The 532,776-nt window shown below is 40.6% G+C and overlaps 6 protein-coding genes across 11 annotated transcripts; all 6 read right to left on the reverse strand.

The window, feature by feature from the left end:
- Nucleotides 1-30,230: 30,230 nt before the first annotated feature.
- ifrd2 (interferon-related developmental regulator 2) lies at nucleotides 30,231-66,006 on the reverse strand. Of its 2 annotated transcripts, XM_052017734.1 has the most exons (13): nucleotides 65,552-65,999; nucleotides 62,175-62,234; nucleotides 51,181-51,291; nucleotides 50,058-50,142; nucleotides 49,827-49,951; nucleotides 48,822-48,979; nucleotides 46,715-46,765; nucleotides 40,669-40,847; nucleotides 39,679-39,787; nucleotides 38,703-38,837; nucleotides 36,156-36,284; nucleotides 34,556-34,651; nucleotides 30,232-32,582 (listed from the first exon to the last, which is right to left on the reverse strand). In XM_052017734.1, exons 1-13 carry the CDS (start codon nucleotides 65,586-65,588, stop codon nucleotides 32,502-32,504), a joined length of 1,356 nt encoding a protein of 451 aa, XP_051873694.1. In that variant the 5' UTR covers nucleotides 65,589-65,999; the 3' UTR covers nucleotides 30,232-32,501. The 2 variants fall into 2 exon arrangements, with proteins under 2 accessions (XP_051873695.1, XP_051873694.1); XM_052017735.1 differs by lacking the exon at nucleotides 62,175-62,234 and having other exon boundaries at nucleotides 30,231-32,582; nucleotides 65,552-66,006.
- A 7,458-nt stretch (nucleotides 66,007-73,464) lies between these two features.
- On the reverse strand, nucleotides 73,465-81,013 carry LOC127571310 (hyaluronidase-like). The gene is made up of 3 exons (XM_052017582.1): nucleotides 80,081-81,013; nucleotides 77,793-77,882; nucleotides 73,465-73,785 (listed from the first exon to the last, which is right to left on the reverse strand). Exons 1-3 carry the CDS (start codon nucleotides 81,011-81,013, stop codon nucleotides 73,465-73,467), a joined length of 1,344 nt encoding a protein of 447 aa, XP_051873542.1.
- A 14,214-nt stretch (nucleotides 81,014-95,227) lies between these two features.
- LOC127571232 (hyaluronidase-like) lies at nucleotides 95,228-137,139 on the reverse strand. Of its 5 annotated transcripts, XM_052017425.1 has the most exons (5): nucleotides 137,037-137,139; nucleotides 134,858-134,977; nucleotides 104,354-105,337; nucleotides 102,349-102,438; nucleotides 95,229-99,251 (listed from the first exon to the last, which is right to left on the reverse strand). In XM_052017425.1, the coding sequence occupies exons 2-5, from the start codon at nucleotides 134,930-134,932 to the stop codon at nucleotides 98,931-98,933; spliced, it is 1,470 nt and encodes a 489-aa protein (XP_051873385.1). In that variant the 5' UTR covers nucleotides 134,933-134,977; nucleotides 137,037-137,139; the 3' UTR covers nucleotides 95,229-98,930. The 5 variants fall into 5 exon arrangements, with proteins under 5 accessions (XP_051873386.1, XP_051873388.1, XP_051873385.1 ...); XM_052017426.1 differs by lacking the exons at nucleotides 134,858-134,977; nucleotides 137,037-137,139 and adding an exon at nucleotides 132,099-132,230 and having other exon boundaries at nucleotides 95,228-99,251; XM_052017428.1 differs by lacking the exons at nucleotides 134,858-134,977; nucleotides 137,037-137,139 and adding an exon at nucleotides 131,034-131,078 and having other exon boundaries at nucleotides 95,228-99,251.
- A 716-nt stretch (nucleotides 137,140-137,855) lies between these two features.
- Nucleotides 137,856-148,264, reverse strand: LOC127571483 (hyaluronidase-1-like). Its single transcript, XM_052017887.1, has 4 exons — nucleotides 147,986-148,264; nucleotides 143,515-144,495; nucleotides 141,726-141,815; nucleotides 137,856-140,452 (listed from the first exon to the last, which is right to left on the reverse strand). Exons 2-4 carry the CDS (start codon nucleotides 144,439-144,441, stop codon nucleotides 140,126-140,128), a joined length of 1,344 nt encoding a protein of 447 aa, XP_051873847.1. The 5' UTR covers nucleotides 144,442-144,495; nucleotides 147,986-148,264; the 3' UTR covers nucleotides 137,856-140,125.
- Nucleotides 148,265-149,130: 866 nt separating this feature from the next.
- slc26a6 (solute carrier family 26 member 6) lies at nucleotides 149,131-229,799 on the reverse strand. The gene is made up of 21 exons (XM_052017639.1): nucleotides 229,416-229,799; nucleotides 213,352-213,568; nucleotides 197,823-197,962; nucleotides 196,872-196,982; nucleotides 189,592-189,770; nucleotides 187,263-187,427; nucleotides 181,265-181,417; nucleotides 180,782-180,864; nucleotides 177,716-177,863; nucleotides 174,117-174,230; nucleotides 169,888-169,965; nucleotides 169,207-169,302; nucleotides 167,753-167,859; nucleotides 165,657-165,726; nucleotides 164,086-164,178; nucleotides 163,548-163,664; nucleotides 162,616-162,858; nucleotides 160,186-160,240; nucleotides 157,977-158,116; nucleotides 154,615-154,680; nucleotides 149,131-150,336 (listed from the first exon to the last, which is right to left on the reverse strand). The coding sequence occupies exons 2-21, from the start codon at nucleotides 213,513-213,515 to the stop codon at nucleotides 150,316-150,318; spliced, it is 2,343 nt and encodes a 780-aa protein (XP_051873599.1). The 5' UTR covers nucleotides 213,516-213,568; nucleotides 229,416-229,799; the 3' UTR covers nucleotides 149,131-150,315.
- An 18,465-nt stretch (nucleotides 229,800-248,264) lies between these two features.
- Nucleotides 248,265-444,258, reverse strand: celsr3 (cadherin, EGF LAG seven-pass G-type receptor 3). Its single transcript, XM_052017972.1, is given in 39 exon segments — nucleotides 248,265-251,119; nucleotides 255,372-256,401; nucleotides 257,713-257,922; nucleotides 263,940-264,113; nucleotides 265,762-265,877; nucleotides 267,482-267,618; nucleotides 267,948-268,067; nucleotides 273,716-273,842; nucleotides 279,707-279,786; nucleotides 280,323-280,435; nucleotides 282,430-282,567; nucleotides 282,570-282,603; nucleotides 286,002-286,208; nucleotides 287,317-287,443; nucleotides 295,073-295,240; nucleotides 296,910-297,081; nucleotides 297,830-297,979; nucleotides 299,925-299,979; nucleotides 299,981-300,109; nucleotides 311,549-311,758; nucleotides 312,831-312,925; nucleotides 313,034-313,048; nucleotides 314,882-314,983; nucleotides 324,260-324,443; nucleotides 325,546-325,633; nucleotides 325,635-325,664; nucleotides 326,993-327,134; nucleotides 330,641-330,809; nucleotides 331,985-332,095; nucleotides 333,919-334,104; nucleotides 360,912-361,081; nucleotides 361,671-361,796; nucleotides 364,524-364,687; nucleotides 371,227-371,384; nucleotides 374,627-374,715; nucleotides 375,070-375,185; nucleotides 382,752-382,974; nucleotides 417,300-417,938; nucleotides 440,916-444,258. Coding segments are annotated over 39 exon segments (9,675 nt in total). The 3' UTR covers nucleotides 248,265-251,091.
- Nucleotides 444,259-532,776: the final 88,518 nt, after the last annotated feature.

Genomic DNA, 532,776 nt, shown 5'->3' on the forward strand with positions numbered 1-532,776 from the left:
AAGCCCAGACTCGCTGCTGGGAGGAGAGCGGGAGAAAAATCATAGATAGGAAAAAAAACCCACATAGGATGCTAAACGTCCCTGGAGAGAGAAGCAGAGTCATAGAATCACACAGCATGGAAACAGGTCATTTGGCCCTCATGTCCATGTTACCCAGTGGGCACCCATCCATATTAATCCTATCTTCCAGCACATGGCCTGTAGCCTTCTATGCGATTCAAGTGCCCGTCTAGACACTTCTTAAATGCTGTCAGCAACTCTGCTTCAACCAGCCTCTCCAGCAGTGCATTCCAGGTACTCACCACTCTCTGGGTGGAAAATGTCCCTCTCAGATCCCCTCTAAATCTCTTACCCCTTACCCTAAGTCGTATGTCCTCTGGTTTTGATGACATTTCATTAGAGCTAGGCATGAATAGGTTCTGAGGTTCAGTTCCTATGTATTTATGCATTGATAACAATCCCTGCAATTAATAGCAACACTTAAAAGATATTTGGACAGATACATGGACGGGAAAGGTTTAGAGGGATATGGGCGAAAAAACGGGCAAATAGGACTAGCTTAGGTGGGCATTTTGGTTGGCATGGATGAATTGGGCTGAAGGGCCTGTTTCCGTGCTGTAACACTCTTTGACTCTACCTATTGACAGTTCCCAAATACCTTTATTTAACCACTCCCATCCACCTGGGGAAGGTACTCCCACAGAGCTGTTAGGTTGGAATATAAGAAACAGCAACAGGAGTGGGCCAACAAACCTGCTTCAACATTCAATAAGATTATGAATCAACTGATTTTGATCTCAAGCTGCACTTTCCCATCTCTTCCCCATAACCTTTGACCCTTTAGACCAAACATCTGTTTCTCTCTGCCAGAAATATATTCAGTGATTCAGCTTTCATAGCTCTCTGGGGTAAAGAATGTCAAAAATCCACGAGAAATTCCCCCTCGTTTCTATTTGTAATAGGAAATCCCTTATTCTGAAACCCCAGTTCTAGATTCCGCCAGGAGGAGAAATTGGCTCCAATTCCACCCCGTCAAGCCCCCTCAGAATCTTATGTTTCATGAGATCACCTCTTATTCTAAAGGCCAATGATCATAGGACCAACTTGTATAATTATTCCTTATAAGATAACCCCTTCATCCCAAAAATCAACTGAATTACACCTCTCTGGTTTGCCTTCGATGCAAGCACATTTCTCCTTATATAAGGAGATCAAACCAGTTTTCTCAGCAATACACTGTAGAGTTGCAGTACTTTTGTACTCCATCTCCTTTGCAACAAGAGGCAACATTCCATTTCCCTTCCAAACTACTTGCTGTACCTGGGATGATAACTTCTTGCATTTCATGCATGAAGTCACCCAGATCTCTCTGTACTGCAGCATTCTATTTAAACATTATTCAGCACTTCTTTTCTTCTTACTAAGTAATACAACGTAATACTCCATTTACCAGATACTTGTTTAACCTATCCATATGCCTATGCACACTCTCTGACTCCTCTTCACAACCTGCTTTCCCATTTGTCTTTGATTCATCTGCAAATTTGGCTACAGTGCACCTAGTCCCTTCATCTAAATCAGTTACATAGATTGTAAACACCTGAGGCCCTTATATTGATAAGATAAGATATCTTTATCAGTCATAGGTACATCGAAACACACAGTGAAATGCAGCTTTTGCATAGAGTGTTCTGGGGGCAGCCCACAAGTGCCACCATGCCTCTGGAGCCAACATAGCATGCCCACAACTTCCTAACCCGTATGTCTTTGGAATGTGGGAGGAAACCGGAGCACCTGGAGGAAACCCACGCAGGCACAGGGAGAACGTACAAGCTCCTTACAGACAGCGGTGGGAATTGAACCCGGGTTGCCGGCGCTGTAATAGTGTTACACTAACCACTACACTACCCCGTGTAGTTCCCTGTGTAATTGATCCCAGTGTAACCCCAATAGTTACAGCTTGCAACCTGAAAATGACCTTTTTATACTGATTCTCCTTTTCCTGTTAGTTAGCCAAACCTGGAGGAATACTCAAGTATGAAGCCAATGACATCAGCTCCTACCTTTTACAGTAATCGTTTATATGGCAGCTCATCAATTATCTTTTGAAAATCCAATAAAACCTTCATCTATTGTCTCCCCTTTATCCACCCTGCTTGTTTTGTCATCAAAGAATTCTAATACATCTCTCCATCAAAGTTTTCCTTTCATAAAACCATGTTGATTGCTTGATACTGTTATGATTATCCAAACATCCTGTCACCACTTTCTTAATAATGGATTCCAGCCTTTTCCTAATGACAGATATTAGGCTAGCTGAGTTACAGTTTCTTGCAGTATCCTTTTCCTTGATTAGGGGTGTTACATTTGTGGTTTTCACATCTTTCTTTTTCAATATTTTTATTAATTTTCAAATTAGTACAAAATAATATATATAACATTAGTAGTTATACATATGGTGCAGAGAGATCAGGATAGCAATCATAACTGTTAATATATATAATCACAAGGAGTAAAAAAAAGTAATCTAGACGTCCCGCTCTCTTATTAAATGAACAAATACAAAAGGAAAAGTTGAAAATAAATTTAATTATATGAGAAAAGAACCCCCAAATCAAAAAAAATATTGATAATAAACCAAAAAAACCCAAAAACTTCAAAAAAAACTGGACTGATATTTCTTCAATTAAAAACAAACATTATTATGTCGTCAACTCCGCTCCTCTGTATTCGAGGGTTATTGAAAGGGATCTGAAAAAGGTCTGCTTATATCATATGGAAGTATTGAATAAATGGACTCCAAACTTCCTCAAATTTAAGCGAAGGATCAACAGTACCACTCCTAATTTTTTCTAAGTTTAAACATGCTATAGTTTGAGAAAACCACTGAAAAGTGGTGGGAGGTATTGGATCCTTCCATTGGAACAAAATGGATCGCTTGGCTATTAATGTGACAAAGGCGATCATATGACGAGCAGAAGCAGATAAATGGTGAGATTCCATCATTGGTAACCCAAAAATTGCAGTAATAGGATGAGGTTATAAATCAATGTTCAATACAGATGAAATAATGTTAAAAATGTCTTTCCAATATTTTTCCAAAAGGGGACAGGACCAAAACTAGGGAAGCCACCTTCGAATTACTTCTGTCACATATAGGATCTATATGATGATAAAAATGGGCTAACTTGTCCTTGGATATATGGGTCCTGTGAACCACCTTAAACTGTATCAAAGATTGTCTAGCACACATTGAAGATGTATTAACTAATTGAAGAATTTTCTTCCATGTCTCTGTAGGTAAAAGTATCTGGAGTTCTCTTTCCCATTCATCCTTAATTTTATCAAGTTCCTCTGAACATATTTTCATAATCTGATCATAAATTATTGCTATCAGGCCCTTCTGATAAGGATTAAAACCTAAAATTTTTTCTTGTAATTTCAATTTTATGTGGTGTCGGAAAAGAAGGTAAAGTAACTTTTAAAAAATTTCTAATCTGTAAATATCAAAAAAAATGTGATCTAGGCAGATTGTATTTATTAGACAACTGTTCAAAAGATAAAAAACAGTTATCAATGAATAAATCATGAAAGCATGTTATTTCCTTCATTTCCCATAAGGAAAAAGCTGAGTCAAAGGTTTTCAAATCTACCAGAACTTTTCCAGAATCTTTAGAACTTTGGAAGATAATAACATCACTATCTCAGCAGCCACTTACTCTATGACCCTAGTATTCAGGACAATTTTTCCAGGGGACTTGTCAGCCTTTAGTTTTAAGAGTTGGGAGTTCCAGGTTTTAGACCCAGTGACAATGAAGAAATGGCTACATAATTCTAAATCAGAATGTTGTGTTTACAGATGGAAGCATTCTAATGTGCCAGCTGCCTTTTCTTCTGGGTGGTGAAGCATGTAGTTTGGGGAAGATGGTGAAGGAATCCCGACAGTTTGCTGTAAATGGTAACAAATGGTTCAGTCTTCCCTCTCATTCATGTGCTGGGTTTTAAGGTTGGGGATGTTCCGTTGCCCACCACTCACAAATGATTATTGCAAGACTGCAGAGTTTTCATCTGATCGATTGATTGTGTGATTGCTTGGATCAGTCTTTTGCACACTGCATCCATTGCTTTGCTTACATGCAGTCCTGCATTGCAGCTTCACCAGTTTGCACCTGATTTTGATATGTTCCTGTTATTGTTCCTTCTATACTCCTCATTGAACCATAGTTTGGTGAAGTGGCTTGATACTCAAGGCAGAGTAAGAGATATGCCAGGCCATGAGTATACTGTGTGGTATTGTATAATTCTGCTGCAGGTCACTGTGGTTCACACATGTTAGATGGGAACTGCTAAATCTATTCTGATTTATTCTTTTCAGCTCAATGGCAGTGTCACACAACACAACAGAGGGTATCTTCACTGTAAACTTATGAATTCTTTCACAGAAGGAATGTGTAGTAACCATTCAGGTTAGTTTATTGTCATATACACCAGGGTACAATGAAACTCCTTGCTCACGTGAAGCTCTCAGAGTAAAGAGTACACATGGTAATAATAAATACAACAATAAAGACAGCGATGAGCACAAAATAACAAAATAGTGCAAAGATTGTAGTGCCAATTCACTCAAGAGTCAAAGCACCTGCAACAGATAAGTTGGTGAGAACAAGCTTGGGCAAAAGCTCCAAAGCAAAAAGCAGATGCGTAAATCAGAAAAAAATTTAAGAATGCTGGAAATACTCAGCACACCATGCAGCATCTATGGAGAAACAAACACTTCAGGTTGATGACCTTTCACTTTCATAGATTCATAGAATGGTACAGCACAGTAACAGGCCTTGACATGTCCATGTCAACTGTGGTGCCTGTTTATGCTAATCCCAACCACTGATGTTGTTTGACCTGCTGAGTATTTTCAGGTTTATCCCTTATGTTGGTTCACTCACCATCTGCTGTAAACATAATCAGGCTTGGCCCAAAAAGACTTGGCCAGTTTCGTTAGGGATGATGCTGGCGACTTATTGCAGGTAAAGACCCCAATCATGTATACAAGCTGCGTCCTTGTTGCTCTCAGAGCTGCTTTCAAATGGTGTTCTGGTTAGCTTCATCATAATTGCATTCAAAAATAATATGATTATGGTAACACAATAATTATTCTTCTCAAATCTTTTTTGTATAATGCTCAGGCAATATTTTTTCTTGTCTCCCACTGAAAATTTAGGATTGAGAAGTGGGTAATGTTGGGAAGTATTTTGTGTAGTGCAGTTTACTGCATTGAATTTTTTGCTTGATGCTTTCCAGGTTCACCATTATGAATCAAAAACTAACAATAGACCTTGGAAAGGATGAGGACATGAGAACGACTTTGAACCAATTGGTCTGCAGCAACAGAAGTGCACATGACATTTCATTCATTTCACATCAGAAATTTTTGTATGTAAAATGCTGTCAGATCAGGTGAAAAACTAGCAATAATCTCAGCAAGGAAAAGGACTACACTGACAAAAACATTTGTTACAAAATATAATGATCCACTGATTTGTCTGTAGGTGTTTATTTATAGCTTGTGAGAGCTGGCATGAGGAGGATTCCTTTGATGGTTAAAAAAAGAAATAAGACGTTGCTGTACTCATTGTATTCCTTTCAAAAGAATTCTATGTGTTATTGTTGACGTCACTACTGATGGGGAAGCAGCTCCTTTAAAAAATGTATATATTGTGATTGTTACATCTCTTGTCTACCAGAGTTGCTGTTGTGGATATATGGTCATTAAGATTGATATTTTTTGTCCAAAACTGACATCAAGATTGGGATTGATATTTTTTTGGGGGTTGGGCATGAAAGGGCACATGAGTTAGAGTTATGATGTTATCGAAAGGCAAATTGGATTTGTGAGGAAATTTCAGCAGCATAGTGGTTAGATTAACTGCCCAGAGTTCTGGACTATTGATCCAGAAATATCAGTTCATATGGCAGGGGGATTTTTAAATCCATGTAATTAAATAAATCTGGAATCAAAACAAAATGTTTGTCACGGTCATGGTAACTACGAAACTAATAGATTATCGTTAACAATCTATTAGGTTTGCTGATGTTCAGGGAATGAAATCTGCAATCCTATCCAGGTCTGGCCCATATGTGACTCCAGACCGACCAATGGGGTTGATTCTTAACTGCCTCCTCAGTTCAGGAGCAATAAGGGATAAATAATAAATTGCAAGTCATCTCCACGTCCCCAGGACAAATAGGACAATTTCTGTTTCTTACGTTTCACATCAGCCTGGGCAGAGCAATATCGATGATATCACGAGTGTGATGATTGTAGAATGAGAATGTATGTTCTTCAAAAACAATTCTATGATTCTTTCTCCTTCCTTAAGATTCTGTGCACAAAGGACTACTCTTGGGTTCAAAGGCTATCTCCAGAAAATCTGGTTACAATGTCACTTTTGCCTTCACTCCCCACTCCCCATGAGCAATGCAGTTGCTGGGCAACCTGCGTTCTGATGATGGAAGTGGCCAATAAATCAGCACACACTGAAAGGCAGCTCAGAAACAACTCTCCTTTTGCTCTGGCAGTCCGTTTTGGATTGAGGATGACTTGCTTCCACTCCAGTTTTGTGGGTTCTGAGGTGGCTAATGTGGGAACTGCAAACTCTTCCATTGATGGGTTAGGAGGTGATTGATGGGGTGAGTAGTTTGTGCAGTGGTGCATTCCTCCTGCTGCTTACTCAAGGTTTCTGGGCTCTCCTGATGTGGGGAAATGAGGTTCTCAATACCATCCCAAATGTTCCTTCTCCACTTTGAGCAGTTTTGGACCAGAGATTCCTATAAATCATTGAGGATGTTGCACTTCTTCAAGAAAGGTTTAAGCACATCCTTGAATCATTCTCTCTGTCTTCCTAGTAATATCCTCCCATGACAGAACTTGGAATAGAGAGTTTGTTTTAGAAATCTTGTATCAGGAGTGCAAACGATGTGGCCTGCCCAACTGTGAGTAACTGGGGCCTCATTGCAGGGTAAGTTGGTCTAAGAGAGGACACTGATGTTGGTTTGCTTATCCTTCTAATGAATTTGGAGGATTTTACCAAGACAGAATAGGCAATAAGGTAGCCTTTAAGTTTGATGCCAGGTCTGAGGTCTTGATCATCTACAGCATGGGAGTGGTCCTAATGATGAGTGGTCCAAAAAATGTTGTGCAGAAGATTTTGGTCTTGCAGAGGTTGAGTGTAAGGTCCATCCTCTTTTATATTTTAGTGAACAAGTCAACAATGTCTGGGATCTCGGCCTCAAAGCCTACACAACCGCAAGTATCCTCTGAATGCTGCAGCTCAATTATTGAGGCTCGGGTGACCTTGGTTCTGGAGGGTAGTCGCTGCAGGTTGAACAGTTTCCCATTTGTTCTGAAGATTAGCTTCATTCACATGGGACATTTGTTGGAGATGAGGTGCAACATTTCAGCAAGAAAGATCAATAAAAGTGTTGTGGCAATGTCACAGCTTGGTTGACACCAGTCTCCAGTGAGATCAGTTTTGAGGTAGACCCATCAGTTAGTATCATGACTTGCATGATGTCATGGAGAAAAAGCCATACAGAGATGAATTTCAGTGGGCAGCTGAATTTGAGAAGGATGTTCCCTCATCCCTCCCAAGTGATGGTGTCAAAAGCTTTAGTGAGGTCGAAGAAGACCATGTACAGCAGCTGGTGCTGTTCCTGAATTTTTCTTGGAGTTGTCCTGCAGTGAAGAATACATCCACTCCTCCTCTGGATGGACAAAATAACTCTGTGATGGCCAAGGAACCTCGCATTCTGATGAAGTGGGTAAAAAAATCAGTGAAAGGCAGCTCAGGGGCAATTCTACAATTTATCCAACCCCAATGTGCAGAAAATCCCAGCATTAATTTGGTATTTCCTCGCACTGTGATAGTTGAAATGAGAATCTTAAACAAGGAGACCTGAGTGCAAACCTAATCCCACCATATTAAGTGGCCGTATCTGTTCTATAATTTACCACATCCACATCCTAACCTCACCACCTTAGCTTTATCTCAATGTCAAATCTAAGATTAGAACTACCTGTGGGTAATACCATACAATGGTATCATGCGTACTATTTCCTATCACAAGTACACATTCAGACGTAGCTTTCAGGCGATAAGTAACTGAAACAGATTTCTGATAGCCAAAGGAATATTCATACTCACATTTTGTCTTCATTATTGGTGCTGAATGCCACAGGCTCCATAAAAATACTGGCCAAATTTATCTTCATATCTTCAGAAACTTATCCCTCATCTACTTAACTGACACAGATGAAACGGGGAATTGGCACATGGAAACTCCATAGCACAAAGCAGAGAATCACAAGTGAAATGTTGATTATAATGTAGATTATAATTTCTTGAATGGCAAATGGAAGGTAAGAAAATTCCTTTCTTGATATGGTAATATTTGATGTTGTTGTTTCAGGAATTTGATAAATATTTGTCTGATACAAAATAAGATAACTGTTCTGCCATCTTGACTCAGGACCGCTGATAATGCAATTATTGTGTTGTGCATATTTATTGTATTTCACTATTTCATATTAACATTAGTAAAAAGGTAAAGTAACTTACCCTGATCAATCACCATCTCAAGTACCCATACAGTAACTCATGGATGTCCAAAGTACAGCATTAGTGACCTGTATCCTCTGTGTCTTGGCATCCCAATGAATGAATTCTGAGTAAACCAAGGTAGTCTTAATACATCTTTTCTGCAGTGTCTTTTTTAATGTAACATGTCTGAATGTACTTCAAAATGACAAAACCAAGAAGTAATTGTAGCTGGGTGCCTGGTGCATGTGCAAATTAATTTTTTAGACTTTGTATAACCACTGAAGTTCTATGCAGTTGAGTGGTTTATAAAGATGAAATATTTATTTACAATAATATTCCTAGAATGCCTGTTATAGGGAGAGACTGGGCAGGCTAGGACTTTGTTCCTTGGAGCATAGGAGACTGAGGAGTGACCTTATGAAGGTGTATAAAACCATGAGGGGCACAGATAGGGTGAATGCACTCACTCTTTTTCCCAGGGAAAGGAAATCAAAAACGAGAGGGCACAGGTTTAAGGTGAGAGGGGAAAGATTTAAAAGGGATGAGGGCAAGTTCTTCATGCAGAGGGTGGTGGGTATGTGGAACAAGCTGCCAGAGGAAGTGGTTGAGGCAGATACAATAACAACATTTAAAAGACACTTGGACAGGTACATGGATAGGAAAGGTTTAGAGGGATATGCGGGCAAGTGGGACTACCTTACATGGACATCTTGGTCAGCAAGGACCAAATTGGGCCAAAGGGCCTGTTTCCACACTGTATTACACCATGACTGTTTGAACATTGCACTCAATATCTGACATCAGTTGCACCATGAAGTATTTTAATATTTGATGCATAGGTTCCATGAGGATTTTTCTCCCACACGCTCTCACCTGTCCATCTAGGTTTCTTCTCCCTTTGTACACCTTTTCCCTCTCCCCTGCACCCCACCACCTGGTCCCATCTTCCCATCACAACCCCCCACCCCCGCCCCCTCATCTGGTTCCACCTATCAGCTACCAGCTTCTCTCTCACCCCTACCTCATACTGCTATATACTGGCAATCCTTCTGCTTCCCTCTCAGTCCTGATACATGGTCTCAATACAAAATGGCGACGTACACGTTTTGCCTCCACCGATGTTGCTTGACCTGCTGAGTTCTTCCAGCATTCTAGTTTTGGTTTTAGATTCCAGCATCTGCTGGCTCTTTTGTCTTCATAAATTACCTTTCGTTTTGTAGCCCTTGTTTTTATCGAACTATTGCATGCTTTTTCCTGTATCTTGTATTATTGCAACACATCATGGGATTAATGGCAACAATCAAATGAACAATGAGAGTGTTCAATTTATTTAAAAGAAAAGCCTTTAATGACAAAAAGGGTAACTCCATCATAGAGTTATCCTGGTATGTGTAGCACTCCCTGCCCTTAACAAGATTCAAATTGGACATTGAAGTGCAATTTGTACAGTTTATTTTATAATTTAATAAAAACACAAAATGTCAAACTTTGTTAACCAGTAACAAAGATGTTTTGACAATAACAAATGTTTAGAAAGATCTAGAAACAAAGGCAAAATAATGCTTTGCTGGCAATCTGAAATAATAGTAAAAAACTGCTGGAAATTATACAATGAAAGGGGAAACACTTGTAAAGAGAGAAACAGGGTTAGTATTTCAAATATGCGATCTTACATCAGAATTGGAAGATATTAGAGATTCAGAACAGAACAGATTGTGGAGTGTGGGAGGACACTTTTATCCAGATTTTCCTCATTTCCACCACAACCTCCTGTCCCCATCTCAGCTATAATTACGTACGCATTCTCTGAACCCATCGCATCATTTGTGTCTTTACTACTGCAATTAACATCCCATTTTGCTCACACCATGGTTCCTTCCATCATGAGGTCATTCCCAGTCTCTACCTAATCATAAATTTATCCCTTTTGTCCTCCCTTTGACCACTCACCCAACCACCCAAACAAAAATATCCTCTTTCCTCTAACTTTGAACATTAAAGATTTGCCCACCTTCTACATCCTTTGCTTCTGATGACATGTCTTCAATCTGATTTTTCTGTTTCTCTGTTTCTCTCTGCACCAATGCTGCCTGACCTGCTGAGTGTTTGTCCAGCAGTATTTTGCCATGCGTAACCAATGCAAAGAAAAGAAACGATGATCTTGTTTGCCATGGTAAGTGGAAAACAATGTTTAAAGTGGGGTTATGGTGACATCCTATTTTTCACTCATATAATCTTACTGACAAAACTTGTGATATATTCATGGTTGGATACATATCAGCCTACCATTTTTGTTTGGTTAATGAGCAGCTCCAATATTCATTTTGTAGCCAAAACATTCATTTAGAGCACTCATTGCTGCATTCAAAACACACCATAATCATGTATCCAAGAGGGCTAGCTCTTGTTAAATGGTAGCTCATGTGTTGTTGATGGTGGGATCCATGTCCTCTGTGACGTTCATCTGATTTTGTAATAGGTAGCTTGCAAATTTCATCTGTTTCACACTCTGGTCCAAGGCATCCAGATAGTGAGACATCTCCTCCAATTCTTTGTTCATTTTTCCTGATAGAATGAATTCAAAAATATTAGCAGAGGGGTCACACATTCAAATTTCTTTGAAATTAAAACATTTCTTCCCTTCCTCTTTAAACTTCTTTGTTTCACGTATCACCTCTCGACAAAGGTGGACTTTGGCAACCTGGCCCTGAGACTTTGCCAATACAATGTGTGTTGGGTAGGTAATGTGGGGGAGCTGGTGGGAATTTCTTTTTAAATTTCCCTTCCTTTTGGTGGGAAAGAATCTAAGGTCCTGTTAGATTCGTCCCCTTTCCATAGTTGGATTTAGGACATAAGCCTCATGGGGAAATGTAGACTCAAATCCAATATCCTGCCACACTGTGCCAGACTTACTGAAACTCCAAAGGCAACATGTTCTCACCCATTGAGAATATTGGTATGTTCTACTGGTAGAGGCTGCTGGAGTGCCAGGAAAACCTATTCATAATCAGAATATGCCAAAGAAATGGGCATCTCTAGTAATCCACAGCATCATCTCATGGGTATTGAGGTTATTGGGCCTGGCCCAATGATCCAAAGGTAGGACTTCACAATTTGTAATAAACAAATTGCAGTTGATGGACACGAATCTACCAATTGCCATAAAAACCCAACTGATTCACCAATATTCTTTTAGGAAAGGGAACCTGAAAGCTTTAATGTGACTCTGCAACCAAGCAATGTGATTGATTCAATGGCCCCTAATGCAGCTGTTGATGTAATGATGGCAGCTCTCCATCACTTACCCAAGGACAATGAAGGATGTGCAATAATTTCCGCCCTTATCAGAGATGCCCACATTCTCATGGATGAATAAGATAAAAGCTGGCCTCCAGTGCACACAGATATGCAAATCTCACATGAATTCAGTGTCCCCCTGATGGAGGGTGGAGGTAAAACAGAAACACAACACAACCTCCTCACCAAAAAAGGCTGGCTGCAGATTAGGCGGATCAATGGAAAGAGGAACAGGGTCAATGACTCTGTTGTGTGAGTGTTTGATGTGCTCTTCACAACTCTGGCTATGTGGTTTAGACCAGGGAGTAGCTATTGCTTTCTGGAAGCAGAGTGGGTGGGAGAGGCAAGGAGACGGAGCAGGAACAGGTGGACACTGGGAGAGATGAGGAACACAAGGATGAGGAAGAAAGCTTGAGTTAAATACGAGGAAAAGATTTCCTACAGAACAAATCCCTCTCAGGTGTGGAAGTGGCAAAGGAGTGAATGCGCGAGAGGGAAAGAGGGAATTGGATGTGGTTTCTGACAAGTAAGAAGGTTAAGGAAAAAAAGTGCAGTATCAAACAGCAAACAGCAGAAGGGGCTTGCACAGGAATTAATACGTGACTGTGTTTGGAGTGTCACCCACACAATATGCAGATATGTGTATGTACACACGTCTTTAACATTACTGCAGGAGGCTGCCTCTGCTGCCCACCACATCCCTGCCCACACACAACACTGAACAGCAGAATAAGAAGCACATTAAAAATACAAAGATTTTTAAAAAAGCAAATAGAAGTTTAAGAAAATAAGCTGCCAACATTATACCACAACCTTGGATTTGGAAGAGAATTTCCATCCCCAAATGTCTCTGCCCCATCATTGGTGGCCATACATTCAGCCAGCTAGGCTCTAAACTCTGAAATTCCTTCCCTAAATCTCTTCACCTCTCCTCTCTCTTTTCTCATTTACTTTAGCCCTTAGACAGTTAATCTAGCTTTTCCAAAAGTACATAAGGGACAGACACAGGAATAGGTCACCTAAAGATCAATAAGTTCATGGAAAATCTAATCGTTGCTCCAACTTTCCTGCCTTATTTCTATAATCTTTGACTTCATTATTGTCCAAAAATCTATCTTAGCTTTGACACATCATCTCCTACTCTCTAGGGTAGAAAATTCCAAAGATTTGTGAGCTCTTGGAGAATATGTTCCTCTGTATTAAGCAGGTGACTGTTTATTCTGAAATAATAGGAACACAAGAACATAAAAAAAGGAGCAAAAATAGGTCGTACCTTCCCTCAAGTTGCTCTGCCTTTCAACAGCATCATCCTTGATCTAATATTTGCCTCAAGCCTTGTTCCATTCCCATTTCCCCACGATCCTTGACTCCCTCCATTATTAGGATTTTTCAATCAGTGTCAAATGAATGTCTCCATACGCCCTTGTCTAGGAGCAATATCTCTGACTTTGCATTGGAACGTATCAGCTGAATTAATGTTAAATGTTTGGCTTCACATTATCTTGTTTCCTTAATAGCTGGTAGCTTCCGTGGACACAGGGAAAGGAAGGATAATAGGGAATTTTGTCATGAGGTAAATCAAGAGCTTCAGCCTGAACAAAGCAAGTAGCTGAGAGATTGAGGCAATGCCAGAGGTGAGGTGTTAAACTGAGGGCCTTGTCTATATTCTGGGCAAGGTATCAAAACTCCCCTGGTTCAATTTGAAGAGGTGAGTGGGATTCAGCGAATACCTGTCAACCAACACCAATAACACAGACCATCTGCTCATTCACATCCCAGCTATTTGTGGGAGTTTGTTCACAAACTGAGCAGTCGCTTTTCCCCAGATAACAACAATGACTGCACTTTAAAACTATTCCAATGGTTGTTAAGCCTTCAGGATACTCTTAGTTCAGGGAATATACCATATAAATGAAAGTCCCATCTCTCCATCTAATACAACAAACAATCTGCTGTAGGAACTCAGTGGGTTGAGCAGCATCCGTGGGAGGAAACGAATTGTTGATGCTTCAGGTTGAAACCCTGCATCAGGGCTTCCTCTTTGATACTGAACTCTTTTCCTTAACTTTATTACTTTTCAGAAACCACGTCCAATTCCCTCTTTCCCGCTCCCTCATTCATAGCTTTGCAACTTACTGAATCCCAGGCCTGAGAGGGATTTGCTCTGTGGGAAATCTTTTTCTGGTATTTAGCTCAAGCTTGCCTCCTCATCCTTGTGTTCCTCATCTCTCCCAGTGCCCACCTGTCTCTGCTCCCTCTCCCTGCCTCTCCCACCCACTCCGCTTCTAGAAGCATGAGTCATAGAACATAGAACATTACAGCACAGAACAGGCCCTTCGGCCCATGATGTTGTGCTGACATTTTATCCTGCTCTAAGATCTATCTAACCCTTCTCTCCCACATAGCCCTCTATTTTTCTATCATTCATGTGCCTATCTAAGAGTCTCTTAAGTGTCCCTAATGTATCTGCCCCCACAATTTCTGCCGGCAGTGTGTTCCATGCACCCACCACTCTCTGTGTAAAAGTTTTACCTCTGACGTCCCCCTTATATCTTCCTCCAATCACCTTAAAATTATGTCCCCTCGTATTAGCCATTATCACCCTGGGAAAAAGTCTCTGACTGTCCACTCGATCTATGCCTCTTATCTTGGACATCTTTATCAAGTCACCTCTCATCCTCGTTCTCTCCAAAGACAAAAGCCCTAACTCAACCTATCCTCATAAGACATGCTCTCCAATCCAGGCAGCATCCTGGTAAATCTCCTCTGCACCCTCTCTAAAGCTTCCACCTCCTTCCTATAATGCGGCGACCAGAACTGAACACAATACTCCAAGTGTGATCTAACCAGAGTTCTATAGAGCTGCAACATTACCTTGTGGCTCTTTAACTCAATACCCCAACTAATGAAGGCCAACACACCTTAGGCCTTCTTAACAACCCTATCAACCTGTGCGGCAACCTTGAGGGATCTATGGACGTGGGCCCCAAGATCCCTCTGTTCCTCCACACTGCTAAGAGTCCTGTCATTAACCTTGCTCAAATTTGATCTTCCAAAATGTATCACTTCACACTTTTCTGCGTTGAACCCCATCTGCTACTCCTCAGCCCAGCTCTGCATCCTATTAATGTCCTGTTGTAACCTACAGCAACCTTCTACACAATCCACCACACCGCCAACCTTCATGTCATCTGCAAACTTACTAACTCACCCTTCCACATCCTCATCCAAGTCATTTATAAAAATCACAAGGAGCAGGGGTCCCAGAACAGATCCCTGCGGAACACCACTGGTCACCGACCTCCAGGCAGAATACGCTCCATCTACTATCACCCTCTGTCTTCTATGGGCAAGCCAATTCTGAATCCACCCAGCCAAGTTTCCCTGGATGCCATGCCTTCTGACTTTCTGAATGAGCCTTCCATGAGCAACCTAATCAAAGGCCTTATTAAAATCCATGTTCCACATCCACCGCTCTACCTTCATCAATGTGCTTTGCCACATCCTCAAAGAATTCAATCAGGCTCGTGAGGCATGACCTGCTCCACACAAAGCCATACTGACTGTCCCTAATCAGCCTATGCTTCTCCATGATGCAGGGCTTTGACCCAAAACATCGACAATTCCTTTCCTCCCACAAATGCTGCTCAACCCGCTGAGTTCCTCCAGCAGATTGTTTGTTGCTCCAGATTCCAGCATCTGCAGTCTCTGGTGTCTCCATCTAATAAATGGTTATTCAGTTCAATTAATTTGATCTTCATAACTGCTACCTATTCAATAACAGGTGCTTGTTTGCAGATAGGCACGTGGTTTGCAACAATTATCCCTCTTTCCCCACTCCCAAAACAAGCACCATCCCCGACACATATTCGAAGCTGGTGAAACAAAGCAACACAAAGCATGCATCAGGCTTGAAAGAAAATAATTAGAGGGTTCAAACATACCTGAGTAATAAACAGAGAACAGGCCAATGGTAATGCTGACCAGCACAAGCAGAATTACCACTGCAAAGAACACTTTATCTCGACAAGTTGGCTGGCAGCAGATACAGCTGCATTCACATCGATCTTGGGACTCATGAAGTGGATTAAACGCATGAGTTAAGGCTGGTTCACCCTGCCCCTGATCCAGTAAAGGAGCAGTCACCAGCCCATTCACAGAAGTTTCCCGTCCTGTAAAGTTGGCTGAAGGCCTCGACTGATTTCGTTCTGCAAAATGAGCATTGCAACAATGTTTACGGGCCGTGATTATCATTAAGAAGCTAGGAAAAACTTCTATAAAAAGGTTGCCTGTCAGATGATGTGATTTCCAATAAGTTTTTTTCTGAAACTTTTTTGGGAATAATGAAGTCCCAGTCTTCATTTATATAGTTCTTTAACACTGTATGCATATCAAGGAAGTAAAGGGGATGTTGATCATCAGGTGTCAGAAGAAATAACTGAAGTCAAGGTCAGAATGATGACTTTAGAAAGTTAGTGAGGTAGCAAGATAGCAGGAGACCAACCCAAGGGGGCAAGGACAGCTGAAGGCTTCAGTACAGAACTGGAACGGAAGGAGCAGGGTTGCAGCTCCCCAGAGTCAGCACTGATCAGTAGCCGTTTTGTTACAAAGATTTAAAAGATATTAGAATAGTCTCACACTCCAAACATTCTGTGCATTTCATCTCAGCTGACATTCCAGTGTCAAACCAAGGAAGTGCTGTGAAGTCTTCAACTCCCCCCAGTTCTGGTGAAAAATCAGTAACCTCAAACATCAGGGATGAGGTCAGGGCATTGAATACAGAAGTGGGGAGGTCAGGGCGCTTGAGCCCACTGCAGAAATCCATATTGATAAACAATGTTCCACTCCCTATTAAGAGGATAAAAGAGTTTTTTTTTCCAGGCAAGTATTTGGAGACAAGGGCAACTGATATTAGGCTTTCAAAATCTATTCCGTCTGGCAAAAATAAACCTTGACTAAGCACTGATGCAAATCTGTTGGAGTATGGGTGGCACAATGTCATATTCCTTCACTCTTTACTTTTTCAATCCTTTGTAAAGCTTTGAGTTTTCTTTTGTCTATTTATTTTAAGGATCTGGACATCACTGGCAGGGCCAACATTTATTGCTTATTTCTAATTGCCCTTGAGGTGGTGGTGGTGAGTCACCTTCTTGAACTGTTGCAATTCTTCTGGTGAAGGTAGTTCCACAATGCATGGGCAGAGAGCTGCAGGATTTAGACCCAGTGGCAAAGAATAACCAGAGATATATTTCCAAATCAGGATGGTGTGTGACTTGGCAGGGAATTTGAAGATGATGGTGTTCCCATTCTCTGCTGCCTTTGTCCTTCTTGATGGCACTCCTTATTGAACCAGGTCTAACGCCCTGGATTGATAGTAATGGTAGAGTGAGGGATAGGATGGGCCATGAGGTTACAGATCATAGTGTACATTTCTTCTGCTGCTGATGATACACAATGCCTCATAGATGCCCAGATTGAGCTGGCAGATCTGTTCTGAGACTATCCCATTTAACATGTTTGTGGTATAACACAAGATGATAAAGGGTGTCTTCAGTGTGAAGACAGGATTTTGACTCCACAAGGATATTTGGTGATCACTTCTACTTATGCTATCACGGACAGCTACCTCAGTCACTGATGTCAAGATCAAGCAGTTTAAAAAGTGTTGTTGATTTATTCAATATCTGCTGCAGTCTCAGTCTGTGGACCATGTCCTTCAGGACTCAGCCTGCTTGGTCTGTGGTCACTCCACTAAGTTGTTCTTGGTGATGGACATTGAATTGCCCCACCAGAGTACATTCTGTACCTTTGCTACTTTTAGTGTTTCACCCACGTGTTGTTCAACATGGAGGAGCACTGACATATTGGTTGAGGGAGAACAGTGGGTGGTAATCAGGAGGAGGTTTCCTTGCCCATATTTGACCTGATGCTACGAGACTTCATGGGGTCTGAAGTCAATGGTGAGGACCCTAAAGGCTAATCTCTCCCTCCTATATACCATAAGCAGCCAACATTGATGTGTCCTGTTGATGGGATAATACATACCAGGGATTATAACGGATATCTATATCTATGAATAAGACTGTCAGGCTTGATCTGTATATGGGAAAAATCTCCTAATTTGGACACCAATCCTCTGACGTTTGTGAGGAAGACTCAGCGAAGTCGGCAGGGTTGTGAGTGACTTTGCTGTGTCTGAATTTGGAGCCTAGGTTATGCCGGGTGATCTGTCCAGTTTTATTCCTTCTTTGTTTAAATGTAGCAGTACTGGAAAAATAACTAAGTGGCTTTCTGGGCCACTTCAGAGGGAGTTAAAGAGTCAACAACCAAGGGTGCACCTGAAGTCACACGTAGGCCTGACTAGTTAGGATAGCAGATTTCCTCCCTGAAGGATTTTAATGAACCAGGTGAGTTTTTACAACAATCTGGCAGCTTTTCATGGTCATCATTACTAAGAGTAGCTGGTACTTTCTCCCCCCAGATTCTAGGTTATTAACTGAATTTAAATTCCACACCTGCTGTGGTGGAATTTGAACCTGAGTCACTAGGTCATTAGTCCAACCCTCTGGATTACTAGTCTTGGTAAATTAAGCATTGCATCATCAATGTCCCATATTTCTATAACACTTTGCCACCTCCCCTTCCACTTCACCAAACGATATTCTGTGCTCCAAAGAAGATAGTCCCAATTTGTAAGGTCTATTTTTTAATCATTTGTATCACCTTTGCAGATCTATAACCCATACACTCCCATTTAATGAATTACATATAATCTGTTGTTCCACCTGTCAATATCTTGCACGTTCATAAATCAAAGTCAAAGTCAAGTTTACTGTCATATACACAAGTACACGTATGCACAGGTGCAATGAAAAACTTACTTGCAGCAGCATCACAGGCACATGGCATCATATAAGCAGCATTCAGAAGAAAAAACATAAATTAAATGTAAATTATACAAAATTATACAAGAAAGAACACAATTAGAACAAAAAAAAGTCAATTTTAGTGCAAACTGGACAAAGTGGTCATAGTGTTGCTAAGCTATAGCGATTAGGGTTTTACCAGTTGGTTCAAGAACCGAATGGTTGAAGGGAAGTAGCTGTTCTTGAACCTGGTGGTGTGGGACTTCAGGCCTCCTGCCCGGTGGTAGCTGTGAAAAGATGGCATGGCCTGGATGGTGGGGATCTTTGATGATGGATGTTGCCTTCTTGAGGCAGCGCCTCCTGTAGATACTACCGATGGTGGGGAGGGATGTGCCCGTGATGTATTGGGAAGAGTCCACTATGCTCTGCAGCTTCTTATGTTCCAGCACATTCAAATTGCCATACCAGACCATGGTGCAACCAGTCAGGATACTTTCAACAGTACATCTGTAGAAGTTTGTTAGAGTGTTCAGTGACAAGCCGAACCTCCTTAACCTTCTAAGAAAGACGCTGGCATGCTTTCCTTATGATTGCATCTATGTGCTGGGCCCAGGACAGGTCATCCGATATTTCAACGCCCAGGAATTTAAAGCTGCTGACTCTCCACTACGAATCCCTCAATGAAGATTGGCGCATGTTCACCCTCCTTCCCCCTCCTGAAGTCAACAATCAGCTCTTTAATCTTGCTAATGTTGACCGAGAGGTTGTTGTTGTGACACCACTCAACCAGGTGCCCTGTCTCGCTCTGCTAAGCTGACTCATTGCCACCTGTGAATCGTCCAACAACACTAGTGTCATCAGCGAATTTAGCATTGGAACTGTGCTTAGCTACACAATCATGTGTGTATAGAGAGTAGAGCAGGGGGCTAAGCATGCAGCCTTGAGGTGCACTTGTGTTGATGATCAGTGAGGAGGAGAAATAAGCACACTTCTTTTTGCGTTCATTGTCATGTATATATGAATCAACGCAGCCTTTATTTGAAGCCAGATGCAGGTTGGAGGAACAACAGCTCATATTCTGCCTTGGGAGTCTTCAACCTGATGGACTCAACATCGATTTCTCTAACTTCCGGTAACCCCACCCCTTCTTTTTCTCCCCCCCCCCCCCCACTCCTTTGTCTTCCCTTATTCCTGTCGCTCCCTTCCCCTGCCTTGATGACCTGCCCATCCCCTCTCCTCCCCTCCCCTCCCCCATCCTTTATTCCCTGGTCCACTGCCCTCTCCTACTGGATTCCTTCTTCTTCCACCCTCGGCCTCTTCTACGTATCACCTCTCAGCTTATTACATCTTCCACCCCTCCCCCACCCGCCTACCTTCCCCCTCTCTCCTGGACTTGCCTATCACTTGCCTGAGTGTGCTCCTCCCCCTCCCCCCACCTTCTTATTCTGGCTTCTGCCCTCTTCCTTTCCAGTCCTGATGAAGGGTCTTGGCCCGAAACATTGACTGTTTATTTCCTTCCATGGATGCTGCCTAACCTGCTGAGTTCCTCCAGCACTTTGTGTCTATTGCTCCAGATTCCAGCATCTGCAGAATTCTTGTGTCAGCCTTTATTTAGATATACTTTTCAATCTCCTCAGATCTTTTTTTCTCCACTCTATTGCCGTGCCTGTGGTCACCCTTTAAAATGCATTTCATTTATTGTTTTCACCCAAAATACATCAGATAGTTTTAAATCTTCTCTGCTTTTCCCAATCAGTGAATGGACTTCTAAGTCCCCAGGGTACATTTTGCCATTCCCACTCTCTGGAACCACCTTTTCATGTTGTGACACTGCAATGGGTCTTAATCCTTGACATAAATCTTTTATGTAGGACTTAATCAGATCCGTGAACCAACAGAATGTTAACGCAGCAGTTACCTGAGTAAGACTTAGCAACATCCAGGTTGGAATTGGTGCAATGTAAGTCATTAATAGACTCCACGGCATGGAGCTCAATTTCATGCAGGTCACTATTGCTCTGCATTGAGGATCTAAGTGAACTGGAAGGTGCCACTTTCAATATCTGTGTTAAAACAATACCAAAACACCGGAGAGGAATTAGAATACACTGAAAGCTGATTAAGTAACACATAACCTTTTCAGGCTAATCACTTATGTGAATGATCCATAGACGGGTGACAGGCAGCTGTGTGCAGCTATGGATAAATAAGCTCTTCACCTTGAGACTTAGCCTGCCAATTCAAAGCTCACCTATTATGTTATCTAAAACAGTCCAAAGCAGTGCTCATGCACTGTCAATAGTCACACCAGCCAGTCCATGGATCCTGGCGGGTTGACTCACTGAAGTTAAATCCACATCCTTCACTTCTCGCACGAACATACAACTTCATGGATAATCTCCGTCTTGTGCAAAACGTAAGTAGATGTGCAAGTATTTTTTTCCCTTTTGCCTCAGTGAAGACACTCAAGATGCTTTCCAACACTGAAGGGCTCACCAAAGATTTTTCCACCTCTCCTCTCTCAGCCTACCACTGCTGCCGTGCCTTCAATGGACTGGGCCCCATTCTATGCAAATTGCAGCGTGATGCCTCTAATTCTCCTATTCCCCGTTAAGATTTTCTCCTTCTTTGCCTTAACATCCATTTTCCCATTGGTATCAACAATTTGCATTTGTATAGTAATTTAAACATAGTAAAGATATATGGAATGTAATCAGCAAGAAATAACACTGAGCAAAAGGAGGCAACTTAAAGTTTGGTCAAATAGATACATTTTAAAGTGTATCTTAAAAAAGAGAGATGGACAGAAAAGTTTAGGGAGGGAATTCTATACAGTTGATGGCACTGTCACCATTGATAGAAAGATTGTGAGGCCTTAGAGAAAGATTGAGAATTGTAGAGCCAAAGGAGATTATAGAAATAAGGAGGGGTGATTTGAATGATATGAAAATAGGAATGAGGATTTTAAAATTGAGATGTTTTTCTGCTAACACAGCATTGATAGTTCTGTTTTCCAATGAACTCAAGTTGTCATGTTATTATCACCACAAAGTAAGTACGACATTTCATCATGCCTAATATCCAAATGTGAAGCAGAGTGATTTTAATAGGCTAGGTACACTTTCCCAGTTTTAAACACTGGAATAATGAACAAAAGAGAATTGGAAAAAGTGCCAAAAAAAGGGTCTGGATTGTGTTCCACTGGCCCAGACCCCATGTTCACACCACACACTATTTCTGCAGCCACACACATCCAGTGATCTGTGAGTGGTGACAAGGCCTCATGTGGCGAATCCTGAGGCCCCACCTCTGGACTGCCCTGGTGACCTTTTGACAGTTGCTGCTGTCAGAGACCTTTGAACTATACCATCTTTGATGATCACAAACATTTTATAACTATTTAAATTATATCTTCTTTTATCAAATCAATGAAGGACACATTTCCATGATAAATTACTTAAGACCTATAAGATGGATGGCACAGTGGCACAATGAGTAGAGCTGCTACCTCACAGCTCTAGTGACCTGAATTCAGGAGATGTCTGTGTGGAGTTTGCACATTCTCCCTGTGACTGCATAGGTTTCCACTGGGTACTTCTGTTTCCTCAAGCTAGTTGGTAATTTAATTGATGACTATAATTTGCCCCTAGTGTAGGAGGGTGGTAGGAATTTCAGAGGAGTGTTAATTGGTATGGGAGAAAGAATGGGTTACAGGGAAATGCGTGGAGGAATGGGATTGCTCTGAGAGCCAGCATAGACTAAAGAGGATACAAAGATCTTTGCTAAGGCCCCAGCAATCTCCTCCCTTGCTTCACTCAATATCCTGGTGTAGATTCCATCAGGCCCTGGGGACTTTTCCATCTTAATGTCATTTCAAGACACCCAATACCTCCTTCTTCTTAATATTGATGTGTCCTCGAGTATCAACATTCTCCTCCCTAATCCCACCATCATCCATGTCCTTGGTGAATACTGATGTGAAGTACTCATCAAGGACCTCGCCCATTTTCTCTGATTCCACACATAAATTCCCTCCTTTGTCCTTGAGTGGACCTACCCTTTCTCTAGCTACCCTCTTGCTCCACACACACACACACACACACACACACACACACACACACACACACACACACACACACACAGATATATATAGTATATACAGTATATATACAGTATATACATACATACATACCTTGGTTTTCTCCTTAATCCAATTTTCCAAGGACATTTCATGGCCCCTTTTGGCCCTCCTAATTTCTTGTATAAGTCTTTTCCTGCTTCCTTTATATTCCTCAAGGGCCTTGTCTGATTTTGGCTTCCTAAACCTTACGTGTGCTTTTTCTTTTTGACTAAACTTACAATAACTCTTGTTATGCAAGGTTCCCAAACCTTGCTGTCCTTATCTTTCGTCTTCCTGGGAATATGCTGGTCCTGAATTTGTGGCGGTTAGCCTAACGCTATTACAGTGCCAATCACCCGAGTTCAATTCCTGCTGCTGACTGTAAGGGGTTTGTACGTTCTCCCTGTGTCTGTGTGGGTTTCCTCCGGGTGCTCTGGTTTCCTCCCACATTCCAAAAAGGTGTACAGGTTAGGAAGTTGTGGGCATGCTATGTTGGTCCCCAGAACACTCTGCACAAAAAGATGCATTTCACTGTGTGTTTCGATGCACATGTAACTAATAAAGATCTTAATCTTAATCAACTGTCTTTTAAAAGACTCCCACGTACCAGATGTGGATTTAACCCCAAATAGCTGCCCCCAATCTATCTTCTTCAGTTCCTGCCTAATAGAGTTGTAATTAATCTATTGGTGCAGAAGGACCAATGTTACAGGAACCTCTGTTAATATCAGATTGTAGTTATGAATTTTCACCCATGAGTTCACTCAATTGGCATCTGAACAACAGCATGAGTCATAGCAGAACAGGATCTTTTCCTCAACACTAAACAATCAGGAGAAGGAACTTGGCTCATCTGTAATTGGATTATAAATGCAAGTCACTCTTTTTTAAAAAGTTAACTAGACATATTGTGGTTTCTAGATGCTGTCACTGACTCAGGATCACAAATACAACATGGAAAAGAATTGAATCACTTGTCTGTGTGGCTTAGTTGTACGCCACACTCGCCATTTGATATGTTTCTATCCTCAAATGGCCAGATTTAAGGACCTTTATCTTGTGGCGATAATTGAAAGATCTTTGAGTTACAAAAACAGATTTTCATAATTTAGAAGTTAATTAATAACCAAAGTGGAATGCCATTAAACCCATATCTGGGTTATTTGACAAGCTGTATTTTAAACAAACACAGTGTGTGAAACAATATCTTTTTGACTTGAGTATCCCATTATCAATAAAAAAGCAGGCTTATTATTCCATGATGAAAAACTTAGAAGCTTAAATCATAAACATTTCAAATAAAAAGTTAAACTTCTTTGAATGTCTTTTTGAGGGAATTATAAACCATGTATAGAATTACATTTTCTTAGGGCCTGAGAATTTCCTAAGCATTAATAATGGCTTGGAAAACTATTAAAAACTCACTTAAATCTCATGCAGCAAAGCATATTATCAGGATATTTAACAGAAAGAATAGCAGCTCAGGAAATGTTTGACAATTCACAGGTTTCTTATGATTACGATGGAGAAACAGTGCAAAACAGTGCACCCCACAGAGGAATGCAGGGAACTACTGACAGCAACTTCTGGATTTTCACAATTAACAGCCTATTTGCATAATTCAACAATGCTTCCAATTTCATAATGTACAACAAATAAATAACATCTTCATTACAACCGCAAACTCTGGGCCTTATTCAGCAAACTGCATTTTTAAATTTAAACTCACTTACCTCGGATTAAAAGCACCAGGATTAAAATAAATATCATAGAATGAATTCCTTTTGTTTTCTCTTCCCCGTCATCAACAGTGTGGTTCTGCAGCTAGAACTGAATTGAAGAAACAGCCCATCGAATGAAACTCACCAGAAATCTCGGTTATGAAGACACTCAAAGGAATGTTTTATTTTCTGTGGCAATGCCTGGCTGTCAGCACTCAGACATTCACTTACTCAATACATTCTTTTCTAAAATAGGAATGATCCAAAGATCACATTTGTTAAAAATAGCCCTTAGTTTATGTTCAAGGCACCAGATAATAGTGCAGCTGTGAACAGAGCAGGATTGGGAGACACGGGGAACAGCTGCCACAGTTCTGCCAAGCAGCCTATTTTCACTGAACAGCTGAACAGTGAATACATATTGGATGGGTCAGAAGGTCTCAAAGTTAATGGTGTAGTAAAGTGAAGACTCTATAATTGTTAGTTAAATTCTCAACATGGAAAATGTACAGGAAAAACAAGGCAATTGGAGTAATTGTTCTTTCAAAATTACAGTGCAATTATAATATGCCAAGTTCTCCTGTGCTGTAGGATTCTGTGATTTTTTTCCTACCACTTGCTAACTGCATGATGATGGCTCGTTTCATTTCAGATATATTTTTTCTTATTAACTTTGGTTGGCAACCTCCTGGATTCTGGAATTATTTGTAAATGCTTTTGCCAGTTTGTCACTTATAAATGCGCCAATAGAATATCCTCTGGGGTGAGAGGGTTCAAAGCATGATGGAAATCTGCATTCAGTGTGAGAGTGATAAACTTAAGTCTGAAGTTGGAGTCAAATAACATTTGACTAATTGACTAATACCTTTCAAATAAAGGTAAATACAAATAAAGGTAAAGGTATACCTTTATGTAAAGGTATGTACAAGGGTACAAAGGGAGAGCTTGCATGAAGTGGATTGGCAAGTAAGACATGATTGGCCAAATGACATGATTCTGTGCTATACTGTATGATTCAAATGTATAATGATGTGTAAAAAGTGCCAGCTATTTAAAGTTTTATAATTCTTAAGGGTATATGTGTATTGGGAAATAAAAATTCCACAAGAAAAGTGATCCAAAAACAGATAAAAAGTTATTAGGTTGGAAAAAAAAGGGGCTTATAAATTAGGAAACCACTATAGTAATAGCAGGAAAGGGTGGCTAAAACTGATAGAGGGAGAAAATAGAATAAAACTACCAAAAATGCAGAGAAACCATAATGCACAAGTAAATCTTAGTCCTTTAGAAGCTGAGATAGAGAATTATTAATTGGGAATAAGGAAATGACAGAAATGTTAAACAAATAATTTGTATCTATATAAAAGCACAAAAAAGCGTTAGCAACACAAAAAAAAGACACAACTGGGGCAAAAGTGAGAAGATCCTAAAAGAATTAATATCACAAGCGAAAAGTTAATAGGTAATGCTAATGGAACAAAGAGTTGGCAAATCCCCTGGAATGCTGACCTGCACTCAGGGATTTTGAAAGTAGGTGGATACATTGATCCTCCAGAATCCCCTAGATTCTGCAAAGGCTGCAGTAGACTGGGAAACAGAAAATGTAACCCTGCCATTGATGGTGGGAGAGAGACATCACGGAACTATAGGCCAATTAGCCTAACATTAACTGGTCAGGGAAATTATGAAATTCATTATTAAGGAAGTGATAATAGAGTTCTTAGTAAACATAACATGATGAGGCGGAGTCAATTTGAAAGGAAATGTGTGTTTAATAATTAGCATCCTTTGAGAATGCAAGTAGAAAAGGAAATAACACAGTGAGGGTTGCTTAACTGGGTTTTCAACGGGCATTTAAGGAAGTGCCAAATTAAAGGTTGTTGCACATGAGCTCTTGGGTTGAGGGTGATATACTAGCATAGATTGAGAGCTAATTAAGACAGTGTAAAAAGTACTGTTAAACATCATTTCCCTAGATTCTGTAAAAGGCCCCAGTGGATTGGAAAAGTTAAGAAAGTAACATTACTGTTTGAAGAGGGAGTGGAAAAACATTTTATGATTTGTGTTAATAATTTTAGTAAAGGGACAAGGTGTATTGTATCCAAATCTTCTGATGATACAAATATTAGGAATGTAAGTTGTGAGCAAGACACAGCGTAAAATTGGATATAAATAGGTTAATTGAATAGACAAAAAGAGGTCAGATGGAGCATTATGAGGCAAAATGTGAGGTAATCACCTTGGTCAAAGGCAGTAGAATATTATTTATCTAGTCTGACACTGCTAAATGTAGTGTTTAGAGACCTGTATGCCCTTGTAAAAGAAACACAACATTAGCACGCAGGTGCAGCAAATAATTAAGAAGGAAAGTGCCCTTTATTTTAGGGACGGATAAAGTACAGACAAGGAGTTATGACAAGGAAGCTTTGTCATAACTCCTAACAAATTTGCTGACTTCAAACCATGAGAACTCCATACAGTTTTACTTTCTCTCTCTTAAGAAAAGTCACATTCCTTTGCAGTCACTGCAGCAAAGGTTCACAAGATTAATTTCAGGGGTGAAGTTACTGTTCTGAGGAAAGATTGGTCAAAATGGACCATCTGAAATTCTCTGGAACTTAAAAAAATACCATTTCCTTCTAATCTTCAAGATGTTGAAGGGACTTCACAAGGTAAATGCTTTGGGGATGTTTTCCCCAGTGGGGCAAATCTAGAAGTAAAGAGCATTGCTTCAGGAAAAGTTAAATGTCACAAAATGGACAAGGGATTTCTTAGCAAATTGTGAATTTTTGTAATACTCTATCCCAGAAAGCTGTGGAGACCAAGTAATTGATTATAATAAAGCTTAAGATAGACAATAGACAATAGGAGCAGAAGTAGACCATTCGGCCCTTTGAGTCTGCACCGCCATTTTGAGATCACGGCTGATCTTCAACAATCAATATCCTGTTCCTGCCTTGTCCCCATATCCCTTGATTCCCCTATCTATAAGAAACTTATCTAGCTCCTTCCTGAAAGTGCCCAGAGAATTGGCCTCCACTGCCCTCTGAGGCAGTGCATTCCACAAATTCACAACCCTCTGGGAGAAGAAGTTTTTCCTCACCTCTGTCCTAAATGGCCTGGCCCTTATTCTTAAATCATGCCCCCGGTCCTATGATTATTATATTACTGAGGAATCATGTGTTAAGGAGGTTGGATAGCAGAGCAGATGAAGCAAAAGATCAGACCACCCATGATATTCAGTGATGGAGTAGGCCTGAAGGGCTTCCTTCTGTTATTTCTTATGCAACCCATCAAAAGATTTTGTCAAAGGATAAATTCGTTTGGTGTGATCTTCTCCAATGTGGCATCAACTGGTAAATTAGGGAATTATATCTTTTCCATACTTCTGTGGAATTTGCTTATTATCTATAAAAATGCAGGGTGCATCTTGTTTATTCAGGTCATCCCCAGCTTACAAACGCCTGATGTGTACAGTTTGTACATATGAATGTTTGGGAGACCAGCGGGATGGATTTGCTGGCTGCTGTGGGGCTACAGGCATCTTCTGCTGTGTGGGAACTCAGTTTGTAGCCGCATTTCTACTTGAAAACTGTTCAGGTTACCAAGAGTTCACAGGAATGGAACCCTGCTGTAACCTGGGGAGGACATGTATATTAACCTAGCATTCCATATCATGATTTGCTATTATTGTTATCCTTTATTCTTTTTTCAGGATCTGGGTAACACTGGCAAGGAAAGAATATATTGCCCATCCTTAATTTCTCTTGAAAGAGCGGTGGTGAGCCACCTTCTTCGCCTGCATTAGTCCTTCCGATGAGGGTACTCCCACAGTGCTGTTGATGACAACGTTTGAGGCTTTAGGTCTGGCAACAAAGGACCCATTGACACTGAAAGGCCAGCAATACAATGTGTGTGATCTGAAGGGGATATGGTGTTCCCCTACACCTGCTGCCTTTATCCTTCTAGGTCAGTAACTGCTGCACATTTTGCAACTGGTACACACTGCAGACACTATACACTAGTGGTTGAGAGTGAATATTTAGGGTGGCAGGTGAGGTGCCTATTGAGGGGACTGCTTTGTCCTGGATGGGTGTTGAGTTTCTTGGGAGTTGTATTCAGAGGCAGGAAGAGTATTCTATCACTCTCCTGATTTGTACTTTGAAGATGGTAGAAAAGCATTGGTGTGTCAGGAGGTAACTTGCCATGGGATACTCTGCCTCTGAACTACTCCTTGTAGCCCGGTACTCATATTTGACCTAGATCAATTTTTGGTCAGTAGTGTCCCCACAGTTTTGACTGGGGCAAGGTGAAGGAGCTTTGGGACAATGATGATGCCATTGAATCTTAAAAGCAGGTGGTTAGATTCTCTTTCGTTGAAGATTGTCAAAGTGTTACTTGCACCACTTTTCAGCCTGTGTCTGAATATTTCTTTTTTGTCAGACGAGGTATGGACTTGATTTTTTGTGCTTAAGTAGCAGCAAATGGAATTGAACATTGATGGTTCTTCTGAATTTCAGCAACATATATTGCTGACTAAAATATGCAGAAATAAAATCATGGAATTGTTACAGCACATTTGGCCTGTTGAGTCTATGCCAGGGAAATCTAAATTGGAAAGGTAGAGAATGAGTCATTAAAAGCAAGGTTAGTGATAGTGAACAACTAATATTTAAATATACTTATTTAAAGTGGAGGTTGATAGGTTCTTGATCAGTAAGGGCATCAAAGGTTACAAGGAGGAGGCAGGAGAATGGAGTTGAGATGGAAAAATGTATCAGCCATGACCGAATGGCAGAGCAGACTTGATGGGCTGAATGGCTAAATTCTGCTCCTATGTCTAATAATCCAATATTATCTAGTTAAAAGAACCTGAAAAAAAAGTGTACGACTGGGGGTGGTGGTGGGAAACAAATTGCTCAATTTTACCCATTGAATTAGTCATTCATAAAATTTTTGAAAAGTTTCAGGCAATAGAGCTGCCACTAGAAGCTCTTCCTGCTTGTGGCTGTAGGTTTCTGAGTTGCAGTAAAGGGTGTTTTACCTCACTTTGAGAACTTGAAGATTTGGCTTTTTGAAAATATTTTTACACACAAAATGCCACATTATAAATTGGTTTGCTTCAACAGTCATTAGTGGCAGTTGCAGTTCATTTCTTGACAGAAAATATTGTATACATTTTGCCCAATAGTTGGTAACCTCTGTTCTTCCAGGTAATTTACTTTTATTTAAGGACATGTAGTTAAGGAGGTTTTGAATCATAACGTGACATTAAACAGAAGTGCATTTTGTTTTAAATGGCAGTTTAAAAAATCTTTTTACTGGATCATATTTGGTCCTCATGTTTTCTTCAAACAAAAAAAAATAGGAATAGCATTTGTGTTTTATGCAATCTATTTTTTTTGGTAAACAGTTCACTAACTATTTAAAGGCAGTAAAATGAAGGCAGGGCAACAAGTTGAAAATGGGCACAAATGTGGATTGGACAGCTAAGTGTACAAAAGGAGTTAAAGATCATCGACTCCTGCCCTCAAGGCATCTGTTCCCTCAAGTATTCAAAACCCTGCTCCACTTCACCTTCCAAATGCTCTCCCCAAAATCCCACCAATACAAAAAAAAATCCACAATTACTTTCACAATATTTAATAAGCTCTTCCAGATACAGCGTACATTATGCAAAGGCACATATACAGAATTCCTTCCTCATTTATTTAAAGCTTGAAAGATATGAAAAGAATTTGGTTGCCAGAAACAGTTTGCATAAACACATCTGTAAATTGTCTAAGCAGAAGGCAAAGCCATCAAACTGGTGCACACCGGGTGCTCAGATCCCGAGGAATTCCAACTGCAATCTATCTCAAATCAATCTACTGGGGAAGGGGAGGGAGCCAGATGTGTTTGTAAGTTTTGTTTTCCTTCTGACATTTGGTTGTTGGCAAATCAGTTATAAGGTTCACATGTACTGCAGATGAGCCAAACCACCTACAGATATAATGAAACTATAAAAGGCTTAAAACTGCCAACTCCACATTACACATCAATTTGCTTGGACCAGTGCTGAGTTTTATTACTCTCTCTAAATGGATTCCAGTGAAAATAAATCAGAAAATGCCATGAACATTGGTTAAGAGTAACAAAAAGCAATAATTTTGTTATATCCATATGAGGTATAGAGGACTTTTTTTTCTTTTTAAGAGGTACATTTTCAGCCTGGCAACTGAAGAAACAAGGATGACAGGATGGAAAACTGGAAGCATCAAACACAAAATTAGAAAAAAAACTGGTATGATAATATAGCAATTCTGCATCTTGGACATAGATAACCAATTATGATAATTCTGGTTATGTGATTGAAGAACTATCGAGAAATTTTGCAACTGGCTCCTGAGCCATTCATTGTGGTAAGATGGTTTACAAGATCAATACCTTTGTAGATAGGGCACCCATATATAAAATATATACATATATAAACTTTAGGGCAATACGCATGTGCCAGCAGCATTATTGTGTAATTCTTAAAAATAATGTGTTGATGGACCAACATCATCACGAAGCAGATGGACTAGTTGTATGCTTGAATGTAATCACTCAGGGAAGCCCCAGTTCAAAATGGCAGGCATGTGGTTTAACTCAGCACTGCTCTCCTGGGAATCTCTACTTTCTCTCATGCCATACTACCCAAAGGAAAAATGCGCTCTGCACAGATACATCAACTGACTGGCCAGAAGAAGGGAAGAACCAAACTTGGTCAGCACTGAGGTCATGGAGCAATACTGGCATAACACGCAAAATCTACCCAGCTGGAAGCTGAGGCAGAATCCCTCTCAATGAGGTAACAAAAGCAATAAGATTTATAAACACAAAATTAAAGATAAATATGATTATAAAGCACCAAGTGTTTCATTCATTTGGCTAGAATTAGTGAAAAACTTTTCCTCCCCCACTAATTCTTTGATATAAATTGAATGCACAATATTTCAGTTTCAAGTCTATTGTAAATCTATTTGGCCTGAATAAATACTTTTAAGGTTGAAGTTCCACAGACCCAGAAAGGAAATACAATACTGCTTATACACAAATGAAGCAAAAATCTGAAATTTATGTAAGGAGACATCAGAAGTCCCTTAAAGGCAAAAGCGTGCATTTTCAAGTAACACATAATAAATGTAAACAGTCTCCACCTGGTGCACGATTTAAATTATGGACAAAGGACTTGCAAATCACAAGACCAAAAATAGTTGACAATGTCCTTTAGAACTTACAAGTTTGGAGTTGAGTTTAAACTTACAGGTGTAACCAGAAACAATTTTCATTTCATAATCAAAATCTTAGATATCATGTTTGGTTACTAAACCTACTGTACACTAAACCTTCTGCAAACCCAAGTCCTGTCCCAGCTGATCTCAGTATTTCTATCATATTTAAAAAGTAGATACCTGCTGGTACAAAATGTAGGTAGAAAAATAGAAAAGACTACCTACTTTTATTTTTATGATTTTCTTTTTTTTTGCAAAATTAAATTAATTTGAAATATTTAATCAATTTCCCCATGAATATATTTTCAACGAAATGATTAAATTTACAAGTTCATTTTGCAAGGCAAAAGGTCAAATGGAGAAAAAGTAATTGACTTTTACTGACGTCTGTATTGGTCCATAGCAGCATAATTTTTGAGTCAATCCTACAGAGTATATGTTAACTTTCTACACAATTTAAAATGCTGATTCAGTGAAATATAAAGCAAACATAGCAACAAGAGTTGTGTATGCATGCAGTGTTAAAAGGCCCCATGATTGCTTACACAATTCAGAAAACCCTGTTGAATGTATTTTATAATCACAGTGACCAGGAATATTAAAATTTACAGAAAGAGGTCTGACATGATGGGTGCTTTGGTTTCTCAAAGTACATCAGCTCTTTTATCACGGACTTTGTTTCTTGCTTTTGTCCTTGCTTTGAATACAGCAGAGTTGTAGTGATGCTGTTTCAGGAAAAAAGAAAATTAACAGTTTTTTTTGTTTCTAACAAAAATTATAAAATATCTGGTAGCCATGACCTAGAAAGGTCATGCTGGCAGTTAAGTAAACTCATTAGAATATAACAACAGGAAGAGGTAAATAGTTTATATCCTGCTTATAATTCAATAGCAAATGTCCTTTAAAACCAATGCATATTCCAAAGATCAGTTTCATGCAACAATGGCAAATATTCCTAAGCTGGTCTGCACCTCATCTTGGCCACCACAATGTATTGCGTGATTGAAAAGTAAAAAAAACTGCAAATTCTGGAGATCCGAAATAAAGACCGTAAATCCTGGAAACACTCTTTGACCCGTAACGTTGATCATTTTACTTTCTACACATGCTGCCTGGTCTGCTGTGTGTTTCCAGTGTTTATTTTTTTTATTTCAAATGTGTAAGGTGAACTAGACTCAACTGGAATGAAACTGATTTTTATTATATGAAAGGGGTATGTCCAAGTCCAGGCACACTATTTTGTTTGGGCTATAGTAGGTACAGTTTCAGCAAATCAGTAGGAGTCATCAAATGCAAAAGGGAGAAGAACAAGTATTTACTGATGGGTTCACAGACAATAAGCTTCAATTACTGAAATGACCATCTTAATAATAAAAGGCTTCAGAATATGCAAGACGAAAAGGAAAACACAAGATAACTATTCAAAAATGAACCATACCTAAATTATAAAGCAAGTTGGCAATAACTTAAAACTGAGATCACACATTCCTGAACAATGATTTCATAGGAACAGCTCCATAAAAAGGTAGAAAGAGGAAGAACAGTGAGAAAGACATTCTAGAATTTGCAGATGGAACTTCTAGTCAATTATAGTGCTATGGATTAGGTTGCTATTTGGTGAATGTCCCTTTAAGACATAGCACAGAAGTGTGTGTGTGTGTGTGTGTGTGTGTGTGTGTGTGTGTGTGTGTGTGTGTGTGTGTGTGTGTGTGTGTGTGTGTGTGTGTGTGTGTGTGTGTGTGTGTGTGGCGTGATTACGACAACAGGAGCTAAGGACGTGCTGACATTTGTTCGGGGCAGAGTCAGAGACAGAGAAGGAGAGAGAGAGGGAGAGAGACACCCTGCCTGCTGGTCTCTGTATCAATGGATGAAAAACAATAACTGTGTCTGTCACTACAATCCACATATGGATTTTTGGAATAATCCAGTGGAGTTCACTTTGTCGTTAACCTGTAGAAGGAAACAGGTATTTGTGTGGACTGCCATGTCTTGAATGCCTTTTCGGGGTGGCAGATACTTTGGAACAAAGCAGTGGAGTAGTCATTGCTGAGTAGACACTGAGGGGTCGTATGGATTCCATCGTGGAACAGTTGGATTTCATAATTACTCTCTATTTTCTCTCTACATCTTGTCTTCAGTCAACGGTGGTTTTGAAGAAGCCTTTACTCACATTTCACCTTATGGCTTGCTGAACTGAACTTAGAGAACCATTCCTGGACTTGGAGTTTGGGAATTTGCCACACACACATACTTCAGGTTTAGTTTTTGGGGTTAATGTTTTATATCTAACATTTTTACTTCTAACATTCTAACATTTTTACTTTTATTTTTCTTATTATCATAAGTAGTTATTAATAAAACAGTTTCTAACACTTATACATGACTCGGTGTGTTTCTTTTGTTGCTGGTACGTAACAATAGAATGTCTTTAAATTTGAAGTAAAATTCAAGTCTCACATTAACCATTTACTGTTCAAAATTCCTACAATGGAAAACTCCAGATCACATGTGTCCCTTAGTACCTGAGCAGCAAAATGTGATACATTCATACTCAACCCCACCTTTGCAAATAGTTTAAGAGGGGGAAAGCGGACTGAGGAAAAATACTGCAAAACCATCATAAACATTTCAAATAATCTACTTAAGTACGTGGCACATGTTTCATATCAATATTTACTTGGACTTTAGAAACACTTACCTTTTCAAATCTTGAAATTTTGTTGGCCTTGATAGCAGCAGCATCCAATACTAGAGGAGGACCCAGTTCAAAGATATCTCGCAGCAATTCATTGTACTACGAAAACAACACGGGTTACTAAAATTGAATGACGAGTCAATGCCAGAAGCATTTTGACAAGCTCTAGTTTAAAATGGTAATTTTATCTTTGCATGTAGTGTGCACTTGATAGAAAAAAAGAGTGGAATTTGGCAGTTACTGATAAGTTAAAAAAAAGAACTGCAGATGTTGGAAATAGAGTCATAATACATAGAAACAGGCCTTTCAGCCCACCACATCTATGCCAACCATCACGTCTATGTATACTAATCCCACTTGCCTACATTAATTCAATAGCCCTCTAGGCCTTGTTCATTTAAGTGCCTTCCCAGACGCCTCTTAACTGTTGTTACTGTTCCTGCCTCCCATCACCTCTCTGGCAGCTCATCGCAGATACCAATTAATCTTTGGGTGTAAGATTTACCCTTTTGATTCCCTTTATACCTCCTCCTTCTCACCTTAAACCCATGCCCACTAGTTTTAGACACACCTACAAGGGGAAATAGACTCTGTATCTACCCTATTTACGCCCATCATGATTTTATAATCCTCTATAATGTCACCCTTCAGCCTCCTACGCTCCAGGGAAAAAAGCCCCAGCCTATCCAGTCTATCCTTGTAACTCAAGCCCTTCAGTCCTGGTAACATTCTTGTGAATCTTTTCTGCACCCTTTCCAGCTAAATGACATCCTTCCTATAACTTAGTGACCAGAACTACATTTACTCCAGGTGTGGTCTCACCAACGTCCTGAACAGCTGTAACATGTAACATCTCAGTTGTAACATCCCAACTCCTGTACTCAATTCTCTTTGTAAGTGTCCCCGGGTTACGAACTAGTTCCGTTTTTGAGACTGCTCGTAACCCGATTTTGTCTGTAACTCAGAAGTGTCTGCGCATGCGCACTTGGCCCGGGGATCACGGCTGCGCATGCGCACTTGGCCCGGGGTTGGGCCAAAAAAGGTGTACTGCCACCGTGGTAGGATCGGGGGCCGGGCCCGCTTATGAACCGAAGGTCGTTAAGACCATGAAGGTCGGTTCGTATGTACGGGCATTCGTAAGTCGGGGACTTCCTGTAGTTCAAACTTGAAAAGCATCATCTTCTTAGTAAGCATGACATTTTTACATCCTCCTACACCCCTATAAAAGAATTGCCCAACTGTTGGATTGGTGGCTACAGAGCAGGTTGCAAGGTCAATAGAGTTATAATTATCAACTGATAAACTGGTGGGATTGGGATGTTGTCCCAAAAGACTAGGAAGGTCTTGGGTTTAATCTAGTCTCTGGCAAGTTAGATGGTCTTAGCTGCAATGCTGCAAAGAAACAAGCCCATGTCTGGCAAGGCCTTTAATTATGTTGGCAGGAAAATAGAAGAGAAAAAGTATATAATTATTATTTTAATTTTTATAATTTCTTTAATCTTTATAACCCTTATAATTTCTTGCTGGAAACTGCACATATCCTATGAGATGTTGGCGATGGAGAGTTTGGTAAATTATTTGCAATGGTGCTTGTTGCTTTTACCTGCAGGTGGTGTCTGATACCAGATCCAAGCACCTCTTTGAAGGCGTCATAGGCTCTTCTTCTGACCCAGCTGTCGATGTAAAGGCACTCAATCCCAAACTTAACTGTTTCCTCTGGACATTCTTCATCCTACAATGTTAAGGAAACTGGTCACTCATAAATCATCATTGATTCCATAATGAAGACCACCTCATTATAAAAGAATACTGTATTTCAGGATGTGGGCATTGCTGGCAGGGCCAGCAGTTATTGTTCATCCTTAACTGCCCTTGAACTGACAGGGAGCAGTTTAAGAGTCAACCACATGGCTGTCACACATTGGCCAGACTGGGTAAAGATGCCAAATTTCTTCCCCTGAAGGACATTAAATTGTTGCAGCAATCTCTTAACTTTTAGTCATCAACATTACAATTGGCAAGTTTTTTTAAAATTCCAGGTTATTACTTGAATTCAATTTCCACATATTGGGATTTGAACTTGGGTCTTTGCATTGTTGGCCTCAGCTGGTGACTTCACTGCTGCACCACCATCATATCCTGCACAAAACAGATAAATATTGTGGCCACAAGGCAGGTAAAAAATGGGTATCCTATGGCAAGTGACTCACTTACTGGCACACCAAATCTTTCTCACCATCTAAGTGGCACAAGTCAAGTGTTTGACTGAATACTCTATGTCAGGATGAGTAATAGCTCCAACAATCAAAATTGCCAGCATCAAAAACAAAGCAGCCTGCTGATTACACTGCATCCAACATGCTAAACATTTGTTCACTCCACCACCAGTGAACTGTGGTAGCAGTGTATCCTACCTACAAATAAACTGCAATTACCTGCCTAGATTGCTCTGACAGCACTTCCCAAACCCACGTCTCTACTATCAAGGAAAAGGGTAGAAAGCACATCAGAAATTTAACACCTGCATATTCTTCCCAAGGTCCAGACCTGAAATATATTGTAATACCTTCATTCTCATTGTGTCAGAATCCTGGAACTCTTGACCCAACAGTACTGTGGGAGAACCTTCATACAATGGACTGTGGTAGTTGAAGGATATGGTTAACCATCATCTTTAGGACAATTATTAATAGGTAATAAATGTTGTCCTTGCCAATGATGCCCATAATCCCAAAAATATATTAAAAATTCAGCCCTGAGCCATCTAAAAAGAGAAATCCCCAGACCATCCAACCTTTCTTCACTGTTAAGATTCTCTAATCTTGGCAACATGTTTGTAAATCTCTTAGGTACCCACAAACCACATCCTTCCCTCAATAGGTAACCACAACTTCATTTAGCGAATACATACCAATCATTCACCAGCATGTTGCAATGATTTTGATCTCAGCAGACGTTTAAAAAAGTCAAACTGCATTGTATGCTGCATAATCAAAATTATTTGGTCAAATTGTAGTTTTACAATTTATTTCCTGTCACTCATTTTCCAATTTAATAGAGCAATAATGTTATTCAGATGACTTTTTTTAGTCCTGAACAAAATCCTGATCCTAGTGCTAATCATATTCCTGGTCCCACCACATAGACGATATGGCCAAGAAAGCTCACCAGCACCTCTACTTCCTCAGGAGGCTGAAGAAATTTGGCATGTCCCCATCGACCCTAATCAATTTTTAATCAATGCACCATAGAAAGCATCCTATCTGGATGCATCACAGCTTGGTATGGCGACTGCTCTGCCCGTGACCACAAGAAACTGCAGAGGGTTGTGGACACAGCTCAGCATATCATAGAACCCAGCCTCCCCTCCGTGGACTCTGTCTATACTTCTTGCTGCCTCGGTAAAGTTATGACCTTGCACCTTATTGTCTACCTGCACTGCACCTTCTCTGTAGCTGTTACACTTTATTCTGCATTCTGTTATTGTTTTACCCCATATTACCTGAATGCACCATGTAAAGAATTGATCTTTATGAATGGTATGCAAGACAAGTTTTTCCACTGTACCTCGGTACAAGTGACAATAACAGATTCCAAATTCCAATCTCAGCACAATAAAAAAATTCCACTTTTGTTTTAAGTTCTTTACACAGCTCAGGTGTTTTGTTTTCCCTCCAAATCAATCATTCTCATCACCTCAATAAAAATGAAGTTAACAGGATTCAAGAGGAAAACATGAACTATTTTCAAATGTGTATCTTGATGTTAAGGTGATGTGTTTAAAGATTTGGATTCGTATAAACAACGTTCACTTCCCTTTTGAGGCATCTTAAAATGTACTTTTGATGCATAGTCACAGCTGCAATATAGGAATCATGACAACAAATATGTGCACAGCAAGCTCTGTGAATACTATATAACCTATTTCAGTGATGTCTAAAATGGTATTATGGGATTTTTTTTGGGTCCATCCAGGGGAAAGATGGGAACTTGGTTTAAGATATGAAAGAAGGCACCTCTGACATTGCCCCAGTTCTACATTGCATGTTGGCCTAGATTTAAGTACTTAAGTCTCTGGAGGGGGACTGCTGCACCCATTTGCTCTGACTACAAAATTTCCTGGTTTCAATGGTATCTCCAATAAAAGTACCTCAATGGAATGCAAGACGTCTCGGAAAATGGAGCGCTGCTTTCGCCGATCATTTTTGGCCCTGTATTTATTACTGTCTGTTGCCAATGCCTTCAGTTTTTCACAAAGCTGGCCACTGTCTTCATACAAATAGTCCTTTTAAAAACAAAACAGCAATATGGGATCAGAGAACAGAATTAATATAAAACTGAAAGCGAGTAACTAGTTCAGAATATGGCAAGGTGAGTTTCATATGTGCGAATCATTCAATTTTGAAGGAATATTAGTTTTTTAATGTGTAACAGAATTCAAAACTCTGGATTCAAAAGCAACTCAGAATTTTTCAGGTTTAACCCAACCAGAGGGAGCAGCCATCTCAACCTGATATAAATAGGGTTCACAGTGAACTAGTGATGGTTTATACAACAGATGCTGGAATTAGTACATCTTTACCTTCAGTTAACTATAATTAAAGATTCTGATGACAAGTGCGCAAGGACCATGGAATCTTCTACTCAACACCAGTTACTATGTTCCCAAGACAACAGTCAAGATTAATACTAGTACCTAATTTAAATTTTGTGCAAATCTGGAAATACTACTCAGGCCTCACTTAAAATGTATCTGTTGACAGCAATTGCTCAACCATGAGTTTAATCCTCTGGTGTCATCATGAACATATCTACTTTTGTAACTGCTCACCTAATGACTCAGTGATAAAAGAGTCAGTGATTAAGGACGGGAAAGAAACTAAAGAAAAAGCAGTATATAATCGGAATTACCAACAATAAACATTTTTAAAAACAAAAACACTGCACTTCCAACTCCCACAAGAAGCCGATTTGGTACTTGATGAGAAGGCAGGCAAGAAGTGCCAAACCCCTCAATATTTAATGTATTTTCCACAAATAAATAGTAAACTATTGCTATAAGGAAAATGTAACAAGCTTCAGCCACTTCTTTCTCAGAAGGGACAGAACACAAAGAGGCTCCTTACTTGATCTGTCTTGCGTGCCAACTCAAACAGAAGTGCTATCGCTTCCCCAGCTGCTATTCGCAAACTCACGTTGTCACTACACAGGAGGTCAGGTAATTTGGGCATATGACTAGAAAATATGATTAATAATTCATTAGTACATTTCTGCATCGAATTATTAGAACACAAGATACAAGTTTTTCTTTCAATACGTTGATTTTCTCTATGCAGATCAATGACACAGATGCATAGGAAATAACATGAGGCCTTTGTTACTTCCCAATGAGTAAAAGTTCTAATTTCATCTGAGGAAGGCAGCCAAAATTTATGCATCTCCCTCATGGGTGGGGTGGGGGGTGGGGGGTGGAGAGAAAGGGTCCAAATCCCATTAGAACTTCAGACTATTTCTAACAAGTAGCTGTATGGCAGCATTGGTAAAGGCCATGGAGTGTGTTCCATCATTACTGTCAGGGAGTTAGAGAACAAAATAATAGCATATTTTGACTCAATTTAAAACTGACCAGTTCACTGCCTGTAGCATCAGCTGAATGGATCTTTTCAAAATGTCAGGTATGCATGAGGCTGCAATTAAGCAATCCAAATTCTCATTTCTCCCAAGTATCTTAATTAGCTTTGGCACATTAATTAAAAATAAGAACGCAAAGGAAATTTGATACGCACTGAAGTAGAGCAATAAGATTTAAATATTCTCTTAAATTGCAAGGATGGTTTATTCTCACTCTGATCAGGAATTTATATGGGATGCAAAAGACTGGTGATTTTAAGGACAGGCAATCTAAAAAGCTTTTTCCTAAAGCCACAGAATGGTATCCATTCTCTCTTGTGCACGATCCTAATAGCCTTTACAATTGTAATACTACTAATTACTGACCAATCTCAAGGCTGTCAAGTTGGTTTTACAATAAAGTGGCACAAAAAGAAACGCATTAAGATGCAACTAAAGGCAGTAGACCAGTAGAAGTGGTCATTTCTAATAACATTCACACTTACTTTTCCAAGAACTTCTGAATTTTGGAGGGTGGGCAGATAGTAACCAGTAAGGACCAGGACTGCAGAGCACTGCAGTGAAGGACTTGAGTCTGAGAATTGTGGGAGGGCACTGATCCATCCCCCTTTATATATGAAGCACTAAAGACACTCTCCAAACACGTCAGGCAAGATGCAAGGTCCTGATATAGGAATAATAGTTAGAAGCAAACAAAAAGTTTCATGAAACATATTTACAACGTTTCTGATGTGAATGCACAAACTATATATTATAAAGAACTATGGTGTAAAAAGAAGTGTTTTCGAAGTTTCAGTTTATGGGCCTTTGCTATTCTTTTCTTATCCCAATTATTTCATTAACTTAACTGGTGTTCAATGCTTTTTATTTTGGATCACCTCTTACAGCCTTACAGATACCCAACATTTAAGGCCTGATAGTAGCCAGTATCAGCTGATTTCAATGACCATTCAATGAGCAGCCATAAGAGCTGGATTTCATTGCCTGCTTCTTAAGGGGAATGTATTAGAAATCTATAAGTAGAACACTCAATATATGCAGTAGTTTTGAACAATTACAAAAATTAACATCATTATGAATTCCTTGTTAATGTTAGTCACTGGAAACTTGGCTAATCCACTATCAAAAACTGATAAATTTTAGTTACAATGGAATAGAGCATTTCAGTGTTAAAACTTGGATCCCAGCTGTCCTGAAGTGCATTTATATAGGAGTAATAGAAGCATACATCTTTCACATGCGTTTATAGAGGAGTAATAGAAGCATACATCTTTCACATGGCGGGGTGACAGGAATTAGATGTCTTGTGCACAGGAACTCAATGTCCTTACACATATAATTCAAGCCTAAGGCACATTAAACTAATCAGGGTTAGCCTGAAAAACATACAAGAAGGGCAAAGGTATTTCATAAAACATTCATCGGGTCCATCTATCACAAAGTTTACAAACTAAGTATCACTTTTTATTTAATTAGATGATATAAGAGCACCATGTCGAAAGTATCATACAAATTGTTCTTTTGCAGTAAAATCAGCTGTTACATGACTGATATTAGCATTTTTATGCATTTATTATTAAAATACATTATGCTGCTACAATGTCCCCAATGGAAGTAACTGAGTTTGAAGGTGACAGTCAGAACATTTTCCTTGGTTGCCTTATAACTTGAAGAAATAAAGTTATAATCAAAGGGCAAAAGATAGAGGTGATGATATCTCATCTGCTGGTTTCAGTAAGAGATGAAGTGGGTAGTCAGCTTCTGTCAGAAGAGAATTACTGGTGAGTGTGGCTTTCATCTGTACTTTTCACCCCTCAGGGCTGGTGGAATCTACACAATAGAAATTCCTCCCCTGTTGTACACACTAGGCAGGTGATGCAAGAAGCTGCATTGAACACTTCAGAAGTCTGGTTCCACCGACTTCAGTGTCAAATGGGCATATGTTAATCATCACATGTTTAGCATCCACAAAAGAGAACAAATTTCAGTTCCTGTATTTTGCCAACATTGTCTGGTTTTCTCTATTTCATATCTCCCAAACATCTCACTCCTGAGTTTTCATGGCTAAATTTTCTAACTTATTTACACGTTGAGTTCGGAGGAAGAATCCAGACCTGCAAAACCAATTTTTCCCTTTCAGTTTAATCTGTAATTGACGTATCTGTTGATTCACCCTTCCATTTGAAGGCAAATAAATCCATGCAAATTTATTCAATGCGAAATTGTTTTAAATTGTAGAATGCACTTTAGTGAAATACACCAACGTAGATTCACACTTTCACATGCAGAGTGTTTTTGGGGGCAGCATGGTGGTGTTGCCTCATAACGCCAGAGGCCTAGGTTCAATCTGGACCTCAGGATTTTCCTTACAGCAAAGGTTTACTATGTTTCTTTGGAAAAAATATATTAAATATTGAAAGATTTGGCACTTTTTGCCTGCATTCTCATCAGGTACCAAATCTGTTTCTTGTGGGAATTGGAGGTGCAGTGTTTGTGTTTAGGATTTTAATTGTTGGTTTGGTTTCCTCCCACATCCCAAAGATGTGAAGGCTGATAGGTTAATTGACTACTGTAAGTTGCTTCTATTGGTATTGGTTTACTATTGTCACTCGTACCGAGGTACAGTGAAAAGCTTGTCTTACAAACCAATCGTACAGGTCAATTCATCACACAATGCAGTTACATTGAGTTAGCACAGAGTGCATTGATGCAGTGCAATAAGGTGCAAGGTCACAACAAGGTAGATTGTGAGGTCATAGTCCATCTCATTCTAGTGTGTAGGTAAGAGGTAAAATCTGGGTGGAGTTGAAGAGAATGTGGGGAGAATAAAAATTGGGATTAATAGAGGATTAATGTGTGTGGTTCTGTGAAGGGCCTGTTACTGTGTTGTATCTAGGAATTTATTGATAAACCAGAGAGAAAGTAACATTCTCTTATCAAGTCAATTGATTTGATAAAAACTGAAAACTAAGAATACATTGTAGTAGTTAAAAATTAAAGTTAACATTTTGGGTGTACAATCTCTGTTAGAAATATATCCAAAAACTTAATTTGGCTTTTCTTGACATTGATACTGACTATAATTTGGTTTACATTTCAGACAATTAACAATTACTTAAATAAATGCCAGACCCATTAGGGGTCCTATATAATTTAGACTCCCAAATACACTAGGCAACCAAAGTGTTATAAAATTTCCATTATCCAAAACTCCAGGATATACAAATTTACCATAAAAATTCATATGACTTAACACTTCATTAGTAATGGGAACATTGATTGAAAGTTGCAGGATTAAAAGGTATTGTTGTGGTGCTGCAGATAAATTACCAGAGTCTAACCCAGAAATTCAGACTAACAAATCAGAAACACAAGATGAAATACTGCTGTGGAATTTAAATTTGGTTAATAAACTGGAATTAAAAAAATCTTGAAAGATGACCACAAGCTACCCGATTGCCATAAAAGCTCAACTGGGTCACTAATGTCCTTCAGAGCAGGAAATCCTTGTCTATTCTGATCCAAATGTGACTCTAGACCCTCAAACATTTACCGAAATGCCAGGCAAGCCATTCCACTCTGTCATTATTACCATATTGAAGCAGCAAAACAATAAAACCAGATGAAACACCTGGCATTGACCTAACCATTGAATGCGGACATAAAATCATTCCCCGTCCTGTTGACCTTGCAAAGTCCTCCACACAAATTTCTGGGGACTGGTGTCTAAATTAGGAGAGGTGCTTCATGGACAAATTAAGCAACGATCTGACATTGTTGTAATCACAGAATCGTACCCCAGGCTCCTCCATCACATCCCTGGGTATGGGCTTTCCCATCAGCAAGACACACTTGCCAAAAGGAATAGCAAGAATAGTCAATATTGACTACAGTCCCCGTGAAATCTCTTGGCATCGGGTCAAACATCAGCAGGAAAATGTCCTCCTTATTACCAGCCACTGTTCTCCCTCAGCTGATCAATCATTGCTCCTCTGTGCTCAGCAATACTTGGAAGCAGCAGGGACACAGAATATACTCTGAGTGGGGAACTTCAATGTCCATCACTAAGAGTGGCTGGATAGCACCAGCACTGACTCGGCTCATGGACACAGATGTGGCAGGTAGTGTGCAAACCAATATGAGGAATAGAGCTATTTGAACTTGCCCTTGCCAATATAGCTTGAAGCAATGCATCTGTCCATGACAACAATGGTTGTGTGATCAGTGCACAGTCCTTGTGAAATATCTGCCACTAGAGTAATAGAAGTAGAATAGAACAATACAGCACAATACAGGCCCTTCGGCCCACCATGTTGTGCCGACCTTTAAACCACACCTAAGACTAACTAACCCCTTCCTCCCACATATCCCCTTATTTTAAATTCCTCCATATGCTTATCTAACAATCTCTTGAACTTGACCAACGTATCAGCCTCCACCTCACCCCAGGCAGCGCATTCCATGCACTAACCACTCTCTGCATGAAAAACCTCCCTCTGATATCTCCCTTAAACTTCCCACCCATTACCTTAAAGTCATGCCCTCTTGTATTGAACATTGGTGCCCTGAGAAAGAGCTGGCTGTCCACTATATTCCTCTTAATATTTTGTATACCTCTGTCATGTCTCCCCTCATCCTCCTTCTCTCCAATGAGTAGGTTGTGTGGCATCAAAATCATGCTAAATAGTATAAATCCCAAACAGACCTAGCAGCTCAAAAATAGGCACCCACTGGGTGCTGTGGATCCTCATCAATAGAAGCAAAGTATTCCATTGCAACCTGTAGCCTTGGAGCCTGGCATATCTGTCACATTACCATTATAGTCAAACCAGGGGATTGATGTGGATCATTGAGGACTGTAGGCAGGCATGCTGAGAGCAGCACCAGACTTAACTAAAAATAAGATGTCAACCTGATGAAGCTACAACACAAGCCCACACGTGTGCTGAGCTGCAAAAAGAGCATTCATTAGGCAAAGTGAAGTGATCCCAAACCAAAGATCAGATCAAAGTTCTGCAGTCCTCCAGATATTAGTTGTAACTGGTGCTGGACAAACAAACAGCTGATGAGAGGGGGTGGCTTCAAGAACATCCCCATCCTCTTTGCCCTAGAGATAAGACTGAACCACTTGCAATTACTGTATGTTTAGTCTGAAGTGCTACATCTCAGCCTTTTCCTCAAGATCTTCATCACAGAAGCCAGTCTTTATTGAATTTGAAACTGCCTTATCCAGTGATTTCAGCTAAGGCCATGGGACCAGACAACAGCTTAGCTATAGTACTAAAGAGACTTGCCCTTCAGAAGTAGTTGTACCTCTAGCCAAGATTTTCCCAATAAAGTTACAATACAGGTATTTACTTGAACAATCTGGGAAATTGCTTAGGATTGACATGTTCACAAAAAACAGGCCAAATCCAATCTCATCAAATGCTGCCCAGCACTGAGGTGGGAATGACTGTTCTGGACATCAATGCAGCAGTTGACTGAGAGTTGTAAACCTTAATCCAATGGGCACCAAGGATAAAGCACCTCAGTGGTTGGAATTATGCCTTGCACAAAGGAATGTGGATGTAGTTGTCAGAGGATAATTATCCCAGTCGCAGGATATCACTGCAGCCCTCAGGGAGGTATCCAAGCCCAATGATCTTCAACTGCTTCATTAATGACTTAATGGTTCACCACAAGGTTAGAAGTGAGGATATTCACTAAGGATTGCACAATGTTTATTTCCATTTGCAACCCCTCCGCAAATGTCTGCATGTAGCAATGCCTTGACAGCATTAAGGCATGAGCTAAAAAGTGGCAAGTAGCATTCACACCACAACAATGCTAGACAATGACCAGCTCCAACAAGAGCAAGTGTAAACATCTACCCTTGAGATTCAATGATATTAACATTGCCACATTCTGTACCATCAGAATCGTGGTGGTCGCCAATGACCAGAAACTCAACCACCTCAGCCACATAAATACAGATGAATCACAACTTGGTATGGCAATTGTTCTGCCCAGGACCGCAAGAAACTGCAGAGAGTTGTGGACACAGCCCAGCGCATCACGCACACTATGCACTTTGGCCGCAGAGTGTCTACATAAAACATTGCAGTTACTTGCCTACACTACTCTGACAGCACCTTCAATCCCATGAACTCTACCACTGGAGGACAAGGGCAACACATACATGGGAACAATACCACCTGCAGGGTAATACAACTAAAGAATGAATTAAAAAAACAAGCTAAGTAATTATTTAAGATTGGGTAGGTCGGTGAGCAATGTAACCTTCATATTACAGAGTAACAGAGCTGGCCACTTTAGTCCATTTTGCACATATACCTGAATGATATTTATTTTGAATTTTAGGACAAAAAAAGGCCTCAAGCCCGAACATAACTATTAGAGTTATCACAGTACATTATTGTGCAAACAATATCTACCAAATGGAAGACATGCTAAACCATCTTCTGTGGGAAGATGTAACTAGCTATTCATTAAAACAAGCCTAATATTATGCTCCATTTTAAAACTTACCTCTGCTTCATTAGCAGCTATGTAGCAGCACGTTCCCAGAGCTGTGGCACACTAAACAGAAGCAATAAAAGACAGTGAGATACCCAAATGAAAGGCTGGATGGATGACATATACAAGTCTGAAGGGTTAGTCCATTAATCATTTGTCCAAATTTGCTAGGTACTCCGAAATCTTTATTAGCCAGATAAGAAATTTGCAAAAGATCCACCACAGGGTATTTTTTCCCCATGTCTCTTAATGTGTTGATAATTTTTATTGTTTTGGCTAATATGCACTTTTGTCAATGAAAACTCTGATGGCTTTACAGCAATAGAACTTTTAATTATCAGTTCAATGCAACTGTAAACCATTAATTGCTGTGCAACATTAATTTATACTGACTCCTGGAAACTTTAAAAATCACCTGGGAAAGACAAATAGAACGGAATGTTAGCTTCCATCTAATTAATCTCATCTATTTGCAGAGAGGCTGTAAATATACCCAGAGCCTCTGAAACAAATCTTTGGATATGGGTGATGAAACAAACAGACAGAACGTCATTTCTAACCATTTAAAAAATAATTTCAGAGGAACTTATGCTACTGGAATAACAGTTAAGTTCTTGAAACAATTAAACATTGTCTCCTTTAGACACACCCAGTGTCAATAAGCGTTGAGCTGTTGCTGGTAGCAGTGATGGGCTTGCCAGGGTAGACGTGAAGTTGATACCTTTTCCAGAAGGTATCGAACTAGGGTCACAAAAAGGTTGGCCATTCAGGACACAATTGAAGAAAAATGTCTTCAGTTATAGAATAGATAATCTTTGGACTTCTCTATCCAAGAGGGCTGTGGAGGTTCAGTCGCTAAGTAAATTCTGGGCAGAAATGAATGGATTTTTTTGATATTAAGGGAATCAGAGGATACAAGGGTCAAGTACGGGAATGTGATGGAGGCAACAGATCAGGCACATTACTGAATGGTACAAGGAGCTGAATGATCTATTCCTGCTTCTTTCTCTGATTTTCTTGTAAACTCAGTACCAAGTAAGATAAAAGGATGACAAGTTTCATTAATGTGACAGTCCATTGTAATCCATTCCTAGCATCAAATAATCTTTTTGCCCTTGGCACCAAGAAGTATCTAAGTAGGCAGAGAGTAGTACTGATTTTCTTTTGTACATGCCTTAAATGAAATGCCTTCTTTGAAAATAATATAAATGAAACAATTCTTCATGGCCATGTCTCATGACCTTGAGGCACATGAGCATCATGTTTGGGAACAGGCGTTTTGTCAGTCAGTTGTCTCAAATAATGCATTCTTGTATCTTATACATTTAAAGTTTTGACCCATTGGTTGCAGCTAAGTGATCCATTTATGCACTTCGATGCATTCCATTGGATATTGAATAGTATACCAGCTTGGTCAATGATCCTTTGGCTTAAAAATAAATAAATAACTGCAGATGCTGGAATTCTGGAAAAAAAAAGAAAATGCTGGGGATCACTCAGCCTTTGATTTCATTGCTTTAGTTTGCACAAGACTGAGTGAGCATGGGACAGGCCACTGAGTATACCAGATGACCAGAACTGCCTAGATTTAATTCATGTGTATGCCAGCAACAACAAAAAAAATATTTGGAATTGCATTAATTATTACTGATACCTGACTCCCAAGAACCCTAAAACAAACTGGGAAAGACAAATAGAACAGAACTTTTGGCTCCATAGATTGGCTCCAATCTCATCTACTTCCAGAGAGTAGGCTGCAATTGTGTCCAGAAACTCTGAAATGAAAGGAATCTTTGAATCTGGGTAAAACTAACTGATGAAATGACATTCTACATTTTAAAGGGAACTCTGCAACAGAGGTGACTGGGGCACTGCTATATGCTACCCCACAAATATCTGCTTTGTGCCTACAATATATTGCATAACAGGTAACCTATCCAAAGTATGAAGCACTTCTGTTTCCTGAAGGTGCTTTATTGCCATAGATTTAGTTATCAATTTAATATCTGAGTCCCTAAAACCATTTTTCAAACTCTAATAACAGTGCTTGTTTGTCATTTTAGCCTAGTACAATTCAATTAACCCTTGCACTTGTATCACATGAAAATAAAATACTTACATTGTGTCTAGCAGCCAAGCTAGCTGATTTGTCAGAAAAGATATTAATTAAAATAGATTTCAGAGTTTTGAAAACATCTTCTGCCTCTTTGCACGGTCCCAGCTGAATACACAATAGGGTTGCAACAACAGCTGCAAGTGCTTGTTCTTCACCCTTACCTTTCAAGAGAAAAGTTAAAATAAAATTGAAGTTGCATTATGTCATTCTATAATAATTTCTTCTGGACTCTTGTTTTCATGTTTGTCCCAACATTCCATTCCTCCTGAACCCATCCTATAACAGTTCTTTAAATTTTCTTCTTTCTGTGGTGTTGCAAAAGCACAATGGTGGTGCAGCAATTGGCACTGTTACCTTACAGGTAAAGGGACCTGGGTGTGAACCGAACTTGGGTGCTATCTCCGTGGAGTCTGAACATTCTCCCATAGCCGTGAGATTTCCACTGTATTCACTGGTTTCCTCCCGCATCTCAGAGTTCTGCTAGTAGATTAAATGGCCACTGCAAATTACTCCTTAGTATAAGGCAAGTGGGAACAAATTAAAGAGAAGTCAATGGATACGTGAGAGGAAATAAGTTGCAGGGCTACAGTGGAATGAGGGGGAAATGGGACTAACAGGATTGCTCTGTTGAGAGCCAGCACGGTCCCAATGGGAAAATTGCTCCCCTGTGTCGTAATAAGTAAGTAAACAAGCACAAAAACATTTATTGCCAGCAAGCTACAACCTCCAATATTAAAAAAAAATGTTCAGTCCAAAATATTACCTCTATTGCTCTCTCCACAAATCCAACCAAATGGCAGGACATTTCCAGTATTTTGTGCTTTTATTTCAAGGCTGATTTCAGTTCATCTAAACTAAAGATCAACCCGGTCAGTGAAGGTGAAGCTTTAGAGTATAATCCAGGACTGATCCTGATAATTATAAGCAACACAGATAAGGAACAACCAGCCACTTCCTTAGGCTGAAGACACTTTAATCTCATAATTCAGATTACAAAGATGTACATACCCTTTTTCAAGCAACGTTCCAAGCAATCAGTGAGGGTGACTCTCCTTTCCACCAAAAAGTCTGATAGGAGTTTGGAAGAGAATGCCAGCTTGAGACTTTCAAGGGCATTTTGTCTCGTTTTGGCACTGAAAACAGAAGGGTCAAAGTAACGATAACAAGACTCTGTAACACAGGAATTCTAACTACCATGTAATCCCAAATACAAATTCGGTGTTGTGACGTGTTCCTTACCTTTTGTCCATTGTATTATCAATGCATTCCTTCAATTTATCCTCAGCTTCCTCCTGGGCCATCTGCTCATTAATGGCTTCATTCCCTAAGAAAAACAAAAAAAGCAAACATGGGCATTTGCCACCTTTCCCTCATCTGTCTGGAAATTCTTAGGAAGAATGCAGGAACAGCCCAAAAGCAGAAAAAAGTCTTCTGAAATACGAAATATATATTATAGAAACTGCTGAGGGAAACCATCTGGACCAGTGGCTTTCAAACATTTTATTCAGGTGCCCCAATTTAACCAAATTGCTCACTCACATGATAACAAGTCCTACAAAAGCTACAAAAACTGAGAGATGAAGAACCCCAAGGGGGGGGGGGGGAAGCTAATTAACACGAGGAGAAAGGAAAGCAAAGTCATGCAGAGTTGTGTTGAGAGGAGTTGCAATCAGAGGATAACACCAGTAGTGAATGGCTTGTCCTGCAATACAGTTTATACAACTCTCTTCTTAGTGCTGTGTGTCCTAATATCCAAAGAACCATAAGTAGACATTCTCCAAAAGGGGTGAAGGGAAAAAAAAACTAGCTTACCTGAAGGATTTTACTACAAATTGGGAAAGAATATAATTCAACTGTAAATCCTGCTGAGTATGGCAGGAGGAACAACTGAAGAATGGACTGAAGTAACAAGTGCAATCTTCAGACTGAGAAGCAACTCTTAATATCGCTGTCTACAACACTGGTTCAATACAAATGGTTAAATGACTTGATCTTTCCCTTTCTCTCCTAAGCAAGCTGTACCAGCACTACAATGACATTATCAAAAATGTAAAACAAAAAAGCAGATATATTCCTGCCAGCAAAAAAAGATAAATCTAAGCTGACACAATGTGAAGCTCATCCCCATCAGCAGTCCCAGCTAAGTGGGTATATAATAAACCCAAATTCACACCATGAAAGAAACACCTTTCCCCCCACTGTATTTTGATTAAAATCCTGCAGCATCCATTCCCGGATACCTATCTGTAAACATTACTCAAGCAGTCACACACATTTTTTTCTAAAAGATCTTGCAACATTAATACCATGTGCCATAACATTTCTAACCATCTGAGACACTGGTAATGCAGTTCATTCATACCTTCCTCAGGAACACTGGCAGTCTCACTGGTACTGCTGTAATGGCTGAGTACCTCACTGGCAAGATCATCGTCACTGGCTTGAGTCTCCCCTTTAGCTCCATTCCGTCCTCCTGCAAAGTACAGTAAAGAGAACAATGGTCTTGTGTTGAGGAAGCAGTGCTACAGTTCCAGATTGGATGTGTACCTCTGGTTTGTGTATTGCCACAAATTCTACTTGTGGAATTATACTGTGCCTACCATAATTAATCCTTTTGTAATTCATTACATGTTGGAAGTTTTCAGATATTTAAGATAAACGTACAAAATGCTGTAATATCAAAGCTTTTTTTCCTTTTAATACATTTTAAAATATAAGCTCCATCATACAATGCTAGATAATAAAAATAAACTTCATTAAAGCAGCTTATGATATGGCACTTTATGATTGATTACTCATGATAAAATGAAACTTTTGCCAGCTTTTTGCCACGTGACTTTACTCTCCTGAACTGCTGCTAGTCTCAACAACTCATTCCCCATATTGGCTCCAAATGCCAAAAGTCATGGAAACAGAGGCCCATTCAGTGTAATCTTTCTCCCCACTTTCTCATCAATTATCTGATCCTACCACTCATCTACATATTAGGGACTTAATTAACCTACCAACCTCTGTGTCCTTGGCACATGGGAGGAAACCCATGCAGTCACAGGGATAACTCTCAAACTTAGATAGTGGTTGTGATCAGGATTGAACCAGGGTCACTGGAGCTGTGTGGCAGTAGCTCCACTAGCTGTGCCGTTCTCAAGTCATACAATTGCCTCACTCTAAATACATTTAATCTCCGAAAATCCGCAATCAGACTATTTGGAAATCCCAATGGTTTGACATCTGGCTCACCAGATGATGTTTCCCGTGCTCCCTTAAAACTCACCTGGGCCCACTCCTGTGCTCCCTGGACTCACTTGGAGCCCAGGATCCTCAGCTCCCAACTAACTAGGGTTCTTACACTCTTTAAATTCACCAGGGCCCCGTTTCTCACATTCCCACTAAACATACCAGGTTCACTGGAAAATTTATTATAATACCATGCAACATCAAAAAAAATTGAAGTAAAAATGTGTTGGGGCATTCAAAGTAATAACATCCAATGGTTTGGAAATTCTGCCAGTCCGGCACCACCAAAGTCCCAAACATGCCAGGTTTACTGCAGTAGTAATTCACATCCCCTGTTTAGGCACTAGCCGCATGGGCAGATCCATATCACATTCCTGCTCAAGGACAATAAAAACAGAGAAACCTAACAACCATTTCCAGTCACTTCCTCAACCCTGCTGTAGCTTGCCCAGTTTCCCTGACTAGGATCCATGTTATTATCTTTATTGGTTAAGGCAATTTGAAGGAATTTAAAGAATTTCAAAATACAGGAAGCCCCGGGTTACGAACAAGTTCCGTTTTTGAGACTGTTTGTAACCTGATTTTGTACGTAACTCGGAACAGTGTCCATGCATGCGCACTTGGACCAGGGATCGTGGCCGCACATGGCCCCAGCCGCACATACGCACTTGGCCCAGGGTTGGGCCAAAGAAGGTGTACTGCCGCCGTGGTAGGATTGGGGGCCGGGCCCGCTTACGAACCAACCACAAAGGTCGGTTTGTAAGTACGGGCGTTCGTAAGTCGGGGACTTCCTGTAATAATTAAACATTGCAGCACAAGATACCTTTATTAATCACATGTACATCGAAACACACAGTGAAATACATCTTTTGCGTAGAGTGCTCTGGGAGCAGCCCGCAAGTGTCACCACGCTTCCGGTGCCAACAAAGCATGCTCACAACTTCCTAACCTGTATGTCTTTGGAATGTGGGAGGAGGAAACCAGAGCACCCAGAGGAAACCCACGCAGACATGGGGAGAACATACAAACTCCTTACAGACAGTGGCCAGAATTGAACCCAGGTCGCTGGCGCTATAATAGTGTTACGCTAACCGCTACACTACTGTGCCTGCCTCATAGAATTTAGAATTAATTAGATAATTAGATAATAATTAATAGAATTAATAGAAATAATAGAATTAATATTGCTTTCAATACTTTGCATGGTTATTGCATTTAATTTTCTTCAAAACAGAACAGGCTACTTTAAAAAAACTGCATTAGTACTGATACACTGATATAGAAATGCTGAGAGAAGCATTTTGTGATGTACAGACAAAATTCTCTTCTAGATGCATCATTGGTGAGAAAAAACAAACTCCTTTTGTGGCACTCAAAAAATATAATTATTTTGGAACACCAAGGCCTTTATCAATTTCATTCTAAGCCATAATAGGCATGATTCATACAGGTCAATACTTTTTGAAATCTCTTCTCACTTTAGGAAGGCACTGCCATATTTCATGGCAAAAACAGACAAGAATGAGGTTTAAAATACTCATAGCACATGTATTTTATACAAAGCAACATCTGGGTTTCTCACTTCCCTTTGAAAAAGATTTCTGTGATTAATATGGAACCGAGAAACAGGAAACAGTAAGATTAGATCTTTGTGACTGGGAGCCCAGTCAATAAGCAGTGAAGTGACTGCAGGACCTGTTTGTAAAAAATTATACCTACCTAATGAACCTGATATTTACTTTGCTGTTTCCTTAAAGCTTATGACAAGACACTCAATATAATCGGAAAGAGGGAGAGGATGACAGGTGTTTTTTTAATTAAAGGAGTTTTTAAATTAAAGAATTAAAGGTGTTTACAAAAGCTTTACAAAACCCTGGATGGACCACATCTGCACTACCATGTAGTTTTGCGCAGCACATCGTGGAAAAGGAAATACTGGCCTTCTAAGCAATGTAGCAGACTCATTTGATTGTTACCAAGACTTCCAAGAGGCATTTTATGAGAATATTACATTAACTAGGACTTTCATTTTGTGCAAATGGGATGATTATGATTTTTTTAGAACGTAAAAAGGAGAGGGTCAGAGAGGGTGAGAGAGATTTTGCTTAGGTGGGCCAGAATCAGTTAAGCAAACATAATTTATAAAATTAAACCCAAGTGATTAAACAGAATACATAAATAGTAGTAGAAGGCTGAAACTTAAGAGATATATTGATTATTTTAAATTAAACCTTTGCTTGACAAAAGGTATTAAGATGAATACACAGCAATCTCTGAGAACAGGACAAGCTTGGTGGGGCCAAACAGCCTACTCCTATTCCAGTGTTCCCACTTCAGGCAGCTCATCTTAAACACCCGTTACGACACTTTAACTGCACTTCGGAGGAGGGAGCATATCTGAATGCTCTTGAAGTCATCAGCCATAAGTTCAAGACTTCTGTAGTCATTTCCAAAGAGAAATACTGATTCAGAAATGTCATTACTGATTGAAAACATTTTTAATCAAAGAAATTAATAAGGTTTGCCTATGATATTGATCACTCTTCTCTCTCTCTATATATATGTGTGTGTATGTATGTGTGTACATATATATATATATATATATATATATATATATATATATATATATATATATATATATATATATATATATATATATATAATATACACACACACAGACACACACATATTTTTTCCCCCACCAACATTCCCTGTCATATTTTCCCCCATATATTCCCATCAACTCTCTGGATCTGACTACTTACCTCTATATAATAATAATTTATTAGTCACATGTACATCGAAACACACAGTGAAATGCATCTCTGCATACAATGTGTGCTGGGGGGGGGGGTGCAGCCCACAAGTGTTGCCACGCTTCCGGTGCCAACGTAGCATGCCCACAACTTCCTAACCCATATGTCTTTGGAATGTGGGAGGAAACTGGAGCATCCGGAGGGAACCCACACAGTCACGGGGAGAAGGTACAAACTCCTTACAGACAGTGGCCAGAATTGAACCCAGGTCGCTGGTGCTGTAATAGCGTTATGCTAACCGCTACACTACCATGCGTACCTGCAAAAAATCCTTACAGACAGTGGCCGCAATTGAACCCGGGTTGCTGGCACTGTAAAGCGTTACACTAACCACTACACTAGGGCTAATCTACAATGGTCAATTAATCTATCAACCAGGGCACCCAGAGGAAACCTACGGACTCAGAGGGAGAATGTGCAATTCAGATTAAATGCAGAGTGCTGGCACTGTGAGCCAGCAGCTCCAATAGCTGTGCCATTCCTACAGGTATAGGAGGCACCTGGACACATCAACTTAATCATTAAGTGTCACACGATTCTGAAAATCTGCAAGAGACATGAAACTAAGAACAAAGGAACAGAGATGATTTACTGAATCTAAAGATATTCTTGACAGCTCTGAAGATGCTATTACTTAACAGCGTATTGAAATAAATGTGCATATTCACTGACCAACTTGCCTCCTCTTACTTTCATCTTTTTTTTGATGGCTCATTTTTCAAACCTTGAATAGGAACTGAAACTAAATTTCACTTTGCTGGTTTTAGAGTGCACTCTGTTTATTTTCCTTAAGAAAAAGAATCTTTCTGGTCCTGCATAAGTTCTACCGATACTATTGGGCAGGGAGGTTTTGCTCCTCTGGATTAGTGTTGGGAGAATATATAATAGTATTGTGTGTGCATCCACAGAGCTTAACATTCAGAGGACTCTTACTGTTATGACTCGAAGTTAATCTTTACAAACCTTCCTTAGCCAATCTTTTTAAAACTGAAGCAATCATATACAAATTAAATAAAACCCTTCCATCCAGATTAAAGACAAGGAAAACAAGCAGGTTACACTGATAATGAAATGCATTAACTATTAAATTACCTAACAATGTAAGTATTTTCTTTCAACAGTACTTAACATTCAGCAGTAGTAGCCTTATCTCCAGCACATCTTGTATAATGTGCTTCTATAATCTCTCGTATAATCTCAGGTATATTAAGTACATTCTACATTATAATCTCCAGTCCATGAAGCAACTTGCAGGCTCGAAAATAAAGGTAATTTATTCATATTTGTTCTATGGTTATTCTTTCAAGACATTATTTTTAATCATTTAATGAACCTTCAATCTGTTGTCTGATTAGAGAAAAAAGTTACTGTCTAATTATGTCATTGTTTGAATGAAACACTCTATACCCAATCAACAGCATTATTAGGTCTGATTATCCACAAGGATATTTTCATAACAACATTGGTTTTTCACTTTACAAATTTTGTTGATTTTAAGATGCTACCTCCTTGCTGAAATATGGCACCCCTCTCTCAACTGGACTGTACCAAGCAGCAATTCTACAAGTGTGAATTTTGACAAAAACAAGTTATATTTTCATGGCACCTTTTAATTAATATTCCCAAAAACTTTGGGGCTGAAGTCAGATGTCCGGGAACTGCAGAATGCTTCAAGTAAGCCAAGATCTAGTTATAATGTTCTGAAGGTGGTCAGGTGAAGAATTTAGAAAATGATAGCACAATGGAAGGGTTTAGAGTTTTCCAAAACATGACCAAAATAGTAAAGAACTCAGTTGCTGAAAAGGATCAGAGAAAAAATGAAGCAGCAGAGATACAAGAGAGGCCATTTAGAGGATATGTTGTTCCCGGACATCTGATGTTTGGAAGTAGAAGCTGGTGCAGAGGTAGAAGGAAGCATACCTACATAATAATCTGAAAAAGTTATGAATTTTTAACTGTGTCCTGGGGGGGGGGGGGGGGGGGGGGCATCAAATGTAGAGAATAGAAAAACAGTAGTCCAAAGTAAATCAGAATTGAATGCAAGAAATGAGAATTTTTTGGAGTCAGATTTATGTGTGGAACTGAAGGGGTTTCCAAGGAAATTATTATAATGCAAGAAGTCAGGAGAAAATGTAGCAATGGATAGTTTTTTTTTAAGAATGAAGTTGGAAATATACATTGACAAGGAGTTTTAATTCAGTCAAATATTAAAACGTTCCAAGCAAGCAGTGAGGGTGATTGTCCTTTCCACCAAAAAATTATTAATGCTGAACTCCACCAGACTTCATTGCTGAATTCAAAACAAAACAGTCCAGAAAATTCATCTCAAGCTGGGTCTAGTAAAACAGCCCATATGTCTTGAATTAGCTAACTTAAACCAGAGCAGGAACAGGTTGGAGGGAAATAAGTGGAAGAATGGGATTGATGGATGTGCACCAAGAGCCAGCAGAGACTCCATGGGTCAAATGACCTCCTATTGCCTTGCAAGAGAATATGAAATTCAAGAACAGGTCTATACAGGTCCCTGGAATATAACATTCAGGATACCTGCTGAAAATATTTATTAACCATGTCAATTGTGGGCAGTACCAGATTTAGGTTTAATATTTCCATACATACTAACTCAACGACAAGGTTCATGTTTGAATAATCCCAACAGTCAAGATACTAAGGAGTCACTACTACCTACTGCAATGAGATTAAGTGACAAATGTCAGAGTGTTAGTGTTTAGATGAAGAGGGAAACAAAATGAATATACAAACATACAATTAGAAGGGTTGGGTCACTAGCCCCAAGCCTGCTATGCCATTTGATAAGAAGTTGATCGGATTCTAACCGCAACTCAGTATTCCTGCCCCCCCACCCCCTTACTTATCAAGTATTTATCTACTGTTCAGAAGGGCTGCTTCCACACCTCTTGAGGAAGAGATTTACACAGACTTGTAATCTCAAGAGGAAATTTTGCTTTAAATGGATAGATCCCTATTCTTAAAAAGTGAACCAAAGCTCCAGATACTTACACAAGAGAAAACATGCTTCTCAGGGTCGACATGTTTCAATTAAATTACCCCTCATTCTTCTCGACTCCAGCAGATGCAAGCCTAGCCTGCCTAACATTCTGCCATAAGACAAACTGCCCATTCCAGGAATTAGTCTGGAAAATCTTATCTGAACTCTTCCAATGCATTAACATCCTTCCTTAAATAAGGAGACCAATACACAACACTCCAGATGTGGCTTCACGAATGCCTTATACAACTGAAGCATCATTTCCTTACTTTTTCATTCAATTCCAACGGCAATAAATAATAACACTATTAGCTTTCAGATTTCCAGCATCTGCGGGTTTTTTTTTTGCTTTTTATCCTCATTTGCACCATTGTGTTAAAAAGAGAAGGCCAGACCAAGTAATTACAAGCCTATCAGTCTCACCTTGGTAACAGGAAAATTATTGGAAAAAGTACTGATTGACAGTGGGTTCTTTATAATAATGTGGATCTGATAAAGTAAGATCACAAATGACTAACCTAATCGAATTTTTTGATAATGATTACTGAGAAGGATTCCTATATTATCTATGTAGATTTTAGTAAGGCATTTGGCAGGAGAAGGTGGCAAATTGAATCCAGGGACATGGATGGAAGAAAACAAAATGATTGACAGGTACATTTGTGATTGGAAAGCTGTTTTGAGGGGGATTCCATGGAGCTTGGTGTGAAGTTCTTTGCTTCTTGTGCTTTTGCTTTTAAGTCTTGGAGTTTGTAAGTGATACAAAAACTAGCCACAAGATTATCTGTAAAAAAAGAAAGCTATTGTAACGTATCAAAGGACTGGTCAGGTAGAAACAAAAGCAGCAGGTAGAAATCAATCTGCAACTCCAAGGTAAGAAGGCATTCAAGACATTTTCATTTATTTGCCAAACTCTGGAATTTAAGAGAAGGGTGGTAATCTAGGAACTTTATAAAACACAAATTAGAACATAGCTAAAGTATTGCTCCTACTTTACAGGAAGAATATGTCATCCAATAAATAGGAAGTCTGACAAGGGAGAATAAAAAAAATGCTTTGCCACCATTAATCCATGCTGACTGTCCTTGAGTAATCCGTGTCTTTTCAAATGTAAGGTTTCGGAATTGATTCCAATAACTTGTCCACCATCCAAGTTAAAATGACTGGCCTACTATTGCTTAGTTTATCCCCTTTTGTTTTTTTTAAAATAGCAGTCCTTTTTGAAGACAGAAAATTTCCATCATATTATCACAGGACACCTTGCTTCTGACTTGCTGTTGTAACCACAATATTTGTGGCTGGTCTAGTTGAGTTCTGGGTTAATCATGACTCCAGGATATTGATTCTGATAGTAATATCTCCTCCATTTAAAAAAAAATTTGGTCTTGTTTTATCATAACATGGCATAATTAGACATTGTCAACTGATTTCTGTGGCTATGGAGCTGCCACTACCTTCCATTCGCAAGTGGAGGCACACCTTACGAATTATGCAACTGCATGTGTCGATGGAGAAAGGGGAACAGAAAACGTTAGGGTGCCACAGGTTAGAACACTGTTTATTCCATTTTGGAATGTGCACTCCATCACTTTCTGAACAGGTTCATTTGAGCAGTAAATGTAGAATTGGTTACATGACATTTACCTACAAACCTTGTGCACAAGAAAATTGTTCTATTGTTTAAATATTTTGCTGTAATATAGGAATGTACACCAGTACAAACTGCATTTATTAGTAAAACAAGAAACGTCATCTTCTTTTCAAGAAAATAGTTCTGACGTTAAGCTCTCTGGGATCAAAATCATGACCATGCATTCAAAAAGTAAACTGAAATGAATTTGGATAGTCTCAATAAATTTGGCAACAAATCAAAATTGGATCCGTTGAAGCATTCAAGTAAAATTTGGGGGTCTGAGTTCAGGCATATCACTAACATTGCAGGTAAAATTCCAAACCAGCCATATCTTCATTGACCTGCAAGATTCTAACATCACTAACAGTACACTGATGCCTTCTTGTTCTCATGCAAACCTAACAGCTTGGAAAAAAATACAAACCTTTGCATACTCTATCTAATGAACCATGCCATGCATAAAAACAACAAAAAAAGATTAAGATCTGGAGTTGGGAAATCTGTATTTCTGAGGACAGAAAAAAAAATCTACATTGCATGCTAAATGGGGAAGGAGAGGGAGATGTGAAGAAGTTTTCTCAATAAATTAACAGTATAGAAGCAGTAAAATAAAGTACTACATTGTCAAGCATTTGTGGAGATAGTGCACAAGAAAATAGCATAAGAAAGATGCTTTCAGTGGTAAAAACACAAGATTACTTGTAACCAGGCAAATTAATAACAAGTAAAACAATGCAAATTACAGAAAACGAACCACTGTGTCATTTAGATGTGAAGATGATAAGGCATGTCTGGAAGAATCCTTTAAAAGTTAAAAATTAATCAATAAACAAATTTAGTAAACTTTTTGGGATCTGGAAGATGAATTTCTATTATCAATACTTCCCTAAATGTTTCAACAATCAATGCAAACAACTCACTTCTGGGGTTTTGACATGGAGAGTTACATGACAGTACACTGGCAAGAGGAGATTTGGCTGCAAAGTGGGAAACAAAATCTAGAGTTAAGATTTTAAATTGGGGGAGGGCTGATTTCAATAGTACAAGACAGGACCTGACAGGGGAGAGGGGAGGGAGGGAAGGTGTGTGCCATAGTCTGGAACATGTGAGATTCAGGAAAGAGGAAATGTTAGAGATACTGGTGCATATTAAGGTGAACAAATTCCCAGAGCTGATGAAGTCTATCCCAGGGTGTTATGGGAAGCAAGGGAAGAGATTGCAGGGGCTCTGACAGAGATATTTGCATCACCTTTAGCTACAGATAAGATACCAGAAGACTGGAGGGTAGCAAATGTTATTCCCATATTCAAGATGGGCAGTAGGAATAAGCCAGGAAACTACAGGCCAGGGAGCCTTGTGTGAAAAATAGGGAAACTACTGGAAAAAATTCTTAGGGTTTATAATCACTTGGACTGATAGGGGGAAGTCAGCATGTTTTTGTGCATAGGAAATCCTACTCAAAAAATGTTTTTAAGGCTACCAGGAAAACTGATGAAAGCAAGGTGGTAGATGTGCAAAACTTGGATTTTAATAAGGCTTTTGACAAGATTCCACAAGTTAGGCTAGGTCAGAAAGTTAGAACACATGGGATCCAAGGTGTTTTGGCAAACTGGATCCAAAATTGGCTTGGGGATAGAGGTGGGGGGTGGGTGGTGTTTTACTGACAGAAGTCTGTAATGAGTGGTATACTGCAGGATCAGTGCTAGGGCCATATAATTACTTGGATGAAGATGTCTGCTGTCTGATAAATTGGTGGAGTTATAGATAGTTGCCCAAAGACACAGCAGGACAAGATCAACTGAAAAGTTGGGCCAAGCGGTGGCAGATGGAATTTAATCCAGGTAAGTGTGAGGTAATGCACCGAGTTATCCAATACTGGCCAGATGTGTACAGTAAGTGGCAGGAACTTTAGACGTGTTGACATTAGAGGGACCTTGGGGTGCAAGTTTATAGCTCTCTGAAAATAGCAACACAAGTGAATAAGGTAGTGACAAAAGGATTTAGCTTGTTTGCCTTCATAGGCAAGGGTAATGAGTACAAGAGATGGGACATAATGTTGCTGTTGAGGTTATTGGAGGTGTGGGATTTGTGAAGTGACTTAGAAATCTGAGGAGTTTCATCACAATTATGGCTATGCTCTATCTCCCTTGATGTGATCAGTCTGGGTAAGAAGTGGATGAATACAGATGAACTAGAAAACAATGAAGGCTAATAATTCATTGAGGTTTAACTTGTTACCTCTTTTAAAAGGCCATTTTCCATTACTGCTGATAGCATGCAAATCAAAGTGGCTATCTATTTAAACTGCACGTGACACTTTGTTCTCACCTAATGTGCACAAAGTTTGTACACATTGTTGTCATTAGATGATGTGTGTGATTGGTATTTCTGGTTGATTTCACTTTCTTCCAGCCTTAATGAGTGATTTTATTTGACTAATCGAATATCATTAAGGAAAAAGATCTGAACATTTGTCTGTTTGGAGAGTTTCAATGATCAGCAAATTTACACAACAAACCATTGAAGATTTGTGAGGTTCCATATTTTAATGTTTTCTTTGAATTCAAGACAACAGGAACACTGAATTCTTCCAAACCTGCAAAGTAGTGAAGGAAGCAATAGTGGTTATGTACCATGCACATTATAGCCAAACTATGTACCTTCCATTTGAGCTACTTTGGCTGAAACCTTCAGCTGTAGTAGTTCATGTCTTAAAGAGCCTGTCAAGAAACAAAGTTGGAAAAGAGCTTTAAATGTCACTTTTATTTTGATTGTTGCAATTCATCTGGTCATTTATTGTATTTACTGTTTCTGTGACCATTCTGCTTCAAATTGGCTGTGGCAACATTTGCAGTGCAAGAACTACATTAGTTGCCCATGAAATATTTCAGAATTTACTGAACTTACTGAAATACTGAATTAACAGAATTATTTCTTACCATTCATTCCTTAACCCTCATCTAATAGTTGCTAATCCTAGGTATAATTTAGGATGTCCAGATCACAAATATACCTTGGCACTCATCAGTCCAAGTTGTTCAGGTTTTCCTCCATCTTTCTAAACTGCTTCATTACTAGAGATGCTGTGATTGAGATGATCTCCTGGAAACTCCTGCAATGATATTCTGGAGCACTCATGATTGGTTTCCAACAGCCACAGCCATCTTCCTTTGTGTCATATGATTCCAGGCATTGGAGCTTTACACTCAATTACATTCATGCCCCTTAATACTGCACTAATGTTAACACTATCAGAAGGCATTACTACCATTCACTTTGATTCAGTACTTTCATTTGTTTGGGTTAAGATTGTGTTATGTTTCAAAGTTGAGTGATCAAAGGAACTCAAAATGAATAATGGTAACCTCAATCATAATTTTACTGATGACTAGAATAGGTTGGAGCGGTAACTGGCAGACTAGATTTAGCTGCTTTGTGTGGATAGGACAGGCTTTAGTTGATCAATTTTTGACATTGTCAGATAGATATGAATGCTATAACTGTACTGTGACAGCTTACTTAGAACAGCTCATTCTCAGATGCATAAATGTTGGTGTATCCAGTGCTCTCAGACATTTTATGATATTGTGTGGAGTGAGTCAGACTAGTACACGACCGGATTCTATGACGGTCAGTTCCTCAGAAATGGGCTAAGGTGGATCACCTCACTCTACTTCTGGTTGAAGATGGTTGAAAAAGCCGACTTTCTACTTGTGCTCCAGGCCTGTCAAATAGATTCCAAAGGTTGGTGATAGTGATGCTGTCTGATAGCAAATCAACTTCAGTGTGGCATTATGGGGTCTCAGTAAAATTGAAGGCAGGCTAACAATATTGAATATGTAGTGATATTAATTTCAAGCCCTCTCAAGGATGTGTCCAGTTTCTCATAACCCAGGTACTGTATCCCATCTATAATTTATTTGCCCTCCATCAGCATTATACAAGATGTAGAGGTCTCAGTAACTGTGCCCAGAAATTTGTGAACCTTGCAAACATTCCTGAAACACTATTTCAAGCAACTCCTAAGGTTTATGCTGTTGCACTGTCAGGAAGGACTTAGATTTGAGAACTGAGAGTAAAAGTGCTACAGGTCACCCCGATCTTTGGATTAGCTATTAAATCTAGGGCTTCATCTCTGAAAGTGTCAAAATCCCCATTCAAAGAGCACAGGAGCCCAGCGTCCTGTCTAATACCTATTCTTCAACCACACATAGGTTAGTTGCTCATTCATTCTTTTTTTGCTTGTAGGATCTTGCTGATCAGAAATAACGTTTTTCTAGATTACAACAATGACTTATTGAAATACGAAAGATAGACCGAGAATGTTCACTAGTTCTTCTCTACACAAATACTTTCTGACCTGATTATTTCCAGCAGTTTGTTTCGTATCTGTAGAACTGATTCAGTATTATTTGGCAGAATTGGTTTGGTGATGAGGGGCAGAGGGCCAGTGATGTACCGCAGGGATCAGAGCTGTGACCTTTGTGACTTGGATGTGAATATAGGAGGTATGATTAGCAAGTTTGCAGATGACACAAATTAGTGGTTATGGATAGTGAGGAAGGTTTTCCAAGTTCACAGCAGGACATAGATTCGATGAAAAGTTGGGTGGAGCATTGGTGAATTGAATTTAATCTTGACAAATGCAAGGTGATACAATTTGGGAAGTCAGCTGGGGGATAGGACATGTCCGGTAAGCATGCTAAAGAATGTTGATGAATAGAAGCATGTTAGGGTTTATGTTCATAGTTCCCTGAAAGTGGCATCACAGGTAGATGGTGAGAAAGGCAGCATATGGCATGCTTGCCTTCATAGGTCAGGGCATAGAATACAAAAGTTCCAATGTTATGCTGCAACTTTGTAAAGACTGGTTTGACAGCACCCGGGAACATTGTGCACAGTTCTATTACCACACTATAGAAGAGTACAGAGGAGATTGAAGAGATATTTTCTGAATTTGGAGAACTTTATGGGGAGAGACTAACCAGGCTGGGCTTGTTCTCCCTGTAGCAAAGGAGGCCAAGGGGTGACCTGATAGAGGTTTATAAAATTATAAAAGGCATAGATGGGGTAGATTGTCAGAATCTTTTCACATGGTTGGGGTATCAAAGACGAGGGCATAGGTTTAGTGACAGGAAACAGTTTTAAGGGGATTTGAGGAGAAAGATTTTTTTAGGCAGAGTTGTTGATGTTGAGAACTCACTGCCAGAGGTGGTAGTGAAGTCAGATGCAATACTGTTTAAGAGATAATTAGACAGGCACTTGTATAGGCAAGATACAGATCTTTTAATTTCACAGCAGGTACCAATTTATTCCTAAACCCTAATTTCAGGCCTCAATGATAGTGAAACAATTCCGTCTTCAACACTTGCCATATCTGTCACAAGAGACACTTTAGACACTCAGTCCTGGTAAATATCAAACCAAAAGGCTAATTCTTCCTCCCACTTCATATTATAGCCCGAAATCAACTGCTAAAGATGGTATATAATGAATAGCAAAGCTAGGACTAACACCTAGCACATTAGATTCTAACCCAGACCTCGTACAATGGATATACTGATCCCATACCAAACACACAAGCCAGCACATGACTCAACTTTCAGCCCAGTTGTATGCTTGACAATGACACACATCCCATCTCTCACCATGGCAGACCACAAACTTTAAAGGACAATAATAGAAGGGCAATAAATGCAGGTCTTGACAGCGGGGGCATAACAAGTTAATAGAAAGTGTACTCAACCTCGACAATGAATCTTACCGCTAAGAGATGCAAGACCCTGACCTTAATGGGTACTGGCCCCCAAAACCAACTTGGTAGGTGCTGGCCCGTGACTATGGCTCTCACCCCTGCAGGGTACAAGGCCGTGTCCCCGGGAGATACTGATCCTGTTTCTGACCCCGGTGCATACTCGACCCTGGTCCCGGCTCTCACCCCGCCAGGCACTGGACCTTGACCTTCATCCTCACCTGCAAAGAGGACGAAGTTCTCCCAGTTCCCAGCCCGGTGTTGAACCCTGACCCCAGCTCTTACCCTTGTTGTGGCCAGACCGGCCTCGAGTTTTTGGCATCGCTGCTGCCGACGGCCGGCGCTCCGACTCGGCCGGGGCGACTCTCTCGCTCGCCGGGCCCTGTATCAGCCAACAGAAGGCAGCCTCTGCGACCTAGCGCTGGACTTCACACAATTGAGATCTGTTAACAACGAATGGCTCGGCTGGTTACCAAAATGTTTATTGTTGCTGTTGATTTTCTGGGTATGATGACGGGACAACCACGCGCAAACTTCCACCATCTTTCCTCCAACACCCACACTCTGCCTTCCCCGCTCGGCCGGCACCGTACGGTCTGGCGGGAGTTGTAGTCCAGACAGGAGCGGTGGGTACCATGTGCTAACGGAGCGGCGCCAGGGGGAAAGACTGCATCTCCCGGCAGGCGTCGCGCGCATTGCGCAAGCGCAAAACGCACAATCCTGGCTGACGCCCGGGAGGCTGGGGGGGGGGGGGAGGGGGTGTTGAAGACTCGCCGACCCGGCGAGGGGTAAGACCACGTGGCTTCCCCGTGCCGCCCTGACGTTGCCGCGCGTGATTTCAAAGTCCGCCGCTTCCCGCCCTTCAGCGGTCATGTGACACCAGCACGCTGGAAATATGCGGTGCGTCAAGCAGCATCTGTGGAGAGGTAACGTTTAAGGCTAATGATTCTTACTCGGGACTTCATCTGAGTTCTGCTTTTATTTCATATTTCTAGCATCTGTTAGGTTTCTTGGACTCTGACCTCACACTCTACCCTGTTGTGACCTTGCACCTTATTGCACTGCACTTTCTCTGTAGCTGTGACTCTAGTGTTAATGTTTTTACCTGTTCTACCTCAATGGACTCTGTACTGACTCGATGTAACTGCACTGTGTGATGAATTGACCTGTACCATCGGTATGCAAGACAAGTTTTTCACTGTACCTTAGTACAAGTGACGATAATAAATGACTACCAATACCTTGTTGTGACCTTGCACCTTATTGCACTGCACTTCCTCTGTAGCTGTGACACTTTGTACCGTTATTGTTTTTACCTGTACTACATCAATGCACTCTATGCTATCTCAATGCACTCTGTACTAGCCCAGTATAACTGCACTGTGTAATGAATTGATCTGTACCATCCGTATGCAAGACAAGTTTTTCACTATACCTCGGTACAAGTGACAATAACAAACCAATATGAATACCAATTTCATGTGACAGCTGATGTTGGATTTTGACCCATCATCTCAGCTGACAACTTATTTTCATTACCTCCACCTTTGAAAGGGACTCATTCAGAAAGCTGGATTTTATACTAATAACATTTGTATATAGCTAGGGGTAGTAAAAAAAAACATAAAATGCTGGAAATACTGAGGTCTTGGAGAGAGAGATACAGATTTGCAGTGTAGTGACCCTTCATCAAATGACACCTCTGAGTCATGGAATCATATGGCAAGGAAACGAGCTCTTTGGTCCACTGAGTCTGCACGGACCATTAATGACCTAATTATAATAAATCTATATTCATGGGTAGTTGATGGTCAGCATAAACTTAGTGGGCTGAAGGACCTGTTTCTATGCTATATCTTTTTATGACTCTAATCTCATTGTATTATCCCCACATTCCCCCCCCCCCACCGATTCTATCAATCACCTATGCAATAGAGGCAATTTACAGTGGTCAATTACCCTATTAACCTGCATGTCTTTGGAATATGGGAGGAAACTGGAGCACCCAGAGGAGATCCATGCGATCACTAGGAGAACATGCAAACTCCACACAGAATCAGAAGTCAGGACTGAACCCAGGTTGTTTGAACTGTGCCAGAGTGCTGCCCCACAGATTATACGTAAACCATGGAAAAAGTAGGTTATAGATAGATCTACTGGGTTGACACGGATGATTAAAGGATATAGTTATGCTGAAGGATCATAACCATTGAGACCAGCTTATTTTGAGAATATAAAATTATTTGGTTCAGAAGAAAGTGGACTTAAATAATAGAAATATGGTAAATATATGAAATTCTTGAGCTCTGGAATGCACTCAGTTTACATTTAAAATAACGGGAAAAGCCTATATGAGTTATGAACTTTATTAAAACATTGAACAGAAACACTACCCTTTTAAACAGTGAAACATATCTGCTGACTCATTTTTTTCATGGGCTCTATTTTGTGGTGAGGAAACACTTTTGAGCGTTTCTTTGCGACTGACCTTCAGTGCCACTCATAATCAGACTTTTAAAGGTAGAACAAGTCAGTCTAGTTAGCCGTGGTGTGGTAAATTAGGTTTCTTTAAGCGTAGCAATAATAATGACTTAAAAAATAATCTTACAATATTTAATTGGGAGACTCAAAGGTATGAGATTTGTTTTGGATTGCTAGTTGTGATGCAACAGTCAAAATGACATTCTTATGTTGCAAATTTCTGAGGTTCCTACAGAAATAGTGTTATAGAAACCAGTTTGTTTTTAGCCTTCATGGTGAAGATCCACCTCTGAGATTTCTCAACCTTAACACAAACCTTGACATTGCAGAAAATAGTCTTAAGAGAGCAGCAGACTAATAAATATCTAATTAGAAGGTGGCTTAATTTTGGTAGTGACCACACTATACATTTCAAAGACCCACAAACACCACAGTAGGAAGTTATGTTCCTTACAATAAAAATAGTGCATGTAACAGAAAAGCAGAGTATTTGTGAAATGTTGAGAAACTAGGTAGTGTTATGCTCAAAGGGACTCACATATACAAGTCACTGAAGACCATCATGCAAGTGCAGTAAACAATTACATGGGCAAATGGAATATTAGCCTTTCTAATGAGGGATTTAAATACTGGAATAAGAAAGGCTTAGTTGTTTAGAGCCCTGGTGAGACCAGAAATGGAGTACTGGGTACAGGTTTGGTTTTCTTACCCTAGAAAGGATGTGCTTGCCATGGATACAGTGCAGTGAATATTCACTAGAATGGTTTATGGGATGGTGGTTTATTGTATGAGGAGAGTATGAGTGTATCCTTTAGAGTTTGGAAGAGAAGAGGTGTCTGTATCCTCTGGAGTTTGGAAGAGATCTCATTAAAACATACAGAAATCTGAAAGAGTTTGATGGGCCAGGTGCAAGGAAGATGTTTCCTCTGCCTTTAGAATCAAGGGCAAGGAGATCCAGTTTCAGGAAAAGAGGTAGGCTCTTCAAGACTGAGATGAGGAGAATTTTTTACGCTCAGAGATTGGTGAACCTTTGGAATTCTGTAACTTGGGGAGTTGTGGAGGCTCAGTCATCATTTTCATTTCAAACCATTAGATCTCTGGACATCAATGGAATCAAGGAATGAAGGTTGGTGCTGGAAAATGGCATTATCTTAATGAACGGTGAAGCAGGCTTGAGGGGCCAGATGGCCCTTTCCTGCTCCTATTTGTTATATTCATATATGTTACTCCAAATCTTGATGCTTTTATTCCTGAAGATGCACGTGGCCTTGCTTCCCATCAAGTTTTGCCTTTAGAAATATATCACCTTTATTGACATGAAAAACAAACCATTTTACTTCTCCATTTAGAATATTTATGAGTAGGTACTCAAACATTATTCATTATAAATTTATTCAGATTACATGGGAAGGCATAGTTATTGCAATCAAACTAAGTACTAAACAGGACCATGTCCCAAGTTCCCTTTTATCTACTGCTGATCATACACTGCTATGGAATGCATAATTTGTCATGCATAATTATTTATTGATAATTAATTATACTTTTTTGGCATTTAGATTCTCTCTTTTAAATATATAATCCTCCTCATCCTCTTTCCTGGTTAGTATTTTGCCTAATTGAGAGAGTGAGCAGACAACCTGGACTCTTCTTACCACTAATTATGAGTAGCAGTGATGAGACCAGAAACTCAAAGAGTGGGGGAATCAAAGCTACTCAACTGTACTCCATCACCTTATGTTGTGTTGCATTAATACATCAAACACTTTGACATTTGTATAAGTATAGCTGCAGCACATTACAAGTAACTGATAACAGAATATTGAACAGCATTACTGTAAAGTATCAAAGGTTGCAAAATATAGATTTTCCTGTAGAACTGAATAAATTTATGCAAAAGAAAAGTAAATCAATTAATTCATTAAAAAGATTCCTTTAACATCAAGCAATAGAATGAACTATACTATTCCTAACAAGTTGATATCTTTGTCAATGTTCCCTATGGGCATGTAAGAGGTTCTATGCAAAACTCATTTTAGTGGTTTGGTAGGTGAGGTATAGAGGCACCACAGGAGATTGCTGAGGCTAACCTCTGGAAGTCACCTTTTATCTACTCGAAGTTTAGTGCTGATATTTAGGAGAGATACCTGTGCTAGCAATATAAGTTCTTTCATGTAAGGCACCAAGTATTTTGGAGTATATTACAGCACAGGCTGGCTTTAGGGTGCATCTTTCAGAGTGAAGTTTATACTGAATCTCAGGAGGCCTCACACAATTCCATCAATCCAAGAGTTTTTTTTGGTTCTGCATACTTTTGGATTACCTGCAGGGTTCAGATTATAGCACATTTATTGTCTTTCTGAGGACACTTATCTATTTAAGTCAAAATTCAAAGTGAATTCTGCAGAGTTAAAAATCCATGACCACAAGTATTTGGTACTTTCCAGTTACAACAGGTGCTGACACTGGTTTCTAGAGGATTGTACTAAATCCTACATGTAGAGCATTTATGGTATTCCATGATGGCCAAACAACTCCGTTCTGCAAACCCTCTTACATCAGGATAATTAGTGAATGAAAGATAAGTAAAAATACACATTCTTTGATTGTGATGTTATAACTTAGAAAAAAAATGTATCAATTCCTTGTTCCATGTGCCACCATCAGCAGAAAAACTTGGAAGATCCCTGAAGGAAAAGCACAGGCAGATGAAGTGGTCAAGAAAAGATATGGAATATTTTCTTTTAATGGCCAAGTCAAAGCACATGAGAGCAGAGTGATTACAGTAAAATTGTACAAAACAAATTTAGATAGAGTACTGTATACAGTTCTAACCACCACATCACAGGAAGGAAATGGAAGTTCTAGTGCATGTACAGGGGAGATTTACGAGCATTTATCAGGGTTGAAAAATTTAGTTAAGATGAAAGGTTGCATAAGTTGAGGTTGTTTTCTTCTAATATAGGAGGCTGAGGGGAGATTCAGTTGAAGCATTTTCTCTTGTGAGAGGACTGCACAGTGTTTTTCAAGGACCAACTTCACCTACTGGAGAAGTCAATAATTATTAGCTGTAAAAGTTAGAAGGATTAGCAGGGAATTGAAGAAATTTTCATTGCACTCAATGGGCGTTGGAAACTCTCTCCCTGAAAGGATGGTTGAGGCAGGACCTTGAGCATGTTTTAAAAGTATTTGTGTAAGAATCTTAGGTGCCATAACTTATAAGTCCATGCACCAAGAGCTGAGGTATGGAATCAGAGGGATGGCCATTCAGCGTAGTTTTGAATAAACTACCCTGAATGGCCTCCTGCAGTAAATCAGATTTCTACATTTCTGAAATATGTAGTTTGTTTTTTTTTGGGTGGGGGAGGGTGCATTTCGATGTGGAGAGGAAGAAATGGGCATTGGAGGACCAGCCCCTCCTTGTGGAGTTCTGAATTGCCGACTATACAATGGTTTTTGGAGCAGGTATCCAACAGATCGAAATGCCTGGAGGAATACAGTGTGGCAGGTAGACTTGGTCAAGGGAAGTGAAGAATAATCAGTTTGCCTAAGGCCTTTGTAGCCTCCGGCAACACACACAAAATGCTGGAGGAACTCAGCAGGCAGGCAGCATCAATTGGAGGGAAATGAACAGTCGATGTTTCGGGCTGAGACCTTCATGAGGACTGGAAAGAAAGAGGGCAGAAGCCAGAATAAAATGGGTGGGGGGCTGGGAGGGTGAGGAACACGAGCTGGCAGGTGATAGGTGAATACAGGTGAAGGGGGGAAGGTAGGTAGGTGGGGGAGGGGGGTAAGTGGGAATGATGCAAGAAGTTGGGATGTGATAGGTGGAAGAGGCAAAGGGTTGAACAAGATGGTATCTGATAGGAGAGGACAGTAGACCACGGAATAAAGGGAAGGAGGTGGGGAACCAGCGGGAGGAAGGTGTGGGGTACCTGGGGGGAGTGGTTATCGGAAGTTAGTGAAATCGATCTTGATGCCATCAGGTTGAAGACTACCAAGCCAGAATATGAGGTGATGTTCCTCTAATCTGCGTTTAGCCTCAACTTGGCAGTAGAAAAGGCCATGGACAGATAGGTCAGTGTGGGACTGGGAAGTGGAATTAAAATGGCTGGCCACCGGGAGATCCTGGTTGTTCCATTGGACAGAGCGAAGGTGCTTGGCGAAGCGATTCCCCCAATCTGTGTTGTGTCTCATTGATGTAGAGGAGGCCACACCGGGAGCACTGGATGCAATAAATGACATCGATAGATTTGCAGGTGAAGCACTGCCTCACCTGGAAGGACTGTTTAGGGCGCTAAATGATGTTGAGGGAGGAGGTGTAGGGGCAGGTGTAACACTTAGCATGGTTGCAGGGATGTAACCTCCGGCCTTATTAACAATTGCTGAAACCTAGACAATAACTTTAGTCATTGACAAGGCACTTGCCTTCCATTACAAGTGTTACCTTGAAAGAAAACAGTTATACTTAAGTGGTTAAAATAGATAAACTTCAAAATTCTGAGGCTCTCTGTTGCTTGGCTACTGGAAAGTACTGGTCACATCTCAGATGTAGAACCTGAATGTGTGTTTGTATTGCTGTGTATGGCAGTTCATAGCAGGAAATCTGCAGGTAAAGGCCCTATGAAAAAGATTGCTGATCTCAGCTTGGTTCTAGTCCCCAATGCCCATATAAAATATACAAATTAGCAAGGCAGGAGTTTTAAGACAAAAGAGACCGCAGATGCTGGAATATAGAACAAAAGCAGAACACTGGAAGGACTCAGCGGGTCAAGCAGCATCTGTGGAGGCAAAAGGTGCAAGTCGACACTTTAGACTGAGAGTTTGCATCAGGAGTTTTGCTGGCTGCAGTCAGATTTTAAAGCTAAATTTCCACTCTGAAGGCACATTGCAAGGTTTTGTTTGAAGCAAAGATTTTTACTTCCATTTTCTTCACAATGGTTGGCTGTTTTAAGCTGAAAGCTTCTATTTTTTTTGATTATTTCCTCAGTTCAGATCCCTAAAAATGGGCAAAGCCAGGATCTGTTGCTGTGATGCCATTTACTGGGATCTGAGAACTTATATTAGAAGTAAGCTATTAATAATATGCTGTCTAATACCTAGATAATAATGCAAATATCAGACTGAGGCATGGTTGTAATTCTACAACAAGGCTAAGGTTAGGTTGTGAAGCTCTCTTGGCTGATTTGTTCTTAATTTTGGTAGTGGGGCTGCAGTAGGAGATGGAAATATCATCTAAAGAAGCAAATTTTATCGGGTACAAATACACTAAGCAGAACCTCTCCTTCCACACCCTCAAGCCTACGGAATAGGATACAGGATTCACCCATCAAGTTTCAAGCTGTTTTAGTCTGTGTTTCTTTTCCCTTTCCCCAGACAATATCAAAGTTTCATTGTGAACCATTTTTAATGCCTATCATTAAGTAGCAGGATTCACAGAGAGGCCATATATTGTTTTCCATGGAAGCGTGATCAAAGAGTTCTGCTCACTCAAGATATGTGTGATTTCACTGAGGCAATTTGATACTGACATTATGATAAAGGTCTACATATCACTGCTGGTGCTGAGGTATTTCCATTAAGTCTGATGACTGACCTTGAACAACTTAACACATATTGAAACAGATAAAAATGTAAGGCACCTGATGGTTTTAAATGTGAATTACTATCTCCAGGAGTAGAAAATGAGGAGGATAAATAACTATTGATTTCTTACTCTAAATGAATCTATTCTGGCAATGGGATCCTGTCCACCCCTTGTAGCAGTGGCATGTGAACTGCTCTTTCATGTTTTGCACATCTTCAGAATTCAGGGCTCCACGGGCTGTTAATGCAGAGCCAGAGGATGTAAGAACAGAGAAAATCTCAAAGCTTCTGGGATTGAGGTGCAGATAGGTTTGGGATTCAGGGTCTTGCCGCACACATCGTCCATGGCCACTGCACAAAGTTTTGCTGCACAACGCGGCAGCTGTAGTGGTGTTTAGAACATATCTTCCAAGCTCCTGGTCAATGTATTCTTTCAGTGCCTCACAATGCTCCTAATAGAAAAACACAAAATACGAGTACAAACCTGCATTAGAACATTTAATCACTGATTTAATACTTTCAACTTTATAGAAAAAGCCATAATTTTTAGAGAAGGTCCAAGAATCCTAAAGGATTTATCCATGGAGTTACATGTAGGTTCTTATCCATGATGAGAAGATCCCAATGGATAACCTGACCTGGATATCAAACATTGTGGATGAAAAAAACTGCTAATATGTTCTGTGGCTGATTTGTCGCAGAATATAGAATGTAGCTCACAGCTATAGTTTTACTATTCTTAGACTGTGTGTCTCTTTGACAGCTTTTTTTTATTCAATCAATGGATGTTGTCTTCGCAGCCTAAGCCAGCATTTAATCATCCATCCCTTGAGGAGGTGGTGGTGAGCTGCCTTCTTGAACCACTGCAGTCCTTGAGGTGTGGGTGTACCCACAATGTTCCAGGATTTTGATGCAGTGAAGGTGAAGGAACGGCAATATATTTCTAAGTCAGGATTGGGTGTGGCTTGGAGGGCAACTTCCACATAGTGGTGTTCCCCGTGCTTTTGCTACCCTTATCCTCCTAGCTGGTAGAGATGGTGGATTTGGAAGGTGCTGTCTAAGGACTCTTGGTGAGTTGCTGCAATGCATCCTGTAGATGGTACAAACTGCTGCTACTTTGTTTCATTGGTGGAGTGAGTGAATGAATGTGGATGGGGTGCCTATCAAGCAGGTTGCTTTGTCCTCTATGATGTTGAGCTTCTTGTGTGCTGTTGAAGCTGCACTCATCCTGGCAAGTGGGGAGTATTCAGTCACACTCCTGACTTGAGTCTTGTAGATGCTGGACAGATCTTGGGGTGTTAGAAGGCAAGTTACTCGCTACAGAATTCTTAGCCTCTCACCTGCTCTTGTGGCCACATTGTGTATATGGCTACTCCAATTCAGTTTCTGGCCGATTGTAACCCAAGGATATTGATAGTGAGGGATTTAGTGATGGTAATACCATTGAATGGGGGTGATAGCTAGATTTTCTCTTGTGAAACTGCCTTGCAGCTGTGTGGTGTGAAAGTTACTTGCTACCTATCAGCCCAGGCCTGGAAATTGTCCAAGTCATGCTGCATTTGGATGTGACTGCTTCACTGTCTGAGGAGTCGTGAATGGTACTGAACAATTGCTGTCATCAGTGAACATCCCTACTTCTGATCTTCTGATTGAAGGAAGATCACTGATAAAGAAGCTGAAGGTGGTTGGGCCTAGGACACCGCCCTGAGGAACTCCTGCGGAGATGTTCTGTGGCTGAGATGATTGACTTCCAACCACCACAGCCACCTTCCTTTGTGTTAGGTATGATTCCAACCAATGGAGGGTTTTCTCCTCGATTCCCATTGACTCCAGTTTAGCCAGGGCTCCTTGATGCCATACTCAATCAAATGCTGTTTTGATATCAATGGCATTAACTCTCACTTCACCTCTGGAGTTCAGCTCTTTTGTCCATGTTTGGACAAAGGCTGTGATGAGATCAGAGCTGAGTGACTTTGGCAAAACCCAAAGTGACCTTCTGTGAGCAGGTTGTGGTTAAGCAAGTGCCACCTGATAGTGCTGTTGATTCCCCCTTCCATAACTTAGCCAATGATACAGAGTAGACTCATGGGGCAGTAGGTGGCCAGGTTGGATTTGTACTGCTTCCTGTGGACAGGACATACCTGGGCAATTTTCCACATTGGTGGGTAGATGCCAGTGTTGTACCTCTACTGGCACAGCTTGGCCAAGAATGCAGCAAGTTCTGGAGATAGCTCTCATACCACTGCCAGGATGTTATCAGGGTCCATAGCCTTTGCTTAACCCAATGCCTTTAAGCATTTCTTGATGTTACATGGAATAAATCCAATTGGCTGAAATCTGGCATCAGTTATGTTGGGGATCACTAGAGGAGGACAAGAATGATCATCCACTCAGCACTTCTGGCAGAAGATTCTTGCAAATGGAGTCATAGTCATACAGCACGGAAACAGGCTCTTTGGCTCAACTGGTCCTTGCCGACCAAGATTCCCCATCCAAGCTGGTCCCATTTGCTAGTGTTTGGCCCATAACCTTCTAAACCTTTCCAATCCATGTACCTGTCCAACTGTCTTTTAAAAGTTGTTATTATACCTGCCTCAACCGCTTCCTCTGGCAGTTCATTCCACATAGATACTACCCTTTGTGTGAAAAAAGTTGGCCCTCAAGTTCCTATTAAATCTTTCCCCTCTTAACTTAAACCTTTGCCCTTAGTTCTTGATTTGCCCATCCTTAGGAAAAAGTCTGAGTACATTCACCCTATCTATGCCCCTTATGATTTTATACACCTCTATAAGATCACCTCTCAGTCTCCTATGCTCTAAGGAATAAAGTCCGAGCCTGTCCAACCTCTCCCTATAACTCAGTCTCTCAAGTCTGGCAACATCCTTGTGAAACTTTTCTGCACTCTTTCCAGTTTAATAACATCTTTCCTATAGCAGGGTGACCAGAGCTGAACACAATACTCCAAGTGCGGCCTCACCAGCATCCTGTACAACTGCACCATGACCTCCCAACTTTTATACTCAACGCCCTGACTTATGAAGGCCAGCGTGCCAAAAGCCTTCTTCATTACCCTGTCTACTTGTGACTCCACATTCAGTGAACCATGTACTTGTACTCCAAGTTTCCTCTCTTCTTCAACACTCCCCAGGGCCCTGCTGTTCACTGTGAAAGTCTGTCCTGGATTTCACTTTCCAAAATGCAACACCTCGCTCTTTCATGAAGTAAGCTGTATTTGCCATTCCTCAGCCCACTTACTCAGCTGATCAAGATCTCACTGTAATTTTTGATAACCTTCTTCATTGTCCACCATTACACCTATTTTAGTGTCATCTGCAAACTTACTAACCATGCCCTGTACATTTTTATCCAAACCGTTGATATAGATGACAAACAACAATAGGCTCAGCACTGACCCCTGAGGCACACCACTAGCCACAGGCCTCCAGTCCAAGAAACAACCTTCCAACATCTCCCTTTGCTTTCTACTATCTAGCCAATTGTGTATCCAATTAGCCAGCTCTCCTTGGATTCCATGCGATCTATGCTTCAGCTTTCTCTTTTGCACTGATGTGCTGGCTCCCTTGTTGTTGAGATTCGGGATATTAGTGGAGCTTGCTCCTCTAATAAGCTGTTCGGTTGTCCACTGTTATTCACGACTAGTTGTGGCAGGACTGCAGAACTCAGATCTTATCCATTGTGGTTGTGGGATCACTTTGCTCTGTCTGTTCCATGCTGTGTATGTTGTTTGGCATGCAAGTAGTCCTGTTTTGTAGCTTCACCAGGTTGATCCCTCATTCTGAGGTATGCCTGGCCCTACTCCTGGTGTACCCTTCTGCACTCTTCATTGAACCAAGGTGATCCCCTGGCTGGATGGTGATGGTAGAGTGGGGGATGTGTCAGGCAATGAATTTGGAGATTGTGGTTAGATACAATTCTGCTGCTGCTGATGGCCCACAGTGCCTCGTGGATGCCCAGACCTGAGTTCTAGATCTGTTTGCAGTCTGCCCCATGTAGTGTGGTGGTTGTGCCACATGTCACAATGAAGTGTATTTTCACTGTGAAGACAGAATATCATCTCCACAAGGACTGTGTGGTGGTCACTCCTACCGACACTGTCTGGACAGAGGCATCTGCGACAGGTATATTGGTGAGGACAAAATCAAGCAGGTTTTCCCTCTTGTTGGTTCCCTCACCACCTGCTGCAGAATGCTTTATACCAAGCATTCAATGCTTTGAGTGAGGCTTTGAAATAATTGTTTAAAAAGCAGGCTTCAACAAAGGAAATCTAACTATTTAATCCTTAAATTCAAGACGAGTTGCCTCTCAAACATATTGATGATCACAAAATATCATGTTTCAATTGAAAAGTAAAAAATCCCATTTTCTTGTACTCTACTGCATCAAAACAGTTGCAGTATTTGCCTGAATTTGTTTACAGCTGTGAGAATGAAATACTCACCATGGTGCGTACATTATTCGTTTTCCCCCATAGAACCACTCCAGAAGTCCCCATGGCTGCACTCTCCCCGATGGTGTGTATCAAGTCTGTCTGAAAGAAGAATAACAAAGATGCAAATTATACATTATGTATTGTTTGAATCATTACATCCTCATAGTTATAAAGTCATACAGCAGAGAAACAGGCCATTTGGCCCACCATGTCCATGCTGACCATCAGTTATTCATCTATATTACTTCCATTTTCCAGCACTTGGTCCAAAGCCTTATGTGCATTGGCAATTCATGTCCACCTGTAGATATTCCTGAAATGTTGTGAGAGTACCTGCTTTCACCACCCAGTTCGGTCTGGATTTCAACCATCTTCTGGGTGAAAAACATTCTTCCTCAGATTCCCTTTAAACCTCCACTTCCTTTCCTTAAACCTCTGTGTCTAGTTCTTTGCAGAAAAACAGCATCACACGAAACAGCAAAAACCAATGAAATGCAGAAGCTCTCCAGTGCTTATCAATGATCTTAAACCAAGTGATAAAAGGTGATGAAAAGCAGCTCAGGCTCCTGTGTTTCTGTTTGCCGCCACACAACTTTCACACAGGATGGACTAATAGTCTCACACGGAGTGGTCCACAAGAATATACCCACATAGAGCGCAAAGAAGCCATGTGTAAAATGTTTAGGAAACGCATCACCTCCCAAGTTATCCACTCATCAAGCAGCTTCTGCCCAATCTGTGGCAGAGACTGCAGGTTCCACATTGGCTTCATCAGCCACCTCAGAACTCTCAGAACTGGAGTAGAAGCAAGTTATTCCTGACCTTGAGGAACTACCTAAGGACAGGAAAACAATCTTTAAGTTATTGTTTTACTTAAATATTTGTCATTTGCAAAGAGAAGCACACGAGCTTGAGCTGCTTTTCATTACCTTTTATCATGTGGTTCAAGATCATTGATAAGCACATAGTCTTTGGACCAAATTCAATTCTTCCATGGCCAAACTGGACAATCATCCTAAAATGACAACTTGCTTTCATATAGAACCTTGAGCATAGTACAGTGTCTCAAGGTGTTCGGGAGTTATCAAGCACACAAAGTATGTAGGAAATATTGGGACAGGTGACCAAAAGTTGAGGTAAAAAGATTTAGGGAGTGTTACGGACTCAGTGAAAGTCCCTTTAAGATAGAGAGTGTGTGTGTATGTGTGTGTGGGGCGTGCTTACGTCAATAGAAGATAAAGGACGTAATGACGTTGTTGAAGAAGTCAGAAGAAGGAGAGAGAGACACCAGCCTGCTTGTTTTCTCTATCGATGGATGAGAAACAATAACTGTGTTTGCCACTGAAACCCATGTATGGAAGTTGGAAGTAATCCGGTGGAGTTCACTTTGTTGCTGACCTGTAGAAGGAAACAGGTATTTATGTGTGGACGACCACGGTTCGGATGCTTTCGGGGTGAGGAAGTCACTACCGAGTAAACACTGAAGTGTCGTTTGGGTTCCATCGTGGAACATTTGGATTTCGTATGTACTCTCTCTATGTTTTTCTACATCTACATCTTATCTTCAGACAACGGTGGTTGTTGAAGAAGCCCTTGCTCATGTTTCACCTTATGGCTTGCGGAACTGAACTTTAAGAACCATTCCGGAACTGGGAGTTTTGGACTTTGTCACACACACACATGAAGAGTTTAGTTTTGGGGTTAACGTTCGAGGTTTAACATTTTTGAATTCTAACATACTAACATTTTTACTTTTATTTTACGTATTATCATAAGTAGTGATTAATAAAATAGTTTTTAACACTGAATCATGCTCAGTGTGTTTCTTTTGTTGCTGGTTCGTGACAGGAGCGAATCCCAGAGCTCAAGGCACCATGTAAAGTGAAGTGAGCTGGTCCCAGACATTTTCACACAGTGTAGTGTAACCAAGGAATTTTGCTTCTTCCATTTTTGTCATCTTCACGTCTCTCCATCTTTGCTTGCTCCCTAGTGTGGGTAGAGAGAGGGAAAACAGTGTTGATGCCAAGATCGTATTGATCATGCTGACAAAGCAGGCTCAAGGGACAAATTGGCCTCATCTTTCTCCTATTTCTTATGTTCCTAATCTACCCAAAACAGAAGGAATGCCCAAATACTCAAATGGCTGAAAATAGAACTGGAATTTCAGTCGCTCAATCTGCAATAGCTGAGTCATTTTACTGAATGCTATTTCACTTAAATAGTCCCAAAGTAAGTGAAATAGCATTCAGTAAAATGACTCAGCTATTGCAGATTGAGTCCCAAAGTGTCTTGCTTACCTTAGTAAGGAAGTCAAATGTTTGTGTATGTACATATCTGGCATAGGGCAAGACAGGCAGGGATTCGCTGACTCGATTAAGGGCAGCAACACGGAGGGCCTCCTTAATCTGGTAGTGAACAAACTTCTGAGTATTAATTGTGGACTTCAACTCCTCACTGATGTAGATGCTGGGATAGAGGCTTCGCGATGCTTTCCAGAGCCACGATAGCTGGTTATTTCTTGGAATATCTTCTGGACTGCAGTGACCTGTGTACTTGGTTGGTGCATCCTTTTTAAAGTAATTGTAGCATTCTGGAAATTCATAGAAGCCCCAGAAACCTTTGGGTCTCAGTTTCTGTCCTAGTTTTAGTGTTTCACTCATAAAATTCTTTGCAGCATTTTGAAATTGCTCTTTGGCCAGCTGGACAACCTTACTTTTAGGTAAAGAAGGGAATTTTCTTCTAACCAGTTCTTCAGATTTTTTCCTGTAGATATCCATCTTCCCCCAGTTACGGATCCAAAGTGGTCGCCATTCTTCCCAATCTATCACAGCAAGACCATGAAAGTCCACGTCCAGTAAATTGTTAATGTCTTCCGCAGCCACCTTGAGGTGTTCAGTCAGATTAGCAATCTGGACAAGGCCGCCGTTCACTGGAATCAACTCCTTAGTATAGAATGGGTAACGACCCAATTCTGACTTATAGAATATAGTGATGTTTTGCCCCGCAAAGTCCGCATTTGCATTTTCAACAATATCAAAAGCATTCAGATCCAACTCAACGTTAAACTTAGTTTTACAGTGGGCAGAAGGTGTGTTCCAGACCACAATGAATGGCTTATTGTGGATAATTGGTGAGGCTGCTGCCGGCCTAAGTGCTTCTCCCCATATTATAGCTGGATGGGTAGAGAAGAAAAATAAAATGCACACGAGTAGTGCAAAACTCGAGACCATGATTATGGTTCTTTCTTCAATGGCAGATGAACTCTTCCTGATTGGATCATTCTGTAAAATATGAATCAAAATACACCTATTGAAAAGTGAAGAAATTCTACACTGAAGTAATCACAGTCTCTAGATCATAATAAGATAGGAAACAGCTGGCCCTTATGTCTACTCTGCCATTCAGTATGATTATAGCTAATGGAGACACAAGAGACTGCAGGTGCTGGAATCTGGAGCAACAAACAACCTGCTGGAGGAAGTGAGAGAGTTGAGCAGCATCTGTGGGAGGGAAAGGAACTATCAACATTTTGGATCAAGACCCTGCATCAGGACCATAAGGGGGATTTTTTCACCAGAGGGTGTGGGAATCTGGAATCCACTGCCCAAGGACTGTGATACCTCCAACTAAGGATATGCATTCTTCAACGTTGAGACCAAAACTGCATGATATACAGATATGGTCCCACTGAACCTCACAGCATTCTTCCTATTTGCTTGTTGTACCTGCCTGTTACATTTTGTGTGTCAGCTCTCAGAAATCCTTGTGTGCTCCACTCTTGCTAGTTTTTCACAATTTCAAAAATACCATTTTGTTGTATATCCTATCAAAATAAATAACCACCCATTTTCCCTCATTATATCCCATATTCTACCTTCATGCTGACTTGCTTAATCTACCTATATTCCTTTGCAGACTTTTCGTATCTTCCTCCCAATTTACTTTCCATGGGGTATTTTTGGTTTCCTTTTGAAAATCCACATATTTATTCAATGGTTTCCTTCTATCTAACCTGTTAATTCTATTCTCAAAAATCTCTCTTAGATTAGTAAAACAAGATTTTTTTTCAAAATACCATGTTGACTCTGCCTAATCACATTAAGACTTTCAATTACCATTACTAATGGGTTCCAGGATTTTCCTGATAAATGATGACAGACTAACTGGCTGTATTTCTCTATTTTCTCTTTCTTTTCTTGACTAGCTACTTTACATTTGCTGCCTTCCAATCCACTGGGACTTTCTATGTTCTTAAAATATAAGGCAGGTATTTCTCAATGATTTGGTTTGACTCCTAATTGATAAGAGTGGTATATTTTATTTCTCATTCAAAGATCAACAGGTCTGCATGGCAAAGAAAATACGTTTGACTTAATTAGGTACATTGCATTACATACCGTATCTGTATAACTCTGACAACGAAATGGCCTTATCATATGTTGCATCAACTTTTAAAATGATTCATGAGTCACAAGGTTGACAGTTTCATTTCAATGGGAATAATGTGGAAATAATATAAAATTGCTTTTGTATTTAAGACAAATGAAGCACTTTGAGTAGAAACATTAAGACATAAAAACTTTGAGACACCTTATGGAAATGTTCCATTCTTGGAAGTATATTTGTATTGTTTTTGACAAATGTGGAACTTCAAGTCAGATTGTACAATATGTCATTATATTCATTTTGGAAATTATAATCTTAGTCTTAAAAATACTTCAATATTAAAGACAAGTATACTACTCACCACTGGTATTTCTATGTCCTTCTGGTAGTCAGAGCAGAGAAAACTAACTGATGAACTTCATTTATACATCACATCCTGAGATGCTTTGCAGCCACTGGTTATTTGTAATAAATGTTTTGTAGATAAACCTTACAGCTATTGGCCCTCTGTTGAACTGTTGGCTGTTATATCAGCTTCAGTGTTTAACATAACTTAACAGTATCACAATCAATCAGATAACTTAAGAAGTTTCCAGACTTGTTAGATTGCTGTTTAAATCATTAACCAATATTTTGATCATCCAACTCTATAGTTATGCAATTAGTTCAATTAATTGTTGTTTGATTAAGCTCCTGTAAAGGTCCTTGTTTGTGTTAGAGATGGTGTACTATTGTTCAAAGATAATAACACTTGCAAACAAAGTGTTGCTCATGGTGATGAAGATTACAAAATGGCTAAGCAGGGAAATTAATAAAAAGCATATGTATTTTTGTTTGGTGGGTGGGGGAGGTGGTGCTGGGTGCCAGATGGGGTTTGGGGTCCCTGGACAAGTTGATGAAGGTGCCATATTTCACAACTATGATTTTTCTAGTCCCCCTTCCAGGTGGGGGGAATGTGCATGGATTTGGAGAATGTTGTTGGTTGGGAAGAGAAGGTGCCTTTCTATTGCAGACAGAAGCTCAGCAAACATTTATTATGAGTAAAATGTTGGTTTTGTGTATATTTATTCAGAACAGCTAATGTTGGCTTCCAAGTTTAGTTAAGCCGAGGTCCGTTATGAGCTACTGGTTCTTGGGCAGGTACAACAACAGATTAGGAGACCCATTGTTGATCCCTGGATGACACTGAATCAGCTGATATCAAGTAAGGCAGCTGGTTCGTTGCTACCATTGGTCTAATTTCTCCCATTGCTTCAGTGTCATCCAGGGATCAACAACGGGTCTCCTAATCTGTCGTCGTACCAGCCCAGGAATATGATCCTCATTACCTTTCTTGAGATCATTGTCAGAAAAGGTGCCTGTGGGCATCTGGTGAAATGAGAAGTTAGCCGACAATGATGCCCTCCATGGTCGAATGATCTGCTGACACTCAGATATGGAATGTCTGCTTGAGCTATTTCCTACGGATACGCTATTAACTGTGGAATCATTCCTTACACATGAAACTGAAGCCTTCTAGTAGCCCTCATACTGACTGTAAAACATATAATGAGGATATTTCATAGAGGATCAGGGAAGTTCTCCTTGATGTCACAGACAATATTTAGCCCTCGAGTGCTTAAGTTACTGGACTAGCAGTCAGTTCTAGATCATGGATCCTTTGACACTTTTAAATCCTGCCAAAGTAGCTGGGAAATTTAAATTCTTGCAGTTAAATCATGAAATAAAGCTAGTCTCAGTAAGAGTAACCATGAAACTACTGATCTCATAATACTTGTTTGGTTCACTAATGTCCTTCAAGGAAAGAAATCTACTGCCCTACCTGGTCTGCCCTTTTTGTAACTCGATCCATTGATGTGATTGATTTTTTACTGCTTCCTGAGTTCAAGGGTAGTTAGACATGGATAATAAATGCAAGCATTGGAAGTGATCTCCACATTCTGTCAACAAATAAATAATATTCAAAACGGATTTTCTGGCTGCAGTTGCATTTATCAGTTTTGTGTGACCTTAGTGTGCTCCCGCGTTTCCAAAGTTATGAGAGTGGCGAGACTTCAGAAGTATTTCTTTGCTTGTAAAGTGTGTTGGGACCACCTCACATCATGAATGGAACTATAGAGATAGTATATGCTCCTGGGAGAGAATGGGAAAAATTGAAATTAGAAGGAAATGGACACCAAACACTTTTGCTCAAAAGTCCTCCTTAAGATATATCTGTCGTTTAACACAAAAATATTAAGATAATATTAAGATACAATTGATTAGTATTTTAAAATGGCTCTATATTTTCCCAAGTCCAAGATATTGGTGCCTGGAATGCACTGCTGTGGGTGGTGGTAGGGGCCGATACAATAGGGTCATTTAAGAGACTATTAGATAGGCACATGGATGAAAGAAAAATAGAGGGTTGTGGGAGGTGAAGTGGACAGGGCGATAGATTGAATGGGGCTAAGGTTTATATTGGTTGGCACAACATTGTGGGCTGAAGGGCCCGTACTGTGCTGTACTCTTATATATACTATATGAACATATAAATTAGACGCAGTAGGTCATTTGGCCCCACAAATCTGCCCCATTATTTCATAAGATCATGGCTGATCTGATGTTAACCTCAACTTCACATCCCACTCTACGCACAGTTGCATTTACTTCCTTGCTTAACAAGTATCTGTCTATGTGTCATGCCAGGCTTTGAAACAGACATTTTATCTGTGGCATGGTGACCTATTCATGTTATGTGCACATTTATTTTAAGGTGTCCTAAAAGTAAGATAATAGAGAAAATACAAATGCCATTAAAATAAATCAAGCGGCTCAGGCAAGTTAAGAAATCCTGTCCTTTCAGCACAGAACAAAGATCCAATTCACCGTGCATCTAAAAGATGAGGGTCCTTTCTCCTTAACAAGCAGTATTGGTTCCAAGTGAAATTGATCATACAGAGCCACAACTCAATTCTAATAGCTTGAGGATAAAATTAACACTAATTACCAAATTATCAGTCTTATTCAGTGAGGGTCTAGTGTGGAATGGAAATCCCACCCTTGTACAAATAAGGTTAAGACAGATCCATCAGGGAAGGAGTTTATTGAAACCTACAATATCTTTATCACTCATTCTGGAGTGCTCACTATAAACACTGGATGCAAAATGTGGAAAACCAGTATGCTCTTAACTCAAGCGGCTTGATTTGAATTACATAATCATTTTAAGCACTTAATCTCCACTTTACTGTGTTATTTATAATACTCATTGCAAATTATTCATAATCCAATATTCTAAGCAGCATAATCAATTATTGATGGAAACGATGGCCTCAGTTTTCTGAAGCAATGCACTCAGTTCCACATAAAACCTGTACCTAAACGTCAGGAAGTTCACAGCTCCTATACAAGCATGTGCAAACACTCAAGTCCCAGACATCTTGACAGGTTTTCACTTGGGTTTTCACTGTCGGACTCCTCATTGCACGAAATTCTGGCAATTCCATGAACCTGCATGAGATTAGATTTGACTCAGGAACAAAGAGGACAATCATTTGATAGAAAGGAACTGCCCAGTGGGACCAAGCGTGTATCAGGAGAATGACATTTTATTTTAATTGCTTGACTTTACTTAAATGTTTTAATGTTTTACTTACTGAAGGATGTTTAATAGCTTGTTCTTTTTATTTTTTTAATGTTTGGAATCTTTCCCATTTGCTCAGCATTCAGTGTTTTTTGACAAGGTTGACACCTAGCTAATCTTTGGAGTGTGGTGTTTCCAGATATCAAAAGTTTCTTTTTCAGCACTTCTGTGGGTTCTAGACCTGTCATAAGATTGGATTTACATTTGTAATGCACTACAGTGCTTGGGGCCATGATGCGGAGAATCGGGACAGTTTTGGAAGGAAGTACTCATCCGTCATCACCATAAGCCTACCTCGCCGTTCAATGTGATCATGACAGATTTATGCTAGCCTCAATTCCTCTACTGTGCCAGTTCCCCATAACCCTCAATTCCTCGACCTTTCAAATATTTATCTATTCCCAATCTTAGATACATCTAATGATCTTCCCTCCATCACCCTCTGGGGCAGAGAATTCCAGAGATGCACTACCCTCTGAGAGAAATTTCTCTGCACCTCAGTTTTAAATGACTGGTCCCTTATTTTGTAGCTATGTCCCCTTGGTCGTGACTCTCCCACTGGTGAAAACATCTCAGCATCTATCCTGTCAAGCCCCCTTAGGATCTTAAATGTCTGGGAGACCATAATCAATGTGGATCAGAAACCTCATCTCCACCTTATTGACCACTAACACAGGCTTAGCCCCCTGCTATATTCTTTCTATACCTAAGCACAGCTCCAACACCATCTACAAATTTGACAATGACACCACTGTTGTTGGCAGAATCACAGATGGTGACAAGGAGGCGTACTGGAATGAGATAAGTCAGCTGGTTGCGTGGTGTTGTCATGTTTGTAATATACTGTGCTGCTGCAAAAAACAAATTTTCATCGCGTTTATACCCTGGGTATGTATGCCCATGAATGAACTTAAAACTTGAACTGAGAATCCCCTCTGACTCTATAATGTACCTGTGGAAAGCTATCAAAGCTATCAATGATTAGGAATAGTCAGCATGGCTTCGTTAAGGGCAGGTCCTGCCTTACGAGCCTGATTGAATTTTTTGAGGATGTGACTAAGCACATCGATGAAGGGAGAGCAGTAGATGTAGTGTATATGGATTTCAGCAAGGCGTTTGATAAGGTACCCCATGCGAAGCTTATGGAGAAGGTGAGGAGACATGGGATCCAAGGGGACATTGCAGTGTGGATCCAGAACTGGCTGGCCCACAGAAGGCAAAGAGTGGTTGTTGAAGGGTCATATTCTGAGTGGAGGTCGGTGACCAGTGGTGTACTTCAGGGATCTGTACTGGGACCCTTACTATTTGTGATTTTTATAAATGACCTGGATTGTTATGGACTCAGTGAAAGTCCCTTTAAGATAGAGAGTGTGTGTGTATGTGTGTGTGGGGCGTGCTTACGTCAATAGAAGATAAAGGACGTAATGACGTTGTTGAAGAAGGCAGAAGAAGAAGGAGAGAGAGAGAGAAGGGAGAGAGACACCAGCCTGCTTGTTTTCTCTATCGATGGATGAGAAACAATAACTGTGTTTGCCATAGAAATCCATGTATGGAAGTTGGAAGTAATCCGGTGGAGTTCACTTTGTTGCTGACCTGTAGAAGGAAACAGGTATTTGTGTGTGGACGACCACGGTTCGGATGCTTTTCGGGGTGAGGAAGTCACTACCGAGTAAACACTGAAGTGTCGTTTGGGTTCCATCGTGGAACATCTGGATTTCGTATGTACTCTCTCTATGTTTTTCTACATCTACATCTTATCTTCAGACAACGGTGGTTGTTGAAGAAGCCCTTGCTCATGTTTCACCTTATGGCTTGCGGAACTGAACTTTAAGAACCATTCCGGAACTGGGAGTTTTGGACTTTGTCACACACACACACGAAGAGTTTAGTTTTGGGGTTAACGTTCGAGGTTTAACATTCTTGAATTCTAACATACTAACATTTTTTTTTAACTTTTATTTTACGTATTATCATAAGTAGTGATTAATAAAATAGTTTTTAACACTGAATCATGCTCAGTGTGTTTCTTTTGTTGCTGGTTTGTGACAAAATTGGGGGCTCGTCCGGGATAGTTCCCAAGGTTAACGAGTGTCGTCTGGGATCGTTCCCCAGATTGACGAGATTTGTTCGGGATTCAATCCAAAGATTTTGAGGGAGGTCTGATAAATTCTTTGTAATTGGCTTGTGTGTGTGGAAACCAGCAGCAATGGATATTAAGGCATTTTTGGAGTCACCAACCCAAAAGGGATTGGAGGTGGCGAAAAAAGGATGATTTGATAAAGATTGCTACAAGGCTAAACCTTACAGAAGTAAAGCAGTCTATGAGAAAGGCAGATATTCAGAGATTGATAGCTGGCCATTATGTGGAAAAGAAGGTGTTTGAGAAGGAAGTGTTAAAACAGTTTCCTGGCAGTGAAATAGCAATTTCTGAGGCACAGGTGCAGCTGGCAAAGATAGAGGCTGAACGAGAGCAAAATAAATTAGAGGCTGAACGAGAACAAAAGAGATTAGAGGCTGAACGAGAACAAAAGAGATTAGAGGCTGAACGAGAACAAAAGAGATTAGAGGCTGAACGAGAGGAAAAGAGATTAGAGGCCGAACGAGAGCAAACCCAGTTAAAGATAGAGGCCGAACAAAAGCTAACTCAGATGAAGATAGAGGCTGATCTAGCAATGAAGCAGATGGAATTGAGGAGGATGGAGCTGGATAACGAGGAGAAAAAGAGGCAGCATGAGTTACAAATGAAGCGTAGGAGTTCGGAATCTGATTCTGATGATGGCTTTTCAGCCAGCAGGGAGGTTCGATTAGTCCCTCCGTTTGAAGAAGATCAGGTTGATCAGTATTTCCAACATTTTGAAAAGGTTGCTGTGAGTTCAAACTGGCCAAGGAAAGGATGGGCTCTTATGGTACAGAGTGTGATTAAAGGTAAAGCTCAAAAAGCTTATTCTGCTTTGTCTGCTGAGGATGCAGCTGATTATACCAAGGTAAAACAAGCTATTTTGAAGGCCTATGAATTGGTCCCTGAGGCTTATAGACAAAAATTCAGAGACTTGAGGAAATCTGCAGATCAGACTTATATGGAATTTGCCAATGGAAAGAGAATATGTTTTGAACGATGGTGCCTGGCTAAAAATGTAGATGGGGATTATGATAAATTGACAGAATTGATACTAGTGGAAGACTTTAAAAGATGTGTTCCAGCTGAATTAACAACATATTTAAATGAAAAGGCAGTGGAAACTTTACAAGAAACTGCTAGGTTGGCAGATGATTATGCTTTAACCCATAAATCCAAATGGGGACAACCTAAAACCTTTCAAAAGAGTTACAAAGACAATCCAGGTAAACCGGAGATTAAATTGGGAGGTAATCAAAAAGGAAAAGATGAAAAGAAGCCAGGGCTGGAGAAACCTGTTGAGCGTACTTGTTATTACTGTAGGAAACCTGGCCACGTGATATCTAATTGTGCCCTTTTGAAGAAAAAGAAGGAAGCTGGGCCCAATGCTTGCTTTCAGGCAATTAAAAATCAAAAAGGTTTAGGAGATGCTGTTAAAGATCAGTCCTTGCAAGAGGTAAAAGCGGAAAAGTTGGAGGAGGTGAGAAAAGAATTCCGTTTGTATGTATCAGAGGGTTTTGTTTCACTGAATGATGAGTCACCCCAGGTGCCAGTGAAAATTCTTAGAGATACTGGGGCTAGTCAATCTCTCTTGCTGGACAGTGTTTTAAATTTTGGTGAAGAAAGTGACACTGGTGAAGTAAATCTAGTACGAGGCGTTACAGGTGAGACCATGTCTGTCCCTTTTCACAGGGTGATTTTAAAGTCAAAGTTCGTAGAAGGACCAGTCGAGATAGGGATAAGACCTAGTTTGCCAGTGGAAGGAGTTTCTTTGTTATTGGGAAATGACCTTGCAGATGGAGAAAGTGATCCTGTGGTACGGTTAACAACCAAACCAAGGATTGATGAGTCTGAGAATGATCCAGATGTTTACCCATCATGTGCGGTGACTCGAGCTAGAGCTAGAGAATTAGCCAAGACAGACAGTCCGGTGCAGTCTGATGTGATTCCTTGTGACAGTCCTAAACAGGAAGAAAATTATGATGCCTTATCTGAGACTTTTCTGTCTTCACTGGAGGATCAACATCCTTATAGTGAGCCTGAATTTAAAGATTTGTCTTTGTCGAGGAAGGATTTTATGGTGGAACAGACAAAGGACCCTGAATTGACAGAATTGAAAGAAAAAGCACTCTCATGTGAGGAGATTGAAAAAGTGCCAACTGGATACTATGTCAAAAATGGAGTGTTAATGAGGAAATGGAGACCTCCTCATGTTCCTGTTACTGAGGAATGGGAAGTTATTCATCAGGTTGTTGTTCCTAAAGTTCATAGGGATGAGATTTTAAACCTGGCCCATAGTATGCCTTTGGGTGGTCATTTTGGTGTGAATAAAACTGTAGGGAAGATCTTGAAACAATTCTATTGGCCTGGTTTGAGAAAAGATGTGGTGATGTTTTGTCGAACCTGCCACACATGTCAGATGGTAGGTAAACCAAATCAAAAACCCCCTGTGGCTCCTTTGAAACCAATTCCTGCTTTTGATGAGCCCTTTTCGAAGGTGATTGTGGACTGTGTTGGCCCATTACCAAAGTCTAAGACTGGAAATCAGTATTTGTTAACCATCATGTGTGCCACTTCTAGATTTCCAGAGGCAATATCCCTTAGAAATATTAAGGCCAAGACGGTGTCAAAGGCTCTTGTAAAATTTTTTACCTTGTTTGGTTTGCCAAAAGAAATCCAATCTGATCAAGGTAGTAATTTTATGTCAAAAATTTTTCAACAAATAGTCTATGAGCTGGGAGCAAAGCAGATTGTCTCATCTGCATATCACCCAGAATCTCAAGGAGCTCTGGAGAGATTTCATTCTACTCTCAAAAATATGCTGAAGACTTATTGCTTTGAAAACACCAAGGATTGGGACGAAGGTATCCATTTACTTTTGTTTGCCGTTAGAGAATCAATCCAGGAGTCAATAGGATTTAGTCCGTTTGAGCTTGTGTTTGGACATAGGGTGAGAGGACCTTTGGAGTTGTTGAGAGAGCAATGGGTTAATGAGGAAGTTCACTTGAGTCTGTTGGACTATGTCCAAAAATTTAAAACTCGGTTGGAGAGAGTCTGCCAGCTAGCGAGAGAGAATCTGAAAACAAGCCAGATAAGAATGAAGACATATTTTGATAGACGTGCTCGGCCTAGGACATTCGCAGTGGGGCAAAAGGTGTTGGTATTTTTCCCTAGCCAAAATAATCCCTTGCAAGCTCGTTTTTCTGGACCCTATGTTATTGAATCTCGAGTGACTGATCTAACATATATAATCAAAACACCAGATAGACGCAAGAAAACACAACTCTGTCATGTAAACATGCTAAAACCTTATTATGAGAGGGATTCAGTTGTGGCCTTGGTGGATGGTGTAAAGGTTGTTTCTAGAATGCCTGATGTTGATGTTGAGGAAGGCCAATTTAGACCAAATATTGTTCCATCAAAACTAAAAAACCAAAATATCCTGGAGAACCTTGAAACAAAGTTGGACCATTTACAAGTTTCACAAAAACAACAGATGAGAGAATTAATTTTAAAATTTAAAAATCTGTTCCCAGATGTTCCAAACAGAACATCGATAATTACCCATGATGTTGATGTTGGGGATGCAAAACCAATCAAACAACACCCATATCGAATGAATGTGGAAACAAGTAAACTTGTTGATCAGGAAATAAAGTACATGTTGGAAAATGATATTATTAGACATTCTACTTCAAATTGGAGTTCGCCCTGTGTTATTGTACCTAAACCTGATGGAACTGTTAGATTTTGCACAGATTACAGGAAAGTGAATGCTGTAACAAAGTCAGATGCTTACCCTATTCCTAGGGTGGATGATTGCATAGACAGAGTGGGAAAGGCAAAATTTCTTACAAAGATTGACCTATTAAAAGGGTACTGGTGTGTTCCATTAACAGATAGAGGAAGGGAAATTTCAGCCTTTGTAACCCCTTCTGGATTGTATGAATACAATGTTTTGCCATTTGGAATGAAAAATGCTCCGGCAACATTTCAAAGAATGATTAATTCAGTGATTCATGGGTTAAACCATACAGATGCCTACATTGACGACTTAGTGACTGGGAATGATACATGGGAGGATCACATCTCTGCGTTAGAAAGGTTGTTTGAAAGACTTTCCAAGGCTAACCTTACAGTTAACTTGGCTAAAAGTGAATTTGGGCATGCCACTGTGACGTATCTTGGTTATGTTGTAGGTCAAGGCAAGCAAGCTCCTGTTCAGGCAAAAGTTCAAGCAATATCTGAGTTCCCTATTCCCACAGGTACGAGGACTGTTAGAAGATTTTTGGGAATGGTTGGATATTACCGAAAATTTTGTAAAAATTTTGCTGATATTGCTCTTCCCCTAACTAATCTTCTGAAGAAGGGAGTAAAGTTTGTTTGGACAGATTCTTGTCAAGAAGCATTTGAGAAACTGAAAGCCATTTTATGCTACCATCCTGTGCTCAAAACACCTGACTTTGAAAAGCCATTTTCATTAGCAGTAGATGCCAGTGATGAAGCTGCAGGAGCTGTGTTGTTGCAGAAGGGTGACCTTGATGATATTGACCATCCTGTAGCTTACTTTTCAAAGAAATTTAATGAGCATCAAAAGAATTATTCCACCATAGAGAAAGAATTACTGTCGCTTGTTTTAGCCTTGCAACATTTCAGTGTATATGTTTGCACTGCTCAGAAACCATTGACTGTGTATACAGATCATAACCCATTGGTGTTTCTGAGCCGAGTCAAAAACAAGAACAGAAGGCTGTTAAACTGGAGTTTAATTTTGCAAGAGTTTGATCTCATGATAACTCACATTAAAGGCAAAGATAATGTGATTGCTGATTGTCTTTCCCGATGTTAAATGGGAAACATGTATCTGTACTAATCTGATAGTCTGTAGTTGTGTAGCATGATAATTATTAACATTACTAACTGTATGCGCGGTTGAATTTTTCTTGGGAAAAATTTTTTTTAGGTGGGAGGTGTTATGGACTCAGTGAAAGTCCCTTTAAGATAGAGAGTGTGTGTGTATGTGTGTGTGGGGCGTGCTTACGTCAATAGAAGATAAAGGACGTAATGACGTTGTTGAAGAAGGCAGAAGAAGAAGGAGAGAGAGAGAGAAGGGAGAGAGACACCAGCCTGCTTGTTTTCTCTATCGATGGATGAGAAACAATAACTGTGTTTGCCATAGAAATCCATGTATGGAAGTTGGAAGTAATCCGGTGGAGTTCACTTTGTTGCTGACCTGTAGAAGGAAACAGGTATTTGTGTGTGGACGACCACGGTTCGGATGCTTTTCGGGGTGAGGAAGTCACTACCGAGTAAACACTGAAGTGTCGTTTGGGTTCCATCGTGGAACATTTGGATTTCGTATGTACTCTCTCTATGTTTTTCTACATCTACATCTTATCTTCAGACAACGGTGGTTGTTGAAGAAGCCCTTGCTCATGTTTCACCTTATGGCTTGCGGAACTGAACTTTAAGAACCATTCCGGAACTGGGAGTTTTGGACTTTGTCACACACACACACGAAGAGTTTAGTTTTGGGGTTAACGTTCGAGGTTTAACATTCTTGAATTCTAACATACTAACATTTTTTTTTAACTTTTATTTTACGTATTATCATAAGTAGTGATTAATAAAATAGTTTTTAACACTGAATCATGCTCAGTGTGTTTCTTTTGTTGCTGGTTTGTGACAGGATGAGGAAGTGGAGGGGTGGGTTAGTAAGTTTGAGGATGACACGAAGGTTGGGGGTGTTGTGGATAGTTTGGAGGGCTGTCAGAGGTTACAGAGGGACATAGATAGGATGCAGAGTTGGGATGAGAAGTGGCAGATGCAGTTCAACCCAGATAAGTGTGAAGTGGTTCATTTTGATAGGTCAAATATGTTGGCGGAATATAGTATTAATGGTAGGACTCTTGGCAGTGTGGAGGATCAGAGGGATCTTGGGGTCCGAGTCCATAGGACGCTCAAAGCGGCTGCGCAGGTTGACTCTGTGGTTAAGAAGGCATATGGTGTATTGTCCTTCATCAATTGGGGAATTGAATTTAGGAGCCGTGAGGTATTGTTGCAGCTATATAGGTCCCTGGTCAGACCCCACTTGGAGTATTGTGCTCAGTTCTGGTTGCCTCACTACAGGAAGGATGTGGAAGCCATAGAAAGGGTGCAGAGGAGATTTACTAGGATGTTGCCTGGAATGCGGGGCATGCCTTATGAAAATAGGTTGAGGGAACTTGGCCTTTTCTCCTTTGAGAGACAGAGGATGAGGGGGGACCTGATTGAGGTGTATAAGATGATGAGAGGTATTGATAGGGTAGATAGTCAGAGGCTTTTCCCCAGGGCTGAATTGGTGGCAACAAGAGGAGATAGGTTTAAGGTGCTGGGGAGTAGATATAGAGGAGATGTCAGGGGTAAGTTTTTTTACTCAGAGAGTGGTGAGTGTGTGGAATGGGCTGCCGGAAATGGTGGTGGAGGCTGATACGATAGGGTCTTTCAAGAGACTGTTAGATAGGTATATGGAGCTGAGTAAAATAGAGGGCTATGGGTAAGCCTAGTAATTTCTAGGGTAGGGACATGTTCGGCACAGCTTTGTGGGCCGAAGGGCCTGAATTGTGCTGTAATTGTTCTATGTTCTATGTTCTAGAACATCAAAAGCTATTCAGAAAGCGAGGCAGAGTCAGAGGTCATTGCATCAACTCCAAAAAAAAACATGAAGAATCTGCTCCCACTGCCTCTTTGTCTCTTAGTTGAGTTTGTATCTGAGATGAGTTTACCCCCATTCTTAGCTCTGAATGAGGTGGAGCCTTGGTGTTTGCACCACAGATGGATTTTACAGAGCTGAAGAGCCCAAACATATCATGGCTGTCACTGAGTTGCTGAACCTCCATTGCTGTCTCCATCCACCATCTGTTCTTTATGTTGCATGTTTTCTGCTGGACTTCAGGTTCTTGCAGAGCTGTTTCTTTTCCCTTGAGGAATGGTGGCACTTCCAATCCAGGAATGCCTTATGTTTGTGGGTAACTAGCTCCTCGATATCCTGGTCATTCTCACCAAACCACGCTTGGTTCTTCTTGGTATGAAAATCAAGAATCTCTTCACAGGTGCCGATGATAGAAGGCTTCAGGGAAGCTTGTAAGCTGTGGACACTTTGCAGCCCCTGTAGGCTGAGGGTTGACAGGTTGTCTGTGAGGTGCTATTAGAGAAGAACTACCTATGTGGGATCATTTGGAGCTTTAACATTGTTTTTTTTTCCAACATTGCTTCTGTTGATTCTGACGTTCTGTGGCCAGGTTGATGAGATAAGAGAAGATGATGTGGTGGTCAGCCCAGCAGTCAGCAGTACCTGTTGTAACATGGGTGATGCTGACATCTGCGTGAGAGTGAGCCAAAGGATCAAAAGACAGAAGAGTCACTGGATCCATTCTTGATGGTGAAGCTCCCTCTGCAATGATGGGATTCCTGTTCTGGTTTCCCCCACCAGAAGGGAATGTACCCACCACCTTGTTCTGTAATCTGGTCATCTCCTGCATATTGTGTCTCACTCAGTGCAGTGATATCAATGCCAAAGCATCTTGAGTTCCCAAGCCAGCAGTCTAGGGAGGTCCTGACGTTGCAGAATGGGATGACTTTTAGCAAGGAAGTACTCATTAGGTTGAGTGGGAGGGGTGGAAATCCTCTTTGGGGCAAGTAACAGAAAATTGTGTAAGTGATTCACCACTGCCAGGAAATTCTGAGCTATTACTTTATTCTCCAGCAAAGGCATTCTTCATATTGTAACGCAATAAGATAACAAAATGTAAAAAGTAGGCAGACTGCGATGGTAATGGAGATGAGCTGAAATTAAACTCTCTTTAAGACAATGCCAAAATGTCAACTTTACAGAAAATGAGAACTCTGCAATATTAGGTCTGTACTGCAGTGTTTATGTCCAGGCCATCAGTTCCATCGTAATCTAATTCACAGTCCCACTTGTTCCCTCATACACAGTTCTGGACAGCTGGCGTAGAAAGAAGAAAGAAATTCGATATAGAGACAAAGAAGTTGATAAGAAGTGGGAGCTTGTGGAAGATTTAAGGCATACTGAACCTGGTCTGGGGTCAGCCACTGGTCAGAGCAGGAGAAGCGGTTACATATAGTGGACTGACTGCGGAGGCATGAGGATAGATCTTATTGGTGAGTGGCAGCCAGTGGGACCTCCTGCAGCTTAAGTTGAACAAACGTAAGGGGTTATGCCACTCTCCAGACTATAATGAAGAATAATGACTGAGGAAGTACAGCTGCTGGCTCTCCCACAAGGCAACAAGGTACAAAATGTTTTATTTTAAAATATAACAAGTGTTCGTTGGCGGAGTTGTGGATAGCGAGGAAGGTTATCAAAGGATACAGCAGGATATAGATCAGTTGGAAATCTGGGCAGAGAAATGGCAGATGGAGGTTATTCCATACAAATGTGAGGTGATGTATTTTGGGAGGTCAAATGTAAGAGGAAAGTATACAGTAAGTGGCAGGTCCCTCAGGAGCATTAATATACAGAGGGATCTTGGAGTGCAAGGCCATAGCTCCCAGAGCTGTGGCAATAGGTGTGGACAGGGTGGTAGACATCTGGCTTGCTTGCCTTCATCATTTGGGGTACTGAGTATCAAAGCTGGGAAGTCATATTGTCCTGTATAAAACTTTGATTAGGCCACATTTGGAGTATTGTGTGAAATTCTGGTTGCCACACTATAGGAAGGACGTGGAGGCTATGGAGAGGATGAAGAAGAGATTTGTCGTGATGTTGCCTTCATTGGAGTCCATTAACTGTAAGGAGAGGTTGGAAAGACTTGGATTGTTTTCTGAGGAGCGTCAGAGGCTGAGGTATTTAAAATTGAGAGAGGCATAGGTAGAGTAGTCAGAGACTTTTCCCAAGGGTGGAAATGTCAAAAACTAGAGCGCATAGGTTTGAGGTGAAGGGGAATGTTTAAAGGAGACGTGCGAGGCAAGTTTTTTATGCAGAGAGCGGTAGGTGCCTGGAATGCCCTGCCAAGGGAGGTGGTAGAAGCAGATATAATAGCAATGTTAAAGAGGCATTTAGACAGATACATGTACAGGCAGGGAATAGAAGGTTACGGACCATGTGCAGGCAGATGGGATAGTTTAGGTTGGCATCAGGTGCAGACAGGTTTGTAAGACAAGATTTTCACTGTACCTCGGTACAAGTGACAATAATAACCTAATACCAATACATGGTGGGCTGAAGGGCCTCTTCCTGTGCTGTCCTGTTCTATGTTCATGCAGTTTAATTAACTTTTTGTTTCCTAAGGGACAAATATGCCTAACAGACTTTTGAAAATTATCACTTTAATAAAATGTTGGTATTGCTTGTCTGCAATTTGGTTTCTCAGCTGCAACTCAGCTACAGTTTTTCAAAATTCATCCTGCATTTAGGTAGAGCCATATTTATAAGCAGTCTCCAATTATATTTTCATTGTATAAAATTAACCCTTCTCTGATTTAGCATGTGCCATGAATTCAGTTAACAACCCACAGCAGTGGAATGAAATATTCAGCTGGGTGAATTTGTCTGGGCAGGATGGTGCCAGTCTCAAAGTAAAATGTGGGAGGTAGACTTGGCCAAAGAAAGCAAAGAAAAATCAGTTTGCTTCAAAAAAGCCTTTGTAGCTTCCAGCCTTATTAGCAACTGCTGAAACCTAGACGATAACACTGAGTCATTGACAAGGCACTCACCTCCCATTACAAGTGTTACATTGAAAGAAAATACGGCTATACTGAAGTGGCTGAAACAGATAAACTTCAAAATTATGAGGCTCTCTATTGCCTGGCTACTGGGAAGTACTGGTCACATCACAGATTTAGAACCCGAGTGTGTTTATATTGCTGTGTACGGCAATTCATAGCAGGAAATCCATAGGCAAAGGCCCTATGAAAAAGATCGCTGATCTCAGCTTGGGTCTAGTAACCAATGCCCATATAAAATATACAAATTAGCAAGGCAGGAGTTTTAAGACAAAAGAGACTGCGGATGCTGGAATATAGAACAAAAACAGAACACTGGAATGGCTCAGCGGGTCAAGCAGCGTCTGTGGAGGCAAAAGGTTGAAGTTGACGCTTCAGGTTGAGACCCTGCCTTGGGAGTTTTGCTGGCTGCAGTCAGATTCTAAAGTTAACTTTCCACTCTGAAGGCACATTGCAAGGTTTTGTTTGAAGCAAAGATTTTCACTTCCATTTTCTTCACAATGTTCAGCTGTTTTAAACTGAAAGCTTCTACTTTTTTGAATATTTCCTCAGTTCAGATCCCTAAAAAGGGACAAAGCCAGGATCTGTTGCTGTGATGCCATTTACTGGGATCTGAGAACAGTAGGACTGATACAAGAGATGTGAGTACAAACTTAAATTAGAAGTATGATATTAATAATATGCTGTCTATTACTCAGATAATAATGCAAATATCTGACTGAGGCATGGTTATAATTCTACAACAAGGATAAGGTTAGCTTGTGAAGCTCTCTTGGCTGATTTGTTCCTAATTTTGGTCGTGGGGCTACAGTAGGAGATGGAAATGTCATCTAAAGAAGCAAATTTTATCGGGTACAAATACACTAAGCAGAACCTCTTCTTCCACACCCTCAAGCCTTAGGAATAAGATACAGGATTCACCCATCAAGTTTCAAGCTGTTTTAGTTTGTGTTTCTTTTCCCTTTTCCCCAGATAATATCAAAGTTGCATTGTGAACCGTTTTTAATGCCTATCATTAAGTAGCAGGACTCACAGAGAAGTCAAATATTGTTTTCCATGGAAGCGTGATCAAAGAGTTCTGCTCACTCAGCAGGTGTGTGATTATCACATTATGATAAAGGTCTGCATATCACTGCTGGTGCTGAGGTATTTCCATTAAGTCTGATGACTGACCTTGAACAACTTAATACATATTGACTCAGATAAAAATGTAAGGCACCTGATGGTTTTAAATGTGAATTACTATCTCCAGGAGTAGAAAATGGGGAGGATAAATAACTACTGATTTCTTACTCTAAATGAATCTATTCTGGCAATGGGATCCTGTCCACCCCTTGTAGCAGTGGCATGTGAACTGCTCTTTCATGCTTTGCACATCTTCAGAATGCAAGGCTCCACGGGCTGTTAATGCAGAGCCAGAGGATGTCAGAACAGAGAAAATCTCAAAGCTTCTGGGATTGAGATGCAGATAGGTTTGGGATTCAGGGTCTTGCCGCACACATCGTCCATGGCCACTGCACAAAGTTTTGCTGCACAATGCGGCAGCTGTAGTGGTATTTAGAACATATCTTCCAAGCTCCCGGTCAATGTATTCTTTCAGTGCCTCACAACGTTCCTAATAGAAAAACACAAAACACAAGTATGAACCTGCATTAGAACATTTAATCACTGATTTAATACTTCCAGCTTTATAGAAAAAGCCATAATTTTTAGAGAAGGTCCAGGCACCCTAAAGGATTTAGCCATGGAGTTACATGTAGGTTCTTACTCCATGATGAGAAGATCCCAATGGATAACCTGACCTGGATTTCAAACATTGTGAATGAAAAAACTACTAATATATTCTGTGGTTGGTTTGTCGCAGAATATAGAATGTAGCTCACCGCTATGGTTTTACTATTCTTAGACTGTGTGTCTCTTCGACAGCTTTTTTTATTCAATTAATGGATGTTGTCTTTGCAGCCTAAGCCAGCATTTAATCATCCATCCCTAATTGCCCTTGAGAAGGTGGTGGTGAGCTGCCTTCTTGAACTGCTGCAGTCCTTGAGGTGTGGGTGTACCCACAATGTTGTTAGGGAGGGTGTTCCAGGATTTTGACCCAGTGACAGTGAATGAATGGTGATATATTTCCAAGTCAGGATGGAGTGTGGTTTGGAGGACAACTTCCAGATAGTGGTGTTCCCCATGCTTCTGGTGCCCTTGTCCTCCTAGCTGGTAGAGGTGGTGGGTTTGGAAGGTGCTGTCTAAGGAGTCTTGGTAAGTCTCTGCAGTGCGTCCTGTAGATGATACAAACCTCTGCTACTGGTCAGTTGTAACTCCAGGATATTGATAATGGGGGATTTAGTGTTGGTAATACCATTGAATGGGGGTGATAGCTGGATTTTCTCTTGTGGGATATCGTCACTGTCTGGCAGCTGTGTGGCATCAGTGGTACTTGCCACTGATCAACCCAGGCCTGGACATTGTCCAGGTCATGGTGCATTTTGGATGTGACTGCTTCACTATCTGAGGAGTCGTGAATGGTACTGAACATTGCGCAGTCATCAGCGGACATCCCTACTTCTGATCTTATGATTGAAGGAAGGTCACTGATAAAGAAGCTGAAGGTAGTTGGGCCTAGGACACTGCCCTGAGGAACTCCTGCAGAGATGTCCTGTGGCTTAAATGATTGACCTTCAACCACCACAGCCACCTTCCTTTGTGCTGGGTATGATTCCAACCAGTGGAGGCTTTTCCCCTTGATTCCCATTAACTCCAGTTTAGCCAAGGCTCCTTGATGCCGTACTCAATCAAATGCTGCCTTGATATCAATGGCAGTTCCTCTCTCTTTACCTCTGGAGTTCAGCTCTTTTGTCCATGTTTGGACAAAGGCTGTGATGAGATCAGAGCTGAGTGACTTTGGCAAAACCCAAAGTGACCTTCTGTGAGCAGGTTGTGGCTAAACAAGTGCCACCTGATAGTGCTGTTGATTCCCCTTTCCATAACTTAGCTGATGATACAGAGTAGACTCATGGGGCGGTAGGTGGCCAGGTTGGATTTGTACTGCTTCCTGTGGACAGGACATACCTGGGCAATTTTCCACATTGGGTAGATGCCAGTGTTGTAGCTCTACTGGAACAGCTTGTCCAAGAATGCAGCAACGTTCTGGAGGCAGCTCCATGAGATGTTGTCTTGGCAACATCCTTGTAAAAATTTTCTGCACTCTTTCCAGTTTAATAACATCTTTCCTATAGCAGGGTGACCAGAAGTGAACACAATTCTCCAAGTGTGGCCTCACCAGCGTCCTGTACAACTGCACCATGACCTCCCAACTTTTATACTCAATACCCTGACTTATGAGGGCCAGCATGTTAAAAGCCGCCTTCTCCACCTTGTCTACTTGTGACTCCACTTTCAGTGAACCATGTACTTGTACTCCAAGTTTCCTCTATTCTACAACGCTCCCCAAGTCCCTGCCGTTCACTGTGAAAGTCCTACCTGGATTTCACTTTCCAAAATGTAACACCTCGCACTTTTCTGAATTAAACTGTATTTACCATTTCTTGGCCCACTTACTCAGCTGATCAAGATCCCTTGTAATTTTTGATAACCTTTCTCATTGTCCTCTATACCACCTATTTTAGTATCATCTGCTGACTTATTAACCATGCCCTGTACATTCTTATCCAAAGCATTGATATGGATGACAAACAACAATAGGCCCAGCACTGACCCCTGAGGCACACCACTAGTCACGGGCCTCCAGTCCGAGAAACAACATTCCAACATCTCCCTCTGCTTTCTACCATCTAGCCAATTGTGTATCCAATTAGCCAGCTCTCCTTGGATTCCATGCGATCTATGCTTCAGCTTTCTCTTTTGCACTAATGTGCTGGGTTCCCTTGTTGTTGAGATTGGGGGTATTAGTGGAGTCTGCTCCTCCAATGAGCTGTTTAGTTGTCCACTGTTATTCACAACTGGATGTGGCAGCACTGCAGAGCTCAGATCTTATCTATTGTGGTTGTGGGATCACTTTGCTCTGTCTGTTCCATGCTGTTTATGTTGTTTGGCATGCAAGTAGTCCTGTTTTGTAGCTTCACCAGGTTGATCCCTCATTCTGAGGTATGCCTGGCCCTACTCCTGGTATGCCCTCCTGCACTCGTCATTAAACCAAGGTGATCCCCTGGCTGGATGGTGATGGTAGAGTGGGGGATGTGCCAGGCAATGAATTTGGAGATTGTGGTTAGATACAATTCTGCTGCTGCTGATGGCCCACAGTGCCTCGTGGATGCCCAGACCTGAGTTTCTAGATCTGTTTGCAGTCTGCCCCATGTAGTGTGGTGGTCGTGCCACATGTCACAATGAAGTGTATTTTCACTGTGAAGACGGAATATCATCTCCACAAGGACTGTGTGGTGGTCACTCCTACCGACACTGTCTGGACAGAGGCATCTGTGACAGGTATATTGGTGAGGACAAAATCAAGCCAGTTTTCCCTCTTGTTGGTTCCCTCACCACCTGCTGCAGAATGCTTTATACCAAGCATTCAATGCTTTGAGTGAGGCTTTGAAATAATTGTTTAAAAAGCAGGCTTCAACAAAGGAAATATAACTATTTAATCCCAAAATTTAAGATAAGTTAAGTAAATATTTCATTTTCTTGTACCCCACTGCATCAAAACAGTTGCAGTATTTGCCTGAGTTTGTTTACAGCCGTGAGAATGAAATACTCACCATGGTGCGAGCATTGTCCATGTCCCCCCATAGAACCACTCCAGAAGTCCCCATGGCTGCACTCTCCCCAATGGTGTGTATCAAGTCTGTCTGGAAGAAGAAATAATTATACATCATATATTGTTTGAGTCATTACATGCTCATAGTTATAATGTCATACAGCACAGAAACAGGTGCTTCAGCTCACTACATCCATGCTAACTATCAGTTATTCATCTATACTGCTACCATTTACCAGCACTTAGTCCATGGCCTTGTGTGCATTGGCAATTCAAGTGTACCCGTAGATATTCCTTAAATGTTGTGAGAGTACCTGCTTTCATTACCCACACAGGCAGTGCGGTCTTGATTCCAACCAGCATCTGGGCAAAAAGCATTCTTCCTCAGATTACCTTTCAACCTCCTCTTCCCTACCTTAAACCTCTGTCTCTCGTTCTTTGCAGAAAAACAGCAACATCCAAAACAGCAAAAGCCAGTGAAATGGAGAAGCTCTCAATGATCTTGAACCACATGATAAAAGGTGACGAAAAGCAGCTTGGTTGCTTCTGTTTGCCTCTACACAGTTTTCACACAGGATGCCCCACTCAGTTTATTTTAGACTAATAATCTCACACGGAGTGGTCCACAAGAATATACCCACACCAGGCTCAATGGGGTTCTTAGACTGTCAACTTACTAAACTATCAATTCACCTCCAACCTGTTCCCCATATTTCAGTTTTGCCCTCTGCCACATGCCATGATTTATCAGAGGGCATTGATATCTTGGCTTCTGTTAATGGGAAAGTGGAAAGATTTCAAAATGCCTGCTCATTTACAGGAGATGAACTGTATGCTTCCCATGACTCCTGGACAAATTCCAGGGGTAGCAGAGAGGAACATATTGTGGAGGAGCAGTTCAGAAACATTCCTCCATGTACCTCCAAAGGAAAATCTACCCCATCATATTAGAACTCAAATATGCTACTCCACTGTGATGATTACTCTGCGCTGGATTACCTTTTTCCTCTTAACTTTTACACTTAGGTGTAGTCTTTAATATGCTCTCAAAACCTTCTCTAGCAACTTGTGGGAGTCCCTGGCCAATAAACAATCAAAATGGAGAAGGACTGGTTGGAAGGAGCATTAAGACTTTTGAGTCCATTTGTCATGAGTGCATAAAAGTCCTATGTAAAATGTTTGCAGCTTCTGCCCAATCTGTGGCAGAGACTGCAGGTTCCACATGGCTTCATCAGCCACCTCAGAACTCTCAGAACTGGAGTGGAAGCAAGTTATTCCCGACCTTGAGGAACTACCCAAGGACAGGAGAACAACCTTTAAGTTATCATCTTACTTAAGTATTTGTCATTTGCAAACATAAGCACATGAGCTTGAGCTGCTTTTCATCACCTTTTATCATGTGGTTCAAGATCATTGATCAGCACAAAGACCTTGGACCAAATTCCATTCTTCCATGGCCAAACTGGACAATCATCCTAAAATGACAACTTGCTTTCATATAGAACCTTGAACATAGTATAGTGTCTCAAGGTGTTCGGGAGTTATCAAACACACAAAGTATGTAGGAAATATTGGGACAGGTGACCAAAAGTTGAGGTAAAAAGATTTAGGGAGCAAATCCCAGAGCTCAGGGCACCATGTAAAGTGAAGTGAGCTGGTCCCAGACATTTTCACACAGTGTAGTGTAACCAAGGAGGAATTTTACTTCCCATTTTTGTCATCTTTGTGTCTCTCCATCTTTGCTCGCTCCCAAGCGTGGGTAGAGAGAGGGAAAACAGTGTTGATGCCAAGATCGTACTGATCATGCTGGCAAAGCAGGATCAAGGGACAAATTGGCCTCATCTTTCTTCTACTTCTTATGTTCCTAATCTACCCAAAACTGAAGGAATGCCCAAATACTCAAATGGCTGAGAATAGAACTAGAATTTCAGTCGCTCCATCTGCAATAGCTGAGTCATTTTATTGAATGCTATTTCACTTACTTTGGGACTATTTGCCTTGCTTACCTCAGTAAGGAAGTCAAACGTATGTATGTATACATATCTGGCATAGGCCAAAACAGGCAGGGATTCGCTGACTCGATTAAGAGCAGCAACACGGAGGGCCTCCTTAATCTGGTAGTGAACAAACTTCTGAGTATTAATTGTGGACTTCAACTCCTCACTGATGTAGATGCTGGGATACAGGCTTCGCGATGCTTTCCATAGCCACGGTAGCTGGTTATTTCTTGGAATATCTTCTGGACTGCAGTGACCTGTGTACTTGGTTGGTGCATCCTTTTTAAAGTAATTGTAGCATTCTGGAAATTTATAGAAGCCCCAGAAACCCTTGGGTCTCAGTTTCTGTCCTAGTTTTAGTGTTTCACTCATAAAATTCTTTGCAGCATTTTGAAATTGCTCTTTGGCCAGCTGGACAACCTTACTTTCAGGTAAAGAAGGGGATTTTCTTCTAACCAGTTCTTCAGATTTTTTCCTGTAGATAACCATCTTCCCCCAGTCACGGTCCCAAAGTGGTCGCCATTCTTCCCAATCTATCACAGCAAGACCATGAAAGTCCACGTCCAGTAAATTGTTAATGTCTTCCGCAGCCACCTTGAGGTGTTCAGTCAGATTAGCAATCTGGACAAGGCCGCCGTTCACTGGAATCAACTCCTCAGTGTAGAATGGGTAACGACCAAATTTTAACTTATAGAATATAGTGATATTTTGCCCCACAAAGCTCTCGTTTTCATTTTCAACAATATCAAAAACATTCAGATCCAACTCAATGTTAAACTTAGTTTTACAGCGCGCAGAAGGTGTGTTCCAGACCACAATGAATGGCTTATCGTGGATAATTGGTGAGGCTGCTGCCGGCCTAAGTGCTTCTCCCCATATTATAGCTGGATGGGTAGAGAAGAAAAATAAAATGCACACGAGTAGTGCAAAACTCGATACCATGATTATGGTTCTTTCTTCAATGGCAGATGAACTCTTCCTGATTGGATCATTCTGTAAAATATGAATCAAAATACACCTATTGAAAAGTGAAGAAATTCTACACTGAAGTAATCATAGTCTCTAGATCATAATAAGATAGGAAACAGCTGACCCTAATGCCTACTCTGCCATTCAGTATGATTATAGCAAATGGAGACACAAGAGACTGCAGGTGCTGGAATCTGGAGCAACAAACAATCTGGCAGGCATGGACCCTCCTATTCAGTCCCTCCACATGAGACATCCTCCTCATCCCAGGAGTCAATCTCGGAGGTTTGTACTGCAATACCTCCATCCAAGGATATGCATTCTTGAGCATTGAGACCAAAATTGCACTATATACAGATATGGTCCCACTGAACCCCAGAGCATTCACTGAAAGACAATTCTCGCTCTTATAATCTAATCTTATTGCACGAAAAGCCAAAATAACATTTGCCTTCCTATTTGTTTGTCGTACCTGCCTGTTACATTTTGTGTGTCAGCTCTCAGAAATCCTTCTGTGCTCCACTCTTGCTAGTTTTTCACAATTTCAAAAAATACCATTTTGTTGTTATCCTATCAAAATACATAAATAACCACCCATTTTCCCTCATTATATCCCATATTCTACCTTCATGCTGACTTGCTTATTCTACCTATATTCCTTTGCAGACTTATTGTATCCTCCTCACAGTTTACTTTCCATGGGGTATTTTTGGTTTCTGTTTGAAAATCCAAATACAGTGTTTATTCGATGGTTCCCTTCTATCTAACCTGCTAATTCTATTCTCAAAAATCTCTATTAGATTAGTAAAACAAGATTTTTTTCAAAATACCATGTTGATTCTGCCTAATCACATTAAGATTTTCAATTACCATTACTAATGGGTTCCAAGGTTTTCCTGATAAATGATGTCGGACTAACTTTCTCTTTCCTTTATTGACTAGATAAGATATCCTTATTAGTCACATGTACATTGAAACACACAGCGAAATGCATCTTTTGCGTAGACTGTTCTGGGGACAGCCCGCAAGTGTCGCCACGCTTCCGGTGCCAACATAGCATGCCTACAACTTGCTAACCCATACGTCTTCGGAATATGGGAGGAAACCAGAGCACCCGGAGGAAACCCATGCAGACACAGGGAGAATGTACAAACTCCTAACAGACAGCAGCTGGAATTGAATCGGGGTCACTGGCACTGTAATATGTCACGCTAACCACTACGCTACCCTGCCTGCCTTACTACCGTGCTGCTTTACATTTGCTGCCTTCTAATCCACCGGGACTTTCTACAATCTTAAAATATAAGGCAAGTACTTCTCAATGATTTGGTTTGACTCCTAATCGATAAGAGTGGTATATTTTATTTCTCATTCAAAGATTAACAGGTCTGCATGGCAAAGAAAATATATTTGACTGTAGCCAAATGCAACGCGTTGCTGAAAGGAAAACTCAGAGACGTGGAGGCCGAACTGGAGCACACTTTACTGTAACAAGCAAAACGTGCGTGCAAAAGTACCTGAGAGCCTCTCCGGCGGACATGATGTAAGGTTCCTGCCGGAAGGCCTGCACCGCGGTTAGTCTATGACGCGCTTTTGCGCGTCTGCCTGCGGCCGCTGACAGCAATTCGAGCCCTGTGAGTATGGGCCGCCACACCACACCCTCGCCCCCCCCCCCCCCCCCCCCCCCGAAACGTCCATCGGGGACGTGGGACCCCCAGTCTGTGTGTCCCTCTTGGGTGGCCTGCCCCGCCGGTGCGGTGAGGGTACCTTCACCGGCTGCTCAATGTCCAAATGCACTGGTTTGAGGTGGTCCACTGTGGAAGTCTCCTCGCAGCCACCCACCTCCATGACACACGTAGATCCATTGTGCCGGATCACTTTGAAGGGTCCTTCGTATGGCCTCTGCAGAGGTGACTTGTGCATGCCCCTGCGAATAAAAACGTACTCACAGTCCCAAAGGTCCCTAGGGATAAAGGACGGTGTAGTGCTATGTCTGGAGGTCAGAACCGGTGCCAGGTTCCCTACCTTGTCCCGCAGCCTCATCAGCACTTCTGCCGGCATCCCTGCTGGACCTTGGGCCTCTGGCACAAACTCGCCCGGGACCATCAGGGGAGTGCCATAGACCAACTCCGCCGAGGAGGTGCCCAGGTCCTCCTTGGGGGCCGTGCGGATGCCCAGTAACACCTAGGGGAGCTCATCTGTCTAGTTGGGCCCTCTGAGGCGCGCCATCAGGGCTGGCTTGAGGTGCCTGTGGAACCGCTCGACCAAGCCGTTGAACTGTGGGTGGTACGCCGTGGTGTGATGTAAGCGGGTGCCCAGGAGCTGCGCCAGTGCTGTCCACAAACCTGACGTGAACTGTGCCCCTCTGTCGGAGGTGATGTCTGCTGGGAGTCCGAACCTGGTGATGCAGTTTGCGATGAGCGTCCTGGTGCAGGATTCGGTGGACGTGTCTGCTAGCGGCACGGCCTCTGGCCATCTGGTGAACCTGTCGACCATGGTAAAGATATACCTGGTGCCCCGGGAGATGGGCAGGGGGCCAACGATGTCCACGTGGATGTGCTGAAACCTGCCGAGCGTTGGCTGGAACTGCTGGAGGGGGGCCTTCACATGCTGCTGGACTTTGGCGTCTGGCAGTGTACGTAGGTCCCGGCCCAGTGTCCAACCTGCAGGCGCAAACCGTGCCAAACGAATTTGTCCGCTACCAATTGATAGATGCCAGGATGGACGGGTGGGCCAGGCCGTGTAGTATGTCGAACACCCGTCGCCTCCATGCTGTTGGTACCACAGGCCAAGGTCTGCCGGTAGATGTGTCGCACAGGAGCTGAGCCGCTGTCAGGCCGACGGGGACATCCTCCAACTGGACTCCCGAAGCGGCAGTGCGGTAGGCCGGGATCTCGGTGTCTGCCTGTTGCGCCTGCGCCACGTAGTTGATCCTTGGGGCTGAGGTGGTCACTGAGTGGATGTGGGGGCGGGACAGCCTGTCGGCAACCACGTTGTTCTTCCCTGCAATGTGGCGGACATCTGTGGTGAACTCTGAAATAAAGGAGAGGTGCCTCTGCTGCCAAGCCGACCATGGGTCCGATACCTTTGCAAGGGTGAAGGTGAGGGGCTTGTGGTCTGTATACACGGTGAAATCCCTTCCTTCGAGGAAATACCAGAAGTGCCGGATAGCCAGGTAGAGCGCTAGCAACTCCCTGTCAAAAGCACTGTGCTTAACCTCCAGTGGTCGCAGGTGTCGGCTGTAAAAGGCGAGCGGTCGCCACTGGCCCTCGAGAGCTGCTCCAGGACTCCGCCGACCGCCGTGTCGGAAGCGTCAACTGTGAGCGCCATGGGTACATCGACTCTTGGGTGTACTAGGAGGGCAGCCTTTGCCAACGCCTCTTTGGCCCGCTCGAAAGCCTCCGTGGACTCCGCGTCCTATGCCACCTCTTTTGGCCTTGCCAGCCATCAGACCGAACAAGGGTCTCATGATGTGCACCGCCGCCGGCACGAACCGATGGTAGAAATTTACCATCCCCACAAACTCTTGCGGGCCCTTGACCGTGCTGGGTTTGGGAAACTGGCGGATGGCCTGGACCTTTTCCGGTAGAGGGGCAGCTCCATGCTGGTTGACCCTGTGGCCCAAGAACTCGATCTCCGTCAGCCCGAACTGGCACTTCACTGGGTTGATTGCCAGTCCGTGGTCGCTTAGGTGCTGGCAGAGTTGGCGCAAATGTGCCATGTGCTCTTTGCGTGACTTGCTGGCCATCGGGATATCGTCTAGGTAGATGAAGACGAAATCCAGGCCTCGGCCCACCATAAGCCTCTGGAAAGTCTGGGCGGCATTCTTAAGGTTGAAAGGCATCCTTAGGAATTTGAACAACCCAAAGGGAGTGATGAGGGCTGTCTTGGGCACATCATTGGGGTGCACGGGGATCTGATGATACCCCCGGACCCTATCGATTTTTGAAAAGATGGTCGCCCTGTGGAGGTTCGCCGTGAAATCCTGGATGTGGGGCACCGGGTATCGGTCGGCGGTTGTGGCATCATTGAGTCTCCTGTAGTCCCCGCAGGGCCTCCAACCTCCTGTGGACTTGGGCACCATGTGCAGCGGAGATGCCCAGGGGCTATCCGAGCAGCGGATGATCCCCATCTCCTCCATCTTCCAGAACTCCTCCTTGGCGAGGTGGAGCTTGTCAGGTGGGAGCCTGTGGGCTCGGGCATGCAGCGGTGGTCCTTGTGTGGGGATGTGGTGCTGCACGCCGTGCCTGGGACCAGTAGTGGAGAACTGTGGGGTGATGATGGAGGGGAACTCCGCCAGCACCCTGGCGAACTCGTCACCTGAGAGTGTGACGGAGTCTCGGTGGAGGGCCGGGAACTGGGCTTCTCCGAGCTGGAAGGTCTGGAACGTCTCGGCATGGACCAAACGTCAGCCCTTCAGGTCGACCAGAAGACGGTTGGCCCGTAGGAAATCCGCCCCTAGTAACGGCCGTGACATCGCTGCTACCGTGAAGGTCCAGGTGAAACAGCTGGGCCCGAAACGCAGCGGGATGGTACGTGAACTGTATGTCCAGATGGTGGTGCTGTTCGCAGCGGTGAGGTCGGGGCCTGGGGCCACGTTACGGGTGTCCATGTTCGAGGGGGGAAGGACGCTGATTTCAGCCCCGTGTCCATCAGGAAACGTCGCCCGGAGTGTCGGTCCCAAAGGAACAGGAGGCTGTCATGATGGCCAGCCGTCGAAACCACTAGCGACGGCCGGCCCTGACGTTTCCTGGAAAGGCACACGTTGGACGGCAGCGGCACACGTTTGACCCCCATCTCTGATGATAAAAGCACCATTGATCCGAACCCTCATCCTTGTCCCCCGTGGGTCTCAGTGGCTTCGGGTGTGGGGTCTTGGCCTTGGGCTGCGCGGTCGTGGTTAGGCAGATGGAAGCTGCTCCCCGCTGCTTACTCTGCCACAAAACGTCCGCCCTGGCCGCGAGGCTGTGCGGGTCGCTGAAGTCTTCACCCGTGAGGAAGAGGTGAATGTCCTCTGGCAGTTGCTCGAGGAACAACTGCTCGAATAAAAGGCACGGTTTATGGCCATCCATGAGTGCCAGCATGTCGTCCATCAGCTCGGATGGCTTGCGGTCGCCTAGGCCGTTCATGTGCAGAAGTCATGCGGCTTGTTCACGGTGGGAGAGTCCGAAAGTGCGGGTGAGGAGCACCTTGATCTTATCGTACCTGTCCTCTGTTGGTGGCTGGTGCAGGAAGTTGATGATCCGGCCTGTTGTGTCCTGGTCGAGTGCGCTGACCACATAGTAGTACCGCGTGGCGTTGGCTGTAATGCCTCTGATACTGAACTGGGCCTCAGCCTGCTCGAACCAAACGTGGGGCTGAGTGGCCCAGAAAGTTGGGAGCTTGAGCGAGACTGCGTTGTGCGAGTCGTTGGAATTCATGTCGCGGGTTCCAGATGCCGTCTGGAAGCGTCGGGGTCACCAAATGTAGCCGAACGCAACGCGTTGCTGAAAGGAAAACTCAGAGACGTGGAGGCCGAACCGGAGCACACTTTACTGTAACAAGCAAAACGCGCGCGCGCGCAGAAGTACCCGAGAACCTGTCCGGCGGTCGTGACGCAAGGTTCCTGCTGGAAGGCCTGCCCCACGGTTAGTCTACGACGCGCTCCCGTGCATCTACCTGTGGCCACCAATGGTGGTTCGAGTCCTGTGAGTACGGGCCGCTACATGACTTAATTAGGTACATTGCATTACATACCGTGTCTGTATAAATGCTGACAATGAAATGGCCTCGTAGTATGTTACAGAAACTTTTACAACTGATTCATGAGTCACGAGGTTGACGGTTTCATTTCAACAGAAATAATGTGGAAATAATATAAAATTGCTTTTGTATTTAAAACAAATGAGACACAGTGGAAACATTACCACACAAAAACTTTGAGATAACACTTTGTACACCTTGTGGAAATATTCCATTTTTGGAAGTATATTTGTATTGTTTTTGACAAATGTCATGGAAATTCAAGTCAGATTGTACAATATATTATTATACTCATTTTGGAAATAATAATCTTAGACTTAAAAAGACTTAAATATTAAAGACAAGTATACTACTCACCACTGGTATTTCTATGTCTTTCTGGTAGAAAGAGCAGAGAAAACTAACTGATGAACTTCATTTATACATCACATCCTGAAATGCTTTGCAGCCACTGGTTAAGTGTGGTAAATGTTTTGTAGATAAACCCTACAGCTGTTGGTCCTCTGTTGGACCGTTGGCCGTTATATCAGCTTCAGTGTTCAACATAATTTAACAGTATCACAATCAATCAGATAATTTAAGAAGTTTCCAGACTTGTTAGATTGCTGTTTAAATCATTAACCAATATTTTGATCATCCAACTCTATTGTTCTGCAATTAGTTCAATCTATTGTTGTTTGATTAAGCTCCTGTAAAGGCCCTTGTTTGTGTGAGAGGTGGTGTACTATTGTTCAAAGATAATAACACTTGCAAACAAAGTGTTGCTTGTGGTGATGAAGTCTACAAAATGGCAAAGCAGGGAAATTATGGTCAAGCAAATTATGGTCAGGCACATAATAAAAAGCGTATGTATTTTTGTTTGGTGGGTGGGGGAGGTGGTGCTGGGTGCCAGATGGGGTTTGGGGTCCCTGGACAAGTTGATGAAGGTGCCACATTTCACAACTATGATTTTTCTGGTCCCCCTTCCAGGTGGGGGGATGTGCACGGATTTGGAGAATGTTGTTGGTTGGGAAGAGAAGGTGCCTTTCTATTGCAGACAGAAGCTCAGCAAACATTTATGAGTAAAATGTTGGTTTTGTCTGTATCTATTCAGAGCAGCTAATGATGGCTTCCAAATTATTTAAGCCAAGGTCCGTTATGGGCTATTGGTTCTTGGGCTGGTATAAGGACAGATTAGGAGACCCATTGTTGATCCCTGGATGACACTGAATCAGTTGATATCAAGTAAGGCTGCTGGTGTGTTGCTACCATTGGTCTAATTTCTCCCATTGCTCCAGGAATATGATCCTCATTACCTTTCTTGAGAATATTGTCAGGAAAGGTGCCTGCGGGCATCTGGTGAAATTAGAAGTTAGCTGACAATGATGCTCTCCATGGTTGAATGATCTGCTGACACTCAGATATGGAATGTCTGCTTGACCTATTTCCCACGGATATGCTACTAACTGTGGAATCATTCCTTACACATGAAACTGAAGCCTTCTAGTAACCCTCATACTGTCTGTAAAAATCATGGATCATGGATCCTTTGACACTTTCAAATCCTGCCAAATTAGCTGGGAAATTTAAATTCTTGTAATTAAATAAGTAATGAATAAAAGCTAGTCTCAGTAAGAGTCAGAGTTATTAGACATGGATCATAAATGCAAGCATTGGAAGTGATTTTCACATTCTGTCAAGAAATAAATAATACTCAAAACGGATTATCTGGCCACAATTGCATTTATTTGTTTTGTGTGATCTTAGTGTGCTCCCATGTTTCCAAAGTTACGAGAGTAGCGAGACTTGATAAGTATTTCATTGCTTATAAAGTGTGTTGGGACCACCTCACATCATGAATGGAATTATAGAGATGGTATATGCACCTGGGAGAGAATGGGAAAAATTGTTCATTATCTACAACAGGAAAAAGCTTTATAAACATATGAAGAAAATGTGCCAAGTGAAAAGAAAATAATCTTAGAAGGAAAAGGACACCAAACACCTTTGCTCAAAAGCCCTCCTTTAGGTACATCTGTTGTTTGATACAAAAGTATTAAGATAATATTAAGATACAAATGAGTAGTGTTTTAAAATGGCTCTATGTTTCCTCAAGTCCAAGATACGAACATACAAATTAGAAGCAGCAGGTCATTTGGCCCCACAAGTCTGCCCCATTATTTCATAAGATCATGGCTGATCTGATGTTAACCTCAACTTCACATCCCACTCTACACACAGTTGCATTTACTCCCTTGCTTAACAAGTATCTGTCTACGTGTCATGCCAGGCTTTTAAACAGACATTTTATCTGTGGTTTGGTGATCTATTCACCAATTCCATGAACCTGCATGAGATTAGATTAGACTCAGGAACAAAGACGACAATCATTTGATTGAAAGGATCTGCCCAGTGGGACCAAGCATGTATCAGGAGAATGACATTTTATTTTAATTACTTGAGCTTACTTAAATGTTTTAACGTTTTACTTACTAAAGGATGTTTAATAGCATCCTTTTTATTTTTTGTCAATGTTTGGAATCTTTCCCATTTGCTGAGGTATCAGCATTCAATGCTTTTTTTGACAAAATTGACACCTAGCTAATCTATGGTGTTTCCAGATATCAGAAGTTTCTTTTTCATCATTTCTGTGGGTTCTAGACTGGATTGGGTTTACTGGATTAGAAAAGATTGGATTTACATTTGTAATGCGCTACAGTGCTTGGGACCACGATGATGAGAATCGGGACAATTTTGGTAAGGAAGTACTCACTGGGGATCACCGTAAGGTTCACCTTCTTTTCTCAGGCAGTCCCTCAGAATTGAGGATGATTACTTCCATTCTGGTTTGGTCGGTTCTGAGGTGGCTAATGAGGCCAATACGGGAGCTGCAGGGACTTCCACACATGCGGCAGGTGGGTGAGGGCCACTCCTTCTGCTGCATACATTGGGCTTCTACGTGCATCCGATGCATGGACTCCAGGTTCTCAAACCTCAAGTCAGGTTCTTGCATCTCAAATGCTCCTTTTCCATCTTGAGAGCTTGTGGGTCAGAGATCCCAGGAGTTAATAGGGATTTTGTATTTCTTCAGGCATGCTTTGAATACATCCTTGAATCTTTTTCTCTGTCATGTCTTCTAGTTTCAGAGGTTGGAACAGTATCTGTTTTGGGAGTCTTATGTCAGGAACGTGTACAACATGACTTAGCCGACTGAGTGTACTAGGGCCTCAGTGCTGGGGATGTTGTCTGGGAGGGGACACTGATGTTGAATCTCTTTTCCTTCCAGTGAATTTGGAGGATTTTGTGGAGATAGCAATGGCGGTATATTTCGGGTGCTTTGAGATACCTGTTGCAGGTACATAAGAACACAAGAAAATGGGAGCAGGAGTGGACCACCAGGAACTTCAAGCCTGCCCTGATATTCACTATGATCATGACAGATTTATGCTAGCCTCAATTCCTCTACTGTGCTAGTTCCCCATAACCCTCAATTCCTCGACCTTTCAAATATTTATCTATTCCCAATCTTAAATACATCTAATTATCTTCCCTCCATCACTCTCTGGGGTAGAGAATTCCAGAGATGCACTACCCTCTGAGAGAAATTTCTCTGCACCTCAGTTTTAAATGACTGGACCCTTATTTTGTTGCTATGTCCCTTTGTTCATGACTCTCCCACTGATGAAAACATCTCAACATCTATCCTATCTAGTGTGATCACTAGTGATCACAGTGGAGGACGTAAGTTCAGTCTTCTGGAGAGTGAACACGAGGAAAGCACCTGGCCCAAATGGTGTCCCTGGCCGCATGCTCAGATCTTGTGCTGATCAGCTGGCAGAAGTATTTGCGGAAATATTCAACCTCTCTCTGCTTCAATCTCAGGTTCCCTCCTGTTTTAAGAAGACCACTATCATCCCGGTACCAAAGAAAAGCAAGGTAACATGCCTCAATGACTACCGACCAGTGGCTCTGACATCCACCATCATGAAGTGCTTTGAGAGGTTGGTCATGGCGCGCATCAACTCTAGCCTACCAGACAACTGGACCCATTGCAATTCGCCTATCGCCGAAACAGGTCTACAGTGGATGCCATCTCCCTGGCCCTACACTCAGCTCTGGAGCATCTGGACAGTAAAGACACATATGTTAGACTATTGTTTATTGACTACAGCTTTGCCTTCAATACAATAATTCCAAGCAAGCTTGTCACCAAACTCTGAGACCTAGGACTCAACACCTCCCTCTGTAACTAGATTCTTGACTTTCTAACAAACAGACCGCAATCAGTGTGGATAGGCAGCAATACCTCCGGCACGATTATTCTCAACACTGGTGCCCCACAAGGCTGCATCCTCAGCCCTCTACTCCCTATACACTCACGACTGAGTGGCCAGATTCTGCTCTAACTGCATCTACGAGTTTGCAGATGATACCACCGTTGTAGGCCGTATCTCAAACAGCGATGAGTCGGAGTACAGGAAGGAGATAGAGAGCTTAGTGGAATGGTGTCATGACAACAACATTTCCCCCAATGTCAACAAAACTAAAGAGCTGGTCATTGACTTCAGGAAAGGGGGTGGTGTACATGCACCTGTCTACATCAATGGTGCTGAGGTCGAGAGGGTTGACAGCGTCAAGTTCCTGGGAGTGAACATCACCAACAACCTGTCCTGGTCAAATCACGTAGATGCCATGGCCAAGAAAGCTCACCAGCGCCTCTACTTCCTCAGGAGGCTAAAGAAATTTTGTTTGTCCCCTTTGACTCTCACCAACTTTTACCGATGCGCCATAGAAAGCATCCTATCTGGATGTATCACGGCTTGGTAATGGCAACTGCTCTGCCCAAAACCGCAAGAAGCTGCAGAGAGTTGTGGACACAGCCCAGTGCATCACGGACACCAGCCTCCCCTCCTTGGACTCTGTCTTTACCTCTCGTTGTCTTGGTGTAGCAGCAAGCATAATCAAAGACCCCACCCACCCGGGACATTCTCTCTTCTCTTCTCTTCCATCGGGTAGAAGGTACAGGAGCCTGAGGGCACGTACCACCAGACTTAAGGACAGCTTCTACCCCACTGTGATAAGACTATTGAACAGTTCCCTTATACAATGAGATGGACGATGACCTCACGATCTACCTTGTTGTGACCTTGCACCTTATTGCACTGCACTTTCTCTGTAGCTTTGACACTTTATACTGTTATTGTTTTTTGCCTGTACTACATCAATGCACTCTGTACTAACTCAATGTAACTGCACTGTGTAAGGAATTGACCTGTACGATCAGTTTGTAAGACAAGCTTTTCACTGTACCTTGGTACAAGTGACAATAATAAACCAATGCCAATACCCCTTAGGATCTTATATGTCTGGGAGACCACAATCAATGCGGATCAGAAACTTCATCTCCACCTCAGGGCTGCGTGCTTAGCCCCCTGCTATATTCTCTCTATACCTGTGACTAAGCATAGATCCAATGGCATCTACAAATTTGACAATGACACCACTGTTGTTGGCAGAATCACAGATGTTGACAAGGATGTGTACAGGAGTGAGATAGGTCAGCTGGTTGAGTGGTGTTTTAACAACAACCTTGTGCTCAACATCAGCAAAGTCAAGGAACTGATTGTGGACTTCAGGAGGGGGATGTCAGGCAAACTGGCACCAGTCCTCATTGGAGGGTTGGCAGTGGAAAGAGTGAGCAACTTCAAGTTCCTTGGTGTCAATATCTCGGAGGATCTATCCTGGGCCCAGCACATAGATGCAACCATGAAGAAGCTGCGCCAGGGTTTCTACTTTCTTAGAAGTTTAAGGAGATTCGGTATGGCATCAAAGACTGACAAGCTTCTACAGATGTACCGTGCAAAGCATTCTGACTGGTTGCATCACAGCCTGGAATCCAATGCATAGGAACACAAGAGACTACAGAGAGTAGTGGACTCAGCCAGTTTCATCATGGGTACAGCTCTCTATAAGAGGCCATGTCTTAGGAAGGTGCCATCCTTCATTAAGACCTCCACCATCCGGGCCGTGCCCTCTTCTTGATGCTGCCACCAGGCAGGAGGTACAGGAGCCTGAAGACCTACACCTCAAGATTCAACGACAGCTTTTTCCCCACAGCCATGAGGTTCTTGAACTGACCTGAAAAACCCTAATTTTACCTAGGACTATATTTCCCTCAACTTGCAGTAATGTCATTATGTATATTTTTATTTATTTGTTTAAGTTATGTGTAGTTTATGTTAGTTTAATTTTATACAATTTGTGTTTGTCATGTTTTTAATGTGCTGTGCTGCTGAACAGAGAGGATGATGTGGTGGTCAGCCCAGCAGTCATCAGTACCTGTTGTAACATGGGTGATGCAGACATCTTTATGGGTGTTCATTATGATATAGCCGTTCTCCAAACATCTTGTCAGGAGAGAGAATCAGTTGAAGTTAGCTTTCCTCACTCCTTTCTTGCTGAACACACTCTACCAGTGTGTTGCAAACCTTCCCACCTTGGTCACCCAGGAGGATTCGTGTTTCCCTTTGGGATGCGGACCAGGATTTTCTCCAAGGTTAGAGTGGAAGTCCTCCTTGGCCTCATCTTAAGCTTCCAAGGTTGGGGCATCTGCACTGATGACCTTAGTGTGTTGATTCTGCATGAGAGTGAACAAAGAACATGGAACACCACAGCGCAGTACAGGCCCTTCGGCCCACAATGTTGTGCCGACATTTTATCCTGCTCTAAGATCTATCTAACCCTTCCCTCCCATGTAGCCCCCTATTTTTCTATCATTCATGTGTCTATCTAAGAGTCTCTTAAATGTCCCTAATGTATCTGCCCCCACAACCTCTGCAGGTAGTGCGTTCCATGCACCCACCACTCTCTGTGTAAAAAAAACTTACCTCTGATATCCCCCTTATACCTTCCTCCAATCACCTTAAAACTATGTCCCCTCGTGTTAGCCATTGTCGCCCTGGGAAAAAGTATCTGACTGTCCACTTGATCTATGCCTCTTATCATCTTGTACACCTCTATCAAGTCACCTCTCATCCTCCTCCTCTCCAAAGAGAAAAGCCCTAGCTCGCTCAACCTATCCTCATAAGACATATCCTCGTAAGACATAAACTCATAAATGAGTCGAAGGATCAAAAGACAGAAGAGCCGCTGAGACGCTGGATTCATTGTAGATGGTGAAGCTCCCTCTGTGATGATGGGATTCCTGCTCTGGTGTCCCCCACCAGAAGGTAATGTACCCACCACCTTGTTCTGTTATCTGGCCATCTCCTGCACATTGTGTCTCACTCAGCGCAGTGATATCAATGACAAAGTGTCTTGAGTTCCCAAGCCAGCAGTCTAGGGTGATCCTGAAATTGTAGAACGGGATGATTTTTAGCAAGGAAGTACTCACTGGGGTGGGTGGGAGGGGTGGAAATCCCCATTCACTCAAGTAACAGAAAATTGCAAGTAACTCACCACTGCCAGGAAATTCTGAGCTATTACTTTATTCTCCAGCAAAGGCATTTTTTATATTGTAACGCAATAACAAAATGTTAAAAAATAGACAGACTGCAATGGTAACGGAGATGAGCTGAAATTAAACTCTCTTTAAGGCAATGCCTATATTGCAACTTTACAGAAAATGAGAACTCTACAATATTAGGTCTGTACCGCAGTGTTTAAGTCCAGGCCATCAATTCCATAGTAATCTGATTCACAGTCCCACTTGTTCCTTCATACACAGTTCTGGACACCCAGCATAGAAAGAAGAAAGAAATGTGATACAGAGACAGAGGAGGTGATAAGAAGTGGGAGCCCGTGGAAGATTTAATGCATACTGAACCTGGTCTGGGGTCAGCCACTGTCAGAGCATGAGAAGTGGTGACATAGTGGACTGTCTGCGGAGGCGTGAGGATAGACATCGTTGGTGAGTGGCAGCCAGTGGGACCTCCTGCAGCTTAATTTGAACAAACGTAAGGGGTTATGCCACTCTCCAGACTATAATGAAGAATAATGACTGAGGAAGTACAGCTGCTGGCTCCCCCACAAGGCAACAAGGTACAAAATGTTTTATTTTAAAATATAACAAGTGTTCATTGGTGGAGTTGTGGATAGTGAGGAAGGTTATCAAAGGATACAGCAGGATATAGATCAGTTGGAAATCTGGGCAGAGAAATGGCAGATGGAGTTTATTCCATACAAATGTGAGGTGATGTACTTTGGGAGGTCCAATGTACGAGCAAAGTATACAGGTCCCTCAGGAGCACTGATGTACAGAGGGATCTTGGAGTGCAAGGCCATAGCTCCCAGAGCTGTGGCAATAGATGTGGACAGGGTGGTAGACATCTGGCTTGCTTGCCTTCATCATTTGGGGCACTGAGTGTCAAAGTTGGGAAGTCATATTGTCCTGTATAAAACTTTGATTAGGCCACATTTGGAGTATTGTGTGCAGTTCTGGTTGCCATACTATAGGAAGGATGTGGAGGCTTTGGAGAGGATGAAGAAGAGATTTGTCATGATGTTGCCTGCATTGGAGTCCATTAACTGTAAGGAGAGGTTGGAGAGACTTGGACTGTTTTCTCAGGCGCGTCGGTGGCTGAGGGGCGACCTGATAGAAGTATATAAAATTGAGAGAGGCATAGGTAGGGTTGTCAGAGACTTTTCCCGAGAGTGGAAATGTCAAAAACTAGAGCACATAGGTTTGAGGTGAAAGGGGGAATGTTTAAAGGAGATCATAGAGCAAGTTTTTTATGCAGAGAGTGGTAGGTGCCTGGAATGTGCTGCCAAGGGAGGTGGTAGAAGCAGATATAACAGCAATGTTAAAGAGGCATTTTTACAGATACATGAACAGGCAGGGAATAGAAGGTTACGGACCATGTGCAGGCAGATGGGACTAGTTTAGATTGGTATCAGATGCAGACATGGTGGGCTGAAGGGCCTATTTCTGTGCTGTCCTGTTCTTTGTTCATGCAGTTTAATTAGCTTTTTGTTTCCTAAGGGACAAAGATGCCTAACAGACTTTTGAAAATTACTTTAAAATAAAGTCAGTATTTCCTGTCTGCAATTTTGTTTGTCTCAGCTGCAATTTTTCAAAATTCATCCTGCATTTAGGTAGAGCCATATCTGTAAAGTCTTTAATTATATTTTCATTGAATAAAATTAACTCTTCACTGATTTAGCATGTGCCATGAATACAGACAGTTAACAACCCACAGCAGTGGAGTGAAATAAATAACTGCAGAGCAACAGCATGGCACAATATTGATCGCCTTATTTAACGAATGCAGTGGATTAAAGAGCAAAATAAAAATAATATTCAGCTGAATGAATTTGTCCAGACAGGATGGTGCTGGTCTCAAAGTAAAACGTGGGTTTCCAATGTATATCTAATTCACAATCACATGCCCATCACTAGGAAACAGTACTTGACTCAGACACATTATGGATGTAGTTCACTTCAATGTTCAAATAATTTATTGAAAGAATGAAAAGTAATATATCACGGGAACACAATGCTTTATTCTGAAGAAATTTTGTACATAAAAAGATGAAATCTGACAGGCCAAGAAACTTTGGCAGTTAGGAGTGTTCTTGATCAAACATTTTACTCATAGAAGGTAAATATTTGGCTCATTATTTCTGTTATATTATACTAGACCAATCCAACATTGGTCACACTGGCCACATTCTCTGATAATTTGCTTCTTTGCCTGGCTTAAATGCTTATCCATTTTTACCTTAAAAGATGCAGTTACATCCGTAACACAACTCCCTGTGATTTCATGCTCCAGTAATTCTTTAATGAAACACAACTTCCCCAACCTATCTCCTCACTCTTTGTGACATTTTTAATCAAATTACCTGGATTACGTGTTCCGCAATCACAGGAAACAATGCCTCCCTGTTCAGTCTATCAAATTTTTTCAACATTCATAAAAATACCTATTAACCATTTCTGCTTCACTAAAAAATATGCATGTTCCAAACTTCTCCTCTCAGTTTTCCATTGCTGGCATTAACCTTTTGTTAAATGCTCTCTGTAACTTTAGTGTATTTTTAAAGGTGGATGAAAGGTAAATTGAAATAATTTTGCCTGGCACTTCCTGCTAACCAGCTTTTGATTTCCTGATGACCTTCTTTCTACTTGTCAAATTTGTAATTTTGGATGGTCAGCGGATTTTGATTTGACCAGGTCCAAAGCATTTCTACGTTAGAGCAAATGGCCTTCCTATCTCTCACAAATCTATGCAACATTGAGTGACACTTGTGCATAAACCAAATTTTTACCTATGTTGTTAACATTTCTTCATATACCATATAATTTAAGTTTTGCAAGAACCTTACTGTGAAAATCCATTAACTGCTTTAACTCTCTTTATTCAAACAGGCACTCATTCAAAAATGTTCTATTAAATATAGAAAATGTGTCTTTCTTTTAAAGAAAATCTAAAACAAAAAGAAATTTAGTGTAGCCAGTAGAAATCTGAAGTAAAATTAGAAAATCCTCAAAATATGCACTTAGCAGGTCAGGCAGCAGCTGTGGAGACAGAAACAGAGTAAATGTTTCAGGTCGATGACCTTCCATCAGAACTTTTCACCTGGCATAGATCTTACAGCAAAATGCCAGCAGTTCCATGTGGAATTGCTGCTGTTTCCCTATGTAAAGTACCTGCCATATCAGTACTGTACTGAAATCCTGAAGCTGTTAACAGCTGCTTGTTGATGATTCTTTAACTATACTGGAGCGCAAGAGTCTTCATAGAGTCCCCCTTTAGAGCAGCAACGAGCACTTGGCTCTGGACATAAACTGCAACTCTGTGCCAGACACAAGAGGAGGACCTAGTTGAAACTGATCTTGGAAGTAAGTGTTTCAGATAGCTACAGGTAATTGACTTAAAAAAGTAGCTCTAAAACTTACCTGCTATAGCTTTTCCTTGATGAAACTTTCCCAAAGTCTCTCTGATTGCCTCACGTCTTTGCTTATTTCAATTGATGTTTTTCCATAAATAAATGGCTACTTTAACTTTCCTGACAATGGAGGTAATACATTCAAAACACCTGGTTGTTGCTTCACCTCCACTGCAAATAAGTTTGCATAGGACAATAGCAACTATTGAGATCCCCTACCTCCTCCCAAGGAGGACTCAGCTGACACATCTTAGCCTATATGCTTATCAGCTTGGCAGGTGACAAAGTCAGAGAGGCTAGGATGTGAATTTGAGGCAAGTCGCTAGTACATGTAATGTACAGGATTTCCCATACTGTAAAGAAGGATTATTTCCCTATTAATACAGAATGCCAATTTCCTCAAGAAAACCAACAGAGGCCATAGGGCTGGGAATCACCAGAACTTCCACAACATTTCAAGAAGAGCAAGCAATAAACAAACTGCTGGAGGAACTCAGTGCTCAGGCAGCATCTGTAGAAGGAAATTGACAGTCAGTGGTTCAGGTCGAGACTCTTCATCTGATCCAAATGAAGTCTCTCAACCCAAAACATCGACTGTTCATTTTCCTCCACACATGCTGCCTGACTGCTAAGTTCCTCCAGCAGTTTGTTTTTTGCTCTAGGTGCCAGCATCTGCAGTCTCTTGTGTCTCCCTAAGAAGACCGGCAGATGACATCATCGCCCAGTTTACCCTAAAGCCCTGCTGAGCGTGAGGAAAGCTGTGGATAAATACTTGACAGAAGAACCTGACAGTAATTGGCCACCAGGTCCTCAAGCCTGCCCTGCCATTCAATATGACCATGGCCGATCTACACTGGCCTCAACTCCTCTTCTCTGCCAGTTCCCCATAATCCTTAATTCCTCCATCTTCCAGATATTTATCTATCTCCACTTTAAGTACATCTAATGATCTGGCCTCCACCATCAGGGGCAGAGAATTCCAGAGATTTACTGCCGTTTAAGAGATGAAGACATTTCTATGCATCAGGGTTGATCTTTCACTGAAGTGCTCTTAAAGAGTTGTAAGATTCTCCGAATTGCTATGTGTCACAGCCTCTATCCCAAACTTTTTTTTGTTAGAGAGAGGCAGGTATGTGTGAACAAGGGATTCTTAGAGAAATTTAATGCTGCAAAGGACATTGTTTTAAAATGGATAGGGAGGAACTGTATCTACTTTTCTATTTTAGGGGATTAAGAAATACTTGTTCTGAGAATAATGTGCAAGCAGATAGGCTTTTGAAAAATGTCACTTAGCTTTTCTGTATCTTATTTGAATAGCCTGGAATGTAGTCTTTAGAATTTAAGAGTTAGATTTCAGAAATGGGTAGCTGTCAGATCCTGTCTCACATTTTCTTTTTCCTCTTTCATACTATGTCCATGATTAGAGAAGGCAGTTTGGTACATTGAGGCTGTGCTGCTCCCAAGATAATGTATTATACAGTGAGGCTTGTTGTAGCACAATATAAAGCCAGGAGTGCTGGCACTATACAGTTTGCCCACTGAGCTGGTGTGTGCACTCTTCTCTCAGCCTGAATGCAGATTAAACTCTTTGTTCTCCAGGTCAGGTAAACCGTGACCTTGCCTGCAAATACCACATTTGTGACTTTTCTAGTTTCCTCATTGAACCCCTCTGCAGCTGCCTCTGGAGCCTGTATGTATATTCATGGCCTTTTACAAGCTGTTCATTTTCTTAATGTGATTCTAGTAAAGTCTTTTCACCAAATTGAACTTTCCAAGAGCTTGCATTTTTTAGAACTTCCTAACAATTTCTAAAATGTTGCACGTTTCTAAAATAACATTAGATTGTAAGTTTTACAAAACTGCAAACATTTTCAAAAGTCTGTAAATTTTTATAGAAGTATCTAAAGCTTACAAAGGAGGCCTAAGTTCTTCTTACCTCTGAATTCAGACTAATTGGAGAGAAGCCTTGTAAGAACGTAAGAAATAGGAGCAGGAGTAGGCCATCTGGCCCGTCAAGCCTGCTCTGCCATTCAATAAGATCATCATGATATGGCCATAGACTCAGTTCCACCTACCTGCCTTTTCCCCATAACCCTTAATTCCCTTACTATGCAAAAATCTATCTGCATCTTAAATATATTTAATGAGGTGGCCTCTACTGCTTCCCTGGGCAGGGAATTCCACAAACTCACTACTCTCTGAGCAGTTCCTCCTCATCTGCATCCTAAATCTACTCCCCTGAATCTTGAGGCTATGTCCCCTGGTTCTAGCCTCACCTACCAGTGGAAACAACTTTCCTGCCTCTATCTTATCTATCCTGTTCATAATTTTATGTTTCTATAAGATCCCCTCTCATTTTTCTGAATTCCAGCGAGTATAGTCCCAGGCGACTCAATCTCTCCCCATAGGCTAACCGCCTTGTCTTTTAGTCATCTTTATTTTGTGGGCAGGGGTTGGTGCAAGATGCTCCAAATGATGTCTGTTCTACATTATTGGGGCAGTCCTCATACAGGGGCTCTCTGCTGAGGATCTAGGTGACTCCTCCCAAAACCCGAACAAGGTAACCTCAAACTTAGTTTGGAGGTTAGCATTGAGTGGGCAATTTGCCACTGACTACAAACTCTCGGCCATCAACTTTGTTTCTCTCTCCATGGATGTTGCCTGACCAACTGCGTATTTTAGACATGTTCTGTTACTTGCCTTGCTGAATGTGCTTCATTCACCTTGTAGTGCTATCACTACTTCTACCTTCAATTATTGACCCTAAGAGTTTGTCCATAAATGGTGTTAAACCAACTTATTTTATATAATTATCTGATCAATCCTTTCATTGGCTGCGTTCCAGTGTCATGGTGCATTTAGGACATTTAAGGAGGATTACTAAAATTTCCACCAGAGACTTCTATCCCCTCTTTGACTTTATTCAAAAGCCCACAATTCATGACAGCTACCTTGAGTAATGCTAATTTTATTTAAGAATCAGTTCTTTTCCAAGTAATCTCAGGTATACTATATTCCCACTCCACATTTGTATAATGTGATACAAATATTATTTGTTTAATATCTCCATAAAATGTTCACACACATACTTGTTGTGTCAAACTTCAGCAATGCAGCATGATTTTGCGTCCCTGATGATTGTAGCATGATTTGTAACAACTAGTTCAAGAGGAGGTATTTGAAGAAAATAATTGCCAGAACAAGAAACTTCAATACAAAAAGTAAAAGAAAAGCACTATGAACTTTTAAAAAATGTAATTTTTGCACACAATTTACTTCAAGCAGTGAAATTATTGAGTACATTATTGCTCAGAAAAATAACTTGGGCAGCATATCTTAAATTTCTAGGAGTTAATAGTCAGTTTCACATGTATAGAGGTATTCAATTCCATTCTTTAGCTCAAGCATGCCAGGAACATCACTGTTAATTCTAATACAATCTCGTAAGACCTTTCATCTCTTATACTAAGAATCTCACTTCTACACTGGTGACAACTTGCACCAATTCAACTATACATAGTTCCTAGTCTGAAATATCAATTTAAGCAGCTTCTTGTTCATTGAAACCACTTCAAACCAGATCTTAATGCGGTTCTTTTAGAGTATTTTCCACTGTACTTCATTTGGCACCAATTAGTTGAAGGCAGCTTTCAAACATATTCTTTCAATCATTTGGAACAGATTTGATCAAATTATATGTCTTTTTTCATCCAGAAGACAGGAAGGCCTTTAATGCATCGGTAAGGGGTCTCCAACAGAGTTTGTGTAGCTTTCCTGTTCTCTTTGAAAGATTCGGGTGAATGACAAGGAAACTGGGATAACTTCGTTAAAGTTTCAGAAGTACCAGGCAAGGGTGGTGGTGTGGGAAGCATAGCCACCGAATCAGCAGGTGGTGAGGAAAGTTGAAGAGCTGAAAGAGAATGCAACTGGGACGTCTGTGAAATGGGGAGAGTGGGTGATGGAGAGGATGAGTTGCAAGGATGGGTGTGTCCGTGTAACTGTGGCGTAATTAGGGAGGGAGGAGCTGGTTGTGCACCCGGTAATGGTGGCGGGAGTGGAGGTGGGGGAGGAATAGGAACATGCTTGTTTGACGGGGAAGTGGCTGAGGAACAGGACGTGGAAGACTGAAGCTGCCCAGACTGTGAAGAGGATGCAATAAGAGATGATGGAAAAGTCACTGATGCATTAGATTGGGAAGATGTGAAGGGATGAGATGGTGAAGGAAGATTCAGTCTGTGTTTCTGAGCAGGTGCAGAACCAGGAGCAAGGGATGGCACTTGTGGAGATGGCCAAGGTGGACAAGGGGGTGGGAGCGAATGAGAATTAATTGGTGGTGAAACTGATGGAGGAGACAGCTTTTCAAGGAATTCCATGTTCATGAATGAGGTCATAGAACCTGCATTCTGCACTGGTTCAGTTAGTACATAACCCAAGTGGGAATAAAAGTCTTGCTTATCGTGAGTGGTGAGATACAGAGTTTTGAACCCTCGGTGCTTAGCATAGGCTTCAGTGGCTTCCATTAACTTTCTGCCGTAACCCTTGCCCCGAAATTCCTTAGCAACAATGACGGTCTCCACGAACAAACCAGTTGATTTACCAACTACACGAGAGAGCCTGCTGTGGCCCACCAATAGGCTTTTGTTTTCATTGTTCGTGTTTCCAACATCATTTAGAATCTTTTTCAACACAAGACAAAGTGGGAAACTATTGGAGGATTTCTGGAGTGAATGAATCCGAGATGCCTTGCTCCTCTTCCATTCTTCATTAATGAGGTCTGCACAGGCCTCCACTAGCTCTGGACAGTAGTGCAAAGGAACTGCTCTCAACTCTTCAGTTATGATCTTCTCAAACTAACAGCAATAAAATGTTAGAATTCAATTAAGCATCCAAACACATACACATGCTGACAAAACAAAGCCCCACCCTTGTGTGAAAAGGTCAGGCTGCATTCAAACATTTTAAAGCCAGTTTTGCATTCTGTAAAAAATAAAACTGATGCATATCTTTTATTTGACTAATTTTTCTTTCACATCCCAATTATGATTTCTGATTGCACATGCTATTTCCTGCCATTGCATCAATATTTCTCTTCAACTGGCCACGTGGAAGTTTTAGTTTAATTTATGCCTTGCAACACTGCATGGGGAGCCACAAACCGTATGGTGCAAGAAACTTTGACTCCAATATTTCAAAACAATGTGATGATATTAAATGATAAATTAGTGTTTAATCTAACCGAAGAAATTAAAGATCAACAGAATAAACTGTTAAGAGAAATAAAGGAAAAAATATGATTTTCTCTAGTATTTTACCATTACCACAAAAGACTCAACCTACATACAGCAAACACATGTGCATCACTAGTCACTGACATGGAAAGCTTACATATAGATACAGCACAAAGTAAGCAATTAGCTTTGAATTAACACATTAATGCAGCACCTGCAAACATTAAATTATTAAATTCTGAAATATTGGATCAGCAAATTAACTTCAATGGACCAGTGAAAGGCAGTGAATAAATGGAGAGGGCAAGAGAAAGTTAAATCAAAGGGTGAGTGAAAAATGAGTAAGTGCGCACAATAAATTGAAGCACTGAGGATTGAAGCTGGATCGAGAATCAGCTTAGGCTGGGGCCAGAGGCAATGGAGAGGAAATGAAAGGAAGTCAGTGAACAGTGATGGGTCAGATTCAGGAGAGGCTGGACAAACTTGGGCTCTTTTCCCTGGAGCAGCAGAGGCTGAGGGGTGATCTGTTGGAGGTGTATAAAATTATGAGGGGCATAGATAGGGTGGACAAGCAATATCTTTTTCCCATTACTGAGCAATCCAATACCAGAGAGCATGCATTTAAGGTGAGAGGGGGTGGGTTCAGAACAGACTTGAGGGGTAAGTTTTTTTTACTCAGTAGTGGATGCCTGGAATGTGCTGCCTGATAGGGTGGTGGAGGCAAATCCATTGGGGGCTTTTAAGAGGGGCTTGGATGGGCACATGAATGAGAGGAAAATGGAGGGATATGGGCATTCTGTAGGTAGTAGGGAATAACTATGTCGGCACAACATTGTGGGCCGAAGGGCCTGTTCTGTGCTGTACTGTTCTATGTTCTAGATGGGTAAAAGGGCTGCCTTATGTCTAGGACTCTAGGGCAGATTACAGGGCACCTAGGGAGTGGAACTGAAAAATACCTATGGGTATCAGAAAGGGTAGGAGAAGGGATGGTACCATTAAAAATCAATGGCTGTCAAAGAAGAGGTACAAGGTTGGTTAGAAGCAAACTAAACCTCCTAGCAGAGGATGCACACTTTTGCAGGATGCAATATTTTAAACACTTATACTAAAGTCCAATGAAGCAGGTAAAATGGCAGCTGGGTGGGTTGCAATACAGAATGGAATGGTGCTTGAAGCTTCAGAAGCAACATTAAAATTTGTTAAAATACAGACTGTGAGGAAAGGGAAAACAAAAATATGAGCATAAATCTCTATCAAATAAAGGCAATGCATTGAAGGAAGTAAACCACCATTGCATTTTCAACTATGGCTTATGTAGAGATTACAGCAGAGCTACCGTAGGAAGAGGCAGCTGAAACTGTTGCAGGAATGCATATATAATAACAACTGGCACTTGTATAGCACCATTAATCTCGTAAAACATCCTGAGGTATTTCAGGGGAGTTTTATCAATCAAAACTTGAAAGCTAACCATGTAAGAACAGGTGACTTTTAAATGAGGAGAGGTCGAAAAACCGAAGCAAAGAATGGAATTCTAGTGCTAAGTGTTTATGGAGTTGAAGCCGTGGCCTTCAACTGCGACTGATTCGTAACTAGATGTGATAGGAACTGCAGAGCTTCAATCTGGTCTGTTGGTTGTGAGATGGCTTAGCACTGTCTAATGTCCATTGTTTATGCTGCTTAATATGCACATAATCCTATGTGCAGCTTCACTGGGCTGGCATTTCATCATTTTGAGTTGCCAGATATGTTCTGAATCTATTCCATTTAGCATGATTTTAGTGCTACATGATGGTGAGTTTAGTGTGAAAACATGACCCTGTTTCCACAAGGACTGTGTGGTGGTCATTTCCACCAATGCCATTATGGATAGATGCCTCTGCCACAGTAGGTTGCTGAGGATGAGGTTGAGTACATTTATCCCTTGTGTTGGTTCACCCAGTACCTGCTGCAGATCCAGTCAGGCAGTTATGTCTTTTGGGATGCGAATCATTTCTGGTGCAACCACGACATTCTTGGCAATGGACACTCATGTCCCTCACCCAGAATAAATTCTGCGTCCCTACTACTTTCAGTGCTTCTCTCTAGTGTTGCTCAACAAGGAGGAGCACTGATTAATCATCTGAGAGATGATGACAGGAAGTAAGATGACAGGTGGTAATCAGGAGGTTCCCTTGTCTAAGTTTGACCTGATTCTATGAGACTTCATGGAGCTTGGAGTCAATGTTGAGGATTCCAAAGCCTACATCTTCCTGCCTGTAACATCACTGTGCCACCCCTTCCAGTAACATGTCCTCAGGGATTGAGAAATCACAGGAAATTGTCTCAACAGATTGGTTCCCATTCCACAATGCTCAAACACCACAGCTCTGATACATAAGTGTTATATTACACAATTATTCCAAGTGCATCATGAACAGTCATTATGCAATAAGACCAATGATTGCTAATTAATCCATATCCCTCCCTTCTCTGCATAACCATGTGCCTATCTAAGAGTCTCTTAAATGCTCCTATGCTGTCTGCCTCCACTACCACCCTTGGCAGTGCATTCCAGGTCCCCACCACTCTCTGTGTAAAAAAAAACTTGCTTTGCACATCTCCTTTGTACTTTCCCCTCTCACCTTAAATACATACATCTATGGAGTTTGGAGGAACACCACCTCATATTCCGCCTTGGTAGTCTCCAACCTGATGGCCTCAACATCAATTTCTCTAACTTCTAGTAACCCCTCCCCACCCCCCCCCCCCCCGTCTTCTCTCATTCCTGTGGTCCCCTCACTCCTTCTCTTTCCCTTTCCCCCCCTCATGACCTGCCCATCTATTCCCCACCTCCTTTCCTTTATTCCAATGGTCCTCTCCTACCGGATTCCTCCTTCTTCAGCCTTTGCTTTTTCTACCTATCACCTGCCAGCCTGTGCTCCCCCCACTCCCCCAACCTTCTTATTCTGGCTTCTCCCCTCTTCCTTTCCAGTCCTGATAAAGGGTCTCGACCTGAAACCTCAACTGTTTATTTACCTCCATGGATGCTGTCTGACCTGCTGAGTTCCTCCAGCATTTTGTGTGTGTTGCTCCAGATTCCAGCATCTGCAGAATCTCTTGTGTGACAGTATAGTTTCCACTAGTTTAATTCTGGGTAGTGTTAGGGTGATTATTCAATGAAATGTAATAATTATAGCAAGTGTATGTAGAGCAGCACAATGTGTGTAGCTTTAAAAAACAGACGTTTCTGACTTGCGAAGAAATTGGCTTATGGACAGTTCTCAGGAACAGAACCTTTATGTAACCTGGGGACTGCCTGTACACCAGAATAGCACACCTCAGAACTTCACCCACGGGTCCACATGAACAATAAAAGGCAAATCTTGGTGGGGGATTTGAACCTCTGACTTTCTACTCATTCACCCAGAATGCCATTATAATGGGGGTATAACTGATCACTTGGAAGCTGAAAAGCGGTGGAAAGAACTGAATAAACAGAGCCTGGAGGAGATAAAAGGAAAAATAGTATTCATTCCTTGATATATAAAAAGCCACCAACAGTCATTAGTCACAGAGCTGATTAGTACCTACACGGACCTTTTAGCACATCTGCACCAATCCCATTTGCCCACATTAGTTCTGTAGGCTTCTCTGCCTTGCCTGTTTAAGTGCCTGTCTAAATAAGTACCAGTCTCCTAAATGTAGTGATTGTATCTAATTCCACCCACCTTCTCTGGCAGTGGGTCCCACATATCAAACACTCTGTGCAATTTTTTTTCCTCTCAAATCCCCTTTAAAACTTTCACCTTAAACCTAAGCCGCCTTGTTTTTGATACCCTGACCATGGGAAAAAGATTCTAACAATCTAATCTATCTATGCCTCTTATAATTTTACGTACCTCTGTCAGGTCACCCCTCAGCTTCCTTCTCTTCAGGGAAAACAAACCGACCCTATCCAATTTCTCCCCTTAACTAAAGTCCTCCAATCCAGGCAATATCCTGGTGAATCTCCTCTGTCCTGCCTGCAGAGAGACCACATCCTTCCTACTGTATGGCCAGCAGAACGGCATACAATACTCCAAATGTGGCTTAACCAGTGTTTTGTAAAGTTGCAACATACAGTCCCAACTTTTATATTCTATGCCCCAACCTTTGAAGGCAAACATGCTATATGTCTTCTTCACCACACTATCTACCTGTGTTACCACTAAGGCAGATGAGGCTGTTTCTATTTTAAAGGATAAACAATTTTCATATGGCAGACAAGTTAATGGTGTACCATCAACGAGAGATCCGTGTGCACTGGTACTTTATCAGTTTTCTAAAATGGACTCCTTAGATATAACCCAATTCAGAAAATTTCTAGGACAAAGTAAAGACTTTTGATCCTGGCTATTTTTGTAGCTCTTTAGCAAATAAATATAATCACATGCTCACTGATAAGGTTCTTCTGCAAACCTTGTGACACCAATTCATTATTTTATGACTGAGTAACAGCCTCCACAATGGTGCAAGTAAGTGACTTCCCACATAACTTTCCACATCTTTTAATTACACAAGTGATTGATCTGTACATATGTAATTTTGTAGAGACATTACGAGATTTGGAATTGAATTCCGACAGCAACTCAGCAGAAAGAGGAAAAAGAAACATATTTATTTTTGATGAGCATTACAGGCAAAAACACAGAATTTATTAAACCTTTCAGGAGGACCAGGATTGGAGAGGAAGCCAAGAAAACAACCCAACTAGAATTTCAATCTCTAACATATTCTCACTGATAATTAGTAACAGGTAATAATATCAGAAGAGTGAGAGTAAAACTGTCAACAGCCATTATCACTTGTATTCACTTTCTTAAAGCTTCCAATTTTAGAGTACTTTGATTTTAAAAACTTAATTCAAAATATATCTCAGAAAACACAAATCAGCTTATTCTAACTTCTGGCAGTGTTTGACTTACCAAGTGGCAAAATGCCACTGTTACTGGAAATATTATCCGAGCAATGACTTGGGGGGGATACCAGTAGAAAGGCCACCACTTAACAGGAATGCTTAAACCAACTAAATGCCTTAGCAACAACCAAACAGCAGGAAATGACTAACTGTCTTGTGACAGTTCTACAAACAGCAATCCTCAGTACTTCTCTTTTTAAAAGATAATCAGGGATTGTCAAAAAAGCATACAAAAATGCCTGTTTAGATTCAGGTTTTGAAATGTAAAGTCATAATCAGAAAGTTGTGCTCTTAGAGCATAGAGAAGTTGTTGTAAACATTATGTGTAGTGCAACCACGTTACTTTGAGGCTTGGTTATATAACTTCTAATGAAGCTATTTCCACCCCCCCCCCCCCCCCCATCTGATTTCTACACCCTAATTGCAAGCATTATTTCCCCATCCATTTTAGTTACGGGGAGAGGTTGGATAGGCTGCACTTGTTTTCCTTGGAGTGAAGGAGGCCGAGGGGTGACCTGATAAGAGGTGTCTAAAATTATGAGAGGTATAGATGGGGTGGATAGATAAAGTTTGTTTCCCATGGTACAGGTATCACAAACTAGAGGGCATAGATTTAAGATGAGGGGAAGGTTTAAAGGGAATCTGAGGGGCAAATTTTTCACACAAAGTGTTGGTATCTGGAATGAAATGCCAGAAGAGGTGGTGGAGGCAGGTACAGTAACAACATTTAAGAGGCATCTGGACAGGTATTTGAATGAGCAGGGCATAGAGGGGCATGGAATTAATGCAGGCAAGTGGGATTAGTATAGCTAGGCATGATGGTCAGCATAGATGTGGTGGGCTGAAGGGCCTGATTTTTGCTATATAACTCTATGACTCTAATACAGGAAAATGGAACCCCATAACTCAAGCACAACCCTGATGAATAGCAGAACAGATTCATAGGGCCAGGTGGCCTACTCCTGCTCCTAATTCTCATGTGCTTATAAACTGTTAATCAATGAATGAAACAAATAATTTGTTTTGTTGTGATACTGATTGAGAGAAGAAAGGACTTGAATTTCTATAGCACCCTTGATGACTTTGGGACAGTCCATAGCACTTCATAGCCAGTAAGATACACCTTGAAATTTAATTGCTGTTGTAATGTAGGAAACATTGCAGCCGATGTAGTCACAGCAAGCTCGCTCAAACAGTAGTATGTTCATCACCTAATCATCTGCTTTCTGTTTAGCAAGACTGAATGAAATCATTGGTCAGAGCATGGATAACTTCCCTGCCCTTCTCTGAGATGGTACTGTGAGACTGGAACTAGATTTAACATCTGATCTAGATGGCTCTCTCAGTACATCACTCCCTCAGTACCGTGAACCCTATATCAGATTACATTCCTGAAATGTCTTCTTGAAACAAAATATTTGTTTATCTGTGAGGCTTTATCCTGTTTTAGTCATCTTTTTTACTTATAGGATTGGTCTCCAGTGACATTGACATAAATGGGCATACATTTCATCCTGTTTGCCAACGTGAATTTAAAAAGTTAGTTAATACAAATTAAATTTTGTTGATTTATTCTTCCACCAGCTTCTTTTGCTCATCTTAGCACATGGAAAACATGCACAGCAAAATGATAGATGTCCAATTCTTAAAATACTAGGTTATCACCACACCACAAACTGAAATTGTGTCCCAACTGTGACTCAGGACGATTAGTTCTCATCTGGTTGAAATAAAGAGCATGAACTACCATCAGTATCCTGCTACTAAAAATTACCATAAACTTTTGTTATTAGCTTCCTGTTAGCAGTTGCATTTGAGATTGAGATCATTCAGTTGATCTGTTCAGAGAAGTCAGCAAACCCAACAGAATAAGGGGAGATGATAATACAGGGGGAAATGAACTGGGATCAGCGAAAGATACAGTCATTAACGCCAAGAGTTGCCGAATCTCAACTCCCAATGATTATCCAGCTCATTTGCATTGGTCTGATTGCTCTTTTACTTCAACTGCCTTTTTTTGTTCTTTGTTCAGACTTGCTGGGGTCTGCATATGACACCAATAAGTAGAATAATTTGAACGTCAAACCGTGTTCTTCAGGTTTTGACCCAGTTGGGGATTAGAGTCCATAATATGACATGTTTTTCAAAAGAAAGTAATGAAAATTTGGCTTGGCCAGTTTCAGACAGCACAGTGAGTCATCATTAAGAGAGGGAATGCTGACCTGTGCTAGGTAGAAAGGGCAAGGGATATACATCAGGAAAGTTATTTGTAAAGATGTGCAGCAACACTAAGTTTGTGGTTACTGTGAAACAAATGCACAGAATCCATAAATATTTACTGAAGAGTTGCTGAAGGATTTCTGGCCATTTGCTCCACCTGATCATTGGACTCTGCCCTCATCTGGGGACAGGAGGTACAACAATAAACAGCTCTCGGACTACCCCAAGTTGCGAGCTGAAACAGAAACTGCTGCAAACGCTCTATCAAGAGCTGTGAGAAGGTATTCTTGTTTGGGGTAAAATTTCACATATTTCCTAAAGGTGTCAATTAATTGCCATTAACATTGCAAAACATACCAAGGCGCTTCACAGGATTGTCATCAGACAACAATTAAACAAAGACAAAGACATTTGGACATGAAACCAAAAGCTTGATCAAAGAGGAGGCTTTTAAGGAGCTTCTTAAAGGAAGGGGAAGTGTGGCAATAAGATTTAAATTTTAAAGAGTATTTGTTTGGTCTGACCGTACTTGGATCATGGATTTACCTCGATCTTTCCCGTGCCTAACTCTGCACATCTGCTGACAGCCCCCGTGGGAGGGCTGGCCCAAGTCTTCAACATACCCACGACTGGAAGGACTTTGTCATCAACCAATGGGAGGCATGCCTGCAGCAGGGCAAGATATTGACCAGTAAAAAACTCTGTCGGGTTGACAAACCAAGATTAGTGAATGAGAGCACTGCATGCAAGATTATTTCGTCTTTGTCAAATTTTCCCCTCATTCTTCCTGTCAAATATCCTCATGTTAGGTTCATCAAGCTATTCTTCATGTATGAAGAATGATAGGGAGCATTACAGCAACTATAAACTATTGTGGTTACTTGACAGGAGCAAGCATATCTCCTCACAGTGGAGTAACAGGCTGAGAGTCCACCCTTCCTAGCTGAAGGACCACATTAGCCTATTTTCCTTCTTTACTCTTGCTGTTCTGATAGCCCTCTGTGAGAGGGCCTGAAATGGGGAATTTATAGAGTTCATGCTTTGTGGTACATGCTCTCTGGCGCTTTTACCACTAATCATTAGCAAGCACATGCCAGTTCCCTTTTAGAATCTTTTGGGGAACTATGAGTATTTTGTCCACTTAAAATCATCTAAGCCATTGATTGCAACTGATTCATGACCTAATTCTACAGACCTGCCTTTGCTGTATATAACCCTTAATACCTTTGGTTAACACAAACTTAAAAGTTTTAGAGCTACATGCAACATGAAAAGCCATTTGTGGGGAGTTTCCAAATTTCTACCACCTTTTTTCTGCATCCCTAGGTGATAAATTTACCAAGTAGTTTACTTTTATCATTCCCCATCAGTTCCCCTTAATTCTCTCTGTTCTGTGGCAGAAGGTCTGGTGGAGTATGGTGAACATTTCAGAGATTCAAATTAAACTGGAATTTCTTGTGTTATTTCCAACATCTATTTTCATTAGAGGGACGTGTTTAAAGAGACAGAAGGCAGAAGAAAGAAATCAGTTGGAGGACTCTTTCCTCATCTCCATTTAGTATGTGTTTCTTATGTGTTGACATTGAATGAAGAGAAAGATTTTTTGACTTTCAGAGCAGGCGTGTGGCTGCAGAAGCTTTTGACTGAATCATTGTGTCCAAGGCAGGAAGAATATTAAAAGTTCTCATCAATTTTTTAAAGTCTTTAATAAATAAATTTTAATAACATGAGAAGTGACTGAACATTATCTCCAGATTTCTTAATTTCATAGACATCTATAAAGGAGGCAAGCAAAAGAAGATTAGGTATTTTATTTTGAAATAGAAGTCTCAGCAGATCTGTTAACTAAGAGACAATGACATAAAGACCCAGGAAAAATCATAACAACACAAGCTGACACAAATAGATAAGTAACCATTATAAACGTACATGCAAAAACTCTGCCAAATGAGAGCAGTGTAGTGCCTCATATGCATCCTAGAGCACCCACCCTCCTGATTGCAAACTAGACTGTAATAGCAAATGTTATTGCAAATTAGACTGTAATAGCAAATGTACCGTCAAGCAGAGGGACAGAAGCCTGAGGTCCCTCACCACCAGGTTCAGGAACAGCTACTTTCCTGCAACCATCAGGTTCTTGCACCAACCTGCACAGCCCTAACCCTACCTCAGCTCCATGGACCACCTCTTGCAGGACCTGATTGCACCTTTATTTTTGCACTTGTCTTGTTTTTGCACATTCTTTTGCCTCTCTCCTCACTGCATTGTGTAATGTAGGTGTAATTTATACCGTGTGTGTTTGAACCTACGTGCCTGCGCTCCTGCTCAGGCGGGTTTTTCATTGTACCTGTACCTCACCAGACTCACGCAAAGCTTGACTGAGCTCCCTGACATTTGCTGCTGGCTCCGTGGTGCCGGCACCTGATCCTGATCCCGGCTGCACAGCCCAGGCAAGCCCCTGCTTTCAGGCTCCGTCCCCCACCACCCTGGGCCCACCACCCTGGGCCCACCACTCCCGACGGCAGGCACCAACGCCGGCACCGATCGGGTTTCGGGCCGGTGCTGCCGGGCGAATTATCAGCGGGCTCGACGGCTGCTGGAAGCCCCGCCGGGTTACCCCTCGGCCCGGGCCCAGGCTGCACCCACTGCCCGCCAGGGTGACGCCTCCACCACCCGCCGCCTCCCTACTGACTCCCAACATGCACCAACGTATTCATTTCGTTACCGCTGTCCCCGCACCCGGCCATGGCCTGAGGAAAGACCGCCCCGGCCTTTGGTGCACTGCCACCGGGGGAATGGAGAGCGGAGACCGGCGCAGGGGGGCTGGAAACTGGGCCGCCACACACAGCGCCACATGTCGGTGGGAGGAATGGGGCGAGGCCGCCAGACACAGCGCCACATGTCGGTGGGAGGAATGGGGCGAGACCGCCACGCACGGCGCCACATGTTGGTGGGAGGAATGGGGCGAGGCCGCCACGCACGGCGCCACATGTCGGTGGGAGGAATGGCGTGAAACGATGTGGTGGTGGTGGTGGTGGTCATCCGAGATAGCGCTACCTGATGGTGGACTGTATTTCAGGAACTCTTCTCAGAGGAGCTCATGATGTGATTGATTCGGTTGGAAGAAAAAGACCTGATAATATAAATTACACGATTCAGTATTAAAGAGAGAGACCTGGGGGTTGCAGGAACATTAGCATCACAATGTACCACAAGTAATGCAAAATGTTGCCAAGGAGATATTGAAGTAGTTGTACCTGGTGCGCAAGAACAACGCCTTTGGAAAATGCTGGTTCAGCTCCAGCAAGAAAATTGACATATGACAATAAACTTGACTTTGATTATTTCCTTTTTAGTACATAATTTTGAAGTATATGATAATTATAAAGGCCTTGAGAGCCAGTGTAGATTACAGTCTGATAATTAATTAATTCTGATTACTCTGATCTCAGGCTGTAGTTTTCCTGTAGGGAGAGAAATTCTCAGCCACAGACTAGAAAGAATTCAACATTTAGTTTATTATAAGGCTATCACCATGAAAAAATGGAAGCATGCATCTTCAACATAAAACTGGAATTAAGTTACCTGGTTGTCAATGGAAAGAAGCATTTAAATTGATTTACATTAAATACATTGAAAAGGAAACTCGAGGAATTTGTGCTCTCTCAGAAACAGTGAATATTACAAATTCCTATTATTTCTGTACAAATTGGACTAAAAATATACCCTATTTATCTATTAGCCAAATATTTGGTATTGGTTTTGGTTTATTATTGTCACTTGTACCAAGGTACAGTGAAAAACTTGTCTTGCAAACCGATCGTACAGGTCAATTCATCACACAGTGCAGTTACATTGAGTTAGCACAGAGTGCATTGATGTAGTACAGGTAAAAACAATTACAGTACAGCGTAAAGTGTCACAGCTACAGAGAAAGTGCAGTGCAATAAGGTGCAAGGTCACAACAAGGTAGATCGTGAGGTCATAGTCCATCTCATTGTATAAGGGAACCGTTCAATAGTCTTATCACAGTGGGGCAGAAGCTGTCCTTAAGTCTGGTGGTATGTGCCCTCAGGCTCCTGTATCTTCTGCCCGATGGAAGAGGTACAAACCCTGTGCTGAAGTATTGGGGTCTCTTCCCGCATTACTCATAGTCATACAGCACAGAAACAGGTCCTTTGGTCTGGTCTATGCTGATCATCAAGGACCTGTCCATACTGATTCCACTTGCAACCAATGTGCTGAATAATTTCCAAAGTGCAATCTAATACAAGATAATGGAGGAGTAGTTTTTAAGATCTTAAGGTATCTTTATTAGTCACATGTACATTGAAACACACAGTGAAATACATCTTTTGTGAAGAGTGCTCTGGGGGCAGCCCGCAAGTGTTGCCATGCTTCTGGCGCCAACATAGCCTGCCCACAACTTCCTAACCCGTACTTCTTTGGAATGTGGGAAGAAACCGGAGCACCCGGAGGTAACCCACGCAGACACGGGGAGAACGTACAAACTCCTTACAGACAGTGGCCGGAATTGAACCCATATTATACCACCTGACATAATATCAAGTAATACAAACCAGACTGACTCCAGGTTTGTTTCCCCAGATTTCTAGACACACTTTTGCTTCTGTGTCAGAAGTTCCATGTTCAAGACCTACTCCTGCAACTTGAGCACAAACATATCATCTTAAGCACTTGTGCACTAGTGTGGGAGTAATTCATTGTCAAAGGTGCCATTGTTCAAATGAAACATCACGCAGGAGGTTCAAGAACAGCTACTTCCCTTCAACCATTCAGTTCTTGAACCCACCTGCACAACCCTAACCACTACCTCAGTGTAGCAACACTATAACCACCTTGCACCTCAATGGACTTTATTTTTTTATGTTCTAATTGTGTTCTTCCTTGTATAATTTGTTTATTTTATGTTTTTCTTGTGAATGTTGTGTATCTGATGCTCTGTGTCTGTGATGCTGCTGCAACTAAGTTTTTCATTGCACCTGTGCATATGAACTTTGTGCAAATCAACTTTGATTTTACACATTTGACATTAAACCAAGGCCCTGGCTGTTCCTATAAGCACAAATGGACAACCCCTGGCCCTAATTCACATAAGATGGGATAATCTCTGGTGGCCTAAGGGCAAGATTTATTCCAAACTGAGCATTACTAAAGCAGAATATCCAATCATTATTACGCTGGCTTTTATGTCAGCTTGCAGTGTGCACAGTGCCTGGTGTATTTCTTAGATTGAATTACACTTCATTCACTGTAAAGCGCTTTGAGATGTTCTGAAAGGAGGATGAAACATAAATGCCCGTCGTTACTGGGTTAGTTTCTCTCTGCAGGATAGTGATAAGGGTATTATCATATTTCATTAAACCAGTCAAAACCGCTGCTCTTGATCACTGTAACTGTTCCAATCTGCATAAATGGATGCTCTCAGAGCCAAGGAGCTCCAGTAACCCTAATGTTAATAATGCTGGTGATGTTAATCAGGTTAGCACTGACTGGGAAAAATATGAGCTCAAGTGGACTAGATTCATACAAGAACAGACATTTCAGGTGAAGCAGCAGATAACTGTTGGAACTTGGAAAAACTACACTTTGGCAAGAGACATAACTTTTCAGATCAGATACATGCCACAGAAACACCAAATAATACATTGCATGGTACTGAGTAGATTGAAGCATAAACTGAAAGAATACTGTCCAATTCACAGAGATGGTAAATTCAGCAATAAAGTCCACTTATAGATATATAAATGACATGTTAGTTTAACTTAAATTTCTTAAAATCCAGGTTGAAAGTTACATTGCGTCACTTGCAATCTCACAATGTGCCCCCATCCATCCATTGTAACACTGGCACTGAAAACTATCGGCCATCTCTCTCACATCCTCTTCCACTGCCTGCCCCCACAGGAAGTAGGGCAGCCCTTTGTTTGAAGGGTTCACCTTCACGGCGAAGGACTTTGGGTTCAGGTGCAGATAGGCGTGGGGGCTGTTGCTTGATCGCACACATCTACCGTGCTTGTTGCACAAAACCGAACTGCAGATCATTGCAGCATTTGTTATGTTAACAATGTAGTTTCCCAACAGCCCATTGATATATTCTTTTAAAGCAAGGCAAGATTCCTAAAGAGGAAACAAAATATTACTTTGAAAAAATACAATCTTTTTTCATCCTCAACAGTCCAAATTTCAAAAGTATTTCAACAGGTAGGATCTCCTCAAACTTGCTACATCAGAGAAACAAAGGACTGCAGATGCTGGAATCTAGATGAAAAACATGATGATGCTGGAGGAACTCAGCAGGCCAGGCAGCATCCGTGGAGAAAAGCCGGCAGTCAACGTTTCGGGTCAGGACCCTTCTTCAGGACTGATGAAGGGTCCTGACCCAAAATGTGGTCGCCTGCTTTTCTCCACGGATGCTGCCTGGCCTGCTGAGTCCCTCCAGCATCATAGTGTCTTGCTGCATCAGTGTAAGTCTTTCTTATAATGATGCCACTCTGGTCAGATATCACTGTGTTGGCAACTGTACAGTGAAAATAGATTCTGAATAACGATGATGCAATGATGCATGATGCATCACTGCGATGATGCAAACTTTAAAAATTTGGCCACTTTTTTTTAGTAACTGGGGAGTGATGTTAAGAAAAAGTATAAAGATTTTTCAGTACTAAAACGACCCCTCCAAGCTGACTGTTGTAGATCTCGACATAGCTGGAAGGCTGATGATGGAAACCTGTTGAGAATGGTGTAGTGACAGAATGATGGAGAGTGCCTAAATCTCCAGTGATCTGCCATCTCCATCTATAATGATCCTCTCTCAATTTAATTATTGATTTAAAGAAGTTTCTCAGGGCTTCAATATTGTGAGAAAAAAAAACAAGCTGCTGGAGGAACTCGGTGGGTCAGGCAATGTCCGTAGAGAGAAATGGACAGTCAATGTTTTGGGTCTTCATCAGTCCAGATGAAAAGTCTCAACCCAAGGTGTCCACTGTCCATTTCCCTCCACAGATGCTGCCTGACCCCCTGAGTTCCTCCAGCAGCTTGTTTTTTTTTTGCTCCAGATTCCAGCATCTTCAGTCTCGAGTCTTCAATATTGTGAAACAAACTTCAGTTTCCAAACCGAAAATGACTTCTAATATTTTTCTTCAGCTTTCCAGTTCTATGAGCAATGATCTTTCACCTTTTGTTTCCAAGTATAAAACTACATTGATGAAGTGGACTTTATCTCAGATTGGTGATCGTAATGGACTGAGTGGGTCAGTGGGGAACCGAGATCAAATTCGGGAAGAATAGGAAGATCATCAGATAAATTAAGTTTAGAAACCAGTCTTTGAAGTCACAGAACTTCACCACAGTGTGAGCATTTATACACTACACACTAAAGGACATATTTTACCTGTGAATGGGCATAATCCTTGTTTCCCCAAAGGACAATCCCTGCAGCTCCCATCGCAACACTCTCTCCGATACTGTGGACCAAGTCAATCTGAAAAATTAAAGGAAAAGTACTGTGGTATCACTATCCAAAGGTCCGGTTACATCTCCATCACAGCCCGTTGGCCTGGGTTTGGTCACAGCCCCTCACCCAGCAGCTTGACTGCTACATTTTCCGCTGCGGTGCTTTGTTTGGTTTTCAGCACTGAAGAAGAATGAAGGGTGAAAAATAAATGTTTGTTTAAAAAAAAACCTTAATTTTATTGAGCATTAAGAGCGATTCCACATCACCTTTTTCCCTGCTTTCATCAATTTATGAAGAAATAAAACATTTTTACCATTTTTTAAAATCTTAGAATGGTTTTATACAAATATAGACAATTTCTGGCAGGATCAATAAATGTCTGGAAGCCAGGGTGATTTCCCTGTCGCAGCTGAGAGGCATTGAGATAAACTATGGTTGTTAGTATTTTTTTTTATTTATTCCTTCATGGGATGAGGAAGGCTTTTTTGCTTTTCCCTAAATACCCTCCAAAATGAATGACCAGACCATGTAAGTGTTTCCTGACCTGAACAATATCAGTGAATCAGATTTTTCCACATTTGAAAAAGACAGTCTGGTAATTTCATGCACAAGATTCCCAACATGAGCTTAATATTCCAGATTTCTTTAGGTGAAGTGAATTTAAATTCCTTATGAATCAAGTTCTGATCAAAATTTCAGACTTCGGAATATAATCCAGTAATTTAACCATGATGGTGTTGTATTATTGTCTCTGTACTGAGATACAATGAAAAGCTTTTGTTTTGCCTGCCAGACAGATCATGCTATACATTGACGTAGTAAAATGAAAACAGGATGCACAATATCGTGTATTCTTACGACTTAGAATTCAGAATTAAAAGAGTAGAACGATTATAATAAATGTAATGAATGGATCTGCTGAAGCCTTCTCGCAAGGAGTCATCAGGCTCCAGCACCTATTGTACCCAGACTGGAGATTAACTGTAAGGAATTTCAAAGCTAAATACTTATTTCAAATATGTTTCTGGAACACACAGGATATCTCTTGTCCCAATCATTCTTTACTACCCTCAGTTACTGCAGATTGAGTCACTAGCATTAGTAGGATTATTGGAGAGATTCTGCAGACCTCTGCTGCCACAAAATGGACCACAGTATTACTGACTGAAACAGGAACTGTCGGAAATACTCACCATGTCAGGCAGCATCTATGGAGAGAGGAAGCAAGTTAATGTTTCAGCTGAAATGTTGACTCTGTTTCTCTCCTTACAGGTGTTGTCTGACCTACTATTTCCAGCCTTTTCTGTTTTTATTTCAGAGACTTTTTCCCAGGGTGAAAATGGCTAACATGAGGGGGCATAATTTTAAGGTGATTGGAGGAAGATATAAGGGGGATGAGTGGTGGGTGCATGGAACACACTGCCAGCAGAGGCTGTGGGAGCAGGTACTTTAGGGACATTTAAGAGACTCTTAGATAGACACATGTATGATAGAAGAGGGCTATGTGGGAGGGAAGGGTTAGGTAGATCTTAGAGCAGGATAAAATGTCAGCAACATTGTGAACTGAAGGGCCTGTACTGTGCTGTAGTGTTCTATGTTCTACTTCCAGCATATGTAGTTTTTTTTTTGATTTTGGAACCCATTTTGTGACCTGTGAGAAATCCTCTGTACAGGGATCTGAGAAGCATGGGTGTCTTCCTAGGGAGCTGAAAATTGCATGGATTACCTCAGTTAGGAAATCTGTGGTGTTGGCATACACAATCCGAGCGTATGGGAGGACAGGCAAACTGTAATTCGCTCCCCTTTGAGCATGACGGAGGGCTTCTTTGATTCGATAATGGACAAACCTCTGTGTATTCTGTGTTGCTCGAAGCCAGACACTGAGGTAGATGCTTGGGTACAAAGCAATACTCTCCTTCCAGAGCCAAGCCAGCTGCTCGTTCCTCTTCATCTCAATATCTGGACACTCTCCAGTGTAATTTTTGGTAAATACATCATTGTAGCAACAAGGAAAGCCATAATAGCCCCACAAACCCCAGGGCCTAAGACCTTTTGATACCTTCAGGGTCTGTCCCATAAAGTCCCTGGCTGCTTGTTCGTACTCAATTTGCGCTTGCTTCGCCACCTGACTCTCAGACCAATCAGGATGTCGCTTTTGAACAAGTTGCTTTGATTTCTTACGGTAGATATCCTTCTGGTCCCAGTCCCTTAACCACAAGGGCCTCCAGGACTCCCAGTCAATGACAGACAGCCCGTCGAAGTCTTTCAGTGGTATAAGGGTCTCCACGTCTACTTTGGCCTTCATTAGGTGATACTTCAAACTCGCGTTCTGTGGAGTGCCCCCATTCACAGACACCCCGCTTTTAGTATAGTGGGGGTAAGAGCCCAGTTTATCTTCATAGAAGATGGTGATGTTTTGCCCAATGAATGAGTCATTTTGGTTTGCAATTATGTCAAAAATTCCCAAGTTAAGGTCAATGCCAAAGGAGGATTTGCAGGCAGCAGTTGGAGCATTCCAGACAGTTATGAAAGGCTTATTGGACATAATTGGGACTCTTGTTTGTCTCAGTAGTTGTCCCAGAGTCAAAGTGCACATGCACAGCAGAACTACTGGTGATTCAGTGAGGGTCATGTCTGCTAAACTTGTTACCATTGCACTCCTTGGCAAATCAGCCGGCTCATACTTTGTGTGCAGTTAAATGTTGTGCTGTAGAATCAGAAAGGAAAGAATTATGGAAATGACAGCAAATTTTTCACATCAAATGTATTTTCACTGAGACTTTTATCAGTTTGTGAATACAGAAATATTATTCAAACACAGATGCATTAGCGTCAGTTGAGATACCATTTATTTGTAATGAACAAGGCAGGCATGGTAGTGTGGCGGTTAGCAATAACACCTCACAGTGCCAGCGACCCGGGTTCAATTCTGGCCACTGTCTGTAAGGAGTTTGTACGTTCTCCCCGTGTCTGTGTGGGTTTCCTCCACGTGCTCCGGTTTCCTCCCACATTCCAAGAAGGGTTAGGAAGTTGTGGGCATGCTATGTTGGCGCCGGGCTGACCCCAGAACACTCTACGCAAAAAGATGCATTTCACTGTGTGTTTCAATGTACATGACTAATAAAGATATTTTATCTTATCTTATCATCTGTCTAAATCTGAATAAATATTCACTGCAAAAGATACAGGGGTCTTCAAAGTCAGCCTGCTGAAGAACTGCCTATCAACACAGTGCTTTTAGTAAGCTGTAAGGATTCAATTTTTGAGGCTTCAAATTAACTTAATGTTGAAGGGCTCAGTGCAACTTTAACATAAATAATTTATATTAGGGATTAGAGGGCATGAGCTAAAAGGAGAGGTTGGACAAACTTGGGTTGTTTTCTCTGGAGCGACGGAGGTGGAGGAGAGGTATGATAAAAGTTTATAAAATTATGGCAGAGTCTTTTTCTCAGATTAGAAATGTCAAATACTAGAGTATGTGCATTTAAGGTGAGAGGGGGAAGTTTTTTTGTTTTACATGGAGAATGGTAGGTGCCTGCAATGGGGAAGCAAATACAATTGTAGCGTTTAAGAGGCTTTTCGATAGACACAGGGAATAAAGGGATATGGATCAGGCAGAAGAGATTTAGTTTAATTTGGCATCATGTTTGACACTGACACTGTGGGCTGAAGGGCCTGTTCTTGTGCTCTACTGTTCTATGTTGAATGTAGGGGTGGAGAGCAGTGGAATCCAATACATTATCCACACTTTCAAGTAAACAGATAGGACTCCTCTCCAGAGGATGGTTTACATGGCTGCTCAGGATATAACCTAGCCCCAGTGGCAACAGCATTGCAAGTGGCCAGCTTGGTTCACCAGAGTCCTGGGCCACCTGTAGTCTGGGCAACCTTGTCTATCTGCAAGGGAAGGGAAATGGACTGCATAGGTCTTCTTTCAACAACAGCGAGGCATGCTACTTAGACAAGTAGCCACAAACCATATGATTGAAATAAATGGGTGTCCACAAGCTTTCAATGTAGTATATCAGCACTGGTTGCATTTGGATGTGTGCCTGAATTAGGTGCTTCTTACAAATGGAATGGAAGGAAGTGGTATCATCACCAGAGATCTGTTTCCTTGCTGCTCGTTCTTTATCATGACTGTGTTATTGTTGATGATAATCTGACAGATTCCTTCCCATGTAATCCATAGGGGAGTTTAAGCTGATAGAGGGATATGGTAGTACAGTGGGGGTAATGGTCTAGATCAAATCCTTTCACAGTTGAATTTAAAAGCTAGAATCAGTAACTAGTGGTCATTAAACGAGCAGATTAATGTAAGAATCCAGTTGGTTCTCTTCTTTAAGGAATTTTGTAGCCAAACCAAATATGGATGACATGTGACTCCAGGGTAATAGTTGACTATTACATGCCCTCTCATTTAATATGTAGTTGGTGATGGGGAACAAACACTAGCTTGGTCAGGGGTGTCAGAATCCACCAAAGAATAAAATCCATTGTTTGCTGAAATGGTTAAAATTGACACTTGCAACCTAAAAGATCAGGACAGATCACAAACCTACTTAATCCTTCCTCTCTCTGAATAGAGAAAATTTGTGGTGTTGTAGGTAGGGAGGAGGATTGTCTTTGGCTACAGGATGGTATTGGTCAGCTAGAAAATTGGATGGAAAACTGGCAGATGGAACTTAATCCTGACAAGTGCAAGGTGATGCATTTTGGAAGGTTAAATATGGAAAGGACATACAGAGCAAACATTAGGACCCCAGGGAGTGTTGATGAACAGAGTGACTTTGGGGAACAAGCCCATTGATCCCTGAAAGCGGCAGCAAAGTTATACAGGATAGTGAAGAAGGCACGTAGGATGTTTGCCTTCATCAGCCATGGCACAGAATACAAGTGCAGGGATGTCATATTACAATTGTTTAAAACATTGGTTGGGCCTCACACAATGCTGAATGAACTCAGCAGGTCAGGCAGCATCTATGGAGGGAAATGGACAGTTGCTGTCTATGTTCCCTCCTTAGATGCTGCCTGACCTGCCGAGTTCCTCCCATGTTTTGTGTTGCTCCTGATCTCAGCATTTGCAGGCTTTTGTGTCTCCACTGGTTGGGCCATATGCAGACTATTGTGTGCAGTTCTAACACACCACACTATCGAAAGTTCGTGACTGCACTGAACAGGGTGCAGAGGAGATTCATCAGGGTGTTGAAAAACATGATGATGCTGGAGGAACTCAGCAGGCCAGGCAGCATCCGTGGAGAAAAGCAGGCAGTCAATGTTTCGAGTCAGGAACCTTCTTCTTTCTAGTCCTGAAGAAGGGTCCTGACCCAAAACGTTGACCACTTGCTTTTCTCCACGGATGCCGAGTTCCTCCGGCATCAGAGTGTTTTCCATCTAGATTCTAGCATCTGCAGTCCTTAGTTTCTCTTCATCAGGATGTTGCCTGGGATGGAACATTCCAGTTACGAGGAGGGATTGGACAAGCTGGGTTTGTTTTCCTTGGAGCAGAGGAGGCTGAGGGAGAATCTGACAGAGGTGTACAAAGTTATGAGAGGCAATAGGGTGAGAAATTCTTCTCCACTGCAGAGATCTAAAGACAGAGGGCCTAGTTTTAAGGCGAGTAAGAGATTTAGAGCAGATCTGAGTAACTTCTGTTTTCACCCAGAGGGTGGTTGCAATCTGGAACACACTGCCTGAGAAGGTGGTGGAGACAAGTACTCTCACAGCACTTAAATATCTAGACTGGGTCTAACTGCCAAAGCTTAGAAGGTTGTGGGTCAAGTGCTGGTAAAGATGGGTGCTTGAGGGTCGGCATGAGCATGGCGGGCCGAAGGGCCTGCTTCTGTGCTGTGTGACTGCATAAAACCTCACACAGACACAAGAGCACAGAAGAAAACGGAGTGTGATTGAACTCATTGTTGAATTGGAATCTTACAACATGCCATCCCATCCCACCCAGAGCCGGTCAGAGCCTTCAAAGAGCTCTGATTGATTCACGCCATTTCCCTGCATGTGTCATTTCCTTTTGCAAACTTGACCACGGAATCTCTTTCCTTCTCGTTCCAGCCTGAGCATTCAATTCCAAAACTCACCTCACCAAATCAGACCAAACGTTGCAACGCTTCTCTCGTTCCTTTTCCAATTATTTTAAGACACACGGGTAAAATGTGTGTCAGACCCAGTTTATTAATTCTTACCCATCTTCCAGAAGCGTGGCACTCAGCGGGATTTGTGAAAGATAGATCCAGTCAACGTAACTCTTAAAACTTTCTTTTTAAGTTAGTTTCTTTTCCCCAAACGCATTTCCTCGCTGGGACGCTGATCCCCAGCGGTTTGTGCGGTCTCTCCTCGATCGCAGTCGGAGTGTCTCGGATCCCAGTGCCCGTTTGTTCCCAATCCGGATTGTAGCTGTTTGTAATCGCGATTCAAGCAACGTCCTGCCTCGCTGAGCTCACCGATCCTTCCTTCACTTTCACACACAACAGAGGCAACAGCGCCGCCCCGTTCAGTGAGAGCGACACCGGGGCGGGACCTGCACCCTTGACGTGTGAGTTGAGTGTGATAGAATGTGCCTGGTGCTTCGAAACCAACGAAGCAGAATGTTAAAGCACATTTGAGGTGACAGTACTACTGTAGTTATTTTTTAAAATCATCATTGAATGAAAGTAGGCCTGCACATAATTCAGTATTGTTCCATGTTTAGTAGCTTACCTTCAGAAGGCAGTTAAGAGTCAACTAGTTTGCTCTGGATCTGGTATCACAGCAAGGCCAGACTTTATTCCTCAAAGGCTTAAATGATGGGCCTTAAATTAGACACCAATCTAATAGTTTCACGGTCTCCAAGTCTTTCATTCCAGGTTGATTTTAATTAATTGTATTTTAATTCCCTGTTGCCATGGTAGGATTCGAACCCTTACCACTAGGTTATTAGTCCAGGTCTCTGGCTAATAAGAGTAACGTAACCATTATGCTATCATACCCGACTTGTCTGAAAATGGTGGGGGGGAACAGGAAATGGACCAAGCTAATCAATGGCTGCATTTCTGTCAGCTTCAATGAAAAAAAATGCACTGCAATGGTCATGTGCATCTACTGCATAAATAATATTTCATATAAGCTATACCAATGGGACATATCTAAGTCATTCTCTTTTAAAGGCAATCTTAAGTGAAACGCCAATGCTAATAGAGTTCATTTCACAATAGCGGCATTACATCTAGATCAAAGTTATGCACTGTTACAATGTAACCAATTATTTAAAGAATATAAAATGAAATACGGATCTGAAACATTGTGCATTTTTATATTTTTAATTGGTTGTAAATGAGAAAATAATTATCATGCAATCTACTTTGGTAATCAATTGGAACATTTAATTTTGACATTGTACATTTATATAAGCAAATAATTAGATGCAAACATTAAGAAAATATAGGTTAATTTCTAAATATACGTTTCTGTGGCATAGTTTAATAATTGGAAAAAAATATCAGATATGAAAGGGCTACTTGTTTTCCTCCTTGTTATAAAACATTCAAAGAAAATATCATGGTTTCGCAAAACACTCTTTAAAAATGAAATCTGTACTTACTTATGGTATTAACTATAGTCAAACATTAGGAACGGCAATGTACCTCAATGCAATTTTATTTTTCAGTGTTCATTAAGACTATTAAAAGTTTATCTGTGGAACATTCATTTCTTGGCTACTATATGAGGATGTTGGATATTATGAACAATTGATGGGTTTATCTGCAACTTGTTAGGCTTTTAGAATAAATTATTTCCATTTTGCTGTCAAATTTCCATTTAGCACGATGTGACGCAGCTCGTCCATCTCCAGCCTGTGCTTAAATCCCCTTAGTTTACCACCCAGATGAAAGAACTTATGGGACCTCATGTGACTGACAATGTCTCTGATCAGACAAAGGATATCTTTGATATGAGAAAGTTCCTGAAAATGAACCACCAGTCTCCTAGACCATTCAGTGATTCTGATTTAAGATTGCCCCATCCAGAAAGTGTCATCTAAAAGGAAAGATTTACTGTAGGACTGGGGCACAGGTAGAGTAATTATGAGAGATGCTGCTTGAAAAAGATTAAACAGAAGTTAGAAAAGAAAGTCTTCACTCTACATCATGTCTAGGGGCCTGATCAAATCAGTTCTATTTAGGAAGAAGCTTGAGAGAGAAAGAGAATTCGAGGGGTGGTTAGAATAAAGCAGGAAAACAGAGGAATGAGACTGTTTTCTCTGGGTCTGATCTGCTCAAGTTCCAGAGGTGAAATGTTCACCACAATCTTTTACATGATCTTGAAGTTACATAGTGTTCATGTTGAAAATGTTTTTCACAGTTTTCTTCATGATCCTTCCTCATTTTTCTTTACCATAGAACTCAGAATGTGTCAGTTTGAGATGTTTTTCTTTAAAAAAAAACACTGGAAGAATGAAAATCTTCTGTTTTCCTTAGTTTTTGTCACTTCCTTCCAAAATAGGTTGGTGTTATATTCCTGCACCAATCTTCAAGTATTAAAATTTTGTGCTTGCTCCCTAAAAAGAAGCAAAAAAAGAAAATAGTTCTGATATAGCTAATTTCCATTTTGCTACTGGGAACTTCTTCTTTAGTGGATTGTGAACTTCTGCTTATAGTTTCAGTAAAAACAACAGTAACCCTTCAACACAGAATAAAAGTGTTCCAGGCATTCAACAAGGGAGTAAAGCAAAATGTCAAACTGAGATGGAGATATTAAGGAGAGACAAAAGTGAGTTCTAAAAAAAAATGTTTAAAAAAGGTACTGAGGAGGTGGGGAGGGAATTCCTGAAAGTTGGATTTTGGGTGATTGGAGGCACAGTTACCAATGGTGGAGTGAGGGGAATAGGGTTGGAATCTGAAGATGTATATTGGAGATGGGGGAGAGGAGGTGAAGTTCTGCTAAGGCTGGGGAAGATTTATAAAAGTAAGAAGGGGTGAGACTATGAAACTTTTTAAGACAGGGGAGGTGGGGGAAGGGGAACAGCAAGCACTGTGATCATGGCTGGTGGAGGTATATTGTCAGATAATTTTCAGGAAGGTTTGAATGAGCCGGAGGAAGAAGGTTGGGATATTGGCCAGTGAGGCAGTGGGATAAAAACATCTGGAATAGAGCTTAGCTTGAGAACAAAAGCTGATCCAAACATGACCTGAGCCCAAGAGGCTATCCTCTTGTTGCTGCCTGACTAGCACCTTGCCAAGAATCCCTGCCTGGCCCGCATTGGATGTCCCTGACTTCTTCGTGTCCCACTTTTAAAACTTGGTTCCTTAAGCAGGAGTGCACATGGAGTCATAGAATAATACAGCACAGAAACAGGCCCTCAGCCCAACTCGTCCATGCCGACCACGATGTCCATCTAAGCTAATCCCATTTGCCTGTGTTTGACCCATATCCCTCTAAACCTTTCCTATCTATGTACCTGTCCAAATGCCTTTTAAATGTTGTTATTGTACCTGCCTCAACCACTTCCTCTGGCAGCTTGTTCCATATATGCACCACCCTCTGTGTGAAAGAGTTGCTCCTCAGGTTCCTATTACATCTTTCCCCTCCCACCTTAAACCTATACCCTCTAGTTCTTGATTCCCCAACCCTGGGAAAAAAGACTGTGTGCATTTACCCTGTTTATGCCCCTCATGGTTTTGTACACCTCTATAAGATCACCCCTCTGTCTCCTACACTCCAAGGAATAAAATGCTCAGCCTCCTTCGAGTCCTGGAAACATCCTTGTAAATTTTCTTTGTACTCTTTCCAGTTTCATGGCATCTTTCCTGCAGAAGGTGACCAAAACGGAACACAATTCTCCAAGTGCGACCTCACCAACACCATGTACCAACTGCAACACAATGTCCAAACTGGTATACTCAGTGCCCTGACTGATGAAGGCCAGTGTGCCTTCTTCACCACCCTGTCTGCCTGTGACGCCACTTTCGGGGAACCATGTACTTGTTTATTCACAAAGAACTGGCAATTTCTGGCCTGTTACAATCTGACTCCCGCCTGTTTCTCATAGCCAACCCTGCCTGAAGCCAATGTATATCGCCAGCTCTTTTTGGGCTCCAGTCTTGAGATCGTAAAAACAAGGACTTTGGCAACATTTACTCCAGGTTCCAATCCTTTCCAAGTTGGCTGTGGATCTGGAAGTGTTAATTTCAGTGCTGGCTGGAATAATCCATGTTATTACCAATGCTATTCAGTAGATGGCATATTACACACATCTTATCAGTGTGAAGTCAGGTTATCCTCTACTGACTGGAGTTTGGAGGAATGAAAAGTGATCTTATTGAAACATAGGGACAGAAAATAACCTTGGGGATTTTATCAAGAATTCCTTCCCAGAAGCTTCAAGGTTTACCTTTAAATGGGAAAGCGAGCAGAATGAATCTATGGGAGCACCCACAATTCTCTTTCCTTCTAGAGACACTGGGAATTCACTGCTGCATCCACCCATGATGAAGGAATTATGCCAAACCCTCCCTTTTCAGATGCTGACAGTCCATCGTGTATTTCCTCCATCTTCTGTTTATGGTTAAGCGTTTAGAATTTCTATTTTTCCTCACCGGAGTTGTGCTATGCAATGATATATTTAGAGTTGCCAACACAGGTAGGATATATTCCTGAATGCTCCATCACCCTACCAATACACCCATCGCTGGTTTATCCTCCAGGGTGACTGCCATCCTTCGCCATTTAGACCCTTTGTTATGCAATTGGATTGTTTCTGATTTTTGGTGGAACATAAAATCATACCTAAAGAAGTCTTACAGCATCCGATAAGATTAAGGTTCTGCTACTTAGTGTATTTCCACTACTTCTACATTCACCATTCCTCTACCTGTTCCCGCTCCCCAATTATCATTTCCCTCTGTTCTCTTTGTGTCCAGGAATCTACTGATCTTGAGTTTTAAATATATTCTTTGGCTGAACATCCACAGCACTCTTGGGTAAAGATTCATAGCTCTTTAGGTAAAGGTATTTCTCCTCATCTCAGTCCCAAATGGCCAACCTCTTATTTTGAGACAATGCCTCATTGTGATGGACACTTCACTCTGAGGAAACAGCCTCTTCACACCTACCCTCCCAGAGTCATATATTTCAGTGAGGTCACCTTTAATTTTTTTCTAAACGCTAGTGAATTTAGGCCAATCCTATGCAAAGTTTCCTCATTGGATAGCTTCCTCATCCCAGGGATCAAACTTTCCTCATTGGACTGCCTCCTCATCCCAGGGATCAAACCTTCCTCATTGGACTGCCTCCTCATCCCAGGGATCAAACTTTATCACTCAGTCTGTAGCGGGCTGAAACACAGTTACCTTTGGATAGTGGTTCTGTAGATACATACCAGAGTCACCCTCCTCAATGTTTGCTCATCTGACTTCTGCACCCGTGCATTGCAATGCAGAAGTCAGAAAGGAGCTGGAGGTCAGTACAGGGTTTAAGGGCAGAGCACAAATGTATTGAGCTGAGGGAGTTGGATGTACTTCACACCTGATCCTCAGCTGTACACTAAAGATGGTGGGTGTATGTGGCATGGCCAAATTCATTGATTGAAAGGGTAAGTGATTTCTTCTATTTATTTAATTTTGTTTTTACATTTTCATAACGTTGATTGGCCACTTCATTAGTGTCACATGCACCACCCGGAGTATTCACTCCCTCCGCTATCGACACGGTGGCAACAGTGTGTACTATCGGCAAATGCACTGCAGCAACTCAGCACAGCCGAGAGTCCGGGACAGCGCAATGCAAATCTGACACTGGAAAAATGAGAAATACACCAATCCTTCAGAAGCACCCAGCAACTGAAGCTGAATCCCCACCACTCTGCAGCGGGCAACTCACAGGCATGGAACTATTATTGGGCATGACAGCACCCCTCAAACCCATAATTGTTGCCATCTAGAAGGACGAGGGTAGCAGGTGCTAAGGAACACCTCATTCTGCAAGCTCCCCTTCAAGTCACATATCATGTTGATTTGGAAATATTTTATAATTGTTTATTGCCGCTAGGCTAGGTCTAAATCCTGTCCAACAGCACTGCGGGAGTACCTTTCACCAGAAGGACTACAGTGGTTTAAGTCAGTGGTTTGCCACAATTTTCTCAGAGGCAATTAGAAATGGGCATTAGGTGCTGGTATTGCCAATGATTCCCACATCCTGTAAATGGATTAAATATTGAACTCCTTTTAAACTTTGCTCACATCCTTTCCATTTTTTGCTGTTTCTGCCCTAATCAATCAGGGCATCATTGAACAAAGAAAGGGGTTCTTATAGTCATCATATGTATGTGAAATCTTTGGCAATTGATCAACAGACCACTTGTGAACCTAATGCCTACCACCTGTTTCTATAGCAATAACACAGGTACCCTGTGCACTTTGATTCATTTGCTGCATTTTGACCAAACCCGACTCTCTTTAGTTAAAGATACTGCATTGCCTGTATTTTTCATGTGGCAAACTGAATATTTCAAAAAATCTGCTACCAAAGATGCTAGCAGAAACACTGTGCTTTCTTTCCCATTTGTCTATTGGAGCAAGCATCTCGGCTTGGATATAATGAGATTCTGCAACCTGCTATTCCAGCTGTCACGGGCAGGGAGTTTGAAGCTTGTGGATACTCATTCACAGTGCACTGAAGTGTAATAGCTGGGCTGTAGTGTTTAAGAAAGATCCACAATGAATCATGCAGAGCTGGCCAAGAATCTACTGATGCTGAATGAACTGCACTGGGTTTTGCATGGAAAATTTGTATTAGCATTAAGCAACAGACAAGAACTTATATTAAGTAAGTTTCTTACACTGGCAGTGCTCGGCTCTGTCTCTGGCTCCTGCTCCTGTGATGGTGGTAGTGAGAGGCATCCATTCTGTGAATAAGAGATCAGATTGTTACCACACGATTTCAGGAGTGGGCAACACTGCAAGTCCAATCGACAGACAAACTGAAATGTTATATCTGCCCCTTCTTCCACTGTCTGCCGGCCACTGTGTGTAAGGAGTTTGTACGTTCTCCCCGTGTCTGCGTGGGTTTCCTCTGGGTGCTCTGGTTTCCTCCCACATTCCAAAGACATACAGGTTAGGAAGTCGTGGGCATGCTATGTTGGCACCAGAAGCGTGGCAACACTTGTGGGCTGCCCCCAGAACACTCTACGCAAAAGACTCATTTCACTGTGTGTTTCGATGTACATGTGACTAATAAAGATATCTGATCTCTTATCTCAGTGTTTCCAGCGTTTCCTGATTCTATTTCAGTTTCCTAGAACTGCAGTAGTTTTTGATTTTCCTTTCTCTTTCTCTTTTGGGGCCTTTCATAATTCTGTGCACCACATTTAAATCTTCCCTCTGTCTCTTTTGCTTCAAAGGAAACAACCCAGTTTTATCAGTCGCTCTTCATAGAGATAATTCTCAGGATCAGCAACATCTTCATAAATCTCCTCTGTACCCTTGACAATGTTGTCACATCCTTCCTGTAGTGTGGTGACCAGAATTGTACTCAGTGATCTAGCCGTGGTCTAAGTAATGAAGACACAAGAGAGACTGCAGATGCTGAGAATCTGGAGCAACACAGCTAGAGAAACGCAGCAGGTCAGGCAGCATCTGTGGGGGGAAATGGACAGTTGATGTTTCAGGTCGAGACCGGTCATCCGAACTGGAAAGAAAGAGGGGAGATAGCCATTATAAAAAAGGTGTATGTGGGGGTGGGTGGGGGAAGGGGTGGAGTAAGAGCTGGTGGGTTATAGGTAGATCCAGGTGAGGGGGGTGATAGGCAGATGAGGGAGGGGGGAGAGTGGGAATGATGTCAGAAGCTGGGAGGTGACGGGTGGAAGTGACAAAGGGCTGAAGATGATGGAATCTGAAAGGAGAGGATGTTAGAGCATGGAATGAAGGGAGGGAGGTGGGGAGGGGAGCCAGTGGGAGGAGTGTGTGGGTGATGGGCAGATGTAGAGAGTGGGGGAGAGGAAAGAGATGGGGTGATGGGACACGTGTCCATTCAAAGTGGAGAAGCAGCATTTGGGTTGGCACAGTTCACGCTTTGGGAGCACACAGAAGCCCAGTGTAAATGACGGAAAGCAGGTACCATGTCCCAAGTTACCTACCAACCTACCTCATCAATCACATTCTGCCCCACTGCCGAAGAGTCTATTTGCCCCACACTGGCCTCATCAGCCTCTCAAAGTGGAGACAAGTCATTCTCAATCCTGAGGAACTGCCTAAAAAGATTTCCTGTAGACCTAATCTGGTCTTGACTCCTCACCTGCCCCATGATGTTATGACAGAAGTTCACTTAATAACCCGCCCAGGTCACACATGTCAAATTAGCTGCTGTTTTCAGAATACACTCTGTTGAAAAGAATGTTTAAACAAGATGAACTACTTGGCAACACTATGATAATTGTACTGTAAGTAGAACCTTTGAATTGAATTATAATCCTAACTTCACAACGTAAGCAGTACTCGGCAGGGTAAGGGCTGGAAGAGCAACAGAGAGTTGAGAACACAATTACCTATAAGTTTCCCTCTAAGATGCACATTCTCCTAACTTGGAAATATCTCACCAGTCTTTCATTGCCACTAATTCAAAATCTTGAGATTCCCTACTCAAAAACATTGTGGGAATATCTTCTGAAGGTGGACCACAAGGGTTCAAGAAGGTGGCTCACCACCACCTTCTCAAGACTAGTGTCTTCATTCTGATAATAATAAATATATAAAAAATCCTTTAATAATGCCTGACTTTCATGCCATTCACTACAATGGATTAAAAATCAGAGAGAGCTGTTAATGAATGTGTCACCTGCACTTGATTACCACCCCTGTAATTAAGTTGAATATGTTCTTCATTATGCTTAGGGATTAATCCAATCATGGAAATGGTATGTGGTTTATCAATTTAGTATTAGTGTTAATTGATTTAAAAACACCTTTCCTGATGCAAACCTCATGAAGTCTTGTTTCTGCTCTTACATTATCAAATGATGCAACTAAGCAGGGCTAGAGGAGAAAATCAGTTTTATAATCTATTCCATGTGAATTCTCTGTCTAAATCCTTGTTTTAACGTGTGTAAAGAAGGCTGAGGGAAGAGTAGCAATGTAGTGTAGTGGTTAGCATAATACTATTACAGTGCCAGTGACCTGAGTTCAATTCCCACCACTGTCTGTAAGAAGTTTGTACATTCTCCCCGTGACTGCGTGGGTTTCCTCCGGGTGCTTCGGTTTCCTCCCACATTCCAAAGACGTACGGTTTAGGAAGTTGTGGGCATGCTATGTTGGTGCTGGAAGTGTGGTGACACTTGCGGGCTGCCCCCAGAACATTGTACGCAAAGATGCATTTCACTGTGTGTTTCAATGTACATGTGACTAATAAAGATCTTATATCACTGCTACTAAATTCTCTCTTAAACCTAACTTATCCCATCATTTACTTTATTTCATTCAACTAAGGTAAGTCATAATGCACACTGATGATTGGTTTGTTCCTCTCTTAGTTATACATTTTTTAACCTTGTCCAGTGTGCTTCACCAACACCTACATTGCCACCCTTTGCTCTGTCACAGATGTGGCAGCAGTTCATTATTCTGTACCACACTACACCAGCTCTGTCTTGCATTCATTTTTCAGCATCAAGGCATTACTGGGAAGGCCAGTATATCCTTAACTGCACTCAAGAAGGTGATGGTGAGCCACCTGCTTGATCCATTGCAGCCAGTGAATGCCCTCCCAAAACACCCTTGGATTTGAACCCAGTGATGAAAAGGATTGGTGTTATATTTCTTGGTCAGGATGGTGTGTGACTCAGAGGGGAACCTGCAGATAGTGATATTTCCTTATAACTGCTGCTCTTGTCCCTCTTGGTGGCAGAGGGTCATGTCTTTGGGAAGTGCTGTTGGAGTAGCCTTGTGGCCTTTCAATGTTGAGTATGGTCCTAACTAATACTACACCATGCACCTTTTATAGGTTTTAATTTACACTGTATCAAGCACTCTCTGGTCTGAGGTAGAGAGACAGGAAATGAAAAAGGTTCCCCCAGTTGTAAAAGTTGCTATTTCATTTTATGCAAGGATATCTGGCAGAAGACTTGTTTAAATCTTGGTAACTGGGACCTCTAATGAACCAAAGTGTAAGATTGCATAGTAATTAAAAGTAACAAAGAAAACAACAGACCATACAAAGAGCCTGCTCAGTAGATGGATTGTGCTTCATCAGACAGTATGTAACAGCATCATGCACAGTGGTAAAAAGCTGGGATTTGCTGATGCTTTTCCCAAAGAAATCTCCTTGTTTAAACTGCTGGATGATTGCCCCTGAAAGAAGCAAAATGCAATTAAGAACATATTTTGATCTGAAGTGCACTCTGACATGCAAACAAACAAGGAGGGAGCTAAACTAGGTTGTCAACAATCAGTCTTAAAAGAGGTGAAGTTGCCACCTGATGCTAATAAAGCCAATGGTGACAGGAGACTGCCCAGAAGGGTTGAGTTCTGTATACTGGGAGCCCCTGTGTCACTTGGCTAGAAGGGAGCAGGTGTATTCCGTAGGCTATTACACTGAAAGAGATAAGGAAGTCAAGTCAAGTTTATTGTCATGTGCACAAGTATGGTGAGGTACAGTACATTGAAAAACTTGCAGCAGCATCACAGACACGTAGGTACAGACAGCACACAGAGTATAAATTATACTTAAAATTATACCATACAGTGCAAAAAAATTGTACAAAAACAAGACTTTAGTGCAAAACAAAAGGCAAAACACATTCAAAGTCCATGGTAGGGCATCACCAGAAGTTTGTACCGAGTGGTGTTCTAACCAGTTGTTGATTGTTCTCCTATACATGCATAATGGGGAGGGCTCCAGACATCCTCACTTACATGGCAAATATTTACAAATAGTGGCACTGTTGATCTGTGGTTCACTTCCCAAAGGCTGTCTAAAATATGCTGCATATTCCACAGGAGCCATTGATGGGCATGCTTCAGTCCTTGGGCCAATATGGAGGTTAACCTCTACAAACCATAATATTCACAGCAAGCTCTAGTGCAGCCTAGCCCAGATCAACTCTGACTGAACCCAGGACATTGCTGGACTCTTTGGAGGTTATTTCAATCGAAGGCTGCTGTCCAGTAACTCGTGGGGTTTATTCCAAATCTGATTATACTGGGGCTCCCTGGGTTATGGAAGACCTGACGTCTGACTTTATGCATATTCTCCCATGACTCACCCGCCATTTGAAAATAAATGCTTTGTTAGCCTAACAAGTAATATTAAAATGTTTTGTAGTAATCAGTTGAAGAACAGTCTGGAAGCACAAGGATGGGAGTCCAACATCTGCCACTGGTTCCTTCTCAAATGAAGTCTTGTTGGATTTCAAAGCGCGAATGAATTATAACCACTATCTGATATATCTTGATATATTTTTAGGTTCCTCTCTGTGGTGAAGTTCATCTTACAGATAGCGAGAACTGAGACTAGCAAGCAGTTCAAGTGAAACTGGACTGAACTAGTAATCTGTATTTCTTGTGACATCTGATAATACCTAGTGGACAATATTAACAGACAGCAAGTCATGACAACCAAAAACACAGGACCTTGTGAGATTATATACTTATGTATAGTTGCAGAGTCTAAAGTTAGCCTCAGCTGTTAAATAACAGCAGTGGGTCACTTTGTCATTGCTGATAAAATGGCTTAATATGGAAAAATATTCCAGTTTACATTGTAATATTTATACAGATCATGAACTTGAACCAAGCTTAGCTTTAGTTGCCCCATCCCCCTAATCAGTCAATCAAATCTTCAATAATATCTTTTTAGCTTTTTAATCCTTACCCAAACAATCTTTACTAAGTAAACACAGTGTGCTTGCTTGGTTTTATTATTATCCTCCCAGCTGGGTGGGAAGTTGTCTGAGGAATGAAGAACTGGTTCTAAATCAGGAAGGGGAAGCTCAACTATTTTGGGCGATAGACTTTTAACTTGGTTTTTGGGGAAACTGTTCATGTCTGACACAGAAAAATCAGTTTACAGGCAGTTCTCAGGAACGGAACCCTGATATAACATACCTGTAGTGAAATTAATAGGGTAATATTGGGAAGGCTGTAAAATCGTCAATGAACCCTGTTTCATCAGTTTTCTGAATTGTAGGTTGGATTAGAATTACTCCTTGTTTTCACAATTTTTATTGTATTTACCAGCTAAGCCAGCAAGTTCCATTATAAAGGAGCTCTTTGGGTAGAATAGAAAGTGATCTACCAGCACTATCTATTTCTACACTTATCTGGGCTCTTTAGGGCATTACACTGCTCTGCAATATGGCTGCAAGATCATGTGAGACAGGCAAACAAAACCCATCAGAAGTGGTCCATCACATACTTACAGTGACATCCTGCCAGGTACACATCAACCTCAATCTCCTTGAAATCTCGGAAAATCTGGAATTTAAAAACACAGAATTAAATTGCTTCAGAGGGGCAAAGGTATATTTGCATTAATTAGAAATTGGTCTTAAAGCAAAAGATGGGTCTTTTATAAACTATTTCTTCCTCACAAGTTGCTTTCATTTGCTTCCAAAACATTGGCAACTAATAGTGAGATTAATCGGATAGGTATTATGAGGTTTTTTTGCACTACTTCAGATTGCTCTACCATCTTTGTACCATTCTGCTATTGGTTTGGTATTGGTTTATTACTGTCACTTGTACCGAGGTACAGTGAAAAGCTTGTCTTACAAACCGATCGTACAGGTCAATTCATTACACGGTGCAATTACATAGAGTTAGTACAGAGTGCATTGAGGTAGTACAGGTAAAAACAATAACAGTACAGAGTAAAGTGTCACAGCTACAGAGAAAGTGCAGTGCAATAAGGTGCAAGGTCACAACAAGGTAGATCGTGTACTCAATGTTGTAATTATTGTTGTATTTATTATTATCACGTATACTGTTTACTCTGTGAATCCATGCAAACAAGGAATTCCATTGCACTCTGGTATATATGACAATAGACTAGTCTAAACTAATCTAATCTAATCTCAGAACACAACAGTAAGAAGTTCTAGCAAACTCAGTGCAGTATTTAATAATATTTTTCACTCAAAGCTCTTCCATAAATTTATTTTCAAACCTGTCTTCAGCTGAATGTTACTACTTCCAGTTTTCTTTTGTAGGAGTCTCAGATTGTTTCTGTATTGAGTCAGATTGGTAACAACCTGAGACTCCTACAAAAGAAAACAAGGAAAGAATGAGATTTAGTTGAGAAAGGGAATGAAAATCTAAGGTTTCCCTGAGTGGATCTACCCTGTGAAAAACACCTGGTCTTGTCTTGAGGTCAATGTAGAGAGTGCACTCATTGTGTAACGTTAGTGCCACAATTTTGATATGTCTGCTTTCCAAAAAGGTTTAAACCCTCTGGATGGCACTGTGGCCCTTTCAGCTTTAGGACTTGAGTACAAATCTTACCACACAGATGAGACACTTGTCTCTGCCGTCTATCAGCTGTAAAAGGCCATAAGTGAACCTACTGCTATCATCTTAATGTAATTCCTAATGGATTTCATTCCATTTACCAACATTGTGTTCATTATGGCAATACCAAGTTATGGGGCTGGTGCAGGAAATTGTATCTCACAGAAGTGGTGTATTTTACAAGCTTGAAGACAGGATCAAGATAACATTCTGAAGCTGAACCAGACTGTAATCTTATCTTTAAACTCAAAAAGAGCTTAGACCATTTAAAAATATTTAGAGAATTAAAGGATATGGGGTTAATGCAGGAAAATGGCACTGAGGTAAAAGATGATGGAGAGGGCATGAGGAACTGAAATGCCTACTCTTGCTTCTATTTCTTATGCTCTTGTGTAGACGTGCCACCACTAAACCTGCCTATTTCTATTCTTAAAACAATTACTAATTCTGCTTCTGCCTCAGTTGATTATGGAGCTTCAGAAATGACTATTCCAATATCCTCATTCTACCCCGCTGTAAAATGGAGGTCATCCAATACTAGAAAAACAAAGGACTGCAGATGCTGGAATCTCGATGAAAATCACCATGATGCTGGAGGAACTCAGCAGACCAGGCAGCATCCGTGGAGACACAATGATGCTGGAGGAAGGGTCCTGAAGAAGGGACCCGAAACATTGACCGCCTGCTTTTCTCCATGGATGCTGCCTGGCCTGCTGAGTTCCTCCAGCATCATCGTATTTTTCATTCAACACTGGGCTGCCTTCTTCTTAACTCACATTAAATTCCATCCATCACCCCCGACTCACAGAAGTTCATATTCATACGATGCCTCAGATTTAAAATTCACATACTCACTTTCAAATTCCTCAATGGTCCTATCACCTCCATTCTCTGTAATCAATAACTGTCCTGTCACCTCTGAAATACCTTTGCTCTTCCAATTCTGGCCTTTTGAACACCACTGAATTTAATGGCTCCATCATTGGTAGCCTTGCCATCTGCTGAGACTCCTGTAAGTCACCAGTTTGACTATGCTTTTTGGCCATTTGCCCCCATTTCTCTTGACATGGCCAGCGTGTCACAATTTGTTTGATAACATTCTTATAATGGTCCTTATAAGAACTATATAAAAAAAATACAAGTTGCTGTTATTCTTACACTCAACCACAGTTGTTGTCATCTGAGGCAAAAGAACGGGATCTATCTTTCGGGACTAATTTCTTAATAAGTAAAACAATCCACCCTGTCTTTATTTTGCTATACTTGATATGACTATTTGAGACTGAGACTTGAGCACAAAAACAATAAAAGTGAAAGTAACATGAAGTCTAGGCTTGACTTACATTTTTCAAAATCTTGATGCAGACACTGTCCACAAAGTTGACAGGAGTAAGGTCAAGTATAATGGAATGCACCTCTGGTTTCTGAAGCCCAAGAGACTCTAGATTGTATTCCTCTGGCTTCTTGTTAACTTTAGATGGTGACTCATGGCCTGAGTCCATTTCTAAGCTGATGGAATTGTCATTGTCAAAATTCCCAGAGATGACGGCAAGGTCACCTGTTGCTGATTCAAGACCTTTAAATTTCTGGAAAAAAAAATTCTTTTGTATTTATAAGTTATCACAATAAAAGGCAAAATGTTAATGAATATTCCACAGAGTTTCAGTGTATCAAATAAACCCATTTCTTTGCTCTAAGCAATTCCCATGAGCAGGAACAATCATTATTGTTTTGAGGGCTGAACATTATTTTTGTAAATTCCCCACCCTCCCTCACTTCAGTTAGACCTCCTGGAGGTCAAATACTTTTAACTCTGCTACAATTGTACCGTGTTACAGGGTATTAACTTAAAAAAATCTACAAATTCTTATATCTTATCCCCATAGCTTAAGAAAGAGTTAATGTTCTTGGGACAAGGCTATACAGTATCTTTCCTTGATTGCTATGAGGAAAGTGTGTAGCTATTGGGTAGGTTTTCAAAGAATGAGCACAGACGTGATGGATTGTCTGGCCAGTTTAATTGTCTAAGATTCAATGAGAGTTTTAGAATAGGATTGGAAGTGATCTGTTGTAGGGCACATTCCCAACCAAGCAATATTGCATTTATTGTATCAGTTTTGAATGTGGGAAGTCACAAAATATTCACTGCCTGTATAGAACACAACAATAAAGGAACAAATGATTCCTGGGATAATAAAATGGTATTTTGTTATGAAAATAGAGATGCAAATCTGAGGAGATCAAACAATTAATTATTTGAACAGAACATTTCTACCTTCTCATTTTTCTTGGCTTTCTTCTTGTCCTTTTTTTCCTGTTTTTTCATCTGCTGTTTGAGTTTCGTGATTCTTTTCTTCTTTTTTGATATTAAACGAGCAACATTAATTCCAGACTGCAGGAAAATCACAGTAAAGAGGCTTAGTAGATAAGCAACCTGATAGTTGCTGGACATTAATGGAGAAAATGAGTTATTAAAGCTAGAAAGTGTGATATTTTCAGAGAAAATTGTTAATAGGTTGCGCACAGTTTTAAAATATTATTATCAGGATGTCAGTCACTTGGTAAGATTGTACATGTTGTCAAATGGATTCGGTAACAGTGACTGCCTTTGGCATTAAGTCAATATTTTACCAAGTCTAGCATCAAGGAGCTCTCAATAAGCTGGTCAAGGGAACAACTCTCTAATGGCTGGATTCATATCTTGCAGGGAAGCAGGCCAGAAATGTTTCCTTGTTTTACTGATTATCAAAAAATTCCCTTCTCCCTGGAATTAAAATATTAATAGAAGTGGAAGTTTAAATCTATTTGCTTACCATCTGCCTCAGTGTCTTTTCATACAACTCGGCGTTGGCAAAGTATATGGTTGCAGATGATTGGAAGATTTTGATTCCTGGAATTTCTTTTGCCTAAAAGGAAATATGTATTAATTAAAAAAGTACTGGTGTCCTTTAGTTATTAACTCAACACAATACATGACCTCGCAAAAGCTTTGACTCTGTGAATGAAAAGGCACTGTGGAATATCCTGCAAAAATTTGGCTGCATTCAGAAACTTGTCTCATCCTATATCTGCTACATGATGGCACCTGAGCCATGATCTCAGTGACCAGGTACACTAACAGAGAGGTAATCTAAGTATAGCAATGTTTCAACACTATTCTCATTTTTTCTTGCTGCAAGTCATTCCCAATAAGCTTCTCACCAGAGTCGGGCTAACCTACAGAACAACTGAGAAACTGTTAAGACTGCACTCCCAAACCAAGGTCAACCCAACTTCAGTCATCAAGCTGCAGCATGAAGATGACATCTTGGGGGTGCCCACATTCAGAGGCAGAGCTTCAAGCCATTGTCGACTTGTTCACTGAAGCAAATGAGATGATGAGGCTCACACTTAATGTGCTCAAAGCAACAGTCTTCTACCAACCTGTCTCTGCTGTACAACGTTGCCCCCAATTATTAAAACCTGTGATGAAACACTAGAAAATGTGGACCACTTCCCACACTTTGGGTGCCACCTCTCAGTGAAGTCAGCATAGATCATGAAATGCACCATTGTTTTCACTGTGACTGTACAACCTTTGGCTTTATGAGCAAAACAGTGTTTGAAGATCAAAATCTCAAACCAGTCACAAGGCTCAATGTTATCTGGGCAGTAGTAATGCCTTCCCCACTCACCCCTGCTCACTTCTGAGACTATCTGTGGTAGGCACCTCAAAGTACTGCAGAGGTACCATCAATGCTGTATCAGCAAAGCCCTCTGTATCAATTAGCAGGATAAGGGAACCAACATCAATGTCCTCTCCCAAGTCAATGCTCTAATTACACTCAGCTGGCTCCTCTAGGCAGGCCATGTCATTTGGATGCCTGGCTACAGACTCCCAAGACAGTCACTCAGCTCTGAGCTCCATCATGGTAAGAGACTACCATGTGGACAGAAGAAAGGATCAAGGATATTCTCAAAAGCCTCTTGTAAAATTGTAACATCCCATGGGAATCCCTGGCCAACAATCACTCAAAATGGAGAAAGAGCATTTAGACACTGACAACACCAAGGCTCTTTGTTGGGAGCACACAGAAACCCACCATAAATGACAGAAGGAGTATACCCCACCTCCCAAACTACCCTCCCTTCAAGTTCCTCGTGCCCTGCCTGTGGTGAAGTCTCTAGTTCCCACATTGGCCTCATCAGCCACCTCAGAACCCAGGGAGATGGCATGGATGCATGTCATCCTCAAACCTGAAGGAATGTCTCAGAATGAGAAGGACGTTCTGCAATTTTCCTCAATGCCTTTGCCTTTTCAGGGTTTTTCAACAATGCTTCAATCATTATACATATTGTAAGCCAATGCACAAACTGTTAATGCAGTTTCTAATCTTCACACTACCTCATCAAACTGGTTGATGTCTCGGTAGATATCAGTATCTGAAACTTGTCCCAGGATTGAATATTTGGGTCTGAAAAAAAACAATGAGTAATTAAACACAAATTTGAAAAGGAATGTTGAAATAATAAACAGAATAGCAAAGACCCTCTAGTTTTAATTGACTGAGTTTGATCTGGTGAGGGAATCTTCCTTTAAAACTCCTGATAATGTGTTTGAAACTGCCTGAAATTATTTTAGTTTAATTAGATAAAGACTGAAAGCAAGACTGCGATCACATTTATTAGAATTGTTGTCATACTTTGTGGCAGAGAGCCGCAGAAGAAAAGCTATGTTATATGGCCTATGTCTAATAGAATTACAAATAATGATATCAGTATAGGAAGTACTCATTTTATTTGGATTGGACTTGCAATGTTAGGTGAAATTTATCATTGTTCTGTTGTTACCATCCCCTGATACAGTCTCAACATTGACCACGAAAGTTCTCTCTTGTCTCTGAGGTAGCAAGCAGTGGATTCAAACCTGCTCCAGTTCCTTGAGCACATCGTTTAAACTAATTCTTCAGTGCAGTACTGTAGGAGTGTTGCACTGTCAGAGATGCCATATTTAGGAGTGAGCCTTTGACTCAGCATCACAATTTTTGAATTGGACAGTGCAGGATTTGAACCCTACTTCAGATGGTGGGTGTGGATTGAGCTCAGTCTTTGGATTTTGGGTCGACATTGCACATGGGGTGGAGTGAGCATCTAAAATCCTTCTGCCGTATTGGACAAATTCCCTGTTTGGTGGAATAACGACGAATACAACAGAGGAAGTAATGTTCATAGAATCATAGAATCAGAGAACCATAGAACAATACAGCACAATACAGGCCCTTTAGCCCACAATGTTGTGCCGACCTTTAAACCTCGCCTAAGAACTATCTAACCCCTTCCTCCCACATATCCCTCTATTTTAAATTCCTTCATATGCTTATCTAGCAACCTCTTGAATTTGACCAATGTACCTGCCTCCACCACCACCCCAGGCAGCGCATTCTATGCCCCAACCACTCTCTGGGAAAAAACACCTGCCTCTGATGTCTCCCTTGAACTTCCCCCCCCATTACTTTAAAGCCATGCCTTCTTGTATTGAACACTGGTGCCCTGGTAAAGAGGTGCTGGCTGTCCACTCTATCTATTCCTCTTAATATTTTGTACACCTCTATCATGTCTTCTCTCATCCTCCTTCTCTCCAAAGAGTAAAGCCCTAGCTCCCTTAGTCTCTCCTCATAATGCATACTCTCTAAATCAGGCAGCATCCTGGTAAATCTCCTCTGCACCCTTTCCAGCGCTTCCACATCCTTCCTATAATGAGGTGACTAGAACTGGACACAGTACTCCAAGTGTGGTCTAACCAGAGTTTTGTAGAGCTGCATCATTACCTCGCGGCTCTTAAACTTGATCCCACGACTTATGAATGCTAACATCCCATAAGCTTTCTTAACTACCCTATCCACCTGTGAGGCAACTTTCAGGGATCTGTGGATATAAATCCCTAGATCCCTCTGCTCCTCCACACTACACAGAATCCTGCCATTAATTTTGTACTCCGCCTTGGAGTTTGTCCTTCCAAAGTGTACCACCTCACACTTCTCCGGATTGAACTCCATCTGGCACCTCTCAGCCCAGCTCTGCATCCTATCAATGTCCCTCTGCGATCTTCGACAGCCCTCCACACTATCCACAACACCACCAACCTTTGTGTTGTCTGCAAACTTGTCAACCCACCCTTCTACCCCCTCCTCCAGGTCATTAATAAAAATCACTTTCTGACCGATCAGCCTCCCTTCACTCATTCATATCAAACTCCAAGGGAAAACTATGAAGATAAAACAAAAGACTCAATCTTTTAATGGACATATTGCAGACTGCAAGAACAGATTCTAGGCTGGAAATAAATAGATACAATTGCTCTTGGGCAGAGCACTGTTTAATCTCTCCCTTACATACTATTGCATAAATTCAGGACAAAATATAAATCCGGAGGGTGGGAGAGAAGAGAAAATGCAGCAGAGGACTTGGTGGAAGATATTTTTGGGATGATACGTTACTCACAGCTGTGTCTGGAAGATCACAGTTAGCAATGCAAAAGCTATGGAGGCGACAAGTCCAATATCCATACCTAAGAGTACCGTAAAGATCAGAGTGACGATCCAAACCACCTACGACAGGGAGGAAAATTAATCTTGGGAATAGAAAATTCAAATGCTGCAAAATGCTACCAAGTAAGTTGAAACTGATAGTTTCTGTAAAGTAGGTTGGAGTTAAAAATCTATGATCCTTCAGGTCAAATCTCACCAACAGGGCTGGCAGATGTTGGATTTGAACCTCACGAGGGAATTCTTGCCCAACATTTTAGGGAAGAACTTTCCATCTATCCCAAATGAAATTAATGGCATGGGAAGCTGCTAACATTACCAGACTCTTGGTTGAATAGTGCAGTATCAGTAGCAGATATGGACCATCATTTGGAAGCTGGGATGGCCATTTAGGGGCCAAGGCTCAGTTTAAAAATGATTGTTTTTATCAGTGTGATATTTCAACCCCATGTACAAGTGGGTGTCAAAAGGTTACTTCCCAATTCTTTCTCAGAACCAGCACCCTTTGCTGCTACATCCAGCCTCTCGAAGTAGGATTGCCAACCCTCCCGATTTACTGTGGTGATGGTTGACAATCATCACTACACAACCTCCACAACATGGTTGTGACTGACCTAACAGAAAAGTCATAGTGACTTTTAAGAAGGTAGTGCCTCAATACCACTGATTGTTTACAAGTCATAAAAGTTGTTGGATGTGGGATAAAAAGGCTGCTCCATTGTCAATTAAGAACCATTTGTTTGAGTAATGAAGAGTTATCTCAATGTCTGCTTGGTGGTGAACCATGGATTTGTCTGAGAACCAGGAACTGGGGCCAAAGGTGTGGGAGACAGGAAGCTTCCAGGAATCAATCCAACCCTATTCAGAGCTAGAGTGAGAGGACTGGGACTTTAGGGAGTTCCTGGCCCTTGGGGTTTGTCATTTAAGACTGAGATGAGAAGAAATTTCAAAATTTCCAAATCATTTGAATTTTCTACCTAAGGGGATTGTGAATGTTGAGTTGTTGAATATACTCAAGGCTCAGACTCGTTCATGTTCAGACATAATGAAACCAAAGAATATGTGAATTAAGTGGGTCTGTAGACTTGGGTAGCCATGATCCTGTTGGACAGGAGAACAGGGTCCCTATTGTCTAATCCTTTCCTATTCTACCTATTTTCTTATGTCCTTATGCATGCTTCCCAACACCCATTGCTCTCCCCAATCACCCAGTGATTAATGAATCCTGAGATTTCTCAGCATAAAAGGACTTTATTGAGCCGAATGAACGAACCTGTCACCAACTGTACATTAAATCTGTGTCGCAATGGCGCTAACAAAAAAGTGCAAGATTTACCGTGTTGAACATAACCAATCAACATTTTGGCTTTTGTTTTACTTACTGCATTTAGCAATCATACACGTTTTTACCAGATCAATTTTGTTAGTCCTCCAAAAGTGGCAAATATCAGTGATCTGTTTAAACATCCCTTTGAGGTTGACAATGACGATAGATGCGAGAACAGCCTAGAACAAAAACAACATTCCTATTAAACTGCCTATAAATGTTCAACAAAATGGCCTGAGATCAATTTCCCTTAAAGGGATTTTTAACAATTGAATCCTGATTTAAGAATGTTCAAATATCCTTTCTCTGTCAATCAAAAAAACAGCATGCGTGAAAGCAAATAAGATGAGGGATTTAAGCATAAATCAGTGCAATCTAATAATTTCTGAGCTCACTGGTCTTGTAATTTCCTCCTCTTTGACATATTGGGCATCTCCTAGGACCAGGTATTTGCAATCATTTGTCATTGGCAATTTGAACATGCTCTAAGGAGCTCTCTGTAGGTAGCAGCGCACTTTGTTCCTGTTTATGTTGACATGGCATGTATGTGTGATGTGTGTATATGTGTGCTTATGTGTTTCATCAAGGCTGATGACTCATTAACCACAATGATACTGTGTTTCTAATATAGTTCTGGTGTATTTCAATATATTTTTATTTTGTATACGTAGTTCAGCTATATTAACTTCTGCCATCTTATACAATAGCTAGCACATTAAGCAGATTACATCTGATCTACTGATGTTAATGAGGAAGTGGCATACCTTCGGTAGGCGGCTAAACAGGGATCCAATCTCCAGAATGATCACCAACATAACAGTGCAAGACACGGCAGAAGCCAGCTGTGAGATATCCGGCAAAGAAAAAGATTCAGTAAAGATACACTCAGGGATATACAGGAAGGCATTCATCACCTTAAGGACAAAGACTATTGATTGACACCAGAATATGACTTAACCTCAGCTATGTATAATAGGCATTATGTTATTAATATGTGATGCTGTATTAAAAATAGCACCAATGTGGATAACGGAAATGAACAGGAGTCAGAAATGGGTGTAAAAGCTATTGATGATAAAACGATGACAATGAATTTGACCACCAATCAGCATGTTTGCAAAGGACTTATTTTCACATTTCTTGCTGGCTCACATTGTGAAGGTGCATTCATTGCTGGCATCAAAATTGCTAAGTCAGTGGGAATAAACGTTAATCATTTTGCTGACTTCAGTCATTACCGATGTATATTGACCCCAATCAACATCAACAATCTGCCTTGCCTCAATTCAGTTGCACAGTATGGGAAAAACTTCAGCATGTTCTCCCACTGATCACTTTGAATGAAAAAGTCAGTGTGGTGTTCACATTTTCACTAAAATAGACACACAGATTTTCACACCAGTTAATTAGTGATTAGTAATTGTATAGGCATTAATGTACGAAACTCAGAAACCAAGGGGAAACTGGTTGGGTAGGCACTCAATGTTATACTGCTGAAGCTGATACAACCCTTTATTAATTATTTAGCTTAGGTTCTGATGACATCATTGAATTTAGGTCCCGATTTTAACTTAGACTGTAGTGGGGAAATTGCAGCTATCTTTTTATTTATACATCTGTGGGAGGTGAACATCACTGGCATCCAGCATCTATTATCTATCCCCATTTGTTGCATGACCTCTGAAGCTCATTTGGCTATTTCAGGGGGCAGTTCAGAATGAACCAAACTGCAGTGGGTCCGGATTTACACACAGACTCAAGTGGGTAAAGACAGCATATTTCCTTCCTTGATGGACATTAGTAAATCAAATGAATTTCTACACCTTTTCAGCATCTAGTGAAACAACACATTCTGGAATTTGGGATGAAGGGCTATATATAATATTTATTAATCTCCTAATATTAAAATGTAAATAACGATTCTGAATAAATCCTGTCTGATCTTCAGAGATAATTTGTGGAAGAACCTTTTCCAATCTAAAGGCCAATATTTTGGAAAATATTTTTGAACCTACATTTAATAAAGAAATAGTTCTATAAGATGCACAATCAGTGGGATCTTTATCCTTTTTAAGAATTAAGGAAATAGTTGCTTCGTAGAAAGATTGTGGTAGTTTACCTACTGATAGGACATCTTTAAAAATTTTGGCTAACCAGGGAACAAGAATATCAGAAAAGGATTTAAAAAATTCAACTGTATATCCGTCAGGGCTGGGTGCTTTACCCGAGTTCATTGAAAATATTACTTTCTTTATTTCTTCCTCTGAAATGGGAGCATCTAATGTAAAACATCCATTTACACTTCAAAAATTTAATTTTAGCCCTAAATTTATATCTGCAATTAAAATAATTTATTATACACCTATGGCTTCAATACTTACTAATAATCAAAGATCTCCTTTGTTTAGGTTTTTTCGAGGTACTAGACAAGGTTGACCATTAAGCCCTTTATTATTTGATATTGCTTTAGAACCCTTGGCTATTGCACTCTGGGACTCTTCAAATATATGCGGCATTACTCGTGGACAGAAGATTCATAAGATATCTCTCTACACAGATGACCTGTTACTTTATATTTCTAATCCGGAGGAATCTATCCCCGCAGTACTATCATTACTAGATCAGTTTAGTCTTTTTTCTGGCTATAGATTAAATCTTAATAAGAGTAAACTTTTTTCATCAAATATGCAAACCCCAATTTATAGGCAATTACCTTTTAGATTGGTAACTGACTATTTTATGTATTTAGGTGTTAAAATTACCAAGAAACATAAGGACTTATTTAAAGCTAATCTATTGCCTTGAATTGACCATGTTAAACAATTATTTACTAAATGGTCCCCACTGTCTTTATCATTGGTAAGCTGAATTAATGCAGTTAAGGTGAATATTTTACCAAAATTTTTATATTTATTTCAAGCGATTCCAACTTTTGTCCCGAAATCTTTTTTTGACACTATTGATTCTAAAATTCTTTCATATATTTGTCAGAATAAAAACCCAAGGTTAACTAAAAAAGGATGGTGGTATGGCCTTGCCTAACTTTAGATTATATTATTGGGCAATTAATATCAGATATTTAATTTTTTGGATACAAGATTCAGATGTAATTCAATGCCCCAAATGGGTATACCTTGAGCACCAATCAGTACTTGAATTTTCATTAGTTTCTATTTTAGGAGCTTCACTCCCTTTTGCACTTACCAAATTAAGTAAACATATGAGTAACCCAATTGTTAAACATACAATACGAATATGGTTTCAATTTCGTAAATTTTTTGGATTCAATAAATTTAACTTGTCAAGTCCCAGTCAATCTAATTTTTTCTTTCATCCATCCAGAGTTGACTCAGTTTTTTCCATATGGAAAAGGAAGGGAATAGTATGTTTTCGTGATTTATTCGTTGATAACAGTTTTTCATCTTTTGAACAATTGTCTAACAAATACAATTTGCCTAGATCACACTTTTATCGATATTTGCAGATTAGAAATTTTTTAAAAGCTACTATACCCTCTTTTCCGACACCTTACAAAACTGAAATTATGGAAAAAATTTTAGGCCTTAATCCTTATCAGAAGGGCTTGATGGCAATAATCTATGATTTAATCCAGAATCATTGGACACAATTAAGAACGAATGGGAAAGTGAACTCCAGACATCTTTACCTACAGAGACTTGGAAGAACATTCTTGATTTAGTTAATACATCTTCAATGTGTGCCAGACACTCTTTGATACAGTTTAAGGTAGTTCACAGGACCCATATGCTGATAAACTAGCTCGCTTTTATCACCATATAAATCCTATATGTGACAGATGTAAATCGAATGTGGCTTCTTTGACACATATGTTTTGGTCCTGTCCTCTTTTGGAAAAATATTGGAAAGACATTTTTGACATTATTTCAAATGTATTGAAGATTGATTTACAACCTCACCCTATCACTGCAATTTTTGGATTACCAAGGATAGAACCTGGCCATTTATCTGCTTCCGCCAACCGTATGGTTGCCTTTGTTACATTAATGGCCAAACGATCCATTTTGCTTAAATGGAAGGATCCCAATACCCCCTACTACTTTTCAATGTTTCTCTCAAACTATATCATGTTTAAACTTGGAAAAAATTAGGAGTAGTACTGTTGATCCTTCGCTTAAATTTGAAGATATTTGGAGTCCATTTATTCAATATTTTCACATGATATAGATCCCTTTTCAATAACTTTCCAACTTAGAGGAACGGAGTTGACGACATAATATTGCTCTGTTTCTACTGAGAAATTTTAGTTGTCTTTTTTTTTCTTTTTCTGTTTGTTTTTTTTGAAATTTTTCTGTTTAGTTTAGTTTGGTTTGATATATTATTTATAATTTTTCTTATTGATTTGGGGATTTTTTTCTCTTTCTTTTTTAAAAATTTATATAATAAATCTTTTTCTTTCTTTTCTTTTATATTATATTCATTTACTAAGAGATCGTTGGATCTACAGATTTTTTTATATTTTATTGTTCTTTATGATTATCTATACCATGATTGTTCTCCTGATCTCTTTGTATTACATGTACAAACATTGATGTTATATATTAATCTGTATTAATTTGAAAACTAATAAAAAGATTGAAAAAGAAAGAAAGAATTTCTACAACAGTCTGGCAGTATCATGGACATCATTACTGACACCAGCTTTTTAGTCCAGGTTTTATTTAGTTACCTGAATCTTTTAAAGTCTGATAAAAAAAACTAGAAGTATTTTCGAGGAAGTATTTAGGTTACTCCTGCTCCTGATCTTCCCACTTTCCACACAAGAGTGCCAATGCACCAACCCTGTCAATACCACAGGACTCCAGTCCGCACTTCCAACCATAGGAAATTACCTGATTCACTTTCCTCTCTGACCTCTCATTAAGATCCTGCACCTACACTTAAAAAGGTGATGTAATAACTTCGGATGCTAATGGGACATGGGGAAAGTTCCAGTGGATATAAAACCTCTTACCTGTGTGTTCCCTCCTGTGGTTTCTTGAACCAGGCTCCTGGACATAGAGCAACTCACAGCAAAGCATTGGAAAAATCCTCCCACAAAGTTGCTGAGGCCCAGTGCTATCAGCTCCTAAAATTTACCAGAAAATGATTTGGAGGGCTTTGCCTTTAATATGTACCATAGTATCTACAATAATGTTTATTGTCAAAATGACTTAATATGGATAATTCCAGGCAAATATACAAGAATTTAATCTATTTACTTGGAAGTAGAACAAGGCAAATCCCATTCAACTTTATATTGCAGAATTCTAATATACTCCCTCATTTACTCTCACTACAAAGATTATCAGTTTGTCAGACCATTTCTCAATTACTCCCATGATATACAAATCTAATGGAAACGTCCATTCCTTCATGCATTTGTATTGGTATTGGTTTATCATTGTCCTGTCTACTGAGATACATGAAAAACTCTTGCTTGTGTGCCATCCAGATCATGCCATGCATTAGTACATTGAGGTAATAAAAAGAAAACAGAATGCAGAATACAAAATATAGTGTAGCAATACAGAATATGTGGTTTTACAAAAATTTTATAGAAAACAAGTATTCTCGGCTGTAAAGTTGAAGCAACACCCTATGAAGGAATGCATAAGAAAAAATTCTGTGACCATATGTTGTTTGGAGGTGGTGCTGTAAGAGAAGTTAACGTGTTCTTTTGTGTCCTTTAGAACTGCAGTGGAGACAAACTCAGCCCGTCCAAATGCAGTAAATGCCCTTCACCAAGTTATTTTGCAGAGAGGCAGAATAATGCTAAATAGATCAATTAAGAACATAAGAAATTTGGAGCGAAAAAACCATCTGCAGTCTCTTCTGTCTCCATTAGAAACTTGGAACCAGGAGAAGTTATTTGGCTTAAGCAGTCTGCTTTTTGCAGTCCATGCTCACTCTCGAATTTTCATATCCAGATCTCTATAATCGTAAGTCTAACAGATAATTTCGCTAAGACTATTATTCATGCCACTCATAGAAACAGCTTGCTAAATCATATCTTAAAAGAGAATGGAATTGAATTTTCCTAGGGATTGTTTCAATATTCTGCAGAAGATTTGATGGAATATGTATCAAAGTTTAGGTATGCAGCAAAAACAAAGCTACAGTGGATGCTAGTAAGAACCCCCTGAGTATGTTACATGGATTTAGATCTTTGAGTCACTGATGGAATAGTTTATTTTAAGATTAGACTGGATTGCAGAAGAAAGTGATATAAAGTTAGCATGCCTTATACAAACCAGAGGATTAGGAGTGATATGTTGTCCAACAGTGCAGTGCAAACACTAAAGCTACATTCATTTAACTTTTGAGAGAGAAGAGCTGATAAAAAGTAATGTGAAATAATTATGATAACATTAGACACCTTGTGAACAATTGTGTATATACATGCAACGTGATGGACTGTTTCAAATCCACTGCAGAATGGATGTCAAGGTTGTGCGGTTAGATTAATGGTTTGGAGCCTTGCTTGATCAGCCTTGAAGTCCTTCCTCTGAGTTTTCCCTGAGTTCTCCTGCCCCAATGAGCAGAGTAAGTGTTTAGGGCAGGATCAACAAAAAAGTACAGGGTCCCCATGGAGAAAAGGGTTTCTAGAGTAAAATGTACATCTTCTAATTGTTTATTTTTAGAATTTCATAGTGATAGAGCCACAGAGAGGAATAGCATGGAACCAGGCCCTTTGACCCACTGAGTCTGTCCTGAACATCAAGCATCCATTTTTACACTAATCCTAACCTATTTTATTCTCCCCACATTCTCTTCAACTCCCCTCTTCCCCAACCCCCACATTCTGCCACTAACTAACACAATAGGGGTGATATATAGTGGCCAATTAACCTACCAAACCATGATAAACAGTCTTGAAATGGGATACCCTGAGGCCCTCTTCATCATAGCCGGTGACTACAAACAGGCCAACTTCAAGAATGTGTTACCAAAATACCACCAGCATGTCTCCTGTAGCACCAGGGGCCTGAACATCCTTGACTATTACTATACAACCATCAAAGACGCCTAATGAGCAACTTCCCACCCACACGTTGTAAATCAGATCACCAGGCTGTGCTCTTTTTCCTTGCATACAAACAGAAACTAAGACATTAGGATCCAGTACAGAAAGTTGAACAGTACTGGTCTGAGGGAATAAATGAGCTTCTACATGACTGCTTTGAGTGGGTAGACTGGTACATGTTCAAAGACTCAGTAGCCAACCTAGATAAGTATGTCACAAACTTGTCAGAAAGTGCTGTTGTCTACTCTGCCTACACTTCTCTCTGCCTTGGTAAAGCAGCCAACATAATCAAAGACTCCACTCACCCTGGACATTCTCTCTTCCCCCTCCCAATGGGTAGAAGATACAAAAGCCTGAAAGCATGTACCACCAGGCTCAAGGACAGCTTCTACCCCGCTGTTATAAGACTATTGAATGGTTCTCTAATTTGATAGGATGGACTCTTGACCTCAGAATATACCTTGTTAAGGCCTTGCACCTTATTGTCTGCCTGCACTGCACTTTCTCTGTAACATTTTATTCTGCATTCTGTTATTGTTTTCCTTTGTACTACCTCAATGCACTGTTGTAATAAAATTATCTGTATCGATGGCATGCAAAACAAAGTTTTTCACTGTACCTCGGTACATGTGACAATAAGAAACTAATTTACCAATTTACCAACCCACACATTTTTGGAATTAGGTGGAAACCCATGCGGTCACAGGGAAAATGTGCAAACTCCACACAGAAAACACCGGATGTCAGGCTTGAATCCAGGTCATTGGAGATGTGAGACAACAGCTCTGCTAGCTGTGCCCTATACCCTCTCTGTTGTGCCACCGTAACACCCTATGCATTGAGGTAGTGTGACTTGTGTTTTCTCTGATCACCATTGAAAGACCTGCAGAGTTAATTGTTTCACAGTCTTAAAGCTGGAATTGCAAATACAAGAACAATTTTATTGGAAGGATACAAACTACGCTGCCCTGTGAGATCAAATCCACTGTCTTGATAGGTGGTGATACAGAATTAATTTAAGGTTTTAAAGGTTGGGACAAAGGTAGTAAGACCTCTTTGTCGGTATTGGGGATATTACTTAGAACTGGTATATTTGGTCACTGCCTTTGCCCCTTCCAATTTTATGTGCTGTGTGGGATCTCTGGGCACAAGTCATCACATGGCAATTGGGCTGTCATGGAAGTTAGATGTAATGGGCCAGGAGATAAGGTGCTAGAAATGTAATTTATAAGCAAGATCACAAAGCTCGTGGCCTTGGTTGGGGAATAGTGCTGAGAAGTTGGCATGGGCATCAACAGTGTCAATGGCAACAGAGGCTGATGGGTCATAGAACATAGAACAGTACAGCACAGGAACAGGTCCTTTAGTCCACGCTCTCTGTGCCGACCCTGATGCCAATCGAAACTAATCCCATCTGCCTACACATGGTCTATATCCCTCCATTCCCCGCCTGTTCATGTACCTGTCTAAATGCCTCTTAAAAGTCCCTGTCGTTGAACAATTTACATTTTGTTCCAACATCACCAGTGACTGGAACCCTGTGTTACCTGATTGCTGTCCACCTCGTACCCATGCTTGAGTGCGAAGATCTTGCCCAAAGATATTGTGATGCCGTACCCTACAATGGCCAAGGCAAATGCATTTCCTGGGAGGCTGGAGGCAAGGCTGAAGTCAGGTACAACTGGGGCTTTCAAACTGGAGAACACAAACGAGAACAGGGATCAGTGAGAACAAGGAAAGATTTGCCTTTGTTTGGTGCCTTTCATGACCTCAGAATGTCCCACTGAAGTGTTTTTGAATTGTAGTCACTTCTGTAATGTCGAATTCCAGCCATCAGTTTCTGCGCAATAAGATCCCACAAATAACAAAATGTTAACGAGGAAATAATCTGCTTTTCCTTAACAGAAAAATATTGATCAGGACATCAGGGAAAAAACTGCTGTTCTTCAGAACAATGGTACAGAATCTTTTAAATATACCCAATAGGGTTTCAGTTCAACATCTCATCCAAACAAATGGCATCAACAATGCACTCCACCCTCGGTATTGACCTAAAGTTCAAACCTACATTTTTAATTTCAAGACTCTGCAATGGGATTGGAACCAAGAACCTTCTGCCTCTGGAGTAAGAGTACAACCAACTGAACCACATTCGGCATGTCACGTTGTTTGCCCTCAATTCGTAGTGCTCAAAGACAGTAGGGGTTGGGGATCTTCCTTTGGCCAGCTAGTTATCCGAGCTCACTGGTCACCTAGCTTAGAGCCCACATTTTCCTAGGTCGGTCCTTGGGTGCAGTCACCCTCTGGAAAGCCAGCTCCCTGTTGTTCGGAGGGGCCTGTGTAGCGCAGGGGTTAACTAAGCACAAGTAACAGGCTATGTCCTCTGGGTTGTGTGACAGCAAGAGGCCCCACACCCCCAGGCCGACTGGCTGTCAAAGCTCACATAGAATATAAATGTGAAATTCTTTAGTATTTCACAAAGGATTCAAGCACTATATAAAAAGAATGCGATTACAATTGAAAATCATTAAAAAATTAAAACTTAAAGCATTAATATACACACAGAATTAAGAATGATCAAGTATATTTTACTTAACTTAATTCAGTTGATTTAAAAAGGAATTAACATACCTAGAATTCTCCCCTTAGCCACTTCTTTCCAATGATTTCAATGGACTTTGCTGGATTTGAACCAGATTAAGCAGGCAGAGTTCCCAACCCTTGAGGAAGCCTGCACTGTGCTGTTGAACTCCATGAGGAGTCCACTACCACTGTGCAGTCGTCTCGGGAACTGCACCTAGCTAGAGTGGAAGGCCCCACTTCAGCCTGCGTTTGGCTGTCTTGAGATTCTGTTCATTTAAGCAGGTAAACATCATGTGCTGCTGGAAGATCATCAACTCGGCGAAAGACGCCCTTTGGTCTACCCGAAACTTGTTGGTCTTCCAGCACAGCAAGGTGTCCATGAGGGAATGCTACCGACTGGCACATTCCAGACTGCAGGACGTGCTGAGGGACGCACTGAAGCTTGGTGCAGCCAATGCTAACGCTCTGTGGGGAAGGACCACAGTCTAGGCTCCTTCTGCTACCGTACATGGGGGGAAGCTGAGTCGGGTGGGGAAGCCCCTCAAACATTGAAATGGTCCATCACCCCAGGGGGCCACATGAGTGGCAATGGTGCTATGGTTTAAAAAAATAAGTTAACACTACTGAATGTATTGACCATGAATGTAAAAAGTTTTGCACTGTTTAATTCTTTCATTTTTTTAAATTATGAATAAAGTTTATTTTTGAAATATATAAATAAAAGATCCTTCCTGCACCCCCTACCACTGCAGAGGCTACTGAACACTACTGAAAGTATTGACCATGAATGTAAAAGTTTTGCACTGTTTTTTTAATTTTTTATTTTGAATCTATTTTTTATTATGACTACATTTGATTTTTTTAATTAAAAAAAATTAAGCAGGTAAAAGTTGACAGAGGCTAAGCCCTGTGTAAAAGCCTCTCAAACACTTGAAGTTTGTATCATCCAAGGAGGCCACGAGTGGCAATGGTGCTTTGTACACCGAAGGTGCTTACACTACAAGTGTATAGAACTGATAACACTGTGAATGCTTAGACCAAACCACACTATGAATGTAAAGAAAGCCATGCACAATTTTGGTATTTTTTGTATATATTTTTATGAATAGTTTTTGAAATAAGAAATGATAAAAGCTGACAGTCTCTCTCAGATCTGTTGGCTTTTAAGTGGAACATCAGGGCCAACCTTTCCATCAGCATGTCTTGTAAATGGAAGAGAAAAGCTTTTTTCATAAATAAAAAATTGCTGTTTGAAAAGTGGCTTCAAACGGTTTGAAATCTAACATTTTACAATAATGTTACATCAGATGGTCAGGACATTATGTGATAGATTGTTCAGACAAAAAGAGTGATTTTAGATGGTTAACAATGTTCCATTTTGGGGAATGGAAGCATAATTGTTAGGTTCTGGATCAGTACCCAAGGACCTGGACAATTCATCCGGAGATATGAGTTTTAGTCTCACCATAGCAACCAGGGAATTTAAATTTAAGTGACCAAATAAACCTAGAATTTAGTAATAACAGCATTGGTTATAGAAACATGTGAAAGATCATTAGGTTCAGGGGAGGAAGTCCAACATCTTGACCCAATCTGCCCCATATCTGATTCCAGACTGACCAAGTGACTTACTCTCAACTGCCTCCTCAGGTCGAGGCAATTAGAGCTGGACAATAAAATGCCAGTGAGGTCCGTATTCTATGACAGAAATGATAACAAAAAAAAACGCTTTGGTTACTTCTTTCTTCTAAAGGAACTTATCCCCAAGCCCTGCTGAGATACTGTAACCACAGACTGTGCTAAAAACAAGATAAATGCTGTGTTCCCAATAAAGTGCTTGCCCATTCTCTGATTGTTGTTCCTTTTGAGCACAGGTTCATGCTCAGGGTACAGGACTGCGTCAAATTACCTACAAATAGGCGAGAAATTGCAATAAGACAGAAATGATTTAAATGATTCCCAAATAATTTAAACACTTCTAGCTGGGGATTAGTTACCCCTTTCAAGAAAGCATTTCACTATCAACTGACCCTTTAGGAATATCGCCAACAACTTCTATTCCATATTTTCCAGTCAGGTCGACATTCGATGCAATCACTGTGGCAATTATCACCTATTTTAGAATAGAACATAAAATTAGCCTTGTATTTTTTAACTTTTTCAAGACAAGAGTGTACTCTCAAACTCTGACTGATTCTCTACCCACAAGTCCAGATTAGCGGAATTATTTGTTACTTGTTACGTGTTTGTTTAAAGCTGAAAAATTGATTGAAGCACCAGTATTTTGTATCAGCATTTTTGCCATAATATGATCATCATTTTGTCTTCTTTCCACCTTTTAGAGAGGGGACAAATGGGGAAGGACGAGGGCTAAACAGTAGAGAAGAAAAAGAGGGTGAAGAAGAAGAAGAATTTCTAGGTATCTTCGACAATGTTGCAGCAAATATGTGAAAAATGTGTGTGTTGCTAAGAAAATCAAATTCATTAATCCCATGGATGACACTTGTACTTACCTCAATTAGTTCAATAGGAATTGGTATTGGCAACTTAGATTTGAAACAGTCATTTAACACCTTCACTCCCAACATGGTGGACATGGCAATAATGCCGACAACCAGGGTGCCAATATTTGTCAAGTGTATTGCTTTGAACACATCGATTAAAGTCTGTTAGGAACAAAAAAAAGAACCATGTGAACATACCCAATCAAGACAAGTAATGTACAGTCTAGAGACTTGAATGCACCACCTAATGACTGGGAGTCAAGTCCTCATCACTTTGATCAACAGCAAACGTGCTCCATGAAGACAATACTTTCATTGACATTTTTAGTTCATGTATGGAGGGAAAAGCTTAATGTTAGGAGAACTGAGTCCACAGTTTTTGAAGATACTTCAATGTACTTTTGTCCCAACCACCTGCTCTCATTGAAGTATTTACCTTTGGATAACAAGTACATTTTTGTGTCCAATTCTGGTCACCACATTTTAGAAAGGACAAAGTCCTAGAGAGGATGCAGGAGAGATTTACTGGGAAAGCCTTACAGATGAGGAATTTCAGATGTTTCTGTTTGAGATTTGATGCAAAATGTTGATGGACTTGGATGGGATAAATTGAGAGGAACTGTTCCTATTCGCAGGGGCAACAGGGACAAGATTGACAGATCAAAGTGACACATGGAAAGATTTTATTTTACAGCGCAAGCAGCTGAGGTCTGGAATCCACTGTCAGAGACAGGAGTGCGGGCAAATTCGGCTGTAGTATTCAAAAGGGAGCTGGAAAAATATCTAAAAAGGAAAAGAACTTGCAGGCCTGGGGGGAAAGGACAGGTTAGTGGGCTTAGCTCTATTGCTCTTACACAGAGTTAGTAATAAATAGCTTTCTTCCATGCTGTAGTCATTCTGTGATTCTATAAACAACTTCAACCGTTGGGGTAAGGAATCAGCATTTGCTCCCAACTAGTACTTGGTTACCTCAGGGTGAACGTCTGGGCTTAGTTGTGAGGCCCTAAGAGCAAGCATACTGTCGATATGGTCTAAGTTCAGACAAACTTAAAAAGCATAGCTGTATGAAAGTCTCTCTGCCCTTCACCTCTCACTTAATGGTTCCCATTCTCACCTCCTTTACTTATCAAATTCCAGCACAGGGAGCCCTTGGTGTTCCTGCTTATCTCCCTCCAGCTGTTGTCACCCATCTCCACACTCCCCTCCCCCCACCTCCATCCATCTGCCTCTCCATTTTTTCGTCTCTCTTTCTCTGCCTCCTTCTATCTTTCACCTGCCACTGTCTCCCAACTCCACCCCGCTCCCCTCCCTTATCTGGTGCAACCTGCCCATCATCTTACACCCCTCCTCAGTCCACCAATCACCTCAGACTCCTGTCCCACCACTCCCCTTCTCCTCTTTATACTGGCCATCTTGCCTCTCCACTCTTAGTCCTGATGCAGGGTTTCGACTTGAAATGTCAACAGTTCCTTTCATCCCACAGATGCCGCGCAGTCCGCTGAGTTCCTTCAGCAGATGGTTTGTTGTGAGCTACTAGGTGTTCTTTAACGTCGCTTGTTGCTCGTCTCCAGAGTGACTAAGATTACCAGAGTTACTCGAGTGAACAAACATGATTTATTAAGGAAGTGACCCACTTTGTACATACAAAATTGAATCTAGAGAAACAAAGGACTGCAGATGCTGGAATCTAGATGAAAAACACTCTGAAGCTGGAGGAACTCAGCAGGCCAGGCAGCATCCATGGAAAAAAGCAGGTGGTCAATGTTTCGGGTCAGGACCCTTCTTCAGGACTGAAGATAGGAAAAGAGGAAGCCCAATATATCGGAGATTGAATCTACACAGAGTGGCCACTTCATGAGGTGGCCATGCCATATATACACCACATGGTAGACATCGTCATGTTGTCCAGCATGTGATTCTATTGTGTCCAATCAGAGTACTGCATATGTTAACCAATTACAGAGCCAAATAAATACTGTAAGTAATGTAAAAACACCATTCACACCAACAGAAGGACCCATTCCTTTGGCAAATGGATATGAGAAGAACAGGACAAGTTGCTCCACTTCTGTAAACCTGAAATCATCCAAAACTCTGCACACAAAATTACAATCGTCTAACCCCTCGGCTCACAAACCCACAACGGTTCCTGTCAAGTAACACCTTCAGTTTAAAGAGTCTCGACCTGAAATGTCGACTGTTCACTTCCCTCCACAGATGCTGTCTAATCCACTGAGTTCACTGAGTTCCTCCAGAAGCATCTGCAGTCTCTCTTAAAAATCATCACCCTTGTTTTCAAATTCTGCATTGGCCTTACCCTTCTAATTTCCTCCTGATGGTTATTATTGAATTTGCTTCAATTACCTTTCCAGGTAACACATTCCTGATCATAATGACCCACGGGCTAAACAAAAATGTACTCATTTAAATTCTCATTTCCAGTCCTCTATTCCCAAATTGTCTCCGACATTTCTTTTTCCATTGTAGGCGGCTACATGGGGGAGCCAGTTAAGTGAATTTAATTGGAGATGCAAATGACTGCTGGAAACTCGAGCAAAAATCAAACTGCTGGAGGAACTCAGTGGGTCAGGCAGCATCTGTGGAGGGAAATGGACAGTTGACCCTTTGTCTGCATTGAAAGATAGACAGGAGATAGCCAGTGTAAAGAGGTGAGGGGAAGGGGTAGAACAAGAGCTGGCAAGCAATAGGTAGATTCAGGAGAGGAGGGCAGATAGGCAGATGGTGAAAGAAGATTGGGCAGAAACAATGCAAATACAAGGGAAGTTAAAAAATTTCTGCAGATTGTTTTTGAAGTTTATCTTAATGGAAAAGGCTTTATTTGTATCATTTAACTTGAACTTCATTCTTTATTAACATAATAAATGATACTTCTGTACATTTTAAAAGGTTGTAGGTACAAGGGCTGTTTGATTGATTTGACTGCTGACAGGTGCATTTCTTGTGGAATGAGCTGAGTACCTTTTATGTGTAAACTCATCTCCAAACTCAAGTGTTTTTGAGTAATGACGAGGAATGGTCTGGAAAGAGCCCCAGCATTTAGTGCAACCCTCCAGGCTGGTCAATCATTAAGAATGTATTACACTGTTGACGTATTTGGTTAATATATCAGAGCATTGCATTCATCACAGAAAACTAGCTTGATTCATTGCAAGATGTCCCATATTGGATCCACACGAGGTCAATGGTATGCTTAAGGTGGAAAATGTGCTTCAGTTAGATGATGGTCATCCATTACCATTCCAGTATAAAATCTTAATTGTTGTCCAAATTCCAGAAATTGAAGTCATCCACTCCTTAAAGTCTCCCTTTTATTAATATTTTGAAGTAAAAACAGACTACTTAAATAACAGACTACTGATGCCTAAACCAAGTTATTGTTCCCTGAAATAGAGAAGGTTCAAAAAAAGGGTGCATTTATATAGCACCTTTCACATTCCATTCAGGACCAGGCCATGCACTTTAGAGACAATGAAGTGCTCTTGAAGAATAGTCACTGTTGTTAGGTAGGAAATGCAGCTGCAAATTCAGACATAATAAGATCTCACAACCTGCAGTGTGATGATCACTGATCAATCTGGTTTTGAAATGTTGATTGAGGGATAAATAATGTCAAGAGGAGTGGGAATAATGGAAATAGTTCCATGGTATTTGCTATACAGAGCAGACAGGGCCTTTGTTTCATGTTTCATCTGAAAGCTGGTACTCTAGACCCTGCCGGAGCCCCTCAGCACTGCACTGGAATGTCACTCTAGGTCTCTGCCAGTTAGGAGTGAAGATCCAACCAAGGGTTAAGGATGATTTAAATGAGGTTTTCAGGATTTTGAAAATAATTTGATAGGAAACATTTTTTATTTGTGGGGGTGTCAAAGGACAATTGGGAAACAATAAGATGGAGCCATGTCAGGAGAGATGCTAAGAAACACCTCTTCAAGGAAAAGATGGTGTGTTTGGAATTTCCGCTAAAATAAATAATTTTAAATCTGAAATTGATAGACTTTTGCTATCGAAGTGTGTTGAGGAATATGGTGCCAAACCAATTAAGTGGAATTAGGGTACAGATAAACTATGACTTTGTTAATGGGGAAAGTTGGTCAACCAGAGAGTGATCCATCATTGTTGTTATGCCTCCAACAGACTATTTTTATCTATGTAGTTGTAATAATTTACCATTTGCAGTCTGCCTTCCCTTTAAGTTGTGGCCTTTGATGAAAGTTGGGAGTGTCCATGCTGGTGACTGAGTTCGTTGGGAAGTACAGTTGGTTTACAAGCTTTTCATTAATGAACAACTACTGGTTACACTTGGCTGCATTCTGCGCTCTTTCTGACCACTGGCAATTGAGAGCAATCAATCATTTGGCATATTATCTTCTGGATTAATTCACTTATTACCTTCCCCTTGACATTTAGTAGGTTGGGTAAAGTTCACATTGAGACAAACACAATTGATTTTAACCCTTGGTGGTGACAGAACTGTCACTGGTAAATTAACCTCTCTCATTAAATACCCATCAATTTGTAAAGAGAAGTTTTTGGGTGTATTACTAATGGTTGATACATCACCTTCCATTTTCAGACACTGTTAAAAGTTAAAATCAGCAACAATTTCAACCAGATTATCAATTTTAGTAGGTTGTATGACTTCTTTTTCTTCACTATTGTATAATTGAACCATGTATCACATATGTATTAAATGCATAGAACAGAATAACGGGCAGGTATTTAAGTTAGGGGAGACACAAGAGACTGCAAATGCTGGAATCTGGAGCAATAAATAAGAAGCTGGAGGAACTCAGCAGGCCAGGCAGCACCTGTGGAGGGAAATGGACAGTCGACATTTCGGATCAAGACCCTTCATCTGGACCCTTCATGTTAGTTAACAGTATGATGGTTTACATTTCAGCTGCATCCTAACTCACACCAATGATGCTGGAGGAACTCAGCAGGCCAGGCAGCATCTGTGGAGGGAAGAAAACTTCTTCAAGGTCGGCATCCTTGAAGAGACCTCGCAGTGGAGCAGTGATACTAGAGAAACAAAGGACTGCAGATGCTCCACGGATGCTGCCTGGTCTGCTGAGTTCCTCCAGCATCAACGTGTTTATTATCTAGATCCCAGCATCTGCAGTCCTTTGTTTCTTTAACTCACACCAAGTTCTTTTCACCCATCACCACTATACTTTCTAACCTAGCTTGGCTTCCAGTTCATAAATAACTCAAATTTAAAGATCTTATCTTCTGTTTGAACCCCTCCTTGGACCTAGCCATCCCTATACCAATAAACAGGCAGCTCTAGAAATCTCTGCAAACTCTTGTGCACTGTCTTTGGCTCAGGGCTGGTGTCCTTCTGCTATCTAAATTGAATTGTTATAATTTCCTCCCAAAACCCCTCTTCCTCTCTCCTTCTCTCTCTTCCTGTGAAAGTTTATCCAATATGAACCTGCAAACCTTTGGACTCCCCTATTGTGTTTATGAAGGTGACCTCCATGAGACATATACAAGGTTTTGAGAGGGTTTTACGAGGTGAGTGCCAAGGAAAATTTAGACTGTGGTCAAATGATAAAAGTGTTAGCCCTGGACTGGGGTCAGAAGAAATTTCTTCATTTGATAAAGCATTGTAAATAAATGGAATTCTCTACCTTAATAGACAGTGGATAATTAGTTTGAGTATATTCAAGACTGAGTTAGAAAGACCTTTGCATGCTAAGGGATTAGAGGATATTGGTTTCTAGTGGGAATGTGGTCAAGACACAGGGTCAGCCATGAGCTTTCTAAGTGGTGAAGATTGTTCGAGAAGGCACAGTGCCTATGGGCTCTTCCTATTATGAACATTAAAGATGTTATGTAAAGCTCTTGTTGTGTTTCCTAGGCACTGGAAAGCACAATGAAAAGTTATTTATGACAATGAAGCCAACAATGGTGGTGGTTGAAAACTCCACAGTTATTGCTGCAAACTCATATTTCGCATGGCACAAGTGCACCCGTTACTCACATAGATTAGCGAGAGGGGTCCTTCCCTTCTGGGAACAGCGATGCCAAACACATACTTCAGTTGCGACACCAGCACATGGACTGCTGCCCCTGTGGTGTACCCTCTGACGAGAGGATCGGAAAGGTACGTGACAACAAATCCGAATTGTATCAGCCCCAGCAGGATCTGCGCAATGTGAAGAAGCACAAGTTACAGATGTCAACTACATTATTCCTCAACCCAACAGCCTTTTTGCAACCTGTCTTCCCTACAACTGTGACCTTGTTTAGGACTGCTGATTTGGTCCATCTGGAGAAACTGTTGAAGAGCAGGGTTTTCATTAATGAACAACTATTGTTCCTCTTGGTTGTGCTACATGCCCTTTGTGAATACAGGCAATTGAAAGTGATTAAGTACTTAACACAGCTTTATCTCCTTGAAGGTATTGTTATGGTTGATCACCTTGATCGAATATGGGTAAAGTCCATGTTAAGACAAATAAAACTCATCTTAACTAACTGTGGAAGAAAACAGCAAGCACCCATTTCCCAATCCATATACTTCTCATGGTATGTACAGAGCACATCTACTTTGCATCCTATTCTCCCTCCCAACTGTGGTCACAAGAGCTCGCAGCTTCCCCCCTGCTGTGGTTGAGAGAGCTCACACCTGCATCTCTGCCACTTCCTGCACCTCTGCTCTCACCCCCACCCCTCCCAGACCCAACAGAGATAGGATCCCCCTTGTCCTCACATTTCATCCCACCGGCCTACGTATCCAACACATCATTCTCCACCACTTCCACCCTGCAATGGGTCCCCACCACCAAGCATATCTTCCCCTCCCCACCTCTTTCTGCCTTTTGCAGGGACCGCACTCTCTGCGACTCTCTCGTTCACTCCTCCCTCCCCACCCATCCCACTCCTACCCCCGGGGACTTTCCACTGCCCCCACCACAGGTGTAACATCTGCCCCTAAACCACCTCCATCCAGGGGCCCAAACGGTCCTTTCAGGTGAGACAGAGATTCACCTGCACCTCCCTTAATATCATCTGCTACATTTGGTGCTCCAAGTGTGGCCTCCTCTACGTTGGTGAGATGAAACGCAGACTAAGTGACCGTTTCACAGAACACCTGCGCTCCATCCGTAACTGCGATCTGCATCTTCCCATTGCCAGTCACTGCAACTCCCCCTCCCACTTCGTCACAGATATATCAGTCCTCGGCCTCCTCCACTGCCAGGAGAATTCCAAGTGCAAACTGGAGGAACAGCACCTCACTTTCCGTCTTGGAACCTTGCAGCCTAACAGCATGAACATTGAATTCTCCCACTTTAAGTAATCCCCACAACCTCCCCCCCCCCAAACCCCCCCCCTCACCCAACCATGCCTCTTCTTTTCTTCCCTTTCCTTACCTTTGACTCATCCCCCGGTGGATCTGCTCTCCCCTCCTCCCCCGCACATCTGCCTATCACTATCTCTTACCTGCATCTACCTATCACCACCTTGTGCCCACCCCACCTCCCCTCTTTTGTCCACCTATCACTGCTCTGCTTTTCCCTCCTATATATTGGGCTTCCCCTTTTCCTATCTTCAGTCCTGAAGAAGGGTCCTGACCAAAACATTGACCACCTGCTTTTCTCCATGGATGCTGCCTGGCCTGCTGAGTTCCTCTAGCACCATGGTGTTTGTCATCTGCACAGATAGATCCTAAGGTCAGGATTGAACTGAGGTCCACTCTGGTTAAGAAGGTTACAGTTCAAGCCCTGCTCCAGAGATGTGAGCAAAATATCTAAGCTGTTGCCTAGTGTTGCACTTTTGGAAGTTGCTGTCTTTTGCCCTTGAAGTAGATATAAAAGTGCTTCCTTGAAGAACACCAGGAGAATTAGCCTGAATCTCTGGGGCAATTGTTACCCCCTCTGAACAACACCAGAGAAAAATATATGATTATAATCTTGCAAGCTCATGCACGCATTGTGGTAGGTGTGAGCTAGCTGTGGGTGAATGGATCTTGCTATTCTTACCACACAACAGTGACTATACTTCAAACAGAATTCAATAGCTATAGATTGGAATGTCCTGAAAAGCATGTGAAAGTTGCTATAAAAAATCATGTCCTTCTTTTAATTGTGAAAAAAATCAACAAATTACAATGTCTTGTTTGTACGGCATTTAGGTACACTTTTCAGTAGATAAAGCCCCCAACCTTCCAATCATTTCCCAATAACTTGCTGTGCCTGCATTGCTAACTTTTTGTGTTTCATATTATAGATGCTGGAGCCCTCAATCATATCTTTCCACCTTCCTGCCCTAAATGAATACCAGCTCCTAGTTTCCTTATGACAACTCACTTGAAAGATGCCAGAAAGGAAGGTAACCATGCTTGCCACTTTCACTCTCATCAAATCTCGTGCCACGGTGTCAATCATAGTTCCATTTGTATCGTTTGCAGAACTGATCAGAAAGTTCTCGTCTGGGGCCATCCTCTCTGTTATGGTTCCCAACATAACACTCAGTACTGCAAAAGACCCTATAACAAGACAAAAATGGATCAAGGTGGAGTCAAATTCAGATTATAAACATCATGCCCTTTACATTCAGGACTGGATCAAACAATAATTATTACCTTCCCTTCAGTAAACCTAATACAACATGAAATGATGTATCATAACCTTCCATGGAAGGGCAGACATGATGTATTGAATAACATGATAAAACATCATTCTGCATATAACCTAGCTTTGATAATTAAAAATATGAAATTTGCCCTCAGTAAACCTTGACCCACTGCAATCCGCCTACTGCCAGAACAGGTCCACGGTGGATACCATGTCCCTGGCCCTATAGTCATCTCTGGAACATCTAGATGACAAGGACACCTACATCATACTCCTATTTATTCACTATAGCTCTGCCTTCAACACCATAATTCCAAACAAACTTATCTCCATACTCCTAGGCCTAGGACTCAGCAACCCCCATCTGCAACTGGATCCTTGATTCCTGACCAACAGACTGCAATCAGCAAGGATAGGCAACAACACCCCCTGCACAATTATCCTCAAAACTGGTACCCTGCAATGCTGTGCCCTCAGTCTCTTACTAATCACCCGATACACTCATGACTGTGTGGCCAAACTCTCTTCTATTTACAAGTTCACAGATGACACCACCAATCAATGATGAGAAGGAGGTAGAAAGCCTAGTGGCATGGTGTCATGATAACAATCTTTCCCTCAATGTCAGCAATATGAAGGAGCCAGTCATTGACTTCAGGAAGTGGGGTGCAGTACACGCCCCTGTCTGTATTAATGGTGCTGAGATGGAGATAGTTGAGAGCTTCAAGTTCCTAGGTGTAAATATCACCAACAATTCATCCTGGTGTAGCCACGTGAACACTATGGCTAATGAAGAACACCAACACCTCTATTTCCTCAGAAGACTAAGGAAATTTGGCATGTCCCTGATGACTCTTACCCATTTTTACAGATGCACCATAGAAAGCATCCTTTCCGGATGCATCACAGCTTGGTATGGCAACTGCTCCGCCCAAGACCGCAAGAAATTGCAGTGAATTGTTAACGCAGCCCAGTCTATCACACAAACCAGCCTCCCCTCCATTGACTCCGTCCTCGGGAAAGCAGCCAATGTAATCAAGGATCCCCCCCTACCCCAGTCATTCTCTCTTCCCTCTCCCGTTGGACAGAAGATACAAAAGTTCGAATGCACGTACCACCAGGCTCAAGGACAGCTTCTATCCCACTGTTATCAGGCTCTTGAACAGACCTCTCATACATTAAAGATGAACTCTTGATCTCCCAATTCTGCCTCATCGTGGCCCTTGCACTTCATTTGTCTACCTGCACTGCACTTTCTCTGCAGCTGGAACACTACTGTATATTCTGCATTCTGTTTTTCTTTTTAATACCTTGATGTACTTATGTATGACATGATCTGTCTGGATGGCATGCAAACAAAAGCTTTGCACTGTATCTCGGTACATGTGACAATAATAAACCAATACCATTACCAATAGAGCATCACCACAGTTTTAAAATTCTCATCTTTGTTTACAAATCCCTTTAGCTCCCATCACTTTAGCTTTCTCTATCTCTGTGACCTCCTCCAACCCCACAATCCAACATCTCCACATTCCTCCAATCCGGAACAAAAAACAGAACACTGCAGAAACTCGGTGGGTCAAGCAGCACCTGTGGAGGTGAAAGGTGCAAGTCGACGTTTTGGGTCGAGACTCTGCATCAGGACTGAGAGGGAAGATTGTCAGTATATAGCAGTACGGCTGGGAAGGGTTGGAAGGTTGAGATAGCAGTTGGATGGTGATAGGTGGAGCCAGATGGGGAGAGGGTGATGGGCAGATGGACCCAGGTGGGAGGGAGGGGGTGGGGAAGGTGAATAAAGGGAGAAAAAAACTAGGTGGACAGGTGAGTGTGTGTGGGAGGGGTGTGGGTTTCAGGTAACTCTTAATTCTATTTTTATGTTTCATGTTCTTATTTCTGCCTCTTTGGCCATATTTCTGGTCAATGGTCCAAGTATCTCTCAGTGGTGTGGGGCCTGTTTTTATTCGATAACGCTCCCTTGAAGCATATTGGGATGTTTTGCTGCAGGTGCAAAGTGAATTCAAGTTGTTGTTATTGAATGAAGCTTTTAGGAAGCATACCCCAACTGCAGTGAAATGGTGGGTGTAACAAAGTAGTACTGGAAAGTTATAGATACAAAGCATGGTATGAAGACACTATGGGACTGTACGAACAGTGTGTTCAGTGGGGTGTCACGATATGGAGCTGCACGCAGAGGTGAGTCACTGACTCTGTAAGGGGGGAGATGGAGAAACTGGAAGAGATTTTTGGAAGACGTGGCTTTGTTACAAAGTGGTGTGAGGAGAAAGATGGTTGGGACAGCAAGTTGTGAGGAGGATAAAAAACCAACAAGATGCTGGAGGAATTCAGCAAGCCAGGCAGCATCCGTTGAGAAATACAGACAGTCAATATTTCAGGTCAGGACCCTTCTTCAGGACTGAAGATATGAAAAGGGGAAGCCCAATAAATGTGGCGGGGGGGTGGGGGGGTGGGGAAGAAAGGATATATAGGATATATTGGGAGCCCGCAAAGGGAAGTGGATGTGAGTGAGAAAGCTGTTGGCAGATGGAGTATAATGTGGGATAATGTGAAGTTCTCCACTTTGGAAGGAGGAATGAACAAGTAAATTATTATTTGTGGACTGAGAGTAAATAATATTGAGGTATGAGGGAACCTAGGGGTCTCCCGATATATGAAACACAAAATTTAGCAATGCAGGTACAACAGGCTATTGTGAAAGTGAGAGGCCTTTATTGCAAGGAATGTGGAGTATGAAAACGGGGAAGTTTTGATACAATTTTACAGGAGTATTGGTGTGACCATACCTGGAAAACTGTGCGCTGTTTTGGCCTGCATATTTAAGAAAGGATGCAGCTGCGTTGGAGTCTATGCGGGGAAGGTTCACTGGACTGATTACTGGGACGGAGGAGTTGATGAAGATACGGTAAGCAGATTGGGCCTGTACTCATGGGAGCTCTGATGAATGAGAGTTGATCCTATTGAAACATATAAGATTGTGCTGAGGACTGACAGATTGAAGCTGCTGAGAGGGCATTTCCCCAAGTGAGGAATATCTAAACCTGAGGGAAATCATTTTGGAATAAAGAGTCCCTCATTTTGATGGAAATTTAAATTTAAAGTTTAATTAAATTTTAAATTTTATTTGCAGCGTGGTAACAGGCCCTTCCGGCCCAATGAGTCCGCGCCGCCCATTTTTTTAAACCCAAATTAACCTACCTGTATGTCTTTGCAATGTGGGAGGAAACTGGAGCACCTGGAGGAAGCCCACGCAGACACGGGAGAACGTACAAACTCCTTACGGACAGCGACGGGAATCGAACCCCGATCGCTGGTGCTGTAATAGCGTCGCGCTAACCGCTACGCTATGAGGAGGAGTTTCTTCCCTCAGAAGGACATGAATATATTTGGAATTGTCTCCCCCAGAGAGCTGTGGAGGTGGAGTCATTGAAACATATTCAAGGCAGAGACTGACAGACATCTGAACCACAAGGGAGTTGAGGGGAGCCCAAGACTGGATCAGCCATGATTTTATTGAATGATAGAGAAGGCTGTAGAGATTGGCCTATTCCTTCTCCCGTGTTTATATTCTTATGCCCTTACTTTGAGAAGATTAAAAAACACTGACGGCCCAAGGAATGTAAAAAGCAACATTTGGAGCAATAACTCACCTGGAGTTGCCATGGGAAACACACAAAGCAATTCAGGAAATCTAACAATTGGCAGGGTCTCCCAGCTACTTTGAGAAACAGTGATTTCCTAAAAACTGTTCAGTAATCATTTCTATACTGTAACATGACATGAAATGAACTATCCCAGTTACAAATATTAACTGATACGTAGGAATGTGAATTGCTGCAAAAAACCACAAATATTCAGCTGAGTGAATATCCATGAGAGAGAAGCTGAGTTGGTAACATAATAGTTCATTAGAACCAGGAAAGGTTAGGAATCGAGTGTGCTCTAGATATCACTGGTATCTCTAGAAGAGGTATTAGCCATAAAGTTTCGTTATACGCTGACGATTTATTACTCTTTATATCAAATGTTGAAACCTTGTTACCTCCTATGCTTTCTCTACTTTCCTGTTTTAGTCAGTTTTCAGGATACAAATTGAATTTACACAAGAGCGAACTTTTTCCCTTGAATAACCTGGTACCCCTCCATATTAACCTTCCTTTTAAAATTGTAAGAAATCATTTTACTTATCTGGACATATCAATTACTAAAAACTATAAACATTTATTTAAAGAAAATTTTCTCACCTTACTGTATTATGTGAAAAGGGTTTTATCAAGTTAGTCACCCCTCTCTATATAATTGATAGGCCGAATTAATTCTATTAAAATGAATATTCTACCTAAATTCATATATCTATTTCAGGCTTTATCTGTTTTTATTCATAGGTCCTTTTTTGACTATCTCGATTCAATTATATCTTCTTACATATGGAAAAACAAACATCCTAGATTAAATAAAGCTCATCTTCAGAAGGTTAAAGAGAATGGAGGTACAGCCTTACTTAGTTTTAGGTTATATTACTGGGCAGTCACTATACGAAATCTTACGTTTTGGTTACATTACATTAATCAAGAGGCTTGTCCAGTATGGGTTTCTTTGGAAGCTAACTCTGTTAAAAAAATTTCTATTATTTCTCTGCTTGGATCTTCACTTCTTTTATCATTAAATAAATTAACTGATAAGTTAGTAGTTAAACACACTTTGAGGATTTGGTTACAATTTAGAAAATATTTTGGCTTATCGAGATTTTCTTTGTCTAGTCCCATTATTTCTAATTATTTTTTTAAACCTTCTATGACTGATGTAGTTTTTAAAGAGTGGGACAAGTCGGGTATCACTTGTTTTCAGGATCTGTTTGTTGGAGGGAATCTTTCTTCGTTTGAACAATTGTCAACCAAATATAATTTACCAAAAACTCATTTTTTCTGATATTTACAAATTAGAGATTTTCTTTGATCTCAATTACATTCTTCTCCTATGCGTCCTGATAAAAATTTACTAGATGTAATTTTTAATTTGAAGCCTTTTCATGATGGCTCAATATCTAATATTTATGACAAGTTATTAGGAATGAATAAGGTTCCATTAGATAAAATTAAAAATGCCTGGGGACAAGACTCGCGGATGTCAATTTCTGAGGAAACTTGGAATGAAATTTTTAAATTGGTTAATACTTTGTCATTATGTGCCTGTCATTCTCTCCTTCAATTTAAAGTGGGCCACAGAGCTCACTTGTCTAAAGACAAACTAACCTGTTTTTATTCGGACATATCTCCTTATTGTGACAAATGCAATAATGGAGAGGCTTCTTTAATTCACATGTTTTGGACGCGTCAGAGTCTTAAAAAATATTGGGCAGAGGTGTTTCAAACTTTTTCTGTGCTTTTTAAAATAAATTTTAAACTTAATCCTTTGACTGCATTATTTGGGATTGTCGGAGAAAAAGGTATAACTTTGGAGGCTTCGGATCTACACATTCTGGCTTTTATTTCTCTTATAGCCAGGAGGGCTGTGTTGCTTAAGTGGATGGAAGTTACCCTGCCTACTCATGCTCAATGGTTACGGGATGTTATGTCATACCTGAATCTAGAGAAGATCCGTTGCTCAATTCTGGAATCTGACTTAGACTTTCAAACCCTGTGGGGACCTTTTTTGAATTATTTTCTAAACCTTTGATTTGGTGACTAAAGTACAGATATTGGCTGATATCGTTATGTCTCAAGGGTCTTTCCTTGTCTTTTTTTTTACCAAACAGCTTCAGTTTCTGGTAGTGGGTGTAGATTTTTTTTATAATAAAATTATTCCAATTTTTCTTCATTAACTAACTATCACATGTGATTATTAACTTAGAGTATTGTGATCTCAAGTATGATTTAACACAATGTATTCTGTAATATTTTTATCCATTCTTTGATGCATGTACTCTTTTTTTTGTGGAATTAATAAAAATATTGTAAAAAGAAAGAAAGAAATCGAGTGTGCTTTAAGCTGCGGAGAAGGGGAAGGGGTGCAGAGAGTAAAGAGAGTATCTGTGGGAGGGTTAACTGAACTACAGCAACAAACAAGCTGCTGGAGGAACTCAGCGGGTCGAGCAGCATCTGTTGGGGGGGGAAGGAATTGTTGACATTTCAGGTTGAAACCCTACATCAGGACTGAATTGCAGAAAGTGGTGGCGAATAAAGGATTGAGAGAAGCTGGTGAAGGCATGGTAACTGTGGAAGGCACATAAAAAGTGATACCACATTTAAAGTAGGAATGAGTGTGATAGAAACTATTTGCCTGGATGTGTGCAACTCCAAAAGCATCCAAGATGCTCGACAAAATACCTCGGTTGATTGGCACTCCCTTCTCCATCAGAGCACAATGGCCTCAGTACAGGGTGCACTGCAGTTACTTGCTGAGGTTATGTCCAAACTTTTGACCTCTACCACTGAGGAAATGTAGCAGGTGCATGGGATCACCACTACCTGCAAATACCGTCATGACTTGGAAATATTTTGCCTGTCCTTCATCACCGCTGTGTCCAAATTCTCGAACGGCCAACCCAACCGCAACAGGGGAGAGCCATCAGCAGATGGACTGCAGCGATCTAATCCGCCACTGCCTTCCCAAGGGAAATTAGGGAAAAACAATAAATGCTGCAGACACAAGAGACCGCAGATGCTGGAAGCTGGAGCAACACACAATCTGCTGGAGGAACTCAGTGGGTCGAGCAGCATCTGTGGGTGGGGGTGGAGGGAAGGAATCGTTGACGTTTCGGGTCGAAACCCTGCATCAGGATTAAGAGTGGAGATGCTGGCCTTACCAGCTTTGCCCAGCCCCCATAAGTGAACAAAATAAAAAGGTGTAGTCAGGTTGATCCAAATGGATACTTCTTCTCTATGAGGGAATTCATTCAGTGGTAAGGAGATTTTCGTGCAAAAGGAGAGATGGCATAGGAGGTGATAAAGTGAAAGAATCAGGTACTGACGGAAAAGGAAGGGTGCCGAACTTACCCACTGAAACATGTCTGGATGTCCCGAATATAAAGTACACAAGCACAGGGAAAAAAGATGTATAGAGACCATACACGGGGGGAACAGCTGCCAAAAGGGCATAAGCCATACCTGTGAAAAAAAAATGTAAGTTAAGTTAATGTTCCTATGCCAGTAGATTTATTTTCTCATGGAAATTAAGACGTTAATGTTCTTGACCTTTCAGTATATAATTCATGAACTAAGTTGGCCAAATAGTGGCTCATTTTAAAGTTTATGGCTTGCCCTATCCTCTTCAATCATCTGACCATTAGTATGCCAAGACTTTGGCCAGGTGCGCTCCTATCAGATGTATTACATTCCACACCTTCTGATGTTATTAGTTCCTCTTTCTCTATGATAAATCTGACCAAAAGAGGCTGACTGCGTTGTACTATGATAGAGAAAACAATGGTTATCAAAATTTCTCCTATTGAGGTTAGTTTATAAATCAAACCAAAGATAATAATGAGATAGAAGTTCATTCTTCCTAGCTGTCAATGAGATTGTTAACAAGCCCTTTAAGAACATGCTTTGACTGTTTTGTAGATTGTATCTTTATGAAGATAGAAAGCTGTGATTGAATGTATGACACAGAACTGATTTTGGACGTTCAGAACTCAAGAGTAGCTATACTCCACTCAATAGGCAGAATTTTATCTGTAGTAATGGTGACTCCCTTGTAATATGCCTCCTCTCAGTGTTCAACTCAGTGGATCTGAATATGAAGCATCTAATGGGTGGCCAAAGCATTAGCACTCAAGGTGATGCTCCACCTCAATGTTTTGGAGAACGTTTTAGCAAGTATTTAATCTAGTGACTATTTCTCTGACTCCATCATATTTCCTGAAATTTAGTGCTTGAGACCCTTGTATCAAAGTGTAGGCACAGCAATTGTCATGCGTTGGTGTTTGCAAAAGATGAAGTGCTCACTCTGCGGTAACTGCACAATTCCAACACTGAATCCAGAGCAGATGTCGCCTAATAACCATTCCCGGAAAGGATACTTGGGCAGCCAGCGGAGTATTGGTACTAACTTGAACAGTAAGGATTGGGCTTTGGTGCTTGAACATCTGAAAAACAAAATAAAGGTGTTCAGTTAGTGTTAGTTTTGATTGAATTCCTTCAGAAACCCCAGCAATGATACTTCTACATTGCTATTGGATAGTTGAACACAAACCACTTGTCCAAAAAATCAAAAAATCAACTGAACTCTACACCAATAAAACAGAAATCAGATATTGAAGTTGTCTACTGAAGTTAGTTTATGTACCAAACCAAAAAAATTAAAATTGGAGGTAATAATAATATTTTCCTCTTAGCTGTCAGTAAAACACATGATGTCTTTAAGAAAATGTTTTACTGTATGCTGCTTTGTGGAAGTAACAAGCAAAGATTCAGGATGTCCATAAAGCCACAGCAAGCTAGTGTCCGACTGTCATCTTAAACAACAAACGTGTAATATGGTTGGATTTTAATGCTAACCCTAAACTACAAATGCCTCCAATTTGTCCTTTGAACACAGTTTTTTTTTCTAATGGAGTTTGAGTTGTAGCTCTTCTCTTGTTAAGGGCTTTCACATGAAAGGACAATATGGCATCATGAAAAATTATGGTACATGTTACCACTGCAACAACAATGTCCATTTATCTGGTATTATTAACATAATATAATGTACCTAGCTACTTTACAGGAGTGCTACTAAACAAAATTTAACAGTGAGCCACACAAAGGCATAATGATAAAAGTGACCTAAACAAGCAAGTTTGAAGATGGGTGCGAGAGGAGGATTCCAGTCATTATGACCGAGGCAGCTGAAGGTGAGACAATGGAAATGGAGGATGCCAAAGAAGCAAAATTCTGGAATAACATAGAAGTCCCAGACAATTGTTAGGCCAGAGAAAGTCACAGGGTTAAGGAAAGACTGGGTCATGGAGGTGTTCACAAATAGAATCAAAATTTTACCTTGAACAAATTTCTGCACTGGTATTCAGGATCAGTTGGGCAACAACTGATAAGAGTTGATAAGAACATGAGGAATAGAAGCAGGACCAGGCCATTTGATCCCTTGTGCCTGGTCCACCATTCAGTTATATTGTGCCTGACCTTTTACATCAGCAGTACTTTCCTGCACTAAATGCATCATTCTTAGTTTCTAAAATCTATCAATCCTTGTATTGAATATATTCAGTGATAAGGTGAATGAAATTTGGTGTAAGATCAAAGATTTTGCCCAGATCTATCAAGAGGAATGATATTTACTGAAGAATGATCGAGTTAGTTATGACAAGATATAAATGAGCAGTACATCTATTTTAGTTATATCTATACTTTTCCAATGTAGATAATACACTTGTGTACATTGGAGCCATACATACTCCACCACACAACGTGAGTGTACTAACAATATACATCCACCATTATAGGGATTCAGTAAGGGCAAGCTCTAACATCACTCCATGGCAGCAATCAAATTGTTCTCTGTATTAGCATTGTGAAAATAACAGGAACAATACAATTATTGTCCAACTTAATTTATTTGGAGAAGTTTATCTATCTTTGACAGTTAAGGCACCTTTATAACACTGAAAGCAAATCTTCAACAATGGAAAGTAGAAGTTTTTTGTATTTATGAAGTATGATACACTGAAGAATGTATTCCATGGTGAAGTCATTGTGTTATTTTCTATTACCATATTGCAATTATTGTTAAAGAGATACCAAGTATCACTGGAGATGGATGACCTAACGTTAGAACTGGCCAGGTGTGACACAGACAGGAAAGGCTGGTTAACAAAAATTGTTGAATTCATAATCAAGTCCTGAACATTGCTCTTTCATTTATTAATTTTTTTGAGATCTGTATGTCACTGGCAAGACCAGCCGTGTTTATTGCCCTTTCCTTATTGTCATAGAGTCGATGATGACCATCAAGCACTCATTTACACAAACCCCATTCCCCCCAGATTCTCCCCCCGGATTCTACACACACCTGCACACAAGGGGCAACTTACAGTGGCCAATTAATCAACCAACCCACACCTCTTTGGGATGTGGGAGGAAAATGGAGACCCGAGGGATACCCACTCAGGAGAACATGTAAACTCCTCACAGACAGCACTGGAGATCATGATTGAATCTGGTCACTGAACTGTGAGGCAGTAACTCTGTTATCTGTGCCACTGTGCCACCCTTCTTAAACCGTTGTTGTTCTTTAGGTGAAAGTATTCCCACATGCTGTTGGCCTGCCCATCTTTATTGTTTCCCTCTTTGCACTAGCAACAATAGGACAACCGAGTGGCCTGCTGGGCCATATAGCAGCCACCCGTTCTGGAGTCACTCTCAATCAAACCAGGTTAGGTGATGCCTTTCCTTCCCTGGAGGGCTTTAGTGAAGTGAACCAGATAGATTTTTACAATATGATAGTTCTTGTGGCCTTTATTGCCAAAATATTCCCCACCCCTCCCTATCCAAATCCCAGATTATTAACTTGAATTCAAATTCTACAGCTCCCATAGTAGGATTTGAACTTGGGTCTCTGGATTATTCACCCAGGCATCTGAATTACTAGTCTGGTAACTTAACTGTTGCGCCACTACCATCCCTCTGCTACACTGGTTTTTGTTGGAATGGTGCAGGAGGCCAAGGACAGAGAGATCAGAGTGAGAGTGGGATGGGGAATTAAAGTGACACCATATCTGAACTATAACATCCAATTCCAAGGAAGAATATAGAAGGAGTGAAGCCAAACTTCACCAGACTGTGATGCTGGGTCTCTATTATATTGAGCAAGCTAGGCCTCTATTCCCTAGAGTTTAGAAGAATGAGAGGTAATCTCATGGAAATGGACAAAATCTTTCAGGGGTTTGACTCCTTGGCTAAGGAGTCTGGGACTAGGGGTAATAGTGCCAAAGTAGACCTTTTAGGATGGAAATGAGAAGATATCTCTTCAATGAAAGGACGATAAATCATTGGAATTTTCTACCCCAGAGGCTGTGGAGGCTCACTCACTAAGTTCATTCAAAACTGAGATCGATAGATTTTTGGATATTAAAGGAATGAAGGTAGGTGGGGATAGAGTAGGAAAATGGTTCTGAGGTAGAATTTTTTTAAAAAAAATTTAAATTTAAATTTTATTTACAACTTGGTAACAACCCCTTCCGGCCCATCGAGTCCCCGCCGCCCATTTTTAAACCCAAATTAACCTACCCGTACATACTGAAGATCAGCTATGATTAGTTTGAGTACTGAAGGAGGCTCCAGGGCTTGGTGATCAATTCCTATCCCTTCCTCTAATGTACTTCTGTTAGTCAGATCATTATCACTCACTGCAGAAAGTGGTCTTCCCCATATCTCCCTGGGATCTTTTGTCAAGTGTTTAAATCTATATTTCCTAGCCTTTGATGTTCCACTCCCTAAACCCATCAAGATCACATGCACGTCTATTAGATCTCTTCTCAAACTTCTCCATTTCAAGGAGAACAACCACAGTCTCTCGTGTCTCCCGTCAACCCTGGAACCATTCTAGTAAACCTCACTGCATTTTCTGGGACCTTCACACCCTCCTTAAGCTCAGTAGCCAGAAGTGGGCTAAATACTCTAGCTGAGGGCTAACCATTGTTTAACAAAGATTCAATATGACCTCCTTCCTTTTCTACTCTGTGCCTCTATTTATGAAGTCCCTAATTCTATCTGAAAAGTCCGATGCTTTACCACCTGAGCTATCTGGGCGATGGTGTAAACAAAGTATGTTGTTCTGAGAGTGAAATGAATTTCATTGAAATTATATTCCCCCCTTTTCCTGCTTTTAAACTCTAACTATATGATTGATGAAATTGTGCACATGTGTAATGTTATTTTTTTGCTATTCTCAGAGACTAACAGAAGCCTGAACCAGTTCAGGCCCTGAGAGTGTGATTCTGTTTACTTTTGCTATCTTTCTGTTTAAAAATTGCAACGTTGCCTGGTACTCAGCATTGATTATATACGTAAATGTCTGATGAATGGATAAAGCAAACGGAAAGTGGAGACTTGTATCAGTTTATTGCCCTCTAAAATGTATTACAAAACCAGTGGAGCATGCACTCCAGATATTAATAGCAACTTCAATAATTAATCATTACTCAAAGATTTACTGCTATTAATTCAGTATGAAAATTTATATAACCCACTTTTGTCTCATGGAAGAATGACAAGGCAAGTCTGTGCTTGAATATATATCAGGGAATGTTCACATATACAACAGTAATAGTACCTCCAGAAAGTATTCAATAGCTGTAAAAGGGATTGTGATGTCCTGAAGCTATGAAATGTACTGTGTAAAATTCTCAGGAAAGATGCTTAGCTCTCTCACCTGAGCCGTTGATAAAGGTACACATTGGAGGTTAGTTAGTTCCTCAAAGAGAAACAAACAAGAACTTCCTTTTATATACTACCAGCAATGTAACAAATCAAACATTGACAGCAAGTCACAGTAGATGATATTGGTTAAAGAGGTAGGTTTGAAGGAGCATCTTAAAAGAGAAAGAAGGTGAAAGGGTTTATAGAGGAAACTCCTTCAGTCTTAGAGGCTGAAGGCATGGTGGCCATTTGTTGGAGCAGTTAAATTTAGGGATCCTTACAAGATAAGAATTTGACATGTGCACCGGGTTATAAAGCTGGTGAATGACAGAAAAGCAAACAATAACAGACCTGGCCTGTTCTCATGACCTCATCTTGATAGCCTCCAGAGTGGTATTTTGGAAAAGTTTCGCAACAATGAAGTTTCATCTCAGAGAACGATAGACAGAAGGAAAGAATAAAAGGAGACAAATAATAACCTGAATATTTTTAAAGAATTGTCTTGAAAACTTACTTATCAATTTGGTTGAAATCACAACATGGAAATATCAATTACTCTAGCGGTTAGCGTAAACTATTACAGCGCCAGTGACCCGGTTTCAATTCCGGCCACTGTCTGTAAGGAGCTTGTACGTTCTCCCTGTGTCTGCGTGGGTTTCCTCCGGGTGCTCCAGATTCCTCCCACATTCCAAAGATGTATGGGTTAGGAAGCTGTGGGCATGCTATGTTGGCACTGGAAGCGTGGCGACACTTGCGGGCTGCCCCCAGGACACTCTACGCACAAAAGATGCATTTCACTGTGTGTTTCGATGTACATGTGACTAATAAGGATATATTATAAAAAAAGGAAGGTATGAACATTGTACCTCATTAACTCTAACATTTACAGTCGCCCATTTATAGACCAAAGGTTAATTAATAATCTCTTATACTGTACTGAATTTTGTAATGAATTATTGAACCACAGAACCCTTACAATAGAGTCAAAAGGCTTTAGCATTGATACAGATCCCAGTCATTAATGCATTAATTCACTGAAACATCAGCTTGACATTTGAAAGTAATAAGTCCAAAATAAATCATCATTCTCAAGCAATCTCCCCTCAAGGGCCCTCTGAAACTTACAGGCAATTAGGTGGGTGAATTCCAGCAGTTTCTTTTGCAAAGTTGATGGTAAAACACAGCAAAATCCTGGTGAATAAGGTAAATGGACGTAAGCTTAATCTAAGGGATGGACATTAAGGTGTGAATTAAAGAAGGGTTTGTGGAGGATAAAATTTCAAGGCCATTATCTGTACATCTGAATACCTTTAAAAGCTATTTCAGATACCATCTAGATTCTTAAGTTTCAATGTCAATCAAAGGTACATGGAGAAAATTGGTATCCTGTGGGGCATCAGTGACCCAACTGGGTCTTTAATCAACAATCCAGAAACATTTAAATGGATTTATTAAATTTGTTTTAAACAATCTGTTTGTTGGGATTTGAACTCAGAAACACTGGAGATTTAGTGTCATAGAACCAGGAAGTCATGTATTTATTAGTGCTCAAAAGGACGCCATTTGGTCCTTTGAGTCATGTTGGTTCTTTTCAGAGCAGCCCTGTCGGTGTTATTGCTCCATTCAATCCATGTAACTCAGCAAATTACTTCCTCTCTTAATAATGATGCTTATTTAACTCTCTTTTTGAAAGCCCTGATTGATTCTATTTTCACCAACCTCAGACCCAACGTACCTTAGATCATAACCAGCCACTAAGTAGAGACACTTTTCCTCACATTTCATAGATTCATAGAGTCATAGAGCATGGAAACAGCCCAACTCGTCCATGCCAACTGTGTTGCCCAGTGAGCTAGTCCCATCTGCCCATGTTTGGCCCATAGCCCATTAAACCTCTCCCATCCATGTACTTATCTAGACGGTTTTTAAATGCTGCTAATGCACCATGATTTCTGACAGCTCATTCCAAATACGGTCCACCCTTTGCGTGAAGAATCTGCCCCTGATTTAAATCTCTCGCCTCTGATCTTAAACCTAAGCCCTTTTGTTTTTAGCAACTCCTCCCTGGGAAAAAGACTATGTGCTTTCACCCTGTCTATGCCCCTCAGGATCCTATATACCTCTATCAGGTCATCCGTCAATCTCCTACGTTCCAGGGAATAAAGTCCTAGTCTACGCAACCTCTCTTTGTAACTCAAGCCCCCAAGTCCAGGCAACATCCTGGTAAATCTTTTCTGCACTCTTTCTAGTTTAATAACATTTTTCCCATAACAGGGTGACCAAAGCTGTATGCAGTACTCCAAATGCAGCCTCATCAACGTCTTATATAATGGCAACATAACTTCCCAACTCCTATACTCAGTGCCCTGACTGATGGGGGCCAGCATGGCAAATGCTGCCTTCACCACCCTATCTACCTGTGATGCTGCTTTCAGCGAACTATACACTTGCACTGGGAGATCCAGGCTGCGAGAGCAGACAGAGTGAAGGTGGAGAATGTGGTCCAGATTGGTATCAACAACATAGGTAGAGAAAGGGATGAAGCGCTCTAGGCAGAATTTTGGGAACTAGGAAAAAGCAGGACCTCAAAGATTGTAACCTCAGGATTACTCCCAGTGATACATGCTAATATGTAAAAGAATAAGAGGATAGAGCAGAGGAATGTGTGTCTGAAAAGCTGGTGCAGGAGAGAGGGCTTTAAATTTCTGAAGCTTTGGAACCATTTCTAGGGCAGGTGAGACCTGTACAAATTGAATGGCTTGCTCCTCAGCAGGGCCAGGACCAATATCCTTGTAGGAAGGTTTGCTGGTGCTATTGGGGAGGGATGAGAACCTCAAAACAAATTTAGGAAGGGAAGAGACAAAGCAGGAAAGTGAGGTTAGGAAAGTAGTAAGTGAAATAAACAGATGGCAATACCAAAATCCATCAATAAAGGGAGTTAAGGTACAGAAAAATATTAAATAGACAGAATTAGAAGTATTGCACCTGAATGCTTATAGCATTTACAATAAAGTAAATGAATTAATGGTACAACTAGTTGTAAACAGGTATAGTCTCATTGGCATTACGGAAATAAAGCTGCAGGTTGACTAAAGCTGGGAGCTAATTATGATGAAAAACACGATGATGCTGGAGGAACTCAGCAGGCCAGGCAGCATCCATGGAGAAAAGGCAGCATCTTTCTCCACGGATGCTGCCTGGCCTGCTGAGTTCCTCGAGTATCATCGTGGTTTTCATCTAGATTCCAGCAGTCCTTTGTTTCTCTGGGAGCTAATTATTACAGGGTATTTGTCATTTAGGAAGGACAGGCAAAAAGGAAAAGGGAGTGGTGTAGTACAATTTATAAAGGATGAGGTTAATGCAGTGGTGAAAAATGATCTTGGTATGACAGATCAGGATGCAGGATGGCTATAAATTTGGGTTGAGCTAAGAAACAGCAAGGGGCAGAAAACATTGGGAGGAGTCACTTATAGGTCACCAAATAATAGTTGTAATATTAGGTGTGGCATAAATCAGGAAATTAGAGGTGTACATAACAGGTGCATATAGACTTTTATCCATAGTTAGACCGTTCAAATCAAATTATGTGAATAAGGGGGAAAGTGAATTCATGAATGTGTTTGGGACTCTTCTCTGGATTGATATGTTGAGGGAATGGCCAGTTTGAATCTCAATTTGAGCAACGAGAAGAGGTTGGTTGACAATCTTCTTGTCAAAGAACCTTTGGGGAAGTGACCATAAAATAGTAGGATTTTATACTGGTTTGAAAATGATGTAAGGCAGTGTGAAACCAGGATCCTAAGTCTAACCAGAGGAAACTATGACGGAATGAGTGAAAAGATAGCTGTGGTTTGTTAGGAGGATATGTTGAAGGGCATGGAGTTGGACAGGTAATGGTGAGCATTTAAAGAAATAATGCACAACTTACAAAAAAATATATTCATTTAATGCACAAAAACCCAAAAGAGAAAGTGATTCAACTGTGGCTGATCAGAGAAGTTGAAGGTAATATTAATTCCAAAGTAAGACTCATAAAGTTGCTAGAAATAGCAGCAGCCCTGAGCATTTTAGAACCCAGCAGAGGTCCAAGAATTTGATAAAGAAAGGCAAAATAGAATAAAGTGTAAACTGGCTTCACTCATACATAAGAAGCTTTTATAAGGATATGAAAAGGAAAAGAATAGCGAGGGCAAATGTGAACTCCTTACAGACAAAGACAGGAGAGTTTATAAAGGAGAATGGGAAATTGTAGAGGAATTAACTGATTACTTTTCATGGAAGAAGATAAATAAAACCTGCTGGGCATAGTAAAGAACCAAGGATACAGTGAGAAAGGGGAACTGAAGAGCTAAGTATTAATCAAAAAATCGTACGAGAAGTTTGAAGGCTGATAAATCCCAAGGGCAAAAGGGTTGGCATGGTTGTGGTGGGCTGAAGGGCCTGTTCCTCTGTTGTATATGATTATACGACTAAAAACATTCAGCCTTGTATGATAGCAAGTGAGAAAAGAACAGAGCGGGGAAAAATGCACGAAAAGGAGAATGAGTTTGTTTTTTGCTTTTGGTTCTAACAATGTCGCATCTTTGGTTTATTAATATTTGCCTGTTTTCTGCTGGGAACATTCCCTTGCAATTTTAGAACTTGTGGTCAATAGTTTAGTGTGCCTCCCACCAAGAAACCTCAAAAAAAATTGAATAACCATCTATTAATATTTGTAATGCATGACAGCACTGAATCAGATCTGGAGTTTGCCGTTCTCTGACTTCATTGCCTTACTAACTTGTTTATGTCTAAACTAGTCGATGAAAATAATAGTTGTAGGTTTGCCTGGCATGAGATTGGGAAGAATGTGAACAATACATTCTTGACCTCCTTCAAGTGGTGAACATTAAGAAGAAATTCAATTTGCAAGTTAAGGTCTAAAACAAAGCCAGTACTGTTATGAAATTAAAGGATCAAAGCACAAATGTGGATTGTGAAGTTACCATGGTGAGCCAACCAAGTGTGACAGTTGAGATGAATGACCAAATTTGGATTCCCTACACAGAGGAAAACTCTGGAGAATTAATTAGCCCTTGGTCACCAGATTTAAATTTGTGCAAGACTTTTGGTGGATTTTTTTTCATAACTCATTTGTTCAAGGGATGCACATGCCACAAGCAAGGCCTGTATTCATTGACCATCCCTAATTAGTCCCGGAACAGAGTGGCTTGCTAGAGGGCATTGTTAGAAGACATTGTTGAACCGTGTGGGTTTTTACATTAATCAATGGTTTCCCTTAATGATTTATTTAATGACTTGAATCTAAGTTCTCCAACTGCTGCTGTGGGACTGGAATTTATGTCCCTGGATCAATAGCCCAGGTCTCAATACAGTATGCTCTTCCAAAAATTTCTCTTCTATGTTACCATATCTTCAAACTTGGTGCCCACACATAACTTAAATGTGACTCTTCTCCATTCACTGCAATTTTTCTGAACAAATTAGCCTGACTTTTAAGTTCACCTTTCACATGACTGGATCACCAGGCAAACTGAAGAGTTAAAAATTTATTCTTGAGAGGAAGGAAAAATCTCTTTCTGGCTTAATTCACAATAAAAGAAATGAAGCTGAGAGAATCTGGGATTGAGAATGTTACAAATGGGTGAATAAAGATTGGTTTAGTTCTAATTATTTTGATTTTCATTCTAATTAGGAAGCACGTGTATTTTTAAGAATTGAGTGCACCATGTGGCATAACTTTTGACACATTGTTGTGCCAAACACCGTTGTTAGTTGGCTTTGTACTGCTTTCAATAAAGGATGTTCTGTTAAGAGCTCTACTGCTGTCATTTGCCTTTAGAGCTCTACCTCATTCATTTGCAATAAAGGGTGCTCTATTGATATATTTATCTCTATTTTGCAGCAACACCGAAGAGCCCACACCACACTTTACTCTGACAGCTTTTCCATGAACTGCTATCTGGGCGATGGTGATATTCCTCCTTTCCCTCTTTAGTTTTGAGGGTATTCCAAAGTTATTTTTATAGTCCTTGTCCTAGTGGCTAGGTGGTGACTGTTCCCCACTGGTGATATTTGTCCTTATCTTGGAATGCACAACATTGACTTCCTTCAATATTTATACTCTGTGAGGAAGCATTTGGTCTCTGCACGGAAAACTGACCAGCAGGTTCAAACATATGATGGTGTTTCTCATTATTTCTCATTTTATTGGCAATCCAAGAGGCAACTGATGATGTCACAGTTGTTGCATTATTGGACTGGAGATCCTAGGCTAATGATCTGAAAATGCACATTCAAATCCTGCCAAAGCAGCTGAGTAAATTCAATTCATTTTAATACTAAATAAATAAATCTGATTTTTTTCAATTGCTTTGGTATTTGAACTTCAGACCTTTAGCCCAAAGTGACCCTTCAGGAAATGTTACTGTTGTATATTTCATACCTCAGGTGAAACATCATCAGTACAGAATAGTGTGTGGCCCACTCACTTGGAAATAGCAATGCAGATATTGGATTGTTGTAAAAACATGTCTGATTCATACTTGTCTTTTAGGGAAGGAAATATGGTCCCAATCTGGCTGTATGTGACTTCAGATGCACAATGATGTTAACTCTGAAATGGCTCAGTTTGGGCACGGGTATCAAACAATGACCTTGTCAGTAATGACCACATCTCATGAATGACAGTACAAAAAAAATGCCGCACCAATTATATGTACTTCCTTCCCTTTCCAACGATGTTGCATTAGGTAAGTTGTGACTAACATCAGAAGTGGGAAAGATACTGGATGGGATTCTCAGGGACAGGATCTACCAGCATTTGGAAAGGCAAAGCATTTGGATTAGGTTAGTCAGCATGGCTTTGTGTGTGGCAAATAACGTCTCATGAATTTGACTGAGTTTCTTGAAGAGACGACCAAGAGCATTGATGACGACAGGGCAGTAGAAATGGTACGTGGACTTTAGCAAGGCTTTTGAAAAGGTCCCACATGGTAGACTGGTTTGGAAGGAGAGTTCACATGGAATCCAGGGTGAGCTAGCCAATTGGATTCAAAATTGGCTTGGTGGAAGGAGGCAGATGGTGGTAGTGGAGGGTCGTTTCTCGGGTTGGAGGCCTGTGACCAGTGATGTGCCTCAGGGATCGGTGCCAGCTGAGACTTCACTTGGAATACCGTGTGCAGTTTCGGCTGCTATATTAAGCTGGAAAGGGTGGAGAAAGGACTCATGAGGATGTTACCGGGACTGGAGAGCTTGAGCTGTAAGGAGAGAATAATAGGCTGGGACTTTCTTACCTGGAGCACAGGAGACTGAGAGGTTTATAAATTCATGAGGGGCATAGATAAGGTAAATGGTCACAGTCATTTTCCCATGGTAGGGGAGTCTAAAACTAAAGGGCATATACTTAAGGTGAGAGGGGAAAGATTTAACAGGGATCTGTGGGGGGCAACTTTTTCACACAGAGGGTGGTGAGTTTATGGAACGAGCTGCCAGAGGAAGTGGTAGAGGCGGGTACAATTACAATGTTTTAAAGACATTTAGACAGGTACATGGATAGGAAAGGTTTAGAGGGATATGGATCAAATATGGGGAAATGGAAATAGCTCAAGTAGACAGCTTGGTCGGCATGGATGAGTTGGGCCAAAGGGCCTGTTTCCATGCTGTGGAACTCTATGACTCAAAGACTACCCACTGCATGGAGAGGGAAAGAAGGAACAGAGTTGTTTCAGTGAAGCTTCTACTTGTTTCCCACACTGAGATTCGAGCAGCATTGATGATACCAAGGGCCAGGTTGCAGACTCACCTACTTAATCTCAAATGATCTGGGCCTTGGAGAGAAGTGAAAGTGAGTTAAAAAAAATTACAGAGGTAGGCATGCCTGTCAAAAAAGTTGGAGAGGGAAAATGAGGCCTGACGATAGCTCTGTGAAAAGCACTTCACAATCTTTTTTGGATATCTTATAAATAGAAACAGTGCATGAAAGACCCAAGTGTGTTCATTGGAATAATAGGATGGATTTTAATCTTTTGAGTATCTGATACACTTTCTACTAGGTACACTTTCTACACATTCTTGGCCCAGGTATGACATATAAAAGCTCCTTTGGTAATTAATTTCAGTAAACCAAACCTATTGCACTAGCATGACATTTCTAGTTTGTATGTTTGCTGCTCTTGAAATCAATGAGGCTAATTCATGATTAATGCTGGGGAGATTGGCTGTTTGAACCAGGACTGTGCACCACTTTCAGTTCAAGATCTTGTAGATGTCAGAGAGAGGAACCTTCATACCTGAAGCCTGAGCTAGATTTGAATACAGGAAGTGACAAAATAGTATGGAGCTAAGTTTTGTTACCTGGTCTTCTTATATTTCAGCTGTGGAAAGTGAATTGTGCTTTTATTTTTTGATGGCCCTTTCCATCACACGTGCCACATGGAGCATTCAAGATATGCTCACAAATCACACAACATTCTGTTGTACCTTGCACCATTCTGTTATTTTGCATTCATCGCTGTATTTATTATTACTATGTACACTGTTAACTCTGTGAGCTTCACACAAGCAAGGAATTTCATTGCAACCCTGATGTATATGACAATAAACTAATCTGAATAACTAATCACTGGTTCACAAAGGAAATTTAATAATTGAAAAAATCTCAGATCAGATATCTTTATTAGTCACATGTACATCGAAACACACAGTGAAATGCATCTTTTGTGTAGAATATTCTGGGGGCAGCCCGCAAGGGTCGCCACGCTTCCGGCACCAACATAGCATGCCCACAACTTCCTAACCTAACTCGTATGTCTTTGGAATGTGGGAGGAAACCGGAGCACCCGGAGGAAACCCACGCAGACACACAGCGAGAACGTACAAACTCCTTACAGACAGTGGCTGGAATTGAACCCGGGTCGCTGGCACTGTAATATCGTTACGCTAACCGCTACCTGAGCAAATTGTTTATTATTTATTAATTATCCAAAGCTACTTTGAAATTACAATGTGATAATTATATTGCAGTGAGTTCTTTAACCAGTTTTCATCTTTATCCACGCAACACCTAAAGCAGTTATCTTTGCTTTTGGTAAGTACTGATCAAGACAATGGCTCCTTTCTCAGGTGTAAGCAGATTTCTCAATTAAAGAAACGTAAATACTGGAGACATATATATAGTGGGTTAAACAGTTAGTGAGACAGTCAGCAGATACTCTACATTTCAATGAATAAAAGAGTCATACAGCACACAAACAGGCCCTTTGACCCACCAAGCCCTTGCCGGTCCTCAAGCAGACACAGAAACATAGAAAACCTACAGCACAATTCAGGCCCTTCGGCCCACAAAGCTGTGCCGAACATGTCCCTCCCTTAGAAATTACTAGGCTTACCCATAGCCCTCTATTTTTCTCAGCTCCATGTACCTATCCAACAGTCTCTTAAAAGACCCTATCGTATCCGCCTCCACCACCGTTGCCGGCAGCCCATTCCACGCACTCACCACTCTCTGAGTAAAAAACTTATCCCTGACATCTCCTCTATATCTACTCCCCAGCACCTTAAATCTGTGTCCTCTTGTGGCAACCATTTCAGCCCTGGGAAAAAGCCTCTGACTATCCACATGATCAATGCCTCTCATTATCTTATACACCTCTATCAGGTCACCCCTCATCCTCCGTCACTCCAAGGAGAAAAGGCTAAGTTCACTCAACCTGTTTTCATAAGGCATGCCCCCCAATCCAGGCAACATCCTTGTAAATCTCCTCTGCACCCTTTCTATGGCTTCCACATCTTTCCCGTAGTGAGGCGACCAGAGCTGAGCACAGTAATCCAAGTGCGGTCTGACCAGGGTCCTATATAGTTGCAGCATTACCTCTCGGCTCCTAAATTCAATTCCCTGATTGATGAAGGACAATACACCATATGCCTTCTTAACCACAGAGTCAACCTGTGCAGCTGCTTACTAATCTCATTTTATTCTCCCCACATTCCTGTCAATCAACCTCCCCCCCACCCCCCCCCCCCACCACCTGCACCTCTCCAGATTCTACCACTCACTACACACCAGGGAAATTTACAGTGACCAATTACCTTCTAATCTGCATGTGATTCCCTTGCATTTTCCCCTGCATTCACAGGGAGAATATGCAGATTGCCCTGACAGCTCCAGAGACCAGGGTTGAACCTGGGTCACTGGAGCTGTAGAGCAGCAGTTCTGCCTGCTGCACCCCTCGTCAATTCTTATTTCAGGTTTTGAGCAAAGAAGAAAGAAAGACTCACCTCCTCAAGGAGCACTTTGCAAGGCAAGAACTTTCTTTTTTGCGTTAGCACATAGTTTTGCAGATATATGCAGTGGCCAATTTAGACAATGATATGAACCGGTAACCTGATGCTGCTGGTTTTGATTGAGGACATTTGCATACTCTCTGCTGTATTAATGGTCCCACAGGATCTTCTACACCCAATGAGAGAGACAGAAGGTCCTCGGTCTAATATCACAAACAATCTGCTGGAGGAACTCAGTGGGGTTGAGGAGCATCTGTGGGTGGAAAAGTAATGTCAACGTTTCGGGTCGAAACCCTGCATCGGGACTGGGTTTTGACTCAAAACATCGACAATTCCTTTCCTCCCACAGATGCTCCTCAACCCCACTGAGTTCCTCCAGCAGATTGTTTGTTGCTCTAGATTCCAGCATCTGCAGTCTCTTGTTTAATGTGTTTCATTCTGCCTGAAACCCAATACATCTCAAAGGCATCCCTGGGTGAGCTGAATCCAATTATTCTGCTCCTATCATTACGTCAGATGACAGCATTTAAACCATGTCAGATCTTCCAGCATCATACTGAGTGTATGTTTGCTCACTGATGTTTGAGTTCTCTTTCAGGGTAGACTTCTAATTTTGATCAACTTTGCATTAGTTTCAGCCAAGGGGTATTTGACCCAGACAACAGACAGTTTCACTTCATTTTAATCAGGTAGAATCAGGTATAAACCAAGAACAGGTGGGAATGTCTAAGAGTGCTTGAAGCATTGGGCCATCAGTTATGAATGGAAATAAAAGAGATTGCTCTCTGCACATTGGAACTGATGTCCACTTTTGAGAAGTAAGCAAACAGCCACTAACCTCAGGTGTTCCTTCACCTTTTCCTTTATTGATGGACCAGTTCTTTCTGTTGGATGTGCCACTCTTTCCAGTTCCATCTCATCCATGACCTGCCGGTCCACACGATAGCTGTATTTCCGCATCCGCAGGTTGGGAGCGACTTCATCTTCCAAATTGGTAGTCATTGGAATTTCTGGATTTGGCACCAACCTTCAAAGCGTGGCAGTAAGGTGATAAACTGGGGGAAAAAAACATGGTGCAAAAGTAAATAAAAGCAACATCCAAACACACGGTGCATGCACAAAGGAAATAGCTTTAACGGTAATGGCAAATTCCAAAGAACACCCACATCCTGCCTTAAACAAACACTCCTTCAATTGATCAGTTCCTGACACTAATTCATATTTATCATTTCATCATAGCAAAGGTTTAGAGAAAAATGGGCCAAATGCAGGAAAGTGGGACTAACTTATGTGGGCATCTTGGCATGGATGAGTTGGGCCGAAGGGCTTGTTTCCATGCTGTACACCTCTATGACCCTATCTACGATGGAGGAGGGGAAAAACATTAATGATGCTGACAGCAACCACTCCTTGCTTGACGCGATTGTTTATGGTATTGTGAATATATCTGATCTCGTGCATGAGTAATATTGTAAATGTGCATGAAGCTTTTCCATGATTGCATTTTCTTCCTCTATTCACAATTTACAAGTTGGTTTGAATGTGGGGAGTGGGTAGAAAATAATGATGTAAGATACAGGGGCAGTGATGGCCCCAGGAGCTTCTCCACATCTTCAGAAGGTCCTGGCTCATCCGATATCTCCACTTTCCCATCTAAACCCTTGTTTCATTCATTCTTCCTTGTCTAAAAACCTATCAGTTTCAGCAACTGAGCATCCACAGTCGTCTGGGTTGGAGAGTTCCAGGGATTCACAACTCTCTGAGTTACGAAATTTCTCCTCACATCAGTTCTACATGTCCAGTCCCTTACCTTGAGAGTGAACAGTACTTGGTATTGTCAGTGCATGGTATGGTCAGTACATGTTGTAGCATTGTGAATGTATTCATGAAGATTTCCTCTGTATTGCAAGATTACCGCCACATTGTGAAATCATGGTCCAAATATCAAGTGAGGAAATCTTCTCAGTGACCTTGCTTCGCATGGCACCCAAGCAATTAGATAAATGATAGAAGTGAAATTGATAAATTATATGGTGGTATAAATCTGACCTTAAAACCAGAAAATGCTGGAAATACTCAGCAGGTCAGGCAGCAACTGTGGAGTGAGAAACCAAGCTGATGTTTCAGCTTGATGACTTTTCTTCAGAGCCAACGTACTTGGCATAAAACTGGCTGCCAATTCACAACTACCAAGGATTAACTTCACCCTCCTGGTGTTTTTAAGAGATTTTATCAACATGTAATTTTAAATTGATCTGATAATCAATGTTTTGTTTGAAAAGGTCCTGGATTTTAATGGGTGAAAAATAAATGTATTTAATTGAACATGTCAATTGTTTTGCTCTCAGGAAGTGGGAAGTACTGAAATAACTGGAGCTATTATTTAACTCTGAGTCATCCACTTGCCAAAACAGAGGGTATAAATGATCCAAATTTCCCCCATTTAAGCTCTGGGATGAGTGCCATAATGCTTGCACCATGTAGCACCAATTTATTCCCAACAACAACACCAACTCTGTGCACTCTTTAATTCCACCCACATCATTGGCAACTTAGTCAAGTTGAAGAAGGTTTTCCACAAGCTTGGTTTTCCATTCAATCCCAAACTGAGATTCAGACTCAATGTCACAAAGCTCACCCACTATGACATCTCTTGCCTTACCTCAGCCCAGCCTACTGCTAGATCTCTCATCCACCTTTACCCCAGACTCAGCAAGTTGAAGGTTTTCCTGTCATGAATGACAACTTCCCTCTCTGTACACCTCAACCATCCAGAGCTCTGCTGCCCATATCCTGACTTACACTGCTCCTGTCCATGTTGACTGTCACTGGCTCCTGGTCATACAACATGACTAAACATTTGCTCCTTCGGTTTATATCCCTTCATGCTCTTGACCGTCCCTACCTCTTCCAAGTCTATAGTTTGCCACAGATTACTTCAGTCCTCCTCCTCTGGCCTCTTGCATTAGAGAGAAGCATAGGAACAGGCCCTTCAGCCCATTGAATCTGTGCTGACCATTTACGTTAATCCTACCCTACTTCACATTTCCATCAACGCCCTCAGATTTTAATATTCAGCTACACACTAGGGCAATTTATAGTGACCAATTAATCTACCAACCCGCATGTTTTTTAGATGTGAGAGAAACCTGTAGAAACCCATGTGATCATTGGAGAGACTGTGCAAACTCCATATAGACAGTGGCGGTGGTCAGGAATGAACCTCTGTTACTGGAGATGTGAAGAAACAGCTCTGCCAAATGTGCCACTGTGCTGCCCTTACTTTCTCACGGAAATACAAGCTACACAAAAACCAACAACAACTTCACATGAAAAGGAGACACACAGCCAGTGTATCCCTCAACTAATTTTTAACCAAGGGCAGGATGGGTTTAGAGCAAGGGGTGATTGATAGCCGCCCCTTTTCTTTCTGTCGGTACAACGTTTTCGCTGCATAACAACACAATCCGAGAGTAATTATGAACTCGTACACATGGAATCTCTGTATCAATGTTAAATCAAGAATACTCAGAGGAACGAAAGAAACGTCTCTAGATCAAGCTATCTGTGAATGGTTATTTGTTAAAGTTAATTTTGTCATTTTGTCCTCTAATAAAAGAATAACTTATTCTAATGTAAATATGGAGCAAAATCGTATCTGTACTAACAATTTCAGGACTGGGAATGACAAGTCTAAAGTGTAATGTGCACTCCTTTGAGATATTGGCAGCAAAATTTATCAAAAAATTTGTTCAAAGAGTCTCCCACTACTTCAAATGCAGATACAGTAGGCTATCTTTTGCACACATTTTGTCCTGTTCTATACTTTACAATTCCTTTTTCAAAAATTGGCAGGCAATTACTTTATGATTATATGGTAACGTCTTGAAATCTTGTCAGTTAATCCAAGTCGAAGCTGAAGGCAGTAGATCCTGCTAATACTGAAGTTTAAAAAAGTAATTATTAAAGGAAAAACTCTACCTTAGGTTAAGGGTCTTCGATTAAACCATTAAAGCCAGGCTCTGCTCTCTTGATGTCTTCAAAGGATCAGTACCAGGATTTTCTCACTCAATATCTTTTATGTTCTCTCTCACATACTTTCTTGGATTACCCTTTGAAATTAACTACTGGTGAGTTAAAGATAAGTCCTGACCCTTGAGCTGTTGATTCATAGGCAGCTGTAATTAGGACATGGCAGCACACTGGTTAAGTTATTGGACTGTATCCGGAGATCTAGACTATTGATCTGGCAACGTGAGTTCGAATCCCTTCATGGCAGCTGGGGCCTTTAAATACAAGTAACTAAATAAGCTTGCAATAAAAAGATAGCGTCAATAATGTTAACCGTGAAACTGCTGGATTGCTGTAAGATCCCTCTAAATTCATTAATGTCCTTTAGGGAAGGAAATCTGCCATCCTTCCTGGATGTGATCCATATGTGACTCCAGACCCACCAACGTTGATGGTTAACTGAACAAGGATTATTCAAGGAAGATTCAGGCTTGGACAACAAGGGAGACCTTGTTGGTGATGTACATGGCCAGTCAATCAACAATGTACAAAAACTGCTGATCTAAAAGGTTCCTGTGGAAAATGGTGTTGAAGTAAACATTGAAGTAAACATTAGAAGAGTTCTACATTGAACACAAGGTCTATACAGTAATACCTGATTTAGAATTATCAGTAAAATGTGCTAAAATTGCAGCAGATTCTTCCTGTTTTAAAATATCTTCATTTATATTCTTTAGGGTTAGGAATATAGAGGTGAAAAAAATGTTCTTGGATTCATTTCACTAAACCTATAAAACTCTAGTCATTGAATTTGCGAAGCTGAATTTTATTGAAGTTAGCCACCATCTCCAAGTCACAGGCAGCCTTACTTGTTTATACATTGCTGCTCCTTCTTTGTGTGCGAGTCATAAACTTTAGCTCAACTACCTTCATCTCACGGATTGCAGTTCGAGAAGAGTATGATTTCTTGTAGAATGAGAGGTGAGTATTGAGTGGCCATACCCCCGAATGAATTTTTTAAAAATCTGTGTGGCCATGTGCCAAAATTTGTCTGATAATCCAACAGTTTAGTGCTTCATTATCTTTAAAAATCTATGACCAACAATACATTCATAAAGTGAACTAACGGTATCACCAACCCACTCTGAGGGATTGAAATATCAACATCCTATTCTTGATATTTGGCACTGATTTATGTTTAATGATCTGGGGCAATTAGCTCATGATGATACCTAAGACGTTTCTGGTAGACATTCGTGGTTTTAGATAGTGGGAATTCTTGTTCACACAAAGGAGGAGTTAGGTGATAAGCCTGCATTTAGTGCAGGGAGTAGCAGTGGGTGGTGAGTTAGACTGGGCAGGTGGAAGGACTGAAATAGTCCCTCCACCAGCAGCTGGCTTAACTAAGTGACCAACCCTTGCACAAGGGTCAAAGAAGCTGTTGTGGGAGGAACTGGCAAAGCTAACCCAAGGCCAATAATCAGGCTAGTGAAATAATCTTAAACAAAATATGCATGACCTTGAACACAAACAGAAATGCAGGAAGAACTTGGCCAGTCAAGCAGCATATAATGGAAAGGGAAACCAGTTAATGCTTCAGATCGAAGACCCTTCATAAGAACATTTTGCTTAACCTTGAAATGCATTGTCGGCTTGTAACAACCTTCTTCGGGAAATACAGTAAAGATTTAACCACTGTTGTTATATGGAGTCTGACTGTCCAGGGTATTGTCCTTCCAACATTCAGTTCCATTTCCTTTAGCATCAAGATGGGCATTCAGCAGGTGGCCAATGCATTAGACCCCTCTTACATTAGTAACCACGGATACATTTCAGACCAAATATCAATAAACTTTTGTAAGTCTTGTCAGTGTGGGAGAGTGGAGGACATGGATCCAGCTTGATTATATCAGTTGATGGAGTTTGAATCCATATCTTTAGACTCAGAGGTGAAATTGCCATCATCAAGCCAAGTATACGTATACACAGAGAGGGAATTTCCCCAGAGTTCTTACAGAGAACCTCTTAGTCACCATAAGCATAAGGAAATGTGCTAGTTAGCAGGGGCTGGATTCTCCTCTGCACAGCGACCCACTGGCAATACCAGTTTTCTCCACTAGTCCTGCAAGGTTTTGTACTGAATTATTTTAGTGGCGGGATGTGCTGGAGCATTCACATGTGTCTGTGTGTGTGGGGAAGGAGCTGAAAATACTTTTTTTTCTCCATATCTGTGGAATAGATGCAATTCTGAGGTAATTCCCCATCAGTGTATGTTATATCTGCCTTCCTGGCAGCAGCTTCATCCTGAACTGTGACCTACTGAGTATATTGTATATCCCAGAGAAGTCAAACTCCTTAGTTCTCTAATCTGATCTCTCTCTCTCTCTCTCTCTCTCTCTCTCTCTTTCTCTCTTGAACACCACACCCACTCACCCAACACCCTACCAACCCACCCAACAACTCCCTCCCAACACCCCACCAACACCACACCCATCATCCAACACCCTATCAACCCACCCAACAACTCCCTCCCAACACCCTACCAACACCAAACCCACTCACCCAACACCCTACTCATCCACCCAATCAACTCCCCATTAACACCTCATCCATCCACCCACCTAACCAACTCCCCACCCACCCAACAACTCCCTAACATGTGCTGGGAATGTACATATACTTCCTGACTGTCAGGAGAGTAGACATCAGGACCAGATCATCATGAACCAATATTCATTGAGCAAAAACATATCTGAAGATATGACAATGTTTCATAAATAGGCCTGGCCCAGCCCCCAGTAACTCTCCTTCCTTATATTGCTGGCCATATGTCCTCACCCTATTATCTCTTCACCTATTTCCTAATATTTACCTTTCCACGTATTGATTGCACAAATACACATATTGATTTTTATTCACAGGATGTGGAAGCTTGGCATATATTGTCCTTCCCTAATTTCCATGAACTAAGGAGGAAGTTATGAGTTGAACTCCTATGGTAAGTCACATAGAGGTCAAGGTCGTCTAAGGAAAGCGGATTTCCCTTCCTGAAGGACGTTGGTGAACTAGGTGAGTTTTTATGACATAAAAACAGAAAATGTTGGAAATAAATGGCCAGTCAGGCAGCATCTGCAGAAAATAAAACAGAGTTAAGCTTTCAGGTCATAGATCCTTTGTCAGAACTGAGGAAGAGGGAAAAAAAACAAGATCGTTTTAAAGAGGGTGGGGGAGGAATGGATAGGACAAAGGGAATATCTTTGATGGTGAGGCCAGGGTTGCCATGGAGATAAGTCCGAGGTGAGGTCATCTGGTTGAAAGGTTAACAAGGACAGTTAGAGAGAGAAAACAGACTAAGGAACATAAAAGCTATGACATGAGTGTAATTATAGAGGGAGCAAATGTAAACAAAGGGATGTAAACGTTGCAAAGTGCAGAACTGTAGAAAATGCCCAGCAGGTCAGGCTGTGCTGATCCAGTGTCATATGTGGAAGACCTACAGCGGAACTGGATGGTTCTGATACAAACAGAGAAAGTGAGTTACCTAAAGTTGTACAGTTCGTTACTGAGTCTGCAAGACTACAACGTGCCCAGATGGAAGATGAGGTGCTGTTCCTCAAGCATAAGTTGAGTCTCATTATAACAGGGCAAGGGACCATAGGCAGATAAGTCAGAGTGGGACCAATGAATTAAAGGGGCAGCTGACAGGAAGCTCTCGACCCTGTGGACTGAATGCAGGTGCACGGCAAAGTGGACACTCATCTCCCTTTGGGTTCTCCAATATAGAGACAACAATATTGTGAACATTGAATGCAGTAAACTAGAATGCAAGAAGTGCAAGCAGAGGAGTATTTGGGTGCCTGGATGGTGGAAAGGAAGAAACAAAAGGAAAAGCATCACAGTGTCTCGAGTTTGGATGGGAAAGTGCTCTGAGAAAGAGAGTTGTTGGGCAGAGAGGAAAGAGCTGACCAGGGAGCTGTGACAGTCACGTTCCCTTCAGAGCTTAAAGAGAAGGGCTGGATGTGGCTGGTGGGGAAATCCATTGAACGCGGTGGAAATTACGAAGGATGATCTATCGAATGCAGAGCTGGTGGGGCAGAAAGTGATGCTGTTCCGTGTATCCTCAGAAAAGACTGGTGTAGCTTTGAGCCAAATGAGTCCTCATAACTACACCTTTGGCGTGGAGCTGTAGGAGGAGTTCAATGTGAGGATGAGTTCAGTTGGGTGAATGGATGTGTGGCTGTGACAGGTAGTCTGCACAAGGAAAATAGTGGGTGGCTGTCAGACCATCCACATACGCGATGTACTGCAGGTGTAAAGCAACTTTACGCCCATGGTAAAGATGGGGCTAGGGAATTAGAAATTGTCAAAGTGGCAGGGGGCATCATAGCTGTCACGGATGTAAGTGGGAAGGGAGTGGAACGGGGACAAAGGATGGAGTCGGCGTAGGAAGAGGTAAGTTCAGTGGGGCAAGACTGGGCTGAAACAATGGGTCTGCCTGGACAGAACTATTCACGAATCTTAGGCAGGTGGTAAAAGTGGGCTGTGTGGGATGGGAGACTACAAGACTGGGAGCTGCAGAGGGAAGATCTTGGCGGGAAATGAGGGTTGAGAGACTGGGCTCATTGGTGGGGTTGTAGTTCAGAGGGACACTGCCTGTTTGCCGGAACAGTCTTTATTTTAGTCCTACTTGGGCCCCCTCCTTCCTACTCTTTTCTCGGTATGTTGATGACTGTGTGGGTGTCACTTCCTGCACTCACAGAGAATTCAAAAATTCCATTACTTTTGCGGCTAATTTCTGCCCAATTTCTCACTCTCATATGGTCCATTTCTGACTCTTCCCTTCTCCTTCTGGATCTCTCTGTCTCCCTCCTAGGAGATAGGTTGGAAATACACATCCTTACAAGCTCATGGACACCCAGATGTACCTCAACGATACTTCTTCCCACCTGCTTCCTGTAAGGACTCCATTCATGTTCCCATTTCCTCTGTCTCTGCCACATCTGTTCTGATGGTGAGATTTTATCTCTGAGACAAACTTAGCTGTTTTTCAGTGGTAAGAATCCCAGCCTGCTCAACCTCTTTTAAGCTTGTAAATATTTTCTGGGCTTTCTTCAGTGCTTTCTCTTTTTAAGAAGTAGGAGCAGGAGTAGGCCATCTGCTCCTCCACAATTCATTAAGATCTTTTGCCTCAACACCCTTTTTCCAGTACTATTCCCATTTCCCTTAATATCCAGAAAACTAATGATTGTGCTTTGAACACAATGACTGAGTCTCCACACCCCTCTGGGGCAGAGATTTCCAAAGATCCACCACCCTCTGAGGGAAGAAATTTCTCATTATCTCAATAATAAATGGTCAATCTCTTATTCTGAAACTGTGTCCTCTTGTCCTAGACTCCTGGCAGGTTGCATCACCACCTGGTATGGAGGATCCAATGTGCAGGATCAAAAGAGGCTGCAGAAGGTTGTAGACTCAGTCAGCTCCATCATGGGCACAACCTTCCCTGCCATCGAGGACATCTTCAGGAGGCAGTGCCTCAAGAAGGTGGCATCCATCATTAAGGACCCTCACTGTCCAGGACATGCCCTCTTCACGTTAGGACCATCAGGGAGGAGGTACAGGAGCCTGAAGACCCGCACTCAATGATTCAGGAACAGCTTCTTCACCTCTGCCTTCAGATTTCTGAAAGGTCCATGAACCCATGAACACTACCTCGTTATTCCTCTTTCACGCTATTTATTTTTGTAACATAATAATAATGTCTTACACTGTACTGCTGCTGCAAAACAACAATTTTCATGACATATGTCAGTGATAATAACCCTGATGTTGATTCTGATTCTGACTTCTGACTTCTTAGCCAGAGGACACATTTTCCTTGCATCTAGCCTGTGAAGCCCTTTAGGATATGTTTTATGAGACCTTCCCTTATTCTTCTGAACTCTAGAGAATACATTTTCAATCTGCTGCAAGTGTACCATCCTCGGATCCGATGTCGCAGATCTTCATTGCACCCTCACTATGGGAAGGAGACCAAAACTCCACATAATCTTCCAAGTGTGATCTCATCTTTCCGTAGTGTGGGGTCCAGAACTGTGTATGGTCTTTATTTTTTTTCCCCAGGCTTTGGGCATTGCTACCAAGGCCAGCATTTATTGGTCATTAAGAACTGCCCTCCAAATTGAGATAGTTGTTCAATCAATTCAGAAGGCAGTTAAGAGTCAATCACATTGCCATGGATCTGGTGTCATGATGGGTCAGGATGACAGATTTTCTTCCTGGAGGACAAAGTGAACCAGATGGGTTTTTACAACAATCAGGTACTTTCATGGTCACCATGAACAATGCTAGCTTTGTATTATAGATGTATTTGATTAGTTGAAGGTAAATTTCCCAGTTGCTATGGTGGGATACAAACTCTTGTCTAACTAAGGTTCCATGTAATTTAAACCATACCTCCCTTTTAGGATCTGATTTTCCAAGTCTTCTTGCTGCTCTTCCTCATCTGTGGAATACAGACTTTTTTTTCCTGCCATTGAGAGCCAGGATACATTTTACTACCTAAAATTCCACTTACCACTCTTTCCTGTATTCTGAGGAGGTTGATAGAGTAAGCACTTTAGAGGAAGCCAAACGAAATTTAACTTTGAAACTGAGCTGCCTCTTGACATTCCATTTTTTGTTGCAACAGTCTTATTCCATTTCTTTGCATCACACATAATGAAAGTGTAGCAGTTAGCCTAACGCTATTACAGTGCCAGTGACCCGGGTTCAGTTCTGGCCACTGTCTGTAAAGAGTTTGTATGTTCTCCCCGTGTCTGCGTGGGTTTCCTCTGGGTGCTCCGGTTTCCTCCCACATTCCAAAGACGTACGGGTTAGGAAGTTGTGGGCATGCTATGTTGGCGCCAGAAGCGTGGCGACACTTGCGGGCTGACCCCAGAACACTCTACGCAAAAAGATGCATTTCACTGTGTGTTTCGATGTACATGTGACTAATAAAGATATCTCATTTTAGGAGTCTTTTGACATTAATGGATCACGGTTGTAAACAGGCAGTTCAAGAGCAAATGTCAGTGATTGAGCCAATCACTTTTCTGTAGATATTCAGGTTCAAGTTTAAACAGCTAATTCCCTCTGCAATATTTTATAGTGCTGCAACTAGCATGTGGTTTCAGCCTGAAAGAATACCCGGTCACGTAGAAAATACACAGGTCCATCAGGTGATCCCAACCCAAATTATTGAAAGCTATGGTAGCTAAATATTAATTGGGACCTGATGCACTTGTCAACCATATTGTTGGGTTTGGAGTGCTTACAAAGACTAAGTCATTTCACTGTTATCAGTGATAAACAGAACAATTTTATGTGACATTATTTCGTGGATGATCACCGCATTTTCACCAAATTGCTGTGTACTAGGGCTAAAAAGTTTATTCTGAGTAGAGTAACAATCTTAGTAAATCAGACAAAATAATTTGATGGAAATATGCAGGTACAATAACAACATTTTAAAGACATTTGGACAGGTACATGGATAGGAAAGGTGCAGAGGGATGTGGGATAACCGCAGGCAAATAGACCACACTTGAAGTATTGTGTTCAGTTCTGGTTGCCTCATTATAGGAAGGATGTGGAAGCTTTAGAGAGGGTGCAGAGGAGATTTACCGGGATGTTGCCTGGATTGGAGAGCATGTCTTATGAGGACAGGTTGAGCGAGCTAGGGCTTTTCTCTTTGGAGAGAAGGAGGATGAGAGGTGACTTGATAGAGGTGTACAAGATGATAAGAGGCATAGATCGAGTGGACAGTCAGAGACTTTTTCCCAGGGCGACAATGACTAACACAAGGGGACATAATTTTAAGGTGATTGGAGGAAGATATAAGGGGGATGTCAGGGGTAAGTTCTTTACATAGAGAGTGGTGGGCGCATGGAACGTACTGCCGGCAGAGGTTGTGGGGGCAGATACATTAGGGACATTTAAGAGACTCTTAGATAGACACATGAATGATAGAGAAATGGGGAGCTATGTGGGAGGGAAGGGTTAGATAGATCTTAGAGCAGGATAAAATGTTGGCACAACAACTGGGCTGTAATGTTCTATGTTCTAAATAGGACTAGCTTAGATGGGCATCTTGGTCAGCATGGATGAGTTGGGCTGAAAGGCCTGTATTCGTGCTGTAAGTGAACTCCATGCAGAGTTCACTTAATAACATGACACTGAGTTATTCTGGAGCTAAGCCACATTGGCTTCAGGGACTGAGTTACTTCAACAATGGGCCAGTGATTTTAGATCTGCTCTGAAGTAACAAGCCAGAGGCATAGGTTTAAGTATGTGTCAGCTGTGGGTCAGCTGGTAGTACTCTGCTTCTGGCAGGGGGTTGTTCTGACTGACCTCTGAAGCATTTTCTATTTTGCTGCAGTGAAACTACTGAGGTAGTGCCCCAGTGGCACTGCACGACTGAGGTAGTGCCCCAGTGGCACTGCACTACTGAGGTAGTGCCCCAGTGGCACTGCACGACTGAGGTAGTGCCCCAGTGGCACTGCACGACTGAGGTAGTGTCTCAGTGGGAAATGCTGGCTACAGTTCCGGTACACAGTCTTTTGTTTTGATCCAAAGTTAGCTCAGAAGTTTGGGCCCAACTTTTGTACTTCAAAAGCACCTCATTGACGGCAAAACACCTTGTGATATCCTGAGGCTGAGAAAGGTGCAGACATAAATTGTTCCTTTCATTCTTAGGGGAGATACATACACTCAGACTCCCCCCTCTCCCCCCCAACCCCTGATCACCCTGTCTCTTCCCCCTCCGCCCCCCCGCTCCACCTGCCCACCACCCACACACTCCTCCCAGTGGGTCCCCTCCCCCCGCTGTTCCCATCCGCCCTCCCCACCTCCCCTACTTGGTTCCCTGATCCACCTTCCTCTCCTATCAGTTTCAATCCTCTGCAGCCGTGCGCCGCCTCCACCTCTCACCTCCCAGCCTCCGTCGTACTTTCCTCTCTCCCCTCCTCCATCTGCCTATCGCACCTCCTCACCTGGATCCACCTCTCGTTTGCCAGCTCTTGCTCCACCACTTCCCTTCACCTTTCTATACTGGCTATCTCGCCTCGACTCAGATGAAGGGTCTCGACCCGAAATGTCAACTGTCCATTTCCCTCCACAGATGCTGCCTGACCTGCTGAGTTCCTCCAGCAGTTTTTTTTTCCGCTCCAGATTCCAGCATCTGCAGCCTCTTGTGTCTACAATAACTCAGCCTCAAGGTGGCTGGGACAGGTTGCTGTCCAGTGATCAGAACCATTCACGTAGCTTGGTTAATGGTTTTATGTAAAGTTCCATTGTGTTCTCCTCTCAGTGCAATTGATAAGCCATTTGTGCACTGCATCACCCTTTTCCTTCTCTTGGTGGTGGCTGAACTTTGGCCCCTGTCTCCAGAACGTCACACGTGAATTGGTCCACCTAACCACCTGTAAAACATCTCACAATGCTTAAAAGTTCTTGCCTTCTTACACTTGCATCAGGAGTCAGCGGGCACTTCATTATTTTATTATATGGAAAATATCATCTCTTAACCAATTGAAACCAGACTAGGAGGTCACGTGGACCAAATATTATCTATAAAAAAGCTTTACAGAGGAAGAAAATGGCAAGGGTATCAAAAATAGAGGGCATAAGCTTGAGGTGAGGGGAAGGGGTTTTAAAGAGGATTTGGAGAACATTTTTTTTTACACAGAGACTGGTTGATATCTGGGGAAACAAAGGACTGCAGATGCTGGAACCTAGATGAAAAACACTATGATGTTGGAGGAACTCAGCAGGGCAGGCAGCATCTGTGGAGAAATTACATTTCAATAGTAATTGTTAGCATCAGACTCTGTTTTAACATCAACTGATTTACCCCAAGGGAATCTAAACTGTCCGTTCCGTGGTTATATAGATGTCCTTCTCTGTGAATCAGTGCCGTGCACCTCAAGTTCTGATCAGACTTGCTAAGACATTTTCAGGGTAAGCTCAGGGTAAACGGGTCCTGATCTGAAACGTTGACCGCCTGCTTTTCTCCACGGATGCTGCCTGGCCTGCTGAGTTCCTCCAGCATCGTCGTGTTTTTTGGTTGAAATCTGGAACTTGCTGCCAGAAGAAGTGGTGGAGTCAGATACAATCAATACATTTAATACACATTTAGACGGCACTTGAATAGGCAAGGCATAGAAGGACAGAGGCCTAATGCCAGCAAAGGGAATTAGTATAGATGGGAAAAAAGGTTGGAATGACCGTGATGGGCCGATGTCCCTGTTCCTGAGCTGTACAACACGATGGAAGAGAGAAGTGAGAAGCTGTGGCTTATCTGCACTCTGGTAAATCGAGATCAAATCTCACAAATTGACACTTGACAGTATTCTGCAACAAGGATTAACCAGGGATGCCACAGATCAATGGCATCAAACGAGGACTGCAGCTTCCAATCCCACAGGTCAGGGTTGGTGCACATGATTTGAGACCATCTTTTAATAGGCAGAGTCCCACTTCAACACAAGTTCCTGAAATTGCCCCTAACATCTGGGCAGAAACACTAATCCACTGCCAGGAGGGAGCGGGAAGTTGGTGGCCAAAACGCACACTGGGGGAGATACGGTGACACAGTTACAAGAGCTTCTGCCTCACAGCTCAACCAAACTGGGCTCAATCCTGACGTCCATTGCTGTCTGTGTGGAGTTCCTACCTTCTCCCTGTGATGCTGTGGGTTTTCCCCCAGTGTTTCTGGTCTCCCCTTACATTCCAAAAACATTTGGGTTAATGGGTTAATTGGCCCTGTAAGATCCCCCTAGTGTGTAGGTGAGTGTTGTGGTAGTGAAGGAATCTGGAGGGAGTTACTGGGAATATGGGAAGAATACAATAGGATCAGCCTAAAGATGTGCTTGATGGCTAGTTCACACTTGGTGGGCCAAAGGGCCTGTTTCTGCACTGTAAGAATCTATGACATCAGTTGGAGGTTTGTGGGGGGAGGTTGAGGAGAGTGATTGGAAATGGAAGGATTGACAGGAACTGGAGATCGGGGCATTGAGGGAGGGACGGGCTTGAGATGGGCATGGGGCTAGGAGGGAGGGTGGGCCCAAGGTCTTGAAGTCTACTAAAGTTCAGGAGTTGGGGGAGAGAATGGACTTTGGAGGCCCAAGGACCTCTTGCAAGAGTCCTGCTCTCCATTTGGCATATCACCCTCAATCCAGAGGGATTGTGGAACAGATGAATCATAAGGGGTGCTCAGGAAGCACATCCAGCAAAATGGTACCATTGGAATGTGGTGCTGCCCATTGTGTTGGTGCTGGTACAGAGCACAATCTGAAGTTCCATTGGTTTCACACCACGTGTCCTAATGACAGAGAGTCCCATGAAAGGTATTGAGCCCCTGTCGGGCTTCAACTTGTTGGAGCCTGACATCATGTCCCTCGCTCTTGAAGCAACCGTAAAGCAACCTGCAAAATGTTCAGGCTGTCCAGAAGGTAACAGCTGTAAAAATGGGCCAGCAAAAGAAACAAAGCAAGGCATACTTCACTGGCAGCGTGGACTTGCCTTTATTAGTAAGGCATTGTATTCAAGAATTAGGAAGTTGCGTTACAGCTTTATAAAACCTGGAGTATTGCATTCGATTCTGGTCACCCCATTATAGGAAGGATGTGGAGGCTTTGGAGAGGGTACAGAAGAGGCTTACAAGGATGCTGCCTGGATTAGAGTGCACGTGCTATAAGAAGAGGTTGGTCGAACTAGGGTTGTTTTCTCTGGAGTGGCAGACGCTGAGGGAAGACGTAATAGAAGTTTATACAATTATGAGAGGCACAGACAGAGTAGACAGCCACTAGCTTTTTCCCAGGGTTGAAATGTCTAATACATTTAGACATTTAAGGTGAGAGGGGGAAAGTTCAAAGGAGATGTTCAGGGCGAGATTTTTATACAGAGAGTGGTGGGTGCCTGGAATGTGCTCCCAGGGGTGGTGGTGGAGGCAGATATGATCGAAGTATTTAAGAAGCTCTTAGATAGGCACATAGATGTGCAGAGAATGGAGGGATATGGATCATGTGCAGGCAGAAGGGATTAGGTGTCGTTAGCTTAAGTAGTTTGGTACAACATTGTGGGCTGAAGGGCCTGTTCCTGTACTGTACTGTTCTATGTTCTATGTTGTATGTTGTATAAGTACGAAGTAGATCAGTAGGTCATTCGCCAATTCTTCTGACCCGACACCTTCCTATCCCCTGGAATTTCAGGACACCACTCTGTGGCAGACAAAGTAAGCCCCCCCCCCCCCACCCCGTGTATAAATTGTTGCTGAATACAGCAGGGGCGGGGGGGGGGGGGGGAGGGTTATAGCCTCAACCTTGAACTCTGACCCCTTCCCATCCCCAGACAATGCAACAGCACTGCTCACCCTGCCTCACATCTTCTGAGAATACTAAACCCCAACTGGTAACCAGGAGAAAGAAGAAAAACGAGTTGTGATCCGGCCATGAAAATCTCAAATAAAAGCTTGACGTTCCTGAGAAAAGGGAGGAAGTCACATTAAATTGGGAATTTGAAATTAGCATTTGGGGAAATTGGTGATTTGTATATACTTAAATTGAGAACGTTTCTTTGGATGCATTCACAGTGTTTGTCTTTTAACATGCAAATGAGCAGCCAGGATTCAGGTCATTCCTGTCTCGTAGAATGCAAATATGTAATGTGCTAGAAGTTCAGCAAGTGTCTGGTAAAATGCAAATGAGGGTTGTGGACTGATTTGCAAATTGACTATGTTGGATCCTGCCTTACAAAGAGGGGGCTTGGGGGAGGGGTGTGGGAAGGAACTTTATCAAAAGCAGTATCAAGAGGTAAAAGCAGATATTAAGACGAAATATCGCCAGAACTCACCAACAAGAACCAAGACCTGGCAGTGAGAGGGGCCTTCCCAGTCAGATCCTTCCTGCATGGTGGAAACATCACTCCCAGCATGCGCTGCCCCTGGGAGGACTGCACTGGGAACGAGACAGTTGCCCACCTCTTTGCAGGCTATGGGTTAGCGAGGAGGGTGTGGTGAAAGATGCCTGTCACGTTTCATCCCCAGCAGCTGCGTAACAGAGGATTCTCTGATCTATGGGCTGTTCCCTGGGACACACACAGAGCTGGACATCAACTGCTGCTGGAAGGTCATCAACTCAGTGAAAGACGCCCTTTGGTCTGCCCAAAACTTGTTGGTCTCCCAGCACTGCGAGATGTCCGTAGGGGAATGCTGCCGATTGGCACATTCCAGGCTGCAGGAGTACGTGCTGAGGGATGCACTGAAGCTGGGCGCAGCCAACGCAAGGGCTCAGTGGGGAGGATTACAGTTTAGGGTTCTTCTGCCACTGGAGAGGGAGGGGCAGGGTCAGGCGAGGAAGCCCCTTAAATATTGTAAATACGGGATTGGGGTAGCCCCCCAGGGAGCCACACGAGTGGCAACAGTGCTGTATTTTTAATGTAAAAAGGTAACACTAATGATTGATCTGTACACGAATGTAAAGGTTTGCACTGTTTTATTGTTGTATATAGTTTGTTTTTAATGCTGAATAAAGTTTATTTTGGTAAAAAAAATTAATAGAAATGATCTGACTTGGCAGGGTAGAGACCGTAATTGGAAAGGCGGCCCTCTTACCTGGCAGGGGATGATTGGTGATCTCCAGAGCCGAGGTCCCAGGATGGTTACCACGGAGGTCAACCTACGAAGCCGATTCGTGGGTGAACTCGAACATTGACGTTGAAGAAGAATAAGCAAGGCAACTCTTCACGATCAAGTGGCTACCTGATGACTTCACCTGCTGACATAGGGGTGGATCCTAATGCTGATTGGGAAACCAATCTAACACCCCCTTTCCAGAAGCAGAACCTGTTCTAACTTACCAGCTCCATCAGGATGGTTGCAGCGACGAGTGCCTCGGGAGGAGAACACGGGATCCGAAACACTGTCAGGGTGGCAGTGAAGGACCTCAGTGAGGGGGGATCTTCATCGAGAAGATCCTGCTGGAGGCTGCAAGTTAGAGATGAAGAACATCTACTGCCTCCAGGACTTCCCAGGCAATGGGTACTTTGACATTACCTTCAAGCACCCAGCAAAAGATGATACAGGACTTTCGGGAGGGGGGAGCGAAGCTCCGCTGTCACTGCTGAAAGTGCAGCCACTCTTCTCCCTCCTCTCCCAGAAGGACCATGTGATAATGGTGCACATGTTGAGCCCGTTGTGGATGTCCTGACCTTCCTGGCCTGTTGAGGGAGCAGAAAGCTGCATGGACATCAAAGACCTCTTCTGCACTATTTATTTATTTTTGTAACTTACAGTAATTTTTATGTCTTGCACTCTGCTGCCGCCGCAAAACAACAAATTTCATGACATATGTCAGTGATAATAAACCTGATTCTGTTTGGGGTCTGGACCAGGAAGCACCAGGTGAAGGTCGAGCTAAGGGTGGACGCTAATGGTGCCGTCCTCCACCCTCCCTCAGTGTTTGCCATCGGAGGGAACCATGGGTACGTGGTACATGCAGGACAACCCAGACTGTGCCATAACTGCAACAAACCTGGACATGTGGCAGCCCAATGCAGCGCAGTTATCTGCAAGAACTGCAGGCAGGAAGGCCACCAGACCAAAGACTGCAGGGAAAGCAAAAGTTGCACCCTGTGTGGGGAGGCAGGTCATCTCTACAAGGCCTGCCCAAGATGTGCCTGTACCCACGCTCAGGAAATAAGACGGACTCCAACAACCCACAGAGGAATGTTGACACCCCACCTACCAGTGCAGACGCCCCAGCGGAGAATGAGACTGAGACCAGGACTGAGGAAAGGCCAAGCACCCCGAGCTCCCAGCACCCAGCCACGAGGCACCAGGCCCCTCCCCAAGAGGAGGAGTCAATGGAAGAGGAGAGGGCAGAGGGACAGGAAGGGGAACGGCAGGTGGTGAAAAGGAAAAAGTCCCAGAAGACACCACCCAAGAGACAACGGGCTGCTGAGAGTAAAAGTAGTGGGAAGAAAGGGCAAAGCGACAGACAGACGCCAGCAACCTCTCCTCGTCGGAGGATGAAGCCAACATGGGAAACCGTCCACACAGGCAGAGAAAGCGCCAAATGGAGGGGACAAAGTGGAGGGGAGCCCACAGACAAATATGGGTGAGGAAGAAATTCAGCCGGCGGCTCCTTGTGGCTGATGTAAAGTACTGTAACAATCCACTTCAGCTAATTAATGTGTACTCCTTGCCCGTGCTGAGCGAGCGGCTGGCCGTCCTGCAGCAGCTCCTACTGTTGCTGGTGACGTCCCGACCAGTCGTTCTGGATGGTGACTTCAACTGCATCATCGATGCAGCTGGACAATCCGGCAGTGCCGACAGGAGACTGGACAACAGCTCCAGACTCCTGATGGGAACAATTAAAGTTCTGCGACGCCTTCAGCATCCCTGCAGGCAGAGCACGGCCACAATACACTTGGACCGGAACGGACAGCTCAGTACGGTCCCGGATAGACCTCCTCTTCACCTTGAAGGCAGTCACGGTCAGATCCACCAACATCACGCCAGAGTTCTTCTCTGACCACTGCCTCCTCCGAGCCTCCTGTCACCTACAGTAGGACCTGAAGGCAGGCAGGGGGACATGGAAGCTGAATGTCAAGCTGCTGACCCCAGAGAACATCATGGAACTAAAGAGGGATTACACAGGTTGGAGAACTGTGAAGCCCCTCTTTGACTCCCCGATTCACTGGTGGGAGGCAACCAAGGAGAACATCAAGAGGTTCTTCATTCTCAAAGGTGTTCAGAAAGCTGAGTCAGAGGGAACTGTGCCAACTCCAGACAGACTTGCAGCAACTTCTCCTTCTGCAGTCGAGGGTGGCGGATGTGAGAGAGGAACTCCGAGAGCTGGAAAGCTGTGTACTTTGCCTCGAAAGCCTCAAAGATCATCTTCAGATCCAGAGTCCACTTTGTGGAACAGGATGTGATGTGCTCATGCTTCTTCTTCCGAAAGGTTCACAGGGGGAGGAAAAGGATGGCTCAGTAACATCCTCACAGTCAGACATAGTGAGGATCTGCAAACAGTGTGACAATAAGACCACAGACAGCACAACCTCCCAAAATTTCCTGTCCTCTATCATGGAGGTGCTAGATGACAGTAACCAGGAGAATCTGGATCAGCCACTGTCCCTGGAGGAGCTGACTGGCTCCGTCCATTCCCTTGGCATGAATAAAACTCCCGGAAATGACGGCTTACTGGCAGAGTTGTACTCAGCTCTGTGGGACTGGATGGTCCCAGACCTGCTGAAGTGTATAATGCTGGGCTTCTGGCTGGCAGCATGTCAGAATCCACGAGGAAGGGCATCATTACCCTCATCAACAAGCAGAAGAGGGAGGAGGAGGAGATCAGGAATTGGAGACCCATCTCACTATTGAATGTGGTCTATGAGATCCTGTCCAAGGACATCACCAACCGGGTCAAGTCTGCTCTGGGACAGGTGATCCACCCAGACCAAGCCTGTGCTGTACCTGTCAGGAATATCTCTGACAGCCTTGCGCTGCTCAGGGATACCATTGCCTATGTGCAGGACAGAGGGGTGGATGCCTGCCTGGTCAGCTTGGACCAGGAGAAGGCCTTCGACAGGATGTCGCACACGTACATGATGGACGTGCTCTCCAAAATGGGGTTTGGGGAGGGAATCAGAAATTGGATCCAACTGCTCTACACAGATATCCGTAGTGCAGTCCAATCAATGGGTGGGAGACAAATAGTCTCCCCATCAAGTCTGGAGTCAGGCAGGGTTGATCACTCTCCCCTGTGTTGTTTGTGTGCTGTGTAGAACCCTTTGCCGAATCCATCAGAAGGGACGAGAGCATAAAAGGGGTGACGCTGCCAGGCAGTGGAGGCACACAAATCAAGACCTCCCTGTACATGGACGATGTCGCCGTCATCTGCTCGGATCCACGGTCAGCTCGCAGATTGATCAACATCTGCGACCAGTTTGAGTTGGCATCTGGGGCCAGAGTCAACCACAGGAAGAGCGAGGCCATGCTCTTCGGTAACTGGCCGGACTGATCCAATGTCCCCTTCACATCAGGTCTGACTACCTGAGGTGCTGGGGATCTGGTTCGGAGGGGGTGAGGCATGTAACAAGAATTGGCTGGAGTGGATTGGGAAGGTAATACAAAAACTGGGTCTGTGGAAACGGCGTTCTCTGTCAATAACTGGCAAGAACTTGGTCATCAGGTGCGATGTGCTCTCAGGACTGCTGTACTCGGCACAGATCAGGCCTGTTCCTCGCTCCTCTGCCTTAGTAATCACCCGGGATGCCTTCCAGTTTATCTGGGGGTCAAGATGGAGTGAGTCTGATTGGTCACAATGCACAAGTCCCCTGAGAATGGGGGCAAAAGTGTACCCAACATTGCCCTCATCCTGATGACCACCTTCATGTGTGGCTGTATCAGCCGGTGTGTGGACCCAAAGTCCGTGGACACCACGTGTCGCTATGTGCTGAGGTTCTACCTGTCCTCGGTGTTGTGGAAGATAGGCCCAGCCCCTCTACCGCGCAACACCCCAGTCAGCTGGACGTTGCCGCGCTACCTGTCCTTTGTGGAAGAGTGCTTAGAAGTAAACACCTTTGACCACAAGTCTGTCAGGCAGTGGTCAGCACAGAATGTACTGCAGACACTGCGGAACAGGGATACTATGGAGTCTGTGGGTTTGTTCCCGGAGCAAACGATGCAAACCATCTGGCAGACCGCCTCATCGCCAAACCAGACCAACAAGCTTCAAGACCTGGCTTGGCTGGTGATGAGAGGTGCCCTCCCAGTCAGAGCTTTCCTCTATAGGTGACATATCACTCCCAATGTACACTGCCCTCAGGATGGCTGTGGTAGGGAAGAAAAGGTCACCCACCTCTTTGCAGACTATGGATTTGCTAAGAGGCTGTGGGGACTGATGCAAGGGTCTGTGTCCCAGTTCATCCCCAGCAGCTGCTTAACAGAGGACTCTCTGATCTACGGGTTGTTCCTGGACACAAACACACACACCCAGACAGACATCAAGTGCTGCTGGAAGGTCATCAACTTGGTGAAGGACACCTTTCAGTCTGCCCGAAACTTGTTGGTTTTCCAGCACAGCGAGATGTCTGTAAGGGAATGCTGCAGACTGGCTCGTTCCAGACTGCAGGAGTACGTACTGAGGGACAGACTGAAGCTCGGTGCAGCCAATGCTAAGGCTCTTTGGGGAAGGACCACAGTCTTGGCTCCTTCTGCTGCCGCACACAGGGGCTGAGTTGGGTGGGGAAGCCCCTCAAACAATGAAAGGGGTATCACCTCAGGGAGCCATGTGAAGGGCAATGGTGCTATGTTTGTGCTTTCCTTTAAAGTTTACACTTCTGAATGTAACAACCATGAATGTTGGGGTTTTGCTTTGCACTATTTCTCCTGTTGTATATATTTTTTATCGTGAATGAAGTCTATTTGTGAAATAAAAAAAACTAACAGAAACTATCTTGACATTTCCCCAGGACACAGGGATGGAAATAACCAGGGGCATGGCATCAAATTTGCTTATTGTTGTTTACATTTACTGTTCTTACTCAATGTGTAGTGCGTAGGTACCCTGCAGATATGTGGTTTGACCTGCCTGAGTGTGAAAATGGAATCCTCTGGGTTCATCCAGAGAAAACGATAATTTGCAGTTGTAAAAACCAACTCACAGTTTACAAAAAGCCCATTGGGAGTCCCACACTTTGTTGTTAGGCGTGGGGATCTTGGATGGTTAATGGGGATTCTCCACAAACGGGTCTTCAGGAGTAGGGGTGACTAGTCATCAGCCCAGAAAAAGGCTGGAGTTAGGGCAAAGGTGCCCAGGGAGATTAAATCAGGGAGAATTCCTAAATTATGAGATTAAGAATGGACCAAAACCAGCAGTGAATGCACCCCTTCCAACCTGTCCCAAAAATACCCCAGAACCACAAAACGGACATTCTGAAAAATACAGGCAAGGCCCTTTACTGCCCAGGACCGCAAGAAACTGCGGAGAGTTGTGGACACAGCTCAGCGCGTCACGGAAACCAGCCTCCCCTCCACAGACTCTTTCTTTACTACTCGCTGACTTGGCAAAGCTGCCAGCATAATCAAAGACCCCACCCACCTGGGTCATTCTCTCTTCCCTCCTCTTCCATCAGGCAGAAGATACAGGAGCCTGAGGGCACATACCTCCAGGTTTAAGGACAGCTTCTATCCCACTGTGATAAGACTATTGAACGGTTCCCTTATATGAGATGGACTCTGTCCTCATGATCTACCTTGTTGTAACCTTGCACCTTATTGCACTGCACTTTCTCTGTAGCTGTGACACTTTACTCTCTATTGTTATTGTTTTTACCTGTACTACCTCAATGCACTCTGTACTAACTCATTGTAACTGCACTGTGTAATGAATTGACCTGTACGATCGGTATGCAAGACAAGTTTTTCACTTTACCTCAGTACATGTGACAATAATAAACCAATACCAATACAACATCATCTACCACAAGCTGGTACCTGTGGTGGTGGACATAATGGGAGTTCACTTACCAGAGTGGTGCCCTCCCCAATGAATGAAGTTATACCTACACGTGACCCATAACATACTGGACCAGGGAACAGGGAGGTACGAGGGTAATGCCAGGCCAACACCACAGTCACAAGAGGAGGGAATTGATTAATGGGGAAGGGGTGTCCACAGTTAATACCCTCAATTTGGCAAACCTCTACAGTTGGGGAAGAGGGGAAGCTCATAGGGACCACTCTGGACAAATGTCGCGGATGAACAAAACTGTCATATGTCTGTACCCTGGTTACCCAAATGAGCACACTTTGTTTGGTTTCCAGACATTGTGTGATTTAAATTGTACTATAGAGGCCTGAAACCTGGTCACTCATATCACTAAGGTTGTGTATAAGGGAGAGGGAGAATCAGAACCTCTCTTAAGAACTACCAACATGGGGCGTTGATGTGCAAAGTCACCAACACCACCCTCTGTACAAGATCTTACATCCCTCCCAGAATAGATGTAGTCGAATTGGTTGATATCCATAGGATTATACTTTTCGTTGCCTCAGAAGTATAAAGCATGTGGGTTAAACACACATATTGGTCGGAGTGCTCAGACAGCATAGGAGTCTCAGTGACTTTAATAATTCAAGAAACAATCAGGTCTTTCATGTAACCAGCAATAAGTCAATATGACTGAAGAAAGTATTTTATGCTGTGATTCTATATTACAGAGATATGCAAACTGAATCAGTCAAGCTGTTATTTTTCTTGTGGACTGGTCTCTTTGTTCCAAAAGATCTCAAGATCTTGTTAAAAAATAACTTGGGAAGTTAGCTGACTCTGCAGAAATACACAAAGTGTCACTTACTTCAGTAAAGGCATGAAAAATGTACAAAAGCTTTATGATTACAGAACACACACTCAGAGGCACACACACACACACTTGCATACTCACACACACAAACAAGCATGGAGACTTGCACTCTCTCTCACACATACACAATCACTGACACATGCACGCAGTGACCCCTACACACATTCGGGCACTGATACAGATATGTGGACATGTATGCATTTACAATGCTCAACCATAAAGCTCTGCAGACACTACAGCATAAATTACAAGTTGCGCTGAGATGGTCCTTCTAGTAAAGGTCCCAGGGTATGTCAGTCAACATTTGATGCCAGAACAAAGCATGGCTATGACGGGTGACCAACTATTTTGCGAAAAAGGTAAACTTTAAGGAATATCTTAAAGGTGAAGAGAAAGGTGAGGAGGCAAAAATGTGGAGAAGGATTCCAAAGCTTAATGTTCACAGAGAGCATTCACACAAGTCAGCACTTACACTGGTAACACTTTCTCCCTTTCTTTATGGTCTTGTATTTCAGTACACAGAGCAACCTGAGGATCATTTAGAATTCATTTGACTATCCTCTGTTATCAGCAGCATCCCAGGTCTCTGATAGAGGTGACTAATTAATGAATTAGCAGCTGAATAGGAAAATACAGAAGCAAACATGAAGCCACTCCCTACAAAAAGCTACGTCATGTTTCAAATAACAAACCAAGCAAATTAATGTAGAACGCAAAGGGAATGCAGCCAGACCTCTCTTTCTGCTGAATGATAACTATAAGTAGTATTTGTCAACTCTCTTTATAATCTGAGCAGCAAAACCAAGTTCCTCTCCAGGTCATACTCTGATTTGGAACCATAACACCATTCACTGTCATGCATTTATCTGCCTGATTCATCATCAGAAATATCAGAACTCAAAATTGAATGGCACACGAGCACACCACCGACACATCCCTCCCCGCCGTCAGTAGTATCTACAGGAGGCACTGCCTCAAGAAGGCAACTTCTATCATCAAAGATCCCCACCATCTGGGCCATGCCATCTTCTCGCAGCTACCATCGGGCAGGGGGTACAGAAGCCTTAAGTCCTACACCACCAGGTTTAAGAACAACTACTTCCCTTCAACCATTCAGTTCTTGAACCAACCTGCACAACCCTAATCACTACCTCAGTATCACAACACTCTGACCACTTTGCACTGCAATGGACTTTGTATTTTTTTCTCTAATTGTGTTCTTTCTTGTATAATTTTGTATAATTTATGTTGTTAATTTATGTTTTTCTTGTGAATGTTGTGTATCTGATGCTATGTGCCTGTAATGCTGCTGCAAATAAGCTTTTCATTGCACCTGTGCTTACATGGGTGATTAGGGGCGACCAATGAATGCACACCTGGCCAGCTCTTTGATGAAATCATAACTCTTCCTGATTAAGGTTAATGAAGGAACTCAAGCCTCAGATCCCTAACAAACACTGGTCAGATTGTTGCTTCCAGTAGAAACAGTATCTTTGAAATTACAGCAATGATGAAACTTCATTGTGTCCTTAGGTTGTGAAAGGTGCAATTTAAATTAAAACTCCTTAATCTTCTTATCTTGGAAATATCTCCAAGAACTTCATTTGGGACTCTGATTGCTATTGTAATATAGGCATCTCACATTTCAGATCCTACAGTTTTTAACTAACTTTTATTTTTGAAGCAGAAAAATCAAAATTCACTTTTTCAATTACTTACTTCAATATTAATGGTTTTTAAATGTGTGAGCATATATGTCATTTATGGGAGCATATGTAAGGTCTAGGAAGCTGAAATTGGACAGGCCCCTTGAGGAAGCAGGAGTTAACTTAAACATGGAATCAGGAGGGCTAAAAGGGACCATGAAATTTTCTTGGCGAGTAGGATTAAAGAGAATCTCAAGGCATTTTGTACATAGATTGAAAACAGAAGGGTAACTAGGGAGAGTTAAACACAAAGTTCCTGGAATGCACTGCAAGGGGTAGTAGTGGAAGCAGATAGCAATGTTTAAGAGACATTTAGACAAGCACATGAACAGGCAAAGAAATAGAGGGATATGGACTTTGTACAGGCAGATGGGGCTAGTTTAAACTGGTCAGCATAGACATAATGGGCCGAAGGGCCTGTTCCTGTGTTGTACTGTTCTATGTTCCAAGATCAGTTACAGCACTGGCAGAAAGTAAAGCTTTGCCCCAGCCTCGCCATCTGGAAGAGGTGGCATCTCTGCACGACACTTCCTGAAGCTCAGCCACTCATGGATGGGCAGGCAAGAACTGCTGGTGGCAATTCTGGGCAGCTGGGCCAAGCACAGACCAGCACATTACAGGGTGCCAGACTTCAGCAGACACACAAAACCCATTCCAAGGAGCTGTCCCCTTTACGTAACTGTGCGAAAGCTTGAGATAAAGTGGAAGTTGGGCTCCAAATGGAGTCCAGATGGGGAATGCAAACTTCTGCAGAATTCCCAATACTTAGGCTGAAAAATCAGCCTGCTTGACCAAGTCCATTGATGCTAATGTTGGAAATCTGCATGACAGAAAATCGTAAGTACAAGCTATTTTCCTTTCCTTTGTTTAAATAAATTGTTTTAAACCTTTTTAAATACTTTAGATATTTCCTACTGCTTTTTAAACAATTGAATTTGTAACAATTTTTTGTAGTATTTTAACTTTTTAACACAAACGTTTGGTCTCCTCTGAACTCCACTAAATCTTGACCAACTCTTAAAGCAATCTGGGGTGGGGTGTGTAAATTTGGACCAGAAGAGGCCTACACTGCTTTAATCTTCACTGGCCAGCAAGGAAGAAGCTTCCTGGACCTTTTCCAGGTACAGACTGAGCTCCAAGGTTTTACCGATTAACCTCAAATTAATGTGGATGCAGGGTGAATGAAAATTTCTCCACAAAGACCCACAATGACATATCCCCTTACAATAGCCTCTGACCAGGGTCATAAATGATTAATTTTAGATCAAAAACAGAAAATGTTTGAAATATTCAGATCAGGCTGCTTCTGTGGAGCACGAAGTGGGAGTAAAAGACTGAAATGAATGGCAATGACTAGCAATTCTGAGATCTCTGGCAGTACATCCGTCCCAGACTTATGAGGTCCTGCCATAAATCTGGGACAAACTGTTTGACAATTGCCGGCATCAGGCTGGGAGATCCACCTCTGAGGCTGTAGATTTCTGCTCTGAAGATTTGGAAGAAAAAGTAAGTTTTTTTTCACTTGATTATTTTACTTTATTTCAGTGTTCTTAATTATTTATGTGCTTTTAATAATTTTTTTTAAATCACCGATTTTTAAAATCATCTAAAGCAATCTTTTAAGTGTTTAGATGATTCTATACAAGAATTCTACACAAGAAAGAGATTTGAAAACTCTAACCATGCCTCACACTTTGAGAAAGGCTGCCAAGCTGTCCTGGGGTGGGTTCACATTGAGTCATAGAGCTGGGAAACAGGCCCTTCAGCCCATCAACTCTGCAGTGACCATCAAGCGCCCACTTACATTAGTCCTCCACAAATCACATTTCATTATCCCAATATTCACATTAACTTCCCTCAGATTCTACCACTTCTATCTGTATACCAGGGGCAATTTACAACACCCACTTTGTTACGAACCAGCAACAAAAGAAACACACTGAGTCATGATTCAGTGTTAGAAACTATTTTATTGATCACTACTTACGATAATAAGAAAAATAAAAGTAAAAATGTTAGTATGTTAGAAGTAAAAATGTTAAACCTTGAACATTAACCCCAAAACTAAACTCTTCGTGTGTGTGTGGCAAAGTCCCAAACTCCAAGTCCAGGAATGGTTCTTAAAGTTCAGTTCCGCAAGCCATAAGGTGAAACATGAGCCAAGGCTTCTTCAACAACCACCGTTGACTGAAGATAACATAGATGTAGAGAACATAGAGAGAGTAATTCCTAAATCCAAATGTTCCACGATGGAACCCAAACAACACCTCAGTGTTTACTTGGTAGTGACTTCCTCACCCCAAAAAGCATCCGACTCGTGGTCGTCCACACAAATACCTGTTTCCTTCTACAGGTCAGCAACAAAGTGAACTCCACCGGATTACTTCCAATTTCCATACGTGGATTGCAGTGACAGACACAGGTATTGTTTCTCATCCATTGATAGAGAAACTAGCAGGCTGGTGTCTCTCTCCCTTTTCTCTCTCTCCCTCTCTCTCTTCGACTGACTTCTTCAACAATGCCATTACGTCCTTTATCTTCTGTTGACGTAAGCACGCCACACACACACACACACACACACACACACACACACACACACACACACACACACACACACACACACACACACACACTACTAACTCTATCTTAAAGGGACATTCACCGAGTCCGTAACAACTTAATCTACCAATTTGCATGTCTTTGGAATGTGGGAAGAAACCAGAGCACCTGGAGGAAATCCACATGTTCAAGGGAGAAGGTTCAAACTCCATACAGACAGCACTCAAGGTCAGGATTGAACCCAGATTACTGGAACTGTGAGGTAGTAGCTCTACTGGCTGCACAGCGAAACAACAGCCAAGGCCAATTTGCCGCTGATGCCCCATTTTGCTGTCTGGAAGCCTCTGGGAACTGGGAGGCCCAGGACAATTGCAATTACATATTTGTGCCACATTAACATGAGCGTGAGGCAAGTCTGGGCAAAATTTCATGTCAAGGACCTTCCCTGAATACTATAAATATTCCCATTGGTTAAAAAAAAGCATAAGTAGTAATCAATTATCGAGGTGGAGGACTGGGTAGAACTTTTGAGCTCTCTGTTTCAGCCATTAACATGGAGGAGGATGCAGCCCATGTTACATTGAAGTATGGGTCGTGAATATTGATAAGAAAGAGTTATCAGAAAAGGCCAACCATGCTAGTTTTCTGATCCATGCCTTACTAAGATCAGGATTAAACTAACAAAATAATTATTTGGTATTGCAGTGTCATGTAAGAAAGAAGACATTAACTCCAAATGTTATGCATAGTCTACACTGGACAGTCTGTGTGATACCTCGGGGTGGTAGGCTGTGGAAAGTTAAATTCTTAATAATATTTTTGAAATTCAAAGTGCAGTCAATCACACTCTGTATCTTCAATGTATTGTGAAAGATGCACCACACTCTGCACAGGACTCTCACTGGCTGCCATGGTCCTCTCTATGAAGCGCATGAGAGCTCGTAACATCAAACAAACTGCCAGAGGAACTCAGCGGGTCAGCGGGCTTTTGCTCCAGATCCCAGCACCTGCAGTCTTTTATCTCCAGCTTGCAACATAAGATACTTCTTTTTCTGATGACATGTCAGTGCAAGCTAACCCTCTACATCTTCAAAGCTTTCATACATAACTACTGGACTGGTTGCTCTGACTGGTTTTCTTCATAATTACATCATTAGTCCTGAAAATCCTGCACAAGTGATGCCTCTAACAGACAAGTCCATCTGCCTGTGGTGCAACTTAAAATCAAATACAACTGGAATTTCATTAAACCAAGGGTTAATCATGCTTTTAAGAGAGTAAGGAGGTGGGGAAAGAATGTGTGTCAGTGTGCGCATTTGTTAAGGGTTTATACGGAGTTAAGACTGGAGCATAGTACTCATTGTGAGTTGTAAGTTGGGTTTCCATTTTGTCATGTACCTTCTGAAAGTCACACAGATGACATTTACTAAACTTCATTCTTAAATCATCTTGGTAAATTTACCCAAGACTTCCAATAAGATAAGTCAAGCAGGATTTGTCTTTAATATAAGAGCTGATCATTGACTTCAGGAAAAGGGGTGATGTACATGCACCGGTCTACATCAATGGCGCTGAGGTCGAGAGGGTTGAGAGCTTCAAGTTCCTTGGAGTGAACATCACCAATAGCCTGTCCTGGTCCAACCACGTAGACGCCACGGCCAAGAAAACTCACCAGAGCCTCTACTTCCTCAGGAGGATAAAGACATTTGGCACGTCCCCTTTGACACTCACAAACTTTTATCGATGCACCATAGAAAGCATCCTATCTGGATGCATCACTGCTTGGTATGGTATAATAAACCAATATCAATACCAATACCAACTGTTCTGCCCAGGACTGCAAGAAACTGCAGTTGTGGACATAGCCCAGAACATCACGGAAACGAGCCTCCCCTCCATGGACTCTTGTCTATACCTCTCGCTGCCTTGGTGAAGCAACCAGCATAATCAAAGACCCCACCCACCCGGGTCATTCTCTCTTCTCCCCTGTCCCAGCAGGCAGAAGATACAGGAGCCTGAGGGCACATACCACCAGGCTCAAGGACAGCTTCTATTCCACAGTGATAAGATTATTGAACGGTTCCCTTATACGATGAGATGGCCTCTTGACCTCACAATCTACCCTGTTATGACCTTGCACCTTATTGTCTACCTGCAATGCACTTCCCTGTAGCTGTGACACTTTACTTTGTAATCTGCGATCGTTTTTACCCTGTACTACCTCAATGCACTGTGTAATGAATTGACCTGTACGAATGGTACGCAAGACAAGTTTTTTTACTGTTCCTCGGTACAGGTGACAATAATAAACCAACACTTCTATCAGTGCTGGCTCTTCTATTAATTTACCAATGAAGACTGACCAGTCTGTCATTGTGAGATGTGGCCCTGTGTCTAGGGTGTCATATTTGCCATTCTGCAGTCCTCTGGCTGTCCCCTGTATCTAGGGAGTATTGGAAGATTACAGGAAGTGCTTTTGCAATCACCATCCTGACTTCCATCAGCAAACCCTGTTGCATCACATCTGTTTACTTTAAGCATGGTTGGCCTTTCTGATAAGTTCATAGCCCACTGAAATATGGCAGCATCCTCCGCCATATTAAAGACTGAAACAGAGTACTCAAGTGTACCAGTCTGTCCTCTGTCTCTATAATTGGTTATGTTCCTGCCCCTCCCAGCTATAATTATCACGGCTATGGAAGACTTTATAGTTTCCTGTTAAGTTAATTGCCATTTATTATTACAGTTTATTAACTTTGTGAAACTGCTGTATCAGTAAAATAACGAGGTCATTGACTTCAGGAAAGGGGGTGGTGTACATGCACCTGTCTACATCAATGGCGCTGAGGTCGAGAGGGTTGAGAGCTTCAAGTTCCTTGGAGTGAATATCACCAATAGCCTGTCCTGGTCCAACCATGTAGACGCCATGGCCAAGAAAGCTCACCAGAGCCTCTACTTCCTCAGGAGGAGAAAGAAATTTGGCATGTCCCCTTTGACACTCACAAACTTTTATTGATGCACCATAGAAAAGCATCCTATCTGGATGCATCACTGCTTGGTATGGCAACTGTTCTGCCCAGGACCACAAGACCCAGCACTGCAGGGAGACATTAAGGGAATACAAGTAATAGAAGCAGGAGTACACAATTCAGCCCCTCATGCCTACTCCATCATATAATGAGATCGTGGCTGAACTTTTGATGAGCCTCATTATCCAGCACTAACCCTCCTATCCATCCTTTCCCTTACAATCCAAGGATCTATAGACTTCTCTCTGGAGTATACTCAGTGACAACCTCCACACATGTCCTGGGGTAGAGGACTGCAAAGATTCACTATCCCCTGCATCAAGAAATTTCTCCTCATCCCAGTTTTGAATGGCTGATAAACTTATTTTGAACTGTGCTCTATTGTGTTAGACTCCCAGGCCAGGGAAACGTCCTCCCTCCATCCATCCCACCAAGCCCCATGAGAATTTTAATGAGGTTGGCTCTCATTCTTCTAAACTTGGGAGAATATACATACATTCTGCTTATTCTCTTCATAGGACAAAGCCAGCGCCCAAACAATCATCTGCTGAACCTTCACTGCAGTTCTTCAATCACAGGTATTCTTCCCGAGGTAGGAAGTCGAGACACCTCAATATTCCAGATGTGGTCTCCCCAGATGCCCATTTAATTGCATCAAGGTGTCTTTGCTCTTGCACTTAAACCACTTACTCTACCTGCTCACTAACTTTCAATGGTCTATGTATCAGCACCACCCAGATCCCTTTGAACATCAATTTTCAACCCCTCATTTGAAACAAATGTTCTATTTTTTCCACCAAAGTGGGTGGCCATAAATTTTCCCACATTGTATTCTGTCTACTACATCCTCCTGCACTCATTTAGCCTGTCTATATCCTCTCAAGCCTCTCTGACTCCTCCTCACAACCCACTCTTGCACCCAGTGTAGGATCATCAGCAGACTTAGATATATTACACATGATCTTGTCATCCAATTCGTTACCACAGATTGTGAACAGCTGGGGCGCCTGGATGGATTGTTGCAACACCCCAGTGGTTACTGCCTCATAATGTGAAAATGACTCACTTCTTCCTACTGTCTGCTTTATATCCTTTAACCAATCTTTAATCCATGCCAGTATCCAATCCACAATCCAAAACTAATTTTGTTGAGTGATCTCTTGTGTGACACCTTATTGAAGACCTTCTGAATGTCTATATGCACCACAAACACTTTTTCCTTGTTATCTACTTTGGTAATTACAACCTCAAAAGAACACCAAACATGTTTGTCAAGCATAATTTCCCTTTCATAAATCTCCTCAGCCCTATAAGTATTTTCCAAGTTTTCTGTTACTTCTTCCTTCATAATAGATTCTAGCATATTGATTTCAAATGATGTTAGGCTGGCAGGTCTGTGGTTCCTTGTTTTCCTTCTCCCGCTTTCATTAAATAGTGGGGTTATATTAGCTATCTTCCAAGTTGTGGAAACCATTCGAGAATCTATGGACTTTTGGAAGATGGCAACCAATGCATCCACTATCTACATAGCCACATCTTTCAAAACCTTAGGATACAAGTCAACGTCCTGGGGATTTATTGCTTTTCAGTTCCATTCATTTTCCAATATTTCTTTTTAATGATGCTAATTTCTTTTGAGTTTCTCATTCACTCTAGATCTGCTGTTCACTTTTTCCCAAGAAGTTAGCATTTCTTCTTCTGTAAAGATAAAATCAAACTTGTGAACAGTGGTCACACAAGAGCAAGTGAAAGCCAACAAGTACTCAGTGATACAGGGATTTGCTGGCCCTTGCCCAAGTTTTACTGCAGTCATTCACTAGGATGCTGAGAGATTAATGCTTCTGATGGCCTACACGATTCCAGGTACAAATATAACCAAATTTAAGCTGGTGTCCTTGGTGTCCTTTGGCCTGCTTTCCCATCTAAATTCTGCTAAAATGGCCATATGTGGCCAAGCTGTCAATGCTTGAAAAGGAACATTTGGAATGGGTACAAGGATTGCCAGAAAATCCTCAAATCAGTTAGAAATAATTCCACACAGTATTGCTAAAAATTACAGGAGTGACTTTTATCCAATTCAAAAGCAAAACAATATTTTTTATTTTGTTTATTCAGTCTTATAAATTCAGAAATATGGTTCTATACATTTCAAATTATAACTTAATACAATGATAAACATATACACAAGAGAACATCCGTATTTTTAAAATTAAATTAATGGGCCACTTAGATGATGCCATATTCAACTGGCCAAGCTGATGGATGGCATTGGGTCTCCAATGGAAGTCAAAGGGAGAGAGAAAGATGAGAGGGGGGGAAATTGACAGTGCACACCTTACTAATATGAAACTGTTTATCAGCCAGGATTGCAATGATGTATTTCTTACTTGCAGATTAAATGAAGTTTACTGAACTAAAAACACATTATGTTGGAAACACTCAGCACTTGTGGAAAGAGAAACAGAGTTTTTTGATGAAGAGTCTTTGACCTGAAACCAATTTTTGGATGAAGGGTCTTCAGTCTGAAATATTTCTCTTTCCATAGATGCTGCTCTAAATTTCCAGCATTTTCTGTTTTATGTCACACTTTCAGCATCTGTAATTCTTTGATCTTCAAGTGAAGGTTACTGTTGAACTGGAGAATCTCTCACTATCCTGTGTCATTCAGTTTGTTGCAAGTGCTCTATGAACTGAGGCACTGGGCAAATATATTGTCAACTTGATAGGGCGTTGGGATTGGGGTAGTTGTTAGAGGCCAATCAGATGCTATGGATGGGCAGTGTCACATTTCCCCCTCCTGCTGCAAAACAATGACACCGCGAAGGTCCAAAATCCATGATCTTTTGTCCAAGGAAAGATTTGGAAAATTGGCACTTTGAATACCTGTCGACCTTAAAGTATAGCTCACTGGATGGATAGCATCTCTTACATCTGTTTTGTCTCAAGAAAACATCAGATAGTTGCATTATTACAGCTATGCAGACAAAGGCAGCAAATGACATCAGAAAATGGTATTTACGTACTTTTAACATCATATTTAGACTCAAATATTCATTTGTTTATTCATTTTGACCTGCATTATTAATGATGTTCAAAAAATTATCAAAAATTATCAAAATACTGAAAAAAATGTAAGGAACCACACTTCTTTGTATTCATCCATTTATTGACCTCTTCCACTCTTTACATCCAGAGTCAGCATCAATACTTTCCCAAGTCAAATTATAATAGGAATGCTTAAATCATTGCTTCCAACAGAAGCGCCATAATTACTTGTTTCCATTTTATACATGATCTATCCTGTTACAAATCTGCAAAATATTGCCCATTTGGATTTAAGTTATGAGCATATTGTGGGATCTGGATTCAAAATACTTTGAATTCAAATCAACACAGGCAGATGGTGGATTTACATCATCTCAGCTTAGAGTCAAACCCAGGTTTCAGCATGGAAACAGCAGTGTTCTAATATGTAGTACCACTCTAGTCCTTTCTTCCACTCTGCCTTCAGCTTGGCTGGGTTGCACCACCTAACAAATAGTAAGGTGACTGTGCCCGAATTAATTGTACCTCCTCTTCACTGATTGACATTACTTTGTCAACAACCAAAGATGGGCCAGCTTTTCTTTTGGTGAAAAAATGGTCACACTGACCTTGAAGTATTAAAGGAACAATGTGGACTATATTAACTTCAAGCAGACGCTAAACAAAGCTTGATCTTACTGGACAATAACGGATTTTTATAAGATCTGAAACCTCTCCAGCTCTACCTTTCTGCACTTAAATATACACATCAAATTTTCGAGCTTCGTTAACACAAGACAGCTTCAAGTATTGTTTGTTGCATTAATAAATTAAGGAAAAAATGCTCTTTATCACAATAACTTAAATCCATAAAAAATAATAAGATAAAAATTTCATCTCTGAATTACAAAGATACAAAAATGTATAAAAAGTTGTCTTTTTTATCCTCCTTTTCTTCATAGTCTTCCCTGCCCCCCAGCGTATTCCCCCCACTCCCCCTCAGAGATGTTGGATATGCTTGAAGGGAAGCTTACATTTATTTATTTTTAAAGCAAGGAAGAAAACCATCACTCACCGGCCAATGGCGTTCTCAAAGAAAGAAAATAGCTAAAGCATCAGTATTCTCAGAAACTGTTCTATTTTTACTGGTTCCTTCTTTGCAGGAAACAGTGGACAGATAGCGACGAGCGGAGTTACCCAGTTTATTACAAAACTACGTTTTCAAAACGAACGATTTCCAGGCAGCCAAAAATCAACAACAGGAGCTCTACTACAGCCACGTATGGGCTAGATGGTGACCTTTTTGTCTGCAAGTTATATGGATTCATTCACACATACTATTTAGCATGTGAAGCCAACCTCCATTCTAACACATCCTTTAAATATGACAACTGGTGTAATTATTAGAATGAAAGAGCATTGATATTTATAGGGCTAGTAATGATTCTTCTGCTATTGACCAAGGATGGTTCATTTTGGGTGTTGAGTCATGTTAAATATATAACTAATTCTTGAAGAAATTGCTGAGATCAGCTTTCCCAAGATTACTCTTGCAGTAGCTGCTGTGCAATATTTAAACCTATATTTATCTCCCCTTTCATGACACAACACAGTTTCCGTGGTTTGAACCAAACAGATTGTGACGATCATGTTGTTCAATAATCGCATTCTGTTGCATTTTGAAGGGTTAGTATCACTATCAAAATGAGGAAACATAATCATAAAACCAATTACACCTGGCTGTGAATGTTTTTTTAAAATAATTATGACTATGAATTTAATTTAACAACACACGAAGCGTAATTCCTCATTTACTTCATGTAAGTAGCTACATGGCTTTATCCACAGCAGAAAAGCAATGCATAGAGGAATTTATAATCATTGTGCAATATAATTCGTTTTGACTTGGTAATCTACTTTGGCACACTTAATGCTTTAAACACAGCAGCTCCATACTTTTATGAGTTCACAGCCTGCTTCTTTTTCATTTGCATAAATCTTACCAACAGCTCCTCAACGATGTCAGTCTGCTGAAAGGTTAACATCATGGAAGGATTAACCAAAGCACAATAGGCTAAAGTTAATGTAGGAAGTATTTAACTTTGGATAAACTTAAGGGACGGTCTTGTTAATTTGGGAAGTTTCCATACAAGTTTAACTGAGAACCAGCAGTCCAAAAACGCACTGGAAATCCATAATCTTGGCCATCATTCGATTCTTTTTGTGGACTGATCCCACTTACAGTGCAATCTCTATTTTGCATATTTGTCCTTGATGGTAAGTAACTAAAATATAATTCATTGCTAACTTACAGAACACATTGTGGCACCAATAGTCTTGAGGAAAATGGTGTTTACCATAGATACAATATCAAGTTAGCACAAATCAGATGTTTAGAAGACAACAACTGAAGGAGCTGGGAAAACTGCTTAAAAGACTGTAATAAAAAATTAACATATTCAGATAAATGTTCCAGATGATACTGAAAATTAAGATAGCCCCAACACAGTGCAAAAGGATAAGTATGCTAGGTTTATCATCTGAGTTGAACTGCAGCATTATTTGTGCAGACTTTATGCATGATATCTCAGTTTCCCAGCACTACACGTCTTCCTTTATTATGACACACATCAATTTACTTTCTTAACTGCAGCTATGGATGGAGTTTGCACTGTGACATTCACAAACCACAGAAGTATCTTACATGAATGAATATAGTCTCTATGCACTGAGTATTTGGAGGCAAAAAAAAACCCTCAAGGATTTTTACAGTCTCCTGACATTAGTGGGGATGGTCTTTGCTGTGAAGCTCTTCTACTTGATGAACAGATTTATTTCATTAATAAATTTAAAGACCATTTTTACCTGTCATACTGGAGCATGCCATGAAGATCTGTATGCCATAATACTGCAGAATTGTCAAAATACCATGATTAGAAATTTGCTATGAAAATAGTTTTTCTTAGAAAATGTTTGATTATCGGTAATGTTATACATTTTCTTCATGGAGACCTTATGGTTGACAAAATAGGGGTGGGGGAAGAGGTGAACTCAATGACAATATCAGGGTATTCAGTTACATATTGACAATGGACCTAAACTGGACAACTCCAAATCCATCCTTTACATCACTACCCTTCTGAACAAGGAGATGCTCTATTGCTGGATTCATCAAATCAGTTTCTCATCTGGCTGCACTGGACGATCAAAACTGTTTTTGTCGCTTATTATATCAGTGGTAACTGCAGTAAAGCTAACTCTCAACCAGTCCCCAAAACACTGAATAGATTAAAATTTGCCACTTCAGTTTGATAATGTGTGTCAGTAATTAATCCAGCATAATGATTACTGAGGATTTGAAGAAACGCAAGACATTTGGAGGTCTTGAGCTTGAACACTAAAGGACAGTAACAGTTTTCTTCCTTTTCTAACCTGTCTACCCTGTTCTTTAAACTCCACAGACCAAAATGGAAGTTGCTGATTATGGAGGAGATCATCGTGCCCTAGTGGGAATTAACTTTAAATATTCTCCTGGTCTGGAATGTTCAATTCTCCTTGCTTTTTTGGCACTCATGACAGTGCTCAGATTGAGATTCCATCCTCTGAAAGGAATTATTTTGAGAATATTGTAGTTTCCATTATTTGTAGTGCTTGTGACCTTCTGTTGAACCCTTGACCCGATGTTTGTGCAAGCTGTGGCCCGCTCGTTTGTCTTTCTCATCGCTCGATTTTTCCTCACGACGTTAGATTGAGTGATTTATTTCCATTTCGCGGTCTTCCAACCACTTGCACCTTTGGGTATCCATAGTGACAAAACTCAAACAGCAAAGGTACATTGCCTCAAGATTGTGTGTCAACTCTTGCCACTCTGTTTAAGTAAAACAAAATTAATATTACTTATTTAACATTAATCCCTAATAGCCGACAATAGTCTGATTCAGAATGTCGAATTATCAACAATAGTTTGTTAGAATCAGAATCAGGTTTATTATCACTGACATATGTCATGAAATTTGTTGTTTTGCATTAGGAAATGGTGGAAGCCTGTGCAATGTCATTAATTCCAGACTACATGACAGACATCTTATCACATCATTTGTGCACTGAAATCTTTCTGCTTTTCAAGTGCTCCTTTTCTAACCTGTCTACCCTGTTCTGTACCCTGTTCTACCCTCTACAGAAAATGAGTCAAATTATTAGGATACCCACTGTGGAAATAAAGCATTTGGCTCAACCACTCATTGTGGGCACTTATGCCCCAGCTGAACCTCCTCCTGTTTTACACATCTAGCACCTTTAACACTCTATTTTCATCACACAGATGTACTGCCTCCCCAGTTTAATGATATATGTCCCAATCTTTGTGGCAACAGGTCCCACATTCTCAACACATTATGGCACATGGGTTGCCTCTGGATTGTGTGTTGATTTTTATCCTTTCCCTCAAGTGGACCCACAATTTCTTTCTTTCCAATGGAAGCCTTTCATAATTTTGAACTCTATTTGTCCACTCCTCAGTCACTATATCATGAGAAAAGAGACCTTTGTTATTCATCCTGGTAGATGTAACCTTGCAGTTCCGATACAATTCTTATAATTGTTTTTGCATTCACTCTAGTACCTCAGTATCCTTTTTATAATAAGGCGATAGATCACGCACAACAAATCAAGAGTTGTCCAACCACAGTTCCAGGCAAATTTAGCACAACTTCTCTACTTATCTTTTATGTTCTTCTAGGAATAAACTAGAGGGCTTGTTTTTTTTTTATGGCCTTATTAATTTGTGTCAATACTTTGTGGTTATGTATCTCCTTGTTCCTCCAGTACACTTCCAAGTAATATGTCACTATACTTTTTTCTTACTTTATACTTATGTATTATTTATCTGACAATGCTGCATATTACAATGGAACCAATCTGGAATTAACTACAGATGACTTGGGTTAGGGAGGAAGATTAATACCATTGAAACCACTGGTAATGACTATAATATGCTTCAAAGTGTATGGAGCAGCATTAATGGTTAGGTAATCATGACAATAGATGTTTGGTGAAGAAACAGGTGGTACATTACCATGCAAAAATCAATAAAGAGGTAAACAAAAATAGTTTATGCTATTCTATGGTGTGAAAGCTTTCCTAAAAGCTTTACTCTTTGGAGAGAAGGAGGATGAGGGGAGACATGATAGGGGTATACAAAATATTAAGAGGAATAGATAGAGTAGACAGCCAGCACCTCTTTCCCAGGGCACCAATGCTCAATACAAGAGGGCATGGCTTTAAAATAATGGGTGGGAAGTTCAAGGGAGATATCAGAGGGAGGTTTTTCACCCAGAGAGTGGTTGGGGCATGGAATGCGCTGCCTGGGGTAGTGGTGGAGGCAGGTACAGTGGTCAAGTTCAAGAGATTGTTAGATAAGCATATGGAGGAATTTAAAATAGGGGGATATGTGGGAGGAAGGGGTTAGATAGTCTTAGGCGTGGTTTAAAGTTTTTAAAACAAAAATTTATCTGGAATATGTGTTTCTTATAGGTTTTGTATTCAGTCATAATTTGCAAACTGATATCAAGCTGGGGCCATAATGTATTGCCACACTGCTCCAGGTGTATGTTGTATGATGTCTTAGACTATTTACGGTTTGTAATATAATACATTAATGTTGGGCTGAGAAGTGGCAGATGCAGTTCAACCCAGATAAGTGTGAAGTGGTTCATTTTGGTAGGTCAAATATGATGGCAGAATATAGTCTTAATGGTAGGACTCTTGGCAGTGTGGAGGATCAGAGGGATCTTGGGGTCCGAGTCCATAGGACGCTCAAAGCGGTTGCGCAGGTTGACTCTGTGGTTAGGAAGACATATGGTGTATTGTCCTTCATCAATTGGGGAATTGAATTTAGGAGCCGAGAGGTGTTGTTGCAGCTATATAGGTCCCTGGTCAGACCCCACTTGGAGTACTGTGCTCAGTTTTGGTTGCCTCACTACAGGAAGGATGTGGAAGCCATAGAAAGGGTGCAGAGGAGATTTACTAGGATGTTGCCTGGAATGCGGGGCATGCCTTATGAAAATAGGTTGAGGGAACTTGGCCTTTTCTCCTTGGAGTGACAGAGGATGAGGGGGGACCTGACAGAGGTATATAAGATGATGAGAGGTATTGATCGGGTAGATAGTCAGAGGCTTTTCCCCAGGGCTGAAATGGTGGCCACAAGAGGACATAGGTTTAAGGTGCTGGGGAGTAGGTATAGAGGAGATGTCAGGGGTAAGTTTTTTACTCAGAGAGTGGTGAGTGCATGGAATGGGCTGCCGGCAACAGTGGTGGAGGTGAATACGATAGGGTCTTTTAAGAGACTGTTGGATAGGTATATGAAGCTGAGAAAAATAGAGGGCTATGGGTAAGCCTCGTAATTTCTAGGGTAGGGACATGTTCAGCACAGCTTTGTGGGCCGAAGGGCCTGAATTGTGCTATAGTTTTTTTCTATGTTTCTAAAGGTCGGCACAACATGGTGGGCCGAAGGGCCTGTATTGTTCTATGGTTCTATGGTTTTAAAAGTGACAATGCAAAAATGAACAGATCCAGTGAACAGTGTTCTATGTATTCCCTAGTTTGAACTATCAGCTTCCAGAAGGCTACCGAGTAGTTTCCATGTTCCACATGTGAATGAATTTGAATGACATGTACTGAGTGAATGAATTCTTGAAATTATATACAACTGTAATGAATTAGAAAAGATCTGTTGCAATAAAAGATAGTTTGATTAAATATTTGTTACCAAATGTATAACAAGTACCAACTGGCCCATTGAAATGCAATAAAACAAGGGAAAAAAGATAAACATTTAATGGGTACTTCGTCAGCATGGACTTGGTGATCAGGAAGGCCTGTGTCTGGGATGTGTGACTCTATGTAAAGGACCAATAATTTAAAGTTTGCAATTGTATAAATAAATGCACATAAGGGTCTTTTATTCCAGTATTAAGTAATGAGAATTAATACCATGATTTTCATACACTACGATGAACAGAGTTTAAAGCCTTTGCACCACTTAATCACATCTTTCAATCAAAACCATTTCTGCCACATCTTTTTCTCCTTATCTATGTCAAAGTCAATCATCTCTTAAATCACTCCGGCTGGGAAGGGCATCTAAATGTAGTTAAGTGGTGTTAAAATGCCAGAAGTTATATTACTCCAGATTCTTACATCTTATGCTTACAATATCTCAACTAAAACCACAAGGTTACAGTGTGAGAACTGTGCCTGTATCGTAACACTAAGATTGAACTCAGTAACAGGCATCACCATGAATGTACAAAAAGGAGCTATTCAGTCCAATGGATCAATACTGGCATTTATGCTCAATAGTTCATCCTCTCCACTTTTTTTCCATTTCCTTTCTTCAATGTCATTTCAGAATTTGAACGCTTAGAAGTATTTGACTATTTTCTTTAACTTGTCCTCAACCATACTTGTTAATTTTGGAAATGCAAACAAGTAATTGCTTACTAAGGATTTAATCCAGGATCATGAGATTCAAATCTCAGGGAATTATGCCATACATATTGCACTGTCTCTTTTCTAATTTGTCAGTTCCAGGACCTTAGAACCATGGGAAATCTCACTTCTTTTGATCTTCCCTGTCTACCACAATCTGTGGCTTTTAAAATTCAACAAATTAATAGTTACTTTTTGATTTATCTTGCCCTTTCATTCAATCTTTTCAGTTTTGAGGTATGCTCCACTGGCAATCTTGGCTCTTTATCCTTCTTCATACAGGTGAAAGCGTACAGGTGAAAGGCCAAAGCACACAGTGAATGACATGTCCCAGGTTAAAGGGAGCTAATAAGAAAAAAATAATTGGCCAAGATCAAATCTCAATTTTAAAAGTGTGGGGAAGGGCTGAAAGTTCCAAAGGTTTGAGGAAATGGAGGAATTCTTTCAATCTGTCCTATTAGGCCAGTCTGAATTGCCTCAACTGCTGGCTATTAGTACATGATATAATTCACAATAATAATGCACCATGGAAATCACAACAGGAGGCTCATATCTCCAACCCATTTTAGCAATGTAGCAATGACATTTGCATCGGTCCAGGAATAGTTAAGTGATCTTAAGTTTGTACTTACTCTGAATCTGGAGAGATCTCTGAGATGCTGTGGGATGTTGCAGAATGAGGAGTTGAAGGGCAAGGGGCAGAAGTCATTGAAGATGTGTGTGCCCCAGAAGGGGTACAAGTCGTCTGTGGGGCAGAAGGGGTGGTGGTGGAGGGAGCAGAAGAAAGGGCTGAAGAATTGAAAGAAGCAAGGATGGAGGAAAGGATGTCCAACTGCTCTGTAGAAGGATGTCGGCTGGGCAAGGGCCCTAATTGCTCTCGGGAAGGTTGTCTTCTGGGAAGAGTGTTTAATTGTTCCCTGGAGGGATGCCTGCTAGGCACTGTGTCTAAATTCTCTCTAGATAAGTATCTGCGAGACAATGAGTCGAGCTGCTCTCGAGAAGACTGCCGACTTGACATTAGACCTAGTTGGTCCCTAGATGGCTGTCTTCTAGGCAGTGTATCTAGATGCTCTCTGGAGGGTTGCCTGTTTGACAGTGCCTCCAAATGCTCCCTGGATGCATGTCGACTCGGAACTATGCCCACCTGCTCTCCAGAAATCTGTCTGTTGGGTCCTGTGTTTAACCATTCTCTAGACATTTGTCTTACAGGTAATGCATCCAATTCCTGTCTAGAACCATGCCTTCTTGGTATTGTGTCTAGCTGTTCTCTGGACCCATGTCGACTGGGTACTGTGTTCTGATGTTCTCTAGAAGCATGCCTGCTTGGGATTGTATCTAGCTGTTCTCTGGACCCATGCCTGCTGGGAACAGTTTCCAGTCGTTCTCGAGATGCATGCCTGCTGGAGAGTACGTCCAACTGCTCCTTAGACAACTGCCTCCTAACTAAAATGTCCAGTTGTTCACGGGATGAATATCGGCTGGCCGGTTGAGACAGACTTCCAGCACCTGAGTACATTCGGCCATAGGAAGCTGCTGGAACGACCCTGGGACCTAGTGTTGAAGTATTGTACCAAGGCAACTCAACTTGCATTCTGTTGATGGAAGTCAAGCTTTCATCCTTCAGTGTTGCAGATGGATATTGCATTCTGTTTTTCAAAATACCTAGATGAAACAGATAAACTATTATTTTATGATTTTGTGCTGTCAAATTAGTTCCATCAGCAGGAAAGGCAACTGTAAAGAAAAGATTATTTAAAATTAACACTCTTCAATATCATCTGATAACCTTTGTTAAATAGTGATTGATTGTTCAAGATGATGACCATATCCAGTTATCCCACAGTGTAACAGCTTGCCTGTATTGATAGTCTGGAATCACTCTTGCACTTCTTCAATAAGGACTGACTGCATCCAGAGAAATTCACTATTTTCAATGCTAGAAAGACAATTAGATCCAGAATGGTGAGACTACACGTGACTTGCTTAATGACAGTGCAGATCAAAGAACTGAGCGCTCTGCACCTCCAATTTTCCAGACACTGATTTTCATTTTAATGCAGATTTATTTTGGCAAAATAGCTGTAATTCATTTTTGTTTTATAATTATAGAGTTTCTCATGACACAATATAGGGATATTCAATATGATGGAATATAGTGACCACAACTTTCAGTTGAGTTAAATCAACACCATTAAAGAGTACAGTAAAACTTCAAGCTTTCTTCTGAAGGTTTAACCTGGATACTTTGCTCAAGAAAGTTTTAAATGATACTTAAACTTTGAGGGTTATACGTTCCACATGGAGTCCATTGAGATTAAAAGATGTACATATGGTCAAATTATGATATTTAATGTGAGCCTGTTTTAATATAAGCACTCTCTCAAACAGAAGAGGAATATGATACAGAAGGAGCATACTTCCCCACTCCATAAACTTTACCTGCAATTATTGTAGAGAATGACTCAAGACCAGAACACATCCCACTTTTAATCCTTGATGCATGTCACTGCTTCTTATTGTGTATGGCCTGGTCAACATTCATCCATCAAACAATATGGATGAAATTGCAATTTAACCAGTTATTAATCACACTGTTGTTCGTGGGATCTTATTGTGTGCAAATTGGCTGCCAGTTTTCCTAACACTACTGTAATGATTTCATTTCAATAGCACCACCGTAGCTGTGAAGCTTTTGGTAAAGTGTCAAGGACATGAAGAGAACTAAGAGAAGAGTGAGGCCTCAACAAAATGGAAGCTTTTTTCAATATCTGCTTTACCCATTGCTCACATTCCTTATTCCCTGTTCCCTACGTTCCTTATTGTGTAACAATACATCCCAAAGTTCACTGATGGGTATTTTGTAGATTTGTTGTACTTGTCCACACAGTGGATTTTGTATTTATCACACACTATTCCTCTGGTTCATCATTACTGCTGAGGACTCTTCACAAATGTTTCTATGTGAATGTTTACCTTTCCTCTGCTGCTCTTGTTTGAATAGATGGGTTGGTGTATTCTCATCACTGCTCACAATGGACATGTCAGGTTGGTTGTTGTTAGTGGCATCCTTATTGAAATCTAGGCCCAGCTTTCTTTCTGAGCCCCACTTCTGCAGTGAGCAGGCATGAACTTCACACTCGCCCAGTGCTGGCCAATAGGATATTAAATCATTGCCATCACAATCTGTAAAATATAATGAAGCATTTTACAGGCTCTGCCTGCATCAAACAAAGCAAAGTGAAAGTCCTGTGAAAATTTTATCAAAGAATTGGGAATTTAGCACAAAAAGCAAAATGAGTTTCTGCTATGAATTAGAGCCTCGGTTGTGTGAGGAGAAAGTCATAAAACTGAACTAAAGCCTGTGTGCCCTATGTACTCTGTTTTCTTAATGAAGAAATGTCAGGTTGTAGGAAAGGTTGTATTGTGGTTGAGTCTGATGCTTGAGGTCATGCAAACAAATCCCTCACTGTGTTTCATTAGTAGCTGTTTCTTTCACAGTCCTAATATAAATTAGACTTAAAACTATTCTGCTGAGCTACTCTGATGAAATTGTTTTTTACAGCAACTTTTCTTTCTCTTTCAGCATTGATACTGGTTTGTATTTGGCTCTTTTCATAATCATTCATTATAGAGTGGGAAATTTCTGCATTCTTAATTGGTTGCTTTAGGAATGATTTTGCAGTTTTGTTTGATACAGAACCAGCACAGGGCACTTCGGTGAGCAGAGGAACCCCTTCTGAGATTTTGATGACATTGGAATTCTTGGATGAGAGAAAGGAGTTTCGGAGAGTTAACCAATGCAGATTCATATCCATGTTTATGGACTTGGACAGCCTTAAGATAGTCCGTTCAAGAGACAGGACTTTTCATGTTGTTATGTATTTAACCTTTACATTACAGGATCCTTTCAAACCACCACTGAAAACTATGATAAATCAGTGATTCATCCTCCCACGGGTAATAAATAACAGGCAAGAAGTTCATCACTTTTCCAGCAAACTGAATGATGAAACAAGACTTGCTGGGTGCCAATATTTCTAAATGAAGAGAGTGCAGTTGGTAGCATTTACATTTTGTTGATAAAGTTGAGCCACATTACTATTTCTGAAAGGTGGGGCACCAAAGTTCTGGAGGAAATCTGGCCAGAAGTAGCAAATAAGGACTCCCTTTTCACCAGTGTGTCCAGTAGCATGTACACTTTGCCCTCAAGTAAGGTGACCAGTTTTGTACCAGTCCAACATCTGCCCAGATACTGATTTGCGCATTTACATTTAATTTCTCTCATTTCAGTCTTATCGTTTCCACTATTGTGCAGAATCCACATCTTAGTGCATGTCCACAAATACCTAGAATTCATTTTGGAGAACTATAAAGATTTGTTCCCTCTCGTGTTCATATCTCTTTACATCTGAGATGTTAGCCAGGTTAACCCTTTAGGTTAGCTCGATCTAAGCCAAGCTGAACAATTAACTACAATATTATAGGATCATTATACTTTGAGCTAACTTGATTTTGCACAGATCTGTCTAGTTACAATGTTCTTTCAGCTCTGCCTCTTCAACTGATTATTCACTGCTAATCACAAAATGTCACAAGGACTTCTCAATCAAAACTGCTTTTGTCTAAAATTTTCTTTTTGTTTTGCAATATTTGCTTTCTTCTTTAAATTATGCTTTGTGGTAGATAGCTGTTGTACATACAGAGGGAGGGTTGCACAACCTTGAAATTAAAGAAATATTGCAGACTCAATGCAGACAGAACTGTCACCTCATATAAAACATTCCTCTAATTACGTAACTAAAATACATGAGAACAATTCAAGCCAATTCTTCCTGCTCTTCAATCCACCAACTGATGTGGAAAGGATCCTTAATCATCTTCATACACATCCCTGACAAATAAATGTAATTAACCTTCTACCAAAGGTAAAAACTACAGAAAACCTCACTTGAGAAGCCTATTAAAAAGTCACCAAAATGTTAACGAGTTATCAAATGGAATTTCATCCATTGGGACTAATAATGGCAAGCCATCAATTTACTATTTGAGTAATTACTTTTACTGGGGCTTTATGGAGCACAAGAATTTTTTTTCATTGCCTGGAATATTCTAAAAGGCAAAGAAGAAAAAATAACTGGTGAGTACTCAACACCAAAAGTAAAAGGAGTATAGGACTGAATAGGTAACCAGTGACACAACTGATTGTTGATCATTCTGCCATACAAATCAGCAAAGGCAATTTCTCAAAACCAGCACCCAATATAAAATATATGCATTGATAAAATTTGCTTTGAAGTGTAAATGGATGAAAGCTGGACCAGCACAAAGAATTTCCCCAGTAAAAAGCAAGAAATCTGAGGGCCAGTAAGCTCCATAATTTCATCCATTCCCCCTGACAACAACAACTGAGTTGGTAGGAAGTACCAAGTTATGAATATCTAATACAGCACGTTCATCAATCTTTTCTGTTCAAAGAGGTTCAAATTTGTTTAGATCGATGCAATAAATCTGTGCCGGCTGACCAGCTGAGAATCTTTGTCTAGTAGTTATCTCACTAGGAATGTGAGACCGATTAGCCTTAATTACCAGATTTATTTAACTCTCATGTATTGAACAGAATGCAACATTTGCAGTCCTCCAGTACCCTGATAAGAGGATTGAACAATTGTGGTCAGAGCTTATCTCTCTCTTAGCAATTAAGGATGCATCCCATTGATCGGGTGATGTTAACTTTAAGAGACACTGTTCTATTTTAGTGTCTTCTTTTTCAGTCTAATATCTCAACCTCCCCTTCCTCTACTCCAACATTGACTTCATCTTTTTATAATGACAGATGAAAAGCAAATTATTCAGTATCAAAATCAGGCCCTGTTTCCACAAAATTTATCCTCTTATCTCTATTAGGCCATCTTTTCTTTAGCTCATTTTTTAAACAAGCTTATAAAAATAATATAAAAATAATTGGACTTCATTTTGTGTTGTCTTATACACTTGATGGATATTTTTTCTATTTACACCCTCCATCACCCTCCCCCATCAAACACATTCTGTGTTTTGCCTCATTTTTAACTGTACTCTACACCTGAAATTGATAACAATCCTTTTTGTTTTACTCTAAACTGCATTTCCTTTGTCATTCAGCGAGCTTTACCTTAAAATGCCTCATTTTTAGATCCTTATGGGAATAAACTTGGTCCTTGCCTGTGGTATTTCTGCTTTGATGGCATGTCATTGCTCACTTACTGGATTTTCTGTCCACTTTTGTCAGATTGTTCTCAAGTCAATGAAATTTGTTTCCTTGCAGTTGGGCATATTCACCTTGAACTTTCTTGCCCTTTACTGTAATAATTTCAGATATAAATCATGTGTTTGTGCAAGCTTTAGATTTAATAATTTTAGATAACTGGATCGGAATAATTCTAGATTTTGCTATTAATAATTATGCAACAAGTCAATTTACTTAAAATTCTCTTGTGTTAAGCTCCTTCTCTTTTTCTGACCAGGATGCAAGTCTGCCAGAGAGAGTATAACATTTCTGTTGTTTCAGTTGTACAGTTCATCGACTTGTAGGCTAATCCTCACAGTGAAACTGGCTGTAATTGGGCGATGTAACTATAGCTGCTTTTGGTTTTTCAAATTCTCCTGATTGCTCTGAATCTAGATGAGGAGCTTGTTCCAGCAGCCAACTGTAGCTTGCCAAAGTGATTATTCTTTTATGCTGCAGTCAAGTGTATATCAGGAGGATTAGTCGGTTATATACAGCTGAGTCTGATCCTGAACTTGTCTTGTGTCCACATACACAAACCTTTGTATGATAATACTTGTAGTACGATTTCCAACCTTCTAAGGGGTCTGCATATGCCTGTTGTAATTTATTTACAAGTGATTTTACATGTCTGGTAAGAAGAGTGTTTAAGAGGTGTTGAGACATTTAATGTCCTGTGTACACTACTGAGTGAATAATGATCTGCTCAGATTAGCAATTAATAGATCAGCATGTACAAGGAGAGAATGCAGGTAATAAATCCTCTAATTGTGTGCTTTTATAAAATTACATCCTATGTTGTACATGTAAATGCATTGCGATAACTGTGAAAGACCTGTGGCAATTAATACCTTCAGAAGCAGAGTGCAGCCAACTTTTGCTCCCAGAAATCTCACACTCATTTATAGGAGGCATATTTCTAACTTTAATCATGTTGCTCATCTTTTTCTTAGAACAGCAAGTTAGTTTAGACTTGAAGCATAACAATTCTTGTTTAAATTGCTATATTAGTCTAAATGTAGCAAAGTCACCAGATTTTCATCTTCCAACATTAAGGGTTATTAGGCGCTTTGACCCAAGACAGAGGAAGCTGGATGGGGAGAGGGGCTGTGTCTTTAAGGGAAAAATAACCCAATTTTCCATCTGTTCACCTCATCTTGCAAAAAAATTAGACTGGTACCTTGAGTGAAGTGTGCTTTCTTTTAATTTTCTATATTGCATTCTGTACAGACAACTCCACAGGCACAGGTTGTTGATAATGCAAGTTCCACCTCCATTTCTGCGTATTTACAACTGCTGATCAGTGCAATCCAATGGGTATCTTATGTAGAATTCAATGTCTTCTCCAGCCTCGCACTGATTGGGGAAGGGAAGAGTGCAAGATGCTATACCACAGTTAGAGCTGCATTAATCTTGCTTTGAACAATTTTATATGGGCATGGTATTCTTTGCCTAAACAAATTCCTTTCCACGTTTGTTAATGCAGAACAATTCCTATCACTTAAACCAACCATTGCTTTTGACTTTATGAAACAATGCAATCGGAACCAAGCTGAAACAAAAGACACTTTTATGCAACTCCTTCCATGACCACAGGATCTTCCAAAGCATTTTACTTTTGAAATGCAGCATAGGAAACATGGCAGACAAATTGCACACATCAAACTCCTACAATAAACAGTATAATAATGACCAGATCAGCTGTTTTAGAGTCATTAAGGCAAACAGTAGTATCGAAACATGCCCTATGGCCCACTGAGTCTGTGCCGATTTACACTAATCCCACACCCATTTTATTCTCCCTACATTCCCATCAACTCCCCCAGATTCTACCACTTGCGTCTACTCGGGTGAATTGACAATGGACAATTAAACTACCCTACCAACTTGCACATCTTTAGGATGTGGGAGGAAACTGGAGCACATGGAAGAAACCCATGCAGTCTCGGGGAGAACATGCAAACACCACACAGAACGCACTGGAGGTCAGGATTGAACCTGGGCTGCTGGGGCTGTGAGATAGCAGCTCCACTGATGTGCCATCCCTGTATTCGTAACATTGAATGAAGGGATAAAGTTCAGCAGGGTGCCCATAACAACCTGCTGGAGGAACTCAGAGGGTCGAGCAGCATCTGTGTGGCGGGGGAGGAGGAAATGGCAACGCTTTGGGTTGAAACTCTGCATCACTTTAAGTGTGCAGAGAACAAGGATGTTTGTCTTCCTAAATATTGACGATTTAACTGTCACAATTGTGCAATATTACACTATCCAGGCAGACACACAATTCTTGCTTGTATAAGACTTTTACAATACAAATGTTGGTCTGCTAGAAGCTGGGAAATCAACCCAAAGCTTGCTTATTGTTAAGGCATCTAGGGGTAATGAGACTATGTTACACAAGTGTTATTGTTGTCTCAACTGGTAGCATTTTCACTTCTGGACTGGAAAGTTGAGTTTTCAACTTGGGTCGGTTTGAAAGTGCTCCAGATCCAAAGGATATACACTGCACTGGATGGGATGCCAAACCAAAGTAGTGTGTAACCAAGCTCCTCGTCGGTAGCTTCACTCCACTTTACTGTGGGTCAATTTGAGCCTTAACGTTTCTAGATATAGTTTCAATGCAAGACCAAAATTGTTTTGCATCAACAATAAACTTGCATTGTAAAATGCCCCAGTGTAACAGTTGCATGAATCCAAACATGGATCTTAAAGATAAACAGGGATTGTTTTCCAACTCATGTTTTACAGGGAAATCAAATTCAGATCTCATCTGTCAGCTTTGTATTCGAATCCAAGCCCCAAGGTGAAAGGAATTCCCATCAAATACCAGAAGTTTATCAGGAAGTATTTCATTTTCAGTCCAGTTTATCAGCCAAAATTAACTTCATTTGTTTTAGATCTGATAGTTATGCATCCCTCAATTTTTTTTACATACCTTTAGGGGTTGTGTGCAGGGGGTCAGTGAGTAATCGTTCGCTATTTGCTGCCCGCTTAAATCGCCGTGGAAACCGCCCGCGATATCGTTCATTCTCCTCACTCTCTGACGATGCTAAAGATAGGCTACGCTCCTCATCCAGCGACAGGTCACTGTCAGTTTCAGAATCGTGGTCTGTGCAAAACCCGTTTCAATTGAAAGATCAGACAATAGAAATTTTCTTAGCTTAAGTGACATGATGTTGTAATCTGTTGGGAGTGTCACCAATGGTAGGAGAAGTTTCGGTCTTCAAGACCCCATTAGAAATTACTGCTGGTGATACAAGTAAATAATAGTGGCATTCATGTCCACTATCTTAATGGAGACTATAATCAAGATATGTGAAGATTTATCTGCCAATATTACCAATAATTAGCATTAATCTACTGACATAACCAATAACTGTTGCTGCACTCTGAAAGGGCAGGCTGGAGGTACACTGTTGTCTCAATAAAACAGACACATGAGAAATTATTGATTCAAGTGGGTCTCATTGTTCTTATTTCTAATGATGATATATTACTAGATTGGTACTTCACAGATCTGGGCCACTCATCCAATTGACACAAGGTCAAATTCTACCAGCTTGAGAGTTATAAATTCAGATTGAACATTTGCATTGGTAAAATTGCTTCATAAAATTGTCAATTTGTCAAAAATAATGCTTGTCTAATGTATTTTGGATAAGAAATTAATTGCACATATCTGGTTTGCCTTTATGTTTTTGGCTCTTGAGATGGCAATAAATGCCATGTGTTCCAAGGATCATTTTTTTAAAATATGCCTGGGGGTCAGGTGGACTTTGTTATCTTGTTTTACTGCTTGATGTTCAAGCAATTTTGCTTATGTCCTGGGTACAGACATCAGCTTTAGCAAGGCCAGGTTTCTTTAGTTTTGTCCTTGTGAGATTGCTGGGGTGATGAGGCTATAGTGAATAGTATGCAAGACATTTTCATTCCAATTGCACATTTACTGAAGTCTGCCAACTGGTTTTGGAGGAAATGATAATGGGCATACTTGCTGACTGGAATTGTGTTCCAATCCTATCAAGAATAACCTGTAGCATCAATTGCTCTCTGGGATCAAATTTTCCTTTGATTGTGCTTCTTCCAAGCAGCTGATCTCTCCCCCCTACATGCATAACAATGTCAAACAAACAATACAATATCAATATTTGAAAAATTAAAGTGGCCTTGGTGCGTGGGGCAGAATATTGATCTTCACCCACAGCAATTTTCTATCTTTCCACTTGAGGTGGATGATCATGGTCTGTGGTGGAAGTAGCTGTAAATAGAACCCATATGATTCAAAATATCCCAACTTCTGATAAATTATCTGGAGCAGGTACAAATTACTTCCATCATCAAACCTGCCGCCAATGTGGCAAACAGTGAAAATCTATCTCAGAATCATTGTGTTAGTAAGTGTGTCATTGTATTAATGCAACACTCCTGCATCGAAGAATAAGGCAAGATATATGTTTTAATGTTTTCTCTTTTCCAGAATTTAAAATCCTCATACACAATTTTTCCCCTCAGGAATCAATAGAGAGAGCTGTTTGCAAGGAACAGTTTTGGTGGTTTATACGAACTTTTATTAATTTCTAGGTACTTATGTTATTAAACAGGATCAGGCAACCAAATAACATCTCTAAGGGGAAACTACTAACATGGTTAGCTGACACATGAAAGTTCCAAACTTCAATAACGTTCATTGCTGCGCAAGTATAAAATCTGTTGAGAAGAAATTGTGGGCATAGAACAATATTTTGTAACAATCTCACCTCCTCCACCCGCATCTTGTGGCCGATGGAACATTGCAACATCTATATCAGTGGGCCCAGTATGACCCAACAAGGTTTGATCCAAGGCTGAGCCCTGTCGTGCCAGCAAATTTTCTCTGAAAGGAGCAGAGCAAAGAAAGAAAATGGAGTACCAAGAACGCAATTTAAATTGTTTTATTTTCTACAGTATTAATATTAAAACTCAAGTCAGCATCTATTTTTAAAACACAACTTGCATATTTCTTTTGGCACTCATTTAAATTCAGATCAAAATGGGATGGCAAAAGAATTTTTTGGAAACTCTATATTATACCCTTGACGTTAGAATATAGGGTTTGGGCATTGACTGGAAAAGTGAAAATAATCCATTCCTTTGTGCTGGAATGTGCAATGGCTAACTAGATTTGGTCGTGATACATCTTTTTGTTAAAAAGGCTGCTGGTGGTCTTTGTAAAATGAAAACTGGGAAATGAATAAAGCTCTGCAAATTTGTGCTCAAGCAAAGTAATGCTAACACCTTGAGGAGGTAATGCTACGACCTTATATCTGGAAATAGAAATGGGAATAAGACCAGTTCGGTGGGAATGGTTAGCTGGATGACCATTCTAATCTGTCCTGCTTCCATAATTTAATCCAAGTGAGAAATTGCAGACATTTGAAATTTGAAATAAATTGGAAATGCTGGAAAATACTCAGCAAGTCGTGCGGCATCTGTGAAGAGAGAAACAGATTTAAGGTTGATGACATTGCATCAGATCAAGGAAAAGTTAGAAAACGGACATATTTTACGTAGCAGAGAATGTGGTTGGTGAGAACAATAGGAACATCTGTGATGGGACAGAGATCAAGAGAAAATGGAAGACAGTTTGGTGTTGCCTGAGAAAGGCTGATGAAGGCTTGTTAATGCCAGCTAATCCGTCTGGAGCAGGTGTAAGCAGAAGGAGAATGGAGGAGACAGAAAAAACAAACAACACTAGAACCATGAGGTACAGAATACAGCAGTAGCTGGAAAGCTGAAATAAAAAACAATTCTGGAAAAGCCAAGGAAATTAACATTACAGATTTATGATCAAGCATCCAAACTGGCTAGTTCGTTAACCTGTAACCTTAACTCGGGTTTTCTCTTATCACAGATGCTGCCTGACCTGCTGGACCTAAAATACCTATTTTATAGCCTTTCCTAGTTCAGTATAAAAGGTCACTGACCTGAAATGTTAACTCTGTTTCTCTGTCCACAGATGCTGTCTGACCTTTATTTTTTCCCCCCAGTATTTCTGTTTGCATTCTACAATTTGACTCTCTGCTGCTTTCTAGAATGGCATGGTTCAAAGCTCTTTTTTTAGACTGGGAGGGGTTCTCTCTCTCAAAATGGGACTCAGTTCTCATAATGGATAAGAAAAGTGATGTTAAAGAGTCAGCTATGCCATTGCAATATCAATGCCATGCCTGCCAATGCTTGCAAATATTGCAGGTATAGGTATAATTTTGATTGTGCCATAGTAAATATCGTGAAATGACACCCTTATCTTCCACTTTGCCAGGTTCTAATTGGTGGTAATTCAGATTGGAGAGAGCTCTATTTCTTTCGTGTAAAATTTTGGGCACAGTGCAAATTAGATGTGTATTGCCCTGTACAGCTGTTGGTACTAGATACTAGAATTTATTCCTTTCCTGAAATAGCCCTATTGTAATCCATTATGCTGATATCCTGATAGCGTACCTGAGATACCCAGGTTGGCTGGAGTGGGTTCGTGCTGATCGGGCAGTGCTCACTGAAGATATCGTTGATGTCCCAAGTGTTATCCGATGCAGACCACTCTCCTCAAACAGCGATGTGTTATTGTATGGGTGGGAGCTCTAGGAGATAAAAGAAGTATTGTCCACACACAGTGCTTCATGGCAGCAATTTACTGTGTGTATAAATTAATGGAAGTTCACAGGATAACTCAAACGTAATGCCCATTAGCTCATCATTTCCACTTTTTGAAAGTGGATGATTCTGACTCAATGATATCCATATAGGGGAAAAACATGGGGGAAGCAACACAGACTCAAGGAAAGGTAAGTATAGTCAAAGTTACTGCAGTTCTGAGGTTCATCAACAGAGAATGAGAATCAATTCCGAGCCTTAACGCTATTCCTGTTCACTAGGATAGCCCTATTATTAAACTTTTAAGGCTTCTTACCGAGAGTTGAGGTGCTCGTGTTGTGTCATCACCCTGGTTTTTCTTCCCAAGGCAAGCTGATTTCCAGGCTTCCTGCACTTCTTCGTTTAAGATACAGAACAACACCAGGACAGCCAGTCCCTGTGGGAGATCAAGAAGCAGTAAGTGCTTTCATTTTAAAAGTCCATTTATTCTGCAGCAGGGTCAGTTATCAGAATCACTTCCATTTCAACTTTACAATGAAATCCTAATTCCACCTACATGCAAGAGAACCAGAATCAGGTTTATTGTCACTGGCTTATATGACGCGAAATTTGTTGTTTTGTGCATAGACATAAAAATTACTATAAATTACAAAATAAATAATGCAAAAAGGAGGAATAACAAGGTAGTGTTCATGGGTTCATGGACCATTCAGAAATCTGATGGCGGAGGGGAAGAAGCTGTTCCTAATTCGTTGAGTGTGGGTCTTCAGGCTCCTGTATCTCCTCCCTGATGGTAGTAATGAGAAGAGGGCGTGTCCTGGATGGTGAGGGTCCTTCGTGATGGATGCCTTGGTGACTTGGTAATGAAAGTGATGTACCACAGGATTACAAGGGATGCAGGATTTTGGCTCATTCTAATGTGGCATATCACATTTATTCTGAAGCTGAGTCAAAATACACCTGCCACTGGAAATAGTTATTTAAAACTAATTTAGATTTATTTCATCTCTCTTTCAAATATGAACCTTGATTATTAGGCAGGGAAACAAGTGGAAGGATGAAGTAAGGAAGTATAATGGTCATGGATTGGCAAGAAGACTAAGTTTGTGATCAGGTTTGTTTTTGAAGAAGTAGTTGAGAAGGGAATGGAGAAACACGGAATTAAGCCACTGCAAACTACAACAAATACTAGCTGGTGAATACACAACACTAGCTAGTGAATAGATGCATAAAAGAACCTTCTCAATTAATGTTAATAGTGATTTTCTTTTTAAAAAAAACATCCTGATACTAATCAATCTTTTGCACCAGACTTTAATGGAAGCCTGAGGTTTCTCTTGTGAACTGAATAGGTCTATATTCTCTAGAGTTTAGAAGAATGAAAAGTGAGTTCTTTGAAATAGATGAAATTATTACAGGGCTTGAGAGAGTGGATGAGGGGAGCCTACTTTGCTCAGGAGTCTAGATCATTGTCTCTAGATAATCAGGTGGGCACTTAGGACTGTTTCTTTACTCAAATCATTGCGAATCTTTAGAATTCTTTTCCCCAGGGCTCAGTCTTTGAAATATTCAAGACCGAGACTGACAGATTTTTGGATGCCAAGGGAATCAAGAATTGTAAGGTTCAGTTTCAGCAAGTGTATTTAAATTACAATGTTGCAATAAAAATTGAGATTTGACCTAATTCAGCTGTAATCTTTTTGACCTTGTGTTTCTAGCATGTGTTTGGAGTGACAAAACAATGTCTTCAGCAACATCATTTAACAAAATAAAGCAAGGAGAATTCGGCAACCCAAGGCTGTCTCAAGGTTAATTAAGCAGTTTACAATCTCTCTCTCCATTGTGGCATTCTGTTTCTATGTAACAAAGAGTATTCCTTCAGGAAGGAATACATTTTAAAAAGTTAGCCAAGTCACTAATTCTAATGTATACTTAAACATTTAGTTAAAATAGTTTGGAGATTGGTCAAAAGGACAATTAAATATTTTGAGTGCATTGATTTTGCAACAGATCACCCATATTGGATCGAGTGAATCGTAAATATGTGCCCTGCTCCTGTTTATCTTGTGAAATCTTGAAATGTAGAACTAGGGTTCACATCTCTTCAGATGAAGAATCTGACAAACTGTTCAAGTACAAATTAGGACATTCTTCCTTTGTGCACCAAACAAGTTAATGTAACTGATATTTTGTTGACAACTTATTTCTCCCAGCTTCATGTTATTGTGGTGATTTTGAACACAAGCAAATATTAATTTACCGGAGAAATTACTTTACAATTGCCAAAGCACTGGGTTTTCATTCTAGTTGTTGATCTGCACTCGAGTTTCATTCTCACTTCCATGGTACCTCAGGCCCGATCTACTGTATTAAAAGTTATGAATGGATTAAGTTCATAACTGAGGTTCATTGCTGAGGTTTCCCCAGCATTACACTGGGGAAATCTGCCATGACCTCAGTGATTTTCAATAGGGCTTGTAGTCTTTTATTATTAGTTGATAATGAATAAAGTTTGTTTAAAATAATTTCACTAGAGTTTCCTGCTTTTGATTATTTGTGTGTTTTCAAGTGTTTTAAATTAACTTCAAATTTTGAATAGTTTTTTTAATTTTAATTGTCTAAATGTCTCTGAAGGTCCTGCAGAGCAAAGCTAGGGCACAATTTTGACAGTGGTCAAAGCTATTAGAGGTGTGTTGGGGACAGGAGCTCCTTACTGTGCTGCTGGAAATCCTCCTGTTGCCCACCTAAATGTTGAGTTCCAGCAAGATTGGCCCTCCATGTCCACAGAAGGTAAGTACAGGTGTAAAGAGATGGTAAGTACTGAGTAGGGGAACCAATAAGCCAGTCAATCAGTAGAGCATCACTAATACTGGTGACAGAGGCTATGTATATTGGTAGATAATAGACCACTTCAGTTGACATGACAAATATTGTAAAATGTTGTGTACAAATTCTGGGTGAAGCAGCACTCCTGCATACATTATATTAGAACCTTATCAGGCTTTCTTTTAAAAAAGGGTATTTATCCTTCTGAGACACATGGTCAATAACACTGGTTCTCTCACACTCCTTCCAAGTGTGGGGTTTTAATTCTTTTTAATGGGAATGTGGATGTCACTGGCAAAGTCTGCCAGCATTCATTGTCCATCCCTACTTGCCCCTGAACTGAGAATGCAGTCAAGATTCAATTGGATATGGTGGTAGTGCAGTAGTTAAGTTACTGGACCAACAATCCAGAGACATGAATTCCAATCCTACCATGGAAGCTATGATTTAAAATTCTGGTGAATAATTTGGAATATTAAGAATCATTAGTCCTGGTCATAATTACCAAGAAAAGAGTCAGAACGATCTACCTCATTCACAATCTCCTTCGGGGAGAAATCTGTCATCGACACTTGAGGCCTAAAAGTGATTCTAGACACCTCGTTTGATTTTTAAATGCCCCTGTGATGGTCTGCGAGCAAGTTGGGCTCAAATTGGTATGTTGAACAGAAGAAGAATAAAGCCAGAAAGACCACCTGGTACTACCTAGGCACTGTATTTGGATACTACAAAGTCACTCACAGTATAGCCAACCTTGGAAAGTTGCCCTTTCAAGCATCTAGGTACTGGTGGCTAAATTGGGAGACTTGTCCCACAGAAAGCCAAATAACATAGAATCATATCTTACATATAAAGTGCTAGACTCCATCATTATATCCCTGGTTAGATCTTGTCCCACTGCCGGGGTAGATCTGCTGGATGGCGTTGCAAAGACAGAAGAGAGAAGCCCTGAGAGTCTTCAATATTGACACAAGACTCTGTAACGACTCCTCTTGTCAGGCCAATATGGGCAAAAGAAAAACTCCTCCTGATTATCACACAGGTTCTTCCCCTGATGACGAATCAGTCTCTTCCATGTTGAACAATTGAAGGAATTACTGGTGGAAATAAGGCCATAGAATGTACTCTAGGTGGGGACTTTGATGTCTTTAACAAGGGGTGGCTTGATAGCTTCACCACTCACTAAGCTGGCCAAGTTCTGAAGGTTTTTTTTATTCAGGCTTTGGACCTTGGCATCAGTGGCAAGGCTAGCATTTTGAGAAAGTGGCAGTGAGACACTTTTTTGAACTGTTGCAGTCCTTCTGGTGAAAGCGCCTCCAGTCTTGTTGGATTGGGAGTTGTGGGATTTAGATCAAGCAATGACGAAGGACCAAAGATGTACTTTTAAGTCAGTTGTGTGATTTGGAGAAACTGAGGGTGGTGGTGTTCCCAAGCACCTGCTGTCCTTCTCCTCCTCGGTGATAGAGATCACAGGTTTGGGAGGTGCTGTCAGAATTACTTCATGTAACTACAGCTACTGTTCTAGTGGTGGAGGGAATGAATGTTTAGGGTGGTTGATGGGATGCCAATCAAGCAGACCACTTTGTCCTGGATGTGCTGAGCTTCTTGGTTTTACACTGGTGCAGGTAAGTGGAGAGTATTCCATCGTGCTCCTGATTTGTGCCTTGTAGATGGCGGAAAGGCCTTGGGATGTCAGCTGTTGAGTCACTTGCTGCAGGATACCAGGTCTCCGACCTGTTCGTGTGGTCATGGTATTTCTATAGCTGTTCCAGTATGAATTTCTGTCAATATTGATGATGGATGACAGGAATTGGTAGGGTGGTTAGACTCTATGATGATGATGTCTATTGACAGGCACTTGGTGGCATGAAAGTTACTTGCCACTTATTAGCCTCTGTCTGAATGTTGTCTTGCTGCACGCAGGAACGGGCTGCCTCATTTGCTGAGAACTTGTGAATGAAATTGAGCATTATGCAATAATCAGCAAGTATCCCACTTCTGACCTTATGATTGAAGAGGGTTGGGCCTCAGTGAAGAGGGTTGGGCCTAGGGTTCTGCATTGAGAAACATCTGGGGCTGAAGTGATTGACCTCCAACAACCACCTTTCTTTGTGGAAGGAATGATTCCAGTCACTAGAATGTTTTGGCCTCTGATGCCCATTGTCAGGAGTAAAAGGGGTCTGAGGAACATTTCTTTTTCCCCACCCAGAGAATGGTTGAAATCTGTCTGAAAAGATGGTGGAGGCAGGTACTCTCACAACATTTAATAAGTATTTGGATGAGAACTTGAATTGCCAAACCTTAGTAGGCTATGGCTTGAAGTGCTAGTAAATGGGATTAGTTTAGATAGTTACTTAATGGGTAGCATAGACATGGTGGGCCGAAGAGCCTGCTTCTGCACTGTATGACTTCAGATTTGCCCGCTCAAGTTGATGCCACATTCATCAATGCTATCTCGATGTCAAGCGCAATCATTCTCACCTCACCTCTGGAATTCAGTTCTTTGGTGCACGTTTTGATCAATGCTGTGTTAAGGTCTAGAAAGGATTACAACAAGGGTTAATTGGACTGTTGGGATTGCTATGCTTTGAACTCCTTCTGTGGCATAACAAGTTGCATGTGTATGATTATATAGACCAGACAGGGTAAGCGTGCCAATTTTCTTTCCCTTAATGATATCATTCAACCAGGTAGGTTCTTAACGATAATCTTGTTTCATGGTCATCATTGTTGGCAATGGATTTTTAAAATTCCAGGTTTATTTAATTACATTCCCTAGCTGCCTTGGTGGAATTTGAACTTGTGTCTCTGGATCAATAATTCAGAACTCTGGCTGATAGTCCAGTAATATAAGCACTATATTACTGTACTTATTAGGTTTTACAACATTCACCAAGTATTGAAGATATCAGAACTAATATAAATGTATTGATACATAATCCGTACTGCGCAGGTAAGCACCAGATGAATGACTTTTCAATTTTTGCTTGCACAGGCATGTACTAACAATACGGATTCTGTAATATAAGATATGGTGATGCTGACGTCTCAAGTTCAAATGTAAAGGAGAAAAATAGAAAATTTCAAAGAAGCAATAAAATCTAAGTTATGCAGAAGACAATCTTACACTGATTGAAAATGTCAAACAATTTTCACAGTATCATCCAATATGGAAAATGATGGATTGAATTCCATCACTCAGACAGGTCAGCTTAGAATATGCTGCCATGCAGAGAGTTAGTGAGAGTTAGTGTTTACCTGAAAACAGCAGAGGACAGTGTAGAGGTAGTGAAAAGCAAGGATGCTGTTGTTGACAGCCATCAGCCCAAAAAGCCATGTGGCACTAACGATTAGCAGCAGAATGAAGGCGCTTCGTACTGTGGTACTGGAGAGATAGAGAGAAGCAGAGAATAACCTACACAACAAGACAGAGTAGGGGAACAACAAAGCTTGTTGGAAGAAACAGCACACCTGCCAATTGGTTAAAACAAAAATGTGCAAATATGGGGGTACCGGGAGAAGAGGACAGAATTGTGTGAAGGCAAGGCTCAATTTAGGCAACAGGACAAACACAGCACTATTGATAAGATACAATTGTATGAAAGACTGTTAATAAGAGGACTGTTAATAATATTAATAATAAGATTTTTAAAAACTGATTAAGAGGACTTTTGCATATTGGTCAAGGAAGCAGCAGAGCAGATGTTTATGGCCATGAATTTACACTTTTAAGCTCAGAGCCTGCCTGGCACTCAAAACCGACTTCTTGGCACATTCTTGTTCACTAGCCAAGTTCTAACATGGTGGTAAGGGAAAATTATCACCATAACTTTACCACAAGGGTACATTCTAGCATGGAAAGAAATTACATCTGAATCATGCCTCCTGATAGGGTGGGTGGTGATCACAGATGCAGGTCATTACTTAGGACAAATTGATTCATCCTCCTGGTTGGTGTACGGACTACAATGGGGAGAAAAAGAGGAAAAAGACACAGATAAAAGTTACTCATTTGGGGGAAAAAAAAGAGGAAAATGAAGGACCCTGGAGTTACATCTACTCACAGAGGACTGGTCAGAACGACGTTTTTGTAGGGCCCAGGTTTAATCCCGGTGTCCCAGTTCCTCATGTGTCTGCTGGCAGCCCTAAGCATGTAAACAAATGTAAGGCCTGGACAGATATAAAAGAACACCCAGTTTTCCAGAGGATTTTGCAGGGGAAAACACTGCTTAAGATAAATTGAACATTGTTGGTTTAAAAAAAAGTGAACTGTTACATAACTAAATTAGAATGTGTTCTAAAGAAATTTGCTTTGAAGAAAACAATATTGTGGCAAAAGAAAACAAAAGCATTTTCAGACAAAGTTTTTCAATTTGGAAACCCTGGATGCAAAAATCAGTTTTAGTATATAGTTACACAATGCACGTTCCCATTTTTCAGACCCAATTCCTTTTTCTCCCAGTAACTGGATATATCTCTCCCTATGATTATAATAATCTACCACTAGATATCAGAGAAGTTGCTGGCTTGCATTCTTTAACTTTTGTCTTTTATGCTTTGTCTTCCAGGCCAGGAGGAGAGACTTTGGATGGGAAATATCAAAGCAAGAGTCTTGTTGTTTATTAAGAAGTTCTTAAGATAAAAAACAAATGAGTCATGGTTGAAGTAGTAGTTATTCCTAAAATGTATATCAGTTTTTCACTTTATTTGAATAGGCCAGCAAATGTTCTAGGTTCTGATTAGAGTCTGCAACTTTTGCTCTAAGTTTAAATATGTCTGAACTACGACAGGATTTAAATCTTCCTAGGTTAGTAACTGTGGTTTGGAATAATTATTTTTCCCCATCTCTTATCCTTCCCCTTAAGTATTGGTGGACAATGTTAGTAACATCCAGGGTTTAAAATTGGTGAATAGCATTACAGCAGCAGATAGCATTAATCTGGGATTGAAAGGTTGTTTATTAAATAAAGTAAGCACATTTTCTGATTCCTCTCCTGAAGCTGAAGTTTGGACTCCAACTAATCTGATAGATGGCAAAAAAAAAAGATTACTTAATGGTAATGACAGCTTTTATTGGCCTTGAATGTTGCAGCAAAATGGAAAATTGGGAGTAAACAATAATCTCTTTAATAGACACAATACAACCACATGAAGTAAACTCTCACTGAAAATTCAACCTTTCAGTTGAAAATGAGATACCAATGAAAGTGATTAAGGTCCTTGTGAATAGTAGTCACCTGAAAAGAAAAGACAATTCAGCCTAAAATGCCTCAAAATTAAATTGCCACATATTAGTTTATAACATATTTTGTACTTTATTACAAAATTCTTTTACCTGCCATTTACAAATTTCTTTTACCTGCCATTTTAGTTGAAAAATTACCTTCTAACCCACAGTTTATTGAAATCAGACTGTATTGATTTGCTCTGGGTATGAAAATAAAGACTTAATTCAAGATGGTGTTGAGAATTTAGCAATAGTATTTTCTGCTCATGCAGTACTGCTTTTTTACTACCAGATGGTGCTATTGTGCTGCTATTAAACCTAGGCAATAATCTGCTGTCATGTAAATGACACTATGGGAATAGATTTTCTTAAACACCACTGCTTGCTCTGTTTCTAAATGTAACAGGTCAGTGAAAATAAAAGAGCTGATATAACTGATAAGAAATACCTTACAGAATTTTGTCTTCTTGGTCACAAAAGTTCAAATACACTGACCATGATTTTGTACATCTGTTAAATTAACATCTGTTGTTATCAATAAATTTATCTATTAAAAACATAACTTTGTTAAAAGCAGTCCTTTAAACTCAAATTAAAGAACAAATTAAATGAATAAACATAAATATTAAAATGCCAGGGTGAGCAAGCTGTAGTTTGGGAGATGATTTTGTATTGAACAGTATAAAAACATTGAGAGATTCATGATCATGAACTACTATAGGAAAATTAATAGGTCAAAAGCAACAGGGCAGTCAAAAGACAATGGGCAGATGGCTCAAAGTTTGAAGCTGTTGATCTCACTGAAGCTTCAAGTGGTTTTCATTCTCCCATGCATTCAAGCTGGGCAAGTTTCATCAGCTGTACATGTAACATTGCAATCAGATAAGACCAAATTGAACCATGGAGGCACCTTTCTGACCCACACCTTCAGTCTTTCCCAGTTGCAGTGCAGTCAAAGCCAGGAATTGTTCTTGGTAAATTCTAAATAAAATTAAAAATCTATTTGGAGTATTACTGAGGTTTTCGTGATTTCCTGGTTGTATTACAGTTGCAACAAACGGTAGACTGCAGGGCAAGAAGAGAAAGACCACTAGAAACAAGATTAAAAAAAAAGAAACAAGGGAAATAAAAATGAAGAAAAGGAGTAAAGAAGATATAGCTTAATAAAACAGACAAATAACACATATACATGGTACAAACCCTATGCGAGAAATAATCAAATCAATGTAGTTCAAACGATATAATGGAGGAAGATAACTGAAGCAGCTCTACAAGAGTATTCATTAAAAACATACGAGTGAATAACTTCTGCATTTTTCATTATATAGCTCAATGACAATGATAACTTATTTTCTACAAAAAGCAGTGCTATTTGATTACTCATGGATTGAAATACTATTCTGCACGCTCCTAATGTAATAATTACTTTGCTGCTGAGATTGTTGCCAGTTTTAACTCCTTCAGACAGATCAAGTCAGATAGGCTTGAACTGTGTTCCCTGAGAAATGATCACTCAGAGTTCTCTTGCTTCCTGATTAGCTTATAAATTTTCTTACAACCCCATTGAGCTGTTTTTGAGATCCGTAAACTTATTTGAATCACGTCAAACATAACTCATTTTTAAAAATGAGACTAAATACGCATCAATGATTAGGAAGCTAGGTAAGAGAGTGGGGCTTGTGGCAGCGGCTCATGACGGAAACTTGGGTTACGATTCATTAGGAAAAGAAACTTTTGCTGCCCTTATGTAAGTAGTGCAGGGCTTTGCACAAAGTATAATTTCTGGAAGGGCAGTTTGCCCAATTTATACCTTGCCCAATTTTCTGGGCATAAAGAAGAAACAGATCGGCTGTATGGTGGGCACATGATGCTCCACTTTGTTCATGTACTTAAAATGAGTGATGTCTGCATTTGGAGGGGAGAAAGCAGAAAACCCCTCAATTTCTTGATATATTTCCAATCTAACCCAGTAGCTGGCACCCCTCAGCTTGACGTTTGTACTCTCCAGCCCTGATTACAGGGTCATAATGGCACAGGAGGCAGCCACTCAGCCATCGAGTCTGTGCTAGATTGATATTGACATTAGAATCGCAAATATTAGTGCCTATATTTTGTCTCACACCTGCATACACATATAGTTTTTGATAGGTTGCACAGAATAAGTTCAAGCATTATCTCAATAATCATGAATACTTTCCAAATGCTCAAAAATAACTTGCATTTATGTAGCCTTTTGCCTTTAGAAACCAGCCCATGGAGTTTTGTAGGGGAGTAATCAGACAAGTATTGATATTACAAGGGATAACTAAAAGGTTGGGTCGGAGAATTAAACTTCAACTTTGGGACTAATAGAAGAGAAAACAGAGAGGCAGGGAAGTTTGAGGAGAGAATTCCAAACTTTGGGCACACTAGAGCTCAAGGTACAAAGGACTTTGACATGGAAACATGGAAGGTTGTACAAAATGAAAAGAGCTCAGAAGGACTTAAAGTAAAAAAAAAATTAAAATCAAGATGCTGTAAACAAGTGAGCACAAGAGTGCCAGAAAAATCAGACTAGTTGCAAGTTAAGATATTATCAGCAGAGTTTTGGATGAGTTCTATTTTACAAAGGAAGGAAAACGAGAGGTTTTCTCAAGAGAATGTTGGAACAATTGAGTTTGCTGGTAATGCAGCATGTATGACTTATTCAGCAGATGAGCTGAGGCAGAGAGGAAGATGGGCAATGATACCGAGGTCAAAGAAAAAAGCTTGTGACAGTGATTGGACTGGAGAAAGGCAACTGAGATGGTTTCTTCTTAATGTTTAATTGCAGGAAACGTCAGTTGATCCATGCTTGATTTTAGGGAGCAGGCTGATAACATGGAACAGTCTGTCTGATAGCTCCTGGGACCCCAGGTTTGATCCTGGCCTCTGGTGCTGTCTGTGTGGACTTTGCACGTTCTCCCTGTGACTGCGTGGGTTTCCCCCAGGTGCTCTGTTTTTTGCTCTGCAAAGGGCAGCATGCGGAAAAAGAAATTGCAGGATCTTTGCTCAGTTCCTTCAGTGGTGTGAGGGCAGGAAGAGAAATCATTGTAGCAAATTCTCTGCCTTTGACTGGAACTAGGCATTACTTGAAAGCTGCTCCTATATCTTTGATGACTTGTTTAATACGTCTCACACACTCTAGGAAAAGACACATGAATGGACTTCCTTTATACAGTGCTTTGTCATCTCTTATGATATCAGACTAGTTACAAGTTAGGACATGGACAGCTTGTATCATTGATGGTTTCCACTTTCTCTTTACATTACAACTTTTCTGGTTTCTTTCCATTTTGACATTATTACTTTCATTGCTCTTCTATGATTTCTACTGATTCTTTTTGCTTTAAGTCATCAACGTGCACATTTCTCTTTTCTATATCTCACTATTTTTAAATCCAGTCTCAATGTATAATCTCTCATCCTACTCTAAGCCATTCTTTCCAGAACCTTGGATTTACTCAGTGCATCCTATCAAATAAACATGGGTATGCGAATATGTTTGTAAAATGTGGGCAATAATTTTTACTATTCATCAGACAATCCCTCTCCCTAAGCTTAGAACAAAATTCACACCTACAGTATAACAATGTGCAGGGTGCTTCTTAATAGCTATTAGTTAATTAGCTTTTATTTCATTTTCTTTCAAGTGAGGATCATTTTACATATCTCTGTAAACAGTATGGCAGGGACTCCTGGGCAGTAAAATGAAAGACAAATCATATACTCTTGTTTCACAAGACAGAAAAAGCAGAAAATCTTCAACAGGATAATTCTGTACTAGAAGGCAACTCATTAATAAAAGGTGTTAATTCAAAATACTTTTTGTCAGATTTAAAACACACATTTATAAATGTGCAGGATTGAAGAATTTAACAGCTATTTAACAAAATACCAGGCAAACAAATAAATGTCAATATCTGCAATAAATTTAAAAATACTAGTAAAAATGGCAACAGTGTTGGCTCTTTTTGATTAATATACCACTTTTGACTACTTACAGTATTGATTTTTTCTTGGCTTCCTTCTGCGTTGGGGCACAGGAAATTCTTGCTACCAACAAGGATATCACAATGTTCATCTAAAAGCAGCAAATAACTAAGTGAAACTTTAAACAAAGTCCAGACTTCAAAAAGGACTCCAAATATACATTTGAACAGAACTGAAGGATTTTTAAACAAGGCTATCATGACAACAGTGGTTTCATGGATAAGGTGGGAAATGAATTAATAGAACAAGTCTTAAAAGTTAACGGAACTAAAGGGAGGCCCAAATGCAAACGATACACTAGCGATGAAGTTGTTCAGAATATATTACATTTTGCATTTTCACAGAGAATTTGTAGTCATTTTTATAATGGCAGTGGTCTACAAGGGTAGAGATCAGGAGAATTTCTCCTATTGTTTGGGTCTGGAAGATCAGAGTCTTCAGAAGGAAGGGTGGTGATAGAGAAAAATTGCCAGGAGAAGGTAAGTAGGAATAAAATGGTTAGGCAGACCAAGGAAAAGAAAAATAATCCAAGGAAACTTGATTATTATGACACAAATAAATTTTATAGAAGGTATAAAGCTCCTATATTAATGCTAAAAATACTAAAGGAGGAGGAGTTGTATTTACCACAATAACAACTGCAATTGGTCCAGCAAAGCTCCAGATCAGCTTATCATGTACAGAGATCCAGCAGAAATCAGGATTCCCATAGCCATCTGGGTCCAGACCAACTGCAAGACCTGGAAAATACATATTAGTGATAAGCTGCGAGAAGCAAAAAATATATGGAGTTTCAAACCTTCTCAAACAATGTCCATGTAAAAACCAGGCCATCTAGTAATTAACTGCAAGTGATTTATCTTCTCAACTATAGATGGGCTGCATCATGTGATTTGAAAAGGGCAACAATAGATTATAACATAGGGAAACTAATTAAAAGAGTGTTAATCTTTGTAATTAAAAACAATAGCATAGATTGAATTAGTTTTGTTGGGTTACAGAGGTAACCTACAGGTATATAGATGCAAACTGCACAAACATTCTCAAAAATCAGCGCTGAAATACCAAACAAACAAGACAATTCAGGGACTTTGCTTGTAGCAGCAGTAGACTTCCAAAACAAGATGAAAATCAAGAACTCAAGCTTATTACAAAAGCCCTCCACTCTAAACACTGCAGGTGCATTAATTCATGTGCCTTTTTAGTTGTGATGGTCCAGACTGTAGATAATGCTCCAGATGGCAAACCTACTTTAGGAATGAAAGTATTCAGTCCTTTGACAGATCCCCTCTGGGGAATGAAAAGAAAATGTATCAAAGATTTGAAAAATCTAACAGAACTGAAGTGGTAGAATGATTAAATTTGGTTTCATCTTAATTTCATGAGAACAATCAAGAAGAACATTGAGACAGTCAAACTGCACAGAAGCACTTGATTCTTAAAAAAAATCATTGTCCCAACAGACTTAAAACTTGAATGCTCCAGTTGAAATTCCCTCCATGCTTCTAAATCCATCACAGAATACGAAAACAAGTAAATGTTTTCACAGCATTGAGGCAGAGATACACAAGGTACTGAGCAAAAATAGTGAATGGTGGGTTAAAACCCATAGCCTGGAGGAACATAACAAGTGGCAAAAAGAAAATACTGAATAAGTGCATAAAAACCAAATGCACTTTCACATTTGGGAGCTGGACGTGAATCTTGCATGTGGACTTGAATTTCCTTTCTCATTCTTAATGGTTACAAGTCCAGTCCACACAACTGATGGTATTAATTACAGAAAATAAGGGATCTATACAGCCCACCACAACTGTACCAATGATAATTCATATTTATATTCAGATATTCATCAACTTTCTTTAAAATGCTATTGTAAACATCTCAAGTGTACATTTTATGTTCTAGTAACTGCCTTTGTGAAAAGTCCTTCCAAGTTTTATTTTTATTCCTTAGCTTTTGCCTTTTTCCAAATTCATAATGTAGTAAATCTTTTACTGGTAACTCTTTCAAACTTCTTTTCTTACTAAAAATGGCTTCAATTTTTCAACTTCTTTTAGTTTTAAGTTCTCGTTTGTAGCATAATTCTAGAGGCTGTACCATTTCCATGGCTTGAGTATCCTTACAACGAAGCACCAAAAACTGCACGAGACACTTCTAATTGCGACTCAATGTCTTGTACAAGTTCATTACTTTTCCTCATATTCATACATAAATATTTCAATTACATTTGCCCTTTCTACCGTACTGTCAACCTTAAAGGTCTATTTGTGGGTGTACGTAATTTACCAACTGAACTATGATCTTGCAGACAAAATTCTGACCTCTATGTCATGCAATGAGTCATATTGTAACCATTTGACTGAACCTCAGAAAGTGGGCTGACCATCACTATCACTTGCCTTTGGTGAACCTCCACCACTAACCCTTGCAGAGAGTATAAAACCAAACAGATGTTCTCTAATATAAATATACCAAAATGCCACTTCACAAAGATAATATGTGGCCGAAGGGCCTATTTTGTGTTGTATGGTTAACTGTCGTTTGTAACTGTAAGAAAAAGATACGAATGCTTGCTGGGATTAGACCGAAGATCCTGAGTGAACAAATTCTCCTGATTATAGGAAATGACAAAAACACCAACATGATAGTAGACAGACATAGAATGCCCATTTTCATTGGTGCGAGGATACATTTATACTACCATATTACTGCATGTGCTACTGACGCCAACCTGTAATGATGGCAGGCACTCCCCAGCCAATGGCATAATAGAACCTCATGGCACCATAGTTTATGTTCCGAACTTCAGTCTGCATCCGGTAGATGTGAAGCCATTCCACGAAGATCCAGGCGAAAGTTGCCATAAAAAGTAATGCAGCAAGATGGCAATCACTGTGCACAAGAAACTGTGGGGAAAGAAATTTGGATGGTTAATACAGTCCATATTAAAAGGTCACATTGGTAACTTCTTACTATGTAACTCACTTTAGTATCATTTTTATTTAGATTTCTATCACCTATGAACCTGAGACATAAATCACCTACCAGTGTTTTTCTTTAAATACTTCATTATTGATTATAATTTAATTATATAGAGCAAATGTTTTGCATTTTGTTCAAGGCAGCGGTTGATTTTTTGGGATCTGTTGAAGCTCAGTAGCTTATTGGAGGGTAAGTGATATTAGAATTGTTCTACTGAGCTATTGCCCCTGAGCTCTGAGCCTGCAATTTCTTATCCTTCATATACGTAACTCCTTTCCTTAGTAACTTTCAGAAGAGAACTGTCTGAACTTCAACAATTACAATCTTCCATGAACTGGACTTCCACAATAAATGATTATCATCTTTATTCTAAGCTGAAAAGTTAAGGGAGAAAACTCAAGTTCAAGGATATCATTAAGGTTGATATGAACGGCAGCTGAAAACAAGCAAAACAAAAGACAGCAGGTGGTGGACACAAAGCTTCAATTTTAAAAGCTCATTTTCAGGAAGAATAGGAAGCTGTGGAAATTAACCCTTTTGTAACAATTACTTGTCATTTGTTGGAAAGCTCTTAAAAAATTAGATATTAATGGCCTTTCTCCTACCGGAAAAAATTTGTATATGTGCCAAGACTGGACTTATTCACATTAGAGAGGTTACATATTCCCACATCCATCAGTCTAATACTAATTGTTGTGGGACTTACTTCAGGATTTTTGACCGGGCTTGCTGGATTCATACTGTTATGAATCGTGTTCTTGGATTAGCATTGAATATAAAAGTACTCACAGAATCTGGAAATTAGAAATTGAATACACACAATCTTGTGCATACTCCATAATTCAAATGACCCATAATATCCAATGATTCTCTAAGGACATATGAAAAATCCTACCCATTCCTACATTTGTATCATTCCACCTCAGCACGATAGGAAAAGAAATTCCTTTAAAAATTATCAGCTTTATTATGTTTTGCCCCAATAATGTAAGAATGCATTGAAAGGTATAACATAGCTGAAAGGTTCTAACAAACCTTAAATCATATTTTTACACAACAAATTATTTGAACTTTGAGATTAAAGAGTCATAGAATCATGCAGCATATAAACTGGCCCCTCGGCCTGCCTAGTCTGTTCTGACCATCAAGCATCAACTTACACTAAAACTACACTAATTGCATTTTATTCTTGCCACATTTCCATCAACTCTCCCCAGATTCTACCAGTCATCTACGCACCAGGGTGAATGTAAATGACTAATAAACTTAACGGCTTGCACATCTTTGGGATAACAACAGAAAATGGGAGTACCTGGAGTAAACTATGCAGTCACAGGGAGATTTTGCAAACTGCACAGAAAGCACCGGGAAACAGGATTGAAACCAGTTTGCAGCTCTACTATCTGCCCCACTGTGTTGCCCAAATTGGGTCTCAGTCCATTAGATACCCCCCAAAAACTTTATTTTTAGGTTGTCTCTGTTTCCAGTGCTCAAGTTAATGAATCTGCAGTAGCTGTACTTTGAATAAGAAATTTAATAGCTACTTATAATAGTCAAAGCATCCAAGCTCTTTGTAAACCTACAAATACAAATTCAAGAATTAATCTACAAAATCTAACTTACACAATGCTCTTGTTCTGTTTGGTTAAATAATGCCAAACTAATTAGATTTTAATTCAATGATCTTTGTAGAAATTACTGATTTATTCCATTTCTATTTCACACTCAGTTGTGGCAAAGGCATTATATATCTCATGAAGCCACATTACAAACTTCACGTTATCTCCTTTGATGTTCCTATGTAGTTCTGCATCAGTGCTGCATTGCCTTTCAACTGTGCCCTATACCAAAACTCGGTCTGTTCAGGTGGATGTTAAACGTCCCTCAGACAATTTGCAAAGAATAGTATGCAAGTTCTTTCAATATCTTGTACCAGCATGTCTCAACAATATCACACAAAATAGTATTCTGATCAGTTATTCACAGATCACTTGTGGGATCTCACCATGCTTCAATCTGCTGCAGCTCATATATGTGGAATAGTACTTCAAAAGTAAAACATTATTTAACAGCAACTTTGGGATGTTCCCAAGGCATAATTAGGTTGTACATAAAATGATTTCTGAACAGTCCATAAACACTACCCCGTTATTCCTTTTTTTTGCACTATTTACTTATTTTGTAATTTATAGTGATTTTTATGTCTTTGCACTGTACTGCTGCCAGAAGACAACAAACTTCACGTCATATAAGTCAGTGATAATCATCCTGATTCTGATTCTGAAATGCAAGCCACATTTCTTTTTAAAAGACAAAGGCAGACGTAGATTTAGCAGGGTAATGAAAATGATGCTCTGCATTTATCTCATTACCCGGTGTAAATGACAGTATCTTTGGGATTTCTACGCATGCATAAACTTACACAAACTCAAAAAAATGTAAATCAAAGGGTATCACGTTACAATTTGAATGGAAATGAATGGCTGCGACAGACTTCAGTTGTTCAAAAAAATTTTAAAATAGGTTTTGTTGTTAAAAAACCATGTCTGTATATCTTCTAAAATCTCTTCTGGGTTGTTAATTTAGATTTTTTTTAGAAGGTGTTTGGAGTTTTTGAAAATATTTTAAGTCTTTAGATGAAAATTTTTAATGTTTTTTTAAAACTTATTTGGTTTTGCATGTCTTTGTTTTTTTTTAAATAGGACTTTGACAGTTTTGGGCAAGTATGGAGAACTTGCTATCAATTTTTGCAGGTTGAGGTTATTTTGGGCTCCCAGTGTAATACTTTTAGTAATATGGAAGGCCTTTCTGATGCCTGTCTACGCCACTGAGAATGCTCCCAGTGGTTTCTGCAAGTTCCCATTTGGCGGGTTGTTTGTATAGCTTTTAGCCAAAGTCAGCAGTGGTGACCAGTGACAACCAATAATCACAAAACTCAACTCAACATATATGCAAGTTTGAATATTTCCCATTTTTGTAAGTCTTAAGAACAGTAAGATAATGAGAAGTAAAATGAAGCGCTCCATTTGTATAGAAATAAGTCAAATAACCATCTAAAGTTACTCTTTGGATTTCCTGATGCTTCTGATGTGTCCATTTAAGTCCACTGTCAGCAAAAGAATGGATTTGATGAGTTTTGCTTGGAGCTTAAGTGTACTGTATTTACTATATGCAACAATCTAAATCCAGAAAATGTTGTAAAAGATCTCCTCAAGATTGATATGAGGTGCAAAGGCACCTATCCCTCCAAGAATGATGTATGTGCTGTTTGAAGGTGTGATTATGAGAAGAAATCTCATGCAGACTTGCCTCCTTCCTTACCTGATTTTCTGTCTGATTAATTCCCAACAGGAAGACCAGTTCGGCAGAGAAAACAGCTGCCACAATATTGCAGTGGATGCCACGAATATTGGATTTCAGTCCATTTAGACAAGACAGGATGAAGAAAGTGAGAAGCAGTGCCACAAGAGACACACTAATACTGGAGTAAGTGACGATTGCCAAAGTTTCTAGGTCTCCTTCCAGTTGCTGCAGAGACATTACAAAAAAGCTGTTTACCCATTACAAGAACACAGGGAAGTGCAGTTATAAAAAGACCATTTAGCATGAACGTAACTGTTGTTTCCCACAAAGCTCATATTTCACACTCAGGACCTTCTCTAGAATCAGCCAGGAAAGTACTCCCATCTTAACTGAAATCGGAATACTTAGAAGGGCCTAGGAATGTCTTATTTGAGTATTAAGACTAACTGTCCATTTATGCACTATAGTACCAGGAGACTAAAGGCAAGAGATTTCATTGATTGGAAATCTCAGATTAACCAAGGTAGGATGCAGTACCGATAGTGTAGATATTTATCTTAAAGTAACATATTTGTGATTGTTTCTGTTTTGAAATAGAAGAAGTAGTGAACTGACTAAATGAAACCAATTGGTGAATGAGCATAAACTGGTCAAATATTCAGGGGACTTTGGCCAATAAAGCAACTGCCTCTAAAGGTAACTGATTATGTTACTGTTAACAGTTTTTTGATCAAAATCCCTGGTTTGCACTCTCTTGATGGTGTGTGTCATTGATGGAAAAGTAAGCAGCATTAGTCAATGAACCCTTAAGCATGCTGCATCTAAATACATTATCATTTAAACATGAACTCCATATCATGAAACAGATTGCGAAGTCTTATCATGGGGTTCAGCAGATTGAGAAAATATTTATACTTGCATGTCTTTAATAATGTCCACCTTGCCAGCACAAGATGGCAAGATGGCAGCTCACCACCACCTTCTCAAGGGCAATTAGAAATGGACAATCAATGCTGGCCTTACCCTTGATGTTTATTTCCAATAAAATGAACAAGAAAAGAAATCCAAATGTGGCTTAGCCTTCTGAAATCAAAAAGGCAGGACAAACAAATTATATATTTACCCCGGGAAAGGAAAAGAGTTGGAAATCTGCTTACTACATACTGTCTGTTTTCCTACGTCCTCCTTAACGCTGGTATTTAATACAACACAATGTTATCCAGTGATGAACATTTTGTCGATAAACTGTTGTCGTGAATCAATGCTCTGCTGTTCTGAGGTTCAAAGTTTTCAAACTGGTTAATATAATTACTAGCATTTTAATACCGCCTACCTCACGGTGTGAGCTGTCCATTAGAACCCCGAAGATCCCAAGCTGTGAACACTGACATCGGACATGTGTGGTGTTTCGGTCAACCAGATCACAGTCCTTTGCTGTCCAGGTGCCAGTTGGTTCAGACCTGCAAGATAACATGACCATCAATTTAGAAAGTATCTGACAACAGTTATTAACTTAGGTACAGCCACAGCACAGTGGGAATACAAAAAATAAAACTGAGAAGGAGCAACTTACCATATACTCCTTAAAAAAAAAATTTTATTTTTAACTTTAAGTTGCACATTTACAATTTCTCTATCTTGAGCCCTTAGTCTTCCCCTGACACATGTCAATACTACAGGGTACAAGTAAGCAGCTGACCAAGGCTTTCATTAATTCCTTGTCCATAATCACCAATAGTATGAATAATTGGTTTGATTTAACAACCCACCTAACCACCCCTGCCAACCCTCCTGTTTATAAGTCTACAGCCTTCATATCTCACTGTACAGCACAGCTGAAATCAGGAGTAATATTCTGTGAATGTGAAACTAACTGCAAATTAAGCTGATAGCTCAAAATAGCATCACAACATGTTGAACTGCCTGATCACAGTTCCCTTTTAAATAATTTGCAAACTTGTTAACTGAATTTCACAGCTTTCAGCAAACATTGGCATCTGGAATTTCTACTGGGGTTCATCATTTGTCTGATCACTGCACAGATACCCAGATGGAAACCTCAGAGAAATAGTGTAAAAGGTCCTTTCTGACTTTTCCTTGATATACGCAAAAATCTTCCAATACTGGGAAACCTTGGAAGTTTATTTTTATTTTGTTTCTGTGAGCATCACTGTATATAGCATGAACAATGAAGACTGCACAGACATTTAATCTCCAGTTTCCATATTTTGAATGAAAAACACAAGAAATATAAACAGGAGCTGATCTTTTACCTCAGCTCCACCATCCCACACTAATCTCTCTATTGCATATACCTGGTAAATAAGTCCCAACAACCTTCTTGGGTAGAGAATTTCAAAAGATTCACTACCCTCTGGGTGCAGAGATTTCTTCTTGTCTCAGTTTTGAATATCTTATTTCGAGATAAATTCCGATACCTTATCTGAGACTGTGACTCCTGGTTCTGTTCACCCCAACTAGGGGAAACATGTGCCCCTCATCCACGCTGACAAACACTGTGAGAGTTATGTACTTTTTAAAGAGACCAACCCTGATTCTTCTAAACTCCACTCCCAGTCTGCTTCAGGTCTGTTCTTACAGAAAACCCTCCATCCAGAAATTAATCTGCTGAATCTTCATTGTCCCTCCTTTGTTGCAAGTTTATCTTTCCTAAGGTAGGGTACCCAATCAGAACACAATATTCCAGATTGCACCAGGGCAATGTACATTTGAGGTAGGATGTCTTTACTCTTCCACTCGCATAATAAAGGCCAAAATACATTCCTAGTTGTTTTCTGAACCTGCATGTCAATTTTCAGTGATTTGTGTAATAAGTTCTTGATTCACCTGAACATGAACACCTTTCCATCTCTCACTATTTAAGAAGTACTCCACCTTTCTATTCTTCTCATCAAAATGGATGACCTCATACTTTTATATATGATATTCCATTTGCAATGTCCTTCCCCCATTCACTGTGTCTGCATTTATCCCTCTGAAGTCCCTGCATCATCCTTACAGCTAAGCTTTGTATCACTAGCATGCCTGGATATATTACGTTAGTCCCCTCATCCAAATCATTGGGACAGTCTGTGAACAGCTGGGGCCCCAGCACTGCAGCACCCCATGAGTCACAGCCTCCCAACCTGAAATATCTTGTTCATTCCTATTATTTTATCCCTGATCCTGTTTACTGTTTATATGTTAATGTGGTTTTCCAATCTGCCATTGCTAACACTTGCCTCATGACTTCATAGTTTGGTTTAATTAGATTTAAAGACTCTTGTTTCAATTTAATTAAATCACCACCAATCTTTACAAAAGATTCTCTCATATTAGTTTGACTTATTTTGAGATATAACACAGCATTATAATAAACTTTCCAGTGAACCAGGTAAGTTGAAAGAGAACATGGGAGCTGGGGCCCCGGTGAGTGGGAATGGTACAGGGACCGGGCTCCCGGTGAGTGGAAATGGTACAGGGACCGGGCTCCCAGTGAGTGGGAATGGTACAGGGACCGGGTTCCCGGTTAGTGGGAATGGTTCAGGGACCGGGTTCCTGGTTAGTGGGAATGGTTCAGGGACCGGGTTCTCGGTTAGTGGGAATGGTTCAGGGACCGGGCTCCCGGTGAGTGGGAATGGTTCAGGGACCGGGCTCCGGGTGAGTGGAAATAGTTCAGGGACCGGGCTCCCGGTGAGTGGAAATGGTTCAGGGACCGGGGCCCCGGTGAGTAGAAATGGCACAGGGACCGGGGTCCCGGTGAGTGGAAATGAAGCATAGGGGCAGGGGTCTCAGTGAGTGGAAATGGAGTACTGGAACCAGATTCCCAGTGAACAGAGTAGGAATGCAGCAAACATTACCCGGTAAGTCAGAAGCTGAACTGTCAGTAGTTTCAAAACACTGGTCAGCGGATTATGGGAGTTATACTGTATTAGATCTTGCTCACTTATTGCTGTTAGTGCAGTTAACTCAATCTTGTTACGAATGCTGCGTGCACTCAGATAAAGAGCCTTCTATTTTGTCATTTTAATTACTTTTTTCTGCTCTGATTCTAGTTTGAAATAAACTTACATTATCGCTTCCTGAGAAGCTGTGGTTATTATTGCCCTTGTTTCTACCTTGCACTATAGCCTCGTTCTTTTTTCTTCAACTATCTAAATTTCCCCTCAACTGAACCCTTCCCTCACTATTTAAAATCTTATCTACTGCCCTGATTATTCAATTCACTGGGGCATTGGTCCAAACCTGATTCAAGTGAAGCTCATCCCAATGAAACAGCTGCCTCTTTTCCCCATGATGCAAGTACCCCATGATTTGAAACCGATTTCTCCCACAGATTAAGCCATAGATTCAAATCTATAATCTTATTGATACTATGAATATGGCTCAGGATGTAATCCAGAGATTACTATCTTTGTGGTTTTGCTTTTACCCTTAGCTACTTATACTTCTTTAACAGGACTTCGTCTTTGTCCATTATTCCCTTGTGGACTATGACAGCTGGATCTTTCCCCTCTCATTCCAAGTTCCCCTTCAGCTCCAAGGAGATGCCTTTCACCTCATCTTTGGAATTCACACTTGTGGCTGCAGAGAACTGTATCTATACTCCTGTCTATATTGTCCTCTATCACAGGCACATTCCATTTCACTCCCCCAGTTAGAATGACCTCCTGCACCATGGTTCTTTAGTCAGATGATGTTCAAGTCCACACAGGTTGCAAGAACCTTGTTCCTCTAAGGCTACCTTCTGGTTTCTGACATCTACCTCATTCTTAGTCAGACGCTCCTGTCTCTCTCGTATTGACCAGTTCTGCATTACTTAATCGAAGGGGTGTGATTGCTTCATGGAACAAAATATCCAGATAACTTTCTCCCTTTCTGATACATCACAACTTTAAAATCTTGGATTACCCAAGTTGATCTTCCTTAAACTGCACACACTTCATGAAGATGTAGTCACCATGGATCACAATGGCTTCCATCAGCTCCCACATACTGCAGTTGCAATAAATCAACTGCCCTTAAGTACCAGTCTTAATTTAAAGTAATAAGTTTATTTATTGCCCATACCTAACCAAAGTCTACACTGTGTAGACACTGCACCCAGTGAGCATGGCAACCATGCTAAAACGCATACATGCTTGGTAGTGCTGACATCTGATGTTGATTTATGCACAAATGAGGCAATACTAGTAAGAATAACCTTTCGTAAAGAGCTAGTGTTTAATTCTCACAAACCTGAAATAAGGAAATAGATGTTCTATTTGGACAGAGTGGTTTGGCTTTGTGTGCTGCATTGATGGGAACTGAGGGTCACAAATCTTCCTTACAGCTCTTCATTACAAATGTGCTGTTCTTAAATGACTACAGTTCTGAGGGGAAAAAATCCCAAACTTTTCTTTTTGACTTAATCAAAATTTGGTACCGTAATTAATATTATTTTGTCAATTTTGTGTAAGTTTACCAAAACAAAAATATCACATATGCATTGCAGTGGAAAGCAGCATAATCCACTCTATTTTATAAAGAATAAAAAAGACATCTGGAAAAGGCAGGAGGTAGTAATTGAAAGACAGAACCCCACCAATACAGAAAACAGCTCTGCTTTACTCTTGCATTTTATAGCACGGCCACATTCCCTTGACTCAATTACTGCCTTGCTCCTCATTTGCAGCCATCTGCACATAACAGCTAAAGACTCCTGTAGGTCAAAAGATCATGGAGCTATCACAGATTACAACTGGAACAGGGTCAAACAGAGTTTGCTAACACTAATCATTCCCATTCTCCAAATATGTCAAGACATTACCGCCCTTTCTGCTTGACAGCCTTCCATTTTATACTAGGTATCTATATTCTTTAAACAGAAACAATTAGATTTTATAAGTGTTAGGCCTATGACTCCCACCTGACACCAGACCACATGCCATGAAATAGATCAATGAAGGTGGATATGATCTGCATCACCATTCAGTAAAATTATGAGTTACTTAAAAAGCACATGCATTTTTGAGGGAAAGGAGTGCAAGTCAGGAAGATGGTCAGTTTTGTTTTAAATACTTGGAACTACTGCAGTACCTTACAAGATGTCTATGGAATAAGTAAACTGAAGGTTTCAAATTTCATCAACAATGAAAAGTTGATGCGAGACCATTCCTTTAACCCGAACATAAATTAGGTGCAGGGCATGCTTTCTCTATTAAAGAATCTACCCATCCAACCCCAAGCCAATCAGACTTAGGATAGAAAAGGTGCCCCCATTAATTTGATGGGAAAAGAGAAATAAGTTCAATAATTGGTTTTCTTTTTAAAGTTATTTTGTTTAATATTTTTAAAATTATTTTTAGTGTTGGTGCTGTGATTAACTTTGTTTCCCAAAATATATAATTTCTAAGTTCCAGCCTTGCCGTCTGTCAAGATATTCTTGAGTCTGGATGTGAGACTTCAGCAGGACATTTCCCAAGGTCGATCTGCTGCTGAAACCTTGCCAAACTTTGCATCCTGCCCAGATAACTGATACCATTTATAAAGGTGGTGGTGGGGGGGGGGGGGGGGGGTGCACAGATTAGGCACTGAGCTGAATTCAGCTCAATTAGATCCAATTAGGACCTCAATTAGATTTAACTTTGTTGACAAAATTAAAGGGTTCATCTTCTTCTGAGTTTCCCAAGGCACCCAAATGGTGCAGCATGTTGGTGTGGCACTACATCTATGAGATCTATGAGGAGGGAGCTTCCTGATACTTCTACCCTAGGAACCAATATGCTCTGTACTTTACTACTACTGAAAGACGAAACAAATACAACAGGCAAGGAAGGTTGTCAGAATTTGATGCTGATGATAATAACATAAAATGCCTCTAAATATGATAAGGATTTACCCTAAACGAGCCAAATATTCCTACAAACAGTAATACTCGCCTCTAAAACGCTAATTAGATTGGTGATCTGTGTGTAAAATCTAATATATGAAGATATAATATGATCCTTCACACCAAAAGGTAATGGGCAACATTAGAACGAAAAATACTTGAGATAAAGTGCAAATTTCAGGGGGGGGGTTACTACAATTGTAAACATGGGAGTAGCAGTAGTAATTTTGGTGTAAGTTATCTTTAATAGAGAAAGCAATGTAAATTTATGTCTCACAGATTTGCCCCTCAGCAAAATACAATAAGTCAATAGGTGGCTATTATGGCAACAATGTCATGATTTGATTAAAAACCCAATTGATACAGTGTCAAATAAATATGGCAGTCTAAGATTAATTATATATTTTCTACATTAACATGATTATTTGCCAAATTCCAACTAATTGGAGGGTTGCTATTTTTCCACTGAAGCAAAACATCCAGAAATACTTCCCATTGCTACACTTCTTACAGCCCATGGATTAAAATTATTTAACGTAATGTAACTGAATGTATTGTGGGAGGGGAGCAGGATGATCGCATTGTAATCCAGAGGTCATTAAGATGAAGAATCAATTTGATACTAATAGGCTTAATGGAGAAAGAAAAGCTACAGGGTATTCCCAGAACTTCCAACCCATGAACTGATGTATTAGACAACAGACTCTCAGAATCTTATACGCTTCAATCAAGCTCCCTCAAGGCTAAAAGGAAACAGAGATTAGACATAAATGGGTCTTTTTCTGTTGGACAAGATATAACAAGTGGTATGCTATAGGGACCTCATTTTTTTTTACTGTTTATATAATGACTTGGATGAAGGCACTTAAGGTACCTTTGCTGGTCACAAAGACGGGTAGGAGATTAAGTTGTGGAGAGGACATAAGGAGACTAAAAAAGGAACATAGAAAGGTTAAATGAGTGAGCAAAGATCTGGCAAATGGAGTTAAATGTGGAAAAATGTGAAGTTGTCTTTTTGGCTGGAAACATTAAGAAGAATATTACCTAGACAGTGAGAGATTGAGATGCAGAGGGATCTGGGAGTCCTTGCTTATGATAGGCAGAAGGCTAGTATGCAGGTACAGCAAGTCATTGGAAAAAAGCAGCTGAGTATTACCAATTATTACTAAGGGAATTGAACAGAAATGTAGGGTCCTGTAGAAATGCGGGGCGGCTATAAAGGGCAGTAGTGAGACCATTTCTGGAATACTACGTACAGTTTAAGTCACCAGTTCAGAGAAGTTTATTCAACAGATACCTGGAATGATCAGGTTACCTTCTGAGGAAAGTTGGGACAGGCGAGGCTTGTATCCACTGGAGTCTAGAAGAGTGAGAGGAAGCTTTACTGAAATATACAAGACCTTGAGAGGTCTTAACAGGGTGGAAGTGGAGAGAATGTTTCCTCTTGTGGGAGAAGCCAGAACTAAGGGCTCACTGTTTCAAATAAGGTGTGTCCATTGAAAGCAGAAAGGTTGAATTTTTTTCTCCCATAAGGTGGTAAGTCCTTTGGAACTCTCTTTCTCAAAGTGCAGCAGTAAGTGTCCTTGAATATTTTTAAGACAGTAGTACATGGACACTTGATAATCAGATGCTGATAGGTTACTGTGAGTAGAAGGGGCTTGAGAGGCCTAACTTGTACATTCCTATATAAAATAAATGATGTTAGATTATTGACATCAGCAAGGGGAACAAAAATTCCTTGTTTGGTTTTGTCACTGTGAAAAAAATTAGAACCTTGCTCTTACAATTGAAGAAGTTTCCATTTATGGTTACAACCACGAACCTGAACAATCTAAGTTGCAATATTATAAGGGAATTTAGTCAGGGAGCAATTTCCCCATTTTCTCCATTTAGTTACCTTTTTGGACAGTAAATAGATTGGGAAAAGTCTTGGATATTAGAAATACTGAGTCTCTACTAGAAAAAGTGGCAACATTCAACCAAATCACATTTACTTGAACAGGACAAGAGTCTAGAGAGCGTCAACAATCTGTTCTTCAGATTCCCTTGTTGACAATTTGTCATTCCTTCCTGCTGGCTTTGAAGTTGTACAACAAAGTCAATTTCTGAAACCCAGACATTACAACAGAGGAGAAGAACTTGCTTAGTAAGATATGTATGGTTAATTTATTCTTGGACTCTGAAAAGTACTATTACTTGGGCAGTTCAATGTACTTACAGACTGGAATGATTCCATTGCACACATACAGGCTTGCTGCGATTGGCAGTCTCTAGCAGACGAAACTCCAAAGTCAATGGTGAGTTTAATGGTCCATGGACAAATGTGTTGTTGTGGAAAATAGAGATAGTTACAATTGGAGAGTTCATCACAGGATGTTTTGGTAGTCTGTAATTCAAGAAAGTTCAATATAACAATAAATTTTAAGATAGGAAAGAATAAGAGAGATGAAAGGCTTCCAGCTCAGTTTAATTTATTGTCAAGGTTCTGACTGCTAAATTGAGATAACATTGCATTTGAAGTTCAGCTATGTGATTTCTGCTGATAATTTCTCACTACTATAACTGTAGCTCTACTGTATCGTTAGAGAGGAGAAAATACTGAAGACCAAGTGTTTCCCAACAAAGTAAAAACACATAATTTAGACTCATATTTCAGAACAATTGAGAAAGTGCTGCATCTTTGAAGGAATGACCTTTTAAATCAAAGTTTGGCAATGGTAACTTGCATGCTTAAGATCTAATAACATTATTTGAAGAATTAAACTGTCAGTTTTCTGGCCAGTATTTATTGTCCAATCAATTTCACTGTAACTGATTAAAGGAGCATCAGTGAAAATTATCATTTAATCAACCTACTCTCCATTATCATCAAAGAGATGGAACGAATAATCAATAACATTATCAAGTGGCATTAGCTTTGCAATTAACTTCTCGATGTTGCTCAGTTTGTGTTCTATCAGAACCGCATCATGGGATAGCTTTAGACTAAGTACGAACTGAGTTCAGAGACGAGGGGAGGTATCAAGTTAATGAGAGTCGGGGAAACCTCTCAGTGGCTAGTTATACCTAGCTCAAAGGATGATGACTGTGATTACACAGGGCCAATCATTTCAGTCCCAGGACATCACTGCAGAGTTCCTCTGTGCTCTGACCTAGATCCGACTATCTGCTGCTGCTTTTTAGTGGCCTTCCCCTACATTATAAGGTTAGAATTATGCATTGTTAAGCTTCATCAGTAATTCCTCAGTATAAAACAGCCCATGCTATTTGCACCAGATCTGGCATAGGCATGCAAGTGATAAGTAGCTTTTACACTAGATGAGTGCCAAGCACTGACTATCTTCAACAACAGGAAGCCTAATTATCTAAACTGTTTAATCACATTATCATTGCAAAATCCCCCTCTAAATCCTCCAGGATTATGAAGTAACAGAAATGCCACCGTGTGAGCCAAATGAATGGTACATGTTATTACAGGACAACAAAAGCTGGGTATTTTGCAATGAACGCCTCAACTTCTCACTCCCCAAAACTTCACCACTACCTACAAGGCACAAAGTAGGAGAGTAGTGCAATACTCTACACCTGCCTGGGTGAATACTTGATTAGTAAGGGCATCAAAGGTTATGGGGAGAAGGCAGGAAAATGGGGTTGAGGGGGAAAAATAAATCAGCCATGATCAAATGGCAGAGCAGACTCGATGGGCCAAATGGCCTAATTCTGCTCCCATGTCTTTGGGTCTTATGGAATATAGTCACACCACCATTGAAGAATCTCATTACCCTCCAGGGCAAAAGTCAACTTGCCTGGTACCTTGATGACTGGCCTAAACATCTGAAGCAACATTGGCTGCACCACATGACTCACAGCAATAACTTGCTTCAGCTTCTTTGACAGCGATTCCAAATAAACAACTTCCTCATCTCAGGTATCAGGAAAACCTATCAACCCTAAGCTGATCAAAAGATTAGTTCATTTGTTATTTTGTAATCGATACCTGAAATCTCTTAATATATTGCCGGAAGCCCAAGACATGCCAAATGCTGAAATCGTACCTTAAGTTACGGCGATCTGTGTTGTACCGTGCAGGTAGTAAGCTACCTAATGTCCTATAAATGAGGAGGATTAGAATAGTCATTGTGGGCTCAGGCTCTGGCAAAATCCGTTGGTGCAAGACTTTACTAGTTTCATTCCGCACTTGGATCTCTGTATTGGAGGTAGGTTCAACTGTGTAGATAAAAGAATGTAGTGAGATGTAAATTCAGTCTGACAAAAAAACTGCAAAAGCAGAAAATCAATTAAACAGTCCTCAAGGGTTCAACAACCATCACACTTATCTACTGAAAATTTCCATCATACAAACAATTGTATGAAATATCAGGTCCATAACCTTCCATCGATACAGGCCGTCCCCAGGGAACGAATGGGTTGTCTTACTGAGGTCCATAAGTCAATTCTGTCCGTAAGTCAGAAAATACATAAAAATAATCATATCTCCTCAGTATTGCAATGAATGGCAGCAAAATTAGTTAAGACTGATTAGAAAGAACAATTACTAGAAGTGGAGAGAGAGAGAGAGAGAGAGAGGAAACTAGTTCTGTCTTTTGTGCATTGGACTTTTAAATTTAATAATATTATGGGAGCTCAGTTGTATGTGGTAGGAGTCCGTAAGTCAGGTGTCCATAACCCAGGGACGGCCTGTATTTAGCTAAACTGTTCTGATAAAAGGTTATGGACCTGAAATGTTAACTTTGTTGCTCTCTCCACAGATGTCATCTGATCATTTCTTGGCATTTCTGTTTTCATGTCAGATTTCTAGGCATTTGCAGTATTTTTTCTTTTACATTAGTGTTCTGCATTACTTATGGAATCCGATCAACATTCACTGGTATGCACTCTGGTAATCCACAGCAATCATCGATATGCACCTTCTTTAAATCCCATTGCTGAAACTGCAAATACTGTTGTTGGTTACCTTTAACCTTGGATGGAAATAAAACTGATGTTGGCAGTACAACATGTGTCTGTGCATCCCATGTAGACTGGCCACGGAAGAGTCCGCTGTGATATCGAGGAAATTGCTTTCTTGTTTTAATGCCATTCTCCACATGATCAATTGTTAAGACTGAAACAGAAAACCATGGATGAGGTTTAATGGATTTATTACTGGAGTAGAGATGTAGTAAAACACACATTGTTCTTAGAATTAAGCTTTCAATATCAGGAGATATGCAGACAAACATTTTACACTTATATAACTTTGAACTTATAACCTTTATAAATACATATAACCAGTTTTATCTAGAATCAGTAGAACAAAGAGTTATGCTTTTTATTTTACATGGAATATATTTTCAAGTTTAACTTCAGGCTATCTCACATGGGTATTCTGACTTGCTTCCACAAGGAATATATTTTTTACCTATCCAAGATTCAATCAGCTTGTAAAGAGCCCAGAGAACAAGCAGTTACCAGTTGTGACATGCACCTTAGTGTGAGTATTTAAAATTAGCAGATGATAGAACAATTACATGTAGCTTAGATGAAAGCTTTCAACTAATTAACAAAGTGAAACAATGGCTCCTGGTGGATTTACATGTTTCAAGTTACTTTTTAATATTCACTGACAGAATGCAGGCATGCTGGCAAAGTCAACATTTTGTTGTCTATTACCAATTGTCCTTGACAAGATGGGGTGAGCAGTTTCTTGTACAAGTGCACTTCTTTAGATGATAAGGCTGCTAGTTAGGGTGTTCCAAGATCTTGGACCAGTAGCAATGAGGAATGGTGAAGCATTCCAAATCAGGATAATGCATGACTTAGAGGGAACCATGCCAGTGGTGGCTTATGCTACTTGATCTTCTAAGTAATAGACTGCAGTTTGGAAGATATTATCAAAGAAACCCTGGTAAGTTGTTGCAATGTATTTTGTAGATGTACACAATAAAAAACTGCTGCACCAACGGTGGAAGTAGTTTTTATTGTGTACCATGCTGGTGAATAGAGTGTTAATCAAGTGTGGCTGCTTTGCTACGAGAGAGGGCAAGGTTCTTGAGTGTCTTTGGAACTACATTCTTCCAGGCAAGTGGGCAGTATTCTATACTTCTGACACATGCCTTGTAGACGGTGGAGAGGCTTTGGGGGATTCAGAGGTGAATCATTCACCAAACAATATCCAGCCTCTGATTTACTCATGTAGCCATGGTTCATTTAAGTTTATGGTCAAATATGATCTTCTTAGTGATGAGGACAGGGGGCTTGTTGATGGTTAGTTCAATTTCATATCAAGCAGAGGCGTTAAATTCCCCTCTTGAAGATGCCACTGCTTGGCAATTGCAGAATGCAATGTTACTTACAACTTACTACACCTTGCCTGAATATTGCTGCATGCTCTACTTCATTATCTGAGGAATCGCGCATGTATTGAACAGTTCACAAATGGCAAACATCTCACCACTGACCTTTTCATGAGGGAAGGTCATTGATGAAGCTTGAGAACAAAAACAAAACAGCTTTCATTACGTTTCAATGAACTTTGATGTCTCTGTGGCCTGAATCTCTTCTGATCGTTTCAGAGAGACTATTCAACTTGAAGAACATAGCATAAATTGCAAACTCCAACTTATAGTCTACTTACACTTTATCTCATATTCAAAAAGAATGAACAATCAAATAGTTATACAAACATAATCCATGCAATGCTTTATATGAATTAAGTGGTCTGGTCCATTCTCCAATGGCTGTGAAAAATTTGATTCTGAAGCCACTCTCCATCATTAAAACCTGATCTAAATTTTCATGACTGAATGAACTTTTAACCCAATATGCTGTAATATAGAACCACATGCCACGGTATTTCACTTTATTAGAGTTATCCATTATGGATACTAATTGCAATCTTGAAACCTTCATGGATGTCTGGAATGAGACTGCACCTCAAATAACATGAGTAAAGTGTTCTAGTATTTTACAATACATTTGTACCCAAGAAGCTGCAAGCACAGGCTATGCATGGGCAATTTAAATAAGATAATCACTGCATTCTCTGACATTCTAAAGGAGCTACTTACTAATATTGGGGGTTACAATGGCAACTGGGTTCAGGTAGGTAAGCTTCATGTTTTGGGGCCAGAGTCCTCGCATATATCTCGAGTTGCCGCATCAGGTGAGCAATCCCTTGTTCTGTCTGCTGAAGTGTATTCCAGTGTTCCCCATTTTCTAAATCCAGAGCAGCACTTCCTGCTCTTAAGAGATTCTAAAAAAAAATTGAATTGAAAGGATCATCACTGTAAACATGGCATATCCAAAGAGTAACTGACATTGGTTTTCAGTGCTGCTTTGTCACCTTGGACATCATGCTATCGATAAACTAATTCTGGTGTGATTTGATCCAACAATAAGATAATCTATTCCCACTTTTTCCACAGCACTAACATTGATGGTGTGTAATATAAATAAAGACTTTTGATATGAGTTCAATCTAATCATCACATGCAAAACAAGTTATATGAAGGTAATTCCAAAACAAGCTCATAGAAAGTAGGGAGAGAAGAACTTATTTTCCAAAAGTTTTCAATCAAATGATATTGGCTCAGATTTTGCTGGGGTAGGATCTTCATCACCACACTTCGTTAGACTTATTAGTACAAGTTTCAAATTTATTTTTTAAATCAGCAATATCTCATAATGGTGCAGAAGAAAACAACAGACCATCTGTGAGTAATACAATGAGAATATTAACCAATGAGAGTAAAGGACTGATAAATAAACAAAGGGTCATAGGGGATAAATTAGAGTCGGTGAATTCGATGTCAACTCAGAAAGAGTGTGGGACCAAATGAAGTAGATTCAACAAAAAAAGACAGAGCAAGATAAATGAAAAATTACAGTAGATTCTCTTACTTAAAACCAAGAAGGAGACCCCAAACTTAAAGGTGCTCATTTGCTGAAGAATGATTTATTGACAGCCATCGAATTACTACAACCATCTTTATTTACCCTTTTAATCACTAAACATAACTAGTTGGCATGGAACATCCTGCAGACACTGCAGAAGGACTCGATGGATACTGGGGGGTGGTTCCCTGAGCAGACTGTCCAGACCATCTGGCAGAATGCCTAATCGCCAGAACTCACCAACAAGCACCAAGACCTCACTTAGCTGGCGGTGAGAGGGGCCCTCCCAGTCAGATCCTTCTTGCATGGTTGGAACATCACTCCTAGCATGCGCTGCCCCTGGGAGGACTGCGCTGGGGACGAGGTGGTTGCCCACCTCTTTGCGGGCTGTGGGTTTGCGAGGAGGGTGTGGCGAAAGATGCAAGGGTCCTTGTCACGTTTCATCCCCAGCAGCTGCATAAACAGAAGATTCTCTGATATACGGGCTGTTCCCGGGGACACACATGGAGACAGACATCAACTGCTGCTGGAAGGTCATCAACTCGGTGAAAGACACCCTTTGGTCTGCCCGAAACTTGTTGGTCTCCCAGCACTGCGAGATGTCCATAGGGGAATGCTGCCGATTGGCACATTCCAGGCTGCAGGAGTACGTGCTGAGGGATGCACTAAAGCTGGGTGCAGCCAACGCAAGGGCTCGGCGGGGAGGATTACAGTTTTAGGGTTCTTCTGCCACTGGAGAGGGAGGGGTGGGGTCAGGCGAGGAAGCCCCTTAAGTTATTGTAAATATGGGATTGGGGTAGCACCCCAGGGAGCCACACGAGTGGCATTGGTGCTGTGGTTTTTGTTATATGAAAAGGTAACACTAATGATTGATCCTTACATGAATGTAAAATGTTTGCATTGTTTTATTGTTGTATATAGTTTTGTTTTTTATGATGAATAAAGTTTATTTTGGAATAATAAAAAAAATAACTAGTTGGGTTTCATGGAACAGAGGAACAACAGTCCACCCAACACTTCGAGCTTATTTGCCTTGCAGACAGACACTGGCTGATTTGTGACCCAATTTATATACTTCCATTTACCCCATAGCTTTTTGATAACCAAAATTATATTGGAATATCAGTTTCAGATTTAAAATTAACATGTGACCCAGCATCAACTGATGTTTCCTGGTATCAACAGAATCTACTAGCGAACTCTGACAAGTCTCTGAGTGTAGAAGTCTTTTTAAGTCTGCTTTAATCTTTAGATACACCCTGAAGGCTTAGACTTCACAAACCGTGAAAGTAGTTTCAATGTATTCTCAGTTCCCTTTAATATAAGAACATAAGAAATAGATGTAGGAGTTAGCCATTTGGCACCTCGAGCCTGCTCCTCCATTCAACAGGATCTGGGCTGATCTTCAGACTCATGCACCATTCTCCTGCCTTGCATCATATCCCCTGATTCCTTTAATATCCAGGAAATATATAGATCTCTGTTTGTAATGCAATCAACTCTCCAGGGCAAAGAATTCCAAAGATTCACCACACTTTGAGTGAAGAAATTTCTCCTCACTTCAGTCCTTAATAGTTTACTCATTCTTTTGAAACTGTGACCTTCAGTTCCAGACTCTTCAGCCAGAGGAAAACATTCTCCCTGCATCTACCCTGTCAAGCCCTCTGAAAAGTTTTGTGTATTTCAACAAGGTCACTTCTCATTTTTCTAAGTTTGAAATAGAAGATCAGCACGCTTCAACCTCTTCTTCTATGGACCTGGACCTATTGTCCAGGAACCAGTATGATTAATCTTCACTGAATTCCTTCTCTAGCAAATACATACTTTCTTAGGTAAGGAGGACCAAATCTGTACAATTAAACTGAAATTTTAATAAAGCATATTTACATTTGTAGCAACAAACAATCTGCTGGAAGAACTCAGCAGGTCAGAAGCAGCATCTGTGGGAGGAAAGGAACTGTCGACATTTTGGGTCGAAACCCTGCATCAGGTTTCGGGTCGACAGTTTGTTGAGCCGAAAACGTCAACAATTCCTTTCCTCCCACAGATGCTGCTTGATCCGCTGAGTTTCTTCCAGCAGATTGTTTGTTGCTCCAGATTGATGCATCTGCAGGTCTCTTGTGTCCCATGTTCACATTTGCGTTCAAAATTCCTAAGCAATAAAAACCCACACATTGTTTACCTTCCTAATTGCTTGCAGCACCTGTGGGTTAGCTTCCAATGACTTGAGTAAAGGAGACCCATGTAGCAATTCAGGCATCAAAATTTCCCCATCTCTCACTATTTAAAAAATACTCAGCATTTCTGTTTTTTTTAAACCAAAGGTAGATAACCTCACAATTTTTCAACATTGTACTCCATTTGCAACGTTGTTGTCCTGTCACTTATCCTGTTTAAATTCCCTTGAAGTCTCTTTAATCCATATACTACTTGGACTTTACAACTTAGTTTACTTTGTGCCATCAGCAAACTTGGAAGTATAAAATGTGGTGTCCTCAGCCAAAGCATCACTATACTTTGGAATAGTTTGTGGCCGTTGAAGGGACAGTGTCACAACCTGCCAATCCGAGAAGCACCCACTTATTCTTTTCTTTGTTTTCTACCTGCTAACTAACTCATGATAGTATATTGCTCCTGATTCCACGGTAGTGTAGAGTTAGCTTAACGCTATTACAGTGCCAGCGACCCGGGTTTAATTCTGGCCACTGTCTGTAAGGAGTTTGTACTTTCACCCTGTGTCTGCGTGGGTCATCCTCCGGGTTCTCCGGTTTCCTCCCACATTTCAAAGACGTATGGGTTAGGAAGTTGTGGGCGTGCTATGTTGGCGCCGGAAGCGTGTGACACTTGCGGGCTGCCCCCAGAACACTCTATGCAAAAGACGCATTTCAGTGTTTCAATGTACATGTAACTAATAAATAAATCTTAACAAGATCCTTCTGAAAATCCAATCCACCACATCCACTGCTTTCCCCTCTCATCTACTCTACTAGGGTATCCTCAAAAAATTCCAATAGATTAGTCAAGCATGGCTTCTCTTTCATAATCCATGTTGATGCTGCTCAATTATATTATTATTTTTAATTGTCTTGGCATCACATGCTTATTATAGATTGCAGCATTTTCCCTCCTACCAATATCAGGCTAATGGATCAGAAGTTCTCTGTTTTTCTCTCCCTCCTTTTTCAAAATAGTGTGGTCCTTTAATGCTTCCCTGCAATCTGCAGAAACCATTTCAGAAACTGTAGAATTTTGGAAAATGATAAGTTAGCCATCTCCTTCAAAACTATGGGATGTTCAACATTTATCATTTCTCAGGCTCATTGGACTTCCTCAGTACTATTTCTTACTGATACTTATGTCTTTTAATCCACTCATTTGCACTGGAACCTTGGTTCTTCATTATTTCTGGGAGTTTTTTGCGTCTTCTGTGAAATTAGACATAAAATATAAGTTTAAATCCTTGTCATATCCATATTCCCCATAATAAAATTTTCCACTTTTATCTGTAGGGGGCCCATATTTGCACGTACTTTTTTTCCCTTTTGCATACCTATAAAAGCTCTTACAGTCTATTTTTTGTTTCTCACATTTATTTTCCTTTCTTTATTTTAATTCTTTATTCAATTTAAAATTCTCCGACCTTCAGACATCCTGCTTTTCCTGGCAACTTTGTAGCATTTTCTCTATATTTAGTAATATAGAAAGTGTCATGACAACCAATCTTTCCCTCAATGTCAGCAAAACAGCTGGTCATTACCTTCAGGAAAGGGGGTGGCGTACATGCACCTGTCTGCATCAATGGTGCTGAGGTCGAGAGGTTTGAGAGCTTCAAGTTCCTTGGAGTGAACATCACCATAGCCTCTCCTGGTCCAACTACATAGATGCCATGGCCAAGAAAGCTCACCAGCACCTCTACTTCCTCAGGAGGATAAAGAATTTGGTATGTCCCCTTTGACAACTCACCAATTTTTTAATCGATGCACCATAGAAAGCATCCCTCTCTCCTCTTCTACAATCAGGCAGAAGATACAGGAGCCTAAGGGCATATACCACCAGGCTCAAGGACAGCTTCAATCCCATTGTGATAAAACTGTTTGAATGGTTCCCTTGTACAATGAGATGGACTCTTGACTTCACAATCTACCTTGTTATGACCTTGCACCTTATTTTCTACCTGCACTTCCTCTGTAGCTGTGACACTTTACTCTGTATTCTGTTATGGTTTTTACCCTGTACTGCCTCAATGCACTGTGTAATGAACTGATCTGTGCGAACGGCATGCAGGGCAAGTTTTTCACTGTACCTCGGTACAAGTGACAATAATAAACCAATACCAAAACCAATCTTTAATTTAGCTGAAATCCATGGTTGTAACACTTTTTCCATTGTGTTTCTGTATCTTGAAGGAATGTATATTTGTTGCTAATTATGTATTATTTCTTTAAATGCTAGTCACTGCACGTCCACTGTCACGCTCCTTAATGTAGTTTCTCAATCTACCCCAGCCAACCAACCCCTCATGTCTTCATAGTTTCCTTTGTATCAACTGCAAACCTTGGCTTCAGACTGATCTTCAGCATTTTCTAGCATTTATGTTATTTAATGGTCACTCTTTCCTTAAGGCACTTTTACAACAAGATTATTAATTAACACTTCCTTGTTGCACAGTTCTAGGTTGAAAATAACCTGTTTCCCCAGTCAATTCCTCAACATAATGAGCTGGAAATCCACCTGATACACATTCCAGGAATTCATCCTCAACATCATTTGTAATAATCTGATTTGTCAGCCAATATGTAGCCTACTCCTGTTAAATGCATGTCTAATGTTTTCAGTTGTACTGTACCCTATATCACAACTACTATTCACTAGCCTATAAACAACTCACAAACAATTCTGAACCACAATCTGCTGATACAAGATCCTTTCTTGGTACTGTATTGAGCCCAGATGTTTTTAACTCCTCTACAAGAGGAGAGGCTGTGCTTGATTTGGTATCGGGAAATGAACCTGCTCAGGTGTCAGATCTCTCAATGGGACAGCATTTTGGTGATAGTGATCATAATTATATCTCCTTTACGTTAGCATTGGAGAGAGATAGGAAGAGACTAGAAAGGCATTTACTTGGAGTAAAGGGAATTATGAGGCTCTCAGGCAGGAAATTGGAAGATTAGATTGGGAACAGATGTTCTCAGGAAAAAGTACGGAAAAAATGTGGCAAATATTCAGGGGATACTTGTGTGGAGTTCTGCATAGGCATGTTCCAATGAGACAGGGGAGTCATGAGAGGATACAGGAACCGTGGTGTACAAAGACTATAATAAATCTAGTCAAAAGGAAAAGAAAAGCTTACAAAAGGTACAGAGAGCTAGGTAATGTTAGAGATCTGGAAGAGTACAAGGCTAACAGGAAGGAGCTTAAGAAGGAAATTAGGAGAGCCAGAAGGGGACATGAGAAGGCCTTGGTGGGCAGGATTAAGGAAAACCCCAAGGCATTCGACAAGTATGTGAAGAGCAAGAGGATAAGGTGCGAAAGAATAGGGCCTATCAAGTGCAGCAGTGGGAAAGTGTGTATGGATCTAGAAGAAATAGCGGATGTACCTAATGAATACTTTACATCGGTATTCACCACGGAAAAAGATCTGGGGGATTGTAGTGAGGACTTGCAGCAGGCTGAAAAGCTTGAGCATGTAGATATTAGGAAAGAGGAGGTACTGAAACTTTTGGAAAGCATCAAGTTGGATAAGTCGCTGGGACTGGATGAGATGTACCCCAGGCCGCTGTGGGAGGTGAGGGAGGAGACTACGGAGCCTCTGACGTTGATCTTTGCATCATTGATGGAGACAGGAGAGGTTTCAGAAGATTGGAGGGTTGTGGATGTTGTTCCTTTATTCAAGAAAGGGAGTAGAGATAGCCCAGGAAATTATAGACCAGTGAGTCTTACCTCACTGGTGGGTAAGCTGATGGAGAAGATCCTGAGAGGCAGGATTTATGAACATTTGGAGAGTTATAGTATGATTAGGAGTAGTCAGCATGGCTTTGTCAAGGGCAGGTCCTGCCTTACGAGCCTGATTGAATTTTTTGAGGATGTGACTAAACACATCGATGAAGGAAGAGCAGTAGATGTAGTGTATATGGATTTCAGCAAGGCATTTGATAAGGTACCCCATGCAAGGCTTATTGAGAAAGTAAGGAGGCATGGGATCCAAGGGGACATTGCAATGTGGATCCAGAACTGGCTGGCCCACAGAAGGCAAAGAGTAGTTGTTGAAGGTTCATATTCTGCATGGATGTCAGTGACCAGTGGTGTACCTCAGGGATCTGTTCTGGGACCCTTACTCTTTGTGATTTTTATAAACAACCTGGATGAGGAAGTGGAGGGGTGGGTTAGTAAGTTTCCAGATGACACAAAGGTTGGAGGTGTTGTGGATAGTATAGAGCGCTGTCAGAGGTTACAGTGGGACATAGATAGGATGCAAAGTTGGGCTGAGAAGTGGCAGATGCAGTTCAACCCAGATAAGTGTGAAGTGGTTCATTTTGGTAGGTCAAATATGATGGCAGGATATAGTATTAAATGGTAGGACTCTTGCAGTGTGGAGGATCAGAGGGATCTTGGGGTCTGAGTCCATAGGACGCTCAAAGCGGCTGCGCAGATTGACTCTGTGGTTAAGAAGGCATATGGTGTATTGTCCTTCATCAATCGGGGAAGTGAATTTAGGAGCCGAGAGGTATTGTTGCAGCTATATAGGTCCCTGGTCAGACCCCACTTGGAGTACTGTGCTCAGTTCTGGTCGCCTCACTACAGGATGTGGAAGCCATAGAAAGGGTGGCAGAGGAGTTTACAAGGATGCTGCCTGGAATGCGGGGCATGCCTTATGAAAGTAGGTTGAAGGAACTCGGCCTTTTCTCCTTGGAGTGACAGAGGATGAGGGGCGACCTGATAGAGGTATATAAGATGATGAGAGGTATTGATCGGGTAGATAGTCAGAGGCTTTTCCCCAGGGCTGAAATGGTGGCCATAAGAAGAGATAGGTTTAAGCTGCTGGGGAGTAGGTATAGAGGAGATGTCAGGGGTAAGTTTTTTACTCAGAGAGTGGTGAGTGCGTGGAATGGGCTGCCAGCAACGGTGGTGGAAGCGGATAGGGTCTTTTAAGAGACTGTTGGATAGGTACATGGAGATGAGAAAAATAGAGGGCTATGGGTAAGCCTCGTAATTTCTAGGGTAGGGACATGTTCGGCACAGCTTTGTGGGCTGAAGGGCCTGAATTGTGCTGTAGGTTTTCTATGTAAAATTTAATCAGGTTCAACAGACAGAAGCTATCTTTTACAAATCCATGCTGGCAGACACTCAGTCCTTAACTACAGACCCTTATTAGTTCCCATCTATAGATTCTAGACATAAAAATCTATAATTCCCTGTTCCTCACCAACTCCTCTCACCTTTCATGAAAACTGGCATACAAAATTTTCCATTCGAAAGGTTCCAGAATCAAGAGGACTGTAGAAATCTAGGGCATTTACAATGTTTTCACCAATTTTTTTTTAACTGTATGGTGGAAACAATAAAATAGACAATTTGTGTGCAGATGCAGCAACTTTCTGATGCCAGTCTGCAGAATTTAAAGCACAAACTTCCAAACAACTTATGAAAAATTGAAGTTCACTATATTTCTTCCTCGGTAACTGTTATACTTTTATTACAGCTTTTGCACTGCAGAAATCTTGCTGTACAATTTGTTGTAATGATATGCTGTACCTCTGTATGTGCTTAGCTTAGGAAAAAAACATATTCCATTAATTCAGTATAAAATTAATGATTTGATTTATTTCGTGACTGTCACAGATCTGTAAAAAAATTCAAGGGATTAATTCAAATCTGAAATTGTGTGCCTTTGACTTATTATTAAAATAGTTATGATTGGACTGAAATCTTTTATAAGGTACCATTGACTTATATCACGTTATCTCCACAGTTCCAGATTAATGCGATGCCATAAATTTGATTCCACAGTTCAATGAAGCATTGCAAACTAAGTATGCTTGTTTCAGATTAATAATTCAAATTGTAATCATTCAGAAAACAAACTAAGTATTTTGTAAAAATTAAATAACCCCAAAGCAGGCAGTGACATAGATAATACTTTGTCTACTTTTGACCTTCAAGGGACAGATTTCTCTGTGAACAAGCATTCACTTTCAATAATTGAAAATCAAAATGATAGTCATAGAGTTATACAGCACGGAATCAGGCCCTTCCGCCAACTCGTCCATGCTGACCAAGGTGTCTTCCTGAACTAGTCCCATTTGCCTGCAGTTGGCCTATATCTCTCTGAACCTTTCCTGTTCATGTACTTATCCAAATGTCTCTTAAACATGGCAATTATACATGCCTCTACCACTTCCTCTGGCAGTTTCTTCCATAAACCACCCTCTGTGAAAAACTTGGCTCTCAGGTCCCCTTTAAATCTTTCCGCTCCAACCTTAAACCTATGCCCTCTAGTTTTGGAATCCCCTACCCTGGTAAAAAGACTGTGACAATCCATCTTATCTATGCCCCTTGTGACTTTATAGACCTCTATAAGGACTCTTTCCCTGGACCTCAGCTTCCTTCGCTCCAGGAAGCTTACCCAGACTCTCCTTATATCTCAAGCCCTCCAGTCCTGCAATATCCTTGTGAATCTTTTCTGTACCCTCTCTAACTTAATCACATCCTTCCTATAGAATGGCGACCAGAAATGCACACAATATTCCAGGTGTAGATTCACTAATGTCTTGTACAGCTGTAACACTATGTCCTATCTCTTGTACTCAATGCCCTGCCCGATGAGTGACATAGCTTCTTCACCACCTTGTCTACTTGTGTCACCACTTTCAGGGAACTATCTAGTTGTATCCCTAAGTCTCTCTGTTCTATAACACTGCCCGGGGCCCTGTTATTCACTGTGTGACAGCAGCCCTGGTTTAACTTCACTCTTATCCAAGTTAAATTCCATCTGCAATTCCTTGGCTCACTTTCCCAGTTGCTCTAGATCCTGTTGCAACCTTAGACATCCTTCTTCACTGTCCACCACACCACCAATTTTGGTGCCATCCGCAAACTTACCAATCATGTTGCCTACATTCTCATCCAAATCGTTAATATAGATAACAAACAACTGAAGAGGCTGGAAAACTGAAGAGGCTGGAAATCTGAAGTAAAAGCAGAAAATGCTGGAAGTACGCAGCAGGTCAGGCAGCATTTCTTCACAGCTGCTACCTGACCTGCTGAGTGTTTCCAGCTTTGTCTGTTTGAATTTCATTTTCAATAAGTTGCATGCGAGGAAAAACATCTCTTCATAAAATAATCAATTAAGTTTCACAATTCTAAATTCTCATTGTGAATTACTCGTTTTGTATTGCAACAGGAAAAGATTTTTTTTTCCCCACAGGTTTGGTGGTGAATTCAAGTATTACCTTCTTGCATAGATATTAATCTGTTCTGCTGGACAAATGGCTCTCATTTCCTGCATGCGTTCTAATCTGGCCTCATGGTGGTTTTATTATTGTCCCATGGGATATGGGTGTTGTTGGCAAGGCCTGCATTTAATGCCCATTCACCATTCCTACTTATCCTTGAGATAGTGGCAAAGGTTCTTCTAAGTTGAGAGGCAGCACTGATGACGGGTTAGAGTTAGACTGAAATGGTGATAGCTTTCAAGGTGGCATGTGACTTGGAAGGGAGCTTACAGGCAGTGTTCACATGACCCTGCTGCACTTGAGCTTTTAAATGGCACGGGAGATGCTGTCAAAGAAGTCTTGACAAGTTGCTGTTGTGCATTTGAGAGATGCGTACTTGAAAAACTTCTTCCAAACACACTGAGCTGCTGGAAGATATTACTATAATTTAGCCTATGTACTTGCAAGATGTTGAAATCTGGCAGACAAGCAGAAGTTGGCATTATTGTACTACAATTTTTGAGATTTAAAAATACATATTTCTACACAGGACAAATTAAATTGCTACATTTGTATTAGCAAACTGGATTTCAATGGTGAATCTTCTCTACTGCTCCCGCTTACCTTCAGATGATCTCGATTATACTCATGCCATAATGAACTTGCACATTATGGGTCACGTTTTTATACTCTTCCTCTCCAACAAGCTGGAGCATTTATGTTTTGGAACACGCTCACTAAATATTCACATTGGTTTTTCTGAAGGTTTCCACTGATAAGAGTGACACATGGGCACAGTCAGAAAAAGATACATACAGTGCCTACCTTGGCTACACCTGTACATTATTTACCAGGTGGTGCAAAAACATAAATGAATTTGGCAGTAACTCCAAGTCCATACTAATCACTTACATTCATTTAGCCATTTTCATTTTGGTTGGAATTTATTTTCTCACCAATTACTCTAAGCATTCTCAGTCGACTAGGCTTAATTTGCTGCCCTGTCTTCATCAGCAATATCAATTCAGATCTTGATGGAGCTAATGCTGGCTCTTGTCCAGTATACTACATTATTCTCCTTCCTTACCTTCTCATTTTTACTTCAATGAGCAGATTATTATTGAGAACAGTCTTCTGTTGTCAGATCTGTGTAATGCCAGATGGTGTTAAACTGTTCATCTTACGTGCTGTGTACATAAACAAGAGTTGACACAAAGCCAGACAGACGTTACCATTACACCAGATGGGAATAAATTGTTGCTTTTTACCTGGTGTTTGCTGTACCTGTACAAGATTTGGCAATGACTTATAAGCAAATTGTTGTACTGTGCCTCCTATGCAAACAAACTCCTTGCAATTTTTACCTCTGTAAAGTGTATATCCTGTGTGGCTGTAAGATTAAACCCACGTTGAGTGCATTCAAATCCCAACATCTTCAAGAGAAGTCGGTAAGTAATGTAGATGTCGTTTCCAAAGTAATGGTTTATCTCCTCAGTGACTGTCCTTATGTGTCGAGCCAGTTTCTTTGCCTCTATAGTATTAAGTTCAGTTTCATTCCTTTCCAGACTTGCAAGCTTTCAACATATAGAAGGAAACAAAGACAAACTTCAGTGTCACAGAAATCACACCATGCATATAGATTAAATTAAACAAAATTAGGTACTCGATTAGCAGAGATCAGGATCAAATACAAACTCATCTTCCCACATTGGTTAGATAACTACATGTCTCAGAGCTGCTGGATCATGTATGTAATTCATCAACAGGCCATTCATCTCATAGGGCAGTAAATTCAAACATGTGTAGTAGTGATTATGTTTCACCAGAAACAAGAAATCAAGTAAAAACTGGACCTGTTCTAGCTGGTGGGGGGGGGGGGGGGGGGGGGGGGGGGGGGTGTGTGTGTGTGGTGGGCAGTGGGTGTGATGGGATACTGTTAAATAAATGGTTGTAAGCCACTTTATTTTACATAGAACATACAATAATACAGCACAGGAACAGGCCCTTAGGCCCATGAAACCCACCTGCTTGCACATAGTCTGTATCCCTCTATTTTCTGCCCATTCATGTGCTTCTTAAATGTTGCTGTTGTATCTGCTTCCACTACTTCCCTTGGAAGCCTGATCTAGCCACCTACCGCTCTCTGCACAAAAAACTTCTTTAAACTTTCCCCCCTTTCACCTTAAAGCTATGACCTCTAGTATTTGACATTTCCACCCTGGAAAAAAAAGACTCCGACTATCTACCCTATCCATTCCTCTCATAATTTTATATACACATTCAGGATGCCCCCTCAGTCTCCGACACTCCAGAGAAAATAATCCAGGTTTGTCCAACTTCTCCTTATACTAATATCTCTAATCCGGGCAACATCCTGGTGAACCTCTTCTGCACCCTCTTCAAAGCCTCCACATCCTTCCTGTAATGTGATGACCAGAACTGCACACAATACTCTAAATAACCGAAGTTTTATACCGCTGCAACACGACTTCCTGACTTTTATGACTATTACAATGTTCATATTGCAATAAGCAGACTTGTAATATTGTGATTGGAGGCTTGGCCAAAACATTTTTCATTTGGTTATCTTATGACAATGATGGAATGGAGTCTGAAATACAGTGACAGAGTTTTTAAAATACTTACGTTCTCTGCCAGTTGTGTGAAGGGTGGAGATGTACAGTTGAATAGATCTGGCTCTAACCAGCCTTGTTCCTCCCCGCAGTGTCGAATTGCAGTACCTGAAGAAGACAGTAAGATCAGCACTCGAGAAAGTCAGGCTTTTTACAAACTACTACACCAAGCCAAGCAAAGCGTCACACAATCCAGCAGTGAGCAGAACAACTTACCAGCAGCCCGTATCTCTGCAAAGCAAGGAGAAAGAGGGAAAAATACAAGTCAAGACCATAAAAAGATGAAAAAAGTGAAAGAATGGAAATCTACACATTCAAACAGTGTACAGAGAGAAGCTGAAGAGATGCCAACAGCAAGACTTCAAATAATTCTATAAAAAAAGGTACATTTGGAATTCTTTTGTTCATGTGGAGAGGTAAAGTACTGTGAGCTCATAAAAGAGATGGAAGTTGAAGCTGTCCTGTTTTAAACAAAAGCGTTTACATTGAATCAAAATAACTCAGGCATCAATGTCTGTGAAAAGGCCTCCTGATGTCAAAACAAGCATTTTTAAAGAGAAGCAGCATCATGGAAAAGTATAGACAAAAAATGCCAAAAATGACAGTGAGTGACAGAATTGTTAGACAGCAAAAAAAAAAGTACACATGTGAATTGGCAAGTGTGCTTGTATGACAAATAAAATGAGTCAAATACGGTAAAGATCTTCCGAAATTGAATATGAAATTAGTACTAAAACGACTGACTGGTAAATTAGGAGGCTGGGATATGCTTATATGAAGTACTAAATTACACATGAGCCTTTAAGTTTTAAAACAAATCTTTCTCTGTATCCAAGGGCATTGTAGAATGTAGACCACAAATAAAACTTAAATCAATGTCAATTTGTATACATCCCAAAGTTTGACTGAGCGGTCAAAATATAAAGAAAATACTTTTTCCAAACTCTCTGGGCACACCAAATCCATGTTGAACAAGGCAATAAGAAATACAAGTAAAATCTGGATCATGCTGTTTGGGTTTCATGGGACAGACTACCTGGGTTTGAGAAACAGAGTCCAGAGTCATTAATAAAAGTGTGAATTTAATCAAATATTCCTCACTCTTCGTTGATGCAAATTATGATCTCTAGATGTGTAAACCTATATCCATTACTTTTGGATGAATAGTTGATAGACTCTCAAAATTAGCTGACATTGTTTTAAATTCACTATTATCTGTAAGATATCCTACTGTGGGGCTACAGCTCTTTGAGGACTTTAAAGGTGTCCAGAGAAGCAGTGCAAAACAAATGAGCATGAATCAGAAGCAGTTGTGCATCAATTTACTTGTACCTTGATTTCACTGGAATGAAAATTAGGTAGAGGGCAAAATGAGCAACTGACTCATTCATTCTCACGCATTTTGTACAACTACCGGACAAATTCATGCCACCAAGTGCTTTTTAAAGGAAGTGCATGAACAATGCTTGTGTGGTTATCTGAACTTAGGATAAATATATATTACATTAATGAATACCAACTGTTTGCTTTTATAAACACCAACGTGTTGTGGCTAAACTTAACTGGCAACATTTTACACTTTGCCTTTCTTACTTTGATGGCTAGCTTGCATATGCATTTAAATATCTAGAGCTATTAAGAATATCCTCAACAATGGCTCAAGAATATACCTTGCAATGTTACTAGCTATTTACAAATTTTGAAAACCTGATGAGCGGAAAACTGCAATGAAGGATTTTATATAATCTATGTACGGCTATGTATATTATTCTGCAATAATACAGATCAGACAAAGCATTCTTATGGACAGAACTTTGCTAAGACTTTGAGCTATGAACATTCAGTTCCACATTGAAAAACAGGAGTACACTCTTACTCTTCAGTCAGATTCTAATGCAGTTGTATGAGGCATCATTTATAACTCAATTCCTCTCATCTTTGGTGGATCAATGCTCTTAGATTCAAATGTTCCTCTGTTGTCACTGACGAGGTGAAGGGGATAACAGGTCTAACTTGCAAACAAGAAGGAAAATCTCATGATAATGTAACAGAATAGTCACTCACCAAGGGACCCTTTTGGACACATTACACCTGCTTGAAGACCAAATTTAGTTCGTGGCCACCAAACACCAGCCTTGAGTGATTTGGGGCATCCATCATATATCACTAGAGAAGAGTAAAGCAACAAAATACATTAAATGTGCAAATGACTGCTTTAAATCAACTTATATTTTATATGCTGTAGCAGTTAAATCACTTCATACAGCCCACAACTATTTTACAGAGCAGTAATGATGGAAGTTATGCAGTCTCCTGGAATCAGGCATGCCAACTGCAATGATTATAAATGTGTGTCTTCAACAATAAGTAAGGTAATGAGGTATCAAATAATTATCAAAAAAATCAGTTCCTGATGTGCTTTGTTACAACTCAGAATCACTGTCTTACCAGTGAGGCCTGCTAATGGTTAGCAAAATAGCATTTTAATAGGATAAAAATTATATGCATTAATTATTTGAAGATGCAAATCTCTCTCAACTCCTACAAATTAGTTTTCCAAGAGTGGGTGTGGCATTCCTTCACTAGCTGAAAGACAGACAGTTAATTCCTTCCAGTGGAAAAATTAAGATTTCACTGAAATGGTCTCATTGCAATGCTTCCATGAGGATGAAACACATTTATAATGGTGTGGTGAAAAATACGTACTGTGCATTAGCTTTGGTAAGAATAATCATGAAAAATATTCATCTCTTCTGCTACTAACACAACTTATAGCAGGACACAGACATTCCTATTAAGGGTAAATGCTTCTGTATTTGACATTTAAAAAATTCTGGAAATTATCGGCAATTAGACATCACCTGTGGAAAAAATAGGTATTGTTTCAGGTCAGTAACTTTCATCAGAACTGGAAAAAATATTAAACATCAGGCAAGTTTAAAGTTGCAGAGGGGGAGGAGAGATAGGAGAGTTAGAGAAAGAAACATCTGTGGTAGAGTGGAGGCCAAAAGAAAATGATTGACACAATTACATTCAATTCAGAGAATATGTAGGCTGCTTGTTGATGGCAGCTAATGATTGGAGGAGGTGTGAGTAGAGGGAGAAAAGAGAAACTAAAATACCCTTCTGCAATTGTGAGATACAGAAGACAGCAAATGCTGGCAAGCTGAAATAAAGGAGAATGCTGGAAAAGCCCGACAGGCCAACCAGCAAACATGGAGAAAGAAAACCCTAGTTTCGTCAGAAATAGACATTTAAAAATTATAGACAATGAAAATCTGAAACAAAACCAGAAAATACTTAAACAAAACACTTGGCATCCATAGAGGAGAACAGAGCTAATGCCCCAAATTGACGCTCCGCTCCCTCCCCGTCCAAAAATGGCCATCAAAACACCAAGCCTGCTCCTCTCCTCACAGTTACTGGCTGACCCACCAAGCATGCTGAGCATTCACTACTCACACCAGAACTGGCCAGTTCAGAATCAAAAGCAGGTTTATTATTGTGAAATTTGTTGTATGTCGTGAAATTTGTTGTCTTGTGGTAGCAGTACAGTGCAAGACATACAAATTACATAAATAGTGCAGAAAAAATAATGAAGTAGTGTTCATGGACTGTTCAGAAATCTGATGCTGGAGGGGAAGAAACTGTTCCTAAGTAGTTGAGTATGGGTCTTCTGGCTCCTGTACCTCCTCCCCGATGGTAGTAACATGAAGAGGGCATGTTGCAGATGGTGAGGATCCTTCGTGATGGATGCCACCCTCTTGAGGTACCGCCTCTTGAAGATGTCCTCGATGGTGGGGAGGGTTGTGCCTGTGATGGAGCTGGCTGAATCTAAAACCCTCTGCAGCCTCTTTTGATCCTGTGGTATTGGATGCCCCATACCAGGCTGTGATGCAAACAGTCAGAATGCTCTCCACCGTACATCTGCAGAAATTTGCAAGAGTCTTTGGTGACATACCAAATCTCCTCAAACTCCTAATGAAGTTGAGCTGCTGGCATGCCTGCTTTGTGATTGCTTCAATGTATTGGGCCTAGGATAGATCCTCCGAGATGTTGACACCTAGGAACTTGAAGGTGCTCAACCTTCCACCGCTGACCCCTCAATGAGGACTGGTGTGTGTTCTCCCGACTTCCACGCCAACTGGAAAGGCTGAATTCAACGATTTCAGATTGCCAATGTTCAGCCATAAGAGTTGAAGCATGTCTCGAAAAAGGATACCTCAAGGTTACAAGGACACCTAAATCCCTTTGTCCATAGTTGTTTTGAATGGCAGTTATTATCAGATTTTCATTCCAGATTTTCAGAATATGTAATTAAAATACTTTTGCAATGAAATTAAAAAAAACTGCAGGATGCTGGAAATCTAAAATATAAAGAGAAAACGATGGAAATACACAGCGGGTCAGGCTGCATCTGTGGAAAGAGAAACAGCTAACATTTCAGGTTGGAGACCCTTTGTCATACTGTTTTCTGCTGAAGGGTCTTTGACCTGAGACATTGACTCCATTTCTCTTCCCACAGAGGTGGCTTGAGCTGCTGAGTATTTCCAGCATTTTCCTTTTTTTTAATTTTTATTATGTTTGCAGATAAACTACTTGAGTGCTATTTCCAATCAGAGGAATAAATAGGTGAGGAAGTATTCATGATTGGATGAATGCCATTAGTTGCAGTTGCAAGACAGGGGAAACTGACTCAGGTATTTGTTTTTCCTCAAATTTTCTGCATATTCATCTTCAGAAATGCAGGTTCAAGCATTTTTCTCTAATTTCATTTGCTTGCTCTCATGTAATGCTTTGATCCATGTTGTTATACTCTTCCACTTGAACTTGAGGACAATCCTTTTCCTGCTTATATCCAACAACAGATTTTCAAGTCTGAGTGTAAATGGCCATTCTGTTGATTGTAATTTGCTGAATATTGCAATTTATGAAATATATTAATGGGTTATTTTATGCAATACTTTACATGGGCAATAAAGTTATCTTGTGAACTGTGTTGAAACGGTGATGGATGCAGTAAGCAGGGGATAAGAGCTGATTCAGGTTAATAACAAAGACAATGGGGAACATTCTCACATCCAAGACAAAAGGTTTGAGTTAAGTTAACACTAGTGCAATAGAGAGGAGATATTTCAATGGTGGTGGTGCTTTTTTTTAATCAACAAGATGTTAAATTGAGAACTTGAGTCTTCCTGGATAATATTTGTTCCTTAATCCAAACCCCCAAAACAGGTCACATGCTCACTTTCTTTAATATTTACAGAAATTGCACATGGTAGCAATTGAATTCCCCTGCATTACAGTAGTAGATACACATTAAAAATATTGCCTATGAAATTGCTCTGGATGCTGGGAGGACAGGAAAAGGCACTGTATCAATGGAAGCTCATATTTTCATGTTTATTAGATATCATGCTGATATTATATGGCCCACATGCTTTCTAAGATGAAAGTTTCTGCTCTTCACAAACATCAAAAGATCCACTGATATAAGTGAAAGACCAACATCACGCAAGATGGGGAAGGAAATTCCACAGGTTTCCAAACAGTTCAAGGCACAGCCGTATTGACAGAAGCAAAGTTCTTTGCTAAACTTTGGCTTCTTAATGCTCAGTGCCCAGCCTATCATTACCCTGTTGGGATGAAGGATGTCGTTCAGCTTTCATGTTGTTCTAGCCATTGATTTTTTTATGACATAATAATAATTTGGGATGAAACCATTAGGTCCATTAAGTCTATGTTGGCTCTCACCAGCATTCTCCTACTTACTGCTCTGTAAACTATTCACTCTCATGTATTCATTACCTCCCCTTGTTCTAAAAATCTCCTATGTTAGGGGTAAATTTTCCACAGCCAACTGACCTATCAGCACATCTTTCAGACATGGAAGGAAATGAAAACCCTGCAGGAACCCCACACTCTCACAGGAATAACGTGAAAACTCCTCACAGACACAACCTAGGTCACTGGAATTGCATGACAGCAGCAGCAATTGCTGCCTGTGTGTTAATGGTGAATTTGTAGCATGATGTCTCAGCAAATCAATTATTATAGAGCAAACTGCAATCATATTACATCAATTAATTTTAGATTTAACCTTTTATTTTGCTATATGTTGCAATAGAACACCTGAATGGGGTGGAAATCAACACTGATGTTCTGAAATATGTTGTACAAGGCAAAATATAAATGCATCATTCAAAACACTAATTGTTGCAGTGAGACTGAAAGAATCTCTTTAATTGTTCTAATAGTTGATCTTCAGGTATAATGGGGATTTGTCTCAGCAGTAAATTGTCAAATATCGCTCATAATGACTCTACATTGTGGGCCCATTAAAGTTAATGGTCCACACATATAATGCGAGTTTCAGCATTCACGAATACTGTTATGATGAGTGTTTATTGTAGGAGTGTAACACATGGGCATAAGATTTCAATCTCCAATTAAAAACATGCATTACAAAGGCACTGCACAGGGCTACCCATGCCAGTTTGTCCCAGTGTCATTATTGTGTGATTTTTATACAGGGACTTAATCATTTAGGAGGTAACAGTCATAATGTTTTTACCACAAGCACATATTAAGTATGAGTAATTTCACCAGTCCTGTACACCAGCTGGAATTTACCTGCACTAACTGGTGTCATGCATTTCTTAAAAGAGAAGTGAACACTGAATACAATCTCTGTTTGAAGCTCAGGGAACACTGAAAAGAATGATGGCAGCACAGAACCAGCGGACATTTTGCTTTAATGACATTGACCCAGCATCATAGTCAAAAGGCTGAATAGTAGGAAGGCAGCAAGAGCAGAAATGTAATGGCAGTGGGAGGAGGTGACCAGAAAGATCAGTGTTAGAAGTAATACCCTCAGGTGTTAACCAAGTGATGGAAAACGTTTAATAACTACTTCACAAAGTCAGCAAGAACAACAAGACCTATCAACTACTGTACATCTACAGCTTAGTAATACACCACATCCATATACACATCTCACACCCTGCACACAATGTCAGCTATTTAACGTGGAAACATAGTATACACACATACAAATATAATGCACATATAAACACACAATGCAAAGCATGCACTGACATGTTTCCTCTCTCTTGCAGGAAAAGGCAGCAGATATTTGCATCAGTAATTTGGTTGAGCGGTGATCCTGGGCTCTGCTGCTTATGAGCCTGAGACCACCAGAGGATCAGAGGTTATTCAAGATGATAGTATGCTCATACCTATTCCCCCTCCTGACATACACTCTCCCTTCATCTCTCAAACTATTCTAGTGTATAAGGTTCATATAATTTAACCATGTCCCTATCAATTCCATCAACTCAGACCACCACCGCTCCACTGCTCTCCTCAGCACCATCATATTCTTGTGCCACTTTCATTTCAGACAGTGTAGAAATACAACTGGCACGAGCCATGAGAATTAGACTCAGAAAAAAATGACAGCACGTCACTGCATCTAACAGCCACGACTACAAGCTCCGTTCCTGGCGCTTTGGAGAGAGTAGACAAGAGCTTATTAAAGTGGGTTCTACGTGAGATTAAGTCACCAGGCACAAGCAAGGCCGAGGGAAAGCATGATTCTCTAAAGAGTTGGAGCTCCAGAATTCACTGTGTCTGAGCTGATTGAATTCTGCTCCAACTGGTACCCCACCAAACTTTTAAGTGTTTCAGGTGATCCCTCTGAACAGTGCAGGTCCCTGCTCTTCAGAACCGATTTCCTGTACTTGGTCTGCATTGTAATTGCATTCACAAATTAATTTCACGTTGGAGACTTCAAAAAATGCGTTACACAGGGATTGGCATCACACAGGGCCCTGTATGCTTCAGGCATGTGTTATTACACGTACAAAACCACGTAGTCTAAAGTCTCATTATATGCTGAGCACATTAAGGAACCAATTGGATTTCACAATTGATTTAACCGTACAGTTGACTCCCACAGCCCTTAAAGATTATGCTCTGTACAAATTAATTTGTAGGCCACATTCTGATATTATTCCAGTAACATTAAGTAAAACAAAATTTAATAGTACTACATTTAAATCATGTGGTCTGGCAACATAAGGTTAGGTTTTCTGTTTCAAGATAAACATCTTCAACTGTAATGTTCAAGCCCAGTTAATATGCAAAGTTCTCAAAGTACTTGACAGGGTCGATGTGAGTCTGGCGTTTCCACTGACTGGGGTGTCTAGAGCCAGGGGCAAGAGTCTCAAAATAAGGGACAGAGATGAAAAGAAATATCTTCATTCATATTCTAGTGAATCTTTGGAATTCTCTGTTCAAGAGGGCTCATTTGCTGAGTTTACTTAAGACAGAGACTGATTGGTTTTTCGATGTTAAGGTGATATGAGTTTAGTGCATGGAAGTGACACTGAGGTAATCTGCCATAATCTTGTTAAATGGTACAAAGCAAGGGGCTGAACGGGCTACTCCTGATGCAGTTGCTTACTTTCTTAAGTATTCTCCTCATCTACATGAGTAATCCTTCTGTTAAACTTGCAGGAGCTAACAGTTGTATTCCATATCAGCTTTCTTTGTCAGGTAACTTAAATTATTTAGAACCATAGAACACTACAGCACAGAAAACAGGCCATTTGGCCCTTCTAGTCTGTGCTGAAACTTTATTCTGCTAGTCCCATTTACCTGCACCCAGTCCATAACTCTCCAGACCTCTCCCGTCCATGTATCTATCCAATTTATTCTTAAAACTTAAGAGTGAGCCCATATTTACCACATCAGATGGCAGCCTGTTCCACACTCCCACCACTCTCTGAGTGAAGAAGATCCCCCTAATGATCCCCCTAAACTTTTCCCCGTTCACCCTAAAGCCATGTCCTCTCGTACTTATCTCTCCTAATCTAGGTGGAAAGAGCCTACTCGCATTTACTCTGTCTATACCCCTCATAATTTTATAAACCTCTATCAAATCTCCCCTCATTCTTCTACGGTCCTAGGAATAAAGTCCTAACCTGTTCAATCTTTCTCCTGTTCAATCTCAACTCCTGAAGACCCGGCAGCATTCTAGTAAATCTTCTCTGCACTCTTGTCCTAATTTTTTGGAATTAGGATTCTGTGCTAGAACTAGTTGTATTCTATCAAACAATGATCTACCACAAGCAAAAGTTAATGAAAACTCTATCAATTAAGGGATTTATTGAGATGCAAACTACAATATTTTCAACTGCAGGATCAATTGCTTCAAAAGCTTATTGAATCACAAACATATATCCAATTATTCTCTGCTATTTTAAACGAAGTGTTGGAAGTGTTATTGTTTTTATTAAGTTAGCAGATGAAGGGAAATGATTGGAAATTCATTCACATTAATAGAATAATGCTGATACATGCTTCTAAGCCTAAACAGTCATACAAAAGTATATGCAAGAGCTCCAAAGGAGAACCCTGCCAATAGAAGCTTTCTCAAAGAAACATGCATACAGGGTGTAATGATTATATCAGTAGAATTTTAGAAATTTAATTCATAACAAAGTTTTTTTAAGGTTTACATCTGTCCAATATCAGTAAAACAACATTTTGAAATATTTTCTGGAGTAAATCAAAGACAGGAGCAAACAAGTGGCAAGCCCTAAGGGACTAAACAGTTATTCATGGAAAATTAATTTTGAGCGAAAACTGGCAATTAACATCAAAACAAGGGTTTTTATGGATATGTGGAAAGGAAGAAGGAGCAAGGGTAAATGTGGGATCCTCTGGAGGGAGAGACTGGGGAACTAACATAAGGAAACAAGGAAATGGCAGATAAATTAATACTTTGCATAGGTGGCAGATAAATTAATACTTTGCATAGGTCTGTATAGCCCATACTGTAAATATCCCAAAGATATGATGGACTAGTTTCAAACAGTATGGCAGAACTTGTAACAATCACTATCACAAAGGACAAGATATTAGAAAAACTAATGGGACTTTAGACAGATGAGTTGCCAGATCCTGAAGGCTTGCATCAGAAGGTTTTCAAGGAAGTAGCTGCAGAGTTCTGGGAGAGTACCAGAGGACTGGAAAACTGCAAACATTGTTCAAGAAGGGAGGAAGACTAAAGGTAGATAACTATCAGCTTGCTAACTTAACATCTGTTGTTAGCAAAATGCTGGAGTCTATAATCAAAAAAGAAATAGCATCATTTAAAGAAGGTTAATTCAATCAAACTAAGTCAACAACATGGTTTTATGAAAGGTAAATCATGTTTGACAAACTTGCTATCATTCTTTGAGGACTGTAACAAGCAGTTGATAGAAGGGAATGTGTGGATGCCGTTTATAGTTTGTTTGTTTTTCCAGGAGGCATTTGACAATGTGCCACATAAAAGGATGATGCAAAAGAAAAGAGCTCATCATGTAGAGTGAAGTATATTAACATGGATGGAAGACTGGTTATTGCATAGAAGACAGAAAATCAGAATAAAGGGTCTTTTTTAGGCTGTAAGGATGCCACAAGGATAGGTTCTTGGCCCTCAATTATTTACGATATATATAATGACCTAGAGGAGGGGCAGTTTGCTGATGACATGAAAATAGGTGATAGGGCATGTGGCACTGAGGATTGTTGGACTCTGAAACAGAATACAGATAGGTTGCGTGAGTGGGCGAAAACTTGGCAAAGGGAGCTTAATGTGGGAAAGTGTGAGGTTATGTACTTCAGTAAAAGGAGTCAAAAAGCAGACTGTCATTTAAGTGGAGAAAGACTGCAGATGAGTGAAGGGATCTGGGTGTTCTTGTGCAACAATTCAAAGAAGTTAGCAGTTAGGTGCAGCAAGTGGTTAGGAAGGCAAATGGGATACTGGCCTCATTGCAAGAGGATTTAAGTTTAGTAACGGGGAAGTATTATTTCAAGTGCACAGGGTACTGGTGTGGCCATACCTGAAGCACTGTGCACAGTTCTGGCCCCCCTTATTTAAGAAAGGACCATACCAGCATTGGAGGCATTCCAAAAGAGATTCACAAGGCTAATTCCTGTACGAGAAGGTTGTCCTATCACAAGCTGCTAAAGAAATTACATCTTTATCTTTTGGAGTTCAAAAGAATGAGAGGTGATCTTATTGAAACTTGGAAGATCCTAGGGGGCAATGACAGTGCGTTTCTACTCATGGGAACATCCTGAACGAGGGAACATAGTTACTAAAGTGTGTCGGAACTTCTTGCAGAGGATGGATAGGAGAATTCTCTATCGCACAGAAATCTAGAAATTCACCACTTGCTGCAAGGAGAGATGCTGCAGCCTGGGACAGAAGAGGAGCTGTAGCCTGGGACAGAAGAGGAGCTGTAGCCTGGGACAGAAGAGTTGTGGCTTAGGGTAGATCAGCTGTCATTAAATTGAATGGCAGGGCAGGCTTGAGGGGCCGAATAACTACTCCTGCTCCTTACTTTTATGTCCTTCTGTAAATCATCTTTGGAGAACACTTCTTACCTTCACATCCGCTGTGCGTGACCTCTGCAAAGGGATTATCACACTGGTTGCACTGACGTCCAATCACTCCTGGTCTACAGTGGCATTGGCCGGTTTCTTGATCACATGACCTGGAAAAACGAGCCAATGGGATAGCAGTCACAAGTAGGCATGCATCGCTTCCAACAGGACGATAGTGAAACTCCTGGAGAACAAAAACAAACTCATGTTAAATTGAGTTACAGTAGGGGATTTTATAATTAAAATGTTTGTGGGATTTCTAATGACAAAAACCATATTAATCCTAATTAACACCTAATTGATCCATAAATCATATGAATTGGGAATTTTAATGCAATTGTAAATAAAAACAAATATCTTATTTGTAAGACAGTAAAAATGGCTGGCTTTCAGGATTGGATAGTTTTGACAGTTACAGATCTGCCTATTTACATCTGGATCTTGGATACAAATCCAAATCAGACAAATACAATGCTTTACAAATCCCTTATTTGGGAATGCTGAGAACAAAGGATTTAGCACAGTCTATGTTATGAAATTATTCCACATTTAGAAACTGTGTGAAAACAGTTCTGATGCAGAGAATGAATATATATTGTTTTACTGCTGCAATGCAATGTGTAACAATGGAATTGAAAATGACTTATAAAGATAGAAGCTAAAGAAAGTAAAATAAAGTCTCTACTCATAATTGAAATGGATTGTGAAGAAAATAGTTGTTGGTTTAAAACTGAGCGGAAAACCCCCAGTTGATAGTGCAATGAGCTTGTTATTTTGTATGAAACAAGTTTGGGTACTTAGTTTCTAATAGTGGCAGGATTAAGGAATAAAATTGCTCATAACTCGACACACATTAGCCAATATATCAGCTGCTAAGGAAACAGAACATCAATCTGGTGATAAACTAGCAGTTTTTCTCGTGGGCTTAAAATACATTATAACGACTAATGAAAATAATTTGTGCAATACTGTATCTCAAAGATACAAAACTGAGGAAATTGCTGCCTGTGGCAAGTGGGAAAGCATACTACATAAGTAAACCATTTGAGGGGTCGTAAAGCATTCACATAAAGTTAGTCCCTGATTGGCGATAAAACTTACCAGTTAAATTTAAAATTCATCATGGGATGTCTGGGAAAAAGAGCTGTTTTTGCATGTACAGCATTAAACAGAAGTTGTGATTTTATAACATGAAATTCTGGCAACACAAATCCATATCTAAACTTGCATACACTCTCAAGGGGGAAAAGAAATTAGTTGTGTCCTTAATGAGGATGACACCCAACCTTACAGTGGCATTGGGCATTTGTCTTGTTGCAGTCAGGATCAAAACCTTTACTGATGTCACAGTTGCAAGGCCCACATGTTGGATTCCCACCATCCTTTGGGACACTGCTGGTCAATTCTAAACCAAATGTTAGAAGTAGAAAAAAAAATCACTATATGTAAAGACATGCATTAATAAACTGCCTTTCATGACATCTCAAAGCACTTTACAGCCAATGAAGTACTTTTGAAATGCAGTCAATTTTAACACAATATAAGGATTACAGTACTTAAGCTCATTGGTACAAAGAACCCAGTAATAAATCTTTAGATTTGACATTCTGTGTGTTGGTGCCATACCACTGAGAGGAAGGCATAGATTCACAGTCATAAATCTGAACAAAGGCTGAACTGAAGTCTTCGGCATATCATCGATAGACATATTGGGCAGGTTTGGTGCTTCTCAGGCACACTCTACTTGTAGAGTTGGATAGCAACATTTTCAGGAACCTGGGTGTAAATTACCTTTGGTGCAGTGTCAACACAGGAAAATGAAACATGAAAACATCAAACTGAATCAGGAATTAAAAAAAAGTTTTTATCAATTCATGAATTATGAGATGTAAATGTGCAATAAAAAATTTACATTACCATTTGTCGATGACTCAAGTATGCAAATAATGTTGCATTTAGGAACATACAGGAAAGGAGCGAAGGATGGGGCTAGGTGGCCAGAGGCTCAATGCTATGCAATAAGAACACACATTGAAGAAGTCATTATTCTGTGTACAAGTATTCCTTGATTTATGTACTTTCTTTGTGATACATCTCTTTGATTTGCAAATCTAATTTTCACAATAACTAGCATATTACTTTCCACCCATGAGATCACACTGTACCAAAATACCTAAAATGAATTTGTCCAGCATTTTCAATTTCCAAATTTTTGCTTAATAAAACATTTTCCAGGAACGTATCCCTTTCATAAATCAAGGAATGACTGTACAGTGTTTAAGTAATTTACATAGTATGGCTTGGAATTTCCTTTCTGATGCAGTGATAATGGACTATTGGTAAGGAGACCACAGCCCACCCACTTCCAAGGAGTTCTGGATGTAGGGCTGGACTATCGGTGCATTATTTTTTGATAGTGTTAACCTGGGATGCTAAAATATTACTGACATGAATCACGTTATGGACCTCCTCCAGGAATAAGAACTTGAGATAGGTGGAAAGAAGAGCAGAGTCATAAGGTAGTCAAGTGTACCCTAAAGTTTGGCAAACTCAGATTGCATTTCTCTTGTGCTAAAGCTAAAGAAAATTTATGGTTTTGAAATAGGTGGTATATCCATAAAATCTTTAAGAATTTCTGGACAAAATACTCTTGCAACTTTATTCTGTTGTTGCTTGCAAACTTGTATGCTGATAAAAGTGTTAAATTTCTTATCCAGAAGGAGGTTTCGTTACCTGTGTTCACAGTACTGGCCGAAATGATTTTCTCCACAATCACACGTGTACCCATGCGAGGAGCTAGGCTTACGTCGGCAGACAGACTCGTTTTCACATGGATTCAGCTGACAGGCATCAACACAAGACTCACCATAGTAACCTAAATATGAAACATGCTTAAATACTTCACATCAATCTTGCAGCAGCTCTGCACTTTTTCTTTCTGACAATCTCCTGTTAGGATTAGATTTAATGTTTGAGTGGTCTAATACGGATCTGTCCAATATATTTATCGTTGGCTACATGTGGCTAATTGCGAATCCAGAAGTGGGTAATTACAGTCTGATTTGTAACTAAAAGTGAATAATTGATGCATGCATGGAGTACATGTGTACTTTAATCTTTCTGTGCTTTTGTGTTGACAAAAAAAGGACTGTAGTAATCTGTACTGCTCATTTTGATTCCTCGACTTCCTTGGTGACTGGATGGTAGTAGATGCAAGAATTTTCCACTAAAATCAGTGCAAGTGGCTAAAGTGATGTCATACCTGTGGCTAGGTTATTAGGTACAGTAAATCCTGCTCTATAAGGCAGAGATACTTTATCAAAGAAATATGTCTCAGCAAAATAAGTCATTAGTTCTGTTGATAGACTTGGGTGATCACAACTTTATTATTCACACATAAAACTGGCTCTTAGTACAACATTGCCCAATGCTTTCTGAAATAATTTTTAAAACTTAGCTTCCCCTTCTGCAGCCTTACAATCCCCATTGAATTGTGGATGTTGCACCATGTATAGAAGTGGCTGAGGAACTGAGAGCCAATTACCAGCCTAAAAGCTAGAGAATCTGAGAAAGACTGAGCTCCACCTCTGGACTCACTGAGAGTTCAGCAGTGGAATATTTTGAAACATTACAGTATCTACTACATTGTACAGAATTTCCAGATTTGACTGTGTGTGTAGAGAAGTTGAAAATTTGCTAGCATTTAAACAGCTATATGCTGGCAGTTCCAAAGAAAACCAATTTTCTTTTTTGACAACTGTGCTTCATACATCATTTTGCAGGTGGAGAGGAGTGGCAAAGTAGCAGGGGTTACAGAATTGCCTGCAGCCTCTCTCAATGTCTGGCAGAAAAAGTCAAACAAATGGAACAATGCCCTGTTTTCTATGCATGGAGGAACCAAATGGAATCTTCAAATCAAAGGCAGTGTGCATCTTCTCGTTCTGTTTGTAAGTGAGAGCTTTCCTAAACCTGCACTTCTGACTAATTCTTCATACCCGATAAAACAATCCTTACTGTGCCTCTGGAAGTGTTACCAAGTAAGTATTATAGAATATGGATGTTTCATTTCCTCATATTTACTCTTTCACCATTAAAAATAGTATCAGGTATATGTCTAGATGCCTGTTTTGTAATAAAGCCAAAATAAATACAGGCAGACACCACAGTGCAGTATTGCAGGATAAGTGCACTCTCATAACATTTATTTTTTCAGAAGAGTTAAATGAGTCTGCTCTCTCTGTGGCTGTGAAAGATCCCACATCACTATTTCAAAGAAAAGCATGGGAGTTATCCTTGCTATTAAATCAACATCATTAAAATAGATTATCTGATTGTTATCATATTGCAGTTTATGGGAGTTTATTGAGTATAAATACAAATTAATTACCCACTTTCCTGCATTACAACAGACCCCACACTTCATAAGTACTTCAATGTTTGTACAATATTTTGGGACACCCTGAAAGTGATGTTAAAGTTGCTGTATAAATGTATGCCTTTCTAAAAGAGCCACTTATCCTTTCCTCACCCACTTTCCAACAAGATCACTGAATAATGGTCTCTGGTTCTTTAATCTTCCCTCCCGTCCTAACTCAAAGATACTTGACACGTTTCTCTGTTACCTTCCTCTTGAGACCAACTGACTCAGAATATACTGGTAACTGATCCTGTGATCTCCTTTCTCATGTGGGGCAATACCATAGAGCCACTTATTTACTGAACTGAGCTTAATTATCTTAGAATTTTTCCAACAGCTTTAGATTTTGATAATCTCTGAAAAGGGACATTATCTCCTGTGTTCCCTGGAAGTGAGGAAATTTAATAAAGTTGACTAACTTTAACATTACTTCAAAAACTCTGCAGAAAATTAAAACAGCCTAAATTATTTACTGCTGCTGCACACAATCTGTTCTGACTATATCTCTGTACTTGAAAGCTAATCAAAGCTACTGGAAGAGAACAGGCCTGCTGAGAGATGTTTATGAACATCGCTGTAGTCAGGATGCCAAATAATCAGGTAGCAGAAAGCTGTTAGAATTTCATCTTACTGAATTACAAAGAACATTGGGCATAAACAGAGTGTTTAATGTGAGTCATCTGCTAAACATGAAAACTTACTGATTAATTTGGAATTAGCTACAGAAGTACCCAGTTCTTCCATGTTATGCAACAGTGATCATCTCAGATTTCAGTCTATGAAAAAAGGATTTTAAAAAGCATAAACTACTTTTTTTGTTACGCTCTCAATTCTTCTGCCAGCTTAGACATTATGCAGGATCCACAATTCCACTTATTTCACTGAGGATTGTAGGACTGCGAGGAAAGAAAGGACAGGAGAAGCTAAGTTTTAAATATTATTTCAGTAGACATTCAAATACATTTAAAAATCTTGACAGCTTCAATAGCCAGCAAAGCTGGGGCAGGGCTTTGCTGCCTATTAAAGCTTTCAGGGGAGTTTGGTGGATTGAGCAGGGCTCTGCTGGGTGCCATGCCACCATTTGGGACGTTGCTGGATTCTGGCATGCTTTGGGACAGAAAATAGGCCCTTGGTATCTGGACCAGGTGTGGGGTGATCAGGGATGGGAACTGTGGGTGTGGGGTTGTGCCAGCAAGACTGACATGTTAATGCCTTCAGTGCTCCACCAACATAGAAATGTGTAATTAATTGGCCAGACTGGTAGAACATCCTCTCATGGATCATTACAAGCAGAATACAACTCAGATGGAGTAATGATCGAACTGTAATGTTCTGATCCATCTGCACACTGAACACCATCCAATTACAGTAGTAAAGGCAAAGAAGAAGAACTTCAAATGCTGGAGGCAGCATAGAGAACACCCATGTGCAATTTGCTTGCTGTGAAAACAAGCCAGAGGGATATGGGTGTTTCCTTTTGGAATAAAGGTATTCATTGATAATCTTGTAAAAGTGTCTGAAATATAAAGAATATAATGTAAATCTGGAATATTACTTTGAATCAAATCACAAGTGCACAACTTGTATACTGATTCAAATTTACAAAAAAACAAATTGAGGATTGATATCAAGAAGTCCTTCAGACCAAGAGGGAGAGCCTAGGCTTTGTGGGCCATCAGGGTTTTTAAAATGCTTTTGAATTAGATGCAGCACTGGGTGAACATAAACTTGTTTCCTGATGAATGTTCTAAAATGGATCCCATTTAAGTGATCTTGCCATCCCTTCTTTTGATCCTTGGAACTGTGCAACTTGTTGCAACTGAGATAAGTCCTTCCAAAAACATTGTTTCTAGATAATTAAGCAATGCAAGGACTGCAAAGGCAGATTACTGATGCATGCTTTATTCTCGCTGCCACTCACTTCAGGAAACATGCTGAACAAAACCCAATTCTGCAAACAATACCTGGCTCACAGACACAAGAATATGTCTGCCAATCATCGCTGCAGTAGCTGTTAGCTGGACATGGAGAGGAGTCACATGGATCAGGGATGCTGCAGCCCAGGTCCACATTCAAAGTGCGACTTGGCTTTGGCATTGCAATTCCAATAGAGGTGTCACCAAGACGAACCCCCTGCAGGTAGAGAAAGAACTGCAGTCACAGATGAAATCTTTTCACATCCACATGGCTCTATAACATCCTTCTGTGTGAACTAATACTAGTCTGCTGTCTAACTTCAGGCCACGTGAAGTTAAATAGATGCATTCAGCAAGGAACAAAACGAAGTTAGGATGACATGATATGCTAACTTCTGCAAGGATAACATCTTTAATAACAATTACATGTCCCGCATACATGGACTCAAATGGGTCAAAGATTCCTGGAGCTGAACCTACAGATTATTGAAAGTGCAAATAAAATGGTATTTTTGGAAATCAAGAGAGCACCACATTAATCCTGGTTTATGCTGAGTCTGTCAAATGCAGTCAGAACACAGCAGAGATGGGCTCCCTGGCCTAAGGAGAGAAAAAAGAAGCCAGCTGTTTTCTTGAATCATCTATTTAAAAGTGTAGACATGTTTATAGATGATTTGGCTTACCACACTGGTCTTGAGCATTATCCAAAATGACATTATAAAAGAGTTGTGGTTACCAGTTAAACAATACATGGCTGTGTTTTACTGTTCTTAGTTGAGGAAAGAAATACTTTCTTCCAAGTCAGAACAATGCAAACATCCAATACATCTCATGCAAATCAATATATTCACTAAAAAAATTTGACACACATAACAGGCAAAATTGATCATATGAGTGGTGCACAGATTGTGTTCCTGCATTTTCGGTTCACATAAATCTATTTGAAAGCTTCAACTTGCATGCAAAAATGTGTTTTCAAGTAGAAATCATTGATCTTTTCTCCCCATTCATTTGCTCACAGTAACCAATGGAAATGCAATCAGGTTAGGGATTAAATGCAAAATCCTTGGTCTGATTTTCAGATATGGTTTGTAAAGATGTCCTTGCACTGTGGGCAGTCTTTTCTCTATCAACAATGCTTTTAAATGTCACTCTTTTTGACTAGTAAGGCACATAATTATTTTCAAAAAAAGCTCCCCATGACACTGAAATATTGCCATCCCTATTTTATGTGGATGAGAGACAGCAACAGATAATATTTTTTGGATAACTTTGCTGCAGCATTCCCAAACTATCAACTTGACTGAAATCTCTTCAGAGACACGGGGGGGGGGGGTGGCGCCACAACAATTCGCAGACTGAACTGCCCGTAACAAACAGCAATTCCTATACCTGGATACAGCCATCCAATCCATTCTGCACTTCACCCGCTCTGAGAATTCCACCAACTTGGAGATGTTTCAACTTCAGCCCATGTAACTCATTGCCAATAACAACCGTGTCCTAGCAATAAGAAAAAATAAATAAAAACTGCAGAAGTACTTGCAGAATAAGATAATTGTTTTTTCGTGCTTGGGAATAACCTTGTAAAAGTTTCAGGTTTCTGGTTTCTCTATCAATTCTATAATTATTTTAAGGATGAATTTTATCTTTGTCCTTCATTCTTCACCAATTCACCATGGAAGCCACCTGCTTGTCATTAAAACTCAAATATCTCTTTCCAGTGAATTCAAAAGTAAATGAAAATCAACAGTAAATGAGGGTGGCACACAGGACCATACTATTTGGTTGAGTCCTTGTGCTTTGAAATTACTCAGCATGGCACTCAATGAGGAAAAGAAAATAATACAAAGAGAAGGTTCATCGTTATCTTAGGGAAACCAGGGATGGGCCATAAATATGTTCATTGTACCAACGGTGAGAACAAGATTTATTAATACCATACATGCATATTATCAGACAAGTGTAAACATAATTAATGCATTATTGGTATGTCACATGGAAGAATTAAAAAGTAAACAAAGAACCTTGAGAATATTACTGTGTCTACTAATTTCAGCAATAATTGTTAATTGCCATTTTAACTAGAAGCAAAAAAGGCAGTTTTGCTATACAAAAAGCCCGAGCTATCCATTATGCAGCATGTTCCCAGGAAACTCTCCCTGCAGTACTTTGAGGGAAAACAGAGCTCGTGGCAGAATAAATTTCAGGATGGAGTTGCGTATCTACATTTACAAGACAGCAGCACAGTAGCGCAGCTGGTAGAGCTGCTGCCTCACAGCACCAGGAACCTGGGTTTGATTCTGACCTCCGGTGCTACTTGTGTGGAGTTTACCTGTTCTCCCTATAACCGTATTTAACAGGTTTCGTCCCACATCCCAAAGATGTGGGTTGGTAGCGTAACTGGCCACTGTAAATTGTTCCTAGTGTGTAGATGAGTGGTGGAACCTGGGGAAAGTTGATGGGAATGTGGAAAGAATAAAATGGGATTAGTGTGGGATTGGTGTAAATGGGTGCTTGATGGTCAGTGCGGACTCATTGGGCTGAAGGATCTGTTTACATGCTGTATGCCTTTATGACTTCAATGAGGTTAGATGTAGATCTACAGTGTAGTGGCCTCTGAACTGCCCTTTGCTTCAAATCACGGAGGATGGGTCAACACAGCTAGGAAAAGGAAACAACTACTGGCCCTACAAGATCATGAACTGGTAAATGCAAGTGAATGGTACAGACTTAAGGCTACAATATTCTTGCCTGCATATCTTAATCACTCCTACTCCAAAGTTTCATTCCAGCAGAGGGAATTGCTGATATATGGTCTTGTATGTTTTAATGGAGTACAATGTTCAAATTCCAAATGTAAAATGTGAAGTCAGGGATCAAGGTGATTCTTTTTAACTAAAGTTTGATTTTTCTTCATTATTATCTTAATGTTGTTAGGATTATATTCTACAATATAAAAGTGGAAAAAACACAGAAGATACTGATCAAGTTATGCAGCAAACTTGATGTTTCAGGTTGACAATCTTTCACCAGCTCTGGAAAAGTGAGACTACAAGCATCCTTTAAGATGTAGAGAGGGGAAGGTGTGGATGCTGCCTGAACTGTTGTGTATCGCCAAGACCTCTACCTTTGTTTCAGATTTATTTACACCAACTGTAAAGAAACCCAATCATGGGGACAAACATGGACACAACTAGCACTGGACAAATTTGGTTTCAGCAAAAATATAGTTTATCTTCCAACTTTACTGCTATTATAGAGCCGTCAGAGGTCGTTCTATGTTCTATAATTTTGTGATAAGTCTACAAATAAATCAATCTGACCTGATAAAGTCCAAAGTCAATGGTGATGGTGGCAAGGTATCGTACATCGTGGCCGTTCCTCACATCCCGGAGCTCCAGCTGAAGGTCATGCCACCTTCCATCATTCAATGTTATTTTATTCAGCAATAATCTCACTGTCCGACTGGATCCCCGATTGATAGCAAATGACAGGTGTCCAGAGTTCAACTGAAAGCAATTGTGAAAGGAGTATTTAAAAAAAATTCCGGGACCAGTTTAAAATCAATGCAACAAATACAAAACAACAGATTTCCCTCGAAAATAACAAGATGCCTCCATTTTCCCACATCTCAAGTTTGCAAGCATCAGCCATATTATAGATGGCACAAAAGATAAAAGTGAGACATTCCAACAATGAACTCCCTCTTAACACAAGTTAGATATTTAAGATATTTATTTATTAGTCATATGTGCATCGAAACACACAGTGAAATATGTCTTTTTGCATTACTGAGAATGTGCTGGGGGCAGCCTGCAAGTGTCACCACTCTTCCGGTGCCAACATAGCATGCCCACAGCTCCTAACCTGTACATCTTTGGAATGTAGGAGGAAAGCGGAGCACCCGGAGGAAATTGAACCTGGATCGCTGGAGCTGTAATAATGTTACGCTAACTGCTACACTACCATGGCGCCTTGAACGGTTCAGCAGAAATTGAAAAAACAAAAGAAAAACATGATTTAACCTCACAAAGCTTTTAAACATTTTGCTGCTAAATCACAGGAGGATGAGAGTCTATGATTTATTTTTGGATTCTGAGGATACAATAAGTATTAAAACCATAAGTGCATTTTGAATCTCTTAAGTGCGCTATAGATCACATCGCTATATTCTTCATATTTTTCTCAAAACCTTTGGACTGATAGTCTGCTGTCTGCCATCACATTATACGAAGAGAGTGCTCCCAAGGCTCACCACTTTGTAATGCTTTCAGCTCAACTAAAATTTGAAACAATTATGTAATAAAGCCACTCAATTACCTCAAGGGTTTTATTGTAAATCCATTCTAGGGCATAAAAAACATTTCATTTCTAAAGATTAGGGTATTTTTTGCTTATTTTTCCATTTTGATTTTTTCCATATTTGCTTTCTCTTTTGTTACCTTCTTCTATAAATGAAACTTAACCTTTCTACACCAATGTTTCTTCAAAAATAAATGTTTGAAACATTTCCCTTCCCAGTTTGTTTCCCTCCTGGTTCTCACTGGAAGTGCAATGGCCTCAACCAAAGACACCATCACATCTCTTGCGAGCTCCCAAAAGACTGGCTCTTGGGCCAATTTAATGACAGGACTGTTACGCAACACTTAAACACATTTCCTGATCTGAAGTTAGCGCTCTGTGTGATTGGTGATCCCTTGATTTAAGGGCAATCTTTACCACAAGTTCTCAAATGCATCCCAAAATGACTCAGGAGTCCAATCCTGGAACAAAGAACCCACCTGCATAAGGTACAGTCACTTCCTTGCAGATTAACTGCAAGGGTTCTTTCCTTTTCCTTCTTTCTCTTTTCAGTTTCAAGAGCAGAATGCTTCTCCTTGAAGCAGGCCAGCACCTGAAGAAGAATGTGGTGCCATTGATGCTGAAAGATGGCTTGTCCCTCCCACCTTGAAATATTTGTATTTGCCTACTGCTTTTGTATCCTTCTAGTTTCATCCACCAGCCACCAGAAGATCATGGAAAAGCAGGGTGTAGAGGGCTTGTTTAAGATGATAAAAATTGGCATCTGCATTCAATGTCTGATCTACTGGAGTGGGTGTGTTAAGATATTTTCCTCCACACTGGTGACTCTGCCTTCAGTGAGGATGCTGGCGATAGCACAGAGTTGGCACTACCTGAATCATTTCCAATTCCCAAGGAGTACACTTGACATTGAAGTTCACAAAATATTAGTATCACTTCCACAGTTATCTACAATATATAATTTACTCCTAGATTTAGTGGTCCACCATTTAAAGAAAACTGTCCACAAAGATCTAGCAATCTGAGCTTCAGCAACCTACCTTTCCAGATCTTAATTTTAATTCCAAAGACAGGTACAGGTGATCTCTGACATGAAGTAATAATTATATCATCAACAATGTTGAACAGCCAATTGCACTGAAGAATTTTCACAAAGAAAATGAGGAACTGCCAACCCCTTTTAACTAACCTCTAAGATTGTGTATATTACAATTGAAGCTAAACTTAAGACTGCAAAAATTCTTATTTAAAATCTTTGGAATTTTGTAAATAATTATTCTGAGCAATTGACAACCCACACATTACTTTTCCAGCTATTTAAATTGTTCAGACATAATGTTGTATAGTTTTAAAATCTGATCCACACTTCATTCCGCAGGGTGTAACTTGTTCATTTATTTTTTCTTCATAATAGCCAATAAGGAGCTAAAATATCAGCAATTCCCTGATTCTATGCTGATTAATTCTGCAGAGTTCAATGGACAACCTGGAGGAGAGAATTACTGATATAAACTTTTCCCTATTTAACCATGCATGTGCATTCGCTTGAACTTGCTATAGATTTCTTACAATATTAAGTGAACAAATGTCTCACTTCTCATTTCATTTACTAAATCGAAGTCAATACCACAACTAATCCTATCAAACTGCTCAAATATCTCAAACTATGCTTTCTCATCCATCAATTTAGGTAATAAACCATTAAGGTACAAAAACTAATTACATGTCAATTAGTTATCAGATGGTTTGAATCAAAAGGAGGTACTTAAAGGAGTTATAAACATTTTTTATAAGGTCATGGCAGCATGGAGATTTCACTAGAAAATAATGAACATGATGTTCTGAGGATTTATATACCACTATTTACAGCAGGATTTTAATGAGAGATGGGATGATATAAATTAAACAATGTTCATGCCTCGAATACTAAGTATTTATTAAAAGTGTGGGTTTTATGAAGGTGCATACCTTGAATATCTCCCAAATCAAAATTCCAACTCAAATTTAATTTAGAACTGGAGGAAACCTGAAGTAAAAACCGAAAATGCTGGAAATATTCAATAGGGCAGGCAGCATCTGTAGAGGGAGAAACTGAGCTGTTTCAAGCCAATGATCATTCATTAAAACTGAGAAAAATGAGAAGCATGTTTTAAGTCGCAGAGAAGGATAGAGAGAACATTGGGAATGTCTATGATGGGGTGGAGACCAAAAGAATCTAGATAACACAAATGGTGCTGCTTCCTTCTGAGGGTGAACCAAAAAGTTGTAGGCTTCTTAGTTCCCTTTTCCACCTTCACCAACGACCACTCTCCCTTCCATTCAAATGCAGGAGATGTAACATCTGCCTTTTTATCTCTTCCCCACCCATTATCCAGGGACCCAAACGGTCCTTCCAGGTGAAGCAGCAACTCAATTGCACTTTTTTGGACGTGACATTTTTTGGAGCACTATTTCGTGCTCATGATGTATTTTTTTCTACAATGGAGAAGCCAAATTGGGTGGACATTTTTCAGAATAGCTCCATTCAGTCCTGAGCTTCCAGCTTGGGTGTTGCTTTAATTCTCCATCCTACTCCCACTGAGACCCATGTCTTTGGTCTCAAATGCTATTCCACCAAAGGCCAACATAAGCTCGAGAATTGCTGCTCATCTTTCATCTAGGTATATTGCAGCTCCCAAGACTCAGTACTGAATTCAACCATTTCAAAGAACCAGTCGTTCTAGTTTGTGTCAGAGTTGGCCAATGCTGATGAAAAGCGATCGGACTGTAATATTAACCCAGTTTTTGTCTCTCTACACATGTAACCTGACCTACTAGGCATTCCCAGCACTCTCTTTTTATTTCACATTTCCATTTCATGTTCTGCATCTCATAGTTCCAGTACTTTTTCCTTCCTATCTATTCTTATTCAAATCCCTCTGTTTATACCTCCTTCAGAGAGAGATTAGCTTCACTAGCATGACTTCACTATCCTTTCTCAGATGGTAACACCATCTGTGCTTCTGGTCCCCAAACTATTACAGACAGTCCCTTTGTTCTCTCCATCCCTCCTCCTTTGCAAGTAAAAAATATACTAGTTTTTCTTGTCCCAGTTCTGATGAAAGATCATCAACCTGAATCATTAATTTTGTTTCTCCATGGATGCTGCCTGATCTGCTGAGTAGTTCTAGCACTTTCCCTTGTTATTTCAGATTTCCAGCATTTGCAGATTTTTGCTTTTAGATTATCAAAAGAAATCTGTTCTTGGCAACATGGTATAATTTTTAATTAAGACACAAGAGAGACTGCAGATGCTGGAAATCTGGAGCAACACACAAAATGCTGGAGGAACTCAGTGGGTCAGGCAGCATCTATGGAGGGAAATGGACAGTTGATGTTTCGGGTCGAGATCCTTCATCAGGATTGGAAAGAGGGGAGACAGCCAGTATAAAAAGGTGTGGCGGGGGGGGGGGCAAGAGCTGGCAGGCGATAGGTGGATCCAGGTGGGGGGGGGGGAAGATAGGCAGGTGGGGGAGGGGGAGAGTGGGAATAATGCAAGAAGCTGGGAGGTGATGGGTTGAAGTGACAAAGGGTGGAAGAAAGTGGAATCTGATAGAAGAGGACAGTGGACCATGGAATAAAGGGAAGCAGGTGAGGAGGGAACCGGAGAGATATGTGGGGGATGGGCAGAACGAGATGGTGAGGAGGGGTGATGGAGCCGGTGGGATGGGAAAACTAAGGCGGGACAGAGGGGAGTTCCTTTTGCAAAATGTTGCTGTCTGTCCAAAACAATAAATTTACAGTAGAATAAATATAAATATTAGTCAATGTCATTAAAGAAGAGTTTTGTTTGAATGGAACTAAGTTTCTATCGGTAAAGTTTTAAGAGTTGACAAACAAAGGGTGAAAGCAAAAGGCAGAAAATAAATAGACACAAACTTCGTTTGCCATCTGTCAAGATTAAATTTAAGTTAGGTTATTGCATCCAACATTGCAGCTGTACATCATATACTTCAAGATATAGAAAACTAAAAACAGAAAAATAAATTAAATGAAAAAGCATTAGAAAGATGTACAGATATTATTTATTCTGTCTCTTTTTGATGAAATTGACTGCTGTAGAAGAAAGACAGATGGAAGCAGTCAAACAGAGACAGTCTAAGAAGATAGGCAAACAGTGAGACAAATGAAAACTATGGGAGGCAGATTGGGACTTGGGGGATGGGACGTGGAGGTAAGGGAGAGAGAAGGGAGAGAGAAAGTAAAACATAAGTAGTTATTGCAAATTGCAATAGAGAGACACATGAAGGGTGCATGATCAAGAGAACATGGTGCATATTCCCCACGTGTAGACTGGACACGAATTTCATGTCAGGTAACAACATAGCAAATATAGAATATCACAGCACAGGAAGTGGCCACTGGAGAGCTGAAACTAACTCTGCAGAATACCCCGATAATTGAACAAAGAATGCAGATGGGTCAGATAATCTTTCTTTGTTGGTTCTTTGTCTCATTGTTTGAGAAACTTCCTGAGATGAGTTTCCAATAAAATCAAAACTCATTTGACTTTCGTTCATGTTAACTCCAGAGGGCATAAAATAATTCTTCACTGAGCTCATAAATCTTGACATCTCTTGGTTTACTTCGACGAATTTTCCTTTAAGTTGCTTTGCTGGAACCTTAGGATCCATAAAGCTATGGCAGAATGATATAGATGCTTCTCAGATTGAAACAAACTTTCTTATCTAGCTTAGGAAATTCAAAATGAAATAAACCACTTGCTAGAGATGGAAATAGGTTAGAGTTGTTCGGTAGAAGCTTTTGCTAAGGGCTAAGACTAATCATAACACTGTACTGGGCTAATTGAAACTAGTGCTAGATGTTTGCTGAATCTATACATTTAAGAAGGCGAGGAGGAATTATCAGACTATTATCGGAACACATTTTCCACACTTAATTCATGAAGCAAAGCATTATGACGAAAACTAGAGAATACATGCTTAAAAAAAGTCTTAATTATTTCTATGTTCATATGGTTGCCCTTCCATTTTGGATGGAAATATATTGGAAATTACAGCTAGCATGTTAAAGATACCTTTACTGAAGGAAAACCATTTCAAAGTCAAAATCGTTAGTGCAGTAAAGCTGCCCTTTTGAAATTCATATTTAAGTAAAAGTTTGCTGGGTAGGAAGACCTCACCTGACAAATTAAATTGCAGATTCTTCCCAAGTAACGGCAAGATTAGAAGGCCAAGATCAATAACAAATAATCAAAGAATCACAGTTCCTGTGCTTCTTAAATCTTTCAGTGACCATGAGAATCTGGCAAAGGGAGGAAATAGATACACTTGCAGTCTTATTTCGTAAACAGGCCACTGGTAAGTACGCAATTAAGCAATAAAGTCAATTGAGGGAGCTGTAAAATGGCCTGGAGAACTTCTGAATAGGTTTTCCACTACCTAGAATGACTCTGACGATCAGCTGTTGTGTTGTCGATCCCATTCGAAAGTTAAAGCATGATTGTCATCTCATGGTTTTCACATCAGAAAGCAGTAAATTGCAAGAGAAATCTACTATTGTAGACTGTCTGCAGTATTAGCTGATACTGATTGATAAGTTGGATCAATGAGTACAAAAGGTGCATTTTCCCCGCTTTTGCTTGATGATAATCAATGTTACAACCATAGAAAACCAAATACTCCACAAGGTTTCATTTGTAACCAATCATAATCATGCTCAGGTGTTGCTGGTTGACACCTTAAATATAATTCTTTTTAATTCCTAATCAATACTAATGGTGGGTATCAATCTTGTTCTCTTCAATAGTACCGATGATAAAGAGGTAGGATAGACCTGATGAAATACCACTGGAAGCAAATCTGGAAACACATCTTCCATCCTGTGTTTCAAAGAAATGATTACTTGACTTTTGTGTAAAACCAGAGTTTACTTGAACACCATTCTTGCCATCTCCTTTCCCTTGGTACCTTTCTACACAAATGCAAGAGAAGCCAAGCCAGCCCATTCACCCCCTTCTATACCAGTAAAGCACACAGCACAGCTTCCAATATTCGTGTATAATTATGTCAATCAGATATATAATAGTCACTGCTAATGGCAGTCTCCTCCATTTAGAAGAGCAAACACATATTAGCTGACAACTTATCTATAACCTTATCTGTAATTATCATTTTCTGTTGCATTGTCTGCTACTTCCACTTCCGACCCAGTCTGATCTCTCCACCTTTAGCACTCTACACTTCTAAATTATCACAATTTGGAAGAAGAGCATCTTATTACTGCAGACTTCTGAACTGAATAATGATCTTTGAAATTTCAGATGTTAGGTGTGGCTCCCATTATTCTGCTTTATATTTCTACTTCAGATCTGCTCTATTATTCAATGTCTCATTTACTTGAATACTCGCTACCTCTTAAATTGCTCAGTTTTCTTTGAACCATTATATAAATTTTCATTTAACCTTCCATGGATTATTTCAATTTAAGCACAACTCTTTATTTTTTCTTCCATTTTATCTGCATGTGCCGCTATAAAGATGCTTTTTATCTGTTCTTTCTTCTGTTTGGAGGGTTACTCACACAAGAGACATATTCTTCACCAATACTGCCTTAAGATGCAAATTATTTTCAACTTTAATTTTACTTCAGATTTTTGCAATTTCTTATTTTGTTTTTTACATTTTACTAAAGCAAACATACTGCTATTTCTTCACAGAATGTTATGGAATGCTTACCTTTTCGTGCAGCCTGATAAGCCCAGATAAACTGAACCTTTCACCAGGTCATGGTTGGGAAAATGGCAACAAAGCCTTTCCTGAGATCTGACTGCAATGGTGAATACCCAGGAGCTTTTTTTTCATTAAAACAGCACATAAAGCTGGTCTGCTTGAAGAATTTTGAGAGTCCATCAACAGCAACAAATTAAAAGTTCAAGAAATACTTAAAAGATTTTTGTGATTGGAAACGCACTTGCTTGAAAGGGGTCCTGGTAATCCTTTAAAACTTGGATGGGATCAAACTGAGAAAAGGAAACTCAGTAGCTGAGACAGATGTGCTGATAAATGCCATATAGAAAGCCTCAAGGCAGAGGCTTGTAAAGGAACACCATTATTCTGAAACATATCATGCCAGTAGGAGATGAAAGGAGCACCACTGTGTTGCCAAATGCATCTAAAAAATATGCTATTCCCAGAAAAAATATAGGATATATATTTTTGATTCTTTTGCAACTATCGCAAGAGTTTCACTGGGATTTCGGTACATGTTTCTGGAATTCAAACATCTATAATGGAAGCACTAAAGTCAAAGCATTATTCCTATGTCCACCTAGAATATGTAGAGGTTAGAATGAAAAATATAGCGTATTCATTACACACAAGAACAAAGCTTCAATATGCAGAAAATAAGATGATAAAATATTATGTGGAATAATTAGAAAGATAAGAATATATTTCTTAGATTTAAAAGGGAAACAATCGAAACATCTCAGTGGAATAAAATCAACATAACAATCTGATAAGCACCTTTACAAAACTATGTTCATGTACATTTTTTGAAGTTAAAAAACCCTTAGACTTATTTGGAAATATAGAGGAAGAAATTTAAAATCTACATCACTGGAAGCTATTATTGCTGCATTTCTGGATGACACAAACATGTAATTAGAAACTGGGCAATGCAGGCACCAATGGGAACTTCTAACACCAATGTAGATGGCTGCATATGCAAAGCATATTAAAACCTGTACCAATTTCAAGAATGAAACTGACTTGCGAAAATGTGCAACTGCAAAGGCTTTACACTTGAAACAAAGAGCATATAAAGTTTCTTCATAGGAATAAAAAAAATGAGCAAACAAACGACTGAAGGGGAAAATCAAAATGGAGTGGCACAAAATTGGTGAACTTCTGGCAATGCGAAGAACATTTAGTTTGGGACAATCGCCCAGGAAAATACAATCATATAAAATGCACTCTGATTAGTTCAAAGCATCATTATGCATACCCATTGAATTTTAATTCAAAAAGGGAAGAACTATGGGACATTTGGATTTGCTTCATAATCTCAGAGCTCTTCATTTGGAAGCTATCACTTGGAGTGGAAGATTGGGACATAAAATGATGCTAAAACTTCAGTGCAGTTCAGAGAAAGCGATGCATTGTCAGATGTGCCAACTGTCAGATGAAATGCCATCTACCTGTTGAGGCAGATGTAAAATATCCCTTGGAATTCCTCCAGAAAAAAATGCAGAAAGTCCTTCCCAACAATCCTCGCTCAATCATATCACCAAAAAAAATTGTAGTTTTGCAGCTCCATGCAAATTGTTGGATGGTTTCTATTACAACAGATTAGACTTTACAAGGTAATTCAGTAGATAACAACTGAATTAGCCTGCGGTCATAAATGTTTACATTGTGTTTTTCATATTTTAATATGCCACAGCCCTATAAAAATAGCACACCACACAGTCCTACCATGCGATTTTTAAATTTTTTAATTAAATGTTTTTTTAAATTAAATTTTATTTACAGCGTGGTAACAGGCCCTTCCGGACCAACGAGTCCGCGCCGCCCATTTTTTAAACCCAAATTAACCTACCCGTACGTCTTTGGAATGTGGGAGGAAACCGGAGCTCCTGGAGGAAACCCACTCAGACACGGGAGAACGTACAAACTCCTTACAGACAGCGATGGGAATCGAACCCCGATCGCTGGCGCTGTTATAGCGTCACGCTAACCGCTACGCTACTGTGCCGCTACAGTTAAACTGTCCAAAGTTTACTCAGATCATCTTCACTCATGTCAAAAGACTGTTTTCTCCAGTTGTATGATACCTCCAAGTAACTCCCACATTTTCTGTTTGTATTTGAGTTCATCTATAATTTCTGTTATACTGCAATCTCCTTTATCAATTTGATTGCATGGAATACAAAAACAGTAGGCTCTATACATATGCCTATCATTCAAAATTAAAATAATCAGACATGTTTTATATTGTGCAATTTTAACCAATTAACATTAAATACAAAAAACAAGGTGGAAAATGCATAATCATTGAGCATCCAGGTTGAATAACAAATTTATGCGGAGATCGATTTAGCTCCCTTGTTCTTCTGGTTCAGTGACCAATCCTGGGAATTAATGTATAAATAGAAATATTTTATAATAAGTGACAGAAACAGATAAGGGACAAAAAGGGACATTCTTTTTATTGCAAGCCCTTGGACACATAAAAAGAAAGTTGGGGGGGGGGGTGGTAGAAAGGTGTAAAAATTGGTTGTACTAACTCTAATCTAGATTTCCAACCATGTGAAAAAATTATTTGCATTAATTATTTGCAGTTATTATAATAGCCACTTATTAACAATGCCAATTAAAAGCTAATGAATGGCACTTAACATAAATTGCTGATGTTTTCCATTGGGTGCAATGAATTCTTTCTGGGACCATTTCTCTCAACAAGATTTGCAATTATATATTATAGCTGGGTAAATATGCTAGAGAGTACTATTACTGTTATTCATGAAGGCCTTTGTTGCTTCTGTATACAGAAAACTGAGCAGAAGGGAAGACTACCTCTAAAAATGTCCTTCGCTAGGTCAAAAATATGCTACATCTCCCTAACAGATAAGCTGTACATTTAAATTTATGACTGCCCAGAGATGTGGTTACTGGTTTGCTCTCAGCCTAGGCAACCTCCCCTGGGCCATCATACTCATGGCAGCTCTCAGATTCCATGTGACTGGTAGCTTTCTGTGTTTACAAGAGAACATTTTCAAGTCCACAGAGCCTCAAAGCAATTGATTAATATACTGCTCAGCCACAGACCAACTTTGCCTTGGAGCAACACTTACAATTTTAAAAGAATTAGCTGCAAAAGAACCAGTGTGCATCCCAAGGATTTAATGTAAAACTAATTGCATCAATGTGTCTGGTCAGGCATTGTCCAGCCCTGCAAGAACAAAGGCAAAGACTATTCCCTCCTTGCAATGATACAAGATCATCAGTTCAAAATGATATCCGTCAAGTGTATTTTCCCAGGTTAGCCACCATTACTGCAACCTACACAAATCCACCATCACAGCTCTCTCAAGGGATAGATCAAAAGCTGGATGATGGATGCTATGAGGCATGCACATCTCATGATCTTTCTGTACATACCCATTGTACAATTGAGCTGTGCCTTGATGAAGCCCAGGACCAGGTTTGAGGATTGATCCAGTAAGTTTTGGCATGTTCAAATTATCCTTCAATTGCATGGATGACTCGACAGATGTCACCAAATAGGCAAGGATTTTACTTTTTATTTATTCATTTGTGAGTCATGGGCATCGCCGGCTTGACTAAAATGTAATGGTCATCCTAACTTTTTGAGACGGTGGTGGTGAACCACTGCAGTTGTTCTGGAGAAAATATTCTCTCTGGAGTTCATGGGTCACGTGTTCCAAGATTTAGACATAACAATGATGGCAACAAAATTGACTTGGGAGAGGAAGCTGCAGGTGATGGTGTTCTCATGGATCTCCAGCCCAATCCTTCTTGATGGTAAAGTGCACAGATTTGGAAGACATTTGCAGAGTACCCTGGACTAGTACCAGCAAAATGAACTGAGTTTTGATAGGGTGAGTGAATATATAGTGTGATAGATAAGGTACCAATCTAGCAAGCTGCTTTGTGCTAACTGGTGTTGCATTTTTGACTTTTATTGAAGATACACTTATTGAAATAAGTGGAGAGTATTCCATTACCCTCCTGACTTGTACCTCTTACATGATGGTTGGATTTGAACCATTTGCCATAGCTTCTAACCTTAACATACAGATGGTCCAGTTTAGTTTCCAGTCAATGCTGACTATCAGGGGGATGCGGTGATTGTAATGCCAATGAATATCCAGAACAGTTAGAGTCATAGAGTACTACAGCACAGAAACAGGCCCTTTGGCCCATCTAGTCCATGCAGACCTTATCTTTTGCCTAGTCCCATCTACCTGCACCCGGACCATATCCCTCCAAACCCCTCCCATCCATGTACCTATCCAAACCTCTCTTAAATGTTACAATTGAACCTGCATCTACCACTTCCGCTGGCAGCTCATTCCACACTCGCACCAGCCTCTGAGTGAAGAAGTTTCCCCTCAGATTCCCCTTGTATATTTCACCTTTCACCCTGAACCTATGTTCTCCAGTTCCAGTCTCACTCAACCTTAGGGAAAAAAGCCTGCATGCATTCACCCTATCTATACCCCTCATAATTTTGTATACATCTATAAGATCTCCCCTCATTCTCCTGCGCTCCCTGGAATAAAGCCCTAACCTACTCAACCTTTCCTTATAACTTAGGTCCTCAAGTCCCGGCAACAGCCTTGTAAATTTTCTCTGCACTCTTTCAAGCTGATTGATATCTTTCCTGTAGGTAGGTGGCCAGAACTGTATACAATACTCAAAATCTGGCCTCATCAACGTCTTATATAGCTTCAACATCCCAAATCCTGTACTCAATGCCCTGATTTATGAAGGCCAAAGTGCCAAAAGCTCTCTTTACAACCCGATCTACCTGCGATGCCACTTTCAAGGAACGATGAATCTGTATTCCCAGGCCCCTTTGTTCTACCACACACCTCAGTGCCCTACCATTCACTGTGTAAGTCGTACCCTGGTTTGTCTTCCCAAAGTGCAACACCTCACACTTGTCTGCATTAAATTCCATCAGCCATTTTTCAGCCCATTTTCCTAGCTGGTCAAGATCACGCTGCAAGCTTTGATAGCCTTCCTCGCTGTCCACTGTACCCCCAATCTTGGTGTCATCTGAAAATTTGCTGATCCAGTTTACCACATTATCATCTAAGTCATTAATATAGATGATGAACAACAACGGACCCAACACTGATCCAACACAGCACACCACTAATCACAGGCCTCCAGTCAGAGAGACAACTACTACCACTCTCTGGCTTCTCCCAGTAAGCCAATGTTGAATCCAATTGGCTACTTCATCCTGAATTCCAAGCAACTTAAACTTCTGAACCAGCTTCCCATGCGGAACTTTGCCACAGGGCTTGCTAAAGTCCACGAAGACAATGTCCGCTGCCTTTCCCTCATCGACCTTCTTGGTAACCTCCTCGATAAACCCTATAAGATTGGCTAGACAAGACCTACCACGCACAAAGCCATGTTGACTATCCCTAATCAGGCTCTATCTATCCAAATACTTATATATCCTATCCCTTAGAATGGCTTCCAATAACTTACCCACAGCTGACGTCAGGCTCACCACCCCATAATTTCCTGGCTTATTCTTAGAGCCTTTTTGAACAGTGGAACAACATTAGCTATCCTCCAGTCCTCCAGCACCTCACCTGTGCTAAGGACGTTTTAAATATCTCTGCCAGGGCCCCTGCAATTCTTGCACTAGCCTCCCACAAGGTCCGCAGGACACCTTGTCTGGCCCTGGGGATTTATCCAACTTCATTCACCTCAATACAGCAATCACCTCCTCTTCCATAACCTGGATACGCTCCATGGCCTCACTACTATTTTGCCTCAGTTCTATAGTCTGTGTGTCTGTCTCCAGAGTAAATACAAATGCAAAAAATTCATTTAAGATCTCCCCCATCTCTTTCATTTCCATGCATGGATGACCATGCTGATCTGCAAGAGGACCAATTTTGTCTCTTGCTACCCTTCTGCTCTTAATATGCTAGAGAAACTCTTGGGATTCTCTTTTACCCCGTCTGCCAGAGCAAACTCATGTCCTCCTGATTTCTCTCTTAAGTGTTCTCTTGCATTTCTTATACTCCTCAAGCACCTCATTTGATCCTAACTGCCCATACCTGATATGCGCCTCCTTCTTTCTCTTTACTAGGGCCTCAATATCCCTTGATAACCAAGGTTCCCTAAACCTGTTAGCCTTACCTTTTATTCCAACAGAAATATACAGATTCTGTACACTTTTGAAAGCCTCCCACTTACCAAGCATCTCTTTGCCGGAAAACAGCCTATCCCAACCCATGCCTGCCAGATCCCTTCTGATGCCATCAAAATTGGCCTTCCTCCAATTTAGAATCTCAACCCGAGGACCAGCCCCTATCCTTCTCCATAATCATCTTGAAACTAATGGAAGTATGATCACTAGATCCAAAATGTTCTCCTACACACACTTCTGAAACCTGCCCTGTCTCGTTCCCTAACAGGAAATCCAGTATCATGCTCTCTCTAGTTGGGACCTCTACATATTGATTGAGGAAACTTTCTTGAGCACATTTTACAAACTCTATCCCATCCAATCCCTTTACAATATGGGAGTCCCAGTCTATATGTGGAAAGTTGAAATCACCTACTATTACAACCTTATTTTTCTAGCAACTGTCTGCTATCTCTCTACAAATTTGTTCCTCTAAATTTCGCTGACTACTGGGAGGTTGATAATAATAGTCCCATTAACGTGGTGATCCATTTCTTATTCCTCAGTTCCAACCATATTGCCTCAGTAGTCAAGTCCTCCAGTATGTCCTCTCTGAGCACTGCTGTGACATTTTCCCTGAGTAATGCCACCCCTCCCCCTTTAATAACTCCCCCTCTAATACCTCCCCCTCTATCATGTCTAAAACATTGGAACCCCAGAACATTGAGCTGCCAGTCCTGCCCCTCCTGCAACCAAGTCTCACTAATGGCTACATCATAATTCCACGTGCCGATCCAAGCTCTAAGTTCATCTGCCTTACCTACAATACTCCTTGCAATGAAATAGATGCATCTCAGAACATTAGTCCCACCATGCTCATCAACCAGTTGACTTCTGTCTCTGCTTGTAGTGTTAACATCTACTTTCCCCACAGGCACTGCCCTTGCTGCACTGCCACTCTGGTTCCCACCCACCGCCCCACCGAATTCCTCCCCCCCCGAGCAGCACTAGCAAACCTTCCTGCAAAGGTATTGGTCCGACTCCAGTTCAGGTGCAAACCCGTTTGTACAGGTCCCACCTGCCCTGGAAGAGAGCCCAATAATCCAAAAATCTGAAGCCCACCCTGCTGCACCACCTCCTTAGCCATGTGTTGAACCGGACTATCTTCCTATTTCTTGCCTCACTAGCACGTGGCATGGGTAGCAATCCTGAGATCACCACCCTGGAAGTCCTGTCTTTTAACTTAGCACCTATACAACCAAAGCTACCTTCCGAGCCACCCCTTGTCCTCACTTTGGGAAATCAGACCACCAGGCTGTGCTCCTTCTCCCTGCATACAAACAGAAACTGAAACGGGAGGATCCGGTACGGAGAGTCGTGCAGTGCTGGTCTGAGGAAGCAGATGAGCTCCTACGTGACTGCTTTGAGACAGTGGACTGGTCCATGTTCAAAGACTCAGCTGCCAGCCTTGATGAGTATGCCACCACCATCACAGACTTTATCAGCAAGTGTGTGAAGGACTGTGTACCAAAGAAGACAATAAGGGTTTTCCCAAACAGGAAATCATGGATGAACCAGGAGATCCACTCCCTACTGAAGGAGAGGACTGATGCACACAAATTTGGTGATCATGATCTGTACAAGAAATCGAGGTATGACCTTCGGAAAGCTATCAGGGATGCCAAGAGGCAATACCAACTCAAAATAGAGTCCCTGACCAGCCGCCAGTTATGACAGGGCTTACATGCCATAACAGGCTACAAGACGGAGTCGGGCTGCATAGCTAACAACAGCGCATCCCTTCCTGATGAACTTAATGCATTCTATGTGCATTTTGAACAAAAGGGAAGTGGATTGTCATCATCCACCCTGACAGCCACCAACGCAGCTGAACATGCGATCACAGTGGAGGATGTAAGATCAGTCTTCCGGAGAGTGAACATGAGGAAAGCACCTGGCCCAGATGGTGTACCGGGCCGTGTGCTCAGATCTTGTGCTGATCAACTGGCAGAAGTATTTGCGGACATATTCAACCTCTCCCTGCTTCAATCTCAGGTTCCCTCCTGTTTTAAGAAAACCACTATCATCCTGGTACCAAAGAAAAGCAAGGTAACATGCCTCAATGACTACCGACCAGTGGCTCTGACATCCACCATCATGAAGTGCTTTGAGAGGTTGGTTATGGCACGCATCAACACCAGCCTACCAGACAACCTGGACCCACTGCAATTCGCCTATTGGCGAAACAGGTCTACAGTGGATGCCATCTCCCTGGCCCTACACTCAGCTCTGGAGCATCTGGACAGTAAAGACACATATGTTAGACTATTGTTTATTGACTACAGCTCTGCCTTCAATACAATTGTTCCAAGCAAGCTTGTCACCAAACTCCGAGACCTAGGACTCAACACCTCCCTCTGTAACTAGATTCTTGACTTTCTAACAAACAGACCGCAATCAGTGAGGATAGGCAGCAATACCTCCAGCACGATTATTCTCAACACTGGTGCCCCACAAGGCTGCGTCCTCAGTCCTGTACTCCCTATACACTCATGACTGTGTGGCCAGATTCTGCTCTAACTCCATCTACAAGTTTGCAGATGATACCACCGTTGTAGGCCGTATCTCAAACAGCAATGAGTCGGAGTACAGGAAGGAGATAGAGAGCTTAGTGGAATGGTGTTATGACAACAACCTTTCCCTCAATGTCAACAAAACTAAAGAGCTGGTCATTGACTTCAGGAAAGGGGGCGGTGTACATGCACCTGTCTACATCAATGGTGCTGAGGTCGAGAGGGTTGAGAGCTTCAAGTTCCTGGGAATGAACATCACCAACAGCCTGTCCTGGACAAATCACGTAGATGCCACTGCCAAGAAAGCTCACCAGCGCCTCTACTTCCTCAGGAGGCTAAAGAAATTTGGTTTGTCCCCTTTGACTCTCACCAACTTTTACCGATGCACCACAGAAAGCATCCTATCTGGATGTGTCACGGCTTGGTATGGCAACTGCTCTGCCCAGGACTGCAAGAAGCTGCAGAGAGTTGTGGACACAGCCCAGCACATCACGGACACCAGCCTCCCCTCCTTAGACTCTGTCTTTACCTCTCGTTGTCTTGGTGTAGCAGCCAGCATAATCAAAGACCCCACCCACCCGGGACATTCTCTCTTCTCTCCTCTTCCATCGGGAAGAAGATACAGGAGCCTGAGGACACGTACCACCAGACTTAGGGACAGCTTCTACCCCACCGTGATAAGGCTATTGAACGGTTCCCTTATACAATGAGATGGACTATGACCTCACGATCTATCTTGTTGTGACCTTGCACCTTATTGCACTGCACTTTCTCTGTAGCTGTGACACTACTCTGTACTGTTATTGTTTTTACCTGTACTACATCAATGCACTCTGTACTAACTCAATGTAACTGCACTGTGTAATGAATTGACCTGTACGATCGGTTTGTAAGACAAGCTTTTCAATCTACCTCGGTACAAGTGACAATAATAAACCAACACCAATACCAACTCCCTGAACTTGCTTTGCAGGACCTTGTCAGCCTTCCTGCCTGTGTCATTGGCACCGATGGACCACGACTTCTGCCTGTTCACCCTCCCCCTCAAGAATGCTATGGACCCATCGTGGACTGTGGACAAGTTGCTTGGACCATCTCTTTCTGACACTTGGGCCGCACAAGGGTTACTTAGATATCTCATGTAGTGAGTCAAATTAGCTAATGCCTGGTTTCTGTGAAGGTATACGTGCAGTGCAAATTTCATAGTAAATGACACCTTAACACAAAGTTATCAGTGAATGGAAGGCATCAGTGGAAAAGGAAGACAAAGATTGACCATAATATCCATGCCTTGAGAAATAAGATGGCTGAAGGTGGAGTAACAGGGCAGCAGTTAAGAAATGGCACAATGCCTTCAGCTGCAGCACTGCCAATTCTACACGTTCTGGTTATAATGGTGTCTACTCTATCTGCCTTCTTAGTTTTGTCCTGCATCTTAACAATAAATAAGAATACCTGCTAATGTCTCTTGGTGCTTAGAAAACAGTTATGGAACCAAAATGATTTAATTAGTTGTGAGATTTATTTAACTGTATTGATTATTGCTGTACAGATCATTATCTTGTTTCCTGCATCATTACTAGGATATATGTGCAGACTGTCCAATATGAAATGTAATGCGCAAAGGCTTCAGAGTGATGAAATGGAAAACGATGCCTGCAAATGAGTGGATGTGATAGACTTACTGATCACTTGATTCTTCTATTCAGAGCTTGATCTATTTTTACATGCAGTAAGTACACTCTCCCTCTCAACTTCAGGGCAACCAATCCTGAAGAACTAGCATCAGCCTCAGATGTCACTGATCCTACAACCAATGGGGCAGAGCTGCATTCCACTGAAACTTATGCTGGGCTATGATTTGCATCAGATCCAATGGTAAGTCTTGTGCACAGTTTTCTTCATTCCACAGAAGGCATCATGATGCTCAAATTCCTTTGTGATCTAAAGTTGTCATGTGAGACATAAAAACTGGGATACTGAACCAAGCCACAATGGTCATCACTTGCTGTGTATTAGACCTCAGAATGCATAAGGATCCTCAATGGTCTACTCAAAATCAGGGGTACAGTCTCTTCCAATCATCCCAATTTTGCTCTGCAGTGCTTCATACACAACCTAATAATATAGCTGCACATACATATGGTCAAATATCATTTGCTCAAACCATTTTGAAGAAAGGCCAAGCTCCTGGGATGTGACCAGATCTGATCCAAACAGCTGGATCTTCACAGATATATTATATGCTGCTTGAAAGGCTGCCAATGTCATAACAGCTCTTTCATGACCAAATGTGTTGACTTCCACAAATGAACCTCACTACATACAACAGAACATGCTCTTAAAGTCTAGTGACCCAAATGATGGAACTCCACCTGTGAAAAGAGTACATGGGATAATGGAGAAATGTTACTATAATTGTGCAGTCATGTCAATGCTTAAATATATTTCTTCATTGCCTGGATTCCGCAGTACTGATATATTATAGAACCAGTAATTAATGGGATGCCGTTGGGATCAGTGCTGGGGCCTCAATTATTTACATTCAATACTAACGATTGGATGAAGCAACTGAGCATACTAAGGCAACATTTGCTGAAGAAATGAAAGTAGGTGGGTTATCAAGTTCTGAGATCGCAAAGAGCCTCCAAGGGAATATAGATAAAGTGATTGGTAGATAGTGGCCAATATGGCAGATGGCAGCCATGTGGTATAATTTGAGAGAAAGAATGAAAAAGCAAATTATGGAGCAGGCCTACAAATGTTAAAGTACTAAAGAATCTGGGGGCCCTGGTACATGAAACACACAGGTACATGAAGCACACAAGTTATTAGGAAGGCTAATAGAACATAGGCCTTTGTTGCTGAGGATATGGAATACAAAAGTAGGGACATTTTGATACAACTTCACAGGGCACTAGTGAGACCATGCCTGGAGTGCGATACACAGTTTTGGTTTCCACATTTAAGGAAGGATGTGCTTGCATTGAAAGGTTCATTAAGGTTTATTTCTGGGATGGAGTTGACTTATGAAGAAAAGTTGGACAGATTGGGCCAACACTCATTGGAGTATAGAAGAATGAGAGGTAATCTGATTGAAAGATAAAGATTCTGATAAGGGTTGGCTGGGTGGATGCTATGAGGATGTTTCCCCAAATGGAGTTATCTAGAACTAAGAGTATAGTTTCATAATAAGGAGTTAGTTGCCCACTTCAGACCCTCTCTCAGCCTTTGGAATTCTCTAACTCAGAGAGCCAGAGTTATTGAATATATTGACAGAAATTTAAATAACAAGCGAGTTGAGGCATGTGGGGAGATAGCTGGATAATGGTGCTGAGTTCAAGATTGGATTATTGAATTGTGGAGCAGGCTTGAGGGGGCAGATTGACCTATTCCTGGCTCTTCATTTCTATGTTCTTTCAGTAAGGTACATTGAAACTAAGGCTTGAGGACATGTTTAACACGGAGAGGTAGACGTTACAAGAATGAATTAAGGAGAACATTCTACACCCAAATGCCTTTTTATATAAAGAAGTGTTTCCTCCAGATTCCTCAATTTACAAAGCTTTTTCTATCACTAGCACTTAAAGCAAATCCTGTCGAGAAAAAACAAAATGTTTAACAAATGCTGTTTGTACAGAACAAAGATACAAGACAATTATTTTAGCCTAATCAGCCTGGTTGGAAACTGATGTGAGCAGATTGGCTGTCTATTTTCATTGATGTCACCAAAATGCTTTGTGTAAAATGGGTGGCTAATCAAATTAGATTTCATCCTTTGGTATAGAGCAATTGGCATTCATACCCTGCTGTGGCAAATCATGAACGTAGCATATCTGTTGACTCACACAATATGATTGAGACTTGGTCGACATTTCACTTTCCATCTAACAAATCTGCCATCCATTTCAAGAGAGCCATCTGTGTTTGTTGGATATTTTTTTCTTTAAAAATCCAAATTTACATTACACTGCAGGGCTTCAGCTATAGCTGATTATTACATCAATTTCATTCCCAGATCTCAGATGCTGAGAGAATGCTTATTTTGCAAGCATCCTGAATGCACAACCTTATAATATGCACTTTTTTTTGCTCTTTTATTAATATAGTAGTTTTATCTTACCTTAATATTCATGGCAATTTCACATTTCTTTCAAGAGGTCTTCCACAGTCCAAGATATGAAGTGGTAGGAAGCAATGTCCCTCAGGTGCATAGATGTCTAATTTTGGAGATGTTCACATTTATTGACCTAGAAATTACTCTTCTCCATGTGGGTGGCACATCAACAATTAAAAAAAATACTGAATGTTTCACATGGCTAAACAATGAAACTGCAAAAGATTATCTGTGTAATGTTCCGGAGTTAGGTAGCTACAATATAAGCCCAATTTCCATTGTTAATATTAACACAAATGGAATGACGAATTGCCTCCAAAGGAAAACACAGAAAACGTCACAATGATTGATATTACAGTTAATCCATGCCAAAATCCAGGGCAGGTACATTCCCAAAACCAAAGCACTAAACTTGCAACTCATATTCTAATGTTTTTTTGAAGAATAAAACAATACTACAAAGAACAAGAACAGGATTATGTACAGCTGAATGATGTTAAAATAGATGGCAGTACAAACACACTCAAGTCAAATGGCCTGAAAAAGAAAGAAAAATGAAACTATTGATAATGTAGCATAAAACCATGAAAAATAAGGATCATTAAAAGCAGAAAACAATTAGAAATTGTATGATAGATTTTGGAGTCCACTTTCCTCAAAACCCAAGAAGCTAGACGCCATCCAGAATATAGCAACCTGGTTGATAAGTACCGCATCAACCATCATTCCTTTCACCACTGGAACACAGTGGTTACAGTGCATACCATTTACAAAACACACTGCAGTTATGTGTCTATCTGTATTAATAACATCTCCAAACTTGTGAGCTCTACCATGAAGAAGGATAAGGGTTTCATGCACATGGAAAGACCAGCACCTGCTGTTTTTCTTCCAAACTGCACACATATTGACTTGGAAATGTATCACAGCTTCTGAGTCTAAATCCTGGAACTCCCATTCCAACAGTACTGTGAGAGTACATTCAGCAGAGCACAGTTCAAATGCCAGAGCTTGCCAGTTGTGAATAAGAAATAATTGCAACCAAGGGCAATTAAGGACGAGCAATAAATATTGGCCTTGCCACTGATGTCCAGATCCCAAAAAATGAATAAATAGTAAGAAATCCTGTCAACATTGAGGGGACAGTGGAACTAGGGTCAGGATGTAGTCCAGACAGGAAAACTTCGTGATGTTATCTCAGTTCTCAAATGGGTATAATGGGCTGATGTGGAAGTTTATCAGCACATGCTATTCAGAAATCAAAGTAATAATTACAAAATGTAAAGTAGTTTCAAAATGATTTGGTCCCTCACTTGCCTGATCACTAAGCCACTCAGCTACAACTCCTCCTTCTCGGTCGGCATCAGTTCTCAACTCCTCTCCTCTAATTCATGCTTCTGGCATACTATTCTCTCTGGCATACTCTTATTCTGGCATACTCTTCTCTCACTCATTCACTCCCTCCTCAGTTTATGTGGCAAGGTTCCATTGGTAGAGAACACCATTTCAAATAAATGTGACTCCGCCTTTAAATATGAAGCCATTTACTATAATTACTCTTCATTGTTGTGAAATTAGTGAGGTTGAATATCTGACTATGAAGATGAATATTTGTTTTGATATTAAAGACACTGTGTAAAATCAGCTTTCTAGGTTCAAAAAAATCATCCCATTTGTGTCATGAATAAAGTTTCATGTTCCAACTTGACAGAGATGCAGATCTGCCAATGGGAATACACATTTGCTGTAAAGAGGAGTTAAGAACATTGGCAGAGAGCACAAATATAGCCATTTGTAGATAGCACATAGACTGCAGCACAAATTGACGAAGTTCAACTGTCCTGCCAAAATTCTGCTCTCTGATACTGTTATGCTATATTGTCAAGATACTCATATTGGGTAGGAGTGTTGTTATACAACTACCACAGATCTTTTACTGTAACATGTAGCTCGATAAGTAACAGCCACATGGTTTGTAGTAAACACAATTGTACAGCCAAAGAGTCATAGTGTAATACAGCATGGAAACAGGCCCTTTGACCCAACTTGTCTATGGCAACCAAGGTGCCTTTCTGTGCCTTCCCATTTGCCTGCATTTGGCCCATATTCCACGAAATCTTTCCTATCCATATACCAGTCCAAAGCTGTTTTATATGTTGCAATTGTAATTGCCTCTACCACTTCTTCTGGCAGCTTGTTCCATCTCCCCACGATCCTCTGTGTGGAAAAACTTGCCTTTCAAGTTGCCTTAAAATTTTTCCCCTCTCACTTTAAACCTATGCCCTCTGGTTTTAGACTTCCCTACCCTAGACTGTGACAATCCATTTTATCTATGCCACTCATGATTTCCTCCGGGTGGTCCGGTTTCCTCTCACATTCCAAAGACGTATGGGTTGGAAGGTTGTGAGCATGCTATGTTGGTGCTGGAAGCATGGCGACATTTGCAGGCTGCCCCCAGAATACTCTACGCAAAAGGTGCATTTCACTGTGTGTTTTGATGTATATGTGACTAATAAAGATATCTTATAAACCTCTATTAGGTCACCCCTCAGCCTCCTTTGCTCCAGGGAAAACAGTCCCAGCCTATCCAGTCACTCCTTATAACTCAAGCCATCTAATCCTGGCAACATACTTGTGAATCTTTTCTGCACCCTCTCCAGCTTAATCACATCTTTCCTATAGCGTGACGACAAGAACCGCACACAATATTCAAGGTGCAGTCTCACCAACATCATGTACATCTATGACATGACGTCCTAACTCTTGTACTCAATGCCCCATCTGATGAAAACAAGCCTTCTTCAACACCTCGTCTACCCGTGTCACCACTTTCAGGGAACTATGTACTTGTACCCCCAGTCAATGCGGATTGGAAAGTAACATCTTCTCCTTGCTGACAATCATCAGAGGCGTACCTCAAGGATGTGTGCTTAGCCCACTGCTTTACTCTCTCTACACTCATGACTGTGTGGCTAAGCACAGTTCAAACGGCATCTCATAAATTCGCTGATGACACCACTGTTGTTGGCAGAATCTCAGGTGGCGATGCAGAGGCATACAGGAGTGAGACAGATCAGCTGGTTGAGTGGTGTCACAACAACAACCTTGCACTCAGTGTCAGCAAGACCAAGGAATTGATTGTGGACTTCAGGAAGGGGAAGTCGGGAGTGTACACATCAGTCTTCATTGAGGGGTCAGCAGTGGAAAGGGTGAGCAGCTTCAAGTTACTGGGTGTCAACATCTCAGAGGATCTATCTTGGGCCCAACACATTGATGCAATCCCGAAGAAGGCATGCCAGCGGCCCTACTTCATTGGGAGTTTGAGGAGATTTGGTATGTCACCAAAGACTCTTGCAATTTTCTACAGATGTATGGTGGAGAGCATTCTGACTGGTTGCATCGCTGCCTGGTATGGAGGCTCCAATGTGCAGGATTGAAAGAGGCTGCAGGGGGTTGTAGACTCAGCCAGCTCTATCATGGGCACAACCCTCCCCGCCATCGAGGATATCTTCAAGAGGTGGCCCCTTAAGAAGACCGCATCCATTATTAAGGACCCTCACCACCCGGGACATGCCATCTTCTCGTTACTATCATCGGGGAGGAGGTACAGGAGCCTGAAGACCCACACTCTGTGTTTCAGGAACAGTTTCTTCCCCTGCGCCATCAGATTCCTGAATTGTCCATGAACTCATGAACACTTCTTCGTTATTCCTCCTTTGCTCTATTTATTTATTTTTGTAACTTATAGTAATTCTTATGTCTTCATGTCTTGCACTGTACTGCTGCCGCAAAACAACAAATTTCATGACATATGTCAGTGATAATAAATCTGATTCTGATTCAAAGCAGCGATACCTCTGCTTCCAAAAGGGGTTAGTTATTACTTAAGTGAGCAGAAAATGTTGGAAACACTCAGAAGGTCAGGCAGAATATGTGGAAAGAGGAACAGTTGATATTTTGGGTCCGCGACCCTTCATCAGAATTGGGAAAGAGAGAAGAAATAAATCAGTTTTTAGAAGCAGAGAAGGTGAGGGAAGGATGGATAGAACAAACTGACCATCTCTGATAGGGTAAAACAAAATGGGTTGTTGGGGCTGTTGGAGCAGCAGTTACAAACGCACTATGCTTCTTCTTCTGTGTAACATGCATCATTATTACATGTTGAGTATCAAATAGAATTTGACCTACTATACCGCCCAAAAATAACACCACTTACAGTTAATGATTAGTTTTATATCACTGGAGTTTAGGGATAGTGGTGTTACCGTACAAGTACACTAAATGTGAATCAATTAAGAATACAAATGCATTTGAATTTTTAAATTAAATCTATGCAAGAGAATTCACTGAAGGAGCAATGTGTCAAGAGGATGGAGAAATATTTATTTATACCACAACAGATATGTGGATCCATTAAAAAAATGAATAAAAATGAAGAGATGCTCACACCAAGAGGCAACACAAATTGATCTGGTACACTCGAAAGCATTTTCTACACTGTAACCACGTGCTTTCAGACCGCAAAGTTCTCAATTTCACTGTCCTGAGATGGAATTAACCCATTGATATCAAACACAAACAGCAGCTGTCACCCTCAACATCCTGGAGCGTTCTGTTTTGTCAAATTAACTTCCCCCCGCGTTAGGTGCTGTGCTCAATATACAACTTCATCAGGGACTTCAAGCATTAGCAAGTGATACAAACATTAGCAGGTAATAAAGAGCTCTGTCTTCTGGCTATTGCAAAAGGACATCAATGATCTGGTGATGTCATCAAAAGTTATACTGTTTTTTTTCATGGGATCATCCTCTGCAGAGCAGTAAGTTTTTAGATAAGTGATAATTGAATCACTGCTCTCAGATGGAATTGACCAAACATGGTACATTAACAATGTCCAAAATGATTCTGCCCAGAACAATTTCTCATAGACAACCACACTGATACTTAAGGAAACCTATTCTCTCCCGAGATACCCTTTTGCTCTTGATATACTTTTCTTGCAGTAGTTCCTGAAGCATGTGGAAATACAGGTTCAAACAACTGCTTTGGGTGTGGCTAAAGGTCCTTTGTTTGCTTTTACTCAATATGCTACTGAATTCTTTGTGCCTTTTCTTACCCTGGGGCTCTGAGATATCAACACAATAAAGAGTGAAGCATTTTTTTGTTACAAAATGTTCATAATGAAGCTGTCAGCTTTGAAATTGCTTCTCTATTTATTGCATTGATACCTCGGGGCCCTAAGGTTGACACATGCAACAGGCAATGGGACAATATGTTCCAACAGAGGTCATCATAGAATGGCCTGCCATGTATTAGCATGTGGCATGTATTTTCTAGCAAAGGTCAAGGTGCCCAATTTGCTGATCACATCCTCCTCAGAACTGGTGATGTGGGGGATAAAAAGGGTCCCACTGTGACAACTGGAGTGAAGAGTTACAATGAATCAACAATGCTGAAGTGCACAAAACTGTTCAAATTGTGCTACTGATCACAGGTGCAATTTGCAATAATGTTGAGAGGAGGCAACAACTTATTAACATGCCTAGCACCATAAACAAGGTTGTCTCTTGAAATACCAGGTTTCATTACAAATATGTTATTGCTTCATTATTTTGCAGTTGGTTAAAATATGCTGAACCAGCACTTTCCATTCCCTCTGGGAAACATGGAGGAAATCTGAAGGAAGCACTCATTCTCTTCAAACAAATAAATTATTATTCAGACCATATTTGAAAAGCAAATGGAGAAAAAAAGTACATTTTGATTGATATAGTAAAGGTAACTTCACAAGTTTTTGCTCGTTATACAAACTGAAAAATATTGCATGATTGATTTAGTCCAGCTGAATTAACTCATCCTTTCAAGATCCAAATTCTATCAGCATCCTATTACAGCAGCTATTTCCTGAATGAATGATATGTTCTTGCAGTTGATTCCAGCTAAACATCATCTTACACTCTGTTAAGAGGAAGTACACATTTAAAGGCATAAAGCGCATGCCTTCTGATTTACCATGCTCTTTATTTAATTTGCTTCTATTTTTCCATACCCCATTCCTGAGAAGACAATAAATAACATGGAATATTTCAATGACTTATAGTCTTCAATGCAAACTTTTAACACTGGTAAACTGACTGAAGGATACTCTCATGAAGTGCAGCTGGAACCCCCATTTACAATGACCACAATTAACTTTTATGGTTATTTATATATGTATACATGTGGATTGAGTATGACAAATGATATTGTAGTTGGCTTCTTGGATATGTCAATGAACATGGATGTTGACAGATCTATCTAGTTAACATGGGATTTTGTAAACTAGCCTCTACATCCAAGGAGTCATTAGTATTGCAAGAAATCCCTCCAAAGCTGGCTGTAAATGTATGGGCTCCTGAATGAATGGTATAAGCATATATACCTGGCAGACAATGGTGGTGTACTGTCCAGCGTGAGCCTGTATCAGCATTGCTTCAGTGTGACGTGTTCGAAACATAAGTCCAAGGAACCATGGAATAGAAATCTTCACCTCATTCTTAAAATCCCAGGATAGCAAGCTATTTCCAAGGAAATGGTAGGGATGGTGCATCACTACAGAGAAATAGACAGGAAAGTAAAAGTGATTCAACTGGCACTGCAGAGTACAATCACCCTTTTTGGCAACGAGGTACATTAGTGACTTGGATATCATGAGATTTGTGAAAAGGACTCCATAATTCATTGAAAACAACCAGCCATTCATTTATAATTGAGCCTACTGAATAAAAACATGCTGAAACTTAGGTCTAACAACAGAAAGGAAATAAATATTTTAGGTGCAGCAATATTAAAATACACAAATAAATACTAATCACTAAAGCAAGTTAATCTAATGTTAAAGTCAATGGTAACCTAACTGGCACCCAAGAATTATGGAACAATCATACTGTAGAGAACTCTGGTTTTGAAAAACTGCATCATACATTTCTATCCCTTTATGCATTAATGCCCCAATGAACAGCAGGGATGTATGTAAATGATGGTTTACAACATGTTATTGGCTTGAAATACTGGAACCCACTGTTCCACTTGATTGGCTACTACAACTGTAATTAAAAATACACAAGAAAATTCAAGCACTAATTGGCTTATTGTTTCTTCCTTGCCCACACAATGCTGTAATCTCTTGCCCACAGTTTACCTTGCCCACAGTCTTTGCTTCCAAATCCCAGAGGGCACTCGCAAAGGAAGGTCTCCCAGATAACAACACACGTGCCTCCATTCTTGCATGGATTTGAATTGCAGAACGGCTGTTTCTTATTGCAACCTGAAGGACGCACCAGAAACCCATAGTTTAAAATGTGACACTAAACTACAGAAATAACTGGGAACAATTTGACAGCATGCCAAAACAGATCTGTGTTGTCAGTGAGAGAAACGGAACCGCATGGTGCATTACACGAGGAATTTAGAAAATCAGAAAGCATTGTAAGTCACATGCTGCATAATATCCAGCTTCTAACTTGCTCTTGTTCCTAAAGAATTACGTGGGCTAGTACAATTAAGTTAAGTCAAATAAAGTTTCTGATTAATAGTGAATTCCAGGAATTTGTTGATGGAAAAAAAGACCTGCTGAGTATTTCAAGCATGTCTGGTTATATTTCAGATTTCCAGCAGCTACAGCACTTTGCTTTTGGATTATTTATTCATTATCTGATATAAATTTTTGTTCTTTGATCCTATTTTAACAAATTGCATAGAATAATTTCTAGCACTGTATTACATTTTCAGCCACTGTGCAGTTTGTTTTAGGCTCAGACCTCACTCTTGGAATACAGCAGAAAAGTTGGGTTGACACTTCAGTTCGGGTGCTGAGGGAGTGCTGCACTGTCAGTGATAATACCTGTTGAATGAAGCTAGGTTGACTTTCTAAGATGAATGTTAAAGTTTCATGTCAATAATTTAGTAGCGAGTCAGGGGTTATCTCCAGTATTGTGGTCAATACATTTCCCTCACTGAAGCAACTTAGATGGCCTTTAAAACACTGCTGTTTGCTGGAGCTTGCTCTGTACAATTGGCTACAGAATTCCTAGATTAAACTTAAAATGTACTGCATGACACTCACCAACGTTTATCGATGCACCATAGAAAGCATCCTATCTGGATGTATCATGGCTTGGTATGGCAACTGCTCTGCGCAGGACTGCAAGAAACTGCAGAGAGTTGTGGACACAGCCCAGTGCGTCATGGAAACCAGCCTCCCCTCCTTGGACTCTGTCTTTACCTCTCGCTGCCTTGGTGAAGCAGCAGCATAATCAAAGACCCCACTCACCCGGGTCATTCTCTCTTCTCTCCTCTTCCATCAGGTAGAAGATACTGGAGCCTGAGGGCACATACCTCCAGGCTTAAGGACAGCTTCTATCCCACTGTGATAAGACTATTATTCCCTTATTCGAAGAGATGGACTCTGACCTCACAATCTACCTTGTGACCTTGCACCTTATTGTCTACCTGCACTGCACTTTCTCTGTACCTGTGACACTTTACTCTGTACTGTTATTGTTTTTACCTGTACTACCTCAATGCACTCTATACTAACTCAATGTAACTACACTGTGTAATGAATTGACCTGTACGATTGGTATGCAAGACAAGTTTTTCACTGTACCTCGGTACATGTGACAATAATAAACCAATACCATAGACTGTACAGTCTTAAGATCATTAAGTACAAGTTTTTAAAAATAAATTGATACTGATTCCAGTGTTTTATATCCATCATACTATGCATATAGGAATATAATTACTTGACAAACTTGCTGATGGCATATAGATAGGCAGGAGAGCAAATGGTGAAGGCTACAAAGGGATGCACACAGGTTAAGTGAGTGGACAAAGAGCTGACATATGGAGTATAATGAGAGAAAATGTGAAATTATGCATTTTTACAGTGAAAATGAAGTATATTCTCTTGATGGTGAAAGATTGCAAAGCTCTGAGATGCAGATGGATCTGGGTGTCTTGGAGCATGATTCGCAAAAGGCTAGAATGCAGCTTCAGGAAAAATCACGAAAACTGACAGGATATTTTCATTTATTGGTAGAACTGAAAACTAAAGTAGGAAGGTTATGCTTCATTTCTACAGGGCATTGGTGAGACCAAATCTGGAGTACTGTGTACATTTCTGGTCTCTTTAGTTAAGGAAGGAGGTTAATAAGTTGGAAGCCATTCAGAAAAGATTTACTAGACCTAGAATGGGAAGAATATCATATGAAGAAAGGTTGGACAGGCTAGGCTTGTATCCACTAGAATTTAGAAGAGTGAGAGGTGAATTGATTGCAAGATCCTGAGCAATCTCTACAGGGAGTCTTTGACATTCTCTTCCTCAAAGGGCAGTGGAAGCAGAGTTCTTAAGGCAGAGAGTGATTTTTTTCTTGATAAACAGGGGTTTGAAAGGTTACTGCAGGAAGACAGGAATGTGGAGTTGAGGTTATAATCAGATGAACCATGATCTTATTAAATGGTGGACCAGGCTCAAGTAACAGCCTACTCCTGCTTCTAATTTGTGTAACAGAGATTACAGATGGGTAAAATTCATTCTTGGGATGGGGGAATGGTTGAAATCTATATTTTAAAAAATTACTGCACAAGTTCTCATCTCTAATATAGGTCCTAAAAGGAAAAATTTTAACTGATGGCTCATTTCTTTCAGGAACCTGCTATTCTACTGCACACTTAAGAGAAGTTAAATGGCAACATAGAGAGGACTGATTTATAAGCAATGACTCCTTTGTTTAGCTGCTGCACTACGCTTAAAAACATTTTCAACCACGGTTCTACATCGTCACATTCCTGATAAAATGGATAAATATATAAAAGTTGTTTAAAATTTCAGTACGATGGATATCAATCATCCAGGAACATGGCTATCTTGTGACTCAAAATGCAATGTTAAACAAGAGAGTGAGAACATGGAGACAGCAACAGAAAAAGAGAACAGAAGGGAATGAGCCTATACATACATAAGAGAATTAGAAGTACATAATCCCCATACCTGGAAAAGTGCCATTGTTGGCAATGTAGGCTGCCATATCAATACGCTTATTATCAATGTGAAGTTCTTTCATACAGCCCACAAACTCCCTGCTAATGACTGGGAAATTCTCTGGTAGGTTTGGAACACCCCCAAGAAGCAAAGGACCTGTAAGATCCAGTGACCTATTGATACAACAGTAAATATAAGTTATAGGATTGCTGAGGAATAACTTACATTTATGTACACAGATCAATTTACAATACAGCAATGAAGTTGAGAGATTTCAGTAAGCTCACAAATAACAGTTCAAGTGAATTCAATGCACTCACCAATCTTGACTTACTAGGGAATAAATTCCAGTGAAACGCTGAACAATGAAAGGCAATGTCATGTTTAAAACAATCCCAGGCATCATGACATGGAACAATCAGCACATACTTTGTATATCATCAAAAGTTGTTGCAAGAAGACTGATCTATTCCAGGAGTAGTAAATTCTAGAGTTTTACAAGTAAATTTTATGACAGGGTTTTTTTTTATAAAGCAATATAAAGAACAGCACCACGTCTCTTTAGGATACTTCTGTTTGAAGTACTTCAAAGGAAACTAACATTGACAGAAAAACTGGATTTGACAGCAAGAGAATTATTCTGGGCCATTATTGATTCAAGATCTTCTTAAATTATTTTGTGTGAGTATATTAATTTTAACATTCATTTTTTGGGTTGTATGCGTGGGTAGCTTGGCCAGCATTTATTGTCCATTCCTAAATGCTTTTGAGAACATGTTGCGAGTATCCTTTCTGAACCACTGCAGTACCTGTGGTCAATGTAGTCCAACGATGTTCTGGGGTCAAGAATTCAGAATTTAAACCCAGTGACACTGAAGGAACGGCAATATACCTCCAAATCAGGGTTAGTGCAAACTGGAAGGGAATCTGCAAACTGTGGTGCTCTCATGTGCTTGCTGCCCTTATCGTTCTTGGTGGTACAGGTCAGGGGTTACAGATGTGTTCTTGAAGTAGCCAAGGTGAAAGGTTGCAGTGCATTTTGTGGATGATATGGAATGCAGCTGACAGTGGTGTGAATGAATGTTTAGAGTGATGAATGGAGTGTCAATGAATCAGGCTTGGATATTGTGAAGCCTTTGAGTGTTGAAGGTATACTCAGCCAGGGAAGTAGATAGTATACTATCAGGAAATATACCACTTAGTCCTGTAGTCACAGTATTTATCTAGTTGGGTCAGTTCCATTTCTGTGATCGGTGGGGGAACTCATCGATAATGATATCACTGAACACTAAGAGTGGATAAAACTGTCTGGTTTTACCATTTTCTTGTTTTAACATGGCAGCTATAATGCAACAGGTTGGTTGCTAGTGGTGTCAGAGGGCAGTTAAGAGTCAACTACAATGCTGTGAGTATACAACTGCACTTTTGCCCGGGCCAGGTAAGGGTCCTGAGAGAAGCAGATAGGTTCCTACAATTTAGTCAAAGACTAGTATTTTTTTAAAATCCAGATTAACCATATTTAAATTTCGCAGCTGCCAGTGAGATTTAAGCTCACATTTCTGGATCATTGGTCTATGCCTCTGAACATAACCATTGTGCCACTGTTCCCTAATGTTTAAATTCATCTTCTGCGCACTATTGGTTCATTGACCAATGAAGTTAGTTTCTTTTAATATCCAGAATTCTCAAAGGCAGCAATATACTAAAACATATTCAAAGTAAATGATAAACAGGGGACTGGTAGTTACAGTGAGTTAGGTACTTGCTTTTCCCACCTGAGCTTTTGGACTTAAATCAAGCCCAGACTGATGGGATGAGAGTCATATCCATCTGCTGAATAAAATAGTCCGTAATGTAAAATAAGTTGGGGTGATGCAATCCAGTTCTTCCTGAACAAGGTTCCAATCACATATCTATGCCTTCATTCTTCAGAAGGTCAGAGGGCATGGGATCCTGGGAGGCTTGGCCGTGTGGATTCAGAATTGGCTTGCCTGTAGAAAGCAGAGGGTTGTGGTGGAGGGAGTGCATTCGGATTGGAGGGCTGTGACTAGCAGTGTCCCACAGGGATTGGTTCTGGGACCTCTAATTTTCGTGATATTTATTAATGACTTGGATGAAGGGGTAGAAGGGTGGGTTAGCAAGTTTGCAGATGACACAACGGTTGGTGGCGTTGTGGATAGTGTGGAAGACTGTCAAAGATTGCAGAGGGATATTGATAGGATGCAGAACTGGGCTGAGAAGTGGCAGATGGAGTTCAATCCGGAGAAGTGTGAGGTGGTACACTTTAGAAGGACAAATTCCAAGGCGGAGTACAAGGTTAATGGCAGGATTCTGGGTAGTGCGGAGGAGCAGAGGGATCTGGGGGTTCATATCCACAGATCACTGAAAGTTGCCTCACAGGTGGATAGGGTAGTTAAGAAAGCTTATGGGATGTTGGCTTTCATAAGTCGTGGGATCGAGTTTAAGAGCCGCGAGGTAATGATGCAGCGCTACAAAACCCTGGTTAGCCCACACTTGGAGTACTGCGTCCAGTTCTGGTCGCCTCATTATAGAAAGGATGTGGAAGCATTGGAAAGGGTGCAGAGGAGATTTACCAGGATGCTGCCTCGTTTGGAGAGTATGGATTATGAGGAGAGACTAAGGAAGCTAGGGCTTTACTCTTTGAAGAGAAGGAGGATGAGGGGAGACATGATAGAGGTATACAAAGTATTAAGAGGAATAGATAGAGTGGACAGCCAGCGCCTCTTTCCCAGGGCACCGATGCTCAATACAAGAGGGCATGGCTTTAAAGTAATGGGTGGGAAGTCCAAGGGAGATATCAGAGGGAAGTTTTTCACTCAGAGAGTGGTTGGGGCATGGAATGCACTGCCTGGGGTAGTGGTGGAGGCAGGTACGTTGGTTAAGTTCAACAGATTGTTCGATAAGCATATAGAGGAATTTAAAATAGGGGGATATGTGGGAGGAAGGGGTTAGATAGTCTTAGGCGTGGTTTAAAGGTCGGCACAACATGGTGGGCTGAAGGGCCTGTATTGTGCTGTATGGTTCATTTGGCACTAATAGGAAATCTTGAGTAAGAAGCATTAGTCTCTATAACATTGATAAAAATGACATTTTTATAATACAGCTAGAAGTTATAATGGAAAATATGGGATGAAGTTTCCAGGCTGTAGGCAGAATATCCAAAGTGTTCAGCCAGCCCAATTGAAGTCCTGGATCTACAGACTCGCAGCAGTTCTGAGATTTACTGAATAACAGATAGTGCCCTATCAGTCACTGTGATTCACTGCTGGACTCTACATGTCACAAATCCCCATCATCATACTGGAGAATTGCCCCTCAGATCATCAGACATCTACTGCCCCCACCCAGGATCAGAGACACCTTTCCAGGGAATTTTCAGTGGCAGATTAGGAAGCAAATGGTAAGTTTTTTTTAAGAAATATAATTACTTCAGTTTAATGTTTGTAATTATTTTTAAATGTTTAATTTAACTTCATTTTCTAATAAATCAATTTTTAAATTATTTACATCAATTTCAATAATTTTTTTTAATGTCTCTAAGTATCAGAGACATCTGAAAGCTTAAGATCAATTACAGCCTTTTACACAAAACTTAGCTCTGCCCCTACTTTCTGAGGAAAAGGGGGCCTCAGCAGTATGCCACCTGAGACCCAGTCACTGCCAAGACCTTCCTGTTCAATTCCAGTGTGTGCAGGATCAATGAGATCAGGCCTCTGCACCTGGACTGCATGAGTGTAGGCAGATCCCAGATGGAGTCCAGGAATACCCAGCCCAATGGAAATTTACCTTGAGTTAACAAATTAAAATCAATAAAGCGTGAAATTCATTTTAATAGGTTTGCTAGGTTTCACAAAATGAGTCAAAGCCTACCAGCAGTCCACACTGCCTGATATAGTCAAAGGAAGAGAATACCTGATACAATGAAACAGGCTGCTGATTTGTTGTCACTTGTTTTGCATTATTGTCCACGATGAATTTCAATTGAGGAGAACTCAGCTCTAAAAAAAGTATTAATCTTTGTTTTGTATAAATGGTGCTATTGCAACTAGACATCCAGAATCTTCCCTCACCACAGCCCCTTGTACTTTGGAGTCCATAACAAAACACAAATACACTAGTCTTTATGTAAGTTCTCGTAATTGTCTCACTGAATTCATTATTCCTTTTAAACATTATTCATTAAGGATGCTACCAGAAGGAGATAGGGCGCGTGTGCCAATGCTGATTCCTGCTCCAGGAAATTAGACAGAAATCAACTATTGAGGGATTGAGACCACATTTCACAAGCCGAACATTAATAAACTTTGTTCCATGGTTAACTACTGTTTTCCAGCTGCTACTTCAAGCAAATGAAAATTCTGTTGCCTAGGATTTTTGACCTGCTAGATAATTTTCTCAATTCCTCTTTGTAGGGGAAATTCTATCACTGAAAATTGTTTAAACACCTTGTTTAAACATCCAATCATGAAGGCTTCAACTGTTGATTAGAAAAAACATTCAAAAGCTCTTTCAGATGAATCTCTTTAAAATCTCTGAGCTTTCTATTATATGAGAAACAATGTTCCAATCTACAAGTAAATATCATGTGCTGTTTGGAGTCTGTACGGGCAAGGGCAGGAGATAATTTTCCAGTTTACTTTCATTCATCTAGGGATCTGAAGATTGCACAGGATTTTTTTTTTGATGTACACAAAGATTTGGAAATCTTCTTTGGAATATTTTTGGGAAGAAGTGATGAAAAGATTGTTTCCTCAGATCCAGCTGTACCCTTGTGCTGAGAAAAATGGCATGACCCAAATAAATTTCAGACAACCTATAGCAGGAATTAAATTGAAGAACACAATTTAAATACTTAAATACCTGAGATTTTAAAGTTATGGATTCATGAAACAGATATTTTATTTGCTGTTGCCGGTTGACCACGAGTTATGTGCTAGGTCTAAGGACTTGATCTTCAGATTTTTTTTGCAATCAACCAAAAACTGTGCCAGCACATTAAAGGCAGTGGAAACTTTCATCATCAACGTCTGTCTTCCTGAAAGGTGCCTCCTAAGATATGAGAAGTTGTCTACATTTTCCAGGAGCACCTTGGTGAGCCTTTATAGATGGAGGGCAGTGTGACAGAGTACCTATGACTTGCAGATGTTGACGTAAGGCCCATCATCTCACCTGGTTCAGCAAAAGTGTCGATGAGGCCAGGAGTTTGGCCGCTGAGCGTACACAAAAGCAAGCATTACTGGCATCCTGCTGATGTTTGGGTAAAATTAGTTCTGGAGTGCAATTGGAGTAGATTAAACAGTTACCCATTGGTTCCGAAGATTAGTTCCATTCCCACAGGAAGTTTGTTGAATGTGAGATGCAACAATGTGACAACGATTGAAAAGCCTGCTGAGGCAATGATGCAGCCTTCTTTGACAGAAGTCTTCACTAAGATTGGTTCTGTTGTAGACCCATTGGGTAATATTATGGCTTGCTTGCTGCCATGAAGCAAGCACAAGATAGAAACTAAAAATCTGTGGGCAGCCAAATTTGAGGAGGCATTTCACAGTTCCTCCTGGTTGATAGACTCAAAGGCTTTGGTGAGGTCAAAAAGGCAATGCATGGTGGCCAGGGCTGCTTGCTGCATTTTTCTTGTGAGTCCTTAGACAGTGAATATCATATCCACAACACTCTTAGATAGACAGAATCCACATGTGAATTGTTGAGTAGCTCTTCAGCCACTGGCAGAAAGTGAATGAGGAGGACCCTATAATGACTTTCCATGTGACACACATCAGGGAGACTCCTCTGTAGTTACCACGGTTAGGCATGTTTCCTTTCTTGAAGATGGTTAAAAGAAAACACACTCAAGCAACTTCCACTGCACAATGTAGCTTGGGACCTGGAGATTCAGAACCATCATGGACAATCCCAACCACAACAGGCCTGAAGACTGCTCCACCGTCATAACTAGAAGGAAAAACTGAGAAGCTTCGATGTTGACATCACTGCACTGAGGGAGACATGGTGGACATGAGATAGCAAGTTTTCAGAGCAAGGTGGTACAAAGCAGAAGAGGAATGCCATCTTCATCATCAGCAAGTGAGCTTCACCATCAAGAATGAACTAGTCCAGTGTCTCAATGCCTCACCTTATCCTATGAATCTTCAGCCCACTCTAACATGGAGCCAATACTCTATAGCTATCACTGCCAAATGACCCAAGTCTTGAAGCTTTGGATGAGGCCAAGAAGGATTTCTACTCCAAGGTGGAATAAGGGGTTGGCACTAGAGTTCTGGAGGACTACTATGGAATAGTACATCCTCAAATTCACTGTGTGCAACATCATGGCTGATCTGGTTTAAATTAACCATCAGAACTACATTGAGGGGGAAAACTCATCAATGTCAATAGTACAGTGGGAACCTGATCACCAATATTATATTTTCTTTGATGATATTGGCCATTGTTCTTAGTGCAGATTTACTGAGCGATACAGAATGACGTACAGCATTGCGGCACAACGTATCAGTAAGTTAAGTAATCAAATCCAAAGGGACAGAGCATAGAAGCAGCCTGTTTTAACCAATCTTTCAAGTAAAACTTTTAGTTCACGTTTATGCCATAAACCACCAAACCCAAATTAATAATTTACACCAAAAAGATTTTGCATAATATCAGTTATGTTTCCTGGCATTTTTTACACACTTACTTCTTGGAGCTGGACTGTACGCCTTCTGCGGCACATGAATAGTTACCGATCTCATCCCCAAAACGAACAGCAATTGAGGTGTCACAATCATCAATGGTTAAAATTGCTACCTTCTGCTCTGAGGGACCTTGTGCAACTCCTAATGACCCAATTTTTGGCTGAAAGAAGGATACACAAACAAGATAATTACAAATAACATGAACAATGTATTGCAAATAAAAGTAGCCACCATAGCAAGAAGTAGTATTATAAAAATATAACTATATTGTCCAAACACTTTTGGATCTCTCACTAAACACTTCTTAGCCTCATATAATGACTTACGCCACATAGATTTTTATAGAATTGCTTTTTTTTTGTACTGTTTGTCTTGAATGCATTTTCTTCAAACTGACAATCATTATCGTCTTTTCTAATTTTCTTCCTTTTTTCTTGAAATTCAATTTCAATTTGAATTTTTCTAAGTTCTATAAGTGTGAATGCTGACTTTCAAAGTAACTGTGAACCACAAATCCTATTCTATTCATACTTACCTGTGCTTTTTTAAAAAAAGGCAACTGCAGGTATCCCCCCACTTTTATTTCTTTTTCTCATACACTCCTATTTACCAATCTTCTGCATAGAAAGAAAATCGAATTCAGAGGTCCTTACTCGTGTTTGCCATATTTTCAGATTTATGGAAGTTAAATTATCCAGTGGATTCTCTAATCATCTGCAAATTCTCTTACGGAACTTTATAAGTTAATTTCAGTACTTGAGAAAGATGAGCTGATTGCATCCAGATGGGACTGTCATTGCCTGAAAACATTACCTTGGTAATGCTGCTGCAACCTACTTGTTAATAAACCTCCTACACGAGGAAGGAAGTGGAAACATTGCCCCTGGGTGTAATCATTAGGCCAGTGTATGATTTGTGTTGCTGGTAACATTATATTTGGGAGTGCCTTCAAACTTCCTGACATACTTCCCTTGATAAATCTCCTAACAAAGACCATCTGAGAGGTTATCAACAACAGTATCAAGAATTATATAATAAAACAGGCTACAGAAGAGCAATAAATGTACATTTCTTCCAACTATTCAAATTTGCATCATTACAGTGAAATATCTTCAAATCATAAACCAGAAGAGGTGGAGTCTAAAAAATAAATACCCAGTGGAGATCTAAGCAAAAACAGTAAAAAGGGAATTATTAATCATTAACTGAAACTCAACAGATGGTAGGGAGCTCAACTTTCGGCATCTTACAAAGAATGTTCAAATCTTGGACAGGATGCGGAGCAGATCTATCGTACCATTTCATTAAGTAAGAGATTTCATTTATGCGGACAGACTACAGAAGCTGACACTGATTCCCTTCCCAGGCATGTAAGAAGTCATTCAACATCATGAAGGGTTTTGATTTAAGTTAAGAAACAATCCTCACTGCTGATGGTTCAGTAATCAGAGATAACAAATTTAAGAATTTTAGACAAAGAATAAGAGGCATGCAAAAGCAGTTCTTTCGAAGGGGAATTTAGAGAAAGTCTTGGAGAAGAAAGTTGTAAGGCAATGGGTTGGAGCATGGAGTTTGCTCTTTCAAAGAGGCATTCTAAACTGCATGATGTTATAATTCACTGAAAACAGACAACACTGGTTAGCATCTGAGAGAAAAAGGCAGCTGTTTCAACTGTTGTAACAAAAGGTTACAGCTAAAACACTAATGTGTATTTTCATGTGTACTGCCTCAACTAATGTAGACTTCCAATGCATTTTATTTTAGTCTATCAACTCAGTATTTTCTTGCTCCTTTTCTGATTTGCTGTTGTTTAATAATTGTTATCACCCTGAAGAAAAAAAGACAACACTCAAGGGAATAATTTCTTATATTAATACATTCACCCAAGAATTTAAAGGAGGTACTCAATCATTCTGTTCAATGACCCCATCCTCTGATTATGAGTGTGTTAAGGGTTTGGGGGTGGGGGGGGGGGTATGGTTATGAGGATGTTAAAGGTTACAGGGAGAAGGTGGGAGAATGGGGTTGAAAAAAAGTCAGCCATGATTGAATGGCAGAGCAGACTCGATGGACCCAATGGCCTAAATCTGCTCCTATATCTTATGGTCATATGGGTGAGAGTACTCTGCTGCAAAAATGGGGTGACACACTAGTGTAGCGATTAGCACTCTTAGCTGCAGTGTTGTCTGTATTGAGTTTGCATGTTCTCCCTCTGGGATCAAGGATGACTTGCTTCCATTCCAGTTTTGTGGGTGCTGAAGTGGCTGCTGAGGCAAATGTGGGAATCACAGATTCTTCCGTAGATGCGGAATGGGGTGTCAGATGGGGCAGGCGGGTGGATAGTTCATAAGCTGGCGTGCTCTTTCCTCTGCTGGCACAGGGATTCTGTGTGTTCCCAATGCATGGTTTCAAGGTTCTCAACACTGTCTTAAGTGATCCTTCTTCACTTCGAGCAGTCATGGGCCAGAGATTCCCAGGAGTTGGTGGGGTTGTTGGTTGAGGAGGAATTTCTTTAGCCAGAGGGCGGTGAAACTGTGGAATTCATTGCCACAGATGGCTGTGGAGGCCAAGTCATCAGGTATATTTAAAGCAGAGGTTGATAGGTTCTTGATTAGTAAGGGTGTCAAAGGTCACAGCGAGAAGGCAGGAGAATGGAGTTGAGAGAATAATAAATCAGCCATGATCAAATGGTGGAAAGACTCGATGGGCTGAATGGCCTTATTCTGCTCCTATGTCTTATGGTTGTCGCACCTCTTCAGAGAAGCTTGAACACATTCTTGAATCTTTTTCTCTGTCTGCCTGGCAGTCTCTTGATTGGGCTTTGAATAGAGTGTCTGGTCACTAGCTGCAGCAGAGAGTGCAACAACGGTTTATCAGGTGGTTTCTGAGAATAGTTTTCTGAGGAGAGATGAAGCAGACTGACCCTATACTCCCTTGAGATCAGAAGAATGTGAAGTGATCTGATTGAAACTTATAAAGTTCTTACAGAGCTTAACATAATATTTTCCCCCAGCTGGATTATCTCGAACTGGGGGTCACAACCTTAACATAAGCGGTTGCCCATTCAGGACTAAGATGAGAAGACATGTCCTCACCCAAAGGGTAGCAAATCTTTCAAACTCTCCATCCAACTGGAGGCTCAGTCACTGGATATCAGATCAACAATTTGTTTGCATATTGAAGCAAAGAAATATGGGGCTAGTACAGGAAAGTACCACTTGGGTGAAAGATCAGCCATGATCTTATTAAGTAGCAGAGCAGACAGGAGGGCCTCCTGTCTCTGTTACTTATGTCCTCATACAAGAGTTTTGACAAGTCAGGAGCCTAGCTGCTTAGAAAATTGTGTGCATAAATGTTACAATATAAAGGAAATCCCATTAGTAATTGCTATTAATTTATTACCTTGTTGTAGTATTGGATCTGTAATGTGTGCCACTGTCCATCACTGACTCCACCAGGAAGATACGGGGTTACAACCGTCATCGACTCCCCTGGAAAAAGAACATCATAGCAAGTGGACTTTAATGATGCATTCTGAAATAAACAGATGCCATATTTCAGCTACATTTAAGTTCGGTAAAATGCAATGAAGTATTCTCATCAAGACTGCCACTTTCTGCTTCCCACCCTCATGCCATACTGTTAAGGTTTACAAATCCAAAAAATTAGCACCCAAGAACCACAATAATGGTTTAACCTGACATTCTATATAATGGATACAGCATACCATGAGATCCCAAAGAATTGATTGGAAGCTATTCAATAAATAATGGGAATTTAATTCTAGATTAGGAACGGATGTAATTGGATTGAATGTTTAATGTATAAATATTTTTAGAACAAACCTGTTGAGTACTTCAACTGAACCTGTCCATTAATGATTTCTACTGCAATAAAATCATGTTTTTCATTAAATCGCCCGTTGTAAAACAGGAGCCCGTTATTTTCCTGTGTAGCGAACCTGAAAGTAGACAATAGATTTAATAATGGAATTTATTTCTATTTTTGTGCTCTCTTTTTCAACATCTTGAGCAGAAAGCACACGAATGTAATCTGTCACTAACATTCTTCCGAGCACTCTCTGTGAACTAATTCTTACTGACAAACAATCACAGCATTGAACTAATGGTCTCATCCTGACAGGTCCAGAAGCTTCATACGCAGACAGGCATTGACCTAAAGACTAAAGGGAATCCGAAAGCTCTCAGCTGAGCACAAATAATGGTCAATGGCCAAAGGGCACAGGAATTGCGTGAGAAAAGATTTCATTCATGCTTCAAATTACACAAGTCACCTCTCCCCTTCTCCTCTTTAATACTGGCTACCTACCCTGTCTACTCAGTCCTGATGCAGGTTTTGACCCGAAACATCAACAATTCCTTTCCCCCCAAAGAAGCTGCTGGACCCGCTGAGTTCTTCCAGAAGATTGTTTATTGCTCCAGATTCCAGCATCTGTAGTCTCTTCTGTCTCTCACCAAGCTCTTAATTTGTACGTCCCATCCTTGGCTGAGCAAGTCATGCTGCTACATAGTTTACATGACCATAAAGAAGGAATTGGAATTGGAATATTATTGTCAGACGTACCAAGGTATAGTGAAAAACTTGTCTGGCATACCGTTGATACAGATCAAATCATTACATAGTGCATTAAGGTAGTACAAGGTAAAACAATAACAGAATGCAGAATAAAGCATAACGGCTGCAGAGTAAGTGCAGTGCAGGTAGATAATAAGGTGCAAGATCATAATGAGGTAGATTGTGAGGTCAAGAGTCCATCTTATTGCACTAGGAAACTGTTCAATAGTCTTATAACAGTGGGATAGAAGCTGTCCTTGAATCTGGTGGTTTCAGGCTTTTGTATCTTCTGGCCAATGGGAGAGGGGAGAAGAAAGAATGTCCTGGGTGAGTGGTTTACCGAGGCAGTGAGAAGCATAGACAGAGTCCATGGAGGGGAGGCTGGTTTCCGTGATGCGCTGGGCTGCGTCCACAACTCTCTGCAGTTTATTGCAGTCACGGGCAGAGCTGTTGCCATACAAAGTAGTGATGCATCCAGATAGGATGCTTTCTACTGTGTATCAATAAAATTTGGTAGAAGGTCCTATTTCTTGGAACAATGCTTAAATCAATTTAGTGATTTCTTTTTCCTTACCATGAGTACAGAAGATTCCCCATGTGTTTCATCGAATTACTTTCAATCTTATGTCTTAACATGGAGACAAAATACTTTTCACTTGCTATTGCGGTGAAGAGGATTGTTCTTCAAATCCAGATTAAAGCCCACCTCTTGACCAACATGACAAATACCTCCATCTGAGGAGCCTGAATGGTTACAAGCAGGAAGGATCAATGAACCAGCCATGTTTTTCATAAAGTGCTTTGTTTAATAATCTAAGATTATGTCAACCAATTGTAAGTATATGCTTCTATGCAACAATGTCACGAGGATCTACATTACTGTCAAGCATTCTGTTAATTAGTCATATTTCCTTATTTTCTTCAAAACTGTGAAAGACTTTGCTCAATAGGCCACAAGCAGGTGACACAAACTGAGTACTGCAGATCTTTAGTTAAATTATTCATTCTTAGGATGTATACATATCCTTGGTTAGGCTGGCAACTTTTCTCCCTGACTAGTTATCCCTTTGAAAGCAGTGATTGGCCCTCTTCTTGAGCTACTAAAATCATAAAATGAAGATGCCTGGAGAAGTTGCCTACAGATAAGAACACAAAAAATAAGAGCAGGAATAGGCCTCTACTCATCAAGCCTGCCTCGCCATTCAATATGATCATGACTGATACCTCTGCACCTGTTCCCCATTGCCCCTCAGTTCCTCAATCTTTCAAGAACATCACCTCCACTTTAAATACACCCAAAGGAGCTGAGGAAAGGCCATTGACTTGAAATGTTAACCGTTTTCTCTATCTACAGATGCTGCTTGACTGGCTGAGTCCTTCCAGCATTTCTATTTTTGTTTCAGATTCCAGCATCTGCAGTTTTACTTTGTTGTCTTTGAAATATCTACCGTATCCTCCACCGTGAAGGCTGATGCAAAGTATTAGTTTAGATTACCTGCCATTTCCACGTTTCCCATTATTAATTCGAGACTTACCCTCCAGGAGCCCCACACTTCCCCTAGCTACCCTCGTCTTTTTGATATATCTGCAGAAGCTCTTGCTGTTTGTTTTAACATATTGTACATTCTGCATACTGCCCTAAGAAACAATCCCTAGACACCACAAAATACTCCCCCATGGTATCCTTCCATACTATTAATTATTACCACCTGAAAAGATCCCACACCACTACCCACTGCATCTATATCCCCACTCCATATTCCAATGATAACTCCTTGATTAACAATCTTATCCCACGTCCTTTCCCTTTTTTGCCCCCACTTTTGGTACACTGGATACATGGAATATTGAGTTCCCACACCCTGGTCACCCTGCGATCATGTCTCTGTAATATCCATTAGACCAAACTCATTTTTTCACTACTTGTGCCGTCAATTCAATTGTTTAAAATGCTATATGCATTCAGATCACTAACTCCAGCTTCACCTTCTGCCACACACCAACGCTTCTATCTTCAGCTCCTTCTGTCATGCTCTGATTTTCATTCTCCCCTTCGCTATTCTGTGCCAATACTCTCTCATTTATTTTAGATTTATTAAACTTCCCATCACTCGAACCCGTCCCCCAACTAATTAGTGTAAGATCTATGACCCAAGTTATGTGATTTGCTAGGTTACTAGTCCCAGAATGGTTCAGGTGAAGCCCATCCAAAGAGAAGAGCTTTCTCCTCCCCAGTACCAGTGCCAGTGAATTACGATTTTTTATGGAAAGCGAAATGTATTTAAGAATCTGACACACGAATTCAAAGAGGACCCTTGACATATACAATGCTGCTCAATGAAATGCAGTATGCTTCAGGATGACGTTTCCAGGATTTTTAATGGTGCTTGCATGTCCCCACATCCTCCTTGTGTCACTCGAGCAAAACCAATTGTGCAGAATCCAAGAGGGCTATTTCTGTGTCACTTAAAAGGAACCTTCCTAAGTCCAAGGCTGGTGCTGGAAACCCAACTCAGGTAGATCTCCTTTAAGTAATTTACTTACCTCACTTGTTAGCCCCATTAATGAGACCAAGCCTCACCTACCCCACACTCACTGATCTGCAGTCCAATCTGATCAGACACTTCCTCATCCACCACCTAACTGTTGTCTGAACTGAAATCCTCCCCATTCACCAAAACAAACAACAGCCACACCTAACCAATTAACAATATTATCCTTGGCTTTTGACCCCATCTCTATCTCATTCATCCCTCCCCACTCCATGATTACCAATCATAACCTTCAACTATCAACTCCCACCACCAAACAAAACTATTGAAACTTTCCTGATCTCCAGAAGCTGCTCCTCATCCTGATCTCTGGATGCTAACTCTTGTTCTGACCCCTCTACTTACTAAATGGTGTTGACCTACTTCTCAACCCTACCATATCAACCCCCTTGTGATCCAGTCTTACCTGATTTCCATGGGAGTGTAGGAAGGAAAGGCCTTTGCCCATGCAAGGGTGATTTAGTAAGCATTAGGCCTCCTATGCTACTGAATGTCTAGTGGCATGCTCATAATCAACAGATTTATGGACCAGTACATGGAAACTAGATGCATCTTTCAAACAGCTGACCAATTTCTAGGCCAATTCTTCCTTACACCTTCAGTATTAGGCTTGAACTGGGTTTATCAGGAGGTGTAAGCCAAGTAGAAAATAATGGCCTGGAATTTCCTGGCATCATAAAACTATTTTACTCCCTGATCTGCAATAATCTAGAGTGAATCTTCTACTGGCAACCTCCTGAACAAATCAGTCTCCAGTATCTGTTTCTCTTTCCAAAGCTGCGACCTGCCCTCTTAAGTATTTCTGGCATTTTTAGTTTTTGTTTCAGATTTCTAGCATTTGCAGTTTTTTGCTTTATCATTTCTTCAAAGTTGATTGAAGATCATGACACTGGAGCATGACAGCAGGAAAACCCTCTACCATCCCCTTTCCAGTATTTCATAAGTCTTTGAAAAGCTCTTTTTTTTCAGAAAACTGATGTTTCACAAACTAATTCACACACTGGTGCATACAAGAGAAATCAGTAACATTCCTCTTATACTTTACCCTGTTCTTTCCGATTCGAGAGTAGAACTGAAGTTTCCACTTGTTTTCCCAGAGCAATAAGAAATTTGGTGTTAATCAACATCAATTGTATTCAATGCCCCTCACACCCACACGTTAGTGTAGTGGTTAGAGTAACGCCATTACAGCACCAGCAATCGGGGTTCAATTCCCACTGTTGTCTGTAAGGAGTTTGTACGTTCTCCCCATGTCTGAGTGGGTTTCCTCCGGGTGCTCCAGTTTCCTCCCACATTCCAAAGACGTACGGGTAGGTTAACATGGGTTTAAATGGGTGATGTGGACTCGCTGGGCCGGAAGGGCCTGTTACTGTGCTGTAAATAAATTTTATAAGTTTATTTTTGTGATCTTCTGAAATAGTTGTACTGCACAAAAAGTGGGCCTCGACCAAAAAAATGATCAGGCCTTCACAGTGGGGAAAAAGATATACATTGAGAGTTTCCAATCCCTGCATTCATTTGCAAGTCTTTGAGAAGGAGTCAAAATTTAAGCTGAACCATATTGGAGTGGGGCCACTAACATTACAAAGGTCTTGAATTAACTTTTGAGAAGTGACTGCCTTTCCCTACTCACAAGAAAATAGTTTTGTTTACTTTTCAGAAGTCTTTTTAGTAACTTCAAAATTGTTGTAATTGTTACTGTTTTCTTCACAATTGTTGGATTGACACCGAGTTAAAATGTAGGTCATTGATTAATACATTTCAGCTTTAATAATCCACTAAATCTAGACATATTTTTCAAAGCAAATTTAAAACAAAATATGCTGGAACATTTGTTCGATTGTTCTGGTTTACAATAGATTTTTGTTCAACACTATACTGATTAGTTTGAGCAGAAACCGTTGTTGGGAGAAGGTTGGAAGAAACAATTTTTGGAATATATGCAATTGCACCAGAGTTGTTGATTATCCTCAAACAGAAACGTTTCCCCTCAGCCCCAACTTCAAAACAGCACTTCCCACTGAATAAATGATATTTTCTATTTCCCACATCAGCTACCTGGTAATGAAAGAATGAAATTGCCAATTACTGCAAAAGCCATTTAGGAACAGAAACATTTTTGAACCAGTTCGAGTCAGACTGAGCATGCCCAAATGCATTTCACAGAAGAGTAGCTCTGTTTTAATTTCAACTCAATTTCAAATGCTACAGTCAGTACACCTCTTAGTAATAAGACTTATTGCTCGGCATTACATTGTCCAACTTATCACACCAGATGTTTCCCCATATACTATTATTTACTACCTTACAAAAGCAGTACACTTCACGTGGTATGTCATTGCCAGTAAAATGCTTTGGAGGATCTTGAGGTTGTGAAAGGCACTAAGTAAATGCAATTTGTCCCTCTCCTTGTATTTTGAAAGAGAAATATTAAGTTGTATTAAATTGAAATGATAGGGAATGGAACAAGTTTATAGCTAGAAGTATTGAACAGCTTTTTCTTTACTTGCAGAGCAGCTGACTTGGTATTTTTGACAGAATTTAACCCTGACCTTTAATTTATTTAGTTACATAAAACCATTTGATTTCTTTGTGCTAGAAACTAATAAAATATCTGAATGGTAACCAGGACAACCCCCTGCTGTTGCATCCTTTGCATAATAAAATTGCAACAGTGGGCAACTATAATGAGATGTCATTACTGTAAAATGAATAGTATCTTTTACTTCATTTCACTTGAATACAAGTTTAATCCATTATCATTGTTACCAAGCACCATTAACTGAGTTTGTACTAAACTCTCTCCACCCACTTTAGACCTAAATGGAGAGCCATATGCAGGACAGAAAGCCCATCATGTGAATCACTGCCCTGCTTAGTGCCTGTGAAATGAGTCTGAGTTGCATATGGGTGGCAAAGGAATGCAATAATGTGCCCAGCCTAATTGTATTAAAAAGGCCCAGAGCAGCAGTAGGATTTAATTTTTAAAAAATCATGTTAAATATATTTTATTCTGCAAATTCCATCTAGATTAAAAACATTTTCATCATAAACTATTACACATTAAAGCTTAACACTTACTAAAGCAGATTTTGGATCCACTACAATGAAACAGGAGGTATTTCTACTGACTGTTCAGGATGGAGAAGTAATTTTTTTTCCAAGTCTCCATCTGATCTTCTTACTGATGAATTTATTCAAGCACACATGCTCCTCAATTGTAAATTCACTTCATCTGCCACAAATAAAGAACCCTGGCATCTTTATTTGGATATTTACTTGCTGTTTCTTATGAAGTTTTTATAATGTGTCTGCACCAAAAGGTCTTCAAAAATCTATTTGGTTCCTCCCAGCATTCTGTCAGCAAATTTCATTGCCCCACCTGTTCCGATTAGCATTTCTAAGCATTTCAGGTCTCTCTATAAATAAAGCATCCCCTTTTCATATTCAACACCCAAAACCCAATCCCCATTTACTCTTGGCATCTGACCAAAGTAAAAAGAACACACAAGAATGCATCAGGCCCTTGAAGCCTGCCCCTCCTTTTAATATCATCATGGCTGATCTATGTTGGCCTCAATTCCTCTTCTGTGCCATTATTCCATACCCCTCTATTCCTCAATCTATCAAACATTTATCCACCTCCACTTCTAATACTTCTCATGATTCAGCTTCCACCACTCGATGGGGCAGCATATACCGGAGAGTCACCATCCTCTGCAAGAAGAAATTTCTATGTACCTCAGTTTTAAATGATCGGCCCCATATCTTATAGTTGTGCCCCCTTATTCAGGACTCTCCCATTAGTGAAAACATCTCAGCATCTACCCTGTCAAGCCCCCTTAGGATCTTATATGTTTGAATAAGGTCATTCCTCATTCTTCTAAACTCCAAGAAATACAGTCCCATTGTTCACTGCTTACAGAGCCAGTCCTGCATTTGCATTAAAGAATGATTCATGGCCTTAGAAGTCTCTGACAGATAACAACTCATAATGTCACAAATTTTAAGTACTCTCTTTCTCTATGCATTTAAACACGAGCCAAGGTAGAAGCGCCCTACTCATCTTGAGAATAAACTCATGATCCCTTCAACTATCATTTCATTTAAGGCTGTAAAAAAAATGGCAACTTTGAACATGATTACCAACTTTGTAGGTAAAGTCTCCCAGGATCACACATTAGACATGCTCCTTGATGACGGGATCAAAATCATTTCCCTATGATAATAATCCCTTCCATGGTCTCTCCAAGCAAATTGTTCCTATAGAGAGACTTTCTAACCAATAAATTTCAGAAACTGCATTTACCTAAACTACCTCCAGCAGGTTCAATTATTGCATTTTAATTCAGCAAAACAGCCTCTCACTGGGAAAGCATGAAGAAGCAGAGAATACTTACGACAGAGATATTGTCAGGTGAAATCTTTGTCTCAGGCCATGAAACATCACGAAAGACTTTGGTGGAAAGGATCGTGCAGTCACTTCACAGTACGGCTTATCATATCCTCCTGAAGGGCAATTACACTTGAATCCACCCTCTGGGAGATTCATGCAGGACCCGCCATTTCTACACACACCTGGAGAACAGCGGCCAGACCGAATGTCCACTTCGCAGTGATCACCTAACCAGGGTGAAAGTGCAAAAGTCAATGTGGACGTGTCAGATGTACAATTTCTGTAACTAAATTAGATACAACTGGGATTGCAGCATTGCACAAGCCAGCCTCTTGTTTAAACCCTCTGGAAACTGGAATGTTGCTGATCAAAGTGACTCTTGCTGAAAACAAAGAAACCCATATTAAAGATCATTCTGTTGCATTTGGAAAATAATAACAGTAGCTGTGTGTAGCAGATTGTTTGAAAGTGGAATAGTATACAAAATTCTCACAATGACATTTGACAGACACCAATGAGACAAAGACAAAATACCTCCAAATCAATGTGAACATTTGATTCACACTTTGAATATATCCAAAGAGGGTACTGATGATGATTTCATTAAAAATACTGGAAGGTGATTAACTTATCTCCAGTGGGCTTAGGTGGGTCTTATTTCAAGGTACTAAGGTTAGATCAACAAATTCTATTTGTTTTCTTTTTTTTAATAATTTTATAGAATCATTAGACAACAAAAACAGCAGCTCGCTATTATGGTGGGCCAGGTTTTTGAAAAAGCTATCCAGTTAGTTCCATTTCACTGCTCTTGCCCCATAGCCTAGAAACATTTTCCCTCTAATGGAGTGACAACTGATGAAGTTCTATAGAGCACTGGCTAAAAGAAACATTGAAATTAACTTACAAAGACCTGAATTATCAATAATGATAATAAGTAAATTCAGGGAAAATTCTGCAATGACTGCTAATTTTGTTCCTTTTACTTGGCAAGTCAACAAACCTTTAGTACATTTAATATAGACACAATGTATAAATATAAATTGAGTGAAATTAACTATAATTCTGTATAACTTTCTACAGAACATTTTAAAATGGGCAATGCTGATGTGATTATACTGCTGGGTCATTAAGAGTAGGGTACTTGGAATGCATTGAGGCTTAAGTATTTAACATTAACCACCAGTCGTCACGGTACTGAAGCAGTTTCCATTAAGGATAAATCTCAAATAAATTTCCATTTGAATAAATTTCCCTTCCCCCAAACAATTTAAAATGGAAAGCAAAACTATCTGTCAAGTTTTGTTAGAAAAACCTAGAGTAAGTCAAGGTGCAATGCCCATTATAAATTACCTAATGGACAATGTGAGATTTTATAGAGTCCTCCACTTCAAAGCAATACATCAATGGACAAAATGTAGGAAGAAATAGAGCAAGAATTTTTGGCAACAAAAACAATTGATTATGTGTACTGTGTATTTCTCCTCAGATAATTTAACTTTAACTTTAAGAATGTTGATTTCTCATTTTAGATATCAGCAAATGTACATTGTAACAGCAGTAAGCCTTACACCACTTATTTCCTAAATTATCCTTTAACAAACTCTCAACCTTTTTCTTGTTCTATTAGTTATTGCTTCCATATATAGACACTGCAAGATATTTCTCCTCATATCATCTTAGGTAATTTTCTCTGCAATTCCCATACAATAACCCTGCCTTGGCAGATGACTTATTCCTTGATGTCTAATAATGCAGCTCTTTGACCAACTGACAGAAGGTGTATACTTACAAACAAGGGGCTAAAGCAGCACAACAAAATCATTAATGCATTCCATTCCTTTTGTTCATAAACATCTCGCCAAACAAAAAGAAATTCAAAGTTTGCTTAATAAGTTTAGTCTGATGCTTTCCCATTAACTTTCTTGTCAACCTTGAATTTGTGTGGCCAAATATATGCAACAATAAGATTTTTGGAACAATTGCTTACTGGAATTCTTTCTTCATTCATTTATAGGTTCATCACTGACTAGATTAGCATTTATTGCCCATCCTCAATCATCCTCATGTTAAAATAAACACCTCATGAACCACTCATGATGGCACTCTTGCCCCAGAAGAGTTCCACTGGGATAAGTGTTCTTATTCAGTTAATTCCACTGTATTTTTAATGTCTATGCAAACCATTCCCACAGGTAAATGGCACCTTGGCTTACTATCGCATCTGAAACACAAAAGCTTGTAGCATTCCCAGCAGTAGTGGATTGAAATATCAATCCAGCGGGATGAGGGACTTTGATTATATGGAAAGATTAGAAAAGCTTTCTTAGAGTACAGAAGAATAATAAAAAAAACAAGAGGTTGATAGAGGTATTCAAACTCTCAAATAATTTTCATAAAATTATTAAAGGTAAATTAATTTCAAGGCTGATGGTGAGATAGAGAGGATATAACATTAAGGAACTGGCAAAAGAACCAGACTAATACCATAAATGGGATGCATCTAATATAAATTTGAATTTTATACACTTCTCCATACAATGGGAGCTGAGAATAATTTGTGCGATGTCAGTTTCAGAATCTGACCACCCACCAGTGAGACTTATTGACATTACCACCATCAAGGTGTCCAGTATCAACAGCCTGTGGGTCCCCAATAGCCTGAAACTTAATTGGTCCAGGCACATAAACACTGTGTTGGAGTAGCAGGTCAGAGGCTAGGTATCTCATGGTAATTGACTCACCTTCTGAGTCCCCAAAGCCTTACTACCATCTAAATGGCAGGTCAGGAGTGCAATGGAACATCCTCCACAATGCACGAATAAAAACCTCAACATCATTTACGACCAAACACCCCACTCGACATCCACCTCGTCCATCACTTGAAACATTGCCTCCCTCCATGAGTATCAGAGCAGCACTGCACACCATCTGGTTAACTACCAACCACTGGATATAATTAGAACAAATCTGGCAGAGATAATCATTTATGATTGTATTAAACGAAAGTTCTAGCGAACTACAACGGATGCTGTAGTTGAAGCAGCGTAGATAATGTAATTGACTGTGGGTTTTTTTGGGAGAGAGGTTGGGAAGGCAGAGAAGGGGATCAGTTTCACCAACACCGTTCGTTGCATTCAAAAGCACCAGCAGCCTCCTCCCCAATCCCAAACATTTACATATTCATAAGCCAATACCACGAATAAAAATATTTGCTGAGAATTTTCAGAACAAGGCTTATTATTTAAGTATTTTGCTGGACATCTTTGACATTATTGGGCTCTTTTGCAGCACAACTTCTGGCCATCATTTCAGTTTATTTTTTTTTTGTTTTGATAGATTCCTTATTTGATTGCATTTGTTTCTTGAAACATGGCTACCGCAAAATTGCCCCAAGTGCAGTTTATTCAAATCTAACAACTCCATGATTCTAAATACAGGCCTGTATCAAGGGAAAGATTAATGAGACAAGTCAAATTCAAATAATATGCTGCTACTTTTTGCTCAAAAATAATGTTACTTAGGTGAACAGGGACCATGGATCTCCACCTCAGGCTCAATCTGGATATGATAAAAAAAAATGAATATAATGATGATAACTACATTATTTGGATGTTTAAAGAATCCAATATGAAAAGAAGAAAGGAAAAGGGTAAAACTAAAACTCTACACTAACTTCTTGGTTTCATAACTATAAATAAAAGTCAAGCTTGTGAAATGCATTTTGGAATAGCATATATGACTCCAGCAACCCTGAACCAAATCATAACAGCACAGAAACAGGCCTTTCGGCCCGCTATGTCCATGCTGACCATCAGGTCCCCATCTATACTTATTCCATTTACCAGCACTCGGTCTGTAGCCTTCTACACCTCGCCAGTTCGTCCACCTACTTCTAAACGTTCTTAGAGTACCTGCCTCCACCACTCCCACAGGCAGTGCATCCAGATTCCAACCACCCACTAGGTGAAAAAAATTCTTACTGAGATCCCATTTAAACATCTTACTTTTTACCCAAAACCTATGTCCTTTAGTTTTAGATACATTTGCTATATGAACAATAGTTTCCTATTATCCACCCTATCTATGTGCCTAATAATTCTGTTTACATACATCAGGACCCCCCTTAGTTTCCTCTGCTCCAAGGAGAACAAATCCAGCTTTTCCAGTCTCTCCACATAACTGAAACTCTCCATCCCAAGCAACATCGTGGTGAATCTCCTCTGTACCCTCTTGAATGCAATTCTTCCTATAGAGTGGCAACCAGAAATATATGCAGAACTCTAGCTGTGACCTAGTCAACGTCTTACAAAGATGTACCATATCCTCTCTGCTCTTATATTCTCTACCGTGACCAACGAATGCAAGTATCCCATATGCCTCTTCACCACCTTGTACAGTCACCTTCAGGGAATGTTGGACTTCTACACCAGGGTCCCTCTGTTCTTCAATACCCACTAGAGCCTAACCATTCATTGTGTATATCCTACTCTTAGTCCTCCAAAAATGCAACACCCCGCACTAATTAGAATTAAAATTCCATCTGCTGTTGCCCTGCCCATCTTTCTAACTGATCAATATCATCCTGTGGCCCAAGACTATCCTCTTCATTATCAACAATACTAACTATTGCTGTCATCTACAAAGCCATCAGCCTTTCCCCAATTCAGAATGTCAGTTTCCGGACCATCCTTGCCCCTTTCCACAACAACCCAGAAACTTCCGAGTTATGGTCCAAAATGCTCTCCGCTTACACTTCAATTATTTGCTCAGCTACATTATCTAAGATTAAATTCAGTACTGCCCCTTCTCTAATAGGACTATCTATGTACTGGCTATGTACTATAACACCATTATCCTTGCACCTCTCAATAACTTTCAACATACCTGCTCAATCAAGAGGCATAGTGTACTGTTCAGCTATGGAGTGCTAAACCAGAAACTATTTTCACTGTTCCTGCTCCCAAGAATCATCAAATACCAATTAAAACTGGGCTTATTTTATAATGCTTAGCCCAGAGGGCTGAGGCCAACTGTAGTTTCTGAATAGTTGTACCTCATGTGATCAGCTAAGCTGGGACAGATCTGGAATCAAACCTATATCCATTTTTTTTTAGGGAGCTCAAATAGTTTAATTAGTTCATATTATATATTAAAAAATCAAAACATATTCAGGTCTGGAATCTTATCTGAGTACTTGCAAGCATGGAAACAGACATTCTATGATTGAGCATGCACAACCTAGGGACTTTGTGTGGAACAAGAATGTTTTGAGGCTGAGAGATATTATTCTTAATGTTATAATGATTTATAAATTATATTAGAACCTTGTCATTTGTTTTTGACCATCTGTTTGTCTCTATGTTACACACTTGCATGATTCAGATAACTATTATTCTGTCATGATGACAACATACCGATTTTTTTTGCAATTCTTAACCAATTATTTTCACTACAATTATTATCACAATTTTCATTTTATTAAAATTAAAGTGCATTTTTGAAATAATTGTCTGCTGGAAGGGAGACTAAAAGGCTCTGGTGTAATATTAAGCTTCAAAGTATTCAGTACAATAGACAAATCTCATTGTAATTTATGAAGGGAGCTTGCCTGAATCCAACAAATAAATTATAGTTCAGAGTAAGAAATGAGACTATTATTTTGTTTGCCCTCTTCTGGGCAGAGTATAGTTAGCCTCAGACCTTAAATGGAACAACTCATTTCAGGGTACATTCATTGACCTGCAGACTTACACTGGTTCCCAGTTGAGCAATGGATCAACTTTAAAATTCTCATCCTTGCTTTAAGATCCCTCTATAGTCATTTGCTTCCTCGTATGTTATTCACTACTACCATTTCTTTTACGAATAATTTAAAATCTAATTCCCTGATCAAGCTTTTAGTCTTGTGCCCCAATAGCTCACATGATGAGGTCAATTAGGGAAGCTCTTCTGCAGAACTTTGGAAACCCTTTGTTATGTCAGAGGTGTTGTAGAAATAGACATCAATGTTATTGTTGGTAGAAACATCAGTCTCAGAGGAGAACACAAATTGCACATGACACCATTACAGCTTTGGGATGGAAATGATGTCCAAAAACATTATCATCCTCCTAATTGTAAGATGACAACATAGGTGTCACAATGCAAGCAAATGGAATGAATTTCTTTATACTGAAAAATACTTATTTTAAATTAACATTCTAAACATAACAAGATGGATATTACAAAAACATTATATTTCCCATGGTAGGGGTGTCTAAAAGAGGAGGGCATATGTTTAAGGTGAGAGGGAGGAGGTTTACGAGGACCAAGTTTTTCACACAAAAAGTAGTTTGTATCTGGAGTGAGGTGGTGGAGGCAGGAACAGTAACAACATTTAAGAGACACCTGGACAGGTGTTTGAATGAGGAAGGCATACAGGGGTATGAATTCAATTTAGGCAAGAGGGATTGGGCAAGTGGGGTATGGATAGACATGATGGTTGGCATTGATACGTTTGATACGTTAGGCTGACGGGCCTATTCCCTATGTTCAACTTCAAGTTCAAGTTTAGGTTTATTGCCATGGCCATACATACCTAGGGTATAAATGCCATGAAAATTAGCTTTCTGCAGCAGCAGCAGCAGCAGAGTAAATTCCAAGCATGACAAACATAAATTACATAAACTTAAATTATACAGTGGCATGCAAAGGTTTAGGCACCGCTGGTCAAAATTTCTGTTACTGTTAACAGCTAAGCGAGTAAAAGACCACCTGATTTCGAAAAGGCATAAAGTTAAAGATGACACATTTCTTTAATATTTTAAGCAAGATTACTTTTTTATTTCCATCTTTTACAGTTTCAAAATAACAAAAAAGGAAAAGGGCCCGAAGCAAAAGTTTGGGCACCCTGCATGGTCAGTACTTAGTAACACCCCCTTTGGCAAGTATCACAGCTTGTAAACGCTTCCTGTAGCCAGCTAAGAGTCTTTCAATTCTTGTTTGGGGGATTTTCGCCCATTCTTCCTTGCAAAAGGCTTCTAGTTCTGTGAGATTCTTCGGCCGTCTTGCATGCACTGCTCTGTTGAGGTCTATCCACAGATTTTCGATGATGTTTAGGTCGGGGGACTGTGAGGGCCATGGCAAGACCTTCAGCTTGTGCCTCTTGAGGTAGTCAGTCCATTGTGGATTTTGAGGTGTGCTTAGCATCGTTATCCTGTTGTAGAAGCCATCCTCTTTTCATCTTCAGCTTTTTTTTTACAGACGGTGTGATGTTCGCTTCCAAAATTTGCTGGTATTTAATTGAATTCATTCTTCCCTCTACCAGTGAAATGTTCCCCGTGCCACTGGCTGCAACACAAGCCCAAAGCATGATCGATCCACCCCCGTGCTTAACAGTTGGAGAGGTGTTTTTTTTTCCATGAAATTCTGCACCTTTTTTCCTCCAAACTTTCCTGCGTCCTCACCACAAAATTCAGCGTCAGAAGTTTGCAAAGGAACATCTAAACAAGCCCGATGCATTTTGGAAACAAGTCCTGTGGACTGGTGAAGTTAAAATAGAACTTCTTGGCAGCAATGAGCAAAGGTATGTTTGGAGAAAAAAGGGCGCAGAATTTCTGTAAAAAAGCTGAAGATGAAAAGAGGATGGCTTCTACAACAGGATAATGATGCTAAACACACCTCAAAATCCTCAATGGACTGACTACCTCAAGAGGCACAAGCTGAAGGTTTTGCCATGGCCCTCACAGTCCCCCCACCTAAACATCATCGAAAATCTGTGGATCGACCTCAACATGCAAGAAGGCCGAAGAATCTCACAGAACTAGAAGCCTTTTGCAAGGAAGAATGGGCGAAAATCCCCCAAACAATTGAAAGACTCTTAGCTGGCTAAGCTGTGATACTTGCCAAAGGGGGTGTTACTAAGTACTGACCATGCAGGGTGCCCAAACTTTTGCTTCGGGCCCTTTTCCTTTTTTGTTATTTTGAAACTATAAAAGATGGAAATAAAAAAGTAATCTTGCTTAAAATATTAAAGAAATGTGTCATCTTTAACTTTATGCCTTTTGAAAATCAGGTCATCTTTTCCACACTTAGCTATTCACAGCAACAGAAATTTTGACCAGGGGTGCCCAAACTTTTGCATGCCACTGTACATAACTTACATGACAAAATAAACAAAAATAAACATAACAACATCAGTGCAAGTTGAGGGAAATATGGACTATAGATAGAATTAGGCAATGGGGAAGAGGCTGTTTTTGAACCTTGAGGTGTGGGTCTTCAGGCTCCTGTATCTCCTGCCTGATGCAGTGATGAGAAGAGGGCATGGCCTGGATGGTGGGGGTTCTTAATGATGGATGGTGTCTCCCTGAGACATTTCCTCTTGTAGATGTCCTCGATGGTGGGGAGAGCTGTGCCCATGATGGAACTGGCCAAGCCCACCATTCTCTGTAGCCTCTTGCGTTCCTGTGCATTGGAGTTCCCATATCAGGCCATGATGCAACCAGTCAGATGCATTCCTATGTACATCTGTAGAAAGTTGTCAGAGTCTTCGATGACATGCTGAATTTCCTTAAACTGCTAAGAAAGTAAAGACGCTGGTGCACCTTCTTCATGGTTGCATCCAGGAACCTGAAGCTGCCCAACCTTTCCATTGCAGACCTTTCAATGAGGACTGGTGCTAATTCATCTGACTTCCCCTTCCTAAAGTCCACGATCAATTCCTTGGTTTTGTTGACATTTGCTGTCATGACATCATTCAACCAGCTGACCTATCTCACTCCTGTACACCTCCTCATTACCATCCATACATATTGCTGTTCATAAGCTGTACATTTGTTTCAGTATTTAACAGGGAGGTAAAATAGGTGAACATGACATTGGAGAGTGAAATGAATAAAGAAATGTATTTAAAATAGAAAAAGGGAATACATTACATAACCTTATCAAACTCAAATCCTGGTCCAGATGGATTTCATTGACATATTTTAGAAAAAGATTTAGCAGAGGCATGTATTTAAAAAATTATGCGAAAAGTGTTATGCCAGAGGACCGATGGATAGCTAACATAATACCTATATCTACGAGAGGGAACAAAAATGTGTCCTGGGAAGTATAGACCAGTTAGCTTATAATCGATGTCAGGAAAAGAATAAGAATTCTACTGTAGGAGAGACTGGAAAAACATTGAGAAGTGAAAAAGAATAATAATGAATAAATAGCATGGCTTTCAAAAGGAAAAATCATGCTTGACAAACCCCATTGGATGTTATGTGGTGATAACAGAGAAAGCAGACAAGGTAGTGCAGTAGATATACATTCAGATTTTCAAAAGGACTTTGAAAAGGAAACACATAACATACTGATGAATAAGATCAGAGAATGCAGAGTCAGACTATTTCTAGATGGCTTCAGAACAGAAAGCAGAGAACAGAATTAAATGGTAGCTATTCAGAGAACCACAGAATGATTACCGTTTGGAAGGAAGTCATTCAGTCTATCAAGTTCATTCCAGCTTGATGAATCCAGCTCATCCCACTCCCCTGCCTTCTCCCAATACCCTGTCAATTCTTCCCTTTCAGATATTTATCCAGCTCCCCTTTGAAGGCTATAATTTAATCTGCTTCAACTACTACCCCTGGCAGCTTCTCTCTTCTAACTCTGCCTAGGCCATTCATCATTTTTAAACACCTCTAACAGATTTACTTGCAACCACCTCAGTTCCAAGAAGAATAACCCCAGCTTCTCTATCTAACCACACACCTAAAGTCCCTCAGGCCCAGAATTATTTTGGGAAATCTTTTCTGCACCCTCTCTGTAGTCTTCCTGCTATCTGGTACTCAGAAATAGTCACATTGCTCCAATTGTGACCAAACCAGTGCTTTGTAGATGTTCATTAACACTACCTTGCTCATTTGTGCTATACTTCTGTTTATAACATTCTATAAGATTTTTTTAAGCGTGTATGTTTTTTCAACCTGCTATAACTCTTTAAATGAATTATGCATATGTGCCCTTAAATCCCTCTGTTTTGTTCTTACACCTTTTTAAAATTGTGCCCTCTGGTTTATATTGCTTCTTCTCGTTCTTCCTACCAACACTTTGCATTTCTCGGCATTAAATTTCATCTGCCCATTCTACCAGCCTATCTATATCTCCTTAAAGACTGTAATAATCCTCCTCACAGTTCACTGTGCATCCAAGTTTTGTGCCATCTGCAAAACTGAAAATTGTGCCCTGTAACCAAAGTCAAAAGCATTTACATGGAGAAGAAGTCCTAGTACCAACTCATGTGGAACTCCACTGTATCCTCCTCTCACTACTACTTTGTTAACTGTTACATAAGCAATATTCCATCCACGCTGCTGCAGCCCATTTTATTCCATTGCTTTCAATTTCCATTGCTTGATGAAAAGTGTATTATGTGATACCAAAAAGCCTACTGCACAGTCCAGAAGAGATTCACTTGGCTAATTCCTGGGAATGAGAGAATTGTCTTATCATCAGCTAAAGGAATTTGATCGATGTTCTGTGGAATTTAGAAGAGAGGTAATCTTATTGATACATATAAGATCCTTAGGGGGCATGACAGGACAGATGTTGAGATGTTTCCACCAGTGGGAGAACCTTGAACAAGGAGACATAATTACAAGATTAGAAAGCAGTAATTTAAAACTGAAGCGCCTAAGAACAACTTCTTGCAGAGGGTGGTGGACCTCTGTAATTCTCTACTTCAGAGGGTGAGTGGCATCTCAGGTAGATAGGGTAGTGAAGAAGGCATTTAGTACGCTGGCCTTCATCAGTCGGGTTATTGAGTATAGGAGTTGGGAAGTTATTTGCAGTTATACAAGACATTGGTGAGGACTCACTTGGAGTATCGTGTATAGTTTTGGTCACCCTGTTATAGGAAAGATGTTATTAAACTAGAAAGAGCGCAGAAAAGATTTACCAGGATGTTGTTGCCTGGTCTTGGGGGCTTGAGTACAAGGAGAGGTTGCGTAGACTAGGACTTTATTCCCTGGAACATAGGAGACTGAGGGGTGACCTGATGGAGGCATATAAGATCATGAGGGGCATAGACAGGTTGAAAGCTCAAAGTCTTTTTCTCAGGGAGGGCTGCTAAAAACAAGAAGGCATAGGTTTAAGATCAGGAGGCAAGAGATTTAAAAGGGACATCAGGGGCAGATTCTTCACGCAAAGGGTGATGTGTATTTGGAATGAGCTGCCAGAAATAGTGATTGAGGCAGGCAAATTAGCAACGTATGAAAGCCATCTAGATAAGTACATGGATGGGAGAGGTTTAGAGGGCTATGGGCCAAACGGGGGCAGACGGGATGAGCTTGCTGAGCAACACAGTCAGCATGGACAAGTTGGGCAGAAGGGCCTGTTTCCATGCTGTAGGCCTCTATGACTCTATGAGAGGGTCGTAGAGGCTAGACCCTTTGGAATAGTTAAGGAGGAAGGAGATGAATGTTTGAAAGATCAAGGAATTGACAGCTATGGAGAAATGACATAGGAGATGAGGCCTGGAGTAGATCAGCAATGATCATGTTCAGTGCCAACTCCTACTATCTACCTTGTTTGACCTTGCACCTTACTGTCTACCTGCAATGCACTTCCCTGTAGCTGTGACACTTTACTCTGTATTCTGGTATTGTTTTTACCCTGTACTACCTCAATGCACTGTGTAATGAATTGATCTGTATGAATGGTATGCAAGACAAGTTTTTCATTGTACCTTGGTACAACTGACAATAATAAACCAATACTAATACTCCTGTTCTGACTTTCTAATGTTGTTCTTACCAAATCAACTGCATTTCCTCATCAACCATCTCTATTACCATCCTCAAAATATTCTAATAAGTTAATTAGTCCCAAATTGTCTTTAATCCATGGTTGCTTTCTCTGATCAATCGACACTTGTCCAAGTGACTTGTTAATTCAGTCCCTAATTACTGTTTCTCAGATTTTTCCTGCCACCATGGTTAACTGACTGATCTAAAATTACTGGGTTTACCCTGACACTCATTTTTGAACAAGAGAATAACATTTATAATTTTCCAGTCCTCAGGCACCACCCCTGAATCTGTAGATGTTTAGAAGATTATGTCAAGAACCTCCGCAATTTCCTCCCTTATTTCCCCCAGCAACCCATCTGGAGCGTGATTTATCCACTAACTGCATTGAGCCTTTCTAGTCCATCCTCTTCATCACATTTAGCCCATCCACAATCTCAATTATATCATCCCTTGCTGAGACTCCAATGGCGTCTCACACAACAGAGGACCCTACTTGATGAAAACTGATGTACAATAATCATTTAGTACCTCAGCCATGCCTTTTGCCTCCACATGTACATTTCTTTTAGGTCTCTGATCTGCATCACCACTCCTTTTACAACCTTTTTCCTGTTCACATGCCTATGGAATACTTTTGGATTCCCTTTTATACTGCCACGGTCTCTTCCAGCGTTCTCTCTTATTTATAGTGGAAGTAGGTGATAAGTGATGTTCCACAAAAGTCAGTGTTGGGACCATTGGTGTTCACAACTTACATTAACAATTTAGACTAAGGAAATAAAAATGCAATTTTTGATACCAAAATATTGGGGAAGGGTGGAGGGATTTTGAGGGATAGTCAATACTGAGAAGGGCTGCATCAAATCACAGGAGATCAAGAATGAATTTGCAGAATAGACAAATAATTGATAAATAAAGTTTACCAATTATTGATGAATTCATAAATGCAAGGTGGCACACTTTATTAGAAAGAATAAAGGCATCTTATTATTTGAAAGATGAGTCTAGATGAGGTAAAGCAGTAGAGGTCAGCAAGGCAAACAAAGCACTCAGATTTATTTCCAGAAGGACAGTATTAAAAAGGAACAAGATTACATAAACCTGTATAAAATCTTGCTTACAACACACTTAGAACTCTGCACACAATTCTGATCACTATATTGCAAATACTCTAAGGTTCTTCAGAGACGGAAATCTGTCATGCTTCACCAGTCTGACATATATGTGGCTCTTGTCCTAACTGCCTCCTCAGTTAAAATGTAATTATTGATGAATAACAAACACCTGAATTGCCAGTGATGCTCACACCCCTTGAACAAACACATTTAAAAAAATCAAAAGGTTATGGAATCAACACTGGAGAAAGTGCAGAAAAGATTTACAAGGATATTACCAGAAATACAGGGGTACATGTATCAAGAAAAAATGAACAATGTAGTCCTCTTATAAGCAAAAAATAAAAAGCAATTGACAGAACAAAGAGTACTTGTAGCAAACAGATCAGATCAAAACTCTGAAGTGTCTAATTATGAATGGTTGTTGGCTTAATTGTCTTATGGGAGGAAGAGGTTCCAAAAATATTCCCATCCTCAGTGAAGGTCTGCCCAACATCCAGTGCTAAAAAGCACAGGATACAGAAAAGCCTCAGACAAGTCCTGAAGCCTTGTATTCCAGAATAAGCAGCACCTCTATCCATGCCACTCCAGGAATTTCAATCCTAGTAACTACCTGACTGTGGAAAATGGCACAGGTATGTTCTGTCCATAAAACACAAAGCAAATCAAATGTAGCAAATTAACTCTCAATTACCACTGCAGTCACGAAAGTGCCATCAACAATGTTATCATGTGGCACATAATCACCAAATAACTTGATTTGGTTACACCAGGACCACTGGGCTCCAGACCTCACCTCAAGTATGGGCCAAAGTGCTGAATTCCAGAGAAGGTTGAGAGAGACTGTCCTGATATTGAAGCAGCATTTGACTGATAATCTAATGACTGGAGTCATACTTTACACAAAGCAAAATGGTTTGTTTGTTGAAGATCAGTCGTCCCATCCTCAGGACAATGCCCTTGGCCCAGCTACCTTCAATTGTTTTGTCAATAAGGGCACAAGTGGAGATTTCACTAATAATTGTGCAATACTCAATTCCATTCACAAGACTTCAGGAAAAATAAAGCATCCTAAACCTATATGCAGCAAGAACCTAAACACTCAGGCATGGGTTGATAAGCAGCAAGTAAGCACTTGTGCCACAGAAGTGCCAGGCAATGACCAACAAGAGAGAGTCTAAACACCCACTTTTGACATTCAGTGGCATTAACATCGCCAAGTCCCCCACCCCACTACTGACCAGAAATGCATGGCTACCAGAACAGTTCAGTGTCTAGGTTTCCTGGGTGAATGACTTATTGTCTGACATTCCAAACCCCCTTCACCATCTAAAAGGCACATGTCACGAGCATGATGGAATACTCTCCAAATGCCTGGACAAGTGCATCCCCAACAGCCAAGATACTTAACATCACACCCCATTCCCTCGATGGCATACATCCTTTCTGAGGTAAGGGGGCCAAAACTGTACACAGTTCTCCAGGTACTGTCTTACCAAGGCCTCTTACGATTACAATAAGTTTTCCAACTCATGATTCCTGTGGTGACCCACCAGTCACAGCCTGCCATCCTGAGGAGGATCCATTTATTCCCATCCTTTGTTTCCTGTCAGATAACCAATTATCAATCCACATCAGTACGTTACCCACAATCCCATGTGCTTTAACCTTGTTGATCAACCTCTTGTGTGGGACCTTATTGAAAGCCTTCTGAAAATCTGAACATACCAGATCCACTGACTCTATCTTATCTATTCTACTCGTCACATCCTCAAAGAACACTAGCAGATTATTCACATTTGATTTTTCTTTCATAAATCCATAACAATTCTGCTTAAATCAATTAATTTTTCAAGGTGTTGTTATAACATCCTTCCATTTGCAGAATCTTCCCAACCACTGACATTAGGCTAACATGTCGGTACTTCCGTTTTCTCTCTTCCTCCTTTCTTAAATAGTGGGGCCACATTTGCTCCCCTGTAATCCAGGAAAACAATTTCAGAGCCTATAGAACTTGGGAAGGTAATAATTGGTGCCTGCTCTATGTTTAAAGCCACTTATTTCAAACTACTGGGATGTAGATTATTGGGGCTTTAGGATGTAACAGCTTTCAAGCTCACCATCCTCTCTAGGTGAATTTATGAGTAATACTATTTGACTATTCAGTTTCTCTTTTGCTCTAGACCCTTAATTCTCTCATGAATCTTGTAGATTTTGTATCTTCTTCCATGAAAACAGATGCAAAGTAAATGTTTAATTCCTTTGTTATCTCTTTATTCCTGAATATAAATTCTACTATTTCTGTCTGTTAGGGACCCACACTCTCCCTTACTAGTCTTTTTCTTTTTACAGAGCTTTAAAAGCTCTTATGCTTTTATGTCTTGCTAGTCTACGCTCACTTTTTATCTTGGCTTTCTTTATCAATCTCGTTTCTCCTTTGCTGAATTCTAAAATCCCCCATACTCAGATCTACTGCTCTTCCTGGCAACTTTATAAGCCTCTTCCTTTGACTTAAAACTATCTTTCATTTCTCATCAGCCACAACTGAGTCACTTTACCCTTGTGTCTTAAAAGAATACATATTTGTGCAACTTATGCATTATTTCTTGAAATGCCAACATTGTTTGTGCAATCTTACACCTTTCGACATATCCTCCCAATCAACTATAGCCAGCTCTCTCCTTGTACCTTCATAGTTTCCTTTGTTTAGATTAAAGACATTAGTTTTGTATTCAGTTTTCAAACTCAGTGGAAAGTGTTGTATAATGGTGTTGTTTTCTCAGAGAGTAAGAGTTTCCATTGATATTTAAATAGAATGAGTGCCTATAGGCTGAAGAATTAAAGAGGTAATTGCATCAGCCTTCACTATTAAGGATACATAACATCCCAGAAATAGCTGTAAAGTGGGAATTGAAAGGAAGAAGGAATTCAGGAAAACTACAATCACCAGGGAAACAATATTGACCACGTTATTGGAGCTGTGGGCTGATAAGTCCCAGGATCTGACAGACTTCATCCTAGTGCCTTAAAAGAAGTTGCTAGTAAGAAAATTTATCTGTTAGTTTTAATTTTCCCAAAACTCCGTAGAATCAGGGAAGGTTCTGTTAAATTGGAAAATAGCAAATGTGCCTTCTTGGTTCAAAAAGGCACAAAACAAATATGAAACTACAGGCCACTTAACTTCACATCCATCAAAATGTTAGAAGCTATTACTAAAAATATTGTAGCAGGCACTTTAGAAAATTCAATGTAATTAGGCAAAGTCAACACAGTTTTGTGAAAGGGAAATCATGCTGGCCAATTTATTGAAGTCCTTTGAAAAGTAACATGTGGTGTGGATGTACATTGCTTAGATTTTCCAGAAAACATTTGATAAGGTGTCACATCAGAGGTTAGCCAACCAATCTTCTACCCATGTGCCTAGGCAGTAATATAATCACATGGATAGAAGATTGGTTGGCAAACGGGAAAAAGGGAGTACGCATAATGGGTCCATTTCTGGTCAGCAAGATGTAATGATGGTGTGCCGTGGGGATCAGTGCTGGGTCCCAACTGATTAACAATTTATATAAATGGATGAAAGCACCAAAGATTGCTGCAAAATTTGCTGATGGCACAAAGAAGGTAGGTGAGCAAGTTGAGAAAAGGATATCAGGAGGCTGGGTTAACTTAGTGTACAAAGATCTGGCAAATGGAGTATAATATGGGAAAATGTGAAATTGTTAAATGAAAAAGTATATTATCAAAATGGTGAGAGATTGCAGAGCTCTGTGCTTCAGAGGGAACTGGGTGCCCGAGTGCAGGATGTGCAGAAGGCCAATATGCAACACATAATTAAGGAAGCTAACAGAATGTTACCATTTATGGTTTGGAGAATTAAACAGTAAATAGGGAGGTTCTGCTTCATCTGTACAAGGTATTGGTGAATCCACATCTGAAGTACTGGGTACAGTATTGGTCTCCTTTTTAAGGAAGGATGTAAATGCATTGGAAGAAGTTCAGAAAAGATTGAATAGACTTATGAGAAAAGATTGAATAGGCAAGGTTTCTATCTATTGAGTCTAGGAGAGCAAGGCGACTTGAAATAAAACCTACAAGATCCTAAGTGGCCCTGACAAGTTCAATGTGGGAAGGATGTTTTCACTTGTGAGGGAATCTAGAATCAAGGGTCACCATTTAAAAATGAAGAAGGAGATGAGGCCAAATTTCTTCTCTAAGATTGGCATGAACCTTTGGAACTCTCTTCCTCAAAGAACAATGGAAGCAGTGTTTTTGAATATTTTTAAGGCAGTACATTCTTGATAAACATGGGGTCGTGGGTAGTGAGGGGAGGGGGTTAGGGGGAAGATTACTGAGGGCAGAATTAAGAATACAATCAGATCAGCCATGAGCTTACTGAATGGTAGAACAGGTTGAAGAGGCCAAGTGGTCTGCTCCTGTTGCTATGTAGATTCCAGCTTTGCCACAGTTGGCCATGTCCCAAAACATGAATAAATTTTGGAAAAGCAAGTGGGGGATACCCTGAAAGAAATGTTTAAAATTACTGAAGATTTTGAGAGTGGGTTCAAGGAGAATATTTCTACTTGTGAGGAAGAGCATAACTGGAAGCCATTGCTGTAAGACAGTCACTAAGAAATTTGGTAAGGAATTCAGAAGAAACTACTTCACACAAAAAGTAGTGAGAACGTGGAACTTGCTAATACAAGCGGTAGTTGAAGCAAACAGTATAGATGCAATTAAGGGGTCTGAAGGGAAGAGAGGGTTATACTGCTAGATTTAATCAAGTTCAAGTCAAGTCAAGTTATACTTTATTGTCATTCACCCATATGCTATAAAAACACATGGCGGAACGAAATGTCATTTCCCCCAGACTCACACAACAGAGGACATACATAGAACAGAGGAAAGATGGGAATAGACTAGAATGGAGCATAAATGCTAGTGTGGACTTGTTGTGCTGAATTGCCTGATTCTGTGCTGTACTTAAATTCGTTCAATTGATTTCCTTGGATTAGTTTTCTCCAGTTCATTAATAAAGATCGAAACACAGAACCAAATACCATTTGACTTGCAAGTTTTTCCAAGCATGAGGTACATTATTACAAAAATATATTCAGGATATCATACCACCAAGGGTGAGGCTGGTAGCTCCCTTGCAATCCCGAAAAAAGACTTTTATCTTTAGCTGAGAGTCAAATGCTTTGTTCAGCTTTCTCTTTTCCTCTCTTCCTCCCGAAGGAATTTAGGGGTTTCCTCTTCATTAAAATCTGAATTGGCTTCTCTTTGATACAGATATTAATTTATTCTCTGGAGCCATCACTGCAGGGAATGAACTAGGAATGTTTTATTCATCGAGAAACAATGTTGTACACACACTTTCTACTGAATACCAGAGATGCTGTGTTTCTCAAATGCTCCAGGTTAATGCCTGCCACCCTCATCTCTAATGTACAATTACAGAGTTTAAAGATCTTTAATATTTCAAAACAAGGCTCTATCTTTGAAATAGTCATATTTCTTCTGCTAACCCATCAACCGTCTATAACCATGGATTTCTTCATGAATAACGACTGGAGCTAATTCATGTCTGTTGAGGATTTGATAAGATTGTGATCGACAGTATGCTCCAGCTGTCTCAGAAATGGTGCTGTCAGATGCAAATACAGTCAATGTTAGGGACCTTTCTTGAAAGTTAATAAATGTGATTTAACGCAGCAGCATTATGGGAATGATATTTTTGGGGGGAAGGGAGGATGCATATTGAAGTTTATTTCGATTTCACTTATTAAAAACAAAATCGCTGGAATAAAAATTACTAAAATGTATCAATTCAAAGTTATATTGCAAAGCTTTAACAAATCATTAGATGACATTGAAAAATTGAACCTGTTTTAACTTGGAGCATTATTAAAGCCTTGCAACATTCCAAAGCAATTCATACCTAATTAATTATTTTTCCAAGCAGAATCATTATTATAACATTGGCAAATCAATTTGTGGACAGCTAATTTCCACGGCAACAAGTTAGTTGAATGACAAATTCATCTGCTTTCGATACTGTTTTTGAGCCTTACATCAATGGTAGGGAAATTATTGAAGACGATTCTTAGGGATAGGATCTACTTGCATCTAGAAAAGCATACACTTATTAGGGATAGTCCACATGGCTTTGTGTTACAAACTTGATTGAGTTTTTTGAGGAGGGTAGACCCGTGTCAGTTGTACACATGGACTATAGTAAATTTTTCGACAAGGTCCCTCATGGTGGGCTGATCAAGAAGATTAAGGCACATGGGATCCATGGAGACTTAGTCAATTGGATTCAAAATTGGCTTGTCTGTTGAAGACAAAGGGTAGTGGTGGAGGGGTGTTATTCTGACTGGAAGTCTATGACCAGACATGTTCTGCAATAATCAGTATTAGGGCCTCTTGATTTGGATGAACACATGGGTAGGCTGCTCAGTAAAACTGCTGATGACACGAAAATTGGAGTTGTGGATAGTGGGGAAGGTTGTCAAAGGATTCAGCAGGTTATAGGCCATTTGGAAATGTGGGCAGAGAAATGGCAGATAGCACTTTGGGAGGTCAAATGCAAGAGAGAAATATACAGTAAATGGCAGGATCCTTAAGAGCACTGATGTACAGATGGATATTTGGGTGCAAGTCCATAGCTCCCCGAAAGTGGCAACGCAAGTAAATAGGGTGGTAGAGAAAGCGTGCAGCATATTTGCCTTTATTGGTTTTGGTACTGAGTATAAAAGTCAGGAAGTCATGTTGCAGCTGTATAACATGATTAGGCCACATTTGGAACATTGCATGCAGTTCTGGTCACCACATTACATGAAGGATGTGGAAGCTTTGGAGAGGGTAAATTGGTTTATTATTGGCACATGTACTGAGGTACAGTGAAAAACTTTGTTTTGCATGCCATCCATACAGATCTTTTCATTACAACAGTGCATTCAGGTAGTACAAGGGAAAACAATAACAGAATGCAGAATAAAGTGTTACAGTTACAGAGAAAGTGCTGTGCAGGCAGACAATAAGGTGCAAGGCCATGACGAGGTAGATTATGAGGTCAAGAGTGAGGTTCACCAGAATGTTGCCTGGATTAGAGACTATGGGCTAGATAAACTTGGAGCTAAGGGGCAACCTGATAGGAGTATATAAAATTATCAGTGGCATAGTCAGAACTTCCCCCCCTCCAGTGTGGAAATGTCAGAAACTAGAGAACATAGCTTTAAGGTGAGAGGGGGAAAGTTTAAAGAATGAGGCCAGAACCAGGCTCACCAGCTGACAAAGCTATCGCTTATATTGAATGTTTGTGAATAACTTTGACATTCACAAATATACAAAATCACTTGGATTCTATTTAAAGTAAATAAAAAAGACCAAAAAAGAAAGACAGATGCACTTAAAATAGTTAAAAACATATACACTGACAACTAGATCAATAAAAAAAGCTCCATTTAACTTTTCATCCCCAGCTGGTTTTTCTCATTTGTTTTTTTAATTATAACACTGTACTTCAAGCACAGAGATAGGGGGAGAGAGCTCTGCATTATATTGCAGATGTTGTCTCATCAGGGCCCTGCATAATTGGAGCAAGTCATCCCTACATTTATCTTAAAATTCTTTTGCAAAAAAGGCCAACATGCAGTATGAGGGAGATAGATTCTTGCCAAAGTAAGGGCTGAAAGATTACAAGGAGGTGGGAATGTGGAACTGAGGTTACAATCAGTTCAGCTATGTTCTCACTGAGTGGCAAAGTGGGCATAAGGGGCTGGCCTTCTCCTGCCAGTAATTCATATCTACACAGCATAACTAAGGAGATAATTCCCTTTAGATAAGATAGATAAGATCTTTATTAGTCACATGTACATTGAAACACACAGTGAAATACATCTTTTGCGTAGTGATTTTGGGGGGCAGTCCGCAAGTGTCGCCATGCTTCCGGCGCCAACATAGCATGCCCATAACTTCCTAACCTGTACATCTTTGGAATGTGGGAGGAAACCGGAGCACCCGGAGGAAACCCACACAGACACAGGGAGAACGTACAAACTCCTTACAGACAGTGGCCGGATTTGAACCCGGGTCTCTGGCGCTGTAAAGCATTATGCTAACCACTATGCTACCATGCACTATGCTATTGTTTTTAGCCTGGATAATTTTCTTTAAAGAAACAGTCTGTCAAACAGAAGGCGATGCGGAGGCGTACAAGAGTGAGACAGATCAGCTGGTTGAGTGGTGTCGCAACAACAACCTCACACTCAATGTCAGCAAGACCAAGGAATTGATTGTGGACTTCAGGAAGGGAAGAACACACACCAGTCCTCATTGAGGGGTCAGTGGTGGAAAGGATGAGCAGCTTCAAGTTTCTGGGCATCAACATCCCAGAGGATCTATCTTGGGACCAACACATTGATGCAATCACGAAGTTTGGAGTTTGAGGAGATTTGGTATGTCACCAAAGACTCTTGCAAATTTTTACAGATGTATGGTGGAGAGCATTCTGACTGGTTGCATTACCGCCTGATATGGAGGCTCCAATGCGCAAGATCGAAACAGGCTACAAAGGGTTGTAGACTCAGCCAGCTCCATCACGGGCACAACCCTCCCCACCGAGGACATCTTCAAGAGGCAGTGCCTCAAGAAGGTAACATCCATCATTAAGGACTCTCGCCATCCGGGACATGCCCTCTGCATATTACTACCAACAGGGAGGAGATACAGGAGCCTGAAGACCCACACTCAACGTTTTAGGAACAGCTTCTTCCCCTCTGCCATTAGATTTCTAAACGGTCCATGAATATTATCTCATTAGTCCTCTTTAGCACTATTTATTTATTTTTGTAACATAGCAATGTTTATGTTTTGCACTGTACTGCTGTTGCAGAACAACATATTTCATGACATATGTCAGTGATAATGAACCTGATTCTGAGAAATAGGATGCTCACAGTCAGGCTTGAAAATATAAACATGTTGCAGTACAATCTCATATACTCTATAGCAGAGGAAAATCTTTTTCCAGCTAAATTTCTATTTGCACAAACCCGAACATTGTAAAACACAATGAGCAATCAGACTACATTGTAAATCTCAAAAAGTTGTCCCTTCCTAAAGAACTGCAAGAGGTGTTGTGATTGTTAATACATGACTTGGAGGTGGTTTCTAAATAACGCAAGAGGCACAGCTGTAGTGTAAGCATCCAACCGAGATGACATTAAGCTGGCTGCATTTCACCAATATTGATCCATCCAGCTGGTGATCAGGATGTTTTTCGCCAGAGTTTAGTGTTCACTGTTACTTATCCTACAATGCATTCACAAACAGAGGATGTCTCAGAGCGGCTGCAGAACATTCTCAAGGAGGAGGGTGAGCAGCCAGAGGTCTTGGTGCACATTGGCACCAACAACATAGGTAGAAAGGGGATGAGGTCCTGCACAGTGAGTATAGGGAATTAGGAAAGAAGCTGAAAAGTAAGACCTCAAAGGTAGTAATCTCTGGATTACTCCCAGTGCCATGTGCTAGTCAGGGCAGGAATAGAAAGATAGAAGAGATGACTGTGCAGCTGAGGAACTGGTACAGGGGGCAGGGTTTCAGGCTCTTGGATCACTGGAACTTCATCTGGGGTTAAGGAAACCTGTACAAGAGGGACGGGTTGCACCTTAACTGGAGGGGAACCAATATCCTGGCGGTGAGGTTTGCTGGTGCTACTTGGGAGGGTTTAAACTAGTTTGGCAGCGGAATGGGAACCTGAGCACCAGGTCAGAAGTGGAGGGATTGACAGGAAGGTAGACGTCATGACCAGTAAGTCTGCAAGGAAGGATGGGCAGGGACAAGATAACAGACAAAATGGGACGGATGGGTTGAAGTGGGTTTATTTAAATGCTCGGAGTATTTAGAGCAAGGGAGATGAACTTAGAGCATGGATCAGTATATGGAACAATGATGTTGTGACCATTACAGAGATTTGGTTGAGAGAGGGACAGGACTGGATGCTTAATGTTCCAGGGTTTCGATATTTTAGAAAAGATAGAAAGGGGATGGGGGTGGGGGGGGGCGGTTGGAGGTGGGAAGTTGCACTATTAATAAGGAATAACATCACAGCTACCCTCAGTGAGGACATAATGGAGGGCTCATCCACTGAGTCTATATAGGTAAACTCAAAAATAAGAAAGGTGCAATCACCCTGATGGGATTATACTACAGACTCCCCGATGGCCACCGGGTCATTGACGAACAGATACGCAGGCAGATTAGGCAAAGGTGCAAAAACAACCAGGTTGCTGTCATGGGTGATTTCAACTTCTCTAATATTGACTAGGGCCTCCTTAGTGCAAGAAGTTTAGATGGAGCAGAATTTGTTAGATGCCCCCAAGAGGGTTTCTTAAATCAGTATGTAAATGGTCCAACTTGAGGAGGGGCCATACTGGACCTGGTATTGGGAAAGAAGCCTGGCCAGGTGACTGACCTTTCAGTGGGAGGATATTTAGGGGACAGTGACCATAAGTTTTAAGATAGCTATGGATAAGGTTAAGTATGGACCTTGCAGGACAGTATTAAATTGGGGCAGGGTAAACTACGAGAGTATTAGGCAGGAACTAGGGAGAGGTAATTAGGAAGAGCTGTTTTTGGGCAAGTCCACATCTGACTTGTGGAGGGTGTTTAAAGACCAACTGCACCGAGTACAGGACAAGTATGTTCCAGTAAGAAGGAAGGACAAGGATGGCAATGTAAGGGATCCTTGGATTCTGAGAATTTAGTCAAGAAGAAAAAGGACATGTATGTAAGGCTGAGAAAGCTAAAATCAAACAGGCCCTTGAGGATTATAAACAAGCTAGAAAAGGGAATTAAGAGAGCCAGAATTAAGAGAGTCAGAGGGGCCATGGAAAGTCCTTAGCAAGTAGGATTAAAGAGAATCCTAAGGCATTTTAGACCTACATTAAGAGCAAGAGGATAACTAGGGAGAGGGTTAGATCACCCAAGTATAAAGGAGGGACCGGGCTTGGAGGCCAAGGATGTGGGTGAGGTCCTAAATGAGTACTTTGCATCAGTATTTACCAAGGAGAAGGAAGTGGAGGATAGCGAGATCAGTATGGAGCGTGCTAATATGCTTGGGGATTTTGAGATTAAGGAAGAGGTTGTATTAGTTCTCTTGAAGAACATTAAGGTGGATAAGTCCTCAGGGCCTGATGAGATATACCCCAGGTTATTGAGAGAGGCAAGAGATGAGATTGCTGGGCCCTTGACCAAGATCTTCGAGTTCTCTCTAGCCACAGGCAAGGTCCTGGAGGACTGGCAAGGAGCTAATGTTGTTCTGTTGTTTAAGAAGGGAAATAGGGATAATCCTGGTAACTATAAACCAGTAAGTCTCATGTGAATGATAGGGAAGCTATTGGAAAGGATTCTTTAGGATAGGATTTATGAGCATTTGGAGAGTCATGGTTTAATTAGGGACAGTCAGCATGGCTTTGTGTGGGGTAAGTCTTGTCTTACTAACTTGATTGAGTTTTTTGAGGAGGTGATGAAGGTGATTGAAGAGGGTGGAGCTGTGGATGTTGTCTACACGGATTTCAGTAAGGCTTTTGACAAGGTCCCACGTGGTTTGCTCATCCAGAAGATCAAGATGCATGGGATCCACGGTGATTTGGCCATTTGGACTCTGAATTGGCTTACCCATTGAAGACAGAGGGTAGTAGTCAATGGGACTTATTCTGGCGGTCCGTGACTAGTGGTGTTCCACAGGGACCTTTGCTGTTTGTGATATATATAGAAGTGACTTGAATGAAAATGTGGACGGGTGGGTTAGTAAATTTGCAGATGATGCAAAGATTGGTGGCGCTGCGGATAGTGTAGAAGATTGCCAAAGCATACAGCGGGATATAGATCAGTGGCAAAAATGAGTGGAGAAATGGCAAATGGAGTTTAATCTGGACAAGTGTGAGGTGCTGCACTTTGGGAGATCAGATGTAAAGGGACAATACACAGTTAACGGCAGGACCCTTAACAGTGTTAATGTACAGAGGGATCTTGGGGTCCAAGTCCATAGCTCCCCGAAAGTGGCTGCACAAGTTGATAGGGTGGTAAAGAAGACGTATGGCATGCTTGCCTTTATTAGTTGAGGTACTGAGTTCAAGAGTCAGGAAGCTTTATAGAACTCTGGTTAGGCTGCATCTGGAGTATTGCATTCAATTCTGGTTGCCCCAATATAGGAAGGATGTGGAGGCTTTGGAGAGGATACAGAAGAGTTTTACCAGGATGCTGCCTAGATTAGAGGGCATGTGCTATGAGGAGAGATTGGACAAACTTGAGTTGCTTTCTCTGGAGCAGCAGAGGCCAAAGGGAGACCTGATAGAAGTTTATAAGATTACGAAAGCCATAGACAGAGTAGACAGCCGGTGTCTTTTTCCCAGGGTCAAAGTGTCTAATATTAGAGGGCATGCATTTAAGGTGAAAGGGAATAAGTTCAAAGGAGATGTGCCAGGCAAGTTTTTTTTTGTTTACACAGAGAGTGGTGGGTGCCTGGAATACGCTGCAGGGGTGGTAGTGGAGGCAAATACAATAGAGGCGTTTAAGAAGCTGTTACATAGGCACATGAATTTGCAAAGAATGGAGGGATATGGACCTGTAGGCAAAAGGATCTAGTTTAGCACGCTTTTAACTACTAGTTTAGTTAGTTCGACACAACGTCGTGGGCCAAAGGGCCTGTTCCTGTGCTGTACTATTTTATGTTCTATGTAAATAGAATTTATTGCAGTTACCCTTTACACAACAATTCATAAAGTTCCAATACATATTAAGGAAATCTTACTATACCTGTTTAGAGCTTTATCAAGACCATTACTGGAGTACTGCACGCAGTTTTGGTCTGCTTATTTAAGGAGGAATATATTTGTCTAAGAGAGAGCACAGCAAAATATTCACTGGATTGGGTCCTGGGATGTGGAGGTTGTTCACTGAGAAAACATGAGACAGAATAGGCCTAAACTCGAGGAATAAAGTGTAATGTCATTGAAATATGAAAGATCCTGATATCATTTGACAGGTTGACGTTGCACAGATGCATCATTTGGTGGGAGAGCTCTAGAACTAGAGTGCAAAGTCTCAGGATGAGGGGTCAGCCACCTGAGATGAGATGAGATGAGATGAGATGAGATGAGATGAGATGAGATGAGATGAGATGAGATGAGATGAGATGAGATGAGATGAGATGAGATGAGATGAGATGAGATGAGATGAGATGAGATGAGATGAGATGAGATGAGATGAGATGAGATGAGATGAGATGAGATGAGATGAGATGAGATGAGATGAGATGAGATGAGATGAGATGAGATGAGATGAGATGAGATGAGATGAGATGAGATGAGATGAGATGAGATGAGATGAGGAGGAATTTCTTTCTCATGGATAGATGTGAATCTTTGGAATTCTCTAAAGAGCTGTGGATGCCAAATCAGTAAATAGATTTAAGACTGAAAAACAAGGGTTAAGGGGATCAGGTAGTAAGGTGGAATTGAGAAAAGAGGTCTAATGAGCTTAACATTATTGAACGGCAGAGCAAGTTCTAAGAATTGTAAGGCCTACTTCTGCTCCTATTTCTTATGTTCTAGCAATTTTTCCCAGTTTGCTGAAGCATTGCCTGATAATGCTACTCATTAAGCTGAAGGATCAAAGTTACATTACAAGAGATGAAAATTAAAAGAAAACTCAGGGCACTGGCAGTCTAAGATAGTAATAGAAATCCATTACTAGGTCTTCAACCTGAAATGTCAACTGTTTCTCTTTCCACAATGCTGCCTGACCTGCTCAGTGTTTCCAACACTTCCTGTTTTTCTTACGTTAAAAGAGACAGGGTATGCGCGCAAAGGATTAAGAGAGATATGTCCATGAGGTGAATTCTTTGAAACATGGGTACACAGAATGGCTGGACTATCATGAGTACTTCACAGGACCGTTACATTAACACCTGCCAATGTACAAGTGTTGAGCCCAAAATACATAAAATTTGGAGCAGAAACCATCATCAAACCTAACTGTTTCAGTTTTTCTTGCTTCTGTTTTTGCTTTTGATCTGTGTTGATGAATATGTTTCACACAGGCCTCCCCCCAACCTACTTCATCTAACCTTATCTGCAGAACTTTCTATTCCTTCCTCCCTTATGCATTTATTTAGCCTCCCCTGAATTCTAGCCTACTGCCTTAACCATTGCACAGCAAGTTCTGATTATGACCACTCTCTCCACTGCAAAGAAATTAGTTTCTCATGAATTCTTCAATAGATTTATTAGCAATTGCCTTAGTTATGGTCCCCAGTTTTACTCTTGCTCAAGTGGAACTTTTCTCTACTTCTTCCTCTAAACCATTTTTCTTACAGCTTCATTCATTCCTCCACATCCATACTACAAATATGGTCTAACTGTGGTTCAACATACCATATTTCAATTCTGCTCCTCCACAAATGAATCCCAGTGGTTTTTGCACTCGTTCTGAATTCTTGTTAACTTGATTGCTACTTTTAATGATCTGCAAATTTGACCCCTGCTCCATTATGCCATTTAGACTCTTATTTTCTTAGCTGCACATGTAATTCTTATTCATCCTATAAAAATACACCCCCTCAATGGTATTTATTATGAATTGAATCATCGTTGTGTTCATAAACTTGGCTGTTCATAGCCTAATATTGATACTAATTTGCAATTTACGTGCTCAATCTGCAAGATTAACAATGCTGTTTTATATTTAGCCTCATTGTTTCTAACAAAAATAAGTTTTGAAATTGCATTTACAACTATGTTATCCAAACACGTAACAGTAAAATTCACCAGATCAAGTTATTGCTCACATACTCAAGGATCTCAGCATTTAGAAATGTTGTCAGCCACTGATAGAAGAAAAACATTAACACAAAAGCTAAAAAATCTGACTTGATTCTGGAATATGTAACTGATATCTCTGCACCTATTAGGTGCAAACAGATCCAACCCCTTTCACCTTGGAATTTTCTGTGCCTGCTTTGCAAACTAGGTATAGCAGCAATGATGCTGAGCAGAATAGTTAAACCCCACTGTATGCGATATAATTTTACCTACTACTCACTCAAAAACAGTGAATAGGAGGCACAAAGGACAAGGTCAAACAAAAGAAATAATAAGTCAGGTAGCAGAACAAGCTGCATCATGTTTACATTTTAGTATTGAAAAACTTCAATATAACGGAGCTGAATTAACAGACAATTATTTACAACAGAACTAAAAATTATGTTACCACCTATTAAACAATGGCTCACTCATATTTAAAAACCAAAGCCAAAATGTCAAAATACGTGTTGGCATATTGTGAATGGAAGACAGATGCTTCTCCACAGAGAGTCTCATAGCCAGTTTCTTTTCAGTACATTGATAAACATTACTGTTCCATACAAATTCAGTTAATGGCATTCACTGTGAATTGAATCATTGTTGTGTTAATGAGCTTGGTTGATCATTTGAGGTGAGACAACAATCAAATAAATTAACATGGTTTGGCTGTACTTCTGAGATTTACTTGACTCAAAACGACAGCTTAAATACACCAAAATAATACCAGTGCATTTCCAGCTTCATAATACTCTATATTTCCTTACATTATGGGAGGACATGTGACCCATCGTAAGAACAGAAGAAAATAGGAGCAGGAATGGGCTAACTGGCCCCTCAAGCCTGCCCTGCCATTCAAAACAACCATGGCTGATCTGTCCAAGGCTTCAACTCCTCTTCGTGTCAGATCCCCATTGCTCTGAATTCCCTGATCTTTCAAAAATGTATCCACCTCCTCTTTAAATATTTTCAATGATCAAGTCTCCACAACCCTCAGGGGTAGAGAATTCCAGAGACTCATTGCGTCTATGTCAGCTCATACAGCAGCCCCATTTCCTCACTAATTTTCTGTTACCTTTTCTCCCCACCTTCCCAACTATTTCACCACCCACCTGCACTAGGGGCAATTTGGTGGTCAATTAACCTACAAGCTGCATGGCTTTGACAAGTGGAAGAAACCACATTGTCAGAGGAAGAACATGCAAACTCCACACAGAAAGCATCAGAGGACAGAAATGAACCTGGGTCCCGAAAACTGTGAGGCAGCAGCTCTATTAGGAGTACCACTGTATGACCTCCATTTAGTAAAGTTGTAGTGTTATGATGGACTAGATCACACTGGGGCCTGCCGCTCTCCAACTTGTCTCCTGCAGTGCTACACAGGCTCACCTCTTCTGGATGTGGTGGGCAGATGAGCTGACATTCTGTACTCAAAAGGCATCCCATGAGGCAGATCAGGCTCCAAGCAGTGGAGTCTAAACTCTGCCACGAAATTCCTGATAGCTTTCAGGGCGTTACCACTATCAATGTCTTTTGAACTGTTATTAAATGTCACTGGTGAAGACATTTAAAAACTGTTCAAATTGATTTAAGTAAATTAAAAATAAATCAATAAAATTAGAAACACCTTAAAATGCAAACAAATATTTTAAAATATTGAAATAAAATAAATCAAACACTTACAGGTACCTTTTACCACAGGGACAGTGACCCATTTAGAACTGTGGGGTCAATGTTCACATGCCAGCCATCTCTGGTGTACAGCTGAAGGCCAGTTGTACACCCAGCCTCTCTCCTTAGCACATCAGTGCACCCCCACAATGTCCAATGTGATTCTAGTGGCAGTAATGGTCATTGCTGCTGTTACCTCTAGCCTGTCTCAAACTTCCAGACTTCGCCAAGCTTGCATGGCTGTCCCCTGCAGAACTGCCAGCTGTCAATCAGCTTCAGCTGACCCAATGAAATGTTTGACATGGTTTAGGTAAGGAGCTGAGTGGTTACCTCCCTGGTGGTACCTCATCTAAGGAAAGCAGGTAGGCAGAGTGAGGCTGGTTTCTGTCAGCTCTGAGTTACACATTAATAAAATAATCCAGTAACCGTCTGAATACAAGTGCATTTTAAGGGACTTGGTTTTAAATTAATTATTTTGTCTCACCAGGACTAACAATTTATGTATTTAAAAGACTGGCCTTGTCCCTACCCCTAGTTTCTACCCCACTAGGAAAATCAGTGTTGCATTGTAATTTTACACAAGCTCTCATTCAAATATTATATTGGAAAATAACTGAAAACTCAATAATAATTCATCCATTCCTACTTGATGCATACATGGCTATTAACTATTCACTCTCGTAGAATCAGGAGTGTTGTTAGAATTGTCAGCTGCTTCTATTTTGACCATTTGTATATATAAAAAAAACTTCATGAATTCTACACAATTAATTTACAGGAAGCTTGAGCAGCAGGGAATGCGTAAAGGCCATTGGTCCTCTCAGGGTCACTCCTTGCATAAACTATTTACGCCATATTAGTGACCATTACAGTCATTATTCCCAAGACTGATGGTGTGTTTATTTGCAAGGGAACCTGCAGGAAGTGTTGTTCCCATGTGCTTGGTGTCCTGATGCTTCATGGTGGTAGAGGTAATGGGTTTGGAAGCTGTTGTCAGAACAACATTAAAACTCTGAAACACTGATATCTAATTATTTAGAAATCCTGTTGGTTCAGTATCTGGCATACTGGGTGCTGTTTCCCACACCTCTTTTAAACAGGGTCCCATTTCCTGTACAGCCTTTAGGCTCACTGGGGGCCTCTTTTTCCACATTCCCTTTAAACTCACTGGATTCACCGAAAATTTTATTATACTATTGTTTTACATCCAAAAAGAAAGTGAATTAAAAGCGTGTTGGCATATTAATAGGAGTAACATCCAACACTCTGGAAAGTCTGCCAGTCTGGTATCAAAGTCCCAAAGGCAACAGATTATAGGAATTCTACTGTATAACAAATACATTACCCACTTCAACCTTCCTTTTTCCCTCTTCAAAAAATTCAATCAAGTTAGTCAGATACTATGTTTCCTTAACAAATCATTGCTGATTATCCCTGATTAATTTGTACCTCTTTAAATGAAGGTTTATACACTCCCCTAGCAATAATTTGCCGGTCACCAATTAAACCAATTGGCCTATAATTACTTTGTTTATCTGTTCTTCCCTTTAGAAACAATAATACAACATTGCTCCGAGACTGATTTATCTTCAAGTGGCTGCTTCCAATCCACATCTGCTAAATCACTTCTCAGTCCAGTAAAATCAGTCTGACCCCATTTTAGAATCTTAACTCCTACTTTATCCAGGAAATGCCTCAGCCTTAAATCAGTCTGGCTTGGAGTGTGTGAACTGGAGTGCAAATAGAGACATTCTGAAAAATAAGGGAGGAAGAATTCCTGGAAAGTTTCATCCAGAACACAGTCACATCCCAAATGAATTCATGAAGGTGAAGACGCAAAAGAGGTTGAGAAGGAAATCCCACATGTATTGCTGTAGTCCAACATGTATGATGCACTTATTACCTATGAAGACAATGAGAAAGACAAGATAGATGGACATAATATACAACATGGTATTATGCCTCAAAAGGCTGCCCAAATAGGAAGTTGGAGAAGTTATAAGGTGTGGACTAGAAATGTATTAATGATGGGGCACTCTAAAATTAGAGGAAATAACAGCATTTTCCGCAGTCACAAATTAGAGTCCTACAATATGTTGTTGCTGCTGTCTATCAGAAGAAAGGCTGGAGAGGAAGGTTGAAAGGGAAAATATCCTATTGTTTAGGTTCATTTCAAAACAAGCAAGATTGGCTGGAAAAGTGAAGAGCTCCTTTTGAGGGTGCATCCAGAGTTAAGAGATAGATTAAAAGACTCTGAGAGTGTAAGAATGAGAAGATTATTTATTTGTTTAAATTGGCTTTGAAACTACATTGAAAGAAACCATCTTTGAAGAGCTGGGGTGGGAATAAAGACTGCTTTTCATAGGATCAGGTACTGGGAAAGGAGGTAGCCTGGATTGATGGAGAAGTGAAAGTGGGAAAGCATCAAAGCAATTGTCAGCATGATACAGTGTACAAGACAATATTTGAGAAGGAACTAGATTGATGAAGACTGAAATAAAAAGCAATTCTGAGGAGCTGAAAGCAGAATCTAGTAAAGTAAATGGATAATAATATTGGCAAATAATGTGGGCACCACAAATTAGTATCTGACATATGGGAAAATCTTTGGTTACGAGGCACACTCAGCTTGTAAAATACATGGACAACAGAGGAAAGAATAACAAAAGAATGCAATGAGATGAGAGAAGGAAATTATTAGGAAAGCAAAGAGGAACTCTGTAATTAAGTTATTTACAAACAAAACAAAATACAAAAATTGGAAATTGGCCCACAAAAGGTTGGACTGAATAAAACCAGGGCAGTAGTGTTAAATTATTACCTTTTTCAGTATTTAGCAGGGAGACAGATCAGATAGATATCAAAAGACGAGATTGGAAATGCTTAAAGGATGAGAAATATCACATAGTAATCAAACTTGTATGAGATAAAACTGCTTTACAGGTTATAACGGAGCATTAAAGAAAAATTAGGGAAAAGGTGGTATAGGTACAAATAACAATACCTATTTATTCCAACTTAATAATGTTGGAAAACAACATTGGGCTATAGGACTGGTGGCCCACCAACCATTAGCTAACTAGATCAGAGTTCCTCCTGCAGTTCTTTTCTGAGAGTTCACTGGTTCAGGATATGCAATGTCACCAGCAGGATTCACCTGGCTGCTTGCCAGTGTTCTGGTCTATTGTTTTTACCCACATGACCGTTGAACATCAGCCTATGGTTTTGAGAAGTTACAGGATAATTTCCATGACTGACGGATTCAATATGGAGTTTTCATTCTGATTAGCTATTCCTCCATCTGATGCCCATATTTTAAGGCTTCACACTTGGCTGATGTCAATGCCGTGACATTTTGAATTCCTTTCTCAGCATTTGAAGCGGCATCGCTATAATTGCAAATCCTATAACGAACAGACACCATCTCAAATTAGGGCCACTTTATCAAGTGCACATGGCTGCTGATTTACATTATCACATATATTACCTCACTTTATCTACATTAACTTCCATGTACCATTGAAAGTCTATTTGCTTACTTAGACTAGATAGTTTAAAATTCTGCTTAATTCCCTATATTTATTTACTCTGTCCAGATACCCTGTTATCATTAAAAATTGTTAAGTTACCAGATTTAACAGCTAACCACATCATTGATGATTATTGAAAAGCAAAAGTCCCAAATAAAACCTCCATTTGTCACTGTACACTAAATAGCAATAATAAATTGCTTCCAAACACTTCAGTAAAGAAATCGGGAGCAAATGGCCCTCTATCCTATTGGGAAATATGGCACAGAAGCAGAAAGTGAAATATTTTTATTTTAGAAAGGACCAAAAAAAGTCCAAAATTATTTTCACCTAGTGTGCAGATTTCTTTAGCTTGTACTTGAAATGAGCAACACCTAATTACAGACCTTGTAATTCCTGTGATAAGCTTCATTTGGCAACTGAAATTAATAGGGCTGCCGTGAGCTCTAACCCCCACCTCCAATACAGGAATTCAGTCTGGCTTTGCACTAAGAACTTAATCAAGAAATGGATAAGGTGGAAGAGGAATTGTTTATTTCTCTTGAGGACTCATTATGAAACACAGGTAATCCAGAACCAATCCATAATAGACCTTTTGGCCCAATTTAAAGGAGAGAAGCTGTAGTGGTAAAGTTCAAAATAAGCCAGAGGTGTTTTGTTTCCTTTGCACACATTAAGCAAAGAACTTAATCTCAGATAGTCTGCAGGGATCTACAATGCAGACGTTCAATAAATATAACTATAAATGTAATTGCAGTCATTTAACTCTAGAAAAAATGAATGGACGGACCTAATATCCAATGTCAAAAACTTAGCTTTCATAATAATTTAAAATCCAAGGGACTGGAAGGTGTTAGACAGTGACATTTGTTACAGAAATAAAACTGGAATCATAAAAAGTTTGTCAAACGGAGTTTTTGCATTTTCTACTCCAGAGGAACTGAAACTAAATTAACAAAAAGCCTACACTGGATGTCTTCAAAAAAATCTGATTAGTTAGAAGATGAGGCCAAAGGGAAATGCTGTTCTAAAACATATAATATCAATACTTGTTTATGAGAATATTTACTTTAAGAACATGCAAGGAATAATGCCCACGGCATATCGCAGAAACAGATTTCCAAATGCCAGAAGCTGACCCATACAATTTACAATGCCTCAGTGGATTCAAAATATGGTGTTAACATTATTGACACTATTCACACATGATGCACTGCGCACTAGATGGACAACATAACCTTCACTGGGTGACTAGTGATCATACTAAGGATTTGGGGAGCAGCTGATGCTGGTCTTGTAATAGGAATGGATGACTGCTGTCTTGATCACAACTTGAAACCAACAGGACACTGCAAAGGTATGGAGCATTGGAAATAATGCAGTAACTGACAAATCTGCAAGGTTTTGGTTCTTTTTTTGGTAGTGCAAAGCTGCTGACATTCAACTAGCTTCTTCTTTGAAAGAAATATGTGTTTTAGGAAGATTGCATACATTAAAATTTGCACAGCCATATTGTTAATAAATTGATTTTAAAACCAAGACACAATTACTTCAGTGTGATACAAAATAATTCCAGTTTTACTAACCTGTGAACTCTTCTCGACAAATGCACGTGTATCCACCCTCTCTGCGGCTACATACTCCAGAATTCTGGCAGGGATTTGAGTAGCAAAGGTTGATCTCTGTCTCACAGTAATCTCCAGTAAATCCTGGTGGACAACGGCAGCGAAGCCCTGTGATGGGGTGGATGGACCGGAAAAGCATGGAGCCTGATGCGATGAATGTAGAAGAGCTGTCAAACTTCAGCACTGAGATACATTTCATGTAGTTTTCACAGGGCTCCCTCAGGCAGACATTGTCATCAAATGGGAGGACCTCCAGCATAGAGACAGAGGTCAGCAGCATCCGATTCATATATAGCTGTTCTTGAAGCTCCTCTGAGGAGAAGAACTGGCTCTGGCTCCCACCTGGAACCAGAGCAGAAAAACTGACATTCAGAATGCTCCCGCTGACATCCGTGTCATTTTGTATGTTGAAAACAAAGATGTCCTCCTTGGGGGCAGACAAGACCGCTGCCAGACCTTCCACAAAGCGATTCAATAATGGAGACAGAAAGCGTTCCTGTGACATGTTTTCTAGGCGCACTGTAATACTGTTGATCAACATTTCCTCTGTAATGACAATTACTCTCAGCACACACTGTGCTGTCACGCTGTGAATCCCATCTGAAAATGGATAAACAAAATAATTCAATTAGCTCAGGAATAAACAACTGCGATCATTTTTTAAAAAACTTTTATTCCTTTTATATAAAATTTGTAGGTGAACTGGTATTCCTAGGACATGTTATTAATGATCTAAAATGACCGATATTTTTCAAATGACATTTGACTAAACCACACTAATTCCATATCACATGCATCATTTTCCCTAATTTCATTTCATTGTTTGCAATGAGGATAAGGTATTACAGGACACAGAACTCAACTTTAATCACTGACAATATCAGGAGAAGGCTTGTAACTAAAGACAATTTCAAGACACTATACACATATAACTACAGACAACCTTTATAATGTAGGAAATGTGCTAAGCGATTTGTGCGAGGTAAGATCCAGAAACAGCCATCAGATACTAATTGGGTAAACTGTTTTCATGATGTTGCTGAAGGAGCAACATTGACAAGGATATCAGGGGAATACAGCTGGTCTTCTTTAAATACATGCACCCTGGAGGTCTAATAGGACCTCAAATTTCACATCTCATTCAAACGATGGCATCTCCAACAGCACTGCACTGAAACATCAACCTAAAATTTGTGAATCAGGACCTCAAACATCAGAAAGGCAAGCTAGATACACATGCAAGGGAGAAACAAAAAAAGGTCACACTGATAGGGCTAGATGAAGAGAGGTGAGCAGAGTCACATGCGAAGCATGGACTATCATGGACCATCATGGACCAGCTGGGACGAATAGTTCATCTCAACTGTATGCTCATTGAAATTTTACCTAACGTGAATCAGAACAAACCACTGATTCCATCTCAATGTTGCTGCTGAGTCTCTCTCTTGCATTTGTTTCAACTAAACCTACAACTCTTCTGTCCTTGTTGAACATTTGCATCTTGGCTGTAGAATCTTGAGAGTGAGTTGAATGCAAACACTTCTAGCTTTGGGAGGGAGCCCAATGTATTGATCTAACATCACCTGACCAAAGTCAACAAAGAAACAAATCACCTACGTTCTGTCACTTGCTGCTGCTGCACTCCTACTGTGAATAAATGGGCTATTGAATTTGCCTGCTTTATAGTCACCATAGCACTTCAAAAATAATCCTGAAGCACTAAGGGACCATGTAAGTACAAATTTTATTCAGGGTATCACAAATGAAGCATATGGATTTAGCCCTCTAATTGCCCTCAAGTGGCGAGTTGAATGTATAATCTCTCATTAAACCAAGGACAGCATTGGTGGCGGACATGAGTAGTTCAGGTAATGAAACAATTAAATTTGGTTTAGCTATGCGAGTTAGCTAGGTTATTGAAACCCAAGAGACATGCAAGCATGCAACTAGGTTAGACATTAGGAGTGTTCCTGTCACAGAGGACTCGACATTTGAGACAAAATTATGAATTGTATTGTGAAATTTCATTCATTGAACATGTTCAAAGTGAGATGACAAGTTTATTATGTAATGAATGGGTATCCTAGCACCAGGTCTCCAAGGATTTATTTCAACACTTTCAGGTGTGAAAGAGGAACTTCACAGATTTTAATTCTCCTGTGAATTGGTCTAGTTCTTTTTCCCTGCACTTTGCCCAAGAGATTGCCTTGCATAAGTGAACTACGTTGATATACAACAGGGTCAGTGGATCACATATTGGCTTCCTGCCTGTCATATTCATATGTTTGGAACTTGTTTTTAAAGTCCATTCAAATCAGAGATTGAAAAAGAATTAGAATTAAGGTTTAAACAACAAACACAGCAGCTGAACAACGCTTACACCTATATAAGTCTCAAACCCAATTTTTCTTGGTTCTATCAATATGAGTTGCTAAAGGATCAGCTGTAAAACCTCATGGCTCAAGGTCCATCTTAGTTCACTAGCTAGTCCTTACAAATATGACATCAAAAAACTCCTAAATGATTCTGGGAAGTTTCCTCTCCATCCGAATCCATAATATGCAGAGTACTGTGTGTCTGAAGAACACTGAGATACCTGTCTGATATTTACTTTATTAAAAAAAATAAAACTGCCATCAACCTCTGCCCTATATCTCTAATTTTATACTATAGTCTGGATTTACTTTTTGTATACAGTTTCACTGCTCCAGAAAAACACCTCTCAGGCATATTCTCTTATGGCTTAAAAGGCTGTACCTTTTCAGTCTATGGATGTAACTCAGAGGAAAGATTGGTTGTTTCCTTTGGAACAGAGGAGGTTAAGGGGAGACTTAATTGAGTTGCATAAGATTATTGAAGGGCTTAGTTAAATAGGAAGGACATAATTCCCTTAGTTGGGAGCTCAAAAGCCATGGGCAGAGATTTAAATTGGTGGAAGGTTTGAGGGGAGATATCTTTTCCACGAAGCAGGTGGTGGGGATATGGAACTGAAAGGATGTTAGAGGCAGATATCTTCATTACATTAAAAATTTGCCTGGATGTGTACATGGAGAGGTACCGATCAGTTGGAAGGTAGGATTAGGTTGGGTAGCTCTTTCCCAACTGGCATGGACACACGGCCTCATTCTCTCTGCTAAAATTCTATGATTCCGTAACTGTAAAGCTCAGAATCAGCCTCAACTCTATTTTCTTGGCTGCTTCCGTGACTTCAATGTCTTTAGTACTTTGGTTAAACCACATCTGGACCTCGACTCATGATGTGGTCTGACCAAAGTACTGAACAGTTTGGGTATGTCTTTTTATAACTCATATACTACCAAAATAATTAATATAACAAAACTTTTTTAAAAAAATTTCCATTCCATAGAGATTCAGTGCATCGTACGTAAAATCTTGTCCAAGTTCTTTAAAAAGCAGAGGTCTTATTAAATTGAAAGAGAAAGCTAAACTAATCCATTCATCAAAAAAATTACTGGACTTGGTGCAATGCTGGTCTGAAGCCCACCCAACCTAACTTTTTATTGAAAGCAATGGACAATAAAACTGGGTAGTGTACAAAATCAGTGTCTGACTTGATGTAATGCATTTTCTGCCTGGTGAATTGGGGAATAACGTAAACTATTTAATGGTCCTACAATAATGGAATAGAATGAAGGCATAATGCTATCTGGCCAATTTTCATGCTAGTGTGCAGATTGCTGGACTGTTAAGAAGCAGCAGAGACTTGGAAAGTCAAGTGGAAAGCTCAGAGGAAAAATGATTAGCAATGAGAAGCTTCAGACCAAACAAACGAGGATATTTAAATAAACTGAAGTGACAATGCAATGCCTAGCACAATAGCTTGACTAACAAGGATAGCATTAGCCAACCATTCACAATGAAGGAATTTAATCCTAATATTAAGGAGTTATGGAATTCGTTTCTTTAGTCTCTGTGAAGAGGCAACCAACAATTTACGTTAAGCCTCAGTGGACTTAATTTAAATTAGAGAATAACAGAGCTGCATTTTGTGAGTGGAAATAGTTTCAACCACTCAGAATTAAATGGCAAAGCAAAATTCTAATTGGCCCCACAAGCTATAGAAAGTTCCATTTCCAAAATGGAACATGCAATGAATCTGAGATGGAAGCCCCAGGTGGTACGTATGTGTCACATTTATGTACTGAATCCAGAAAAGCGTCCAGGCTCAGTAGAGATCAGAGCAGAAGGCAAAAAGAATTATCAGTATCTACTATGAGTGAACAAATGGCATACAAGAAAACTGACCCCAAAATGCTTGACATTTTATTTTGTTTCAGATAGATGCTTGCTTGTTTATATCTTGATATATGCTTCCACAAAGAAAAGCAATAAAATGTAACCTAAAATATGCCCTGAAACATAACTAAATATTGATTTATGATTCAAGGCTGTATCTGTGCTCACCAGGCAGAATAGTAAAACAGTCAATACAAAAATACTGAGCCACTGAGAGAGACAACTTATTAAAGGCTGAATTGGATTTTGAATTTGTAATGATGGTGAAACCATCAGCACTTGTATTAATACACAATGAAACAGGAAGTAATTTCAGGATTTCCACACTTGCATAATTTATGGAAAATTCCTGAAGCTGTTGGTGGTGATTAAGTGCTCTTCCATAAGCTGCACTATATTTTAGCCTTGTCCACTGCAGTCAAAAATATAAAACAGTGATAAAAAATTCATAAATTCAAAAACCTATAAATGCTTGAAATCGGAAATAAAAACAGACCATGCTGGAAACCTTCAGCTGGTCAGGCAGCATCCGTGGAAAGAGAAAAAGTTAACATTTCAACTGCAGTTCCAGTGAAGGATCCCCACACCTGAAACATTAACTGTTTCTCTTTCTACCGATGCTGATGACCAGCTGAAGGTTTCCAGCTTTTTTTTTGATGAAAAGTTCTGGTTTATACATACTATTCTCATTGCAGAAAGTACATGAAAATGTTTTGCCTTGCTGCATGAAGTACAACTGATTTGTGAATAATATACTGATCCATAACTATTTCCTAGCAAACTCTCAGTCCCTAAAATACTATTTTATGCACAGGGATTGTAATTCTTCCCCCCATCCCCCCCACTAATAAATCATTTATTATAAAATCAAAAAATGGTTATCTCAGTTATCTTAATCGTATATATTTTCTAATCTTTATTTCATTATCCATAAAACATTTGAAATACATGCTGTAAATTATACATGCATGTCCTAGTTTGCTGTAAGAATTCTTAAATGCAGAAGAACAATTCTTCGGGCTATGCTCCAAGCATGATTGTTGAACTGCAGGGACCCTTCTGAACTGACATCAAACAGCAACCAGTTTTTGGAGAAGCGAAAGTAGATACCAGTGGTTCTATGTGGGCAAGTTTTTTTTAAGCTCAATGGCTCGCTCAATCATGTCATTGCTGACTGCAAAATTAGACCAATAAAATGCTTAGATGAATCTTACTGGCTAGAATCATGAGTTTCATTTGAAAGCAGCAACTTCAACCATGAAAACTTTAAGTCTGTATGTGTACTGCCAGTGTCAAATGTCCAAGTCTTACCAATGACTACTGCCTCCACATTGGTACATCACCCATTTATATCTATTCTGATTCAAAACCATGTATAATTTATTCAGATTTGCCATAACATCACAGCCCTTTGATTTCTAGAGTTGTTCGAGGCCCATGGATTAGGAGGCAAAGGGAGGCAAGTATTTTACTTCATGCCTTAGCGTTTTTTAACTATTTAAGTCTTTCAAGTTTTTAATTTTTTTACTTCAATTTTTAATAGTTTTTAAAAGCAGTCTCTGAATGGAGACATTTGACTTGAAAGCTCTGCCTTTGACCAAAGTCTATTAGGGTGATCCAGGAACCAGTCTTCTACACTACTTCATCTAAGGCCTCAACACCCAACTCAAGAGGGTGAAAGGCTGCAAGAGCACTCCTCTGCATCTAATCCACAGGTGCACAGAGATGGCAAGGTGGCTTCAATAACATTATATATTTCCATTAACCTTAATGTGGCAGAACAAGCAGCAAGGTACATGCAAGGAAAGTGATTTGTCGGAACAAATGTTGAAAGTCACAGAGCAGTTCTGAGGTAAATTATGGGCCAGTCCAAGGAATTCTGCACACAGCAGGATGTCTATAGCAATTCTATTAAAGATGTGGCCATAAATTGGATCTTACTTGTATTATACTGACACTGTGCTAATGCATTACCTCTAATAGACCAGAACTGGAAAGCATTCAGCAGTGAATCAACAATACCTGTTAACTGTGTTGCTACAAACATGAAGGAGCTATCCATCTCCATTTGTACTTTACATACTTCAACCACTATGTTCAGCCTCTGAGCTTACCATGCAGTCTTATATTGAATACATTAAAAATTTTTAAAAAGTAGCATTCTTTACAAAAGCTAACAATTAAGTTTGTTGAGCTGCTGTTTTTGCAGTAAATCACACTATGCAAGAATCCTTGCAATTGCTGCTTTGTTGCAACAATTAAAGGATTTGTCTCGGGTTGTCACTTCCCTTACGTACAACATACAAAACAATTTCTGCACGATTGCTTTAAGCAAAATGATGGCAAACCCAGAGTGAGGCAATTAATTATCAAAGTGGTGATCAAAGGATGACAATTACAGTACTTTGTCCACCGCCCCATGGAAGCAAAGTAGAAGTGGATACTGTTCAAGAAGTCACGTTGTATAGAATAAATTGCTTCAGAGCAGGAGACAAAAACTCAGTTTAGAAGATGGTCAACCACCTACATGGTAAGAAGCAATAAATGGATATAAAGTGAGTATGCATTTATGATATGGACATGAGTTTAAAGTGCATCTTTGGTTGCTGCCTCAACCTTTTTCAGGTTCAAATGCAATTCTTCAATCCATGAAAGAGCTCTGCGAGTTCACACAAGCCCAAAAGACTCTTGTAATAACACCAGTCTATCTTTATAGTGCTCCTGTGATCCATTCCATTGTATAGCCTATCATTTCTTACCATAGAACCATACAGCATAAAACAGGCCCTTCGGCCCACCGTGTTGTGCCGTCCATCAAACCACCCTCACACTATCTAACCCTTTCCTCCCGCATATCCCTCTATCTCACATTCCTCCATGTGCCTATCCAACAAACTCTTGAACCTGTCCAATATATCTGCCTCCACCACCACCCCAGGCAGTGCATTCCATGCACCAACCACTCTCTGGGTGAAAAACCTCCCCCTGACATCTCCCCTGAACCTCCCACCCATAACCTTAAAGCCAGCATTGGTGCCCTGGGAAGGACAAATCAAGATTGGCATGCCACTGAAATGACAAATCAGGCAGCGACATGGAATGATCATGGAATGAGGAAGCAGCTAGCACTTCCATTGATCAAGTCACTTAAACACTGTTCAATGGGCTTAGCCATTTTCCTTTAAAACATTATTATTGGCTCCATTCAGACAACCATAGGGTAAATTATCTTTAAAAAAATTTAAATTTAAAAATTTTAAATTTAATTTAATCCAAGAAATGGAAAAAGAATTCTTCTGATTTTCACTCTCCTTGTTGTCATGGCCATTTTGCTCCTTTGATGTTCAGTCAGCACAGGACTGTGCCCCCAGATTTACACCAATTAGGTTACACACCATAATAATGATCACTTCGCTAAGATGCTCCATTCAACAGAATGACACAGATCCACTACTGTTAAAATGAAGCCTCAACTACATTTTGGTAATACATTCTTGTGAATTACTCCCATATGATTGTACAAATTATTCCACAAATAGCGAAACATTTGATAAAGTAATGTAAGTTTTACAACAGTTTATAATACATAAAATTAGAAATCTGTCTGATATTCATTGCTTAGAAAGCAGAGATTGTTCACAGGTACCGACACAGCTGAGCTTCCGAACGTACTGCTGGATTCCAGATACATACAGCTCTAACAACTGGTTGTCATACATTTTCCAGGAAGGGTCAGAGTTCAATAAGCACAGCAGGAAACTTCATTCAGCAAACAGAAGAACACCCACCATCCACTCAATGCACGAGGGGTGTAATGATGGACAATTGAACTGCTATCAGATCCAGCACTGCAGAGTTGTTGATTAATGAAAAAGCATCCAAAGAGAGAACTGGTTGTTATGCAGTCAATTTTCATTTGGAAAAACTGACAGAAGTCTTCATTGAACATTGGATTTCCAACTTTTATCCAATAAAATCATGGAATCATAGAAAGGTTATAACAGAGGAGGTGGCCATTTGGCCATCGTATCTGCATTGGCTCTCCACCAGAGCAACTCTCTCGTTCTACAGTCTGGCCCCTCCTCACCACCCTTGCATATTTTTCCAATACCCTCATGAACATATGGAAGCTGCCTCCACCACATCTGCAGACGATGCATTCCAAACGCTGTGTAGAAATGTTTTCCCTCACGTCACTCTCAATTCTCTTCCCTTTTAGTTTATACCCATGAGCTCTAGTCCTCAAATGCTCCACCAACAGGACCAGTCTCCCACTATCCATCCTGTCTAGACCCCTCATCATTTTGTAAAGACTAAATCCTCATTATTCAAAAGGGATTGGGCAAAGACTTCCTGCGGGTAACAAACAAAAATGCGGGGACCACTAAGGCTTCTGGCAATGACAATGAGGCTGCAATGATATACAGCAGTCAACCCCTTCCAGGGATATAACAACTTGCTTGTATGCTTCAACTCTTGTTTTAATTTGTCAGTACAAACTAAAACAAACAGGCATTCCGGACACAGGCTCTGGCCTGACCCCTCCGCTATTCCCAACCTCAATTCTGGCCACATACTGACTACTGATATTTTGCTACTTGCCAGCACAGCATATCAAAAGCAATCCAGGATTCACAGGATACTACACAGGAGGAATGTGCTATAACTTGCAATAAGGCAGCAGATAACAAGGACTTAGTGTTCTAACAGATCTCTCCTCCAAGAAAAATGCCCCAGACCCTCCAATATTCCCTTATAATTTTAGCCCTTCATCCCAGGAGCCATTCCTGTACATGTCCTCTGGACCTTCTCCAGTGCCTCCACAATCTTACAGTAATGGGACAACCAGAAATGAACACAATACTCCAGCTGAGGCCAGACTAGTGTTTTATAAAGGTTCGGCATGACTTCCCTACAATTTACATTCTATGCCCCTAAAAAAAGGCTACAATTGTTTACTCATTAATCACTTCCTCAACCTGCTCTGCCACTTTCAACAACTCATGAACTATAGCCCCACGTCTCTCTGCTCCTACGTCCCTCGTACAGCCTTTTTTCCCTCTATTATCTCCCTTCATTCTTCTTCTGCCCATTCTACCAACCTACTTATATTCTACTGCATCTTTATTTCTATCCTCTTTGCAGCCCATAACACTGCCAAATTCTGCATCATGTGTAAATTCAGAAACTGTTACTTGCACATCAATATAGATCAAAAAAAAGCAAAGACCCTGACGAATGCTACTATTCACCTTCATCCAGTCTGGGAAAACACCATTCACCGTGACACAGTATAATCCATTATTGAGCCAACTTTGTATCCATGCTGCCAATGCCCCTTTATGCCACATGCTTCAACTTTGCTGATAAGCCTGTTATGCACTATCTTATTGAAAGCCTTCTGGAAGTCCATGTACATCGCATTAACTACATTACTCTCATCAACTCCATCCATTACCTCATCAAAATATTCTATCAAATTGGTTAAACATGATTAGTTCTTAACAAATCCATTTTGGCATGTTTTCATCCATTTTCCTCCAGACAACTATTTGCGCTGTCCCTGATCAATGTTTCTCAAAGCTTTCCCACCACAGAGAGCAAACTGTCTCACCTGTAGTTGCTGGATTTATACTTACTCCTTATTGTTTGGTCAAGCAAATAACATTCACTATTCACTAGTCTTCTGGCACCACCCATGATTTCCTCCCATACTGCCCTCAAAATCCTACGATGCATCCCATATGGGCTTGGTGACTTACCTACTTTGGGTTCAGCCAACTTTTCTGAGACTTCTATGCTTCCAATTTTTAATGTATCTAGTGTCTCAGCTGTCTACTCCTTTATTACTTTGGAAGCACCCTGTTTCCTGGTGAAGACAGATGCAAAGTACCCATTTAATACATCATCAGTGCCGTCAGCATCAATGTGCAAGCTTTCATTTTTGCCTTTAATTGGCCCACGCCTCCATGTCCTACCCTTTTACTGTTAATATGCCTATTGGACATTTTTGGATTCCCATTTACAACTGTTAACTCTGAATTATTTTGGACCTCTGCTCCAAGGATGAAAACGATGGAACCACAGACTTTCCAAGAAAAGCAGCCAAAACTGCTATCCTTCTTGCCAAAGGAGAATTGCAGAGGGACTGCAAAATTACAATGCAGATGAAATGAATGAGCATGTTCAGAAAATCTCTCAATTCATTGGCTAACTGCCTGCATTATAGCACTTACTCCTGATAAACACAAAATGATATCCTCCAAGATAAGGGCTTTGCAGGAGAATGCCAGCACTTCACTTTGTCCTTCAATAATCTTTGATCAGTGAGTCTTTCAGAGTCAACAAAAAGATTAATTTCTAATGATGATACAGCAGTAGAACCATCACAGAAATAACAGCATTTGATATATGGCTCTCAATACAGCCCATTAAAAAAAAACTTACAATTTTAAAGACTTAATAATTTACAAGGATTCAGACATATAATGAAACATATTCTGTGCTTAAATTCTCTGTAGGATCTGAAAGGAATTGCTTCAGGCAATCCTAAACTGTTTGCAGATTTGCACATTAACAGAATAAAATCTTTATGTCTTGTGTATATTAACTTTATTTGTGGCTTTATTTACAACAGTGGGCGTAACTGATCAAGGCTTTACACAGCTGTGATATTAATTACCATACGCCAGCTATGAATTACATCAGCTGGGGTACTTTACAACATTGCTGTTTAATTTGAGTGAGCAGTCAGGGAGAGGATTGGAGTCAATGCCCAGGGAATGGCCTTTATTTCAAGTTCTGTAAATGAAAGCTTCAGCCTGACATTCAGCTGAAGGGCATCATGATTAACTCATGACATGACATTGGATAATAATCCCAAGGCAAAATATTGCTGATGCTGGAAATCCAAAATAAAAAGAAAACATCCTTAGTAGGTCAAGCTGCATCTGTGGAGAGAAGAACAGTTGACTTCAGTCTGATGACCTTTCATTGGATCAGGCATAATGGACAGCACAGGGATTGAAAGAAGTGACAGAAACCTGGATGAAGGTATAAATCACAAATACCGATGTTTTGGTCCAGAATTGAGTCAGAATGAATTTGGACTAATTTAGAACATGCCAAATTGAGGAGTATTTCCCAATTTTTAAACTGGGACATCTTTCACTGATGTAATAAACAGAAAACACTAACTACTTTGTGTGACTAGTTTAAAGCAACCTGTTCTATGATTGCATTAATTAGTACAGAATTTGGGAGGCATTTTGATAAAGGAAAAGTGTTCAATGATTTTGTGTTAATGTTTTGGTGGCTTCACTGGAGAAACATCTCAATCCTGGTCATGTTTTAGGGAAATGGGCATATACAAGATTCCTTACACTCCATTTGGGCTGATAAATAATTTGAAAAGTGATGGCAACAATTGGATTGCATTGACCAAGAATGAAGGGGAGACAAGAAACAATCACAATACCACAGAGACACAAGACCTTGTATTCCTTGAAATGCTCTTGCTTTATTGGTCTATCAGAATCAGATTTATTATCACGGACATATGACGTGAAATTTGTTTTGTAGCAGCAGTACAGCACAAAGACTTAAAAATCTATAAATTATAAAAATAAATAAAGTGCAAAACAAAAAGGAACAATGAGGCAGTGTTCATGGATCGTTCAGAAATCTGATGGTGGAGGGGAAGAAGCTGGTTGGGTATTCAGGCTCCTGTACCTCCTCCCTGATGGTAGTAATAAGAGGACATGTCCCGAATGGTGAGGGTTCTTAACGAAAGAGGCCATCTTCTTGAGGCATTGCCTCTTGAAAATGTCCTCAATGGTGGGGAGGGTTGTGTCTGTAATGAAGCTGGCTAAGTCTATAACCCTCTGCAGCCTTTTGCAATCCTGTGCGTTAGAGGCTCCATACCAGAATGTGATGCAACTGGTCAGGATGCTCTCCACCATACATCTATAGAAATTTGTAAGAATCTCTGGTGAATTACCAAATCTCCTCAAACTCCTAATGAAGGCGGCACACCAGTAGCTCTACTTTGTAAGTGCATCAATGTATTGGGTCCAGGATAGATCTTGAAGCTGCTCACCCTTTCTACCATTGACCCCGCAATGAGGACTGGTGTGTGTTCTCCCGACTTCCCCTTCCTGAAATCCACAATCAATTCCTTGGTCTTGCTGACATTGAGTGCAAGGTTGTTATTACGACACCACTCAACCAGCCAATCTATCTCACTCCTATAAGCCTTCTCATCGCCATCTGAGATTCTACCAACAACAGTGGTGTCATCAGTGAATTTATAGATGGTGTTTGAACTGTGCTTAGCTACACAGTCATGAGTGTAGAGAGAGCAGTGGGCTAAGTACGCATCCTTGAGGTGCGCCTGTGTTGATAGTCAGCGAGGAGGAGATATTATTGCTGATCCACACTGACTGTGGTCTCCCAGTAAGGAAGTCGAGAATCCAGTTGCAGAGGGAGGAACAGATGCCCAGGTTTTGAAGCTTGCTTGGAATGATGGTGTTGAACACTGAGCTGTAATCGATAAACAGCAGCCTGACGTATGTCTTGCAACTGTCTAGGTGCTCCAAAGCAAAGTGGAGAGCCAATGAGATTGCGTCTGCTGTAGACGTGTTGTAGTGGTAGGCGAAATGCAGTGGGTCCAGGCCCTTGCTAAGGCAGCAATTAATTCTAGCCATAACCAATCTCTCGAAGCACTTCATCACAGTAGATGTGTTGTGATTTACCGGAAGTGCAAAGGAAACTTTTTCAATGAGGGTTTTCAACAAGGTCTTTTCCAATGAGATTACAATCAAGGAATAGACACGCTGAAGGGAATTCCTGGTCACATTACATTTATGCCAAAATTCTGTCTTCTTGACACTCCCCTCAGCAATTCATCTGAATATGCCTGCAAGTTACTTCCAGGCACTTTACATTCTGGACTCCCCACTGTCTGCACAGCATTTGATGTTTTGAGTGTTTAGCTTGAAGAGGTATGGGATGGATATCTGGACACTCAAGCGACAACTTAGTTCATTATATCATAGACGGTGCACTAAATGGCTAAGGTAGCTGAACTTATATTTGCCTCTGTGTCACTCACAACTGGTGAACATTCATCAAAAATTATTGCAGTTCCCACTATAAGTACCTTACAGAGACAATGTCATCTTTGATTGTATTTCCTTTAAGCAGAATGGACTTTTTAATAAAACCATCACACTTAAAATAAATGCAGCTTGTGTAACCTTTCCCTCTGTGGGTTACACATGGTCAAGGAGCTGACAGAACGGTTCTGTAAATATTAAGGTGAGGAAAAATCTTTCTTATCTGATTGGAAAATGAACTATATCTGAAAAGGTTTCACAGGAGGAAAGTGACACATAATAGGAAATACAGCAGACTCTATCCAAGTATTCTCACATCTACCTTTAGATATCTTTGCTTTCTCACCAATTTAAATCTGGTGATATCAGCATACAAAAAACAAATTTGATTCGATTGCACATACATTTTTGCCATCCAGTGTACATTAATGGGGTAAACCAAGCAGCTGCTGGAGATGTGTTTTAATGCTTATCTGAGCCAATTAACCACAAAATAATACCTTTAAGTTTAGATCCCATACTTCTGTCTCAACATCCTTGTGTTCTGTTCCACCACAATACAGACCTTCGGAGTAGCCCAGTGATCCATCAGGAGCAAAGCTCAGCTCAGACGTAAAACAAGGGCCTGCCTGCAGCTGTTCTGAAATTAGCCTGAACCAGAGTACTTGTGGTTTTCTCCATGCTCAACCCAACTATTACTGCAAACGTTGTTCACATGATTGGAGACAAGAATGTACTGACAGAAACAGGTTGCTGGACCATGCTGGCAATCTGATTTGTCTTAAACCCCAATATTTTATGAGTATACACCCACTCTGGCCCAAGCCCATCATGCATTGCTAGGCCACAGGCTCTAATTAGGAGAGAGAAGCTTAGGAAATCCTCAATAAGGACTCTGGACCCCATGAAGATCCCATGGCACCAAATCAAACATGAGCAAGAAAACTTCCTTCTGATTAACACATACCACATCCTTCAGCTGAAGAATCAGTGTTTCTTCAAAACAGTGTTCAATACAGAAGAATACAATGTCTACAAGCCACACAGTTTTTCACAAACAGCCACGTACCACTACTGACCAAACTAGCCAAGATCTGTAGGATAGTGCTGTCACACTGTGCTTACAGTGGGTGATGAGAACCAGAAGATGGGTAAAACTTACTTAAGCTTATCTTCACCATGAGCAATTCCATAATATGCCGAATAGCAGGAAGATGGAAATTTGAAGTAAAAACAGAAAATGCAAAAAGCATCAGGGCAGGCAGCGTCCAGACAGAGAGAGAGGAACAGATTAAATGTTTTAGATCAATAATCATTCACCAGTCAACAGATGTTGCCTAACCTACTGAATGCAAATATTTGGATTTTGAATTTCTCAGTGGGATTAACATGTTACAGATTGATGGTACTGTATTCAAGCTTTAATTCATATATAATCAGAATGCAGGAAAGCATCAACTCCTTTCAATAAATCTAGAAAAAAAAGTCTTAGATATCAGGCCAAAATTCTATTGATTTGTATTTAAATGAGTAGAACTCAAACCAAACCTCTCAGAACTATATAAATATGGTTATTTGCATATTCACAGCATCATACACCCTAAGTTCTTATTAATGATTTTGAGCTCAATAACTCTGATGTTTAAATTTGCAAACTGAAAGCTATAATGGATCCTATATTTAGATAGTTAGAAAGGACTATTCTGAAAACTAAGATAATTAAAATATTCACAATGCAGAGATACTTAATCAACTAGGTACTCATTGCATCTCTTAACCTCCAAGAAGTCTGTGTTAGCCATAAAGGCTCAAATTTAACTTCAGTGCTGTGGTCCTGCAAATTAAAATAAATAAAATTTAATGTCATTCAATTTGGAATCTAATGCAGATTTCCATTAGTTACAGCTGGGTTCAAAAATTGATAACACACTGCCCTAACTCACTGCACCACATAGTCCCCATTGTGAATGCTATATTCTTATTCCCTTCCTTAATGCTTTCCACAAGTCTATCACACACAAGGGAGAATGAGTTGAAGCCTCTCTCTTAGGTCCCTGCTGAAGCTTGCCTGAAACTGGACAATGCAATAACCTGAGGCTACTGATCAATGTTTTTCCCCTCCTTTGGGAATGGTTCGCTTCTATTTCCCATTACAGCACAGTTGAGATCACAAAACTAATTATATGGAGAATAATGAAAGTAACATTTGGTCAAGTAAAAAGACAAGTGATAACCTGATCCAGATGGTTGTTCTTTTGCTCAAATATGGATGCAATTTGTATAGATCAAAATCCTTCCTATGACCAAACCAAATTTTTTTTCAAGCGCGCTTCAAAATTCCCTCTGCACACAGAGAAATTAGAAAGCTGCATCAGAGGATCCACAGAACCTAAAAGACTCTACAATGGACCAATTATTTCCTATGTTACAATATAGGCATGCATTTAGACAAGTAAAATTTAGATTTTAAACTGCTAAAGGCCATTTCACAGGATATTCAAAAATTTATAAAGATCATCAATGACTTCAGAAGACAAACTCTTGGCTTCCACATGGACCTCACTGATTGATAGTATAACAAACCAGTCCTGTTGACATGTTCAAAACAAAATTACAAGTTTTAGTTGGAAGTCATCACAAGATTCTAATGGTTGCTGTGAAATTTTTACACCAACTAAGTCATTATACTCCAATTTAAGCTTTAGCAAAAGAAAAATGACATTGAGAATTTGATGATAAATTCTCTTTTCTTCCCTAACTGCTAGAGACAATTTCAAAAATTATGGCCCTGGCAACATTAGGAGATCAGAACAATAACAATTTCCTTTAAAAAAACCTGCTAAATGCATTTTGACACAAATTGTTCAACCAGCCCCCGAATGTCAAATATTTTAAGGCTCGGTGAATCTAATTAGAGGGCGCAGTTCCACATACTGGCATAAACCTATACTTATGTTTGAAGAAACTCTGATAAAAATGCTATTTAGTTAGATTGCTGCTTGCATCACTATCTTATTTCTGTTTTTAGTTTAAATATTTCAAGTCCCATGATATTCTACAATCACAACAGAAAGAAACCAAGCATATTAAAATTAGCAAAATGTGTCATAAAATCATCAGGTGATTAACATGATCAAACATTCAGAGATTATTTCACCACAGCCACAAGTTACAGCCAGTCTATATTACTGCAATACTATCATTTAAGTAAGGTAGTGCTGGTAATGCAGATGTTAATAGCTGCTATGGGGTTCATCTTTTGAAAAGAAATCAGCTGCATATTGTAGGCTTGTATCTTTCTGAAGTATGTTACCAGTCGCTGATGCAAATTAAGAAAAAAAACTGACTCGTGGAAAATAACACCATTGTAAAGCAATGTATTCTTGGCAGAAACTCCTGGACCTGCAAAATTGTTCCACTTTACTGCTTATATCTGAAACTGTTTCACCTTATAAACAAAGCAAACTCACAGAGAACCAGTTCACTGATCCATCCAACATGTTCGTAGGGAAATCAGTCCAACATGTTTGTTTCATGCCCAGTTGTTCAATAGGAAGTATCCACTATAACCCTATTTCATTGCTTATATTCTTTCATATTATGTCTTTTTTTTACAAACTTGTCTAGCTCCCTGTTATATTATTGCTTCTGCCTCAACACCCACTTGCAATACAACAATCCAAGTGTGCTGTTTATGTGTGCATGTACGAAACTTTCCCCTTCAATCTTCTCACAATAATGCTAATCCATAGAAAACTCCTGGAAGCAACTTTGCCATATAGATAGGGTACTAGCTTTGCAGTGGAAGTCTTTACAGTTTAGCCCATCAGTCAAGGATAATGCGAGAAATTCCATGGGAAGGGCAAATACAGATTAGAACAAATTCTGGCCAAATGTCTAAATCATGGCATTTACACTGCAGTGTGAGGCAAATGAATGCCTTCAATAAAAAAAATGCACTGCAGTTAGATTTAAATAATGCATTCCCTTCATTTTCAGCTCATCTTCTAATTGTGAGCTCATTTACATTATAAAATCCCAACTGACTGCAGGCAAAGCTATTAACATTAACTGAAAGGTGAAGAGTGCATTCCACTGTTTTCTAGTTTAAAAAGAAAAAAAATTCAGAGTTTAAAATACTACTGCTTAAAAAGGAAGTTTTGAAGCTCCTAAACCAATAGTCCAAGCAGCTGAGTTAAGAGGGAGTTTGTCGTTTCAGAAAAATGTATCACTGAGTAACAAGGGATATATATATGCAATCTTCCATATTGTGTCTGTCCTCCCATAGGGAGGTGAGGGGAGAAATGGAAGGAGAATTAGCACATTGTGCAGCTTCCCACTTCAGAGAATCACTGATGTGACTTTAGATCAAGCTGCCCATCTAGCCTTTTGGGCAGCAAAGATAGAGAGTGGAAAACCTGGAGACAGGGAAAAATAACTGAATTTGATAAGACAGTTGGCATAATGCCCTTTAAGACATAGTCATGTAGCAAAAATCTAATAATCTAACATCGTTAGATTAAAAAAAAGAAAAAAAAGTAACTAATTTGTTCCAATATCAAGCAAGCCAAAATAGGTTCAAAACGATAGTATCCCAAAAGTAAAAATCATTTTAATTGACTGAGAAATTGTGAAATATATCACAAGCAGCTTCTGGAAAGACGGAAATATGTATTTTCTTCAGATCTATTCCTAACAAATGGATCCTTAATCTTGTCAATCATGGAGCTGATAGAAATACTGTTATGACACATAACAACTTGTCACTGTCAGAAATTCGCTGCCTTTCCATTTTCAATTACTTTTTTGAATTGATGCATTAAGAAAGCTTTTCTTTGTTTTACTAGGCTATTCCTACAGGTTCTGAGTAGCAACGCGAATGCTTAAGAGATGGTGCTACCAATAATGCAAAGGATGATGCAAACATACAGGATCCATGTCAATCAGATTACTATCTCCAGCAAGGATGTGCTCTTACAAATTGCCTAACCTAATTAAAGTTGACAATAAATTATTGTATTTTGTTCATTACTATCGAGTAGCTATTCTGTGCTTAGGACACCCAAACATTATTTGGTGGTGTGTATTGCAAATTATAATGATTCTTCTTTGTCTGTCCTTCTCTTCATTTGTAACTGTAAAGCAACAGTTTCGATTTTTTATTCTACCCTTAAAGGAGACTGCTACTTGGCAGGCATTGTATTCAATGCCTGCTTGAAGACAAATGTCCTATAACTTTGAATCACAGTGGAAAAACACAATCAATATTCTGATACCCAAGTAGGCTCATTGGAATCATATGGCAAAATGTCTTGGAGCAGATCTATTTTCCATCAATACTCACACTTTGACATTCAGGTTCAATCACCAGCTCATTCCAATCTCTCAACTACCTCAGCTGTACTAACCTGCTATCTGCCATCATAATAGACCAATTCTATTGACATTAACAGTGAAGACCAAGCGCTCTGCAAAGGCAACCTATTGGTTTATGGAACCTCTCAACACCCTGCACTCATCAAATGTAGAATATACAAAGATCAACAGTTTTCTGCAAACAGCAATATTTACCAGAGCCTCGAGATTTAAAAACCCTGTATGTTACTTTTTTCCTATGAAAGTCAACAGCTGATAACTGAATTTTGTGTGAAACATATCAATCATTTAGTAATTAGTGTTGCATAGAACAGGAAAACATATAAACATAATTTAAACGGCCTGGAAGCAAGGGTGGACTATAGACCAACAATTTATTTTAATAGCCCTAAAGCCAAATCATTTTGGGCCTGAAAAATAAAATTACAAGATGAATCAGAGGATTTTTGAAATGCTCATTTGAACTTGATCATTGTTTTTTTAAAAAATACTTTATCTCCATTTAGCTCTATTTTCCAGTAATAATTTTCCTTTATATAATTTTTTTTTAAATTTTATTTACAGCGTGGTAACAGGCCCTTCCGGCCCAACGAGTCCACGCCGCCCATTTTGAACCCATATTAACCTACCCGTACATCTTTGGAATGTGGGAGGAAACCGGAGCACCCGGAGGAAACCCACACAGACACGGGAGAACGTACAAACTCCTTACAGACAGCGACGGGAATCGAACCCCGATCGCTGGCAAAATAAGTCTCACTCACTTGACAGACACTGAATGGGAACCAGGTACTAAACCAGGAGCAATTAAGATGAGTGTCCACAACTTAGACCGAGAGCCAGATTGAGGTGAAGTTTTAAAATGGTGGAGAGGTAAAGGAACTCCAGCTCGTTTGACCCACCTGATTAAATGTTTAACTACTGACACAAAGGGACAGGGACTATAGGTTATAAAAGGCTAACATTATAGTGCTGAAGGAAGGAAAGGCAGTGGGCTTGAACAAAGCTACAAAAATGTATTGAAATCACGTTTGACAAATCTAGAGCTCGCTTAAGTCAAACCGAATGGATAAAGGGGAATCAATAGTTGGAATGTATTTGGTTTTTAAAAAGCATTTAATGAGGTGCCATCGACAAGGTTGTTATAGAAGATTAGGATCATGAAATTGGAAGTATATATCTGGCCAAAATTAACAGACAGGAAAATAAAGGAATAAACAGGTCATTTGGAAAAATGATTGCTATAAAATTAACGGTAATTTGCTTTGGTTCAAATCTTTCCTTCATTGTAAAGGAAATGGCATATTTTTTTCTGCTTCAAAGTTATAATTTTATTAACAAGAGATGCATATATTCTTTACTGTCACCACAGTACAGAACAATACCTCTACATCCATCAACCAGTGTTCAGTGGTGTAACAAATGTAGGCCAGTCCCTAAAGTGCAAGAAGCACTATACATTCTCAAACCTACAGCATACAGAACCATTAACAGTGCCTGGGCTATATTTTAGGAGCAGATCAGGTTAGCTAGCTAGCAGCTGGGCTCTTGGGTCTTTACAAATGTAAATAAACTCAGCATAAAATTCAAATGAGTTCAGTCATTGTAATTAAACAGGCACCAATTCAAAATCTGACAATGTATTTTAATTGTATTAAGTTGACCTAAAAGGAGCAAGGCTGCACAGCCAACAAGATGTTATCAATGCACTGATGCATGTACAGAATTGGAACTTTAATAACCTCACATTCAGCCCAGTCATAAACAAACTGAGTAGCAATGAAACCAAAGACAAACTACATCTGTCCCAAGATCAGAAAATCAACTGAAAGAGGTGTTTCATGGAAGGTAAAAGGTATTTCATGGAATCGAAACTAAAATAATTCTAACAGTCATTCAAGTTGCCAAATATTGTTTTATTTCTATCTTCAGATCTTTGAGGTTTTGGCTCTCAGGAATCTTAATGAAGTCACATGCAAGATAGTTGTCAAAAGACACTGGCTTGAACATTTTTGATCAACTACCATTAAGTTACAAGACTTATTATTCTTCAATATTGCTTTTTATCTATTTTTATCGTTGAACAATATTTATACATCAATTTATAGCAGCTTCACTTGATTTGAGCTGTGTATTCTCCTCTCTCCCATTTAAAGTAACTATTTGGACCCTCCTGTTCACAGAGAACACTTAAAACTTACAATATAATTGTCTCCTTTCTATAAGTATTTAATTAATCATGCCTATAAAATGTTACAATTAAAATTTGCTAATTAATAAATATTAAGAAAGGAAGCATTTATCAATAAAATTATGGGAGAATAATGAAAGTTGTTCATAGTAATTAAATTCTGTATGTGTACTTCACTGAGTTCTACTGCACAGGTATTTAGTTCTGCATGGGATAGAGTTTACTTGCTCCAGCTGGTTGGAACTGAATATCAACCTGAGCAACTTCACTAGCTGAAAAGCAAACTGATTTAGTTACATTCTTAAGTCAATATTATCTGATCCAAGAATTATGAAAATCAAAAAAAAACTCCAGATGCTGGATATCTGAAATCAAAACAGAAATGCTGGTAACATTCAGCAGATCAGGCAACATCAGTGGAAAGAGAGAATTAATGTTTCAGTTCTGAATTATGTCAGTAAATCACTGCAAGCCATCAGAACCCCGTATTATATCGCGGTTTGAAACACAATCCTCAGAAATTCACTCCAGGAGGATCGTGTACTCCATATATCAAAAAAAAAATGAGTTTGGGCAGTTTCAACCGCTGTTAAAAGAAGTTTAGCTTTGGATCTAGCCTGAATGAATGGTCAATGTGAATGAGTTATTGAGTCATAGAGTTGTACAGTACAGAAATGGGCTCTTTGGCCCAACTCGTTTCTCTTGACCATTATGCCTATCTAGGCTAATCCCATTTTCCACATTAGGCCCAAATCCCTCTACTGCTTTCCTATCCAAGTACTTGTCCAAATACCTTTCAAATGCTGTAATTGTATCTGCTCCTACCACTTCCCCTGGCAGCTTATTCCATATAACCACCACCCTCTGTGTGAGAAACTTGCCCCTCAGATCTCCTACAATGCTGAAGGAAGAATTGGAAAATGTTGCATTAGCCCCTTTCACGTCAACCAGCACCACTTCATGGATATTTGTCATATCATATTTTCAAATGTTTTTAATGACTAGAGTTTGAACATACTCTTTAGGCAGGACAAAAGGGAAGCTTAACTAATTATCATTGCTTCAGTTATTTCTGGTGTCTAACCCACATGCTTTCTATTACAATCATCTCACGATTATTGATGTGACTGAAATTCCTTTGGACTAAAGATGTTAAACAGACCACTTAATTCACTCATTCATACTAGCAATTTTACTACTTTGAAACCAAATTTCACACTCATTTCTACTACCAACATTTTCCTCCTCCAAGCCACGAGCCTAGAAATGGCATATCTTCCCTCAATTCCTCATTCATAAACTTGTAAATTCCAGATGGTGTAAATTAATCGGTACTTAATCTGCCATGTTGCCATTGCTACTCTTAAATCTTGGTCTTTGATTGAGGTTTCTCATATTTACAGCTAAAACAAGTTCAACAACATGAAAGCAATCAGAGAGATCTGTTTGAGCTCACCAAGAATGCTGAACAAAATCTGCAAGTGGAAGCTGAATCTAGGTGGCATACAAACAAGAACAGCAGCCATGACTAGCTTTTAAAGCTGCCTGCAATTCTTCATTAAAATTGGAAAGGATGGTTTAGATGTAGACAGGTGCAGATCACAGCTTTTGTTTTACTAATTGAACACAACTTCAGTCAGTATATAGAAAACAAGCACTGCTGTAGAAATCCTACTAATGTACACTGACTTTTCATCAAATATTCTTGTTGTTCCAGTGCATATGTCACACTACTACAGTTATTAGCAAAGACACTGCGAGCACAGTTTACATGTTAAATCTAACACTTCCGTAAATTAACACTTGCTGTTTGTTACCAGTTTCAAATTATAATTCCCTGAATAGTAAGCTTGAAAATTCTCACACTGAATCTTAAAATATCGGTACCCAATAATACACATCTTTGGAATATATTACACTTCGGGAACTTGACAAAACAAACTTTCAATGCCAAGTAATTGCAATCAAAACCAAACTTTGAAATCGATTTTGAATCTTGGAATCTTTTTGACACAGAATGAGGCCATGTGATCCACATAGTCCATGTGACTCATTGGAGATCTACCCATTCAGCCCCAATTCCCCATTACCCTACAAATTATAGTTAAATGATTGTTTAACATGGCAAGGTTTCTTAAAATTACCTTAAAATCAGCTATAATCAGTTAGCTGTGAACAATTGCAATGCAAATTACAGGTATATTAAGTTACAGGAAAAATTAATGGCATTAAGTGAGAAAATACACTACTTTCTTTCTGATCCTGGACAAAGCCAGCATCAGTGTACTTATTATCACCTCCAACTGTTGTAAAATAGTGACTGTTTAGTGACAGTATGTTAGATTACTTCAGACAGCAGAGAGACAGAGAAAACAATGAACTGTGAATTTGAATCACACTAAGCTAGCCCAGGTAGGGGAAAATTTCTTCCCTGAAGTGAACTGTTTGGCCTTCTATAACAATTCAACAAATTTCAAGTATTTTCTCACCTACAATTTACCGGATTTTCTGAGTTCAGTTTCACCATGTCTCGTAATGTATTTTGAATTCCCCATTTTACACTTCTTTTCCAGTACACCATACAGAGTTACCAGTGACTAGAAAATCTCTGTCCGGATAAATATCCTCTGAGCTCACCTGTGACTGTCACTAACATAGATGCCACTAGTGGCCGATTATTGTCCAGCTTCCGACTCAGCCGCAGTTCTCCACTTGTTTGGTTTAGGATCATTAAGCTCAGCTCATTTCCTCGTTCAAATGTGTAGAAGAGTCTATCTGAAACATCAGGATCATAAGCTGGAATCTTCCCAATGACCCCTGAAGGAAAGGTGTTTGACTTATTGGATATGTAGTTGTTGAAAATTATTTGGAAATTCTTAAGAACAGGGCTATTGTCGTTCTGATCAATCAGACGAATGTGGACAGTAGCTCGGCTCACGAGGGGAGCAGAGGTTGCTTGCACAACAATTACATACTCGGATTTTACTTCATAGTCCAAATCAGTAAGGGCTGTGAGTTCTCCAGAAAAGATATCCATCTGCAAAATCTCTGGAATGTTGCCTTCCACAATTTGGTACATAATTTGAGCATTTGTTCCCTCATCTGGGTCAGTTGCAGTGATCTGACCCACCACCGAACCAACAATGCTGTTTTCTTTCACAAATACTTCAAATTCATCAGCAGGAAACACAGGTGCATTATCATTGACATCCAAAATACTGACATGAATATGAACTGGTGTCCTGCGCACAGGGATGCCCCTATCTACTGCATAGGCAGTGAGGTCATATATCGGAACACTCTCACGGTCGAGCCTTCGGACAGTTCGGATAATCCCTGATGTTGGTTCAATGGTGAAGTCCCCATCCCCATCTTCTCCATTCTGGAAAGTATACTGCACCCTGCCGTTAGCATGGGCATCACGGTCAGTCGCTGAAATCTGCAGGACACTGGTAAAGGGTGGAGCATCTTCAGACACTGATCCCTGGTACTGAGGATTTATAAACACTGGTGAATTGTCATTGACATCCTTCACCATGACTTCAACATAGGTAGTATCAGACTTCTGTGGAATCCCATTGTCTTTGGCAGTGATAGCTAAAGTATATGTCATCTGATCTTCATAGTCAAGTTCTGTCTGCAAAGTTATAGCACCTGAATCGGGATCAATTCGAAACTGAGGAATGTTATCCTCCAAGTAGTAAGTAATCCTAGCATTCTCCCCAACATCATCATCTGTAGCACTAATTACCACTACAGTACTCCCTACTGGACGATCTTCATTGACATTTACTGAATAATGTGCACTCTGAAACACTGGTCTGTGTGTGTTGGCATCTGTGATATTGACGTGTACATGACATGTATCATGAAGTGTGCGATCAGAAGCTGTGATTGTTAGTACATAGCGCCTCTCCTGTTTGTAATCCAAGGGCAAGGCAAGTGTTACAAGTCCCATGCCAGCCTGGGTGCTGATACTGAAGCGATTTCTTGTATTTCCACCTGTGATCTGATATGTGACCACCCCATTTACATCTCGATCCACTGCAGTTACAGTCAGTACACTGGTGCCTACTGCAGCATCTTCATTTAAACGGATAAAATATTCTTTCTGAGTAAATTCTGGACGGTTATCATTGACATCCATTACTGTTATAGTAACACTTGCTGAAGCAGACAGAGGTGGAGATCCATGATCCCTAGCTTCTACCCCAAAGAAATAATGTTCAACAGACTCACGGTCCAGTTGTGCACTCACTGTGATCCAGCCTGTTCCACTGTTGATCACAAAAGGCGTGTCTGGGGCTGTGTCTACCAGCCTGTACTCCAAGCGGGAATTTTCACTGTAATCTGCATCCACTGCCTGGATGTGAATCACAGAGTGTCCGAGAGGTGCATTTTCAAGGACAGATACCTGAAATGGGGTACTCACAAAGATTGGGGCATTATCATTAACATCCACCAGCTGAATACTGATCATTCCTGTATTGTTGGATAGGGGAGGGCGCCCAGCATCCTGAGCACGAACACGCAAGGCATATTCACGCTCCACTTCAAAATCTAAAGGCGTCACCACCTCAATCGCACCAGTAATACTATCGATGGAGAACTGCCCCCTGCTATTCCCACTAATGATGTTATAATGGACCAAAGCATTATTGTCCTTGTCCAGGTCTGTGGCAGTGACTCTCAAGATCTCTGTGTGTGGTCTGATATCTTCTCTCACCTGAACAATGTACCGCTTCTCACTGAACTGTGGAACATTGTCATTTTCATCCAAGACAGTTATGTAAACTTTTACTGTGGCACTTTTAGGGCCAGGATCTTTGCCTTGGTCGTTGGCCTCTACAATCAAAGCATATTTCTCCATGGTCTCTCTATCTACAGATCCACGGGTAGTGATTAAACCAGACCTGGCATCAATGTCGAAAACTGCATGCGAGGCTTGCTGATTCATGAATCGATACCTGATATTGGCATTGGAAGGAGAGTCTATATCTGTGGCACGGAGCTGCAAGATTGGATAACCTTCCTCTACATTCTCCCGAATGGTTTCCCTGTATTCGGTTTGTTCAAACACTGGGTCATGGTCATTGGTGTCACTCACTGTAATGGAGATCATGGTGGTGGCAGACAGGCGAGGTATCCCGTGGTCGACAGCAGTGATTCGAAAATAGTGTAGATCCATGGTCTCTCTGTCCAGGACTTTGCTGGTGGAAAGTAGTCCTTTCTGAACGTCAATTGTGAAATAATCCATGGACCTGCTGTCCATTAGTGAAGCCATGGAATAAAATAGCCTGCCAGCCTCTCCAGAATCCGGGTCCACTGCAGTAATGGAGATTACAGGAGTCCCCGGAGGCTGGTTCTCCGCCACCTGAACCTGGTAATTATATTGAGGAAAATGAGGACGACGATTGACCGATCTACTAGTTCTGGTTAACGGCAAAGGAAACACGGCTCTCTTCCCACGCTTGCCAATTCTGGGAATAAATATATTATGTTGCATAGTTTTTGTGAAGTTTAACTGCACGAGAACACGCGGATCACTTTTTGAATCAGTTCTTGGTCTGAACCCAGAGCGCAGAGTTTTCAAATAAGCTTTGGTGGGTTTAAAAAACAGGAGACTGAGCAAGACTTCACAGCTGGGAGGACGAGAAAGGTTTGCCGTAGACAGCCTCCCGTAGTTCTTTGTTCTGTTGTCCGGATTGCAGCGACTTTGAACGGAAGCTGTTTCATCATCTGTATCAGGAGCTGTCCACGGCGCTGTTGGTGCTGAAACATCTCGCTTCAGACAATACATTCCCGGCCACAAGCATAGATTTGGAAAACGTAACAGGCATGATTTAAAACACAGATTGCAGTTTTGTGGGTGCAGAAAGCGACAAATAAGAACGTTCATACAATCAATATTACTTTCAATTAAACGTGATTTCGACCAGCTTGTCCTACTTTTAACAGACGGATTCATGCACAGGTCCATGTATTGATTCACACGTCGGTGCAGGTGACGGGCTAAAGTGTGGTTGGGGCTCTGAACCTTTTCCTGCCCTCCGCAACATCTGTCCAGGCTTTTCGCTGCGCTTGAGACGTGGCGATGGCAGAGATGATGTCCAACGCTGCCCAGAAGCAAATTTAGACATTGTTTGAAACACTCTCCCAATCCAACATCATCCCCTTGACAGTCGCAGGCTCCCGTGACCCACGGGGTAACCTCTTCGCAGTCCCAGGTGGACCCGTGGCTCACGCCGGGCCGGATGTTTGACTTGCTCTCGTTGCTGTGATGATCTGGAAACCGGCTCCAACACAGTCTCCTCGGGCTATTGTCCCGGCAGCGTGGGGTGGGAAGGGGCTGGCGGAGCGGGAAGCTCGCCGTGCGCTCCGGTTGCAGGGGACGTGGGCGACCGTACCTCTCCGAGGGCAGGGGAGCAAAGGCCTTCCCCAGCCGGCAGTGAGGCGCTGCGGACACCCCAGCAGCAGCAGCAGCAGCAGCAGCAGCAGAGCCGGAGTTGGCCGGCAGCGAGAACTCGCAGGCTCCTCGCCTCTCGCCCGACGAGCCGGATGCACCAATCCTCGCCGCCGCTCCATTGCGGGGCGGCCGCCGACCCGCCGCCTCGCTCGGCCTCGGTGCACCGGATCCAGCCGCCCCGCAGCCCCGCGGCTCGGGGGCTCTTCCTCGCCCTGCCCGTCCGGCAGGCCGGGGCTCCCGGCCACCGTAGCGCCCCTCCGCCGCCGGCCTGGAGGCTCCGAGGCGACGGCCGTTGGCTCCGGCTCTCCGCCCAGGCCGCTTCGCGTCGGGCCGGCAGCGCGAACAAAGGGCTGAGCGGGAGCAGGAGGAGGAGGAGGAGGAGAGACAGGCGCCCCAGCCCCAGCGCCATCGCCGCCGCCTCAGCGCTACCCCGTCCGCCGGCCCAAGGCCTCGCTCCGCCCGCCGCCCACGACGCTCAGCATCCACCTGCGCCCGCTCCCTCAGCGCCCGCCCGCCCGCTCCTTCAGCGCCGGCCCCCTCGCCCGGCCGGCCTGCCGTCCGTCCGCCCGCTCCCTCAGCGCCGGCCCCCTCGCCGCGCCGCCGCGCACCGCCTCATCCCCGCGCCGCCGCCGCTCGCCTCCAACATGGCGCCCGCAGCCGGCGCGCGCCGCCCGCGCTCCATCCCCACTTCCGCCTTCACGGGGCCGCCGTGTGACCATTTGGAGGGGCCGCCGCCGCCGCCATCGTTGATACTGGCAGGACGTGCCGGCTGGGCAGACGTCCCTTCCCCTTCCCCCAATTCCCCCCCTCCCTCCCCAATTCCACCCCATGCCCCAATTCCACCCCATCCACACAAATTCTCCCCAATTCCACCCCATGCCCCCAATTCCACCCCATCCACCCAAATTCCCCCATTCCCTCCCCAATTCCACCCCATATCCCCAATTCCACCCCATCCACCCAAATTCCCCACTCCCTCCCCAATTCCACCCCATGCCCCCAATTCCACCCCATACTCCGCAAATTCCCCCATTTCCCCACTCTCCCAATTCCCCCAGTCCCCCACTCCCTCCCCAATTCCACCCCACCCACTGTCTGCTCTTCTTCGCTGATACCCGAGTGAACTGAAACGAAATCGTGCGGAACAGACAGGAAAACTGCTTTCAATCCGATACTGCAACCCCGTTTCTTTTCCCAGAGACGTGCTGAATGTTTCTGTAATATTCTGCATTGATTTCCGATCACATATCTTTGATCTTGTAAAAATAAAATGTTAAATACCACTGGGGCTAAGTCATACAAGCATGGAATCAAGCCCTTCGGTCCAACTCGTCCATACTGACCAAGATAGTCCCATTTTGTGATAAGACTATGGAACGGTTCCCTTATGCGATGAGATGCACTCTGACCTCACGATCTACCTTGTTGTGACCTTGCACCTTATTGCACTGCACTTCCTCTGTAGCTGTGACACTTTACTCTGTACTGTTATTGTTTTTAGCTGTACCACATCAATGCACTCTGGACAAAATGTAACTGCACTATGACCTGTACGGTCGGTATGCAAGACAAGTCTTTCACTGTACCTTGGTGCAAGTGACAATAATAAACCAATACCAATAAAACTTTCTTATCCAGCTACTTATCCAAAATGTCTTTTATAAATGTTGTTGTTGTACCTGCCTCAACCACGTTCCCTGGCAGTTCGTTCCATCTACACACCACCCTCCGCAGTGGTTCAGCTCAAAATTTAACCAACAACATAGCATATTATGGAACATGTCACATTCAGTCAGACATTCCACAGTTCCTTTCAGTGTGGGAATAAAGGATGGGGCGTAGAGACTGAAAAAACAACGGAAAGATAAAAATGTGAATTCGAAATCGGCGTCTCAAAGTTAAGTGAACCACAGTGTTGTAAAAGTAATTTCTACCATGGATGGAAGTCCACCAGCACTTCAGGGGAACAATAAATGTGTTGTGGAGCCGCGCACACAATATGCTGGAGGAACTCAGTGGGTCAGGCAACATCTATGGAGAGAAATGGACAGTCGACTTTTCGGGTTGGGACCCTTCAGCAGGACTGGCGTCAGACAGCTAGTCCTGCTGAAGGATCCCGGCCCGAAACGTCGACTGTTTATTTCCCTCCATAGATGCTGCCTGACCTGCCGAGTTCCTCCAGCATATTGTGTGCATTACTTCAGATTTGCAGCATCTGCAGTCTCTCTTGTGTCTCCAATAAGTGCATTGTGTTTATGCCGGCATCACCCATTATCCGAAAACAAATAGAGGAACTTTGTCATCGGTGTATTTTTTATAGTTACTAATAACAATATTTCCTGCACTCCAGTATTCAGCCAATGATTTTTTTTTCTTCTTCGGCGGAGAAGAGGTTAAACAGCGTAACTATAGCGCCAGCAAGAACAGGAGATGTTCGATAGTCGGAGTGCAAGAACTGCAAGATATACGACCAGCCTTAGCTGTTAAGCTCTTAGTTTGTACTGAGCACTGCCTTCCAACCGCATTATTCGACCGAGCCAGTTGAGTATGAGCTGTCCTGTTCCTGCTGGCTCCTTGCTATGGTTTCTGTCGCTGCATCTGCTGCTCCTTCTGCCTACTAACTGCAGGTTCTCCTCCTAGGAGTCTTCCCACTCCTTCTGACTACTCTGTGCCAAGTTTTCTCAACCTTCTGCTGCTTTCATGCTTCTGATTTTACAGTCGCCACTCCTCCTTTCGCCGGCTCTCCAGCTAACGCTGTTCCTGCTGCCTTTTCCAATGATTTCTCTGCTCTTATTGCTGTTTGTAGTTTTAGTTCTCTTGGATATCTATATGTCGGCAATTTCTCTGGCCTTCCTAATCTATACAAATTAGTCTGGGAAGATCCCATTGGAATCAATAGAACACATTTTAATTGTGTTTTTTTAATTGTACATCGTGGATCAGTATACATAGCAGCCTTTTCAAAATGTTTGAAAAATACACCAAATAAAACGTGATAATTTGAAAGTTTCTGGATCATGCTAGTAATCCCCAACCCAGAAATGGGTTCTGCATAAAGCCCAGTGTACTTAGTCCCTTAAGGAAGTATTTGAAAACAGAACGGGAAGGAACAAGGCAGCATTTGCAAAGGGTAATATTGTAGCAATAGATACCAATAAGGTATAAGCTGCAGGGTGCTGTTTGAAGAATCCAGGAATGCATGGTGGGAATGATTGCCAAGGTTGATGCAAAGCATGGAGCCATTAATGGCAGGAATGAGGATCATAAAGGAAGTCAAGAGAAAGAAAAGATTTATTTTTAATATAATGCAATTCCAAAGATTGTTTAAAATCATTGAAATTCAGGCTCTACTTAATAAACAAATGGACATTAGAAAATCACATGAGATTTGCGCGAAGGTCCCAACCCACCTTGAATTTTTTCAGTCTTCTGTGTTTTCTTCAGTTGATGTAGCTCTATACCATTTGAAGCCTAACCACACAGAAAAAAAATCACAGGTGAAACATTTTGCTTACTAGTCGAATTTGAAAAAAGTAATGTAGCAGCTTGATCAACAGGAATAACAAAAACTATGAAAATTGGCATGAGGAATTCAAATTTTTGATCTTAAGAATTGTTCACTTTTAACTGTAACATACTGTTTAAAAAACAAGGAGGAAATACAAAAAGGTTTTACAAAATTTATACTATAACTGAGAGGTTGAACAAGTTGAGGCGTTTTATTTAGTTAAAAGATCTAGAGGTCTTTAAGGTTATGAAAATTAAAAAAAATCTACAGGAGCTAGAAATCTGAAATAAAACAGAAAATGCTGGAAACATTCAGCAGGTCAGGCAGCATCTGTGATAAAAGAAATAGTTAAAATTTCAGGTCAAAGATCCTTCATCAGAACAGCTATATCTCTCCAAGCTAGTTACTAATATGTCCAGTGGGAAAATTTGTTTTTATTCACTTGGTGCATAATAAGAATGTGGAACTTGCTGCTTCCTAGAGGAACCTTGAAGGAAATTAGATAATTACACAACAGAAAAGGGGATAGGAAAATATGCTGAAAGACTAAGGTGAGGCAGTTGGAAATGGGAGAAAGCTTGAGTGCAGAATAAATTACAGTAGTCCAGTTACTGACAGTTTTGACAGAATTGACAGTTACTGTACTATATGTTTCATGTAATTCTATGTAAATCTGAACACTTTCCACAAGCTGCCAACATTATAAAATGTTGCCTATTCAACAAATATACAAGTTAAGAGCAGAGGTAAGCCACTCAGTCCCTCAAGGCTGGTCCACCATTTATTAAGAACATGACCTCAACTTCACACTCCCATCTATCCATAATAACCTTTCACCTCCTTGCTTGTGAAATCTCTATCTACCCTGATTCAGTCATCCATTTTCATCCAAATCAATTTGAACAAAAAGTGATGTCCCAGACTATAGTAATAATGATGGTTGAGGTATTGCATTTTGTCACCTGACTTTCACATTTTCCACTGTCCGATCATCATCCTAATAAAATTGATTTGTATAGATATTGCATGAAAGGATTAGATTCATTGAAGGACAAATAGCCTGTCGACACTTAGTTTCTGACCTTACACAGAAGGTTTCCACAAACTAGATACTGACAAGTACAAACTCAGAGAAAAAAATCAGCTACTTCAAGTTTCTTGTATCCTGAATCAGTTTTTATGCACAAGTTAACAGTGCAAACTGTGGATTATATCGGAGGGGGAAAGAAGGAGAAAGAGAGGAAAAGAGAACCTTGATGAAGAAGTATTTAGAATATCTCTTTTAGAATTCCAGATACTAGTTGTGGCATCAAGCCAAAAGGGAGTTGTGTGGACATCAGAATGTACCAAGATTAAATTAATGGAAAGTAGAATGGAAGGAAATATTCTGACAGTCAACTTTTGTGTGCCTCTTAAAAGACAGTCACAGAGAGGCATTTTTCAACCAGAGATGCTCAAGTTTCTAGGGACTAAATTTGAGGGAATGATGACTTAGAAACGTAAGTGAAAATTAGGTTGCTCAATTTAAAGTGTGAGAGGTAGAAAGGGGGAATTGCAGATTTAGTTCATGGGTGAAGAAGTCATTATCTGGTGTGCGTAATGGAGAAAGCATGGATTGGTGTGACGGATCTCTATATATGAAGGGATAAATATTGCCAGGTTAGAGCAGATATTATAACTGTGTTGAGAACCAGGTCTCCATTTCTCTTTAATGGTCTATTAATAAGAACTGAAGTGATACAATGGAGGCAAAATATCACAATGGCTGTTTCAGAGCTCACTGGATATTTACATCTAAAGGCAGGCATCATTTCCCATGATTTGGCTGTAAAAGTTAATGAGGCACCATCTTAAATGGACACTGACAACAGCAAATATTAAGGAAACTTGAGCCTGGAGAGATTTTGCTTTCCTTAGAAGTCATTGTGTGCGCATCAACCCATCCATAAAATCTTGCTGTAGCAGACATGCAAGTTAGAACAGTTAAAAAAAATTTTAAAAAAAGGTTGTCAATAAATAACGTGTAAATTTCTGTTAATTTTACTTGAGAATGCTTCCACATAAGTTGAAGCATATTCATTAAATCACAGTTAACAATCCAATCAATTCAATTAATTTTCACAGCTACTCCTCTTTGCTCATTTTTGTATTTGGTTTCACAGCAGTAACAGTAATGCAGAACAACTTGAAGATCAGGGGCATGGGCAAATTGGAACAGACTGTATATTCTCATTGGGCTTACCAGCCCTACTCAGTTCCAAGCTATTGTGTCTGTACTGGCAGCAGACTGCAAATGCATACTTTGTGTGAGCTCTGCATAAAATGTTAAATAATTCAGCAAGGAAAAAGGTCTCTACATCAAAAAATAGATAGTATCAATGAAATACCAACTAAAGTAGTAAACCAGTGATTCTATTTAGGAAATCATAAACATAATTGGATATTTTTTGCTTTTGCCTTTGTGCACTGATAATTACTTCCATCACTAGAACTACAGAAAAAAACACTGTACTCTGTAATGTTATAATTTCAGAATACATAATGTATTATGGAATATTCAACCTTATCCGTGCTCAAATACGTCCATAATACCCACCCAAACATCTTTGTTGAAGCTGATGAAAAAATTTCAAGGCAGCTTGCCCGTTGCACCTTGAGCACCATCAGTTGTGACACATTCATTGCTTTTAAAGTGTACAATCATGATCAACTCATTCATAAAGTAATTCACTTCCTTTCACACTTTAAAGACACAGCTGAACATGGATGATGTTCAAGCACACACATTATATCAGCAAAATGAAAATGGACTAGTCAAGGGAAAGGCTTAATCTGTGACGTGGTTCTTCAATCATCTGACCTAAAGCTCAGTTCACTTGTACAGTAAATGCTTTCATTTAGTAGCACTTAATTAGATTACTGGTGACGATAATAGGGCAATCTGACTGGCTGAGAATTAAGAGCTTCCTCTCCCTGTTAAAAATCAAGGCAATCACTTCTAGTGATGAAAAGCACATTCAATCGTGCTATTCAAAAATAAGAGTACAGATTGCTATTATTTAATGTTAATAATGAATTCAAGATAGCTGAACATTAAGAGTCCACTTGTATTTACCTCCTGCCTAAACAAATTCAGATCCTATTTTAAACCATCAATACTTACACACCTTCTCGTTCATTGGCTAACTCTATGAGATAATAACAGTTGGATCTTCATTTGCCTATGAACAAAAAGAGTTAGCAATGTTGTTAGAGGCATTTATACTGACCACCATCATCTTTTTTTAAATCACAATGTAATGCCTCCCAACTCCTGCTAGGCAAAGAACAACTTAACTGTCAAGCTGTCATTCCAGCGAAAGAGAGACCAAATATTTACGGTGGAATGATTTGCTGTGGAATTGCATCACAGAATAAAATATTCTCGCCTGCATCTAGAGTCCTTTTTTCATTTTTCCTTTCATTTATGCTTTTCTCCTGTGGGTGTCTTCTTGACTTGTATGCCATTCCATAATAAATAGGTTGGTAAACAACCTGTTCCCAAACCACCGTAAAAGTCTTTTATAACTGGGAATGTGCAAAAAGCAACCCAGAACCACTTTTCTGTCTATTATTCTCACTACTCCTTCTGGGAAATTTCTTCACTTTGGCATGTATCCTAAATTTCTCAACCAAGGTCATGAACAGCATTGCGTGCAGCTTTGTACTATAAACCTGTATCTTCCTGCTAAGTGATGTAGTGCGTTATTGAAGTCAGTGTGCCAGGTCACTCAGAAATATGTGAGAGCAGCCCACTAGGTTTCTCTTGCAGATTTTTCCTCTTTGTGGGAGGGAGCTTGGCACTCAGCACATTCCCTTGGATAACATGCCAATCCATTAAACCAAGACGCTGTTTTTTTTTTGGCACTGTTAATTTAAAATGGTAAAAGTAAATATATTTTATGTAAGTTTGTCCATTAAAATAACATAAATTTATTCACTGATGCAATCTTTCCATTTCCTCTTCCAGCCTCTTCTCTCCCAGCATGTATAGCTTATCAAACCTCTCTGCCAATTTGGTGAGCCAGCTAGATTTGGAAGTCCCAGTTTGCTCCCAGGTTTGCACTGGAAGCACTCCTGAGCCTGAGAGGAGAGAGGTAGGGATGCCTCAAGTGGCTTCTGCATGCTGGATGGAAATTGAACAGGATTGCTTCTCTGAACTTCTTGGAAATTTGGATGTATGAAAGTTGTTTAATAACGCATGATCAGGTTTGACTGTGAGGCTTGATCAGTTGATGAATAACGTTCTGATACCCAAGGCCCACAAACGCATAATGGCTACAATGTGATGTTCCAGAGGATAGGAGGTGCTCATAGAAGGATATGGACCTAATGTGGGCAAATCAGATTAGTGTGGATGGGCAAGAAGTTCGGCACGGACAGTGAGTCGAAGGGCCCTTTTCTGTGCCGTACTACTCAATGACTCTATGAAGCAAGGAACCTATCCCTCAGGAAAGAAGGACAGGAAGAAAAATTAACAAGGAGAATTTCAATGCAACATCACATTGTTCTGAACAATGAATTACCTTCAATGGAGAAAGTCGGATATGAATATTGTATGTAAAGAGTGCCATTGCTTCTCCTTGATGTAATGCATTCTAAGAAACCAGGAGGTTATTCCTGCTGACACGTGATTTATAAAACAAAACAGAGAATCCTATTTCTCTCATATAGATTTTTGGAGCATTGATCTCACTGTAGTTGACTTGTACGTTATAGTTACATCACAACATTTTACACCTTCACCACAACATTTTAGACATTTACTCAAAACAATGCTCCTTGGAGCAGAGAATAGAGTAATAAAAGCTGACTAGTAGATTCCTTAACGTTGTATATTAATGTATCATTAGCAAAATATATTATAAAATAAATTGTCTATTTTTTTGATTAACTAGACAGAAGAGAATGCAAAGTAAGTGAAAAATTTGTACTTAAATGGTAAAAGGGTGTTTACACGTATGTCACAGAGCAATTTGAGAGTTAGTGAACAGAAGAAAAACAAATGAATTAAAAGCTTGTTACCGCAAACATACATCAAAAGAATATCCGTGGTAGATTTAACAATTTCTATGACAGGTAATGATGATACCGCCCTGGAGTAGGAGTGGAGTTAATAGCTCTGTTTACTATTTCTAGCTAAATTAGAAACATATTCTGTTTGAACCAGAACAAATCTCCATGGATACAGTTACAATGTTGTTTCATATGGCGGCTGGAGCAATTCCTCCCTCAGATAATCAAAGAGTTCCTATCTCATATTTGTCGTTAAGAAAGATGAGACGCTAATTCAAAATTCCTCCGCAGCATAGCAGTACATGTCCCAGTACCTCGATTAATGAATTTATTTGTGCACAGACTAGTACAATTTACATATTGACAAATTAGAATGCTCTCACTTAAGGGAACATTGATTTTAAAAAAAATCAAGAAATGATTGAAAAATGGAGAACAAAAATGTAAATTAGAAATGCTGTCTCAGAGCTCAATGTGTCTTTTGTGCCCTTGAGAACAGTGGTGGACACAACATGCTCTCTCACCAGGAACAAATGGGTACAAACAAAGGTCAGGAAGTGGGGTAGGGATTCTGTGTGAATGGACCTGTTGATGGCCACCTTGGCCAGGCCTAGGAAATCCTCCAAGAAGGGATCTCTCATCTGCCTTCCAACCACCTCCCGGGAAGTCCAAAGATCAAGATCATAAAACTGAAGTGCAGCCAGAAATTGAGGAGCAGTAGTGGGAGTCAAAGTTTCAGCAGCCTTTGTTATTCTTGAGGTCAGGAATTTTGGCATTGTAATCAGATGAAATTATATCTAATGCAGTGGATTAAACATTTATTTCAATAATAATTTCTTCTTGAGTTGTTTTCTTGACAATAAATCAATTTAACAATTCATTCTCCATGTGTATGCATCACTGACTTATGTATTCTAACATCAACTACTCCGCCCCATTCTCACCCTGTTTCACTCCAACCCCCCAACATCCATCCCTCTCAATTCCAGCCATGTGATTGACAGGTCACCTAGAGAATAAAGGGCGGGGTCTGCAGCATCAGTCCACAGAAAACAATTCTTGTTCAATGCATTGACCAGAAAGTATTATATTTAAAATATCTGTTTCTTTTCCCCTATTTCTGCCTTGCAAATTATATTTTTAGAATACAGTATTGTAAGTACAAATATTCCAGACTCAAAACTACAGATTCTCTTCTCTGTCATATCTTTATGATCAAAAGGTCTTGTACTATGAAATTATCTCCATAAAAAGCAATATTTACTACACAGTAATTATAATTCTAGCTAAGTTATTGTCAGTATATGATAATTAAGCATAGATTGCAATATATTTCCCTCTAAGCCTGAAATTAAAATCCAGCAAATATATTTCTTTCTATAAAGATGTACACCATGTAAAATAGATTCACATTGTAAATACAGCTTTTTTTCTCTGCTCATTCCCTCAAAAAAACTTGCTTTTAAATATATAAAAGGTTAACTATAACTTACTTTATTATAAAGTATTCACATTTTTCCTTGCTTAAGGGAAAATGTCTGTCACAATTTGTGATAATATTGAAATCAGGTAGTTTCTTGTGTTCCAACAATGTGAAGTGATCCAACAATGATTGATCCTTACCAACTAAGTAACAATACAACAGCAAAAACTTGTTAATGATGCTATACTGACCTCCATTTATTGCGGTCACTTTGAGCATTTGGGGGTTAAATCCAAGAGCAATGGCTAAACAATATCCAGCCAAATTCCTTAATGTGAGAGCAGGAAACCTTAAGTTAATTAGCTCTTTTACTCAGCTGCACTCAAAGCAGATTTTTTTTCTGCTTCAATGAAAATTGTTGCATGAAGCAATGAATTCCATTCCATTCCATCCCAGATAAAATTAATCTCTTCTTATAGTTAAACTACATATGCTGAAAGAGTAAATGAGGAGAAACTTTCATTATGATATGTAATCCACCTTCTGAAAGGATGGTGGTAGCAAATTCAATGGTAACTTCCTGTAGGGAAATGGATAAATTCTTGAAAGGAAAAGAAAAACAGGGTTATGAGAGAGAACAAAACATATGGGATTAATTAAACAAGACTTTCAAACTATTGGGCTGAATGGCCTCTTTCTAAACTCAAGATTCTATTATTCTAAAACTTAAAGTGAAATCACCTAGTACCAAATGCACAGCAATGAAACACTGTTTACGATGTACTTTTGCACCTACAGTTATCCTTCACGTAATGAACTCAGGCAGTTTGGCATATTGTAATTAAATGAATATTGCTCTGTACACAGCAATGAAATTACTACCTGTTTACTGGGGGAAAACCCACTAATTACCATGGATTTCTTGGCCCATAACAATGCAATAGGTCTTCCTTTTTCTGTGATTCAAGTATAATTTATTTACAAGTTATTAATTCCAGTTCTGCAATAGAATGTTGTTCAGGATCACATTTTCTTATGGTGTCAATCCAAAGGTGTGATAATGTAATATCTTCTTCAGATTAAGATATCTCTTGTGCACTGGCTAAAGGTTCAAAATGCAAAATTTTCACCATGAAAAATAACATTGAACTCGCTCTACAGTATAACATTTTGCTTTTACCATGATATCAAATTCAAAATTGACCTCTAACTACTTCAATGTACATTTTGCATAATTCATTTGTCCTTGGTTTTAATACTTTTGTACATTTATTTTGATAGATGCGATTGGTTGAATATTTCCATATATTTTTTTGTTTTCAAATTAAATAATTGCCCTCTCATCTAAGTCAGCTTCACTACAATCAGCTCTTAGATTATCTGTCGGCAAATGTCTGACTCATGCTAAGCTTGAATCAAGTCAACCATAAATTTCTTTTAATGTAACCTGTATTGCAGATAATTACTGTGATGCTCTGTTAGTGTATTCTCTCAATTCAACCTGTTTTAAAAATGGTTGGTCCAGCATCTTAAAAAAGGAATATAAAAGAATTTTCAGAACAATCAATGTTCTAGACAAATAGAAGCCGAATTTCTGAAAACAAAATACTGGTAAAATGTGTGTGTTAAAACATATTCTTATCAAGTCCATTCTTAGTTAAATTGTATTGAAGTTACACATAAAATAACACCGTAATGAAATGAACTTAAATATTTTAAAATGAAAGGGCTGTTAAAATGAAATAATATTTGAATGAAAGTTCTTAAAATTAACGTATCACCATAAAAATACATTCTATAACGGAATGACCAACTTTGTCTCAAACAGAAAAAAAGGCTGTTATATATCACTGAAGAGAGAAATCAAAATGGAAATGGCAACTTCAGGCTATTTTTCTTGATTATTATTTCGATGGAGCATTGAAAACCAGCAACAGAGAATATAGTTACAAATGTGAAATGACATCAGTCATTATGGGCTTTTGGGCACTGCACCAAAAGAGCAGAAACATATTTGAAACTAAGCTCTCCAAATTCAGTACAGAAAATTGTACTTCATATATTTCTTCTAAATGGTTGTATGTACAACCATTTCTGAAGTGATAACCCATTTGTACAATTCATTCAAATATAGAAATCGTAAATCATTTTGCACTGATAGTACCAGTATTTATAAAATGTCACCTTAGACTGAAGATTATTCATTAAGTGCTCCAAGTATGTTTGTTTTCGCCTTCTCCATTTGTCTAATTTAAAATATTGAAATTAATGCTAGAAAAGTTAATATTCTTAAATTAGAGACAATTTAAATATTTTATGTGCAAGTTTTTCCCTGTTGCATTAAGAGCATTTGAAACTGATTTGAGATAGGTGCTACTTTTTTTTAAAGAAATATGAAGGGTGGCACACCTGAGGAGCACTAAAGTGAGTAAGAGAGTTCCTGGACATAAACAGGGCAAGTTGTATCTCAGAGACAATGAGCAAACATAAATATACAGGCACAAGAGACTGCAGATGCTGGAACCTGGAGCAACAATCTGCTGGAGGAACTCGGTGGGTCAAACAGCATCTGTCGGTGGGGGGGGGGGGGGTGGGGTGGGGGGATAGGAACTGTCAACATTTCATGTCAAAACCCATTTCATGTCAGTGTTGATGCAGGGTTTCAACCTGAAATGTCAACAATTTCTTTCCCCCCACAGATGTTACTTGATTCGCTGAGCTCCTCCAGCAGATTGACTGTTTCAAGCAAATATGTGATTGGGTGGATTGGGAAGAAAATAATCTCTAAGACATCTACAAGTCTATGAAGCCACCAACACACAGAATTGGACAGGGAATTCTGAAGATAAAGAGAGGACTGCTAGAGGACAGGAAAATCTTGAACACACATGGAAGGAACTCAGGGTTGTAGAGAACAGATGGTGGAAGGAAAACCTTGAAGGCATGAAGCAGGTAAACTGAATATCAGAGGGAATTGACTTGAAGGCAGAGAGAAACAAATGATTTTCTGTATTAAATTCGTTGTCTTAAAAATTGTACAAAATAATAGATAACTCCCAAGTATAACATTATCCGAGTAAAAGCCAAATACAATCTCCACAAAGACAAGTGCTTGTAAGACAGACACATACAGAGAGAGAATTTAGAGAAAGAGAGAGACAAGAAAATGATGTGAAGAGAGAAGATGCTATCTGGACCACTTAATGTCAACTGCTCTTTCCTGGTTATACATGTAAATGATCAGAAGTTTGTAATTATATTACTCCTAGATATCCATTAATTATACTGAATATGAAGCGAGCTTATAAGAACACTTCTATTCATCATGTTCATCAATTATTTATGTACTTGCTTCACTTCAAAGAGTCCCAACAATATCTACAATGGATTTTCAGATTATCAGCAGGGTGCAGTTTTGGAAAACTCCATTTTTTTCTGGTAGGGGGAGTTATTTTCTGGTTAAGGCTAGACAAAAAGGAGAACGTTCTCCTTCTATGAACAGCATCCTTTCTCCAGTCTCAATACTTTCTCCACTGTTACTGCTTCTGATTTTATATGACCTGTTGCAGTACTTTTCTATGCACACTAACCCCATTATACAGTGCTTTTTTTATGGTTCCCCATACCAGCTTTTAAATTTAAAATGTATTAATTTTAGAAATATCAATTGTGATGAATTGGATTACCTCTATTGCAAAGCACCCAACAATATTTCGTCACCATTGATTTGAGGAGAAAATATGTGATACAACACAACAGCAGATTTGAATTGCATTCTTGATATAAGCAAACATCCATTAAGTGTATATTGTTGATTCCACCCCTCCCCCCTCCCATCCAACACCAATTCCTCACTCCCTCATCAATACACACACAGTCTGGTATGTGTTATTTCTGATAGCTTGCATCATGACTAGCAAAGTATATGATGGCAGCCAGGGGGTGACCTCTGCACTGGCTTACATCCTAATATGGTGTGAATCCTTTAATCACCACATGGGGCCTCCCCTGTCCGTAGTTGATCTTCTGTGACATAATCAGACGAGGTAATAATAATGAGGAGAACTTTACAGCTTAAGGAGGCAGGTTTTAGGCTTGAAATTCTCCACATGAAGAGTATTGCAAGGTGGTGGGAAAAACTAAAAATAGTAGCTAGCAATATCTGGAACTACTCTTGCACGTGTCCTTGAAGCTGATGATGGAGAAGCCCAGATATCTCAAACAAGGATGGTGCATGGACCTGGTGCCATTTTAAAAGGGGCCAATCATTGGGCACCCAAAACACTTACCTCTTTCAGATGACAGCCCCTGCCAAGGTGCCATTTAGGATGGTCTTATCCTCACAGTCATTTTAGCCAGGAAATTGTCAGAGCAATGACCCTTGTGTCTTTAGCATTTTCACAAGCAGAAAATAATTGCAAAGTTATTTTAGTGTAGCCTGGAGGAGAAAGGATGCTTCTTTGGTGACACAATAGATTGCAGATGCTGGAATCTAGAGCAACAAATGATCTGCTGGAGGAACTCAGCCAGTCGATCAGCATCTGTGGGAGGATTCTGCTCAACCCGCTGAGTGCCTCCAGCAGATTGTTTGATGCTTCTTTGGTCCTTGGGCTGTCCTGACTTCCTTCCAAGACTGCTGTTTGCTCCCTGTATGTATCTTGGGGGGGGGGAGGGGAGCTCAATGTTGGCCAGTGTTAATTCATCTCTTCAACAGCTTGCTGACCTGATGTGAAAGAGGCTCCTGCATCAAAACTGACTTGGTTATCCAAAAAGTCAAAATCAACCTCAATGAAACGCTAACATTGCTGGGATGCTGCATTGAGGGAGATTAGCAGAGTTTGTGCCTGCAGTTCTCCATACACTGAGCTGCATGGTTCTTCATTGACTATGAGACATACTGTGGGTGTGAAATGAAAGTGAAGTTCTTTTCAACAGTCAGTGGAGTCTCTCTGGGCTATTGCAACACAGCAGCTGGATGAAAAGTGCCACTAGTAGGAGCCTGGAAATATATCATCCACATGCCTTCATTGGCAATGAAGCGCATTGCAAAAATATCAGTCAGAAAATAAATGTAAAATGGGGCGTAAATTCAGAGAGCATGATATGGCAGCTGGGCTGTTAATGATAAAAGGATTATGGGGGGATTAAAAACTAGTTTGTGGTATCAATCATTCACACATGAGGAAGAGAGGATTCATTGTGTATAAAGTTGAAGAATATTGCACCACAGAAGTAGGCCATTCAGCCCACCGAATCGTTGCTGGATCTTTTGAATAAATTCAACAAAATTGTGGCCACATCTAAAAGTAAGCTTACAATTACAATACACTGAAGAAATCTTCTCTATGGGGATTTATTGATCTCTGTGGACCAGTGTGTGAGATGAGAAACAGAACATTAACAACTTAGAGCTGAAGAAGTGCCATATTCTGCTCTGAGCACATACCATTCCAAAGGCCTGTGTTATCACTTAGTTCACTTAATGTTATCAAAAATCAGAAATGTTGCTACGAAAAAGATTCCAATCATGACTATTTAAAATTTATGACATCACATGGTACTCTGTGTTACGTTCATTTTGACCAGATTGTTGACTGAATGACTGTGTGGGGAACTAATAAAAGAGACTTTCATAGAGACATATTGTGGGAAACCCTCATCCAAACTCATTACAATCTGTATCTGGCTGCACCGTCTCTTTAAATAAAGAGACCCGCCCCTTAAATCCAGCATGGTAAGAGTTAACAGTCTCTTTTTATTCTCAATGCCAGTTTCAATAATGGCAGCAGCCTTCACCGTGTGAGCAATTTCCCCACCCCCTCCCTCCCCCAACCCCCACAACACTTATACCCCCTCCCTCCCTTGCCCTCCCCTGGCAGATGGTAAGAACCAGCCCTAGCTGGGTAATGGGAGGATGATTCAGTGATTAAATAGGAAATGTGCCAGTAAAAGAATTACAATTAGTGTTATTGTCACCATTAGCAGAATACACAGGAGCCACCTCCCACCAGCAAGCTAAAGAGCAGTCTGCTTTTTCAACTGCACCAGTATCTTTTATTTAAAAAGCAGAAGAAATACACATTAATAAAAGAAAATGGAAATGGAAGCCGTGGATACCTGCCTCAGTATAACAGAAATCAAATAAAGGAAGGCAAAAAGATACAAGATAATATAAAGCAAAGAATAGGAAGTAGAAGAAGGAATAAAAGGAGACAATGACAGACAAAAGAGAAAGAGAAGAACTGAAAGCTGAGGAGAGCTGCAAGCTGTTTGTGAATTTACTCCTAATCATACAAAATTATATATGCCTGATTTCAAATTTTGACTATTTGAGTGGTATAATATTTTCAGTGTCAATGATTTATACCTTTCTTACTTAATTTCTTCCATTCTATTTCTTTATCCTTTCCATGTGTTCAGTTATTATTTAGCGCAACTTAATGTGAGGTGAAATGGTGATCAAGAGATACAATGAATGGATGAATCGTTTTATCAAATGGCATGACAGACTTAATTTATGTCTTCAGTATACTTCCTGATTCCTATGTGTGTTTGGGGATGAAGGGGTTTGGGGGCTGCTGCTTGTTGGCATTTATAGATCAGCTTCATCTTTCAAAGCTTTCCTTATCTATTTGAACAGTTCATAGCTTCTAATTTTTCACTCCCCAAATGAGTTCTGCAATAATGCCAGCTACCTTCACTAGAAATATGTCTTCTTAAATAAACTCCATTTTGACTCATTATGATTAGAATTGCAGGAAATGCTTGTGACTTGGGGACTTTTGATCAGAGTTGATGAGCTGGAGTCTAAGATTTGGACACTACAGTGGATCAAGAAGGGAGAAGTTTACCTGGACATTTTATTCCAAGATGAAGTCACATCCCTTAAATTAAGTACTACAAAACTGGTTAGTCAAGAGGGATGGGAGAGATGACCACAAGAGAGGCAAGAATAGGGGTCCCAAATGTAATACTGGAAGACTCTCAGTCCTTGCGTTTGTCCAGTGGTATTAGGTTCTTGCAGACCGTGTGCACCACAGTGGTGATTACAGGAAGAATGAGCAAACTGACCACATTACCATGGTACATGGGACCACTTAAGTTGATGGAGTTTAAAGGGATGTAGTGATGACAAGGGATGGTAATAGTTAGGGAGATAGACATGGTTCTCCACATTCATAAGCATGAGTCCTGGAGGCTGTGTTGCCTGTTTGGTGCCAATGTTAACATCTGCTTGTGGCTGGAGAGGAACTTGGAATGGGAGGAGCAGGATCCAGTAGTGATTCATGTTAGAACCAGCTACATCAAGAGGACTTAGAAGGAGGATTTGCAAAAGGAATAAGAGAAACTAGGGTCCGAATTAAAAAAAACTAAAGCAATAATCTGTGCATAATTTTTTGAACCACACATAAATTGGCATAGGGTCAAAAGGTGAAAGAAATGAATGTGTGGTGCAAAAATTGATCTGGGATAAATGGGTTTCAATTCATGTAGCACTGGTATCAGTAGTGGGGAATGATGGGAGTTATTCCATTGGAATGGACTTCACTAGAATCAGGCTGGGACCAAACATCAGCAAATTGAATTACGAGGGCTGTAGATAATACTTCAAACTAAATAGCGGAGGGTGGATTCTGGTGTGGGGGAACTTGGACCGTTAAAGAGAAAGGATGTGTTGATAGTGCAAAGCAGCAAAATGGGCAATAACCACAGTGTGTCAGGATAGACGTGCTGATGAACCAATCAGAGAGCATGATATTTTTGAGCTAATACCACACGTTAATAATCTGGGAATTAAGGGGTTTCAGGGAAAGGTGGTCACAATATGATGGAATTGTATATTAAGATTGAATTGATTTAGTTCAAGTGGGACTGAAATCAAATCAAAGCATACCACAAAGGTATGTGGTGTGAGCTGGCTGTTATAGATGGGAAACTATGTTAAAAGGTTTGACAATAAACAAGCTGTGACTAATATTTGAAAGACTAAAAGCTAGTATATGACAAATATATATTCCTTTAAATTCCAAACACCTACATGAAAAGTGGCTAACAGGAAAAGTTAAAGATAGCATTAAATCAAAAGAAAAGGTGCATAATACCAGCAAAAAGAGCATTTAACCTGAGGGTTGGTAAAATTTCAAAAGGAATCCAAGAAACTGGTAAACAAAAGGAAAGTAGAATATGAGATCAATCTAGCAAAAAAAATGAAAACACACTGAAAGATTCTATAGTATGTAACAGGGAAAAGATTAGCAAAGGATAATGTGAATCTCTTATAGACCAAGGCAGGAGAAATTACATAGGAGAATAAGGAAATGGCAGAGAAGTTAAACAAATATTGTGTGCCTGCCTTCACAGAAGTCAGTGTATACCTCCTGTAAGTAGTAGAAAGCAACAAATCCAGAAACTTAAGGAAATTAGCATTAGAAGAAAAATAATATTACAGAAAGCCAATGATTCTGTCGGACTGATGACATGCACCTCAGGAGGTGGCTAAGGAGACAGTGGATATACTAGTTGTCAACTTCCAAAATTTCCAAGTTTCTGGAGAGGCTCTATAGATTGGAAGTTAGCAAATATAAGTGCGCTATTTAAGAAAGATGGGAGAGAGAAAATAGGGAACTGCAGAAAAATTAGCCTGACATCAGTAGGGAAATTGATGGAATCTATTGATAAGGAGAGCACTTAGAAATAGGACTGAGCAAAGTCAACATGAATTTAGAAAAGCATTGACAAACTTATTAGAGATTTTTGACAATATGACCAGCAGATAAGAGGGAAACAGTGGAGGTGCTATATTTGGACTTCCAGAAGATCTTTGATGTTACATAACAAACAAAAATTAGGGTACACGGTGTAATGTACTGGTGTGGATTGGTTAATAAAGAGAAAACAGAGAATAGGAATAAACAATTCCTTTTCTGCTTATGAAGCTGTGACTAATGAGGTGTTGCAGGGATCAGTGCTGGGTGCCCAGCTGTTCACAATTTATATCAATGATTTGGTTCAGGCAACCAATTGTAAAGTATCCAAGTTTGTTGATGATACAAAGGTGGGTTGTTGAGGAGGATGCAGAGAAAGTTCAGGGGGTAAGGAAAGGCTCAGTGAATGGGTAAGGACATGGCAGGTGGAACACAGTGTGGAAAAATGTGAGGTCGCCCATTGGGTGGAAAAAATAGAAAAGCAGAGATTGTGTTTTTGAATGGAGAGTGATTGAAACATACTCATGCTTGGCAATGCACTCCTGATCATAACAACTCAATTGAGCAATATAAAACCCCCATCTCCTTTGGTCTTTTCATGAGATCTTATCATGCCTTATCTTTATCTTATCTTATCACTATCTTAGTGCAGGCTGCTGATTACCAACCTACTCAATAATGGAAACAATTTCTCCTTATTTAGACAAGTAAAATTTACCATAATTTTGAACACTTGTGAAATCTCAGAAATGCAACTCCATTCAAACAGGCTCTTCGGCCCAACTTGTCCATGCTGACCAACGTGCTCACCTAAGCTAGTCCCATTTCCCCGCATTTGACCCATATCCCTCGAAACATTTCCAAGTACGTATCCTAGTGTCTTTTAAACATTGTTATTATACCCGCCTCAACTACTTTCTCTGGTAGCTCATTCCATATATGCACCATCCTCTGCATGAAGAAGTTGCCCTTCAGATCCTTTTAAATCTTTCCCCTCTCACCTTAAACCTATGCCCTCTAACTTTTGGTTTGCTTTCTCTGGGAAAAAAGAACATTCACCCTATCTATACCCCTCATGATTTTATATACCTCTACAAGGCCACCCCTCAGTCTCCTACATTCCAAGGAATAAAGTTCTAGCTTATAAAGACCTATAAAGTACTAACTCTATTTGAATAGAGTTAGTGACACTGAGTAAAGTGGTCTACTTAGTTTTCTTTATCTTAATTAATTTCTAATACTCTGAGGTGTTTTTAACCACTTTTTTTATTTTTAGACATTTTTAAATAATGAAAAAATACAAGTCTATTTGAATAGACTGTTTACTTGAGCAGATTTTAGAAGGTCTCTCTAGAGGCTTTTAAAAATATTTCAAAGACCTTTGATAATGGCGGTCTATGAAAAGGCCATCATGATGTTCTGTGGATGTAGCCTCAAGACTTGCCATCCAAGTCTTAGTTATTATTTGTGCCATGGTAAGCTTTTCGGAAAGAATCCTGGGCACTGGAGGTCAGCTCGGCTGGTCCTTTGTATCAGGTTAGGGCAAGTGAATGGGCACTGTGGACAGAGAGTTTGAACAGTGGGCTGAGTTCAAGAGGATCTGCCCAATATTTCAGCAAAACATATTGCTGCTAAAAATGAGCAAAGTCAGGAATTTTAGTCCCTAGTTTCTTATAGAAAACTTACTTAAAATACATGAAATAGAAATATTTTTGTTTCAATTTTCTCTTGCTTATTAACAAGAGCAATTTTGGGGGGAAAAAAAGCAGAGTAGAGAGCTGTCCTCTGCTCTGTGATCTAGAGTTAAACAAAATAATAAAAGTGCATTGAGCCCTGTCTCTGAAATTCCACTTTATATGTTACTATTTCACATTCTAATCATATACAGTACAACAGAATATCTGCCTTATTATCATCAATAAAGAAAAGTGTTTAAAAATGCTTCACAGTAACGTAATCAATAAAACAAAAGTGATTTGACTCTCTAACTTGTGTCAAACAGCACCAATATCTCACAGCAAAGTACAGCAATAGTGTATCAAGAAAAAGAGCATACAGGAAAGATTCATCAGTAGCTGCAACATCACTTGCTAATCATAAATGAACATCCTTGTGGATTTGATATATTCAAAGATGTTTTACAAAAGAAAAACTATAAACTGGAAATAGAAGTGAAGAACAAAATATCAATAAATATAACGTTAGTCAGCATTAGGGAGTGAATGATCCCATGTGCTGGCATACAAATTTTCATCAGAATCTCATATCTTTTCTAATCTAGAAATGTGAGTTGAATGGATGAAGAGATACGTTAGAATAAGAGGAAAGCCAAGATTGAATGCTGCTTCTGGTATTGCTAATACAAGCGCGCCAAGAAATTTAAGCCTGAAATTGGTCTTTTCGATAGCTAATCTGCAGCCATGTTACATCCAGTCTGGTTTACTTTTCTATTACAGCCAAAATAATAAATATACAAGTACTTACCTTATTCCTTCAGGCCCTGGTAAAAACATATATCACAGAACAAGAATTTGAAATAAATGTTTATTCATTCAAAGTGCCACTAACCTATATGCAGATCTATATACTCCAGATAATACATATGGTGTATAAAATACATGATATGAGAGAATGAGTGACATAAAAAACAGAATGATCTATAAAATAATAAGCAGATGCAAGATTCTAAGGACACCATGATGAATGGAAATGTAACAAATATTTGATCATTTGACATATGAGCTCCATGTAATTTCAATTTGCCAGAGGGAAGGAACACAATGCCACTGTTTGTAGCTGCTTTTACAACCTACACAATATAATGCAGAATGTGGGCTTACACCCACACCCACAATGTGTTCCCAGCAAGGAGTAAACGAGCATACCTCTGTATTTTAAGGGTTCAAATTCCTATTTCCTTTCAGTTCATCTTTTGTCCTTGTTAAATGCACTTTGTTGACCAAATTTTCTTGTTAATTGTCGTGGAGTATTTTAGGAAAACTCTGTGAATTATTAATGTTCAATTGCAGAACTAGGGAAACATGTGCATTTATAGAGTGCTACTTCATTAACAAGCCTCTGTGTGTCTACTGAGAGGCTGCACACTTGACACATTTTATTGGCTTTATTAGGGGTAGGGGGACTTCTTTGACAACTTACTCTGAATGACAGTGACTACCCAACTAGCTTTTGGTCTTCAGTAAGAGATTTTTCAACATTATAGGTTTAAAAGACCCAACTTTTTCAAGGCTGCTTCATGATCCTTTTCTGTTGGTGACTGTGGAGAGGTCGACTTTTGAGCCTTTTCCGTTGCAAGAGGTTGAGTGGAGGTAGCATCATTGCTTCTGGGTGCGCCTCCGGTAAACTTCCACAGTCCTAGTCTCTGCAGGGCGTCCTGTCTCGCTGCCCTCTGCTCAGATGTTCCAAGTAACCGGAGCGAGTTGGATTGTGCTGCCAAACCCTCTGCCTGACTGCCTGGTTGCTGCTGGGCAGACCCACTAAGGCGGGCTAAAACCTGGGCACGCAGCTCCTGCACACTGACCCCTGACCTCAGGATGGTGTCAAACTTTTTTGCATGAGCTGGGAGCAAGGTGAGGGGTCTGGGCGAGCTTAGTTCATCAGATGCGGACACCTTGGTCTGATTGGTGGGATTAGATTCTAACTCCATTGTGGCTTCAGTTCCTTGATATTTCAGTGGCTTCATCTGCTTCTTGTCTCCTTCTGCTGTTGCCTTTTGGTTTGGTGTTGGACCAAGCCCAGGAACTGAAGCCATGCCTCTGATATTGACCTTCTCAGCAGCTGGGCTACTGGCAACTGCATCCACATTTCCAATAACATTATCACAGCTCCCCGATTCATCTAAAAATATTGTAAAATACAAATATCAGAACAGTAGCAAAATGACCATGTTGTTTCTATTATGCACAATTAAGTGCATATATAGCCAATGAAAGATTTTGGAGATTATGATATCATGGTTGCAAATGTTTAAAACGTTTTTGAGATTAGGTGCTAAATTTGAGCTCAAACATCTTACCACATAATTTCCTCCCATACAGTGATTAATTTTCATCTGACTAAACGTGTACTGAAACTTGGCTCGTCTCATAGATGCAGCTGAAATCTTACTTGCTTGCACAGATGTCAGGGAAAAGGAAAACCTGTTTTCTGTGCAGTGGAAGAAATAAAATTGGAAGCCAATTGTGTGAGTTTTTTAGGATTGCTTTTTTGTGAGAGTACAAGGCAATGAATGTGTGATGGGGGGGCTGTGCACATTAAAAAGGTGGAAATGTCCTAGCAACTATTGGTAAGAGAGTCAAACCAAAGAACCTGAGGAGTAGAAGCAGAAGAACACCACTTGAGCATACTTTCGCCAATCACTAAGATCGTGGCATATCCCTTGCCTCATCCATTTTCCCTTTGAAATATTCATAATTCTCAGAGCGTTCAAAAATCTATTGATCTCATCCTTAAATAAATGTAACAACTGAACACACACAATTCTCTGAGGTAGACAATTCTGAAGATTTACACCAGTCACTGAGAGACATTTCTTTTTGTCTCAGGTCGATATGACTAACCCCTCACTCTTTGTCCCCCAATTCCAGGCTCTTCAGCTGAGGAACAGCATCCCGAATTATACTCTTGTCAATTCCTCTCATGATTCTAATGGTGGTAGAGCCCCAAAAGCAGGCCATTTGATGAGGAGAAATGAGAATATTGCAACATGATCTTTTTTGCATTCACCCAAGATTGATTTATCAATGGATTTCACCGGTGCAGTTATTCTATAGAAAATACCAGAATGAAAAGATTGTGAGTCATTTGGAGACTAAAAGCCCTAAAATGGCTGCAGATGTTGCAGAGACCTTCTTATTAAAAAACATGACCATAAACATATTGATATTATGTGACAAGAACTCACCAGGGCCTGCTGTCTCTTTTGTTGGTCGAGGACTGCAAACCATTCCTAGAAACTCATAAAACCCATCACCAATGGTACCATCTCCCTTAGTAGCTCCCTCTTTGTCATCTTCCTCCAAATCCACTTCTAAAGCATTAATAGTTTCGATCAAAAACCCGAGGCATTCCTTCTCTTCCTGGGACAGATGGCATAAGAACTCATCCTCCTACAAAGGAAGCAGAAAATTTTACACAACCCAATAAGTATCTAATCAATTAGCAGTCTATTTCAAAAGCAGAGAAGGCAAGGAAACCTCTGTTGGACATCAGAGTCTAGACAGATATTGGATTAACAAACATGGGAGCTCATACTTGGTGTGTGTCATTGGTTAGGCACCATTGTCACTGAATCCCAGCTATTCTGAGGTGATGCTGAGACAACTTCTTGAACCGTGATGATTTATGAGGGGATGCTCCATACCCTGTTTGGGAGATACAAGACTTCGACCAATGGCAATCAAGGAACTGTGTCATGTATTTAAATCAGCGTGGTATGATTTGGAAGGGACAATGATGTCATGTACCTGCTGCCCTTGACCTTTGGGGGTGATGGATGCTGCCAGGATGGAAGTTACCTTGGCAACACACAAAGGAGCTAGAGGAACTCAGCAGGTCAGGCAGCATCTATGGAGGGAAATGGGCAGTCAACGTTTCGGGTCGAGACCCTTCATCAGGACTGGAAAGAAAGAGGGGAGATAGTTTGTATAAAAAGGTGGGGGGGGGGAAGGGGTGGAGCAAGAGCTGGCAGTGGCTACATGGATCCAGGTGAGGGGAGGTGATAGGCAGGTGAGGGAGGGAGAAGAGTAGGAATGATGTCGGGAGCTGGGAGGTGACAGGTGGAAGTGACAAGGGGCTGAAGAAGATGGAATCTGATAGGACATGGAATAAAGGGAAGGAGGTGAGGAGGGGAACCAGAGGGAGGAATGTGTGGGTGATGGTCAGATCGAGAGGGCAGAAGAGGGGAAAGAGATGGAGTGATGGGGGCCACTGAGATAAGGGAAAGAAAGAAAAGGGGAAAAAGGGGACAAAGGGGATTGTTTACCGGATGTTAGAGAAATCCATGTTCATGCAGTCAGGTTGGAGATGACCAAGGTTGTTCCTATAGTGTGTCCTTCAGATGTAGCTGCAGCCACCATGTGCCACTGGTGGAAGGGATGGATATTTCTGCTGTGTCTATAATGCTGTTCACCATTACCTAATATGATTACACCACTTAAAGCAATCCATGTGTATTCATAACATTTGTCGTCTGCATGCCACACATTTTCTGTTTATAACAGTTACTTCTTAGTGCCAACCCTGCTCCCTGTGTGGTGATTCTATTCATTCATTTCACATTTCAATTATATTTTCTTACACATTAACATCTCTGCTTTTCTCCCAGTTCTGATGAAGGGTCTTTGACAAAACACAGACCATAGAACAGTACAGCACAGTACAAGCCCTTCGGCCCATGATATTGTACCAACTTATATAAACCTATTCCATGATCAATCTAACCCTTCCCTCCTACACAGCTCATAACCCTGCAGTTTTCTTACATTCATGTGCCTATCCAAGAGTCCTATTATATCAGCCTCTACCACCACCGCCGGCAGTGTATTTCAGGCACCTACCACTGGTAAAAAACCTACCTCTGACATCTCCCCTAAACTTTCCTCCTCTCACCTTAAACAGATGTCCTCTGGTATTGGCTATTGCTGCCCTGGGAAAAGGGTGGTGGCTGTCCACTCTATCTACCCCTCTCATACACCTCCATCAAGTCACCTCTCATCCTCCATTGCTCCAAAGAGAAAAGCCCAAGCTGACTCAACCTATCCTCATAGGGCATGTTCTCTAATCCAGGCAGCATCTTGGTAAATCTTCTCAGCATCCTCTCTAAAGCTTCCACATCCTTCCTATAATGAGGTGGCCAGAACTGAGCACAGAACTCTAGGTGTGGTCTAACCAGAGTTTTGTACAGCTGCAACATTACCTCATGACCCTTGAACTCAATCCCCGATTGATGAAGGCCAGTACACCATATGCCTTCAAAATGCATGGCAACTGAGAGATCTATGGTTTTGAAACCCAAGATCCCTCTGTTCCTCCACACTGCTAAGTATCCTATCATTAACCTTGTACTCTGCCTTCAAACTTGATCTTCCAAAGTGTATCATTTCACACTTTTCTGGACTGAACTCCATCTGCCACTTCTCCGCCGAACTCTGCATCCTGTCTATATCCTGTTGTAACCTACGACAACCTTCTACACTATTCACAACCCCTCCAACCTTAGTGTCATCTGCATATTTACTAACCCATCCCTCCACTTCCTCATCCAAGTCATTTATAAAGATCACTAAGAGCAGGAGTCCCAGAACAGGTCCCTGCAGAACACCACTAGTCACTGACCTCCAGGCAGAATACTCTCCATCTACTACCACCCTCTGCCTTCTGTGGGCAAGCCAATTCCAAATTCACACAGCCAAGTCTCCATGGACCCATGCCTCATGAGACAAAGACTCTGTTTCTCTTCCCACAGATGCTGCCTGATCTGCTGCATATTTCAGAGTTTTCTGTTTATATTTCAGATTTCCAGCATCTACAGTTTTTTGGGTTTCATTCATGATTCTATTTCTAATACTCATATTTATTCTTTTTCTTCATTTCTTCCAACATTTGGCTTTAGTGCAGGTGTTGGTAAACCAGGAGTTCCCAATAATGAATTCCATTTTATGATCATTATTTTATTTTAAATGGACCTATCTATCCTGATTAAGCACTGAGACTCTTTCCCAGCTGCAGGAGCTGCAATCGATTAAACTGACAGGGTACTATTTGTAATCTTTTCCACTTTAGGCCTCCTTCCATTGGACTGCATCTGATTCTGACCTTAACCCTGACATTGCCGACCTATGCCATGCCCCACGACTTCTCTTTTGCTTTAATTTCCAGTGGTAGTTTGTTTTTTTTTGCTCTCCTAATGAACTGCTGATTTCATATTTTCCACACCTTCATTGCAAAATCAGTACATATCACAAAAATAAATACTGTCCCCTCCACTGCTTTCCTGCACACTTGACTAAGTGGAGTCATCTTGGGGTTAAGGCCCACTCCAGAAATCTGAGGTTAATATCTCGGCACAGCCCTGAGAGAGTGCTGCATTGTTAGCGGAGTCACCTTTATCAAGTCGCCTCTCATCCTCCATCGCTCCAAAGAGAAAAGCCCTCCCTCGCTCAACCTTTCCTCATAAGACATGTTCTCTAATCCAGGCAGCCTCCTGGTAAACCTCCTCTGCACCCTCTCTAAAGCTTCCACATCCTTCTTAAAATGAGGAATGACATAAACTGAGGCCTCAACTGTCCGATCAGGTAAATACAGAAGAATATAGAAGATCCCATGGCGCTCCCTATAAAGAACAGCAGTGTTCTTCCTTGTATTCTGGTAATACTTACCCATCAACCAATATCATTAAACAAAACAGATAACCTGTCATTTATCTCAGTGATGTTTGCTCTGTGCAAACTGGCTGTTTCATTTCCTTTATTACAGGAGTGACTAAACTTCAATATTGTCTTTGTAGTTTTCAGTACAGCCCAATATTATGAGCTATATAGGTTTTTCCTCCTTTGCTATTGCTCTTCCTTAAACTTTTCCTGGCCAACCTGCATATTCCTAAAGAGCCACCATCCCTATCCTCCAGATCATAACCACCTTGTACCTTTTGGCACAACCACAACCCATGCTTTTGGTCTCCGTGCACCTCTTGAATCATCTTGCTCCATGATCAACTCTCACCCAATTGCTCCAAAACAGAGAAAAACTAAACTTATTACGCTAAATCTACAGCTTTAAACTTCACTAGCATCCATGGCCTGTGGTCACATTATCAACTGAGATAAGCGGTTCTGGATTCAGAAATTTCCGCACCAAAGTTTAGGCTGAAAGCTTAGGCTAGGCTAGGTCTAGTCTAGATGCGAAGGAATGCTGCACTGTTACAGAAGGTGCCTTTTGGATAAATTGTTAAACTATGGCCCCATTTCCTCTCTCAATTAGCCATTGAAGAAGAGCAGTAAAGTTATTCCTGTTGTCCTGGTTAATATCTCTCAACAAATGTGACTAAAACAAATTAAGTGGTCTTTAGCACAAGTATGTAATGGGTGCTTGCTATGCATGTTACTGGTTTGTTTCATTAGAACAGTGATTGCATTTCCAAAAATAGGCACTTTGTTTGGTATAAAGTGCTTTGTGTACATCAAAGGCACAATGATGATGCCTTTCTTTCTAATATCCTTTCCCCCCACTTTTTCATCCAAACCATTGCAAAAGCTGCCTTACCAACTCACTCTTTCATTCTCGTGTTCTCCAACAATGCCTGCAAATGTTTAATTTATTTCTATATTAATTAACTTAAAAATCACTTGACTTCTGTCATAGATGCTTTACACAGGCTGCATTGCACTTCGGTGCATCCACCAGTATATTCCCCTGAATCTTGGTTGTGAGCCAGTCAGAAATACATAGTCATGGACAGCTCCATTAGGGATATTTAAGAGACTCTTAGATAGCCACATGAACAATTGAATTTTATTTTAAATGATCCTGTGTAATGATCATATAATAGGCACCCACCCGGGTCATTCTCTCTTCTCTCCTCTTCCATCAGGTAGAAGATACAGGAGCCTGAGGGCACATACCACCAGACTTAAGGACAGCTTCTACCCCACCGTGATAAGACTATTGAATGGTTCCCTTATACGATGAGATGGACTCTGACCTCATGATCTACCTTGGTGTGACTTTGCACCTTATTGCACTGCACTTCCTCTGTAGCTGTGACACTTTACTCTGTACTGTTATTGTTTTTACATGTACTAGCTCAATGCACTCTGTGCTAACTCAATGTAACTGCACTGTGTGATGAATTAATCTGTACGATCAGTATGCAAGACAACTTTGCAAGACCTTGGTACAAGTGACAATAATAAACCAATACCATAGTTCATAATTATTGTACTTCCATTCTCATCAAGTGGTATAATTAATAAACTATTAATCTTTTTTTTATCCCCAGAGATGCTATTCTTTGTCCTATTTAAGACCTTTGCAAACAAAGTCAAAAACTAAAGTATTAGTTTCCCCAGTGGGAGTTCCTTGGAGCAAAAGGTGTGATGTGAGTTGTGTCCTGAGTGACAAAGACATTTATTATAAATGAGGGCCTCTTCCACTGACCCAGCAAACTATAGCCCAAGGAGCTGTCCATGGCTGAGAATTTCTGACTGGCACACAATCAAGGTTCAGGAGAATATACTGCAGGATGCACTGAAGTGCAATGCAGCCTGTGCAAAGCATCTATGAGGGAAGACTACACCTATGCTAAATGCTGTAAAAATGTGATTGTACCGGATGCTATTTGGAACTACGTGACCAAGAATTTTATTTTCTCACTTCTCACCATGAACTGTACAAATGTATGTTCTTTTATGAAATAAAGTACACGTTTTTGAATTTTAAAAAGGGTCAGAACTGACTGTGGCTTAATTGCCAAGGTCACGTCCCGTGAATTTTCAGACCTACTGTTTGCTATGTCATAAGACTGCGGGCTTAACATTCAGCCACTTTTAGCCAGATTAACCCCCTTAAAATTAAAACAGTTTTTATCTCTTTGCTTGGTTCTTCACTTCCAATATCATTAAATAAACTAACAGATAATTTAGTAGTTAAACATGACTTGAGGATTTAGTTACAATTTAGAAAATATTTTGGTTTATTGAGTTTCTCTTTGTCCAGTCCCATTTTCTCTAAATTACTTTTTTAAACCTTCTATGACTGATGTGGTTTTTAAAGAGTGGGACAAATTAGGTATTACTTGTTTTCAAGATCTGTTTGTTGGAGGAAGCCTTTCTTCGTTTGAACAATTGTCTACCAAGTATAATTTACCAAAAACTCATTTTTTTTAGATATTTACAAATTAGAGATTTTCTTCGATCTCAATTACATTCTTTTCCTTTGTGTCCTGATAAGAATTTATTAGATGTAATTTTTAATTTGGAACCCTTTCAGGATGGCTCAATATCTAATATTTATGACAGATTATTAGGAATGAGTAAGGTGCCACTAGATAAAATTAAAAACGCTTGGGAACAAGATTTGCAGATGTCAATTTCTGAGGAAACTTGGAATGAAATTTTCAAGTTGGTTAATACTTCGTCATTATGTGCTCGTCACTCTCTCCTTCAATTTAAAGTGGTCCATAGAGCTCACTTGTCTGAAGATAAACTATCCCATTTTTATTCTGATATATCTCCTTACTGTGATAAATGCAATAATGGAGTGGCTTCCTTAATTCACATGTTTTGGACATGCCAGAGTCTTAAAAAATATTGGACAGAGGTCTTTCATACTTTTTCTGTACTTTTTAAAATAAATTTTAAACTTAATCCTTTGACTGCACTATTTGGGATTGTTGAAGGCTTCTGATTTACATATTCTGGCTTTTATTTCTCTTATAGCCAGGAAAGCAGTATTGCTCAAATGGAAAAGAAGCTACTCTGCCTACGCACGTTCAATGGTTACCGGATGTTATGTCATACTTGAATCTAGAGAAGATTCGCTGTTCAGTTTTTGAATCTAACCTAGACTTGCAAACCCTGTGGGGACCCTTTTTGAATTATTTTCAGAATCTCTGATTTGGGGACTAAAACGCAGACATTGTCTGACACTATTATGTTTTTTAAGGTTTTTCCTTGCTGTTTCTTCTATCTAACAGCTCGGGTTTTGGTAGTGGGGGGTAGATTTTTTTTGTAATAAAATATTTCAGTTTTTTCTTCCTTTATTAACTAACTACTATATGGGATTATTGATTTAGAGTATTGTAATCCTAAATATGATTTAACACAATGTATTCAGTAGTATTTTTACTCTCTTTCTTGATGCATGTACTCTGTATTTTTTCATGGATTTAATAAAAATATTGGAAAGAAAGAAAAAAAAATTAAAACAGTTTTAATGAGGTTATACCCTTTTTCTATCTTTTCTGACGTGCTGTGAATATTTATTTATAAATGAGTGGATATTCAGCATCATTGGAGGAAACTACTGAGATGACTTACTAAGCTTGACACTGTGAAAGACTCCAACTGTTTTTACACAGTTGCAGGGAGACTCCTGGAGATGCATACATTATCTTCCTGAGATCAAAATAAAGTTGCTCTGACAGGCTGGGAATAAATGCCACAGATGTTTTCTTGTCTTCTTAGACTTGGCTTCATTTGTTGATGCTTTGACAGCTGCAGTTCCATTAATACATCCTCAAGTCCATCAGACATATCTAAAAAATCATTTGGTTATCCTTCACTTTTTTTCCCCTGTGGCTATTATTTCCATTTTGGACAACTTATTGGATCGATAGAATTTCCTGGAATGACTAAAGAAGACAACCTCTCTGTAAACATTTCTTGGTCACCAGGACTAATCAATTGGGTGTAAGGGCAAGCTTCTTGAGGTGGGATTCTTCAGCTCTGAGCAGGGTTACTGGTATCACAACACACCAGCAATTGAGAAAGTTAACCTGCCTCTTAATGGTCAACATTTCCATCCGACTTCATCTCTGATGGAAAAACGTCCCACAATATTTCTCATTGGCCTGAGGAAAACTTGGAATATTGTGTTCAGTTCTGGTTGCCTCATTATAGGAAAGATGTGGAAGCTTTAGAGAGGGGGCAGAGGAGATTTACTAGGATGCTGCCTGGATTGGAGAGCATGTCTTATGAGGATAGGTCGAGTGAGCTAGGGCTTTTCATTTTGGAGAGAAGGAGGATGAGAGGTGACTTGATAGAGGTCTACAAGGTGATGAGAGGCATAGATTGAGTGGACAGTCAGAGACTTTTTTCCAGGGCGAAAATGGCAAACAGGAGGGGACATAATTTTAAGGTGATTGGAGGAAGATATAAGGGGGATGTCAGAGGTAAGGTTTTCTTTACAATATTTTTTTTCTTTACAATATTTTTATTGAATCCATGAAAAAAATACAGAGTACATACATCAAGAAAGAAAATAAAAATACTACTGAATATGTTGTGTTAAATCGTACTTAGATTACAATACTCTAAATTAATAATCACATATAGTAGTTAGTTAATAAAGGAAGAAAAATTTGAAATATTTTATTATAAAAAGAAATCTACTCCCACTACCAAAACCCGAAGCTGTTAGATGGAAAAAACAACAAGGAAAAACTTTTACAAACGTAACCGTGTCAGCCAATATCTGCATTTTAGTCCCCAAATTAGAGATTTTGAAAATAATTCAAAAAAGGTCCCCACAGGGTTTAGTTTTTTTACACAGAGAGTGGTGGGTGCATGGAACGCACTGCCGGCAGAGGTTGTGGGGGCAGAAACATTAGGAATATTTAAGAGACTCTTAGACGGCCACATGAATGATAGAGAAATGGAGGGCTATGTGGGAGGGAAGGGTTAGATAGTTATTAGAGCAGGATAAAGTCAAAACAACGTCATGGGCCGATGGGCCTGTACTGTGCTGTAGTGTTCTGTGTTCTATGTTCTAAAACAAGAGGTTCAGGATTGGAATTTAACAAGGGGGAGGAATAGGTGGAAGGTTTTGGAGGAGATTTCTGAAGAAATGGGATTTGGCAGCTGAAGGAATGGCTGCCTATGTTGTGCCAAATGGCCAAAAGGGAGTTGATGGGAATATGGAAAAGTTTTTGCTCATTCTCACAAGCGCTGGATGACAATCTAGTGTTTGGTGAACTCTGCTGCTCAATCAACAGATCAACTGGGACATGGGCCAAGGAATGGCAGATGGAATTCAACTCAGACAAGTGCGAGGTGATGCATTTTGGGAAGTTAAACCAGGGCAGGACATACATAGTGAATGGCAGGGTCCTGGGGAATGTTGGAGTACAGAGAGACCCAGGGGTACAAGTACCCTGAAAGTGGCGACACAGTTAGACAAGGTGGTGAAAAATGCACATGGCACACTTACCTTCATTGGACAGGGAATTAATTACAAGAGTTGGGACGTCAAGTTACAGCTTTACAAGACACTGGTAAGACCGTACCTTGAATATTGTGTACATTTCTGGTTGGAAGGACAAGATTAAGCTAGAGAGGGTGCAGAAAAATATTCACAAAGATGTTGCCAGGACTGGAGGGTTTGAGTTATAAGGACTGACTGGATAGGCTGGGACTGCTTTCCTTTGAGCGAGGGAGGCTAAGGGGGGACCTGATAGAGGCTTATAAAATCATGAGGGGCATAAATAAGATGGATTGTTACAGTGTTTTTCCCAGGGTAGGGGAGTCTAAAACCAGAGGGCAAAGGTTTAACGTGAGAGGGGAAAGATTTAAAGGGGACCTGAGAGGCAAGATTTTAACACAGGGGAAGGTGGGTATATGGAACGAGTTGCCTGAGGGAGTGGTGGAGGTGGGTACAATTACAAGGTTTAAATGACATTTGAACAGGTAGATGGATAGGAAAGGCTTAGAGTGATTTGACCCAAATGCAGGCAAATGGGACAAGCTCCAGAAGACACCACGGCTAGCATGGATGAGTTGTGCCAATGAGCCTGTTTCCATGCTGTACAACTCTACGACTCTAACACCATTTCTCATAGGACGTGAGAAGCCCAGCTTTAGGAAAGACGTGAAAATCCTAGAGAGGGCGCAGAAAAGGTATGCCTGAATGTTTCCAGGGACTGGAGATGGCAGTTACAGGATTAGATGGGAGAAGTTCACATTGTTCTCCTTGGAACCAAGAACATTGAAGGAGATTTCATAGAATTGCACACATGGCTGGTTTAGACAGAAGCTCCCATCACTGAATGGTTCAAGAATCAGAAGATTCTTGAAACCATAAGAAACCATATTTTGGGCAAAAGGTACAGGGAGATGTGTTGAAACAGAATCAGTTAGGGCCCTCAATATGGAATTGGATAGGCACAAGATAAAATATCTTGCAGGCTTATAGGGAAAGAGTGGGGGAAATTAGATTGACAAATTGCTCTATTAGGAGTCAGCATGGACTCAATGGGTCAAATCCATTCTTTGATTCTACAAAAAGCAAATGTATATTTTGACGTTTTAATCCTGTTTGCTATACAAGAAAATTCTATAATGGTAGAAGTGATTGATTGCATTGTGGCATCATTGCCTTTTCGAGGAGATGGTGTTGTAATCTGTAATGTGAAGAATCATGCTATCTGAAAACATTACTATGGCAACAGCATCCTCTAAAGTTCAGTCTTCATTAATGTTTATATTGATTTACATCTGCACTTCTTTTTAGTGAATTATTTTAGTTCATGGGAGTACATCAATGATATTGCACACTTATTAATTAATAAAGTATTGCCTTAATAGGACACACTAACAAAGCAGCAAATATGTGGAGACTAGAATACTTCAACAGCAATCACTCCTTGTAGTATAATAATCTCCTAAATATTGCACACTTTGTTAGATAATGGGCTGAAGTGCATCCATCTCTGGCTATCATTCCATAGAAAACCATCAACATGGATTTTAGTAAGGAGTTTGACAAGGTTCCACATGGTAGGCTTCTTCAGAAGGTCAGAGGGCATGGAATCCAGGGGAACTTGACCACGTGGATTCAGAATTGGCTTGCCTGTAGAAAGCAGAGGGTTGTGGTGGAGGGAGTGCATTCGGATTGGAAGGCTGTGACTGGTGGTGTCCCACAAGGATCGGTTCTGGGACCTCTACTATTCATGATATTTATTAATGACTTGGATGAGGGGGGTGGAAGGGTGGGTTAACAAGTTTGCAGATGATGCAAAGGTCGATGGTGTTGTGGATGGTGTGGAGGGCTGTCGAAGCTTACAGAGGGATATTGATAGGATGCAGAGCTAGGCTGAGAAGTGGCAGATGGAGTTCAATCCGGAGAAGTGTGAGGTGGTACACTTTGGAAGGACAAACTCCAAGGTGGAGTACAAGGTTAATGGCAGGATCCTGGGCAGTGTGGAGGAGCAGAGGGATCTGGGGGTTCATATCCACAGATCACTGAAAGTTGCCTCACAGGTAGATAGGGTAGTTAAGAAAGCTTATGGGATGTTAGCTTTCATAAGTCATGGGATCGAGTTTAAGAGCTGCGAGGTAATGATGCAGCTCTACAAAACTCTGGTTAGACCACACTTAGAGTACTGTGTCCAATTCTGGTCGCCTTATTATAGGAAGGACGTGGAGGCATTGGAAAGGGTGCAGAGGAGATTTACCAGGATGCTGCCTGGATTGGAGAGTATGCATTATGAGGAGAGACTAAGGGAGCTAGGGCTTTACTCATTGGAGAGAAGGAGGCTGAGGAGAGACATGATAGAGGTATACAAAATATTAAGAGGAATAGATAGAGTGGACAGCCAGCGCCTCTTTCCCAGGGCACCAATGCTTAATACAAGAGGACATGGCTTTAAGGTAATGGGTGGGAAGTTCAGGGGAGATGTCAGAGGGAGGTTTTTCACCCAGAGAGTGGTTGGTGCGTGGAATGCACTGCCTGGGGTGGTAGTGGAGGCTGATACGTTGGTCAAGTTCAAGAGATTGTTATATAAGCACATGGAGGAATTTAAAATAGAGGAATATGTGGGAGGAAGGGGTTAGATAGTCTTAGGCGTGGTTTGAAGGTTGGCACAACATGATGGGCTGAAGGGCCTGTATTGTGCTGTACTGTTCTATGGTTCTATGGTAACATTCTACCCATGGGCAATTCTTCTCTGACTGTTGCACCTATGCTTTGCAATGAAGAAGATGGCAACAAGCTGGAGGTTAGACACTGGAGGTGCATCTGACCATTCATACAACACTAGACCTAGCTCCAGGTTCAGGGGTGGAGCACACACATGCAGATCTGAGGGTCGGATGCACTTCACATCTGGTTCCTCAGCTTTATGCCACAAATGGCAGGTGTAACCCCATTCATCTGAATGAAATCGTCAACCTGAATTAAAAAGTTATGTGTGGGTATGTTTCTTATTTTATTTATCTTTATGTTTTAAATTAATTACTTGTAGGTTAAATTGTAATAATGTTTGCTTTATTTATTTTTAATTAAAAATAAAGCACTAAAACAGCATTTAAATCTACTTGAATTGTTGTTGAGTGTCTCTGGTCTCAGAGATTTAAAAATAGTTTTAAAAAACCCAGCTTTAGGGAACTCGATTCAATCCTGTGGATTTTTTAGGTTTGTTCTGTGATCACATGGGTTTCCTCCTGGTATTTTGGTTTCCTCCCATAGCTGAAAAACATGCCAGTAAGTTAATTGGCTATTATAAATTACCCCTCAGTGTCGGCTAATGGCACAAAGAATCAAAGGGGAGGTGATGGGGCATGTGTAAGAAAGAATAAGATTACAAGGAAATAAGAGAGAAGGGGGAAGGGACAAATGTGATTGCTCCCTTGAGAGCTGGCTTGGGCCTAATGGGCTGAATAGCCTCCTTCTGTGTCATTATAAGATACAAGATATAAAAATTAAGACAAAAGAGCTAGCAGATGTGGGAACTTGGAACAAAACACAGAACGCTGGAAGAACTCAGCTGGTCACATGGAGGAAGAAGGTGTGCATCGACGTGTTGGGTTGAGACCCTGCATCAGGACTGAGAGGGAAGAGGTAAGATTGTCAGTATACTGTAGTACGAGGGAGAGGTGGGACAGAAGCTGGCAGGTGATAGGTGGAACCAGATGAGTTGAGAGGGGTGGGAAGGAATAATGGGCAGATGGAGCCAGTTGGGACAGACGGATGGGAAAGGTGAACAAAGGGAGAAGGAAATGAGGTGGACAGGTGAGTGTGTGTGGGGGACCGACACCAGGGGTGTGGGTTACCTGAAACTGGAAAACACAATATTCATAGACCCAATGGAATGTGCTATTTCAATCATGTACAATTATCTTGTTCTGGTTCCCTCACATGCTGCATAAAGACGAGACATTGAAATAGATACAGAGAAGGTGAAAAGGACAACTTCCAGTTTAAAACACCTTAGCTTCACTGAAAATCAAGCAGCTGAGTCTACGTATTCAGAGAAATACAGACTTGATTGAGTCTGTATTTGGTGGATTTGATTGAGGTCTACAAAATAATGAAGGTGCAAGATGATATGCACATTACTAAGTTAATCTTTGTTTATGTCATTAGTTCAGATAGTGAGCAGCAAGTAATTAGAAAAGCTAACAGAGTATTATTATTTTTGGTAGGGAAATGAACATGAGAGAGGTTATGCTTCAGCTATTTAGGGAACTGGTGAATCCAGAACCTGAGTACTGTGTATCGTACTGGTCCCCTTATTTTATAGAAAGAAGCAGAAGTGTTGGAAGCAGTTTGGAGAAGGTTTACAGACTGACATTTGGAATGGGTGGGTTGGATAGGGTAGGCTTGTAATCTGCTGAGGTTTAGAAGAATGACAGGGGACTTGATTGAAACATACAAGATCCTGAGGGGTCTTGACAGAGTGGATGTCCTGTTTCCTCTTGTGGGATAATCCAGAATGAAGGATTACTATTTAAAAATACAGCGTTGGCTAACTAAGGTAGAGAAAAGGTGATTTTTTTTTCTCTCTTAGAGATTTGTGAGTCTCTGGAACTCTCTTCCTCAAAGGAAGCAGAATCTTTGAATATTTTTAAGGCAGAGGTATGTGGAATCTTGATAAGCAAGGGGATGAACAGTGAACTAGGATGCAGAGTTAAAGTTAAAACCCCTTCACCTTATTAAATTACAGAGTAGGCTCAAAGGGCCAAGTGACTTACATTATTCTTATGTTCATATGACAGGTTTGGGAAGACAATCAGGCTTTGGTATAAATTAAATAAGGAAAAGAAAAATTGTAGTTAGTTAGTTTTTCTTTTCCTGGACAAGGTTGACTGCTGGTGCAGTGAACACTAATCTATTGTGTTAGAATAGTTACTTCATTTGGCGGAGACAAATCACACAAAAGCCAGGTAGCAATCATTAAAAAGCATGGTTAATGTGGTCTCTTAGATTTATCTCGATTACTTGAAAGGAGTGGAAAGCAATTTGACAGATTTATCTTTCTCTGTCCCTGCTCCCATCAGATTTTTTTCTGCTTCCATGAGACCAGGTACATGTGAGACCTCAGAAGCCTGCTAATGCAATACACAGACATGAGGTAACTGCTTGGGACAAGCTAACAATGGACACGGGACAAGCTAACTGGTTGTTTTTTAGTTTTAGGATGCTCAGAGAATGCAATGTTTTGCTCTAGTGGTTATTAATTATGGTTCAACTTTCTCATTTGACTTGTGTTCCATGAGGTCATCTCCTCATGCCTAATCCACTCCACAGACATATCTTTTGAGGGATTGCCAAGGACTGAAAATTCTTAGAATAGAAAATGGTATTAATTACACTTTGTGGCTTTGGTGTGTGCCCATAATCTATGTACATTAAGCTAATTACATCTCTACAGAAATGGAATCAATCTGACCAATACAAATAAAATCTTCAATGAACCAGTGAGGGAAAATACACAATTACCATTTTCACCTCAATGGCACCGTCATTAAACCATGAATGTAAATGAAATTCAGGTCTTTGACCTGAGACATTAACTCCGTTTTCCTTTCCACAAATGCTGCTCGACCTGCCGAATGCTTCCAGCATTTTCTATTTTTAACCTTTCTACACTCATAACTGCGTGGCCAGGCACAGCTGAAACAGCATCTATAAATTCGATGACACCACTGTTGTTAGCAGAAGTTTAAATGGCGATGAGGAGGCATACAGGAGTGAGATAGATCAGCTGGTTGAGTGGTGTCTCAACAACAACCTCACACTCAACGTCAGCAAGACCAAGGTATTGACTGTGGACTTCACAAAGGGGAAGTCAGGAGAACACACACCGGTCCTCATTGAGGGGTCAGCGGTGAAAAGGGTGAGCAGCTTCAAGTTCCTGGACGTCAACATCTCAGAGGATCTACCTTGGGACCAACATACTGATGCAATCACAAAGAAGGCACACCAGCGGGTCTAATTCATTAGGAGTTTGAGGAGATTTGATATGTCACCAAAGACGCTTGAAAATTTCTACAGATGTGCGATGGAGAGCATTCTGACTGGTTACATCACAGCCTGTTATGGAGGCTCCAATGTGCAGGACCGAAAGAGGCTGCAGAGGGTTGTAGACTCAGCCAGCTCCATCACGGGCACAACCTCCCCACCATCGAGGACACCTTCAAGAGGTGGTGCCTCAAGAAAACAGCCTCTTTCATTAAGAACCCTCACTATCCGTGATGTGCCCTCTTATTACTACCATCAGGGAGGAGGTACAAGAGCCTGAATACCCACACCCAACATTTTAGGAACAGCTTCTTCCCCTCCACCATCAGATTCCTGAATGGTCCATGAACACTACCCCTTTTGCACTACTTATTTACTTTTGTAACTTATAGTAATTTTGATGTCTTGCACTGTACTGCTGCTGCAAAACAACAAATTTCACAACATATGTCAGTGATAATAAACTTGATTCTGATTCTGATGTGAGTTCCTTTGATTGCTAACCTTAACCAGAATAACAGCTTGGACATTGCACAGGGTCTCAATGATGGCAAAGTAGGAAGGTGGGGTGGTGGGGTGTGAGCTGGGTAGTGGTGGCAGAGGTGCAGGGCATGGTGGGGGGGTGTAGGAGGGGTGGATGGTTGCGTGTGAAGGTGCGGGTGTCATGGTAAAAAAGTCAGGGTTTATCCACAGGCCCTCAGAAGAAAACGTGCAGTTCTCACAAAAGGAAATACAAAAGATTAGCAATTTTAAAAAATGTCAGAAAGAGGCAGAAACTACAGATGTAAAATTATCTAGGACTCTTAAGAACAATTAAAAGGTTTCCATAAATGCACTAACAAAATAAAAACCAGCTTGAATGTGGGAGACAGCTCATTTTTCTGGGAAATGGTTTCACTTCCAAGGCCAGCATTTATTGTCCATCCTTAATTGCCCTTGAGAAGGTGGGGGAAAGCTGTCTTCTTGATTCATGGCAGCCCTTTTGGTGAAGGTACCCCCACAGTAATGTTGCAGAGGGAGATAGAGGATTTCAATCCAGTGGCAATGTTGGATCAGTGATACATTCCCAAGTCAGGAAGGTATACAGCCTGAAGGGGTAACTGCAAATGGTGATGTTCCCATTCACCTGCAGCCCTTGTCCTTCTTGGCGGAACGAGTCATGGGTTTGGGAAGTGTTCTTGGAGTTTCCCAGGTGAGTAAGTGTAGTGCATTTTGTCGATGGTTTACCCTGCAGCCACTGTGTGCTAATCGTAGCACGATTAAATGTTTGTTTGGGGTGGTGCATGAGGCTATCAAGTGAGCAGGCTACCTTGTTCTTTCAGGTCAAAGACTATTCATCAGATAATTCTTAAAACTTTATCTATACAGCACAGTAACAGGCCCTTCCAGCCCAACAAGCCGGCACCGCCCAATTACACCCGTGTTAACCTACTAACCCCTATGTCTCTGGAGTGTGGGAGGAAACCAGAGCACCCAGAGGAAACCCACATGGAAATGGAAAGGCCTTGGGGTGTCAGGAAGTGAGTCACTTGTAGCCACGGTATTTATGTGGCTGGTCCAGCTGAGTTCCTGGTCAGTGGTGACTCCCAGGATATTGATGGTGGAGGACTTGATGACAATGAGCCAATGAATGTCAAGGATGGTTAGTTTATTTTTTTGTTGTTGGAAATGATCATTGTCTGTCACTTATGTGACGTGAATGTTACTTCCCATTTATCAGAACATATATGAATGTTGTCTAGGTCTTGCTGCATACAGGCACATGCTGCTTCAACTGCTGAGGATTTTCACATGGAATTGAACATCATGCAATCATCAGCAGACAACACGACTTTTGACCTTAGGTGGAAGGACGGCTATGGATGAAACAGCTGAAGATGGGTACAGTTAACCCTCTGACCTGAGGAACTTGGGGTGGGATGATTGACCTCCAACAACCCTGTATATTAAAAATAATTGGCTTGCCTCAATGTTTAGCAGGGAAACTAACACAGTGTACATGACATTAGAAAGAGACGTCAAGAAGTCTATAATTCTATAAAATAATTTAGTCTGGAAAGGGTGTGATGAGAGTGATAAACTTGGAGTACTTAGACTGTGTCCATGGATAATGAAATCAGTAAGGGAAGAGATGTCAGAAGCACCATTGCAAATGTACAAAACAAATACTGGCATTGATTTACCTTGCTGAATGTCGCTGCCTCTTCCTCAGCATTAGCCCTTCCACTTTCCTGAGCAAGTTTTGGGTCCATGGATATATCCTTACTGGAACTCCAAAGATGTTAATCCCATCGATAATTTTTCAGAAGAATATTTCTTCCAAACCTTGGAGCAAAAGAAACCCCACAGGTTTACAAATCTACTGATTTTGGGAGTCAATAACATTTAGCAACGAAACCATTTCCCATCTTTAGGATCCAGGATCAAATGCTCTCAGTTTGAGGTAAAACTCCTTGCAATTGCACTTTGACAACTTAATCTCATCTTCAGAAGAGCATTCCTGCTCCATAAAACCATCGTGCCTTGCATTGAGAACTGTTTGGCTCATCACATCTGTGTTAATCTTTTTGCTGGAGCAATTCAAAGTAAATGTACTGCTGCACCATCATCCCACAGTTCCATATTTTTCAACAACCTGTAGCCAATTTTTCCCTCAGGGACAATGTGCTAGCATATTAACATATCCCCAAGACACCTCACAGGAGTGTTCTCAAACAAAATATGAGACACGACCACATGGATCAGGTAGCCACAAGCTTGGCCCAAGAAATAGACTTTAAGGGTGCATCAAAAAAGGCAGAATAGAAAGCTGGAGATATTTAAGGAGGACATTCCAGATCTTCGGGTCTTTACAGCTGAATGCATGGCTGCTTAATCAATGAAAAACTGGGATGCATGAGTGGCATGGATTGGATGAGCACAAAGACTTCAGCAGCTTGTATAGTTGGACATTTAAACATACAAAAGCCTTAGCTTAGTGTTCTATCCTTCAACAAATCTCTTTGTAAAGAAAGCTCTCCAAACCACTCACTTCACTCCCTTACACTTCAAACCACACTGGACAGCTATGAACATATGGAATGGATTATTGCCCAATGCTGTGAATTTGGATACATTTGACATATTTATCATGGGCATTACAGATTTGTCATTTAACCTCGAATGAAGTAGCACAGTGGTTTTCCAACACTCCCATCTTGTTCCTCCTGAATTTCAAGTGCTACTTCCAACAGATATTTCCAATTCTGTACATAATCATGTTTGAAATTGAGACTCATTGCTATCCTCCAACAGACACAGAGCAAATGGGCTAGCAATTCATTCACACTACTCCAATAAAGATACTGCACAGTTGAAATTGGGTTAGCCTAAAGCCAAGCAATTCTGATCAATTTCTGAATGCTCACCACCTTGTTTCTTGGTGGAATCTCTGTTCTCCCTATTTCCTGTTATAAAACATCTCCAAAATGACGAAAACAACATACAAAATTCCTCTGTAGTGAGATTTTCAACCTCACTGATCTGAAAAAAATTGACAGTTTGTACTTACTCACAGAACAGCAAGATTTCATTAACTCTGTTTCCTCAAAATCCTTGCTATTTGAAAAAGCAACACTCGACCTGTATCCTTCACCCTGACTGAGAACTTTGATCTCTTACAACCTCAAATGTAACCTCACGTGCACCTTAGAGATGAAGTCACTCTCAGCTTTCAGACATTTGCACTACTAGAATGCTGCTGCTGATCTTTGCCACATCTTACAGTTAGCTGCTCACTGCTGCACTAGAGAGGTCACCCAATCTCCATACTTGGAGACTTTAGTTACTATTCCTTTAGCAGGCAGAGCAGGAATATGCATTTACTGATTTTCAGATTTCCTCATGCCCTTTCAGAGTTTCTGTGGCATCAGTACCAAATGTTCTCAGCTGCTACTCTGGATGTTGTCTTTGGCACTCTTGCACAATGAATATGGCTGCTGCTGGCACTTTTCTTCACTAGCCTGGATGAGTCCTTATGTACTTTTTTGGGAGCATAATTGGACCATCTACTGTTTCATTAGGCAATGGTCCTCCAATGTTAGTTTTGGCACAACATTGCTTGGTATTGGTATTGGTTTATTACTGTCACTTGCACCAAGGTACAGTGAAAAACTTGTCTTGCATACCGATCGTACAGGTCAATTCATTACACAGTGCAGTTACATTGAGTTAGTACAGAGTGTATCGATGTAATACAGGTAAAACCAATAACAGTACAAAGTGTCACAGCTACAGAGGAAGTGCAGTGCAATAAGGTGCAAAGTCACAACAAGGTAGATCGTGAGGTCAGAGTCCGTCACATGGAAACTCAACAATACTGTTCTGTGAACCTCACATTTGAAGTTCGTGCTCTTTGTGCAACTATCATACATATTGTTAAAGTGACCCACTGTCAACACCAATTTCTAGGGCAACATTCTCTGCCTGCCACCTTAGGGCCATGTGAAACACGTGGTCCTTCACAAAAGAACTTCCATTTAATATTGCCTGATAAGGCTTCACAGAATCCTAAAACACTTGACAGCCAATTAAATACTTGTTTGCACAACTCAGAAATTCAAATGAAAAGTTATCAACTCAAAATGTTAACTCTGTTTCTCTCTGCACAGATACTGCTTGAGCTGCTGAGAATCCACTGCATTTTCTATTTCAGATTTACAGCATTTGCAGGGTTTGTTGCTTTCTATTTCACATGCACCTCGATTTCCTAGATATCTAAAAACCCATCTTAGTCCCATATATACTAAATGACTGACCATTCAGTATCCGCTGAGGTATTCAATTCCAAATGTTTACAACCCTCTGAACTAATTGGCCAAATGGACCTCTATTGTGATGTCATCCATCCATCCGTGACTTCATCTCATTCAAGATCTCAAACCTGTACAACTACTCATCTCTGTCAGTCTTTTCTTTCTCCAACAGCTTCTTCTATTTTCTTGAATCCTGAACTCATCAGCTTTCTGCAGTCGTTGGCTTTGTTTCATCACTTTTACTGTTCTGACTTTCGATAGTGTTCCGTACAATGGACCTTGTCCAAGGTGTATTATTTTAAGGCACAAATTATAGATGGTATAAAAAGTACCTGAATGTCTCTATCTGCATTGAAAAAAAAACAGGGAAAAGGGAGATAAAGTTCATCTCGTTAGCCATTTATGATTACTGGCGAGTTTGCCCAATATTTCACTTTGTAACAACTGCATGCTGCTCAATATATTAATTGCTGGCATGAATTCCCTTAAGAAACTCACTGTTTACAACAGAAGTGGTATGCATTGTTTTATATCCTCCTGAACAAGTGCATACCTGTCTGCTCAGTGTTGTATGTAGGTCGTCCTGCAATTCAATCCTCAGCAAAACTGTTGTTTTGTCATTGCTATATGATCCGTAAACTCAGAGTTTTGTGTACAAAAATCAAAAAAAAACAAAGGAGAGAGACTTTCTGAAAGCAAACACCTTCTACTTTCAACCAAAATTACATCATCTTCTTTTGCTGTGTGTTTAACAGACGGTTAGAGTATTCCCACAACAGGTTACTTTATGCAAATAAGCTTCACTTGCATTAACGGTTTGACTTTTGAACTCTGCTCCCGTAAGAGGTAAAATGATAAAAAAACGATATGTCTTCTCAGCAAATAAATTGAAAATAAGCAATGAAAAACAGTCCTTATCAATACACAGGTTTTTAAAATGTCAAATTGCATTGCTATAGTTACACAAATGCATTTGGCTTAACGCCTGAAGCATAAATGTTTTAGCCTGAGAACCTCAGTGTGTAAATGTTTCATGCTCCGTAACTTACTGCGTAAACACATTCTGGACAAAAAAAAAATCCATTCGCTACTCAGTCAAGCACATCAAGGAGGTCTCTGATCCGTGGTAGGTGGCTGACATTTACCCGAGCAAGGATCAGACTACTCCATTTGGAAACTAGAAAATCAACCATAGTCCCTGGTGTTATTTGCAGCATAGTAACCCTGTTGCCATGGGCATGTTTATCAGGGAGAAGGAAAAGGAATGTAGAGGAAGGGAACGTGAGGACGGGGAGAATGAAAGTAAAAATCAGGCTCACCTATAATGCCTTCTCCAGTTAAATAGTCTGCTAAACACACTGTGAGAGCTCATGGTCACTTAGTTAAGTAAGCAGAAGTCTGTCACTGCGAAGAATTTATTGGGTAGACCTTGAACCCGAGCAGAAAATGCTGGTAATGCTGATGGTCAGAGAAGAAGTTCTGATGAATGATCACTAATCTGAAATTTTAATTCTCTCTCACCAAAGATGCTGCCTGTCCTGTGGAGTATCCTCAGTAGTTTATGATTTTATTTCAGGCTTCCAGCATCTGCGGTATTTTGCTTTCCTATGAGTTGGATGTATCAGGTAGCTTTTGTGCAGATGGTTTTGGACCACAGACTGCCAGCCAAGCCAAGTAGGTTGGTCAGAAGGTCTTTGAGGGCTGGCGAAAGAGCAACATGTGCAAGGGCTGATGAACCTCAGCTAGTAGCGAGCAGTTTTCTGCAGAGCTGAGGAATAACAAAAATGTGCTGAAAAATGGTATAAATTGGACCACTGGACTGAAGATCATTTGGATCCTCAACAGCTGGGAAAATTAAATACATTTGGAATAAAAACCTAGCGTGACCATGAAACTACTGGATTATCAGAAAATTTTCACTAGAATCATGAGCACCTTTCCTACTCTGACCTACGTATGGTTCCAAACCCACGATGATATGTTTACCTGTTAAATGTGTTCAGAAATGGCTGAGAAATCCACTCAGTATCTTGAAACTAATACAATAAATAAGAATAAGAATAGAACTGAATAGATCAGCCAACATCAACTCTATCACCAGATGCAGCAGAGGCAAAGATACATCCAACCCAATCAAGCCCAAAGTAATCCTTATTAACAGTTATTTTTGCACTATTTATTAATTTTGTAATTTATAGTAATTTTATGTTTTGCACTGTACTGCTGCCGTAAAACAACAAATTTCATGACATATAAGTCAGTGATAAAAACCTGATTCTGATCAAGGTTAGGAGCACTGTCCCACAAACCAGTCAACAGCAAACTGGCAGTCTTACGGAGCACCATTTCTTACAGTTAACATCCTGGACTCCTCTATCATTATCCTTGGTACACCTTGTTCCACCAGCAGGACAAACCCATTGGAGATGTATCAGACAGGCATATAATTGGAAGGGAGGAATCTTATACATGCCCCCAATCTTACCACCTCTCATAGTTGGAGTAGACTACTTTCTCAGTAAGGACATGGTCCTTTGCAGAAGGTAAGGTCACTAATTTCAGGTCCCCACACACCCACCTCTCCCTGCCGATATGCTGATCATAGTTTCCACCACCACCCTCCACCCCAACTATCCGAACTACTCTGTCATAAGATAAAATGGATTGGGTGAAGATTGGCAATTGAGAAATGATTCACAGGTGAGATCAGTAGTATACTTACCTATGAGAACACAGAAGGAGGCCATTCAGCCCATTTGGCCCATGATAGCTTGCAACAGAGCAATCCCGTTCACCCTCTCTTATTTCTGGGGTAGCCATGCACCTTATTCTCTCTCACATGCCTTCAACCTTGACTCCTGACTCCATGAAGTACTCATGGCATCAACCCAAATATGAGCAAGAAATCCTCCATTTGCCATCAGCCAGTGCCTACTTCTGCTCATGAATCAACACTCAGCCACTTGGGGCACTACTTGCATGAATCACTGATACACACAGAATGTACTCGGGGCAGGAGAATTCAAAATCCATTACCAAAAGTGGTTTCCATCACGTCCTGAGTGAGTTGACCTTGTCTTTAAAAGAGCAACAAACAAAGTGCTACAGAAACTCAGCAGGCCAGGCAGCATCTGTGGAGGGAAATGGACAGTTGGCATTTCGGGTCGAGGTGAAGTCCGGGTGAAGCCGAACCTGAAACGTTGACTATCCATTTCCCTCCACAGATACTGTCAGACCCGCTGAGTTCTGCCAGCATTTTGTTTGTTGCTCCAGATTCCAGCACCTGCAGTCTCTTGTGCCTCCTTGTCTTTAAGAGACATAGCTGACAGATTAACTCCACAGAATGTAGTGGGAGAATGAGCAGAAGGGAAAAACCTATTCGTTCATTCTAACAGTGAGACCACATTAATTGAATCTCAATATCCTGACGCTTGGAATCAGCACACAATGTGTTAAGTCAACTTTTGAATGAATCTGTCATGATAAGTGATTACTTTCTGAGGGAGTCTGGGGCCAATATATTTCTATAGGATAAGGGAAATAACAATACTACCGAAAGCCTTTGGAAAGCAATATCACCCAAATAATAAAATAATTGAAAGAGGCCGACAGGCCATAAAGATTGAGAATGCAATAACTATGGCATTAAAATTATTACTGGAGATTAGAAGAGCTCTGGCATACATTATTGAGTTCATGTTTGTTATCTTTCATCACAGAGTGTGCCTTTGTTCTACAGGTGATATGCATGGAGTGGACTGATGATAAGACAAAATATGAGTGCGTTCTATATACCAGCACTCGAAAGGGAGTTGCAGGTCTGGTCTCGATAAAGCCCACATGTGAGAATGTGAGAGAGTGCTAAGCTTACTATAGAAGATCAAAAACAAATCAGAACGATAAAGCAACCTAAAACTCACTGGGCTTCCTGTTGCAGATTCATCTGGTCATAAGAAACATAAGAACATAACAAAACAGGAGCAGGAAATATTTGTACACTAGTTGTGTGAAAGACTACTGAACAGTTCTTGTGAGACAAAGTCCTATTTTCACACTGAGAATATGCATTATGTATTTCTGAGATTGATAATTAATGGGATTGATTCAGGACAGATCAACTCACTCAAAACCAGGTATCCAAGAGTTTCTGTGAGCTATCAGTAACAGCAGAACTGTAATCCGTCCCAATCTAAAATTCTGTAGCCCTCACTCTATCCTTATTTTCAAACCATGGGATCAACAGCACCCCTGGTTTGAAAATAAGGGGTGCCAATCTGACAGAGCTGCAGCGCTGGACATGGGAACTTACTGTCTAAGAGAATGAGTCAAGCGGAGGTTTCAAAAGGGAACTGCATCGACATTTGAGGAAAAATAATTTGCCCCCTAAATTTCACCATTTTGCTTGACGGCAGAGTGCAACACCAGTGCAAAAGACAAAGCAGAAGCATTTACAACCATTTTCACCAAGACGTGTCAAGTGGAAAACTGTTCCCCTGATTTCCACCATTATGGAATCCAAGTGTCAGCTGATTTGATTATTCCACATGATATCAAAAAAAAACTTACATTAAAGATTGTGGTGAAAACCCATCAGATTCAGGAAAAGAAATCTGCCATCCTGACCCTGTCCTTCTGACCCACCACTGTAGTTGGTTCTTAACTGGCTCCTCATTATAGGGGCAAATAAGGATGTACAACAAATGCCTGCATTGCCAGTTACATCCACATACCATGAACAAATTAGAAAAGTATAGCCAGCATTGGTTCTGTAGTCGAGTCAATGCAAGTTAACACTTCTCATAATGGCAGCAGCAAGACCAATGTCACCAATGGCAATTGCCAACTGTTTTGGCAGATTAAAATCAGTACGTTTACCACAGTGTAAGGATGTGTCTTCAGCAAACCGGATGTCAAAATGGAGCAAGGAGTGAATATTCATCAGAGTTTGGAAAATACAGCACAAAGTGATAGGTATGTTATCCCTGTGCCTTTTTCAGAGTTTCTGGGGCTAAAAACTTTTCCTTATGCCATGGGAATTTAGGCTGGAAGTCACCTTTGCCAGTCTTTTACTCTATTAACCTTGAACTAACACACTGCCCCCAATCTAACCATTTCTCACAGTTAGATTACTTCCTCAGTAAGGACATGGTCCTTTGCAGAAGGTAAAGTCTCTAATTTCAGGTCCCCACACACCCACCTCTCCCTGCCAATATGCTGATCATAGTTTCCACCACCACCCTCCACCCCAACTATCCTGACTACTCTGTCATAAGATAAAATGGATTATGTGATGACTGGCAATTGAGAAATGATTCACAGGTGAGATCAGTAGTATACTTATAAGAACACAGAAGGAGGCCATTCAGTCCATTTGGCCCCTGATGGCTCGCAACAGAGAAATCCCATTCACCCTCTCTTGTAGCCATGCACCTTATTCTCTCTCACATGCCTATTATCTCCCTTTTGATACTTTTGCCACGTACCTTAATGCCAAGCGGTATTTACAGCCGCCATTACATCCAGAGGTGCGCTGAGAGGTTAAGACCTGAACAGGTAGTCACATAGAGAATGTGTAAATGCCACAGATAATGCTCCCAAAGTCAGGATCGAACCCACATCCCTGGTGCTCTGAGGCAGCAACAATAACCACTGCTCCCCCACGCTGAGATGCAAGAGATTGGCTATCTTTTCTGCGTTAGAGAAAAAGGATTTCAAGATCAAATCCAAAAAATTGAGGGCTCATGGCCTCCAACAGTTTTAAGTGATGATCTAAACTGATACCTCAGTGCAGTGGTGACAGGGCGCTGCACTGGTGCATGTGCAAGCTATCTCTGGGTTACGAACGCCTGACTTATGGACACCTATACATATGAACAAGCTCCCATATATATTATTCAATTCAGAAGTCCTACATATAGACATATGTTCGTTCCCGCAAACAGCAGAACTGGTTTTCTCTCTCACCACTTTTCATAAATTTTCTTTCTTATCAGTCTCATGTGCTTTTGATGCCATTCATTATAATAATGTGAGGTATGGTTACCATGCCAAGGGATTTTTTTGTGCATATTCCTACCATGTACAAAATCTACTTGAGGACATCCGTAAAAACGGAACTGGTACATTACCCAGGGATGGCCTGTAAAGGGCTGGTAATGCATAACCTCCTACTTTACCCCCAATATGGTCCTGAGTGGTATTTTATCCAAAATTTATCAGTGGCCCAATACAAAAAAAACTACTATTGGTTATATATAATTTGTTACACAGCACTTCTAATGTAGTAATACGGCTCTCAAGTGCTTCTCAAGAATGTATTGAAACAAAGGGGATATTAGCCCCAGGGAGCCATCAAGGTTGGTTTTCAGGTGTATTCTAAAGGTGAAGCCGTATGGGTGGTGGGTGTGGTAGTGAAGGGAGGGCGATGGGCACAAGAGCAGAGAAGTATAGGGAGTGAATTCCAGAGCTCAAGGCTTTGGCAGCTAAGGACGTAGCTACCAATGGCGAAGCAACTGCTTGCAAAGATGATCAAGAGATCAGAATTGAAGGTATCTTTCAGGGTTGGAGGAAGTTGTGGAGATACATTTGGTCAAGGCAAGGTAAGCTTTGAAAGCAGGGAGGAGGATATTAAGACACAGATGTTGCTTTACTGGGAATCAACATGTCTACAAGCACAGACATGATGGGTGTATGGAAATGGATACAAATTACGACATGGCCCCAGCCAAAATTATGCTGCCTGTGGAGAATGGAATGGGGGAGGTTGGCCAGGAGTGCAAGGACTAACTATTGAGAATTAACAGAAGCATGGTTGAGAGTTTCAGGAACAGATGAACTGAGACACAAAGATGGAAATAGCAGGTTTAGTAATTATGCAGATATGTGGCTTGAAGGTCATCAAGTTTGCAAATAGTTTGGTTCAGGTTTTGCCAATTACCAGATGGACAGAGAGGGTTGGTGGTCAGGGGACAGAAAGGGATTACAGGTATATGATAATTTTTATTCAGCTAATATTCTGATATCACAAAGTTCCTGACAACAAAATTAAATATGGACATTCAAAGATATGATTTATCATTCTCCATAAATTAAATACTTTTTGGTTTCTAATTGTATTTCTGTAGTTAACCAATGTAGATCTAACAGGCAACAAACCAAATCCTGGTCCAAAGCTAATGGCAACTTGTATTTGAACAAAGTTTATCACAAAATATACAGCTTTACATTTTTAATAACTTTGACACTTAGCTCTAATATGCCAAAATTAAAACATTTACAACATTCCTAAAATGGTGATTAACTTCCTTTAACAAATGGGAAATGTTGGTTATGGTTCTCAGGCCTAGCACTTTGATATCTCACTCAAGCAGTGCTCTGGCAGAGTCTTGCAGTGCATTTGACTTCAGTACAGGTCAGCATTGTGACTGATTCCAAATTCATTCTCACTCAACAACATTTAGGTATACTTTCAGCAGGTCACTGAATGGAAATCAAGAACAGGGACTGACTGATTTGTCCCTACTCTAGCCCAGGTGCCCTCATCCACCCTGATTGTGTCCAACCAACTCAAAGCAGGCCACATCAAACTTGTCACCGTTTGTGTCTGGATGTCTTGATACCACAACTGATCCATCCTTGGTTAATCAATTCTCTTTTATTTACCTATTGTTACATGCAAGTTACTTACCAGACTCCTTTGTGTCTGTTGGCTCACAAATCAACTGTAAATGTCTGTTGCAACGTGTCCACATGCTTGTTCAGCAGCTGGTGCCCAACATCATTCTCTTGGCTGTTACTTTTATATTCTGGTTTTGACCATTTGAATCAAAGCTATCCTCTCAACTGCCTCACCAAAGTATTTATACATTCACCTATAGCTCTCTTGCACTGTTCAGCTGTTCTCTCTCTGTGGTTTTTTCCCTAGGTCCTGATTCTTGATTCCTTATCTATTTGCGTAGCTCTCTCTTTCCTCTTTCCTATCGTTCACAGGATGTTTTAATTATATTCTATCTCTTCCAGATGGTTTTTTTCTCACCTTGTTCCCTCTCAGCTTCTCTCGGTCTCGTTTTTACCTTCTTCTCTTTGTTATGTGTGCGTCACTCTTTGCCTGTCTTTTCTCTTAGCCCTGGGGGTTTTCCTTGCCTACCATCTCCCTCTCTCTCTTTCTGCCTTTATGGCTCCAGCCTAAATGAATGTGCAATTCCAGTAACATCTAAACCACCTCCACTTCAGCCTGTGAACACCTATCTCTCCTTTATATCCACAATTCCATCTTACAGTGCTCATTTAGAGCTACACCCACTGTTGCTGTAACTATTCCAGGTGCAAATACAGTCTGCTGATAACAACATCAATGCTAAATGTAATTGTTCTGAGAAAATGGGCCTGCGCACATAATATGGTGATAGGTTCACCTGCCATCACCTTTCCCTTTAAATAAACACAGCGGCAATAAGGAAAGCCAATTTTTTACACAAAGGCAAGCACACATCAGGAAATTGTTGCATGCAATGTGAAGTAGGGAGGATCACTGCGGATTTTTCTTTTTGTTTAGCTGCTAAAGGTAATCAGAAACATCTCTATCATTGGGGATATGGAACAATAGCTTTCATCTTGCAACCACAGGGTAAGCGCCTTTCAAAGCATTTGAATGGAAAAGAGGATGGAAGCCAAGTAAAAGGTTTTGTAAGAATTATGATGTTCACTGCCGCCTGGTCCTGCAAGTCGACCATTGTGCACCATTGCCAGAACAGCTGATGACCTACGTGGTCCGAAACAATGCTCATGGGTCAGTGAATCACCTCATTGAAGGCTGGCACGTTCTGACTGTGCTACTTACAACGTTTCCAACTTTTGTTTGTTTCAAAAAATTAGTCAGGGATGGAAAAGGGGCAGAATAGGAGTTAACATTCTTGACTTTCTGTGGCATCTTGAGAATGGTTTCATTCCAGGTTGTGGACTGTGTTAGATAAATGATCGTGGCATCATGATTGAGGAGGAAAGGAGAGCCTACAAGACATAAAGTGAGTAAAGGAAAGTGAAATAGAAAAAAATCCAAGGAAAGGGAGGATGAGGAAGACAGCTAAAGCATAGAAGACTTTAACAAGAGACACTGCATTTTTACAGTGCCTTTTAAGGAAGCTTTTTACACTGAGTCACATAAGATAATTGGTCAAAGAAGTACCTTCGAGAACATATCTTAAAAAGGAGGACAAAGAGGAAGGTGGAAAGGTTTAGGGCAGCAACTCTAGAGCATTAAGTTGATGCACTGAACACACGGACAACAATGTTGGGTCAGTTAAATCCAGGGATCATCAAGAGATGTCTCACATATCTCAGATTGTTCTGGCTAGCAAAAGTTAAGAGACAGAAAGGCAATGAATGTCAAATTAAGGATGAGCAATTTAAAATTGCAATCTTTCTACTCTGAGAGTCAATGCATCTCAATGACAGAGTTAGGATGCTGGAAGCACACTTTTGGACAATTGGTTTACAGAAAATGTGTAGGCAATTAGGTAAGTGGACATTAGAATAATTGGGTGTAGGACAGGCATGGATGAGGGCATAAGATGAGGAATAGGCAGAGACAGGCAATGTTCCAGGATGAAAACTAGTAGTCTTGGTGATGGAGCAGATATTGGGTTGGAAGCTTTCCCTAGGATAAATAGGAATGGAACCAGGCAAGGGGAGTATCAATCTGGTTGTTGAGAGTGGAGAGGCGCTGGTGTGACCAATCATGCAGAGTTGGAGAAGGCATGATTTTAGGGATGGCTTTAGTCACAAAAGATGCCAATTGTGACCATGATATAGGCAGTTTAATGTGGTTCCAAAGAGAGGAACTGAACTGCAGTGGCTGCAAGATATGACTGCAGGATTGGTGAACACTGACCTGGGAGGTAACAACATGCTTGGAGACAATATGGAAGTCTACAAATATAAATAGGGTAAATTTCTTTCTGAGATGATTATTCTTGATGGCGGCAGACTTGAGGAGGAGGGCTTACCACCCAATGAGATGAGCTGAAAACAGGGCAGATTTTTGATAACCTCGAAGTAACTCCATGTTCAGCCAATTCTCCCAGTAGGAATAACTGGGAACCTCTGTGAGAAATCCTAGATCGTGAGATCCTGCTCAGCAAGATGGCTTCCAGCAACGCATTGCGATCATGTGGGAGAAGTGGTGGAGGTGGGGGTGGGGGTGGGGTAGGGTGGGGTGGGGGGGAGAGGAGGAGGGGCACAAAAATAAGCCCCATCTATACAAAGGAGAAAGTGCTTTGATAGATATCTAGGTCAGACTCATTGACCCTAGCTCGAACAGTCAAAGCTGTCAAAGCTTTAAAATACTTTGAGTATTTCTGCAAATCATTTAAAAGTTAAAGAACTTCTAAGAAGACCAAACCTTAAAAAGCTAAAATACTTAAAAAAATTTTCAAATCCTTCTGAATGCTTTGAAACGTTTTAAACAATTTGCATTAACAATCCATAAGAGAGTTTAAAAAAATCTAAAGTAACATTTTCTTAGAAATATAGAAACATTTTAAAAATGTGTGTCTGTACACTAGGAACCAATGTAAAACAATTCTTATATTAAAAAACACTTAGCTGAGGCTCTCATTGAAATTCTTGCCATCAGATTGAACACAGGACAAGGACCAGCAGGGGCAGAAGTCTCTCCAACAATCATGAAGCACATTAAAAATGCAAGCGAATGCATATAATATATCTTCAACCAAAAGTGGTCAAATTTATGGTTTAATGTGCATTCAGAGCAAAGGGAAAGCATACCCTTTGCACCTTCTTGCATCTGGCCCAGATGTTTGTGGTGGTGTGGGGTGTCGGTGCAAAGAAAAGTGTCCTCTTCCATGGTGCATTCCATGAGGGATCCAGTGCCGGATCACAGCTGGCTGCCAAGTGCCAAATCACTGCCAGCAAACTGTGTGCTCACATGTGCGTGTGCTGACAGCTACGTGGGGTAATATTAGAACGTAGAACGCTACAGCATAGTACAGGCCCTTCGGCCCACAATGTAGTGCTGACATTTTATCTTGCTCTAAGATCTACCTAACCCTTCCCTCCCACATAGCCCTCCATTTCTCTATCATTCATGTGTCTATCTAAGAGTTTCTTAAATGTCCCTAATGTATCTGCCCCCACAACCTCTGCCGGCAGTGCGTTCCACACACAAACCACTCTCTGTGTAAAAAACTTAACCCTGACATCCCCCTTATACCTTCCTCCAATCACCTTAAAATTATGTCCCCTCGTGTTAGCCATTGTCAACCTGGGAAAAAGTCTCTGACTGTCCACCTCATCTATGCCTCTTATCATCTTGTACACCTCTATCAAGACACGTCTCATCCTCCTTCTCTCCAAAGAGAAAAGCCCTAGCTTACTCAACCTATCCTCATAAGGCATGCTCTGCAATCCAGGCCACATCCTGGTAAATCTCCTCTGCACCCTCTGATTGATGTTTCCTGTAGGGTCTGGAGCAAGGTGGGGGACAGGACTGGTGGGTCATCAGTTTGGTGAGGATAGGGTTGAGGGACGAGGAAATGGGTGTCATGGACAAATCAAACTTGAAGAGGGTACAGGTGAGAAAATGGAGAACATGCACCTTCAGGGCAGGAGTAAATAATCTTCGAGGAAAGAACTGGCTTGGGAAGCAAAAGAGTAATAAACAGTAAGAGCTAACAAGGATAGATTGCTTCATGCCAGAAAGAACATTCATGTCTCTTTGTTCCTGCAGCATTGTGAAAAATTCACAATGGATGGCACAGGGGTGCAACTAGCAGAGATGATGCCTCACAGCTCCATTGACCTGGATTTAATCCTGACCTCCCTTACTGCCTGTGTGGAGTTTTCACGTTCTCCTTGTGACAGCATGGGTTTCCTCCGGGTGCTCTAGTTTCCTCCCGCACACCAAAAACATGCAGGCTGGTAGGTTAATCGGCCACTGCTAATTGCCCCTCATGTGCAGGTGAGCGGTAGAATCCGGAGGTAGTTGATGGGAGTGTAGGAAGAACAAAATTGGATGAGTGTAGGATTGGTGTCAATGGTCAGTGTGGGAACAATGGGCTGAAGGGCCTCTTTCCTTGCTGTATGATTCTGTGAGTCTATTCAGCAAGTGGTACGTATCTAACCGTTTAAAAGGATCCTCACATGTAAGTACAGTGATGGAAATACCTAGTTACAGCTATGATCTGCTGAATATCAAAACTCCCTTTGTGTGATTGACTCACTGTTGTCCTTAATATACAGCAACCTCAAAATACATCAATTATTAATATTCACGGCAAAAGGAACTTCACATTTAGAGCTGCAGTGAGTGACAGATTATGCAAAGACACCAGATGGAAGAATTTGAGGCTGATAACACAGATATCAGATGGCCAAAATGTGAAAACAGATAGCTGGGGGGTGGAGGGGGTGTAAAAATTCAGATAAAAAATCCACCACAGCACCTGTTCACAGAAGGATAACGACATCCTTCAGCTCAGCAAGAAACTGCAAGAAAGATTAATGTGGACAACGTCACAGGGCTTGTTCACAGTGTCAGAAGGCTTGGTGGAGCCCAGCTCCAACTTGTCTCAAGGGTTTGCACACAGCACGGAGACTATCCTGTCCGATAGTGGACAGCTGCATCCATCCATTGTGGTGCTCATTACCGTACAGGTAGAGAAAAAGGAAAAAGACAAACAGAGGCAAATGTCGGTCCTCACAGACAGAGTGGGGTAAATTTATTTTGGGGGTAAGGAAATGGCAGAGAACTGAAGCAAAGACTCTGTGTCTGTCTTCACAGAAGAAAACACAAATAACCTTGAGCGAATGAGGAATTGAAAGGAGTTAGTGGGAAAAGTATAATAGAGGATGGTGAGACTAGAATCTGATAAATTCCAAGGATTTGATGCACTGAAAGAGCTGGCCACAGATACAGTGGATGCATTGGTTATCGTCTTGCAAAATTTGAACCAACTCTATATTGTTCGCTGCAGCTTGAATGGTAGTAAATGTGATCCAGCATTTAAGAAATGAGGAAGAGGGAAAACAAGGAACTACTGACCTGACAGACAAACATAAGTTCCAAAGGACTGAGGTGTCCCTTAGCTGGATGTTAACATACTGTTGCAGCATGTAATTAGGAAGTCAAATGGTACGTTGGCCATTATGATGAGGGGTTGATGCAGGTGTAATTATGTCTTACTGCAATTATACAGAACCTTGGTGAGATTGTAGCTGAAGTTTTGTTTACAGTTGAAAAGGACGCAATTGCCACATAAGGAGCACAATAAAGATTTGGTCCACATGTCATTGGAGGAGCTCACTTAACAGGACAGAAAGCAGCCCACTGGAAATTTACACCACATTGGATATGTAGGACTTTACCTAATGCCCATTAAAATGGTCCCTTGCAAGTTTCCAACTCATAGGGTCTGCATTCACCTTCAGTCATCCACTTGTGATTTCCAACCCCACATCCACCCCCACTTCTAAATATTCTCCCTCTTCATTCCCTATTTCTTCTCGCTGGAATCTGGTCTCTGTGTTAATGACTGAAGTTCAGTTGTTCCCTGCAGACATCGGATGTTCTTTACTGGACACGTGTTTACTGGAGTCTTTGATCTGGAGTATAGTTTAACCACATTCACTGACCTAACTCACCACCCGAATCTTTTTGTTAAATAGCTTATAGATGACTAAAGGTCAAATTTGTTGCAGCTGGACTTCAAAATCAATAGATATTCTAAACACACTCATGAATGGCAAACATACATCCAAATAAATTTGATTTTTACCTGTCAATCAGTTCACTGAATTTGGTTAAATCCAAGCAATGTGTTAATGTCTGTTGGAAACCAGCTACAGACACTCAGCAACTGAATCTTCAGCAAGAGACCGTCCATATTTCTCAGTTTGATTATTAGAATGAAGAATACCTAGGGGTGAGGTTATTAATATTTTAACATACCCTTATATATATTCACAGACATAACAATGACCAAATATGATCACTTGCGACAGAAGACCTGTGGGAAAGAAGGATTAGGAAAGGAACAGTCTCGGTGCTGTTACCAAAAATAGTTGCAAATTATTGACCAACCCTAGGAGAGGAATCTGGGTGTTTGCCACAAGCAGAGTGTCCCCGTGCGGATGCAGGAGTTGCTGGGATACTGCAGCCTCCCGCTTCTGCTTGGTACGTCCTCTTCTGCCCCAATAACTACTGTTGTGGTTTCTAGATCTGGACATTTCCAGGGAAAGGATTGCACAAACAAGCACAACAGGTCTATGCCCGGAGCACCAGTGCCTGATTCGAACAAGGACTAAATTAACTAAATCCGGGGGTGTGGAAACAATATTAGATGCCATTGTTGTTCTGAATACAATGAGGACTGTTCTTGGGGAAGAGGCAGCCTGGGTGGTGTTGCTGGGTAAACTAACCAAATTAACAGATTGAAGTGACTCCAAAAGGACAAAATAGAGAGGCTGAATGGGCCTGACTGCAAGCTGTGTTGCTGATAGTAATCATGCCTTTATGAGAAATGCTTCCTCCGGTAAAGAGGGAAGTACAATATGAGCTCACCTTTCCCTAATTATAGAATCATGAACATATATATTGTGTTTCTTATCGTATGAGACATCTCTCCAGCCCGTTCGAGGGAGTTTGGAAATTCACCACATGGAAATCATGTTGGGAGGAGTGGATTATTTGCTTATTTGCAACTTTATCAAATTGGTCAAATGTTAATGTAGTTTAGCAGTTAGCATAATGCTATTACAGTGCTAACGCCTTTTGTGTTGCTCCAGATCCAGCATCTGCAGTCTCTTGTGTCTCCAAAACTTCTTTGTTTAGTTCTGTAGTGTTAATTGAAAGGAAAATTCCATAATCTCTGGCTCCTAATTGGCAATGGTCGTATAGCATGGATCAGAGAACAAGGGCTACAATATCATAACCTCACCTTCTATTCCCTGCTCCCTGTCAGAACTTCTCCTGCTTGGGAAGGAAAGTACCTGCTAACGAAATGCCAGCCTTTGAGATGAGTTTTGTTTTAAATTGAGCAGGTCACTTTAGATAATAATATTGTCAATGATGTAATTCCATGAGATTTAAGGGACCAAGCCTGGCAAAATCCAGGTGTAAGGGCATAAGGAGAGGGGCAGGAACAGGCCATCCTTCCCTTGAAACTGCGTTGTTATTATTATTAAGATCATGGTTGTACCTCAGTGCCATTTTCCTCCACAATCCTCATATCCCTTGATTTTCTTAATATCTAATGACCCATTGATCTGTCTTTTGAATGAACACGACTGAGCCTCCACAGCCCTTGGGACAGAGAATCCCACACTCTGAGTGAAGAGACTTCTCTACATCTCAGTCCTAAGCAGCCCATCCATTATTCTGAAACTGTTCCTCCCGGTCCTAGACTCCTCAACTAGAGGAAACATCTTCCCTGCATCTAGCCGTCAAGCATGGGCAGGTGAGCAAGAGGAGAGATAAGAGAAATTAGTTTTAACATCAAGGAGCATTTGACTAACTAGAGATAAGATATCTTTATTAGTCACATGTACATCAAAACACACAGTGAAATGCATCTTTTGCGTAGAGTGTTCTGGGGGCAGCCTGCAAGTGTCGCCACGCTTCCGGAGCCAACATAGCACGCCAACAACTTCCTATCCCGTATGTCTTTGGAATGTGGGAGGAAACCGGAGCACCCGGAGGAAACCCACGCAGACATGGGGAGAACATACAAACTCCTTACAGACAACAGCCATGCATTATGAAACCTGAGAGAAGTGAGGATCAATATAATAACTATTTGGTAGCAGACATCATGACCAGAAAGATAGTTCTGATTGTTAGAAGTCAATCATCTCAGCCCCATGCCATTGCTGTATTCTTCACTCCAATGTCCAAAGTCCAAACTTGGTTCAATTTCTTTCAGCTGCTTTAACAATGCCTTTTCCTCACATATGGTCAGGAGTAGGAACTGTTTTCTGACAAAGCTAACATTCAGTTCATAATTCTTACAATAATGAAGCAGCCCATAAAAAAACTGGGCAACGTGGGAGACAAAATGGCAAAAAACTGCAGAGAACAAGCAAGGACCAATTACCTCCCCCAGCCTGAAAGTCAGTCCAAATGAAGGGTCTGGAACTGAAATGTCAACTGTCCATTCCCCTCCATAGATGCTGCCTAGCCCGCTGAGTTCCTCCAGCCTTTTCTGTGTTAAACCATAACATATAGGAGCAGAATTAGGCCATTTGGCCCATCAAGTCTGCTCCGCCATTCAATCATGGCTGATTTTTTTCAACCTCTTTCTCCCTTCTTCTCCCTTGTAATCCTTAACCTCTTTACCAATGAAGAACTTAACAATTTCTGCCTTAAATACACCCAATGACTTGACCTCCACGGCCGTCTGTGGCAATGAATTCTACAGATTCACCACCATCTGGCTGAAGAAATTCCTCCTTATCTCAGTTTTAAAGGGATGCCCCTTTATTCTGAGGCTGTGCCCTCAGATCCTAGACTCTTCTACTAATGGAAACATCCTCTCCACATCCACTCTATCCAGGCCTTTCAGTATTTGGTAGGTTTCAATGAGATCCCCCCTCATCCTTCTGACTTCCATCGAGTACAGGCCCAGAGCCATCAAACACTCCTCATAGGCTTAAGCTCCTTCAACTTCCTGGTTGTCAGGACAAGCCTGCGGCTGACTACTCTCTGATGAGTGGCTCATTTGCTCACCCCTCAAAGCCTCTCCCCCATCTGGGATGCGATTAAAATACTCAGCACTTGTACAGATGGATGCAACACTCGAAAAACTCAATGGGATCTACAAAATGACGCCCTCATCTTTCTCAAGAGGTAGAAGGAGGTCATTTCACTGACTGAGTCAATGAAATCTCTCAGAGCCATTCCATCAATACTATTTACACTTCTCCTTATTTCCCTGTAACCCATTCTCTCTCATGTAAAGACTGAGATTTTACTGATGCTCGTCTGCCATCCCAAGTAACTTCCACCCGCACCACCACACTCTGGTTGCAGTGTGTACTACCGATAGAGTGTGCTGCAGCTACTCAAGCGAACATTTTCCAGCCTTCCGACTGAGAGGAAGAACAAGCACGGCAACATCACAGCATGCAGTATCACTTCCAAGATCAAACTCACCTACTTTCCTGACTAACATGTATGTAGCAGTTAGAGAAACGCTATTATAGCACCAGCGACTCGGGTTCAATTCCGGCCGCTGTCTGTGAGGAGTTTGTACATTCTCCCCGTGTCTGCGGGGGTTCCCTCCGGGTGCTCTGGTTTCCTCCCATATTCCAAAGACGTACAGGTTAGGAAGTTGTGGGCGTGCTATGTTGGCTCCGGAAGCTTGGCGACACTTGCGGGCTGTCCCCAGAACACTCTACGCAAAAGGTGCATTTCACTGTGTGTGTCGATGTACATGTGACTAATAAAGATATCTTATCTTATCTTATCTTATCTTACCCAGGGTAGGTGTCCTGAATTTCCCATTCCATTACCTTCATAGATTAGCCATCACCAGAAGGAGTGCGGTGATCATGGGGAAGGTCCACCTTCTAGAGTCACAGGAAATCATAAACAGTTCTGGTCTTTAGAGTCTCAGTTACACCCAAAATCCTATTAGCTGAACCAAAACTTGGGTCTACTTCTTAATGCAGATGTAAAAAATTGGATGGGGGGGGGTGGTGAGGTGGTGAAGCTGTAAAAGATTCCCTGTCACAACTTAAGCAAGAACGGAGAGTGTCTTTTATATATAAAACTTTGGACAGGCCACATCTGGAGTGTTGTGTGCAGTTCTGGTCGCCCCGTTACAGGAAGGATGTGGAAGCTTTGGAGAGGGTGTAGAAGAGGTTCACCAGAATGTTGCCTGGATTACAGAGTACTAGCTACAAGGAGAGATTGGACAAACTTGGATTGTGTTCTCTGGAGCTTCGAAGGCTGAGGGGTGACCTGATAAAATGATGAGAGGCATAGATGGGATAGGTAGTCAGAGTCTTTTCCCCAGGGTGGAAACGTCAAATACTAGAGGGCATAGTTTTAAAGCGAGAGGGAGAAAACTTAAAGGAGATTTGTGAGGCAAGTTTTTTTTTATGTAGAGTGTTAGGTGCCGAGAATGTGCTGCTGAGGGAAGTGCTGGAAGCAGATACGATCGCAACATTTAAGAGGCATTTAGACAGGCGCAAGAACAGGCAGGGGATGGAGGGATATAGACCATGCGCAGGCAGATAGGATTCGTTTAAATTGGCCTAGTGGTTGTCATAGAAATCGTGGCCTGAAGGGCCTGTTCCTGTGCTGTACTGTTTAATGTCTTCCCACAATGAATGCGACTAAAATCAGATGAAAAAGGCTGCTGCATTTATTTGACTATACAGGCTGCAGTTAAAAAACTAATCACCAGCTGGGATGTCCTAAGGAGTACATAAATGCATGGTTAATATTGATTGAAGCTGCTTTGTAAGATGCTGCATCTGCTGTGAATGTCCCTTTTAAATCCAGTTCTCTGGCTTCAGTTTATGACTGTAAATCATCTGAGTTAAACCATTCAATGCAAACATATGAAAGAGAAAGCAGCTGTGCATTCATTGCTCCAAGATATGAATGAAACAATAGAAGGTATTCACTGCATCCTTGTTTAATGTACAGTACAGTTATATCAGTCATCATCAATGTAAATAGTAGGTGCATGCAATAAAATGATTCCCACCAGGCACGACAGGTTTTATACTATTTATGCTTGACTGAAAACCATGGCTCAATGGTGGCACCAATACTTCTGATTCAGAATGTTATGGGTCATGTCCTAGAAACACAAAAGCAAAAATGAAATCAAGGCCAACTCTGAAGTGTGTGCTCGAAGAGCGCTGCAATTTTCAGGTGAAACTGAGGCTACTCTCTGAAGTAGGCATAAAAAGATCCCATTACATTAATTGCAGAAGAGTGAGATTTTCTCAGCTATTCTGGTTAATGGTTATCCCTCCCCAACCAAAATTACAGGATTATCCGGTTATTTAACATGTTGCTGTTTTTGGGAGTTGACCGTGTACAAGTTTGCTGTCATGCTTCCTAAATAGCAATGTTTCAAAAGTATTTAAAATGAAAGCAGAAAGTAATGGGGATATTCAGGTCAGGCAGCATCTGTGGAGAGAGGGAGTTAATGTTTCAAGTCTATGACCCTTCCTCAGAGCTGATCAGTTCTGACACAAACAGGAAAGGCTGGTTATCTGAAATTGTTGAATTCAGTATTGAGTCCAAAGAGCTGCAATATGAGGTATTGCTCCTAAAACTTCTTTTGACTTCACTAAGCTATGTAAGAGGACAAAGAGTTCAGAGTGGGAGTGGGATGGAGAATTAAATTGCTAGCTGTTTGGCAGCTGGATGAAACTGAAGTGTTCTGCAAAATTGTCACCTGATCTGTGTTTGGTTTCCCTGTGGAAAGAAGATCATATTATGAGCACTGAATGCAAGGCAGGAAGAAATTAATTCTCGGGACAGGAGCAGCTTGAAACAGTGGGACAACCAGGACAGACCTGCTTGAGAATCCTGGGGAGGAGATAAAACAGGTTGAACATGGTTGGGATCCATGAGGTTGGAGGCTGGGGAGCGAAGATCTCCCAAGGAAACAAGGTCACTGAATCTCTGGGAGACAAAGACCTGATGTTCAGTGGTGGGATCATAGTCCAGAGGGAGGTATCTGAGAGTTGAAGCTCAGACTCTGTGAGGTAGGGTCAATTTCATAAACCACACCAGCATCGTTGTGTCAGTATGGTTCATGATAATAGAACATCATAAGTATTTCATTGACTGTAAAACACTTCAGGACTGTGAAAGGCACTATATAAATGCAAGCTCTTTCTTTTGTAATTCTAGCTCTTTCCTTATATCGAATCAACGCTAATTAAATAATGGACAATGCAAGGGATAGTGCACATTAACATAACATGCCATGTGTATTCCTTTCTCATCAAAGGGAAATCTTTTTAAGCTGATGAATAACTCTGTCTTTGAACAAGCTTCTGCCTCCCTCCCCTTCCTGCCTGGTATCTGCTTTTTGTCCATGACCTCACAACCTGAGGTATCTCTTTATCAAGAAGAAGTATGGTAGAAATTTATGTTGTTACATTCAAACCGAAGCTATTTAACATGTAACGTTTCAAACCTCAGTTTTAGTACAATGGCACCAGATGGGATTTCCCTTCTTTTGATCTTCATTTTTCAAGGAAGAATTCAAAGTATTTTTGTAAAACAAAACAGCTATCCCAGAAAACATTACACAACTTACTACTTTTCCCGAAGAAAAAGATTTACTCCCCCTCTCAGAAATGGAAAACACAGGATGCCCCAAAATCTTCTAACCTCAGTCCTGATGTATATGCGTTCATTTTAGATAAAAAAAGATTCTCCAAGCCTCAAAATAAATACTTTAATTAAAAACTGTAGTTACACTCGGAACAATTACCTGGATTTTCAGGTCAGCACTTAAGGTTTTTCACTGGCCAGTGACCTTGGGGAAAAAACCCAAAGATCAAATAGGCTTTGAGGCATAAATTTTCCCTAAACCCCTCCAGACAGTGAAGGGTTTAGATGGGGAGGAGTTTGTTAAGTGTGTTCAGGAAGGATTCTTGACACAATATGTAGATAGGCCTACAAGAGGAGAGGCTGTGCTTGATTTGGTATTGGGAAATGAACCTGGTCAGGTGTCAGACTCTCACTGGGTGAACATTTTGGTGATAGTGATCATAATTCTATCTCCTTTACGTTAGCACTGGAGAGAGATAGGAACAGAAAGACTAGAAAGGTGTTTACTTGGAGTAAAGGGAATTATGAGGCTCTCAGGCAGGAAATTGGAAGATTAGATTGGAAACAGATGTTAGGGAAAAGTACAGAAGAAATGTGGCAAATATTCAGGGGATATTTGTGTGGAGTTCTGCATAGGCATGTTCCAATGAGACAGGGGAGTCACGAGAGGATACAGGAACCGTGGTGTACAAAGGCTATAATAAATCTAGTCAAAAGGAGAAGAAAAGCTTACAAAAGGTACAGAGAGCTAGGTAATATTAGAGATCTGGAAGAGTATAAGGCTAATAGGAAGGAGCTTAAGAAGGAGATTAGGAGAGCCAGAAGGGGTCATGAGAAAGTCTTGGTGGGCAGGATTAAGGAAAACCCCAAGGCATTCTACAGGTATGTGAAGAGCAAGAGGATAAGATGTGAAAGAATAGGGTCTATCAAGTGCAGTAGTGGAAAAGTGTGTATGGATCCAGAAGAAATAGCGGAGGTAACTAATGAATACTTTACGTCAGTATTCACTACGGAAAAAGATCTGGGGGATTGTAGTGGGGACTTGCAGCGGGCTGAAAAGCTTGAGCATGTAGATATTAGGAAAGAGGAGGTGCTGAAACTTTTGGAAAGCATCAAGTTGGATAAGTTGCCGGGACCAGATGACAGGTGTACCCCAGGCTGCTGTGGGAGGCGAGGGTAGAGATTGCGGAGCCTCTGACGATGATCTTTGCATCGTCAATGGAGATGGGAGAGGTTCCGGAAGATTAGAGGGTTGCGGATGTTGTTCCCTTATTCAAGAAAGGGAGTAGGGATAGCCCAGGAAATTATAGACTGGTGAGTCTCACCTCAGTGGTTGGTAAGCTAATGGAAAAGATCCTGAGAGGCAGGATTTATAAACATTTGGAGAGGTATAATATGATTAGGAATAGTCAACATGGCTTTGTCAAGGGCAGGTCCTGCCTTACAAGCCTGATTGAATTTTTTGAGGATGTGACTAAACACATCGATAAAGGGAGAGTAGTAGATGTAGTGTATATGGATTTCAGCAAAACGTTTGATAAGGTACCTCATGCAAGGCTTATTGAGAAAGTAAGGAGGCATGGGATCCAAGGGGGAATTGCAGTGTGGATTCAGAACTGGCTGGCCCATAGAAGGCAGAGAGTGGTTGTTGAAGGGCCGTATTCTGCGTGGAGGTCGGTGACCAGTGGTGTACCTCAGGGATCTGTACCGGGACCCTTGCTCTTTGTGATTTTTATAAACGACCTGGATGAGGAAGTGGAGGGGTGGGTTAGTAAGTTTGCTGATGACACAAAGGTTGGAGGTGTTGTGGATAGTTTGGAGGGCTGTCAGAGGTTACAGAGGGACATAGATAGGATGCAGAGTTGGGCTGAGAAGTGGCAGAGTTCAACCCAGATAAGTGTGAAGTGGTTCATTTTGGAAGGTCAAATATGATGACAGAATATAGTCTTAATGGTAGGATTCTTGGCAGTGTGGAGGATCAGAAGGATCTTGGGGTCCGAGTCCATAAGACACTCAAAGCGGCTGCGCAGGTTGACTCTGGTTAAGAAGGTATATGGTGTATTGTCCTTCATCAATCGGGGAATTGAATTTAGGAGCTGAGAGGTATTGTTGCAGCTATATAGGTCCCTGGTCAGACCCCACTTGGAGTACTGTGCTCAGTTCTGGTCGCCTCACTACAGGAAGGATGTGGAAGCCATAGAAAGGGTGTGGAGGAGATTTACAAGGATACTGCCTGGAATGCGGGGCATGCCTTATGAAAGTAGGTTGAGGGAACTCGGCCTTTTCTCCTTGGAGCGATGGAGGATGAGAGGGGACTGATAGAGGTATATAAGATGATGAGAGGTATTGATCAGGTAGATAGTCAGAGGCTTTTCCCTAGGGCTGAAATGGTGGCCACAAGAGGACACAGGTTTAAGGAGCTGGGGAGTAGATTCAGAGGAGATGTCAGGAGTAAGTGTTTTGCTCAGAGAGTGCTGAGTGCATGGAATGGGCTGCCGGCAACGGCGGTGGAGGTGGATACGATAGGGTCTTTTAACAGACTGTTGGATAGGTACATGAAGCTGAGAAAAATAGAGGGCTATGGGTAAGCCTAGTAATTTCTAGGGTAGGGACATGTCCGGCACAGCTTTGTGGGCTGAAGGGCCTAAATTGTGCTGTAGGTTTTCTATGTTCTATTTTCTATATAAAGAATAACCTATTTGGGAAATATGAATCCAAGAATATTTGAATAATATTATTCAATATATTCCAATTGCTTTGTGCCCTGCATTAATCTTTCAGCTTTTCATACAATGACACAAAGCTTACAACATAATTTCTATTACACAAAGCTTACAACACATATACCTTAATAACTCAACATATTTTTTTAGTTCTGTAGAAAAATTATTGTGCTTTACCCATTGTACAGTACTTCTTATGATTTATACGGTGTAAAGCTCTTACATTATACTGTATATTATTAGTGTGATTGTCCCTCTGTGCTGTATTTTTCAGCTTGGAGGACTGCTACATAGTGCTTTGCTAGATGCCCTGCAAAGACCTGTTATCTGATACTCTACTCCTCATTTAGGTATCTCAATACTATTCTGCAGTCAGTGTACAGTAATCCTCAAAATTTTCTCTTATTATGAATTATTTTTTAAAATTCATTCCTGGGATGCTGGCATCACTTGTTTTATTGTCTAATTTCCCTGAAAATGTAGTAGTATGAGTCTTCTCAAACCACTCCAGTCTTTTTGGTGAAGGTATCCCACAAAGAAGTTGGGGCGAGAGTTCCAGTATTTAGATCTAGTGATAATGAAGGAACAGTGATACATTTCCAAGTCCCGATGGGTACTCTTGGAGAGAACCAAGCAGTTAGTGGTCATCCCATACATCAGCCTGTCCTTCTAGGTATTGGAGTTTGGGTTTGGGAAATGCCGCTTCCTGAATGTGGCCCCACAAGTTGATAGGGTGGTAAAGAAGGCCTATAGCATGCTTGCCTTTAGTCATCAAGGCTTTGAGTTCAGGAGTCAGGAAGGTATGTTGCAGCTTTATAAAACTCTGGTTAGCCACATCCGGAGTATTGCATTTAATTTTGGTCACATTATTACAGGAAGGATGTGGAGGATTTGAAGAGGGTGCAGAAGTGGTTTACAAGGATGGTGCCTGGATTAGAGGGCATGAGCTATAAGGAGAGGTTGGACAAATTTGAGTTGTTTTCTCTGGAGCGGCGGAGGCTGAGGGGAGACCTATCATAAAATTATGAGAAGCATAATTAGATAGATAGATAGCTAGATAGCCAGTATCTTTCTCCCAGCGTTAAGATGTCTAATACTAGAGGGTATGCATTTAAGGTGAGAGGGGGTAAGTTTAAAAAATGTGAGGGGCAAGTTTTTTATACAGTGAGTGGTGGGTGCCTGGAATGCACTGCTGGGGGTAGTGGTGGAAGCAGATAAGGTAAAGGCATTTGAGAGGCTCTTAGGTAGGCATATGAGTATGCAGAGAATGGGGGGATATAGACCATGTTCAGGCAGAAGGGATCAGTTTAATAAGGTGTCATTAGCTTAGTTAGCTCGGCACAACACCATATGCTGAAGGGCCTGTTCCTGTGCTGTACTGTTCTATGTTCCATGCACATTTTGTAGATGGTACCCACTGTGTACACGGTATTCCAGTGATGAAGGGAATGATTGTGTAAGGCAGGAAATGGGATGCTAATCAAGTGAGCTATTACGTCCCAAATGGTATCAAGGTTCTTGAGTGTTTATTGGTGCTGTACTCAACCAGGCAAGTGACAAGTATTCCATCACACTCTTGACTTGTATCATGTAGATGCTGGAAAGTCTTTACGGAGTCAAGGTGTGTGTCACTCACTGCAGAGCACGCTGACCTAATCTTGTAGCCATAGCACTTATGTGGCTGACTCAGTACATTTCTGGTTGACGTCAATCCCCAAGATGTTGATAGTGGTGCTCTTGAATGTTCGGCCAGGAGAGTGATACTGCCAGTATCTCATGTAGCATCAGCTGGACTTCATGAAGGTAATGGACTTGTAAGAAATAGGCTTTATTCTCTCCATTATAGATCAACTCATTTTCCAAATGGCAGTGATATGTTTTTCAGATCTCCCATTAACTGAGAATAAAGACCAAATATTCACCTGTGTTACATTCTCCAGTTCTTTCTTGTGACAAATGCATTGGATTTGGCCTTTGACTTGACTTGCCACCTGAAGTTCCCTCCTGCTGGCTCACCTGTGCTAATGCAGGTCAAATCTGGATCACTGATCAAATTGGCCCTCTGCACCCAGGAGGTTCTGGGGAATAGGCTTCAGGTGGCATAACACTGAGGACAAACCCCAGAATGCCCAGACAGCCATTGGCAGGAGGCAAAATTGAGGGCAGAGCTTCACCTCCTGTCAAAGCTTTCCAAGCTTTTTAAAATGTCTGTTATTTAAATTGCAGTAAAGAAATAACCTGATGGACTGGGTTATAGGGAGAAGTTGGCCAGGCTAGGACTTTATTCCTTGGAGCGTAGAGGACTGAGGGTTGATCTTATAAAGCTGTATAAAATCATGATGGGTGAATGCACACTGACTGTTTCCTAGGGGAAAGAAATTAAGAACTGGAGGGGAAACAAAGGACTGCAGATGCTGGAATCCAGATGAAAAACACGACGATGTTGGAGGAACTCAGCAGGCCAGGCAACATCCGTGGAGAAAAGCAGGCGGTCAACATTTCGGGTCAGGACCCTTCCTCAGGACTGAAGATAGGAAAAGGGGAAGCCCAATATATAGGAGGGAAGAGATAGGTGGACAAAAGAGGGGAGGCGGGGTGGGCACAGGGTGGTGATAGGTAGATGCAGGTAAGAGATAGTGATAGGGAGGCGCGCGGGAGGAGGGGAGAGCAGATCCACCAGGGGATGGGTCAAAGGTAAGGAGAGAAAGGAAAAAAAAAGGTAGAAAGAAAAAGGCTAGTAAAGGGGAGAAGAGAAGGAGCATGGTTGGGGGGGGAGTTGTGGGGAAGGAGGGTGGGGATTACTTAAAGTGAGAGAATTCAATGTTCATGCTGTTAGGCTGCAAGGTTTCAAGATGGAAAATGAAGTGCTGTTCTTCCAGTTTGCACTTGGAATTCTCTTGGCAGTGGAGGGGACAGAGGAATGACATATCTGTGATAGTGTGGGAGGGGGAATTGAAGTGACTGGCAATGGGGAGATGTAGATCGTGGTTACGGACAGAGCGCAGGTGTTCTGCGAGGGGAAAGATTTTATAGGATCCCGAGGGGCAACTTTTTCACAGAGAGTGTGGTCCGTATATGGAATGAGCTGCCAGAGGAAGTGGTTGAGGCAGGTACAATAACAACATTTAAAAGACACTTGGAGAGGTACATGGATTGGAAAGGTTTAGAACGATCCGAGTCAAACGCAGGCAGATAGGACAAGCTCAGATGGGCATCTTGGTCAGCATGAATGAGTTGGGTCAAAGGGCATGTTTCCATGCAGTATCTCTCACAAACACACACACACACACACACACACACACACAGTGAACAACTAAGAAATAATTGAAAACATTACAATGAAATAAAAAGTAGAAAATAAACAACTTACCTTGCTGCTCCCAATTCCCAGGCTGGGAGTTCTCATTCAGTTGAATGGGGCAGAGATCCACAGCAAGTTTGCATCCTGTAGGCTTGGAGAAGTGGTTTCCTCAGTGTAATGTTGGAGAGTCCAGCGATGGAGTTGAGTGACAAATGCATCCTTGGACCGTTCGTCACAGTTGGCAAGATTGAGCTTATCAAATGCTTTGCAAACTTCCTCAGCATCAGCCCCGATCTCTCTCACTGGCAACACAGGAGAAATCTAGATTCATCCAGCTGCTAAAATGTCCATCATAACCAGGCTACCTTCATATCTACCTGTGGCAATAGAGACAGTAACATGGTACTGCAAATGGGAATCAGTACAGTAATACTCTGATAATTCACCACCCTCTGGAATTGTGGTGCAGGATAAGCATTTTTTAAAAAAATATTGGATGTTACTTCCATTAAGAGAAAAACATGCTTTTATTTCACTATGTTATATGTTACACAGTGGTATAATGGATTTTCAAGTGAACCCTCTTGAGTTTAAAGGGACCCTGACCCTGGCCCTATCCACACCACAGATCCCAGACCTACACTCCAAATCAATGAGAGAGTCAAGTGCCAAACCACTGGGATTTCCAAACAATCGGATATCGGATTATCAGAGTTTTACTGTATTTGGATTCTGCATTCATTTCATTTTTAATTCATTGTGCAGCTAACCCAAGAGCTTCTGGTAATCTTCAGCAATTTTGACTCAAGAAGAACATTACTAAGAAAGAGTAAGAAGCAACATGTAATTGTGGATCATCGAGTGGAATACCTGGATTTTAAGGTCATCTGTGTTACAGACAATGTCCAGCAATGTAGATGCACAAACTGAAACACTACGTTTGTGAAGTGCTGAAATAATATTGTGGTATTCTGATAGTCTACCAACCCTCTAATTAATGATCAATAAAGACACCCTCTGTCATAGATTGATTAATGGTGCTACAGCACAGGTATGTCAGCTGAATCATATTGACAAGCAATGTGGATAGGCTAAAGCTAACTGTTATCATCAGCTCCATGTACAGTACAAGCAGTAATGCAGACTGACTTTAAAAAGTGAAGTGAATTCGTATCAATTTTTGAGTTCTAACTTTATTAAGTTGCAAAACCAATTCCAGAAAGAAGAAATACATCCCTGGGGTACAATTAGCTGATTATTGCTGACATTCTCCCTTCTACCCTTCCTCCTACAATATACCCCAAGAGAATATCTGAGGATAATTTCCCGGTAACTCAGGTTCCATTTCAGGTCTCAGACTCTTGACCTAATGCTCCCGTGTTTTCATTAACAGATATTTTGTCAATTTGCTAACTTCAAGTAAGCAATTTCTTACACTGCATAACACTCTGTGCCTTGCAGAAACAGTTTGAAACTACTACAACTTCTGAATGTTAACATTAGAACAGATTCTGAGTAGGAGATCTATTCTACCAGATCATCACCCAGACAGGATTACAAACCTCTCCTCCCATAAGCAGAAAAAAAGCAAAAATCTGATGAAAAGTCATCGACCTGAATTATTAACTCTGATGCTATCTGACCTGCTGAGTATTTCCAGCATTTTCTGTTTTTATCTCTGTAACACACAATCCAGTTTTTTATATTTCAGCTGTCCACAGATCTACTAGGAATTTTTTTCCAGCATTTGCTACTTCAGATTGCCAGAAATCGCTTTTATTCTTCATTTTTAAATCTATAGTTAAGGTCCCAGACCTTGCATTAGCAAAATAAATTAGGATCTAAAGCACAGATAGATATACAGCTAGATAGAGACACCTATTTACGTGGACACTTCCGGACCCATGTAAACTGTGTTGACATAATAGGTTGTTGATATTACTGATCTAAATGGTGCTGGATCCCATACTATAATGTGCTGACTGCTAATGGATTGTTTTATTGATTTTTCTTCAAGGATCATGATGGCTGTGTGCGCCCTTGATTAACAATTCACATAAGCACAAATGAGAAATGCAGTATTCAAAAACTCATTTTTATTTATAGAAAAGTCCATAATCAACAACCCCACAATATCAGTCCACTCTCTCCCCTACCCTGTGCATACAAAGACTTTAAGCATTTCAAAATAAGAATTTTAAGACCAAACCTACGACATTGCTCACCATAAATAGTTTTTAAAAAACAGTTTTCAATGACATTTGCCTCATTCTTGAAAATTGCTTTTTCTCCATTAGACTGGAAAGCTGGTGCAGTAAGTCAAATGTTTTCTTTCATTTGTATTAGAACATAGAACAGTACAGCACAATACAGGCCCTACGGCCCACAATGTAGTGCCGACCTTTAAACCACGCCTAAGACTATCTAACCCCTTCCTCCCACATATCCCTCTATTTTAAATTCCTCCATATGCTTATCCAGCAATCTCTTGAATTTGACCAATGTGCCTGCCTCCACCACCGTCCCAGGCAGCGCATTCCATGCCCCAACCACTCTCTGGGTAAAAAACCTTCCTCTGATATCTCCCTTGAACTTGCCACCCATTACTTTAAAGCCATGCCCTCTTGTATTGAGCATTGGCGCCCTGGGAAAGGGGTGCTGGCTGTCTACTCTATCTATTCCTCTTAATATTTTGTACACCTCTATCATGTCTCCTCTCATCCTCCTCTCCAAAGAGTAAAGCCCTAGCTCCCTTATTCTTTCCTCATAATGCAAACTCTCTAAACCAGGCAGCATCCTGGTAAATCTCCTCTGCACCCTTTCCAACACTTCCACATCCTTCCTATAATGAGACAACCAGAACTGGACACAGTACTCTAAGTGTGGTCGAACCAGAGTTTTATAGAGCTGCATCATTACCTCATGGCTCTTAAACTCGATCCCTCGACTTATGAAAGCTAACACCCCATAAGCTTTCTTAACTACCCTAGCCACCTGTGAGGCATTATTGGCCTATTTTCACACAATGAACCTACATTATTGAATGCCCCAGCAGTGACAACACATGGACATTCAGCTTCTCTCTCTGACTCGTCTTCCTAAGCTGATCCCCTCAAATCTGGCCACTTTTGTAACTGCTTCCAAATGACATCCTTGTCCAGTGCCCAAACAAAGTTCAGCATCATCAACAGTAGAGTGTTGGCCAATAATTCTTTCTCTGATCCTAATTTTGGGAAGAGTGCAACATCAGTGTCATCTTCTGTGCTGTCACATCATGAAAATCCATTGAAACTGTTCATTAGCTTCAAACAAACATGCATGCATGAAGCAATTCTAGACTGTTTTTTGATTTCCCATATCCCTGGCTTTGTTCATTGCTTGAAGCAAATCTACATTGAAGTTTTCATCAGATTCCCAGCAGGCGGTTTTATCTCATGGGCAAGCATCTTGAGATAAAAACCTTGGTCCATTGGCCGAGTAATTGAAATTTAACTGGATGGGAGATAAAACAATTGCATGGTTTTTATTCCATGGACACTAAGATGGGCTGAGCAATTATCCACGATAATCATTCATTTCTTGAATTGCATGTGTGATCAAATTGCTGAACCCACGAAGTAAGAGCAGTTAATGTCATCCTGGTCTTTTGATTTATCGCATAGCTGATTGTCAAATGGTTGACATGGTTAAAACACTTTCACTTTCTGAACCAACCCGGGTCATATGTTTTTCAGTTCTGGATAATTGCAGCAATAAGAAATGACCTAGAACATAGAACAATTACAGCACAATTCAGGCCCTTCGGCCCACTCATCTTTTCGATGCTAACGCCAAATTTAGCTTGGCCTTTGGCACAGTATGTGTTATCTGGTATGCAGTTGTAGAAGAGGGCAGTTTTCTCTACACTGAAGATATCAGTGGGATTAAATTCTTGAATATGTTTATGCCAGTTATCAAGACTTGGAGTGCCTGCAGATAAACCTTTCGCACAAAGACACTTGTAGACAAGATTATGTGGTAATTTAAACTGCAATAAACAGCCACTGCTGGGACTAAAGTTATCAATGTCCAATTTCTTTGCAAAGCTTTAGTTTTCTTCACAAAATTGTCTGTTGTTGAAGCAATGCTTGGGTTGGTTATACTATATTGTTAAACCAAGGAAGGAACTCCCTCACCAATCCCAGATTTTTTGTATACTTCACTTTTCTGGTGTTAGTCTTATATTCTCCACATTCAAATTCTTCTTTAATTTTCTCAGCACTCTTTATGAGGTCACTCAAAGTATTATGCTTGACGTCAAACTCAGCTTGCATTTCTTTGCATACTCTTCCTTCATCAAGGTCCTTCAGAGCCTTTGACTTGGTTTTCAAGTCTCGAAAGATAAGTTTTCTTTTCTCACCTTGGTTGGTTATGATTTTCATCTACACCTAAAGAGTTTACACTGCAACTCCCCAAAGCAAATTCATCTTAAAAAAGTTGTACTCTGCATATCCAAGTCTATTCTATGTGTTCACTGCGTCACGTTATGCCTACCGCAACAGCAATAAGTGAAACATTCTTCCCAACTTAACTGACATAGAACAAGCTGCTAAACACCTAACATGTTTCAATATGTGCAGTTATTCCAAATAGAGGACATCGGGTGGAAGGAAAGACTGCTTGTTGGCTTATCAGGTTATTCTGCAATGTCAACGTCAAGGTAGCAAGGTGCAAATTGCAAAGGAAAATAGAGAAATGAATCAGGACTTTAATGTGTGGTTGACAAACTTATGTGAGGTCAACTTATGTGAGGTCAAAATAAATTGGTAGCACTGTATATAGATATAGATAAATCTGCATATATACATAGATATAGATATGGATAGACATGGATGAATTGAAATAGAAATTGATAGAGGGAGAGAGAGAAACATTATATTTTTAATCGCATTAATAACATCAGCACCAATTGCCACTATCTGGAATAAAAATGGAGATTAATATTTCAGTGCAGACTTGCCTCTAAATCAATCTCTGGATCAAAACATCGGCAAATCTTTGATTATGGGCTTCCTTCACATTTCTGACAGTGGTAGTGTTTCTTTCCTCAAGATTCATGGCTTCTTTTGTCATGTACTTTTACAATAAAAATTCAGTGAAATATGATTGCAAAATCATTCCTGAGATATTATAGTCCCCATCCAGAAAAGTTATCACTATTCATCATGTGAGCAGCTCAATCGACATAAATCAGTGGGAAAATCTGAATTTTGAAAGAAATAATAACAGGAATGGAACTATTAAAATTCAAATGACGGCCGTGAGGATGAGTTGTGGTCTCACAGGAAAGTCACAAGGCAATTCAGAAGGGATCAGGCAGCATGAACCTCCTTGGGGAAGATATACAGGACTGCTCCAAGGGACTGGGTTGCAGTAAGGTCATGGGGGCAGGAGTGTAAAGAGGAGCTAAGTTACAGGCTGGGACAGAGGGACGACACAGAGGACAAGTTGTAGGAATGTAACAAGAGATTGGATGGCAGGACTATACTGAGAGGCATGAGGAGGGATTGGGTAGCAGATGTCTGAGGAACAAGACTACAGGAGTATATCGAGGTATCAGGCAGCAGGAGTGTACTTAGGACATAGCCATTGGGGTATACTGAGAGACATAGCCACAGGAATATACTACCATAGCTATAGGGGTAAACTGAGGGACATAGTTACAAGGGTATACCGAGAGACATGGTCACAGGGGTATACCAAGAGACATAACCACAGGAATATACTGAGTGTCATAGCTAAAGGGATATACTGATATACCTACTGAAGGACATAGTTACAAGGGAAGACTGAGGGACTTAACTACAGGAGTATACAGAGCTACAGATTAACATAGCTACAGATTAATACTAAGAGGCAAGGCTGCCAAGGGTATGCTGAGAAACATAGCCATAGCAGTATAGCTACAAGAGTTTCTTGAGGGATATAGCTAAAGGGGTATACTGAAGACATAGCTACAAGAATACACTGAGGGACACAGCTACAGATGAATGCTGAGGGACAGGGCTGCAGGGGTGTACTGAGGGGCAGGATTCAGGAGCATTCTGAGGGGCAGGGCACAGGAGTATACCGAGTGCTTCATGCGGACACTGAGGGGCAGGTTCCAAGGGTATACTGAGGGACAAGGCCGAAGGGGAATTCTGAGGGGCAGGACTCCAGGAGGATGCTTGAGGGCACTGAATATCGAGGTTGTTCAGGGGCAGGACTAGTAGACCCTGTCAATGCCTAAGCTGAATCACGTCGAGAAATGCCAGGCCACGTTAAGCTTCGATGCCTGGCAGACGAACGGAGGCAGCAGCTGGAGTGAAACCTTGAAATAACCATGGATCACAACTTAATAATGAGAAACACTGAAATAATAAAAATACATTTCCTTATAAATTCAGTCTATAATCCCATTTAGAATAAGACTGCCCATTGCATGGAGATGCATCTCAATTATTGGCCTGACCTCTTGGGTCCAGTAACCTGGAGAATGACCCAGAGTAATAAGGACTCTTGAGATCAGACTTCAGGAATGGAGTGGAACCACTGGTTGAAACATTTCTTTTTACTACATAGAATCTGGAGAGGTATCTCACTGTACAAACGTGGTTATATAAAAGACAATAGCTGTTTTGATCTCCAACCTTCTAGGAGGATGAACTTGTGAGTGATTGCTGCATTATAACAAGATGTGCAGTATTATGAACTCATCATAGCATGTAGGAGATGAAATCCAATTATGTCCTGTACATGCGTGAAAACATACAGAGACAACTTTGATTGAGAGGGGATGTGTAAGTAAGGATAGGAAGAATACAACAGCAAAGGCAGAATAATTAATGTTTGCACCATCCTGCTTTTGACTGACAGTCTCAACGATTCAGAATAGAAATGAGCAAGAGAAAAGTCAATCAAAGATAAGTGGGCACAGAAGTAGGTGTACAAGAAACCAAAGTAGAAAAGGATGCAGAAAAGGAAGATGAGGAGGAGGGTGTGAACAAATAAAAACAATGTTCACCAAGGGGTTAAAGAGAGACAAATGTTTACCTCTGAAAAGTTGATGAATTGGAGGGGAGCTGAGGGAGGTTGAGACAGGGGGCGGGCAGAAAAATAAAAAGGAGCAATCCAGCAGCTGATAAAATAGAAGGAAGGACGAATGGAGAAAATGCTCTTAATCAGCTCGGAAGTGGAAATGTGGAAAAACACACAAAATGCTGGGGGAACTGCAGGGGTGTACTGAGGGGCAGGATTCAGGAGCATCCTGAGGGGCAGGGCACAGGAGTATACCGAGTGCTTCATGCAGACACTGAGGAGCAGGTTCCAAGGGTACACTGAGGGACAAGGCCGAAGGGGAATTCTGAGGGGCAGGACTCCAGGAGGATGCTTGAGGGCACTGAATATCGAGGTTGTTCAGGGGCAGGAGGGTGAAAGGGGAAAGGTTTAGGGGCAACATTAGAGGGAACTTCTTCACTCAAAGAGTGGTGGGAGTGTGGAATGGGCTGCCATCTGATATGGTAAATGTGGGCTCGCTCTTAACTTTTAAGAGTAAATTGGATAGATACATGGACGAGAGAGGTCTGGAGGGGTATGGGCTGGGGGCAGGTAAATGGGACTAGCAGGATAATGTTTCGGCACAGACTAGAAGGGCCAAATGGCCTGTTTTCTGTGCTGTAGTTTTCTATGGTTTCTATGGAACTTAGCAGGTCAGGCAGCACCCATGGAAGGAAACAGACAGTCGACGGTTTGGGCCGAGACCCTTCCAGTCCTGCTCAACTCTGGAGAAATACCTTTCAGGCAGATTGCATTCAGCCAGGCAGGGAATAAATTCATGGGTCAGATTGTTTTTAACCAAGTGATCCTTGAAAATGTAATCAATTTAATTAAGTAATCAAGTAGATTAATTAAAGAAGATGAAACTTTTGAAAGGGACTTGGGAGGTGACAATTACTGCCAGATTTGATTTTGGGAAACCATGGGCTGAGTAAACCTACAGACTGGCAATGACTGGGATGTATGAAGAAAGAACTTTACAGGTAAATGTTGCATCTAAAAGTGTTTTGGTGGTCTCTATTGTAAACATGGCTACTGATTTGTACATAGCAATTCCCTACAGACTTGAAGCTGCAGAAATCTGAAACAAAAACAGAAAATGCTAGAAACACTCAGCAAGTCCGGACACACCTGTGTAAGAGGAACAGAGTTAACATTTCAAATCGAAAACCCTTTGCCAGAACTCGAAGTCAGAACAGAACCCAAAATGGGTGCTTGATGGTCAGCACAGACTTTGTGGACTGAAGGGCCTTTTTCCATGCTACGTGACTGACTCCATGACTCTGTAGCAGGGCATCTGATGCCATTTTACAAGTCAAAGAAACTACGTTTCAGACTTTTCTTATAGCTTGTAAATATTAATTTTGGATAGTAGACTCAACAATTCCTACCTCTTACATCAGCTTTTTCTTTTAGATTTTATGTTTCTAGGTTTTGAAATGTCTTTTTTAAAACCACACTCACTAATCAGTCAATGGCCTCATTATTGGCCCTTACTTTGGGTTCATAATCTCCGCGTAGTCTCATTAGCATCAGGACCTTACCCAAGGATAACAGTTTTAATAAATGGTTTTCTTCATGGCTGTTATCCACTTAATACTTTGGCTTAGTTTTAAGTCTTGAGTATTTACCGTACAGATATCATAACAGTCTCCAATATTTATTGAACAATCATCCATAGCCCTGATGTAAGCCTTAACTATACTGGTTGATTGATGCAGTTTCTTTTTTTGATTGCTTCCATCACAAATTCATGGTGAAAAAAAAGCTTGTTAACCATGGGAGGCAATGCCATTAACCTTGACTCTGTTTATTGACCATATTAACAGGCCTAATTGCTTCGGACTAAAACCTGACTCCTTTTCATTTTCCTCCACTAGTAGCTCAGCCAAGAAAAATTAACAAAGTACAGGTAAGACCCAAAAGGTTCCCAGCTTTTGTGGCTTGGTGAAGCACCAAATTTTCTTGCCCACAGATTCACTGAGGGTGGTGTGGGGTAGGTGGGTGGGGAGGGGAGGAAGGGGGAAGTGTCAGGTAAAAAACTAGAAAAGAGCAGGTATGGTTGCTAATCGATTGTGATTACCAAGCTTGAGATATCAGTAAGTAATCAACTTCTGATGTATGTTGTTAAATGAATCAATATCCTCTAACAGACAAAAGTAAACAGCAACTGATAAATATTAGGCAATTGTATTTGGCTGGTATAGGGTGATATAGTGAATAATTCTTAATAAATTATGTCAGACAAGCTAATCAATTTGAGGTGTTTGACATGACACTGCAAAATTAATGATATGCTAACTGAACTACAAGAATAACTATCAATATCCAATTTAAATGTGAATTAAATACTTGAATTAATCAATTCTTAGCAACTCTTAACCAATTGGCTGTAACTAATAAAGCAATATAGACAACAACCTGTCTCAACAGTTTCCAATTAATTGTTCCCTTTGAGCCTTTGCCCTGTAAAATCCTGCAAGCTCCCTCCCACTTCTCTAGTTCTCAATACGATTTTGCTGTGACTGTTTTGTTGCCTTGGTGAACAGTGACCTTACTTCCACATGTCCAATATGATCACAAGATCACAAGACAAAGGAGCAGAAGTAGGCCATTCGGCCCATCGAGTTTGCTCTGCCACTTCACCATGAGCTAAATTATTCTCCCATCTAGCCCCAATTCCAGGCCTTTTCCCCATATCCCTTGATACCCTGACTAATTAGATACCTATTAATCTCCGCCCTAAACACCCCCCAATGATCGGGCCTCCACAGCTGTACCTGGCAACAACTTCCATAAATCCACGACCCTCTGGCTAAAGAAATTTCTCCACATGTCTACTCTTTAGGTGTCCTCACAAATCTGGAGTTCACCATTTTATCCAGCTCCAGGTTGGATTTCGTCTCCATATACCGATAAGCCCTGATTGCTGGTATTCCCTCAATGAATGAAAATATAAATTATCAAAAACATTCAGCAAGTGGAGCAGAGAATGTTGCAAAGAGAACAGATGAGGTAACGCTTCATCAGAATTGGAGAACATGACAGATAGAAGCCAAAGCTTGTATGCTTCACCAGCTGGGTACCCTGAGATCAAGGGCAACTAGGGATGGGCAATAAAGTGCTGGCTCAGCCCACAAAGCCCACATCCATTGAAAGAATATTTTAAAAAGGTATGCTTTTATTATCTAAATTTAAAACATAATTATTAATAAAATTATTTTTTATTAGTGTTCTGGTTTTCTTGTACAAAATCCTTTGACTCCAGAAGGCAAACAGAGCTTATATATTGAAACTAATGGGAAAAGACTTATTGATTTACAAATTTTTCCTTAACATTTTCCAGAAATGCAACATTTCAACGAATCACTGTACGTGGTACTCTCATAACCTCAGGACATCTGAAAATATTACACATCAAGTTGAAACATACTGTTGAAGCATCACTACTGTTGTTATATAGGAGACATGGCTGCTAATTTGTGCACAGCAAGCCCCCACACTGACATACCCAGATAATCTTTTATATCATAATTTTTGTTTAAAACTGTTCTAGAATTGTTTGACCTATTATTTTAATTGAAGCATTAAAACTGAGGCCTTACCTACTTTTTAAGGCAGACAAAAGAGATTCTGTGGCAATGTTACAAAGATCCAGGGAGCTACCTGGCCAATATTTATTCCTCAATCAATGTCACTAAAATAGACTAGCTGCTTATTATCACATTGTTTTCTGTAAGAGCTTGCTGTGTGCAAAATGTCTGCCATTGTGGCTATTCTAAAATGATGACTCAAAGAACTTTGTTGTCTGTAAGGAAATTTTGCCATCCTGAAAAGAGCTGTATAAGTGCATTTCTTTTATAAAGATAACCCACAAGCTGAAGTCAGATACTTAAATCAGAAAGAAAAAGTTAAAAGTGATGCAGTCTGTATGGTAAAAGTCACAATGCTTGCAACCTGCCACGGGGAGAAGCAACAAAAGGTGAATCCAGTACAAGAGCAAAGAACTTCCTCTATCATCTGCTCGTGATGCTGACACCTCCTTCCATTAACTGGATGAGGAGACCCAGAGCCAATCTTTTCATGAAAGCCATCACTCCCTCCACTCCCCTAGGAGTAAAACCTAGGCATGTTGCAAGTTTTAATATTTATGAAATATTTCAACTCTTATACTTTATGCATTTATCAGGGATATTAATTTACAATGTAACTTTATGTAATAGTCCACATTAATTATCAGTGATTAAGAACTTAATTTATTGTGGAAATTAATTTCCAGGTTGCTTTTAATTCAGTCAGTTGTCAGCTCACAGGACCTTAATTATTAGTTGTTTCCAATTTATTAAATTGGAATTGGGGGCCATAGCATATTAATCACAATTAATTAACGAAATAAGAGCAAGTGAGGGGCAGCAGTTGACTGAATTTGCAAAGTAAAGCAATTATATAGATAAAACTAGAAATGCAAAATATATTCCAGAAGGTGCAGTTCTTGCAGAAAGCTTAATTCAATCCATTACATTATTTAATGAGGAGATTCACCTAATAACTGAGTAAGGATCTCAAAATCAGATTACACCCCCCCCCCCATTTCCATGTTCCCCAAGAAGTTATGCACAATCCAAACAGCAGCCTTTCATCGATGTTGGTTCAATACTTGGAACATCCTATGTGACAGCATTGTGGGAATATCTTCAGTTTACAGACCCCAAGCAGGTGGGTCATCACCACCGGTTCAAGGATGGGCGATATGTGTTAGGCTTACCAGTGACACCTAAATCCCACTAATAGAAATAAAATTTAGCTGGGGCATGACTGAGTGATAACCTCAAAGGAAGCCAGTTAAACAAAACAAATCATTACAAAGAATGTAAGAGAAGTTAATGTGTGAAGCCGAATTATGGGTCCTACTAGGAGCACAGGCAGATGTATGGACTCCACAGGGAGAACTAAATAATGTGTTATGACTGCAGCCACCGCTAAAATATATCTTATACCTCTAGCAAACAGAAGATTATCACTTTGTGTACTAACTGGACTGGAACAACATCTGTAATTATGATATTCAGTTCAATGAATAAAATATCCTCAAGTACGAGCAAGATTGTTGACGCCCTCCTATGTGTGAATTCCTGAAGAGAAATGATGAATATTCTCATTTGGTTGTCAACTTCAACACTCTGTGACTGACTGTAACACACGTTATTTTGCAATATTAATATTAAATGCTGGAAATCAGCTTTCCTCACCCAGCCGGGCCTACATGTGGCTCCTGACTCAGAATGGGGTTTGGTATTAACTGCCCTTTGAAATGGCCTAGGCAGCAATTAGGGGTAGATAATAAACCTCAGTCTTGCCAGTGATGTCCACATCCTTCGAATGGATAAAATAATGGTCAGAGCACCTCTTTGAAGAGAAAACGGAGCTAATGTTCCAAGTCGATGTTTTTTTATAATCAGAAATGGGAGAACTTAAAATACAGGGGAAGAGGGAAGGCAATGGAAAGAGAAATATATGTGATCTTCAGGAATTTAGGAAAGATAGTGGCAATGGGACAATCAAAGAAACAGCCGGGTCCAATGAAGGTGAAAATGGGAAGAGTAGAGTTATATGAAATTGTTTAAACTTAGCATTGAGTTGCAAACGTTACAACATATTTAACTGAAAAACTAAGAACTATTCCTCAAACTTAAGTTGAGATTTTACTGCCAATACGTTACTTTGGTCAGTGCTGCTACAGCACCTTGTCATCTTTCCTGCAGCATTTAGTTACTCACCAGCTCCCTATGGAGCCAGTTTCAGTCATCCTGCTAAATTTTGATGAATAAATAATTGCCTCCAGTTTATCCATTTTGATTTGAATACAATGCACACTTCTTCACCATCACTGTTTATTTAATTATTTGTTATTCCTCTCGGTTTTGTAATAGTTATTTTGCCTTATACTCCATGTCATTGTTTGATTATTTGTTTTATTTTTATTCTTTCTTTCAGTTTGGCCTTTACTTTCTTTTATCAAGTTATTACCTGTTTTCCAATATTTCCCTCCATCCTACATTACTAAATTGAAATTTTACTAACAATCCCATTTACCTCTTCCGCTTGGCACTTAATCCCAGTTCAGTCCACTTCCAAAGGTCTTGTCTCATAGCTGGTGCCAGGGTCCCATGAAATGAAGTCCCTCCTTCCCACCCCACACATTTAATCCCGTGTTGCTTTCCCTAAACTGTTTCTCCCTATACTAATTTGTAAGTGGCTCAAGTACCAATCCCGAGATTATTTCTGTGAATTACTACTTTTCAATTTAACTTTTAACTCCTGTAAAGGACATCTTTTTCAATCTTTACTGGGTCATTGGTTTCAAAATGGAGAACACAACAATCAGATCCTTCCATTCTCTTTGTAAAGTCTTTCCCAGCCACATCTGCTCACCTTTAGAGAAACCAAAAGTAAGAGAAAGAGTGAACCAACATGTGACACCATTGGCAAAACCAGACCAATTCTGTTCTGACTCTGGCCATTTACATCACCACTCCTGATACCCTAACTTGGGACGCTGCTGTTAGACTACGTAAGGAATTACAATTCAGTGATTTGCAATTCTCAAGGAGGCCAGGGAATGAGACATTTAAGTGGAACATTTCAGCCCTGAGCGAAGGATTGGAAAATTCCAGTGCCTGGCTTTTAGGCATTCTGTGAATTATTTCAAAGACCTTGGTGTGAGAGTTTCCTGTGGCACATCAGAACTATATAAAGACACCACGAACAATCTCCGAAGATGTCGTGAGGAGAATCAAATGGTGTCCTTGCAATGTTATCAAAGAGTGCTTCTCTCCAATGAAGGGTATGCTGGACTATATAGCAGTCCAGAATTATTCTACCACACAGATACCCTGACATGTCATTCCATGGATGTATCAAGGAAAGAAAAGTTAGAATGATTCTTGAATTAGTTGGATATTTGTATGGAAAGATTAACATTGCCTCAATTTCACTACCAGTTGGAAGAATGTAATGTGAACTTACCAAAACCTAATGGATTGGCAGGGTCGATGCTGAGAAGCTGTCTGCTCTGGCTGGACAGTCTAGACCCGGGGACGTACTCTTAAGGGGTTGGCCATTCAGTACTGAGATGATGACAAATTTCTTTCCCACAGGGCTATGGGTGATCATTGAGTATTTAAAAACTGAGGTCTATGGATTTTTGGATACTGAGTGAATCAAGGGATTGAATGGGAGAGTGGAGATATAGAATCGATTGTAATCTTATTGAATGCCAGTGGAGACCCAAGAAGCTTCTAGCTCATTTTTGTTTTAGTTATTGGGATTCTATAGGAAGGGTTGTATTTTCTGTAGTACTGCTTTATGAGAATGGCTTTCTGGGTTCCTCCTCATCTTCTTCCTCTAAGAATCCACATGCAGTAAAACAATGGAAAACGATAGAACAGTTAAAATAAGAGAAACAAAATGGTAAAAACGTCTGCTGGTGCATAAGTAAAACAAATGCAAAGTATAGCTGGGAATAAGGCTACAAAGGGATGGAAAGAATAAAATCATTGTAGGATAATGAATATTAAATATGTTTCAGTATTACCAGGAAGAAAGGTCAGGTGAATATAACATCAGAAAATGATTTTAAGAATGCTATATCTGTATTTAAAGCAAAAAAAGAAGATATGATATTTAAATTAATCAAACTCAAAGGAAATAAAAACCGTGCCCAGTGAGATCACATCTTGTAATTTTTAAAGATTCAAGAGAAGGTGGTATAATTACTATTCAAAAAGGTAAGGATTGCTAAGGCATGTACATATTTAAGAAGGGAGATAGAAAATGCTCAGGAACAGTAGACCATAATGGAATTCTCACTAAGAACCAAGAATATAATAATGAATGGCTCGCATGGATTTCAAATGTGAAAACCTTGCTTGACCAACTTCAGTGAATTTTTGGAAGAGGTAATAGAGATAGATGGCAAGGAAAATGCTGTCAATATAATTTATATAGATCTTGAAAATACATTCTACAGGGTCACACAATGGATTGAAAATCAATGAACTGCAGATGCTGGAAATTGAAAATGGATATAATAACACGCCATAGATTACTGAGTAATTCCAAACCATGCACAGCCAGGGAACAAACAACAGAATGGATAGCAAAGTGGCAGTCTGGTTATAAAGTAGAGAGTAGGTGTTAGGGGTATCTGTTAAGGCTGGGCGAATGTGGGAAATGGAGGCCCAGGAAGATTATATTGGGCTGGATTGTCTTGGGCCCAACCAATTGCTTCCCTTCACTGGCCACATTGCCCATCTAGAGATCCAACCAAAGTGTCCTCCATGCTTGAGAGTTTTCTGATGAGGTGGAGTGAATCCTGAGGCCCGTCCCCACACTGCCTAATCAAAGCGGCTTGAATAATTAGAAGAATAAAAGTTTAGTAAATAGTAAATTAACTAAAGACATTACGATAACGTAAAATAAACTAGGGAGTGGGGGCATAAATACACAAATCTTTGTAAATAGTGACAGACATTAATTAAGCCACGATAAACCAAACACTCAGATTTATTTCCAGAACTGAAGGTAGAGTTTTGCCAGACTTTATTAGGCATTGATTATTTCGATTGTCATATTAGAGAAAGAAGAGATAAAAAGGCATTGGAGAGGGTGCAAAAAAAAGTTCACAAGGATCACATGAGGAAATGCAAAGGTATCTCCACCAGAAAACTGGAATTCTGTTCTCTTGAAAGGAGAAGGCTGAGAGGTGACCCGAGAGGGATCATGAAGTATATTGAGAATGCAGAATTGTTTACCCTTCAGTGCCGATGCAAAGAGTTAATTCAGAACTACAGGATTTCCTGATTTTCCACACGTCGCTTCTAGTTCCTCAATGAAATATCATTTCTACTTTATAATTCACAATTTATTACAATTGCATTTCCCTCTTTATCTTCAATAAAATGATTTGTTTAGCTTCCTGATTTAACAATTAACATTTGCTTTACTCCTTTCCTCCCACAGAGGCTGCCTGACCTGCTGAGATCCTCCAACAGGTTGTTCGTTGCTTCAGATTCCAGCATCTAGACTCTTGTTTCTCTAACATTTGCTTACATACTTTATCAATCTCCTGAACTCCATCGCTGCTGCGTTATGTTGAACTAGTATATCTTCCACCTGCCCCAGAAAATTCTCCACCTACCCTCTGTACATTGCAATTTAGTACCAATCCTTGATATCAACTGTTTAGTTTCTTTGTGGCTCCAGATAGTAGAAACAAGATAATTTTTAAAGATTTCTTTATTAATCACATGTACATCGAAACACACTGTGAAATGCATTTTTGCTTAGAGTGTTCTGGGGGCAGCCCGCAAGTGTCGCCAACATAGCATGCCCACGACTTCCTAACCCGTACATCTTTGGAATGTGGACAGAGGAAACGCACGCAGTCACAGGGAGAACATACAAACTCCTTTCAGAAAGCGGCTGGAATTGGACCTGGGCCGCTGGCACTGTAATAGCGTTATGCTAAGCGCTACACTACTGTGCCTGCCCATGCATTTGACTTTGAGCTCACATATTATCTTTTAATGCAGCTTTGTTAGTTCTTCGCACCTTCTGTCCATGGTGTAACTTATCCTCAGAGCACTAGCAGTTCATCCCTTTACTAACCATTAATATTTGTGGACAAACAATCTGCTGGAGGAATTCAGTGAGTTGAGCAGCATCTGTGGGGGAAAAGGAATTGTTGAGGTTTAGGGTTGAAACCCTGCATTGGGACTCCAGTTAGTTAACAGTTGTAGATCCAGTACATTCTTTCCTGCATGATCCTTGTCAACTTGGGAAGCCGGGGAAGGGGGCTGTGTTAGGCACATGGCATGATGCAGGTTTTGTAGAGCTGGCCTTACATTAAGGAAACAATAAGAAGTTATAGACCTGTGGTGATAACAGAATGGAAATGGAGTAGTTTCTCATGCAGGCTAGGAATAATCACCACAGTCATTGTGTGAGACAGATGTTCTTCAGCAGCTATTTCCTAAAGCAGCCAGTTATTATTACTACCTCATGCAGAGATACAAATTTCAATCACAGTGATCTACAGGAGCCAAATATGCATTGCTCTCCATTATTTCTTTGACGTTACTGATGCAATACGAACATAAGGACAGCAGAAGATTAATGTTAGATGGCTGACTGTTAGGAACTGCCGATGGTTAAGCTGAGTTGTACTTATTATAATGTGTTGATGGAGTTAATGCCATAGGATTTTCACCATCAGCAGACAATATTTCTGAAATATTAGAGAAATGTGTTCCATTTCCTCAGCAGACCACAAGGTCAGTCTGGTGACTTGGTGCAGTCATGCAGAAATGAGCACTTCCTTCCTTTAATTGTGTTGATTAAGGTATATTTGCAAAGGACACCTTGATGCACTCAACTGGCACCTCAAGTCCTTGATGACCTCCTGACATTCCTGCTTCAATCTCAAGTAAAAGGAAAATGATTAAATCACTTCACCAGTTGATACAGCATGAGTATGTTTCTCCATCAGTCCCCCATTAGTCTTCCAGCAGTTTGTTTTTTGCTCCAGATCCCAGCATCTGCAGTCTCTTGTGTCTCCAATAGCTTCTGTGCTTGATCGAATGGAGGATGGGGTTAAAGCACAGAATGATTCAATGTGTGGCTTTCTGCATTCAGGGAAGTGAGGAAAAGTTTAGGAAACTAGGAAGAAATGTTCACCATTGAGAAAGCGATCAGAGCTTCAGATGGGGACAGATATAATCAATATTTTAAAGGAATGAAACATACCATATATAACACAATACACAACAAAACAAAATATGCTGTCAACATGGGACTAACTTGGATGGGGCATCATGGACCAGTTGGGCCAAAGGGCCTGTTTCTGTGCTATATGACTCTATGATCACTCAGCAGGTCAGGTAGCATCTATGGACAGAGAAACAGTCAATGTTTCAGGTGTGATGGACAGTTGCATACCCGAAACGTTGACCGTTTGTCTTTCCACAGATGCTGCCTGACCTGCTGAGTTTTTCCAGCATTTTTTGTACTTATTGCAGATTTTCAGCATCTATTGTTTTTTGACTTTTCACACAATAAAACATGTATGTTTTTATGTCTTTCCTTACTTA

This window comes from Pristis pectinata, chromosome 6, assembly GCF_009764475.1.
Source record: "Pristis pectinata isolate sPriPec2 chromosome 6, sPriPec2.1.pri, whole genome shotgun sequence".
Classification (NCBI taxonomy): Eukaryota; Metazoa; Chordata; class Chondrichthyes; order Rhinopristiformes; family Pristidae; genus Pristis; species Pristis pectinata.

Excerpts from the sequence above, each read along its gene's own strand:
- ifrd2 (XM_052017734.1), bottom strand. The coding sequence starts at position 65,588 with ATGCCAAAAACTCGAGGCCGGTCTGGCCACAACAAGG. Across the intron at positions 51,292-62,174 it reads CAAAGTAGCTCAAATGGAAG|GAGGACGGAATGGAGCTAAA; the intron begins GTACATAGTTTG and ends TGTACTTTGCAG. Across the intron at positions 38,838-39,678 it reads TGGCACGCAAGACAGATCAA|GACTATTTGTATGAAGACAG; the intron begins GTAAGGAGCCTC and ends TGTTTTTAAAAG.
- LOC127571310 (XM_052017582.1), bottom strand. The coding sequence starts at position 81,013 with ATGGTCTCGAGTTTTGCACTACTCGTGTGCATTTTATTTTTCTTCTCT. Across the intron at positions 77,883-80,080 it reads CATTTGACTTCCTTACTAAG|ACAGACTTGATACACACCAT; the intron begins GTAAGCAAGACA and ends TTCTTCTTTCAG. Across the intron at positions 73,786-77,792 it reads CGAATAATGTACGCACCATG|GAGCATTGTGAGGCACTGAA; the intron begins GTGAGTATTTCA and ends TTTTTCTATTAG.
- LOC127571232 (XM_052017425.1), bottom strand. The coding sequence starts at position 134,932 with ATGTTGAAGACTTGGGCCAGCCCTCCCACGGGGGCTGTCAGCAGATGT. Across the intron at positions 102,439-104,353 it reads CGTTTGACTTCCTTACTGAG|ACAGACTTGATACACACCAT; the intron begins GTAAGCAAGGCA and ends TTCTTCTTCCAG. Across the intron at positions 99,252-102,348 it reads TGGACAATGCTCGCACCATG|GAACGTTGTGAGGCACTGAA; the intron begins GTGAGTATTTCA and ends TTTTTCTATTAG.
- LOC127571483 (XM_052017887.1), bottom strand. The coding sequence starts at position 144,441 with ATGGTAACAAGTTTAGCAGACATGACCCTCACTGAATCACCAGTAGTT. Across the intron at positions 141,816-143,514 it reads CCACAGATTTCCTAACTGAG|ATTGACTTGGTCCACAGTAT; the intron begins GTAATCCATGCA and ends TTAATTTTTCAG. Across the intron at positions 140,453-141,725 it reads AGGATTATGCCCATTCACAG|GAATCTTGCCTTGCTTTAAA; the intron begins GTAAAATATGTC and ends TTTCCTCTTTAG.
- slc26a6 (XM_052017639.1), bottom strand. The coding sequence starts at position 213,515 with ATGACTACCAATTTGGAAGATGAAGTCGCTCCCAACCTGCGGATGCGG. Across the intron at positions 164,179-165,656 it reads ACATCAACCAGTTTGATGAG|GCAAAAGAAATTCCAGGAAT; the intron begins GTAGTGTGAAGA and ends ATTTCCTTTTAG. Across the intron at positions 162,859-163,547 it reads AAGCCAAGAAAAATGAGAAG|AAATTTAAAGGTCTTGAATC; the intron begins GTAGAAATGTTC and ends TTTTTTTTCCAG.